The 461,754-nt window shown below is 45.8% G+C and overlaps 1 protein-coding gene across 5 annotated transcripts; it reads right to left on the reverse strand.

The window, feature by feature from the left end:
* Nucleotides 1-19,479: 19,479 nt before the first annotated feature.
* On the reverse strand, nt 19,480-311,946 carry PGM3 (phosphoglucomutase 3). 5 transcript variants are annotated; one of them, XM_078648137.1, is made up of 13 exons: nt 311,801-311,946; nt 283,280-283,485; nt 207,768-207,952; nt 196,823-196,890; nt 158,116-158,249; nt 129,626-129,821; nt 117,795-117,952; nt 97,793-97,876; nt 83,661-83,759; nt 42,375-42,491; nt 29,899-30,021; nt 23,045-23,218; nt 19,480-19,927 (listed from the first exon to the last, which is right to left on the reverse strand). In XM_078648137.1, the coding sequence occupies exons 2-13, from the start codon at nt 283,481-283,483 to the stop codon at nt 19,841-19,843; spliced, it is 1,629 nt and encodes a 542-aa protein (XP_078504263.1). In that variant the 5' UTR covers nt 283,484-283,485; nt 311,801-311,946; the 3' UTR covers nt 19,480-19,840. The 5 variants fall into 5 exon arrangements, with proteins under 5 accessions (XP_078504263.1, XP_078504260.1, XP_078504262.1 ...); XM_078648134.1 differs by having other exon boundaries at nt 129,626-129,833; XM_078648136.1 differs by having other exon boundaries at nt 129,626-129,833; nt 311,825-311,912.
* Nucleotides 311,947-461,754: the final 149,808 nt, after the last annotated feature.

Raw genomic sequence — 461,754 nt, forward strand, 5'->3', positions numbered from 1 at the left:
AGTGGGCAGGGCTTAGGCTTGTTTAAGCCACAGTCACCTCTCCGCCTTCTGCGTTGCTCCTGGGCATGGCTACTGCGGCTCTCGCTCGGGCCAGTCGTCTCCCTTTGTTGGCAGTGGGCGGCACCTGAGGGCTCTGAGAAAGTCCCTCCTGTTTACTCTTTTGCTCTGCAAAGGAGGACATGAAGTGCACTGCTTCCTGCTCCATTATCGGAGCCCCATGATGTATTCACTTCCGCCTGGTGCTCCTTAAAAAACAAAAAAAAATGTAAAACTCCGCTCCACTTGCGGCAGGGCGTGTTGCCCGAACTCCGCTCTCCATGGGAATCGCCAGTGTGGCAAAACTTCGCAAACTCTGCCAGCGGGCCGAAGTATGCCGCCCATGCTTACTGTAAATGTCAGAGAACTTTAACTCATCATGTGCAGGGTTTGCAGTAATTTTCACCAGGGACTAGTCTCGTCGGACTTATGAGAAAAAGAATGGGGCTTAAGCACTTCAGCTACAAGTTCTGGTGAAGCACGATCTGGAAGAAAGTGTCCATTCAAAAGCAGAAAGAAAACGGTTATAAATCCAATCCAGAGGAGGACAAGAAAAAATAAGGAAAGAAACATCCAACAGTAGGACCATGGAGAATACAGATAAGTCTGTTTTAGACAAAGGAAAAATGCACTAATACCAGGTCAATGTCAATCAAGCTTACGTAAAAACAGGAACCTCAGTCAGCAGGCAATGGACAGAAGGTAGATACCTCCAAAGGTAATTGATAGTATATAACTTCATTGCAAGCAGCAGCAGTGGAAAACGGCAAACTGACATTAAAAACCCATCCTGTCTTACCATCATTAACTGGTATGATGGAAAGTTCAGCTTCTGTAGACCCTAGACTGGGTGCAGAAAGATTTGGACTGCTTAAGGTATGTAGAGGGATTCCGTGCAGGGTAGGGAGAGGTTAATCTACCCTTAAACCTCTTTGGCCTGATGTGTAGGACTGGCCACATGGTGTAGCTTGATCAAATCAATTGAAACAAGTCGGTTGTGTTTACAACCAGCGAGCGGGGGCAAAATCACAGTTAGGAGTATCTTTAGGAGCAAGGACAAGAACCCCTGCACGATAGGATAGGCCAAACTCTTTGTTTATCTGCAATCTTCACTCAGACTAGATCCCTGACTAACGAAATACAGCCAGACACTGCTGGTTGCACCTTCACTTTGGCAGTGGCAGAATGTTTAGAATTCAAATTGGAGTGCTCATCTCAGAAGTCTTATAATTCCATTAAGACAGCAATATGTTCATTGATGTCTAAGGTTGCATGTCCAACCACTGTGCCAGTTATCAAGATCTAGAACATACATATATATATATACCCTGAAAAGAATATTGTATGGCGCCAGTCACCCAAAGACCTTCGAGGTAGATTATTTAATGCTCTCTGGACTCCATACAGGTGATGGATCCAATTACAACCTGAACCAATACTCTAGCTGTTAAGGACTGCTTCAAGTCATGGTTCTTCCGTTCCACTACTGAATTTCCCTCAGGATTATAGGGACAGAATAACGCACAGCAACACCCAGGGTTCCCATAATATCTCGATAGACCTTAGAGGCGAAAGACGGTCCCTGGTCCGAGTGGAATGCTGCTAGTGCATACGCACCAACAAAGATTTGCAAATCTTTAATAACAGTTCGAGCGTCATCTAAATGCTGTGGCCATCTGCAGTTAGTAGATTGACGCGGAGCATCGCCACTCTGGCTCCTACCTTATGCGACCCCAAGCCCCTCCCCCCCTACTCCCCGAGTTATGAGTCCCCCCAGTTCAGTTTCGAACCTGGACTACCATTTCACGATACCCTCTACAAGGGACTTTGGACCTGAGGCTGTCATACGAGTCAGAGTACTACGGTGCTCACACCACCAACCACTTCTTCGATGCCTCCCGGCATCGCTAGCGGAGGTGATAGGGTGGCTCCCGCTCCATTAGTTAATAAGCCAATTGCTTGATGAATTGCTACACTACCGCCAGTCCTGATAACGGGACTCTTTAAATGTCAATTTACAGCAGTTGACAATGATTATTGTATGACATGTATGTATGAAATGTAAAATCCAATAAAAAGGTTTAAAAAAAAAATAATCTAAATGCTGTGGCTAAACCCATAGAAATGTAGAACAAGAATAAACAGCCACTAAGATAAATTTAAAAGCACCATTTGAATTGAGTTGTCTGTAGTGAACCCAAATAGACACATTGTAAGGGCTTGTTGGAAATTAAGAGAGGTATCTGCAGTGGGTGTGCCATAGCATAGTGGAAGTTTAAATTTGCTGACAAATGTCCCAAATAGGGATATACATTTTAGTCTTTTTGTAAAAACCTTGCCACCAGTAACATTTATGTAGGAAAGAAACGGTAGCCGCCTCATCAGCATGGGCAGATCCTAACCCCTACTGAGGTGCTATATTTGACTCTCCCCTGCAGTCACTGTTGGGTATCACTCGATCACGGGCTAAGAGAACATTTTAAGCACTCAATAGATACAAGTATTTTGCTGAATAGCCTTTAGGCAAGGGCTCGCCAGTAGCCAAACCGGTGACCGCAGCCATGATGTCAACATCAATCCTCGTTCATGAATGAGTAATCGCAGCTACTAAAAGTATCTGAACAGTCGCATTGGCACCTTAATCAGCCAATAAATTCCCTGCAACGTGTATTCCAACCCATTGATGACTCAAAGTGTCATCAATGGGTTGGCCTGTGGCAAAGTACTGCCACCTTACCCCAAAGGAATTTATGCTTGATAGCCTTTTCTTCAGAATCATTTAATCCATTCAAGCGCCAGTAAGGAAAATTATCCTTAAAGAACTGGACTCAGTAATTGAAATCACACACTATCAGTGTGGCGAATTCAGTATCTGTATTCTGTAGTGCCAATAGCAAAGCTTTCGATTCAACCAGCTGAGCGGTACAGTCACCTAATGTTTCTGTATATGTTTTTTGTGCCTGAAATACACCATCTTTTATGACACCCTTCACCACAGCACATGCTGCTGAATATTTATACTTGGTACTAACCGGGGGCTAAGCTGAACCATCAGTATAGATTATAACATCATATTAATCTAGATGTAAAATTTCACTAGACACAAGGTATTCTTGTTTATACTGGAGGTATTCCTGTGTTTGTAAGGTAGAATAAAAAACATAATCTACATCAGTAGCTGTAAAAAAGTGGACCACTGGATCCATCTTGGATGTAAGATTTTCGCATAAGGAACACTAGCCTTGGTGACAGCCTTGGGGCAAGAACAGGAGATCTATTCAAATAGGAGCACAGAGTGAAAAAGAGACATCGGGTAGCCCTCCACTCAAAAATCATAAACACAAAAGAACCCGGTCTCTATGGCAATTCATTTACAGACGAAGTGTATATATCGCTTCGATTTTCTACTATGCAAAGTGTATATATCTCTTCAGTTTTACACTCTGCAAAAACTCCTCTTCTTTATTTCATATGTGGTAGTTTGCAACACTTTTTACCTTTCATTTAAAACCTTTTTCAACACAGTCCTCAAGAAGGCAGATAATGACTGAAGTATAGCTTACACAATTCTCAATACATAAAGTACAACAATTTTTTTCTGAATGAGCAGAAAGCACCAAATCCTTGTGAAAATGGAATGAACCCACTTCATACTGGACGTCTGCATCAATACTGAGCCTCTTAAGGCCCTGTTGGCTTTCTACCTAATTGTAATCAACAACGACCTTGGAAATAACTTTATTATCTTGGTCCTGATGAAGGTGGTTTTAATGATGTCCCACTGAAACGCGCATCGACCATATATGTATTTGTGGAGAGCCCTTTCAGAGACACACACACCAGAGAAATCTGACGGGTGACACTCTTCTCACCAAGAATGATATAATCAGTCTCTGGCAAGTTGTTAAGGATCTCCAATGAGATTGTATCTCTTTGTGTATGAGTGTCAGTATGAATGAGATAGTTTGATGGGTGAGAGTGAAGTGTAGATGTGCGTCGTGTGGGGTTATTTGTAGATTTTCTTTATTGCATTCTGATTTTAGAGCTGAAATGCTGGATATCTTGCCTCCAACACCGCCACAGATGAAGACACTGGTATAACTTGAAGCAATCGTTATCTAATTCATTGTTTAAGTATCTATCTACTGTTTAAGTGCTGATATTTAATGCTTTTACTAATGCAGCATCTTTGTATACCAAAATGTTGGAGGTATCTTGGCAATTATTTGTCTATTTGTTTAATTCTTATATATATGTAAGATAATGATGAATGTTTTTGATTGGCAATTAATAGTAATAGCTTTATATAAAAAATTCATTTTTTAATTTATGTTACTGTATGTTATTGACACTGGGTTGGTTGCTATGAATGAGCCCCAAGAGGCCAGATTGCAAAGTAGTATAGGTGGTCAGTTCAGAGGTCTTTCTTTCTATATTCGAGGCTAGCTGTGTAAACAAGTTTTAACTAATCCAACATTGTCGCGTACTCAATATGTGCAAAAGATTACTGCTGAAAAATAGAACATTGTAAGAAATTAGCTGCTTCGCTACATGGGCATAATCTGGGAACATAACACCCACTTCTCATACTAAGGGTCGATACATGAAACGCTATCTAGAACCATTCTAAAAAGCCAGCAGGCCATGATAATATGAAAACTAAAAAGCCTCAAAACTAGTGTAAAATCATCTAAAAGCAAGTTTCCCTTAAAAATATTTCATAAAAAGCCTTAAAAGTCATCATACCATTGGAAACACCAAGCACTCTGAAAGCCACAGTACCTAGAAAATAAAACAGGAATTTATATATTCCAGATTATTGAAAAACCGCCCAAATTATTCCCACCATATGGAAAGAGACAATTGTTTATGTGTTCCGAGTGGTAGATGAAACATTACTCTTGCCCACAACCACAGACGATGTTCCCAGAGGCACACCTCGAAGAAGGTTTATGGAGCAGATGATTCCATCCAATTCTCACAACAGCCGCTTAGGGAGGTGTTGTAGCCCATAAGTGTTACGCAGAGCCATCAGCCAACGCCGTTCGTCCTTTTAAACATGGGACTTCTTCAAGGTAGGTAATGCTATTATGCAGCGCATATATTTTTCAAATTATATAGTATGTACAACCAAATGTGTAAGATACAGACTCTTGGTTTGATTTTCACAGATGCTTGGCTACAGCTTGTGTTCGAGAGAACTCTCACTACTAGGTAACAACCTATTGGACTGGCTGTTGCCTTCTATTGACAGTGGTAGGTCCTTCTCATGTTTACACACGGGGCTTTTCACAACACTGTTGCGGTTCACCGATGGTGTCAGGTTGGGGTGCATTAAGTGCTGTGACCATCGTTGGGTCTACAGATGTTATTCGTTCGCTGGCTCTTGGGTGTCAACTTAAAAATCCCTATTGCAGGGGCATTTTTAGGGACATGCAAGGCCTGTGGGCGCTTCAACCAATACCTTTTTTCTGTCATCTTACTTTTCATTATATATATTTTCAGGTGGCTTTTTGATCTCAGACTCTTTTCTCAGCTTATATAAACTGTTTACGTAACGTTTCACATGTTTCACCTTGGGTAGGCTGTCGAGTGGATTTCTTTTATGCACTAGGACCAATACACAACATTGTATCATTTTCTCTTAATGTTGTTTATGTAATATATTTGTTGTGTACATATATGTGTTGTTGGTTATGTTGAGGGGTTTTTGTAAATGTCTCTTTTTAATAATTTTAACTTGCAGCCCTGAAGAAGTCCTATGTTTAAAAGGTCGAAACACATTGGCTGATGGTTTGTTTTATTAACTGAATAAGGAAGAAAACAATAGATATCATGTATTTGCAGACATTTCCTTCATTAAATTATAATTCTTCATTACCCATGGACAATTACTTACCGACTTGTTTGACTAGCAGTGGTGCAGTTCAAATCCAGTTTATTTGTATTCAATCACCTTCTGAGGTGTGGTGCTTCTGGACAGGGGGCACATTTGGATTTCTGCTCACAGGATTGTTTTGTATTTAACTGGTATTGGTAATTTGCGTTACAGGTGCTGCACGTGTTGTTTTGTGGCCTACTGTCCAAATCTCAAGTTTCTGTTACGCTGAGCCGTTGTTCACATCACTAGGAGCTGAAACATCCCAGGGTGGCTAGCAGAATGCATTCATCAACAAAGGAATACGGTGGGGACAACACTACCCATGTGCCATTAAGGGGCGCATCAGTACTTCAATGTTCAGTGGCGCAACCGTTTGTGATCCCAGACATATATCCAGGATGCATTTGTACCTGCAAAGCAGACAGTGGAAGACAGGTTGTATGCAGTCAAGCCAGACAGGTCTGAAGGATAAGAACTAGTGCTCGTTCAGTTCTTGAAGCTAAGGTGTGCCAAAGCAGTGTACCATGCGTTCATGGCAACACAAGCAGTGCCGTCTTCATTCCGGGTTGAACTGGGACATCCATTGCGGAGCAGAAAAATTAAAACCGCGATTCCCGCCACAAGTAGCAGGATGAGCGGGAGCCCCCCTAAAAACACTTCCCAACACAGGATGCATGAAAGATGGTATAACTCTGAAAATCATCTGAAAGGTGATAACTAGACCAAAGCCGATACAGGTAAAAAAGTTTCCTGACCCGGGGACGTAGAGTGACCCGCTCTTAGAAATGGTAATTTCTGGTTGGCTGAGGCTTGCGCCAAAGCCAGGCAGAAACCACCACTCTAGTCAGGGCAAGGAAGTCACCCGCCAAAGATAACCCCTGCTCACCCCCTTGGTAGCTTGGCACGAGCAGTCAGGCTTATCCCAGAGGTAAGGTGTAAAGCGTTTGCGCGCGCACCCAGCAACAACACCCAAGGCCCACCACAAAGGAAACTCCACACAGGTTATATATAAAAATAGCCTTTGTATTATACCAAACACATTAGATAATAAACACACACTTTACAATGTGCCACAGGCTCGGGCAGAATTTACAGGGGATTATATACACAGGACAGGGCCACGTGGGCCACTGTCAGGAATAAGCACTTTTAGAACTAGCACTTGGTAGAAATTGCACTTAGAACATAGAATAATTGTAGCACAAAATAGCACCTGTAGCACACAACCAGTAACCACTGGTAGAATGTAGGTACACGCTACGCAATCCTAACCACCTTAGGCATATATCACGCAGGGAACCATGAACTCACTAGCATAGCCATACTAGGTAAGATAACCTCCTAAGCATAAACACATTTGGAGGTATAGGCATAAAGCATTGCATAAATCACATTAGGCAAGTATCACATTTGCACCAAAAAGGACACAGAACTGACCCCAGGCCAACCTGGCCTCTCAGGGGCTCACAGGCCCAATGTCCAGAATGTCTGGGCTGGCTGCGCAGGCAGCCAAAGAAGATTCGCAAGGGCCTAAACGAAGCTGCTGCCCACTAAGTGCTGGACAGCTGTAGGAACTGAGCCTGGCACCAGCATGCCTCCTGGCTCTCCTGTGGGGCTCAACAAAGCAAGAGTGCCCCAAATTCACGTGGGAGCCTCGCAGGCTTTGGGAATATACAACTGTGCCCTGAGGAGCCTCGTTAGCTCTCAGCAATAATGCCACCACACTGGGGGAGCAGCCCGCTGCCAACCGGGGCCGCTCTACCCTTTAAAATGCCCCCGTGGGTGTAGGGGCCTCTCAGGCTCTAAATAAGAAAAGGTTGCCTGTAGTGGAGGAGCCACGGGGCTCTGAAAACCAAAGGAATGCCCCCGACGTTGGAGCCTCTCGGGCTCGAAATAACAAAATGCCCCCTTTGAGCCTCGTGGGCTCGGAATGAACTACTGTGGGAGCGGCCCGCTGCCAACCGGGGCCGCTCGATGCCAGAAAAACTGCCCCCGCACTCACCGGTCTACTCTCCTCGCGGTCGGGGGACTCTCTAGAGCCAGCTCCGCCTCGATCTCCTGGCCGTCTCCCGCCCTGAATCACCTCTCCATGGTCGGCAGCACCTCCCTCTCCGTCGCGCCGTGACCACCGGCAGGGCTCTTCTGGACACCGGCGCGCGTGGTGGGCTCCCGTCTGCTTCCGGTTTGCCTCCCTAGTACTTCCGGGTAGTTTCTGTTCACAGGAGAGCGGGGTAGGCTCCCGTCCGCTTCCTGTCTCTGCTGGCGGCCCCGTCCCTGTCATCTGCGGGGCTGCCTGACTTTCGGGATCGCAGGCTGCGGCGGTGATGCTGCACAGTACGGGGTAGGCTCCCGTAAATTGAAATGTAAAGCGGGGTAGGCACCAGTGAGAATGCACGATTCCCTGGTGGAGTGGGCACCCGTCAGGGGTCAAAATAAGGTACAAATGCACAGGGTAGGCACCCGCTAGTCACATCATGCAGGGTGGGCCCCTGCCAACGATTAAAAAGTACGGCATATAAACGGGGTAGGCACCCGTGCCAAAAATGAAGAAAAAGGGGGGTCCCTCTCTCTCCCCCTAGCAGCGCGACGCTGCAGAGAGCCTCCTAGCGCCAATCAAGCACTTCGAGGCGCTGCAAGGCAAAATTCAGGAAAGTCTTGTAGGAAGGCAGGGGTGGGGGGCAAAGGCTGGGCCCAGGGGCCAGCTCACAGGGCCCTCCAGGCAGGGAGGCAGTCCCCAGTGGCGGTCCTCCTGGCGCCCAGCAGCAGCAGGCCCCCCCCTCAAGGTAAGATCAGGAAAGAGAACATTTTACATGGGGTCACAGCCCCTTTTTATACACATGAATCCTTTGTCTGAGGGTGCAGGATGGGGGAAAACCAGACGCAGCTTGTTTTGGAGCACTCTGTTGTGCTCAGCACCTCTCCCCATTCACTGGCCAGGCTAGGGACATCAGACGCACCACAGGGGGCGGAGCCAGCATTGTGTAGGGAAAGCCCAGCCCTATTCAGGTCCCAGGTGCACTCCTCCCACCCATCTAGCTGTCAATCTCTCTATTCACCACCGGGGCAGACCATCCTGACTTCTGGAGCCAGGCACACCAGCCAGCTCCAGCCAATCACAAGCCAGACAGGGAATTCACCTTTATTACACAGACATGGCAACTTCTAGAAGTGGCACGTCCACACTTGACACATTTATGCCGCACACATCATCGCGCAGTATTTAATCACACGAGTCCGCACATACCAAACTTGACCCTGCACTCCCCACACATCAGGAACTAACATGGACACATACATTCCCCATGCATTCCTATGGGAGGGCAGGCCAATCTCACTACATGCACTCAGAGAGCGCACACACTTTACACTGGGACACAGTGAAAGTGCCCAGAAGCCAAACATAACTAACACCAAGTCACATATCAAAGCAAAAAGTTTAGGGGTGAACCTGCCAGAAGGGCCAAGTCCAACACCCGCCTACTGACTGTTGCGATATTGTTGAAGGGTGTTCCCCTGGGCTCCTACTGGACCATCAACTAATATGGTAATTCTGTATTTATGAACATTTTTGCTTAAGATGTCAATGTAATGTCTTAATTGCTGCTTTTTGTTTCTAATAAAAATTGTTATAAAAAACCCCACAAAAAAAGTACTATTCCTTTCATATTAGGCATGTTAAAGATACGGTGGACCAGCTCCCCAAAATGCGGCAGGACATTAGTATGGGGTAGTGTCTGTATCTCAGATGAGGACATTGCAACCTGGAAATCAAACAGTTCTTCGTGGACGTTAAGACTACATCCTTTTGAAAAAGTATTGATTTCAGTCTGCTCAGAGAATCTTAGCGTATTTTGGAAACATTTATCAAAGGCTATAGCATTTCCTCCCTAATTGTGTGAGCCGGTGGAAACAATAGTTGTGTGCAACAAGTTACCACAGAATTAAATTACCAGATATGCGATGCTTAATAACACAATGGACCGCAGTTACGATTGCCCATGTTGCAGGATAGACTATCTTGTTCTATTATGTCAATTGCAGAAGACAATATGTTGCCCAGTGAATAAATTCTGAATGTTAATGTGGTCATAGCGTTGTCAACCACAGCCAAAGCCATTTCTGAATTAACCCGATCGATGTCGCGCATCTCTCAGCAGCTTCATGCTGGAAAATGTTCCACAGCTCAATGTATATTCTATACAAGCACTTTTGACCTGGGTTCAGGGGACCTAATAGAAAATTCTGGAGCTCCATGTCATCAGAAAGAAGGGATAAGGGTTGCTTCACCTGAGAGAGCAATGAGGTTTTTAGCCAATCAAGGTACAACTTCCCAACACTATATGATGTCACCATCCCAGAATGTTCTGTTTGTACATATCGCTGATCAGACCTATTGATCCTAAACCCTTCAGTGTTAACCATAAATCTAGATTGGCACCCATTCGTGTCCACAGGCCAAACCAACCATCCCTTCCAATTGGGGTCTGATCAATTAAAAGAACCATTATGTATCATCATATCCTCACTAGAGTGTGTTAGATGCTGCCAGTTCTCAATGAGTAAGAAAGCAGGAATATGACATGTATTCAAATCTTTCATCTTGGCTATTCCAAGTCAGGAAGTTTGTTGCACTGTTTTATTCAGTAAATTATTTGATGTGGTATGAGGCATGCTCTAAATAAGGCCTCAATTCCCTGATCCTGCCAATCTTTTGTTCCGCAGACAGATTTTGTGTCTATGGTGTCTTTTCAAAAGTCAAAACCCTGTATAGACAGTTGGGAAATAAAGGAAGCAGAGTATATCAGCTTGGTGTTTGTTAGCATATTTTTGCTTTGCTGGTGTAGGTGCAAGCCTATAGTATTAAGAGGCTGGGTCTGAAGTGTCGAAACCAGAAAAATAAGCAAACTTTTGTGCAAATGTTTTTTAACTACCTTTCAGCGGTGTTGGGCAGTGTTTCCATTAAGTGGAATTGTAAACAGCACACGGGATACTAGATTTGTCTAAAAAATGGTGACCATAATGTTGATAACAAAACATGTTGCCAACATTAAATGTACCATCATACAATTCATCCTTTGAAAATGTAGCGGATTGCTTTAGATCTGCAAGCAAATTATGGACAGTTTCACTGTCCCAATCATCAGTGAAAGTACTAAAAGTGATATAATTTAAGGAAATCTTAAACAAATCTGAAATTTGTAAAAGTTTAGTAGGACCATATACATCATAAATACCCTATCCCATTCTATTCATTTCAGAACTGTAATGTTCACCAGGGACGGGTCCTTTAGTTCACGGTGAGATTATGCATGTGGTTTCAGAACCATGGGTCATATTATCAAGAAAGGGCGATACATTATCGCCGCTTTTATCGGCAGGAAACTGCCACTAAAGTGGCGATAATGCGCTTGATAATATGCCTTTGTTAATTCCCATAGAAGCCCAGGTTCTGGTGTTAACCTGGGCTGCTATGGGAATTCACAAGGGCCTATTATCAAGCCCATTATCGACGCTTTAGCGGCAGTTTCCTTCCGATAGAGCGGCGATCATTTTATCGCCTGTTCTTGATAATATGCCCCCAAGTCCACAAGTTGTACTGCAGAGTATCTAGGGAGATAGTGTCCATTCAGGAGCAGGAAAAAGACAGTCACCAATCCAGAGGACCAGGAAAAGTAACCCCATCCATTGTAATTTGGAGATGTAACTAGGGAGGGGTGAAGTAATTTTTTCAGCCAAAGGTAGAAAGTACACACGTGCAGCTTGAAAGGGAGAGGCAGTGGTGGCGACTTAGGTTCACTTGAATCTGATGAGAAGTCGTCATAATGCACGAAGTAGCCAGACGCTGTCCAGTCTATTTTTGGCAGCTCAACAGGTTTTGTAGAACTGGGCGATGACTATCTGTGGCATATTTCCATAGACCGTGTCAATTTTCTGAATTGAGGTTTCTGTACTTGTTGATTGTACAGTCGTAGTTGTTTCAAAGAAAGAAGAGTGGAATCTTCCGTCATTAATAAAGCTTCCATCTGAACTTACTGTACGGTAGCGAGAGGAGTGCAGTGGCTACCCAGGAGCTCACGTGGCCTACTGTTGCGAATCGGCCACATAGTGTGGTTTGATCAGATTAATAGAGACAAACCTTTGGTCTCGGCGACCGGCAAGGAGCGGAAGTAGTATAGTTCTGGTACCTTCAACAGCCAAGACAGGTACAGGTCTTGTGATGGCCCAAATTCTTTCTTGTCCACTATTTTTCCCCTGACCAGGTCCCCAATCTTCAGGACCGAGACAGGTCTTGCCGGCACAACCTCCCCTTCCCCTGTGGTGGTACGTTTTACTCGGACGTTGCTTTGTAATACCCGGAATTCACTGAGTTTCTGTAAAACAGCCAAACATTCATTGATGTACAATGGTGTTTCAGCCACCACTGTGCTGACACGATCAAGGTCTGGTACCCACATTCTTACACTAAACAAGAGTTCATAATGAGTACGACCCTCTAGGGATTTTCTTGGCATGGTGTTAAGTGCCCTCTGGACCCATATAGGTGATCGTCCCAACTGTCACCCAAGCCTAATCCCCTCGCTGTTAAGGACTGCTTTAATTCACGGTTTTTCCTCTCAACAACCAAATTTCCCTCAGGATGATATGAGAAGTACCACCTCAAGGTCACACCCAAACCTCCAATAGCTTCTTTGTAAGCCTGAGAGCTAAACACCGGACCCCGGTTGGAGTGCATTGTGCCAATTGCGTATGTCTTGATAAAGACTCTCAAATACTTTGAAACAGTTTGTGTGTCAGACGAGCGCTGTGGCCAAACCACCTGTAATCTGGAGCATGAATCCACTACCACAAAGATTAACTTGTATGCCCCATCTGATTGTAAGGGGCTACAGTGATCCAAATACACACATGCCAAGGGTTTGTCTGAAATCAATAGAGGTGTCTGTGCTGAATGTGCTACGGCGGAGCCTTTCATCTGCTGGCAGAGGTCACATTTAAGGACAAAGTCCTTGGTCTGTTTCGATAGATCTGGCCACCAATAGCAGTGCTTCAGTAATTAAACTGTAGCAGTAATCCCTGCATGAGATGAACCCAGACCCTAATGTGCAGCTAGTATCCGTTCTTATCTGCGATCCTTGTTTGGTATTACTCTACCCCCCACTCCTGGAATCTGATGGTTTGTGAATCTAACTTGTGGCAGTACTTGAGTGGAAAGCCATTTGGCCGGGCTGATCTGCTGCGCGTGGAATTAACTACCACCATAGTTGTTGCGTTTATCTTCATACTTGAATGAGTTATTGCAACAGCAGCAGTGCGAACTGTTGCCTTCGTGAATGCCAATACGCTGATGACTCAATGTATGGGTAACATGAACTTGTGGCAGACCTTCAGCTTTGCCTCCTGTTCCCAAAGTATCTTGTGGGTAGCTGTGCAACCTTTGGAATCTCTAAATCCATTCTGGCCCCAATAGTGTAGCTATTCATTATAGGACTGTACGCAGTAAAATTAATCACACACAATAAGTGCAGGGAATTCACAATCAGTATTTTCTACTGCCAGTATCAGGGCTTTGAGGTCTGCCAGCTGAGCTGTACAGTCCCCTAGGGACTGGGTGTGTGTTTTCCCAGGACAGAACATTTCATCATGCATGCCCACTTGAACAATTGCGCATCCTGCAGAATATTGCGGTTTCGTTCAGGCAGCAGGCTAGACAGAACCATATGCATAAATTATGCATTCATATCGATCTAGAGGCATAAATTAATTCGGCAGAGGATATTCTTGTTCGTACTGCAAGAATGCTTGTGTTTGTAATATAGAGTCGTATTTGTAATCTACAAATGTTGTAGTGAGAGGATTAGCCCACTGAATCCATCTTGGATGTAAAGCTTTAACACTGGAATGCTTGCTTTTGTGACAGCCTCCAAGGTTGGTCACAACAATTATGCGTATCCCCTGCGCTACAGCTCTCTCTCTCTTTGTACAGCAGTCTGTACTGCTATATTTTTTCAGTGGATGTAAAATGAATTTCAGCGTTTGTGTACAAATGTGATTTGTATGCAATAGGGGCTGTATCGCCTTTATAGACAGTCATATAGGTGTACCCGGTTGGTCCAGCAACTAAGCGGATCACCAAGTTAGTTGTGCTAACGCATGTGTAAATGTTTAGAAGCTATCCTGTCAGCCTGTACCGGATGTAAAATATTTGTATGTTCCTGTGCCCAATGATGCATGAACAAAATCAGGTCTCATTAAGTCGTAGAAAGGTTTTACCTTGTCTGTGTAATTCCAAAAATACGTTCTACCAAAGTTTAGAAATCCTAATATGGATTGGAGTTCTTTCAGAGTCGTTGGAGGCTGGAGCAATGAACATTTTTCCCAAAAATATACTGCCAAGCTTTTGCCTTCACTTATTAACTTATATTCAAGAAACAGGACATTGAGGCGGGCAAATTTTGATTTTCTGAAATTGAATTTGTAGCTCATATGTGTAGGAAGTTGGTTATGTATATTGTATACTAAAGTAAGGTATACTGTGCACAGAGTTGAGGGAGTTCCCATAGGTGTAGCAGAGGCTAGATTAGGTAAGTACTAACAGCTCTCTTTGTGGTAGTGTGGGCAAGCAGTTAGGCTAGTCCAGAGGGTGTGTTAAGCATTTATTGTATTCACTCAATCAAGACTGATAGCACACAGTTAGAGACTGAATCCAGACGAATTAGGTAAGCATTCAAAGGTAGATTTATGTTATATTGTTGGAAGCAAGCAGGACTTGCACAGGTAAGTAAAATATACTCTCAAATGCAAGACTTCACAAGGAAATGCAGTTGTGGATGAATTATCAATAGTTACAGGTTGGTATTGGTTCAAAAAGCGGTTTACATTTCACAATAATTACTTTTAGAATACTTTTAGATTACTTTAACTACTAAGGGTGGTATACCTAGATAGCACACCGAAGGATCCCACAATACAAGGCAAGTAAGACTTTTCTTCGGTTTAATTTATGATGACTTTTTCCTCCACACAAAACAATTCAACAAAAAAATGTTACGCCCAAAACTCATAACATGGGTTCATATGGGAGAAAAATGACTGGCGGTTTCACAGGCAGGTAAACGTCTCATGAGTGGGAGGTTTGGGGGTTAGGACCAAGGTTCCCCAAGGTCTAGGTAGGCACTCAAATTGCACAACTAGCGGCACTGGAGCGGCTGGGAGCAGAGTGCAGAGGCCACATTTAGGGACTGCTTACAAGCAGGACACTCGGGTGTGGGAGCAAAGCTCCTGGGGTTAAGGTCAGCTTTGCAGGGGCCAACAATCAGCACAGGAGCCGCACCACCAGCGGCATTGAGACAGCCAGGTGCAGGGTGCCAAGAAGATGTTGGGGACCCTGCGATTCTCAATGAAGACCTTCGGTTCAGGCAAAGTTGCTGCAGGTAGGGAGAGTTCCTGAAGGCGTTCACCGACTGGAGAGGTGAGTTGGGATTTTGGAGGATGACTGGACACCGTTGGTTGGGCCACCCAAGGCCGTGGGGCATCTGGTGCGGAGGTGTCTTTTGTCGTCGGGTTTCTTTATCAGCTCCGGTCGGGGGACCCTTCAGGTTGAGGTTGGAGGCCTCATCTTGAAGCTTGAGGGTAGTCTGGATCACCAGATTCCAGCTCAGGATCGCTGGGGAGACCTCCTCATGGTGTTGGGCCACTTGAACGTGGGCCGTGGGCGCCGGGTGCAGAATCGCAGAGCGCTGGAATCCGGATTCTGGTCTTGGAGTCTTTGAGGAGCAAATACGGTGCTCACAGGAGAAGAGTCTGTAAGGTGAGTGCAGCGCAGGTCCTCCATTCTCTGGGAGGCTGCTGGACATGCTGGTTTCTTTGCTGTAGGCAGGTCAAAGGCAGGACAGGCTGGGGCCAAAGCACTAGGTGTCCTCTTCCTTCTGGGTCGGCACGGCTCTTTGGTCCTTTCTTCCTCGAATCTGAGGAGGCTAGGTTCAGGGTAGCCCCTAAATACTAAATTTAGGGGCATTAAAATGGGTGCGCAGGTCTGGACCCCCTATTATTATTATTATTATTTAGCATTTGTAGAGCGCATAGCTACCCAAGGGCATCCCAGCGCTACCGTCTAGACAGAGGTTGCAGCTTCTGTTTATGAGGCTGATTGTTGGAATAGCCAAGTCTTGAGAAGTTTCCGTAAGTGGAGATAACGGGGTTCAGCACGGATGAATGGGGGCATTGTGTTCCAGAGTCTGGCCACATTGTAGGAATTTTGGAATGACTGCAAGATGGAGACTAGTTGAGCGAAGGCATTTTCCGGGATGGTAAGGGGAATGAGAGGTCTGTTGATAGCCGGGCCGAAACCCCAAAAGGCATTATGGGCTATGCATAGAGCCTTACATTTGGTTATTTCAGAGACAGGTAGCCAGAGAAGCATCTTCAGGGCCGGTTAGGCCAACTTATTTCTTGGCACCCCCAGCAATAGTCTAGTAGCACCGTTCTGTGCAACTTGGAGTTTCCTTAAAGTTGTTTTGGGTGCACCAAGGTAGAGAGTTTCCGTAGTCCTTGCAGAGGGAGAGAACCTTTCAAAGTAGTCGAATGGTGCCAAAAGCGGTGCAGCTACTCTTACTGATTTGCCTTAGAAATTAAGGGCGCTGTCCAGCCAAATGCCCAGGCTTTTTATCTCGGTCTTTGGAGTCGGGCAGGCCCCAGACAGTTGGGACAGATCTGTTTGAGGTCTACCCGGAGGTATTACCCAGGAGCATTAGCTCTGTGTTTTCACAATCAAGGTTGAGGCAAGAATGTTCCATCCAAGAAGCCATTTCCCCCAGGCAGGTTTCAAAGTCAGAGGGGGGGGTTTCGTGGGCCGTTGAGGGTGATTACTATCTGGGTATCATCTGCGTAGGTGACAATTTTTATCCGGCAAGGCAGAAAAATATCCGCAGGTGGCTGCATATATACATTAAATAATGTGGGGCTCAAGGAGGATCCCTGAGGGACTCCGCAGCTGATCACTAGGGTTCTAGAGGTTGACCCCCCCCCCCAGAATACCTGAAAGGTTCTATTATCTAGGTAAGATTGGATCCAGTTAAGTGCCTCACCTGAGACAACTCTACCCCTGAGTCTCTTCAATAGGATATTGAAGTTCACAGTATCGAAGGCTGAGCTCAGGTCTAGGAGGATGATGGCCACTGCCCTCCCCCCCCCCCCCCCCCCCCCTTGAACGAGGATCAATTTAGATTCCTTCACTTCAGCGAGCAAGGCAGTTTCAGTTCCTTGTTGAGGCCGGAAGCCTGTTTGTGTGGGGTGTAAAAGGTCATGGGTTTCCAGAAATTCGGAGATGGAGGAGTTCACGTGCTTTTCTAGGGCCTTAATGATCACTGGAAGCAGGGCGACATTGGGCAGTAATTGCCCAAGTTACCCGGGTCCAGGTTGTGTTTTTTCAGTAGAGCTCTCACCATGGCATGTTTCCAAGGTGCAGGGACAGAACCATTAGCCGTAGACTGATTTATTATTTCGAGCATGTGGGGGAATATCACTTTTCCTGCTTTGCATTGTTTGTGTGGGGGGGAGCTGGGTCTAGGGGGAGCCTGATTTTATTTGCAGGAAGATTTCAGATAGCCTGGCTAGATTTCAAGGGAGAAGTATATTGAGAGCACGGTCCGGGCTGGACAGGAGCTTGTCCGTTACAAGGAGGTCACTAGGGCGGGGTGGGCTAGGCAAAACAGTGAAGATGTTTTTAATTTTTCCTACCAAGAAGTCCGGTAGTTCATCACATCGCTCAGGGGAAACCACAAGAGAAGATTCGGGTGTTGGGAGTTCTAGGATGTCCTTAACACTAGTGGGAGGGGGCATTAGACTCTCTCCAAATGGCTGGGTCTCCTCATATTCAAGATGGAGGGGACTGAGCTGTGTGCTTCACCTCGCATCCCCCATCTAATGGGTGCGGTTGGCAATGGTGGGCACACCTCTTCCTAGCTTGGTGTTCCTGCCGATTCTCCCACTAGAAGTAGGGGGCAGAACCAGTGCGTCCATTGCTGGGGCAGCAAAAGGCAGGGACAGCTTCCAAAGGCATCCGGCCTTTGAAGCTTCGCCTTCGTGGACCCAGCCTATCCTGAAGGAGGAGGCATGACACCTCTGCCCAGGATGGGCTTTGTTTCTGGACCCAGAGAGCGGAGGCTCTCTACCCAGGCATCCAGAAACCTGTTTGGTGGTGGCAAATGGAGGGCAGCTTTTCAGTAACCACAGTAGGGTTAGTCGTTATTCAGGGGCATCGCTAAGATACCATCTGAGTGCATTTTACATTAAATCCCACACTGGCATCAGCATGGGTTTAATGTGCAGAGAAAGTTCCTACCAAACTGCTCAGTTTTTAGTAAAGCCATTTTGGAGCTGTGGAGTTTGTAATGACCAACTCCCTCACCATATACTCTTTATGGCTTTACTACACTTACTATTTCTGAGAATGAACGTAGACACTGTAGTGGTACAGGGTCATGCCCCTACACCCTCACCTGAGGACTAGTGCACCCTGCCAGAGGAGTGGCTTGCCTGGGCCTCAGGCAGTGGGATGCAAGCATAGCACACAGGGATGAGTGTCATGTCGACTCTTCACTTTTCTCTGCAATGGCAGTGTGTGGGTGTTAAGGTACAGGGGCCTTGATACCCATGGTACCCTTTACAAGGAGCTTACCTGCGGCCAGAGATGTGCCAATTGTGGGTACAAAGGTACAGGTTTGGTAAAGATTACAGCCCCAGGGAATCTGATTGACAGGGACCCAGGGCACATCAAGTCGGTTGCATCAGATGGCTGGCAAAAAGTGGGGGTAACCATGCAAAGAGGGGCACTATCCTGTGGTAACCCCTATGTCAACGAAGGATGTACAACATTCTACATGTAAGTGTTTAACCCAGAGGAATTAGTTTACCCATTACTTTATGCAGTTAAAGGCTATACAGTGTCTGCGATATGCACACACTTGACAAGGTGCAAGAACTGTTTCCTAATAAAAGGCATTCATCTCCATACACACACTTCAGCTGTAAAATCGCAACTCCTTTTTTGCTGTTTTACATTTTATGGCGTAAATGCTGGGGACAGCATGCGCACTGAAAAACAGGAACTTGGATCAGTCAAGGCTGCATAAGATAATGGGTCACATATACACATGGACAATACATATGAGATATTATCATGAGTTAATGCTATATGGGGACCTGATGAGGAAAGCACTGGTGGCCGTTATGTTTGCTGTACAATACTTCTAAGCATTAAATATGCTCAAACAAACAATCTGTGGAAAATACATTTCAAAGTGATGGGTGGGAGGCTATTCTGTTGAACTCAGAACCACATGTTGGGTTCTAGTTGTGTGCAAATAACACCAACAAAATAATTGTACTGCGCAAAAGAAAAGTTAGTATTCAAAAACATTTGTTAAAAAAAAAAATGAATATGCAAACTCGATGTTGGAATGCCCTCCTTATCATTTACGAGGCTAGTGTTAGAATGTTACAAAATAAAATGACAAATCCAACCATTGTCAGAGCAACTCTGAATAAAGAGTATGTAGTCTTAGTTCCTAAACATATGCACTTGGGAAGTGTTTTCTTTATTGCACTTGATTAGAAAACGTGTTTAACATGATACCAGCTCTGGCAGTAAGAAAACCGACCCAATATTAGCAGCAGAAAAATAATTTGCACCAGAAGTATAGAAAATATTCTTGGTCACATTAATCTTTTGAAAAATCATCTGAGAAATGTGCAACGATCAATCTGGTTTGACTAACATATGAAACACTTTCAATTGAAAATAACAATAATGCCCTCAATTGGTACACAAATGTTATTTGTAAACTTCATTTGAAACACTAGACCGCAAAACTATTCCGTTGCGGTTTACACAAGTTCGTCTCATCTTCATAAGCCTTCAATTTATTAAAGTGGCTTAGACTGTTCTCCGACTCCTCCGGCCAGGTGATAGACACCCAGACTAACTGCATGGGCAAGGGCATCAGCATTTTCCTAAGAATGAGAACAAAAATGTCATTAGGATCCAATCCCCCATAATAATGGCCTTTGATGGAGACGTTCCAATGGTTAATATTAACAAGTAAAACTATACGTTATATATATAACTAAAGAAGTGCATTTTGGAGCTCCAAGGGGCCATATATCTGGATTTCAGTTATCCTGTGGTCAGACACTTCAACAACACACAATAGTGACAATAAACTTCTAAAATTCTTTGGAATAGATTGTATAATGAAACAGACACCGGGAGGCAAAAGAAAAAAAGAAACAGCTACTCATGCTCCAATCACGTTCTATAATTGACTTACATACCAGGATGCCATTTGGCTGGAACTGTCAACACACACAGGAGTATAATTCTCTTGGATAACCCAAATACCACATATATTCTACTATTAGCTGTTAATGAGTTATTTAAATGTTTTTTTATATGCTTTTACTTGCAATTTATTATTTGAGGACACTGAATACACACCACATCCTATTATGATCTGATATTAGGGGCATGTGCCCTACATTTTGCTAAGTTACTGGGCTCCTTGCATGATATTTGATAGACAGTAATCTTACAATGATGAAATAGTATCCATAACTTCCATTGGGATGTTTATCCGATATTAAATAAATCAATTTTTGTTTTAATCATGAAGGTGATTCAATACATACGACAACAGTATAATGATTTCTATTTTCGCAATGTGGATTTACGTGGTTAGGGGAGTATACATTAGCGATACTGTCCTAAGATCATATCATTTGTGGTTATAATTTTGTCACTCTATGCAGTTTTTATAGAGTAAAACAAATGAATTTGTTGGTTATCCCATCAATTACGAATATAATGGACGCTGCATATAGATGCTGAAAACAACAGTTGAGAGGACTAAACGCAGTCTTTCTACTGTGTCCATTGTTGTACAAAAGACAAAGTAATTTTGCCAAACAATGTGATTTAACGAGAACATGTTTCTATTTTTATAATAATCATTTAACTGAGAATTAATCATGTTTGGAGAATTGTGGAGATTTAAATATTGACTACTATGAGACATTTCATGTTTTTTTTATGTCTATGTTCATAATGATGTTATAAGTATTTATTGGGTACGTTGGGTCCAATACGCTAACTTGACAATGGCCGTTCCAGCCGAAACCCATTGTTTTGCACAAATAAACACTTGTGGATGGAAGTGGTGTGCTGCCATCCTTGTCGTTTTGGATGGGACTCTTTGCAATTATATTGGGAGGCTTCTGCGGCTACTGGTATGTAAAGGCAGGCGTATGGCATTTTCTGGCAGTAATGGATACTTATTATTAAACAAAAGGGGAGGGAGGGTAAATAACTGGAGCCACTCTTAGACCCCCTAATAAACAGTACCAAAACAACAGAAGAGTGGGGCCAGAGGTAATAAACCGGCATAGAGTCACTCTTTATATGTAAAAAGAACCTTCACTCACCAACCTAGTTGGTGAAATGCTTTATCATTAGGTTCCCACCAGAGAGGCCGAATGCCTCTCTAGTGTGCTTCAACGCCGGATTACAGCGGAGCAGGATTAGTGAAGGTGACAGTGCAAAATGTGAACCAAGTGATAGGTTAAAATTGCCTTTACCAAACCCAAATTCTTTTAATGGTGGAGTGGTAAGGCATGATTAAAAAGTGAGATGGATGATAGACCAGATAGATTGGCCAGTCACATCACTATGTGAAAGAAATGTGGCATTTCCTCGGAAGTCAAGGTTTCTTTCTTTAAAGCCTGGAATAAATCAGCTAAATGTGATTTCCACAAAATTCTTTACCACTGTCAATTTGGCTACATATCTTGCACCCATCATCACCATCCCTGACCTAGAAGTAGAAGGCTGGAAACTCAGCCAGTTTTTCAATGAACAAGTAAAAAATATTCTATATCACTTCTCACTACCCCCAAGCTGCCATCAACCTATACCCTCACCACAAACTGATAGTAGTGGAGGCAGCAGAATTCTAGATTGGCTACCACGTATTCTAAGTAAAGGTCCACCAAGTGCCCCGTAGCTGGGTTCCTTGCTTATCCTCATAAGTAGGACATGTAGGAAAAGCTTCTTTATCCTGTGTAGGAGTGCTTCAGTATCCATAGGTATACTGTGTGCTGGACTGCATCATATGGAGGCCTTCTATGTCCATGGTAGACATAACAGCCTGCTCATCTGTGTTATTCGTGATTCACATACCAAAACTGGAGCTTTCTTATTTGTTTGATACATTCTTCTCTGCTTAGTGAAACTTAGCCTCTTTCTCTGTGGTAATGGTTGCTGCCTAACAACAGTGCCTATCTGCTAGTTTCAGTCTATTCCTTGTTTTTTTTTGTTACAACCCACAAACTTCTCTAGACGAATGGTATTACAATTACCCAATTAAACAGCACTCCGTGCCTCTGTGTCTTTCATCAAATTCTGATTTTCCAAACACTAAAAGCTGTGAAAATGTGCAATTCTCGGTGAACAAATTAATAGGTTAGCATAAACCAGGAACTTTAGGCGGTCCTATTTAAAAAGTATGCTAAGAAAGGAATTTTTTTTGCATATACTAGGTCTACTAAGATATAATCAACCACTAGATTTTCTTTTGGTGTAAGTATATGTCCCACCACCGACACTAACAAGAACGCACTCCTTTATGTCCGACTGTAAAATTTTCAAGTCACTGCCTTAGTGGAACTGTAACTGCGGCAGCCATCTATGTGCACATGCTCACCACACATTAAAGTAATGCCGGTCTATGATGTGAAATACATTGTTTCTATGCACGAAGTTTACATTTCTGTATATATTTGAAAGCAACTGGCACTTTTTAATGACTTCAGAATCAGTTTCATTACATGACCTCCACTGGAGTATGAAGTGCAATAAATGTGAGCCTTGTCTCTTCTTGTGAACCTTATGCTTATTTGAGGTCCTGTTGTCCTTCTCTGCGATTCACAGATACAATTTGTTTGGCTAATAAACAACTTATAGACATGAAAATGGCACATGGACATACTTACTTTATTTAGTACAACCAGTCACAGCAGGCCCTGCACTCCCAAACAAAACATGCTCATTTTAGGACAACATGTTCGAGCTCTGACCTGAGTATCAGCCTCAGCATAGACTCTAACCACATCCTCTGTTCCTGATGGACGAACAAATGCTCTTGACAGTTTGTACTCCTTCACAATGTCATCAATTTTCTCCTGCAGTCCTGGTGGCGTGACTGCCCGTCTCTCTGCGTCTGTAGTTTCAATTACTCTTCTGTCAGAAACCTAGCAGGAGCAATCGCATGAACAATCGAACATTTGTCGTATCATTTCTCTTCTGAAATTAACAATACAACTTTGCTTCCCTGCAGCATTTTAACAAGAAAATGTGCTATTGACAAGTTCAAAAAAGCAACTAATAACACAAAAACACCAACATTCACTTCCTTTTTAGACTGACCAAATGTAACTGTTTGATATATTTAGTAATACATATGTTTGTTTAGATACTTAATATAGTAAAAGGTTATGTTTTGAATGGGTGGGAGGGCAATTGGCTGGAGAAGTGTGGCATGGTGCCTTAATGTTCAAATGCAGTGTCTGATAGGCCTTGTTTGATCTTTTTCAAATCCTGCTTGTACCTTAAATATTAAAAAAAAAATATGAACGTGTAATGAAAAGTCAACTGTTTCAACCGCTGCAAATTGTTTGGAGAGGACTCAGGAACACTTCTGTCCAGCAGACCTTCACCTTAACAAGAAAACTGAAAAGGGTGTAGGTTATGCAAAAATCCTGCATTTCTAGACAGACCTTTCCTGACGCCAAGAATGACAATGAGGAAGGCATGCTACATGAGTAGTACCGCAGAGCTTTGTTGAATACGTTTGAAAGATTGGGTGGACAAATCTATAATCTGCTTACAAAAGCAGCAGGATTACTATGGAAGGAGATGGGCTGCTGCCCGCCCCGTGGCCGGATTTGCCCAAGGAGCAAGAACCCAGCAGCAGCTCCATACTGACATGGAGATTGCCTGACTCCAAACCATAAACCAAGTGGACATTATGGGGTGGCCGCTATGTCCAAAGAAATCAGAGTCCTCATTTGTAAGCAGTGTGCCATGAAACACCGAAAGGAAGATTCACTTTTGTATGATTGGTTTTAAACTACCATTGTTTCTGCATATACACTGGGCTTTAAGGTCAGCTGAAGAGTGGACTCGCACCAAGACGTTCTATAGGATCAAGCTCTCTGCAGACTTGACTGTCGATGGAGTAATGCTTGGTGAAGATATATACGGATGCCTACATAGCAACCTTGCAGATGTCCAGTACTGGAACACCCCTTGGTAGGCAGCGTCGTCTCTGGTGGAATGAACCTTTAGCCCCATGGGAGGCCCTTCTTGGGGGCCAGGGCACAATTTTATGCAAAGGATTATTCTTGCCAGCAGCCTGAGAGTTAACCTCACTGAAATCCACGACAAGGGGTGAAAGATCGGGATCACATCCTGAAGTCTCTTGGCCAGGGAAAAAGGCACAAAACCAATCCGTATCCAGAATGGTTTAATGAAGTGGAGCGTCTGAGAACGAGTCAGGTGTGACTTTGGCACTTTCATAGTGAACCCCAAAAATGGCAAGAGGCTCACCATAGTCTGGGGATGTAGACTGCCTGGTGCAAGCTTGCCTTTAACTGAAAGTTATTAAGGTAGGCATCCGTGAACTCCGAAGGTGTGCTGCCAACACCAGCATCACTTTAGTGAACACCCAAGGAGTGCTAATGAGACCAAAAAGGAGCACAGCAAACTTAGTGATCCTATACCACCATGTACTGCTAATGCCAATGGGCGGGCAGGACCGGAATACGGAAATAGGTGTCCTGCTGGTCCAACACCACCATCCAGTCTCCAGGGTCGAAGGCAGACAAGACCTGGGCCAAAGTGAGCACTTTGAATTTCTCCTTCCAGGGGAAGGCATTGAAGGGGGTGCAGGTCAAGAATAGGCCAAAGACATCCATTATTTATGGGTACCAGAAAGCAGCAGGAATAACAATTAACATCCTACTCTTGTATTTTCTGCATTGATAGGGAAAGTGCTTACCCAGCAGCAAGAACCCTAAAGACTGAGCCATGACATGACTATCGTTGAATTATTATTGTGCTGAATCAGCCTTTTCTCCAAACAACCTAGAGCTTCTGAAAGCCATGTCCATGAAGGATGCTTGCACATCACCAGAAAACTGGTTGCCCACATCCAGGCATGTCTTCGGAGTATGACGCTGGTACCAATGCCTCTGTCTATGCAGATCCTAGTGCCCAGACCCGTTCGAACCACATACTTGCGGCATCCTGACCATCATGTATTGTTTGAGCTAGTTAGAGCCTGACATACGCCAGAACGGTGGCAACATGTCACTGACCATATCTCATAGTCATGGGTATACTATCATAGAAGCCAAACTGCATTTATGGATCCGAGTGCTAGAGTGGCTGAAGGAAACATTCTCTTTTCAAAATCATCAACTCTTTTCAACTCCCTATTCAGGTTAGCCGGAAAGGAATTTTAATTATCTTTGCTTGTTAAGCTTGACAACCAAACTCCCCAGTGTCAGTTGCTCAGTAAGGAAGTGCAGATCACTGGGCCGGTCTATGTGGCCTAGCCACAGGTCGACTGACTTGGAAGTATTGCCATGGCTTAGACCAAGAAGCCAGAAGGGCATCCGTAAGGGCTCAATTAAATGGCAATAACATCTCAAATGAAGCAGGCTCTGGTTGAAGTATCTCAGTCAATAAATGTGTCTTTGTCACTACAGTGGGCAACTGTAATTGAAGTGCCTCAGTTGCCCTCTGAACCACTACAGCAAAAGAAGTGGTTTCTCCAAATGGTGGCCCAAGTGGCAACTTTAGCTCCATTTTAGGAAATTAGTTTTTGTAGGTCTGCAAAGAACTGCACAGGTCTGCACAGAAAGAATCCCCCCCCCTTAACATCAGTGTATTGAGGGATATCAGGTGTTTCTGGCACTAGGTCTGAATTAAAACCAGAAATAGCATAAATCCTCTACCGGTACCAATGCCTGTGAAGGGCTAATGGATCCGGCTATATAACCACTGGTTACCCCTTTGCAGTTTTATAGTGTGACATAGAGCTGGATCGAGCCAATGTTGATTAAAGGTGAGAGATCAGTACCAGCAAAAAAGGATCCTTAGTGCTAGAGCAGAAGTCAACAGCGGATTCAGCACGACCTGGTAATTAACCTTGGGACAGTTAATATAGGGACTGGACTGGTCGGTGTGAGTCGGATCTGTTGACTCCTGCAGCTCCTGTGGAGCCTGAAAGCACGCTAGAGGGAGCCAGAATCACATCAATGATCCACAGCATGACCTCCTTAATGGAAGCTATCTGCTGTGGGGTTGACGATGGTCTGGGAAATTTGTGGGCACAGGAACAGACTACAGGGTTAGTTTGGGCAGAGAGGAGAATAGAGGGGCTGATATGTATCTTTAGGGCCTCATGCCTTAGTATGAGACTTTAAGGGGTGAAATGGGGTTGAGTCCTACCTTACTTTGTTTCACTTATGTCTAGACTTCAATTTGGACTTACTGGAAGATTGTGCCTGAGTAGAGGATGTTTCGCAGGGAGGTCTACGATTTAGAGCAGGATGTATATTTCAACTGTGATCTCTTCTTGTGCTTGGTGATGCATTGAATTGGCTTGCAGTGCATGAGGACACAATTTTTACATAACTAAGTAGTGCCCTGAAAAAAGCACCACAAATGCATCTCGTGGGAGTCTGTGACCAACGCCTGCATTCTGCAGTCTCAGCACGGTCTGAATACTGTTGTCTTTGGTGGGGATATCGTTGCCTAGCACACAGTTTGTAAATTTAGAGATATTGGGAAACCAACAAACTTGGAAAACTGAGGTCAGTGAGCAGGAGTGGTTCTTACATGTGGGTCTGCTGCGTCACTTCCAAGGAGATATGGTGTCAACATGGAGCTATACAGGGTCACCTACCACCAGTGTGCAGGAGCACTGCTGGAATGTTTCTCCGGATGCGATCTGCTGTCTGGGGATTTTCTAAAGGAGTGAAATCTGCAGTTAAAAATATCCCTCAAAATAAACCTTTTAAAAACCTGTCAATGGAAGGTACCAGATTGGTGAGGAAAGCACAGAAAAACAATGCAGCCACATAACCATTAATAATCCAGACTGCCGGGTGGTGCTATGCAAGGATAGGTGCAAACCTTAGAACATAAAAAATAACAAAACATCTTGAAAAGATCGAGGCTCTCACAGACAACCGGATGCTGATCCGTGGGAAAGGACAAATCACATGGGTTAATGGGTTTTGCAATTGGGGAGCTGGCACAACTCTGGGAGAATGAGGCGAAGAGATAGTAGCTGCTTTTGCTACACTTGATGAGTTTTCTCACCAATTAAAGGAGTGGAAAAAACGGTTGGAGAAGAGACCTTTTGGCAGTCTCCTTCTAAGGAAGGAAACACTTGGCCTCCTGCTCCTGGGTGGTTTTGGGTTCATGGAAGCACACTATTCAAAGAAAGTTGTTGAAGATACCAAAGGCAGATGTCCTCCTCTGAAATTAATCGTTCCTGCAGGGCTTAAACCCCGAATCTGTGAGAAATTACATTTGACCTAGCATGTCAACTATAACCGTCAAAAACACTGGGAAATCGCTAAAGGCAGAAGAGGAGCACCCAAATTGTGTTGTTTATAAGTATAAAAACAGGAATTTGCACCACATCATCAGTCATTGCTATATATAGGCCTATGCCATGTCTGGTGTTAGATGGAGCCACAACCGGAGTCTTATGATATTACAGGTCAGTGCTGTAAAACCATTGCCTGGAGAGGTTTTCTGTAACCAAATTCAAAATCAGAGAAATGCAAAGAAAGAAGTACAACTGTATAACACATAGTGCCAGAGCTAGTCAATATCTTTGGCACCATATGGAGGGCTGTGGTGCTTAAAATGGACAATGGGCCACCATTTTCTTGTTAGCTATCTGATTCTGCAGAACATGTGAGCGTCTGTATTCCTGAACATTTGCTACAGTGCAATCCAAAGGTAGAAAGGTTCATTCAAATGCTGAAGAAATAGCTAAGAATAGTGCATGCAGTGTAAGAAGGCCTACCGGTGTCCCTCACATTGTTACTGAGAGTATATCTTAAAACTCCACACTCCACCACAGAGGCAGCCCCAGAAGTATTCCTATTAGGCAGAGCATTGAAGACTACAATACCATATGCAAAATTAACAACACTTCTATTATATAACAAAAGTAACAAGTCAGAAATACTAGTCCAGAAAGGCGTTCTAGTGCATGTACTCGTTGACCCCAAACCCCTCCACCCAAAAAACGGCATCTTTTCACATTGGTGTGCACAAAAGGTGAAGCAATTAGGAGCCTGAAAGATCTTATTCATCTAGTAGGTTCCAATGGAAAGAGAATCGCATCAAGCAGAAAAGAGTGCGGAGAACACACCACAGCCCATGATAGTGATCCAAAGACCCTTAGCAATAACTAACTGCAAGGGTCAGGAACATACGTCAGTGGAACAACATCTACATCAACAATGGCCATTGTCCCCATGGACAGAAACATCAGAACAATGCTGACCACAAGCGGAAGTCGGCTCCAAGAAGGTACATTGCCAGGGGAAGCATTTCCACAAATCCTACATCTAACCTGATAGAATTCAGAGGAGAAATTCTTATTAGAAGAGTGGCATAATGTACAGTGCATAAGTGTGGTTGTAATTAAATATCAGGATTTTAGGTCAGATCAAATTTACAAACTGTGTTGATGGGGAAACGAGTCACTGGCAAGTCGCTTACTGAAGGAGCGTGACCTATCTTCCGTTAAGCCCTGCCCAAGAAATTACATTTTTCAACACAATACATACTGGATAGGCATGCATCACAATACTTACTGGAAATATTCTAATTACAGCATTTAAGTTTAAAATGCTTACATGACCACAATTAATTTAATTTCAGCGACTTGTGACTCACCCATTCACCGATTATAAAGAAAAGATGTCAGAACTCTACTATTATAAGTTATTACAGTCAAGTTCTGAAGTACAAACACCTGCTTCCGGAGTCGGCAGCCGAGGTGAAAGGCAGGTCAGGTCACGGAGCATAGCTGAAGCAACTGTTTAAAGCAACTAAAACGGAATGTTGCTTGCCTTTCTTTAGCAAAATGTTTTAGTTTACAATGACAAGCAGATAGGTAGAGAAAAGGTAGAATCTGACTGCATTTTTCAACACGTTCCGAGCAACAGCAGCTTTTATTTATTTTACAAAGGCGCAACAAATACCTAGTGGGTTATTAATGTGGTTAATTTTGCACTATTCCTCATGCTTTCAAACATGTTTGCTCTTTCATATGGAAAAGCTATGCACCAAGGTTTAAAGTGGTTTGTGGAAAAGTGATTTTGTGATCATGTATTATATGGGATAAAGTACCCCCTAGCATACATAAGGATACTGGAAGTCACTTTAGCGTTCCAAAACATATATAAAGGAACTCTGCCTTCGGCCTCCTTCTATGTATGGTTACGGCAGGGGATACTTTATCCAATATATAAAGGCCATATACAATTTGGTAAACTAAGAGCCACAATTACTCACTGATGGAAAATGCTGCAAAAAACAGAGAGCCTAATCTGTGGGGTTTTGTTTGCCAGAAGGGAAGGAGATCTAGGAACGGCTGTGTGGTTGTGTTTGTTAAGTGGGACTTGTTGTATTATACTGATGTGTGCCATTACAGTTCTCAAATACTATGTACAATTTTAACAAGCAAAACAACGGTACTACTTGGCTAGTTGTTTGGCACACCACAACAGTACTGAGTAATACTGGGATACTCTGATAACTCAGGTTGCTTTTTCTCTTTCGAAACAAGGTTAACGTTTTCTGCTCAGATAAAGAGATCTGCACGAATACAAACCTTAACTTTTAGTTGCCTATTTGGCAAGTCAGTGTACATTGCATCCCACTGCTGTACAGTTAGATTTTTCAACAGCAAGATTGCTTCAATTATCAGCATATCTGAAATGGCATCCCCTACAGTCTGAAATAGAAAAGAAAAAAAGTAAGCCTGTAATTACATATTTAAGTAGGTAGTTTGTGCAGCTGAATGCATTTTAACTTAAAACAAAAAAGCATTACTGATCCACAATATTCCAAATTGCCAACTAATGATCAGTTGTGATGTGGAGAGTCTCTATACGAGTCTCCCCCACAATGAGACGCTCAGTATCATTGAAGACGTCCTATTTGATGATGAATGGGAATACCAGACACCAAGGAACATCGTGATGGAGTGCTGCTCCCTCGCCTTAAAGGAGAATTTCTTCGAATAAGACGGGACTCTGTACTTACAAAAACAATGGATCAGCATGGGGAGCACATTTGCTCCCAGCATAGCTGGTCTTTACGTACACAATTTGGAAACCAGGAGGATCCTACACCCCAATAACCCATTCAGACAAAGGATAAAAATTTGGAAGAGATACATCGACGATATTCAGATTATTTGGGATGGGGATGAGGATACATCAAAACAATTCCTGACATGGTTGAACTTTCAAGACAAATTTCTCAAGTTCACCAGCACGGTCTCCAGAACCAGTCTGGTGTTCCTTGACCTGAACATCTTCCCAAAGAATGGAAGGCTAATGACGACAACGCATTTCAAAAGTACAGCCAGGAACTGCCTCCTCTTGTACCAGAGTTTCCATCCCAAACATCTCCGAGATAACCTGCCCTACGGACAATTCCTCCGTCTAAGACGGAACTGCACGGAAATTGAGAGTTTCAAGGCTCAATCAAAGGATCTGAAGAAAAAACTAGCAGTCCGCCAATATCCTGATAGGATAATAAATCAGGCATGTAAGAGGGCACGGAATAATTGCAGGGAGAGCCTCCTGGAAGAAAAGACACCCAAAGAAGAGGAACAGAGACCCATATGCATTACCACATTCAATACCTGCTCAGACAGGGTTTCGAAAGTCATCAACAAACATTGGAGTATTCTAAACAGTGGGGGACTCCAGTTACCTAAACCTATGTTCTCCCACAGGAGGGGGAGGAGCATACGGGACATCCTTGTACACACTAGACCAAAGACCATCAACAATAACCAAGGACAGGACACTAACTTTGTGAAAGGCCACCATCCATGTGGTCAATGTAAAGTATGTTGCCTGACAAAGAAGACCGACAACCTGGTTTTTAGAAATGGATCCACCTGGGAACAGCGAAACTTTACAACATGCAATAGTTGCAACGTAGTGTACCTCATCACGTGCCCTTGCCGCCTCGAATATGTGGGAATGACGAGCAGGGCAATCAAGACCAGGATAGGGGAACATAAGAGCACAATCAGATGCCAAAGAGCTATTACTAAGCTGACCGCTCACTTTTTGGAGAAAGGACACACGCCTGATGATATCTCATGGACAGTGATAGAGCAGGTAACCAGGGAACATATGCTCTTGGAGAAAGAACAATGGTGGGTGTTCCGCTTGGACACTAACAACTGCGGCCTTAATGATGATATTCCATGGGCCCAACTCTGACGTTTGGAACGGCCATCCATCACATTAATGGTTACGCCATACACCCGCCCCATGACATGCCACAGCAACAGTAATCATGATGACATGAGAACAATAAGACCTTGAGATCTTGAACTATTAGGCTATCCGTATTATAGTTTCTGCAGATAGAAACAAACAACAAGAACATGGGCCAATGTGAGACTCAGCATAATATGAACATAGTGCAACATGACTTGTTGAAGGACCCATGAAAATCTCCCCAATTCTCATAAAGACAGTGCATAGACTCTGACCACGCTGGGAATATGGATCATGCATTCAATATGACACCTTTCACTTTTAAGAAAGTTCGAGCCCGCCTATCTCATTCAGGGAGCCCCCTGGCAGGCTAATTAAAATAAAATGGAAATATCTTTCAAATTAATTTAATATATTGCGGCACGAATGAGATTTATTTAGAGAGCACTGCGCAATTTTTCCAAAAGAATGCGACCAAGAGAAGAAAAAATAGACGACAGACTATAGACCAGCAGTGTCCCGACGGGCGCCGCCATTTTAGGTCAGCTCTCTAGTCTTTTTTCAGAGGCAATCATGACTAGGTTTTTCTTCCGGTATAAGAACACAAGCCGAGGCAGGACTCCGGCTACATCTACGGAGCTGCTGAAGGGTATGGAATAAAGCCAGATTAGGCATGCGGTCACGTAAGTGAGACCCTGACCATGGGTCTTTAAAAACTTGGTCTTGTGATAGCGGAGGGGTGTGTCTCTGACAGTGAGGTTCTGCCGCCATCAAACAGCGTGAGTGACTATGTTTAAACTTTCCTCCATAGTAACCAGTCAACTAATCACCCTACGATGCAGGCTCATGAGGCCCTATGACCACGCTTCAAATGTATGTATCAATTGTAGCATGCTTGCACATTTGGAGGCATTTGCCATCATTTGCTGTCGCTCGTTTTCACGATCACTATTCCAACCAGCATGTTTGACTATGACGCATTTTGGGGGCTTAATAGGTTTATGTCTGGGAGTCATTAAGCCATCATCTGCCGTTTTATTCACGAATAATATATCAACCGGCATGTGTGATAATGACCCATTTATCAGTATGATGAGTGGATTTTTTGATGTCACGCCGCTAGTGAGACGTTTCTTCTTAAACTAGACACTTGTCCTGGAACTGCAAGGAAGCCCACACCCTTGCTTGTTTTTTTAGAAAAACCCACAACCAGATGGGTCGTTTTGGATTGTGTATATGTATTTGTGTTTGAAGTGTATATGGCGCTCTGTGTTGAAGTTTTCCAAGGGTTCATACCCTTTGGCCACGATGGCGAATGGTAGTTCATCGGGTCATATACATAATTAATGTTGAGAATACTTTGAGATACTAAGCCACATTGTGACTCACGCAAAAATGAGCCATGTATGAATTGTGCTTTACATATTGTATTTCTACAACCATGTACCCTTTTTATCTTTTTTCTTTCCACAGAGACCATATTAGGTCATTTTTCAGGATAATGCCTCACTAAGGGCCAACTCAAGCCCCGAGGCTAAACCTAGCAGCTGATTTTTGCTGTTAAGTTTTAGGACCATAGGCATGTAACATTTAGTTTAGAATTGAGTATTTTTTTAGGGATCAACAGAGGTCCTGATGAGTAGGCAGGAGGAGTCAACCTATGAAACATGTCATGTCGACAAAGTAGACCACACTTGTAATTCTACTTACTAACCCCCTTTTAATGTTCCCAGCTTGGGAAACCATTAAAGTAAATTTTTTCGACTAGCCAGGGAATTTTATAACCCTTTTTACACTATCATTCACGCAAATAGGTCCCTACACTCCCTAACACATATCACTATCCTCATCACATCACATAGCCTATTGTCAAAAAAATATAAGTGCTCCCGCGTCACTCGTAGGTCGAAGCACGCCCCGCCCCATAGAGGGACGGGAAGACCCCAATGATGGGAGAATGACACTATGGGATTCATAGTGTGTGAGGGGTATTTTAAAAACACACAATGCCCTCATTCTGCCACCCGCAGAGAGGCCTAATTTTCACATTGCAGTGTATTCACGAGTTTAGAGAATTATACAAAATCACATAAAATTAGTCACCACTCACATTGATAGAATCCCATTGTTTACAAGTCTAGCTCAGGAGGGTGATTCTATCATCTCCTCTACACTTCCCCAATTGAATTTTTGGAATTACAGTCAGCGTGCAGCTGAGGAAGTCAAACTACCAACTTCTCCACAGAGAGATATAACACCTCCACTTACCTTTACACATTCCACTACCACGGAAGTTCCACATGACAAGTGAAATACGAGTTGAAACATGTCTAATCTAGGACTTGCCTTTACCGAGGAAGAAATTTCAAACCTCATGTCATCACTAGGCACTTTTGAGGGGCTTAACACGGTGGTGCCTAGTACGAGTAACAGCGACTGGGATGAACTGAGGAGAACCCAGATCAAGACTGCGCTCCCATGGCCTACTCATGTCCGAGTATCTAAGAGTAAACACAGCACCACCAGGCTTGGTGGTCCACAACGAACCTTTCATTTTCCTTGAGGATAAAACTTTCAGAATCGACTGGTCCCAGATCTCGTGGCGATGCACCCGGGATTGGATTGTACTAATTATAAAAACAGCCAGCAGACTAGCATCTGATTTAAAAATTGAAATTCAAGCCATTGAAGTTCGACTGAAGAACTACGAGTCCCCTGCCGCACTCAAAAAACACCTGGAAGAATTGAATAAAACACTCAATGATTTCGAAACGTCCTTAAAACTGAGCAAGTACGAGAAATTCAAGAAGGATATATCTAGATGGACACAAGAGAAGGTCTATCCCTACATCAAGGATGATTACCGTTCCACTAGAACCAACACCACTGATGATGACTCCCAAACAGCGGGTCCACCGGCTCAAACTCAAGCAGAGGAAGAGGACGAGGATACCAAGGTACTCGCCAGAACTATCGACGATCACACTACCAGGGGGTAAGAGGTTGGAACAACCATCCGCCGCCAATGATGTACCCACACCAGCAATACGGGCCCCCACCATTCCAACACCCACAAGGACCTTACCCACCATGGTCTTACCAACAACAAGACTATGGCTATTACAATCAGAATCCTTTTTTAGAGGTGCGCCACGGTGGCAACCGGGGGCGCAACCGGAGGGGATCGACCGTACACTGGACCAAAGGAGAAGAAGATCCTCCGAGAGTGGCCACAAGGAGCATGACAGGGGCATCCAAGAACAGGAAGTAAGCCTCGTTGTAAACCTGACCGATTCAACCCTGACAGAAGCCCAGATGAGAGTTTTGGAAAAAGGCCTGGGGTATGTCCCAACAGCCAGCATGGACAAATTCCTCCTCTGCAAGGAAATCCAAGAGTTCATACGACGTTTGAAGATACAGGTTTTCTTCAGGGACAAAGAAAAAATAACGGATCTGGGAGACACAGGTCTCTGACCCAAGTCGAATTTTACACCTTTGGACAGCACCCTACCTGTGGAACTCCTCACTTTTGAGAAGGCGGTTATGAAAGATATCAAGGATATGGACCCAAAGGAAAAGAAGATTTTCCAAAACATCACCAAGGATGAACGAGAAGCCTCACATAAACTGAGCAACAACCCCGACTTGATAATAAAACCAGCGGACAAAGGGGGAGCCACGGTCATACAGAGCAAATTACAATACAATAATGAATGCGTGAGATTGCTTCAGGACCAACGAAACTATGAAATACTCAGGACTGATCCAACCGAGAGGATCCAAGTAAAAATCAATACCATGGTGGAAGAAGCACTGGCCCACAGCTGGATAACAAAGAAGGAAGGAGATTTTCTGTGTCAAAAAAACCCAAGGACACCATACCTATATACGTTACCCAAGATACACAAACGATTGGATAACCCTCCAGGACGACCGATTGTGTCTGGTATCGGTTCAGTGTTGGAACCGATCTCAAAATTTGCGAATGCTTTCTTACGCCCGATGGTGCAACGCACTAGTACATACCTTAGGGATACCAAGGATGTACTGAATTTGCTGGAAGACCTACCTTTTGATCCAAATTGCCAACTAATGATCAGTTGTGATGTGGAGAGTCTCTATACGAGTCTCCCCCACAATGAGACGCTCAGTATCATTGAAGACGTACTATTTGATGACGAATGGGAATACCAGACACCAAGGAACATCGTGATGGAGTGCTGCTCCCTCGCCTTAGGAGAATTTCTTCGAATATGACGGGACTCAGTACTTACAAAAACATGGGACCAGCATGGAGAGCACATTTGCTCCCAGCATAGCTGGTCTTTACGTACACAATTTGGAAACCAGGAGGCTCCTACACCCCAATAACCCATTCAGACAAAGGATACAAATTTGGAAGAGATACATCGACGATATTCTGATTATTTGGGATGGGGATGAGGATACATCAGAACAATTCCTGACATGGTTGAACTTTCAAGACAAATTTCTCAAGTTCACCAGCACGGTCTCCAGAACCAGTCTGGTGTTCCTTGACCTGAACATCATGCCAAAGGATGGAAGGCTAATGACGACAACGCATTTCAAAAGTACAGCCAGGAACTGCCTCCTCTTGTACCAGAGTTTCCATCCCAAACATCTCCGAGATAACCTGCCCTACGGACAATTCCTCCGTCTAAGACGGAACTGCACGGAAATTGAGAGTTTCAAGGCTCAATCAAAGGATCTGAAGAAAAAACTAGCAGTCCGCCAATATCCTGATAGGATAATAAATCAGGCATGTAAGAGGGCACGGAATAATTGCAGGGAGAGCCTCCTGGAAGAAAGACACCCAAAGAAGAGGAACAGAGACCCATATGCATTACCACATTCAATACCTGCTCAGACAGGGTTTCGAAAGTCATTAACAAACATTGGAGTATTCTAAACAGTGGGGGACTCCAGGTACCTAAACCTATGTTCTCCCACAGGAGGGGGAGGAGCATACGGGACATCCGGGGGACCCCTCCACCTGGAGAAGTGTGGCTCACTGGTTAGAGGCGGCAGACCCGTAAGCAGAGAACGGCCCGGGACCAGGGTTCGATTCCCGACGCGGCAGGGTCGTGGACCAGGGTCAGCGGACTCGATAATTCTCGCCTCGGTGCCTACTCTAGTCAGAAACCACACTCGGCAACTCTGGGCATCAGCTTGCCTCATCTTCACAACGGCCCCCCCAGACCGCCGGGGATGCTTGGTCGCACCTTAGAGATACCCATCAGGGACCATCTCTCAGGGTGAGCCAGGACGGGTTCCCCAGCGGTCGAAGCGTGGAGATACTCCTCCGGGAGTCGATTCCTAGCGCTATATAAACCCGCAATTAAATCCTTGTACACACTAGACCAAAGACCATCAACAATAACCAAGGACAGGACACTAACTTTGTGAAAGGCCACCATCCATGTGGTCAATGTAAAGTATGTTGCTGACAAAGAAGACCAACAACCTGGTTTTTAGAAATGGATCCACCTGGGAACAGCGAAACTTTACAACATGCAATAGTTGCAACGTAGTGTACCTCATCACGTGCCCTTGCCGCCTCGAATATGTGTAATGAACAAAAACAGTGCAAATGCCGCAAAATTCAAAAATACACACTTATTTGTATAAACATACGACTTGAACAATATGTTTATTGAATGAATCAAAACTGATTTTTATATATTTTTCAATTTTTCACTTCTATTATGATAGTGATTTTCACGAATTTGATACAAATATTAAAACATCTGGAGTGCACAACAAAAGTTATTTACAGTGATTACAAACTCATTGTTTGCCAGTCAATCCTCATTCATACCTCACTCATCCCACGACAAAACAACAACTCACTATGAAAACATAAATGATTCAATAAATGCTGTTAACATAAACAGCAACAAAAGCCAATGTTGATTTCACAGTAAATTTGATATAAGCTAATGTTTCTGTGTCAATTATTAATAAACCAATTTGGCTACTGGAAGGTCTACGCGTTTCGAACTAACATTAGTGCGTAGTTCTCATCAGGACCAATCTGAAATAGAAGAACAAAGATTTTTTTTGGGGGGGGAAACACTCCTCTATACTGCCTTACCCCAATACTCAAGTGCCCTCACCTACCTTGCACTTGGCTACAAAAGCTGGGAAGTTCGGTGAAAGCTTGATCTAAAAAGTTTATCAAGAGAAACCAATCAGCATTGCACCATATCACCCATAAACACCACAAAACTGCACCATTTGTATCAGACACTTACTTCTAATAATTGCAAGACGTTTGAATTCAGCCCGTCCCGCCTGTCTGTATGAAAAAGGGGGACACGGGAGACTGAGTTAATGAACGCAGCCCCATTGAAATTGATGGCAGTGCACGCAAATGATTGAGGAACGAGCCGCTTACCTCTGCTGGCAAGTCGGGCGCCTTATATTGTTAAAGGGGATTGCCGGTGTCGATGAAGGTGCTGCATGGAAAGGAAACCCATTAAGCGTGTGACTTTTCATGTTAACCTTAGTCACACAGTTAAGTCTGCAAAGATAAGGGGTTGCCGCTTACCTCCGTCGGCGGTTAGTGCGCGGTATACTTGTGAAAGGAACGTTCTCCTGTTGCCGGTCAGTGCGCTGTGCAAAAAAATGACGGAAACTTAGCGGTGCAACTAGAAAAGGGCCTTAACCCTCAATATTTAGAAAAATAATCTAACTTACTAAGGAGATCGTCGTATGAGCCCATCTTGCTCCGGAGCCGTCCAAACGCTGCACTGGGTGTTTGCACTTCCTGGTTGGCATTGAATGCTGGGAAATGTAGTCTTATGGGAGTTTGTCGATTGAACAAACTTTATTGGTGTTTGGCAAACTTAAAAGGTTTAGTGGTGAATAGGTGGTTGCCTTGATGATAAAACAGGGTTTGGATGATGGCTTGACATATGTGAAACTTACAATTTAAAGATTTCGGTCAGTTCGTTTAATCCCAGAAATACAGTATTGAATTTAACGATAAGCATGGCCTCGCGTTTGATCAATTTGGCATCCAAGTCCCCTCCTCTAATGTCATTTTCGACTTTGGAGATGACTGTCCACGTCATTTCGCTTTCATGATGATTTTTTTCTCTCCAATGATTGACCAGGGGGGCATTAGCGACATTGTTTTTAATTCTGGATTTGTGTTGCTGAATCCTAACGCGTACCTCTTGGTTGGTTTTGCCAATATACAAGAGGTTGCATGGACACCAGATTCCATAGACCACATACCGGGTCTTGCAGTTTGAAAAAGTATTGTGTCTCCAATTGATTGAATTATGTGTGAACACTTTACCTTCCTTGGTGGATTCACAGCAAGAGCAGTTGCCACATTTGTGGTGCCCCTGGATGGGAGGCAGACACAACATGGTACGTAGATCCGGTCTTTTAGTTGCTGGCAATGCTGCTCTTACCAGATGGTTTGAAATGCTGTAGTTCTTCCTAAATGCGAACAACGGCTCACTTTCAAAAGCTAGATCTAGATTTTTTACTAGGTGCCAATTCTGTTTGACTAGTTTTTTCAATTTGTTAGAATTGGGGCAGAACGTGGATACAAATACCATGCGGTCTGTCGTCTTTTTTGTTGTTCTCCTTTCGAGCAGGCATTCTCTTGGTGTCCACCAAGCTCTTTTGCAAGATTTCCTAAGGAGTTTCTTCGGGTATCCTCGTTGTTTTAAGTTGTTTGTCAAAACTTCCGCATGTCTTAAATATTCTTCCTTTTCAGTGCAATCGCCTCGAATATGTGGGAATGACGAGCAGGGCAATCAAGACCAGGATAGGGGAACATAAGAGCACAATCAGATGCCAAAGAGCTAGTACTAAGCTGACCGCTCACTTTTTGGAGAAAGGACACAAGCCTGATGATATCTCATGGACAGTGATAGAGCAGGTAACCAGGGAACATATGCTCTTGGAGAAAGAACAAAGGTGGGTGTTCCGCTTGGCCACTAACAACTGGGGCCTTAATGATGATATTCCATGGGGCCAACTCTGACGTTTGGAACGGCCATCCATCACATTAATGGTTATGCCATACACCCACCCCATGACATGCCACAGCAACAGTAATCATGATGACATGAGAACAATAAGACCTTGAGATCTTGAACTATTAGGCTATCCGTATTATAGTTTCTGCAGATAGAAACAAACAACAAGAACATGGGCCAATGTGAGACTCAGCATAATATGAACATAGTGCAACATAACTTGTTGAAGGACCCATGAAAATCTCCCCAATTCTCATAAAGACAGTGCATAGACTCTGACCACGCTGGGAATATGGATCATGCATTCAATATGACACCTTTCACTTTTAAGAAAGTTCGAGCCCGCCTATCACATTCAGGGAGCCCCCTGGCACGCTAATTAAAATAAAATGGAAATCGCTTTCAAATTAATTTAATATATTGCGGCACGAATGAGATTTATTTAGAGAGCACTGCGCAATTTTTCCAAAAGAATGCGACCAAGAGAAAAAAAAATAGACGACAGACTATAGACCAGCAGTGTCCTGACGGGCGCCGCCATTTTAGGTCAGCTCTCTAGTCTTTTTTCAGAGGCAATCATGACTAGGTTTTTCTTCCGGTATAAGAACACAAGCCGAGGCAGGACTCCGGCTACATCTACGGAGCTGCTGAAAGGGTATGGAATAAAGCCAGATTAGGCATGCGGTCACGTAAGTGAGACCCTGACCATGGGTCTTTAAAAACTTGGTCTTGTGATAGCGGAGGGGTGTGTCTCTGACAGTGAGATTCTGCCGCCATCAAACAGCGTGAGTGACTATGTTTAAACTTTCCTCCATAGTAACCAGTCAACTAATCACCCTAAGACGCAGGCTCATGAGGCCCGATCACTATTCCAACCAGCATGTTTGACTATGACGCATTTTGGGGGCTTGATAGGTTGATGTCTGGGAGGCATTAAGCCATCATCTGCCGTTTTATTCATGAATAATATATCAACCGGCATGTGTGATAATGACCCATTTATCAGTATGATGAGTGGATTTTTTGATGTCACGCCGCTAGTGAGACGTTTCTTCTTAAACTAGACACTTGTCCTGGAACTGCAAGGAAGCCCACACCCTTGCTTGTTTTAAAAAATAAAAACACAACCAGATGGGTCGTTTTGGATTGTGTAGATGTGTTTGCGTTTGGAGTGTATATGGCGCTCTGTGTTGAAGTTTTCCAAGGGTTCATACCCTTTGGCCACGATGGCGAATGGTAGTTCATCGGGTCATATACATAATTAATGTTGAGAATACTTTGAGTTACTAAGCCACATTGTGACTCACGCAAAAATTAGCCATGTATGAATTGTGCTTTACATATTGTATTTCTACAACCATGTACCCTTTTTGTCTTTTTTCTTTCCACAGACACCATATTAGGTCATTTTTCATGATAATGCCTCACTAAGGGCCAACTCAAGCCCGAGGCTAAATCTAGCAGCCGATTTTTGCTGTTAAGTTTTAGGACCATAGGCATTTAACATTTAGTTTAGAATTGAGTATTTTTGTAGGGATCAACAGAGGTCCTGATGAGTAGGCAGTAGGGGTCTGCCTATGAAACATGTCATGTCGACAAAGTAGACCACACTTGTAATTCTACTTACTAACCCCCTTTTAATGTTCCCAGCTTGCGAAACCATTAAAGTAAATTTTTTCGACTAGCCAGGGAATTTTTAACCCTTTTTACACTATCATTCTCGCAAATAGGTCCCTACACTCCCTAACACATATCACTATCCTCATCACATCACATAGCCTATTGTCAAAAAAATATAAGTGCTCCCGCGTCACTCGTAGGTCGAAGCACGCCCCACCCCGTAGAGGGACGGGAAGACCCCAATGATGGGAGAATGACACTATGGGATTCATAGTGTGTGAGGGGTATTTTAAAAACACACAGTGCCCTCATTCTGCCATCCGCAGAGAGGCCTAATTTTCACATTGCAGTGTATTCACGAGTTTAGAGAATTATACAAAATCACATAAAATTAGTCACAACTTACATTGATAGAATCCCATTGTTTACAAGTCTAGCTCAGGAGGGTGATTCTATCATCTCCTCTACACTTCCCCCAATTGATTTTTTGGAATTACTTCTCCATATATATTCTTCTCCCCATCATCCATGTTTATCAATATATTTATCAGCACAAAAATCCCACATCGATAGAAAATATGTTGAATTATCAAAGTGTAGGCGTATTTCAAAGAAATATTAAAAATAAACTGGATACCACTATCTACAAGCTGTAAGAAAGAAGCACAAAAAAGAAAAGAGCCAATAAATTGTATCTTAGCATAATTAAGAGTGCCATTTTGTTAAGTTCACTATTCTGAAACAACACACATCTAGTTTTGCACTGAGTGGCCACTTTCGATGCATAAAACAGACAACAATTTGTTTCATGGTCATATTATTTGCTACCACAGTTTTGCTATTTTGTTGCGTAAAAGGGTATCCAAGTTAGTGGAGTGTCTCTTAAAATACCAGTGAACGCCCCAGGGGCTACCTACGTCAGTTACCTAAAGAAGGATTTGCATGAAAATCTAACATTGTAGTCTCGATCCAATCTTAACCACATGAGCGCTAGCGAAATTCCGCTCCTGTGCTCATGTTTTAAAAAACCCATTATTCATGACGAGCTGGGCTCGTCATGAGCGTGCGAGGAGGCTACCTCATGACGAGCCCAGCTCGTCATGAGCGTCGAAGGGGTTAATGTATCTACCATGCTTGTTAAGCCTAGACAGACATTTGCTTTTGAAACTGTATGAACTCATTCACTCAGTGAAATCTCTTACCTGGTTAATCAAATTGATCACATTCTCAAACATTTTAGCAGCTTCCCTCTTCTCAGCATCAGTTTCATGTTTTGCCAGCTGCCGTATTGTTTCTTCTGCAGATTTACTAAACAATACCTCAAAAAAGAGCATTTCTTATCATGAATGGAAAACAATGACACATTATATTCAATGGCAAAGAATGCAAATTCACACAGTATGCTTTCTATTCTTCTCTTGGATGTTGCAACTATGCGTGTACTATTACCTTAAAAGTGGTTCAAAAGTGCATTTAAAACAGAAAATATGATTCTAATAAGCATATACTAACCCTCGGTGATTCAGTACAGTGGACAAACCTAACAATACAAAAATAGTTTGTAGACCGAAGTTAGTCAGATCAGGAGTGCTATCAACAGGCAATGTAGAGCACAGGTAGAGACGTTTGTAAGCAAAGCCTGCTATTTTGCATAGACATCTAGCGCCAATGACAGCCACTGAGGAGTGATCAAGAGGAAAACTGAACTGATCAAAGCAATAAGTAGTACCAATGATCAAACAGGCAACAGCATGTAAAGTTGCAAGCCTGATCTTAGATAATCCAAATAACAAGTCCAACTGATAGCCCAATCTGGATAGGACAAGAGCTTCTATACAGGATTTGAAACCAGCCTGGGGAATTATGCTATTCCAAGTGTTTTATAGATCTATGACATTGGGTATTCTCCCCATGGGCGTTAAGGCTATGGCGTCAGGGGTTGATGCTCCAGTCTTCCAAAATCAGACCTATTTTTAGGCTTTGCCAGCAGAGTGCTTTAGTGGTCTTTTCACAAGAAACCTATCGCATCCAATATATACTTGTAGATGACTTTGTCTGCTCCCTTGTTCATGACCAAATGGCTTTGTCTATCTCAGTTCCCAGCTCCCGATTCAAAGACTTTCCTCCCTGGTCTGTTTGTCCCACCCAAGAATCACTTCGGTCTCACTGTGTTTTGACAGGATGAGTTGTATCCTACACTGCGGATAGCGAGGTTTGTATTATAACTGAGGGGAGTCAATGTTTTCTCCCTTCTCTGCTCTGCCTGTCCTCTCCTTTTCAGCCCCCCTCCCCATTTAAAATGCCTCCCAGCGTGCTTTTAAGGTCCTGTGATCTGCCCACCCCCAATACAGGGGTAGGTGTCCACCTGAAAGTTTTAAAACAGTTCCAAGATGGCTCCCCCTGAGCAGACATACACAGGAGCCATCTTAAAATGTTCTTTCTTATGCTTTATTAAAAAACAAGATTGTTTTTACAAAAAAAAAAACAAGATTGTCTTGTGTAAACATGCAGATGCACGGCAGACATACTGTCTTTATTTTTCATTAAGCATGAGAAAAATGATTGCATGATGGCCCAAATCGCAACAAGATTTCCATCCTGCATGCGTGGCCATGCTTGCTGCTCATCAGGGAGGAGAAAAAGAACAATGACCAATAGGACTGTGCCAGGTAGAACAATAGACTTTGCTAAGGCTTTTTTAAAGAGTAATTAGTTAAGTTCTTTGGACTGATAATAATATAATATTAATAATCCACATTTGTAAAGCGCAAACCATCACCCGTTAGGGTCTCTAGGCGCTGGGGGCCGTCGGGAAGATTAAGCAAGCTATTGCCCAGAGTCACATGGTGCTGGGCTAATCAGCCGCCGGTGCCGGGGATCGAACCGTGATCCCCAGATTCCGGAGTCAGTCACCCTGGCCGCGGCGCCACAACTCTCCCAAATCAATTTGATAATGCAAGTCAAGATTATTTAGCGAGAAGAGTACAGAAAACTCAAACTCCAAACATAGTGTACAAATATTTTATATCTTAAAGAAGTTTTATAAAAGTCAATTCATACAAAGCACCATATAGCGAAAGAAAAACAACCAGAGATCCAAAGCATGGTCCATTATAAATATATCCATATATAGCTTTGGCCAGTTATTTCCCTTTCCTCAAATATTTGGACATTGCTAATTCAACTAAATGCTTAGTTACCACAATGAAATTATGACAATTTTACTTCAGTGGGCTGCTCGTGGTGTTGCACTAGTGCATATAGTTTTGTGCAATCCTGGCAGATCTCGGTCAGCAATCAATGTACCTAGCCTAGACAAATGTTTCTTCCATTAAAAATGCAAAGCTCTTTATATTGCCAACTGCATCTTAAAGTGTGTTATCAACGAGCCCCACGTTTAATGGAAGTGAACGGGACAATATCGGCCTGGATGCACTGCTTCCTCAAGAGTCTGTGCATATTCGGTACAGTTTGTCACTTCTGGGGTGGAGTGAAGTCAGCGTGGAGCAACACAGCGCCAACTATCAGCACGTAGGGACAATGCTGTTTTAATTTTCGGATCCAGTCTGGTACCTGGGAATATTCTAAAAATAGGAAATCTGGTTATTTATTTATTTATTTAAAGATTTATAAAGCGCACAGCTACCCAACAGGGTTTCCCGGGACTGAGGAGGATGAGTGAGGTTGCAGCTGGATTGGAGGAGGGAATTAACCCGAACCATAAAGAATGGTCAGAAGTATCCATCAGAAATAATCTATTTTTAATTTGAAAGTCTTTATCATATTTGTACTTGATATTTGCTGTATCCTTTACATGGCCAGCGTTTGATGGCTCAGCATGCTCTTTGGCTCTATGAGCCAAGCAGGGCCCAGAGGGTGACAGCCCCAAAAACTGAAAATACACGGAATTCAATTCTGACCAAAGGACTCTCCCTGGAAACATGGGCGAGACTAAAATATCAAGGCCACCCTTACAATTCTCCACTTAAGAGAGTAGTGTATAAGAGAGAAAAGTAGAATACTCATTCACCTAGAAGGCACCGATTGTATTATGATGTCTGAGACTTAATAAGTAAAGCTCAGAAATCAATGAATCAATCACAGGTTTATTTATGGTTGTTGATTCAAAAGGTCTGCGTAGGCCAACACGTGTTTCACGACAAGGTGTTGCTTCATTAGGGTCGCTTCATAAGGGACATACAACATATATTTGATAAATGTCAGGAAGGGAATCTTTAACCATCTACAAATTAAAGAAGATACAATATTCTTTGTATTAATCATGAATAATGCCCACAGATATATGTCGTATTCTAATCATAGCGATCATCGGATGTACTATGGTTACACAATTCTGCTACGATAGCAGATTGCTGGATTTCACCAGGAGGTGGGGTGGAGGGGTTAGTCTGTAAAAAGAGCAAATATTCACCTAGAAGAGTTACGGGCCCAGATTTCTTGTAAACATAGGACATTTAAGCTTCTTCTATAGAAATGCAATCCATATTTTCTAAATTTGATCAGACCTCGGCTGCATTTCTGATACTAAATTAATCTGATTAAATGTCGGGTGGTTCAAACATGGGAGAATCAGATTCATCATGTGCTCTGAAGATGGGGCCATCATCAATTAATGGAGGATTGAGGCCAAAAGAGGGTTAGTTGGGGGCGCTAAATAAATCGTACTATGAACTAATGCTGCAATCTATCTCAATTAGTCCCTCTAGGGAGGCACAGCTATTTGATGTTGGGAGGGTAAACTGCTAACTAACGCCCCCAATATTGCTCCTTAGCTGGGAAAGTTGGCATTGCAGGTTTTTGAGTCTGTAAAAATGACCCAGTGTTACAGCTTCAATCATACTTTTGCCAAAGCAATATTCTTTACATTTTTCAAATAAAACACCCCCAACATAGTTTGACCTAAAGTTAATCACTACACTGTACCCTGGACACATCTTAGACCCATACGCCTCCCAAGTCATTCTAACCATGTTAATAACATTACTTAGTAGGCTCCTGTTCCTTTCTCATTTTGTTATCCAATGCACTACTTTGTTGTTCAATTAAAAGCAATCTTTTGTTTGACCAAAGCGAAGTCAAGGGTAATTTTTTATAAGAACAAAGGGTGTCGCCTCAGGGGGAAGCTGCAAAGTTATAGGAGCTTTAATTGGCACTAGATAAGCTGCTAATTTCTCATGCATGGTAGATGTCAGCCTGGGGGAAGCTGAATGAGGGAGCGAAGCAGGCTCCACTCTCCCCCGTCGACTTCGTCTTAACAATTCCTGCATCCTTGATTCACCATTAGTGTTGGTGTTGATCCTTACAAGGCGTACATCCGCTTTCAACAGACAAAAATCAGTGGACTCGTGAGTAGACACAGATTCCAGGTTAACATGTTGCTTTACATTGTTCACTTAGTCCGCCAGCAAAAACAGATAATTCTACCCCTTGTAACCTCTATAAGAGTGGCTCCACTGATCACTTTACAACCTCTTCAATATGTTTTTGGCAAGCTGAGACAGCATCCAACATTGGAGGCTTGATTACTGAAATCCTCTCAAGTTGAGGAGGCTGTTAAAGAGCCATAACATAAGCCTCAAATGCAGCCAGTTGTGTCACCCTCAGCCTTTCTTCAACATTAATAATATCATTATTTATATCCCACATAGCATTGGTCAAAAAGTGAACAACAGAGTTAGTCGGAAGATGCTTCATATATTTTCTTTTACCCATATTGTGTCGTACCTGGTGCCGCCTTAAAGGTAAGTAAGCGCTGGAATGAAACAAATGAGGTGGCCCAGCCTGGCTTTGTCATTCTCAGACAGGTTCATTTTGGCCCGGTACTGATCCTGACAAATCCTGTGCTGTGGGAGGTGAAGGTGCTCTATATATAGCGCTAGTAGCCCTATCTCCAAGTCAGCTGTCAGCAGGGTTTTGTGGGACTAGTAGTCCTTTGGCCCACATGCTTCTCTCCAGGTGCGTTTGATCCCATGTTTATCCCATCCCATGTGTTGGCAGCAGGGCCTGGCCAGACCTTGCACCCAACCAACTGCGGTCAATCCTTCGCTGCGCATGGTCTTTGGTTGTGTGCTGCGTGGGGTTGGCCACAGGGCCTGGCTGACACCCAACTTCCCGCATGAGGCCAACGTTTCCCCACAGATCTCTACTCCAAAATTTTCCTTGTTTGTTTTTTTAGTACTTTTGCGGTACCCTGGTACTACAGCTGTAGTGCCTCCCACTGTACCATACAAGCTTCAATTGTTGAATCTTGCGTTGTCTTGTGGTACTACAGCCCTGCCTGAGTAGAGTAGTACTACCAGAGTCGCCAAGCCTGGATCCCACGGGACCCGCAGTATGCGCATTTTTTTGTTTGGGCTGAGTCTTGTAATGATGGCTAACATTTTTCTACATGTTGTGGCCAACCAATAAAATTGCTTCATCCTAAACAACCTTAAACATTCTTTCTATCAAAACTCTTATCAAACTATAACTACAGAGAGGCAACTGCCACTCTGTATTATTTTGTGTGTATATATATATATATGTATATATATATATATATATATATGTATATATATATATATATATGTTACACCACACTTTCCGTATCCCATTCCGGTGTCAGAAAAAGAAAGGCCGGCACACTGGTATCCGTTTCAAGAATTTTAATCACCAAACCCCCCTCACCCCTTACAGACGCGTTTCGCCTTCACAGGCTTCGTCAGTAAAAAAAAAAAAAAAAAAAAAAAAAAAAAAAAAATTATATATATATATATATTCACTGAAAAAACCATAGGTTATAGACCATATATAGTTAGGAATTAGCATTTACAAAACCTTGAAAATTCACTGAAAAAACCATAGGTTATAGACCATATATAGTTAGGAATTAGCATTTAGAAAACCTTATTTTACTCACACAAAACCATTGAAATTCCATATATAGTTAGTTGCACTAACTATATATCGCGCACCCGCAATCCACTGCTGATGATGTCACATATTACATCATTCATGACATGGTCAGTGACATCACTGATGACATCACTGATGACAACATCCAGTGATTATGTGTTTCTGTAAAGTTTAAATATGTTTTACATATTGAAGAATGAGTGGATGTATAAGTGTCTGAATGAAGGTTTTAGTAGGTGCGTGATTGACTGTATGAGTGAGTGATTAAATGCGTCTTACTGAATGCATGGGTTAGTGACTAAACTGTCTGAAAGTGTGCATCAGTATGTCTGTTGTTGTGCAAGCTGCTGCATGTGTTGATCAGTAGCTATATAAGTAGCTATATGGGTTATTGATTGGTTGCACAAGTATTTGTATGGGAGACTGAGTGTGTGTATGGCTGGCTGGGAGGTGTGTGACTCTGTGCAGATCAATGTATACTTGTATCAGTGATTCTATAAGAGAGTAAGTATGTGTTAGTATATGTTTCAAAAATGTAAGGTGTTCTGTGTTTAACTGTATAGATGAGAAAATGGAAGTGTGATTGATTCTTTTCAGGACTGACTAGGTGTGTGAGTAACTCCATGGATGAGTGGCAGAGTGTGAGTGTCTGTATAGGTGTATGAGTGCATATGATAGTGTTGTAAAGATGAGTGATTGTATGTATGAATGATTGTATGAGTGAATGTGTGTGTAGACATAGGAATCAGTGAGTGCGTATGTAGTAACTAGTATTGGTGTGTCAATGGTTTCAAAAATTATACTCTCTATTTAACACTGGGTGTAACGGAGGTTATATTAGAGTGTGAGGAGATGCATTGTATTATCACATGAATGATATCATCAGTGATGTGATCATTGATGTCAAGTGAGATGTCATCAGTGATGTCATTTGAGATGTCATCAGTGATGTCATCAGTGATGTCACTGACCATGTCATGAATGATGTAATATGTGACATCATCAGCAGTGGATTGCGGGTGCGCGATATATAGTTAGTGCAACTAACTATATATGGAATTTCAATGGTTTTGTGTGAGTAAAATAAGGTTTTCTAAATGCTAATTCCTAACTATATATGGTCTATAACCTATGGTTTTTTCAGTGAATTTTCAAGGTTTTGTAAATGCTAATTCCTAACTATATATGGTCTATAACCTATGGTTTTTTCAGTGAATTTCATTGGTTTTTTAACAGCTAATATCTGTAGCTGTAAAATGTATTCTTCTTTAAATCCAAAAATATATTTTTTATGTTTATTAATAATTTTTTTTTAAAATATTTTTTTTTCTTCGTTCCCGCTTCGCGAATCGGGAAGCTTCCCGTTAGCTGACCTTGATGCCGCGAAATAGACCGCGAGCCGGTAAACGTTTCTTTACCGCAACTGCCGCGTTAGAAAACAACATCGTGACGCCTCCCGTCCGCATGACGTTTCGCGTTGTCGCGTGATACGTCATATGACGTGCTACGTTAGCGAACTGGTACGCTTACCGAGTCGCAAAGCACAGGTTTCTGGAAGCAAACCGGGAGGCCCTGCAAAGCGCTTAACGTAAACACAGCAGGTCATGTGACTTGGTAATAACACTTTTCATTGGTTCATTTCACTTTTGGTTTCCTAATGATGTAAGACTAGGTCATATAATCTAAAATGAACACTTTTCATTGGTTGAGAACTATTGTTTTTCCCAAATGATGAAAATCCCTCCTTCTTTCCTCACTCTGACTTTCATCATTGTGAGAGAAAGACCCTTTGTTACCAGTGAGCAATGGCTTCTTTAGTAGCTTCAGCTGGTGCTTCCCCACCACCTCCACCACATCCAAGGAAGAGTGGACCACCTGCTCAAGTTATAATTCAGCAAGAAGAGGAAGAAGAGGAACAGGACGACGAGCACGAAGAGAGGCACTTTTTGCCTGAGGAGCCCAGGACGTCTCACCGGAAAGAAAACTTCATTTGGCAATTTTTTAAAATTCCCAAAGGTCAGAAAAAAGTAAATGCAAGATACGTAACTTGCCTTATATGTCAAGATAGACTGTCCAGAGGGACCGACAAAAAATACAGTTTCGGAAACTACACAATGCATCGCCATATGACTAGGTGGCATCCTAACAACTACAGTGCTGCACAGTTTCGTAACGACCTAGATAATCTCCCTATTATGGCCAGAAGATCTGTTGTACCGGAAGTAACGGGACCAGAGGGCAGGGAGATGGTGCCAAATATTCAAACGAGATTTCATGAAGTAAAACACGTCTGCGTACATTGCAATGGATTCATTTGCTACGGAGAAAGAAGCATCACTCTGATCAACAGAGCTATTGACTATCATATGCAAGTTTGTACGAAACGCCCCAAATAATAAATACTTTTTTTTGTTTTGTTGCTCCTGTTGAGCCCTTTACAATGAATCGTTTTCATTGCCCCCTGCAAGAAAAACCCAAAAAAATATAAAACTGTTCAGAAAAATTCAAAAAAAGTAAAAAAATGTTCAGAAAAAGAATAAAAAAAATATAAAACAACAAAAACAATAAAAAAAAAAAGTTCTTTTCAGAACTACCTCCCCGTTATTAAAAAATTGGTACACTATTTGGAACTGTGCCAACCTCTATTTCTCGTAGTTCGCTTCCCAGTTCGCTCGCCGGTACGCGAACCGGAAGTGAACCAACATTTTTTAAAAAAAAAAAGAACAGTAAGTATAAGGGAAGGAAACAGACACTTATGTTAAAAGAAAGACAGCTATAGGGGAGTAAACTAGAGATACTATTACCCGTAATCCACTGCTGATGATGTCACATATTACATCATTCATGACATGCTCAGTGACATCATCAGCAGAGGATTGCGGGTTTTTTGGCAACGTGCCTTATCCACGGTTTAATAACGCTGCCTTTTGCTTTATATAAGTTTTCAAATTGAATGAAATATATACCAATAGGTCGTTATGAACCTTTAGGTAGTGCTTTTTTTCATGAGGTCTGGTCGCTTCCATACACATACAGATGTTTCAAAGATGATCAAGAAGTTTATCTGAATGGAGAGGAATGCACTGAGACGCCAGATCATTCACTAATGTGTAGGCACATACAGTTACACGGTTCATGCAACAAACACCGACCAAATATGGCTTGCGTGTTGCAAGGCACGCCAGTTCCTGCTATCATCCCCACGTTCAAGTTGTTGGAAAATGGTAGTTATTTGATGCTCAATAATGAAGATTGTTCTGGGTTAATTAAAAGTATTCCTTTTATCGTAACAGTAAGTGAACGGGTTATTTGCTGCAGAAATGTTCTATTTCCTCCCACACATGAACATAGGGAGTTTTCAATCTGGCCACAAATACCAACCTTGGGAGCAGATTTCAACGGCATGGCAAGAATAAGAGCTCTTTTGTCTCAGAGAGAGGCGGCCTTGAGTTCGGCCCGTGAAACTTTCGTGCTTCACATAGCGAACACCCGTACAGAGGTGCAGACCCTTTTCAATACTGATTCGCCTTTCCATTTCAGCAAGATGGTTCGGACTATCTTTAACGCGTCCTCCACAAAGGCCCAGGCGCACTTTTTGTAAAGTTGTTACCAGTGGTCTCGTGACTTCATTTGAGAATATCTTTGGAGTCATCCCTGCTTTCTTTCATTCTATTTTTTTCCACTGTGCTTCGTGGATTCCCATTTTTACTTGCATTACCAGCGGACGCTCTTGTGCTTTTTTACATTTTTAAATATGGATGTCCCTCCTGTGCAAGCTCCCGCCCTGCAGCTGCTGACACTGTTCCGCAATCGCATGCTAGAATATTATGGCACAATACCGTTGGCGATATTAAGCACGGCATATGGATTATCTTTTCGATTCTCCTACTTCACCTGTGTCCAGCCTGTATTTCACTGCCTGACCTGTGATTTCGATTGGGCCATTGATTTGTGTCTCTGCGGACCGGTTTCTCCTGACGTCGACTTTAATCAGCTGATGACTCCTATCATTACTCACGAGTTGGTTTGTCCTGGCGAAAGGATTATGGCTGTGGCATTGATGCATGGACTAATTGGTCCCTGGAATTTACTGGCGGCAACACAGTCTTTCTTGGAACAGAGCTTTCTTGAAAACCCACCGAGCTGTCCTCTGATGGTGATAGAGGATCCGGTGCTGGGAGAGCACGTATGTTCTTTTCCGCTTTTAAATTGGATGGCTGAACTCTTTTCGGATGAAGACGGTGACTTCCTATTGGAGGCTGTTGCAGCTTATTTTGCATACACAGTTATGTCATAGACCTTTTTCATGTTTGATATGCTGAGTACTAGCATTTCATTGACAATTCATTGACTTATTTGTCAAGTTTTTATTATTTAGCTTGCCTATTGGCTTAAGACTCGATAAAGTACTTGGCTGTTTTATTTTTCTTTAGCATTAAATTTTCCTAGTTTTTAATGTTTTACCTTGCGGACCGTCCACATATAAAGTTGCAATCTGCTCTCATGAGATGGCACTTCTATTATCTTATTCAGTTCGTTTCCGGATCATGGGGAGGTGTCATCTAGGTCCTGGATATCTTTACACCGTGTTAAGTTAGCATGGGCTCATTACCGGTTTAAACGCCATTTTTCCTTTTTTGCAACTTCTGCACACGACACTTAGTTGTTGCTTTAGCTTTCAACCTAGTAGTTCATCGTGGTTTACATGAGAATAATATGTTATTGCTCTACTATCTGCTTTGCTTGTTAAACTATATCTGTACAGCGAGTGCTGAAGTTTCAAGAACAATTTCAAAAAGGGGGTGGTGATGGACAGAGTATCTGAGTTAATCAGAACACTCCTACCCAGTCAACAGATCAGGGCTTGATCCATCACCGTTTTTTAGCCCACTGCACCATCCCAGTTCAGAACCTGGCTATATGCAAATTAGTCTGTCCCTGACCCAGTGCATCATGGGAACAGGGCAGACCAAACTACCAAGCCAATTCTTCACTGGAAAGGAAACAAGCTTCCGGGGACCGGTTTCTGGCATTACAGCCGTCTTCGGCCCGGCTTGCTTGAATCCTGATGGTGCAATGAGCAAGGGACTCATGTCTGAGCATACCCTTCCACACTCATGGTGGCCAAAATAATTTCAAAAAGGGGGTGGTGATGGACAGAGTATCTGAGTTAATCAGAACACTCCTACCCAGTCAACAGATCAGGGCTTGATCCATCACCGGGCCGAAGACGCCTGAAATGGCAGAAACCGGTCCCCGGAAGCTTGTTTCCTTCCCAGTGTAAGAATTGGCTTTTGTAGTCTGGTCTGCCCTGTTCCCATGATGCACTGGGCCAGGGACAGACTAATTTGCATACAGCCAGGTTCTGAAACTGGGATGGTGCAATGAGCTAAAAAACGGTGTTGGATCTAGCCCTGATCTCTTGACTGGGTGAGAGTACTCTGCTTAATTCAGAGACTCTGTCCATCACCACCCCTTGTTGTAAATAATTTTGTCCACCCCAAGCGTGGAAGGGTATACTCAGATGTGAGTCCCTTGCTCATTGCACCATCAGGATTCAAGCAAGCCGGGCCGAAGACGCCTGAAATGGCAGAAACCGGTCCCCGGAAGCTTGTTTCCTTCCCAGTGTAAGAATTGGCTTTTGTAGTCTGGTCTGCCCTGTTCCCATGATGCACTGGGCCAGGGACAGACTAATTTGCATACAGCCAGGTTCTGAAACTGGGATGGTGCAATGAGCTAAAAAACGGTGTTGGATCTAGCCCTGATCTCTTGACTGGGTGAGAGTACTCTGCTTAATTCAGAGACTCTGTCCATCACCACCCCTTGTTGTAAATAATTTTGTCCACCCCAAGCGTGGAAGGGTATACTCAGATGTGAGTCCCTTGCTCATTGCACCATCAGGATTCAAGCAAGCCGGGCCGAAGACGCCTGAAATGGCAGAAACCGGTCCCCGGAAGCTTGTTTCCTTCCCAGTGTAAGAATTGGCTTTTGTAGTCTGGTCTGCCCTGTTCCCATGATGCACTGGGCCAGGGACAGACTAATTTGCATACAGCCAGGTTCTGAAACTGGGATGGTGCAATGAGCTAAAAAACGGTGTTGGATCTAGCCCTGATCTCTTGACTGGGTGAGAGTACTCTGCTTAATTCAGAGACTCTGTCCATCACCACCCCTTGTTGTAAATAATTTTGTCCACCCCAAGCGTGGAAGGGTATACTCAGATGTGAGTCCCTTGCTCATTGCACCATCAGGATTCAAGCAAGCCGGGCCGAAGACGCCTGAAATGGCAGAAACCGGTCCCCGGAAGCTTGTTTCCTTCCCAGTGTAAGAATTGGCTTTTGTAGTCTGGTCTGCCCTGTTCCCATGATGCACTGGGCCAGGGACAGACTAATTTGCATACAGCCAGGTTCTGAAACTGGGATGGTGCAATGAGCTAAAAAACGGTGTTGGATCTAGCCCTGATCTCTTGACTGGGTGAGAGTACTCTGCTTAATTCAGAGACTCTGTCCATCACCACCCCTTGTTGTAAATAATTTTGTCCACCCCAAGCGTGGAAGGGTATACTCAGATGTGAGTCCCTTGCTCATTGCACCATCAGGATTCAAGCAAGCCGGGCCGAAGACGCCTGAAATGGCAGAAACCGGTCCCCGGAAACTTGTTTCCTTCCCAGTGTAAGAATTGGCTTTTGTAGTCTGGTCTGCCCTGTTCCCATGATGCACTGGGCCAGGGACAGACTAATTTGCATACAGCCAGGTTCTGAAACTGGGATGGTGCAATGAGCTAAAAAACGGTGTTGGATCTAGCCCTGATCTCTTGACTGGGTGAGAGTACTCTGCTTAATTCAGAGACTCTGTCCATCACCACCCCTTGTTGTAAATAATTTTGTCCACCCCAAGCGTGGAAGGGTATACTCAGATGTGAGTCCCTTGCTCATTGCACCATCAGGATTCAAGCAAGCCGGGCCGAAGACGCCTGAAATGGCAGAAACCGGTCCCCGGAAGCTTGTTTCCTTCCCAGTGTAAGAATTGGCTTTTGTAGTCTGGTCTGCCCTGTTCCCATGATGCACTGGGCCAGGGACAGACTAATTTGCATACAGCCAGGTTCTGAAACTGGGATGGTGCAATGAGCTAAAAAACGGTGTTGGATCTAGCCCTGATCTCTTGACTGGGTGAGAGTACTCTGCTTAATTCAGAGACTCTGTCCATCACCACCCCTTGTTGTAAAGAAGTTTCAAGAACAACACGATACAGAATTGTTATGAGGTCTGATCTCCACGACTTCATACTCATAACATAAGTGCAGCTTCTGCCAATTCTGGGCATGAGGCGGGTTTTATATTGCTTTGCCGAACACACATACACAACAGTTGATGCGGTTCACATGAAGAGAGAGCTGGTGTATGCTGATGTGATTCCTTCAAATCTAAGACACTAAAGTATGGGCACGCCCTAAACCAACACAAAGAGACCTTCTTAGCAAATAATATAATATGTGTATTAGGGAGGGTGAGATATAAGCAGCCGCGGGCCGTGGAGGGAGTTACGGTGGGGCAGGGAGGCGGGGAGGGTGAGGGGCAGGGTGGAGCCCTCTCCACCCTGCCCCTCCCCCTCCCCGCCTCCCTGCCCCACCGTAACTCCCTCCACGGCCCGTGGCTGCTTATAAGTGTTGCTAACTCTTATTCATTTACAGCATGTTAACATACTGTCACCATTCGCTTTTTATGTACTAGTAACTATGCTGGTAATTTTGCTACTGATAATATGTGTACTTGTATTATCTAAGATACTACGCCTGAGAAGACGGCATTAGTAAATAAACATTTCAAATACACATGTGTTCTTCTTAACTCCATGTTCTGGTTTCTAAGAAATATATAACGACCGACTGTTCATGAGTTCCACGTATCCTGAGGTACTATAAGTTCATATTCTGGATTGTCTAAACATTGAGAGTTTGTTATATCCAATGTGACACTGTACCTAGCTTGCTAAGGGGTTTTTGATTACTAAGGTGAGTTTTGGGGCACCCTAATTCGCCGAGGTTCCAATCCTCTGTCCACAGTTCTGTGTGAGAACAGAAACCCTGCGACAGGGGCACCCCCGACCCTTGCTGGAGCTTCATCACACTTGCGATACAACTCCAGCAATGCGCCACCTTTACGGCACAGATACATCACGCATCTGTGCTGTTTTTGCCCCATGATGCGCCGCATTGTAAATGCAGCACACCATAGGTGACGGAACAGCGGCACAGAATGACTAACACATCCCTGGTGATGCGCCAGTCATCATAAATCTATCCCTATGCTTCTTATCTTGTTAGAGATGAACCGCCATATGTATCATCAAAGTTTTTTGCATTTCCTAAATAGCGAACTTTAAGGAATAAATAGCGATTCTTTACCATTCCTAGTTTGCGATGAGCTATTTGCTAATTACAAATTACCCATTCATTTCCTTCATTTCCATAGGGCGGTTGGACTCACTTTTAGCTCGAACGGCTGAATGGATTTCCACGAAACTTGGCAAAATTGTAGGGACTGGTAGCCCGATGTGCCTTTGCTATGTCTCAAGATATATGCTCCAGTGGTTTTTACGAAAATTAACTTTGAAAAATATATATTGGGCTACATTGGCCTATATATATGTTGGAGCCCAAATGTAGCCCAATGTAGCCCAATGAAGCCCAATGAAGCCCAATGTAGCCCAATGTAGCCCAAAGATGGCCGCCAGAGACAAAAAAAACAAATGTAGCCCAAATATCAGCCAGATGTAGCCCAACTATAGCCCAGTGACAGAATGACCAATCAGCTTCGCAAACCTCCGTTACGCGAAGCGGAGCGCTGTTACAGATATATATCTTTTTTTGAACGTTAATTTCTCAAAATCCACTGGAGCACACATATTGAGACCTAGCAAAGGCACATCGGGCTACCAGTCCCTAATATTTTACCAAGTTTCGTGCAAATCCATTCAGCCGTTCGATTATTATTATTATTTTTTTTTTTTTGCCCCGCGGGGCCCTTTTAAAACCTCCACATCAAACCTAGGGGGTCAGCGAGGATCTACTATGCCCCCTTATGGTCATTTGCCCCTTCGCTTTGGCCTCCTCTTGTCTCTCGATCCTACCGAGAGACAAGATGGCGGCCGCTACGGACTGTTTGGAATGTTTACAGACGCCGGAGAACCAATCAGCTTCGCTTCACAAAGCTCCGTTGCGCGAAAAGTACGCGTACTGGAGCGCTGCCCGGTCCGCTGTTACAGATATATATCTTTTTTTAAACGTTAATTTCTCAAAATCCACTGTAGCACATATATTGAGACCTACAAAAGGCACATCGGGCTACCAGTCCCTACAATTTTTTTTTTAATTTTTTTTTTTCAAAACCTTTATTGCACTTAGCATACTACACAGCGGATCGCCTACAACCCCACGGGCCGGCCGCTATATCGTGTAAGTTAGACATGATTTAAGTTTGCAATGTAATAAAGAAAGCAACAGTGTTTTCAAGTGTCCAGTAGAGCATATTACACAGTAAAAGTGCATTCGAGACAGCATTATCAACGTTAGAAGTGGTTTTGATGGTATTTTGTCTTTTTTGAAAAACAACAAACTCTAAACCTAAAACAGTAGGAATGATAGTACGATCAGACATAGGTCAACGCATTTCCTCTCGGGAGAGGCTTATTCCCTCCCCTTGCTCCAGTGTGCTAGTGCCCCAGTCCACCCCCCATTCCCATCCACCCTCCTCCCCATTCAGCATGTCGAAAGAGGGGACGCATGCAATAGCCCCGATCGCTCTCCTGCCCATCCACTTCAACCCGGGTCACCCCTCCTCTCCCTCTTCGTCAGAGTCCTCTTGTTCGTCTTCTTCTAAAGGATCACAAATGTCCCCCCTGTACCCATTCCATTGCAGCCACACTTTGTTCCATTTCCTCGGGCAGGCTCGACCGGAGTACACCGCCCTCTCGGTCACCATCACCGCATCCATGTGTAGACACCATTGGGATTTGGACGGGAGGTCTGCCACCCCCCATCGCTGTGCTATGTCTCGCTTTGCCATCATTAACCCCACCGTGACCCAGAGTTGTTCATACCTAGACAGGTCAGTGGGTTCCCAAATGTTAAGTAAGCACCTCCGCGGGTCGGGCAGTAGGGACCGATTCAGTGTTTGGGAGATCGTACGTAGTATTTGTTTCCAATATTCCTGTATCTTGGGACACTCCCATATAGTGTGGAAAAAAGTGCCCTCCTCCCCACACCCACGGAGGCAATATGGATGTGGCGCCCTATGTATGCGGTGTAGCATGTACCTTGTGTAATAAACCCTGTGTAGTACCTTGAACTGCACTAGGCGCATACGCGCTGAGATGCCCACCTCTTTGGGGGATCCAAGAGCTGCATTCCATTCATGTTCATCCATGTCCCCTACGTCCTCTTCCCATTTCCCTTTGAGTTGGAGTGTTGGATCCGGGGAGTTATTAAGCAATTTACGGTACGTGAGTGACGTCGCCCTTTCTAGCATGTAGTCAGTGAGAAGGCGATCCTCCAGAGGCGAGGATTCGGGCAAAGATGTGTCGGGGGGTAGGGCCGCGAGCAATGCATGTCGTATTTGAATGTATCTATAAAGCTCCCTGTCACCCAAACCATACAATTCTTTTAAGCGGTCGAAGGGTATCACAGCATTCCTCTCCCATAAGTCACCCACCGTGGAAATGCCTATCGTGTCCCAGTGCTCAAAACCCTTAGTGTTCCTCATATTACCTAGTGCCCGCGAGTCCCATAGCGGAGTCAACCTGGTGAGCCTCCCCTTCCAACCCAGTGCCGCTGTCGCCGTGTGCCATAATTGAACAGTTAATTTAGTGGGGCCCACTAAGGCCCGTACCTTACGGCGGTCGTACAACGGACCCAGCAAGGTATCCATGCCCAACTGAGCCCTATCCAACTGGAAGGCTGGTTCGGTATGTGGGGCGTGAATCCATTGGTTTATTGGCTTCAGGTGTGCAGCCCAGTAGTACAACTTAAGATTTGGCAGTGCAATACCTCCATCGTACCAATCCCTATGCAGCTTCGATTGCGCCACGCGCGCAGGGAGGTTACCCCATAGAAGGTTCGAGACTAGAGCAGCTACTTTCTGGAAGAATCGTGGTGTCACGGGATAGGGTGTATTTTCGAGGACATACAAGAAACGCGGCAGTGCCATCATCTTGTAGAGCGCTGCCCTGCCCAAGAGTGTCAGCGGCAGGTCAGACCAGAATTTGACATCTCGTTTCAGCCTGTCCAGGTGGGGTTTCAAGTTTTTATCTACAAATTCAACCGGATCTCTGGTGACGTGGATCCCTAGGTATTTAAAGGAAGAACCCGCCTGCTTCAGCGGGCACGTGTCGGCCAGAATCGGGGCCGGGCCCCGCAAGACGTACAGCTCAGATTTGGTCCAATTCAACGCATAGCCAGAAACGCTGCCATACGTATCACAGATATTTAGCAACGCCGGCACCCCATCCACAGGGTCTGTCAGGTAAAGCAGCATATCATCTGCGTATAATGACAGACGGTCTTCCCATCCCCCCCTCCACCCTATGCCCTTGAGAAGCGGTGAGGTTCTCAGAAGGGTCGCAAGAGGTTCCAAAGAGATTGCAAACAGCAGGGGCGATAGAGGGCACCCCTGTCGTGTGCCCCTCCCCAACGGAAATGTACGTGATATATGGCCGTTAGCCACCACCTGCGCCACCGGGTCGGTGTACAGTAATTTGACCCATGCAATGAAGCGAGGGCCGAATCCAAAACGGCTCAATGTCTCAAACAGGTATTCCCACTCCACCAGATCAAAAGCCATTTTGGCGTCCAGGGCCAAAATCACTGCTGGCGTGTCGATAGTGTCCGCCCTAGCCAATATCCCGTGTAACCGCCGTAGATTTAGTGATGTGTTTCTATGTGGCATAAAACCGGACTGGTCCGGATGTATAATTGACGACAGATGGGGCAGGAGCCTTTGTGCCAGGAGTTTAGCCAATATCTTCGCTTCGGCGTTAAGTAAGGAGATAGGCCGATAGGAGGAGCACTCATCCGGCGGTTTGCCGGGCTTGGGGATGGTCACGATGGTCGCTGCCCGCTGGTCTGGCGGGAGGAGACCCCCCTCCAGACAATCCGCATACATCCCTAACAGATGTACACTGAGGGTCTCAGGCATTGCTTGGTACCATTCAATGGGTATGCCGTTTGGGCCCATTGCTTTTCCCGGATGTAGAGCCTTAATTGCCATCTGGATTTCATCGACAGTAATGTCTGCCTCCAGCTCATCTGAGGCCTCTTGCGACAACGTCTGGACCTCTATCGGAGCTAAGAGGGCCCTGGCCCTTTCAGCAGTGACCACACACTCCGGGGTGTATACTCGCTCAAAATGGGTCGCCAGCAACTCTGTGATTTGCCGCGGATCCGTATGTATCACCCCTCTCTCATCTTTCAGACTTTGGATCCCCCTAAAGCTGCCCTCCCGCCTATCAAGCCACGCCAGCATTTTTCCAGCTTTTTCTCCCACCTCATAAATTCTATTACGAGTGTCGGCTAAGTGTCCCTTCACCAGCTGACGCAAGTGATCAGCATATAATTGTTGCTGGAGGGTGAGGGCGTGAAGGCCGGCGGGAGAGGGGTTATTCTCATGAGTTTCGGTGTGTTCCAGCAGTGCCACCTCCAGATCGTCCAGCTCCCGCGACAGCTGCCTTCTATGCCCCGTGATGGAGTTAATCGCTTGCCCTCTTAGAACCGTTTTGTAGGCTTCCCAGAGTACTGCCGGGGAGCGCACCGAATGTATGTTTTCAAGGAAGTACTGCTTCGTTGTGTTTTTAAGAGCCTTACGGACCTGTGGGACCTTGAGGTATGTAGCACTAATGGGGTAGATGCGTTTTCGTGCACTAGTCTGTGAGGAGAGTGACAATGTGAGTGGTGAGTGGTCGGAAATCCCCCTCGGGTGAATCACCATTGCATCAACATAGCGGAGGCCCTCCCCCAGCGAGAGGAAGTAGTCAATGCGCGACAGGCTGCCATGCACCGTAGAGTGGAAAGTGTATTGTTGCGCGCTGGGTTGTAAGTGTCTCCAGATGTCAGTCAAACCCATGGATGCCGCGAAGCGCCGGAAGTAGGAGTCCCCCCCCTGTGGAGCAGGCGCGGGGTGTTTGTCCAATTGCGCGTCCATGACAGCATTAAAATCTCCCCCTAGAATGATCTCACCCTCGGGGAGAGTCAAAAGGAATTCTCCCAGGTTCGGGAGGTGGACCGACTGCAAAGCTGGTGGAATATATACAGACACCACATTGAAGAGCCTCCCCTCCCATTGCCCATGCAAGGCTGCGAAGCATCCTTGATCATCAGTCTTAGTCGACAAGGGAAGGAATCGGGAGTTTTTTTGTACCAGTATACCAGACCCCCTGGATCCTGACGTAAACTCAGAGTGGACCCACATTTTATAGCCGCGTCTGTCCAGGGCTTTCACTGCCCCCCCTACCAAATGGGTCTCTTGCAGCAGGGCCAAGGCAGGTCGCTGGCGCTTAATTGCAGTCAGTACCAACCCCCGTTTAACCTTGTCACCCAAGCCTCTCACATTCCAGGACATTAAACATAAGGGAGGGCAATGTGAGTCAGTGGATTCCACGTCTACTACCGGGCCATTGTCATCAGCCATCAGTGTTTAGAGTGTTCGGGGTGTATCGGTTGAAAGGCTGAATTGCATTCATGGCACAGCAAAGAAGTAGGGAACATTACGGGGGCATAGTATCGCTGTCTTTCCCCAGCAACATGCACTGACGCACACAAGGGTTAAAGCAGTGACCCCGACCGCTTGCACACATTCCTAACAGTAACAAAAACAGTTCAGAACAAACCCCCCTCCCTGCCCCCCTGCCAAACGGACTTCGAACTGCCCGCCACCCCAACCAAGCAGAGTGCTTTACCCTTCCCATAACCAGAGTACTTGCGTGTAGGGGGGAGAGTGTCTCCCCGGGCTGGCGGCCTCCCTGTAGGCTGTCGGGGCGGCCATGCCAGAGTCTACGTGCAGCAGTTCAAACAGCAATTCACATCGGGAGTCAGTAACCTTTAGTGATGCAGAGTTCGGGGTAGGAGTCATTCGGCCCCACCTCCTCCTTCAAATCCATGGGACGGAGACCGCTCCAGTCTTTCTCCTCGACCAGACGTCTGGGAGTCCGCTCTGCTGCCACCCCTATGATCATGATCCGGCCTATGCGTCTTGCGTTGTCTCCCAACAGTGTGCCAGCCCTCCAGCCAGTCCCGGGCCGTTTCAGGGTTATCGAAAAACCACACCTTTTTGTCCGCGACCACTCGAAGTTTAGCCGGGAATAACATGGAGTACGGCAGTTCCTTCTCTCTCAGGGTCTTTTTCACTTCTAGGAACGTTCTCCTCCTTTTGGCCACTTCCGCCGTGTAGTCCGGAAAGAAAGCAATCTTTGAGTTTTGGATTTGTATGGCCGGCGCCACCCTTGCGGCCTGCAGAATGGCGTCCCGGTCGCGGAAATTGAACAACCTGGCCAGTATCGGACGCGGCGTGCCTCCCGTCTTGGGCTTTCCTCCCGGAACTCGATGGGCCCTTTCAACCGAAAAGAAGTTCGAGAGCCCCTTAGGTTGTAGCCGAGTCTTGACTAAGTCCTCCACATAGAGGTCTAGTGCCCCCGTGTCTTCCGATTCCGGCACACCTAAAATACGGACATTGTTACGTCTGGAACGGCATTCCTGGTCATCCAACTTGTCTTTAAGCAGCTTGTTATCCGCCTGCAGTCGTTCCATCGCCGTCTGTAATTCGGACACATCCTCGACCAGCGACTTGGTGACCACTTCAACCTGTTTGACCCTTTCGTTCATCTTTTGGAGATCCGCCCGTATCAGGGTGACTTCAGTCGCCGTGGCACCCACCGTCGCCTGCACCTGGGCCAGCGCCGCCAGGACGTCATCAAGCGTGGCTTTCTTTGCCCCATCCGTCTCCGCCACTTTACCAGCCGATATTCGTTGCTCCTGGGGCGGTGACTGTCTGTTGTACGCAAACTTGTCCAGTTTGGCTTGGGCGGAGGCGTTTTTAGGGCCCCTGTGTGTCATGGCGTAGGCTGTTCCCGCCAAAAAAGGGGGGGGAGGGGGGGGTGCCTTCGGTCGCGCCGGTCCGCGCAGGTGGACACACAATGAAGTCGAGGACGTCCCCTCGCAAGTACACACCAGGGGGGGGGGGTTGTCGCCCCTGCCGACGCCACTCCTCGGCTATTTGCCGGTTTTGCTCCGAATCTGCACCCCAGCTGCGAGCCCGACGGGGAACTCCGGATTATGGCCTCATGGTGTGCCTCGTGGATCGCCCCGCCTCAGTGCCTCTGCTGTGCAATGGCGTCCGATCCCCCGCCCTGTCAATGGATCTGTTAGCAGGCGTCCTCCGGCGCCCTCGATGAAGTGCCTGCACCCATTACACTTGGTCCCCTCTCTGCTGGCACCGCGATGATTAACCGGCCGGTACCCGGCCCTGTCGCATCTAGTTGGGGCAGCGGGAAAGTGATGTCTCCGAGGCGCTGTCTGCACCTCCGGGTGAATCGCGCGGGCCCGGAAAGGACAAAGGCTGCAGTCGAGCGTCCCTAGGGCCCGACGGCACTGGAAGGGGCTCCGTGGGCGCTCGGATCGACTCACCCGGCGCACCGGCACTTCCGGCCTCCCCTCCTCCGGCTCCAGGCCACTTCCGGTCGGTTGCTGGCATTCTGTGGCTCCGTGGCTGTAGTGCTGAAGGCAGGCCCAGCTCCTCCTCTACTTGCAAACGGCGATTCCGCTCCCGGCGAAGCCTCTGCCGCTCCCAAAATTTCGGCAATGGTAGCCGCACGGTCTCTGGGTCTGGTCCGCCCCACCCAGCTGGTGAGGGAAGGATAAGTGATGCGGATCGATGCGGGAAGCCGCTTCTTCCCGGGAGCCTCCCTAAGCAGCGGCCGCCATCATCGGCTGCTAGCCACGCCCCCCCAGGCCCTACAATTTTGCCAAGTTTCGTGCAAATCCATTCAGCCGTTCAGGCTAAAAGTGAGGCCAACCGCCCTATGGAAAACTCAATGTTAAAAACACGTTTTGGGACCCCCCTTTTTTCTCGACCCCCCCTGGACGAACCCCCCCCAAATTTCCAGGGGCTGCTCAGAAACAAAATGTTCCATTTTCCAGAAAATTTCAGCCAATTCCGTCCACAAACACCAAAGTTATTAGACATAGAATTTTCAAAAATCCCATAGGGAAAAAATCCTAACTATATATACCTACTGGCTATCGCCAGTAGGTAATATATATATATATATATATATATATATATATATTATTCCAGTTTTCCCCAAAGGGGAGATTGTCTCTACGCACTCCCGGATATATAATTACACAGCCATAACATCCAGATGGTAGTTCAGTTTTCAATTTATTTTAGCAAGCCAGCTGCACCTGACGCGTTTCGGTCTCTACGGAGACCTTGCTCACAGAGATATATATATATATATATATATATATATATATATATATATATATATATATATATCGTCGCTCCAACTTGCCCTTGCTTGAACAGCACACAAACACGAAGGTCGGTGGCAAACCTTTATTTCACGGGTATAACTGATCTATTGCTGGCAGCTTCAATCCGACAGTCAGTTACACGATGAGCCTGACGCGTTTCAAAATTTTCTTCTTCAGAGGCATTCGCTTGGCTGATTGCGTGCACCTGGTTCAGTTTTTCACACAATGTTAATGCCACGCCCCTGGATGGGTCTGTCTTGATGACAGTGGGGCATTGTGGGAACAGCAGTCCAGGTTAATTACATGTCCTATGGTGGCACTAATGTCTGTCACTTTTCAAGCCCTCAGATGGGCCCCGCCAGCAGTGACCAGTTTAGATCCCTCCTTGGTGTTCCGCATACAGCTCAATGGATATGAGCCACGCGGCTCCCGATTATGGGATGGTGCGCGTTCGGCGGCAGGACCACCGCCCAAATATCGTCGCTCCAACTTGCCCTTGCTTGAACAGCACACAAACACGAAGGTCGGTGGCAAACCTTTATTTCACGGGTATAACTGATCTATTGCTGGCAGCTTCAATCCGACAGTCAGTTACACGATGAGCCTGACGCGTTTCAAAATTTTCTTCTTCAGAGGCATTCGCTTGGCTGATTGCGTGCACCTGGTTCAGTTTTTCACACAATGTTAATGCCACGCCCCTGGATGGGTCTGTCTTGATGACAGTGGGGCATTGTGGGAACAGCAGTCCAGGTTAATTACATGTCCTATGGTGGCACTAATGTCTGTCACTTTTCAAGCCCTCAGATGGGCCCCGCCAGCAGTGACCAGTTTAGATCCCTCCTTGGTGTTCCGCATACAGCTCAATGGATATGAGCCACGCGGCTCCCGATTATGGGATGGTGCGCGTTCGGCGGCAGGACCACCGCCCAAATATCGTCGCTCCAACTTGCCCTTGCTTGAACAGCACACAAACACGAAGGTCGGTGGCAAACCTTTATTTCACGGGTATAACTGATCTATTGCTGGCAGCTTCAATCCGACAGTCAGTTACACGATGAGCTGACGCGTTTCAAAATTTTCTTCTTCAGAGGCATTCGCTTGGCTGATTGCGTGCACCTGGTTCAGTTTTTCACACAATGTTAATGCCACGCCCCTGGATGGGTCTGTCTTGATGACAGTGGGGCATTGTGGTAACAGCAGTCCAGGTTAATTACATGTCCTATGGTGGCACTAATGTCTGTCACTTTTCAAGCCCTCAGATGGGCCCCGCCTGCCGTGACCAGTTTAGATCCCTCCTTGGTGTTCCGCATACAGCTCAATGGATATGAGCCACGCGGCTCCCGATTATGGGATGGTGCGCGTTCGGCGGCAGGACCACCGCCCAAATATCGTCGCTCCAACTTGCCCTTGCTTGAACAGCACACAAACACGAAGGTCGGTGGCAAACCTTTATTTCACGGGTATAACTGATCTATTGCTGGCAGCTTCAATCCGACAGTCAGTTACACGATGAGCCTGACGCGTTTCAAAATTTTCTTCTTCAGAGGCATTCGCTTGGCTGATTGCGTGCACCTGGTTCAGTTTTTCACACAATGTTAATGCCACGCCCCTGGATGGGTCTGTCTTGATGACAGTGGGGCATTGTGGGAACAGCAGTCCAGGTTAATTACATGTCCTATGGTGGCACTAATGTCTGTCACTTTTCAAGCCCTCAGATGGGCCCCGCCAGCAGTGACCAGTTTAGATCCCTCCTTGGTGTTCCGCATACAGCTCAATGGATATGAGCCACGCGGCTCCCGATTATGGGATGGTGCGCGTTCGGCGGCAGGACCACCGCCCAAATATCGTCGCTCCAACTTGCCCTTGCTTGAACAGCACACAAACACGAAGGTCGGTGGCAAACCTTTATTTCACGGGTATAACTGATCTATTGCTGGCAGCTTCAATCCGACAGTCAGTTACACGATGAGCCTGACGCGTTTCAAAATTTTCTTCTTCAGAGGCATTCGCTTGGCTGATTGCGTGCACCTGGTTCCGTTTTTCACACAATGTTAATGCCACGCCCCTGGATGGGTCTGTCTTGATGACAGTGGGGCATTGTGGGAACAGCAGTCCAGGTTAATTACATGTCCTATGGTGGCACTAATGTCTGTCACTTTTCAAGCCCTCAGATGGGCCCCGCCAGCATTGACCAGTTTAGATCCCTCCTTGGTGTTCCGCATACAGCTCAATGGATATGAGCCACGCGGCTCCCGATTATGGGATGGTGCGCGTTCGGCGGCAGGACCACCGCCCAAATATCGTCGCTCCAACTTGCCCTTGCTTGAACAGCACACAAACACGAAGGTCGGTGGCAAACCTTTATTTCACGGGTATAACTGATCTATTGCTGGCAGCTTCAATCCGACAGTCAGTTACACGATGAGCCTGACGCGTTTTAAAATTTTCTTCTTCAGAGGCATTCGCTTGGCTGATTGCGTGCACCTGGTTCAGTTTTTCACACAATGTTAATGCCACGCCCCTGGATGGGTCTGTCTTGATGACAGTGGGGCATTGTGGGAACAGCAGTCCAGGTTAATTACATGTCCTATGGTGGCACTAATGTCTGTCACTTTTCAAGCCCTCAGATGGGCCCCGCCAGCAGTGACCAGTTTAGATCCCTCCTTGGTGTTCCGCATACAGCTCAATGGATATGAGCCACGCGGCTCCCGATTATGGGATGGTGCGCGTTCGGCGGCAGGACCACCGCCCAAATATCGTCGCTCCAACTTGCCCTTGCTTGAACAGCACACAAACACGAAGGTCGGTGGCAAACCTTTATTTCACGGGTATAACTGATCTATTGCTGGCAGCTTCAATCCGACAGTCAGTTACACGATGAGCCTGACGCGTTTCAAAATTTTCTTCTTCAGAGGTATTCGCTTGGCTGATTGTGTGAAAAACTGAACCAGGTGCACGCAATCAGCCAAGCGAATGCCTCTGAAGAAGAAAATTTTGAAACGCGTCAGGCTCATCGTGTAACTGACTGTCGGATTGAAGCTGCCAGCAATAGATCAGTTATACCCGTGAAATAAAGGTTTGCCACCGACCTTCGTGTTTGTGTGCTGTTCAAGCAAGGGCAAGTTGGAGCGACGATATTTGGGCGGTGGTCCTGCCGCCGAACGCGCCCCATCCCATAATCGGGAGCCGCGTGGCTCATATCCATTGAGCTGTATGCGGAACACCAAGGAGGGATCTAAACTGGTCACTGCTGGCGGGGCCCATCTGAGGGCTTGAAAAGTGACAGACATTAGTGCCACCATAGGACATGTAATTAACCTGGACTGCTGTTCCCACAATGCCCCACTGTCATCAAGACACACCCATCCAGGGGCGTGGCATTAACATTGTGTGAAAAACTGAACCAGGTGCACGCAATCAGCCAAGCGAATGCCTCTGAAGAAGAAAATTTTGAAACGCGTCAGGCTCATCGTGTAACTGACTGTCGGATTGAAGCTGCCAGCAATAGATCAGTTATACCCGTGAAATAAAGGTTTGCCACCGACCTTCGTGTTTGTGTGCTGTTCAAGCAAGGGCAAGTTGGAGAAACGATATTTGGGCGGTGGTCCTGCCGCCGAACGCGCACCATCCCATAATCGGGAGCCGCGTGGCTCATATCCATTGAGCTGTATGCGGAACACCAAGGAGGGATCTAAACTGGTCACTGCTGGCGGGGCCCATCTGAGGGCTTGAAAAGTGACAGACATTAGTGCCACCATAGGACATGTAATTAACCTGGACTGCTGTTCCTACAATGCCCCACTGTCATCAAGACAGACCCATCCAGGGGCGTGGCATTAACATTGTGTGAAAAACTGAACCAGGTGCACGCAATCAGCCAAGCGAATGCCTCTGAAGAAGAAAATTTTGAAACGCGTCAGGCTCATCGTGTAACTGACTGTCGGATTGAAGCTGCCAGCAATAGATCAGTTATACCCGTGAAATAAAGGTTTGCCACCGACCTTCGTGTTTGTGTGCTGTTCAAGCAAGGGCAAGTTGGAGCGACGATATTTGGGCGGTGGTCCTGCCGCCGAACGCGCCCCATCCCATAATCGGGAGACGTGTGGCTCATATCCATTGAGCTGTATGCGGAACACCAAGGAGGGATCTAAACTGGTCACTGCTGGCGGGGCCCATCTGAGGGCTTGAAAAGTGACAGACATTAGTGCCACCATAGGACATGTAATTAACCTGGACTGCTGTTCCCACAATGCCCCACTGTCATCAAGACACACCCATCCAGGGGCGTGGCATTAACATTGTGTGAAAAACTGAACCAGGTGCACGCAATCAGCCAAGCGAATGCCTCTGAAGAAGAAAATTTTTTAACGCGTCAGGCTCATCGTGTAACTGACTGTCGGATTGAAGCTGCCAGCAATAGATCAGTTATACCCGTGAAATAAAGGTTTGCCACCGACCTTCGTGTTTGTGTGCTGTTCAAGCAAGGGCAAGTTGGAGCGACGATATTTGGGCGGTGGTCCTGCCGCCGAACGCGCACCATCCCATAATCGGGAGCCGCGTGGCTCATATCCATTGAGCTGTATGCGGAACACCAAGGAGGGATCTAAACTGGTCACTGCTGGCGGGGCCCATCTGAGGGCTTGAAAAGTGACAGACATTAGTGCCACCATAGGACATGTAATTAACCTGGACTGCTGTTCCCACAATGCCCCACTGTCATCAAGACAGACCCATCCAGGGGCGTGGCATTAACATTGTGTGAAAAACTGAACCAGGTGCACGCAATCAGCCAAGCGAATGCCTCTGAAGAAGAAAATTTTGAAACGCGTCAGGCTCATCGTGTAACTGACTGTCGGATTGAAGCTGCCAGCAATAGATCAGTTATACCCGTGAAATAAAGGTTTGCCACCGACCTTTGTGCTTGTGTGCTGTTCAAGCAAGGGCAAGTTGGAGCGACGATATTTGGGCGGTGGTCCTGCCGCCGAACGCGCACCATCCCATAATCGGGAGCCGTGTGGCTCATATCCATTGAGCTGTATGCGGAACACCAAGGAGAGATGTAAACTGGTCACTGCTGGCGGGGCCCATCTGAGGGCTTGAAAAGTGACAGACATTAGTGCCACCATAGGACATGTAATTAACCTGGACTGCTGTTCCCACAATGCCCCACTGTCATCAAGACAGACCCATCCAGGGGCGTGGCATTAACATTGTGTGAAAAACTGAACCAGGTGCACGCAATCAGCCAAGCGAATGCCTCTGAAGAAGAAAATTTTGAAACGCGTCAGGCTCATCGTGTAACTGACTGTCGGATTGAAGCTGCCAGCAATAGATCAGTTATACCCGTGAAATAAAGGTTTGCCACCGACCTTCGTGTTTGTGTGCTGTTCAAGCAAGGGCAAGTTGGAGCGACGATATTTGGGCGGTGGTCCTGCCGCCGAACGCGCACCATCCCATAATCGGGAGCCGCGTGGCTCATATCCATTGAGCTGTATGCGGAACACCAAGGAGGGATCTAAACTGGTCACTGCTGGCGGGGCCCATCTGAGGGCTTGAAAAGTGACAGACATTAGTGCCACCATAGGACATGGAATTAACCTGGACTGCTGTTCCCACAATGCCCCACTGTCATCAAGACAGACCCATCCAGGGGCGTGGCATTAACATTGTGTGAAAAACTGAACCAGGTGCACGCAATCAGCCAAGCGAATGCCTCTGAAGAAGAAAATTTTGAAACGCGTCAGGCTCATCGTGTAACTGACTGTCGGATTGAAGCTGCCAGCAATAGATCAGTTATACCCGTGAAATAAAGGTTTGCCACCGACCTTCGTGTTTGTGTGCTGTTCAAGCAAGGGCAAGTTGGAGCGACTATATATATATATATATATATATATATATATATATATATATATATATATATATATATATATATACACATATATTTATATATATTCCTTGAAAAAAACAAAGGTTACACGGACGTTCCAGTTAGGGCCTGATTTCACTCGTACAAAACCAGAGAAAATAGCGGTTATAGTTAGCTGAGCCAGCTACAACTAATGCCCCCAATTCGCTGCTTATGACCTCACATATTACTTCACTTATGACATGGTTATTGACATCACTCATTGCTAAACATATATGCTAAGGTACTACAAAACTGAAAGTAGTATACTAGGTGTACTATTAATAAGGGATACTACTTTTAATATAGATCATGTGAGTGGCTGTGTGACTGTATATATCCTTGTGCATATCAGTGTGTGAGTGGCTCTATGGGTGTGGAAGTGGCTGTGTAAGCAGCTGTGTGAATGAGTGAGAGGATGTGTGAGTGGCCCTATTGGTGAGTGAGTGGGTGGGTGGGAGTGTGTGTCAGTGGATGTATGTGTGTGTGAGTGACAGTGTAAGTGGCTCCATCAGTGGGTAAGTTGGTGAGTAGTGACTGTATGGGTGAGTGAGTGTCTGAATGGCTATCTGAATAAGTGACTGGGTGTGTATGTGGCTGTATAGCTGAGTGAGTGGCTGCTTGAGTAGGCGTTTTGTTATGTGACTGTGTGTGAAGGACTGTATTGGTCAGTGATTGTGTGAATGGCTGTATGGGTTAGTACAGGAATGTGCGAGTGCTTGTATGGATATGTGAATAGGTGTCTAAGTGGTTGTGTGAGTGAGTGTATGAGGGTTTCTATGGGTGAGTGAGCGGCTGTGTTGAGAGGCTGACTGGGTGAGTAAGTGGGTGTTTGACTCTGTAGATAAATAAGTGGATGTGTAGGTTCAAGTTCAAGTTCAGAGACTTTATTCGAATTGAAATAACAATTCATAAAAGTGTACAGATAAAAATCACAGTTAAAATTTCTGTTTTCCATTCTGGATTAGACATTACTAAGGTTTGATTTCTTACAAAAAAAGGACGATTAAAAGGAATAAAACAGTACAATCAGTTAAAATAGATAGTAATTAAAAGCATTTAAATAACTCTTATTGTCCCATGACGATGGTCCTTCTCACTCTTAAAATTGTGTTCAGAAAGAGGCTCACTGTACTAATAGTGAGACAATCATCTAAGGACCTAAGTTTATTATAAGCATCTCTTGCTTTCCTTAGGCCCCAAGTTAACAGAAGGGGTTTTAAAATGTGTCGTCTCGAATGGCTATATAAAGTGCAGAAAAGAGTACAGTGTATATTTGATTGAAATGATTTATCATCGCAAGGACACTGCCTTTTTACCCTCGCCCAGTCATTGCAGGTCGGGAATGATATAAGTCTATAGAAGGATTCCAGGCGAAAGTAAGTCAGGAGCCTGCGGAGTTGTAGGGGCTGATCTATTGTGAGATGCAACTGGAGACCCCTCTGAGATGTCACTTCATCGTGGCTCATGACAGATTTTTTAGACCATTCGCCCTTCCACCTTTGTAGTTCCAAATGTTCCAGCAGCACCTTTTTGAGCGTAGATCGCGAGAGTAGTTCCAATGAGGCTGGATCGGTAAAGTATTCAGGATGACCAATCTCACTGACAAAGTTCTTAATGTAAGTAAGCCATTTGATGTTTTTCTGCCCATCACAACTTAAGCAGTCCTCTATGATGGATCTGTTCAGTTCTATGGCAGGGTTGGTCCAGACGTTGTGCCAAAGTAAAACTGGGGCAAGTTTTATAATATCCGTAATAAAACTAAGAGCAACTTCGGCATGTAATACATATATAGGAGTACTCCTCGGTGTAGCAGTTATAAATCGGAGGAACCTATTCTCTATTCGCTGAATCGCCTCCACACGCTGCCAGCTCCAGATGCCAGCCCCATAGGTCCCAATAGCCACACATTTCGCTTTGAATATTTGAAGGAGCTCCTTAACTGGCCTGTTTCCTAATTTTTTTGCAACATTCATAAGAGCCCCAACTGCTCTATTAAAAGCCACGGCCCGTGCATTCACCGCAGGCTTCCAGGTGCCTTGTCTATCGAAGTGGACCCCCAAATAACAGAAGACATCGGCTAACCCCACCTTCCTGTTGTTTAAAATAGCATGGTAATCTGTGTTTGTTTGGGCCGCACGACATAGTAAACGTCTTCGAGACGTTTACACGTAGCCCTCTGAGGTTCATGAAGTTAGTGAAGGTGTGTACGGCTTTCTGGAGACCCACCTTGGTCTGTGAGAGGATAGCCGCATTGTCAGCATAAAGTAAAATGGGAATGGGTTTGCCGTTGATTACAGGGTAATCATAGTACTGTTGTGTTAGGCAACAACCCACTCCGTTGATGTATAGGTTAAATAGCAGGGGAGCCAAAATGCAGCCCTGCCTTACCCCTCTATTAATCTAAAAAAACTCTGAACATTCCCCCCTCTGACCGTATCTAACGTGTGCACCTGCCTCCACGTAGAGTTCTCTGATGTAAACTATTATTTTATTGTCCAGCCCGATATCCCTCAGCGTCTGCCAAAGGTTGTCGTGCAGAACGCAGTCAAATGCAGAGCTGAGGTCCACATAGGTCACATACAAATTCGATTTCCTTGCATGTATATATTTCGAGATGATTAGGGAAAGATTCAGCCCCTGTTCGATTGTCCCCCGCCCTCCCCTGAACCCATACTGAAAAGGAGACAACACTTCCTGTCCCTCCACCCAGTCCTGAATGCGAGCAAGAATGACCCTGCCCGCCATCTTCATGAAGCCATCTAACAAAGAGATGGGCCGATAGCAGGCAGGATCATTCCTGTCCCCCTTCTTGTATATTGGGACCAAGATTGCCTCCTTCCAAGTTGGAATAAAACCTCTTTTTGTCATGCAATTCAGGACTCTGGTGAGTAGAGGAGCCCACAGGTCTGGATACATTTTGAACACATCAATGGGGACAGAGTCTGGACCTGGTGCTTTCGCAGCTGAACTTTCCCTTAGAGCTTTATACACCTCCTCTAGTTTAAAGTGAACGTCTAGAGGGAACGGGGAATCCTCGTCTTCCGAAGGTATTGCTGTTTCGGAGGCAAGTACAGGCAGAACCTTTAGCCATACAGGGCCTGGAAGTGGGACACCCACTCCTGAGCCGTGATGGCATTGTCTAGGCGAGGACCTTGGTCGTCTCGATAGAAAGGAGCATTCACAGCCTTCCAGAAAGCAGCAGTGTCCTTTTGTGTTGCTGCTGCATGGAGGGCTTCCCAGGCTTCAACTTTTAGATCTTTCTTTCTTCTAATCAAAGCGGCACGGTACTTACGCCTTGCCCTTTGAATCTGTACTCTATCTAATGGGGTGACATGCAATGCATTTTTGAGTTCCCGCAATGCCCAGGAGCAATTTGGATCAAACCACCCTGGGGTTCTCTTAACTAGATTACGTGGATTTCTAGTCAGGAGGTGTTTGATTAAACAACAAATTTTATTAAAGGAGATCAGGACTTGTTCTTCATTCTCTTCTAACGTCAAACACTTAGTGATTTCTTTGTGGGAAATGTTCACTAGGTTTTTTTGGAAGCTCTCTGGTATTACCTTCTCCCATTTAATGCAAAATCCGTTACGCTGACCAAGAATAGGGTTAAAATCATAATTACATTGAGTATTAAGGGGCCGCGTATCCAGATTTAGCTTGAAAGTAACTGAAATGGGGTAATGGTCACTAATGCCACTTTTAAGTGTCTCCCAGTTATTAACTAATGGGGCATAACGTAGCGATAGTAAGGCAAAATCAATAATTGACTTTGCCCCTCTTGTGTTAAATGTAGGTGCAAATGTTTTTGGCACTGAACAAGCCTCATTAATAAGTGGATGTGTAAGTAGCTGGATGGGTCAGTGTGTGGTTATGTGGCTGGCTGCATGGGTCAGGAACTGGTGTATGAGTGGCTGTATGGGTGAGTGAATGGTTGTGTGAGTGGGTGTATGAGTGAGGGGGGTGGGTGTGTGAGTGGCTCTATGGATGACTACTGCCATAGGTCTGTAAATGGGTATGTCGGTGGTTGTCCGTACAGGAATGTGAGTAGGCATACAAGAGGTTTTATGGCGGTGTAAGTAGGTTTGTGAGTGGTTCTGTGGATGATGTCATTAGTGATGTCATTTGAGATATCAGTGATGTCATTAACCATGTAATGAGTGATTTAATATGCGAGGTCGTAAGTAGTGCATTGCAGGGGCGTAATTTATAGTTAGCTAACTATACCTGCTGAATTTCTCTCATTTTATACGAGTAAAATCTGACCCCAAATATAACGTCCCTGTTACCTTTGGTTTTGTCAGTGAATTTCTATGGTTTTTTAACTAGTAATTTTGTTTGCAGAGTGGTGGAGAAAGGGGGATGGGCCTCCGACCAGCTCTCAGGAATCCCGTTTAGTAGGACTTACAGGAGGTACTAGGAGTTCTTCTTGGCCCCCAAGCTGCCTCAGGAGTGAAGTGGACTTTATTCCCCAACCAGCAGTGCACCATGAGCTGAGCCACATTTACAGAGTGGTGGAGAAAGATGTGGCCTCCAAAGACCTCTTAGCAATCCTGCTGTATGGGACTTACTGGAGGTAACAGGAGGGGTAGTTGGCCCTCAAGGACGTCCTTGAGGGCTAACTACCCTCCTGTTACCTCCAGAAAGTCCCACACAGCAGGATTACGGATAGGTTGTTGGAAGCCATGCCCCCTTTGTCCACCACCACGCAAACGCACCTCCTTCATCCCCCTACTAGTAGGGGGATTAAGTTCCCTTGGAGGCCCTTGTGGGTCAACTACCCCTCCTGCCACATCCAGTAAAACCCACACAGCTGGATTGCTGAGATATTGTCATAGGTCACTCCACCTTTCTCCACCACTCTGCAAACGCACCTCCTGACACAATACTGATTGGGGGGGGGGGGGAAGGGGGTGGAAGTAATCCACTTTAGTCCTGGGTCCCTCAGGAGTAAAGTGCAATTCATTCCCCAACCAGAAGAGCATCAGGAGGCACGTTTGCAGAATGGTGGAGAAAGGGGGCGTGACCTTCAAGTCGTCTCAGCCATCCCGCCATCTGAGACTTACGGAGATAACAAGAGGGCTTGTTGGCCCCCAAAGACCCTCAACATTCAAGGGGATTTTATTCCCCAACCACCACTGTGCCAGGAGGTGCGTTTGCAGATGGGTGATGAAGGGGATGTGGCCTCCAGCACCTTGCCGGAGATAGATAGATAGGATAGATATTTATTTAGGGGTGGGGGGCTGTGCAGCCTCCCTTCCCTCGGCCAATTTCGGCCCCAGGGACTCCAATCTCCTGAGGAGTGTCTTTTTTTTTTTAAATGGGGAGGGGGCCGTGCGCTTCCTGGGTTGATTGCAGCCCTGGGCTCCCTACCCCCAGGGCGTGGTCTTTTCCTTTTATTTATTTTTTAACATAAAGAAAGGGTTAGCTGCCTTCCCTGGGATAACATTGGCCCCAGGGACCCCATCTGCCCGGGCCAGTCCACCTTTTTAAAAAACAAAAATTAGGGGGTGGGATGCGTGGCCACCATCCCAGGGCCGATATTGTCGACATGGCCTCTCGTTGGGGACCACAGTGGGCCATCTCCCTGCCTCCTCCCAGTAGACACCAGAGATATTTATAGGTGCCTTAATGGGTGGGGGGCCACCTAGGCCTAGGGGCTAGCACAGCACTAAATAACAGATAGTAGGAATTTTCCTTCAATCTGTTGCTCGATGTAGGCACAAACCCACTAGACCACCAGGGAGTGTATCTAGAGGAGGTAGCGGGTGCACTAGCAAAGGGATAATGCTTCCCAACCCCAAAACTCTTCCTGCCCCCTCCTACAGACAGAGTAGAGGCAATTACCTCTAATCTGCAGCCCAGGTGGCAGAAAACCTACTAGAAACTAGGGCTCTTTCTTTATGGAAACATGGGTGGAGTGGCCCTGCCAGGCATCTGGATGCCCCCATCTGTCAAATGACTACAACAGGTTTTCTGCCTCCCAGGGGCAAGGGAGGCAGATAACAGGTCTAACTCCAATCTACCCTGCTGGGGAGGGCAGGAAGCCCACTGAACGTCAGTGTTTTTTCTGTGCAATATAAAAAAGGGGTTGGAGGGTATTCACCAATAATCTGCCCCAGTGGGTCAGAAATACTGTTGTTCCTATTCTGGACTACGGACAAGGCAAAATGCATGGATGAGCTGCCCCACCCCCATATCATTTATGAGAATATTTTTACCCTGATGTCTAGTGGCCTTTATGTCCCAGGCGGAAGATTTTGGGTAGACACCCTAAATCCACCCCAGGGGGGCAGAAAGACTGATACACCTATTCTGGGGTGGAAGCATGGCATGATGCCGCATGACCTTCCCCCCACACCCTTTTTTTGCCCACTCCAGAATAGGAGCATCAGTCTTTCTACCCCCCCAAACCGACTCGCCAAGTCGATTGAGGGTGTTTACCCAAAATATTTCTCAGGGGGACAGAAAGGCCACTAGACACCAGGGGACAACTATTCCCAAAATAAAAATAAGGGGGTTGGGGCTGCTCACTCAGGCATCATGCCATGCTTGTATGACATTAACTAATGGAAACCACCCAGATCCCCAAAATGCATACCACCCAACCTTCTGCCACTTGTACCGATAAAATTAGCCCACTTGTGTGGCTGGGCCTTATGGCAGTGATACAGAAGGTCCCAAAAAGCAATTTGGAGAAATCACCAACAGGGGTTGATGCAGTGTTTGGAACCCTGAATATTTGCACAGCATTGTGGGTAAGAACCCTTTGTGGGATCCAAGAGAGGCACACCACCCTTGACTCCCCTATAATGTCTGAGTTTTTATATTTCGCTGGGTGGTCATCGATCTCCAGCCAAAAAACTGCTGCCACACCCATTGCCAAATCAGATCCTTTTTTGTGACAGAAAATGTTGATGTCTCCACAATATATTTTGGGGCCTTTCCTGTTAGGGGTACTAGGCCGACCCACACAAGTGAGGTACCCTTTTTGTTGGGAGACTTTGGGGAATAGTAGGTGGTAGAAAATTCGTAGCTCCATGTAGATTTCAGAGCTCTTCATCACAGAAATGTGGTGAAAATGTGTTTTTTTAAGTCAAAGTTTGAGGTGTGCAAGGGCTTCTCTGTAAGCCACCCCACCCTGGATTTCCCTGGTTGTCTAGTTCTCAAAAATGAGCAGGTTTTCTAGGTCTCCATAGGTGCCAGTGGAGCTAGGGCCCAAAACCTTCAGTTAGCCACATTGCAAAAAAGCATCAGTCTTCAGGGGAAATGTTGGATATGTCCATGTTGCGTTTTGGGTCTCTTCCTGTCGCTGGCACTAGTCCTAGACAAATGAGGTAACATTATTACCATGAGACCTGGGGGAATGCTGAGTGGTAGGAAATGTGTGGCTCCATCAGTGATGTAGGAGGTGGGGCAGTTCCCAGGGGCGGCAAGTGATTTGTGGGCGGCGGCCTCCACCGCCTTACCTGAAGGGCGCCAGATGCAGGAATTGCCAGCACCTCCTCACCCCCCGCTTTTACACACGGCCGCCACGGGGCGGCTGCTGCATGGACTGCCGCTGGCCCAAAAGGGTCTAGCTACTCCACTGGGCTTCACACAGATCCAAGAAGTTTTCCTCATAGAAATGTGAGAAAATGCGTGCTTTAAATCAAACTTTGAGGTTTCAGAATAGGAAAACCTAGTGGGAGTTACACAAGTCATCCCACCTTGGATTACCATAGATGCCAAGTTTGAAAACATTTTCAGGTTTGCTAGGTTTCCCTAGAGGCCCACGGAGCCGGAGCACAAAATTCACTGCTACCCACATTGAAAAAATGTTGGTTTTCAGTGGAAAAATATGATGTGTTGATATTGTGTTTGGGCCCTTTTTTGTTGCAGGCACTAGGCCTACCCACACAAGTGAAGTACCATTTTTACAGCGAGACGTGTAGGAATACAGAATAGTAGAACAATTGCATTTCTCTGCATTTGTGTCTTCCAAGCTTGTAAGAAAGAAGACATTTTGAAAACTACTAGTATGGGTACCGACAATTTCAGAGATGTACAAAAAAAACACTGCTCCTAAACTCCATATTTAGTGTCTATTTCCGAAATACATACGTTTCCTTGATACCCATTTTTCACTCTTTATATTTTACCATATGAACTGCTCTACACCCAGTACACAATGAAACACCACTGTAAGGTGCAGTTCAGTTGCTGGCTCTGGGCCCCACAGCTTCTTGGAAAACCCTCAAACCCCATATATGCCTGCAACCAGAAGTGTCCAGCGGAAATAATGGTATATTGCTTTTGTAAACTGGCCATTACAAACGAAAATGCTGTCACAAATAGCCTTTTTTTACTACTAATTTTACATTTGTTTGTTAATTCAACAGTTAGTTTTGTTGGGAAAACCTTGAGGGATATACACGAATGACCCATTGCTGAACTGAGAATATGGTTTACTTTTCAGAAATCTATAGCTTTACAGGATGAACCATGGGTTTCACTCCAGTCTCCACCAAAAACTTCCAAAAACTGGAAGTAGGTTGAAAGCGCAAAAAGTAGGGAAAAAGGGCTACCTTGTTGAAAAATGCCACAACTGTGGTAAAAAGTTTTTTGCACTGTTTATTCAGCTCGGCATGTTCCTGAAAGCTGGGAAGATGATGCCTTTAGCATGCAAACCTTTTGTTGAGGCTATTTTTAGGAAAAAACGAACGCTTTTTGTGGAGCACTTTTTCTTATTTTCTGACTGTTTTATAAATGCTAAGTAACCACAGCAAGTAGTTACAGTAAATAGGTCTGCTTTTCTCAGCAGTGTTAAGGTTTGTATAGGAAGAGAGCACTTTATCTGCAGTGAAAAGTCCTATGCAAACAAAGCTTCTCTAGATCTGCCAATGTTGTGTTTAGAGGGTGCTACATTAAATCCTCATAGGAGACATACAGATGGCTTCAATAAAATAAGGAGCTTTAACAGTAGGGCAGGCAATTCTGCAGCCTTTTCATGCATAGAAACACCCACCGGTGTGTCATGTATGCAATATTCATCAAGGCCCAAGAACAACTAATGCATATTCAACTGTCTGTCTGTGATTGCTTCTAGGAACACAGGTGCTACTTTCCAGTTCGTTGGATTAAAAAGTACTGACACTGTACAATTGTGCTCACCACCTCTTTGCACTCCTAGCTAGCAAGAGACTCTAGTTTGCATGAACCTGGGCAAACCAACGCTCTGAAGCAGCAGCTGCTGGAAACATTCAGCAAGGTAAAGAGCGGAGCTTCTCCTCTCTGGGGGCATCTCTTAGGCCCACAGGTAGGGTAGTAGGTTCCGAAAGAGCAGCAGAGTCTGCCCTGTGGTGTCCCACCTTATTATGACTGGAGGCACATCAACCCATAAAATGATTTTCATGCAAGTGCCACTTTATCTTTTAATATCTGGTCTTTAGTGACGATGTTTTCAGTATAGTACAGTAAGTGTGTGATAGGGAAGAGAAGCTTGGTTTATTTCGGTGTTAATGCACAGGCACGCGTGGTAACTTGGTATTAAGGCTAGTAGGAATAGAATGTATATTGTAGAATGTAGAATGCTAGTATTGATTAGAATGTATTGTGTGCGCTGCAGAATGCTGGTCAGACCTGAGTTGCATCTCAAGCTGGCAGCACCCTCATTTCTTCCAGCTACATCTTACTTAATAAAGAAGATACAGAACTTAACTGTGTGTGAAGCAGTTACTACAGCACGTAACTAACGAATGATATACGGAAGGAAACCGAGACCGGGAGAAGGATGTAACCTGCCTCCGCTGCACAGGCTAGATGGTGCTCCTGACGAGTGGTGAAGATGCTGCCCCAAATTTTGGGAAAGAGCCGGTTCAGGATAAATGTGCCCTGACAGGGAATAAACATTAGCGGGTAAGAAACACCTGGGCAAGGTGAATAGCAACAGACAAGGGCATAACAATTTCAATTCAGCTGAAACATCGACACTCAATCTAAAAATGTACATTCAAAATAGATATTTGATAAATGTATGTATAAAGAAGAAATATTCAAGTATTTTTTACATATTTGTAGTCAATCAAGTTCATTTATTCAATTTTTCTTCTCTAAAAGCAGGGTTTCAATTATTCAGTGTAGTGCTAGTCAAGTTAATAATCCATAATACACTGTATTAAGGTCTTAAGGATCTAATTATTTTCAAAAGACAATTCACTAATAATACCCTTGATCTCAATATAATAATGTGATGACAAATAAACACAATGACCAGAAACTGGCGGTATGTTGTTGTACTACGCGGGTTTCAGCATTGCCCTCATCAGGGTTCCGTCTCACAAGTCACTATGTAATTGTAATCTAAATGATAGTTGGAGGATTCCTACTGGCCGCAAAAGAGAAGAAGTCACGGTATACCTTTGATACCGTACAAGGATGACCAGAATTTACAAAGAATTCTCATCCTGGGATTAGAGAAATAACCTAATACTTTCCCAATCATTCTTGATCTTTTGTCGGTAAAGGAGAGGGGTGTTAACTAGATTACGAAATAGCTGTCGGATTCAATGAATCGACGAAACTGATGATGGAGCTTCTTTCCAATAGAAACAGTGACTATTATAAGCGTATGGCTCTGCTATGTTTAGGATGAACGTTCCTGTTATTTAGAGCGGATAGAAAACTTGGATGAGGCGTTTTAAACTTAGAATCTCTTCCTTCTTTTTTGAAGTAATGTTTAAATGTACCTGTAGGTTATTGGCGGGTCCCTACATGGTGGCCTACAAGTTTTCTATCAGCTCTAAATACTCAAAAGGCACATTTAAACATTACTCCGAAGAAGAAGGGAGAGATTCTACATTTAAGACGCCGCGTCCAAGTTTTCTATCGGCTCTAAATATTCAAAAGGACATTATACACGAATCTGGCGCTAGACTGCCAATAACCACATCCAGCATTCACCTTCACGTGAACGTTCATCCGAAACATAGCAGAGCCATACACTTATAATAGTCACACTGCTTCTATTGGATAGAAGCTTCATCATCAGTTTCATCGATTCGAGCATGAGTGGCAGGCAACACGCAGAGCGCAGTTCTTTAATGAAAAAAAGGTGATAGTGTAAGACTGGTTGAGTTTGTCAGGCAGGGACACACCTGGGTAAGAGCAGTGCAAATGAAAGTCATGGTGGCCAAAACACTGTACTTGCAGCAGGCAGGGAAACAGTACCAACACTGCTGTAAACCTAATCTCCAATATAAGTGAATGTGCAGGTAGGAAAAATATGAGGATCAGCCACCAGAAGTGGTGGGACTGCTTTGTCTTTTCCATGAACAGGGAATGGGGAAAATGCTTTTACTCAAGATGCCCAACATTCCAGTCAACGAATCCCTGACCTGTGGGTTGATCCACCAAGTAATTGACACTGCAAACAGAGCAATGGCTGAAGGGGGATGAGCCATTGGTTCAATGTATGTATGCCGTCCATGGGCTGAACCTACATTTAATTGACACCATGGCAGAACAATGTCTGAAGAAAGCGGTCTCACAGCTCCTCACTGCTTGTATTATATTATATAATAAATACAAGCGCTTCGGGGGGACTGCTAAAGTGATGTCTTAGCCCAGACCTAAAAAGGAAACAGCCCAGGAGGCCCGCGGGTAATGAAGTGGCTGTTTTTGTGCTGTATGCAGGTATATGGCTCTAGTGATGGGAAGCCTTGGCAGTCAACGTAAGCACCAAACCAGTCCCCCTCCACCTCAACAGTGCCTACCTATGGGGTTTACATGCTTCATAGTATCTCAATTGTATTTAGAGGTACATTTTATATCTGGACAGGGTATGGACATGGTTTCTTACTATACATGAATTGATCAGCCCAGTCTACCACTGGTCCTTTGTAAAAGACTGCGGCAAGAAGTGGAACCACTACAACACATACACATACACCTCTAATTGTCAGTCTCAGTTTCTTTCTGTTTACTTTAAGGAGTGTATTTTTAAGCAGTCTGCACTAAACGGTCACCCAAAACCCAAAAAGTGTTTGTGTCCCCAAGGTGGTGCTTAAGAGGTTATAACTTTGAGACTAACTACCTTTTTGGCAATATTGGTCCTGCATTTGTGACCGGCCGATGGTTTAATAAGTAAACAGGTTTGCTTTCTTGAGGACGCCAGCTAAAGACTATAAAGTAGTGAGCCCTTGTTAATTCTTTAATGGCTACATTGGTGACTGTGGATGGAATATAGTGATCTGTGTTTCATATCTACCTTCTTAACCTGATCTCATTCAAACAACTGATCCAGCATTAATCCATCATATAAATTCCTACTTATCACCTAAACAGGAGAGCTCCTGAACACAGATGGAAGGTCAGGATATTACACATGGTTTTGTTTGCATAATGTAATGGGACATCGTGATTAATTATTAAATAACCTATTTTTTTCTCACTCAATACCTTACTTATTCAAGTTTCAGTGGTCTCCATCATTTTATTTGCTGTATTTTGCATAACTCTCTTTTCAAGTTCTTGAGTATCACTGTGTTAAGTATATATTAGTACATTGAACCGAGAAATATTGGCGTTGCCAGAGCTTGCTTTATTTTGTATACATCACCCTATGGGAGTGTCTATGTTTCCTTGCCCCACCCTGCTTTTCCTCGTGCCTCTCCTCTGCGTGCTCTCTTTACACTACCCGCTTCCAAAGTCCCCAATGTTTACCATGCGAATATTTTTAAATTGCATGTATTTATTTATTTATGCAAAATGCTGCTGCCAGGCTGCCTGGTCCGTTTTTTTTTTTTTTTTTTTTTTAAATGGGTGCACTTTATTTTCACTCTTTTTTATTGGTTTAATTTACTGTTCGAATATAGCTGTCCTCCATGTTAGAGCAGAAAAAAATTAAAAGTGGATATCACGCATCACAACGGTCGCAAGCAGAAGGGTGGCCATCTTGTTATGGGCTTTCTTTAACGACATAACCCATTATAAAATTATCAGCAACCTGTGAGCATGTGTCTTGACGCAAGCGTTGACAAAAAAGTGTAAAGCCAATAGCTAGGCTTTCAGAACCGAGACCTAATGGCTTTGCAAATCTTGCACTAGTGTAATGCGAAGAAACCAAGACCACAATGGTGTACAAATACATTGACATAGTTGTACTTACTGTGCCATGGCCATTTGCTTCAAAATAAACACCAATATCAAACTCTTGTGCTTTGTGATGAAGATGTTTTACTCCCGTTTTTGTGCAAAATACAGGAACCTGAAGGACACAAATGAGTTAGGATTGCAGAATAAATTCTACAGCACCAAAGTTCATAGAAAATAATCCCAACAGCAGAAAAGCTTTACGTATCCACAATGTTACCTTTAGTAGAACAAGTTGACATATTACAAGTTATTGACTCACGCTTAATGCTCAATAGATACGCCTGTTTGGCATAATTTGCAGCAAAAGTGTGCCACTGCGATACTTGCAAACATACTACATACTGGCAGTTGGCATCGTTCTGGGTGATGGCGTTTCTTCACAGATTTAGGAAATCAGACAATACAAATTCTTGTGATCCTAATAACTTTGTTGGGGAATTTGGAAAGAAAACGAATGACTAATTTTACTCACCCAATTAAATAAAAAACAAGTTCTAGTTGGGCCTGACATTTTAAGAATTTCTAAAGGAGCAACCATCTCTCCCTTCCTATAAGGCAATCAAAGACACCAGAATGAGAAAAGATGGTTGGTTAAAAATATTTGGGGGTTGTTGGGATGGAAATACCCCTTTGTGTATAGTTTTGTTCCCCTGCCTGAAGTGCCCAACTACGAGTATCTTGTATCCTGGTATTTGATTTTGGCCCAGTATGACACTATTCTAGTGAGTACGTAAAGGCCTAGGTCAGTCCCTTGAAATGAAGAGGAACTGGACCTGAAGGGGTACATAGAGGTGGCCCATGTTTGACAGTGGACTACCGCTCCTATCACTGGTATAGCATGCAGCGCGGTGGTGGCAGTGAAATGCAGTTTGCGAATCAGTAGTTGGGACCATACCTTTTTATCTGCCTGAAAAGAAAGAACAGGGAGCGAGAGAGGCAACCCTATAGGAGCTGCTGTCTACTGGGGCAAGCAGAAGCAATTGACTCCAGAGATGAGGGGCAGTCTGCCCAGACAGATTTGAGAGAGCCCGACTGGCTTGCTTCCTGATTGGAGCATGGACTCTCTTACCGGAAGTGACAGCATCAGAACACTGGCGAAGTGTACCTGAATAACAAGCTACTTACCTTCGGTAATGCCTTTTCTGGCAGAGACTCTATATCTGCAGATTCCTTACCTTAGAATTATTTCCTGGCATCAGACTGGATCCGGAAATGTTTTCATGAGCAAAACCCTTGGTGGATTCAATCAATTCCATGTGGTGTAATCTGCTGCGTCGGTTGTGACATGTGCGCTGCCTATATAGGTGCCACCCCAGCACCATGATGTCAGTTTCTTTTCGTGACTTTCCACGCCAGGAGCACAGAGCCACGAAGAACAGTGGCTTCTAGTGTGGAAAACTAGGGCCCTGAAAGGGGAAAGCCCTGTCGCTAGAAATACGTTCACAGAGCAGGGAGGATGGTTGGGTCGGTAAGGAATCTGCTGCGCGGCTCCTCCAAATGGCGAGTGAGCGCCACCCCTGCTAACAATGAAAAACAATGATAATAAAATAATTTTTATTTTTGCCTGCCTGATCGGCGCTCACGTGAGTCTTCAGCAGGGCGGAGCCAGGTAATCCCCTGTGACAGGCATGGCAGGGGATGGGGTGGTTGGCCCTTCTAAGTGCGCATGATGGTTTGACTGGCCAAACCGCCATGCGTACTTGGGTTTCTCCAACCCAGCTGTGTTGCACATCCGGGATGGAGAATCACCACAGACTCCCAGTTATTGTCTGTGCGGCAAACCATGCCACTCAGACCAATCTCAATAATATTCCCAGCAAGAAGAAGCACTGGTATTAGCACCTGGGAGCCTGCGCAGTGTGTATGTGGAGTTGACGATCGTCAGAGATGAGCAAGGCGGCGCCGTGGGAACAGCAGGTAAGAGCTGTTTTATTTATTTTATGACCATTTTGCTTGTATTCCCTCCCCCGACCCCACCACTAACGAATGCCAGAAGCCGTCACTGTCTGAAGCTAGACAGAGTCTCTACAAGATAACGTGTTACCAGCTAGGTAACTTGTCCATCTGATAGATTTTTCTGGCCGCAGATTCCTTACCTAAGAATAGTTACCCAAGCAATACCTCCCTGGAGGTGGGTCTACGAAATAATTTCATACCAAAAAGTCCAGCACTGAAAGGGCAAATTGCCCGGCCCGACGGACCGGACTGTCCAGCAAGTAGTGTTTTGTGAAAGTGTGCAGCGAAGTCCACGTTACTGCCTGACCGATGTGCAGGACCGGGACTCCGCGTGCTAACGCTGTGGTTGCAGCCTTGGTTCTGGTGGAATGAGCACACAAACCCTCAGGGGGTTGCTTCTTGGCCAGCGCTTAGCAGATTTTAACACAGAGCACAAGCCATTGGATGATGGCCCATTTCTGCACAGTATTTTCCTTCTTCATTCCGACATACTCCACGAAGAGTTGGTCGCCCACCAAGAACTGTCTCATCCAGTTAAGGTAGAACGACTATGCACTTTATGGGACCAGTGGGTGAAGACGCTCCTCTTCCTTAGAGGGATGTGGTAAGGCGTAAAAAGTAAGCAAAGTGATGGGCTGGCCTAAATGAAAGGGAGTAACGACTTTCAGCAGAAAGGAAGCTCTAGTCCGTAGAACCAGCTTGTCTGGGTAGATGTTCAGGTATGGAGGCTTGGATGACAAAGCATGAAGCTCAATGCCCTTCCTGGCAGATGTTATTGCCACTAGGAAGGCAGTCTTGATGCTAAGGAGCATGAGACGACAGTTACGCAAGGTCTCAACGTGAGCGCACATCAGGAACTTCAGGACGAGATTCAGGTCTCCCTGAGGTATGATAAAGGAGAAGGTGGAAACATATGTTATAAACCTTTCATGAACCTATGCACAATAGGGGGTTTGGAGAGGGATGGCTGGTGAGAACAGTAGAAAGGCTGAAATAGCAGAAAGATTACCCCCAAGGGTGCCCAAAGCAGAGCCATGCTGGGCAAGGGAAAGAATAAATTGAAGGACCTGAGAAAGAGGAGCAGAAAGGGGGTCAACCTGCTCTTCTGCACACAATGCCACAAACTTGCCCCAACTGCAGGTGATGGAGGGAAGCCTGGCCAAAGAATAAATATTGCACACTTCAAGCGGAAGGTCGATGGCCGTTAACTCTTGCCGTTAAATCTCCACGGAAGGAGGCGGAGTGTTGACAAGTTCGGGTGGAGAACCCTCGCCTGGTGCTGTGACACAAGATCCTCCTGAAGAGGCAGCCTGATCGGGGGACGGATGGCCAAGCTCAACAGCTCCAGATACCAAACTCTCTTAACCCAGTCCGGAGCCACAATGAGGACTTGGGTCCGGTTGTTCCAGAACTTCTTGAGAACTCTGGGCAGGAGTGGTAACTTCAGCAGGCGAAATTGCAGACATTGCACATTCTCGGCGATGGGAAACAGATCCACCCAGGGCTCTCTCCACTGCTGGAAAAGACCTTGCACCAGTGCCGGATGGAGATGCCATTCCTGATCCGCTAGGCTTCTTCGGCTGAGTTTGTCCACCCTGGCATTCAGCGAGCCCGCCAGGTGTTGAACCACCAGGGAAATGCCTAGCTTGCCAGCTATGTCCAGAGACGCAGGGTCTCTTGACAAAGGGTCCACAACCCCACCCTGCCCTGTTTGTTGCAGTACCACATGGCGATGGTGTTGTCCATGAACACCTGCACTCGCCTTCCCTTTCAATGCCAGTCAGATTGCCCAAAGCTGCAGCTCGGTGATGTCTGAGTTCGGATTCCGCTGGAGACCAGAGGCCTTTGTGATCTCCACCTCTCTCAGAGGTCCACCCCATCCCAGGAGAGATGCATTTGTCACTACTGTGAGACCCGGGTGTTGAAGGGAGCGGGGTCTGCCACTGACCAAACACAGTTTGTTAACTACCACTGCAGATTTTGTGTAGTTCCCTCCGAGATCTGGATCATGTTTGAGAGACTTCCCTAATGCTGCACCCACTGGAACTTCAAATCTCACTGCAGAGTCTGCATATGCCAGTGGACATGTGTCACCAGCAGGAGGCCATGAGGCCCATCAGCGCCAGAGTCAGTCTCACCGAAAATCAGGAGAGAGGCAGAAATATCAGTATCCTTATTTAACCGGACTCGCGGTTCGGCAGTATGAGCCCGAAACATGCATTGTGTCCAGAACAGCTCTGATGAAAGGGAACATCTGAGACGGAGTCAAGTGTGACTTCGGCATGTTTAAAGTGAATCCCAGCAAATGCAGGAGGTTCACCGTAGTCTGGAGATGGGGGACAACAGCCTGGGGGTGAGCACCCCTTCCTCAGCCAGTCGTTGAGATAGAGGAAGACTGGCACCCCTAATTTCCACAGATGAGCTGCAACCACTGCCATCACTTTAGTGAACACACGAGGGGCACTGGTAAGGCCAAAAGGAGGCACAGCGATCTGAATGTGCTTGTGGCCCACCGTGAACTGCAGGTGATGCCTGTGGGCAGGCAGGACGGCAATGGCAGAATTTGTGTCCTACCCTGCAAGTCTAACATCATCACCCAGTCTCTCGGTTCCAGGGCGGACAAGACCTGAGCAAGGGTGAGCATTTTGAATTTCAACTTCCTGAGGAAGAAACCGAGGGCGCAGGACTGGGATAGGACGAAGGCCTCCGTCCTTCTTAGGCCCCAGACAGTAACAGGAATAACCACCTGCATTTGGTGTTAGACATGGATGAGACTTGACATGAGCCCATTAGCAGTAAACCAATTTTGATTTCCCCCTAGGTTAGGAGCATCACCGTGCCATAGGGAGACGCCCATACACGGACCTTTAAGACAGTCTAAGGTATGCATTGCAGTGTTTTCGCTAAAAGTGACCGCAGGGTTAGTATTGAGCTTTACACTAAATGGGATCTTTGAATGTCCCTCAGATTGCAGCTATAAAGACCCAGAACCAGACATAGGATGACCACGGCTAAAGTTAAGGTAACACGTATTTTAAACGTAGTACAAGCGGATTGACAACATGAGGCTATGAGAATAGACACTGAAACAGTGTTCCTTTTTCCTTGCACACATGCAGATAGAAGTGACAAGGCCCTGAAGAGAACCCATAATTGCTGTATGGAGTTCGAAACGCGTCGGCAAAAAGGAGATAGAAACTTAGTAATACCGACAACCTTTGACTCGTAAAACTAATGTGTCTTGATATCTCCTTCTAACTGTGATTTTGTCTACCACTGTTCTTCATATTTCTAATTACTGATGGTTAATGAGGCGAGGAATTGTGACTTGCCCTTTGGAACAGTTTGAAATAGATATATGCCATGTTGTGTATAGTGAATGTATGTTTATGTAGTGATGTCCTCTTTTTTTGGTAAATGTTATGTTTAAGTTGATGTATTTATATGCTATATGTGTTGTGTTCCTACTCTGACATAGAATCAAAAATTGGTTCATAAAAAGAACTGAAAAGAAAAGGGAAAAATAAATATACCTAACATATCTAATTAGGATTGATGTGTTGCTTATAAGTAAGAGCCAATAAAGAAGGTGGGGCGGCATTTTGTGTGAAAATTGTATAATATAAGGTCCAGCCTCTCCCACATTTAAGGGCCTAACTCCTTCATATAAAAAATAAAAATAAATAAAAAAAAAAAAAAAAACGATAATAATGGAGCAGACCATAATGGCTTAGAGACTGCGGTGGATGTTGGGGGGGATTGGTGCTGGTTCAGCCTCTGGCTGCCCAACTCACACGGTATGTGGGTACCATGTCCTCAGCCACAAAGACTGGGATGCTTGCGTGCCACAGTGGCAGGGTGGCTATATAAATTGCTGGAAGATCCTGTGGCCGGGAAAGGCAGAGTGGGGGTGGCGAGGGGCAATAGAAAGGCTCAAGGTCCTGGGCAGAGCCCTGAGGTCTTTAAAGTGTTTCCGCACTGAATCCGCCTTGTCTCCGAAGAGAGAGGAGCCATCAAAGGGTATATCTGTATGCGATCCTTGGACATCTCAAGAAAAGCCAGTTGTCCTCAGCCAGGAGTGGCGTCATAAGCCCACTGTCGATTAAACCACCCTACCCAGCGAGTTGGTGGCATTCAGTTCACAACGTATGGTGAACTTGGCTGCATCCCTCCTGTCAGAAACAGCCTGGGAGAGGATGGCCTGGTCCTCCTCTGGGATCGTCAGCAGCACCTGCGCAAGTGTGGGAGTAGTGGCCAAAAAAGTTCAACGTCTGCAGTGTCAGGCTAAGCTGTCCAGCCTCTTGGATTGCCTATCTGGGGGTGGGGAAGAGAAAGCGTCATGGGAATAGGAGGCTTGGACCACCAAGCTCTCAGGTGTACTGTGCTGAGTGAGGAAGTGTGGGTCCTCTAGAGCTGGGTGGTGGGCAGTTGTCCTGTTCACATGATCCCCTGTGTGTCTTGGATCAGGTCACAAGTAGGGCATCAGGAAGGGCTTCATTAGAAGGGAGATGCAGTTCTGAGGGGGACACTCCCAGGTGAAGCACCTCCATCAAGACATTAGTCCGGACTGTCACAGAGGGCAGATTAAGGTCATGGACCTCGGCCACCCTCCTCACCATCACTGCGAAGGAGGCTCCCTCCTCCGTAGCCATGGTAGGGGGAAAAAGCATGCCAGTATCTGGAGAAGTGTCCAGTCCGCTGGCTTCTGCCGAATCCTCACACCAATCCACATTAGGGTAAAAGGGTTGGAATTCTTTAGGTTCTAGCGACCCCTCCCACTCCTTCTTGAGTCCTATCCCAAAAGAAAAGGTCTCAAGCTCCAGGCTGAAAGACATGAATCCAGTCTGACTCATGTGATAGCCATCCGGCTCCATCTCAGAGTCCAGGATCAGAATGGGGATGGCGCTACCAGGAGAGCCAGCATCAGGGAAGGTTGAGATGGTATGACGGGCGCCGGTCAGGATACATCCGTGGCTCCAAGGGGACAGAGCTGATGGCGTGGATCCAACACAGCCCCTTCCGAGCTTGCGGGGCCTGAAGGCAGGCCTGCGGGAGTGAGCAGCTCAAACATGAGGCACTTGGCCTCATAGAATTCTTGAAGCTGAGTGGGGGGGTCCCTCCAGCTTCCAGAAACTTGGAGATGCGCAAAGCCAACCCAGGTGCTGGATCAACCGCAGAACCATGCCTTGAATGTAGACGCTGTCTCGTCCTTTCAGCTGACGGACGAGGTGAAGTCAAAGACCTCTGACTACTTGCTTTTCTACTTCCAATGGGACTTACCCAAGTGGGCGAACAACTACAAGTGTGATGTAGATTTCCGGACTTCCTCTTGACCGAGATCAACACATTGGTGGCATCACACATCGTGCTGCAGAGAGCTTGGGGGATTGCTCCCTAAAGGCCTTCAGGTTCACGGCACGGCAATTGGAGCTGGCGTTCGAATCTTGGTTGCGCTCGAGGCACTGAAGGCATAGAAGGTGCGGGTCCGTCAACGGTCAGTGACAGGCGTCACAGGGCTTGAAGCCACCCTCACCAAGGACCCGATCACCGCCAAATCCAACCTCCACAAGGGAATGAAGGCCGTCGCAGACTGGATGAAGACTAGCTGGCTGAAGCTGAACTCTGACAAGACAGAGGTCCTCATCCTCGGATCCACCCCCTTTGCATGGGACGACTCCTGGTGGCTGGCCATGCTGGGAGCTGCCCTGACTTCCACCAACCACGTACGCAACCTGGCTTCATCCTGGACTTCACGCTCGCTATGACCCGGCAAGTTAACGCCGTCTCCTCCTCCTGCTTCAACACCCTCCACATGCTCCGAAAGATCTACAGATGGATCCCCAACGAAACCAGAAGGTCGGTCACCCAAGCACTCATCAGCAGCAGGCTGGATTACGGCAACGCCCTCTGTGCAGGAACAACGGCCACACTACAGAAGAGACTCCAATGCATACAAAATGCCTCCGCACGTCTCATCCTCTGACTCCTTCGCTACAGCCACATCACCATTCACCTGAGAAACCTGCAATCGCGCAATGGCTCCCGGTTAACAAGAGGATCACCTTCAAGCTCCTCAACCACGCCCACAAAGCACTCCAAAACGCCAGACTGGAATAATTTAACGAACGACTATCATCCTACACCCCTCGCCACCAGCTTGCTCCGCCAACCTCGCCCTCGCCACCCTCCCATGCATCTGAACGACCACCGGCGGCAGGTCATTCTCCCACCCCGCTGCCAAGACGTGGCACACCCTCCCCGCCCACCTACGGTAGACCAAAAGACCTGCTGACCTTCAGGAGACTCCTCAAAACCTGTCTGTTCAACCAGTAGCTGCTCCTCCCACCCCCTTAGTGACTTGAGACCCTCACGGGTGAGATAGCGCATTCTACAAATGTTCTGATTGATTGATTTACAGACTCCAACTGAGCAAATACAGAAGGAGAAATGAAGGAAGCAGGATTTGAACAAAGTAGTGATACGTCCACTCCCTACCCTTGTAGTGGATGGAAAAACTGTAGAAAACTGTATAAGAGGTTATGGATGTAGGTGAATAGAACATGAAGGCTGAAAAGAAAAAGCATGAATGAGAGGAAGACAATGTAGCAAAAGAAAAGCACAAGAGATGGAGCGGTTTCAGTCCACGCTCATTTAGGATAGCTGCACCAAGATCCCCCATTGGTCAAATCAATAAGGGTAAAATAGTTCTAAATAGCAGCAGACACTTTAAGAGGAACACAGCCCTTGAGTAAACCTCTCCATTATTGACTTACATGATAGAGCAACTAATCTGCTCCAACCCAAGTAATAATGATAACCAGGAAATGGAGCCTTGGCGCTACTCTTAACATGTGGGCATTCCAATTCACGAAGCGCTGTTGATTTTTCACGATCAGCATTGAAACAAGAGATACTTCTGATTCTAAGTCTCAGAGCTCAGTGGTCATAACTCCTAAAATGGAATCTAAGGAAAGTGAAGACCCCAGCAGGAAAGCGAGGAAAAGCAAAATAGAAACTCATCTCAACCTCATAAAATTGCCCACTGGAGCATTTTGCAGGGATCCTACAACTGGTGGAAATTAAATCTGCATTGGAAAAGAAGCTTGCCAAATTGCTAAATGAGACCATATTTCCAATCAGCCACGAAAATTCAGCTGACTGGTATATTGCCAGGGCCCACAAGGAAGCCTCCTCTATAAGCTAGAAAGGAGGGCCCCAACATAACTATTATTGGCTATTTTCGAGAAGTCGAAATAAACAAGTGGATCATGGATAAAAGCAAGTGAAGAAAGAACAAGAATTCTGTTTTAGGGGGTCTCCAAAATATTCTTCAAAGACAGCCCAAAGGTGTACAATGTGAAACATGATCATGGACTTTAAAGCCGAGGGTGGTCAATGTCAAGTATAAGAGCAGTTTAAATTGAGGATCCTGTGGAATCTTGAACTCTGCTTTCTAAGAGGTTTCAGAGATTCAGGAATTTTTGCAAAATATTTCTTATTGGCAGAAATAAAGCTCAATGTGCAGCATAATGATTAATGTTTAATCTGTATCTCTAACATAATACTAGCGGGTGGGGGACACAGTGAAAGTTTTGAAGCCACAGGATATGGTCATGAGTAAAATGTCTTTTGACTGATAGAGAGGGTCCTGCAAAATTATAAGTAGGGCTTAGTCTGATCAACATAACTATCTTGCCACGAAGGTTAAGGTAGTGCTCCAAGAACTGCTGAGTGGGAACTTGCCCGGAAGCTGTAAAGACGGAGGAGGAGTTGGTATAAATGGGGAAAATCCAGTGGAAGAAAAGAAAAATGGAGTAAGAGGGCCGTTCTGGGTGCTATTATGGAAAATATATAAAGGGTGGGTTTATGTAAATCTAATCTTGGTAAATGTGCATGTTTTGGCAGCAGTGAGGTGAAAGAACCTGATAATGCATATGCTGGAACAACTAAGGCAGAGGAAATCCTATAGGGGATTTACTTACTAGCAGGCCATCATAGTACATGGACTAAATATTCCTTTTTTCAAGATGTAAGATATTTAAGGATGAGAGCTGCAGCCAAAGTGGTAGGAATTATTGTCAAGAAAAACAGATCATAGACAATACTGAATGAAAAAGAGAGATAAGGCCTGTAGATTGTTGTGGTTACTCCTAAGGGGCCGATTACAATGTCTTTCGGACAGGCTCTGAATGGGATTCGGTATCTCAGAATATGATTCGGAACTGTTGTTTCAGACCAAATTGTACACATTTAGAATGTCCGGAACCCGTTCAGGCTGTCTGAATCGGTTCCGAAAGGCATTCGGACAGGCCGAGTCTTTCGGAGCCGAATCGTATGGACATGGTTTCAGAGTGAGCGATTAAGATTACAGATTCCGACAGCCGTTCCGATTCGTCCTGCCCGACACTAAACGGCTGTCGGAATCTGTCTTTGGGGGCCTGTTGCAGGCCCCCCCCTTCACCCGCAGGCATCCGATCAGGGCCCGTGGCGGTACCCAAGGGACCCTTCTTTCCAACCATGCACAACGTGGCAGGCACCCTGGGTTCCAGCCACAGGGTGCAGGGTTTTCCCCAACCAAACTTTTTGTTCAATGGGAGCCTGTGTTCTTGTTCGGAACACAGGCTCCCATTGAAGTCAATGCGGGTCTGACTGAACGATGTTGGGAAGCAACGTAATTGGTCATTCGGACTCGCAGAACCAGATTTGTTCGGAAACGATTAAGAGACCGATTCGGTCAGAACGGTTTCTGAACGACATCTTAATCGGCCCCCAAGTTGGAATAACAGGCAAGTAAATGCTGGGTGCTTATATGGTACTGTCTCATATGACCCTTTTGCCTTGGGAAACTTGTAAATCAATTAGCTGGCTTCCTTTCTCCAATAGGTGTAGGAGGAGGCTTTAATGTAACTCTACAACAGCTAGATAGGAAATCCACTGCGAAGACAGGAACACTGAAGAGGAATGTTAGGACTGGGGAAAAAAAATTGCTGCAGGAAAGATCTGCACTTGCAGATATATAGATACAAATGTATCACAAACTACTAAAATGTACATATTTTAAGAGCAATTACAAGAATTAGGCAAGAATAGACTACATTTTGATATTGTCATCCATTAAGTCTAAGGAGGCAGGTATTACACCTCCAGACTTAGCAGATCATGGGCAGCTTTATATAATATGTACCTTAAGGAGAGTTTAGCTAGTCTCAGGAATAATTCTGGAGAGCTGAAATGTCAATATTAAAGTAGGAAGAAGGCAGGATAAGAAACATTAAAGTTACACATCAGAACGGCTAGTTAGCCTTGCTCTGGGAGACCTTTAAAGAATACTTGCAGGACAACTTGAATGTTGAAAGTGCATGCAGGCCCCCTAGTCAGGGAGACGGAAACACACAATGATTCACGTAATGGCATTTTCCCATGGGCAATGCTCGTTGAGGCTATTACGAACAGCATTCAGAGCGAAGATACAAAAGACCTCTCTTATGGAGGTAGAGTCTTTCCCTGGAACAGCGCGTACTTTTTCCTAAATTGACCACTTCAATTCAGATTCATCATGGTTTTTATCCAGCCAATGCTGGACCAAAGGGGCACCATTCTTCGGGGTTCGGATGTTTGACTTGTGCTCTCAGATTCTTAGTCTGCATTCGCGACCAGTTTCGCCAACGTATATGAGCCCACACGGGCAAAAGATAATATACTCTGTGCACGTCCCAAGGTAGCTGACTTGTGTTCATTATTACGGCCCTACTTTTCAATACATCGTGAAGGGAGTTTGGGGCTTTTCTGATTAGAGACTTAACTAGTGGACTTATGTTTCCTCCTAGCATGAATGACGATAGGCATGGCTATATGCTAAACCAGTCACTGTCGTCCCATTTGGGACTAATACGTTTCAAATTATTTTATTGAGACGGGCTCATGACGTGGTGTATCGCTCCCTGTCGTTTAACATGTACCATTTATTAAGAACAATTGTAAAGAAGGAAGGGCGGTTCACTTGCTGTCTTACTTTCTGAACAGAATCCCTTTGTTGCTCGGACCAATTAAAGGCACCTTGGTTGCACGACGACCCTGCTGATCGCGCCTGCTCAGAGAGCTTTGATCTCGCAGTTTATCATCTGAACATCTGCTATGTCCAGCCTCCACCGGTGACAATAGAGTGAATCGCTAGTCTAACGGATGGGGTTTTGTTTAAACGCTATAGTTTGAATATGATTCTAATTTCCACTTTTCAGATCTTTTTTCTGAAACACGTGGAGGTTACTCGCAATCCCCTGCCTATCCTAATGGGAGAAACACTTAATTTGGAAAGTCGTTAAGCACCCCATGCGCCACGTGGTGAGTTTGTGGCCAAATATTCAAGATCTGTAGACTAGGTCGAGATGTTTGACTGATGAGTTTTTAGCCATTGAACAGCTTTTCATAACCTGATATTATGCAAATTTTCCAAATTGTTAGTGCTTACTACTGAGGGACGTCGAGATAGATACTCCTAGCCCTACCTAAACAAATTTTCTGTTTGCATATTTCGGTAGGTAGTATGTTGGGATTCTTTCTTATACTCTTTGTACAGATGGACATTTTCCTGCATAGTTTGTTTATGCACAGTACCGTCATGTACGTCCATGCCCCTAGGGTACTCAGGTCTTAATTTATAGCTTTGAATAAGAAAAGGTTGTGATTCTTACTAGTATTCCAGACCACATGTGGAGTGTTGTAAGTCCGATTTAATTCAGGAATTAGGATCACTTGTTTATTCATGCTTTTTCTTTTGTATTTAATGTGGTATTGTGTTTCTAAATGACAGCCTTGTGGCACATGAAACTTAATATTGAATGTGTATGACACTATTGGATATTGTCTTCTGTTGTTTACACATACCTGGTGTTACTTTTTTGTGTCTTTTTCCTCATAAAGCACTTAGTTCGAGTTGGTTCATTTTTTAATTGATCTCATGTATTGCTGCTATGTTGTCTGAAGCTCACTATTTGAAGGCCACGTTAAATTTACCCTGTGATCGTGCATTATGCTAAACCAGAATATGAATTGTTTTAGCGATATTGGAATTTGTTAATTGATTATATATATTTTTTCTTATTAACTGTTTTAGAGTTGTGCTGCTGTCCCCCTCCCTTCCCCACTGTGCCCTGATGAAGGTGTGGCCCAAGTCCAGGCCGGACACCGAAACGCGCGTTGGCGCTTGAAGATAGTCCCAAAGTTGTTTCATCTGGTCTCAACTCTGTATGAGACCCCATGGGACCTGAGTCATCATCACATCAGTTGGCAATCTAATTGTGTTGAGAGAAGTATGTGAATCTTGTTGATGTATGTGTGTTTTAGTATGATTATGTGAAGGGATGTGTGGGACTCCGTTTGAGTGTTGCGATTATTTATTATGGACATATAATGATTTTTTCAATCTGATGTCTGAATTGAAAATTTGAAAAATAATAAAAATGAAATCTTTTTTCTAATATCGCTGTGGCCTTTTGATGTAAAAATACTTTTGCCCTAGTGAGCTTCGGACCTACTTCATAAGTTGGGGACTCTATTTCAGCCTGTATATGTATTAGGTCTAGGCAGTAGTTTTGTTCTCTGATTGTGTCTTTGATTCCCCTGCCCTCCTGCCTAGTATCAGTTTTTCAGGGGTCCCCTTTGTTTAAGTGACGATTGAAGAGTGGCCACACCATAAAGAGATACCACCTGACTGGTATTTGGTATCTTGAGGTCTCTAAGCTCCTTATCGACTCACTTTTCATTTTAAATGCATAGTGATAATGCAGCTCCTCATTTCTGGAGGGGTGGAAGTATAAAACGGGTGCCCTGTCTGGGCTGCCTTCTGAAGTCAACCCTCCCTCCCAATACCTTCTTCTGTTAGCTCAACTGAGAAACCCTTCCAGTTTGGACATCAGTGAAAAGTAGTCGTGAGATATATTTCATTGCCTAGCTATTGACTTGCATCACTCTCATGACAGCTGATAGACCAGGCTCATTCATTATATATGTAACTGCATGTACTTATGTATTCTTCTTTTCTTCATCTTCTTGTGGTTTGCTTTGCCAAAATCAAAAACGATTAAACATAACAAATCTAACACTGTTTCACATTCAACAAAATATTCACACAGCATAGTTCAGATTATCAAACAAAGTTTTATCCTAAATGTAAATATAAATCAAAGCTACCTCCATAGTTTCCTCAAGATAGCGGGTAGAACTTCCATTTGCATAAGCAGTTTGGACAACAGCCATCTTTAAATTTAAATCTACCTGCAAAAAGCAAGATGTGACAATTCTAAGAAATATATTAAACATGTATTTTACAATGCCAGTGATGTCAAAACAAATAGACAAGGTAAATATTTAATTTCATTTCACTTAATAAAGATATCAATATTAATTCTAATGACATTTTAATAAGCGGTCAGGTATTTGTTTCCCGAGTACACAGTAATGCAATTTCTCTGGATTAACTGACATAGTTGTTTAGTAAAAGCAACTAAAAGATAAGTAAGAATTTTATATGATGCATCGCAATTGAGGCGAAAGGGAGTAAGCTCCAAACAAAACTTGCTTAACTGAAATAAAGAGAAGTTCAAGAGTATAACTCAAGAGATTTATGCAGATCCTAATCTACTCTACCAGCTGTATCGATGGTAAATAAGGACATTTTCAGGTGCAGCCGCTTGGCTCATTTTCTTGCTTTAAAGCTTTTGAAACCTATTTTTGGGTGCAATTATGTATAGGTGTAGTTAAATTTAGAAATCCATGACATTAATAGGTTACCAACCATTCACTATTAGGGTTATAGTTGTTTACCTTTGGTGTCCTTGGAGCCCAATCCCTTTGGATTTGAACTGAATTTCAGAGTATTCCCTTTTTAGCACTTGAATCTCTTAAGGTAGTGAGGTTGTGGGGTCAATGCGATCTACAGCATGTGGTGTGGGTTCAATACTCAGAAACATTGACATTTAGATAAAGCTCATCACCACAAATGTCTATCAAAGTTCTTTATTTTAAAAAAGGGAAACATTTTAGTACAAGAAAGTAAAATATTCTAGACTTGAATTACCTATTTTCAAACAAAACCAGAAGAGCTTAGCATCTTCTGTATCAGAGTCACAACCCAAAAGTACCTTCTATACACTAAACAAAGGCCGTAGACCCAAAATTATGCTATATGGACTATTCCTGACAACTGAAGTCTTCAATGAAGAGTTTGGGTTAATAGTTTACAAAATCAAGAGATCAAACCTAATGGTTTTTCGATTTCAATATGCAGGAATTTGAGTTAAGCAAAATGCTCAGAAATGTACACTGGCCACCGGCCAAGAACATTCAAATTTTCCTTTTTATTTTTCTTTTAAGTCAGTCAGTCACAAAAAGAATAACAAGCCCACTGGCAAAATACTGCTTGTAGATGTTTCAAGAGGTTCTTTCAGATGTTGCCCAAGGGTAAGCCACTGTATTTTCACCAGGGCACAATTGAGTGGCACATTCAATGTAAATAGTTTCTAAAGGTCCAGTAGGCACTGAACCATGAAGGGTACAGTAGCTTACTAGGGTGCCAGTATATCCTTGATGCCCATTTTATGTGATCAGTCGGTAGGAGATTGTACATCACAAGTTCCACCAGCCACAGTTGAGAGTTTCAGGCTCACACTCAACAGCCATTGGAAAGTCCAGTAGCTAGTTTGCTACTCGGGAGACTTTGGGGAATGCTAGGTCATAGGACATTTGTGGCTCCCCATAGATTCCAGAAGCTTTTTCACAGAAATGTGAGGAGAATGTGTGTTTTAGTAAGCATTTGAGAGTCATGAAAGTCACCCCACCCTGTATTACCCCAGGTTTAAAAAAAGTTATAGAATGTGTAGTTTTGCTAGATTTCCCTAGGTGCCGCTTAACTAGGGCCCAAAATCCACAGCTACTCACATTGGATAAAAAAGGGTCAGGTTTCAGTGGAAAAACGTACTGTTTCCATGTCGTGTTTTGGGCCCTTTACTGTTGTGGGCAACTAGGCCTACCCCCACAAGCATGGTACCATTTTTTAGATGGAGACGTGGGAACACAGAATAGTAGAACGTCTGCTATTACCATTTGGGGTTCTCTGCATTTGTGCCTTCCAAATGTAAGTCAATGTTTAAGAAAAGAGACATTTTGAAAAATGCCTTCTCATTCACATACTAATGTGGGTATCCTACAAATTCAGAGATGCACAAATAACCACTGATCCTAAACTCAGTATCTGGTGTACATTTCGGAAATACCTACGTTTTCTTCATACTAATTTTTCACTCATTATTTATCATGTGAATTGCTCTATATTCTGTACACAATGAAAAACCTCTGTTAGCTGCAGCTCCGTTGTTGGCCTTGTGTTCCTCGGGTTCTAGGACAAACTACATACCATATATAACCGTGCAACCAGAAGGGTTTAGTGGATGTAATGGTTTATTGCTATTGTAAATCAATCATTGAGACATGAAGTTACGGATGAAAACCCATTTTTAATGTTATTTAATTTGAACAGTTTATTTAGAAAAACCTTGAGGGATCCACACAAAAAAAAAAACACGCTGATTTCAGAATTTTGTTTCATTTTCAGAAATGTATAGCTGTGCAGGATCACCAATGGTGTTCACCAAAACTGTTTCCTCCCTAAACTGGAAGGAGTTGAAAGCCCAAAAATAGAAGAAAATTGGCTAGTGCTTAGCTAAATGTCAAAAGTGTGATAACAATTTTTTTTTTTGATACAGCTCCGTGTTTTCCTGTAAGCCAGGAAGTTGATGACTTTAGCACAGCAAACCTTTAGTTTATGCCATTTTTAGTAGAAAAAACAAAAACACTTGTTTGGAGTGGCCATGTTTTTTATTTCTTCTCCCAATACCACAATATTTAGATATATTTAGCTATTTTCTTGGTCCCATCCAGCAGAATCCACAAACCCTGTGTACCTTTAGGATTCTCAGCATGCTGGAAATAAAGGATATAAATTTAGCGTGGATACCTTATGTGGAAAATGCTATGACGGTCTAAGTATGAACTGCCTCAAATAGCAATTCAATTCATTCAATTCATAAGCTTTTATTCGATTTGAAAATACAACTCATACAAGCAAACATTAAAATACAATACCTTATATGTACAGAAAGGGGGTAAGAAACATGTGCAACAATTAGTAGGCAATAAATAATATGGGCAGTATTAAGGTTATACAAAAGAATCATATGTGTACAGACAGGAAATCAAATATATTTATCACACCAAATGGTGTTTCCTGGCAGCTGTACATTTAAAACAAAACAAAAGTCCAAGCGGCTCAAATGGGCATGAGAGGAAAAATTTAGTGTATGAAAAAGGACCATACAATACATACTGTAGATTTATAACATAAAAGATAATTCAGTATTTACACAACTTTTATGTACAGACAGGAATGTATAGAGTAATGGCAGCACTATACATTTCCTGGCAGCTGTACATCTCACAGGGCATAAAACTGGCAAGGTACAAAGTTACAAATATTTTGTATACAACATATACAGGTCGTCAGTACAGACAGGTATGTATACGGGTATTACAACACTATACTTTTCCTGGCAGCTGTACATTTCAAAATAAAAGTGGCCAAAAAAAAGCAAATATCCACATTCTCCAAAGAGGATAATAATATCAATGCGGTCTTTGCGAATCGAATGTTGTATTTTATAAAAATGGGCTTAAGGTATTTTACCCTTAAAAATTGATAAAATTTGCAGAACAGTAAAAAATGGCAACAGCTCTGGCGTGAAGTGTTGTCACACGGGCAGGGGGTCTCGGATCTGACTTTCTGGTTTGGGAACGCAACAAGGTGGTGTACGATACCCAATCTGACTCGGGTTAATACGAATTGATGAGATGGGCGAGTCACATTCACAAGGTAGGATTGAAGCCCCGGAGTTAAATTCAGCTCCTTATAGAACTTCACGGTGGCTGACTTACCGTACACTTTGTCACGCTCAGCCTTTTTAAAATTTAAAAACGTTTGCTTGATTTCTTTTTTGGAGATGGCAACTGCCAGTTCTGGATCAAGAAAGACATCAATATCAAATAAAAGGTTATACCAGAACTGGATGTATCTCAGCCATTGTATGCGTAACGAGTGGTCCAAACCTATACAATCAAGAATAATCTCTTGAGTGAATCGAGTCTCTGGCTTAGCCCAAATAGAACGCCACAATAAAAGTGGCCGAACTGCTGCTAAGTCAGATATAAACTCGATCCCTACCTCATCATGGGTTAATTGTACAGAGGCAGAAGAAGGAACACATAACAATCTCTTTAAAAACTTGTTTTCATCAGTTTGAAGCAAAGGGCCTTCGCTATGACCCCATACACCCGCCCCATACAGTGCAGAAGAAACACAACGGATATTATATATATTGATCATATCTGGAATGCTTCTCGATCCAAGTTTAGTGGCGAATCGAAATATACTGCTGGTAGACCGCAGCATTTTCAAACTGATGTTATCAAATTCAGTAGTCCAAGACCCATTGTTGGTGTAGGTGATTCCCAAATAACAGAAAGATTTAACGTGTGTCATTTTATCACTGTCCAAGAAGAAACTATGCTTCTTCTTATTTGCAGCCTGCCCGCATGACATAACATAAGTCTTCGATTTGTTCACACAGAGCTTTCTATTTTGAATAAACAGCATAAAACTATCGATTAGGCGCTGGAGGCCAATCTGGGTACGGGATAAAAGAACAGCGTCGTCCGCATATAGTAAAAGTGGGACGGGATTACCTCCAATCAAAGGGGCATCCGCGGAAATATCAACCAGGGTACAATCAACACCATTAATAAAAAGGGAAAATAAAAGAGGGGCCAAAACGCATCCCTGGCGAATTCCCCTTGAGACTTTGAGAAATGAGGTACATTCGCCTAGGGTGCCATAACGGACTTTACAAGAGAGTTTTTCGTAGAGCCTGGCTAAAAAGTGGACGATTTCCTTCGGAGCCCCTGACTCTAGCAAAACCTCCCAAAGAATAGCATGATTAACTAAATCGAACGCGCTGCTCAAATCCGCAAAACATAAAAAAAGGTTGCCCTTTTTGGCTACAGTATATTTGTTAATAATAAGGTCCAAATTTACACATTGTTCCAAAGTGCCCATACCTTTCCGGAAGCCATATTGCACTTTAGTTAAAATATTCGAATTGGTTGCCCAGGTTTCTAACCTTTTAAGCAGAATCCTGCTCATGACCTTCACTGAGGCATCCAGCAGTGAAATCGGCCGGTAGTTGGAGGCCTCAGATTTGCTACCTTTCTTGAATAGGGGAATTATAACTGATTGACCCCAAGAAGGAGGAAAATTACCTTCTGCCGCACAATTAAAAATCCTCACCAGGATGGGGACCCACAAATTCGGTTCAGCTTTTAGTAGGTCAATGGGAACCCCATCCGGGCCTGGAGCTTTTCCCCCTTTACTATTAGAAAGACCTTCATAACCTTCCTCCAGTGTTACTCCCATGGGTAGGGGTATCCAGGGTGAAGCCTCAATAGTTGATACAACTAAGGGTGACCCTTCTGGGTTAAAGATGTTAGAAAAATGGATAATCCAATCATTACATGCGACATAGGAAGTTAATTCCGGGATGCCATCTTTGTTGAGAAAGGGGCTATTAATTGTATCTCAATATAGTTTGCAGTTTTTGGTCTCAGCTGCTTCCTTTAACTTATCCCATGCTTCACTTTGCAAGTTCTTTTTTCTGTTGGTAATTACCATTTTATAGTTGGCCCTAAGATGTTTTATTCCGTCACTGTCTCGTGGTTTGGTACCTAATGCCTTCTTCAATTCCCGACGGGCAAGTATACAAGGTTTGTCAAACCATCCCTGCTTCATGTTTCTGTTAGATGGGGGGGCCTTAGTAAAAATACCTTCAATAATAGTATTGATAGTGATGAAGTGTGACAATAGGGAATCAGGGTTAATTACATTTTTTAAACAATAGCTAATTTGGTTTTTACAGCTAAATATAACCTCCTTCTGTTTGGCCATAGAGTTGGTTCCAGACCATCTGATCCTTAGACCATTTGGTCTGATAGGTACTAAATCAGTGGAGCACTTTTCTCCTATCGCTGGTGAAGTACCGTGACCCAGGAGGGTAATACAAATGCTATTGTGGTCACTGAGGCTTTCCTCTTTGATGTACAGATTAGAAAAGTCCCCTGTACTAGACAGCAAAATATGATCTATAAATGTTCCAGCATCCCTTCCTGTAAAGGTGGGACACGTATCTGTCTGGATGTTTTTATTACAGTTTAACAGGTGTAGATCTAATTTGGTTAACATTTTATTAAGTATAGATCCATAGTGACAATGTGGGAAGTGGAGGAAATCCTCCCTCTCTCCCACTCCCCCCCATTGGTTAGACATTACTGTTCCAGGGCCACAGGGTTTCCCTTTGGACAGGTGGCATGGCTGTAGATTAAAATCCCCTGCCCATATAACATCTGCCTTTCTGTTCGAAAGGCCCATAACCCTTACAATTTCCTTTTCAAGGGGGAATAAAATATTCCCTCTGGAGGCATCAAAAATGTTATTATAAAAATGTATTATAACCAAATCGATTCCCTTACTGCAATCAACCCTCACTACCTGGCTGTGGGTTCCCACAGTCGAACTGCTTCTGACTACACAGTTACACAACTTGTTGGACAGAAGCAACAGAAGACCCCCCTTAGCCCTACCTGAACTAGATTTGGTGGCTTTGAGGCAATGGGATGAGTAACCTTCAATGTTAATTTGATCCTGACACCAGGTTTCCTGGAGGAGGATTAGATCAAAACCTTCCCCAATAAACCTGGATCAAAAGGGTGAGTCTAATTTCCCTGCAATACCGGCTATGTTCCAGGAGATAAAGGTAAGACCGGCAGACTTGATAGTATCATAAACGGTCATCGCCGGCTGAGGAACACAAGGTATAGTTGGACTAACTTCCGGGGTACTCACAAATAAGCCCGGTCTAGAGGCATCAGTGGACGCACTCACTTCAGGGCTAATACAGGGGGCACCTTTACAAGAATGGGTGGTTTGGTTATTACTAGTAATAGTATAGGGTGGAAAAGGTTCTGTGGGGCTTCCTTCATTAACCGCATCATGGCATCGGCCCGCCCAATCAACAGCGGCTACACAGTCCGAGGTACTAGATGCAGTAGTTCTATCATTAACAGGTAGCTTGCAAACATAGGGGGACCCTGGCTGCTTGATGGCTGGCTGGCTAGAGGGTAATGGGGCACTACGTCAGTCGACCATCTCCAGACAGTCGAATCTGTTGCTGGTGTGAATACCTTGCCATCCATTCCCCATAGAGTGGCCTTTGTTAGGGTACCAGGGGCGGGGTAGCCAATCCCTGTTCCTGCTCTTTTGTGTCATCCAGGGGCCTCCATAATTCCAGGCTTGTTCTTGAGGAATAACCCAGTTGGGGGCTAAAATTGGAGCATGAAAATTAAATACAGGTGGATAGAAAAAGGAGAGCCGCTGAGTATCGATTCCCCCTTTCTTCTCCAACTCTGGCCATGAACAAATATGATTCACCGAGGATGCGTCCTCGCAGGTAACAATGACGCAATCCCCCTGAATGCTCTTAGGACTCGCCCCCACCCATGATACCCTACGGACTGAGGATATCCTACAAGTATTAGTAGGCTGTAGTGGCCTGTTGATACTAAGCCATTGGAGAATTTTATTCGTGAGGGACCAGGAGGGTTCATCAGTACCTGCTGGAAGTTCCGGTACTCCCGTTAAAATTACCGTAAATGGGGAGACCTCCGGTGGAAGTTGAACTGGGCGTTTAGGCCTAGGCCCCCTCTTAGTATCTGTGTGATGTGATTTTTGGGTAACCGGGGGTTTGTCATGAGGTGGCTGCAGAAACCCCTTAGCCGCGATGGCACTGGTGGCTGGGGGTATAACAGCAGGAGGAGGTTGAGTAGAGTTTTGTTGACTGGATATATGTAACTGGGGTGTAGGTTGAGATATGAGTTTAGCATTGGGTTTGGAGGTTGCACAATTGTTTGGAGCAGGTAATGAGGTGGTTAAAGGCTCTTTAGTTTTTGCCTGTACGTTAGGTGTAACAGGCGGTATGGGTGGATTAACCGGTGTAGACCCAGAATTAATTGCTACTGGTACCCCTCCGGTATTAGAAGTTCCCACCCTAGTCTGATTGGGTATTTTGGTGAGGAGTATGGCAAGTTGCTTTTCTATTGCCATAATACTCCTCTCCAAGGGTTGAAGGTGAAATTTTAGTAGGTCCCTAAACCCAGCAAGGAGTTGTGAAGTATCACTGTCAGACGGACTTGAGCCGCCTTCTTGAACAATGTCCAAATTGGGGCATTGTAAACTAGAAGGATCTGTGGTAACAAAGTTTTTACTGGGAAGGGGATTGTTGACTAATGGGACAGTAGGCCCTTTCTTTTTGTTGGTAATATGGTGGGTTGTACTGGTGTTCCCCTTATTGTGCACTTCAGGCTGTTTTCGGACGGCACCTTCTCTGACCCCCCTAAGCTTATTGACTTGTACTAGATCCTGAGCCGGGTCTTCGGATAGAATATGCTCAAGGTCTGGGGTTGTCTCTAGGTTCTCAGTCGAATCCAATTCCAGTGACAGGTTAGTGGCTGATAAGTCTACGGCACTAGGGATGGAATGAACTTGTGCTGTGTTGCCAGACTGTATTAGAATTGGGATAGGGGTAGCTGATGGCAGTGGGGTTAAGGCTGTTGCTATAGGGCCCAAGGAAGATCTCCGGGCAATCGCAAGGTCCTGGGACACCCTACGTTCTAAAACAGCAATATTTTGATTAATAGCCTCAGTTGTTTTAGAAATAAATAAATCAATAGGTCCTGTAAATGAGGCAGCTTTAAGAGCTGTTTTACTTCTTAAACCCCTAGTCATAGTTATATCAGTTTAAAATCTCACAATTGAATGTTCAAAATGTCCAAAGTCAATGGGCAAAGATGATACCTTTAGGGTAGGGTCCGGATGGAATGAAGCAAGGGGGGTGGCCCAGCCCAACCTGGATCAAGCTGGAACGGGCTGAAACGGGCTGAAACGGGCCCGCCCTTGGCCCGGGCTTTGCCCGGCGCTCTCCCGCGCAGCGGGACACTCCGGTTAATGAAATACTGTCTAAAGAGGAAGGGGAGGAGCCTGCAGGGAGAGCGTCCCAGCTGTTAACGATTGGGAGTTGTGGGCGCTCCTGGGACTTGTAGTCCTGCGCCCACAACACGCTCGCAGCCCTGCAGGTCCCCACACTCAGAGTTTAGGTTCCGGCGGTAGCGCTGACAGGAGATGGCCACGGACGAAGCGGGACCCGCGCAGCGGGTTCCGCGAGCAGTGACAAGAGGCAAAGCAGATTTTGGAACAACAGCAATCCCAGCGTGGAAGCAGCAACAGGAAACAAGGAAATCCACAGATACAAGCGGGGAGGCGGCTTATTACCGCGTTTGCAGAACCAGGGAGGAGCCTGCAGGGAGAGCGTCCTAGCTGTTAACGATTGGGAGTTGTGGGCGCTCCTGGGACTTTTAGTCCTGCGCCCACAACACGCTCGCAGCCCTGCAGGTCCCCACACTCAGAGTTCAGGTTCCGGCGGTAGCCCTGACAGGAGATGGCCACGGACGAAGCGGGTTTTGGAACAACAGCAATCCCGCGTGGAAGCAGCAACAGGAAACAAGGAAATCCCTCAAATGCCTCAAATAGCCAAAAAAGGGCTCAGCACTGGGGTGAAAAAGCCTCAGCAGTTAAGGTTTTAATTACTTCACATTACCCACAAGTTTAAGACAAAAGACGGACAGGCAAGAATTAGCCACCATTAAAAAAAAACTTCACCCGAGCCTATAGAGAAGCCTCAGTTGTTTGGTAAAATGCACTACATGCATTCCTGAGTTGAGGACAATTGCTTGCAACATTATAGCCATGCCTATAATCACAGTGGGATTTGAGCCATCTCCAAGTGGGGCACCCTTACATTCTACATTAATCAACAATCTGCAATGCCTCGAAATCTTAGGTAAAGTTATGCAAAAAAAAAATCCCTACCTTCCAAATGTCCTCTTTACACAGAATTTGAACACAGCACCATCAAACAACTATTCACCTGAGCACATGCCCAGACATTAACTGGTAGACAGTCTATTGTGAACAGAAGCACAGTCTTTTCTAACCGTTTTATTGCAACATGCTTTGTCTTTAAGCCACAACCTGCATTTAAACTTTACAGGTTGCTAAACAGTGCAGCATATAACTTTCATGGTGTACAGCCACAGTTGCCTCCAGTTTGAAAACTTTTTCCATTCTATACGAACTATAATGTCCCTTTAACCTTTGGTTTTTCAGTGAATATATATCAGTTGCTGTTTTGAGTGCCTCAAATAACGTAGCTGGGCAGGGAGAAGGGTTGTTTAATACTTTAATTAAGTTTCCTATAATGTACAACCAGGACTACAAGTAACGTTTTCTTCTGCATCACTGACTCTTCATCGTTAGTCAAAAAACTCAGGATAGAAGCAAAAGCCAAGTTCTCACTGCAGCTCTTGCTCCGCAGAAACAGGTTATAGACTATTAGGCATTGGTAAGAATGAAAGCTGGTTAACCTAACAGGTTTCTGAGAGTGGCTTCACTAACCATCGATTTAGCCACTGTGACAGAATCCAGGCACTAATGTCTTATGAAGGTATGCACAACTCATCAAGTGGCAGCTTTGCAAATGTCAAGCAGTTGTGGCTGCCTTATCCCTAGTGAAATGAACTTTTAGTTGTCCTGAAAGAGGTTACCAGGTAAATGGTAACACAAGGAAATATTTGTCAAACTACTTGGCCACAGATTGGATGTGGCAAGACCATGAGGAAAATGTCCATACTTAATAGGTAACTGGTTGGAATCCTTTAGTGGCTTTATGTTTGTTTTAAATAAAAGAGAAGCACCCTTTTTGCATGTCAGGATTTTAGTGACTTTTACACTATTGTAGATGGATTTGTAAACAATACAAGTAAAGTAACAATCTGGTTTATGTGGAATTACGACACTACCACCACCCTTTTAGCATACAAAACGGTATGGTTCTACATCAGGAAGTACCTGAATTTCATTAACCCTATGTGCCGATCATATATGCATTAAGAATGCTGTTTTCCAAGTAAATATACTGCAATGAAGCCTTGTGCATAGGCTCAAAAAGAGGTCCCATTTATTTTGACAGGACCACAATTAAGTTCGAATTAAGAGAGAACACTTTCTTCAACCTTTCCAAGAAATCTTAGATAAGTGGGATTTTGAATAAGGGCAATTGGTTTGGAGACTTTATATAGGCCGTAATTAAAGAAAGGTGCATTTTTTTGTTTATAGATGGACACCCCCAGTTTCGATAAGGCCAAGTGCAAATAATATGGAATGAGAACATCCTCTTGACATGAAATTGGGCTATGTTCATTGTTTTGGCACTATATGTAGGATCTTTTCCACTAGAGGGATTTGCAGGTTCTTGGATTGACATTGTGTCACCTTTTAGAATATCCATACAAGCTACTAGTAGATAACCATACTGTCCAACTTGTGTAGCTTGATGGGCATTTGAAGTACATTTGGATACGACCATTGTATCGGCCTGTCTGGCACTATGAAACTCATTGTCGCTGGATACCTGCATAGCTTCAAGACCACCACTGTAATCAGTGTGATTCGAGGAAAGACATAGTAATATTCTTGACCAACTGATCAAAATGACATAGCTCGTTGAGTTCTGCATTGGAATTCTGGATGCAAAGTCTCAGCTTTATAGCAAAGAGGTCTAGTGATAATGTTTTTCACTCTTCAGCCATATCTTGCACCAAGTCATCGTCCAGGACCCACTTATGGTTTGCTTCGGCCTGTTGATTTAGCATGCAAAGGATTTGAATCGCTCTCAATATGATGGCTAATGCCCATACCCAGGCCATTTGTGCTTCTAGCAATAATAATGGCCTTGAACTTGTGCATCTGCTTGGTTATGTAAGCATGTTAATGGCATGGTCTGTCTGAAGGAGGATGGTTTCTTCATCAGAGACTGAAGGAATGCCTTGAGAGCAATATGTACTGCTTTCAACTACAGATAGATAATGTGGTAAATGCACTCCTTTTCCGACCAACAACAACTGATAGTTGTGTTGATGAGAACCCAATCCCTAAAGAGATACACCAGTGAAAAATCATCTGTAACCGTGTTTGTTGGAATGGACCTCCATGCAAGAGGTTTGATCTTCTGCCCCACTATGAGAGGGATTGCTTTGTATGAAGGGTTAGGTGGAGCCTGTCATCCAACTGCCCAGACTCAGCGACTATTGATATTCTAGACATTCGAAACAATGGAAATGCAGGAACTCACAGAACTGGGAAAGGATGAGGTCTATGGAGCTGTTGGCTTGGTGGTGTTCAACTCTTTCCTTCACAGTGCAGGGCAGAGACATCAGACGCCCCACAGGAGGTGGAGCCAGCACAGGGGAGGGAAGGCACAGCACTGGAGCACTTTGTTGACATGATTCCTTGTCTCCTTTCACAGTGCAGGGTAGAGACATCAAACACACCACAGGAGGTGGAGCCAGCATTGTAGAGGGAAGGCCCAGCTCTATTCAGGTCCCAGGTGCAACTCCTCCCTCCCATCTAGATGCAGATCTCTCTACTCACCACTGAGCTGCCCCAGCATGTCTCCTGGAATGCCCAAGCCCTGTCACTCACAAACTCCAAACAAGGAATACACAACCTAGCAGAGTCAGGCCTGGACAGTTAGGCAAGAAAATACATACTTTTTAAAAGTGGTATTTTTCAAACACAGAATATTAAAACTAACTTCACTAAAATATGTATTTTATCATTCTGAGTTCAGGTATATTAAATTCGAATTTCTACCATGTTCCCCGAGTCAGTTAGGATTATAAGATGTAATAATCTAACTGCCCATTCTAGTCTATGGAGAACAGGTAGCCTTGCAATAGTGAAATACGAAAATTGCTGTAATTCACAATTAGGACATGCTACACACACCAGGGCATATCCTACCTCATACTTACAATGCACCCCACCCTTGGGCCTAACATAGTGGTGTCTGATATGAAGCAAAGGGAAGGTTTAGGGACTGGCAAGTGGGTGCACTTGCCAAGTCGACATGGTGGTCACAGACTGCACACAGGTCTTTCAATGGCAGGCCTGAGACACACTTTACAAGCTGCTTCTGTGGGTGGCACACCCAGTGCTGCAAGCCCACCAGCAGCATTTGATTTACAAGCCCTGGGCACACATGGTGCACTGTACTAGGGTCCGACAAGCAAATCAAATAACCCAATCATGGAATCACTAATCAGTACATCAATTTAACATAGGGAGCACTTGCACTGTGGCACTGAATAGCAGTGGCACAGTGCCCAAAGCATATAACCAGCAAAAACATATCAAAAACAGAGGAGACAATCAGTAAAAATGGAAGGGAGACTCACGCCAATTATGCCAGGTCTAACACTCACAATCTTGATGGCAACCTTGGAGACCTCCATCTTTTTTGCCACAGTGCATAGTTGGAGAGTCTGGTCCCCCTTGAGGTGAAAGTGGCATACAAGGAGACCCCGCAACCGATATTGCAGTGCTGTTGGCCTGTCCCTTAGCTTTGATTATCCCTGGCAACATGACAATGCCAGATCATTCCTGGTGGTGACAGTAGCTTACGAGGTCGCAATGGAACCTGAAAAGAGTCCTCTAGTGAAATGACAAACCATGGAGGGCCCGATGGTAGCGTGATCTCTACAGGTGCACGTCTTTTCTTTAGAGTAGGAGTAACAGACAAGGTTGAGAATCACTGACGTTGAGAAACAGGATGGCTACTTTAATTTGAATGCAGTGGTGGAGTCAACTGTAACTATGACAACGCTGATGTAATCATGGAGGGTTTCGACATAACTGGTTAAGATTTCATCAACGGCCAGGCCCACTTCGACGTTGATGGTGAATGTGTCACCAGGGTGGGTGCAGGTTCTCTTTGACAGCGATGGTGAATGTGTTGCTGTCATCAAATTGCTCTTCCACCTTGGCGGAGCGGTTGAATGGAATGCCATCATCCAGTATGCCCACTTGCTGAAACGTCTAAGATCTGTGATGGTGATGATGCGTCTCCACAGATGCCAATTTAGCCTTTGATGCTGAACACGTCAGAGACAAAGTCTTCAACAGCAATGACGTAATCTTCAACACTGACGGGAGTTTTCCCAAGAACAGTGTTGATGTGACCAGTCACCTTTACTCGATCTCCTTTCTCTAAATCTCCTTCTGTGGGAATCTTTGAGAGAGGTTGGATCTTTCTCAGCCAAGGCTACATGGCTGGCAGATATTTCAGTTTTCTTTTCTTCCCAGTCCCTCGTGTCCTCCAACTTACCTTATAGCCTGATCACTTCCTGGTCCTTCAATGTTCTTTTTGACATTGGCTAGTCACCATTTCCAAAATGTAGACTTGCATGCCTCTACCCCTGAAACAGGAGGTGCAGCCTCCCTGAAACAGGAGGTGTAGCCTGAAAAATCATCAGATACAACTGTAACATTAGAAGTAACTCTTCGATTGTATTTTACATTCCGCACACTTGGCTGAGTTCTCCCCATGGCGAAGCACAGAAAATTGAAAAAAATGTATTGCAGTAAAAAAGAAAAGAAAAAATTACAAACATTTAATTTGAGTATATAAAATTAAAATTATTTTTCAAAGTAAAAAAAAAAAACAAAGGTCAAATGTCTATATGTATTACTCATTCAGATTTTCTATAGGTCACGTATAGAATAAAAATACATTAACTTAATTCTTAAAAAAAATTAAAGTCACATTTATTTTTAAATAAATAAGTTATTAAATATGTACGAATAAAATATATATTATTTCTTTTGCATTTGTTTACCATTAAACATGATGTCCTATGAGCTTTCTATTTTATTTTTTTAATATCCTGCCTCCAATATTTTATATGGAAAGGTACTGCAGTACAAGTGGCTGGCAATTTGTGTTGCTAGACTAACTCCAGATCTTGACTGGACTATATTTACTACTGCTTAGGTTCATTTTTAAGTTGTAACTTACCAGACAGCGGAGATGCCTGGTTTGCCAGCAACTTCTTGGGACATTCAGAAAGCATCCCTGGGAATGCATTCCACCCGTTGTTTACCATTGGCTTGTGGTTTGCAACTCACATTTACTTGCTTTCCATTTGCTTACTCTATTTATTTTAGGCTGTTCAGCTCCAAGTCGTCCCTTCCTTTGCCTAAATCCTATTTACTGTATGCGTCCTCCAGTCCTCGATTTATGTAAACAGACCTTTAAATCTTGTTCTCATCTTGTCACATTTGCTGTGCATTCAAAGACTGACGTCAAATGTCAGTCTCTCTCTTCCAGGGAGCTTGGTGTTTACTTTTCTTTTTCTGATTTCAAAGTGTAAGGATTTATGGGACAATCATGCTGGCTCCAGGGCGTGCTTGAGGAAGGCTATATTATGTTATTTGGTTTCTAGCACACAACACAATTTAAATATCTGTAAATGAACTGTGCAGATATTTCAGAATTAGGAAAACCCAATTTAAGCAAATTTTTGGGTAGTTCTGAAGTGTGGTGGAAACAAATTTTAAAACTATCAAAACAAATCAATACACTAGGTGATGACATTTCCACACTTTGTTTGTGCCCTGTATACTTTTATCAGTGAAACTGTAGGTTTGAAAAAGTAATGGCGATTTTAATTGATAATGTGTTATCTGTAATGGAAGTGAGCTGCCACACCGTGCATATTTCACTCTACGCTACTCCACTCCCTGCAATCCATTTGGCACCACTTCACTTTACACCACACCACTGCACTCTACTCTACTCTGCACCACTCTACTCTATGCCAAATTCACTCTTCGCCACTCCAGTCTAGGCCCCTCTACTATGCACAACTCCACTCTACACCACACTGTAACACTCTACGCCACTGTACTCTATGGTAATACAGTGTACACCACTCCAATCTACCCTGCACCACTCCACTCTCTGCCACGTCTCTCCACTCTCCATCACTCCACTGTACTGCACTCTACAACAATCTACTCTATGCCACTGCACTCTACATCACTCTATACTATTGCACTCTGAAGCACTCCACTCTTCAACACTGCTCTCTACCTCACTATACTCTGCACCACTCTATGCCACTGCACCTAGCACCACTTTCCGCCACTGCACTCTATGCCACTCTAATCAGCACTAATGCACTCTAAGCCATTGCATTTGATGCAACTACACTCTATGCCACTCTACTTTGCACCACAGCACTTTACTATGCACCACTCTAATCCATGACACTTCATTCTACGACTTTGTATTGTAGGTCACTGAATTCTATGCCAATGCACTCTATTCCACTATAATCTGAAACACTCTAGGCCAATGCACTCTACTCGGCACCACTGAACTCTAAACCACTGAACTCTATTGCACTTTTCTCCGCACTACTGCATTATTTGCTACTGCACTCTTTGCTACTGTACTTTGCATCACTCCTTTCTACGCCACTTCACTCTCCAGTCCTACAATCTACGTCACTGCACTGTATGCCACTGCACTCTACGGCACACTACTTTGCTCTGCATCACTCTACTCCAGTCTTCTCTGCACCACTCACTGCATTCTAAGCCAGACTACTCTGCACCACTGCATTCGGCGCTACTTAACTCTCTTATGCAACACTCTAATCTAAGCCACTGTTTTCTACGATGCTGCATTGTACACCGCTGAATTATATGCTGCTGCACTCTATGCCACTTTAGTCTGAAGAACTCTACTCCAATGCACTCTACACCAGCCCACTCTACTCTAAGCCACGCAACTCCACTCTATGCTACTCCAATATGCAACACACCACAACACTCCACGCCACTCTCCTCTACGTCACTAACTTTTAGCCATGCTGAACAGCAGCAACAATGGCGTACAACATGGCTAAAACACTCTAGCAAAGCAAATGGCACCTGCTGAGAAGAGACCTATGGGCTTTACCAGTGCTTCTTAGCTGTAGTAAAGTTAGAACTGCAGTTTCTGAATAGCAATGGTATAGAATGTGTGGAATAGCATGTGGATGGGTGCGTGTCCCTCCTTAAACCTCTCCCTAGCTATCCCTGAAACCCTATTAATCCCCTGTCCTTCCCACATTTACTACTAAAAAGTAAGCGACAGTGTGCAAAGATATCGCATTGAAGCAACACAAGGCGGAGGCATAGATTTCGATGCATAGGTTAGGAATCAGCATTTTGAAGCATGTTAGTAGTACTACTAAACGTGCAACAAAATGCAGTTTATGAAAACGTCCCACATTCTTTGACCAAATGTGAAGTGGAAAGACAAACCTCGTGTGCGTCAATTGCAGCTTTCTTCCTGCCACAGGATTGACACTTTCCAAACAATAAAGGCATTATATTTGTAAAAACTAACTAAGTGAGGTATATGTCGAGTGAAATTTAAAAATAACATTTTAGGAGAAATTACTCAGAGGTGTGAAACTTCTAATGTATTTTAGGGTCCTTCCGAGGATATGGATAAAAGAACTCACTCTGAAAGGAAACTGCCCGTAAAATGCATCATGGACAGTGGAAGCTTGGAGAGCTGGCGGAGAGAGCCTGGAAGAGCTCCAGAAATGCCCGATTCCAGTTGGTCCACTTCTATGTCCTGCACAGGGCATACCTCACCTCAGGTAAAATTAATGAATACTTTGGTGTCCAATCGGCTGGTAGTCCACGATGTTCCGTGGAGGGTGCGGAGTTTTTGCATATGTTCTGGGATTATCCTGCCTTGCGGGGCTACTGGGAGGGGGTCACCGTAGGTTGAGCAAATACAGCGGATAGAGAGGTTGTGCCTTCCCCAGGGTATTGCTTGTTGCACTGGTTCCCCCACACGGCCCGGAACAAGGTCACAAGCATGTTTTTGGACATGGGTCTGGTTCTGGCTAAAAGGGTTGATAGCTAGCAACATGCCTGTGAGTGGTGGGGGGGCTAAGGGCTGGGCGGGAGTTTGGGTAGGGATGGAATGGAGTTGTAAAGGGAGCACACAGACTGTGGGAAGAGATCCTAGCGGTTTAGTAAATATTGTATTATATTGTCACGAAGTGCAGGATTGTGGGCTGGGGGTGGTTTTGGAGTATGACCAACACTATTCTCCTGTTCCGCAAGAGGGAGTACTGGACAACTGTCATTGAAAGGATTGTTTTGTCTGTGACTACTTGCTTGCTAACGCCTGTGGACGTTTCTTATAAGGTGCTCATGCTTCCTGAGATTCATTTGGATATGTTTTTTGAAAACTTAATAAAGTCAGTTAAAAAAAATAATAATGGGTAGTGGAAGCTTCGAGATTCTTAAACGGAAGGCTCTCCCTTTAAGTTAGACAGATTCTAGCTTTTTTCTCTAATAGATGTCGCTTTGCAGCCTTCAAATAGACATCTATGTACTTTGAAAGACTAGATTTCAGGGAAAGAAATCTGAAGCGTGCTGCTCATCATATGGACAAATGCACCCGGATTGATGTCAATGTATGAAAAAATATATGGAGATAAGGTGTTTCAGGGTTCACACATGCAGGGGTGGATTTTCTTAACATTTAAGATTACCCCTGAAGACCCAACAATGCAAAACATGCCTTTAGTCTCTTGTCCCCTGCTTTATCTTGCGGGGTAGGAACTAGGTGTCTCTACAATGAGTGGCTGAGTGGTGGCTAATCTGGCTTCAATGGTCTATCCTACCAATCTTTTCAGTTCTCTTATACAGCTGATGCTGCACCCACTTCCTCAACATAGCCTAAATAACATTAAAGAGACTGTAGCTTCTCGATACATAACAGATACAAACTATACTTCATTACTACTAAAAAATCATTTGTAGCTTCTGGGTCTCCTAATAGGGTTTGTAATACGTACTGCCATGTCTAAATATGGTTCAAATTAGGTGATGGTAGAGAGATATCCTTCCTGCATGCTGTACATCTCTCAATGTTACAAACTGGCACTTACATGCACAATCAAACTACAAGCATACATTTGGGACCCACTGTTCTTAGGAAAGGTATTCAGGCAGCTGATACTATGTGAATAGAACAACTTTTACCAACCTCTTGCTCCATCCTGAAAATTAAAAAAAATTAAAAGATCTATAGAAACAGGTAAAATACAAATAAAGAAGTAAACGTTATGAGATCAGAGTAGCATCCGCTATATTAATAAGACATTTTTGTTTCAGAGGTGTGCAGTCAAGCTCTTGCTCTAGTTGCAGTACTGTCAGTTGAACTTCACTGATATAAATCTGGTGCCTCCCTTACTATCAATGCCACAGCCGAAGCTAGTAAATTGGCCCTTGTATGCAGCACAGCTGATGATCATTCACATTCATTATGATAATACATTCTCTCAATGATGTAAATGTAAGTACGGTGTAATTGGGGAATTCTGAGCTCTCCTTCAAGTGTTTAATGAGAACTATTAAGCCACATTTTAGTTTTACAATCAATGTGATTGAGACCAAGGGGCACTCATCCAACTGGTCACTCTTTCTAAAATGTGTAACTCACTTCGGTCTATGAAACAGGAGTCACTTCTCTTTCAGGTAGAACATTTAGCTCTTCTCAACACAGCTGTGATGCTTCGGGAACTTGTAATGAGGGGCAGTTCACACACAAAGAGCGAGGAATAGAGCCAATAGGTATTTCGGTAACCTATATGGCAACAGCCCTAGGAGTGATGGGAGTTGCTTCTACACCAGATGCATGGTATTCCGTCAAGAAACATGTTCCAGGTGAGGGAATTTGGCTGCAAAAGGTAAACAATGATCAGCAGGCCAGTGACTGGGCACAGCCAACCAAAATCAGCAAGCAAGTCCCCACCATCAGTTGTTTTTCTTCTTTAAAGTCTATCAGCTAAAAGGATTGAGAAGCCTGTAAAAACACATTTTTTCCAGGTCTTACCTGAGAAAATTATCCCCTATGAGTCGTTAATCTACGTATTGAGGGTGCACACTGAAGACCCTAGGAGGAATATTTTGTGAAACCATCAGTTGCAGCCAATACATCATTCAAATGTGCAAGTCATGATAATCGTCGAAGACAAAAGGATTAAGGTTAAACAAACAGCATTTTACCTTTAGCAGAAGTTCCTTGAGAAAGGTGCTAATCAATGTAGCAATTTTATCTCCATCCAGAAGATGAAAGTGTCCAGCGCTGTCATTATAAAAGTACACAATTCTATCAGCATCCCCATCAAAGGAGCAACAACTTTCCATGGGTTTCATCTCCAGTCCTGGGTCAGAACATAAACGTAAGAGGATACAAATGATGTTTTGTTGTGAATGATAAACAGATCATGTATAGCTGAAGTTTCTGTGCAATTTACAAAACCACAAATCTAGCAAACGGGCAGCAGAGCTCGGTATACAGAAACAAGAAATGAAGCCGCTTACATGAAGTCACACGTCAACATGCCGATAGGTTTACAATGTTAGATAAGAACAGTGAATAAAAAGCACACAAGGCATCAGAAACAAAACACTGAACTGGAGTGATGCAGGAAGAATGCGAGGGATCCTGTTGGATGGTAGGAAGATTATGAAGAGGATGGGTGTGAGACCTTTCATGAAACACACCTGCCAATGAGCAAGGCGGAGGTGCAAGGAAACCACCTAGAAAGTGTTTATTACCATTTTCTTCAATGCACCAAAAGGCACAATCCTTAATACCTCTCAAAACCACTTCTGCTATGCTGTCCAATGATCCCAGTGTTTTACCTTCCATCATCTTGCACTTTCCAACTATCAAGCATCCCATCCAGTTTCAGTAACTTCTATTGTCTTGGAATCTTCAACCAAAATAACCTCCCCCAAAAACTTTAGCAACTTTTTACTACCACCTCTAGCTAGAAGGACAACATGGTCGAAAGCCCTAACACTCTTCTCTGACATTTGGCCCAATAGCATACAGTACTGTCATTGTCTGCCTGAGAGGCATTTTCATGGGGCAGTCAGAGACTGCTAAACCTTACCTTATGCCAGTAAGGTTATTTACCACTGTTGACTCAGGTCCACAATATTTTTGCACTCCAAACTGAACAGACAAGGGATTGGTTTTAGGCACTTGGCTCTCTCAGGACAGCATCCAAGGCTCCACAGAGTGTATGAGCTGAGACACTCAGAGCCAGTGTGACACAATAGAGAACTCTCATTAACACACAATAACATCAAGGTCTAGTCAGTATTGTATTGTAGAAATGAAAGGACTTCAATAACATTGTAGTAAAGTAATGCACTCATAAATCCAATGAGCTTCAAAACCCGAAAGCCCTAGTTCTATCTCTGCCCCAGTTAGAAATCCAACCATCTTTTTAGCTCCATTGTGCTAAATGTTTATTTTACAATGAGCCCTTAGGCAAATGCTCTCCTCACAGTGCAGTCAATTTACTGTCCATATATTACCTCCTTTACACAGTTAAGTTTGGTTTTATATCCATCATCCTTCCCGGCATACAAATTGTACAGTGTAATTAATAGTAGACAAAATGGGGTCCCCATAGAGCATCACCCAGGATACACAGTGGGAGTCCTCAGCTGATGCTCAGAAGCGCTTTCAACTTCAGGGCAACAAGTGGATTGAGAAGCGTGGTGCAACAAGACTGGGGCACTGAATAGATTATAGGGCAACAAATGCAGGGTGCCTAGTCACAGTTTCATATCAGTTGTCTGCCACTGGGGCAAGTCAAGATCAGTCGGCGTGTCATCCTAGGAGTGTCCTGGCACCTCAATTACCAGGCATTCAGTCACCAGGGTCCCAGTGTCAGCATCACTTCAGCCTGTATGCAGACAAGGAGGAAGTCAGCTTCATTCTGGTCTCAGGATACGGACAGCCCCACGCACCAGTGGCGTGGACAGCCAGCCATCCTCTGCAGGATCTCAAACAAAAGTGGAAAAGGGAGGGGGGGGAGAAGAAGAGTATGGATTCCCCAGCCTGCCACAGGCATCCACTTCCCAGTTTCCACTCAGCCCCAGCAGCAGCCACTAGTATGGCTCCTACAGACTGGAGGGCTACAATGCGTCAAGCGCTGCTCTGTGGTCTAGGCTAAACCCAGCTATGCCGCCACTAACCCTCTGTTGTATTTGCCACTGCGGGCCGAAAAAAACCCATACATGGCTGCCACCTCTCCCCAATGCGGCAAAGTCTGAACTCACCATCCAATTACACGGATTCAGCCGAATGTGTGCTCCGAGCCAATAAGCCTGTTTCAGGTGCAGCCAACTTGGTGCCAGGTAGTCTGGCACCCCCTCTCAGCTATCCATTTGTAATAAATAAATAGATCTCAATTCCAATGACATTAGGTTACAAAAATATACTAAACAATGTAAAAAGCACATAATAAAGATACAATATGCAGAAGCCTGCATTCGGTATGAAAACAGCAGCAGCCCTTTCACATCTAAGCACCATCCCTGTGTCTATCAGGTCTGTCCCAAATATGCTCCAATTTGGAAAAGAGTTAAAGATGTACCTTTTAAAAAACACTACATTACAATGCATTAATAGTTAACAAACCAGTTAGCTCTTTAATTACTCGTTGACTTTATGCTCGTCTTTGACACTCTACAGTGATCTGCTGCCTTTGCGCTAGGTTGGAGCTGAAGAAATAACATACATATAATAACCCAAATCGTTACTTTTTTAAACTATTATTAAATGGAGACTAGTTGTGACTTTGCAAGTTATCTGTACTAAAACAATGACTCAGCGACACAACTGTAGTAATCTGTTACACAATAGCTGGAGTTTTTCTGCAAATTAGCACACATTCTTAGCAAAATAAGTTTTGACTTGCATTAAAAGGCTTGTAACATGTCTTTGCAAAAAATTATTAGCTGCATGTCTTTTTGCCTAACTTTGCACTTGATGTTCTGGATATCTGCAACTGTGGTTATTCAAAGAGACCAGGGAAGGGTAACTGTGTGATCTTGTATTATGAAGGAATAAAATAAGTCATAGCCGAGTTCCATGACTTTAAATAGGAACTCTGCCTTCAGCCTTGTACTTCTGTAAGGTCACCGAAACTCCTTGACGATGTGTAATATCTTTATAAGGCACAGCTTAGCTTCTCTCATAGTACATGTCACTGAAATGTCGGCAACAGTATGTATAATAATATCCTTAAGATGGACTTAAAAGAGGTACTTTCTATATCTATAAAGCAATCCACATGTTCCCTGAGATCAGGAAAAATGGGCCAATGTTTACAAAGGTTCTTGTGTATTTTGCAAGCCAACAACTGTTAATTAACACAACTATGATGTTTAACTCAGGCTGCCATACACCTATTTAAAAGCTGCATCTGTCATGACCTTCATGAGTAAAAAGTGTTCCATTCCTGGACATCACAACCACATAAAAACAATCATTGACATAGCCAATAAGTCTCACTTCTGTAAGAGCTATTGGTGTAGTTTATTTTAGCTGTTTGTACAGCATTGTAGTTGTACGGTAGGTTTAAATTTTTACTCTAAAAAGCTTTGAAACAGCCATTATTCTTAAGTATTTAATTAATTAATGAGGGATGCTATGAACTTTGAATTAAAAAAAGAAAAGGAAGGGAGAGAGCAAAACGAACAGCGGTTTTAAAAAGGCATTCGGATATATTCAACACTGCACTTTTTATGGGGGATTGGAGGTGCTCAATAAAGAGAATGACATGGGCAGTGGTAGGTATTGAGTAATGTGGACATGGGTAATGAATACGCACCATGTTTAGTGGAAAGGACTGTTCATTTTTAATGTATGAAATAATTCAATTTAAATTGATGGAAATGGAGCAAATTAATTAGCATGAAAAAAAAGATGAATTACATTTATCCCATAACATTGCATGTGAAGAGATGTGGGAAGCACATTGTCTATCTCAAAGGAAACAGAATGTCAGTGTGTGTGTAACAGGCAAGCAGATCTACAAATGTGATAACACGTGCTTGACCCAAGAATGAAAGCCATTTGTTTTTAAAAGCATTTTGTGATAAGAAAATGTTCTTATACAGAATTCTGTGGTGTGGATTCGATATATGTGGTATGTAGTGGAATTACATGCTGTGGAGTTAAATTATGTGGTTTGGTGTGGAATTATGTGGTGCAGGATAGAATTAGGTGGAGTTGAATCATGTGGTGTTGAGTGAAAATATGTTGAGTGGAATTATGTGGCATGTGTGGAGTGCATTTATGCGGAGTGCTGCTATGTTGGGTAGGATGTATTTATATGGAGTGTAATCATGTAATCACTGGTATAAATATTTCCTGTGATTATCAAGATAAAGCACATCACTAGCAGATATGTTCATCAATCATCATCTACCTACACTACTGCAATCACATGAAGGTAATACAGCTCAATAAAACAAAATAAAGGTCACAATGGTATTACCTATATCAAACAGTCTGATAAATGATCCCTGGAATTTCGTTGAGAAGCCCTGCAAATCACATCAGCTCTCTTTACCAAAGGACAATGTTAATTTTAAGTGAATTCCATTTGACTGTTTGTACTTTTCTCTTTATATGTCTCCCTCAACTTATGTAACCGCCTAGTGTTTAACATGGGCCTATTGCAAGCACCTCGTTAAACCGTATCGTGTGTTAAAGTTTTCACCAAGTGCAAAGTTGTGAAAATGGACAAGGAAAACATAGCCATTCAAAGAGAGGACCGAACATTCAGGATATGATAAGTCAATTCAGCAGTGTTCAATTTTTACCCAGGCTTGACATTAACAAGGAGTATTAACAATTAAAAAGCACGGTCATCTGCTATCAAACCTTGTGCTACTAACATCCAAGTGTCTCAGGTTTGGAGTTTCTTTTAGCACAGAGGTATTTCAGTAGGAAATACAAGTAACTCGAGGCATCTGGAAATGCCTCCGCTGCAGGCCTGAGCAAACAGCACTCATCTGGTTCACTAACCCAAAGTCATTCAAAAGTAGTAACCACAGACTTTTTAGGGCCCATGGGACAAAATTATATCTTATCGGTGCTAAGGAATATTTTTTCAGATTTCCTTCGTTGTTGTCCTTAATGTAGCATCTCAGATCATGTTCCAATACCAGTTCTAAACATTTTTATCGGAATTTGACAAAGGCTGCAATACATTGGAATCTTTCATGCACATGTTGAAGAAAATCATGCCGGTTGCCAAATTACCGTGCAAACCAGCTCATTTACTTTGCCAAAAATGGGAGGGTATTTTGGCACACTTCATTTATCCACTAGGAAATCGCCAACAGAGATCCTTTTTGGAGCGAAGAAAAGTCGCGGATATCCCAAGATACAGATTCTACTCCTCCTACAATACGCAACCAGTGATAGCTGGAAAAGGGGAGGGCAAAAGAATAGAACAGCTGGACAGAAAACACTGATCGACACCATCACACCCCTGTACAGGAGACCATCATTGGCAAAAAAGGGTTCACACACCGATGGTGCATCACTCACTGACATCTCCCGTCACCGGCACAGAATCAGACCATCCTAACATCTGGGGACAGAGATGAACTTCTGATTAGCTTTTTATATAATATTTCAAAGGGAAACCGAATCACCACTCCAGAGGACGCGAGCATCTTACTCCCAGTATGTGCAATGCACAAACAGTTAGAGCGGGATGATAACGGATTCATGTATGGCCGAAAGAGAACGAGCACGGGCTGGACATATTCTGACAGCTCTCTGGACCCTTGATATTTCTTGGCACCAGGCTGCTTGCTCGCCATGTAGGCTACAATGAAGTCATGTTTACGGAAAACCCAGTGTCAGTGCTTTGCTTTACAACACACACCAAAAAGTAACACACAAGTCGGTAATAGAAGAGATATTTAAAATCATATTGCGTGAATGCTTCTTACACATACCTACATCAGTGTGTGTACTTTAAACAAAACTACATTTTCATATGAAAACATATTTGGCACGCCGTTCTACTAAGTCTGCACAATAGAGCAACAGTTACCAAGTTAGAAACGCTCATCAAAGTAAGAATGTAAATCATAATGCAGTTTTAGTTTTGTTGTTCGCATGGGGCAAAAACCAACGGCCAGAGTGAAAGAAATGCGTAGTAACAGCAGCTCACCTTCAAAGAAAATACTAATACTTTCAATAATTACATTTATATTAATATGTATATGTTGGTGAATCATTTTTATAACATCGTGCATGCAGTAAAGGATTACGTGATATTTTGTTGATGTGAGAACGAAAGTATTTAAAATTAAGTATTTAAATACAATAACAATTTAACATATTTGTATAGCCAATGATAACTGTCACTGCCAGCGTCCTAGCTAACATTTAAAAAAAAAAGCAGAAATCTGTGTCCCCGGAACTCTGCATTGGGATTGGGAGCCACGCCCTGAAGTGGCTGACTTCCTTCTTGAATGACAGAAGTTAAGAAGTTTGGACGCCTCCATTTTCTTCAGCAATCCACAAGTTGGCAGTTGGAGTGCCTCAAGTCTCGGCACTCAGCCCTACCTTATTCAATGCTTATCTCATACCGTTAACTGTGTTAGCGGAGACTCTGGGGGCAAAGTTAACAGTATATGCTGACAACGCCCAGTTGCTTTTTCCTTTTAAAAGGCGAAGAGCTCTATGGAGGAGCTATTGAAACCTGCCTCTCTAATTTGTTCAACTGACTGCCCACGAACCAATTAAAATGTAGTCCTGACACAACTGAGATTACCGAATCTCAGAATCGAATAAATAAGAATCGGTAAATAAGAAATGGTAAAAAATGACTATTGAGATGTAGGAAACCTAAAAAATACAGAATTTCGTAAAATTCGGTATTTAAGAGTCGGTAAATACCATGTATTGAAAGCAGGTGGTAACCAGGTGCAGGCTACAAAATAAGGACACAAAATGCAACAGTGCTACCAGAATGGCGGCATTCTACGTCATAGCAAGGCGGCTACGGCTACAGGCAGCAGGAGAGAGGGTATGGAGAAGGGAGAAGGAAGTCTACAGGCAGAGGATAACGCTCTTCCAACTGACTGAGCCAGAGATACTGCAAAGGTACAGGCTACACCCCCAAACCATGCTGGACTTGATCAGGGACCTTCACCCACTCCTGGATCACCCAACACCAAGGGCGTACGCCATCCCACCCCATGTACAGGTGCTGTGCAGCCTACACCTGTTGCCTCTGGGAGTTACCAGAGTGTGATTGTTGCAGTAGGTGGTGTGTCCCAGAGGTGCTCGTCCGTTTCTTCAGGAAGTTCCTTGAGGCCATGATGCAGAGAATGCATCATTATATTAGGTTCCCTGACACACCTGCGGAACTTGCGAAAACCAAAACAGATTTCTATCAACTGTAACACTTCCCTCACGTCATAGGCTGTATTGATGGCACCCACATCCCACTCTGCCCACCTGAAGCCACAGAACACATTTACAGGAACCGGAAGTCAACATACACAATCAATGTGCAGGTGATATGCAATGCTGGCAACATTATAACAGACATTGTGGCCAAATTCCCAGGGAGTACCCATGACTCGTACATCTTGCAAAACAGTGGGATATACACACGCCTTGTTGCTGGTGATTTTGGGGATGGATACCTACTAGGTAAATAACTGACACACCCTGATAGTCAATGCACATGAATCAATCATGAGTATGTAACTAATGGCACTCTCTTTTCCACCCAGGTGATAGTGCTTATGCTCTTTGTTCTCACCCCCTACATGAATTCATCTACCAGGAGTGAGAGGCGTTACAATGTGGCACACAGAGCAACACGCAGTGTTGTAGAACGCACATTTGGACTACTAAAAAGCAGGTTCCGCTGCCTCCATAAGAGTGGAGGTGCACGGCATTACACTCCAATTATCTGCTGCAAAATAATAGCGACCTGTGCCATGCTACACAATCTTGCCACCAAGGAAGGCACAGAGGTGTAAATCACACATCATGAGGATATTGATGATGGAACAGAACAGGCAGAGCAATATGCAGCAGGAGCAGCACCAGCAACAGATGGGAGACTGAGACGGGCAGAGATCACACGCAGCTATTTCTCAGAAAGTAAGGAGGCACAGTCAGGCTTAGTATTTGAAGTACGTAGTTTAATAGTCACTACGGCACTTTACTGATACCACACCATGGTACTACAATGTCTGTATTCCACACCGGGTGGTCACAGTTTACCTCACCGTGACCTGTCCTGTGGGGCAACATTAATGTTTACGCCCACGCTCTACAGTGCGGGATGCACGAGGCTGGGTGTCAACTGTTGCAGTGGTGCCTGGGTCTGTAGATTGGAGCATGCTGCTCCTTCGAATGTCAGGAACAGGAGTGCTAGAGCCACTCCTGCTGGTGGAGTCTTCTGTGTCCCCAACACCTCTGTCTCCAGCAGTGGCTGCCTGGTGTGTGAGCAAAAGCTCCATGGCAGAGGTAACTCTCCCCATCCCCCTCGACAAATCCTGTCATTCTGCATGGCGACAGAGCGCCAGCATAGCAGGGAGGTTGCTGTAGCAGGGAGGTTGCTGTAGCAAGGTGGTTCATGGCTTTGGTCTGTTGCCGCATGCACTGACGATCCCTGCGCCTCTCCGAGTGGTCACTATCTAGTTTTTGGCAGAGAGCACTCATGCACTGTGTCATGTCCCTCATACCCTTTGCCATGGACTGCATGCACTCTGTCATGGAGCCAATCCCCCGGTCTATGTTGGACATCCTGCTATTTAAAGTGCGCACCTGTCTATGAACTACTAAAATGCCCTTTGCTTGCAGGCGCTGGACTTTAACCGTGGTGGCCTCAAGACCACAGAAGACTCCCTCTCCATCATGGCCTTAACCTCTCTCCCGTACCATTCGGCCTTGGACACCGGAACGCACAGCTCCAGATGAAGTCTGCTGCCCTGCGTTGTCAGCCAGAGGTGGATTTGTTGGTGTTAGACCCTCAACATCTTCCTCATCTGACGTCTCCAGAATCCTGAGAGGGGGCACATCATGCCTCCTTGGCCTTCCCAGCACAGATGACTCTGAGGTTGGTGAGGGGGAAAGTGCAGGTGGTTCCAAATGTTGTGACCCAAACAGCAAAGGTGACAGAGGCTGTGGTGTGGTGGGTCGCTCTGGTGTAGTGGCTGCCTGCGCTGTGGGTGTGTTTTGCAGAACAGTGCTTTGACCTGCTCTTTCGGGTGTTTTCTGACTCCTCTCCATTGCCGGTGCCCTCTCCTCCCTTTCCTGTGCGATGACTCTCCTGTGGACAGATATGGACATTGGGTCAGTGGTGTTGTTCACCTGTGTGTCATTATTAAATCACATTCCTATCACACAATTGCCTAGTCCTCAACAGCTTATGGATGTAGTGTGTGGCATGCCTTGCTGATTTCTATGTTGACTGCATTGATGTATTATCCTATGACTATGTCTCCCATGATGCATTGCTGGAAATAGCTATAACCAGTTCTGGAGTTTGATGCAGACACCCACATTGGGGAAGGGGGTCAGGGAAAAGGGTGGGGATTCATGTCCATGCATCTTACCTTGTTTTTCAGCAGCTCTGGCTGAGCTGTCAGCATCCCAATCCCATGAATACAATTGTCTCCACGGTGGATTCCACCAGCTGCTCCAGGTCTGTCAGTCTTGGTGTTCTGTTCCTTTCTCCATCTGTGGCTCCAGCTTCTTTCCTCTGTGCTGCAATTTTCTTTTTGTAATGATCTGCAGATCATACCACCTTTTCTTCATGTCATCAATGTCCCTGTGTATGACCCCAATGGCATTGACCTTAGACTGGATCTCCAGCCAGGTGTTCCTTTTGACTGACTCAGCAACATGCAGAGACTGCTTGCCAAAGAGCTGGGAGTGGTGTTTGACGACCTCCTCAACCAACACCTGCAGTTCTGCTAGGCTGAATTTCATTTTCCTCTTGCGCTCAGCTCCATCCTTCTGGCCATCCTGGGACTCCATTCAGCAGCTCAGCTATGCTAAGGGCAGCCTGCTCCTCTGTGTTTCCTCCAGCCCTCCAAACAGTTCAGTTGCTCTGCACCTGCATGGGTGTGGCCACTTCTAGCTACTGGGGAGGGGTAGTTGCATCTGATTGGTTGGTTCCTCTGTTGCTTTGTTGTGGGGTGTGGTGGGTGTTCCTGATTGGTTGAGAGGCTCAATTGGGTTATTTTTGTATTTTCTGAATCGGTATTTACCGAATCGGTAAATACCGATTCGGAAAATCCCATTCATTCCTATGGGCCTGGAGGACCATAGGGTTGAATGGGTATTACCGAATCGGTATTTACCAATTCGGTAAATACCGATTCGGTAAATACTGATGTGAAAATCCGAATGTTACCGATTCAGTAATTTTTACAGATTTTTTTACTACATCCCGTTTTCCGATTCTGAAATACCGAATCGGTATGATTCGGTATTTGTGAGTCGGTAAACTGGGATTACCTACATCTGGCCAAAATGTTGTAAAAAGACATCAAATTATCGATAATACATAATACATTCTCAATGTTCACAAAATTTTTATTTGTTTAAACACAATTGACCTATTGTATTAACAGTTTAAAAGTAACAATAAAAAGTTGAAATAATTAATCTTCGACGAGCGTTTCGGCGCCAGCAGCGCCTTCGTCAGGAATGGCCACAGAAACTTTTCGCAATATCTGATGCGGTTCTACCTCAGGTTGTAGAAGATGCATGTGGGAAAATGTTGCAATTTTTGATGGCCGATGATCATTATATATATGACGGGTATATAGTTTGATGTCACAATGTCAGGGTTCTTGATTAAAAACAATCACATTAAAAAAGGGATAAATTCTAAGGGTCAGCGATAAGTTGCTTTGATGGCGAACTTTCAAGTTTTATGATGGGCATACACGTTCCGATATGTTTGTACCGAACAGTGCTTGGAAGAGATTACCTTGATGGCAAACCTTCGTGTTTTAAAAAAGATCCTATTATAGCACAATAGCTGCAGATAAAAAGCCCCGTTTTCACTCAAGCGTTGATGTCGCAGCCTTATTACCAGTGTTGGGACACTCGTTGCATGTGTGGGCTCTATAAATATCCCTCAGCTCCTTCCAGCGTCGCCATCTTGCCGTTCTCTGACATCCTCTTCCTGGCGCAACATACAGGCTAAGTCATGTGGCCCCATGGAGACGAAATGCTGAATTGCCATCAAGTATTGAACATAAACGACGGACTAAAAGTGCGAACAGCCCTTGCAGTCAGAGGTTCTGGGCACTTCTAGGCAACAGGAGGAGAAGACGTGGTGTTACAGCCAGAGCTTCAGACTATGAAGCTGGGAAACCGGTTTGAGTCTTGGCATCAGCTCAACATCCTGTGATCTTGGGCAAATAGCTTAATCTCCCTGTGCCTACAAAAATTAATGTGTCCTCGTGTAAAGTAACCGATGCTTATGTAAAACGCTTCAATAATAACTTCAAGTGGTGTTCGCAGCATATAAAACTGCTTTAAAAAAAGGACAGGAGACGGAGGATGGAGACAGTGGAAACATGAACACTTGTAGCGAGTGCTCGAAGACAAAGGAAAAAGTAGCTCCCAAAAAAGGTGTAGTGGATGGACACAAGTACTTGGCCCATACTCTGGGAGAGGGTCAAACACAGGAAGAGCCATAATGCATTCATGCCATGGACAAACTGGGGCAAAGGATTTGAGAGAGACAATGGAGCGAGCAAATGGGAAGTACATGGGCAGGCTGAATTCCACAGATTGAAAACAACACATCTATTCAAGACAGCGCATGCACTGTCTAACCGAGACATTTAAAAAAAATGGGATGCTGTTACCACACAAACGAAGGAATGAAGAGAGATCAAATCCAACAAACTGTAAATATAAATCTAAGGCATCAACAAGAACCATGGGATGCATAACTGAATAGTTAAAATGTAATGTACCAAAAGGTGACAGAAATATTAAATACAAAACTGCATACCATGAGGAGGTTTCTGTTGAACTTTCACGTAATCAGCCCCACAAAGGTGATTCAGCTTTCCATAGGTCCCGTCGTTTACAATATGAATGAACAGTCCTGTCTGTAGGTAACGCTCCATCTCTTTCAGCTTCACAGCCCCAATGCCGTTTGCACCATCAACTTGAACAGATCTATGGCTATCGCCACTACTGGCATTCTGAAGAGAAGACTGAGAGTAAACAGAAAAGAACATTAAAAATAAAAAAGTGCATTTTGTTCTCTTACCTCTTTCACTTCAGTTGTTACATCACGTGGACCACCACGGAGGTAGTAGGAGAGCAAGAGAACGTACAGATAGAACAATTTGATTGATATATACAAAGCGTTTTCTACAGCTTTCAAGAGATCCTGGCTTCTACTACAGTGACAGAAGCTTCCTGAGACCAGCAAGTATTTCTACCAGAAAGTTTTACACTCCTCATCTGTAACCCTCCCATTCTGAATCATGTCGCCCACCGTACATCTTTCAAGAGGGGAACGGTGAATGGAGGATAATAACGTAACTGAAACGTGTCTAAACGAACCCTAGAAATCTGACACTAAACATAAGCAGGTGTAACATGCTTTCTAGAATCAACACATCAGAATCAAGAACTGGACAATCTCGGGCAACGTTTATCGACTAATGTTCCCTGTGTGTAAAAGTAACACATCCATTTCGACATTCTTTGTTGAGTCTTTGAAGTGTACCACACTTTTTTGTGGACTATACTTTAAAGATTACTTCAGTGTCGCGTCTTCCTTTTAATCTAATTGGAAAGAAAATGATTTGATCTTTCCTCAAGAAAAAATTTGAAGAGCGTTTTTGTAACCAAATTGAATTCATATCAAGCTGCTTAGAATTCATTGACTGATGACCCTTACTCACGACTGATGACATCTTAAAATGTATTTATAAAAAATGTTTCCAGTCTTTCTAAAGATGAGTAAGAGGACATCTAGCAAAGATAAACAAGTAGGGAGTTGCAGGAATTTGGCCAGTGACACAAAAAAAATGTCTCCCCATTAGTTTTAAATTTGAGCCAGATGATACTAAGGAGGCGCTTATTTTTACTCCTTAAGCCCTGCCAGGGCAACAGGGAGAAATCTTATTTGACCCAAAGAGTAGCCAGATATTGTACACACTCGAACATGGATATGCAATTTTTTAACTAAATGTGATACTTAGCAAATCCCTCTTCCTTCCGAGTTTTCACGCCCACGCCCCAAAAGAGAAGAATGCTTAATATCGCAATGTATGATTAAACTGAAACCATGAACACTCAGTATTTTATTATACATCCCTGTCCTCATCAACCGCAATTCCTTGGCAGGGCATTGGAGACTTCCTGCCTCGTCATATGCTATTATTTCTTTGCTGTCTGCAGCAACTGGAGTATTTTTGTTTGTCTCATCAGCAACAGTTCGGCATTAACCCCTTTAAGTTGTGGGTATGTTTATTCTTAATGGTTGCACATGTTCTGTGCGCTTCTTGGACGGCACTTGAGGTCAGAGAGTACTGAGATGTTCACACCATTGTATTGAAAGTCTCTCTTTTTTCTTGTCAAGTGTAGAAGCACATTCCAATCCCTGTTGGTAAGTATGCAGGCTACCCAGGTCTGGTAGCCAGGGTCCGGTGTTCCTGCTCTAATATAAATACTGCTGAAAGTTGTGATCTGTTGAACGGTTCAATACAGTTTATTAACACAGGTCCATAATTTCCCACAGCGCTTACTACATTTTGAGAAGTTTCTTCCCGCTGTCATCAGCATTGTCCCCAATATTGATAAAATGCAGCTTCATCATGTGTTTTTTTTTTATAACTTTATTTTCATATTCTTTAGTACAAAGAAAGATAGTAATCATATGAAGTTGTTCACCAAGAAGTCATTGCATATAGTTCACAATTCGAGATATTTACCAGGTGGTTAAAGGCGGTTGTATACACAGTACAGTTCTAAAGCCAAAAAAAGGGAGAAGTGCGCCTTGTGATAGCTCCACGCCCAATTCAAAACCTCAATGTACGTGATTTGCATATGTGGACTTTACACATATTCGGTGGGTACTCAACAATCACAATATAATTGGACAGTACCGGCTTTAAAGTCGCAATTACCCCACTCCCTCTGGGACTATGCCCTGTTCCAGTTGTTGATCGGCACCTTGACGTAGGGTTTCAATGTATGACCGGTAGGGGCTCCATATATCCTTGGGACGGGACGGGACGGGAGAGCTAGGCATCACACTCGCGTGTTTTGGACCGTCGGGACAGACCTTCGCCCCCCAATGAATGGCCACCTCTCGTTTCACCAACAACAAACCATAGTGATGCGAACCTTTTGATCTTTTTGGGGAAGTATACTGTATAGCTCAGTAGGACCACTTCTGGAATGGGTGTCAGTGGAAAATTAATCCTTTTCCCAAGTGTAGAGTGTATGCGTTCCCTGTAGTGTTGCGGTTTCGGTAATATCCAAGTGAGATGTGCGAAATCGGCCTGAGGGGCGCAGCATTTACAACAGTTGTGTGGCTTGGAAGGATCTATCTTGTGTGCTAATGCTGGAGTGAAATATATACGGCATAGAAATTTGAAGTGTAAGAGCTTGTGTCTACTATTCAGCGAGACATCCTGTGTAACCGAGCAGCATTTGGCCCATTGCTAATCTGTAATTGTTGTTCCCAAGTCAACTTCTTAGGCCTTGCGTATTTTGTTGTCGTCGATGGGTTTCAATGCCGTGCAGCCTTATAAAGTTTTGAAATTAAATGTGTGTTATCTGCCTTCTTGATAGTCATAGTGAGAGGAGGAAAGGAGGTCGGTACAATCGGGAAGGATAAAAAAGTAGGGCGGAGAGAATGCGGCCCATGACAAATTTGTCCATAATGGGACCAGTCTGAAACCGGGCGTCCTCCGTTAAGGAGAAGATATGGAAATCTGGATATAAGTGTCCCATCCGTGAAAGGTCGAATTTCATGAGAGTACGCTGTACCAAACACTCCCCCATGATTGGTATCAAGCGGGGGTTAACGATGAGCAGAGCCAAAGAATAAAGAACTTCCGTACCTGTGATCGACATAGTTTCCTCCACGCCCAGCTTTTGGATGAAACAGTTTGGATATCTATTGGGTCTCCGGGGAAGCCTGTGGGCTGTATTGTTGCAAGTTTTTCAGGAAGAACAAGGTCTGCCTCTGGTCTCAAATACTGAATACGAGCGTCGGGGTGATAGCAAGGATAAGCATAACTACATTGGGCCACTAGCAATGTTCCCTCTAATTTTTTTCCTCTGTGTGCGGCAGTGGAGGGTCTCTGTGCGCTGCAACCATGGCAACATCTGTCCATCAACTGTGTTTTTTGCAATTTTCACCCCGAGTGGGCTGGGTATGCTCAGACGTGAGTCCCAGGCTCTCCACACCACTGGAGTCAAGCTATCCAGGCTGATAGCCAGAAACCGTTCCTTGGATGCTTGATTCCGGTCTGGGAAAGACATGGCTTGGTAGTTCGGACTGCACTGTTCCCATGAGGCACAGGGTCAGAGCTGATTTGCATATAGCCAGTGTCTAACCCAGGGTGGTATGGAGTGCAAAAAAACGATGGATTTAGGTCCAGATCCTTGTACTGGGGTGAATGTTTGACATTGTTCTACATTCTGTCCATCAACTGTGTTTTTTGCAACCATGGCTATGTGCGCCAGGAACCAAACCGTGCGTGTCTGCGGCGCCAAATGGCACTCAAAAAGTTTACTTTAAAAAGTGAAAAGATTGTGCATTTTCACACATACAGAGCCAAAATAAGGGTCTTAAAGGCAGTTTGCAAATTTATTGTATTGCCTGTATTTTCATTGTTGTGTCTCTGACTGCTGTTGTCTGTCTTCCCCGCTGCCTGTACGTGGTCCATGCCCCTTTTTCTTCCCTCTGTTCCCCTCGCTGTCCCTGTGCTCTCTCTGCACGGTCTTTCCTTCTGTTCCCCTCGCTGCCCGTGCCTCTCTGCCCGTTCTGCCTTCTGTTCTTAGCTGCCCCTATATTTCTGTATTCTGTATTTTGCCTCTGTGCCATTAGTTTGTTGTGCCTGTCTGCCCTCTGTGCCACTCTTTTTTGTGACCTTATGCCCTCCGTCCCACTCGTTTTTGTGCCCTTCTGCCATCTGTCCCACTCGTTCTTGTGCCCTTCTGCCATCTGCCCACTCATTTTTGTGCCCTTCTGCCCCTCGTTTTTGTGCCCTTCTGCCATCGGTCCCACTCGTTTTTGTGCCCTTCTGCCCTCTATCCCTCGTTTATGTGACCTTCTGCCCCTCGTTTTTGTGCCCTTTTGCCTTTAGTTCCACTCGTTTTTGTGCCCTTCTGCCCTCTGTCCCACTCGTTTTTGTGCCTTTCTCCCCTCTGTCCCAGTCATTTTTGTGCCTTTCTGCCATCTGTCCTACTCGTTTTTGTGCCCTTCTGCCCTCTGTCCCACTCGTTTTTGTGCCCTTCTGCCCTCTGTCCCACTCGTTTTTGTGTCTTTCTGCCATCTGTCCCACTCGTTTTTGTGCCCTTCTGCCCTCTGTCCCACTCGTTTGTGCCCTTCTACCATCTGTCCCACTCGTTTTTGTGCCCTTATGCCCTCTGTTCCACTCGTTTTTGTGCCCTTCTGCCCTCTGTCCTACTCGTTCTTGTGCCCTTCTGCCATCTGCCCACTCATTTTTGTGCCCTTCTGCCCCTCGTTTTTGTGCCCTTCTGCCATCTGTCCCACTCGTTTTTGTGCCCTTCTGCCCTCTATCCCTCGTTTTTGTGACCTTCTGCCCTCTGTTCCACTCGTTTTTGTGCCCTTCTGCCCTCTGTCCTACTCGTTCTTGTGCCCTTCTGCCATCTGCCCACTCATTTTTGTGCCCTTCTGCCCCTCGTTTTTGTGCCCTTCTGCCATCTGTCCCACTCGTTTTTGTGCCCTTCTGCCCTCTATCCCTCGTTTTTGTGACCTTCTGCCCTCTGTCCCTCGTTTTTGTGCCCTTTTGCCTTTAGTTCCACTCGTTTTTGTGCCCTTCTGCCCTCCGTCCCACTCGTTTTTGTGCCTTTCTCCCTTCTGTCCCAGTCGTTTTTGTGCCTTTCTGCCATCTGTCCCACTCGTTTTTGTGCCCTTCTGCCCTCTGTCCCACTCGTTTTTGTGCCTTTCTGCCATCTGTCACACTCGTTTTTGTACCCTTCTGCCATCTGTCCCACTCGTTTTTGTGCCTTTCTGCCCTCTGTCCCACTCATTTTAGTGCCCTTCTGCCATCTGTCCCACTCGTTTTTGTGCCCTTCTGCCCTCTGTTCCACTCGTTTTTGTGCCTGCCATCTGTCCCACTCGTTTTTGTGCCCTTCTATCCTCTGTCCCACTCGTTTTTGTGCCCTTCTGCCCTCTGTCCCACTCGTTTTTGTGCCCTTCTGCCCTCTGTCCCACTCGTTTTTGTGCCTTTCTGCCATCTGTCACACTCGTTTTTGTACCCTTCTGCCATCTGTCCCACTCGTTTTTGTGCCTTTCTGCCCTCTGTCCCACTCATTTTAGTGCCCTTCTGCCATCTGTCCCACTCGTTTTTGTGCCCTTCTGCCATCTGTCCCACTCGTTTTTGTGCCCTTCTGCCCTCTGTCCCACTAGTTTTTTTTCTTGTTTTATGCCCCTCTTGCCTTCTGTTCCGCTCGTTTAGCCAGCCGCTGTGTCTCCTGCGGCCCCGCCCTCCTGACTGCCCACTGTGGCCTTTTGTTTAAATATTGCTGTTAATCGGAGCCCCTTCACGGGCTCCGATTAACATCAATACTTAAACAAAATGCCACAGTCTGCCCCACGCTTTAATAACAAAAGCGTAGACACTTTCCAAACACAGCGTGTACTTTAGCACACGCTGTGTTTGGAAACTGTCTCTACGTATTTGTAATTAAAGCGCGGGGCAGACTGTGGCTTTTTGTTTAAATATTGATGTTAATCGGAGCCCGTGAAGGGGCTCCGATTAACAGCAATATTTAAACAAAAGGCCACAGTCTGCCCCGAGCTGCCACATAGCCACCAGCCCCCGCCTACTTACCTACACTCGTCATGTTCCCACCGCTCGCTTCTTCAAAGCGGCCGGCGGCGCGACTGTCGCGCGACGTCCTGTGTGCGCGCTCCTAGCGAGTCGGTGCGCGGTCATGTAAGGGGAGGTGCGCGCGCGCGCGCCCTAGAGGGAACGGTGGCCACTAGATAATATAGCTGAAAATCCAGGGCATTATATCCTCCTCTTTCATATGGTAACGTGAGGACTGCCCATCGAACCCTAGCTTGCTTCCCGCCCTAGACCAAGCGGGTCAAAATGGTACGGAGTGTTTGAAAGAAGTTATTAGTGAGAGGAATAGGTATGTTATTAAAAAGATATAGGAATTTAGGGAGTACTGCCATCTTTATAATCGATCCTCGGCCTGCAATTGATAAGGGTAGCTTCATCCATTTCTTTACTTGGGTGGTAAGTGTGTCGCCCGATCGCCCGTAGTTAAGCCTTAATATTTGGTCGGTGTCTAAATGAATATGGATACCTAGATATCTAACTGAACTTGTGCACCATTCTAAGGGGAATTTGCAGTCCCATTGTTTTGTACTGGCAGTCAGCTGGAATATTAAAGATTTGTGGCAGTTTATGCCCAATCCTGAGAAGCGACCAAATCGAATAATTTCCGTGATCAGTTCATGCAACTGATGTCATATGCGTATAGGGACACCAGGAGGGGGCAAGTGATATATTGTAGACCTCTGTGTAGATGTCGCTCCTGAAAGTGCCGTATCAGGGGGTTCATAGCCAAAATTAATAATAATGGGGACAGGAGGCAGCCCTGACTGGTTCCGCAGGATAACGGAAAGGGCCAAGAGAGTGTACCGTTTAAACGTAACCGAGCAGTTGGTGTGTTATACAATAATGATGTTGTGGCGATAAAACCCAAAGGCATGCCCATACGTCTCATAACAGAAAGAAAAAAGGGCCATTCTAAAGAATCAAAGGCCTTTTCCGTGTCTAGAAGAATGGCTGCAGCAGGTGTGTCTGGAATGATCCTATGAATAACAGAAAAAAGTGTGCGGAGGTTGAGTGAAGAGTAACGATGTGGCACAAAGCCAGATTGAGCCGGAGAAATGATGAATACCATTAATTGGGACATCCGATTAGAAATGACAGTATTACATTCTATAATCTAAATTTAGGAGGGATAGTGGCCGGTAAGAGCAACATTGTATAGGGTCTTTTCCAGGTTTAGGAAGGAGAATTATGACAGCCTCGCTTAAAGTTGGGGGAAGGATATGTGACTCCAGTGCCTCAGCATAAACCTCGATGAGGTTTGGAGCTAATAACTCCTTATATTCTATATAGAAGTCTCCGGTAAAACCGTCTAATCCGGGTGCCGATGAGCCACGAATAGTGTCAATGGCCAGTAAGAAGTCGACAACAGAGATGGGTTCCGCTAAAAAATCCTGCATATTGACCAGGACGACTAGAGGACGTGTGCATTTGTGTGGACGGGCAAAAATGTATATCAAAGCTTCTAAAGAAATATATGATGAAGCTCACGGCGAATTAACTACTGCCTAGAGTGGTGGTAGAAGGACTTATCGTGGATGGTTGGATAAACACAGTCATAGCGGACCTTCACTGCTAAAGGAAACTCAGTTTGTTTACATTTACATGGAGAAATAGGAGATGCTACGGTGAACAGCAATTCCGCTTTTTAAAGTTACGTCGTATTGCTATTGTTAGAGAATCTTTGTGCCCTACGTACACGAATAGGAGGAGTCAACATGCAGTGCAATTTTGCCTTCAGAAAGGATATCAGAGCATGATATTGTGGCAATCTTCACTAGAAGTGGTATATTACTGTCCTCAGTCGTCTCAGCATACTAAATATTTGGATAATTGAAACAGCCAAGTTCACCAAAATATATGACAGTGGAAATATATCACTAGTTGTGTTTCTATATCTGGCAGGTCCTGAGGAAAGTGGCATCTCATCGTTCTGCAGCCACCGAAACGCGTCGACGATTGCATTTTTAGATCCTGCTATATGCAGTTGTTGTATTTGGTCACCCAGACTACTACGTCATTCTGTAGTTAGCTCCCCAGATATATGTAAATAGTGTGGAGGCTGTTTTAGGAGTGTAAGAGTATGGTATGAATGAGAGTGTGTGAGTTTGTTTTTTGTCTCTCTACATGGGGATATTCTTTATTTATTGTCCTATCGTATTTTCCACTGAAATGTGACTATACTATTGTCTGCAGGATAATGTGTTGAGTTGTTTATATATAGTAAAAATACAAAATCATGATGAAAACATTTTTGATAAAAGAAATGAAATAAAAGAATATATTTTTGTTAACTGTCTGAGTACTTTGTTATCAAGAGATTCTGAGCTCACGCTTTGTATTTGTGTCAAATCAAGTGAAAAAGGAATATAGGTTGAGAGTGAGACTTTCTTCTTGTTGTGTCATATTTTCCCCTCTTCTTCCTTTACCTTGTATCTATTTTCAGAGGGGGTCCCTAACATATTGCATATCCTTCTACAGATAAACTAAGCCTATCTCATCTAAATAGCGCTCATGATTACTCCCTATTGTGGTGGAGTACAGAGTAGTAGAATATTCCAAGAATTTGTTTTGTATGTACGCAGTGGAGGTGCATGTGTGTGTGTGTGTGTCTGAGAAATGCAGTTCCGTAATATGAGTCTTGTGATATGGGGCACAGGAGCTGAGCCAGAACTCTGCCAGGTCTCCCACCCTCCCCATATCGTCGGGCCATCTGATATTTCCCTAAGAATAACATTTCCCGGTCAGCTGTTTCCTGTATTCCTTCAGTATTACTAATCTTCTGCTCTCGTCGGTGGGTTGTGTGTGATTTATAGTATCCTCAAGTGTTTTGAGGTCACGTTCGAGTCGTGTCAGTGTGTTGCGAAGGTTTCTGAGTACTCCTGCATGTTTGGCTATGCATGCACCACGTATAACAGCCTTAAAACCCTCCCACAGAACCACCCAGGAGTCTACAGAGCCCGTGTTGATAGCAAAATATTCCTCTATGGCTGCTCGTATCTCTTCCTTGAACACCTTGTCATGTAAAGCAAGGCCGGGGAACCGCCACTGCCGTTCAAAGCCCTCTGGGCAGGGGACCTTAAGATGTAGAGTCAGTCCTGGGAAGGGTTCCAACTGATGTGCACCACCCATAAATGTCCGGGGGGGAAGGGAGGTGGGTAGCAACCAGTAATCAATCCTCGTCCAGGTGTTGTGTTGACCTGAATAGTGCGTGTATTCTGTGGCGTTCAGGTTACGTTTGCGCCAGACATCTAGCAACGTGAACCTGTCACAGAGCTCAAGGAGTGCACGACGGGCACGTGGTTTAACATCTGAAGACCTAGATGTACCGTCTACCGCAGGATCAAGTAGTAGGTTAAAGTTCCCACCTATGATCAACGTCTGTGGCTGTAGCCCCATGAGCCGTGTGTGAAGTGAATGGAAGAAAAAAAAATCGGGGGCGTTTGTATTCAGGGCATGAATTTCAAATCAAGGTACCGGAGACCGCAAGATATCTACCCTCTTCATCTTGACGTATGGAACTAAAGTGAAAGGGAACTCTCCTATGTAATGTATGAAAATGGCAGTACCCCGTGAGCAATTACTATAGGTAGCAAAATACCTATGCGCCCCCCCAGCTGGTGCAAAAGTGCAACTTATCTGTTTTGGGGAAGTGTGTCTCCTGTAAATAAGCAATATCGACCTTGTGTCTGAGCAAATAATGGAGCACCTGCCTACGTTTTCTAGTGTCATTAAGTTCCTGTAGATTCCAGGATATTAGGGAGAGGTCGGAGGGACCCTCTATGTTACCAAACCGGGCCATATATCCGGGAAAATAATTGCATCTCAATATTGCAGCGACAATTAACTACTGTGAGCAACAGTGAACAATTTGGTTTGTCTCGTGAGACACGACTTTCACATTTTAACAATCTACCCCCACCCAGCCAAACCCCATCGGGGAAGGGCGAGTCCCAACATAATAGAGAAAGTGAAGTACCAAATAGCTTTACATGTAAATGAAAATCCCAAAAAACAGTACCTCAATTGACACCGAACCAAGCTGACAGGATACACCATGAGGGACAGCAACACCCCGGTAAGCTAACAGCTAAATGCAGTATCATTGAAAGGATTTAAAAGAAAACATATTCCCAATGTTTCAATGAAACAAGATATAGGAGTCAAGATGCTGAATCATCCCGTGCCAGCACTGTTAAACAGTTCAGCACTTGCATTGGATCCACGGTACAGAGGGGATGGGCCCGATCCCGCTCTATTGGAAGGAAGATTGTTCTGTTTGTAGACTCGGCTGAACTCCGGGGCCTCCGTTGGGTTCTCGAAGATTCGGGCTCTGCGGTCTACGTCGACTTTTAACCTGACGGGGTATAGCATGCCGTATCTTAACCCTAAGTTCCTTAGGGTAGCTTGACTCCGTTGAATTTACGCCGTGCGTCTTGCACCATGCTGTAAAATCCGGATAGAAGGACAGCTTCACGCCCTGCCAGTCAATGTCGCCTTTCTCTCTTGCCAAGCAAAGTGCTGCATCTCGGAAGTTCATGACACGCGCCACAATGGGTCTGGGGGGGGAAGACCTGGGTTTGGGCGAGGTCCCAAAGATCTATGCGCCCTCTCGAATACAAAACCAGAAGTGAAGGAGTCTTTGCCGAGCAGTCTGATCAACAAAGTTTCAACAAATAGATCCATGCGGCCAGTGGGGGTTGTTTCCGGCACGCCAAGAATGCGCAGATTATTGCGGCGGCTGCGGGCTTCGAGGTCTTCATTTTTTATGGCCACTTCCTTTAGAATTAGCTCGACCCTTTCCAGACATTTAACGGATTGTGCAGCCCCATCTTCAATGTCGGAGAGGCGTGCTTCAGCTACATCGAGACGTTTGTCATGCACTTGGATTTTGGCGCCCAGAGTCAAGATATTTTTGTAGAGCAAAGCGGCTGTCCAATGACTTAAAACCCGCTCTCATCTACCGGAGTAGAGTCCGCTGCATCCGGGGGGTTATATTCTTGTTCCGAGTGTTGCGTAGATCCCGCCATGGATGAGTCATGTTGTGGGGCGGTATCAACTAGTTTTTCAAAGGGGAAAGTCCTTTGTTTCGGATCCTTGCAGCCCATGCTGCGTCAGAGCTGTGATGCCGTGACCCTCCAGGCCCCAGGAGGTGTAGCCGGCGCCTTTCGACCCCTTCAGTTGTGTTGCATGTGGAGGCACGTAAATTGGGGATGCCGGTGACGTGTGGGACAAGGTTGTTGACGACTGGAGTGTGTCGCAGGTGGTGCCCGGGACCCGGCGGGGGTTCCCCTGCATGTGTAGGTGCAGTAGAGGCCACTGGCAACAGTCCGGAGGGCACCGACTAGGTAAGTTGGGGGCTCCCAAAGCACTCCTGGACCCAGGCACAACCAACGCAGGCTGATGGCGCCAACCGTGGCCCTCCCTCAAGGACAGGATATGGGCGAGAGTGCATCCACACCAAGTTTATACAAAATAGAAAGTGGGGTGCAGGAGACAATTGCTTTCACAAACTCGTGATTATCAGGTGTCACAAGTGCTTCCCACAAGTGGCTATGAACGGGGAAGTGCAGAGTACCTCCACAATTTCTCGGGTCAGGCACTTCTGAGGTGCAGCGCAAGGTCTGGCAACCGCTAGGATGTGGAGCGAGTCACAATAATGTTGAAGTGACGGGCGTCCTCCAGTAGTTAGCCACTATAGCGCAGTCCCCGGTCTCAATTTCATGTTGGCTCCGCCCACCAGGTCGGGCGTGGATCTCTCACTGGGCAGGTCGCACCTCCGAACCAGTCGGTCGCCGCCGGCTGCGATTGCAGTCACCGAGCAGCCTTGTAGTTAGATCGGCAGGGTCAGCACCTCCACCACTTCCCCTCCCGCTGCAGCGTACGTCAATTCGTTAGGCATTTTGATGATTTTCAGAGTGGGAATATGTTAGTGAGCCGGAAAGCTCATCGGAGCTTCAGAGCCAGGGGGCGTGGCTACGCACGCGACCGGCATGGACGCCTTCGGGTAGAGCTCCGTACTGAGCTCCCCTTCCCGGCGTAGTTATCCTGCGACCCACCGTCCGCAGCCGACCGAAAACTAACGACTGGAAGAATCCATCCAGCTCACCCGCACCTCACTAGCCACCAAAATAGATAGCGTGGTCATAGACTTGAGAGCGGACCACAAGAAACTGGCGGACCGCACCGAGACCCTGGAAAACGAAGTGAAGGAACTTCGGCACCAGACCAGCCAAACGACCAAACACATCCAAGACCTACTAAATAGGGTGGAGTTTTTGGAAGACAGGGCGGAAGATGCGGAAGGCAGGGCACGAAGAAACAACGTGCGACTCGTAGGGGTCCCGGAGAAATGGGAAGGAAGGAACCCGGAGGAGCACATGGAACGATGGCTGCGAGGCCTGCTGCCGGAGGGGACACTCTCGCCACACTTTGTGGTAGAACGCGCACACCGGGTTCCCACTAAGCCACTAGCGACAGGTTCCAACCCGAGGCCCATGCTGCTCCGAATACTGAATTATAGAGACAGAGACTCCATCCTTCGGGAAACGCGCAAGCTCCAGGAGATCCGGATTGAGAATACGTCAGTAATGTTCTTCCCGGACTACACTGTACAAGTGCAGAGGCAGCGACATGATTTCCTGGCAGAGAAAAAGCGCCTCAGACAGCAGGGCCTGCAGTACTCTCTGCTGTTTCCCACAAAATTGAGAGTAGTGGCTGGAGAGCGAACCCACTTTTTCACTGACCCAACCGAAGTGGAGACATGGCTAGACAGCGGCACAGACACGGACCCCAAGACTGCGGCGGGTCCTCTGCCCCGGCGACCGTTCGGAAGCGCCCGGAGGAGACGCAGACCACGCCGGAAATCGCAGCCCAGTGCGCGAGGAGCGGCGAGGATACCCTCCCGGGGAGACGCCATGCAGCAGGAGAAACAAGACGCCCTCCGTCTGGTGATGGAATTGAGCCGTTCCCCTGCACAGAGCGAGACAGCGGGTGGCAGTCAACAGGACCCTCCGAGCGACGATGAAGCCTGGCAGAGAAAAAGCGCCTCAGACAGCAGGGCCTGCAGTACTCTCTGCTGTTTCCCACAAAATTGAGAGTAGTGGCTGGAGAGCGAACCCACTTTTTCACTGACCCAACCGAAGTGGAGACATGGCTAGACAGCGGCACAGACACGGACCCCAAGACTGCGGCGGGTCCTCTGCCCCGGCGACCGTTCGGAAGCGCCCGGAGGAGACGCAGACCACGCCGGAAATCGCAGCCCAGTGCGCGAGGAGCGGCGAGGATACCCTCCCGGGGAGACGCCATGCAGCAGGAGAAACAAGACGCCCTCCGTCTGGTGATGGAATTGAGCCGTTCCCCTGCACAGAGCGAGACAGCGGGTGGCAGTCAACAGGACCCTCCGAGCGACGATGAAGCCATCTATGGTGTACCGGACTCACAAGACTCGGAGGAAAGACCGGATGTCACGCCCCAGACGGCGGAATATATAAGTTGAATGCACCACAAGGCCTGCTCTTTCGGGGTCGTGTGCCGAGAGACACCTCAACGGACACTGGGGACTGGGCAGGCGGGGACCCAACCCCGTGTACACGGGGGACATTCTCATCGGCAGATGGCAGCGCCGGCTCTACACACGGTATGCGGCGTGGGTGCACGCCTGAGGCCTCCCCAGTGTCTATGACCCACGAGCACAGCCCAAGTACCTGCATCTGGCCGACACACGCACCCGGAGAACACATCCCCGGCAACCGCCACTCTGGGACACGTAAAGTATGGTGCATTGATGCATGTATGTATGGGGGTCCCTGTATGCAAGGATGGTCTGGACTGCCACATACCTCCCGGGAAGGTGGAGGACCTCCATGTAACGACTTTGTTGGTTTGATACCACGGTTACGGTGCGCTTTGCACACCTGCCCCCTTTTGACTTAGACATTGTTGCTCTCCTCGAGAGTATGGACGGGAGCACGTTCCGCACCCGACCTTTTGGTATTCTATACGTTCACCATGTTCAATGGCTCATTGTTTCATTAGTTGTATTTTCCCCTCCCCCCGCCCCCCTCTCCCTCTATTGCTGTGGAGTGTGGCCACGGCCACGCTACGGATGTGTGGTGCTGGGGGCAACTGCTTGATGTGGATGTGGGTCTCGGGGAGGGGAGTTGGGAGGACGGGAAACTGTTGAGAACTTGTAATGTCTGCCACTAAGATGTGCACGTGGAATGTCAGGGGCATGCACACACCATCCCGACGCTACCAGATCTACTCATATCTCAAGCGCCACCACATACAAATTGCCCTTTTACAGGAAACGCACCTCAGCCACTCGGAAACCTGCACTTTACGCCGCCGATGGCGGGGGCAACTGTATGCCACACGCTACTCATCTTATGCTAAGGGGACACTGGTGTGGGTCAGGCCAGGCACTCCATGGACGATGCTGGACACGCATGTGGATCCCGGAGGGAGATTCGTAGTGGTCCACGGCAGGTTAGACGGGAGCCCACTGGTGCTGGCCTCGGTGTACGCACCAAACACGGGCCTGGCGGCTTTCCTTGTGCAGTTGTCTGCCGCGTTGGCTCCCTGGCATGGTATTCCGTGGGTGCTGGGTGGGGACTACAACAGCACATTAGATTTGGCCCTGGACCGTTCTCAACCCCCGCCGCCCAACTCACATGCACAGACTGCAGCAGGCACCCTTCAGGCGTGGTCCGGACAATGGGACTTGCAGGATGCGTGGCGCAGTCGCAATCCGCACACCAGAGCCTATTCATTCTATTCTGGGGCACATACACTGCACGTGCGTCTAGATAGGTACATGGTCACCAGTGAGATCCTGCCACATGTTACGGACACCTGTTACATGGGTCGCACACACTCTGACCACAACCCTCACACCCTGAGTCTGGCATGGGACTGCCCCCGACCCCCGACACCTACTTGGCGGCTACAGCCCGACCTACTATTAGATGGCCAGTTTCGAAGCTCCATAAGCACACAAACAGCGCAATATTTTGAGGATAACGCTGGCACGACATCGACCCCGCAGATTGAATGGGACGCATTCAAAGTGGTCCTCAGGGGGCAGTGTCTGGGCACACAGGCTCTCTCGCGACGTCGGTTAGAAACAGATCTGAGGCGCCTGGAGACGGACCTGTTGCAGGCGGAACAGGAAGCCACTGACGGCGAGGACGCCAGATTGTTAGAAGCGCGTGCGGAACATGACAGGCTGATAGACCAGCTGAAACATGTTAATTACACGGCACATTCGGCCCGCACACATCACACCGGCGATAAGCCCGGCAAACTGCTGGCTTGGCTGATACAACGTGAAGAGCGAACAACACCCGTGACAGCAATACACTCTCCTGCTGGTCCTGTGGTATACACCCAGGTGAAGATACACGAAGCCTTTGTAGCACACTATCAAGCGCTGTATAAGTCACGTCTACCGAACCCGCATCCGAACATCGCCGGTTACCTCGACGGGATCCCACTGCCTGCCCTTACGGCGGACCAGCGTGACGACCTTGGGTCGCCAATAGTGGTGGACGAGTTGCGCGATGCCATCTTTGCCCTCTCGAACGGCAAGGCCCCCGGACTGGATGGACTACCGGCCGAATATTATAAAGCATGCTCCGATATATTGATACCGGAGCTCCTCAAAGTGTACTCGGCGGCACTGGATGACTTAGCCTTGCCCCTGTCCATGAATGAGGCGATGCTGGTGTCACTTCTCAAACCGGGTCGAGATGCTACACTCCTGGGATCGTATAGATCCCTAGCGCTCCTGAATACGGATTACAAGATCCTAGCGTCAGCCCTGGCCAGAAGGTTGGCGCCACTAGTGCCCCCCTTGGTGCATAGAGACCAGAACGGCTTCGTGCCCACTAGATGCACCTCCCACAACATCAGAAGGCTGTTTCGGATACAGGATTACGCGGTGCAGGGATGGCCTAGATCAGGGTGCTTAATTCTTGATCTCGAAAAAGCATTTGACTCGGTCGAGTGGCCCTATCTGCTGGCAGTACTGCGCAAATTCGACCTAGGAGATGACTACATCGAATTGGTCGGACTACTATACAGGAGCCCCGAGGTACGACTTGCTTCTGTACTTCAGGGACCTCGCCGACTTGCCACCGGAACTCTCAGACATATTCCGAACCTTTGAGACCATGTCGGGTCTCAGGGTGAACTGGGCCAAATCGGGAGCATATTCATTTGCACCCGACATCCCGGACCCCGGGATCAGAATCAATGGTGAACAGCTGCCGTGGCACGATACCACATTCAAATATCTGGGGACATATATCTACAGGACACTCCCGGATATCCTGGATGGCAACCTGACACGCGCTGTCACGTCCATCAGGTCGCAGGTAGCATTTTGGAAAACTCTCCCGCTCAATGTGCCGAACAGAGTGACGTTGACGAAAATGATAGTGCTACCCCGACTCCTATACTATTACGCAAACATCCCAGTGTACGTCCCGGCCCGCGCATTTAAGGAATTAGAAACGATGATGAGGGAGCTGATCTGGAACACCGGAAGGCCCAGAGTGGCACTGAGCAAATTATACGCGCCAGTCGAAGCGGGCGGCCTCGCAGTGCCCAACCTAGAGCTCTACTACCTAGCGGCGCAGCTGCAGTGGGTAGCGGCCTGGCTCTCGGGCAGGAACCTGGCGGACACAGCCACAGCCACGGACTCGTTGTCCCTCCTACAGATACGCTCACTATTCCACCCACTAGCACACACGGAGAACCGCCAGCGTGGCTGTGAAGTGCTTCGCCAGAAGCCTAAGACTCACTAAACATGTTAAACCATATGCCCCGGCGCTCCCGCTCCTGGGTACCCCTAAGGCAACAACCGTTGTCACGGAAGCCGCACTGGAGCACTGGACACGCTTGGGAGTGGACACCATGGCGGACTTGTACACCGACGGGACTCTAATCCCCTTCGCGACGCTAGTCAGCGACACGGGCATCCCGGCAGGACAGTTCTTGCAACACGCCTCCATAGTGGCAGCATACACACGTCGGTGGGGAAACGTCACTGATGAGCCCCCCACACATCAACTGATACAACACCTGCACGTCATGGGGGATGGATCCCATGTGATACATTGGTTAACTCAAGCAATGTTGTCACACACACTGCACACACTACAACCTCTATGCGCCAAATGGGCGACCGACAAAGGGAGGGACTGGACGGACAAGGAGTGGGCGGTGGTGCTAGCAGGCCCCAAAAACGTCCCTCGCAACGCACGCTTTAAGGTGATTCAATTCTACATATTACACAGGGCATACCTCTCGCCAGATAGAATCAACCAATACTTCCCAGGCGCCACGGCTAGCTGCCAGAGATGTGCACTTCATGGAGCGGACCTGCTACACATGCTGTGGCACTGCCCTCGGATACAAACATACTGGCGGTCGGTGCTGCTGATCCTCGAGCGCTGCACGGCCATGCTGATACCGCACACATGGGAGGCATGCCTACTGGGCCTCTACAAGAGGACTGCCCTTAATAGAGTCCCCTCCCGTTTCTGGGACCTTGGCCTCCTTACAGCCAAAAGACTGCTCACCAAGCATTGGAAGCGCACAACTCCGCCCCTAGCACAACACTGGCGCGCCTCCCTAGACAACTGGGCAAGGGCAGAAAGCATCGTCCTCCGCAATGAGGAGACAGCAGGTTTGCGGCAGTTCCCAATAGCAACTTTATGGGACGACACGCTCAGCTCCTTCCATAGGGAATGCCAATCACTGGGAGACCTCACACCTGACAGTTCCCCCAGAAGGGATGGAGCTGCAATAGATGAGGCAACCGTTGCGGACAGCGGCCTAGACGGCCCTGACCGAGACGCCCGGGCACCACCAGCAGGGGAGACTGCCACACCCTCAGATGACACCACACTCTAACGGGAGAGATGACGCCCTCCACGCTTCCCCCACATCTCACACCTCCTGCGCACGCCCCCACGCCCTCCTCGAATTAGAAAAGCAACGACAGGCACACCTGCTGACCTTCCTGAGACCCGCCCATGTCACGACGCTCCCATTGCGACACACAACACACGCCACCGAACTTGATGACCACACCCCACCCCTCCCCCTTCACTGTTTCCATGTTCCCCCTACGGAGCGAATGAGGCTGGAATGACAATGATGGGACCCCGCTATGACTTACTGAGTGACGGACAGCAACATTGCGCGCTACGCCCCGCGACCATTACCTGCATCCTTGCGATGTGGAAACATGTCGGATATGCTTTTCACTTTCCTTCTCCCCCTGAGTAATTAATGAGGGATGACCGTACAAAGTATGGTCTGAACCGCGCCTATCACGGCCTCCAACGGCACCTTGCCCTTATACCATCCCATTGGACATACACTCGCTACACGTGATGAGCCACATGCGCATGCTATGTCCCGCTGACTCGATCCCTCAAAGCCATCTCTATCCTGGCTGCGGGTTAGGGGACTGTAGGGATACAGACAACACACCCCGGTGGGGAGCGCAGAAAGGAACTGTGGTTCGCTTCATGTAATGTCTTTCTTCTTTATAGCAATGACATATAAGAATTGAGAAGTTTGTAATGTATGCTGCTGTCACTGTTATTGTTCCTTGCTGCACATTGCAATAATAACCTTTGCCTTACCCTCCTCCAGCTACGGCTCTGTATTGTTACAATATGTTGAAAAATCAATAAAAATATTCAAACAAAAAATCGGAGCTTCAGAGCCAGGCGGCCTTGTTAGTCGCTGGCTTCGCCACCCCCCCTTCAGCTCCGTCATGTTGATGTACAATGTGGGTTTGTACAAATGTTTCTTCATGTGATCCATGCATGAAGTAAGTGGGTCAATTTTACAGTCAATTACTCAGAGGCTCATTGCATATCCAGTAAAATATAGTCCACTGTGGTCCTTTCCTGCTGCTCTCATTCCCATCTGCTGTCCGAGCCAAACCAAGTCAAAAGTGAATTTTGATTGATCAGTATTCCTTTTATACATGACACACTTGGTAGTGTAACTAATAACTCCAAGAAAAGTGCGTAAGAATGGCAACAGTGATGAGCCAGTCACAGCATACGCACTCCACAGCAGTGAGTCAATGGCTAGCATCCCATCAGACCAACCGGTGAAGACAGTTCATGACCAACGAGTGTTCTAATCCCATCACCAGAAGGCACAAGGTTTCAAAAAGATAAACAGGATATGGTCAATGAAATTCAGACTTTATTCACACATAATGGGGGTATTCCTTGAAGGGGAGAGCAGATCAACCCAATCTCCTCCTCTGACAACAATTGATTATCTTTGAGTTGGTTGTTGATCTTTACCAGTCTATTGAGATTCCACCAATTTTCATCTTCCAGTTTAGCTGATGATTTGCCTACATATATCACTTAATGTGCAGAAGAGTAATTTGACAATACTTTGATAACATAGTTCAGATTCCTGATCTTGACCCAATCACCTATAACAAAGCTATTATTCTTGATTGTTTTCTTTGAGTCATGTAACAGTTTACTCTTAAATTGTTTGGACAAAACATTGCTTTTGGCTTTACCATACACATTTAAAACAAGGTAATTTGATCTGAAATTTGTAAGCCAGTTAGGAAACGCATTGGAGCGAGGTACACTCTTTTTTAATTTCACATGGTGAAAAACCTGTAGATGAATGTGGAGCATGATGATATGCCCACATTTCCTCTCGTAATAAGTTTAAAACACATACATGTTTTGTAATGGCCATTTGCACTTCTTCCACAAGAATCTTATTAATACTTTCAGCAAGACCATTATTTTTAGGTGAATGTAGAGGGGTATGTTTATGCACTATACCATTGTCATGTAGGAATTCTGCATTAAACGGGACTGTACTCCATTATCAGTAGTAATGGAAAAAGGAAGGCCCTGCTCTTTGAAAGCATTCCTTCACATTTCCATTCTACCCATTTGAAGAAGTAATCTAACAAAACTGAAGTGTATTTACAAGGAGATAACGTGTAATGGGCCCAAAAAATGCACAGCAATATGTTGCCAGGGCCACTACAGGAAACTGACCCGGTATTGCTGGGGGGAGGCCTGAACGCTGTTACACTTTTATCTAAACAGGCACAATCAATGCAAATTTTAATATTGCAGACCATAACATCCACCTAAGGCAACCAATACATTTCTCTGACCATGTATATTATTGCCGCTCTCTCCTAAGCTTGATGATTTCCAGTTGCATATCTTCTGTAGGAACAATTTTACCCCCCCCCCAGCCCCTAAAATGACATTCCATTCACAAGCCAATCCATTAATTCAATTTGAAAAATACTTGCAAATGAAGGCATTAAGAACCTTCACTAGGCCAGTCAGATGAAATGTATTTTTTGATTTCAGTTAAGAACATATCAGCATGCATGTCTCTAACCCAATCTCCTTAATTGATTGTTTCTTGTACCACATGTATGGCATCAAGCATTAATGCAACGGGGCGTGGCCGAGCCAGCCAAGATGGCGGACGTCTTTCCCTGAGGCTCCGGGTGCCGGCCAGCATAAATGGCTATCATATAGATCCCTCACATCTAAACTCAACATAATGACCAGTACCTGAATCCAGAAGATGCAACGATCGCTCCGGTGTGCCTAAAACCTTGATACATGGCACGGCAGCGCCGGGAGCACCCCTTGAGCGGTCTCTGAGACAGATCACTAAAATGGCAGGCCTGCGACAAACTGCCATGACCTGCTAAGGACCGAAGTGAGCAAATAGGTCCCAGCGCGCGACGCGGAGCCAGCGGACTCCAGGTGAGGGGACGGCGGCCCCGACCAGACGACCGAGAGTCAGGAGGGGGTCCAGCTCTGAGACGGGGCGCTGCCGCGATGGGTGAACCCCCCCTCCCACCAGGTCTCCTACCTGTGTGAAGAGTGCCTGGGGCGGCGGGAAGAACAGAGGAGGCGCGATATGTAACGCGCTACAGAAGCGGCACCCAAGGCGATGGCAAACTGAGACGACCCCTGAACCAGCAACGAGTGTCCCGGGACGGGCCTGTGCCGTCCGCGACAGAAACCGGGAGACGACAGAGGCGGCGGAGCACACCCGCGGTGCGGGACAGGAGCTCGCCGGTCTCGACAACTGAGGCAATATTGTACAGCTCAGCGGGCGGATGGTACCGGGGATGGCGCGGGATCTGCAGATCCCAGGTGAGGTGGCGGCGACCCCGACCTAGCGGCCCAGTGACGGCAAACATCCGGTGGACTACGGGGTGGGGGCCCCGTTGCGCTGAGACGAGGCGTTGCCGCGACGGGAGATCCCCTCCCTCCAAGCTTCCTCCATGCCTGAACAGTGTCAGGGGCGGCGGGAAGAACAGAGAAGACGCGCTGCGAGGCACAATGCAGGAGAGACGTCCGTGGCGCTAACAAGCTGAGGCAATCTAGAACCGGCAAAGAGTGTCCCTGGGCCTCACCTGCAAAACTCACGGCGGGAGCCAGGGGAGCAACTCGGTGGCAGCGAAGCACGTACGTAGTGCGTGCGAGGAGCTCATTGCCAGCAGTAGCAGCGCTACACGGCGAGGGAAGTGGAGGGATCCCACCCGGACACCCCAGGAAATCTAGGGCTCCACAGGGCCGATCCTGCGATTCCCAGGCCCTGTGCGCTTACCACAACACCAGAGTGGAAGGCTGGATTAGACAAGCGCGGATGAGACAGTGCGCCACTCTGTCCACACAGCACAAGACCGGACAGTATCCCGCCCTATTGACTTCGGGGAGACACAACAAAGAAAAAGCCAACAAACAACTTCAGAGCCTCATATCAGGCACAGAAAACAGGCCTAGACGGATGGTAACTCCCCATTCTCCCCATCTGCGACCTGTAGTGCGAAAGGGGGCGGAAGGAGATACAGCGACTGGTAGGCGGGAAAACAGAAGCCGAGAGGAATCCTAGTGCCCCCCATACAGAGGTGTACAAAGACGATACAGCAACCCCTCTCGTGGAGCGGTGGTGGAACCTGCCAAGGGCAGCCCCCAGACACCAATGTAAGGAGCGTCTCACCACTGGCGCAGCGGAGACACCATGAGGGACCTACCAACACTGGACACAGAACGCCCTTGTGGCGTGGGGCCGCCGCCGCGGTGCAGCCGCCCCGTCAGAAATACGAGCTCCATACTGAGCAGGAACGTCCTGGTTCACCACTACTAGCCAGACCTGCATCCGGAGCAAGGGACGGACACGGCATTGCGGTGGATATCCGTAATAGCGAGACCGAAGTTGACCGCCATCAGCTACAAGGAGCTGCGAGACGAAGCCCCCCAGCATGGGTCGCCAACGCGCGGTGGGTACAACTCACGCTTTAGAACAACAGAAGATAACACCCCAGACACCTGTAGCGACTAGTTCGCGAGAGGAACCCACTAGGGAAGACTCCATGTCCAAAAAACTAGACCAAGTCCTTGCTGCCATAGAGCACTCCAGAGTGGCGATGGAAAACAAGTTTGACACCCTGGCCACTGATCTTAACATCCTTCGAGGCGACCACAGGAAACTAACGGACAAAGAGAATCAGGGTAAGAAGACAACGCAGACAATGGAACCGCAAGTGCAGCAACACCACCACACACTAAAAGACCTGCAATCCCGGATCAAGGCTCTAGAACATAAAATGGACGATTTGGAGGGACGCTCCTGGAGGAGCAACATTCGAGTTATGAATCTGCCAGAGGGGGCGGAAGGGGCAGACCCGATCAAATACATCACAGACTGGATCAAAACATTCACGCCTGCCTAGGATCTAACCCCCTACTTCTCCATTGAACGAGCACACCGAGTCCCAGCACGAAGGCCCAAGCCAGGCCTGCCACCTCGGCCATTCCTGATGAAACTACTACATTTTCGAGACAGGGACACTATTCTCCGAGCAGCTAGAGAACACGGTCGGCTGCAAGTAGAGGACAAAGAGGATGCTCTTCCCGGACTATTCCCGAGCTGTGCAACAACAGAGGGCCACTTTCCAGGCGATAAAACGCACCCTGCGCCAAAAGAACATACAGTACGCTCATCTTTTCCCGGCCAGGCTCAAAATCATTCACGAAGGCAACACGCACTTCTTTACTGACCCGAAAGACGAAGACACCTAGATAGAACAACACACGTCGCGCCACACGAATGTCGCAAACACACAAAACGGACAAACGGCAAGACGGTAGGGACGACAGTTCCGAAGAGTCACCCTGACGCAACTCAGTGCGCGGTCCAGCCTGACCGGGACCTGCTCCCCGGACCTCACAAATCATTGCTGGACCCAGGAAGGCACTGCAGGCGGTGGCCGCCCTGGACCCCACGAGGAGGGGTTCGGACTAGGAGGAGGGCCCCCACCTGTTCAGTTCCGAAGACGAGGGCAGCGACGCACCTGCGTCCCGAGAAGGCTCCATGACGCCTCCAATAGCGACTCCTCAGACGGCTGACACATTGATATAATAGTCTGTTGAGAGTTCGGGACACAGCGGGAATGATCCATCCAAGGTTGGGCCGTGCACCGGCACAGGGCCTTCCACTCACCGAGATGTAGATCAGGGGCGGTCTGGACTCACTGCAGTGATCAAAATGAACAGAGTCACCCCAACTCCGTGAAAGTAACTAAGAACAGATGCGATGCAAGAGGGCACATCTCTGAAGTTTCTTATGACCATGCGGCCTCGCCGGCAGAAGCCGGGAAATTGAACAGCCACTACCCCACAGCAACGAACTAAAGTCTACAAATGCCAACAAGTTTGGATGTATTGCCTCGAGCAGTAGGTCCCCTACTTTGGGAATGTTCCCCGGAGTTGCAGTTTGTCCCCTTTTATATCCTAAATTTTCCAGATATCCTCGGGCGGGCGGGGAGAGAAGAGAATGGACAATATGGACTTCGTAGAGAGGGTGGGTGGTGGGGGGCTGATGGGGTGGGTCGGGTGCAAGGGAGAGCATACCTAGAGAAAGAACACAGACCGTACAGGTGACACATGACACATAAAACACCAAACACAGATTTAAAATTCGTCACACTGAACGTCAGGGGCATGCACACAGCTAATAAACGGTACTCGGTCTATGCCTATATCAAGAGGCAACAGGCCAAGGTGGCCCTCCTCCAGGAGACACATCTGACAGCACAGGAAGTAGACCGCCTTCATAAAAAATGGCAGGGCATAGTCTGTGCCAAAGCGTACTCTGCCTTCGCCAGAGGTACACTTATATGGATCAGGCCAGGGGTGCCATTTAAGGAACACACTCGACTAATAGACAGAGAAGGGAGATATGTAATCATGACAGGCCTATTGGAGGGTCAACCGATACTTATAGGATGTGTGTACGCCCCAATATGGAGCAAGACCAATACTGGGATAAACTTACCAGTGTATTGGCCCATCACACAGAGATACCATGGCTCCTGGGGGGAGACTACAATTGTGTTCTGGATTTGCACCTGGATAGGTCACATCCCCCACCAATACACTCACCAGCACACAAACAAACTGAACGCTTCCGTAGATGGATAGATCACTGGTCATTAGTGGACGCATGGAGGGCACAGAATCCAGATGCCAGGCTATACTCCTTTCACTCCATCCCTCACAACTTGCGAGTTAGGCTTGACAGATTCCTGTGTTCCACAGACCTACTACCCAAAGTACAATAAGCTGACTATATGGGAAGAATAGTATCGGATCATGACGCACACATAGTGGTCCTTAGATGGAGACCGCCTCACCCCCCAGTTCCGACATGGAAACTACCCCAGGAATGCCTCACTGATAAAGCCTTCCACCAAATTCATGGGGAATATATCCGGGAATACTTTCTACAGAATGCTGGCTCCGCCTCCTCTAGAGCAGTAGAGTGGGACGCATATATGGTTAGCGCCAGGGGACAGTGCATCCAACAGGTGGTGGGGGTATGACGAAAGCTAGAACAGGCTCTAAACGGAGCAGAGAAAACACTGGCAGATCTATCACGGAGCATGGATCAGGGGAGAGCCACACTTGCACAACTCTCAGCGGCAAAGCTCTCACATGCGGAGGCGATGAGAGACCTGCGCAAATACAACTTCTGTGCGTATGCTACCAGGGCACACAGGGAGGGCAATAGAACAGGAGCATTACTAGCCTGGGTAGTCAAACAGGATATGATGCCACATCCCACCACAGAGCTCACAGACAAACATGGGCATCTCAAAAACTCCCAACTTGACCTCTTGCACATATTCCAGGACTATTACGCAGAAGTGTACCGCGACCCAGCACTGGTGACACCGTGCGAGCTGGCACAATTCCTGGGTCCGTCGCTCATGCCCACAATCTCCCCGACAGATAGGAAAGACTTAGACGGCAAAATCACATCCTCCTACATAAAGCATGCCATTGGATCGTTGGCGAGGAAAAAAGCGCCAGGTATGCACGGATTCCCACTAGAGTACTATAGCACGTTTGCGGCCCAGATAGTGCCCCACCTGGCGTCCACATATGAAGACGCCCTGACCAGGGGTATACTACCAGAATCGTTCAGCGAATCGATGGTGGTAACATTCCCGAAACCGCATAGAGACCCGGCCGATTACACACCTGAACGCAGACTGCAAGATTTTGGGAAAGTTACTGGCTGATCGCTATAGTCAATTTCTTCGGGCCTTGGTACATCCAGACCAATGCGGCTTCGTGCCTCGACGCAACACCTCACATAACCTAAGTAGACTGTTTCATATACAAGACAGAGTAAAAGACAGATTCCCGTGAGCGGCTTGCCTGATCCTTGATCTCGAAAAGGCGTTCGATACTCTGACTTGGCCTCATCTCTTCACAGCCCTGCGGAAAATAAAGATCGGCCCCGTACTAATGGCGTATACAAAACTCTTATACAGGGGGCCTCACCTCAAGGGTGAGAGTCGGCAAACTTATTTCAGCCTCATTCCTGGTGGAGAGGGGAACCAGACAGGGGTGTCCCCTCTCCCCCTCCTCTTCGCACTGGCAGTGGAGCCCCTGGCCATACGGTTAAGACGGGAGGGGGAAAGATGGGGTATCCCGATTGCGGACACGCTGCACTGTATATCATTATACGCAGATGATCTGCTGATTTATGTGCGGGACGTAACGGGAGACCTCCCCTCGATATGGATAGCCCTACAGGAGTTCAGAGAAACCTAAATCGACAATTTACCCACTCAGACCTCACCTGGCACCGCAAGATGTACAGATAGGCACACAGATATTGAAATGGAGCGAAGCAGCCCCCAGATACCTAGGAGTGCGACTATACCATTCCCCGGAGGACCTTTACGAAGGTAACCATCGCAGAGCGCTAGCGGGCCTACGCTCAGCGGTGAGCTTCTGGAAGACACTACCCCTGGCACCCATTGGACGGGTGGCCATAGCCAAAATGATAATGGTTCCCAGAATGCTGTATCAGTTCACAAATCTTCCAGTGATCCCACATCGGTCCTTCTTCCGAGACCTGGACACGCTCCTCACAACACTGATATGTGGGGATGGCCGGCACAGAATAGCACTGCACACATTACATCTGCCCACCACATGCGGAGGTCTCGGAGCCCCGTCCTTTGAATCGTACTTTCTCGCCGTGCAACTTCAGTGGTTGTCTCACTGGACAGCCGAGAAACGCATAGGTGAAACGATTACTGAGACTGGTAGGCTGCCCCTTCCCGTCATCAGAAGAATGCTCTTACCAGGCATCAAGCCGGCCCGCACACACCCGATGCAGGTCACCATAGCCCGCAAATGCATGATGCGAATACACAGAATGTCGAAAGGGCGACCGCTATACTCCCCACTGCTTCCTTTGGTGGGCTTCCCTCGGAAGGAAGAATATTACACCGAGGGAGCCCTGCAGGTGTGGACCGACCGCGGTGTGACAGAAGTAGAAGCTCTGGTCCACGATGGGCAGCTGAAAGCATATGAGCAGCTGGTCGAATGGTACGACCTCCCACAGGGACACTTCTTAACACATAGGCAACTCTTAGATAGCGGTCATACATATTAGGAATTACGAGATGGGGAACCCCAACACACCCAGTGCTGCACACGATACTACGGATGGGGGCAGGCAGACACCTAGAGACATGGCAATACAAGGCAATCAGGGAATTAACTAATGTTTCCCTGGACTGACTGCGACAGTCATTGGAGGACGACGTGGGTCGAGTTTTCCATGACAAAGAGTGGACCCAGACGTTGGAATACCCTAAAAAGGTTTCCAGAAACGCGCGCTTCAAAAACATACAGTTTAATGTCCTGCACCGTGCTTATCTTACACCAGATAAGCTGCACCGGTACTACCCAGACACAGAATTCAAATGCCCCCGATGTCAGACACTAGAAGCGAACTTCAAGTACATGTTCCGGGACTGCCCATCCTTGCAACAATACTGGAACAAAATACACCACACACTCCAAACAATAGTACACCTGCTACACATCACCACATGGGAGACGTGCGCCTTAGGAATCTACAGGAAAAAAAGAGTCCGAAAAACTGCAGTAGCGATTCGCATCCCTAGCTATCCTTCTGGCCAAAAGAAACATAGCCATACACTGGAGAGCCCCTACAGGACCCCCGGAAGCAGCTTGGATAGGAGCAGTGAACAAGTGGGGGGCAGCGGAGGAAGAGACCTTGAGGGCGGAAGAAGTAAAAGGCACACGCAAATACCCAATCTCTAAGGAATGGGCGCAACTATTAATACAATTTAAACAAGAGACAACCACAGAGGAAGCCCCTGCGCCGACACAACTCCTGCCCTGCGACCCCACCCGACACCCCAGTCCACAAGCCCCACCAATGGGTGAGTGACGCCCCGGTGAGAGGCTAGAATAGGACAAGTAGTCAGCGCTACTGAGACTATTATCTACCTGTGCTACGGATTCCCCTTTCTCCCCCACGATGCACACAGCCCCACCCCTCAGGCCGGTAACCAGCCCACACGCCACCTGCTACAGCTACTTGCCCCCACCAGCCCATCGCACTCCCCCTTCCCTCCCTTTATCCTTTAAGGAGGAGTTTCCTCCCATGGTTTCCAGTTCAGTTCCAGTTGGCGGTTCGGAATCCGACTTATTTACATAATGTTAATGATTGCATAGTTCCCAGGCCTGTAAGATGTGCTGTTCCCTTTGGGTCAGTTACTTCATATGAATTTCTAAATGTTGCCCAACAATACATTTTAATCTATATGCTAAATTTACATTCAATATTGAACATTCAATGTGGGTACCATTGTCTTCAACTATTAGCAAAAAAAGACTAGGTAAGTAAGCCTCCGTGTAAATACATTTTCTAAAAGGGTGCTTCCTTCAGAAATAGGAAATTGGGATTACATTTCATATTCCTAACACCACACATGGGGTTGATCTACTTTGATCTTGGTGCTTTTTCACTAAATAATCATGTCTACCTGCTTAATAAGGTCTGAAAAAGCTTTAGACAATTTTTTGTAATATCCTTCGACTGTAGCAATTCCATATTGTTCTTCAGTGTTCCGACAGCGAATTATGTAGTGTAGTTGTGGTGTTGTCACTAATCCATAATCTAAGAAACCAATAGAAGAAAAGTAAAAGCATGAGACAAAAACATACACATTAATTGTAAAAAAGTAGACATTTTCATATGAATGTTGGGTTTAATTTGACTGGGTTTGTCAATATGTTAAACACTGAACTATAGGTAACATGGCTATATGAATCGCTATATATAAGTATAAGGGATTAATTCCCTTTGGATGAGGGAGATGGCTTGTGAAGGCCCCTGCTGTAGCAGGACACTCCACAATGTATTATATTAGGAAAAACTAGTTGCACCTAGCCTAAAGACTGCAGGTCTTTATCCTCGCAAGGTGGGGAGGTGCTTACGAGGTGAAATGCAAGATCTACATTGTTATAGCAATTCGAGTATCCAGCAGGCCTCGTAAAATCTACTAGCCCACTCGAAATTGCGAGTAAATGTTTATCAGGTCGAGCTATTTTTAGCACCTACTAGTCCCATCTGGCCAGAAAACTTAGGCTAGAAAGAAACAGGTTTTCTATTCATTCAGAACGTTAATGAGCAATAAAGATGACATTAAATCTTGAGTTTAGCTTGACACATTTGCTGTCTGTTCAAGGAAAGAGGTCAAATGTCAGTTTCTCTTTTAACTAATTGCTACCTGGAAAATAAGGTTTATTTTTCTCTCTCTTACTAGAGTTACAGGTTTTTGTCAGGTGAGCTGTCTGAAGATGTCAGTTATTTTTCTCTAACTGAATAACTGAAGGAAGTGGCCCGCTTAGGGTCACTTGGGTCATTCAGGACCACCTCTCAGCTTTCCATACCAAATGAAGAGTCGGTCAGACAGTAGAGAATACAAACCAAATATATATATTTTTTCAGAAACACTCGAGCGGAGCCCGGTCTGCCCAGTCTCTAAGGAGTGCTGCAGAGGGAACGGCATCAGCAAACATAGAGATACATTATGTACCATTCAGAACCAATGGAAACACGCCCATAATGGAATTTTGCGGCAGATGCAGCTAAACAAAGAAGTACAGAAGGGTAGGTTTTGATTCTGAGGCCGTGCAGACACTATCTCCTACTAAAGGTCGCTCTGTCCGTGCCTGCCACTGGACTAGTGGGAGAAGGCCTCTATCTAGTGGGCAAGGTATGAGCTAATAAGATCAGTGTATTCATCAGCAAAGCAAGGCCCAACCTCGTAGAAACGAAACCTACCACAAGCAGTTTCTCGAAAGAGCAAGGATTAGTTTCGATCATGGTGCAAAATGGCAGGCAAACATAAAATGGTACTGCGAACGCTAACATACATAGAATAATGCACAAGCAAACATAACGGAAACATTTTCATCAACAGACCGTCCTTTTTGCAGTAGTGGTACAAAAGGGGGTGGTGATGGACGGAGCATCTGAACCAATCAAACACTCCCACCCAGTCAACAGATCTGGTTTTAATCCATCACCGTTCTTTAGCCCACTCTGCCACCCCAGTTCAGACATGGCCATATGCAAATCAGTCTGACCCTGTGCCTCATGGGAACAGTTGAAGGACTGAGCTATTTAAGACCCAGCGGTGCCAGGGAACAACACCTATAACCTTCGTGGGATACCTGTTTCGGCGCACAAGTGACAGAGACACGGGAGGCTTCCTTCGGCGTCAAAGATCAGAGTTTATTACTGCAGGGAGGCAAAAGTCACTAGAAGTACAACAGCGTGTAGGTTCTACAAGTCTGCTTCAACTTGCATATGTGAGTCGCTCTCTTTTATACAGGATTTTGCCATTGCACAACATGTGAACAAAAGGTTACAACCCAGTTCCCACAATAAACTTCAAAAAGGGTCGCTTTCATGCTTTCAGAACTCCGGAACATAATCACAGTAACATTACCAGTCCCCAACTGTAAAAGCACATCTTCCCATCGTTAGGCACATTCCACTTGAGTTGTAAATGAGCAAGAGTAAAGAGACAAGAACAGCTGCTAGGAAGTCAGGCACAGATAAAGAAGAGTGTGGGGGTAATATTGAAAACATGATCATAGGATCAAAGAGCTTGATCCCAGCGCATGCACGGCTGAAACAATAGGCCGGTACGGCATGATTACCCTCAAGCTGAGCCATTTGCCTCTGCAGTGTCATTCCTCCGGTCATAAAGGAGCATGAAAGGAAAATGCGTCTTCCGTATGTCTTGGGAACTAAAAGTTCATGGTGCGGACACTTGCCTGTTCACTGACTACGTGAGGGCAAGGAACAAAATGGATGCCGTATCTAAAATGGAACCCACGGGTTCAGATGTAGAAACACGTGAATAAGGCGAACCAAGCCAGGTAGTGTAGTGAAAACGCGTACACTTACCGAGCTCGCCATTTACGGTTCATAGATACCACATTCGTCCATATTCGGCAATGCCCAAAACACCGTAACTATTTTCACGGAACCTCAGACGCTCCTTTTGCCCTCATGTAGGCAAGCACTAGTCGAAATCAGAATCGATCTCGATATTCATCAGATCGTTCAGGTGTTGCTGGAACATTATTCTATCCATCAATGCCTCTCTGGAAACAGTCGGCCTTCTTATACACGTTGTAGCACAAAGGCCACATAAGGCAGGACCACACTGTACACAAAGACAACACGTGAACAGGAACGTCACAACAACCCCTATAATCATCAGAATCTTCCAACCCCAGGTCGACATCAGGCCCCAAAACCATCCTAGAAGCGTCCAATCTCCCTCGTCCACGTGTATGGACTCCGAGATTTTGTGCAACTTGGAGATGACTTGATAAACCGTTGGAGCGTTATCAGGTATGAATATGCAGCAGCTCGAATGGATGACCTTACACACACACCTCCTCTATCTGCTAGAACAATGTCGAGAACCATACGGTTCTGTAACGTCATAAGCCTATCCGCTTGAAGCTCTGCTGTCAAATTACCAAGGGCACTTGCGGTTATGTTAGCAGTTGACTCTACTACACAGGTTAACTGTCTCAGATTTCTGCTATTAACCATAGGGCCCCAGAACGGTAGGAAACCCTTAAAGAAGTCTCCTGCTTCTTGACCGGCAGTATCTTCTTTGCTAATAACACCTCTCTCAACTCTGGCTCTGTGATAATCTGAGGCAACAGTGAAGGTCGGAGGCAAGAGATTTGCAATATAGCAGATACCCGAGAAATCATGAGGTAACCACGTATATGCTCGATCATAACATACAAAATAGGTACCCTTGGCAGTTAAGAAGACAGGGGAAGAGAGCATCGGTAGAACGTAAGTATCCACACAAGCGCTCTTCCCAAGCTGGGCTCTTGGATTTCGGCCACGACCTTGCAGACATAAGTGTCCTAGGTGAGGTACAATCCAGATTGGAGATGAGCTTTTAAGCTGCCTATCACCCACTGATATACTATACTCAGCCTCACTAAGGTACTTATAGGCCTGCACTTCCTCCTCTGGGATAAGTGAGGTATCGAAAATGTCTCTATCTAGATCAGCAATCGCCGTCGCCAGAGACTTATGGTATGGACCAGGACCAGAGCTTGCTGAGCGTGGCTCTCGGTGGGGGTAGGAATCTAGTGCACTATGGAACATGATTTGGAATGCCCGAGCTGACCCTTGGGGACTGTACGGAAGCACAAAATACGGGATACCCCTGTCCATGGTGTGTGGCATTAGTCCACACACCCAACAATTTGTAGTATTTACCACCATCTGATGCTGGTGCAGAAGTTGTACAAAAGAATTGTTTCGAAATTCCGCACGTCTGACTTGCTCATGTTGGGGCAGTATGTGGAAAGAATGTGGAGAAACAGTAGAGACGAATTTTAGATCATTAGAAGGAGAGGTAGGCAAGGCAGAAGGCAGTAATGATTGAAAACCATAATATACTCCACTCACCAGCAGCATAGAAACAGTTAGGAACAACATGAAAACCTGTAGCAAGAAACATTTTGTACGCAACACCTTATCTAATGCAGATCTTTGCGCCGGCATTTTCTCTCTTTTCGACAGCTTAGAAAATTCCATCCTCTAACGACCGTCCGCGACGTTCTTGACGCACTTCGTTCTGTGTAGCGATCATCAATTCCCAGGAGTTCCCAGAAATTGACAAAAGAAACCGACCTAGTGTCGATAACTGCTAACCAGAAGAAAGTACCCGCACGGCCCTACGGCCAACCCGGATGATAGGTTCTAGATAAATTGAACATTCAATTTATTATAAGGTTCTCGGCTGCACGAAAAAGGAAAAAGGTACACCATATAAAATGTCCACAATGTTCAGAGTTACTGCGGGATCCAAAAATACAAAATTATTTTATTAGTCTTTTGTGCGTGGGCGAAAAAAGTATCGGCTGCCCCCAGGGCGTGTCTGATCTTCAAACAGTGAATTGGATGGCAAATGAGTGTTCGATTGTTCAGACAATTGTTCAGCACTTGAAGTTTTCAAGGTAGAGGGAAAGGAAATTGTTTGAGGGGAATCAACAAGGGTGTCAGATATGGGCTGAGCTTCGCTGAACGGGACAAAGCGTTGTGGGCCGTCGGTCTCGGACGAGGAAAAACCCTTTATTATCCAAGTATCCGCCGGCAAAGGAAGCGGGACTTTCTTGGTGTGGGTGGCATGCACCCAATGCTTCCGTCCCTCCAGCCGAACCGCCGTCCTTGTTGCCAGTAGCACCTGGAAGGGTCCCACAAACCTCGGCTCAAGGTTTCGTTTTCGTCCGAAGTTACGGGTGAGGACCCAGTCCCCTGGTTGCAGCCGATGACCAGGACCCTCTGTCTGTGACGGCAGAGCCTCAAAGACCTGTTGATGAATCAAACTCAATTTAGCAGTCAGATCATGGAGATAATCAATCAGCATGGGATATTCAATTCTATCAAATTCTTTAGGTCTCGGGACTCCCCAAATATTAGCAGGACGGCCGAACACAATCTCATATGGGCTAAGCCCTACTCGAGAGTGCACAGTTGCCCTGGTCGATAAGAGAGCTAGAGGCAAAGCATCTGGCCATGATAAACCAGTTGTTGCCTGAATTTTTGCAAGTTTCAGTTTCAGGGTGCCATTGTATCCTTCCACCAAACCCGCTGACTGAGGATGATTAGCACTATGAAATTTCTGCACTATACCTAAGCCACGACACACACTCTTCATCACACTTCCCACAAACTCACTTCCGTTGTCCGACCATACAATCCGAGGCATGCCGTATCTGGGGAAATACTCTTTGAGCAGAATTTTTGCTGTGGATAGGGCAGTATTATCCTTAAGGGGGGTAAGCCTCAATCCATCTGGAGAAGGCACATACTACAACCAAAACATATTTCAAATTGTTGCATCTCTCCATATGGATGAAGTCCAACTGAATAACTTCGAAAGGGCATGTAGGAGGGGCAAAATGACCAGGTGGAGTGGGAGTGCCCTTACCGGGATTATACATCAAACACACCATACAATTCTTTTTTTTTATTTTTTTTTATTTTTTTTTAAAACCTTTATTGTGCAAAACAGTAACAAATACGGGCCCACAACCGTCAGGCCGGCCACAATACTTTTAGCACAAAAGCGAACAATACAGATTCCCAGCGGCACCAGGATAAATAGCAATAATGATGGAATAACTCCGAAAACGATTACGTGCCACCAGGAAAACAGGAGCAGTGAAGGTTAGTTTTAAAATTTTAAAGTGTAAAACATAAACAGTGAAGAATAGAGATCAAGGAGTACTGAGTCCGTATCATTACTTCACATCAGGAGCAGGTAACAGCATAGTATGGAATCAACCGTATAAGCTGGCATCCAAGACAACATGGCGGATCAAGGCAAAACAGCAAGAGCGTAAATTGAAAAGTACACGCCATGCACAGCGCCACCCACTCCCACTAACCCGTCCCTCGGACCCAGGACAGAAATAGGTAAAGAAAAGCGCAGAAAATAGAAAAGGCCCATAGAAATGAACTGTATGAAATTAAACCCCCCCCCCCACCCTACAACAATGCGGAGGCTACGGCCTACCCCCCCCCCCGCCAGCGTGTCTGTCGCCCACTAAAGAACCCGAAATATAGAGAAAAGAAAGAGAGAAATAGAAAAAGAATTCCCTAATACTGGAGGAGGGCCAAAGTCTAAATCCTAAATCACCCGAACTCCCCGGCCATTAAAACTCTCCGCTACCCACGACAACAAAATCAAAGCATCAAAACGTAAAGAAGGCAGGGAGAGACATCAGAAATCGTTTCAGCACGCGTCGAGGAAGCGTCCCGTCCCGGGCCCCCACCCGTCCCTCAGCACAGTTAACACGAAGAAGATCACTCCTAACCCTGGCCAGATTTCAAGCGTCTACCCGAATATGAACCCGGATAACACACCGCCCCAGATAGAACAAAGGGGTAAGATGGCCGCCCTCTACAAGGAGAAGGTCCTCCCGCACAAATAGTACACACCCAGGCAACAACCACGGCATTGATCCAGAATAGTGTCGCACCTAAGTCCATCCAATGCGGCATAACACAGTGACGGAAATCCACAGCATCGCCAGCCTGAGCAGCGTAGAAACCTAGTTGCATCCCCAGCTGAGCCACAAACGAGGATAGGGGTTCATCGGTCGACAGTGAAAGCTGAGGCAGGATAGGAAACAATGTAGCGTCCACGATATGGGCTGGCGGCAGTCCTGCAAAGAATCCAGTCTCAGACTGTTGCCCCAGTTGATAGTCACGCAGCAACAATGTCCCCACATCGATTCCAGGAGAGACTCGGACGATACCACAAGGGGGGACAGCTGGCGAGGCACTCTCCAGCCCCAGAACGGCTGCTTCCAACTTCGCGCCGAGCGCACAGTAGCAATCATGCCAGTCTGCCCCTAAATCGGCTAGCGCTGTGAGGATGGAGGCATGGGTAATGCCAGGCGGCCGATCTAGAAATTCGGTAGTGCAGAGTTCAGCAAAGCAGTCCGACCGCCGCTTAAAGCCATGGAGGGCGACACCGTCAGGGACAGAGACGGAGCCCATTCGTGCTGCAAAGGAGACGACCGCCATATTGTGCACCAACAAAGGGTTATCTACTCACACCATACAATTCTTAAGCACTCTCTCTGCACATTTAGTGATACCATCATTCTTCCATACAGGAGACAACAACTTGCATATGCCTTTTGCGCTTATGTGTGCTGGACCATGAGCCATTGTAACAACAGCGAGCACATATGCATCCGGTAACATCCATCTCTGCTTTTCTGACAAATCAACCCAACATCCATTTTCATCCAACTTCCCCGTGCTCTCTTTCCATTTAGTCTTTTCCGTCTCAGTGGCCTCATTCTGTATTCCCTTCACACTTTCAACTGTGTCTTCACACATACTAGTCTCCGTTGGCCATCTCACTGAACTCGTAACATACATTCGATTTGTCAGATCTTTAGCTGTCTCCTTAGCAATCTCGTCTGCAAACGCATTACCACGACCAACATCATCCGTCACTTTCCGATGCGCACTACATTTGATTATTGCCACCTGTTTAGGCAATGTAAGTGCATCTAGAAGGTCGTTCACAAGCTGACCATGCTGAATCTTCGTGCCATGCGACGTTAAGAATCCTCTTTCTCTCCACAATCGCCCAAAACTGTGCGCCACACCAAAAGCATACTGGCTGTCGGTAAACACATTCACCCGTTTTCCTCTGGACAACACACACGCTCTTGTCAAGGCGATCAGCTCAGCAGCCTGAGCCGAATTCTGACTCAATCTTGCAGTTTCTACAACCGTACTCAATGTCACTACAGCATACGCAGTCGTCACATCACCATTCGGCAACTTAAAACAGGAACCATCCACATACAAAGTACCATCGGGATCTACCAATGGAGTATCTTTCAGGTCAATACGACCCTTTGTTTCCTCCTCAGTTCTCAGATAACAGTCATGTGGTGCTTCACCACTTGACTCCATGTTGATCGGCAACAATGTTGCTGGGTTCAACACATTACATCGTTTGATGCGTATGTGACTAGCCAGTAACGTCAACTCATACCCAGACAACCTTGCGCTCGTCAAATGTTGAGTTTTCGTTCGGTTCAAGAGAGTGTCAACTGCATGCGGAACCATCACCGTAAGCATATTATCCATGACCAGACCTGCGGACTGTCGAATGGACGCCGCGGCTGCCGCTGTTGCTCTTAAGCAACTCGGCAAAGCTCTGGCTACTGGGTCTAAGGTCGAAGAAAAATATGCGCATGGGCGCTGTTTGTCACCAAATTGTTGCGCCAGAACACTCAACGCACAACCATCCCTCTCGTGAACGTACAGTGTAAACGGCTTACTGTAATCAGGAGTACCTAACACAGGAGCCGAACACAACGCATCACGTAATTCAGAGAAACTTTTCTGACACTCTTCAGTCCATGGCAAAGGAGTCGGAACATCCTTGCACGTGAGGGCTAACAATGGTTTCGCCAATAGTGAAAAATTTGGGATCCATTGTCTGCAGTATGACGTAATACCTAGAAAGGCACGTACATCTCTCTGAGTTTTAGGCACAGTCATTCGAGAAATCGCTGCAATTCTCTCTGGGGTCAACCTTCTCCCTTCTTTTGATAATAAGTGACCTAAGTAGGTTACTTCTTGGCAACAATATTGCAGTTTGGAAGGTGACACCTTGTGATGTAAGTCATGTAGGTAGCGCAATAGTGATACTGTAGCCGTTTTGCAAAGAGCCTCCGTATCAGCTGCCACTAATAGGTCGTCAACGTATTGAATCAAAGCCGCACCCATCGGTAACACAAATGCATCCAGTTGGCTTTTGAGTGCCTGGCTATAGATCGACGGACTTTCACAATAGCCTTGTGGTGCGCGTTTTAGTCTGAAACTGCGACCACCTAATGAAAATCCGAATAGGTCTCTGCTTTCCTCAGCGATCGGGATACTAAAGAAAGCATTCTTTAGGTCGATCACCGTGAACCAGGAGGCAGAAGCTGGAATCAGGGTCAGCAAAGCCGTGATATCAGGGACCACGGGGAATTGTGGAATCACGATTTTATTCACCTCTCTCAAATCGATTATGAAACGGTACACAGGAGGTTTAGATGGATCAGTGCGTTTTAAAATCGGTAGTACAGGACTATTACACACATTTCCTCGAGTTTCTTCAACGACATCCTTTTTGATCAGATCGTGTACAATCGCTAATAGCGCTCGTTCTCCCTCAATGGAGATACGATACTGTGGTATACGTGGCAGTCGCACATTTGGTTTCAGCTTGATCATATAAGGTGGGATGTCCAAGAGACCCACGTCATTGGGACCTGTGGCCCATAGAGACGCAGGAAGGGAGCTCAATTCCGGTGGGAGTTTATCGATCGACAAGTACATAGGAGAGATTACTCTCCGACCTAATGTAAGCTCCACTCCTTCAGGGGAGCAATACAAAGTCGCATATAACCGTTTTAACAAATCCAAGCCCAAAAGATTCTCACCACAACCAGTAGATAGAATCAATGGAGCCTCCAGCTCACGAGGGCCAATCGTAAGTGGCAAAGGGCTGGAAACAGGATTGCTAACAGGGGCGCCAGAGAATCCAACGGAAACATTTGTTAAGCCAGACAAACGTGCGCCAGGGAGTTTCGAATGCATGATGGAACTTTTCGTCGCACCAGTGTCTAACAGAAAAGGCTCAACTACGCCAGAAGTAGCTACTGCGACGTAAGGCCCACTCTGATCAACCGGAACTGATACTACTCCCTCTCTTTGTCGGTGGCTGTCCTAGTAATGATCGTTTGCAACAGTCTCATGTTCAACGTAGTAATCGTCCACATGATATTGTGTAGATCTAACTGACCCCGCATTTCGCTGGTCAAAACAATTATTCGTATCTGGTGAATTCTGGGGGTGATCATTCTGGTTGTGAATAGTACCGCGGCCTCTACCTCGAGATGCCTGCTGAGGACCACCACGGCTTCCTCGTGGCGATACACCATTAAGACAGTCACGCAAAGCGGGACAGTCGTATTTTATGTGACCTTCCCTTCTACAATACGCACACTGATTATACCCAAGTGTAGATCTATAGTCAAAGGAGTCAGAACGTGGCTGTGTTCTGGAGGACTGTGATTGTGGTCTATATTGTTGTTGCGACTCATTTTGATTCGAACGTGGAGGATACGCTTGTTGCAACAAAACCTTCGTTTTGAGCTCTTTCGTTTTCTTATCTACGCGATCACTTTCTTCTTTCTCCCTATTCTCATAATATTGAGCCGTTGCTAATATTTGTGCAGTGGTTGAGACAGCCCATGCACTTTCTGAATTTTTCAATTTGTTGCATAGTTCTGGCAACAAATTTAATACGAATTTATCGACAAATAAACGTTGGCCTCCCTCAGTGCCCATATCCTGACCGCTATGATCGACAAATGTCTCTTCGAACCTAGTGAAGAAATCAGAGACACTCTCGTCTTTCTTTTGCTTACAAGCTGATAATTTATCCCAGTTTACTCTCATCGCCGGCATAAGCGTTTTCATGAGCGTAATTATTCTCTGGGGCAGGTCTGAAATTACCTGCTCAGGCTTAGCCCCACCAACTTGTCGACCATCAGCCGCTATTATTGTAGCCCAATCACCGCCTAACTCATTCGCATGATTTTCCTGATGAATTTTTGCCCAAACTGGCTGTGGTACAACATTACCGAACAGCATGTCGATGTCGGCAAGGTTCATAATGGTCGCATCTACCAATTGAGACAACTCCTTGTAGTAACCCGCCGGATTCTTGCGTGGATCAGGCAAGGACTGTTTGACTTGTAGGAATTCTGATCGCTTCCATGGGAGGTGTATCCAAACTCTTTGGAAATGTGGAGGGATCGGAGGGGCAGCACCAGGATCACCTGGCATCCATACTGGCGGAACTTCTCTCATAGGATACTGACCAGGAGCCGCTTTCCAATTCTCATAGTCGTCATCAAACGACACTCGAGAAGGCACTGTTGACCTATGGGCTAACAATCGCTCTAAGGCACGTCGTACATCTCCACCTACAATCATACCATTCGAAAATTGACTCTGAAGTTCAATCATATCGGGCGGTACGGTATCTAAATCATCATTATACCATTTCTCCCTCAAAAAGTTACACATTTCTTCGAACACGAATCTCTGTGTAGGCTCATTAAACTGAGAAAACGTGTCGAAGACCACTCGTGGAGGGTAATTAACAGGATGTCTTATCCACCTATGTGCCATTGTCACTAACGTCTCTCTCTCCCTTCCACCAGGGATTTGACTTTGTCTCTGAGAAGTTTTAGAAACGCTGGGCGGCAGTATCGATCCAGATAGTGGTGAATAGAGCGTAGCAACAGTATTAGGGATACGGGTACGAACAGAAGGAGAAGTAGGAAAAAGAACAGGAGCGACAATATTAGAAGTGAACGTAGGAACAGTAGAGACAGACGAAACAGTCGAAGCAGCAGAAACTAGCGGCTGAGGGGGTACAGGCAAAGGTGCAGTAGGAATAGGAACAGGTGGTGGGACAAACGTAGGATTAACAACGGGCTGACCAGCAGCCGCCGTAACAACAGGAGGGACAACAGGAGGAACGACAGGTGGGACTACTGGAGGAACTACAGGAGCTGTAGCACCCTGTGCATAAGGAGGTGGCGATTTCATCAAATACGCTAACAGGGGATCCTCCTTTGAATCCTCTTCTTTCTTATCAAGACTAGCTGGTAAGACCGGATAACATTTGTCTATCCTCATGTGATGTAGTCTAGTGGAAACTTCTATTTCTTTCTCTTCTTTATCTCGCTGACATTGTTGTACAACTTGCATGATCGGAACGAAACCTTCTCTTCGATCCTTTTTAAGCTGTTTGATTTCTTTCTGCTTGGCCTCTTTACGCCATAACCGAAAAGAATCAAACATAGCTGGCCTAGCTTTCTTTTTAAATAATTTAGCTTCAAGATTATCTAAAATCGCAAGTTCAAAACTTCCATGCGGTGGCCAACTAAGGACACCATCTTTTCTCGTGTAACGGACCCAATATTTATTATAAATAATAGGACCCACACCATGTCGACTATAGAGCTCATATATCGGAGTTCCAACTGGAGGTATCGGACACGAGTCCTCCAACCGGGAATCCTTGTTGCAACATTTAAGAAAACCAAGAAATCCACTATGGCTAGGCATCGTGCACACTAACCTAGTATCAAACTTCAAGGGTTACCGAAACACTAATTCTTCGTGAAAAACAAAACCCTCGGTTTTTGGCAATTGCAATTGTCAAATAACAACTAAGGACCAACAACTAAGAACCACAAATGCAATGGAACCATGCATACAACAAAGCTTAAAAAGCTCGACAACAACTAAGGACTGGGAGCGACCCACAAATACTTAACTGAGAACTTCAATGGCGTCACCAGGAAGGCCCGTCTATCGTCTCGCTTGTACGGAAGGTCTACGCCGGGCGTCGAAAACAGGTCGACAGTCAGGGCATCGGTCCGTCGCAGCCGTCAGGAGGCGGGAATCTTCGCGGGAAAAATCTTCGGACCACTTATTTCGACAACAGGATCGATGAAGCGGGGTGCACCTTTTCCTCGGAGATTTCACACGAAGTTCCTCACAATCGTCAGGCTTTGGACCGGTACCGCCGGTGTCGCCCCGAGTTGGGCGCCAACTGAAGGACTGAGCTATTTAAGACCCAGCGGTGCCAGGGAACAACACCTATAACCTTCGTGGGATACCTGTTTCGGCGCACAAGTGACAGAGACACGGGAGGCTTCCTTCGGCGTCAAAGATCAGAGTTTATTACTGCAGGGAGGCAAAAGTCACTAGAAGTACAACAGCGTGTAGGTTCTACAAGTCTGCTTCAACTTGCATATGTGAGTCGCTCTCTTTTATACAGGATTTTGCCATTGCACAACATGTGAACAAAAGGTTACAACCCAGTTCCCACAATAAACTTCAAAAAGGGTCGCTTTCATGCTTTCAGAACTCCGGAACATAATCACAGTAACATTACCAGTCCCCAACTGTAAAAGCACATCTTCCCATCGTTAGGCACATTCCACTTGAGTTGTAAATGAGCAAGAGTAAAGAGACCAGAACAGCTGCTAGGAAGTCAGGCACAGATAAAGAAAAGAGTGTGGGGGTAATATTGAAAACATGATCATAGGATCAAAGAGCTTGATCCCAGCGCATGCACGGCTGAAACAATAGGCCGGTACGGCATGATTACCCTCAAGCTGAGCCATTTGCCTCTGCAGTGTCATTCCTCCGGTCATAAAGGAGCATGAAAGGAAAATGCGTCTTCCGTATGTCTTGGGAACTAAAAGTTCATGGTGCGGACACTTGCCTGTTCACTGACTACGTGAGGGCAAGGAACAAAATGGATGCCGTATCTAAAATGGAACCCACGGGTTCAGATGTAGAAACACGTGAATAAGGCGAACCAAGCCAGGTAGTGTAGTGAAAACGCGTACACTTACCGAGCTCGCCATTTACGGTTCATAGATACCACATTCGTCCATATTCGGCAATGCCCAAAACACCGTAACGATTTTCACGGAACCTCACAGTCCAGCCCGAACTGCCAAGCCATGCCTTCCCTGGACCGGAAACAAGCTTCCGAGGACCGGTTTCTGGCATTTCAGCCGTCTTCAGCCCGGCTTGCTTGAATCCAGTGGCAAAGTGAGCGAGGGACTCACGTCTGAGCATACCCTGCCAACTTATGGCGAACAAAGAGGTACAAAAGGGTGTGGTGATGGACGGAGTATCTGAACCAATCTAACACTCACACCCAGTCAACAGATCTGGGTTCAATCCATCACCGTTCTTTAGCCCACTCTGCCACCCCAGTTCAGACATGGCCATATACAAATCAGTCTGATCTGTTGACTGGGTGTGAGTGTTTGATTGGTTCAGATGCTCCGTCTATCACCACCCCCTTTTGTACCACTTTGTTCGCCATAAGTTGGCAGGGTATGCTCAGACGTGAGTCCCTTGCTCACTTTGCCACTGGATTCAAGCCAGCCGGGCTGAAGACGGCTGAAATGCCAGAAACCGGTCCTCGGAAGCTAGTTTCCGGTCCAGGGAAGGCATGGCTTGGCAGTTTGGGCTGGACTTTTCCCATGAGGCACAGGGTCAGACTGATTTGCAGATGGCCATGTCTGAACTGGGGTGGCAGAGTGGGCTAAAGAACGGTGATGGATTAAACCCAGATCTGTTGACTAGGTGTGAGTGTTTGATTGGTTCAGATGCTCCGTCCATCACCACCCCCTTTTGTACCAATTTATGTAGTGATCAAAGAAAATAGAACATGTTCGTGGACATTTTCTGTTTGGAGTGAGGATATTGACACAATAGGAGCAACAAGCTGGGAGACATTGTATGCAGAGGCAACAAGTGAAGAAGATACCGGCAATCACAGCCAAGAAAGTTAAGATATTCCAACACCAGGATGTTCGTGTGTTCCAAAACCATCCCAACAGTGTCCAAGTACCTACTTCTTGGTGTATTACAGACGATATTCTATGTAATTTTTGTATAGCTGAATAAACATTGGGAGCATGATCAGGTATGTAAACACAACAGCCTATGACGCAACAGGCCCCTCCCCGGTCTGCAAGTATAACATCTAGCACCATCCTGTTCTACAAAGTGACTAATCTCGTAGCCTGGAGTTCTGCAGTGACATTTGTCATTATCCCAGCTGTTGTATTGATAACTGCTTCAACTACTCTTGTTAACTGACTAACTTAAAGATTATTAGCCATGGGGCCCCAAAAAGGTAGTAGGCCCTTCACAGCGTCTCCAAATTGCTGTGCGGTGGGGTCCGTCCGATCTATATTCTCTATGTCAACAACCTTTTTTACTCGGGTCAGGTAAGTACTTCTACGTTGCAGCTGATGAGTTTTGTGATAATTAGACGGTGTAACATATACAGAGGGGAAAAAGGAAAGAGATAACATGTGCCTGCCCATTCCCTCTGGAGCCAGACGTGAGCTTGTGACCCACAGACGTAATAGACATTATGGGGTAGGATCAAAGGCGGACTATTAGCCGTATTTGGTTTGTAGGTGAAATTCCATTTACTATCCTCCACCTTTATCTCCCTAGTCCCCTAGACACAAAACCCAGCTGTCTTATTAACTACTGGCACAGTTATCATTGGTAATATTTTGAGCTTGGAAGGATTGAAAGTACTCAGAGGTGTTAAACCATTGGAAATCAGCCATTTCCATTCGAAACTAGGCATTATCCTTTACTTTACAGTACGTTTTCAAACATGACTTTGAGGACACTGTGCCTAGAGTCCCTTGTCCTGCCGGTCCTATAGAGGTAAATCCTTGGTAGAAGCGCAAATATTCATTCGCATTGTGAGAATCAGTGGATGTTCTATCCAAAGTAGAACGTTGAAATTGGAAGTACACCAGCCGAAATAGTTCATACCAACCCTCGCAGCTACCAATATATGACAGTGGCATAGACAACGAAACTGGGGCTCATGTAAAGCGCTCCAATACCCGGTGTCTCAGGTCTAGTTTGCGCTATATAAAACAAAAACAAGAAAAATTACAACAGAGTGTCGCTTTTATGAGTGACCGAAGGGAGCAACCCACAAACCCAACAATTAGTAGTATTGGACACATTATGAGCATGATGCAACATGTGTATGAAGATATCTGTGTAGGACTGCCTATGTACTTCTTTGTGTGGGGCTAGAGTACCAAAAATGTGTTCAGGGGGAGTGGGAGTATTACCTACTAAGGAATGCACAGGAGATTTCTCCTCTAGAAACCAAGATATTTCAAATATTGTTGCTGTTGCAATCACAACAATTAGTATGCAGACCATATTATTCTTTGTTGACCAACCCCATATTGAACGCGCTGGTGCAAATGGATGTTCCTCATCATCAATAGCCTGACCAAAGGGATGCATAAGTAAGCAAGTAGAGAAATCCCACAAAAAAGATTGTGCAACAAAAATTATAGCAAGGGTAAGTGTTCCCAGTGTCCGTAAGAGCCTCACTGGTACAGGCTCCAATTGTTCATCATTATGTTGGCGCTCGTGAGCACCAGCGGTGGAGCTTGCTCTGCCCTAAGCTCTTGATGTATCCCACGTAGATCAGGACAATGTACTCCTTGAGAGAGTACATTCAAGCTATCCCTCCCAATGTCAAAACATTGCACCAATCTTACATCACCCTAAACTAATCCTGTTGGTACTACAGCAAAGTACACCCTGTCTAATCGGACGTCTTCTTTTTTGCATTATTCCCCAGTCTGGGTCGCAAGCTGTACCTGAAAAGAGTAGTGAAAAGAGGCTCCTGGATAGCTTGTATCTCCTTTGGAACTGCTGCATCATTTACGGCATCCGTTTTGGTCCAGATCAGCTTGGCGTCACTGAAGGGGACAAACTGAGGCACCGTCTCACACTCAGAGTCCCCTACTCCATCTTTGATCCATTGGTCGTGAGGCAAAGGCAGGGGCACCCTCTTGCAATGGGAGGCATGAATCCAGTTCTTATATTCGTAAACTTTGATGACGGTGCGAGATGCCAGCTAAACCCGCAGTGGCCCCTTCCAACGCGGCTCCAAACTTTTCTTCATCTGAAAATTACGGCTCAGGATGAAATCACCAGGCTGAATGTCGTGTCCAGGCCCCTCTGGTGTAGCTGGCAGGGACTCCCAGACATGTTGGTGAATAAAACGCACATTTTCAGTTAACTGGTAAAGGTAATCGATCAACAGCAGATATTCAATATCTGAAAACCGTCGCGGGACGCCCCACACATTTGCCGGGCGTCCAAACACGACCTCGTATGGTGACAATCCTGTCCTAGAATGGTCTGTTGTTCTTGTTGACAAAAGAGCTAATGGTAAAGCATCAGGCCACTGTAACCCTGTTGTCTCCTCAATCTTAGCTAATTTTAACTTGAGTACCATTGTACTTCTCACCCAATCCTGCTGACAGCATGAAATTGCGGCTAAATTCTCAGACCATCGCATATTAACTGAATTACCCTGGCATTAAAATGACTACCGTTGTCACTCCACATCAAACGAGGCAAACCGAAACGAGCATTACACAATTAAGCCCACAGTGGGCATATATGGTTACCTGTGACATGCACTTAATTACAAGAAATATGCCCTGCAATGCTTCATCTCAAGCAGACAAACCAATATTTCCTAATGTTTATCATATTTAATGGGTTTAGTAATTATATTTACCCACAGTGGGCACACCTACCCTATATATTATATACAAGTTATACAACTTATAATCTTTCATGAACAAAATAACAGCAAAAGTGTGCTTATCTAATGGGCATTAGTAGTCCAGTCTATCAGTAAAAGGAAGAAAAGGATAGGGGTGTAGACTAGCTGCCTACCACTTTCTCACTATCTTCAACGAGAACTCTTTCCTCTTCTTCCTGAAGTGAAGAAAAATTATACAACCTATTAAAAACCTTAGACAACTTTAAAATCTACATACCATCTGAGAGGCAGATGTTTGTATCTAGATACCTTTAAATCAGTGTTAAGCTCTTCTACCTTATTCATACTGTTTATTTCCTCCTCTTTGTTTTTTCTGAACTTGCTGGATTATAAACTATTTGAGCATATTCCTACTACTGAAATGATATTCAGCAAAATGTTGTGCAACAGAATAGAGCTCATCATTGTTAACATTGGCCCTCATATGTTCTAGCATGCGTTTTGTAACCAAATGAATGGTGGTGCTTTCGATAACGATTTTTACATGGACATTCTAAAACACAAATTACAAAGTCGTAGTTGTAAATCAGAAATTCATTTATCATTCTTTGAATATTACAATACGGAACATAATATTGTTTTGTAACCTCTCTATTTCTGCAAGCTTTACATTTCCTGCATGGAAAAAAGCCCTAGGGATCTGATTTAATAGATGGTAATGTTCCGAAAACGAACTCTACATCAATCTATCTCATAGAGATCAACTTCTATATGTAATGCTAGGTGCGTCACCTTAGATGCCTTATTATATGCTGTAGTGAACCAGATACATTTCTCAGATTTTGTTTCAGTCTTTGCCTTATTCTCAAACAGTATAGAGTCCCCAGTTCTCTCTTTGACTCTCCTGACTCCTTTATTGAAGACGTATCTGAGATAGCCTCTCTCTCTAAATCTGCAAATCCTATTCTTTTGTTCTTCCATATCGGCATCTTCAGTACTACAGTTCCTACATGCCCTTAAGAGTCCATAGGAGATGGGGTTCTGGGTGATCACTACTATCGTGGAGAGTATTACCTGCTGTTAGTTTCTGAAAAGTCTTGTGTGATCTTACCCTCCTGTATCTGAATATGTACATCTAAGAAAGTGATTGTTTCTTTACTCATTTCTGATGTTAATTTTAAATTGTATTAATTGTTGTTCAAACTTCTAACAGATATCTCAGAGAAGTCATGTGTTCCTTGCCAAATAATAAACAGGTCATCTATATAGGTCATTGGTCACTAAGGCACTGTATATACTGAGCACTAACAGCTTGTACCCCCATCATGAACCCATGGTAGTTAAATTGCCTTGAGCAGTTTGGCAACAAACTTCTTTGCACTGCAGTTGCCTTAGTGAGCATCCTATCTCACTTTTTCAAATGTGTCTGAGTTTTGGATATTATTGCCAGCTCTGCAGATTAACGTGCTACCTCCACGAGGGGACAGAGGTCTGGAGCACTTAAAATATCGGTTAGCATATACATTCAATTTCTTTTTTTTAACTATTCATGTAACAAAATACGCAGATACAGAATCTGCACCTGTTCCCCAGGCAGTTATGGCTATGTGGGTCACGGGTGAGGACAGGAGGGAGGCGGGAAGAAAGTCACCACAAAGTACTGTGGGAGGGGGGCATTTGCCGATCCTTAGCGTGAACAGTGCTGTCACGTATGAGAAAAAAATCAACGACACACAGATATAATAACCTCTAATCACACTCGCAAAGGCTTTGCTACTTCAGCAAGTCAAGTGCCCTTATGCCATTGAACTACATCTGGCACTAAACAAACATTGATGACATTTGGCTGATTTATTCTGTGCAAAATGTATTCAAACTTTGAAAATTTAACAAACAAATTTGTTTTGGCATTAATCTCAGAGGGTCAATCAATTTTTATTGTACTCAGTCCTGAAGATAGTCTAGCGGACGACAGCGTTATAGACCGAAATGTCGACCACAACACCCATCTCTTACTTAAATGATAGATTTTTGTTTTTTAATCTTTATTGTTTAGTTCATAGCATACAAAAAAACGAGAAAAACAATGAAATTTAAAACAATAATAAAGTAAGTGTCATAAACCATACTTTTACAATGAAAGTTCCAAATGTTGAAGCATTGGTTGCCATATCTTCAGCCCTAATTGTTTTTTTCTCACAGATTTGATACGGTATAAGTTAAATTCGAGATAGAACACATTATAAAACATAGCTCTCCACATTTCAAAGACAGGGGCCTCTGGTTTCAGCCACATTGTAGCAATACATAACCTAGCTACCGTCATTGCCATAAAATAAAATATCGGTGGGGATAATAATTCTGTACACTTTCCATGTCAGTACTAACCCCGAAAAGCAGCAATTCTCGACTAATACGACATTGCACCTTCGTTGTTGCGAGCACAAATTCCTCAATACATAGAAAAAACAGAGAGTGCATTACAATAAAAAAATACATGAACAATATCTGCTTCCTCCATTTGACATCTAAAACATTTCTTGTCATGAATATCACCCCACTGCATCATTTTGGCTGGCGTGTGATATAAATTAAACACAGTTTTATAATGTTGGGTACCCAGATTTGCAGACAAAACTACTACTACTACCGCCATATCAATCGATTCTTGCAAAAATGAACCAGAACTACCCAGTCGATTTTGCCATTTCGCATATTGCATTTCAATATCGTCCGGTTGCTTTGAAAGTAAGATTTCATACAAGGCCCCAATCTTAGCCCCTTTTAAAAAAGCTTCAATAAATTCAATGTTAACAATAACCTGTGATCGACATTGTTTATATAAAAAATCCCGTAATTGTAAATATTTGAAAAAATCATTCTTCGTGATTGCCAATGCTTCCATTAAATCCATAAATGAAACCAGTGCACTATTCTTAAAAAAATCTCCTAAACGACGGGGGGCGTGGCTTGGACAGCAGGGGAAATGGCCGCCTGAACCGGGAGCTCCGTGGATCGGGAGAGCGACTCCTTCCGTTTTCCCTGCTCTGCCCATTGGTACACGATCCAAAATCAAGGATCCTGCGCCTGGATACATGAGGAGCCCTCCAGCGGGATGAAATCCGCCTGCAACTGACCATTTGCGGTCTCTCTCGGACCTTGTCGGCGAGCGCTCTCTGGCCCGGGCTGAATCCAAAATGGCGGCGCCCGGTCGCGACTCCGATGCCTGACGCCGAGCACTAAAACAACGCTTCTGGAATCATCTGCCACCCACCACATGCCGGGGAAGTGTAACAGGCACTGGAAAACGACCCCTATGGTCACCATGAGGCGAGAGTTGACCAGCAGACGACCTGACAGCTGCTAACCGGCATATCGTGCCTGACCCCAAAATGGCGGCGACTACTCCCTCGTAAGCACACTATATGGCCACACGGTGAGCTCCTGCTTCATCTCAATACCAATCCTACCGTCCTAGTGGGTCTCTGATACATCTGAACGGCTCCACCTTGCCCTACCAAGCTCAGAAGCGACCGCTCTTGACCAGTGCTGCCTGCCACGTGACCATCAGGATCTGCCTCACTACCGAGCGTCTCCTCATGGTCGGAGACATACAGACCACAGCCTAATCTGCCACGGAGCCCACCTATCGCTGTAGCGCCCACAGGTACCGTGCTTCCTTAATCTCCCTGCGCATTCAAAGTCTGTGTGCCACTGCCCTAACACCCTTAGCTCCTGAGCCCGGATAGCTCCCGAAGCCCCAATCACAGCAGACGAACAGCAGCCCGGTCCTACTACCGTGGGTGACCTGCTCCAGCAGCCCACAGTGTCTTCTTACCGACTTTACACGGGCCCACCCTGCTTCCTACAGCAGTTAACCCACTACACGCTCCGATGGCTAATAGAAAGGACAGAAACACCATCAAAAAGGTGAAGCCAGACCCACTTATCTCGGACTCCCCCATTAAAAGCAAATCAGACATGGCTGCCACGATGGATATGATTCTCAGGAAACTGGCTGATCTCCACGAACTGTCAAAATCTACCAAATCTAATACCGACTCTATGCAACTGGAACTCACAGCGATCAGAGCCGATATGAGTGCAATAAACACAGGTTTGGGGGCAGCCGAGCAACGTATTAGCGACGTGGAGGACCTGGCTCGACAATCAGCTTCCAAGATACAACGTCTAGAAAACACCACGGACGAACTTAAACGACATAACGCGGAGTTGGAAGATAGGAACAGAAGAGGGTACATCAGAATTTTTGGCGTTCCGGAGAACTCCGAAAAAGATGCAGGTTCCTGCGTGGCCTTCCTCGAATCATGGATACCTATGATCACCAACATAGAATTCCCACACGGCCTTGAACTCGACAGGGCACACAGGATCCCCACCTTCGCTACCAGGAACTCCAGGGGCCCCAGACCATTGATATGCAAACCACTCAGATTTCAACATGTAGAGATGATCCTTCAATTCGCAAGGAAAAATCACTCCATCACGTGGGAAGGTCATAGAATCATCTTTACGCAGGACTTCTCAAAACACACGGTGGCGATCCGTAAAGGTTTCCTGGAACTCAGGGACAAACTCATATCCAAAAGTATTACATTCTCCTTCGCCGGTCCGGCGAAATTCAGAATTGTAGTGAACGGCCATCCAAGATTCTTCACGGACCCCAGAGCCCTTGCGGACCTACTAGAAGATCGTCGTGAGCAGGAAATGGATCTATCGTCCGGTCTTTCGAACAAAAGGAAAACATGAACTCATCCAACTCAGCTGGTATTCAATGCCAACAAACCTTTGCCTGATCCTAATCGGACTTGAGATGGCTCTAGTGCCATGCTCTGTAATCAGATAAAGTCTGCGTCAACATCAAAGTCCTTCATCTCACGTGACACTCTCCTGTATCGTGAGTTAATGCTATTATAGTTGTGTCATTTGGTTTACATAAAGTTTACAACTCTGCATTTGTAGGCCTATACCACCTTTGTACATGCAGGCCTTGTGCTCACTACAATGTCACACTAATATTATTCATTAATGCCTTAGCGTAAACTGTTTATGTTCTCACTCCACTACCACTGACTACCTGCTATTCTTAGTGGTCCTTTTTTTTTTTTCAGCCACATAACTGCTTGACGGATAAGACAAATTTCATGTCTCATGTTTATCGTTACCATGCTACTTTTGATGTCTAGGGAATTTACTAGTTACCAGTTTGGTACTCCTGCTCCACCGGCACGGTACTGCCGTCGTACTCCCTAAGTATGTTTTTGGAGGGAGGGGAGGGAGGGATAGGGAGGGGGGGGATGGAGGGTAGTTTTGTCAGGGGGGGGAGAAAATGGAGCTAAAAGAGTTCAGAGAATAACTATTTTCCTTTATGTTTTGTACTGTCTTTTGCATATGTTCACTTCTTACAGGAATGGCATGCATCTCTCGCTGCATTCCCAAGTCTTATTTCAATGCTGCATCTTACTCCCTGTCCTTAGAGTTGTATCTCCTCACACTGACCCACACCAATGTGTCCAGCACACGACGCTACACACCGGTATCATTCGATTGCCATGCTACTTCTCAGCGATAAAATCTCACTCCGATGTCTAATACAAAATCATTAGTCGATGACCTTACCATAATCTCTCTTAATGTTAAGGGCCTAAACCATCCGGTAAAAAGGAGGAAAGTTTTTGAATATCTCGCCAAATCGAGGGGGGACATTATATTACTCCAGGAATCCAAATTGTCTGAGGAAGATCTAAGGTTCCTGAACATTCATTGGGCGTCACACATATTGAACTCACCAGCGACTCACAAAAAAGGAGGGGTAATCACCTTACTAGCGAAAAAAGCCAATCTAACACTAGTCTCGCACTCTCATGACGAAGAAGGAAGGCTTTCCGTTACACACCTACTAAGGGAGGATGACCCCATCCACGTAATAAATATCTACGGCCCAAATGCTGACGATCCGGAATTCTGGGACTCGGTTTCCCGCTCATTAGAACCCATCCAACCAGATGACCTTGCCTTCCTCGCCATTGCCCATAGGGAGAAGCAGTGATCTATTGTTGAATGACCTGCTCTAAACCCTCCCTGTTCGATTGGTATTATTGAGTACTCCTCCACCCAGGCATCCAGTCTGTTAAGGACAAGTTTTGAAAAGATTTTTGCCCCTATGTCCAGGAGATTTATCAATCTGTAATTTTGCGGTTCTCCTGGGCTACCCTTTTTGTGTATAGGTCTGATTATTGCTCCCTTCCAGTTTGATGGCATTTTTCCCTCTGTTAGGATTAATTGGAAGAGGTTTGAGAAAAACTGTGCCCACCATTTTGTTTGGGATTTAAGGATTATAGCTGGGAGGTTATCCGGCCCTGCTGCTCTAGTTAGGTTCAACTTCTTAATTATTTCTCCAATGTGGTCTTCGGTGAAATACGATTTAAATTCGTCTGAGATTTCCTGCCACCCTGGTAGAGCTCTTACTCCTGAGACTAATCTTGTTTCATACAGTTCTCTTATATATTTGTCCCAGGCTGCCTCACTTACGACGCATATCATTTCTCCTGCAGGGGGAGACGATGATGCTTTTATCAATTTCCAAAATTGTCTCAAATTCTTATTTTCAATTGATTCTAGAAGCTCTCCCCAGCATTTCTCTTTGTACTCCATTTTTGCATCAAGGGCCATCTTCTTAAGCTCTACTTTTAGAGAGATTATATATTTTTTCCTCTCTAGGTTAAATTATTTCCTTTGTTTGGGGTATCTCTGCCTCCCTGTACATCGCATTGCCTTAAAGTGTGTCTGGGCCAATTTCGTTTAGTAGCGCTCGCATTATATGAGTTTATTTATTTAAATAATATATCGTGCCTGATTGTACCACTGCCCACAGCGCAATTGATTTCTGTGCCCCAGCCTGTTCCGGTTTTGCTTTTGCTGCCATCTTGTTGTTGGTGTGCCTCGGAGCCCTCCTCTCCACCCCGCTCCCGCCTCCCAGCTGCTCCTCCCTCCCACTGTCTGATAAAGCTCGCCCCGTCCCGTGAAGCGCTGTGACCGTCCTGACTCCGTCAGAAGCGGTCGCTCCCCACGCCTCCTGGTCTCTCCTGGGTATCGTTATTGTCTGCTCGCATTGCTTTGGTGCCTTAATTAGAAGTTGTGCCTGCCTGCTTGTGTTCTCCTCTGTGCATTACTCGCATTGGGGTATCTCTGCCTCCCTGTACATCGCATTGCCTTAAAGTGTGTCTGGGCCAATTTCGTTTAGTAGCGCTCGCATTATATGAGTTTATTTATTTAAATAATATATCGTGCCTGATTGTACCACTGCCCACAGCGCAATTGATTTCTGTGCCCCAGCCTGTTCCGGTTTCACTTTTGCTGCCATCTTGTTCTTGGTGTGCCTCGGAGCCCGTCCTCTCCACCCCGCTCCCGCCTCCCAGCTGCTCCTCCCTCCCACTGTCTGATAAGGCTCGCCCTGTCCCGTGAAGCACTGTGACCGTCCTGACTCCGTCAGAAGCGGTCGCTCCCCACGCCTCCTGGTCTCTCCTGGGTATCGTTATTGTCTGCTCGCATTGCTTTGGTGCCTTAATTAGAAGTTGTGCCTGCCTGCTTGTGTTCTCCTCTGTGCATTACTCGCATTGGGGTATCTCTGCCTCCCTGTACATCGCATTGCCTTAAAGTGTGTCTGGGCCAATTTCGTTTAGTAGCGCTCGCATTAGATGAGTTTATTTATTTAAATAATATATCGTGCCTGATTGTACCACTGCCCACAGCGCAATTGATTTCTGTGCCCCAGCCTGTTCCGGTTTCGCTTTTGCGCCATCTTGTTGTTGGTGTGCCTCGGAGCCCGTCCTCTCCACCCCGCTCCCGCCTCCCAGCTGCTCCTCCCTCGCCCCCTCCATCATCCACATATGACAGATGCTTTTACGCGCAGCGGTCGCGCCCCATGCGCGCCGAAGGCGCGCCAAAGGTAAGCCCGTCTACGCCCGTCCGCGCCTGGACCGCGCCCAGCGCCAGCCCCCATGGTCCTCGTAAATCCCACTCCTCCCGCTTAACATATGATGCCGCTTCCCTCTCAGCACTCAACCTCGGCCGCATCCTAGACTGCTACCAAGCCGCCCCAGGACACACCCATGGACCCTTCACCTGCCACTCCTGCAAGTTCAACTACATCAGGACCCACACCAAATCCACAGACTCCAAACAGAGCTCCGACACTAACCACCTGAAATGCATCCTACTCAACACCCGCTCGGTCCACAGACACGCCATTGAACTCTGGAACCTACTCGACACCACTTCACCGGACGTCGCCTTTCTTACAGAAACCTGGATGAACGCCTCATCAGCTCCCGACATCGCCATAGCCATCCCGGATGGCTACAAGATCATCCGAAAGGACCGCACCATTCAAAAAGGAGGAGGCATCGCCATCGTCCATAAGAACTCCATCCGCATCACGACCAGCTCAGACGATATCCTCGCAGCTGCCGAACACCTTCATTTCCAGATCCACACCGACCCCAGGACCACACTCAGGGGCACCCTCATCTACAGACCACCAGGACCCCGCACACAATTCAGCGAAGACATCATTGACTTCATCAGCCCACACGCCCTCCCCTCCGAGGACTACATTCTACTGGGAGACCTCAACTTCCACCTGGAAAAGAATAACGACAGCAACACCACCCTCCTGGACAACCTGGCCAATCTCGGACTCAAACAACTTGTCGATACCCCCACCCACTATGCCGGACACACCCTCGACCCAATCTTCACCTCTAGCAAGCACATCTCCTTCAACCACACCACAACTCTCCACTGGACGGACCACAGCTGCGTTCACTTCAACTACAAAAAGACCACGACCCACAACCTCCCACAACCAATCCCCCGAAGAAACTGGAACAAAATTACCACGAACAGCTCTTCACATCGCTTCACCAAAACCCTCCTGCAAAATAATCGGACCCAAACCAAGCTGCCACCAACCTCACACAATGGATCACCCACAGCGCTGACGAACTTGCTCCCTTGAAAAACCACCAAATCAAGCAAAGTAAAAAAGCCCCCTGGTTCAACGATGACATTAAGACATCTAAGAAGTTATGTCGTACCCTCGAGAAAGCCTGGAGAAAAAACCCAACCACTGACAACCTGACCACCTTCAACACCGCCACCCGCAAACACCATCAACTGATCCGATCCACCAAGAAATAAGCACTCAAGGATCGACTTGACAACAACGCCCACAACAGCAAAGAACTATTAAACATCGTCAAAGAGTTTACCAACCCCACCGCCGGCGCCAACGACATCACTCCATCCCAAGACCTTTGCGACTCCCTAGCCTCTTTCTTCCACAACAAAATCGCCGACATACATAACATCTTTGTAAACCAGTCCGGAGACCAGCCCACTCCACCCACCTCTGAACCAGAACCCCCCTCTAACAACCTTTGCGCTTGGAACCCAATCACCACGGAAGACACCATCCGCCTGATGAACTCCATCCACTCAGGATCGCCAACCGACCCATGTCCCCACCACATTTTCAACAAAGCAGACTCCATCATCGCACCCCATCTCCGAGACGTCATCAACTGCTCCCTCAACTCCGCTACCTTCCCGGAAAGCTGGAAACAAGCCGAACTCAGCGCCCTTCTGAAGAAACCCACAGCAGACCCCACTGAACTCACGAACTACCGCCCCATCTCACTCCTCCCATTCCCTGCCAAAGTAATTGAGAAAGCCGTCAATCAGCTCGCCGCCTTCCTCGAATCCAACAAATCCCTCGACCTCTCACAGTCCGGCTTCCGAGCCAAACACAGCACCGAGACCGCCCTCATCGCAGCAACAGACGACATTCGAACACTACTGGACAACGGAGAAACAGTTGCCCTCATCCTACTTGACCTCTCCACTGCCTTCGACACAGTCTGTCATAACTCCCTCATACAACGCCTCAGCAACGTCGGAGTACAAGGAAAAGCATTGGACTGGATCATCTCATTCCTCGCTGGAAGAACCCAGAATCAGCCTCCCCCTTTCAGATCGGAGCCCACTGAAGTCATCTGCGGCGTACCACAAGGATCATCACTCAGTCCCACCCTCTTCAACGTATACATGAGTCCCCTCGCATCCATCGCGCGCCAACACAACCTCAACATCATCTCCTACGCAGACGACACCCAGCTGATCCTCTCCCTCACCAAAGACCCAAACACCGCCAAAACCAACTTACACGAAGGAATGAAAGATGTTGCCGAGTGGATGAAGAACAGCCGTTTAAAACTGAACTCGGACAAAATGGAAGTCCTAATCTTAGGCTCATCCCCCTCTGCTTGGGACGACTCATGGTGGCCACCAGCCCTGGGAACAGCACCCATACCAACAGACCACGCACGCAACCTGGGCTTCATCCTGGACTCCTCCCTCTCGATGACCAGACAAGTCAACGCCGTCTCATCATCATGCTTCAACATCCTACGCATGCTCAAAAAAATATTCCGTTGGATCCCCACCGAAACAAGAAAAACGGTCACCCGCACTGGTCACAAACCGACTGGACTACGGAAACACCCTTTACGCCGGAACCACAGCCAAACTACAGAAAAAACTCCAACGCATCCAAAACGCCTCAGCAAGACTTATACTAGACATCCCCCGCCAAGCTCACATTTCCGATCACCTGAAAGACCTCCACTGGCTCCCCGTCAACAAGAGGATAACGTTCCGACTCCTCACCCACGCACACAAAGCCCTCTACGACCTAGGACCCGAACGCCTCAACACGCGCCTGTCCTTCTACACCCCCACCCGCCAACTACGATCGTCCAATCAGGCCCTCGCCGCTATTCCACGCATCCATAAATCCACCATGGGTGGTAGATCCTTCTCCTACTTAGCGGCCAAAACCTGGAATTCTCTCCCCACCCACCTCCGCCTTACACAGTACCACCTCTCCTTCAGAAAGCAACTTAAAACCTGGATATTCGAAAAGTAATGTACCCCCACCTCCCACAAGCGCCTTGAGACCCTCTGGGTGAGTAGTGCGCTATACAAATTTCTGAACTTGAACTTGTTTTCTAGCTTCTGCCCTTATTTCTCTTTTTTTAGTTTTTGGCAGTCCATTGAGAACCATTTCAGGCGTCTGGCACGATTTGTTTGACCTTTACTTTTATTCTTCTTTAGTTCTATCCTAAGACATTCGCCTAATTGGGCAATTTTCTCCTCGTACCATTTTAGATTTAAGTTTTCTAGATTTACCAGTTCTATCTTTTGTTGGAATGAGTTTAACTTTTCCACATAATCTTCGGTTACTCTGTTTGTTGCTCTTTTTGGGTAGTCTAATTCTTGGTGAATCACCTTTTCCCTTGGTTCCAACCTTCCCCATTTTAAACTTACCGAAAGCAGATTATGGTCACTACCTTCACCATTCAGTACTTTAAAGTCCTGCACTAAGTGGAAGTTCCAGGCTGGCATAAAGACATAGTCAATTGGAGAGTTTTGTAAACCTTTTTTAAAAGTCTTCCTTGCAGGGCAGTCTGATTTAAACCTGCCATTTAGGCAGAAGAGTCCCTTTTCCCCAAATAATTGACCAATTCCCAATCCAGCTTTGAGGGGTCACATGTTGGAAACTTTGCATATGTTATTCCATAGGCGTCTAATAGTTCTGTGCACCAACGATCGGTCTTCCCTGGGTATAGTTTATGGTTGAAATCCCCTAAAATTAACAATGTCTGAAGTGTACCTTTCAAAAATATGATCTACGTCCTGTTTGAAGTTTCCCATCTCTCTTGCATAGTCATCTACATTGTCCCATTGTATATATACATTTACAACAATTATCTTTGCATATGACTTATCCAGGCAGAGATGGTTTATCCTACATGCCAATAACCATTTACACTTTACTTTTAACATTGTTACATTTCTTAGTATCTTCGTTGAGATAAGCGTCATTATTTCCCCCGAGGGGCGACGAAATCTTTGTCTCGTTGCAGGGCGATTTAGTTGATAATATCCCTCGAAGATGGGGGTTTCGCCGCATGCCCAAGTCTCTTGTAGGCAGGCAATTGCTACTTCGTTTATACGAAGCTTTGACTGTTCCCTTTTTAAATCATTGCCTAGCCCGTTTATGTTCCACGTTAAGAGACTTAGGGCAGTCGGCGACCCTCTCTCCTATTCTATTTAGCTCAGTCCCCCGACTACCTCACTTTCCTCCAAATCGCACTCGATTGAGTTCCCTAGATAGCTACATTGACTCCAGTTGCCCCACCAATCCACTTTCGCTGTGTTATTTATCACCACCTTTAGACGGTTTTCCCCTTCCTCTTTACCCTGGTGTATTCTCACCTGTCTCTTTCCCAGACCTGCGTGGCAGCTTAGGAAGTCCCTTCCTGTGAGTACTTTTCCCCTTAGGTCATTTTCGGTCAGTACCTTTACTCCTTCTTGGAGAATCTCACTGGCTGCCCTCAGAATTGCCTTTCTTACCAGATCTGAGTATAACAATACTTTTGTTATTTCCCCACCTGTGGTGCTGTCTATAAAGCCCACCTGTCTTAAATCTTTTGTATCAATCCCACTCAGGCTTACACATTTTGAGAAGATCGCCTAAATTTGTGATCTATTTAGGGGTTTTATTTTTCTTGACTTCTTACCCCTTTGGCCTTCTTCTGCTGGTTCTAGGTAGACCCATTTATTGTTCCCCTGATCATATCCTTTCTCTGGGAGTTCTAAAGTTTTCTGTCTTGGTCCTTTCTTCCCTGTTACTCCCGTTTCTATCTCTTGTGGCTGGGAAATTTCTTCCGGGTTCCTGTGTCTCAGGGGGGTCTGCCTTTGACTTTTTAATGAGGGGGTTATTCTCTGGCTTATGGGTTTATTCTTTTGTACTGTCCCTTTTGGGTCCTTGCCTTTCTGACTCTTTTCTTGTATCTTTTTAGCCTTCCTTAATGTTTTCTATTTCCGAAGGTCTGGTCGGGACAAAGGCCCAAGCCATAGTGTTTAGTGTATCTCCGGTTTCTTTTTCCTTCAACTTCTCCTTTGGCCCTACCTGTGTGGCCTGCTTTTTTCCCGCTCTACCTTTGGTGTGAGTTATTACATGGTCACATCTCCTTCTTATCAACATTGGGCACCTAGAGATATAGACATTATCTGGGGGCTCTATCGACTACTTTCCAAGCTTTGTTCCGTAGCTTGGGGGGTTCCTACTGGTCTTATCAGAGTAGACATTTGGCCTTTGATTCCAGTCAACTCATCCTCTATCTTCTTTAGGTGTTGCTTTTGGGAATTCAGAACTCCATTGTTCAGCAATGAGACTTCGAGGATCCCTTGCAGAGTTTTTTGCAACATTAATAGAAGATCCATCATTGAGGTGGTAGGGGCCATTGAGAGTTCAGGGTCATGTTGACTATTTCTCTCTGGGATTATGAGGCTTCTGATTTTCCCAGTATTCTGCAAATTTGAGTTATTTCCCCTTTCTTCACTCAATGGTACTTGGCTGGGGGATGCCTCCCAAACAAAACTTGTTTCCAGGCTGACTCTTCTCACTTGATCTTCGTTCCCCGATACTTGGGGGGAGAACAGTTTTGGGGATGAAGATAGCCGAGGTACCAGCAAATTTGAATTCTGACTGTTTAGTATTAGATTTATTAATAGGGGATCCTCCAGCTCTTCTTCCTGTTCTTTTTCTGGCGTTCCTCTCAGGTTTTGATCCACTTGAAGCACGTTATCGGTTTCTCTATTTGTTGTCTCGGAGTCCTCCTCCTCATCAGAGTCCACATTTATTGCCGTTGGGTTTTGGATTTTATAGTGTTTACCTAAGAAGACCTTTACTGGTGTATGTGTATATATATATATATATATATATATATATATATATATATATATATATATATATATATATATATATATATATATATATAATCTTTCTTTTTTCCCCCTTTTTTTCCTTTTCCGTTCCTCCCCCCTCTTTCCTGTGCTTTACAAAAAAAAAAAAAAAAAAACTGCAACTTTAATGTAACTATTTATAACAGCATCCCTTCAAAATGGTGATTCTATTGATGTAATCCACCTAGGTCAAAAACATAAACATTCCGATATCTCAGATTTTCCGAGCCTCTTTCAGACTTATTACAAAGTCATCTAATTCCTGCGGAGACGTAAAATTATATGTCTTATTGTTCCTCGTAGGGAAGCAGGAAATGTCATCATCACCTGAGCACCCAGGCCTCTCAATTCCTGCATCCTAGATCCCAACTCCCACTGTCTTTGGGCCGTCGCTCTACCCACGTCAGAACGAATTAAGTATAAAATATATATATATATATATATATATATATATATATATATATATATATATACATATACAGGTGAGGGTGTATATAATTAGTTGGGCTCACATGGATAGGACCAGAATCCCAGTCAAGGGGGAGGACCTCGAATGGCGGTGTCTCCGCTAAAGGTAATATGGGAAGGTTCTTCATGGGGGGAGGAGTGTGGGGGGGGAAGGGAGGGAGAAAAAAAGAAAAAAATTCCTCATATAGCTAGAAAATCCGAGAGTACTAAGAGTCAACAGGTGATCAAGAACCACTTCACCCTAAGTGATAATCAAGATAATCAAGAAATATGGAGAATAAATAAAAAATAATCAGCTGGAATGTTAATGGACTGAGGGAAAGTAGAAAACTCGGCAGATTTTGTGAGTTCTTAAATAAATCGGGTGCCGATATTCTTCTAGTAGAGGAGACCCACCTTAATTCACAGGAGTGTAAATTGGCTTTCAAAAACCAAAAATGGATACAGGACATTTTATGTTCTCAGCAGAGCGGTAATACTAGAGGAGTGATGATAATTGTCAGAATTAATAGTGGAATAAGGGTTGAGAAATACGAAACAGATCACACAGGCAGATGGCTTACTGCATCATTGGTAGTAAAAAACATAAAGGTAACGTGTTCTGTGTACTATGGCCCAAATCAGGATGCGCCAGAGGCCTTGATTAGTTTAAAAACTAGCCTTATTGACCTGAATGCCCCCATCATATTAGGTGGCGATTTTAATTTAGTATTCGATCCTAGTTTGGCGCGCTTCCAAGGCCCGGGTGCCTCCATTACTTAGATCTAAGAGGGAGCTGGGAAACATAATAAAAGATTTCAATTTGGTAGATTTGGTACTAAGAATCAGAAAAACAGAGATTATTCATTTTATAGCCACAGACATAGGCACCACTCACAAATTGATTTCTTTCTTATCGATCAAAGTTTTCTCTCCGAGACCCTTTCCACTGCTTATATTCCGGCAATATTATCAGATCACTCCTTAGTAGAGCTAGTACTTAAGCTCCCACAGAATTTACAAGCTAGGAGATGGACTTTAGATAGATCTCTATTCCTACAAGAGAATATAAAGCTTGATTTATTGAAGCAAATAACTGAATATTTTCAACTAAATAAGAATACAGTATCAGATCAAATATTATGGGATGCTTTTAAGCCTTTCTTAAGAGGTATACTTACATCTGAAATGATAAAAAGAAATAAAATTAGAAAAAAGGAAGATGAAGATCTTCTATCTCTTATAAAGCAAAAAGAGCAAGATTTGCAGAAAGCTTCCTTAGAACAACGGATGGATGCGACATCCATTCAAAAGGATTTAGAGAACTTCAAAATTAAATATCGGGCCAACCTAGATAAAATCATTAAATTAAGGTGGGACACAAGTAGACTTCAGAATTTTTCTTATGGGGAGAAATGTGGGCGAATACTAGCTTGGAAGGCCAGGGCAGATTGTGTTAGAAACCAGATATCCGGATTGAAGATTCAGAGTTCTGGCGATATATCATCAGATAGCGAGGATATTTTGGGTGAAGTTAAAACATATATGCAAAATCTATATATGGGGAGTGACGATAAAATATCCACGGAAGAGGTAGCTCAATGGTTGGAGGGAGTATGTATACCCTGCCTAACAGACACGGATAGTTCATTTCTATGCTCACCAATTAAGGAGGGGGAGATATATGACCAACTTAAAAGGATGGCCAGGGGTAAGGCTGCAGGCCCAGAAGGGCTCCCAGTCGAAATATATCAAATAGAGTCGGAAATTTTAGGTCCAATCTTAACGGCCCTTTTTAATGGAATATACTTAGAAGGGGATCCTATACCCCCGACTTGGTCGGAGGCCACAGTAACCCTGGTTCTGAAACCTAATAAAGACCCCGCATTGGTTGAATCCTATAGGCCAATCTCGCTGCTAAACGTAGACTATAAAATCTTTGCAGGGGTTTTAGCAGCGAGATTGGCCAAAGTTATTAAAACCATTGTTCATGAGGACCAGAGGGGCTTCATGCCCGGCAGACAGCTAAATGATTTGACCTTTCAGGTTATTGCGGCAATTGATTTTGCTTCAGCGGAGGAGGTACCATTAAGTATAGTGGCTATAGACGCCGCTAAGGCTTTTGACCAAGTTAATTGGATGTACCTCTGGGAAGCTCTCTCAAAATTTGGCATACCAATTAGTGGAGTAGTGTGGCTCACTGGTTAGAGGCGGCAGACCCGAGAGCAGAAGTCGGCCCGGGACCAGGGTTCGATTCCCGACGCGGCAGGGTCGTGGACCTTGGTCAGCGGACTCGATAGTTCTCGCTTCGGTGCTTACTCTAATCAGGGATCACACTCGGCAACTCTGGGCATTAGCTTGTCTAATCTCCACAACGGCCCCACCAATTCCGGGGATGCCTGGCTCCACCTTGGGGACTCCCAGCAGGGACCATCCCACAGGGAAAGCCAGGACGGGTTCCCCAGAGTTATACAGCGCCGGGACGCCCCGTTGCTGGGGCAGCTGTGCGCTTTACAAGTATACTACATTTACATTTACATTTACAATTAACTTTATAACATCGATAAAAGCATTATATTGCGAGCCCAGAGCTAAATTCTTAGTAAATAACTTACTTACAGATTGGGTCAAAATTACACGTGGTACCAGACAGGGTTGTCCTCTATCCCCCTTATTATTTAATTTATACTTAGAGCCCTTTGTTATTAAATTACGATCAGATCTAATTGAACCCTTTCGCCTGAATGAGCTAAATTTAAAACTCTCCCTATATGCTGATGACCTTTTGATGTTCACATCTAATCCTGAAACATCAATCCCTCAATTATTTCATCAAGCAGAAGTATTTGGAGAAGTCTCAGGGTACAGAGTTAACAAGGAAAAAACTGAGGTTATGCAATGGAATCAAGAGGTTAGGCTCCCTGGTGTAAAGACCCGTATGAGATATCTTGGCATCCAGCTTGTACAGAACATTACAGAAATACCCAAAGTTAATCTGGAGAGGGTACTTAAGGATATTAATACACTTTTACATAGTTGGTCGGGACTGGCGTTAAACATCTTTGGTAGAGTGAATCTGTTGAAGATGATCATCTTACCAAAAATCACCTTCCTTTTCAATTCTATACCTCTCTCATTTAGCCCTAAAGATATTGCTAAAATACAGGGACGGATAGGATCCTTTATTTGGAACTCCAAATCGCCAAGAATTTCTATGAAAAAACTCAGAAGGAAGATCAAGACAGGCGGACTTGCTTTACCAGACATTCTTCACTATTGTCAAGCTTTTCACTTTAAAAACTTTAGGTCAATGGCCGACAAAGCAGACACTTCTTGTTTGGGGCAGTTATTTCAAGTTTTATTACACAACATCCCTCAAGGTAAAGAAACTTTCTTATTCAAGTTCGGAGACCCGAAGTTCTACAAGAAGGTCAGATTAAAGGTCTTGGGAACAGCTTTGAGAAATTGGGTGTTTGTCAGGAAGAAATTAGACATTCCTTATTACACTCCCCTTGCCCCCATATGGGATTCGCCGGGAACACCCGAATGTCTTATGGACCAACTATCGATCCCTCTTAGAACAGCGGGCATTGAAAACTGGCAAGATCTTATTGTAGACTCAGGACTAATGGAGTGGGAATCATTATCCAGATTAACAAGTGGAACCCTTACTAGATTCAAATATTATCAATTAGCCAGCTGGTGTAGTACTATAACTTGGAATCTTACAACTAACCCTAAATTTGATTTAATAAAGAGAAAAGGGAGCTGGAAAAAAGAAGTTTCCTTTTGGTACGAGGCAATAAATGAGAAAGATCAAGTCACGGAACCTGAACTTAATAAATTATGGGGAGTAGCAATAGTCCTACAACATGGCGAATTACAAGATCTTTGGGGAGACTCTTTTGAAATGTTGCATATGGTTGTTAAATCTGCCCCTTTAAATAGAAACCACTTATTCACATTATATAGAGCGTATTTCTCACCAAAGAAGCTGTCCAAGTTTACGAATTCTGAATATAGCTGTTCACGTTGTAAGCTTTCTAAGGCAGACGATATACATATGTTTCTTGAGTGCCCTAAATTATCTCTTTTTTGGTCTAAAATAGAAGAATTTATAATAGAAGTTTGCAATATACGGTTTAATATTACTCCGATGACCGTCTTTTTTGGTTTAGAGTTTGGATCTCAGCTTAAGGAGGTGAGGACTAAATTTATTTTTTATGTAATGGTTATAGCTAGACGAGAAATATGTAAACTTTGGAAGTTGGAGATCTCTCCTACTTTTGCAGATTTTTTAAGTTATATTGTATATATCAGTGAGACCGATATTGCATGTGATAATTCTAGCTTGGACAAAACTTGGGCGGCCCTGGTGGCTTGGCGGAATCGATGAGACATATTCCTATGATTTCACCTGGGTCCTGTGGGTGCATGGTATCCTACCCAACCGAGGGCCGTATAGACCATAGGGTATGGAGTGGACCTAGCTCACAGTGGAGACTGGAGGGGTATCTTATCTTCTCTCCCAACCTGGAGCCAAAATAGTAGATCTGGTCCAGTTGAACGGAACATCGCATTGAGGAGAGGAGGAGATACCCTTTCTAGAATACCCACTTCTGGTATATGAGGAATAAAAAAAAGAAAGAAGCCCTTTACTGGGTTTGAGGGCTCTGTAGTCTGTTTTTTAAGGGATGTTAGTGAGCACCCTTTTTTTACTTGCGGGGCCTTTTTTGGTCCTTTTTTACATTTCCCCTTCTTGCGTCTCTCCACGGAAATATCCTCCTGGGAAATCAGACTCTCTTGGCTCTCTTCCCTTAAACTGGACTCAGCCGGTTGTTCGCTCATCTCCAGGCTGGAGTCTTGTGCCTCCTTCCGCGCTTTCTTTCTTAATTTGCGGCCCATACCCTTTTATAGGATTAAACTGGTGGGGTTTTGTTTTATCCCTGCTAGGCTTGCTTTCTTTTTACTGTACAGTGTGGGTTACTAATCACCAATTAATATTCATATATTCTGGCTTAAACATACACTCCTCCACACTGTAAGTAACTTACCTCTGTTGTGCACTATCCACCAGCCTGCCTTGCCAAGGATTAATGAAGCAAATCTCTTCCTTTATCTCCTTCTCTGGGGGTGTTTCAGTATTTCAGTGTTTCAGTTTTTTCAATGTTTTCCCCCAGTTGGGGCGCCCAGAGGCTCAATGGTCCAGGCTAAAAGGTCGACTCTCGGGGGTCCCTGGTAACCGTTTTATAATGCTCCCCCTAGGGGCACCTGGGGGCACAGTTTGCCGCTTCTCTCGCCTTTCTGCGTCTCCCGGTCCCCGGTTTCTCTGGCCTCAACCAGGGGTGCCCAAAGCTTTGCCGACTTGGTGCAGAGGTGCCAAGAGGCACGGAAGTGAGGGTGGGTTCAGTTTGATTCACCACTCCGCTGTACCGCGCCTCGCAGCACCAACAGTCCGGACAGCTGCGGGGGGACACACCCCTCGGCTCGCGTCTCCAGCCGCACAGAGCGCGGCGCCTCGGCGTCTAAAGACAGAGCATGCCTCCTGGTCTCGCTGGGCGTTTTTTGTCGCTTTTCTCCCGCGCCAGTTCCTGGTACGGTTCTCGGCTCCCAGCTCTGGGTTTCCGCGGCGTCCGCGGCGATTTCGCTCCGTTTGGTCCGGCGTTTGGTCCGGCGACTCTCTCGTAATACTCCTCCTCCTCTGGTGCTTCAGGCAAGGCGAGGCGGGGCGTAGCGGCAACAGAGTCACTTCCGTCTACTCGCTCACTTCCGTCTACTCGGACAAATGGATTTAAGATTTCCAGCCTCTCTATGCTGCTGGTGTGCTGCTGCTGTAATGTTATGCATATTATGTCTCTGCAAGAAGAAAAGGCGCGAGCATTTCTGGCTCCCTTGTAGATCGACATCCACTGCTGCTCATCTGCCTATTGATTGGTGAGGAAATCCAAATGGGAATCAATATCATTAATCACGTCACATCTCATGGATTAGGCCACACAAATCCGGCATGCTTCACAGCAGACATCTACTGCCCGCTACAACAAGGCTGAAAAACATCTAATGTAAACTGTACATGAGGTTCAAATACTTCTGCTGCTATCGAGGTCTTCACATTATTCCCAGCCTTCATGTTGCTTACTTTGCCCTTGTGTGCTTTGGTCATGATGAGATATTTTTTGTAATAGATAGTTGTTTTTTTTTCTGCCAAAAGATACAAAATCGCATTTAAAAGAACCGGGACCAAAGTAAACAAGTGTGGGAACAATGACACCTAGCGGATGATGGAAGTAAATCAGTAAGTAAGAAAGCTTAACAAAGGATTACTTATCAGCTTTGTACTGCAGAATATACATCTTATTCCAATTAACGTGACCAAGCGTGGGCGCGATAATTAGAAACACATGGCGCAGCTGCTCGCTCCCGCAAGGTAAACACCTCACATGCACAAGGGCCCATAGGGCACAGTGCAGTACATGCACAAGTTTCCCAAACAGTCCTGAGCGATTCCAAGAGGTCATCTCCTAAGCAGCGCTTTCGCGCTGTGTAGGCGAGACCTAATAAATCACAAGTTCAAGAAGAACAGTTCAAATGGATAGAATTTGGTATGTTGTGAAAAAAGCAGCAGTCAGATAAAAAAAGCCACTCTGTAAAGGAATTTACAACACTATTAGCAGGCAAGAGGAATTAATAAAGCTGGAATGTGTCTGGTGATCAACATGGAGAGCTGGTAGAAAGTATCCTGCTATCGCATCAGGTTTTAAATAGAAAAGGTAACAGAAAAAAGGACCTCAAAATAAAAGCACTGGCACTGAAGAGAACTACCTTATATGCAGATGTGCTTCTTGTGAAAGAGGAAATTGCAGTCACTCAAAGTGAAACTATCCATTAGCTGAAGTGGGCTAACCCCCTGCCCCATTCTGTATGCCGTAGTAGTTGGACGAAAAATGTGAAGGACACAACAAAAGATCAATGGATGGAGACAGCTAGCTGAAAACCCCTTTATGTAAGTATATTATACATATTTGTTTTGAAAATCAAAAGGTCTTGGCTAACACAAGACTTAAAAAAGTGACTCACAGCATACCTTGATATTGGGAACCCAACGCAGTAACGCCATCCGCCACAGCATGAGCAAGTTTTTCACTACTTTGTCTGAAAAATGAAAAGGAAAATCTCTAAAAAGAACAATTCAGAAAAAATTACATAAAACCAAATGTAAAAAGAAACTTTTGTCCTGCCCCTAGGCAAAAAAAGCTAAACAAAAACACACAAAGCAAGGCCAATGGGCATCTCTCGTGCAAATTACTGGCTTAACAATTCTTTTTTTTTTTTTTACAAAAATGGCCTTTGTGCTTACTTGCATATGCAAGCACAGTGGAAAGCCGGTAAAGAGTGTACGCACAAGGCACCAATCTATAAATGATGTATCCTTGGCTTTGAGAAAAATCACTGTAAGATGGGACTGTGTGTGGGCATGCAAAGGAAGCAGTCATATTTGAATACTGTTTATTAAACAAAAAGAAAAACTATTTAAGGATGACCCCCAAAGCATGCTTACACAGCAGCCATCATTTTTACTTTCTTTTTAATTTAGCATTTAAAAATGTCGGACTGTATTCTCGGAACAGTAAACTAAAAGAAATGAAGTATGCCTGCTCAAAGGGGAGGAAAGCGGGCATCTTGATAGCAGTATGCAGCTGCCAACCACTCATAAAAAGTTATAGGTATCCCCACAATAAAAATAGCCTAAGATGCGTGGGGGACAGGGGAGAGGGTGAGGACAGTGCTTTGGTCCAAAAGCAATGAATTAGCCCAACAGCAGTTTACAGCTACTGAGCCCTCACAGAATATTTTTTCTAAAATAAAAAATAGCAGGGAGGGCTGCAGAGTAAAGTAAGGGGCAGTGATTGGCTCAGCAGCACTGTGCAGCCGGCAAGCCATCACACAAGTAATATGAAAATGTAAATGAAAAAATAAATTAATGAAGCAGAAAGGAAGGTGATAGAGACGAGTGGGGGATGCAATGGAGAAACATGTTGAAAGGCGGTAAGCCGAGGTAAGAAAATGGATGGCGATGCACTTCCATGAAGTACCGAGACAATTTCTTTTTTTTAAAGTAACCCCCTCATGTCGGCAGTGGAAGAATACAAGTTGTCTGCCCCAAACGGATGTTGAGAAGCTACAAACCTGATACCCCTGAATCCAGCAAGGACAGTATACCCACAGGTCCATGACTTGTGGCGTCCTGAATCTTTAACAGCTAATGTGACCAACTAGCTGCAGACATTTGTACAAGACATATGCTTGACCCTGGTCTGCTCTTCAGTTCGAGCAGTGGAGTTTCTCTCAAAGAGCGTACAAAGTGAACTGATTTTACACCATAAAAGCACAACCCTTTGGTTCGGCATTTCTCATTTTCTTCTGCTGTGTTTTTCCAATTCCACTAACCTGCACTGGCTCCTCCACCTTTGCTGATAATGATGGAAAAGTCGTGCCTTAAGGAAACTAGTAATGATGAGTCACTTTTCGTGCAGTCCTTCTTTGTCCTTGTTGACTATCGAGTTGACAAGTTAAATCTATCAAGACATTGGTTGTTCGTGGGTCAATTCACTACCATGGCTGAAGTGTCTTTCTAATCATCTGGGCTGATGCACCTTTATCTGACCATTCAGCTTCTTGTTTCAATTGTAAGAACAGGTTGATAAAGACAATAAAATCCTCATTACCTTGCTTTAGGGTTAATAATGATGCGGCGGGTGGTGGCATCTAGCGGAGGGACCATCTGCTGCGCTTCTGATGGGCTCAAAAGTCAGTAATCCATACAATGAGGTTGGTGCCGGCTGAGGCACCGCTGTAGGGATTACAATGTCCCTTTCCACCTGCCCTTTTATGGTGGTTCACCCGCCATGAAAAGGCAGACAAAAACTGACTCTGGGGGCCCCTAGCAGGGCTCCCTTTCCCCCATGGACCTCCACAATGGGGCCCTATTATTTTTAGTCAAGAATTTTGCTAAATCTGAAATATGTAAGTAAAACAATGTAGGAACCAAGATATAGCCCGGTTTGAGACCATATGTTATCAGGTTTTTGGGTACAAGTCTGCTGTCAGATGTGTTTAAAAATAATGTTTAAACCATTCAGAAATTGGATCCAGACACTGACCGGCATGGGATTGTTGCATCAAATCCTGGGTTGTATTTATTGCCACTTGTCCCTTTTGGTTAATGAGCATTTTGATCTGTAGGCTGTAGTCACTATCATTTTATTAAGGGTAAACTTCAGTACAATATGGAATAAAACAATATCAAGAGGATACATAGAAGAGGAATTCTCCACGCGCTATGAGAACGAAAAGGAAATAAGCAATTAATATTGTAAACATAGAACAATACCAGAAACAAAATAGATGATAAGAATATGGCACTCCCGGACACCAGTATCTCATTAATAGTGGCTGCTTTTCTAACCACGCTTAAGTTCAGCACCCAAAATAGGTCTTTTGTAAAATGTTAATAACCACCTTAAATGTTGTGTGGGCTCTCTGAAGTTTTTTAATAGTATTTTCCTAACACTCCTAGTTAGCTCTTCCTTTATTGTCGAAATGTATCCCACCATAAAAATAACAAACGTTTTTCAGAAATTTCCATTTGTGGGCCACTGTGATTCGGGAAGCAAATAGGAGTTAAGAGGAGTTAGGATAAGAGGCCACTGATCTTAGCGCAGTTGGCTGGACATAGAGCACCCAATAAAATTAGTGGCGGAGAAGTGGTTGCTGCAAAGTCAGTTTGATTTTGGTGATGGCTTTAAGATGAGAAAGGACTTCTTTCCAGACGTCTAGTGCTACAGTGGTATCATGTTCACCTATTTTCAGATATATTTTCAAGTTAAAAGCTGCACATCCAGCAACTAGTGTAAGAGACAACAAAATGGTCCCTAATGCTATATATTTGTACTGTAATATGTCACATTTTGCCCTGTTTTGGAAGCAAGTTGAGAATTTTGAGGCGGACAATAAAAACATGAAACTGTATTAATGTAGGGGTGTACAAAGAGTGACTATTTCTTTGTCTGTTTTTATGAAATCATTGCTGGTTACATAATGCTAAGAGACAATTTTCCATAAAAGACTTCACTACTCTGCCAATGGAGGCTAATTAACAGGATCACATCAACAAGTACTGAAACTAGGGAAAAACAAATGATCCCCCCCCTCATTTGACGAGTGTAATCTTACAGTCTTCAAATCAGTGAAATGAGTGACCAACATCAGGACTATCTTCTCTAGGTAAACAAATGAAATGAGCTGTGGATGCTCAGTTGCATCTACTTCCTGCACCTGCAAGATTTTGGTCAGGCAGATTTATGCCACAGCAGGTAAACATAAAATGCTTCTGTTATTCTTTGTAGCCTAAAACCAGAACGTTTGCGAATGGCAGCAGGAATTTGATTTTGTAAGAATTCTCAGTATCTACTGACAGGGTTCAAAATGCTGGACCTCCAGGGCATTGTTAAAGGATTGTGGTCTATGATCTGGGTTTGGTTTGATAAGCAGGATTATTTATTTTTTGGCATCAATTCAGAAGAAGCTGCAAGGCCTCCATTTAAGTCAGAAGCCACCTCTTATTCCCGAGGTGTGTTGAAAGTTTCAATGAGTTCTTCGCCATTTTGTAGTGTCCATTATAGGTGGTTAACAGTCTTCAACCCAGCTTTTAATATTAGAATGCAAATCATAACTAACCCCTTCTTAGACTGAAGGAGACTCTTGTGTCAAAGTCCAGAATTGTGAGTGATCAAGTAAACTGAAATCCTCCAAATGGATGTTTTTCCTACTTTTGGAAAACCATGTGGCCCTATGTATTTGGACTTGGTTCTGCACCTGCGATCTAGGTTCAGAATATAGGAGTGGTTCTGAACAGGACTTAAGGTAGATAGAGAGGTATGAGAGGCAAAAAAGAGTGGATATTTAAGTCGAAGTTGCTTGGTAAAGCTTTTAAAGGCACTTGCGGTGGTCATTCCAATGGTATTTGGAGGTATGGCGGTGATGGAAACTGGGAAATGTAGCCTTTGTCAAAGCTACACAATGACAGCCTGTCCTTCCACGTGTGTTTGAAAGCCTTGGTTTGAATTACTGGTGGTATCAAAGTGCCATTTCAGGTAGGGTGAGACTACTTCAGGGACAAGGTTGGCTCTCCACGAAAGACAAAATCTAAGACGGAGAAGGGGAAGCAGCAGAGTCAATAATTGAAGAAGCAGTATAGATTATATACATTGAAATATAAGGTGGAGAGGAAGTGGTCAGTGTTTAAAGGTTGTTACAATTTAGAGTGTTGCAGTAGAGGAAAGTAGGAGCAGCAGGGACATTCCAGATAGATTTGAAAGTAATGTAAGGTTATAGAGTGTAGCCTGAGGTGTGGGAGAGGAAAATGTAATTAATTAAAAGTAATTTAGTTAGGCTAGACAGAGCTCTGAAGTTGGGTGGTGGCCTAGCCTATATTCATAGAAACACACTCTCGATCTCTCACTTGGAGTCCTCTAAGCCTTCCTCCTGTGAATACTTCTGTCTCAACATCTCAAGTATGAACCTACCGGTTTGTAAACTTCACACCTTCTACCACCCCTCAGGAGACAATCTCCCCTTCATCGAGCAACTAATGGAAATCATTTCTGCAATGTTGATTCAACCGTGTCCCAAATCTTCCTTGGTGATTTCAACCTTCACTGGTCTAACCCAAACGACCTTGCTGTATCTTGCCTTAAATCATTCTTAAATGATCATGAATTGACTCAACACTGTGACCAACCAACTCATATTAAAGGAGAAATTCTAGACCTCATCATCTCGAAAGGGCAGATCATGTCCTTAGACTCCATTCCCCTGTGTGACTGGTCCGACCACCACTGCATCCTTTTTTATATCAACAGGGAGGTGTCTATGAGGAAGGCTCATCCAATGAAATCAAAGATATAGAAAAGGGATCTCAGATCAATAAACTCGGATGAACTTGCTGCCCAATGTAAATCGACCCTCACCTCCCAAGCTAACTTGGTTGAGGTGCAGTCACTCACCGACTCCTACAATTCAACCATGTCCAACATCATGGATGCCATTGCTCCAATCCAATAAAAAAACACCTCAACAAAAATATACAAACCTTGGTATAATGACAACTTAAACACGGAATGCCGCAACCTTAGGACAGTTGAACATTCTTGGCAATCCAATCCCTCCTCGGATTACCTAAAACTCCTTAGAGAGGCTAGCAGCCTCTGTAGTATGTTTTGTGGGCCTCTTTCTGCGTGCATGTTAAGTTAGCATGGCTTATTAGAAGTTTAAACGCCATTTTTCCTTTTTGCTGCTTTTTGCACACAACACTGCTTGGCTGTTTTTGCTGAGTTAGCTTTCACGAAGGTCTATACATGAGAAAAGGTTTGTTTTTCAACAGCCGACAAGTTTATCATAACGTGCGAGCCTGTTTATCGGCGTGTCCCTGTAACACATTCTAGACACAACAATTTGGCAGCTGCAAGTCGAGTAGGATTCTGGCGCCTTTATCATAGCACACTTGCCAGAATAGAACACAATTGGAAGATTCCAGGTATGCAGAGAGACTAACCGATCCTGATGTAATTTACACTTACTGAGCGGACAGGTAAATGGGGTCCCCCTAAGAAAACTCAAGAGACCTTCTATAGTTTTATAATACATAGGTCCTAGATAGGGAGGGTGCTTTAAATAGGCGCTTTTATCACCTGTTTGCACTATCATTGTAATATGATACTTCCTTTTGTATTTTATGGAATTGTAACCATGCTGACCGAATTATTTTTAATAATAAGTATGCTAATGTTGATTTAAATACTGCGCTTGAGATCACGTCGATAACAAACATTTTAACCTTACCGTGACTCTATTTTACTCCTGTTGTGGACTGGTATGAATGTATATTAAAAGAGTGTTCTCACTTCCGACCATTCCTGAGATGGTCCTAAGTCGCATGTTCTAGGTTGTCTAATCATTGGTTTCTTTGCTATAGGACAAAGAGCTAACGTGACACTAATTGCTAGTCTGGTAGGGGATTTTGGGTACTACGGTGAGTTTTGCCACACCCTAATTCACTGATGTCCTAAGTCTCTGTGCACAGTTTTGTGTTTGCGCAGGATCCCTGTTACACCTCTACAACAAATAAATCAAGATCGCTAAGGCTGACTACTTCAGACACCAACTGGATCAAGCGGCAAACCGCCCCAAGAAACTTTTCGAATAGGTCAAACAACAATCAGTTGCAGGCCCAAACCACTCTGACCCAGGTGGCAGCCCACCCTCTTGCGACAAGCTTGCTGCTTTTGTCACTGAGAAAGGAAGACTTATCTCCATTAACCTCGCCTCCAAGAAGGCCCTACTACCTTCCCCCAGGGCTGTATCACCTGTTGGTTTCGTAGAAAAGCGCAGATCTACCAGCCTTATCACCAAGAACAATGTGTCTTGGTGCACTTTGACCCCATTCAGTGAAAAAGACATCAACAAGAGCCTCCAGAATATCAACCCATCCAAACACTTCAGTGACCCATTGCCCCGACCATATTCAAATAAATGAAGAATGCAATCATCCCCTCCTGGACAAGGATTGTAAACGCTTCTCTTTCTCAAGGGACAATACCGGATTGCCTAAAAGCAGCCCAGGTATCTCCTATTCTAAAAAAAACGGACGCAGACAAAGCTGATCTCAATAACTTCCGCCCTGTCTCCAATGTCCCCACCCTAGCGAAACTCATAGAAAAATGCGTACAATCTCAACTCTGTGCTCACATAGAGAATTACCAACTCCTTGACCAGCATCATTCCGGCTTTCGAAATAGGCAAAGCACCAAATTGGCACTCACTGAAGTCATGGACGACATTTTAAAAATGCTTGACCAAAACGAATCCTGACTCCTGGTCCTACTCGACTTTTCCGCCGCATTCGACGCGGTTAATCATGACAACCTCCTTGCCATTTTGAAAAACAGGATGGGCTTCTCTGGTCAGGTGTTACAATGGTTCTCGTCCTTCCTCCACCACAGATCTCAAAGAATCATTCTCTCTTCTCAGCCTTCTCCAGTTCACATGGGGGTTCCCCAAGGGTCCACCCTATCTCCTATTCTCTTCAACCTGTTCTTGGAACCTTTAGCTAACTCATTAAACTCCACTAACATTCTCTTCCACATGTATGCGGGCAATATGCAACTATCTGAAAATCTCTTCCCCGGAAAACATAATCTCACTCAACACTACCCTAACGTCTACTCAAAACTGGTTAAATGAGAACCATCTCCTGCTCAACACCTCCAAAACGGAATTCCTGCTCATCTCCCCTCGCAACCACATCCCCAAGCTAGATATGTGAATGAGTCACCTCACTGCCTTCAACTGCACTCATCTTATCATAGACTCAGCCAAATCGCTCGGAGTCACCATGGACAATCACCTAGATATGAAAAATCATATTAGCAAGGTGTTTAAGGAAGCAAACCTCTTGGTGAAAACACTCAGAAATGTCAAACCTTTCCTTCCACAAAATGATTTCACACAGGTGGTCCAAGTGCTTCTCTTGCCAAAGCTTAACTACGGCAGGGCCACCCTCTGTGGCCATCCCAAGTATACCATGGCTCTACTAAGGGCACCACTGAACACAGCGGCTAGACTGGTTACGGGCACCAAACGAAATGAGCACATATCCCCTGTCCTAAAATCTCTTAAATGGTTGCCCTACGAAGCACGATTCAGTTAAAGATTGCCCCTCTGGCGCACAAAGCCCTTCACTTCAATACTCCCAGGTACCTTGCGCAAAAACTTGAGCATCTTGTGGGGCAAGAGCCTCAAGAAGCGCCAATACTTTCCTCTTGAAACCATACATTTTCAGCGAAAAGAGAATTTGTCACAGAGCCTTCTCAGGCGCTGCCCCAAAGATATGGAACTCTCTTCCACCGGAAGTACGTAGACTCTCCTCAACGACGGCATTCAAATTGGAAGCCAAAAGATTCCTTATGAATAAATTCCTACCCTAATTGGGCTAGGCTCATCTGTTCGAAGACACTGTTTCCTCCGTCCATTTTGCCAGCATTTGTTTCTGCTCCTCTTTCCCTCAGACTGTGACCCCTTTAATTGCCCCCTTATACCCGTTTTATTGTATTACCCTTGGTGAAATTGTCTTTGAATCTGCGATTAATCCTGTTTTTTTTTTTGTCCTTTTACGCCTACTTGATGTATTTATGTTCTTCCTTGCATCCAATTGTAAAGCGCTCTAATATCCCTCGGGATGTTGTTCGCCCTATATAAACCTTTATAAATAATCAATAAGCATGTATTTCAATTAGTAAAGCAATGCTCTGGGTGCTGGCGACTATCAGTAAAGCATCTTTTCACTGGAAATCATAATTGAGTTTGTTGCCAGAGATCATAGATGCAAGTAAAGCAGCAGCTATTTTGAAAGAGATGGCTAATAGGCTTTTATATTGCATGGATGGATTACAACAGGAACTGAAACCTTGCAAAGAAACAAAAGTGTAATGTAAATATTGTATTAAATTGGAATTTTCATACAGCCTTCCAAACAACTGTGAAATCTGAAGTGCTTTTCTAGTGATGTGGTTGCCTTATTTACTTAGCGCTGCATACTTCATATCCCTGGCAAGGTCATGTAGTGCTTCAATTTGCAACTGGATCCTAGGCGCCCTTCAGAATGCATGGTTGAAAGGGTGAGGTTTTTGGTTTAGCCTTTGTGGGTCATAATGGGGAGGTGTTTGATGATGTGGTTGTTGTATAGCATACTCAATGTCATGTCGTAGAGAGTGTTACTATAGATGCGGCTATGCATGCAGGTCCTTACCATCATATGGAGACATGAAGTGTATCAGTGGGGTCGATTAAGAGATATGGAGCTCAATAAGAACCATTAGTTGGAAGCACTCTAGAATCACTAAGGAGCATTATATGGAACCTAGACAGGAGCAACAGAAAAGCAACAAAATGAAAGCATTACTAGACCACCAAGGAGTTTTACAAGGAGCATTACCAGGAGGTACACAATCTATTAGATGCACTGTTAAACTAACAAGCAAAACTATAGAGGCTACACCAAGGAGAAACAAATATATTTGAAGCAAGATTGGCAAAGTTTTGAGTTGAGTACAGTGAAGAAAAGAGAAAGATCTAGAAGCAGCGGCGCACTTTCATTATCCGTGGTGCGTACAATAACTGGATCCGAGCAGTGGATCTTATGGTCCAAAAGGTCTGCCTGTACACCCTGCATCTGCCTACACCTCAATGGCACAGACACCTGCCATTTGCCCACAGCATTTCTCTCAGGAAGGGAAGCGGTTTTAATAGACGCTTGCCATTATACCCTCCTAAAAACAACACTGTACAACCATTGAAAAACCAATAACTTGTGAGGCTAATTAGTTATAACTATAAATCACAAACTAAGGCAAGTCTATCTGCTTTGTACAATCAATTCATTATTAGTATTCAAAGTGAAATTAAAGATGTGGATCAATAAATCTCGTCAATTTCTGTTAATGCTACAACTGCTCCATTATAGATACATTTTAATGATATAGAAACGTTGTGAGTTCATATCAATGAAATGCATCTATTCCTTAAATCAGGTAAACACAATTTATGCATGTACACAGTCAATTAAATAGTGGCAGGTATTCAAACCTCATACTTAATGTCTGCTAGAAAAAAAGAAAGCGAAGGCAGCGCGTACGGGACATCTGGAGAAATAGACTTGCTGTTAAGGGAAGGTAGGTAAATTTGCAGAGAAGTTAAAGTAGAAGCCTACCTGAGACAGGCTATGATGCATATGCTGAGAGTAGAGATCAGAGGTATAATTAAAAATGCATATTATTGTACACAAACAACAACTGAACAACTGAAATGTAACAATCTCGAGATAGTATTAGAATAACTGAGTGGGGATGACAGATTGCTTGAGAGAGGTGTTTTGGTCATGTCATGTGCGGGTGCAGGCAACTCATGTAAAAGCAGGGAACAGCCAAAGGGGTCTAAACTTGACAGGGGTGCTTCTTTCAACAGGTGTATGGCTAGTGGTCTGTATTTGGGAGGTCTGGGAGGTCCATCCACCAGACAAAAATCACAGAATAAGATAGATAAGCTTTTATTTGGTGGGTGGGATAACACTCTGAGGCAATCCCATTGGCATACAAAGACTGAACTGTCATGGAAAGTCAGGCCTGGGTTAAGAAAGGTGTGGAGGAGGAGTGATGCTCTTAGTGGTGAAAGTCCTCCACAGATGCAGCCAGCCAAGGGAAGGGAGAGTAAAAATAGTATGCAGGGTTTAAAGGGCAATCAGGAACAGCTGCACATTTCTCACTTCTGACCTCAAAAGAATCCCCTTTAGACTACCGTTGTACGCGCTAGAAAACAATGGGATCATGTGATCTAATTATTTCCTTGTACGTATGACGATAGTCTAGAGGGGATACTTTTTAGGTCAGAAGTAGTCACATAGGGAGGATGTGTTTGTTTGTTTGTTTGGATTTATATAGCGCTTATAACCCAGGGGTCTCTAAGCGCTTTGCCTTGGGAACCCGTCCTGGCTTTTCCCTGTGAGATAGCCCCTACAGGGCATCCCCAAGGTGAAAGCCAGGCATCCCGCCGCGGGGGGCCGTTGTGGAGATTAAGCAAGCTTAATGCCCAGAGTTGCAGAGTGTGAACCCATGATTAGGTCAGGCACCGAAGCGAGAATTATCGAGTCCGTGGACATTTGAGCTCGAGACCCTGCCGCGTCGGGAATTGAACCCTGGTCCCAGGTCTGACCTCTGCTTCAGGGTCTGCCTGCTCTAACCAGTGAGCCACACTTCTCCACTCCACATGTGTCCCTCCATTCTTGGTCAAAGGGTCTCTCTACCCTTTTGGTACCATGGTATTCCCCTTGATCTCAAGACCTTTATGTTTTGAGTGCACATTTCTCACACCTTAAGGGTGCTATAAGCTGCATGCAGGAAATGCACTCTCACTCCTACCTTGTATCTCTCCCAATAGCAACAAATGCATTTTGGTTCACATCCACGGATTCTTTCTTAACAATGTCTGCCAACACGCTTGACATTTCATTCTCCTCTGCATTTGCCAAACATGTTGCATACTCTTCCCATGCAGGGGCAAGCATTTCACCCATGGGATCAACCAGCTTCACACCATTATCTTCCTGCAAGAGAAAATAAACGTTAGTGCATGTACATGTTCGTAGAAAAATCATACTTATAGAGTTGCGTGCTGTGGAGAGCAAGCCACCAAGAAATTAGTTCAGGCAAATGCACTGCTGGGAGCATGGTACTCAGGCAGAAATTGGCGCAAACAAAATGTTCCCATTGTGTGATTACAACTGGACTTGTGAAGACATATCTGGCGTGAAAGCATTATATCAGTTAGTTGGAGTTCAACCCTAATATCTCATCTCAAGTAGTACTGCCTCCCCGAAAGATTTTGGATCCTGCTCAAAGTGGATAAAATTATGTAAAAACACTGCGCTGGTTCATTTAGATAGAAATGGAAAATCTTTATAAGGTTGGCCCCACCAAGAGGAGATGGGCATAAGACTTGATCCAAGAGCGGAACCACCTGTTTACATTATCAAAAACAGTTGTGAGAATGAAGGAAAGTTGAAGAGTTGGGAGATGAGCACGTTCATCAATGGGTTAGAGATACAATTTCCTAATGTTTTCAGTGATAAACTTACAGAATTCAGAAGGTTTAAGCACAGTAGTTGCGGGAGGATGCTGTGCCAATGAGGCATAGGGTAAGGAATGTAACACTTACCTATAGGAATAAGTTAAAGGTACTGTTGAAAAATGTATGCGAGAAAAACATAACTGAACCAGTGGAATCTTCTCCTTGGGTTTCCCCCGGTCATTATTTCAGTTAAATCTTCAGGAGGATTGAGGCTTTGTGTGGACTTGTGCAGCCTCAATAGCGCAATATGGATGGACGCTCACCCTCTCCTTCATCTTCATGAGATGGTTTCTACCTTGGCTGGAGCATGTGTGTTTTCATGTATAGATTTGCATAGTGCACACCACCAAGTTTGTCTGGAATAGAGTTCTAAAGATCTAACTGCTGTTATTACTCTGGAGGAACTTTTCAGATTCTGCATGATGCCTTTTGGTTTGGTCAGCGCAACTTCAGTTTTTCAAAGGCAGATGAAAGAGAATTTGGAGGATATTGTTGGGGCAATTGCTTTCCAAGATGACATCTTGGTATTTGGTAAAAATGAAGAAGAGCATGATAATAGTTTGAGGAACGTACTATCCGCATTATCTTCCAAGGGTCTCACTCTAAGGGTGGACAAATGTTAATAGGAGAAACAAGAAGTGGAATATTCAGGACATTCTATTAGTGTTGCAGGAATCAAACGTAAACATAGCAACGTAGGGAATATTATAAAGGCACCCATTCCCCAGTCAAAAGAACAACTAGTGATCATTTTAGGTCTCACAAAGTTTTACTCTAAGTTTATTCCCAATTTTGCTTCCAAAGTAGATCCTTTTATGGGTTGTTTAAAAAAAATGCAAAGTTTGTATGGACAGAAGCAATTAATATTGTGTTTAATACTCTCAAGGAAATGATTGTGGGAGCTCCTTGTCTTAAACCATTTGTTATTGGGTAGGAATGCTTTATGATGGTTGGTGCGAGTAGCTGTGGTTTGGGAGGAGTATTGATACAAGGTGATCAAGGGGAAGAATAGATTGTGGTGTATGCGTCTTGTTCGCTGCACGACGATGAGAAAAACTATTCGTCATTGAAAGTGTTGTTGGCGTGTGTTTGGGGTCCAGAGCATTTCAGGAGTTTTCTGTGGGGCACAAAGTTTGTTTTATAGACCGATCACAAGCCCCTAGTGCACATAATGGCACCGGGTGGAGGATATGTCAGCAAGTTTGGCTAGATTAGCCTCTAGGTTACAAAATTTCCAGTATCGTATCGAGAATGTTCCAGGGAAATGTAACATGGGTGTGGGCTGCCTGTCCAGACTTCCGCTTCCATGCGAGGAGCAGTCAGATATGGAAAAGGATGAGTGTGAAGTTGCTTTCACTTTCCGGGATAGGAGAGGTGCATTCTAGTTTCCTAGAGTCTAAGTGGAAGGGGGAAATGGCAATTGATCTGGTACTGAGCAAGGTAATACAATGTATTGGAAATGGATGGTGAGAAGAGCGGAAGTTATCAGGTAAATTACCGAGTTACTTAAAGGTGCATGAAGAATTGGCAGTAGAAAATGGCATTGTTGTCAGAGATGACAAGTTTGTGTCTCCCTTCAATTTGTGGAGTGCTATGATGGATATTACCCACGAGGGTCATTTAGGTATTTTGTGCACAATAAAACAGTTCAGAGAGAAGTTTTGGTGGCCAGGGGTAGATTTGTTTGTAGTTTATCATGTCCGGAGGTGTACAAATTGTGCTTTGAGTGATAAAACTACGAAGTCTTTACCGCCAGACCCTAGTCCAGTTGATTTACCTTGTGCGCCATGGAGGAAATTGGGGGTGGACATTATTGGCCTATTTACAGTATTACCTAGACAGGAGGCATTTGGTAAACTAATGATTGATTATTTTTTTCAAAATGACTGGAAATCAAGATGGTGAAAGATGTTACATCGGAAAGTGTGGTAGAATTCATGGATGAAGTGTTTAGTAGGGAAGGGGTCCCTCAGGAAGTTGTGACGGACAATGGTTACCAATTTGTAAGTGAACACATGGAAAGGGATTTAGAAAAGTGTGGTATTGTACATAGGCACATTGCGGTATTCCACCCTGAAACCAGTGGCCAGGTGGAACAATTTAACTGTGTGGTCAAGCAAGCTATACAGCTATCCGTTAAGGGGGGATTGAATTGGAGGAAAGCATTACACTCTATGTTGTTGTCTTACAAGACTACGCCGTATTCTGTGACTTCAGTGAGTCCCTTAGAACTATTCAGGGGGATGCAAGCCTAGTACCAGATTAGTTCCGTGGTGGCTCAAGAATTTGAGGAGACATTGGGATCTGATATTGATTTTAAGGCTATATGTAGTAAAGTGGAAAAATATAAGGACAAAATGATAGATGCATTTGTGAATAAAAAGAAAAGTGTTGAAGGTAGACAGAAAGTGGTAGTGGGCGACATGGTCCAACATCAGAAAAAGAAAAGAGGAGGGTTGGCAACAAAGGAACCTTTGTGTGGTCATTTCGTATTAAAGTGTTCAAGAATGCGGTGCGTGAGGAGGGAGGCGATGTTTGGAATTTTGGACGTGTGTCTTTAGAGGTGGTGATTATGCCCAGAGGGATAGTCAGGGCAATGTATTCTTGGATGTGGTGGAGGATGAATGTACGCAGCATTTTCCTAAACCCAGAGGTAAATCCTCTGATGTCATCATGGATCACTCGGGTTAGTCAAGTGCTGGCAGTGTGGGGGCGTGTCCAAGATGGCGACGTGAGCAGACGCTTTTCTAGCTCGCTCCGTATCGACCGCCAAACATCCTGAACATGGCCATCGCAGGCTCGCGAGCGGTCCAGGGAATTGTCAGAGGACGAGCCCCAGGGGTTATGCGGAGCCCTCTGGAGGCTGTTACAGTCACCGGGCAGCGTGACAAGGACCTTCACGGACCTCCCTGGACCTTCACGGAGGGCGTGCCCAGACGAAGGCGCCTGCCATGGCACGAGCAGCCCTCTCCAACAATACATTGCACCCGCAGTCTTGCGACCAAGCCTGGGGACTGGCTCAGCGGGACGTAATCCAGCCGGTTGCCCCGCCACTTCATTGACGCCGAAGAAGTTCTCCTGTTCCATCCCGTGGACAGCGCCATCCACAGACCCAGATAGGCCAACCCACGCCCAACACCCTTTGGAGCATCCCGGGCTGTGTGCCTTCGACAGGCGGCACACAGCCATCTGGCATCTTCCACACCATCGGGCTAACAGGGATATCTCAGAGAGGCCCATGACTCTCCCCACCGCTCTGCACACGCCACTGCCCCAGCGGGGCACATGAGGCCCGACCACACCCCAGTGATTAACAGGTCCACCGCAGTTTAGCAGCGGGTGCGGCACTGCTGCCCTCATACCACACCGGCTCCGCGGTATCCTCCGTTGCTCCTGGGCCCGGGAGGCCGCTCCACGCTTGTGGTGGGCAGCGAGCTCGGCCCGTAGCGGATCCTGGCCGAGCGCTGACTTGCAGGACTGAGCCCCTGCCCAAGGACATTTTCCCCAGTACTGGGCTACGCGACACAGCTACATGTGGAATGTGGGACCCCTCATATATTTATACTAGCCAATCTTCCGACAAGGCCCGCGGGCCCAGCTACATTCCGGCGGCCACTAGGCCTGGGACGATCTGCCTGCAGGTGCAGCCCTTGTCTAACATTGTCCCAGAACACTACTCCGTCACTACCAGGCCCGAGAGGCCGGCTCCTGCTTGGGGGTGATAACGTGTCAGGCCCACAATGACTCCTCACCTGTTGCCCCACTATGCTGCGCTCACTTGAAAGGACTGCACTGTTGGCGCTTTCACCAAAAATGACCAGGTAAGGCTGAGCACCTCCATACTGTCTTGTAAACAGTGACCCTGGAACAGCTGCTACATGGGGCTTGAAGCCTTCCTTGCCTGGCCAAGAAATACACTCGGCGCCACCACTTAGCACCCTGGTCTGGGCGTTGCGCCCAGGTTGGAAGAAGCGCCCAACGACGACCCCATCTTGCCCAGCGGTCTGCCCAGCAGCTGGGCTCGAGCGCTAGAACCAGAGCGCTCATTTTCCTCCTCTCCCTGGAACTTAAGGAGTACCATTGCCACAAAGATGGGCAAGCCAAGAACAGAAAAACAGCAGCCACCCACCACTGACACACAGGGCTCATCATTTGGCGCCTCGGTGCCGACCAGAAGTTAATGGGGCAACCCATGCCACAGGCTGACCTTTCACACTGCCTCGATGAGCTAATGGCGGCGGTGATGGACATTAAATCCACCCAGGTCACTAAAATAGATACGCTATGTGCTGAGCTCAGCTTCCTGCGAGAGGATCACAAAAAACTAAAGGACAGAGTGGAAGATGTGGAGTGCACAATGGCAATGGTGAAGCCCTCTGTGTCCTCAACAGTGGCCCAAATCAAGACACTACAAGAGGAGGTGAAATACCTCAAAACCAAGTTGACAATCAAGAGGGCAGGTCATGCCGGAACAATGTATGCCTGTTGGTAAATGCAATGTCAAGCGCACACAACCTGCATCAGTGTTTAACAATTTAGTTTTGTAGTTATGTGATGAAAAGGATAAGATCCAACTCCAAAGTCTTTAACTTGTTAGGTGTTTATTCATTCAATAACAGTATTTGTTTCACAAGAAAAAACCAGCCTGTATGCCTGTTGGGCCTGCCCGAACGCGTTGAGGACAGAGTATGGAGCTACACTTGGAAACCTGGTTCTCAGAAGTCATCTTTCAAGGCAAGCATTCGAAGTTCTTCTCTGTGGAGCGTGCCCACCGGGTCCGGGGGGCCCCCCCATCGGCTAGGCACCACCCCCAGACCAGTGGTCGCACGCCTCCAATTACCGCGACAAGGACCACATGCTACAAATTACAAGAGCCCAGGGCCCATGGGTTATTGAGAACACAGAGGTACAAATATATCCGGACTATGCGCTGTCAGTTTAGTGCCGCAGGGCATACTTCAGGAAGTTAAACCCTGCCTTCGAGAGCACGAGATAAAGTATGCCTTACAATACCCGGCCTCATTGTGAATACAACATAAATGCAATATGGTCTTCTGCCACTCTCCCGACGACGCCTAGAACTGGGTGGAACAGAACGGGGTGGCGTCAACTCCAAAATCTACGTCGGGCCTACACCCACAATAGAAAAAGGCCACACATCGCGGACGCCGAGGCCTGACACACGCGCAGCGCACCATCAAAGCCCAAGCAGCGCAGGAAAGACAGCAAGCTCTCAAGCATACTGAGAAGCACGGCGCCGCCTCTTCTCCTCTCCGCTCAGTCTCAGAAACGGAGGAGAAACGGAGGCCTCGTCGGAACAGGAATACTCCCAATCAGGCTCACAGCAACAGTTGATGCTGGGCGACGGCCCCACAGTGACTCCACAAACTTCAGATGAACTGGATTAAACAACCATGACACTGGGTCTCGCCAGGATTGTGTTATCCGCACTGGCTGAACATTATACTCAAACAGGAAGCAACCCCTGGAATACGAATTTCATCGACCCCTGATCCGCTCACATATGAACACTCTACTAAGGTGGTCATGGAGAACATGGCGAGTAGGAGCGAGATTCCACACGCCCCGCACTCGATCAGTGACTGTTATAGACTTATCTTGAGTTCTGTGATTTAATATTTTCTCTCTTTAGTGTAATATGTTTGCATAAAAATGCATATGGCTTCTTGCCCGTTGGCAATTAGGCCTGGGGTGGGGGGTTTGGTTTATTATGTGCCTCAAAGTGCCAGTCCATAATATATATCCGCGTGCTGTGCTAGGATGCAGAATTGTCCTCTACACTCTAAGATTATGTTGCACGAGAGGAATGTATCTCTACGGTCTCTCTTTTTTACTGTTGTAGATGCAAGGGAATAACTACCTACTGTTGACCTGGAATGTGTGCGGCCTGGCCGGTTGTGTTAAGCGGCATAAAGTTTACCAATACTTATGTAGATACAAAATAGCCATAGCTTTACTTCAGGAGACTCATCTAACACTGCAAACACTGCAGTGGCTCAGTAAACGATGGAGGGGCACGCCAATTGGCACAAGTTAGTCCTGATATAGGTGGCACCAGGCACTCTGCTACAGATAATGAACAAGTGCATTGACCCCCTATGGCCACTTTGAGATATTAGAAGGCTCCCTAGATGGTCGCCCACTGTCCCTGGTCTCACTTTATGTGCCCAACTCAGGGCAAGCCATGTTCCTTCAGACATTAACCCCGGCACTTCTTAGGAACCCTTCGATCCCCACTAATTAGGGGGGCAAATACAATGTCATGCCCGACCTAGTCCTGGATTGTTCCCGCCCTCCCCACCCTGGAGCACAGGCTATTGGGCTTGCACACAATATGTCCACCTGGGTCACACAGATGCAGTTGTGGGACGGTTGGCGCACAACACATTCCACAGACTGTGTATATTCACACTACTCTACTCTCCATGACCTGTACACGCGCATAGATGCCATTTATAACACGGAAATGGCACTGGCAAATGTAACCCCGCTGACTATTTAGCTCGCATATCGGACCACAGCCCCTTGCAAATTAAATTAACCTGGGGCGCAGCCAGACCTGGCATACCAACTTGGCGCCTTCCTTTGGAGGCACTTTGAGACCCAGATTTGAGCACCACCCTATCGCAATCCATAACCTTATACTTCCAAACTAACAAGGGGACGGCCACATATGCCGGCATTGAATGGGACACCCTAAAGGTTGTCCTAGGCAGGCAAATCATACAGGCAGTCTATAGTACCCGTATGACACTAACCAGGGAATTACAAGAGCTGGAAGCTGAAATACAACAACATGAACATAAGGCCCCCACGGAACCGCGCAGAATACCTACAGCCAGACCAGCACACAAGGAAACATTGGATAAATGATGCGCGTATTCAGTATTTGGCTAGACGCCATGCGGAGGGTGACAAAGCAGGCAAGACTCTTGCATGGTTGTTGGAAGACAACCTCACGCAACCACCCATCACTGCAATATATACCCTGGAAGGCAACCCAGTCAACACCCAGGAGCAAATAAACGATTCCTTCCATAAATATTATACGACGCTGTATAAGACCCCAGAATCAGGGGGATACTGAAGCAATGCAACTCTTTTTGGAACAAGCGGCTCACACACAGGCCCAATATACAGAGCTGGAGGCGTCGCTCACGGAGGCCGAAATCTTTGACACCATCAAACAGTTAGCCAGAGGCAAAACCCCAGGAATGGACGGCTGGTCTACAGAATTCTATGCCACATACTCAGCCCAGCTGGCTCCACGGCTGCTTACTATATACAAAGAGTCCTTTGATAGGGGCACATTGCCTCCATTCCCCCTCGAGGCTGTGTTAGGGGTTCTCCCAAAACCTGGTAGGGAGCTCCTCTTTATGAGCTTGTACCCTCCGTTATCATTACTTATCATGGACAATAAAATCTTGGGAAAATTGCTGGCTAATAGGCTACTGGAGACAGTACCCCTACTGGTCCTCTCGGACCAAAACAGGTTTATCCCGGGTAGAAGCACCGGGCTAAATCTTCGTCGCTTATTCAAACTCCTAGATTGGGTTCAAACGGAACCGAGCAGCACTGGATCGCCGCCTTAGACGTAGAAAAGGCCTTTGACACCCTGGGATGGGACTACTTACTAGCGGTGCTGGCTCGATTCGGCATCGGTCCCAAGTTCATACGCTGGGTGAAAATATTATACACCAGCCCACGAGCCTGTGTGAAAAGGGGCCACGTTATTTCACCACCCTTTGACATCGAGCATGGCACCAGGCAGGGTTGCCCACTCTCACCAATAATATTTGCCCTAACCATGGAGCCCCTGGCCTGCGTGCTCTGAAGCCACGTCAAACACTGGGGTATACATGTGCACACGCAGTGTCATATAGTGTCCCTTTATGCAGACAATGCACTTCTTGATCTCTGCAACCAGGGTGAGGTGCTCCGAAATCTAATTACACTACTAGACGCCCATACCCGGCTATCGGGCTTGAAAATCTACTGGGATAAGTCTGTCTTATTCCCAAAGTCACCAATCCCAGTCAAACAAAGACAGGTGCCATAACACGCCCCACTCGTCAGAGAGTAGGTCTCATTCAAATACCTTGGGGTCCAGGTCTACCACTCCCTGTCCGGTCTGATAGACGGTAACCTGGAAGAGGCAATCACCAGCGCCAGAGCGACACTTCCGTTCTGGACCACTCTACAGCTCCCCCCCCCCCCCAACCCCACCCGCCCCCCCAAGATGCTCCTCCTCACTAGGCTCCTATACTTGTTCACCGTCTTCCCCTATAGACCGCCACAGAAATTATTCAAAGATCTACGGGCACAAAAATGGAAATTGTGATGTACTACAACATGTACTTTATTATGTCGTATTTACAGCTGTATGATGTTTCGAGCAAAAAAATGAATAAAGATTATTCTATGGGAAAAAAAGGAGTTGCCAGAGTGCGCAATCTTCCAGTGAGATTTAGAGATTATGTTTTGTCCTGATTATAAAGCACATTTCGTTAGTTCATGTGTATTGGTGTATATAACTTGTATTATTATTATTGTTTTTTTTGTGAAAGGGGAAAGATGTGTTGCATGTACTTCTGATTGAATTCGAGAGTGCGCTTCTGTGCTCGCACCATCCTGTCATGGTGTGTGCCTCCTGTGCGTGCTCACAGACAGGAGCGTGTTGTTTCTCCTGTTCATGTCTTGTGTGTGTTATCGTGCAAACCCTTCAGCGGATTGACTGTCCGGGGCTGGTGGGTTGTTATGTTTCAGATGGGAGAGGGAATATATATGAGGGAGGTTTTGGTCGTTGATTCATTTAGACACTGAAATCAACTTATGAAGAGATGAATTGAATCATAAATAAAAGTGGAATTGAAACGTTTCCTTTTCCATTGAACTTTTCATTAACTCCAGCACCACACACATTCATTTCGGTGTCTGGAGCAAAACCGTCCATACTAATTTTCGTTACTGAACAAATGGTGCACAACCATTCATTTTCTGGGGCAAAAAGGTATGCATTTCTTTTCACAACTAAATGTATCAGTCCTTTTAGTTTTGGAACCAAAGTGCACAAGATCCATTAGCACAAAAACACTAGTGTGCATTCCTTTCTAATACTCAATAAAACAGTGCACGTTCCTTTCCATTATTTGATTTTTTTAATGTGTCTTGTTTTAGTTACTGTATAAAAAAAGTGTTCAATTCTTTCCATTATTGAACAGATGTACTTTTTAAGTTCTGGTGTTTCAGACAGCTTTTGTTGAAACGCCAGACGACTGTATGCGTGTTTTAAAAAAAATATATATAGCTACAAATAGGGGCTCTTTGTCAACAGGAAATGGTCACTGACACTTTGCTTCTTCCCACCACACGTTACAACAAGGAGCAAGTGGAAAGCCCACTTCAGCCAGTGGCTCTCCTCTGCGTGAATAACTCAATTTGTTGGTATCTAATGTGAACATCCACCATGAAAATATCCCCCTTTAGTGCCAGACCTGGTGGGGCAGCGTGCACTTCATTGTTAAAAAAATATAGTTTTCCTTTTAAATGGTTTATAATTTGTCATCCTTTACTAACACTAAAAATATCAAACGGGGGCGTTGCTTGACCGGCGAAGATGGCGGGCACGGCTTGAGCGCGCTCCGCCCAGCCATCCAACATCCTGATAGAGTATCTTGCCTTAGGACGTGCATCACAGTCAGCCCCTGTATCGGAGAGCCGTATAATATCAGCGGGGCTCTCCGACGTGAGCCGGGGTCTTGGATGTGTGGTGGGAGCGGCCGTAGTGGACCTGCGATCCTGGTCGGCCTAGACGGAGACGCGCTGTGGAGAGCCGGGGCCTCGATTACTCTGCGGGGCCGAACGCGGAGGCAGAACAGGCTCTGCGGTGGGGAGAGGTGCTGGCGGTGGCTGGAGTCCGGGCGGCTGAGCCGGAGTCTTGTGTTTCCTCTCCTGTCTCCGGTGGGTTGAGCTGCGGCAGGGAGGTGAGAGGAGGTGGCGGACAGCAGGAGGAGGCACTGGCAGGCAGCGGCCTGACTGCGGGGGCTGAGGCTCGGCGTAAGGAGGCCCTGGAGGGTTGGCGGCCATCTTGTGCTCCGGCCCCAAGGTGGTGGCGAGTGCTCCATCGGGCCAGGGGGTGTGGAGGCGGATCAGGGACGCTAGCGGGGCCTTGCCCCCCCCCATGGATCATTCTGTATTGCCCCTGAGAATTGACGGTGCTCGGCGGCTGGGTCGGTCCGCAGTGGCTGCAGCAGGAGTGGAGGGGAGGCAGTGCCCTTGTGGCCCCCGACAGTTCAGCCGCCATAGCTGGGTGTCAGGAGGAGGTGAAGCTGCTCGGCGCTGGTGAAGTGGCCCGGGCATTGGGCACGCACCAAGGAGCAGCCGGGTGGAGGCCCTAAAGTGGCTGAGGGCTACCCAGATCGACCCCCCCCCCCGGCGTAGATGCGCGTGGACATCCCTGGGTCATAAATATAAGTGGCGCCTTGGGTGGGGCCACAGTCAGTGGAATGCATCGGTGGCCAAGTCGGGCCACAGAGTTGCGACGCACGGCCCTCGGGGGTGAAGGACTGTAAAGGGGGTTGGCCGGCCATTTTGTATATCCTGGTGGAGGTCGTCGCCTGCTGAGAGGCCTGGCTAAGAAGTGGTAGACCTGGGCTCTGAGGTCCTAGCTGTCGGGCTGGTTCTGCGCCCGACTCCCTGAGCGATTGCCCTAGAGGCTAGGGGCAACACATACATTGGAACTATGACACCAGACAAAGGCGGGGGAGGCAACACCAAGCAGGGCACCATAGACAAATTCACTGGAACAGGTGCTGCAGCGGGGGCAGTGGGATCACAGACACAGGTGCCAGACAACGCGGCGCTCATGGCGGCCATCACCCAGTTGAGAGATATGCTGGACGCTAAGATTGGGGCCGTGGGCTTCGACGTTATGCTGCTGAAGCAGGATTTGCGCAATGCAGTTGTACGCATCACAGGGACTAAGGCCCGCATATCGGAGGTAGAGGATGATGTCACCACCCTAAAGAAGAAAGTAGCAGCTATGGAGAAGATTCAGAAGGGTCTGGCCTTGCCGGCTGAAGATGCCGAAGGGAGGGCTAGGCGCAACAACCTTCGTTTCGTGGGAGTTCCGGAGGGCTGCGAGGGAGGGTGTTTCTTGACACGGTGGCTGGAGGGCTGGCTTCCCCCAGATACCCTCTCCCGCTGCTTCGTAGTGGAGCGTGCACATAGGGCCCTGTGATAGGGACACGGCCCCGTCAACACGGATATCCCGTCTCCCCTCCCGATCACCACCACAATCCCCGGTCGCCCGGACTACCAAAACAACCCGGACTCCACCCCTTTCTCTTTCCCTACAGGAACCAGTACCAACGCGGGACGCAGCGGAAGTACAACCCCGCGACCCCGGATGTCCCTCCCCCTTTCCGGAGGCGGACCAAAGAAAAGCCGGAAGAACCCACAACACAGCGTTCAAGCAGGAAGACTCGTGGCAGGAGACGGCGTGCGAAGAACCCCCGGAGAAGAGAGACGAACCGGAACCAGGAGACGAGGTCTGGACGGAGGACTGGTGGAGTCCAGAGGAGGACGCTGGAGAGCGGCCGCAACTCATGGACGGAGTTGCGGCGGGCCAAGTGAGTACCAGTTCCGAGATCCACCGTCCGGGAGACGAGGCTGTTGAACCCCAAGGACCAGCCTGCCTACAGCCAAGACCGACAGCTGTCCCTGGAAGACCAACCCCGGAGGGCTCCTTACCTCGGTGCCGGAACCCTCAATCCTTTGGAACTCTCTGTTGTCCTATGCCATACCATTGCACCCTTGTACATTAATAAAAACCGGCTACGAAATAGCCCACTACATTCGGCCTCCACGCTTGTCATTCCGGTTTGCTTCCCCCACCAGCCCACAAGTGGTGTCAGAAGTGGGATCTACCGGAAGCATGGAGGCCGCGGTGCAAAAGTTAGCGGATTCCCAAGAACAACTCGGGAAGATGATGGAGCTGTTCTTGAAGACGGCCGAAGAAGACCGTGGGCAACTGCATGACGTCTTGAAGGGGCAGGGAACCGCCCAGGACCATGCTTTGGGGAAGCTCACAGACGTATTAGGCCAACAGCGACCCACCACGTCTCTTCCTTCAGTGGTTCTCCAGAAATATGTGCCGGGTGAAGACCCGGATTTCTTTTTTACCAATTTTGAACGGCTGGCCCAAGCCGCAGCCTGGCCACTCGACCGATTGGGTCATTATCTGGGTCCTTTACTGACTGGCGAACTACAGGCAGCCTTCCAACAGGCTAACGTACAGGGACTGACCCCCTATGCAGACATCAAGACCTGTATCCTCGAAAGATTAGGCATTGATGATGAGACCTATCGGGTGCGGCTCCGCCAAGCAAAAGAGGGACCCCAGGAGACACCCAGAGCCCTCTCCTTCAGGATTAAAGATTTGGCTGACCGGTGGCTGAAGTCCGCGACCGCTACTAAAGAAGATATACTAGCGAAAATATATTTGGAGCAGTTTCTGGCTTCCCTCCATCCTGCCACCCAAAAATGGGTCCGTCAGCATGCACGTCTGACCTTAGACAATGCTATCGAAATTGCCAGCGCGTACAGCCGAGCCCAGGACTTACAGAAACCTAAGGAAGAACACGGTCACCGACCACAGCCCCCTGGACAACCCCGAGGCCCTCGGCCGTTTCTGGCCAAGAAACCTGATCCTCCCCCGTTGTTCCCTTATCCAGTGATGTCCAGACCCCCACCGCCTGGTCCCCAGTGCTACCATTGTGGTGGTTATGGGCACATTGCTCGGGTTTGTCCACAAAAGGAAGAGCCGATGGAGGTGGGAATGGCTCGAAACTATGTGTGTCTATCCTCTGGACCGTCTCCTCCCGCTTTCCATCGCCCAGTACTGATAGAAGGTCATCGGGTGTCGGCCCTTGCAGACACGGGATGTAGACAAAGTGTGCTCAGACCTCAAGAGATACCCCACCCGATAGGGCCAATAACAGGTACAGTGGCCATTCAGTGTGTGCATGGAGACACAAAGGTTTACCCAACGGCTGATGTCCGAGTACAACACTCCCTGGACCCTGGAAGTACCCTGAATGTCGGGCTTGTTCCTTCACTGCCTGAACAGGTTATCTTGGGCAGCGATTACCCTGGTCTTCCTCGCCTTCTCCAGGACACCACCACCAGCCTAGAGAAGTGGTGGTCTGAAGCTCCTTTTTCCGACAGCTCCCCAGTAGTAGGAACACACCCCACTCGGATGACCAAGACCAAAACCCAAAAGAAGAAGGAAAAAAGGAACTACTCCACGGCTTTCCCAGCACGAGTGGAAGAACATCCCTGGGAAATCGACCAGGAATTTCGGGCTGCTCAGCAAGAAGACCCTGTTCTGCAAGACGCCTGGGGAAGGGCCCTGGACCAAGAAGATCCCCTGCATGTAGGTCCCCACTTTTACAAAAAGAACGGCCTCTTATACAGAAAAGGGGGACCCCAACAACCGTCCCAGTTGATTATTCCAGGACCCTTCTGGGACAAAGTATTGTTTCTTGCTCATAGCCATCTGCTCGGGGGTCACTTCAGCGACGAAAAGACGAGTCAGGCCATCCTAGAAAAATTCTATTGGCCTGGCATCCACCAGCAAGTCAAACTGTACTGTAGGGCCTGCCCCGTGTGTCAAAAGAACAGCCGGTATCGCCCTCCCAGAGTCCCTCTACAACCTCTTCCTCTGATAGACATCCCCTTCAGTAGGGTAGGGATGGATATTATAGGCCCCATGCTCCCATCCCGAAGCGGTTGTAGGTATGCGTTAGTGCTGGTGGACTACGCCACCCGTTTCCCTGAAGCCATACCTCTCCGACAGCCTACCAGCCAGAACATAGCTAAAGCATTAATATCTATCTTTTCTCGGGTCGGCTTCCCTAGAGAAATCCTGACCGACCAGGGAACCCCCTTCGTCTCCTCCCTCATGAAGCAGGTGTGCTCCCAACTAGGTGTGAAACAAATCAGAACGTCCGCTTACCACCCCCAAACTGATGGCCTCGTGGAGCGCTATAACGCCACCCTGAAGACAACCCTTAAAAAACTCCTGGCCTTGGAGAGTAAGAGATGGGAGGAAATGCTACCGCTGGCCCTCTTTGCCATCCGCTGCAAGGTCCAAAGCAGCACGGGTTTTTCCCCTTATGAACTACTCTATGGCAGGCCCCCTCGGACCCTCCTGGATATGGCCAAAGAGGCTTGGGAGGCGGAACCCGACCGTACCCGTCCTTTGCCGGAGTACGTACAAAACCTCAGAACCCACCTGGGGCAAATAAGGGACATCGTACGCCAGAATCTGGTAGCAGCCCAAGCCAAACAAAAGCAACAATACGATAAGGGTACGAAAGCTCGTTCCTTTCGTCCTGGTCAGTTGGTTCTCCTCTTAATGCCCTCCTCCGATCACAAACTGTTAGGGCAATGGCAAGGCCCCTTTCCCGTCCTACGACAGGTCACTCCCGTGACCTATGAAATCGAGCTCGACCCTGTCCGTCGAACCACACAAATCTTCCATGTAAATCTACTGAAGGAGTGGGTGGGACCCCGTCCGGTCCTCCTGAATAACAGTACAGAACAAGAACTCCCCTATGAGGTCTGTGTAGACCCAGAACTCGGGGAACAAAGGAAACAGGAACTACGGTCCACCCTTCGCTCCTTACAACAGGTGTTCTCCTCCTCTCCGGGCCTCACATCAGTAGTCGAACATGCCATCATCACGGAACCCGGGAAAACGGTCCGTCAGCGGCCTTATCGGCTCCCTGAGGCTCGTAGACCTGTTATCAGAGATGAGGTAGCCCAGATGCTCCACATGGGGATCATCGAGCCTTCCAGTAGCGATTGGAACTCGCCGATTGTTTTAGTCCCAAAACCAGACGGATCGGTTCGTTTTTGTATCGATTTCAGAGAAATCAACAAAATCTCCTCCTTCGATACATACCCCTTACCTCGGGTTGATGAAATGATTGAGCGTATTGGTAGGGCCAAATTCATCAGTACGCTAGACCTCTGTAAAGGGTATTGGCAGATTCCCTTACGACCCGAAGATAAGAAGAAAACTGCCTTTTCCACCCCCGAAGGCCTATACCAATTCACGGTGATGCCCTTTGGGCTTCACGGGGCCCCAGCCACCTTTCAGCGGGCTATGAATTTGATATTACGGCCCCATGTTTCTTACGCCGGGGCCTATCTGGATGACATAATCATCTATAGTGATGATTGGGAGCAGCACTTATGTCACCTGAGAGAAGTAATACACTCCCTGGGGTCCTATGGGTTCACGATCAACCCCTTGAAAACCACCTTGGCGGCTCAGACCGTGAAATATTTAGGATACCTGTTGGGAGAAGGACTGATCCGCCCACAAAACAACAAAATCGCCGCTATCCACTCAATTCCTTTTCCCCAGACCCAAAAAGAGCTAAGAGCCTTCCTAGGCCTCTTAGGGTATTATAGACGCTTCATTCCCCGGTTTTCCCAGATAGCGGCTCCTCTCACAGATCTGTTAAAGAAAACTATAAAAACCGAAGAGGCCCTGAGACAACCACACCCCTCCCTGTTGGATGCCTTCCACCAGTTGAAAGACATCCTACTTTCCAGTCCCGTTCTCATCAGCCCAGACTATTCAAAGCCATTTATACTCCAGACGGACGCTTCCGAGCAGGGGCTGGGAGCAGTTCTCTCTCAGAAAGATTGCAATGGGGACGAACGGCCCATCCTTTTCCTAAGTAGAAAACTGTTTCCCCGGGAGAGTAACTACGCTGTAGTGGAGAAGGAGGCCCTCGCCATCAAATGGGCTGTAGACAGCCTCCGCTACTATCTTGAAGGCAGAGAATTCATTTTGTACACTGACCATGCCCCACTGGAATGGATGGCCCGTAACAAAGGACACAACGAAAGAGTCCTTCGTTGGTTACTTTCCCTACAACCCTTCAGGTTCAAGACTCTCCACAGGAAGGGCGCGGACCAAGCCAACGCTGACTATCTTTCTCGATATCCATGCCAGCTTACCCGATCAAGAAAGACAGCTAGGGGAAGGGGATGTGATAGGGACACGGCCCCGTCAACACGGATATCCCGTCTCCCCTCCCGATCACCACCACAATCCCCGGTCGCCCGGACTACCAAAACAACCCGGACTCCACCCCTTTCTCTTTCCCTACAGGAACCAGTACCAACGCGGGACGCAGCGGAAGTACAACCCCGCGACCCCGGATGTCCCTCCCCCTTTCCGGAGGCGGACCAAAGAAAAGCCGGAAGAACCCACAACACAGCGTTCAAGCAGGAAGACTCGTGGCAGGAGACGGCGTGCGAAGAACCCCCGGAGAAGAGAGACGAACCGGAACCAGGAGACGAGGTCTGGACGGAGGACTGGTGGAGTCCAGAGGAGGACGCTGGAGAGCGGCCGCAACTCATGGACGGAGTTGCGGCGGGCCAAGTGAGTACCAGTTCCGAGATCCACCGTCCGGGAGACGAGGCTGTTGAACCCCAAGGACCAGCCTGCCTACAGCCAAGACCGACAGCTGTCCCTGGAAGACCAACCCCGGAGGGCTCCTTACCTCGGTGCCGGAACCCTCAATCCTTTGGAACTCTCTGTTGTCCTGTGCCATACCATTGCACCCTTGTACATTAATAAAAACCGGCTACGAAATAGCCCACTACATTCGGCCTCCACGCTTGTCATTCCGGTTTGCTTCCCCCACCAGCCCACAGGCCCTTATGCAAAAGCCCCCTCAGGGAGCACGGCCGCGGCCGATCATCGCCAAATTTTCTAACTATATGGACCGCGATACGATACTGAAGCAGGCCAGGGCCAAGGAGTCCCTCACATTTGATAATGCGAAGATCCTTATTTTCCCAGACTACACGCGCCTGGTGCAGCAGCAGAGACAGTCCTTTCTGGTGGCCAAAGCTCGCCTCCGAGACCTTAAGATCCAATATGCACTGTTATACCCTGCCCGCCGGAGAGTGATATACCGATCTCGCACCTTGTTCTTTGACTCTCCTGAAGAAGTCTTCACGTGGACCGATGAAACAGTAAAAGTACGGATTTATACACCACTGGGCCGAGATTCGGACTCATCGTCGAGTGAGGTGGCTCGCAGGGGCCGCCGAGGTCCGCGACAAGGCAACAGGATATCGAGATCAAGGCGTCGCTCTTTGTCTGGCTCTGCCCTCAGGCAGCAAGGCTTGTCGTAGGAGAGGCAGGCATCGGCGGACTGATCCATAGGCTCAACAGGGACTGGAACTCTGGTGACTGTATCCTGTTGTCCAAATAGGCACGCATATGGGGCTGGGTACCCGGTTACGTAGGGGAGGGGGTGAGGCCTACGGTTATGGGGGATCAGTTGGGGATCCATTCCATTGGAAGGTTTGGTACCCGTCTCCCAGTTGGGTACTTGGCTCCTATCCGACCGCGACAGATACTTCCAAGTTGGGGAGGTATGGGGTGGGGGAGTAGGGGGGATGGGTTCGTTTTGTCTATTTGATTGCGCAGCCACGCTGGGTTTATGGACTTCAGGGTATTCTCTGGGGAACACATGCATAAGTCACAAGAGCTTTAGATGATTGAAATGTCTGGTACGGAAGTGGAAAGGCGGATAATCCCTGGCTCCCTGTGCGTAGTTAGCTGGAATGTTAGGGGGGCACTTGATAAAGTGAAGCGAGGGGCCATTCTTCAACACGCCAAGAGGGCTGGGGCCGATGTGCTCCTCCTGCAGGAAACACACCTGCTGGGTTCCAAAGCCTTATGCCTTCAGCGATATGGATATTCTCAAGTGTTTCACGCGGGGTTTATACGGGGATCACAGGGAGTAGCAATTCTGATTCATCGCAGGGTCCCATATGAGCACGAGAGACTTTGGTCAGACACGCAGTGTAGATACATCTTCATACAAGGCAGAATTGGGGGAGAGGTTTTGACTCTGGGAAGCGTATACGCCCTCCCACCATTACAGTGGTCCTTAGTGGAAAGGCTCCTCACATTATGGGGGGACATGCCTGATACATTCTCCGTCGTAGGGGGAGATTGGAATGATGTGATGGACCGGGGTCTGGATAGGTGGAGGAGCGGGGATGCGACCGGGATGGGCGGGTCTCCTACCAAATTGCACTCCCTAGTCACAGGGCTAGATTGGACGGATGTTTCGAGGCACCTGCAAGGCCCTCGCAGGGAGTACTCTTACTTTTCCACAACAAATGACTCCTTCTCGAGGATAGATTCTGTATTCATCCCCAGGGGGGTGGTACACAGAGTGTTGACAGCGAGTATTATGCTCAGAGCCCTGTCAGATCACTCGCCAGTTGCACTCACGATTAGGATGGGCCCGGGGCAGCAGCATCTTAGGTGGCGCATGTCAGGGTGGAATTTGCAGAAAGAGGAATATAGAGAGCATTTGGTTAAGGAGATAGATAACTTTTTGGTGGTCAATGTGGGTTCAGTTGATTCTCCGGCAGTGCTCTGGGAGGCATTGAAGCCAACCTTGCGAGGGGTGGATAGCTCCTGGTGTGTGACTGCGCAGAGGAAGCATCAGAAGGATCTGGGGCGTCGGGAGGCAGATAGAGGCATTGGAGGGTAGGGGTCGAGAGGCTGATGGGAGGGCAGGCTAGGAGACAGTTGGTTTTGGCCCAGCAGCAGTACGCAGTGATACTTATGGATGAAGTCCGTCAGGCTTGGCTGGCATCGCGTAGTAGGGTCTATCAATGGGGGGATAGGTCTAGTAAGATGCTTCATAGCATGTGTCAGGGTACCTTTCACACTCAGCCACTGCCGCGGGTGCATGACCTTACGGTGGAGCCAATTCTACAGCCCTCTGCTATAGCCGAGAGCTTTGCGGTGTACTTTGAAGACCTTTATTCACCCAGAGAATGTCTTGAGGCGGAGACTATCATGAAGTTCATTGATGATCTTCCGCCTAGGACTGTCTGCACGAAGTGTGAGAGCAATTAGATAAGCCTTTGTCGGATGATGAACTGGGTATGGCCCTGGGGGAGTTGAATCCTGGGAAGGCTTTGGGTCCAAATGGGTTCCCCAGCGAGTTTTTTTAAATGGTTCTTTGTACAGTTGGCCCCACACTTTCGGCCGGTGGTGGAGGAGGCGCGGGAATGCGGCTTACTTCCCCCCCGACTGGAGGCATCCGGAAGTGGTGGTGTTCCACAAACCAGGTAGACCTCCGGAGCAGCACGCATCATATCGCCCCATCTCCCTCCTTAAAGTTGAAGCGAAGGTGCTGGCTAAGGCGTTGGCAAACTGGCTTAAGCCGCACATTACAACGCTGGTACACCCGGATCAGGCTGGGTTCATGCCACGGAGGGCGACCCGCCACAATGTCAGGCGTGCGCATGTGGCTGTGTCGGCAAGTGGACAGCTAGGGGAACCGGCAGCGCTACTACTGGCAGACATGGACAGGGCCTTTGACTCTTTGAGTTGGGTGTACCTGTTCGCATTACTGCGGAAACTTAATCTGGGCCCACGATTTCTGGCTTACCTGCGGCTGCTATACACTAACTTAACGGCTGCGGTTTGGGTGGGGGGTGTGATTTCCCGCTCCTTCTCTATCCAGCGGGCACGCGCCAGGGTTGCCTCCTCTCTCCGTATCTTTTTGCGCTCGCAATGGAGCCACTGGCGGCCTGGGTGCGTATAGATGCTCAGCTCCAGGGTTTTCGATGGGCGCCGGGTCTTACTGATAAAATAGCTCTGTACGCGGATGACGTCTTATTCTTTTTGACTGACTTGGACAGGTCGGGGCCAAGATTGATGTGCATCCTTCAGATCTTCGGTGAGGCATCGGGCTGTATATGAATCCCCGTAAATCTACATTGTGGGTACTGGTGGATAGCCAGGGGGTGGGAGAGTGGGCATCGGCCCTGTAGTTGGCGTCGGGGGTGATGAAGTATCTGGGGGGTTTTCGGTCTGATGTCCCGGCTGTGTTCAGAGATCGTAATCTGACTCCAGTGTGGGATCGCACTAGGGAAGATCTTAAGGTGTGGTTCCGTATGCCCTTAACGATCTACGGTAGGTCGGCCATCTTTAAGATGGTGGCACTCCCCGTCTCCACTACCAATTACAAAATCATCCCTATTAGATTCCACCCTCATGGTTCTGACAGATTGACTCGTCACTGGGAGGATTCCTGTGGGCCGGGGTGCGACTAGGGTGGCCCTGCGCACCTGTTTTCTATCCACGTACACTGGCGGTCTAGCTACCTCCGACGTCCTCGTCTACTACCAGGCTGCACACCTGCTGGTCCTCAATGACTGGTGGTACGGGGATAGGAGGGACCGGTTGAGCGGCAGCTAATGGGCAACAAATCTCTACATACACTATTGTACTCCGCGCTGCTCCGGAGGCAGCTGCCCCTGGCCACACGAGTGGTATTTCACGTCTGGAGGCAGGCCCAAGGTAGGATGGGATGGTGGAATGTCCCGACGAGAGCGACTCCTCTTTGGGGAAATGGGCGCTTGCCTCAGCTGGCATCTCTGTAGGGCTTTCAGGGATGGGACACCATAGGTATTTCGGTCCTAGGTGATGTGATGGCTGACCTGACACTTAAATCATTCCAAGATCTCCAGGAAGACTATGCGATGCCACAGTCTCAATTTTTCCAGATACCTACAATTCCGACACGCGCTGGCGCCTAGTCTGGAGGGCCTGGAATCCCTCCCCGATTTCAGCCCGATTGAAGCTATGATCTTTATGGGGGAATTACCCGACCGCAAGATCTCTTGTATATACCAGACTTTGATAATTCATTGTTCCGCAAACTTGCAGCGGCTCAAGGCGGTATGGGAGGGAGACATAGGAGAGCTAGAGGAAGAGGATTTAGTGGAGGCTTTCGCAAGTCGACGGGGGCTGCTATAGCCACGTGCCTGTGTTTGATTCAATTCAAATATTTACACCGAGTATATTTTACCAAAGTACGCTTGTGGAGGGCAGGAATGATTTGATCCCCCGAATGCCTTTGATGTGGGGTAGAGGAGGAACTTTCCTGCACACAGTTTGGAGTTGTCTCTCGCTACACAGGTTTTGGGAAGGGGTGTTCTCTTGCCTGTCAGAAGTGCTGGGGTGGGAGCTTCCTTGCACACCGCACCTGGCCCTGCTACATGTCATGGAGGGGGTGGGGGCAACAGCTATAAGAGACACCTTCTGGTATTAGGCCTCACCTTGGCAAGGAGGGACATTGCCAGGGCTTGGAAGGCGCCCTGGGCACCGTCGCTGGCAGCGTGGAGGAATGGGATAGATTTTTGTATGGGTCTTGAGCAGCCGGTCTTCATTGCTAGAGGGTGTCCCCGTAAACATTAAGATTTGGAAGAGATGGGCGGACTACCGGGGACTGGATTTAGACCCGCCGCAGGAGAGAGATGTTTATTCGTTGGCTTGATGGGTATACGGAAGCCGGGCAAGGATATGGATGGATGGGCTTTATGTGTGGTTTCAGAAACGTACTAAAATTACTATTGGGGCGTGGCCGCAATCGGGGGGAGGGGTTTGTTCCATATGGTTTTTCTCATGTTATTTTTCTTTAAAAAACAAAAAGTCAATGTCATTTCGATTGTACAATTGATGAGTGCAGTAGTTTCTGGGTTACGGAGCCCTGCAGTGTTTATGTGCCGTGACAAATAAAGCTTGTTCAAAAAAATATATATAAGATGGCCTCCTAAAGGCTGCCATCTTTTAATGGTGTTTTATATACTTTATGACGAAAATATTCCAAATCAGCTGCTAATACATGCACACGCTTGTGCGTGCAGTCTCCTTCTGAATGGTTTTGGGCATATTTTATAATTCTTTATAGTTCCAACATGGCTAATGCATTACTTTCAAACATGTCGACTATACATACAATATGCTAAAACATTCCTAGATGGCTCTTTCAACTTGAAAAATTATTGTTGGCATACTTTATTTTTTTTACTCAAGCATAGCAAAACAAACACTGGCAAACCAACAGCGCTGTGAATAGATATTAAAGGCCAATAAATACCTAGTGGATTTGCCAAAGCCCATTATCATAGAATGCAATGGTGCTTACACTTTTTCATTACTCATTAAAGCAATACAGATTTCAATCCATTCATATTTTAACACCCATTCTGTACAAACAATTGAGTAGAACACAGAATGCCCCTTTCATTAGTGAGAAAAGCAGTGCACAGTTCATTCTTCCACAGAATAAATGTGTCCATTGCTGCAATAAACAGTTCACACTCCACTCTGTTATACGGACATTGATCATTTCATGAAATTACTCAAACCATAAACACTCTCAATTGTTTCAGCAAAATTATACAGGCCTTTCTTTCATTCATTAAAACAGTGCCGGCTTATTTTATTCCTGAACACGGATACAAAACTGGAGAGAAAAAGCATTTGCAATGGAATAGGTCTCGCATTACAGAAAGTTTGAGCTATTGGTGTTGCAAGTAATAAAGCAACGCCACTAGCTCAAACTTTCAGTAATGTGAAACCTATTGCATTGCAAATGCTTGTTTAGGGAATAGAGATTGACTCAGTAGCAATGCAAGGCCGAATGCCGGTTGATAAGAAAGTGAAAATGTTGGAATTGTTGGACGGAATGCTAGCAAAACAGAAGGTGACAGTGAAAGACATCCAGGTTTTGCTGGGCCATCTTAATTTTGCCTGCAGGGTGATCAGGGTGGGGAGGACTTTTTGCAGGCGATTGGGGCGAGCATTGGCAGGACATCATTTGCCTCACCACCATGTCCGCTTATCAGCTGGGGTGAAAGAGGACTTGCGCATGTGGACAGTTTTTCTGGAGTACCATTAGCCAGGGAGGAGGATGTTCAGTGGGATGTTCAGATTTTTTCTGATGTGGCAGGTAGCAACGGTTTGGGCCTTTACTGGCAGAGCAAGTGGTGCGCGGAGAAGTGGCTGCCTCAACGGAAGGATGGTGGGAGGAGCATTGCCTTTTTGGGGTTTTTTCCGGTACTTGTGGCACTGACTTTGTGGGGTGAAGAGCTGGCACATAGGACGTTTTTTTTCGGATTGACAACAGGGCAGTGGTGGATATTATCAACAGGCAGTTGGCGAGAGATGAACAGATTTTGAAGTTGCTTCGGGTTTTTGTGCTAGGCTGCCTTAGGCATGACATCGCTTTTAGGGCATTACCATTCCCTGGTGTGGACAATGACATTGCCGATGCTTTGTCTTGTTCGCAGTGGGAGAGATTCCATGGGCTGGCCAAGGACAGGACACCGACCCCAATGCCGGAAAACCTTTGGTATGTAGGCAACGTAGGGTTATACAACTGGTGGTAGGTTCTTTGGCAGCATCTACTCGAGCAGCATATGCGCTGGCCTGGAGGGACTTCTTAGCATCAGGAGCCAGTAGTTGGGAGGAAGGATGGAGGCGGTCAGAAGATGTGATACAGTTTATTCTTGACCTCATTGAAAAAGGTCTTTCCAGGGTTACCATTGCCGGGAAATTGACGGGTATCTCTTTTATGGGGAAACTATTGTGGGGTTACTCGCCTTCCACGGGGGAAGTTGGGAGGAGAATGTTGGAAGGTTGAGCTAGGGAGCAGGGTGGGGAAAAGTTTGGCTCGTAGCCCTCTGTCATGGCAGATTCTGTCTCAGCTGTTGGGAGTGTTACTGGTTGTTTGCAGGGACGGGTTTGAAGCGTGTTTATTTTCTACTCTCATGGTTTGGATGTTTTTTGGGGCTTTTAGAGTCTCTGAGCTTTTGGATAGCAAGTTGAAGATGGGCGTCAGTTGGAAAGACGAGTTTTTATCAGGGGGTGCATATTTGGCTGTCCAACCCCAAAAACAGATCAGAGAAATCTAGGGAAGGGTGTTTAGTTGGAGGCGGCGGCGGCTCAGGTTTCTACATGTCCTCTGCAGTGGGCCCAGCACTGGTGGATTTTGTCAGGAGAGCAGGGGGGGTTGGAGGTCTTCAGACATGCCTTGGGGGCCAGGGTATCAGAGTATCAGCTGTGCATGGTGCTGCGTAAGGCCTTGCAGAATACTGGTTTAGATGGGGCACTGTACGGGACTCATTCTTTCAGGATCGGAGCAGCAACGGAAGCTTACAAGCGGGGCTGGTCTGGGAGGGATATTATGCGACTGGGGCGCTGGTCTTCAACTGTTTCCAACGCTACGTGAGAAGGAATGAGGAGGAGGCGCATGTGTCATGAGTCTTATATTATTTTTCTTGTTACAGGTTCAGTAGGTGGTCCCCGCTCAGCAGAATGACCAGTTGGGCATTCTTTCATCAAATGGGCACAAGTTCAGGCGTGCCATTGCTACTTCGGCGCAATGTTGGGTTTCAATGAGCGTATGTTTAATATTATATGGAAAGGCAAAGGGGGGATGCTTTGGAGGGAGCTCATATCTGCCCTGAATAAGTGGATGGTCGGAGCCAGTGCCCGGATGTTTTGTTAATTCATTTGGGGGAAAACGATCTTTGTGGGGTCAAAGGAGTAGCGTTGTTGAGGGCGATGAAGAACAGTGGTCTGGGTGTCGTGTTATGGACAGACCTGGTGCCGCGTAGAATTTGGAAGGGAGCCTTGAATCCTAGGGCGATTGATAGGGCACGTAAGAAGGTGAGGCTGGAGATTTCCAGATTTTGTAGGAGTTTGGGTTTTGGGAGAGTGACCCACAGAGACATTCGGTTTGAGGCGGTGGAGTTTTGCAGGGGTGCTGGGGTCTACTTTTCCAGGTTGGGTATAGATCTTTATTTGTTGGAGATTAGAGAAGTTTTGTCTAGGTGTTTGGCTGTACAGGAGCATTCTGTTTAAGTTGGACTTTTTCAGTTTGATGTGGGGGGCAGAAAGGGGGGTAAGTTTGCCCCCCCCCCCCCGGCTTTCTGGGTGGCGGGGGTTATAGGAAGTTTGCCAGGATTGGCAGAGTTTTGGTTGTTCAGTTTCTAAGTGGGGTCATCGACAGGGATAGATTGGGCAGGTTAATTGTTGGGGTGGTTGCATATGTTTGGTGAGCGTGAAGGGGCAGGCAGGGGAGGTTGTATTACAGATGGTTTGGATTTATAGGTTATAGGTTTAGGCATGGATTTGTATTTTTTGTAATATTGTAATGTTGTAATGTACGGGTGGGGGTGGGTACGAGAAAAACTTTAGGGGCAGGGGACGGGGGTAAGTAAGCTTTTGATTAGTGAGGTTTAGTTTTGTAAGGTTGATATTGGTTAATGTGCACCCGTTTCTATAAAGCGGCCTTTTACACACAAAATCTGGTTTGGGGTCTGCTCCCCCCCACCCCTCCCTCCCTCCCACGGAAAGACATGCAGACTGTATATATTCCCCATACACATATAATTAGACGAGCACTGGTCCATTTGTATGTGTAAAGTCACAGTCACACATAATACACTTCTTCCTTTACTTATACGTCCATAAACACACAAGTAGTACCACATACACATTTGCATTTCCACTCTGGCACACACATACACACGTATGTCTAAACTCACGTTTATGCACACCCACGCATGTGCCCAAACTAACATATTATACGTGACTAATATATTTGCTGTCCTGTAGCGTTTTTTAGGTTTCGCCCTGGCCGTAGCACTGCGAAGCAGTGCTCCGCCCAGGGCGAAATCTAATGTTATCTCAGTAGTGGGGACTTGAAACCGCCCCTTTTTCCATTGGCTAGCTCCATAAATGGAGGCTAAACCATTGGAAGACATGGTTGTCCATCACTCTTTCCCCGTCAGAATGCGAATCATGGGCGTTTCTGACTCTTTTTTTTAAGTCCCGCCCCTTGTTGCCGTGTGTCCCGGGCCGCGCTGTGATTGGCTGCCGGCCCGGGACACCCCCGTGAGGTCATTCGGGACCTGACTTGTTTTTTCTTTGTTTCCTGCTCATGGCAGCTTAAAGGCATAGGTTTAATGTGAGCGTGTGCTTGGGACCGTTTTAAAACACTTTTTTTGTTCTCCAAGAGAAGGTAGCGTGTGTATGCGTTTTTTAAGTGCATTGTGCTTGTCTTTTATAAGCATAAAATGTGTTTGTGTAATTCATTTATTTTCGAGGCCGTGAGCCTTTTATTTAATCAGCACAGCGCTCGCTTCACGGCCACCGTGCTTCATTTTTCAGCATGGTGGCTGCGCCTAACTTTTATCGCCACAGTACAAGCTTGTTTTGGTTGCTCCCCGCCATTATTGTTTTTTCCTTCATTGCTGGTTGCCCCACCATCGATCCTATATTGTTGCTTATTGCTGTCATCTTTCCCTCTCACTCTGTTGCTCTTTGCCCCATCACTTGTTTTCGAAAGTGGCCAAGCTCCCTCGGTGACTGGTGGAACAAGTCGTTCTCATATCCATGCCCCTCCAGCAGGTCTCCCTTCCCCCACAACTTCCTCTGCAAACATGAAACAAACAGAAGGGAGAGGAGGCGTTTCCAGGGCTAGCTGGCCCTCGCTCTCTTCGTCTTGTTTTCTAAAGTGGCTTTTACAGGATGTGGATTATTCGGGCATATGTCAGAAAAAGTCTGTTTTATTTGATGCTGAAATCACAACTGATAAGGGCCTCCCTGGGTGATGGGGGTTGTTCTTTTCTGATGGAGATGCCCAACTGTTTATCGCTTAGCAGTGACATTAAGCCAGTTTCAAAGGGTTCTCAAGTTGACCAGTTTTTCAGAGAAAGGAAACAAGATGGAGAAGGATGAATCAGTTTCCCCAGGATCACACAGTGCGCTAAATCCAGGGAGACTGCCAGAACTGTTAGTGACTGACCCAGATATCCACCTAGGCGTTTTAAGGTTTCTAGCTCTTAGCATCTTAATTATCTAATTTCATCAACTCCCACCTTCAAAAAAACAAGATAGTGCACTTTACTAAGCTGCCACTGGGTTGCAAGGAGATGCTGCATCTACGAAGACTTCTTGATAATAATACTTATCAGAAGAACTTGTCCTTTTTCTAAAGTCTGCAATATTCATACCCCTTTTACTCACCCATCCATCCATCCATCCTTTCACTCAGCCTTCTGCTCAGCCACCCAGTCATCCATTCACTCTTTCACTCATCCCTCCATCCATTCACTCTTTCACTCATCCATCCACGCTTTCAATCTGTCTATCCACTCTCTAATCACTACTACTCACTCTACTACTCACCCTCTACTACAATACTACTCACTCTCTACTACTCTCTACTCACTCTCTACTCCTCTCTACCCACTCAACTACTCTAGTTCTCTTTACTACTCACTCTACTACTCTCTACTCACTCTACTACTCTCTACTCACTCTCTACTCCTCTCTACCCACTCAACTACTCTAGTTCTCTTTACTACTCACTCTACTACTCTCTACTCACTCTACTACTCTCTACTCACTCTACTACTCTCAAGTATGTTCTACTCACTCTACTACTCTCTACTATCCACTCTTTATCTACTACTCACCCTCTACTACTCTACTACTCACTCTCTACTACTCTCTACTAACTTTGTACTACTCTAATACTCTCTACTACTCACCCTCAACTACTCTACTACTCTCTACTCACTTTGTACTACTCTAATACTCTCTACTACTCACCCTCAACTACTCTACTACTCACTCTCTACTACTCTCTACTCACTTTGTACTACTCTACTACTCACTCTCTACTACTCTCTACTCACTTTGTACTACTCTAATACTCTCTACTACTCTACCTCACTACTTCTACGCACATATATATACATATATATATATATACACATATATATATATATACACATATATATATATATATTATATATATATACACACATATATATATATATATATATATATATATATATATATATATATATATATATATATATATATATATATATATATATATATTGTCCAAAAGCATTCTTCGAATGAAAGCGCACTCACGCACCAGCTTCGTTTCAAGGCAGGACTGCATTTATTCATGTAAAAGGATAATTTCCATAGCCTAACGCGTTTCGGGGCTCCAGTCCCCTTGGTCACAGGCAAATTGACATGAAATGAGGCAGATTATTCAAGCAGGCATGTGCAGCACGTGACTTATATAAGCTCTTCAATTGGCCACATTCAATTACAACGCAATGCTGCATGCTGGTAATAGAAGTTCATGACGTTTTTTTGTAACGTTTTACATGTCTTGCTGTTAGTGTTACCTTTAGTAGGCTCTGTCCCATTGCAATATTTCGTCTATTTTTCAACCCTCCAGTGGGCCCTTAGCATGAATTGCAGTCTTTTCCACAGCCAGCCAGAATTCCATCGGGCGGGGACTTCGAAATAGTTTCTGTGTCTCCAGATGGCCCTCAGACGTGAGAGGTGGTGCGCTTTCGCGGCTGGAATGCCGCCGCCTTAATTTTGTTGTCCAAAAGCATTCTTCGAATGAAAGCGCACTCACGCACCAGCTTCGTTTCAAGGCAGGACTGCATTTATTCATGTAAAAGGATAATTTCCATAGCCTAACGCGTTTCGGGGCTCCAGTCCCCTTGGTCACAGGCAAATTGACATGAAATGAGGCAGATTATTCAAGCAGGCATGTGCAGCACGTGACTTATATAAGCTCTTCAATTGGCCACATTCAATTACAACGCAATGCTGCATGCTGGTAATAGAAGTTCATGACGTTTTTTTGTAACGTTTTACATGTCTTGCTGTTAGTGTTACCTTTAGTAGGCTCTGTCCCATTGCAATATTTCGTCTATTTTTCAACCCTCCAGTGGGCCCTTAGCATGAATTGCAGTCTTTTCCACAGCCAGCCAGAATTCCATCGGGCGGGGACTTCGAAATAGTTTCTGTGTCTCCAGATGTATATATATTACCTACTGGCGGTCGCCAGTAGGTAGTTATAGTTAGGCTTGATTTCCATAGGGAAATCGTAACATTCTATTTGGAATAACTTTGGCGCCGGTGGAGGAATCTGCCTGAAATTTTTCTCAACTTTGCCTCGCGGCGCTCCGCTCCTTCCCTGGAAGTTTGGGGGGGCATTTGTCAAGCGGGGGCTGAGATAAAAGGGGGGTCCCAAAACGTGTTTTCCCCATGTTAATTTCCATAGGGCGGTCGAACTCACTTTCAGCTCGAACGGCTGAATGGATTTTCACAAAACTTGGCAAAATTGTAGGGACTGGTAGCCCGATGTGCCTTTGCTATGTCTCAAGATATGTGCTCCAGAGGATTTTGAGTAATTTAGGTTAAAAAAAATTATATATCTATAGCCGCGCCCCGGTACGCGCACCGGGGAGCGCTCCGGGCGCGCCACGCGACTTGCGCATGGAAAGCTGATTGGCTCTCGGGTGTCTGTAAACATTCGAAACAGTCCGCAGTGGCCGCCATCTTGTGTCTCGGTAGGATCGAGACACAAGAGGTGGCAAAAACAAAGGGGGAAATGACCATAAGGGGGCAGGGTAGACCCCCCTGACCCCGTAGGTTTGATGTGGGGGCCATAAAAGGGTCCCGCAGGTGAAAAAAAAAACATTAATTTTTTTTCGATTTTCGTGGGGGGAGCGCCCGGTACGCGCACCGGGGAGCGTACTTTGGTGAAAAATAGTGAAAATAATAGTGTAAAATATTAATTTTGAGTGATTACAGGTAGGGTAGCTCTGAAAAGAGCTTTTGGGTTCTGTGGCTGTTTTGGGTACCTACAAGTACGTCCCACACACACCCACACACACACACAACCCCACGCCCCCACACCCACAGACTCCCCACACACACCTCCACCCACACCCACACCCCCACACCCTCACACCGACACCTTACACATCCACACCCACACCCACATCCCACACACCCACACCTCACCTCACCCCCCCTCAACACACACACACACGCACACACAGATACCTCACAGACACACCCCACACATCCCACACACACACCTCCCACCTCCGCACACACACACCTCACAGACATATCCACACATCCCACACATACACACACATTCTACACACATACCCCCCACACCCACACACACCCCACACACACCCAAACAACCCCACCTACACCCAAACACCCCAAACACCCCACACACCCACACCCACACCTTACACACCCACATCCCCACCCACAGCCACATACCCCACACACCTACACACACCTATACACCTCATCCCCCCAGACACACACACCTCACAGACACACCCCACACATCCCCCACACACACCTCCCCCCCCCACACATGGGGAAAACTCAGTGAAACACTAAAATAATAATTTAAAGTGCTTAGAGGTAGGGTAGCTCTGAATAGAGTTGTTGTGTTGTGTTGTGTGGGTGATTTAAGTACCAACATGTAGGTACCAATGCAGAGTCTTAAATTCAATGTAGACTGTCTCATCTGTAGATAATTTGCATGTTGTTACAGAAGTTATTGTGGTATATGGAATCTATACTATAGTCTGTCAGGAAAGCAGAAACAACATGGAGGCAGGAGATGAAAAAGAGATGTCAAATACACATTGGAGATAATAAAGTGGGAGAAAGGAAGTAACTATGAGCAAAATTACTATGTAACAAAAATAATTGCACAGTATACTATAAGTCTCACATTATATTATATTCATTTTGGTACTATTTCATTGATTACATATAAAAAAAATAATGTCTGGAACAATTTTTAATTATTAAATATACATTTATTGCTCTGAATTTTCAAAATTTAATAAGACTTCCAACATTATGTCGTCGGGAATGTCCTCATTTGGATTACATGATTCCATTTCTTCCACATATTTCAGAAACTCTTCATCAAGAGACTGATCCAAAAAATCTGAATCGTTATTCTCTTCCTCTGGGTTGTCCTGAAGATCAAGTTCGAATGAAATATTACATTTATTTTGATCTCCTTCCCTTATGTTGCTGTAAATTGCATAAAAAATAAATATATCAGTAGAGATAGGGCACTGTTGGGTTTAAGTTCAGACAGGTAGTTTTGATTTTTTAACAGTGAAGTTATCTTTGGGCAGTGTATGGTATCAGGCTGGAAGTAGAAATATAAAAAAGTGTATATCATAAAGACTAAGTAAATTGATAATTATACAAGACAAGCCTAACTCCATCCATATCTATAACAGAGAAGCCTATCTCAATCTATAACTATTACAGAGGGATAGTATATAACTATCAGAAAATGTTTTCCAAATTAACTTAAAGTGCACAACATACTTCAGTTTTCAAAATAACATCTTACCTTTGAAAAAGAAGTTTAAGTTCTCATTGAAAATCCTTTTGAAATGTACTTCAGGAAGTAGTAGTCAAAATTGCTGTGTTTCCCTCTCTTTCTTTATATATATTCATGTACATACCCAATCAAATGTCATGAAATAATAGTAGAAAATGAAAGTAACATTTTAATTGGTTGTAAATTCTAACACTTCAGATGTGTTTTTGTCAAGTAATTCACCTAGGATATTTAGAGAGGGCTACAGGCCAAATGGCTCAATGGAATTCCACCAAATTTGGGAAAATGGTAGGGACTGGTATGTAGTATCACCTATTCTATATTTGGTGAAAGTGTCTCTGGTGGTTTTTATGTAAATTAACTTTTAAAAAATTTGGGGAGCGCTTCCCGGTGCGCGCCCCGGTACGCTTCCCGGTGCGCGCCCCGGTACGCGTACCGGCAGCGCAACGGGAGTCCTCCATTTTGTGTTTCGGTAGATTTGAGACAGAAAATGGAGGACAAACAACGTTGGGAATGGGTATAAGGGGGCATCGTAGGCACTCCCTGACCCTCTAGGTTTTCTGAGGGGGTCTTAGGAGGCCCATATAGGTGAAAAAAAACCAAAACAAATATTTTTTCGCGGGGGGAGCGCCCGGTACGCGTACCGGGGAGCGCACTTTGGTGAAAAATAGTGAAAAAAGTTAGAAAAAGATCATCTTTTGGAGTGATCAGAGATAGGGTAGCCCTGAAAAGGGCTTTTGGGTTCTGTGGCTGATTTAGGAACCTACAAGTAGGTACCAATGCACAGTCTTAAATTCAGGAGGAATATTCTATTCCCCTCATCTGAAAAGTGCACACCATCTCCTCTGTAGATATCTTGCATGTTGTAACGCAAGTTGTTGTTGTATATTGAACCCATTCCATAGTCTCTCATGTAAGCAGAAACAGATTTATTCACATGTTTCCGGGCTTTCTCAAATTGTGGACAAAATTGGTTGGACCAGTTCCATTTCTGTCTTTGGCATATATTGGAATATACCATGGCAGTTTGTGGAAAAAGTGTCATCAATTGCCCAAAGGTGTCCTTTAAAACCATCTCCAGACCTACCCCAGTCAAAGTGCCTAGGTCATTTCCACCACAGTGCAAAATTATGAGGTCAGGGTGCGGCAGATGGTAAAAGGTTTTCACCAATGGTATCAATTGATGACATCTCAATCCTCTTTGGCCAATCCATTTTATGTGCACATTTGGTAAATCAAGGTTGTGAAAATTTCTGGTAGCTGCATACCTTTGAGCCCAGTGAATGTAGCTATGTCCAATAATCCAGACAGAGTACATGGTGAGAGGAGGTTCTGGTGCAGTCAGATGAAGTGTAGGAATGAAATGGCAGTTGGAACAGTAGGAGTTTGCAAAAAAAAAAAACTGTGGAGTTTCAGTGCTCTTGAATCACAAGCAATGATTGGTGGATTCAGATAGTTGAAAACTGAAAGTTAGGGTGCATGGTTCTGTTGTGTGTAAGAAGTAATTTGAATGGTTAAAAAAAAGTCATTTAAAGAAAGATTGCAGTGGATAAGCTGGTGTATTGAGAGGTCAAACATCCTTGCTCATTTGATTTGCAACATTGTAGAATAAACTTTTAACCCTCTGTTCTATGGTGTCCGAGTGTTTCTGCAAGTATGTAGACCTGATAGAACCCGATACCACAGGGGGAAGGGTGTTGATTTGAAAATAGAGAGGGAAGAGTGTTGATTGGTTACCATGAGGAATATGTGTGTACAATTAGACGTTTTCTGTGCCATTAATGGTTGCAGTGCCTGGAGAACATACCTTTTGCTCTGCTAAAAAAATATTGGTGTGTGTATCTGACACTGTTCTGAATCTCCCAAAGCATTTGTAAAGGTGAGTTATGATTCATTTAGATAGAGAGTTCAGATTAAGAAGCACATTGATTTTCTTTGCTGTTGGTTTGTGTGATGCTTTTTGAAAATGCATGGTTTCTATATTTGTAAAATAGAGGATTTGTATTTTGTGAAATAGTGATGTTTTAGTGGTGAAGTTGAATGGTTGTACATAGGACTTGCACTCTGTATCTAAAATGTTATTTAAAAAATCAATTTTAGGGTAAATGATTGGGTTTCAGTAGTGAAAATGAATGCTTGTACATAGGACATGTGTTGTGTTCCTAAAATGGTAATTGAAAAACGATTTTAGTGCAAATCAATGGGTTTGAGTACTGAAAATGAATGCTTGTATATAGGATCTGTGCAGTGTTTCTAAAATGTTAATTGAAAAACGATTTTAGTTTAAAACAATGGGTTTTAGTAGTGAAAATGAATGCTTATAAATAGGATCTGTCCTCTGTTCATAAAATATTAAATAAAAAACGATTTTAGGGCAAATTAATGGCTTTCAGTAGTGAAAATGAATGCTTGTACATAGGATCTGTGTTCTGTTCCTAAAATGGTAATTGAAAAACGATTTTAGTGCAAATCAATGGGTTTGAGTAGTGAAAATGAATGCTTGTATATAGGATCTGTGCAGTGTTTCTGAAATGTTAATTGAAAAACGATTTTAGTGCAAAACAATGGGTTTTAGTAGTGAAAATGAATGCTTGTAAATAGGATCTGTCCTCGGTTCATAAAATATTAAATAAAGAACGATTTTAGGGCAAATTAATGGCTTTCAGTAGTGAAAATGAATGCTTGTACATAGGACCTGTGTTCTGTTCCTAAAATGGTAATTGAAAAACAATTTTAGTGCAAATCCATGGCTTTAACATTTTTAAGAAGGAATAAATAGTGTGTGCATAATTATATAAAAATATTTGAATCTTTTACAAACATGTTACTTGTTTTACATCAGATTGGAAAGCAGACTGAGTTTCTTTGCTGTTGGTTTGTTTCATTTTTTGGGTAATGCTTGGTAGGAATGTTTGCAAGAGATAGGAAATGTATTTTGTAAAATAGTGAGTTTTCAGTACTGAAATTGAATGCTTGTACTCCAGCAATGCATCCTTTCACATGGGGAAAGCTCCATGTGAAAGCGTTTGCCTCAGTCTTATGTCTGCTGTGAGGCAGGCGCAAGATTTTGACGTAACAGTGTCTTAAAAGTGACGCAGTGAAATCTCATATATTTCACTGCGTCACTATTACGAGGTTTTCTGCGGAGAAATGACCCCTCTGTGTACATTACACCTGACAGAAGTATAATGTGGCGCAGAGGTTTAAAGAGTGACGCATCTACCTACACGTGTCACTTTTTAAATATGGCGCAACAAGGCACATGTTTTATGCCGCCGATACGTCACAAAAAGTGACGCATCAGTAGTGCAAAACTGACGCAGGGCCTCATAAATGAGGTTCATCTTTTTTTGCACACTACTCCAGTTTAGTCTTGTCCACTGCACTCTTGGACACAAGCCTCACCTTTTGTGCTCCCCTGGACAGGCTTCATCTCATCTGCACTCCTGCTTAGGTGTCAGAATCCTTTCACATGGGGAAAGCCCCATGTGAATTCGTTTGCCTCAGTCTTATGCCTGCTGTGAGGCTGGTGCAAGATTTTGATGTAACAGTGTCCTAAAAGTGACGCAGTGAAATCTCATAGATTTCACTGTGTCACTATTACGAGGCTTTTTGCGGAGAAATGATCCCTCTGTGTACATTACACCTGACAGAGGTATAATGTGGCGCAGAAGTTTAAAAAATGACGCATCTACCTACATGCGTCACTTTTTAAATATGGCGCAACAAGGCACATGTTTTGTGCGCCAATGCATCACAAAAAGTGACGCATCAGTAGCGCAAAACTGACGCAGGGCTTTATAAATGAGGCTCATCTTTTTTTTGCACACTACTCCAGTTTAGTCCTGTCCACTGCACTCTTGGACACAAGCTTCACGTTTTGTGCTCCCCTGGACAGGCTTCATCACATGAGCACTCCTGCTAAGGCCTTATAATCTTTTTTTAGAATAACATTTGAAAAACAGAGAAAAGGTCATATGTATAAGCTTTTAATTACACTACTAAAATATTTTTGGTGCAAATTAATGAGTTTTACATTTTTGAGAAAGAATAAATAGTAGGACCTGCACTGTGTTTCTAAAATGTTGTTGAAAAATCGATTTTGGGACAAATCAATGAATTCTACATTTTTGAGAAAGAATAAACAGTGTGTGCATGATTACATAAAAAAATTTGAACTTTTCACAACCATGTCACCTGTGTTACCTCAGATTAGGAAGCACACTGAGCTTCTTTGCTGTTGGTTTGTGTTATTTTTTGGTAATGCTTGGTAGGATTGTTTGCAAGAGAGAGGAAATGTATTTTGTAAAATAGTGAGTTTTCAGTACTGAAATGGAATGCTTGTACTCCAGCAATGCATCCTTTCACATGGGGAAAGCTGCATGTGAAAGCGTTTGCCTCAGTCTTATATCTGCTGTAAGGCAGGCGCAAGATTTTGACGTAAAAGTGTCCTAAAAGTGACGCAGTGAAATCTCATACATTTCACTGTGTCACTATTACGAGGCTTTTTGCGGAGAAATGACCCTTCTGTGTACATTACACCTGAAAGAGTTATAATGTGGCGCAGAGGTTTAAAAAGTGACGCATCTACCTACATGCGTCACTTTTTAAATATGGCGCAACAAGGCACATGTTTTATGCCGCCGATGCATCACAAAAAGTGACGCATCAGTAGCGCAAAACTGACGCAGGGCTTTATAAATGAGGCGCATCTTTTTTTTGCACACTACTCCAGTTTAGTCCTGTCCACTGCACTCTTGGACACAAGCCTCACCTTTGGTACTCCCCTGGACAGGTTTCATCACATCTGCACTCCTGCTTAGGCCTCATAATCTTTTTTTAGACTAACATTTGAAAAACAGAGAAAAGGTCATATGTATAAGCTTTTCATTGCACTACTGAAACATTTTTGGGGCAAAATAATGTCTTTTACATTTTTGAGAAAGAATAAATAGTGTGTGCATGATTACATAAAAAATTTTGACCTTTTCACAATCATGTCACCTGTGTTACCTCAGATTAGGAAGTAGATTGTACAGATGAGGTGAGGCATGTCCAGAGGGACAGAAGAGGTGAGGCCTGTGTTCAAGACTGTAGTGAGAGAGAGGCTTTTCTTGGAGAGCATAAGTGGTGAGACCGGTGTCTAAGAGTGCAGTGGACTAGGCTTCATGAAGCCTATCCCCCACTGCACTCTTAGACACAGGTCTCAAGTTCTTTGCACACGGGGACAGATCTCTCTTCTACTACACTCTCAATAGAGGCCATACTTCTTGTGCACCCCTAGACAATCCTTACCTCATCTGGAACCCTGAATAGACTTCAACTAATTGGCATGCTTAGACAGGCCTCACCTTATTTACACCCTTGGACATGCGTTACCTCATATGCACCTACTTACTATCAATTATACTCAATACATTGAGGCCTGTTCGGAGGACAGAGATGAGGTAAGGCTTGTCCAAGGGTAAGAGGAGGTTAGTACTCTCCATTGTAGTCATGGACACTGATTGCTTGTACATAGGACCTGCACTGTGTGTCTAAAATGTTATTTAAAAAATGATTTTGGTAAAAAAAAATGACTTCGTTTTTTGAGAAGGAATAAATAGTGTCTGCTTGATTAAATACATATATTTCATCTTTTCACAATAATGTCACGTGTGTTACGTTAGATTAGGAAGTAGATTGTGTAGATGAGGTGAGGCATGTCCACAGGGACAGACGAGGTGAGGCCTGAGTTCAAGACTGTAGTGGGAGAGAGGCCTTTCCTGGAGAACATAGGTGGTGAAGCCTGTGTGTAAGAGTGCAGTGGACTAGACTTCATGAAGCTTATCTCCTACTGCACTCTTAGACACAGGTCTCACTTTCTTTGTACCTGTGGACATACCTCTCTTCCACTACACTCTTCAATACAGGTCTCACCTCTTTGCACCCTTGGAGAATCCTCACTTGATCTGTAACCCTGAATAGACCGTTTGCTTTTTGTCATTGCTTTGTTGTTTGATAATAGTGGTCTATAATGTGCTATTTTTTTTAACACAGATTGAAATCAAGATTTCAAGAGTAAGGAAAGATGCCCTCAAGGCAAAGAAGGAGGAAGAATGAAATCCGTTGCTGTTTTTGTTTGGAACCGTAATTACAGCACTCTTCAACAACAAATACTTCAAAAAACAGGAACAAAGCTCCTGGTAAGACCACTAAGTCTTTCTTACGGAACATATGTAGATCAAGTAAAAATGTTGGACAGCATGTAGAAAAAGAGAATGAGAGAGTACATTTGAAAAGGAAGGAGAGAACCTCAAAGAATCCTACAACTGGAGCCGGAGAGAATAATATGTATAGGAATAGAAGGCAGAATCAGTTTAGAGACATTCGTAAACGAATGTTTCGCAATAGGGTGGTATTAAATTTGTTAAAAACATTAGGAAAGGTAAACAGAGAGCTGCTTTTTATAAGAAAAAGGAAAGTGTAGAGAAGATTGTTGATCAGGCTTTTGAAGTTAAGAAAAATTTATTTTAATAATCAATAGAATTAGGACACTTAACAAGACAATTGATGTTTTCAAATCAAACAGTAGATGGAAAAGAGTAATTAATCGGACTAATTTTTGTAAAGTTTTTTCAGGAGAATGGATGCACAGTTCAAGTTGTGAGCCATTTTTTAATGAGGAGAGTTACTTCCAGGAGAATGATTTAGTGCATGCAGTTGACACCAGTGGTCGAGCGTATGAAGTGAAAGACGGTTGTCCGATTGAAAAAGAGAAACTTGTGCCTAGAGAACCAGAAGAGGTGTTAACTGATGAAGTTTTAGGGAGACGTACTAAGGGTCCAGTGTACACTTGGAAGTGTAGTCTCACTGGAGTAGTGTGGCTCACTGGTTAGAGGCGGCAGGCCTGAGAGCAGAAGTCAGCCTGGGACCAGGGTTCAATTCCCGACGCGGCAGGGTCGTGGACCTTGGTCAGCGGACTCGATAATTCTCGCTTCGGTGCTTACTCTAATCAGGGGTTCCACTCGGCAACTCTGGGCATTAGCTTGCCTAATCTCCACAACGGCCCCACCAATTCCGGGGATGCCTGGCTCCACCTTGGGGACTCCCAGCAAGGGACCATCCCACAGGGAAAGCCAGGACGGGTTCCCCAGAGTTATACAGCGCCGGGACGCCCCGTTGCTGGGGCAGCTGTGCGCTTTACAAGTATACTACATTTAGTCGTATTTGTAGTGTGCGACAGGAATCAATTGATTTGTTTTGTAATTTCTTACGTACATATAGTAAGAAAAGTCTAAAGCAGAAAGTGAAGTTGTTGCAAGACTTAGATCCTTGCAGAGTGAGAGAAAACACAGGTTTGCAAGGGCATTCACTGGCTTGTCTTTCTAGAAAAGTTTGTCAGAGTGTTTTTCATCATTTTAGGATGTTAGCAGTGTATCATACCAAAATGAGGATATTAGTGAGAATGTTGTATTATGCAAAAAGTCCCGCACTTAAGCTTAAACAATTAAACAGTGCTCTTTTGCATGGAACTGAATTAGATGTGAAGAAGATTTGTGAAGAAACTGAGATTTGTTATTTTGGTGAAAAAGAGGACAGTGTAGAAATTGACACAGCAATTCAAGCTAATGTGGAAGAGAATGTACAGATTTCAAGTACAGAAACGTTTGAGCAGGAAATTACCAGGTTTAAGGTGAAATCAAGTGAAAGGCCGAATTTTACTTGTGTGTGTTGTCGACGAAGTCATTATAAACATCAAACTAGATTCGTTGATTTATACGTAAAAAGTGAAAAGATGAATAATTATGAGTGGAAGGATTTTGCAACTTATTTGTGGGTGGAGAATTGTTTTGATTTGAGTTGTGATCAGCGTATTTGTAAATATTGTTATGATAAATTAAATCAAAACAGAATGCCTGCCAGAGCTGTTCATAATAATCTGGAGTTGGTAGACATGCCCCGTGAATTGATGGATTTAAATACATATGAGTCTATTTTGATTCAATGTGTCCATCCTTTTCAGGCAATTGTTCGCATGGAGCCTAAGATAGGGAAATTGCCTCCTACAGATTTGCAGAGAGGATTAAAGGGAAGAGTTGTTTATTTGCCTCTGGATTTCAAAAAAAATATTGATACAATTGGTATAGAAAAAGTAGAAGAGGAACCTTTAGTTATTCTAGTTAATGGGGTTCCGACAAAGAGTAAGAAAATCTGGCAAGATTTAGTGGATGTTAGGAAAGTCAAAAAGGCAACGTTGTATTTAGTCAAAAACAATGAGTATTACAAAGATGTATGTGTTGCAGCAGAGGAAACAGCTGCAGATGAAGACAGTGATTGTTCAGGCGGCCAAATTGAAAAAGTTGATGTGTCTAGAAGTGAAGAAATATATGAACATTATACTGTTCATCCTTTGCATTCCAAAGAAGTAATGGGGAATGCAGTTGAATTGTTTCAAATGAAAGCAGCAAAAGGAAGTCCCATTAGTGTATGGGAAGAAAGTTTGGAAGCTCGTTGTTTTCCACAGCTATTTCCAACAGGTCGAGGTGGACGATATGACGATCGACCACTTCAAATTCCTGCATCTGAATATCAAACTGTAAGATTATATGCTGAAGATCCAAGGTTTCGTCAATGCATCCCATACTTGTTTCATCTACTGTATGAAAGTGACTTGTCTGGGCTTTCTTATGCAGTAAACCATATACTGAAAAGTGGAGCACATCTGCAAAATGTTCTGCAAAATGTTTCGGCGAGGGACTTTATGGAGAAAGTGAATCTGCAAGATAATATTTTGGAATCTCATTTAATCAATCTCATGGCATGTCAGCGTGGTACAAACGAGTATTGGTACCGTCGTCATGGGGAATTGAAATGTATGCTAAGAAACTTAGGAACTCCTACATGGTTCCTCACTCTTAGCTGTGCCGAGTATGCATGGGACGACTTACTTGAATTTCTACGCGAAGCAAATGCAAATATACAAAATATAGAATTTAAAACACCTGGAGAACTGTGTTCTTTGGATCCAGTGAATGTATGCAGATATTTCAATCATAGATTTGAAGCTATGATGTCTTTTATTACCAACAAAAAAAATCCTCCCCTTGGAGAGGTTTTGGATTTCTTTTGGAGAAAGAAGTATCAAGCGAGAGGTGCTCCTCACATACATATGTTGTTGTGGATTAAAGATGCACCCAAATTTGGAACAGATTCGGATGAGACAGTGATGAGCTTCATTGAAGAGTATTCAACATGTGCTGTTCCGAAAACTACCGAAGAAAACAGTTTAAGGCAACAAGTTTTACGCTTTCAATCCCATCGTTGTGGAAAGTACTGTCGTCGAAATTTCAGAAACAAGGACAAGTTCTACACAAAATGTCGTTTCAGCTTTCCACGACCAGTGATTTCTAAAGGAAGAGTAAATAATTTGATGTCTTCTCTACGACATACTGTGACGAGGAAGTCACCAAAAAATACATACAATTTAAAAAGAAACGAAGAGTCCAAGTACATCAACGACTACAACCCAGTGATTTTGTCCATGTGGAATGCTAACATTGATATTCAATTCGTTGCTGACAACTCTATTGCTGTGGCTCGATATGGGACGTCTTACATCACAAAAAAAGAAAAGACAGAACTGAAGGAAATGTGGGAGGACATTTCACATGAAAAGAGTCTAAGCAAGAAATTATACAGTTACAGTCTGAAGATGTTGCCGCATCGAGAAATTGGAGCATATGAATGATCGATTGTCATCAGCAAGTCTCTATGCCAAATCTAGAACCATCATTTGGGTGAGTCTAGGTCTTGCTGCAACACGAAATCGAGTTTTGAAATCTGTACAAGAGATAGAGTATTTGGCGGAGAAAGAACCAGAAAGTACAGATATTTTGAAGACAAACATGTTGGATACATACTATCCAAATAGAAGTCCTCACCTTGAGAATGCTTGTCTCTATGAAGTTCTTCAAAGCTATATTTATAAGAGGAACATCAGAGAAGATATCAATAATGGAATATATTCTGTCATTGGATGTGAAGGATGTCTAGTGAGACAGAAAAAAGGCCATTTGATTAATCATCGAAAATTGAGTTGTGAAAATCCAGACAAAAGGGAATTTTACTATTTAGCTCTTTTGCAACTCTTTAAGCCATGGCGTACAGAAGAGGAACTACTTGGAGATTTTCTCTGTTACGAAGATTCTTTTAATGCAACCAAGGATACCATAGAATGTCCTGTTTTTCCAAATTATCTGCAAATGTTGAACGAAGAAATAGAGCAAGAAGCCACAATTGCTGCAGAGATTGCTAGAGACAGTTCTCAAGACAGTCAGAGTTCTGCTTCATTGAGTCAGGATCCACTTGGAGGACCAATTATTCAAAATGAAGCTGCCACTGCCATGGATGAGGTGGAAAGAGCTATGGAACAAGCTCAAGATGATGTAGTTAACTTAGAAGATTTGGTGAAACAACTAAACCTTGAGCAGAAACAGATATATGACGAAGTCACAGATCAGATTGAACATGGATTCACTCATGAGAAAAAAAAGAGTGCTCATGTACATCATTTAAACCAGTCCAACTGTACGTAAGTGGAGAAGCGGGAACTGGAAAAAGTTTTCTGATTAAAGCAATTGCAACTTATCTGCAGAAAAGGACTGAATCACCGCTATCTTGTGTTGTTACTGCTCCAACTGGGCTGGCAGCACATAACATTAAAGGGATTACTTTACATCGTTTACTGATGCTGCCAGTGGAGCATGATAACAAATTGCAATATCACAAGCTATCTGGAGATGCGTGTTCCGAAGTTTCGAGAGTCCTGAAGAAAATGAAACTTCTTATCATTGATGAAGTAAGCATGGTGTCAAATATAATGCTTGCTTTTGTGCATTTGAGAATGCAAGAAATTCTTAGAACAGACTATGATGTCTTATTTGGAGGAAAACATATTATTGTTTTTGGAGATCTACTGCAGTTGACTCCAGTGAAAGGACAACCTGTGTTCAAAATGCTCACGCATGAAGATACCAGGAAGTGCCTAGGAAGCATTGGAAACGTTAATATATGGTTAAACTTCAAATATGCAGAACTGCTTCAAAATATGCGGCAGGCAAAGGATAAAGATTATAAAAATATTCTACACGATGTAAGAATCGGAAAAGTAAGTCAGCAAGGGAAAGAAGCTTTACATGAACGATTAATTTCAAATTTGTACCCAAATGAAAACATTCTTCCAGAGTATATTTTTAAGAAAATAAACGAGAAGAAATCTGGCATATGTTTGATGCCAACTCTGAAAGAATGTTCCATGTTCAACAACAAAATATTAAAGTTAGAAAATGAAGAGATAGTGAAACTGGAAGCTATAGATAAAATTGAACATATGGGAGCAACAATTATTTTGTCTGAAAATTTGAAATCAAAATTGGATTCATTAGAGAAGACTATATCTAAAACTGCTGGTTTTGAAAAGACTCTGAATGTGTGTTTAAATTGTCGTATCATTTTGAGAAGGAATTTAAATGTTGAAAGAGGTCTGGTAAATGGAGCAATGGGTCATGTTGTTGGTTTTGTGAATTACAAAACTAGAGATGGAATTGAAATTTTAAAAATTAAGTTTGATGGCATTGAGGAAATAGAACAAATTTGTCGTTGTTCAGCTAGAATTTTGCTTGTGAAAGACTTATATGTTCGCCGAAAACAGTTTCCTAATTGGTTGGCATATGCGGTGACAATTCATAAATCTCAAGGTTTAAGTGTAGATAGCGCTTTGGTGAACATTGGAAGTTCTGTGTTTAAAGAGGGTATGGCATATGTGGCATTATCACGAGTCAGAACTTTATCAGGATTGTACTTGATTGAGTGTGATGAAACAAAGATTTGTGCTGATCTGGATTGTGTTAAAGAATACAATAGGTTAAGAAGAGAGTATGCTCCACATTTGCCTCAATATCCTCTGTTTGAAAAACGGGTGGTGGCCGAAAAAGAAGAAATGAGAATAATTGCAGTGAGGTAGTAGCAAAAAGACAAAAACTAGATGAAACTGTAATTGTGAGGAGAAAGAAAAAAGATTCTGTTGAAGATGTTGTTGGATTTCAGCTTGAAAACAGTTCTGGTGTCAACTGCTATGCTAATGTAGTGGTTAATGTTGTTTTTTTTCTTCAAAATATACAAGAACAGATTGTTGAAAATCGGGATCAAAGATTCTGTTGTTCGAAATCTTCTAGACATATGTTCTGGTCAAAATCAATTTTCACAGAATATTCAGCAGGATTGTCAGGAATTTTTAATGTATATGTTTGATGTATTGGAAGATGAAGGTGTAGATATAAAAAATTTTTTTTAGCCTTTCTTATCAATGGCAGCATGACTGCGACAACTGTACTTTATCAAGTACTACTAGAATAGACACTGAAAGATTTATATATTTGACTTTACCAGACTGCAAATCAGTGCCTTTTAATAATCTAGTTAAAGCAGCGGATCACAATATGGTGTGTACCCAATGTAAGTCTACAATGCTGTCCACATTATTTCTACAAAATTATGGTCAGTATGTCATTTTAATGTTCCAACGATGTAGACCTGATGGAACTAAATTGACAACTTCTATTAAAAATTTCGTTGGTTCTCAGTTATCAATATCAGGAAGAACCTTTGCAACTGTAGCTATTATTTTTCATGACGGTCCTTCTACAACATCAGGGCATTACACATGCTATTTAAAAAGTTGTAAAGGTTGGACCCACTGTAACAACATTCATTTGACTTTCAAACAACGTTTGCCTTTTGGCTTAAAAAATTCATACCTGGTGTTTTTACAACCAAAATGTAAGTAAAAGGTAATTGGCCTTTGAAGACGGGAGCAGTTAATAAAGGTTATTTTGCTGTTTAAAAATATATTCTGAGTAAAAGTGATCCAGGTAATATAAAAAATTGACTTGTCATATAGGTACTGTAAGTGGATCTCATAGTAAGTGATATTAGTATTATAGAACATGATGAACATGAGTGAGTCAGTGATGGTTTTACAAATACTTAAATATTGTGAAAATGTTGTATGAGCCTTTCTTTCAGAACGTCGGAAAAAAGGTAATTTCAGAGTTTCTTAGAGTTAATTTGAAAATATACTCATACATCTGACACTATTTGGCCAAAAGGAAAGGTACAGGAATGAGTAAAGAGTCATGACTGAAAAAAAGGAGTATATGAAAATAATGAAAATATTTCAGATGTTCTTGGAGCTTTTCTTCTAGAAAGTCGATGAAGACAGAGCAGCCAGCAGTAAGAACTACACTGAACTATATCAACCTAATACAGTTTTCAGCATCAATCCCACTTCGAGGCCTTGAGAATTATTCACCAGCAAAGGTCTACGCATACATATCACTGTGGCACGGTGTCCACCCTTTCTCAGAATGTGCAACAATGGTCAAGAGGTAAAAAACAGCCCCCCCGATTAGTAGCATCAATTATATGTCAACAGGGGAGTCAAGGTCCCCCTGTTCCCCATCTTCCGATTCGCTGGTGCATTTCAACAGGTAGCTACGTAGAGGATCCCATATATCTTTAGGCCTGCTGCGGATTGGCTGTGTCTCCGCGTAGATGTCATTTTGATCCTGACAGTGAATAATGTCATTCAGCCATTCCTTAAATTTGGGGGCTCTACCCCTCCCCCATCGACAAGCAACCCTACGTTTCGCTAGCAGTAAGGCAATGTTGACAAATTTCCTAACAAGCTTGGGCACCCTCAACGTATAACCCAGTAGCATTACTAGTGGATCTCTCTCTACCACACCGCCCACCATCTCCTGGAGCGCTATATGAACCTCCGCCCAATATTCCGATATTCTGGGGCATTCCCACGCTAAATGCAAGAATCCCGCACCCTCCGCTCTGCACCTATAACACCTGTCATCGTCGGCTAGGTGGAATCTCAGCTTTTTCACTGGTGTATAGTATATTCTTTGCAAGAACTTAAAATGTATAATCCTGAGATTGCAGCTAGAGGAAATGCTAGAAGTGATATCACAGCAATATGCCCATTGTTGATCATCAATGTCAGTCCCCAGTTCTTCGCTCCATTGTGCTCGGGCTCTACTCTGCGTGGTTACTTTTTGTTGCCTTATGCTCCTATATATGTGGGATACAATGTGTCGCCCATCCGGTGATGTCAATACAGTATGTAGGGGAAGCATTGTCTCTGGCTCCTCAGGAAACTGTGGTAACATACTCCTCATTCCTTGCCGCAGTCTGACATAGTAGAAGAGTTCAAGAGGAGTGAGTGGAAGATCGTGAAATAACTGATCCCTACTTTTAAAGGTACCTGTACTGAAGAGGTCTCCCCATTTGTGTATGCCAAATCGGCGGCACAGCTTTTGGAACCCCCCTTCTTGCAACAAGGTCAGCTGGGGGTGGTATATAAGAGGTAATGCTGGGGAATACAGCATCGGTAGTTGTAGAATCGGTCGGATACGACGCCACGCATCTATTGTAGAGGTTACCGTAGTGAAAGGCGTTTCTATGGTATCCACTGGGGCGTGTATGATTCCGGTCAAGGGCAACGGTCGCGCTATCCAGTCTTCGACAGCCAGCTGTGGCATAAAAGGGGTTGGTTTAAACCAATGGTATGCGTATTGTGCCTGAGCACTCAGGTAATAGACGAGGAAGTCCGGCACGTCAAACCCTCCGGTAACATACGGTTGAGTGATAACAGACCAGGCCAGTCGCGGCTGCCTACCACCCCAGAATAGTCTCAGTAGTTCCGATCTTAGTGTTTTTAAAAAAAAGGCCCCTGGGAAGTATGGTATATTCTGAAAAAGGTATAAAAACTTTGGAAGGATAACCATTTTTATAAGTGATGCCCTCCCAGCCATAGATAACGGCAGGGACAGCCAACGTGTGACATCATCAGTCAACTTCGTGATCGCAGTGCCATAATTCAGCCTGATGGTATCTTCCCTGTCCAGGGCTACTTGTATGCCAAGGTAACGAAGATCCGTGCTGCACCAATCTAAAGGGTAATCTAATTGAAATCGAGACACTGCTGGAGTGAGTGGAAAGAACTGTGACTTCTTCCAATTAATCTGGACACCTGCCACGCGTCCAAACACTATGAATTCCCGTAGTAACGGGTTGAGATTGGTTTGGGGATCAGTAACATAGTGTCAAGTCATCCACATAAAGGGAGACATCAATCTGCCGTTGGAAACATTTAAAGGCACTCTGTTTGTGGAATTGTCGGATACGACACGCTAGAGGCTCAATAACTATAGCAAATAACAAAGGAGCGAGTGGGCAGCCCTGCCTAGTGCCTCTGGTGATAGAAATCGGGTCTGATACCACACCATTAATCAGGACCCTTGCTGTGGGTTCAGTGTAAAGCAATCTGATCCAGTCTACAAACAACCTTGGAAAGCCCATTCTGTTTAATACAGTTATCATATAGTCCCATTCGACCGAGTCAAACGCTTTCGTGGCGTCTAGAAACACAGCTGCAACTGGAACTTCAGGAGCTATGGTGCGTATCAGGGAGAATAGGGTACGCAAGTTATGGGTGGTAGACCTACCAGGCACGAAGCTGGCCTGATCCGGTAGCACTATCATGGTCATCAAGAGGGACAGCCTAGTCGCCAAGACTTTGGCTAAAATCTTCGCGTCGCAGTTTATAAGGGAGAGGGGCCGGTAAGAGTCACAGTCTGATGGATCCTTCCCAGGTTTCAGAAGGGAGGTTATCACCACTTCTCGCATGGATCGTGGCAAGATTCCTGTCTCTAGTGAGTCTTCAAAAACCTCCTTCAATACTGGCGCCATTATGTCCACGTAGCATTTATAAAATTCGGCTGGGAGGCCATCCAAACCAGGAGCTTTACCATTCGGTAATGACATTATGGCATCCCGCACTTCGTCTAGTTCTAAGGGGGCACTAAGAAATTGTCTGTGAGTGTCGGTAAGCCAGCACAGCGCCACCTCACTGAGGAAATCGTCAAAACGCGCTTCTCCTGATCGTTGTGTACGATATAATCCACTGTAATGCAATGTGAATAGGCGCAGGATACCCTCAGTGTCTCTGCAGTTCCCGCCCTCTGGTGTAATGACTTCCAGTATGTGTGTGTTGTATCGGGGATTTTGTATGAGGCCTGCTAATGTTCGCCCCGGCCTCTCTCCCTCACAATACCTCCTCGCAGTCCAGTGTTTCCCCCTGAACTTAACTTCCCTAGCTGCCTCCTCTTCATATTGTGTGAGTTTATCTCGAAAATCTTTATGGAGCTGTCCCTGGGGTTCCCGCACCATTTTGACCTCCAACTCTTTCAGTTCCTGTTCTAGTTGCATGAGGGTGCCGCAAATATCTCTCAGAACACCACAACTTTTGGAGATACAGTACCCCCTGACCGTGACCTTAAATGCCTCCCAGATCGTCTCCACATCCTCTACAGATCCCCGATTCCTGGGAAAATAGGCCTTGATTTCATCCCCCAGTTCGGTTTTAAAGACCTCATCTAACAACGCTGTATGTTGAAGGCGCCATGAGGCTCTAGGCCGATCATAGCCGGGCAGGGTTATTTGAACCAGTAGCGGACAATGATCCGACAATGTCCTCGACAGGTGGCACACTTTACCCAGACCCACACCCAGCCCACGAGACAAAAGGCAATAATCCAACCTAGCCCACGTGTTGGAATGTGTAGTGTAATGCGTACCTTCTCTATGTGAGGCATGAGTAAACCTCCAACTGTCTATCAATCCCCCCTCCGCCATTATGCCTTTCAGCACATCCCCCGCTCGTCTATTGTATAGGGGGCTGCCTTCTTATCTATCCAGTCCTGGGACCAAGGCTACATTAAAATCTCCCCCCCCATATAACATGCATTGAGCCTACTTCTATCACCTTGTCCCATAGTCTGGCAAAGAAATCAGGCGTATCAATGTTGGGAGCATAGCAATTTACAATCGTTACCGTGTCCGTGCCAAGCCTACCCCACATTAAGACAAAACGTCCCTCTGAATCCGGTAAGGTCCCGAGCAAAACAAAGGGTATTGACCTTTTGATTAAGATAGCCGTCCCTCTAGCATATGCAGAATATGAAGAGAAGCTACGGTGGGACGCCCACTTGCTAGCAAATGTGTGGTTAGTGCGGGGTCTCAAGTGTGTTTCCTGTAAGAGGGCGATCTGTATACCATGTCTATCCAAATAGGCTAACACATTTCTACCTTTTCTGGCATCGTTCAAGCCCCGTATATTCCAAGTCAACACAGATATCCTTGAAAGCATCCCGTCAGTTACCATCATAAGTGGCAGTGTCATTACGTATCAAGAGGATCACAGTGAACATTACTTCAGTTGCATGAGTCATTAACCACCTACATGACAGCACCCGCATCTCCCTCCCAATCCCAGTATACCATCTAGATGTTAATCGGTCCCCCAACCATCTAGTCCTGTAAGCATAACAACAATCCCCATCATTAAGCACTGTCGAAAAGCCCCAACTGTTCCCGCCACCCCCCCTCCCTCTCCCCCATCTCCACTCAGGAATCGAACATCTAACCACCAACAAACAGCGCCAGGCTGTATAAGGTCCCAGCCCAGCCCCTCCCCTAGCACATCTCCCCCCTCCCATTGAAGCATCTCCAACATGTCAGCATCTTCTTCCAGCCCACCGCCCCTTTCGCAGATCTGTCTATTAAGGCAATAAACACTAAACATCTGTGTTGAACATGTATCAATTCCGCCTGTGACAGTGCAGCTAACTAAGTCATTCAAACAGGTCGTCAATCCACCCCCCACCCACTGAAGCATCCCCAACTTGCCAGCATCCCCATCCCACCCCCCTCCCCCCAGACATCTAAACAACTTGAGCTTTGCAAAATAAGCAGCAAGGCCAATGGGGTACACCCTATGGGGAACATCAAGAGGTAAGCACAAAAATCCACCCCCTCCACCTCACACAGCATCCCGCACTGCCACTAGTGGGTACAGCCAAGAGAAGAGGGGGGTGGGGCCTGGAGTACATTACCACCAACTTTCCAATGTCTGTCCATGTTATAGACGCACAGCAGCGGCGTCTTCTTCTCAGTCAGCGACCAGGTAGGCCATCAACACAATAGCCATCAATAACAGTCCGACGCGAACCCCAGCAAGCCTCGAATTTAGGGGTCGTCTTGTAACTCTTGCTCATCTTCGCGCCCTCCATCATCAGCATTGTTCTGTTCAACCCTTGAACGACGTAGAGGTTTCAAAAATTCTTCCACTTGTTGCGGATTGGTAAAAAAGCGTTGTTTGGCTTGGTGGGTTACTCTTAACTTAGCGGGGTATATTAACGCATAGTCAATTTGTAGAGCTCGGAGTTTTTTCTTTACATCCAAAAATTTCCGTCGTTGCTCCTGCACTACAGGCGTAAAGTCAGGGTAAATGGAGAAGGTGATCCCATCACAGGAGAGATTGCGGTTGGCGCGTGCTACCCTCAGCGCCGTGTCACGGTCGCGATAGTTTCGGAGACGCGCAATTATAGGTCTTAGAGGGGCACCAGGTTTAGGCTGCGGCCCGAGTGAACGGTGTGCCCGTTCGACAATGAATTGCTTGGAAAAGGCTTCACTGCCGATCGCAGTAAGCAGTATCTTTTCGACATAGTCCTCCATGCAGCCTGTGTTGGTAGACTCCGGGACTCCTATCATGCGAATGTTGTTCCTGCGGCTTCGGGCCTCCAACTCCTCGTTCTTAGCCGCAATGAGTCTCAGGACGTTGTCCATTCGCGAAAGTTGTGTGGAGTGTGAGGCCGTCGTGTCGTCGTGGTCCGATATGCGCCGTTCAGTTTCAGTAATGCGTTCCTCGTGCACATCCATCTTGTGTGCCATGGCGTCCATTCTGGATGAAATCCGATCCACTTTGTCCACTATCGTAGCGAACCCCTGCCTCATTTCCTGCTCGTCCCAGCTGTCGAGGGGTTCAGTGAAGATGCTGCATCCTGCGAATTGCGCAGCCCTTTCTTGCTGCCCGTAGTTTCGAATGTAAGCTTAGGTTGCCTGTTGTCTGGTTTACCCATGTTTCACTGTGAGTGTGGGCCCGCTGCTACAGAGGAATGCCGCAATTCCCGTGGGACTCGGTATTGAAAGTATTCGTTAGTCTATTTATGGTACAGTGCGAGCTGACGGGCTAAGCAGCAGCTTGTTACCAGGTAGCTTGACTCCAGGGGCTCCACGCCGACGCGGGAAATTGGGCAGCCACACCTCCCCCTCCAGGCCAACGTGCGTTCCGTGCAGGTCCAAAAGACGATAATGATGAGTGTGCAGTACTAGGTATATCAGGTATGATGTTGTTGGTGCAGGTGAGTACTGCAGCCCGAGGCTCCCGATAGGGCAATGCACGCCAAGTGACCACAATCCAGTTCGAATTTGCAGACGGTCAATAATGCACGTCCTCACTGCACTTCGAGGTGAGGGAAAGGGTCCCCTTGATCATGGTGTGTATGTCAAGCATTAAAACATCTGCAGCATTGTAGGGCTTGACATCTATTCCAAGCATAAATCGCTGCCCCTGTATAGCACCGCCCCCTGCAGAGCAAATGGGGCCACCTTGTACCAGTGTGTCACAGCTCTGATCCACACCATACAGTTCGCCACTGGTATCAAGGGGAAGGGTCAAGTGGTGTAGCGTTGATCTGGTGCTTCTGTATGACAGCTCAGCTATCCCCCAGTATGATGAGTGAATCACGCGCCTGTCTCGTTATTTGCCGCTTGGTTCTCGTTATGGCCGTGGAATGTCTGAGCGTGATAGTTAATGCCCGGCCCTCCGCTATGCAAAATCGGCAATTCCGAAGTGCCGCTGAAAGTACTTTTACCGCGCCGAAATCGGCCCCGGCTATTAGCGTAGGAGGGGGAGGGGGGGGGGGGGTGGAGTCGAATCCGGCCCCCTCTGTATCCGCGGCTGGGAGTCTGCCCTTCACAATCCCCCAGCCAATCCGTCTGGGAGGGGATTGACGGTCTTCCCGGGCCCCTGCTCCTCACCTCAGCCGCAACTGCTTCCCGCGTCCAGCCGCCGTCTCACCAGAAGCGGCTTGTCAATCTTCTCCGTGTGCCGAGCCGTTGCCTTCCAGGTCAGCGAGAGGGAAAAAAAATAAAATAAAAAAGGCACCGTTATCTCCGCAAAACCGCAGCGCCTCGGGAAGCAGTCTCTCCTTGCATTCCTCTGCGTGGGGCCTGCTCGCCTCGTGGTTCGCCGCGGACTAGAGTAGGGACCCAGCTCCCACAGTCAGCTCCGCCTCCGTCCAGCACCGGTCACGGAAGGGGAAACTCTGCCTCCAGCCTCACCACACTTGGACGTAGAGCCTTCAAAGTTGCACCGCCGCTGCAACACAGTGTTATCAGCAGTCCATCTCGATTTCCGACAGACAAGGAGTTGGTTTTAGCTAATAATTAGAGGATTAATGTGCCAGGCTGCAGGAGCCTCACGTAAGTGTGGCCAGTCTGCCTGTGCGCCCTCTAGCGCCCCCTCTAGTATCTTTCTTACCTTCAGTTAATTACCCTGTTCTTCTCTTCCTCTGTGTCAGTGAATCTATATGCCTTACTCTTAGTAATTTGCTCTCATTCTATTTTTTTTTCTCTTTTTATCCTTCTACCTTACTTTATTTCCCTTTCTGTGTCCTTCACTCTTACTTTATTTCTAGATACACTGTTATGATTTTTAACCTCTTCATTTGTATCTTTTAATTTAAAATACACATTTTACTAATTATAACTTATTTTTTCTTCTCTCTTTCACAGATACAAAGTGTAGTAATTTTTTTTATTAAAGTTACATTTATTATATGGTAGGTATGACTATAAAAATGTATTTTGTCATCACCCTTTGCTTTAAGCTCACTAATATTTTCTCAACCAACCTCACTCCTGTGTCTTTATTCTGCTTCCCTCACTTATTCTTATTCTCCATGTTTACTCCAATTTCCCTATTTCCCCTCTCATATTCAACTTCTTTCAATCCCTATTCTTTACTTCACTTACCCTCTGTTCCCTTCCTTTGCTTCTTCACTCATTCTGTTTTTCTTAATTATTTACGTTACTCCTACACACACACCTCATCCCCCTCTCAACACATACACACACCTCTAACATACACCCCACACACACACCTCATACACACAAAAAATCCCCCCACACACACTCTTCACATACACACACACATTCCATACACACACATACATCGCACATATATACACCCCACACCCATACACTCCTCACACATACTTCACACACCCTCACCTCCACCCACACCAAAACACCCCACACAGCCACACCCACAGACACACCTTACACACCCACACCCCGACCTACACCCACTGACTCCCTATAAGTCACACACTGACTCCCTATAAGTCACACACACTGCATTACTTATCTTTCTTTGCTGTTTCACTCAAACCCATTCAGGTACTGTTTCCTTTACTCTCTTTGTCCTTTCTCTTTGTCACTCCCCATGTCTTATCCTAATACAATTTTTCACCCTCTTTCATCCCTCTTTACTTATACTAACTGGTCTTTTCTTACCCTCCCTCACCGTTCTTCATTTATCCCGGTTACGCCACTACCCTTCATTCTCAATTTTTTACTGTCCTTTCTATTTCTTTCAACACCCACTCACATTCTCCCACTATCTCTACTTTAGTCTTCTTCCTCTCTCTTCCCTTCTTTCGCTCCTTTAGTCATTTTACTTTTCTCACTTTCACTCTATTACACCTTCTCTGTTTTTTACTATGTAATAAACAACCTCTCTGTGTTCATCCTGTAGCTCTCTTTCTCTTAACATTACTCTCTTTGTGTTCTTCCCTCATGCCAACTCCTTCATAAAAAAAAAAAAAATCGATTTTTTTGGACGGCGCGCCCCGGTACGTGTACCCTAAGAAAAAAAAATTGACAGAGATTCATTAACAATATAGGTTCATTTTTATAAATAAAAGGTAGTTCTAAAAAGAACTGTTTTTTTCTTCTTTTTTTTAATGTTTTTTTGAACATTTTGTACTTTTTTTGGCTTTTCAAAACAGTTTTATATTTTTTTTGTATTTTTTATGGGGAGAAACAAAAACAGAGAATTGTAAATGGCTCAACAGGAGCTAAAAACAAAAAATGGAAAAAATTACTGTTTTGTGGGGCATTTGTGATTGTCACCAGCAAGGACGACGAGCTTCATGCTCTTTTCACCATAGGCGATGAGCTTGCCACATGCAATACATGTGATTCTAAAATCTGCAAATCGTGGTTGTATACAAGGCATCGTCTCCCTTGTTTCTGGTCCCGATGGAGTGGGTTGTGTTCTTTTGGAGGTGGTCCTTGAAGACTGGGGGAGGTTACTGGCCAGTTCCCTGAGCTCTGCACGAGAATAGTTGTTTGGATGCTTCCGGGTCATATGTCGAATCATGGTATTATTACCAAAGGAATATTTTTTGTTTGGGTTGCCCCTTGAGAGTTGTTCGCCACAGATTAGGCAAGTTACCTTGGCCGCATTCACTTTTTTCTTGCCCTCTGGGATTGAAAAAAACTCCCATACAATGTGTGACCTGGGCTTGTATGGGGTATTTTGTTCAGGCAGCCATGTTCTCCCCTCCTCCTCTTCCTCTTCCTCCTCCTCCTCTTCTTCTTGACCACCAATGTACTGTTGTGGTGGTCCTCTTGGTGGTGGTGGTGGTGGTGGTGGTGGTGCAGATGCTCCAGCTGTTGCAGCTACAGTAGCCATTTGAAAGTACAAAATAGTTCTCTCTCTATTGCTGAAACAGGTCTTCCTCAGTCAAAGGACAAAGTCAGAATAAGGAAAGAAGGTGGGGTCTTTCATCATTTGCAAAAAACAAAGTGTCCTGAACCAATGAGAAGTGTTATTTTCAGGTCATATTACCCGGGTTTTACTCATTTGGAAACCAAAACTGTTCTGGACCAATAGAAAGTGTTATTTTCAGGTCACATGAACCGACGCGCTTACGCTACGCGCACCGGGGCGCGCCCGTAGTCGCGCTCCGGGGCGCGCCCACGGGCGCGTAGTGTAAGCGCGTCAAGACGTTACGCGATCGTATGCGCTCGCGTGCTTCCGGGTGCGCTTACGCTGCGCGTCATATGACGCATCACGCGTCTACGCCAAACGTCACGATGTTGTTTTCGTTCGCGAAAATAGCGCTAACGTGACGCTCCCTGGTACGCGCCCCGGGGCGCGCCGCAACATTGCGCTGACCGGGGCGCTCCCCAGTACGCGCCCCGGGAGCGCCCGGGCAAAAAAAAAAAAAAATGATTTTTTTTTTATACATAATTATACAATATAAAATTCATTATAAAAAATATTACTTTGCATACCTATAGAGATTTTCTATTAAAAAACCTATGAAATTCACTGAAAAAACCATAGGTTTCACACCAGTTATAGTTAGGAATTAGCATTTAAAAAACCTATTAAATTCACTGAAAAAACCATAGGTTTCACACCAGTTATAGTTAGCTGGAAATTTTACTGGCAGAAAACCAATGAAATTCCCACGTTATAGTTAGTTGGACTCACTATAACTTGCGCGTGCAATGCACTGCTGATGACGTCACATATTACATCACTCATGACATGGTCAGTGACATCACTCATGACATCACTGATGACACCATCCTTGTGACGGAGTGACAAACCTCCTTTCACTGTAATGTAACCCTTGAAACACATATTCAAAAATAGAAACTAAAATTTTCAAAAAAATGGAGATACCCATACCAGTTACAACAACCAATTCAGTAATTCCACCATCTATATACACATCCACTCATTCACCAAACAGTTCTATGTAGTCACTCATACATATACTCACTCATCATATGTAGTGATACACCTATACATCCTGTTACACACCGACAGTCATCCAAAAGATACTCTCACACATACTCACACATGCAAAAAAACTATTGAACATCCATTTATTTGCATATACAGCTATACACACACTACCACCTTACTTCTAAGGAACCTTACTCATACTTACTCTCTTAAACAATCACTTATAGAAACACATACTTATTTAAACAGGAACTCTTACAATCCCTTACTCTCACATATACTCACTTATATACATCAAAATTCACATATACTACATTAAAACATATGTAGTTACTGATAAAGACACTAGTGAGACAGTCATTCACTCACTAACACACACATATACACACTCATCCACCCATACAGTCCTGCACATGTGCTGTATTCAAAACACATACAGAGAGTCAGTCATTCATGCATCTATGTGCTAAGTAATACCCCCACCAAACCATACAAACACTTATAAACATCTAATAACCCATATACCTACACATGTAGCTACTCACCAACCCATGCAGCCACTTATACACAAAGTGAAACATTAATACATATATTTAAATATTTAAACATTACTCACTAATATTTATTTTTCAGAAAGACACACATTCACTGGATGGTGTCATGAGTGATGTCATGAGTGATGTCACTGACCATGTCATGAGTGATGTAATATGTGACGTCATCAGCAGTGCATTGCACGCGCAAGTTATAGTGAGTCCAACTAACTATAACGTGGGAATTTCATTGGTTTTATGCCAGTAACATTTCCAGCTAACTATAACTGGTGTGAAACCTATGTTTTTTTCAGTGAATTTAATAGGTTTTTTAAATGCTAATTCCTAACTATAACTGGTGTGAAACCTATGTTTTTTTCAGTGAATATATATATATATATATATATATATATATATATATATATATATATATATATATATATATATATATATATATATTCACTGAAAAAACCATAGGTTATAGACCATATATAGTTAGGAATTAGCATTTAAAAAACCTTATTTTACTCACACAAAACCATTGAAATTCCATATATAGTTAGTTGCACTAACTATATATCGCGCACCCGCAATCCACTGCTGATCATGTCACATATTACATCATTCATGACATGGTCAGTGACATCACTGATGACATCACTGATGACATCTCAAATGACATCACTGATGAGATCACTGATGACGTCATCCAGTGACTGTGTGTTTCTGTAAAGTTTAAATATGTTTTACATATTGAAGAATGAGTAGATGTATAAGTGTCTGGACGAAAGATTTAGTAGGTGCATGACTGAATGTATGAGTGAGTGATTAAATGTGTCTCACTGAGTGCATGGGTTAGTGACTAAACTGTCTTAATTTGTGCATCATTATGTCTGTTGTTCTGTAAACTGCTGCATGTGTTGATCATTACCTATACGAGAGGCTATATGTGTTATTAATTGGTTGCCCAAGTATTTCTATGGCAGATTGAGTTTGTGTGGGGGTGGCTGGAAGGTGTGTGACTCTATGCATAGATGTGTGAGCAGTTTATTCACTAGGTGTATGAGTTCAAGAATGCATGTGGAAACAGCTACATGGGCAGTTGACTGTGTGCATGAGTGTATTGATGAGTGAATGGATATCTCAATGCTACATGTCATAGTAAGTACATATGTAAAACACAGTACATGTGAGAGTTGGCATATATAAATAACTGTGCATGAGAGCCACTGAATGAGTGAGTGGTTGTATCGATCATTGTGAACTTGTATCAGGGATTGTATAAGAGAGTAAATATGTGTTAGTATATGTTTCAATAAGTAAGGTGTGTTTAACTGTATAGTTGAAGAAATGGAGGTGAGATTGTTTCTTTGCATGACTGACTGGGTGTGTGAGTAACTCCATGGATGAGTGGCAGTGTGTGAGTGTCTGTATACACTGAGTGTATCTAAGGTTATATTAGAGTCTGAAGAGGTTTATCGTATTAGCACAAGAATGATGTCAAATGAGATGTCATCAGTGATCTCATCAGTGATGTCATTTGAGATGTCATCAGTGATGTCACTGACCATGTCATGAATGATGTAATATGTGACATGATCAGCAGTGGATTGCGGGTGCGCGATATATAGTTAGTGCAACTAACTATATATGGAATTTCAATGGTTTTGTGTGAGTAAAATAAGGTTTTTTAAATGCTAATTCCTAACTATATATGGTCTATAACCTATGGTTTTTTCAGTGAATTTTCAAGGTTTTGTAAATGCTAATTCCTAACTATATATGGTCTATAACCTATGGTTTTTTCAGTGAATTTCAATGGTTTTTTAATAGCAAATATCATAAGCTGTCGAATGTCAAGTACGTGGTAAGTGAAAACATTTTCGTGTTTATGCACACTGATCTGCTTTGAATGGTGCCCCCCCCCCTCATTTCTATTAGGAGTACTCTCTCTTTGCAGATAGTGAAAGGTAGTTAACGCAGGCCTTTGCCCCCGTTGTAATCCGTCGTGCCTGCTTCTCTCTCCATTTGATTGATTGTTATCCAAGTATTTACTGTTTTAGAATTAGTTCTCTTTGGTTCATTCTCTATTTACAAACAAACACAGAGTCGCAATACTCTGTTTAGTCTTTGCAGATAACGAAAAATCGTGTAAAAAAAAAAGAAAAGGAATCGAGCAAAATCAGTAGGCCACTAATGGGATCTCTTTTTGACCTCGCTAAAATAGAAACATTAGGAACAACCCCTCATGACAAATACAAAACTAGTGAGATGAACTGAACTCCACACAATGATGGCTGCAAAACAGCTCGGCTCCGCCACCCACCCCGCCCAAAATAACGATAAAGAGCGGCTGCCATGATTGGTTGCGGAATGGCCACAACGGAGCTACGAAATGGTGGTGCTCTCATGCTAACCCCAGCTTCAGTCTGAAACATCCAGAAACACTGTAGACTACCAATTCGATCAGTTCCGGTAGCGCCCCAATGTAACCCGGTAGAGAAGAACTAGCCCTCCCCTCTTTGACTGATGGTTCTTGTTGCCTGTCCCTTCTGTTGTCATTTAACAGAACTATTTAGCCTGCTGAAAGGGGTTGTGTTTCGACCGCTGGTTGGTGGAGACATTTTGACTATATTCTGGACCTGCGTTGTCGCGTAATGCGTCATATGACGCGCCGCGTTAGCGCATCCGGAAGTCATCCAGGGCGCGCAGCGCGTAACGTAAGCATAACAAGTCATGTGACTTGTTAATAAAACTTTTCATTGGTTCATTTTACTTTTCTTATTCTAATGATGAAAGCCTTGCTCATATCACCTAAAAATTACGCTTTTAATTACTTCCGAACATTATTTTTTCTTAAATATATGTTATAATGTTCCAGGCTAATGTACTTTCCCGGAAATTTTACAACTGTCCTGCAAGTAAAATATATTCTTTTTTCGAGAAAAAGAGCGTTTCTTCGTCCCATGACGGAGCCGTTGAGCAAAAGAGGGTCGACCTGCTGTCTTAGTCGCCGATACGCCTGAATATGAGATTCTTATCGATCACTTTATGTTGCAGGAATAGAAAACACAACAGCCCTTGACCATTTATCTTTACTGCGTTCCTTCGTATTATACCTTTTACCCTTCATGTAATTGGTCTGCTTTATTTCACTTGCCTTTTAATGATTCTAAAACAGTCACTATTATTAAAAACTTTACCAATGTATATACTACTACCATGTTTTCTTTTAAAAACCTTTATTGTAAAAATTTCATTATACAAATACGAGCCTATAACCACGTGGGCCTGCCACGGAGCAAACTGTAATCGTATATGATGAATAGACATTTACACTGTAGAGGAACGTAACGGGCGGGCCATTAGGTTGCAAGAACTAAGGTGTCTAACAGTTACGGAATCGGTGGACGTACATTTTATAATTAAAATACGACAGGGCCAGTTACAATAAAATTATCTAGATATACATTTGCGGGCAAGTACCATGGGTGACGTTAATTCGAATTTTCAACAGTACAGTAATCAATAACACATCAGAACTTAATATCAATAGGGATGTCGAAATATTCAATCAATTCTCGTCCCCGCCCGCCATGTGCTTCAAAACTGCATACGTATCTCGTGATTTCAAGGTTCTGCAACCAGTACACAACAAGGAGTTACGAGTCCCATTTATTCCGGCGCCATTTTGGGCGAGGACGGGCAGGTCCAGGATATAGTCAAAATGTCTCTACCAACCATCGACTATGATGATGTTCATATGCTGTATTTATTAGAGTAACACTCATCTGCCCACATGAAATTAATTTACCACAATCTAAACATGTCATTTTTTTTGTGTTGAAATTTTTTATTGGAAATTTTCAGATAAAAGTACAGATACAAAAGTTAAAGCAGGATAATATCTTTGACAAGTAAAATAGTACAAATGAGGAAAGGTATTGCACGAAGTATGATAAATATAGTATATTTCATAATCTTAAATACAATAATAATGAGAAAATAGTAAAATAAGTACATTATAGAAGAAGAATAAAGAAAAGGAAACAGGAGGAAAAGGAAGAAAATGAATAAAAGGAAAAGGAAGAGAAAAGGAAAAGGAAAAGAATAAGCAAGAATCCCAGAGCAACATGAGTAAGCACAAGAGGTAAAGGAGAAAAAATGGAAAACTGAGCAGTACGAAAAAAGAGAACCTAAAAGAAGAGAATTAAGAAGGTGGAACAGTCAAAGGGGAAGGAGGAGTGGAAACAGAGTCACTATGCACAGTGGCTTCCAAAAAAGGAGACCACACCTGGAGAAAAATGGAAGTTTGATCCTGCAAATTATAAATTGTACGTTCATGTAGAGCTGTTTGCATCATAGCCACCAACCACTCTTCCTGCGAAGGAGGCAGAGGCGATTTCCAGTGCCGCAGTATACAAATTTTTGCCGTGGCCAAAGCTGTGTGGAGAAGACGAGTTTGCGGCCTAGAAAACTTCGGAAGGCTACGAAAATCATGTAAAATAATATTCAGAGGAGTAAGGGGCAGAGGGAGTGACATGGTATTGCCCAATGTCTCCCGTACAAAACGCCAAAAAGATGTCGTATGAGGACATTCACAAACAATATGCGTAATATCACAACCAGAAGCTGAACACCTCCAACACAAAGTATGTGATAACAATTTAGCATGATGCAATTTGACTGGAGACCAATGCCATTCATGTATAATTTTGAAAATGCAAAATTTAAGACGGGCTTCACGGACTCCCTTATGCAACCCTTCCAAGATTTGGTCCCATTGAATATTGGAATATGCAACCGATAGGCGAGATTGCCATTTTAACTGGAGAGCTTGCGAGAGAGGCTGTGAAAATAAGGGATGCAAAAAAGTTTTATAAAGACCAGAAGTCACACCTTTAAGATTCCCCCAAGACTGTAGGTAAGACAAAATAGGAGATATAGATATTAAGTCAGGCGGAGAATCTAAATGTTTTGTGAGAACTTGTTGAAGCTGAGTGTATTTGCAGGATTGTGTGGATGGCAGATGAAATTCCTCACAGAGTTGAGAAAAAGATTTAAAAGAGTTATTATGAAATAATTGATCTATAGTCTGAATACCGGCGTCCTGCCATACAGACCAGGACAGAATGCGACCCCCAATACGAACGGCAGAGTTAGTCCATAAAGGGGCTTTAAAATGGATACGCGAATTAGATTTAAGTATACGATGACTTCTCTGCCAGGATTTGTGCATTGCAGATAAGATAGGGTTTTTAGGATCAGAAGAACTGACCCCTTTACCATATAAAAGGGACAAACCAAGACCAGAAGTTAATAAGTGACGTTCAAGGGGGACCCATTGAGGTATGTCTTTAGATTTGGGTAGAAAAAAAACAAGTTGTGAAAGATGAAGAGCGAGCGAGTAATGCTCGATAGAAGGAAGACCCAAACCCCCTTGTAACTGATGGGATTTTAGTTTTGCAAAGGAAAGACGCGGTTTAGCAGTACCCCAGACAAAAAGTTTAATTTTGGAGTCAATGGATCTCAGAGTTGTCAAGGGGATGTGAAGAGGAAGCATACCCAAGACAAAGAAATCGAGGAAGAGTAACCATCTTGACCGCCTGAACCCGCCCCCATAAGGATAAACCCAAAGCCTTCCATTTATCAAAGTCTCTTTGCATTTGTATGATTAAAGGAGTCAAATTGTCCGTGACCATATTATCTAACCCTCTATTAATTAAGATTCCTAAATATTTAAGTCGGGATGGTTGCCAATGGAAAGGGAAATCAGAAATCACATCTTTCGTTGTACCAATGGTCATGGGTAATGCTTCACTCTTATCCCAATTTATCTTGTAGCCAGAAAAAGAAGAGAAATCATTGATGATGCGGAGGAGAGCAGGAAGGGAGCGGGGAAGATCAGTGAGTGTAAGGAGAATATCATCTGCATATAAATAAATTTTAGAGTGACCGATTGGAAGGGGGACACCTACCACATTAGTAGATTGACGTATCGCAGCAGCTAAAGGCTCCATTGCGAGAAGAAAGAGAAGAGGGGAGAGTGGACATCCCTGACGAGTACCTCGTCTAATTGGAAATGGGGTAGAGAGAAAACCGCCGCAATTGACCTGAGCCGATGGAGCATCATAAAGCAGGCGCACTTTATCTATAAACTGGTCGCCTAACCCAAACCTTTGCATGATAGAAAAAAGGTATTCCCACTCAATGCGATCAAACGCTTTTTCAGCATCCAGAGAGAGAAGTAATGCATCATCAGTGAGATGTTTAGCTGACCATAAAGTGTGAGATAAGGTGCGTAAATGGTTGCGAGATGACCTACCTGGGACAAAACCTACCTGCGAATTGTGGATTAAAGAAGGTAAAACTTTACGAAGACGTGATGCAAGGATGCTAGCAAGTATCTTAACATCTGAATTTAAAAGAGATATGGGCCTATAACTACTGCATAACAAAGGATCCTTGCCAGGTTTTGGCAAGACAGCTATAACGGCCTTGTTGGACAGAGGACCAAGAGAAGACTCCTCCACCGCCTCACCAAATGCAGCATGTAAAGTGTCAATCATATCCTGACCGGTCCATTTAAAAAATTCAGGAGGAAAACCATCATCCCCCGGAGCTTTATGATATGGCAAGGCAGCTATTGCTGAAGAAATTTCATCCTTCGTAATAATACCATCCAGTAGGGTTCTACCCTCATCCGAGAGTTTAGGAATATGAACTGCATCTAAAAATGTGTTCATCGCAAGTGTATCTGTATGAGTGCTTGGAGAATAAAGAGATCTATAAAATGAAGCGAATTCCTCAACAATTTCCTGTGGTCGAGTAAGTACGTCACCACCACTTGATTTGATAGCTGGAATTGCCATCACCTCGGTGCCATCCGAATCTTGGCATCTCAACGCCTAGTGGTATCTTCCATACAGAAAATCTTGTTACGCTGCCTTTGGCCCCATTCGCACATCAGTCCGCAACTTAGACATCACCTCGGTGCCATCCGGATCTTGGCATCTCAGCGCCTTGTGGTGTATTCTCTTCAGAAAATATTGTTGAGCTGCCTTTGGCCCCATTCGCACATCGGTCCGCAACTTACACATCACCTCGGTGCCATCCGGATCTTGGCATCTCAGCGCCTTGTGGTGTCTTCTACTCCGAAAATATAGTAGAAAATATTGTTGCGCTGCCTTTGGCCCCATTCACACATCAGTCCGCTACTGACACCATCTCACAGGCCAACAGGGCGCCCCACGCCGACTTTTACCATTGTACGATGGCCACACCAGTGCCACAACTTGCTAGACACCACCTCGGTGCCATCCGGATCTTGGCATCTCAGCGCCTTGTGGTGTCTTCAAATCAGAAAATATTGTTGCGCTGCCTTTGGCCCCATTCGCACATCGGTCCGCTACTGACGCCATCTCACAGGCCAACGGGGCGCCCCACGCCGACTTTCAACATTGTAGGATGGCCACAGAAGTGCGACAACTTACTAGACACCACCTCGGTGCCATCCGGATCTTGGCGCGTTGTGCTGCCTTCGGCCTATTCGCACATCGGTCCGCTACTGACGCAAACTCACAGGCCAACGGGGCGCCCCACGCCGACTTTCAGCATTGTAGGATGGCCACACCAGTGCGGCAACTTGCTACACACCACCTCGGTGCCATCCGGATCTTGGCATCTCAGCGCCTAGTGGTGTCTTCTATTCCGAAAATATTGTTGCGCTGCCTTCGGCCCCATTCACACATCGGTCCGGTACTGACGCCATCTCACAGTCCAACGGGGCGCCCCACGCCGACTTTCAGCATTGTTGGATGGCCACACCAGTGCGGCAACTTACTAGACACCACCTCGGTGCCATCCGGATCTTGGCGCGTTGTGCTGCCTTCGGCCTATTCGCACATCGGTCCGCTACTGACGCCGCCTCACGTGCCAACGTATTTTCTCCGCATTTTACACCCTATGCCGCATAACAGGTCATGTGACTGGTTTATAAAACTTTTCATTGGTTCATTTTACTTTTGGTTTCCTAATGATGGAAGGCTTGATCATGTGACCTAAAAACAACACTTTTCATTGGATGAAAACTTTTTTTTTTCCCCAAACGATGAAAGCCCCACCTTGTTTCTGGATGTTTCAGACTGAAGCTGGCGTCAGCATGAAAGCACCACCATCTCGTAGCTCAGTCGTGGTCATTCCGCGAGCAATCATGGCAGCCGCTCCCCACCAGAAGCCTGCAGGAGTCGGAGCCCCCAAAACTTTTGATGAATTCTCAAGGCGGAGGGGACGCTTTCGAGAATGGGGTCCAAGACCTAGCACACAAGCGTCCGATTTCCAAGGTGTCCCAGGGCCATTTCAGTGGACCAGGCCCAAAAAGGAAACAGCCTGCCGCCATTTTGAGAGTCCTGTGACAGCCGCCTATCGCTGCACCGCAAGAGTGGGCGCAACTCAGCTGAATTGCGGCTTTTGACACAGTGGACCAAAAACGGACGGAATGGCAACTGAAACGGTAAAGGGGCGCCCCACTACAACAGATGACACTCCACCTGGAGAGGCCCGTTCACGCCGCCTTCTCCGGGGCGCCCCACGCCGTTATTCGGAGCAGCATTGTAGGATACCAAAACCAGTGCGGCAACTTACTGGACATCACCTTGGTGCCATCGTTCTGCTGCCTTGGAACTATTCGCGCAACAGTTTGCTACTGATGACCCACCCCCCGCGACGCCCCATGCCGTTATTTGCTGGGTGGCAACTTACTAGACATCACTTTCGTGTCATCTAGATTTCGGCGCTTCTGCTGCCTTGGAACTATTCGCACAACAGTTTGCTACTGATGACCCACCCCCCGCGACGCCCCACGCCGGAAATCTGGACGTTGTGCTGCGTTGGGACTATTCGCACAGCCGACCGCTACTTCGTTGTTTTTCCCTAAAAATGTTTATATGTTATTACTATTTTTGTTTTCTTGTATATATTTATAAATTATTAAAGTTTTATAATCTTACTACTTTGTCGGAGTGCTATATATTTTTAATGTGACACATAATTGTAAAAACTTTGATGTACAAAGAGTCATCCCTGGAATCTTCCGCTTCAGGCTCGGTCCCCTCCCCAATCACAATACAGGATGGTTTTCAGATAATAGCAACGCTTCTGCTGTAACGGATCTCATCGAGTGTGGGCCTTGATCTACTATAACTCCTTTGAAGAGGGGTGATTCTTTACAGCTGTGGCCATAAACTACATCTGCAGGGCTAGCTGATACCCTAGGACCAGCCTGGACAATCGGACACAGAGGAAAAGGAGTGTCAGAGGGTGCGGTAGTGAATAGGGCGAAAGGGAGGTGTCGGGCGGGCACAGGGTGTGATTCTCAGGGAAGAGCAGCGCAGATGGGGGGAGGTTTATTACCCATGCATAAGACAGAGAGCGGGGGTGACCACTGCCTGGGGGAGATGCTTGCGAGGGTGGGGAGCCATGCTAAGGATCGACAGCGTGCACAGAGTGGGTCTGGTCAAGGCATCTAAAATGGCTGCCGTGCACGACAAAAGTGTGGCATTTGAAAAAAGACAAGATGGCGCAGACAATGTTTTTCAACACTTCCTGATTTCCTTCGAATCGAACGTTAACAGACGTTGGGGCATATTACCAAAGTTAAGCGATATTTATCCCTAACGATGCTTAGCAACGATTTTTTTACCGTCAGAAATTATCGCAGATAAACCTTGCTATTATCAAGGTTTATCGGAAATACGATAAAAAACGACCGCAATGCATTAATATCGCTGAAAACTCAGCGATATTCATGCATTACCGAGCTAATGCTCTTAGCCATGTTATCCACCTCCCATTGGATAACATGGCTAAGAACTGCTCAGGGCAGGTGGTAGCTTTTGGAGATATTCGCGCTTATCTCGAATATTTCCAAAAGTTGATAATAGGAGATAGCGATGTTAGCGACTGTTTCCAGTCGCTAACATCTTGGCATGCCCACTTTGCATGTCATTAGTGATAAATATCACTCACATGCAAAGTGGGGCCCAAGATGGTCGCTATCTTCTACTAGCCGTCGCTAACTGGTGTTAGCAACAGCTAGGTAATACACATATAATTTTATCTCCGCGAAGCGGAGCGCTGTTACAGATATATATCTTGTTTCTGAACGTTAATTTCTCAAAATGCACTGAAGCACATATATTGAGACCTAGCAAAGGCACATCGGGCTACCAGTCCCTACAATTTTGCCAAGTTTCGTGCAAATCCATTCAGCTGTTCGATCCTACCGAGAGACAAGATGGCGGCCGCTACGGACTGTTTGGAATGTTTACAGACACCGGAGAGCCAATCAGCTTCGCTTCGCAAAGCTCCGTAACGCGAAAAGTACGCGAAGCGGTGCGCTGTTACAGATATATATCTTTTTTTGAACGTTAATTTCTCAAAATCCACTGGACCACATATATTGAGATCTAGCAAAGGCACATCGGGCTACCAGTCCCTACAATTTTGCCAAGTTTCGTGCAAATCCATTCAGCTGTTCGATTATTATTATTTTTATTTTTTTTTGCCACGCGGGGCCCTTTTAAAACCTCCACATCAAACCTAGGGGGTGAGCGACAATGTACTAAGCCCCCTTATGGTCATTTGCCCCTTCGCTTTGGCCTCCTCTTGTCTCTCGATCCTACCGAGAGACAAGATGGCGGCCGCTACGGACTGTTTGGAATGTTGACAGACGCCGGAGAACCAATCAGCTTTGCTTCACAAAGCTCCGTTGCGCGAAAAGTACGCGTAGCGGAGCGCTGCCCAGTCCGCTGTTACAGATATATATCTTTTTTTGAACATTAATTTCTCAAAATCCACTGAAGCACATATATTGAGACCTACAAAAGGCACATCGGGCTACCAGTCCCTACAATTTTGCCAAGTTTCGTACAAATCCATTCAGCCGTTCGGGCTAAAAGTGAGGCCAACCGCCCTATGGAAATTAACATGGAAAAAACGCGTTTTGGGACCCCCCTTTTTTCTCGGCCCCCCCCTTGACGAACCCCCCCAAAATTTTCAGGGGCTGCTCAGAAACAAAATGTGCCATTTTCCTGAAAATTTCAGCCAATTCCGTCCACAAACGCCAAAGTTATTAGACATAGAATTTTCAAAAAACCCATAGAGAAAAGATCCTAACTATATATACCTACTGGCGACCGCCAGTAGGTAATATATGTATGCATTTATATATATGTATGTGCCACCTTTTATTTATGTTTTTGTTTTTGAAACATAAATAAAACGCATTGTTATTTGCAATGTCAATAGCTCATACTCACATAAATATGCGACCTATTGCATTGCAAATGCAATAGGTCTTGCATTTGCAAGAGATTAAGCCATTGGCATTGTAAATGACAATGCCATTTATTAATCTCTTTTCAAAACCAACACATAAATACAAATTTTGTCATTTACAATGCCAATAGCTCAATATTTTCCAAAGGCGAAACCATTCCATTGTAAATGCTTGTTTATTTTTATGGCACGTGCGCACGGCTGTTTTACGGTCTTCCCGCAGCAGACCAGGCTTAGATCCGTAATTACAGATGCGGCCCTCCTTGCACTTAATCCAGCAACACCTTTGTGCGGCCGCTGAAAGCTTTTCATTTCGATGACACACACGACAAAGGCGGCGTGAGGGTCTTAAGATTTTGGTCGACTATCACGCGAGAGCGCGGACAATGGCAGGACATAAACAGGTGGACATCGGAGCTCCCGTCCCCAAAGCCTTGACAATCTGCCTCGTCAGGGAGGACTCACAGACCTCCTTGGGGTCCCACTTCAAGCTCTCACCTGCTACCGCCCCCTCCTGCATCCCCATCCCTCAAATAGGGCCAATAATGCACAAAAGTTTTGAGGTGCTACTCTTAGCGCTTAATAAATAAACAAGACAGAAAACAAATAAATTGAAATTAAATGACAAAATCACATCCTGTCTCGCGAGCTGACCGATTATGATCAGAACATATGATAATAGAAAACAGGATCAGCCAGTCACATAGCAACTGTGTGTTCGTCAGAGCCGTCTCCAGACGGACGCTTGTAGAAGTCGGCAATTGTAGACCTTGACTCACCACGCCAACGTCCCCAGGTGGCGTCCTTTCAAGAGGTGTTTTGAGTGCCATTTTCACCCATAAACGATATACATTTCTAATGTGATTTTACCTTCCCAGACACCTGCTACTAACAACATTTTGCTTTCCCAGTTATGGAAATACAAACTGACTGTTGTGCTAAAATGTTTACAGCTCCTAGGAAATATGTACATTATTTGCATACATTGGGGCCTGCATCTATTTCTTCTTATTGATTGGATTATTTATTTGTTTATTTATTTATGAGGAATTCCAGTTTAGATGGGTTTCGTTATTTATTTATAAGGAATTCCATTCAGTTCGGGAGTCCGCTGATGCATTTAAAATAACTCAGATGAAATCTATCACAGTGTACGTGTGCCATTACAACGTACATGCTTTTCTATAAGCTGGCTTCAAATTGTCGTCATGAATAACGCTAAACAAATGCAATTTCAATTCAAGGTGCCCCGTATTAAGTGTCCATACACAGCTGTGGGCTTTAGTGTATAAGCAGCATTGTATATATTTTTAATTCTAAGAATTATGGGAGCTTTAGGCACCTTGATCGAAGCACTGGTACTTATGTGTGGAGTTAGCCAGGATTTAATGACATTTTTCTATGTTTTTAAATTCTGCTGACATTCATTAGACAAAAATAAAATACCTTAAAAAAACAGTCACCTACAGTGAACAACAAAGGCTGTGGTAAAGGGCCTTTCATCAATGGTCAGTGATCGGCTAAAGGGGTTAAAGGCCTTGACAGCGTTTCTTTAAACACTACTTAGTCGAACGTGACAAATAAGATACGGCATATATTAGTAGGTTGTGTATATTTACGCTATAGATATTTACAATTGAAGGCTCTGCGAGGCGTAGAGCTTTGTCCAGAATCACACAAATGCTAGTTGTGACGGAGCCAGGATTAGAACCCGGAACCAAGGAAGGCCATTAAGTAAGTCGGAACAGTACATCTACCATTGTGGCGGTCCGCTGCGTGAGACGAGCACTGCAAGGCATGTGCTCCTTCCAACCCAGGGGGCGGGGCAGCTGGAAGAATGGATACAGAGGCCTTACATGGGACTGTGGACTGGGTGGGGCTTTGGTCTGCTCGATCAAGGTCTGTATGTGTCAAGACAGTGGCTACCATAGAACAGCGGCACACTCCTTTACACGTGAGGGCTGACAGGAAACCCACAACCCCAGTTTTCTAACGTCATAATCCATCTGCCAATCAGCCCCTCGCAATCGGTCAGAAGCGCCCAGAGATGCACAGCGGACTGTGATGAGAGCTCTATGCAAGACGATTGACAGGCGCGTGCGTCAACACATACATGTTGACAAATGCAGTGACATGTGCTGGGGGCTGCAGTGCAGTGCGTGCGCGCTACACACAAGAAAACCATGTCAGGCACACAGTGATACACCGACACACACACAGATGCACGCACACACACACACACACACACACAGACTCTCCTAACATACAGAAACTCGCACTAACACAGACTTGTCATTCTTATTCATCCTCTCCTCTCTCACACACACACACACACAGTCAGCCGATAACTCTCTATTCGACAAGTACATACGCACTCTCCGGCACATACACGCACACAGTTCGACACATCAGCCCCTCTCGCCCTCTCTGTGTCGTACTCACGCAAACACACACACACACTTTTCTCACACACAGATATACAGAAGCAAATATTACACACACACTGTTCTCTCACACACAGATAGACAAACAAATATTGCACACACACACACATTTACACTTACACACAGATCAGCCTGGGTTGAAACCTGGGTTCCGCAATCCTGTTCCCGAATATACCTCACATAGTTAAGAGTCAAAATGCGTGGGACAGAAATAGTCAGGTAAGCAAAATCAACTTGTTTGACAGGCTGACATGTATATTAGCCCACGCGTGTTTGAATCCCGGCTCCCCAACTAGAATGGAACCGTGCGTTTCTCAGCAAATCACCGTATTGTTGTTTGTGCCAAAACGGTGGGAGGGGGAAGAGGCGGTTCAGCTGAAAGTCCAATTTTTTTAGAGCAAATCAATTCTAAATAAAGGAACAAGACATCCACTACTGTCATTGTGCACTTGAAATTGTGGTTACAGTATAGTTCTTTCTACAAATGGTATGTGACTTTTGTTATTCATGAAGTGTACTAAAAAAGTCTGCACCCCCCTCTAGTACAACATACAGGCTCATTTTATAATCAGACCCACATTTACTAAGTGAAGCGAGGGCGTGCCCATATGCTGGGCAATGTTATTATGCTTGTTCAGGATTTAGTTTCTTCCCTGGAAATGGATTCAGAAACAAAGCAATTCCAGGAGTGGTGGGCGCGCGTGTGCCACAGCGAGACATGTGCTTTCAATTATCGCGCCCGTGTCTGGGCACGATAATTGAAAGCACATGACGGCCAGTCCTCGTAACAGACACCAATAGGCCGTGGGCGGAGCATTGTGCCCGCCTTTGGCCAATTGCATGCTGTCTTTTATAAAAAGACGCATGCAAAGGCAAATAGCAGCCCGCAAAAGGAAAAGCACACGCACAAGCATGTGCGATTCCTAGGTCAGCTTGAAAACACAGTTTTTAGCTACTAAATGTCTCGCGCTGTGCAAGCATAGCTGTGCACAGCACCGCTAGGTGCGAGACCTCAAAAGGGAATATAGCCTGGCCATTACCTCCTTATCATAACAAACACACTGAAAATACCCAGATCAGTACAAGATTTTGGATACCTGTTGGTGACCTGTTCTCAGGACACCCCCGCGCCGCACGGCCCCCCAGCTGTGTGTGTGCCCCTCGCTGCTGCTCTCAGTCACGATCTGCCGTTTTGCCTGTTTTGCCTGTTTCCCTAGCTCGTTTGCTGGGACTGCCTCACTGTTTTCCCCTGCTGTATCACTGTAACTTTGTGCATTGTATCCTGTTTTGCCTGTCTCCCCTGGTTAGCCCCGCTCCCCGCCGCCGTGATCTCGCGGCCCCGCCCCCTTCCTTTCCGTGTCCTCCCCGCTCCCGCCTCCCAGCTGCTCCTCCCTCCCACTTCGCCTTAAATGGAGACCGCGCGGACGCGCCCATTGTGCGCCGAAGGTGCGCCAAAAGGCAAGCCCGTCCCCTGGCCCCCGACGATGCCTGCCCACACGACGGACCTACGACGCCGCCTCCCTCAACGCACTCAACGTCGGCCGAACCCCCGCCTGCTACCGAGCCACCCCGAAACGCACCCACGGACCCTTCACCTGCCAAGCCTGCAAATTCACCTGCCTCCGGACCTGCACCGCACCCACCAAGCCGAGCACCAACAACAGCCACCTCAAGTGCATCCTGCTCCACACCCGCTCCGTCCACAGACACGCCATCGAACTTTGGAACCTGCTCGACACAACTTCACCAGACGTCACCTTCCTCACAGAAACCTGGATGAACGCCTCCTCTGCACCAGACATCGCCATCGCCATCCCAGACGGATACAAGATCACCCGGAGGGACCGCGTCAACCAGACTAGAGGAGGCATCGCCATCGTACACAAGAACACCATCCGCATCACGAACGACTCCAGCGACACATTCTCCGCCGCCGAGCACCTCCACTTCCAGATACACACCTACCCAAAGACGGCCCTCAGAGGCACCCTCGTCTACAGACCCCCGGGACCACGCACACAATTCAGCGAAGACATCACGGACTTCATCAGCCCGCACGTCCTCCCCTCCGCTGACTACATCCTCCTAGGGGACCTCAACTTCCACCTGGAGAACAACAAGGACCGCAACACCGCCGCCCTGCTGGACAACCTCGCCAACCTCGGACTCAAGCAACTGGTCAACACCCCCACCCACTACGCCGGCCACACGCTTGATCCCGTCTTCTCATCCAGCAAGCACATCACCTTCAGCCACTCCACCGGACTTCACTGGACCGACCACAGCTGCGTCCACTTCAGCTTCAGAAGAACCACGACCCACCACCACCCGCAACAGGTTCCTCACAGGAGCTGGAGCAAGATCACCGCCGAGCAGCTCACCACGTCCCTCAGCCAGAACCCACCCGCCAGCACAACGGACCCCAAGGGATTAGCCCGCAACTTCACACAGTGGCTGACCGCCTGCGCAGACGACCTCGCGCCACTGAAGAACCCTACCAGCAGACCCAGAAGCAAGAAAGCCACCTGGTTCACCGACGAACTCAAGGACTCCAAGAAGAACTGCCGCACCCTCGAGAAAGCCTGGCTCCTCGACCAGACCACAGACAACATGACCGCCCTCAAACAAGCCACCTGCAAGCACCACCAGCTTATCTGCACCACCAAGAAGAAATCACTGAAGGAACGACTGGACAACAACGCCCACGACAGCAAGGAACTCTTCAGCATCGTCAAGGAGTTCTCCAACCCCAGCACCGGCAACAACGACATCACTCCCTCACAAGACCTCTGCGACTCTCTCGCCTCGTTCTTCCACCGCAAGATCGCCGACATCCACAACAGCTTCGGCACACCATCCACGCACCCAACCACCGAACCAGCGCACCCAACCGCCACCCTCCGCACCTGGACCACGGTGACCACCGAAGACACAGCCCACACGATGAACACCATCCACTCCGGATCTCCAACCGACCCCTGCCCCCACCACGTCTTCAACAAGGCCGACTCCATCATCGCACCCCAACTCCGGGACATCATCAACATCTCCTTCAACACCGCCACCTTCCCGGAGAGCTGGAAGCATGCCGAGCTCAGCGCCCTACTGAAGAAACCAACAGCGGACCCCACCGACCTCAAGAACTTCCACCCCATCCTGCCAAAGTCATCGAGAAGACCGTCAACAGACAGCTTGCCACCTTCCTCGAGACGAACGGATCCCTCGACCCCTCGCAGTCCGGTTTCCGAGCCAACCACAGCACCGAGACCGCCCTCATCGCAGCCACCGACGACATCAGAACCCTGCTCGACAACGGGGAAACAGCGGCCCTCATCCTCCTGGACCTCTCTGCAGCGTTCGACACGGTCTGCCACCGCACCCTAGTTCAACGCCTCAGCAACACAGGTATCCAAGAGAAGGCACTGGAGTGGATCATCTCGTTCCTTGCCGGAAGAACACAGAGAGTCCGCCTCCCCCCCCGTTTCGATCCGAAGCCACCGAAGTCATCTGCGGCGTACCGCCATGATCATCACTCAGCCCCACCCTATTCAACGTCTACATGAGACCTCTTGCAGCCATCGCACGCCAACACAACCTCAACATCATCTCATACGCCGACGACACCCAACTGATCCTCTCCCTCACCAGAGACCCCGCCACCGCCAGAACTAGCCTACACGAAGGGATGAAAGACGTCGACGAGTGGATGAAGAACAGCCGCCTGAAACTGAACTCAGATAAGACGAAGTCCTCATCCTGGGACCATCGCCCTCCGCCTGGGACGACTCCTGGTGGCCCCCCGCCCTGGGCACCACTCCCAAGCCAACAGACCACGCACGCAACCTGGTCTTCATCCTGGACTCCTCCCTCTCGATGACCAGACAAGTCAACGCCGTCTCCTCATCATGCTTCAACACCCTACGCATGCTTCGCAAGATCTTCCGATGGATCCCAACCGAAACCAGGAAGACGGTCACCCAGGCACTCGTCACAAGCCGACTGGACTACGGAAACACCCTCTACGCCGGAACCACAGCCAAGCTACAGAAAAGACTCCAACGCATCCAGAACGCCTCCGCCCGACTCATCCTGGACATCCCCCGACGCAGCCACATCTCCGGCCACCTGAGGGACCTGCACTGGCTCCCCGTCAGCAAGAGAATCACGTTCAGACTCCTCACCCACGCACACAAGTCTCTCCACGACCTGGGCCCCAAGTACCTAAACGACCGCCTGACCTTCTACACGCCCACCCGCCAGCTACGTTCTACAAGCCTCGCCCTCGCCGCCGTACCACGCATCCGAAGAGCCACCGCCGGAGGAAGATCCTTCTCCTACCTGGCGGCCAAGACATGGAACTCCCTCCCCACCCACCTTCGGCTGACCCAGGACCATCTCGCCTTCAGGAGACAACTCAAGACCTGGCTGTTCGAGCAATAGCGGACCCCTTCCCCCAAGCGCCTTGAGACCCTTCCGGGTGAGTAGTGCGCTATACAAATGTTATGATTGATTGATACCCTTTAGGAATCCCAAAAGACTTTGGAAAAAGGATAATTCCCCGAGATATTTTTAACTTTAATCAGGATCCCTGCAAAGTATTTATTTATTTAAGAACGCCCAACAATGGTAGAGTCCGCCCTGGTGGTATCTACCTACCAAGGTGTGGAAAATTGCCTATGATGAAGCATGCCATGATAAGTTGTTGGTGAGGCAATTTTTCCAAAATCGTTGGGAATTCCTGTAGGGTAATCAAAATCTTCTGGTGACCCGGGCATTTTCAGGGTGTTTATTTTATTCCTGAATAAAAGAACAAAGACTTCCCCCATAATAATCTTTTCTAAGTTTACATAGAGGAATTCCTTTGCAACCAAGAATCACCATGCCAAAACAAGTCTCTTAATGGCCTGAATGTTCTGTATTATTTCCTTCCGATCTGTTATGTTGCACTGATCAACCACCCAACCAGGCCCAGAGCTGGTAAATGCAAAATTAACACTAATGATAGATTAAGGAAAGACCACTGGGATGCCTCAAGCGGCCCAGATTTGACGCTACGAGCAGCCCAAGTTGGATGTCTCACACACAGCAGCACACAATGAGAAAATGAGGTGTGTGGAAGGGCCTACCAGCGGGCAGCATTTAGTGTTTGAATGGGAAAATGGGTGTGAGAGGGCTGGGAGTATCTGCCCGTCAAAAGCTGTAATGCACAACTCCTCTTTAGAAATGGTTTAGTCATGGTAATAAGGAATAAGAATGCATGTAGACATAGCGGCTCTACGCAAGAAGGGATCCAGCCCTAAAGCCTCCAATACATCTGCGTCTGCCAAGGTTCATGGCCACTCAACCTCTAGATGAGAATAAAGGTCCTACCTCATGCTTTGCTAAACCTGTCCACACCTAAAACTCATTAGATCTCAAGACTCTATTCACCTTCACTAGTTATGGTAGTAAAGTATACAAGTCTTCTAAAACAGTAAATTGCAAACAATTGCGCATCCCCACAAATAAACATGTGTCAGACCCAAAAGAAACACTTACCTCTGGATTGTGAGACGCCGTTACCATTACCCCAATTGTAGATTTCTGCTGTTTTGACCTCAGGACAGCCAACAGACCCATGCGGTACATGACATGGTCAAGGTATTCTGCTTTTGTACGAAAGCCAGCCGTCCCATACTGAAGCAGCAGCCCTGCAGGCTTAGAGTGCTGCAACGATAGCTGCTCAGCAGATTCAAAATCCATTTCTAGGAAGAAAAGTTACAGTCCATAAACTGATAACTTGAAACTCATGATAAATATTAACCTATGTTACTTTGTAAAAAAGGAAAATGATTAACATTTGTGAAAACATGGCTTTATTTGGCAGCTACCCGAGCCTAGCCATTCAGATAAACCAGCTAATATGCAACATATATTATAAAATGGTACCTACAATGTTTCAGAAATAAACTGTTGTTTCTTTCTGTTATGTTTAACAAATACAAAATTCAACAACGAACACCTAACTCAATTTGCATTTTTTCTTTTAACCTTTAGTAAGCATTGTTCTTGAAGCCACCTGGAAGCCCTTAGTCCAAATATTTAGACTCAGCAAGCAATAGAGTTTATGTATCATGTGGATGCAGAGGAAAAATGGCACAGGACAGCACAAGCCTAAGTCTCCCAATGCCACCATTAATCGTAAAACAAAAGACGCACATCCTCCTCGGTGATGCACATGTAGGGCAGCTGCATTGAGGGCCTGCACTGTAGCAGATGAGAGAGCCATTGGAGTGCGTAGTGGGACCTCGGGCCACCTCACCCCCTTCCCCCCGGCAAAACGGCGGTCGTGAGGAGAGCAGAACCATGAAATGGTATGCAGTCCCGTCCTGATGGGCAGAAGGCGTGAGGACGGCAAAACAGGCCTAGGTGTCACAGTGAGGGCTCAGAAGTCTTGCAGGAGTAAGGAACGGAGACAAAAGTGACAACTTATCAGGAGCCATGAGCAAGTGTGAAGCGGTGATTCCCAGGGTTCAGGAGAAAGCAAGCAAGGCTCGTACCCTCAGGCCATAACCCCCACTCACCAACCTGCTGGCCAACTGAAGTGATCAGAGGCTGCAAGAGTGATAGACTGGGTACCCGCACACTTGAATTATAGCGGCTGACAGTGGGAGGCCGGGGTGGGGAATAGCACCACAAAACTACCAGTGGCATAGTCTCCTATGATGGCCCAAGAGAAAGAAGGCAAAATGGAGCAGTCACACAAGTACTCCTTCAAGAGAGGAGGTGTGGGCTGACACAAGCCAGCTCATCCTGACCAACTGAACAAGGCCACAGAGGTGGGCAAGATCGAGCAGAACACGAGCCATCCCTGAGGAGGTGCTGCAAGCAGTTAAAGGATCCAGAAATGCCCTAGAGAGGAAGATTGATACGATAGCAGCGGCCATCACCATATTATGAGTGAACTTTCAGAAAATCTCTGTGCAGGTGACAACAGAAGACTACACTGGAGCTGAAGATCCAAGTCAACTCCTTAAAAGAACTCAGAGACTGTCAAGGGAACGGTGCGTTGAAATTCACGTGAAAAACCTGGTGAATCCAGAATACTTCTCCTTCTGCTTTATAATTAATTAAACAGGCCAGCCCTGTACAGAGGTTGCCGCCAAAGCCAGAAGCGAGACCCAGGCCCACAGTTGCCCAATATCTAAACCTTAAAGACTGCAACATGGGCCTCAAGGGGGGCCAACAAAGCAAACCCATCCAGTTAAAAAACAAAACAATCATGATATTCCCAGATTACACCCAGGATGTGCAAGTAAAACGGCAGTCCATTGATAAAGGGAAAGCAGATCTATATCAGGCAATACGAAATATGTGATGCACTTTACAGCTAAGCTACGAGTTTCTGGCAGAGGAGAAATCTTGGCTCTTTAGGATACCTGGAAATGCCTAGAGGGTTGTGGGGGAAGACTAGAAACAAGAAACAGCCTGCAACACAAGAGCTGTAACAAAAAGGAGCCTAAGGTGACCAGGCGGGCTGCAATAGGTTCCATTGAACGAAAGGCACAATCTTGACACCGGAGGGCCACACAGACACTAAAAACAATGACAATACCACTGGGGTCAGAGGCCAAAAGCCTTAAAATAACTAGATGAATTGTGAATGGGCTAGGCTAGGCCAACGGTTCGTAACCTTTTGGCTTCTGTGGATCCCAGTGAATTATTACTGGAATGCAGGACCCTCACTGACTCATTAGTAGCCAGGGAACTCGACCTAAGCAATTTCTACGATTTGAACCTCAAAATAGACAAAAGTTCAAAAAACAAGTATACAATAAACAAATGCTCGGATATTGAAAAATGTTATTAATTCACAATGAAATACAGAAAAAGTTTTCAATTTTGTACTTTTGCTTCTTTAGTTGTATATACTTTATTCATTTGAATTCATTAATTGTATTATTATTTAGTGCTGTAAAACAGTTGTGGACGCCCTGAGTGGGCCTCGCCAACCTCCAGGGGTCCTTGGACTACAGGTTATGAACCACTGGGCTAGGCCATAATTTGAAGAGGGCAGTAGCAGTGAAATTCCTGATCAGACTTAGCCCATATCTTGTATTCCTGAATAAGACCCACTTAATAAGCAATAACTGTGTGTTCATGGGCAGGGGGAAATACAAGACCTTGGCTCACGTCTGCTCCTTTTATCAATATGTCCAATTCGGAGAGATCTGGTTAGACGTTATGTAACTTCAAGTGTGAAATGGAATGGAGAGAAGATTATGGTGATATTTGTATACTTTCCGATCGGGCCGACGTTGGCTATTTGGAAACACTGTGAAACTTTATAGTCAAGTCCCCTCACACCCTTGTGATTTTACAGAGGCGATCTGAACCTAACAATGCAGGGGGAGCTAGACAGAATCACCACAACCAATCAGCCGTGCAGAGAAGACAGGTATCTACACAATTTCTTGAGGGCAATGGGGTTGACTGACATATGGAGGGAGGCTCACATCAACACTCATATGTTTCTAACCACATGAAGTCTCTCACTAGACAAGATTAAATCCTCGTGCCATCAGCAGAAGGAATATGGACACACAAGTCTTACAGGAGGAATATCGGACCACTCCCCACTATACACTAAGGTGGGGGATCAAGAGAGCTGGGAAATCGACGGACTAGAGACCAAATAATTGGGTTTAAAAGAACAGGGAGATTAGAAAGTATCTGATGCAATAGACAGATCTCTCCTTCCAGGAAAATTAGGGATTTGTGGATTCAGGAGTGGTGGTGTGAGAGGCCAGCAAAATTGTAATTCGAAGATAGCTCATATCTACTCTAGTGGATAAACAAAGAGAGAGGAAAAATGAAGTGTGTGAACTGGAATGAATACAGCTTAACTACAAATGGAGCAATTACAGCAGCCAAAGGCAACCCTGTTTAACAAGACAGTGTTTATTAAGGACACCCATGGGCAGATGGTGGAGGAAAAGGCAAGGGCACTACTCTGGGTGAAACAGCACAGGCTATATGAGGTCAGTATTAAAGCAGGGAAGCAGTTGGCTTGGGTAGCGAAGCAGAGGGAGAACCAGAAATGAGTTAGAAGGTGTCAAAATAGGCTCAGGCAAGGTGGTAAACTCTTCTGATGCAATTGCACCGATATTTGTGGAGTATTATGAACAACTATAACAATCTAGAATGAGGCATTCTCTCACAGACCTGGGAACTTCCTAACAGACATCCCAATTGTTTTCATAACCTGAGAAGATAGGGAACAGTTCAACCAAAAAATAAAGTTGGAAGAAAATATATAAGACATAAAGCAACTTAAGAGTGGGAAACCCCTAGGATCTAATGACCTACTTAAATGTCTATGTAGTAAGCTGGGGAACCCAATAAACCTGAATTCTAAGGTTTTTAAGGCCTTTCAGGTTTTCAACGTGTCCGATTGTGTACATTTACAAGCTATTTCAAACACCTTACTTGGCCAGAAATGGAAATAAGATGCATAGTAATGAACAAACCAAGTGCTGATGAAGGCTGACAGACTAAATGTGTGTGTCACAACAGATGAACACGTCCAATACAAAGCCTTGGGTACTAAGCACAAAGACTGGAGCATCACCAGTTCCATTCTGTTCCTACACAGGCAGCAGGCATATCATACTGTTTTTTTTTGCTCCAAATAGCAGCCAGTTTTGAAACAGATGCAGACTGGAGATTAGGCTCTTAGATGAGCTAAAGTAGAAGGCAATAAAATAATCCAAACATAATGTAAGGGATACAGAAAGAGGCCCCGATGATTCAGGCAGACTAGGGTAAGAAATGCACAGCATGGGCATCATGCAGTCTATGGTTACCAATCGAGTATGCCACTACCGGCCCCAGGGCAAGTCAAGTACCTACTCATGTCAGAGGCCCGCCTAGGCCTCGGCTTGCACGGCAGATTAGTGTGATGCCATTGCTAAACACCCAAAAGTCAAGATACAAGATGCAGTTGGGCGACAAGGGAAGGGGGCAAGTCGATATACCATGTAGGAACATTCCTGTCCCAACAATCAGTTAGCCTAATCACATTCTATTACCTGGTGAAGTGAAAGGAATAAGCATATCCTTGCACGTGTGATTACTGCACCACGAAAATTATTCTGTGGAGCATTACCTTTCCCACCGCAATGTATTTTCCGGTAAAACAAATTATAATAATAATTAGGAAGCAACAAGGCTAATATAATAGCATGTGAACTTAGAGCCCTCACTGAAACCCTGTCAATATCTGCAAAATTCTGTTTAACTATTAAATAAGTTGCTAGAACATATTGAGGCAATATTTCTGAATAAATAGCAGGGTAGAAACTGGAAGGTGAATCCATTATATTTACACGAGTGCAGCAAGTGAAAGCAGTCCCCCAAACTTTCATGCAGAGCATGTGGTTGCAGAGGTGAGTGGTGCTAAGCAGTGCCAACAGTAAATGTGGCTATCAAAGATTACAGGGACAATGGAAGAGCAAAGCTTTACTAGCAGCAAGATCTCCCAGTTTGTTGGGGGTAGGTGGAGCCTGTTGGCTTGTTGGGGGTTGAGGGGGGGAGAGAGAGAGGCTATGGGATATCAATAGGCTGAGTAGGAGTTGAGCTCACTCTCAGTCCATGACTATTTGCTAACTTTTGCATTGAGAGGTTTAATTGACAAGCCCCACGCCTGTGTAAGACATTGGAGGACCATGTGGCGCGACAAACAAATATGCAATGTTACATCGCATGCGGTACAATGCATGTGATTGCAACGCATACCATTACATCGAAAGTCGTTTCTACGAATTGCTGTAGGGGGCGCACTGGACTTAGGAATAGTAAAATTAACTATTCCAACTCCAGCCTGTGCAACAGTAGGGAAGGTGATAGAATAGTAAGTTATACTATTCCTTAGTTTAGAGCGACCCCTACAGCAAGTCGTAGAAACAACTTGTGTTGTAAAGGTTAGCTTTGTAACAACGCGGTCATTGTAACAACTGTGTTGTTATTGCATGTGTTGTACCGCTGCTTCCCGCGAGTAAGCCATAGTGCACAAACTAGTCCTCTCCTATGTAGAACAATTCCCACCACACATACCCAACCCCAGAAGCAGTGTTGTTTATGCAAAAATACAACAAAACCTTTTCATTTGTAACCCAAGATATACCATTCAAGTTATCTACATTTGAGACAATCGGGAGTTGCAACCTTCAAAACACAGTGGAGAAGGCTCAATACATTTCATTCATTTAGTTATTGCTACAGACAATTAAACAAACCTGGGGCCAGAATGATACCTATGAAACATTGAATTTACTGCAAAAGAAAAAATTACAACAATATATTGAGCAGATGGCGGCCTTTTAAAGAATTTCCAGAGCAGGAAAATGGGATGTGATGGAGTGTAGATTATTTTTGCAGAAAACATTCCCCACACATCCTTTACAACACAGTGTGTAAAATATTTACATAACGTGTGATTTTTTAAAGGCTTAGGTGCAGTTAAAAGGTGGTAAGGGTAGTTTTAAGGTTTAGTGGAGGGAAAAGTTAAATGGAGGTAAGGGTAATTTTAGGGTGTAGGTGAGGGTAGAGGTAAAATGTGGTAAGGGTGACTTTAGAGATTAAGGGTGGGCAGAGAAAAGACTCCTTTTAGGGTTCAGGAGAGGGTGAGGGTAAAGGGAGAAAAGTGAGATTTTAAGGTTTTGTGTAGGGTAGAGCTAAAGGGAGGGAAGTGTTAAACAAGCATTTGCAATGCAAGAGGGCTCGCATTAGGAAAGTTTGAGCTATTGGTATTGTAAATGACAAATTTTGTATTTATGTGTTGGTTTTGAAAATAGCTAAAATAATAGATTTTAACTTTTGCAAATGTGACACCTATAGCATTTGTAATGCAATATGTGTTTTTTTATATATATATATTTATTTTTTTTGTCCTCATTCGCCTTTAACCCTCTTGAGTAAAAAAAAGAAACCAACCACCATTCGTAACCTTACTGAATGAGTTCAGGAGTCTTTGGCATTGTATTAACTCAAACAAGGGTACGTTTAATAGGCGGGAGGAATGTCAAGGGGTGAGGTTAGGTTTTTTACTCCAACTCGGTCTTTACAGACCTGACGGACCATATCGGTGACCCGGGAGACCAAAGCAGTATTCCAAGGAGTAATCAAGAAGAGGCATAATCATAGGACCCGGATCTCTATCTCCACTGTATCAGTAAGTCCCAAAGCGCACTCTTTTTCTTACTGCAGGATCTAGCCATGTCCATCTTGGATACTTCATATAGAGAGGACAGCCGTTCTGAGTGGGTTGGTGCAACTGGATCCACCCAATGCTTGCATAATTGTCTCCTAGCCATTAGGATTGCATAGAAAAGTTGAGATCTGGTGGGACCTGTGATGTAGTCATTAAGGCCGAAGATGATTAGAGGCAAACTAATATCCAGTGATACTTTCAAGATGGACTCAAGAGTCTTTCACATTTTCCCAGAAGGGCCGAATGGAAGGACAGTCCTTAAACATATGAACGTCTGATGCTTCAGGCATCCCACATTTTTTTACAGACTTTCCCTTTCTGAAATTTCGATAACTTGAGAGGGGAAAGATAAGCTCTATGAACCGTAAACAGATGATTCCGCTTCAACCAAGCAGGTTTAACTATTCTATACAGGATACTAAATGAGTCCACCCAAACAAGATAACACTGAATATCCATCTGCTCTTCCCATAGCTCATCAGCGAGTTTAAAGACGCCATCCATTTCCTCCTCAATTGCCCACTACCATACTGAAACCTCCTTTTTACCCGCCGGTCTCGCCACTAACTGTTCTTCCAGTTTACTGACCTTCCCAAAGGATGTATTATGCCTCGTCTGGGCCTGGGCCCAGCTTTTCATCTGGATGTACTTAAATCTGGAAAGGCCAGTCCCCACTCTCTCACGTAGATCTTCCAAGGAGAGTAAAGAACCACCATTCAACAACTCTCCCCACACTGTGATCCCAGAATCTCTCACTGGTTTAGTCAAACTATCCTGGAAGCATACGGGTGTGCCTGGGGAGTGACACAATGGCGCTAGTTTTGAAAAGTAGTTAAGCCCCACTTTGCTTCTTATTATGGTCCAGTTTTTTACCATCGAGTGGAGAACCTTTAATTTGATTTTTTTTTTTAAATGTGGTCTCCGAAGTGAAACATAAAACCTTCCTCAGGTAACCCTGCCCCCCTTAACATAGCCCGAAACATCTCTCCTCCCTCTGTACTGGTGGGCATTTTCAACAGCATTCTTGAATGTGAGAGCTGAAATGCGCAGGCATAATATTGCAAATCGGGCAGCGCCAATCCTCCCTTATCCCTCTTCCGCCTAAGCTTCTTCCATGCCAACCTGGTAGCTCTATACTTCCAGATAGAAAAATGTCAACGAGAATTACATTCTTTTATCTGATACTTATCAAAAGACAGCGGGATGGTATTAAAAAGAAATGTGAGCTTAGGCAAGATTGACATTTTTACTAAATTGATCCTCCCCAAGATGGATAGGGGGGTGAGCCCACGATTTCATCTGCTTTTGACAGTCTTTAAAGACTCGATCAAGATTATATTCTGGAATTTTGCCTACCTCCTGTATAATTCTAATCCCCAGATATCGCATGGTAGACCCGACTTGGAGTTGTGTGTCTCTTATATTCCATGCCATTATTTCGGTTTTGCTAGCATTAATTTCATAACCCGAAACTTGGCCAAATTCCTCCGCACGTTTATTGACTGTAGAAAAAGCTGAATCCAGGTCGGCTGTTAGAATGAGGATATCATCTGCGTACAGGGCCACCCTCCTCTCCCACTCTCCAAATTTAAAAGAAGTGATGTTATGATCTTCCCTAAGTACCTGTGCAAATGGTTCGATGTACAAGTTGAAGAGCAGCGGGGAGAGAGGGCAGCCCTGTCTCGTACCCCTGGTGATCTTAAATATATCTGTCAGGGTTCCATTCACTAGTAATCTTGCTGTCGCGGCCTTGTATATCAGTTTTATGAAACGGCAACATTTTTCTCCCAGATTAAATTTCCTCATTACCTCAGACAGGTATCCCCAATTTACCCTATCAAAGGCCTTGGTTGCGTCTAGGGTTAAAACAGCCAATGGGAGTGTAAAAGTAGAGGCAATATCAATTGCTCCTACCAAATCATAGGTAAGATCCGCTAATTGGTGCCCTTTAACAAAGCCCTTTTGATCTAGGTGGAGAATATTATCAGCCACCCCCCACAACCTATTTGACAAGATTGCAGCGAAAAATTTATAGACATTATTAAGGAGTGAGATTGGTCGATAGGACCCACAGATAGATGGGTCTTAAATGGGTTTCAAAATCAGTACAACTGTAGCCTCACTCCATGAACAAGGGGGGTTTTCTCCCTTCAAAAGTATGTTGTTATAAACTTTAACAAGTACTGGGATAATGATCTCTTTAAAAGACCGATATAGCTCCCCATGAAGCCTATCTGGGCCAGCCGCCTTCCCTCTTTTGAACTGGTCGATGACCCTTCTTACTTCCTCTTCTGTTATTTCCTGTTTCAGATCTGATTTTTGATCAATCTGTGAGGGTAGGTAGGATGACCTTCTCCAACCACCTTTTCCTTTTATCGCTATCATCGATGATAGATTCATTGTATATATCTTGGAAAAAGTCACGGAAAGCCAGACCAATATCTAGATTAGAGGAGCGAGGTGATAGCTCATCTTCTACTTTAATCTTCTACTTTAATCTCTTTTATGTGATTACGCACCTGATCTGATTTTACTTTCCAGGCAAGTAATTTACCTGCCCCTTCTCCAAATTCAAAATGGGAAATTTTACTTGCTTCCCATCTACGAGTTATTCTCTCTTGGAGAATACACTCCAACTGTTTTTAAGCAAGTCTAGTTTGTCCAGATCCTCCTTCAGATCGATTCCTGTTTGAGTATTCAATTTATGCTCAATTTCCTTCATTTCTGCTTCTAAGCCCATGGTTGCTTCCCTAAATTTCCGTTTTCTAAAGGCTGCTCTATTGGTAATGCATCCTCTCCAGAAAGCTTTCAGAGTGTCCCAGACCACAAAAATATTGGCTGTATCTAAATTCACATCAAGGAAATGTTTAGTCTCTGAGAGGAAAAAAATGATTTCATCTTCCTCAAGCAAAATGGTTTGATCGAAGGACCAGGATCTAGTATGCTGTTGGTGTATGAAAACTAAGCTTAAAAAAATTGCAGAATGGTCAGAGAGATGTGACGACAGATATTCAATACCCTTAACTCGATCTTTAAGATAATAGCTAATCAAGGCGTAGTCGATTCTAGACTTATGTTTATATTTCAAATTTCTGAACGAAATTCCCAATTGATCTCCCGCCCGTTCCCTCCATATATCAGATAGACCCTTCTGGTCCATGATTGTCAAGAGCAGCTGCCGAGATTTAGAGGGGACTGCTGCCCTGGAATTTGGCGATTTGTCCAACTTAGGATTCAACACTATGTTGAAATCGCCTACCCAAATTACAGGATCTGGGAAGTCGATAAGATGGCAACGAATGATTTTTAGACATGAGACATCATCCTGATTCGGACCATAGTATCCCACTAAAGAGAGAAATATACCTCCTAAAGAGATCCTCAGAATAAGCCATCTACCACTATGGTCTTCCCTATATTCCAATATTTGGGCCTTGGCTTGTTTTTTAAATAAGAACACCACCCCTATGATCAGTGCAGATATAAACATCCACCCATTTCTGATTTTTTAACATTTCTTTTGTCTCAGTTTTAGGAAGATGGGTTTCCTGGATGACAATGACCTGCGCCGGAGTCTCTTAGATATTGTAGAATTCTGGCTCTTCTACCCTTCGTGCGCAGGCCATTGACATTCCAGGTCAAAATCTGCAGAGAGGTCATGATATTTCTTCCTTTACTTCGACAGGTGTCCCACTGACCTTTCAGCCCCCACAACCTGGTCCTAGCCTTTCCCGAGCCCAAACGGCCTCATAGACTCCATCTCTGAGATCACTCCTGAGCTTTGGCATACGTAGTACTGGCAGGGTCTTGGTGAATGAGGAATTTTTACCCTTGCCCCCTCTGTGCACCCCCCACCCTTTGGGAAACCCTTCCCTTTTTACTCTGGTCTGGTGAATGACCAGGTTTACGTCCTGCAGCCTCTCTCCCCACCCCTTTCCCCTGTGTTGTGTTGTGTCTGTGCCGTTGTGTTTAAAAAAAAAAATACAAAAATACAAAACAAAGAGCCAACCAACCTCATTGTGCATTAATGTGTACTTTCTCTATAAAAAACATTTTTTTCTTTTTTTTTCTCTTCTTTCCCTTTCCTTAACCCCAAATCCGTTTTTTATTGTTTCCTGTCCTTCCCTTTTTTTTCACTTTTCACTTTTTTTTTCTTCCTTTCTTTCGCTTTCCCCCCTTTCTACTCTCCATATGGCATAATACTCAGCTTACAAAACATCAATCCATTTTAACGTATGCCTTCCAATATTTGATTTTTTTACCCAAATGCCATTCCTGAGACATACAAAACAGATTAGGGAATTGGAAAGGGATTAAAGGAAAGGATTCAAGAAGCCTTGATCTCCACATAGTCAGCCCTCAGAACAGAACAACCCTACCATACCCTAATCATTCCTTCCCAGGAGATACATTGCTTAGGGATTCTAGTAGCTCGTCTGCCTCATATGGAGATCTGATGTTATACATCTTGTTATTGAACATTATTTTTAGAAAAGCGGGAAGTTTCAATTGAACTGTAGCACCGACTTTCCTAAATTTGTCCATCCTTTCACCCAGTTCCCACTGGCGCTCTAGTGTAACTTTAGATAGGTCCGAACGCACCTCAAAAGAAAAGTAAGAACCTCTTAAAGATTTGGCCTTCAGAGCCAAATTCAAGATCTTCTCCTTAACCGCATAGGTAAGGAAATTGATAAGGATCTTACTAGGTTTAGGTCTACTAGGATTGAGGCGAAAAGGGTCTCTGTGCATTCTCTGTATATCCTTCTCCAGAAAGCCCACCGACTCCTCGAGATTTAAAGAATCCTTAAGCAGTGCAACGACAAAGGTCTTTTTTTTTTTTTTTTTTTTAATCTCTTTATTAGCATCAGATTGGTCCGTGCACGCATACAATCACATAGCAAACTGATTACAATGAAAACTCGAGCGGTCATTATACAAAATAAGTATTTGGAGGACGTGACCAATAATATTACAGGTATTGCAAAACATTCTAAAACTCACATTTTCCTTATTTTCAGTTCTTAATGAAAATCGCACGTGTGGGATGTTAATGCAAAGAGATATAACCACCTTCAAACATAACGAAAATGAACATGCCTTCGTGATAGAGAGAGCGACAAGCAACACAGCAAGTATGAGCAAGGTGGGGGCAGCACTGGCATAGGCAGACGAGGACTGATGGAATAACAAATGAAAAGACGTGGGACGACAAAGGTCTTAATGTCTGCCCCTTCCTTACCCTCAGGAATCTTCAAAAGACGTAGGTTATTTCTACGAGAATTATTTTCGAGTGTCTCCAATCTATCCCGTAGGCGTCTCCATCTCTGCGTAGTCTGAATTTTTTTCTCTGCTGACCCCAGATTTGCCTTAAGCTCGTCAACCGACTTCTCCAAGAATTCAGTCCTTAAATTTAGTAAGTCCACATTTTTTCCAGGATTTCACATACCGCTCTAATCTCGGTCTGGTTGTCTGCTGACACTGCAAAAGCTTGCTTTATGTCTTCTTTTAAGGAAGCAAATAGCACTTCTATCGAGCTCCCAGCTGAACTCTCTACTCCCCCTCTTTCGGTCTGTCCCTGTTGCTTAGTCGGCTGTTCCAGAGTTGTCTCAAAGACTTCCGAGGGCCTAGGTGCTAAGGGTAGTGCGGAGGGTGACGTAGAGATTTCAGGAGTGATGGAACTGGTGTTCGTGGGCTTGGTCATACTAATGGAGATTTCGGGCGACTCTTTATATTCCATAGTGGCAGCGTTTTTAACAGGAGTGATAGGGCCTTGCAGTCAGGGGGCCCCCTCCTGTTTTGAGATAGTCAGGATCTGAGGCTGTACCCTAAAGAATGAGCGTAGAGATGGTGTGACTAACAGTGTTATTTTTGGTAGATCCTTTGGTAGAGCCTTTATTTCTAACTCCCTTTATACTCCTTCCCTTCACCTGGTAATTCTGGATGGCAGTGGTGTGAACAGAGGAAGTTTCCCCTTTAGCTGTTCCTTCCTGATGTTGAACCCCCGATATCTCTTTTGTCTTGGTTATATCTTTAGGGCTGTACCGCTCTTTATCCTGCCCCTCAAGAGTACCTGACTGTGCAGCTTGTCTGGGTGTGCACTTCCCTGCTTCCCCCTCCTCTTACCACCTTTCTTACTAACACTGATACTTAATATGGGGGGGGCCTGACTATCGCCAGTTCCAGCACTACAATTCGAGACCCCTCTTGTAAAGAGGGGATCTCGCTCTTACCTGCTCCACCACCTCCGCCGCCGCCGTTACACTCCTCGTTGTCCTCAGTGCAGCTTGCCTCTCCACGGCCACTCGAGGGAAGAAAGCGCCGATGCCACCACCTGTGCTTGTTCTAGCTCTGCCGCTGTTCACCCGGAGGAGACCGCGGGCCGCAGCTCTGCAACCGCGTCTCAGCTCCAGGGCGGCTCCGGACCAACGCGGCAAGAGGAGCAGACGCGGGGCACATAGGGACTCCTCGGAGACGCCAACACACATCGGGAAGGACTCCTCAAGGGAACTACATCAGGTGAAAGAAGGTGAGGCGGAACTTCCAGGCTCAGCACACATCGAGAACGTCTCCAAACCAGGGGAGGGAGAGCGCTAGCATAGGACGTGCGCTACCGCTCAGCTAGCGTGCGCCATGTTTCCCCAACCTGAGCCCAGAGATTCTGTTCTGCCAATCACAGTCTAATCTCGTAATGCAATATGTGTTGTATTTACGTGACTTAGCTGTATTGATATTACAAATAACAATGGCTTTTATTTTATGTTAATAATTAATACTTAAATAAAAGTTATTGTAATTTATAATGGCAATAGCTTAAACTTTTGTAAATAACTGTTGTGAAGATTATGTTCAGTGTATTAAATCCAAGAACAGAAGTGAAATATTAACTTTTTTTGTGACATTTGTAATAAAGCTTGAAACATTGAGAGAACATATTTGAACCAGTTGTTGTTCAATGGTTGCACAGGTTGATGCTGTGGTGGCACTGAGTGATGTTGTGGTGGCGAACGAGGGATGCTGTGGCGTTCAGTGATGTTGTGGTGCCCCCGAGTGATGCTGTGGTGGTGCTGAGTGATGCTGTATGCTATGCTATGTTTTACTATCCTATGTTTTGTTATGCTATGCTATGTTTTGATTTGTTATGCTATGCTGTGTTTTGTTATGCTATGCTATGTTTTGCTATGCTGTGTTTTGTTATGCTATGCTATGCTATGCTTTGTTATGCTATGCTTTCTTATGCTATGCTATGCTTTCTTACGCTATGTTTTGTTATGCTATGTTTTGTGACGCTATGCTATGTTTTGCTGTGTTTTGTTATGCTAGGCTATGTTTTGTTATGCTATGCTATGTTATGTTTTGTTATGCTAGCAGCAAGATCTCCCATTTTGTTAGGGGTAGGTGGTGCCTGTAGGCTTGTTGGGGGCTTGGGGGGGGGGGGGGGGGGAGGAGAGGCTATGGGATTTCAATATGAGTTGAGCTGACTCTCAGTCCATGACTATTTGCTAACTTTTGCATTGAGAGGTTTAATTGACAAGCCCCACGCCTGTGTAAGACATTGGAGGACCATGTGGCGCGACAAACAAATATGCAATGTTACATCGCATGCGGTACAATGCATGTGATTACAACGCATACCATTACATCGAAAGTCGTTTCTACGACTTGCTGTAGGGGGCACACTGGACTTAGGAATAGTATAATTTACTATTCCATCTCCAGCCTGTGCAACAGTAGGGAAGGTGTTAGAATAGTAAGGTATACTAAGGTATACTATTCCTTGGTTTAGAGTGACCCCTACAGCAAGTCGTAGAAACAACTTGCGTTGTAAAGGTTAGCTTTGTAACAACGCGGTCGTTGTAACGACTGTGTTATTATTGCATGCGTTGTACCGCTGCTTCCCGCGAGTAAGCCATAGTGCACAAACTAGTCCTCTCCTATGTAGAACAATTCCCAGCACACATACCCAACCCCAGAAGCAGTGTTGTTTATGCAAAAATACAACAAAACCTTTTCATTTGTAATCCAAGATATGATATACCATTCAAGTTATGTACATTTGAGACAATCTGGAGTTGCAACCTTCAAACACAGTGGAGAAGGCTCAATACATTTCATTCATATAGTTATTACTACAGACAATGAAACAAACCTGAGGCCAATATGATACCTATGAAACATTGAATTTACTGCAAAAGAAAAAATTACAACAATATATTGAGCAGACGGTGGCCTTTTAAAGAATTTCCAGAGCAGGAAAATGGGATGTGTAGATTATTTTTGCAGAAAACATTCACCACACATCCTTTACAACACAGTGTGAAAAATATTTACATAACGTGTGATTTTTTTTAAAGGCTTAGGTGCAGTTAAAAGGTGGTAAGGGTAAATTTAGGGTTTAGTGGAGGGAAAAGTTAAATGGAGGTAAGGGTTATTTTAGGGTGTAGGTGAGGGTAGAGGTAAAATGTGGTAAGGGTGACTTTAGGGATTAAGGGTGGGCAGAGGAAAGACTCCTTTTAGGGTTCAGGAGAGGGTGAGGGTAAAGGGAGAAAAGTGAGATTTTAAGATTTAGAGTAGGGTAGAGCTAAAGGGAGGGAAGTGTTAAACAAGCATTTGCAATGCAATAGGGCTCGCATTAGGAAAGTTTGAGTTATTGGTATTGTAAATGACACATTTTGTATTTATGTGTTGGTTTTGAAAATAGCCAAAATAATAGCTTTGTCATTTACAATGCCAATAGTTTTAACTTTTGCAAATGTGACACCTATAGCATTTGTAATGCAATATGTGTTGTATTTACGTGACTTAGATGTATTGATATTACAAATAACAATGGCTTTTATTTTTTTTGAATAATTAAATACAAGTTATTGTAATTTATAATGGTAATAGCTTAAACTTTTGTAAATAACTTTTGTGAAGATTATGCTCAGTGTATTATATTGTGAAATATTAACATCTTTTTGTGACATTTGTAATAAAGCTTGAAACATTGAGAGAACATATTTGAACCAGTTGTTGTTGAATGGTTGCACAGGTTGATGCTGTGGTGGCGCTGAGTGATGTTGTGGTGGCGAACGAGTGATGCTGTGGCGTTCAGTGATGATGTGGTAGCGCATAGCGATGTTGTGGTGGCCCTGAGTGATGCTGTGGTGGTGCTGAGTGATGCGGAGTGATGCCGTATGCTATGCTATGTTTTGTTATCCTATGTTTTCTTTTGTTATGCTATGCTATGTTTTGCTATCCTGTGCTTTGATTTGATTTGTTATGCTATGCTATGCTATGCTTTGTTTTGCTATGCTATGTTTTGCTATCCTGGTGTGTGTGTGTGTGGTTGTGTGTGTGTGGGGTTGTGTGTGTGGGGTTGTGTGTGTGGGGTTGTGTGTGTGGGGTTGTGTGTGTGGGGTTGCGTGTGTGGGGTTGCTTGTGTGTGGGCGTATGAGGGGGCAATGTGTGAGGGGGCAGTGTGTGAGTGGCTTGTGTGTGAGTGGCTTGTGTGTGAGTGGCTTGTGTGTGAGTGGCTTGTGTGTGAGTGGGGGTGTGTGTGAGTGGGGGTGTGTGTGAGTGGGGGTGTGTGTGGGTGGGGTTGTGTGTGTGGGGGGGTGTGTGTGTTGCTCCAGACTGAAAGCGCTTCCCCCATAGAGGTGCCCCCCGGAACAGGAGACTGTGCTCCAAATAAGCGCAGAGATACCCATGTGGGGTGATTCAGGCGCTTTACAAATTACATAAATAAATAAGGACCCCGAGAAATGATGCAAAGCTCCAGGCTGGGTTTCCAGCCCTCAAGTAATGCTGGCGCGAAGCCATTAATAACGGACACAAGGCATGAGACAAGGATGCCGCTCGCGCGCACACGTACCGCCAGACTAGGTGCAGGTTTCTAATGTATAGCTTTGGCAATCCTTTGACCTTCGGTAATGCCAATAAAGCATTATTGCATAGCATTGCATTGTTTTGTTGACTGTTTACATTCCTGGCCTACATACATTATGCAACGTTTCTTTGAAGTTACCAGTCCGGACAGTTGCTGTTGTTTGTAATGGCTGCTTATCACCTTAATAACTCTCCATGTCTCCACTTGCCCCCTCCTGCCTGGCCCCCGCAGGTCCCCCTCTCCTTGGTGTCAGGGCCCACCGAGCTGCCACATGGCCACTGATAAGCGTGATGGATGGGCTGTGGCTGGCTCCAGTGCTTTTCTGGGAGCATCTTAGTGCGCCGGTGGCCAGGAGTCTGGCAGTGTGAGAGGAGGAGAGAGAGGGAGGGCAGGGGGGTGGAGGAATGTGATGGAGAGAAGCAGGGCAGGGAGGGTGGTGTAGATCAGGGCAGTCTTAGAGGGAGATGAGAAGTGTGAGGGAGGGAATGAGGAATCTGGAAAAGAAAGGATTTAAAGGAAGAATAACGAGTGGAAAAGAGGAGAGACCAGTGGAGGGAATGAAGAGGGGAAGGGGAAAAGAGAACACAGCTATGGATTAAATAAATTGGTATATAGAGGAAAGAGACGTTGGAGGGAAGAGTAGAATAGAAGAGAGAATGGAGGGAAGGAAAAGAGTGGGTTTAGATTGTGGAGGGAGGGAAAGAAGGAGAGGGCGGAGGATGGGAGCATGACAGAGGGTGGACACAGGGAAAGAAACAGGGAGGAAGTCACTTTGTCTCACTGGAGAAGTAACAGCTGCAGGAATGTCTCAGAGGACAAACAAAACAAAAACAAGAGCTGGGAGAAGCCCTTGGGAGACCAGAGGGTTTAAACAGAAAGGGCAGGTTTAGCACAGGGTCACAAGGGAATGTGGCTAGTGCCAAGAATTGTTGAGCTGGGGAGGAAATATGGCAAACTTGGTGTTTGTGAGCCTGTGCAAGAATAAAAAACAGTGACCTTTCAAGTGGGAAACTGGTGGAGTACAGAAGGGTAAGAAGAGTGTGGTGTTAACCATCCAGGAAGGCATGAAAGGGAGCTAGAGCGCCCCAACTGATTTGGCTGATAGGGAGTTTAAAGAGACATTGTTGAGGTGTAAGTTGAATCAGGGTTCCCTGTGGAAAAGACGTTTCCCAGTCGAGTGCTGTGCGTCTGTGAGGGTCTAGTTGAAAGATGCATGGGTCCTGGTTTAATTGGAATTTGAGGCCCTTGTCTGAGTAACTGTTTTCAGAATGTCCGCAAAATAGACCGTTTTTTAGGGAAAAATAAGTGGGGAAAAAAACCTTACAACAGTGGTTCCATCAGAAGTGGGATAATCTTTCCTTTGAAATACGTCCCTGTACTTGCTTTTATTTTTGGTATTCCCTTCTGCCAGGCTTCCATAGTTTTTATGTAATTTATTTTCCCATATTGCACCTTTTTTCCATCCTTCGGATATCACTTCATTAAAATGTGTTGCATTCCCTCAGACAATGTGCAGAATTGGATGCATTCTAGGGGCTAACTATACGTTTAATATTGAATTGAAAAATTACCCTTCAGTTAATCACTTAAAAGATATCTTTTAGTTTGCTAATGCAACTACATGTGCATGACAATTGTAAGAACAGGATGTGATGCGAGCAAGTAAGATACCAAATGTAAGTATATCGGGGAGAGGGAGTTGGGAAGCAGGAGGGGGGTTATTCAACCAAATTTGGGGTATTTTCTACTGGCAGATTACTTGCTGCCATGTTCATCTAAGCTGTCCTGCTTCCTCGACTAGCTCATTTGACTGGCCAATGGAGGGGGCCGGTTTTCTGGTCGCTTGTGGAAATCCCCAGTTACCCATTATCAGAGTAAATCTTGGCTGCTGGTATCAGAGTTATGAACATAGTATCCATGTGTGTTAGATTATAGCTTAAAAACGTACACATTCATAAAAGCAACGTTAAGGTCCTACATCGAAAAAAAAAGCATTTTTAAGAAATATATTTAATACACGTTGGAGCGTGTCTGATAAAAATAGGCTAAACGGAAACCTTCAGAAAAAAACACTGGATTACTCTAAAACTGATGAGAGCTGGCAGGTCCACTAATCCACGCGGACCTCCCGGGCCCGGGCCCGGGCCCAGCCTTTAAACTCCCAGGGCCCAGAAGGCATGCTCCCTCTGAATGCCTGTGCTGTGCAGAGCGTGACTGAGAGGTTAAGTACACACCGAGGAATAGCTTGGCTCTATTTGTGTCTGTGCATAGCGTGACTACTGACTCTGAGGTTTTGTACTCGCCAAGCAATAGTTGGTGTGTGTGTACGTTGTTTTGAGGTGGTGTTACCCTGAAATTATGTTAAAATCAAGGGGTAAAAAACTGTCGGGTAATATTTGCCCACTACTCACGCATGAAAACAAGTGAAAGAATGTAAGCAAAGCAGAAACAAGAAAATGGAAGTGTGTGAGAGAGTGAGAGTGAGAGCGAGAGACAGAAGAGAGTGTGTGAGAGAGAGAGCGAGAGACAGAAGAGAGTGTGTGAGAGAGAGCGAGAGACAGAAGAGAGTGTGTGAGACAGAAGAGTGTGTGAGACAGAAGAGAGTGTGTGAGACAGAAGAGTGTGTGAGACAGAAGAGTGTGTGAGACAGAAGAGTGTGTGAGACAGAAGAGTGTGTGAGACAGAAGAGTGTGTGAGACAGAAGAGTGTGTGAGACAGAAGAGTGTGTGAGAGAAGAGTGTGTGAGACAGAAGAGTGTGTGAGACAGAAGAGTGTGTGAGACAGAAGAGTGTGTGAGACAGAAGAGTGTGTGAGACAGAAGAGTGTGTGAGACAGAAGAGAGTGTGAGACAGAAGAGAGTGTGTGACAGAGCGAGAGACAGAAGAGTGTGTGAGACAGAAGAGAGTGTGTGAGAGAGAGCGAGAGACAGAAGAGAGTGTGTGAGAGAGCGAGAGACAGAAGAGAGTGTGTGAGAGAGCGAGAGACAGAAGAGAGTGTGTGAGAGAGCGAGAGACAGAAGAGAGTGTGTGAGAGAGCGAGAGACAGAAGAGAGCGTGTGAGACAGAGCGAGAGACAGAAGACATGGTGTGAGAGAGAGCGAGATAGAGAGAAGACATGGTGTGAGAGAGAGCGAGATAGAGATAAGACATGGTGTGAGAGAGAACGCGAAGCCAGAAGATATGACATGCAGAGGAGGCGTGTTTGAGAGAGAAGGGATGCAAAGAGTGAAAGAAAGGGAGGGAGTGGATGCCGGGATGGGGGGCGCAGAGAGGCGAGGACTAAGAGAGACGGGGTGAGGCTGAACAGACAGAAGCGTGGTTAGAGAAAATGAAGCAGCAAGTTAGCAGAGCTGGATAGAAAGGAGAACTCTGCATGAGGGACAGAAGTGAGTAGGGTATGGAATGCGGGAGTTGGGGCGAGGCAGTGGGGAAGAGGGACAGCAAGTGAGAGCAACCATGCCAGCATTCTGATTCACGAGCAGATGGTCCTGTTTATGACCTGCGGAGCGCGTAAAGTGGCTGGTGGCAAATGGAATCAGAGCAGCCGCGATCGCTTTGATGTTCTTGTCTTATCTTGCTTTGTGGGAGGGGTAGGGGGAGCGAATTCCTGTGCACGCGCCTGGCTCACATGAACTGTACGCAATCCGCAGTGGGTAGTCTTTTAGAAACGCTTAGTATAAATCTCGCCTACCATCCCTACGGGATGGAATAGACGAGACCCAAAAAAGAGAGATGTTTTAGGGGGATGAATTACCCTTTCCCCAATGAAACAAGCATTTGCAATGCAATAGGTCTCGCATTAGGAAAGTTTGAGCTATTGGTATTGTAAATTACAATTTTTTTTTCTTTATGTGTTTGTTTTGAAAATAGTGAAATTAATAGCTTTGTCATTTACAATGCCAATAGTTATAACTTTTGCAAATGTGACACCTATAGCATTTGTAATGCAATATGTGTTGTATTTACGTGACTTAGATGTATTGCTATTACACATAACAATGGCTTTTAATTTTTTTAAAATAATTAATACAAGTTATTGTAATGTATAATGGCAATAGCTTAAACTTTTGTAAATACCTTTTGTGAAGATTATGTTCAGTGTATTTTATTGTGACGAAAATACAAGAACAGAAGTGAAATATTAACATCTTTTTGTGACATTTGTAATAAAGCTTGAAAGATTGAGAGAACATATTTGAACCAGTTGTTGTTGAATGGTTGCACAATTGATGCTGTGGTGGCGCTGAGTGATGTTGTGGGGGCGACGAGTGATGCTGTGGCGTTCAGTGATGCTGTAGTAGCGCATAGTGATGTTGTGGTGCCCCTGAGTGATGCTGTGGTGATGCGATAGATAGAGTGAGTGCGATAGCTAGATAGAGTGAGTGCGATAGAGTGAGTGCGATAGAGTGAGTGCGATAGAGAGTGCGATAGAGAGCGATAGAGTGCGATAGATGGAGTGAGTGCGATAGATAGATAGAGTGAGTGCGATAGATAGATAGAGTGAGTGCGATAGATAGATAGAGTGAGGGCGATAGATAGACAGAGTGAGGGCGATAGATAGACAGAGTGAGGGCGATAGATAGACAGAGTGAGGGCGATAGATAGACAGAGTGAGGGCGATAGATAGACAGAGTGAGGGCGATAGATAGACCGAGTGAGGGCGATAGATAGACAGAGTGAGGGCGATAGATAGACAGAGTGAGGGCGATAGATAGACAGAGTGAGGGCGATAGATAGACAGAGTGAGGGCGAGCGATAGACAGAGTGAGGGCGAGCGATAGACAGAGTGAGGGCGATAGATAGACAGAGTGAGGGCGAGCGATAGACAGAGTGAGGGCGAGCGATAGACAGAGTGAGGGCGATAGACAGAGTGAGGGCGATAGACAGAGTGAGGGCGATAGACAGAGTGAGGGCGATAGACAGAGTGAGGGCGATAGACAGAGTGAGGGCGATAGACAGAGTGAGGGCGATAGACAGAGTGAGGGCGATAGATAGAGTGAGGGCGATAGATAGAGTGAGGGCGATAGATAGAGTGAGGGCGATAGATAGAGTGAGGGCGATAGATAGAGTGAGGGCGATAGATAGAGTGAGGGCGATAGATAGAGTGAGGGCGATAGATAGAGTGAGGGCGATAGATAGAGTGAGGGCGATAGATAGAGTGAGGGCAATAGATAGAGTGAGGGCGATAGATAGAGTGAGAGTGATAGAGTGAGGGCGATAGCTAGATACAGTGTTGCCGTTAGATAGTGAGTGCGATATATAGACAGATAGAGTGAGGGCGATAGACAGATAACTAGAGTGAAGGCGATAGATAGAGTGAGGGCGATAGATAGAGTGAGGGCGATAGATAGAGTGAGAGTGATAGAGTGAGGGCGATAGCTAGATACAGTGTTGCCGTTAGATAGTGAGTACGATATATAGACAGATAGAGTGAGGGCGATAGACAGATAACTAGAGTGAAGGCGATAGATAGAGTGAGGGCGATAGATAGAGGGGTTGTGTGTGTGAGGTTGTGTGTGGGGTTGTGTGTGGGGGGTGTGTGTGTTGGGGGTTTGGGGTATGTCTGTATGTGGGCGTTGTGTGTGGGGGGGTTGTGTGTGTGGGGGGGGTTGTGTGTGGGGTGTGTGTGGGGGGTGTGTGTGGGGGGTTGTGTGTGGGGGGTTGTGTGTGGGGGGTTGTGTGTGGGGGGTTGTGTGTGGGGGGTTGTGTGGGGGGGGGTTGTGTGGGGGGTGTGTGTGGGGGTGTGGTGTGTGTGGGGGTGTGGTGTGTGTGAGGAGTTGTGTGTGGGGGCGTTGTGTGTGGGGTGGGGTGTGTGCGTGTGGGGTTGTGTGTGTGGGGTGAGTGGGGGTGGGGTGTGTCTGTGTGGGGGGTTGTGTGTGTTTGGTGTTGTGTGTGGAGTTGGGTGAGTAGGGTTGTGTGTGTGGGTGTGTGTGTGGGGTTGTGTGTGGGGGGTTGAATTATCATTTAATTTGCAACCGATCAGCTTCTGTTCACAAGCTTGAAAGCAGCAGTTACATAAATTGGGAGCTGCAGCATGCCCATGGCTCACCAGTGCATGTTGCAAATGAAACAAAGCATAATGTGTTAGGATTGCATCACAAAGAAAGGCAATAAAAACACAGGGTGGTAAATTAGGCATGCGGGCAGCCTCGAAGCCAAATGGTGTGGGATGTGAAGTAGGGATATGGGAACAGCAAGGAAATACTTGTGAGGGAGGGGGGAGTGTGGTGGATGCAGATGGGGATTAAAGAGGTAGTGTTTGAGCAGAGATTGGGATATAAAACAAGAATTGTGTCTGGATGGGCGAGAGATAGACTGAAGAGAGAGGGGGCTTGGAGAGAATCCTATTAGCCTAGCTTAATTAACAGTATTTTACAAATCCGCCATTAGTGTCAATATGTATGCCAAATATATTTAAAGAACACAGCTCAGGGTGTCCGGTTCACCAAACACAAACAAAATCTTGAGCAAAATGGAAAAAGAAAAAACTTCGAATTCTTTCCAGCATCACCCATTTTGGCTGCAGTCAAAAAATGAAGCAGTCATGTGAGAGGTCTGTAAAACAGTAAGAGTTTACCATTTCCCCCCAAATATTCTTGGCAGTTCCACAAGAGTTCGTTAAGAAATTCCTTGCATGGGAAAATTGGAAATTTATGTCCGCTGCTCTCTACGCAGCCTCTTCTGTTGTATACAAATTTAGCAATATTTTGCCCCGAGGGCCTGTGGGGGATGGAGTGTGAGTAAACTCTCCAAGCCTGTACATTGCTCAGTAAGTGGTGTGCCAGGAAGGTCTGACATCCGGTGCTTTCTCAAACCTGAAATCGCAAGGCGGTGTGGTGGCATCTCCTGCCTCGTAGGCAAGAGTAGTGTCTGTCACCGGGATAATTTATGAAAGAAGTGTCTGGCAAAAATGTCTCTTATCGAGATTAGGTTAAACCAGGACTATTGGTTTTGTCAATGGATTTTCGTTACATAAAGGTAAATAAGCAGCAACTGTGGCTTCGTTGTGACATGCTGAGACTGTGAAGTTGCATCAATGACAGTGATGCAGAGTTAAGGTGTTTTTTTCACCCGGATTGTGAGGGCAAAAAGGGAGAGCCCGTTAGTGAACCGTGCTCAGCACCGGCAGGACCCGGCAGACTTAAAGCCCTGCATCCCGGGCTGAAAATAGGCTATGTGCAAAGCGATTTGTATAAACCTGCAATACAAGAAGCTGCCACCGTAACATCCTCCACAAAGGAAGCCGAGGAAACTGAAACAGGAGGTAAACGACGAAGTACCCGAAGGAAAACTGCTGCTTTAATGTTCCGAAATGCAAACGGGGCGCGAGGCTACTGGCAACAAGAATATATATGGAGATTGAAACAAGACGGACGAGCTGCTAGTTCTTCCGATGGTAAAAATGGATAGTATAACATAAACCACAAGAAACTGTATGTTTCATTAGTGGAATAGTACTCGCAGCAAAGTTGTTAATCTATTAGCAGGTTAACATGAGGCAGCATAATGCCATGAACAGAGTAGATACAGTTGCTTAAGATATAATGCCGAGGATGCAGACGCCCAGATTGTAAGAACAAATTAATAAAAATGGTGTTCGGAAGATGTACGCACACACGTGAATACAATTACAGTTGTGTTGCATAAAGCGCAGGACTGTTTATGAAGGAAACCCGACAGTCGATCATTCTAGACATAGCGACTCTATTATTACCAGATGACATTACATAGCAGGGGCCTTTATTTTGTATAAATAGTATGCCCCTAAAACTGTATCCCGTTATGCGTATATATATCTACAAAACTCATCAGTAATACCAATTGCGTACATAGACGACCCGTGAAAAGCTCACACCCTTCTTATCAGATACGACTATTCAAAAGAATTTTGCAGCTCTGTTGTTAATGCGGCAGCCAGCTGGTGGGACAGAAAAACCGCCGAGAAGTCACATGGCCCGTCACACAGTGGAACAAGATAATACGGCACTGGGTTATAAGCGCACTCGATTTTATTAAAAACCGAGATCCACGAGTGAGAACTGGATTTAGAGGCACTTACTTGGAGTTAAATCTCCTCGAAAGAGCAAGCATTTCTGCAAAACGCCGTGTGCTGCAACGAAGTCCCGTAGTGATGACTCCTACGTAAATGCGTGTTTATTTTGGTCACGTGACCCGGAAGTTTAATGAAATTTATTACACAAACTTAACCAATTTTAAAAGTATTTACTACAAAGGTGGTATAATGGTCGATGAGCTTTGACATGTTGAATGTGGAAAGTGTTACTTTTCAAGGGGAAACTCATTACAGCAAAAAAAACGGAAGTCAGGCACTTTTGCCTGAGACGGGGGCGGGGCCTGCAATCCGGCAGGAAGTCCCGCCCACCGCCGCCGCCGAGGAAGAAGTGGAGCCGGCCGACTGATGGCCTCTCCGCAGCCCGGGGCTCCCAGGTGCTGGAGGGAGCCCCGGAAGTGAAGTCCTGCCCCCTGGTACCAGCGCTGCCGTAGATTAGACACTGAACACGCCGAAAGAGCCCGGTAAGTGGTGGGGGTGGGGGTGGAGGGGTGAGGGGGTGGTGGACGCGCGTGTGTCTGTTCGAATGTGTCTGTGCGTGTGTCTGTGTGCGCGTGGGTTTGCGTGTGTGTATGCAGTGTGTGTATGCAGTGTGTGTGTGTGCCTGTTTATGGCTGTGTATGTGCGCATGCGTGAGTGTAGAGTGTTTGCGCAAGGGAATGAGGCAGGAGAGGGGCACGGCGCCGTGCGCGCTCACGAGGTCAAAACTGAGCAGATCTGCGCACGTGCACCCTCTCCTGTCCACATTCCCAAAAACGGGTAGCAATAGTTGTCGAAGCACACTGCAACAATGCTTACGCATTGAAGCAGGTCGTGCTTCGACCTAAAAAGCAGAATATAAAAAAAATATATAAATGTACACAGTACCGGTAACAACTGAATAGGTCTAGTTAGGACAATATTTCCATGGGAAACAGATTTATTAGTTTGCTTTTGGCGCCCTTTGACAAATTTTCACAAATCTTTCCCAAAAAATAGTTCACTCTGGTAGAAATCTCTCTCAAAAATCTTACCACCAATCTCTCGAATGAACATCCACCATTACTAATGTAAACCACCTTCTCCAGTTAAGTCCAGGCATGGTGCCAATAAAATCAACACACACATTATGTCACACTTCATGGAGAGTGCCCACATCTGCCTGAGAACCCACTTTGAGCCTCTTTTCACATTCTTTGCACTCAACAAAGTTTCACCCAAGATACTACATCATTATCATGCTTGGCCATCAAAACTTAACTCTCAGCCTTTTCTTAGTGACTGTTTGACCCAGATGTCCCTCATGGGCTATCTCAAAAAGTATTTTCTGCACATCATTAGGAATGACAATTTTTTCACCCTGCATTACTACTTTACCATCCATCACAGATAACTCATCCAAATGCTATCATAGAGCCTCAAATCATTAGGCAACATACTCTTTTTTTCTCCCTCTTTCTCAATCATCAGAATTACCGCTTTTAATACATCACCATTTTCCACTGCAGACATCCTCTCCATATCACTCACTTCTTGACTCCACTGAACCACATCACTCACACTTGCTACTGTTCCTTTCCTCTCACTCCAAACTACTGCTTCCTCGTCCATACACTACCAATCCAACTGCAGGCCAGACAGCCAATCAGCTTGAACCTTTCTCCAGCCTGGTATGTATTTAATAGTGTAACTGTATCCTTGCTACTGAGATGCCAATCTACCAAGTCTTGCAGAACCCTTCCCTGGTGATCTGGGAGACAATAGCTTATTAAAGGTTTGTGGTCAGTGCGAAGTATAATCTGACAGCCCCACACTTGTCTTGAAATATAACCATCCAAGCAGCTGCAAGTGCCTCCCTTTCAATCACAAAATAATGTTGCTCTGTTGTGGTCAAGGAACATGAGGTAAAGACAACTATCTTTTCAATAGAGCTATACACCACTGTCAGATCTACACCTAAACCAGAGGCACTGGCATCAACAGTCAAAACGGTCTTTCATTTTTAATCAAAGGGAACTATGATACCCACTTTACAAACCTACTCTTTGATTCAAAACCCTTTTGTGGTGTCTCTTCCCAAGTGAAATTGATGTCCTTCCTCATAACCTTTAAGCATGTAGTTTTACACACAAAATTCCTGAAAAACTAATGTTCTATTACCCCAAGTAAAGGTCGCTATTGTTCCTTATTTTGAGGCGTTGGTGCCAATTTTGTCCCAAAATTCAAATCTTTATTTCGTTTGACAATCTCAGCAGACAGGATGTGACCCAAGTATTCAACGTCATACACCTGAATCTGTAATTCTAATTATAAGGCAATATTGTGACTTTACACACAAACTCCAAACACCAAAATATCATCTTAGAAATAAGCCTTTGAACACCTCACTCATCATTCTTAGGAAGACACTTGCTGGTGATGATAAACCAAACAGCAACCTGGTGAACTACTAAGTAAGTGCCTTCCATTGCTATGAATGCCGTCAAAGACTTAGACCGATCAGGGGGGCAATTTCGTGATAGGCATGCTTGAGATCCAATCTAAAAAAGACTCCACTCCCCCCCCCCCCCCCCCCCCCCCCCCGAACCAAGCCAATTAATTCAGCTGACGTGTATTCGGTAGAGGGAAATTGTCCGTCATATATTTCTAATTAAGACTTCTTAAGTCCATATAGAATCTCAGCTTTCTGCTAGCTTTCTCAGTGATAACGACAATAGAAATCCAACTTAATGTTTTAATAGGCTCAATCACTCAATTCTGCAACATGTCATTCAACAACTTTATTTCATCCCTCTCCTAATGGGTATCCTTCTAAATGTATGATGTACAGGTAACGCTCTCTGTTTCAACCTTATGTCAAGCACATGCCCGTTCAACTCTCCCATCTCCTTTCTGAACACATATTTAGCCCCATTAACAATATCGTCAAGTCCTGTGTCTTCCAACACCATTATCCAAGTAGGAACACACTGATTTAAGATTATGTTTAGATCATACTGATGAAACCAACGTAAAATAGGGGGGGCTGACTTTGTCACATACACCTTTTCTTTCATTTGTCTGTCTCCAAACTCTATACCAGTATACATGTAACTAATAATGTTAAATTATTCACCCAGATACCCACGAGGGTCGATATCTTCCAGTAGTATATTTTGCGGCCATTCTGCACAAAAACCATATCCACCATAAAAAGCTTCAACGCCTCATCAGAGGTAGTAACTGCTATATAAAGGAAATTAGAATTAAAGCAAAGACAGTAAGCCCATATAAAAAAAATAATACAGGCAATTTTATATAAAGTTCTATTTAAGTATCATGGACGTGCCTTTGAATAATCTTAAAAAGTGAACAAATGGCCGTTATGTTTAATTGGAAAAGGAGGTAACCTCAATTACAACAGGCCTGCAAAATCTGTTTGTTGTAGAAACTGCTTGTACAAGTTGGTGGAATTCCACGTTGGCCTTTCCCTGCATGCTCCCTTCATCAGCCCCACAGTTCACTGGATTGGCTCCTCTCTCCCAGTTGTTTTCTCTTTATACAACTTAGAAAAAAGAGTGTGTTCTACTCTGGTAAGATTATCTTGCATGTACTGTGACCCGATGCCTCCATTATACTTGGACACAACTTTCTTTTCTCAGCATTCATCCCTGCAAGTTATTATGTTAGAGAGCGCTAGTCCTAGGTGTACAACTTCTGAGGCTACAACTCCCAGAATGCACTCATGTACTAAAATAAATTCTTGAAGCCAAATCGTTCTGGAGTAGTACAGCCATCTGTAAACCCTATCTGCAGAGCTACCCTGTTGCCTTAGGTCCCCCGAGCCTCCTCGTCCTACCTTCAACATCATAGACAACAGGCGTGGCGGATCTGTCCCCAATCCCCTACTTACAAAGGCCGTCTATGTAAAGCGTACGTTTTCCGTCTTGATCTTTTAGTTTTTATGAATAATCAACATGTGTCGGCAAATTCGGCATTTCCGGGTCGCACGACAGCCAATCCGATAACTCAATATAATCTGGGCGTTACCTGGAAGTCGGAGTGACTCGTGCTGGTTATTAGGGTGATCTAGGAATGGAGGACTCTTTTGCAGGCCAGCCAATCCTATTGCGGTGCACAGAATCTGACCTTTTCATTGGCTGTAGAATCCGCACGTCTCCTGTGGGCACATTTACGCATTTACACAAAATTGCTAGCTGTTCCCAATTGGCGGGCGTAATGTTGATCGGTGCTGCCTATGTTAGTTGGCGGATGAATTTAAGCAAAGCCGGCAGCCCGGCAGTGCTGTAAGATTTTAGCCGGGCAGTGATAAATGGGCTCTCCCTGCCTGGTCGGATAGGGGCGGGAGGTGGGCAGTGCAGGATGGTAATTGCAACAGCCAACGTGGCATTTCGGAAACAGGTAATTCCGGGTGGGAGGTGGTATAACTTTGGTCACATGGAACAGTACCGGCCAGCATAGCTGCCACGTTTTCAGATCGTTTATGTATTTATTTTATGCGTTTTTATATAGCGCGGACTTTACCCGAAGGTGTCAGAGCGCTTCACAATAGGAACAGATCTGATACATGAGGAGAACATTACAAGTGAACAAATTGCAAAAGCAAACGTTAAGTTACATGAGGCAAAAATAACAATTGTGAGCAAACAAAAAACAAGAGGTAGCAAACGGTGCATTACAGGAGGAAAAAGCGACGTGTGCAGGTTACAAAGGCGTACAAAGTACAAGTAGAGGTATAATACTGCAGTAAATAGCAGACACTCAAGCACAAGAACAAACGTTACGTAGGCAATGGTGGCACTTGTGCAAGTATCTAAAGCAAACAAAATGTAAGAGGTAGCAAACCGTGTGTTACAAGAGAAAAGTGACGTGTGCATGTTACGAAAGAGTACCAAACAGGTAGAAGGATAATACTGCAATAAACGGCAGACACTCAAACCACAAGAACAAACTTAACATAGGCGGCACTTCAGCAGGTATCTAAAGCAAACAAAATGTAAGAGGTAGCAAACAGTGTGTTACAAGAGAAAAGTGACAGGTGCAAGTTACAAACGAGTACCAAACACAGGTAGAAGGATAATACTGCAAAAGCTGGCAGAGCACACTGGAAAGGCACTTCCATAGTCCTGGAGAAAAGGATTCTCTATAATGGAGGGTCTTCCTTCAGATAATAGAGAGGGTGTGAATTACATTTGGAAGTGTCTTTGAAGGAGGAGAACTTTGAGGTCAGTTTTGAAAGCCTGGGAGGAGGTGGTGGTCCGGAGCTGAGGCGGAAGTGAGTTCCAAATTCTCACTGCGTTGCCTGAAAAGGATTGGGCCATCAATCTATCCTTCTTGAAAGTGGGAGGTTCAAGCAGAACATTTCCCGCATTACGTGATGGTCTAGAGCCTCCAGAGAGTTTCAGTTTATTCGCCAGGTAGCAAGGAGAGGAGGAGTGCAAGGCTTTGTGGGTGATACAGGCAGTCTTGTAGATAGATCTTGCCTCGATGGGAAGCCAGCGGAGGGTGGATAGCATGGGTGTGATGTGGTCGCTTCTTTTGGCCCCATAAATGAAGCGAGCTGCTGAATGGAGAATAGATTTAAGGAGGGACAGGTGGGATTTGGGGAGGCCAGTGAGAAGAGAATTGCAATAGTCCAGTCTGGAGAGGACCAGCAATTGGACCAGGGTTTTAAGGTCTTGCTCCGGGAAGAAGCAACGAATTCCCCAAAGAAGGCGCAGTTGGTATCGAGCAGACTTTGCAATGGAGTTGATGTGGGAGATTAGATAGAGTTTTTTGTCGAGTATGACACCCAGGGATTTTGCGCTGTCAACAGTGATGGGTTTATTGTTAAGAAGATTCAACTGGTCCATCCATGATTGAACCGGGGGAGGAGAGAGTGAGGAGGAGAGGAGGAGGAATTCAGTTTTGGAGGGATTCCAAATCAGTTGATGTGATGACATCCAGTTTTGAATGGAGTCCAGAGTAGAGCTTAGGATGGAGAGATCGTGAGTTGAGTGTCGTCTGCGTAGAGATGATAGTGGACCCCGGATTTACTTAGGAGATCTCCCAGTGGTTCTAAATACAGATTGAACAATGTGGGTGCAAGTATGGAGCCTTGAGGAACACCTTGACCTACCGCCGAAGGAGGTGAAAGACTGTTAGGTATTTTGATCATTTGGGATCTATCCAAGAGGAAGGAAGCAAACCATTGAAGCACAATGCCCTCAATGCCCATTCTCTATTGAAGAGTGTTTAGGGGAGTGTTGTGGTTGACAGTGTCAAAGGCTGCAGAAAGGTCAACTAGAATTAGAAAACAAGACCCTCCCGAATCGAGTATCCGCAGCGCGTCATCATCCACTTGCAGCAGGGCTGTTTCAGTGCTGCAGTTTTGGATGAAGCCGGACTGAAAATTGACAAGAAGATCATTGTTCTTGATATGCCGAGAGAGTTGTTTCGCTACACATCTTTCTGTGATCTTTGCAAGAAAGGGTAGGATAGTGATGGGGCGGAAGTTGTTGAGGTCATTCGCATCAGCAGTGGGTTCTTTAAGCAGAGGGGTGACCTGCCCAGTTTTGAAGTGGACAGGAAGGGAGCCTTGACAGAGGGAGAGGTTGACTAGAGTGGTCCAATAGGGAAGAGAATGGGTATAGAAGTCAATGGCAATGACACTAGGGATGGGGTCAAGAGAATGGTTCGAAGGCTTTGTTTCGCGGATGCAATTGAGGAGGGCATCTTCAGAGATGGGGGTCAAAGTTCTGCCAAATGACTAGTGATTTGCGCTCCTCATGAGTGGTAGGATGAGCGACCTGATCCACCAATGCTTTAACTTTTTCGTCGAAGAAAACAGCGAAATCCGCTGCTTTCTTTGTAGAATCCTCCAGCTTGGATGTTGAGGGGGAGCAGTTAGTATTCTTGATGAGATCAAATAGTTTTTTGGGTCTATTTTTGGCTGAATCAAGGAGGGTTCTGAAGTGCAACGCTTTCCCAAGGAAGATGTGCTTGTGGTACTTGGATCTTGCTGAACGAAGCGTGGTCAAATTATCGGTGGAGGGCGCTTGCCTCCATTGTTTCTCCAGGAGTCTTAGGTGCTTCCTTTCTTCATAGAGGGATTTGTTGAACCGAGGTGCTGAGGGAATGGGCCTTTTCTTTTTGCTTTGGAGAGGAGCGATGTTATTGATTTCCACTGCAAGGACTGTGAGGCATTGGGAGGTGAGTTCGCCAACATCTAGGTTCGGGTCTAGCCTTGGAAGTGACAGCAAAGCTGAATCACAGAGGGAGACTGTGTCAATATTTTTAGTGTCACGGAACCAGGAGGTAGCCCTCTTAGGTTGGCCAAGAGTTATAGAGTGTGCAAGGTGAAGAGAGAATGGGATAAGGAGGTGGTCAGACTCTACATAAATAGGGGTAGCGATAGAGAGCATGCCTGCTTTAGAAATAACAAGGTCCAGGATTGAGCCCTTGGAGTGTGTTGATTCTGTGCAGTGTTGGATAAGATCGTTTGCAGAGAGGAAGGTGGCCAGCGAATTTGCGGAAGAGTCTTGCGGTAAGCCCCAGTGGATATTGAAGTCACCCACGAAGGTCTGCTTGTCACTTTGCGAGTATTGGTTGCTGATGAAGTCAGTGAGTTCCTCCATAAACGAAGGGCCGCTGCCCGGCGGGCGGTAAACGGCATGGAATCTGAGGGGTGAGCGGTGGTATAGTTGAAGCTCAAGAGATAGGCATTCAAAAGTGCGGAAGGAGCTGATAGGAGAAGCCTTAAGTTGAAGGGAGTTTCTAAAGATGACAGCAACACCTCCCCCAACTTTTTCAGTTCTGTCACTTCTAAAAATCGAGTAGCCAGTGTGTAATAGGAGATCAAACATAGAGTGAGAGGTATTGTTGAACCAGGTCTCTGTGAGGAAGAGCATGTCAATATTGTGAAAGGGGATGGTATTGGAGATTTCAAGTTTGTGTTTTCTTGCAGATCTGCAGTTGTGAAGCATACAGCGCAGCTCTGTCAAAACTGTTTTGGTGACGGGGGCACTTGGGCTATGAAGAGTGATAGGGATATTGTACTTAGACGGGGGTGCACAGGCGGGTTCAGGTGGATGCTTGGCTCTGACAGAGGAGATGGTCGGAATAGTGTAGATAGTTGGGTTACTCGGAGATGCAAGTTGAGGAAGGGTGGATTAACGACGGTTGCAGACGACTGGTTATGCTTGGCTATACTGGGGTGGGGGGGCGAGGTGCATCTTGTGGGAAGGTGAGAGTTTTCCAAAGGAGTAGAGGTGTAAAGAAAAGTGGAGATCTTGGAGCTTAAAAGTGAAATGGAATCTATAAGCTGGGAGATGGAGGTGATAAGAGAGCCTAGCTTAATTTCCAGAGAGAGTAGGGCAGAGCACGGAAGGTTGTGTGGCTCGATGGAAACAGGAGGGGGTGGAATTGGTGGTGAAGACATGACAGGAGGAGAGTTGGGGTCTAGGGTTCATAGGTGGGGAAAAGTGGAGATTGAGAGCGGGAGTTGGTGTATCAGAGGTGCAGGGCGGGTTGTCTTTGTTGGCGTTGCGAGAAGGAGAGGAATTAAGGACACATTTAGGGGGAGATGGGTGTGGCTCAAGGCGGTGGGGTAGAAGGAGAGGGGAGGACTGTGTGGAATCATAGGGAAGTAGGAGGTTAGGGCGGACAGGAGGGGAGCTGGTTGGAGAGGTCCTGTCAGCTCGGAGAGGTGGCTGTGAGGGAACGGGCATCTGGCAGAGTGAGGCGGGTTGAGAGAAAGGGAAGTTGAATAAAGGAAATGGTTCTGCTGGGCCCGAGGGAGGGAATTTGAAAGGGTTACCAAGGGGGGAGAGGGGGTAGCATAGCAATGCTGGAGGAGTGGGGGGAAGGAGAGAGATGCAATGGGTTTGTGGAGAAATCAGGGTAAATAGCGAGGGGAGGAGGGGGTAGTGAAAAGGGGGAGAGGGAGGAATAAGGGGAGCGTAAGGAAAGTTAACTGAGGGAGAGGGTTGTAGGAGCGGTGGACTAAAAAGGGTGTTGGCAGGCAGGAATAGGTGGGAGGAGATGCGATTGGAGTACCGGGGGGACGGTGCAGTTTGGACGAGGAGCGAATTAGCTAGAGGTAAGGCTGCAGTGATTAGGGGGGGAGGTGTACTGTGGGGGGGAGGAATATGAGAGGAGGGCACGGGAGAGGGGGAGGGTTGATGGCCGACCTGTGCTTCTCGGGGGTGCAGCCTATTAGAGTGTGGGGGGGGGGACAGGGGAGGAGAAAGGGAGAAATGGCCGGAGCTAGATGAAGCGTCAGGGGAGGACCCAGTCACAGAAGAGGGTAGTAGTGTCATATAGATATGCCTTGCCTTCACACTGTGTTAAAATAGCATGAGCTTATTAGGAGTTTAAACGCCATTTTACCTTTCAGCTGCTTCTGCACATGGCATATATTGTTATTAAAGCTTTGAGCCTAGTAGAATGTTTTGCTTTACACAAGAATAATATGTTTTGCTATTGTATCAGCTTTGCTTTGTAAGCTATGTCTGTACAGTGAGTGCCGAGGCCTTCAAGGATATTTCAACACATTGGTTGTTGTGAGGTCTGATCTTCGCACGTTCTAGACATAACATACATGCAGCTGTGGCCAACTTTGGCTTTAGGCACGTTTTATATTGCACTACACAGAGCATACACACACACTTGTAGATGCTCCGAATGCAGAGAGCTGGTGGAAGATGATGTGATCCCTTACCACTTGGATCAAAGGTATGGGGTCGCCCTGCTAAAACCCAAAGAGAACGTCTTAGATATAATATAATATACTAGCAAGGGAGGGTAAGATTTAGGTGCTCCTTTAGCCTTCTTTCCTCTAGCATTTTAACATGCTTTCTCGTTTGTATTCTATGGACTAGTTACTATGCTGATTACTTTGTTTCTTATAATATGTTTGCTTGTATTAGCTAAGATACTGCGCTTGAGAACACTGCATTAGAAAATAAACATTTCAAATGTGCACGTGTCCTCATTTACTCCTCGTTCTGGATTGATATTTTTGTATAACGAAAGAGTGTTCATGTGTTCCACGTTACCTGAGGTGTTCTAAGTCCATGTTCTGGGTTGTCTAAACATTGGGAGTTTGTAAGAACCAATGAGACACTGATTGCTAGTCTGGTAGGGGATTTTGGGTACTAAGTTGAATTTTGGCACACCCTAATTCACTGAGGTTCCAAGTCTCTATGCACAGTTCTGTGTAGGAGCAGAATCCCTGTGACAGTAGGGAGGGGAAGAGGTGATCAAAGAGAGAAAGACAGGTGTCTTTGCCTTGGATCATGACAGTACCGTTGTTATAGAGCGAGATAGTAAGGGAGCCGTTGAAACACGCAGATGGGGACATTTTTAGTTGGGTGAGGAGCAGGCGAGCGGACTAGTGCTCTGCCCCTCCCGCCCGTGCTGCTATAAAATGGTCCCCCCTTACAGGGAGCGCAGCGGACGGGCGCAGTGGGCGCACCGACAGTGCGCCGAAGGCGCGCCAAAGGCAAGCCCGTCTGCGCCCGTCCGCGCCAGACCGGGCCCAGTGGCCGCAGACGCTGTATGCCCTCCTGCATATACTGCCAATTTCCTCAGGGAACTTCAATTCAAGCACCCGCCACTCTCTCCCGGCATAGCTGAGCATATTAAATCTGCCTGCATTTTTCGTAGGATGATTACTCACCCTGCGAGGAATGACACACTCATTCGGGTATTTTATTTAAATACACGCTCCTTAGTGAAACCCAATACAGACATATTCATCCTCCTCGCCACTGAAAGACCTGACATCTTATTAATCACAGAGACCTGGCTCACTGCAGACTCCCACCCCGATATTCTGGCGGCACTCCCCCCAGAATATTATATCCTCTACGCCAATCGTCCCTCACGCCGCGCTCAGGGGGGGGGAGTAGCAGTCATTATACAAAAACAATTCAAATTTACTGTTACGGCCTCCCTCGTTCTTCCGGAGGTAGAGAACTTGGTCATCAGCTTAGAAACTGAGTCAGGCGCACTAACGGTCATAGTCCTATACCAACCCCCCCTTCCCCATGCCCTCCTTCCCTATCTCCCTGTGCGAACAGCTGGCAAATCTCATGACACATCATGCCAGAGTCACCCTCTTTGGCGACTTCAACTACTGGTATAATGATGACAAAGCCGGCCCCCATGCCATGGAACTATTTGAAGCCCTATCCAGTCTCAATTTGGTCCAACAAATCTCCCTGCCCACCCATATCAAGGGTCATACCCTCAACCATATTTGGACCTATGATGTAGCTCTATCTAGCCCAGCCATTTCCCCCTGCATCTGTTCGGACCACGATCTGATCGATACCACCATCACGGTGAGTGGCAAGATCAAACCTCCCCCCACGGTTGGCGGGCTCTCACGTAAATGGAGCTCATATGACTCTCAAGGCTTCTTTGCTTGCCTGGCCAATACTTGTCCCACTATCGACACTGACACCAGCGTCGGTTCAATAGAAGGGAACATCACCAACTGGTTAACATCGGCTAGTGACCAATTCGCTCCTCTCTCCAGATTCCCACGCACTAGACCCAGCAACTCTCACAGATGGTTCTCTTGTGCCTTGAAAGCTAAGAAGCTGAAGGAGCGACAGCTCGAGCGGATCTGGAGACGCAATAATTCCGACGTCGCCAGAGCGATCTTTGTCGCAGCCCGCAAAGAATACAAAAGAGCAATCTTTCAGGCCAAATCCTCACACATCTCTGATAGAATCCTTTCCGCCCACAACAAATCCAAGGAGATTTTTAAAGTTATGAATGAGCTCACCACGGACGACCGAACCCTACCCACGCAGGTCCCAACCCAAGATTCCTGTAATTCTCTAAACTCTTCGATAAAATAGCTGACATTAAGAATGCCATTCCTCCCCTCACTTCCACTAGCTCATTGGACGCCTCTCCTATCAATCAAATGCTTCTCACGTATTTCCCCGTCCTTGACTCCGACTCTTTGGCCAGGCTCGCGGCCCATACCAAGTCAGGCTCTCCTAATGACTGCTGCCCACCCTCTGTCCTCCGGGACGTTTGCATTTCTCTTCCTGATGGCATATTACCTCTGCTGAATGCCTCTCTTAGCACTGGCACGGTTCCTAGCTCTTTCAAGGAGGCCATCTTATTACCTTTGTTGAAGAAACCCGGTGCTGATCCCGCAAACCCCTCTAATTACCGCCCCATCTCCCTTCTGTCCTATCTGTCCAAGCTCCTCGAAGCCCATGTTATCAACCACCTCTCCCACTTCATTGAAAGCTCCTGCTACCTGGAACCCAATCAAGCGGGGTTCAGGCCGGCCCATTCGACCGAGGCTGTGATTCTGGCAGTTTTGGATGCCCTGAGGGGTAATGCAGACGTGTGGACACCTCAGGCACTTGTACTACTGGACTTATCGGCTGCCTTGGGCACGGTGGACCATAACATCCTTCTCCACCGTGTCAGGCAGGCCGGCGTCCAGGGCCTGGCCCTCAAGTGGATCGAGTCCTTCCTTTCGGGCAGAACACAAGCAGTCCGTTTGGGCCCCTTCAGGGCCCCCAAGGTGTCCTCGACTTGCGGAGTCCCTCAGGGCTCCTCCCTTTCCCCTCTGCTATTTAATTTATACCTGCGGCCTCTGATCCACTCATTGAAGAGGTGGAACATCGTTGTGTTCAATTATGCCCGACGATTTACAAATTATTTTCCCCCTCAACTCCCCTGACGCTGCAAACTGTTTCCAAGCTGTCATGCTTCACATACAGCACTGGATGAACCAAAATCAACTCAAGCTAAATCCCGGAAAAACGGAGCTCATCCTCCCTGGTAACAGTCCTGCACATTGGGGCCCCCAGTTCTGGCCTATAGAGCTGGGCCCTCCCCCTGTTCCAGCCAGCTCGGTGAAGAGTCTTGGGGTGGTCATCGATGTTGAGCTTTCTCTCAAAGCTCAAGTGGAGGCGGTGATCTCCTCCTGCATGTTCCAACTGCGCAAAATTCGTAGAATTGCCCATCTACTCTCGCATGCAGCTTTGGTGCAGGTTGTAATCTCCCTGGTGCTGTCCCGCCTCGATTTTTCAAACTCTTTGTACCATGGACTTCCGCAATCTCTGCTCCGCCGTCTCCAAATCGTACAAAACCAGGCCACCAGACTCATTTTTAAAACCCCAAAGTGGCAATCCGCTAAACTCCTGCTGCGCAAACTACATTGGTTGCCTATCGAACAAAGGGCAGCCTTCAAGATCGGCTGTTTGATATTCAAATCCCTTCACTGCTCCAGCCCTGCCTTCCTTAATTCCCTGATTGCGGAGCACCAATCCGGTGCGTAATCTCCGGTCGGCGTACCTCCACTTGTTGGTCCCTCCGACCATAAAACTTAAAAAGTTCGGCGGCCGTCATTTTGCCCATTTGGCTCCCACGCCGTGGAACTCCCTTCCCCTGCCAATTAAATCAAGTGACTCCCTATTGAACTTCAGGAAACTCCTAAAAACCAGACTCTTCACTCTGACCGGCTAATCTACCTACTGTACAATCCCTGCACCCTCAGCGCCAGGAAACGTACGGTGTCAGTGCGCTCTATAAATTTCGCCTAACATAACATAACATAACATAACATGAGGGATAGAGGAGGAGGAGGTGACGTTAAGGGAATTGTATAAGCTAGTGGACCAAGATGGGGTGTTGTGAGTGAAAAAAATGAGATCTTTTTTGAGCCTCCCAAACCGACCATTGTAAAATTGATCAATAAAAAGGGAATCAGGGAAACGTTCAATAGTGTTATGCTTCTAACGTTTTCCTGAAGCTTTCGTCTGGTTGGGAGGATAAATGATTTTGAAGCAGTTACTTCCAGCCTTAACTCGAGTGGTGGCCATATTGGGACAATGAGGAGGATGAGGGTGGGGAGGATAAGAGAAGGGTGTTACTAGGAAAACCGTGTGAGGAGAAGTAAAAGGACATTTCAATACTTCCAGTCTCTCTCTGAGTTGTAGTCTACTGTTAAATGTGTGACACTACGCATTACGCGTAAATGAAAGCAATGAACAGTATCTCTGAGTTTTCAGTCACGGTATCCAGACATATACAGCAACGAGCATACCCAGTTCTTAATTTGAACTGGCGATGGCCACAGGCATTTATTTTTGAGCATCGGACCTTTACGGAGAGCATGCAAGGCAAATGAAACAAAGCGTAAAGATGGAGGAAGATAAAGTAGGAACCTGCAGCAGTGAGATAAAGGGGCAGAGACTCCAAAGAGTGTCTGGTAGTGTATTAGAAGGGCCTAAAATCGATTTAAGACTGTAGTTTTAGGTTCAGATTTATATCTTGGCAGATAGGTTTCTGCCGAAATAATAATCCCATTATATTCTATAGGATTTATATTTCGGTGGACAGGATATCGGTCACCATTGTGATGCAGTAACCTGTCCACCGATATAAATCAGCTACGTCGTATTTTGCACTTCAACATTTAATTTCACCAGCTGCGGACTTCTGAGCAGAGTGTTGGGAAATGGCTTATATTCTATTACAAACTAAGCACTGAGCATACCCCTAAAACAGACCAATTGATGTTTCCAATGCTTATTTGCAGAATTAGTTTAATAAATAATTATAAAGTGGTTAATGTGAGCTCAAAGCCCCAAATTTGCTTATAAAATATTCACACTGTGGTAAGGCAAACAGTACATTTTTCAAAAGAGAAATACAAAGTTTCAAACACAAAAATAAAACACGTCAGTGCTTCAGCTCTGTTAAAACACTCCCAAAATGAAAGAGCTTATTCAATGTCTATGCCATCAGATTCCACTACAGATGCCCCTTGCCCCGCTGCAATACCATTTAACTTTTACCACTGATTTGCAGGCTAGATTTTATTTATCCAGATTCCAGATTTCATTGGCATTTCCACATCAAAGAGAGTGGGCTGATAAGCTCACACCTTGTCGGTGTGACAACTTTACGAGCCAAAGCACCTTGCACTTTATTCTATTCTGCACCTTATATACGACGGACAGGAGTACATTTTTAGTCCCATTACTAAGGCAAATCCGCCCTTGCACATATATTGATGGTTTTAATTTTTTTCACTCACTGGCCAACCTTAATATTTGTATTGCTGAAGGCAATTTCATAAAAGTCTCTGGCTTTCAGAAAACGTTATGAGTAAGTGCTCCTGTAGAATGGTGATTTTAACATACATTGCCTTAAAATGATTATTATACATTTAGAATCTTATGTCTTTTTAATTTTTTACAACCCATACATTATCAAGTTCCAATTTAGCTACTGTATGTAAAGAATTTGATCTCTTTGGCATTTTATGAATTATTCTTCTTTTAATTTATTGTTTGTAATTGCTATATACATTGTGATAATTTTACTGTAAACTTTAATGGTTAAGGCAAACCAAAATAAAGATCTTGAAGAAGAGAGAGCTTATTGTACCAACATTTGCTAAAATTATTTCTCCAGGATGATGTTTTTGGAGAAAATTTGGAACAAAATACTAGCAGCATTGCATATTGAATGTTAAATTAATACGAGATGCAAAAAATGAAAGCGTATACAGAATTCCTTACAGTCTATGGGAAATCTTTTGTTCCACTACACTAACCAATACCACTACATTCCTATCATCATTACCACCCTGCAGTTACTACACCTCTATTGCCCACACTACTACCTCTCCCATTACCACAGTCATCACCATTACCACCTACCACCTACATTATTATCATCACCATTTCCAACATCATTACCACCAAAACCATTACCACCACAGGTACCATTAACCTTACCACTGCCACCTCCACCGTTGCTACCATATTACCTCAATTAACACTAACTTTACCACCATTACCACTACCACCATCACAATTATCATTACCGCTATAATCTCCCTTATTAATACCAAGCTTGCCACATTCATCACCACAAATACCACTAACATCAGAACTATCACAATAACAGGTACCACCATTGTAGATAGTACTATTACCACGACCATCATTACACATACTACCACTATCACCATTGTCAAAGCTGTAACTTCTGCTACAACTACATCTCTGCTATCACCACTATAATCACTCCCACTGCTATCCCTGTCACCACTTCTACCATTGTCATTACTACCATCACTGCTACCACCAGAAGCACCATCATCACTACTACCACCACTATCTCTTCTACTACAACCACTATTACCACTGCTGCCACCATTATTCCCCTACTTTCAGCATCAATACCACCACCATCACACCTACTAGACCATCAAAACCACTAGTGCTACTTGTGTGTGTAACAATGTGTGTGTATAAGAGAAAGTTGATGTAGATATTGTGTGCTATCAGTAATAAAAAAAGGTCAGGCCTATTGGCTGTGTTAGTTGTGGTAAGTTTATGCTCAAGAGTTCTCATGCGTTTAGTAGTGTTTTGAATAGGGATAGAATAATGGAAGTGGATTAAAAACGGGAGGTTCTGAGTTATTAGGAGTTGTGGGAATATGTGCCTATTGGATGAATCGGATACAAAAAGAGGGGGGATTCTGAATAGATGTTTGGCACTTCATAGTAGTCAGAAACGTTTGGGATGAGACATAGAGAGGAGAGAGAGTATAAAGGTTGAACAGAATTGAAATATATCTGTAATCTTTTCAATTGTATTTTTATTTTTCTACCATTTTTCTACCAAAAGCCACGAGTAAGATAATTAAGCCTCGGGGGACTCTTGCTTGTATGCTCTACGGGTTTGAAGAGAATGGAGAAGTATAGTATGGATACTATTTATTCTGTTGTCTAGGTAGGATGTGATCCAAGTGAGAGCTGTGCCCTCTATTTCTGATTCCTTGAGCCTTTGAATTTAGTGTGTCATGATCAACTGTGTCAAAGAACTCTGAAATTTCCAAAGGGAATAGGGCAGCAACTCCATTCTGTTAACTGGTATTTTTAAGGTTATCCCATTGAGATTAGGGAGGATTCAGTGCCTCTTGCTAGTCTGAATCCAGTTTGAGAGTTGGAAAGTAGGGAATTGTCTTCAATGAATTGTGACATGTGGGCAAAGGAAGCTCTTTCTATTAAATTGCACAGGAATGGTCTATTTACTCTCAGTCTGTAGTTGTCAAGGTATTAACTGTCCAGGCTAGTTTTCTTTAATAACAGGCATATGTACCCCATGGTGCGGATCTGGGTGGGCGGCGAGGTGTCAGGGGCATCGGCAGCCAAAAGGGGCACAGGACAAGGTTGTCCCCTCTCGCCGCTCCTGTTCGCACTGGCTGTCCATCCGATGGCAATATTATTATGCAGGGAATTTGAGCCTTGGGGCCTGTGTGTGGGTGAACAGAATCACATTGTCTCCTTATATGCAGATGACGCATTGATGTACCTCCACTCACCCGGGGAGTCGGTCCCACTCCTAATAAGACATATGGTGGCTTTTGGCCGTGCCTCTGGCCTGCGAGTCAATATCAGAAAGACTTCACTTTTCCCTCTGGGGAGGTTGGCCACAATACCACCCGAACATTTGCCCGAGCTCGCTGGGAGGGGACAAGTTTTCGCTACTTGGGTCTGATAGTTGCTCATATAAAGGACACCAACAAGTGCCTTAATGTGGGTAGGGTGTTGGGGTACCTCACCGGGTCGATTGATTTTTGGAAGACGCTGCCCATGTCAGTGATCGGATGGCCGACCATGGCTAAGGTGGTCTTTCTTCCTTGTTGCTTATACCTTACTCAGAACTCATTGTTCGTACTCTGAACGGACTTCTTTCACCGCCTCAATAGCCTTTTAATTAAGTTGGTGTGGGCCGGGAGGTAATTCAGAGTTGCTCTTCTGGTACTCAAGAGGGACGCAAGAGGGACAAGAAGGAGGGGGGACTGGCACTGCCGAATATGCAACTACTTTTCAGCAGAACTCCAGCATACTGCTCAATGGCTGACAGACACAGATAATTGGGAAAAGCGACTGTTGTGGGCTATGCCTGGTAAGGACACCTTGCCACGCCTATTGATAAGATGTGCCCGCACCGGCGATCAGATCCCCTATTTGTTGCAGCATACATATAGCTCAGGTGTGGGATCTGGCAGTGAAAAATGTATTGCGCAGTGCCCCCTTTGACAGAAAGCTACAGATTTGGGATCTTGAACCCTTTTGGTCCCTGGATCAGGATATGTCCATAGAACAATGGAAGGAAGGGGGTGCCTTTTAGCGGGGAATCGCTATCTAGTGGAGACTTTCCTTACGTTTTAAGAAGAACAAGACACCTTTGGCGTGGGATGAGGCCACTTCCTCCACTACGCCAAGCTAGATAACATGGCTAGGGAGATATGGCGCACCCACTTGGCGGCTGCACTGCCTTCTCATATTCTGGGTGGTTTGATCAGAAGAGTGAGGGCAGGCACCTTATTACACTTTTCTATAAAGCTCTCAGGAAGGATAAAAATCCCTTACCAAGGGATGATGGCTTGGGAGGCAGACCTGGGAACCACGATTGAGAACTCTGATTGGGATCTTGCATTTGGCCTGGTTGGATGGGCGTCATGTAATCACAGATTCAAACTGCTGCACTTCAATTTTTTACATCGTACATATGTGACGCCTGCAGTGCTTCACAGAATAGACCCTACCAGGGCAGCAAAATGTGCTTTCTCCGGGGAGGAAAATGCCACCTTTTTGCATTTGGCGTGGTAATGTACCGTTGTCTTAAACGGTGCACAGACAGAATATCGAGTTGTGATTATCGAAATACCATAATATCGAGTTCAAATATAGTGATACAAGAATATCGACTGCAAGATTATCGTGGTCCAGAATATCGAAATTAAGGCAAGATATATCTTTTTTTAATGTTGAAGTAAGTCATATCGTTTGTAAAAATATCGTTGTTTATAATATTGATTTTTATATTAGTGTGATGTATTTAGTATATTTTCTAAAAGTATGTGATCTTTTTTTTGTATAAGTATTGCTTTTTTAAAATATATGTGTTTAAATTTTTAGAAGTAATACATTTTATGTTAATTAAATTTTGCGTTTTTTAGTTCTGTAGCGGGTTGTGGATTTATAGGGGAATAGGGTGGGATGTATTTAATTATAATAAGGTAATTATTAATTGTTATTTATTAGTATTTCTAAATATTTTTTATTAATTTATTAATGGGACATTAATTTTAATTTTAATTAATTGATAACTATGTTAATTGTATTTTTTTTAGGAGCGAGTTGTGGGTGAACAGGATGGGTAGTAATTTAATTTTAATAAAGTATTTTATTTATTAGTATTTATTTTATTTCTATTTTATAGTGTTTGTGGTAATTCATTTAATAATAATTATAAATTGTTTGATCATTATTATTCATTTTGTTCCACTACACTAACCAATACCACTACATTCCTATCATCATTACCACCCTGCAGTTACTACACCTCTATTGCCCACACTACCACCTCTCCCATTACTACAGTCATCACCATTACAACCTACCACCTACATTATTATCATCACCATTTCCAACATCATTACCACCAAAACCATTACCACCACAGGTACCATTAACCTTACCACTGCCACCTCCACCGTTGCTACCATATTACCTCAATTAACACTAACTTTACCACCATTACCACAACCACCATCACAATTATCATTACCGCTATAATCTCCCCTATTAATACCAAGCTTGCCACATTCATCACCACAAATACCACTAACATCAGAACTATCACAATAACAGGTACCACCATTGTAGATAGTACTATTACCACGACCATCATTACACATACTACCACTATCACCATTGTCAAAGCTGTAACTTCTGCTACAACTACATCTCTGCTATCACCACTATAATCACTCCCACTGCTATCCCTGTCACCACTTCTACCATTGTCATTACTACCATCACTGCTACCACCAGAAGCACCATCATCACTACTACCACCACTATCTCTTCTACTACAACCACTATTACCACTGCTGCCACCATTATCCCCCTACTTTCAGCATCAATACCACCACCATCACACCTACTAGACCATCAAAACCACTAGTGCTACTTGTGTGTGTAACAATGTGTGTGTATAAGAGAAAGTTGATGTAGATATTGTGTGCTATCAGCAATAAAAAAAGGTCAGGCCTATTGGCTGTGTTAGTTGTGGTAAGTTTATGCTCAAGAGTTCTCATGCGTTTAGTAGTGTTTTGAATAGGGATAGAATAATGGAAGTGGATTAAAAACAGGAGGTTCTGAGTTATTAGGAGTTGTGGGAATATGTGCCTATTGGATGAATCGGATACAAAAAGAGGGGGGATTCTGAATAGATATTTGGCACTTCATAGTAGTCAGAAACGTTTGGGATGAGACATAGAGAGGAGAGAGAGGGTAAAGGTTGAACAGAATTGAAATATATCTGTAATCTTTTCAATTGTATTTTTATTTTTCTACCAAAAGCCACGGGTAAGATAATTAAGCCTCGGGGGACTCTTGCTTGTATGCTCTACGGGTTTGAAGAGAATGGAGAAATATAGTATGGATACTATTTGTTCTGTTGTCTAGGTAGGATGTGATCCAAGTGAGAGCTGTGCCCTCCATTTCTGATTCCTTGAGCCTTTAAATTTAGTGTGTCATGATCAACTGTGTCAAAGAACTCTGAAATGTCCAAAGGTAATAGGGCAGCAACTCCATTCTGTTTACTGGTATTTTTAAGGTTATTCCATTGAGATTAGGGATGATTCAGTGCCTCTTGCTAGTCTGAATCCAGTTTGAGAGTTGGAAAGTAGGGAATTGTCTTCAATGAATTGTGACATGTGGCCAAAGGAAGCTCTTTCTATTAAATTGCACAGGAATGGTCTATTTACTCTCAGTCTGTAGTTGTCAAGGTATTAACTGTCCAGGCTAGTTTTCTTTAATAACAGGCATATGTACCCTATGGTGCGGATCTGGGTAGGCGGCGAGGTGTCAGGGGCATCGGCAGCCGGTAGGGGCACAGGACAAGGTTGTCCCCTCTCGCCGCTCCTGTTCGCACTGGCTGTCCAGCCGATGGCAATTTTATTATGCAGGGAATTTGAGCCTTAGGGCCTGTGTGTGGGTGAACAGAATCACATTGTCTCCTTATATGCAGATGACGCATTGATATACCTCCACTCACCCGGGGAGTCGGTCCCACTCCTAATAAGACATATGGTGGCTTTTGGCCGTGCCTCTGGCCTGCGAGTCAATATCAGAAAGACTTAACTTTTCCCTCTGGGGAGGTTGGCCACAATACCACCCGAACATTTGCCCGAGCTCGGGATTCGCTGGGAGGGGACAAGTTTTCGCTACTTGGGTCTGATAGTTGCTCATATAAAGGACACCAACAAGTGCCTTAATGTGGGTAGGGTGTTGGGGTACCTCTCCGGGTCGATTGATTTTTGGAAGACGCTGCCCATGTCAGTGATCGGATGGCCGACCATGGCTAAGGTGGTCTTTCTTCCTTGTTGCTTATACCTTACTCAGAACTCATTGTTCGTACTCTGAACGGACTTCTTTCACCGCTTTAATAGCCTTTTAATTTTGTTGGTGTGGCCGGGAGGCACTTCAGAGTTGCTCTTCTGGTACTCAAGAGGGACAAGAAGGAGGGGGGACTGGCACTGCCGAATATGCAACTACTTTTCAGCAGAACTCCAGCATGCTGCTCGATGGCTGACAGACACAGATAATTGGGAAAAGCGACTGTTGTGGGCTATTCCTGGTAAGGACACCTTGCCACGCCTATTGATAAGATGTGCCCGCACCGGGATCCGATCCCCTATTTGTTGCAGCATACCTATGGCTCAGGTGTGGGATCTGGCAGTGAAAATGTATTGCGCAGGGCCCCCTTTGACAGAAAGCTACAGATTTGGGATCTTGAACCCTTTTGGTCCCTGGAGCAGGATATGTCCATAGAACAATGGAAGGAAGGGGGGTGCCTTTTAGCGGGGAATCGCTATCCAGGGGAGACTTTCCTTACGTTTTAAGAAGAACAAGACACCTTTGGCGTGGGATAGGGCCACTTCCTCCACTACGCCAAGCTAGATAACATGGCTAGGGAGATATGGCGCACCCACTTGGCGGCTGCACTGCCTTCTCATATTCTGGGTGGTTTGATCAGAAGAGTGAGGGCAGGCACCTTATTACACTTTTCTATAAAGCTCTCAGGAAGGATAAAAATCCCTTACCAAGGGATGATGGCTTGGGAGGCAGACCTGGGAACCACGATTGAGAACTCTGATTGGGATCTTGCATTTGGCCTGGTTGGATGGGCGTCATGTAATCACAGATTCAAACTGCTGCACTTCAATTTTTTACATCGTACATATGCGACGCCTGCAGTGCTTCACAGAATAGACCCTACCAGGACAGCAAAATGTGCTTTCTCCGGGGAGGAAAATGCCACCTTTTAGCATTTAGCATGGCAATGTACCGTTGTCTTAAACGGCGCACAGACAGGATATCGAGTTGTGATTATCGAAATACCATAATATCGAGTTCAAATATAGTGATACAAGAATATCGACTGCAAGATTATCGTGGTCCAGAATATCGAAATTAAGGCAAGAAATATCGTTTTTTTAATGTTGAAGTCAGTCATATCGTTTGTAAAAATATCTTTGTTTATAATATTGATTTTTATATTAGTGTGATGTATTTTAGTATATTTTCTAAAAGTATGTGATCTAATTTTTTTGTATAAGTATTGCTTTTTTAAAATATATGTTAAATTTTAGAAGTAATTAATTTTATGTTAATTAAATTTTGCGTTTTTTAGTTCTGTAGCGGGTTGTGGATTTATAGGGGAATAGGGTAGGATGTATTTAATTATAATAAGGTAATTATTAATTGTTATTTATTAGTATTTCTAAATATTTTTTATTAATTATTAATGGGACATTCATTTTAATTAATTAATTGATAACTATGTTAATTGTATTTTTTTTACAAGCGAGTTGTGGGTGAACAGGGAGGGTAGTAATTTCATTTTAATAACTTATTTTATTTATTTATTAGTATTTATTTTATGTCTATTTTATAGTGTTTGTGGTAATTCATTTAATATTAATTATAAATTGTTTTATCATTATTAATAATTAATTGGTAATTATGTTAATTGTGTCGATTATATAGGAGTGGTTTGTGGGTTTATAGGGGTATAGGGTGTGAAGTAATATATTTAAAATTAATAATTGTTGAATAATGGTAATTATTTAATTAAAAATTAAATATGGACATAATTTAATTAATTAGAGGTGTGAGTTGTGAGGTCTATAGTGGAAAAGGGTGGGAAGTACATTAATTTCAATTATTTAATACGTTGTTGATGATAATTTAATATTGTTAAATTAGTTATGGAAATTGTGTAATCATTTGTATGTGTGTATTGTGGTGTTCGGGTAGAGGGTGGAAATTATTTAAAGTTTTATTAATTAATAAATATTTATTGGGTGGTTCAGGTGTGAATAACATACAACCTGGGCTTCTATGGCTATTCTCAAGGGCATATTATCAAGCCCCTTATCGCTGCTTTAGCGGCAGTTTCCTGCCACTAAAGCGACGATAATGTTGTAGTCGTTCTTGATAATATGGCCCTTAGAGTCATTAATGATGCCCTTCTGATCAGTACTCGTGCAATATAGTGATGACCTATTGGTGGTATCAGAGACATGAGAAGCTTGTAAGCAAGATAACATTGCGTTATTGAATCACCTGACTAAGAATGGACATAAGGTGTCTCCAAGGAAACCGAATTACTGTCAAAAAGATGTTCAATATCTGGCTTATGTCTAAGAAACCGTGAAGGTACATTTACAGCAGCTATGCTCCGTGTACAATAAATGATGTAATTGAAGCTTCATGGCTTCAAGAGTTTACCTCAGCACAAGTTGCAGAATTGGTTACCTTTCCAGAGCATGCAGTTTAACTACTTAAATAAGGGTTTTGGCGTTGTCCATGATGTTGGGTAATTGTGGTCACAAAGAGGTTTTATGACCTCTTCAGGAATCCCAATTATGTATAGAATAGATGAGACGCTTGTTGGGAGCTCTCCAGTTGCCTTCAGAAATTCTAGTTGTTAAGTGTGCTGCCCATCAAAATGGCATTGGCTACATTGCCATGGAAAATAGATATATTTATTCAGTTGCACGATATTGTGCCTTACTGACCTGCACATTTAATGGAACTTTCGCATGTGAGACTGAGGAGGACTCTTCATTGCCTATGTTGATGACCGTGACAGATACTTGGGATGAATTGAAAAGAGTACAGCAAAATGTTTTATGAGTTCGGTCAGATCAGGTTGCCAGAAAAATGCAAATGATATCTGGATGTCAGCTGATGGGAGGCCAGTGTTCCCTGATAGTTTGTGGTTTACAATGACACAGTAATTTCACTGATACACACACCTAGTGAGGTACACTTGCAGAAAAAGTGTGTCATCAATGTGTGACATGTCAACAAATGAATACAGTGAAAAGAACACGTTACACTGAGTCACATAGGTAGATCAGGTGGTCCTTTCAACAGTATGCAGATGGACTTTTTTTTAGGTGCCTCCTTGCAATGGGCTAGGATAGGATCTGGTCATAATATGTCTTTTCTCGAGGTGGGTGGAAGCCTAGCCAACCAGTAGAAATGACAGTCTCACTGTAACAATACTGTTATTGTGAGAATTAATACCCAGGTGCAGAATAGTGGTTTCTCTAGAATCAAATAGGTGAACCCACTTTAACAATGAAGTCCTGAAGATGATTTGAACAGCATTACAGATTGAACAGAGACTGGTCTGGGTATAGTAGAACAACTGAATGGGACTATCAAGTCTCGACTAACTGGAGTCTTTGCTTCAACATAACTGAAATGGCCAAATGCTTTACCTTTGGTGCTGATGAGTATTTGAAGTATCCCTGATAGAAGGACTGGTCTATCGCCGCATGAAATACTGATGGGATGTGCAATGAGGCTACATGCCGTACCTGCACATGCACTTAATAACATCACAGACGATATTATACATGATTACTGCAAAGGATTGGCTGATGTGGTACATTCTGTTTCTTACCAGGTTACAGCCGCCACAAAAGGTTCACATCAGCATTGCTATGACCTCAATCCTGGTGATTGGTTTGTGATCAAGAAGCACTTTCTGAAGTGTTCTTTGGAGCCGAGATGGAAAGGCCCCTTCCAAGTAATTTCTGTAACCAACATTGTTAATAAATATGCCAGAGTTCCAAACTGGTTGCAAGTCTCTCAACCAAGAAAGTGAGAAATCCAGAAGAAGAAATCTTTTGAACCCGAACAAAGAACATTGGTGACTGCACCACTACCACTTGTGAGACCACAAAGAGCAGTGATATCGAGGTCACATCATCAAGGGATATGTCTGGGTGGTGGGCGGTAGACACTACTCCTTGCTTCAAAACACTGTTAGATCATAACTGGAAAGGGTAGGTGTTTGAAATGGGGGTCTCTAGTTGGCTAGTTGGCAGGTTGTTACCCTGCTCAGGTAGGGACATTTCTTCCTAGTCAGGATAAGGGGAATTTACTTCTAAAATACCCCTGCTCACCCCCTTGGTAGCTTGGTACTAGCAGTCAGGCTTATCTCAGAGGCAGTGTGTGAAGCTTTTGCACATAACAGTAATACAGTGAAAACCCTACAAAAGGACATCACACCGGACGAGACTGGAGGCAAGATGGCGACCGCTGTGGACGCCTAAGCGGATGTCTCCTGCATGACCCTGTTTGTGAGTCCTCGGATGGAGTAGAGGAGTGACGGAGGGAGTTCTTTTGCTGCTGTCGGCTGTTGGCGGATGCTAAACGCGGATTTTACTTGGCGGCCTCTTTCTTTGAACTGATTCCTGGATTCTGATGCCGCTGTGGTTATCGCTGTGTCTCTTCGCAGCGGAGCGGGCACGGACTCGGCAGGCTCGGCGTAGTCTCTGGGCGTTGCTCTTGTTGGACGCGTGGCACACCTGGAGGCCGTTACTTGATTGCTCAGTGAAGCCTCAGCAGTCTGCCGCGATGCCGCCGAAGGGCTCTCGCGGCAAGCCCCGCGGACAGGAGGAGGGTGTTGTAGAGGCGGTGGAGGACTCTGGAGCGGCTATACAGGTGAGGGGGAAGACGGTACAAAGCTTCAAAAATATTTCTGCCTCAAGTAAAGCCCAAGAACCCGCCTCTGCTGGAATTAAGTCAAAGGGTGGTCAGAGTGGAAAGAAAATACCCGCATTTTTCGCCGGCATCAAAGAAAAAGATATGGAAAAGGGAAAAGTTAATGGAATGGAGACTGTTGAGACCTCAATCCCTGTAATGACTGAAGCAGCGCTCGGATGTGCTAGTGTTAGTGTTAGTGATGGTGCTCCTATGGACTCAGTTAATGATTCTAATAATGATTATACTGATAATAGGGCAAATACTGCGCTGGATAGTACTATTAATACCTATTATTTGAGCTCTTCGGTGGTCCCTGCTCTTACTGCTTCGAATGTGGGCCACAGTGACAGTGCATTGGAGTCTGCTGGACTTTTGGCCGCCGCAGGGAGATCTGTGGTACGGCTAGAAAGGGGTGCCTGTAGCGGACCCATCATGGAGGAAACAGGGCAGGGCATATTAATTCCCAAAGCAGACTCTGGAGATTTTTATTCTCTCTCTGAGCAATCTACGTCTTCGAGTGAGGATTTGGCAATGCAATATTCTGCCCAATTGTCAATGATGGACGGAAGTGATCACAGCAGTTTACTGCTGGAAGCAGCTGAGGAATCAGAGGATGGACAGCTTAAGACTGTTAGGAAGCTTGATTTGTGTGCCAAGAAAGACCTTATTTTGAAACCTTTGACCCAAGGGCTCTAAGAGGGAGGGGCTGAGGGGGAGGAGGTTTTTCTAGCTTTGAATTATTGCTCTATTATGTTGCATAGGGATGAAACGAGAGAAGAAAGTCAAAGGGTTCAGAATTCATGTCGCAAGTTACAGAACTCAGTAAGACGGTTGGTCAAATCACATGCAGATTTTGTATTAAGATTTAATGAGGCAGAGGCTCGGATATCTGCACTAGAAGATGAGTGGCACATCACAAGGCGGCTACAGAATTAAATTTGGCTACTAAAGAAGACACTATTTGGAAGTTAACCGATATTGAGGACCGGGACCGACGCAATAACTTGAGGGTCCTTCAGATTCCGGAGGGGAAAGAGGGTCAAGATCCAAGGGGGTTTATTGTTGATTTGTTTAAGAAAGCTTTCCCCGATTTGACCTGATGGGACTGGGACCGTGAAATAGAACGTGTACATAGATTGCCTTTTAAGACTTAGCTGTGGCCTGATCAGGAAATTAAACCTAGAGCTATGTTGGTATCATTCAATAGTTTTTTGGTACGGGAGGAAGTGTTTACAAATGCTAGACCTGATAAGAAGGGAAGAGGTGGCGATGTAGAGTTTTTTTGTACGTCCAGATCCGTGCCAACGGTCGGTGGAGCTTCGCTGGCAATTTCGCCAACTGATTCCTGAGTTACAGTCTAAAGGGGCCTCAGCTCTCCTAATGTTTCCAGCTAAATTGAAGGTAGTGTTTAAGGAACAATCGAGCTTCTTCACTAGCATTGCCCCAGCTAAAGAATTTGTAGCTCTGTATAGTTTAGTTATATAATATGGGTTGATTAGGGTGGATTAGGGAGCTTACATGCTATTGGTAGTTTTTTTTCTTCCTCCCGCTCCATGCTATTCCGCTTTGACTTTTTTTCTTTTTTTATTGAGATTATGGTTGTCAAAGTACTTTACAGGGAAAGGCAAGGGGCCTGGTAAGCTCGCATCTACAGGACTATGTGTCCTAAAGCCTCGTTAAGGGGGGGGTGGGGTTTCGAGGGTTTTGAGGGCCGGTGGAGGGAGGGGGGTCACTAGGGTAGGAATGGGCAGGGTGGTGGGCAGCACTTAGGTGGAACAAAAAGGGAAAAAAGTTCAGAGCGGCAAGAAAATGCTTAAATTGCAAGAAACAAGAAAAAGATAGATCTTTGGTACCAAAGGGTAGGGAGCCCAGCTCCTTTAAAGTCAGACTGAGTGCTTGGGAATATAGTGATAGCAATGTCACGTGATGGAATAAAAATCTGTTCACTGAATGTGTCGGGTCTTAATAATGTTGCAAAGCGAAAAAAATGGCTGCAGAGTTATGACACATTCGGCCGGATTTACTATGTATACAGGAGACCCATGTAACTTGGCACAAGCGAGATATATTGAATGAATTGGGATTTTCATTAATATCTGCCTCTGGTCAAACTGGTATGATTCGTGGTGTAGCCGTTCTAGCTAGACGTAATTTTGTTACTATTGGTCGGACATTGACGGATAAATTTGGGCGGTGGGCCATAGCTGAATGTGGGCTTGAGGGATAAAGATCATGCTTTGTATCATCTAATTGATCCTGGGATTTTAGTTGAATTAAATACTGAATTAGCTACATGGTCGCACCCTTTGATAATCTGTTGTGATATAAATATCAATCTAACTAATCAATCTCTACACAGGATGGCCCTCAGAAATATAGTGGACGAAAACCAAAAGTTTTTAAAGCACTTTATAATTTAATTTGCGATCAGGGGTTGGTGGATGTCTGGGGCAAATTAAAGGAACACGATAGGGGCTTTTCTTTTTATTCTTATCCACATAAAAAAATAGTAAGATTGGATTATTTTTTTGCACCTACTTCGTTGTTAACTGATGCACTTATTCAAGTGTATCCAAGGATCTCATCTGATCACGCTCCTTTTGTTCTAGAACTAGCTTTAATTAGGAGGAGGCCTATATATAATTCTTTTACACTTGATCGGAAATTGTGTATAAATGAAGAATTTAAGGAACATATGTGTAATTGGATTAAGGATTTTTTTGTAAACAATAATTTGTCAGCATTTGTTATTATTGTTTGGGATACTTTTAAGGCCTGCTTCCGGGGGGAAGTCCTTAGCTTTAGCTTATTTCAACAGAGGAAACTTAAGTTGGAGTTAGCTCGACATTATGAGGCTCTGGGAGAGACGGAAGGTGCTTTAACCATAGGGATTGCTTCAGGCCAGAATGATGTCTCTGAGTTATTGAATAATGTCGCTAAACACCGCACTAATGTTTTGGGGGTTTGGAGTGCCGAGAATGCTAGAAAATATTTGATATTCAAGTGGCAAAACCATGAATTTGGGGAAACTATCGGGAGACGGCTGGCTGTGCGACTCCGCATGAAGGAATCCGCTCGAAATATTCAGGCATTGAAGGATCAGAATGGTTTGTTGCAGTCTGATCCTCAACAGATACTCTCGATTTTTCAGCAGTTTTATTCCACTCTTTATACTCAGCTGAGGGGATCTGTTGGGGATCAGAGTGTATTTTTCCAGGAGGGAGTGAAACAACTAGATCCTTCTTTTGCAGAGCAACTTGATCTTCCGATCTCTATGACGGAATTAGAAAACGCAGTAAAAAGCTTAGCTTTAGGGAAAGCGGCAGGACCCGATAGGATCTCTGTAGAGGTTTATAGGTTGTTTTTCAATTTAATCAAAGATGAGATGCTAAAGGTTTTTCAAATGGCACAGATAGGGCATCCACCTAAATCATGGTCAGAAGCCACGATCGCGGTGTTTTGTAAAAAGGGTAAATCCCCGGAGCTAGTGGGATCATATCGTCCAATTTCTTTATTAAATTGTGACAATAAAATGTATTCTAAAACTTTGGCCAATCGATTATCTAAAGTTATCACCTCTTTGGTCTCACTAAATCAACATGGCTTCATCCCTCAACGGGGTACGGTTGCACATGTTAATAAAGTTGTAACATTATTTGACATTGCTGGGATACAAAAGAGGGATTTAGTGTTGATCTTATTGGACGCAGAGAAAGCGTTTGATCGCGTGCAATGGGATTATATGTGGCAACTGATGGTTAAAATTGGCTTTGGTGAAAAATGTATTGTAGCTTTGCAAGCCCTGTATAGTGACCCCACTGCTAAAATATCTGTAATGGGTTTGTTATCGGATGTGGTGACTATAACTAGGGGTACTCGGCAAGGTTGCCCTTGTTCGCCCCTTTTATTTGCCCTTTATATTAATCCTTTTATAGAACAATTATCTCATAATGTCTGCATTCCTCCATTTCGGGTTTTTGATTATGAATTTTCTGTTTTTGCTCACGCGGACGACATAGCCGTGACCACTGTGAATCCCCCTCGCACGATCGAGGAGATTGAGCGGTTAGCTACAGAATTTGGCTTGATTGCTGGGTACAAGCTTAATGAGTCAAAAACGCAAATTCCGTGCTCTGACAGTATTTTATGGATTGATGAGCAGGTAGTTAAAGAGGTGACCTACCTGGGTATAAAAATTCGATCTTCTATGTCCGAATTGATGGAAGCAAACTGGAATTTGCTTATTCATAAAGTTAAAGACTCTTTGGATAGGTGGGGTTGTCTGTATTTTACACTAATAGGACGTTGCAGTATCATTAAAATGAATGTCCTACCCAAGGTTCTTTACCTATTCCGCTCAGTACCTTTGGAAGTTTCAAATGCTAGACTACAACATCTGCAATCAATTTGTGGCAAATTTATATGGAGCCCGGGTAGGCCCAGACGCGCGATGCAATTTATGACCGTTCCTCTTGAGAGAGGGGGCCTAGCTGTACCTGATTTTGCTCTATATTTTGTTACATGTTTTTTGTTGAAAATATGGGTGTTAATTACTGGGGAAGGAGCTGTTAATAGTGCCACTGCACCCACAATGTTTGAAATTCTTATGGGCCCAATTGCCAGACAGTGCTTATTTACAGAAGTGGATGGCAGCTATTTCAAACGAACACGATTTAAAGTTTTGGACAGTGGTTATAAAGTGTGAAAATGACTACGTATGTTGAATTCATTGGGGAAAATATCATATTACACGCCCTTGAATGCAGTAAAGCTCTTACCGGGAATATTCGGGGATGACATTTCTCAGGGCTGGAGAAAGAAAGGTATTAGGCACTTAGGGAATTTCTATTCTGCTAATGGGGTGTGTAAATCTTTTGACGAATTAGCTTCACAATATGGCTTGCCTAAAGCACAGTTTTTTACATTCCTGCATATTAGGGATTTTTTATTTCGGACCAATTCCAATATGGTACCCCATTCTCTTGTAGAGATGGTTAGACGACAGCCTAAAATAGGAGCTTTATACCAGTTTTTGCTTTCCGATAGACCAGACGATTTGGATAAACACAATAGTAAATGGTCTAGAGAGTTGGGAGAACCAGATATTGCGGTTAAGGAAATTATTGTAATGTCTAGGGAGTCATTAATGTCAGCAAATTTGAAAGTTCAAGTTTTTTAACACCTTATTTGATTTATACGACACCCCCGCACGGATGGCTAAATGGGGGGATGGACATGATAGGAAGTGCTTCCGTTGTGGGGACGACAATGCGGATAGCATACATATCTTTTTTAGTTGTGATAAATTGCATAGATTTATTACAGATATAGAAAAGTTTTTGTCTTTGGTCATAAATCTTCCTTTGATTATTGCTCCCGCTATGATGGTGCTAGGGAAGCTGCCTGCAAGCAGTCCTCTGAATGTGTTATATCAACATCGATATCTGGTCTTCTTCTCCATGACTGTGGCTCGCCTTTGTAACGCTGGTGTATGGCTGCAGAAAGATCCCCAATCATTTGAACTCTGGCGAGCAAAAATTTATAATTTATACAAGTTGGAATGGGGTTTATTTTCTGTTAAAGGGCCCAAGAAATGTCAGATTTGTATAAATATTTAGGGTGTTTTTTGTGAATATTATGAGGGTTGAACCAATTTTTTATTGAATTATTTATTTTTGTAACTATTGGTTTATGCTTTCTACTCTTTTTTCCTTTATATGTACTGGTACACACTGTATACTATATATTGATTTATGTAATCTTGCTGCTGTGAAACTATAAATAAAAAATATTTTTTTAAAAAGGACATTACACCAGTTTTAGAAAAATATCCAATATTTTATCTGTGCAAAACAAGACCAAAAACTATTTAAAAAAATCCACCATACCGATCTTAGAAATATCAATAAGCAAAATTGACTTAAAATCCAGTTCCATGAAGTCGATAGCTCCGTCCGCGGCTATCACAGTGTCGTGAACAACAAATCTACACAATTCTGGCTGAGAGTGGCGGCACGGGCCAGCTACAGTTTCGGGAAGACCTGCAACAGTACATTTAGAAATGTAAGATGTCGAAGTGAGCTCTTAAGAGCCAGCGTTATCTGGTGTCAGGTCCGGAGGTCGGTGCAGGAATCGTCAGGCCTTTGAAGTCACAAAGGTTGCAAATCGAACTCCATGAGGTTTAAGACAGGAGCAATGGCGTCAGCGGGCATTGGGGCTGATGTTGGTAGGCCAAGGCTGCGATGTGGGATGGGGCGGGGAGTAATGTAACTTACAAGCGGTGCCCTCAAACCACAGTGCAAGCAGCGGCATCGATGTCAGTGTGGAGCGGCGGCATCGGGGATACCAGGGTGGCAGGGTGAAGCGAGGTGGTACTAAGTGTGGTGCCCACAGGTCACGGGGCAAGCAGCGGCTTGGTGGCGAGCGTCGTCAATTGGTGAGACCAGGGTTGCAGTGCAAAGTGCAACGGTGCCCTCTGCAGTGCCTTCAGGGCACAGAGCTGGCATCCTTGAAGGCATCGGGTTGCTTTTGCAGCACACAGCACACAGTTCCCAGTGCTGGTGGCAGATGAACTTGAAGTCTTTGCTGTTCCTGAGACTTCTTGAACAGGGGGCAAGCTCTACCTCAAGCCCTTGGAGAAACTCAAACAAAGAAGTTGCAGAAAGTGCAGTCCATCCTTTCTCTACCCAATTCAGAAGCAGCCACTGCAGGCCAACCCAGCAAAGCACACAGCAAAGTGGTATGTCCTACTCACAGCTCTTCCAGCTTGTCTTCTTGGAAGGTTCCTTGATCCAAAAGAGTTCTAAAGTTTGGCGTTCTGGGCCCTAATATCTATACCACATTTTCCTTTGTTCTCTTGTGGCAAAAAGTCTCTCAGCTCAAGCCAAGCTAGTTCTGTCCTCTCTGGTCCAGCTTCTTAGCAGGAGGTTGAGACAGCATTGTGCACAGGTGACAAGGCCTATTCAGGTGCAAGGAAAACTTTTCCCACTACTCTAAATGCAGCCCAGGTCGATTCAGCTCAGCTCTGAGTCATCCAGGAAAGACAGGACACACCAGAAACCTCCCCATCCCCAATTGGCTGTCTACAATGAATGCACATCCCAAGCCCATGTCACTCCAAACTAGACAGTCAATACACAATACACCTTTTACAGCCTTGAAAGAGTCTCACGCTTATCTGGCAACCATCTGTCCAAGGTCCCTAGGGTTCTTATGGCTGCGCCGTGATGCCTTTGGGCTAAGTTGCGCAATACAAATTTCACTTCATTCATTCATACAGTGGGCAGTCGCTCATTTTCTTTTCTGGGTAGGATGGAACAAGCTCCCTTTTGACTTGTGTCATAAAAAGGCTGACGCTGTTTTTAAGAAAGAGCTCAAGACCTGTCTTTTTTCTCAGTGATTGCCATCAGCTTCTGCTTCTTTTTCACAGACTGTACAGCACTGGGACACTCTTGAGTAGTTGTGCACTCTACAAATCATTTTACTATCACTATCACATAGGAAGTTGGAGTTCCAGTCTGAAATTTCTTTGTACGTATTTCTGTCCTGCCAGAAAGTGCAACTATTGCTGTAAGAAGGAGTCTGCAGTAGAGATTGGCATACAGATGCAGTTCAGATGTATGCTGCTTTGCCACTTATTTTGGAAGGAGTCATATTTTTTCACAGAACTCTAAGACAAACTTCATCGCTTTGAAGAGAAAAAACATTCTTCTAGCCTCTTTAACCGTCTTCTTTGTTAGCCATCAAAAAAGACTTTCTAATCTTCAGTCTCCAAATACAAGGAGAATACTATGGGACAGCATGGCATATGATTCAGAGGTTAAATTGAGCAAAAAGGGAAAACCTCTACACCAAATAAATGACCTTGCTACTGACAATGCCGAAGATGGCGTAGAGTGACCAGTTGGAGGCCATATAAGTAACTTGAAGTTGGCCTGGGAGGTATCCAGTACAGTTGGTGTTAGAACTGGGGGTCTCTAGTTGGCAGGGGTAGGTACCACTGTCCAAATAGGGACCCTTGCTTCTAGTCAGGGTAAGGAGGAAACCCTCTGAGATAACCCCTGCTCACCCTCTAGGTAGCTTGGCGCGAGCAGTCTAGGCTAACCAGAGGCAATGTTTAAAGTATTTGTACCAACACTCACAGTAACACAGTGAAAACACCACCAACTGACTGCACAACAGTTTAGAAAAATAAAGGTATTTAATCTAAACTACACAAGACCAAAACGACAAAAATCCAACATACTCAGTTCAAGAATATGGTTTCAAAAGAGTTCTTAAGGTTTGCGATAGAATTCTCTAGTTTGCGATAGAATTCTCTACAGATGCGTGAAAAGTTCACAGTTGCGTCACGTTTACTCACAGTACCTTTTAGTTGCAACAAAGTTCCAAAAGCAGAAGCTGGTGCGGGGGAAAACAAGCGATGCGTTGCTCCTGAGACCCTGGGGAGGCGTTTGCGACAGCTCCACTGCTCCACCACCGGTCTGTATGGGGAGGAAGGCCACTTGTATGGATTCCAGTACGTAGGTTTCGTAGGAACTTTGTTCTCGCAAAGGCACGATGCGACGATCTCGTAGGGGCTGCTACGATCTCCGGGGGCGACGATGCGCGATCCAGCGGTGATCCTCTCTCTCGCAGCTCCTCGATGCGATGGCTCTGCAACGATGCTCGCAGCGACGTGATGCGGTCCGCAAACAAGCGGTGCGGCGATCTCACCCAGCGATGACAGGCTCTGCGACGACACTCGCAGCGATGTTTGACTTTCCCGCACCGGTCTGGTGCGTCTCGCAAACGAAGGATGCGATGGCTCTGGCAGCGGCGTCAGACGCTGCGACGATCTCGGCCTTCGTAGCGGCAGGAATCTTCTCGCACTGTCGGGGATGCGCTCCGCAAGCGAGCGATGCGACACTTTTCATATGCAAAAGTCTCTCAAGCTTAGTTTCAAGCTTCCCAGCACAGGTACAACTTCCAGAGGCCCCACAACTGGATCAAGCACTCTAGGAAGGACAGAACTCTCTCAGCAGAGTTCAGGGAAGTTGGGGGTGAAGTCCTTTTGTTCCTGGAGCTTCAGAACAGGGAGCCACCTCTTTTCAGGCCCTTGGAGATTCCTTCAAGACAGGGGACACAGCACCACAGCAAAGTCCTTCCCCTCTCCTTGGCAGCAAAGCAACAGCAGGTCAGTCCAACAGAGCAACAGCAGGACAGTCTTCCTTCTTCAGTTTCAGCTTTCTCCTTGGTAGAGGTTCCTTCTTGATTCCAGGATGATCTAATTTTCTGTTGTCAGGGGTCCTGTACTTATACCCCTAAAAGTCTTTGTTCTCTTTGTGCAAGTGGGCCCTGAGCCCGGTCTGAACCAGTTCTGGGTGTCTCCTGAGTATTTTATTTTCCTGGCTTCTCCTTTCCTTTCAGAGTGAGGGGCAGGGTCGTCAGCCGCCCAGCAGGAGGTGGAGCCAGCATTGTGGAAGGCAGGCACAGCCCTATTCAGGCCCAGGTGCATATCCTCCCACCACTCCAGTTGCAAATACAGTCATTCAGCCTAGGGCTGACTCAGCCAGCCTCCTGGGGCATCCCCAGCCCCTGTCACTCTCAAACCAGACAGTCAATCCACAAACAGGCCAAGGCACACAGAAAGGTCAGACAAGAGAACAGCAACTTTCTAAAAAGTGCTGTTCTCAAACACAGGATTTAAAAACAACCTTTCCTAAAAGATGTGTTATTAAATTCTGAGTTCAGGGATACTAGATACTTATGTCCTATCTTGTTCCTATGGGAAGAAATGCTGGAAGCCACTGTAGCCAACATCCCCCATGTTAATCTATGGAGCAAGATAGCCTTACAATAGTGAAAAACGGAAATGGCTGCCATTCACTATCAGAGCATGTCACCTGTACTAGTACATGCTCTACCTTTTACATACACTGCACCCTGCCCAGGGGGGGTACCTTGGGCCTTCCATAGGGGTGACTGATGTGCACAAAAAGGGAAGGGTTAGGCCTGGTCAGTGGGGACACTGACCAGGAGGACATGGCAGTTTCTAAACTGCACGCAGGCACTGCAGTGGCAGGCCTGAGACATCATCTTAGAGCTACTCCTGTGGGTGGCACAATCAGTGCTGCAGGCCCACTAGTAGCATTTGTCATCACCAGCCCTGGCACACCCAGTGCACTTTACTAGGGACTTCATGGTGATACAAATATGCCAAACATGTATATCCAATCAGCATAACACTTTTCATAGGGAGCACTTACACTCTGGCAGTGATTAGCAGTGGCAGAGTGTCCAAAGCATCTAAACCAGCAAAAACGAAATCCAGCACAGCATCAAAAATATAGGAGGTAGAGGCAAAAAGATAGGGGAAAACCACGCCAAAGATGCCAGGTCTAACAGTTGGGGTGTGAGAATTGTCCAGGAATGTTAAGAGAATTTGCTTCACTGCCACAAGACTTTGTGACCATACATACTCCTTGCCCACAGAATCTTTTCATTGACTGGAAACGAGCTTCTCAGCGCTAATTTGCCTTCGGCATTTGTTCCCTTTAGGCGCTACTTTGACCGCACCCATATGCCTTTACTTCAAATGTCTTTTTACTCTTTCTTTGTCAAATTTGCACTTTACTAGAATTGTGTCACGGCTTGTACCCTAACTCATTTATCGTTACCCGATGCCTGCCATCTCAATGTAATTATTGCTTGTTCTTAATATATTTTGCATTCATTTATCCTTACCCGATACCTCCCATTTTAATGTAATTATTGCCTGTTTTCATTATATTTTGCATTTCATCCTAATCTTGTCCCGTTCTTTCTGGGCTATTGCCTCTCCATGCCCTAATGGTTCCACCACTTCCTGATTCTATTTTATTATTCCGTTTCGGTTCACCTCACACTGCCCCTTCAATTCTCTGATCTCTCTCTTATTTTTCACATCTCCCCCCCTCTCAACCCAGTCGCGTGATCCCCCACCCGGCCTACCACTTTGTCACCCTTCTCCTCCCCTTTAGTGTTAACTCAAATTAAGGTGGCTAACTCTGACTTTTCCTCCGTACTCCAACCCCTCTTTATCTCAACCCACGACAACTCATAACTCTTGCCCCAACTTTGAGCCTAACTTCTCATACTCTCTGACTTTTCTCCCTCCCTCCCGCCCCCTCCATCTTGCACCCCACTAATTCTCTTGCCCGCCCATCCAACCATCCCAGTTTTCTTACTATGCCTCCCTACAATCACACCATCACTCCGCCCGACACTTTAATCACTAGGTTTGGCACCAACTCGTGGACCATCCTTTACCCTTCCAAACTCTCTAAAAATGCCAAGAAGGACCTGAAACATAAACTCTTAATTCATCACCAAGAAACCCTATTTGTAGGTAATTACCTAAGCCTTACATCCATTGTCAAAACCAATTACATCTTCTACTCTGAGCGCCCCTCTAAATGGAAAAGTATCTTCCTCCTCCACTTACCCATAAAGACATCTATCAAAATCCCATATGGCCTGAAGCTATCCACCACCGCATCCCCCACATTCGCTGGAGAAATTGACATCTCCATCTTCAAATCAGGAAATATCCTCATTCAAGCCTCTGAAAACCACCTCACCATCTTCGAACACCACTTCAACCACCTATACGATCTACTATCCTTACCTTCACATTCTTCCTCAGCCGCGCAAACACATGAAGTCCTCACAACGACACTGCTCCTGACTCCAGCCCCACATCCCCCTGAATCCAATGATATTGTTGAAGTCTCCCAATCCCAGTCCTTGCATCCCACCGCTAACACTACACCCACTCCCCCGCTTGTCCCATCCCCATCTTATCTGACCCCCACCCTTTCCACCCCCTCAGACGTTCTCTCACCCATCCCCATCCTCTTCCCTCTTACCCCTCTTTCCTCTTTTCTCCTGCTGCCCGATCCCTCTTCTCCTCTCCCCTCTACCCTCTCCACCATCTCCGACCCCCTCACACCCAACCCCAACCTCGCCCCAACACACTGAATCCCCTCACTCCTCCCTTACCGCTCCACGATGTTCTCCTATTCCACCCTATCTTATCGATCCTCAACCTCAAAGACATGATTGCTCCTCTCTCCAACACACTGAATCCCCTCACTCCTTCTCCCTTACCGCGCCACGATGTTCTCCAATTCCACCCTATCTTTTCGATCCTCAACCTCAAAGACATGAGTGCTCCTCTCTTCCCCAGCCACTCCCCCCTCCTCCCATAGCATCCATCAGACCACTGGGTTTGAGGACGCTCACACAGCCAACTGTCATCAGGTCGGAATTGAGAACAACCCTCTCGTCCCGCCTCCTGGGTTCCCTCCTCTCCCACCGCCTATCCCTCTCCCTCCAGACAATGTGGAACGAACCCCCATCCCCACGGACCCGCTATCCTCCTTATCGTCTTCTCGCTTCTTAACATTGAACTCCACCTCTCTATCTCGTCATTGGAACTCTCATCCCTCAGGAAAGACTTGATCACCCTCCGTGATACTAAACCTTCCAACCATCCCATCTCCTTCGATGACACTCTTCCTAACTCTTCTCTCCCTTCTTAAAGAGGCACCTCTCCTCATTACATCCTCTACGATGGACTCCCCCGTAACTGCCTTCCCATCCCTCCGCTTACGTCTACCCACCCTTCCTCCCTGGACCTAGGGGTCCCAAATAATTCCTACCCCCCCCAACCCTTTGACTGGTGAATCGCACATACCTCTTCCCTACTTTTCGGCGGCCCCGGGTATAAACCTCAACCCTACCGCCCCTGGCTCGCCCAAGCCCCTCCACTACCTTCTGCGACTACGGATAAGGATATTCCTCACTCCACTATTCCCATGATCCTGGGAATTAGCCGCACCCCCATCTCCCCTCGTTCACCTAGGCCTCCCCTGCAACGCACGACTGTCCACTCTGAAACAATGCCGGTTCCCAGATCCACAGGAGGGTACTGACAGAACTACAAATGGATTTTGAACAAATAAGGTTTGAAAATTCCATTCAAGAGGGAGAATCTTCAAGTAATAATTCCTTGGATTCCATTAGGTACTGGATGCAGCCTACATAGAGAAAATGTAGAGTGCGCATGAATAGTTTGGTCGGCCCAATAGGGCCAACCTAACAGTCCGGGCCCACAACAGTGGGCAACTCTCTAGAAAGAACAAGGGGGACCCTCAAGGTAGCTTCGGACCAGGGGTATGAGTTAGTTATAACAAAACAATGGTCCAGAGCAATTTCAAAGATATAGTACAATGATAGACAGACCATAATAGGCTGCTATAAGTTTGTCCATGTCCAGCCAGACATGGAATTTATTAATGTACAATAATCATAGAATTTTATAACATCACAGTTAAGAAACAGTGTTTCAGGAATGACGGGCACAATCCTGTGCTTTACTCAGGACAGAAAGTGAAGTGAAAGATAGTTGGTAGAAAGGAAAAAGATTTCTCAGGCAAAAGGAGAAGAGAGCAAACTGGGCACTTTTAAATCAGTGTTACAAGTGTATACCAGAGTAGAACATACAGAACTTAATACAAAAATAGTCACGCTGTATGGCTACTTAAAAGGTCGACGTTTCGATCCCGCGCTCTAAATTACATTGGGATCATCATCAGGACTTAATACAATTACTATGCCTGGTTAAAACAATGATGCACCTGTGTAGAGAAGGAACAGGGGAAGAAAGAAAAAAGGTTTTTTTAAATTGATTATTTTCAGGATAGTATTCACATTTAAGGGGGCTGAGAGACATCAACGTGCGTCAAAGCATAGATTCTTTTTTTTTTTTTTGGTGTAAAACGTTTATTGAGTACTGTCAGGGTTACACAGCGTCATGCCTACAACCCGGAGGCCGGCCGCCATTAGTAGAGACCATAAGGATGAAAAGTGAAATTCAACAGTCGGCATATGTAGTATTGCATAATGAGCGCATCAATTCAGTGACAAGTACAAACGTAACTTAGACATATCAATTCGTCTTACATTTTCTGTAAATATTGTAAGTAACTTTAACATGTGCGATAACTCAGTCACGAAGATGGAGAGGCATGTGCCCCGGTGTGATGGCATGTCTACATTCAAAGGTGGTACGAGACCTTACAGCATCTTAACACGTCCCCACATCCTCCAAGTGTAAGGGGGGTAGCAAATCATATTCCCAGTATACCAACCTCAATCCTCGGCATCTACTGGAGAATCTGTGATCAAATAGCAGTGCAGCGGGGCCCAAATATCAGCGGGTCTGGAAGCGGGAGGTAGCAGTTCAGTGTAAGTGTGCAATTGTTCTTGGCAGTATACCATGTCTCGCATCCACTCCTTAAATTTAGGTGCCCTCCCCCTTCCCCACTTGCAGGCTACTCTGCGCTTAGCTAATAACATGGCCATCGCCACATACTTGCGGTGGGCAGCTTGGAGAGGTTCAACGTAGCCTAATAGTGCCAATAATGGAGTGGGCGCTACCGGCTCATTAATCATTTTGGAAAGTGCCTGGAAGATCTGTTCCCAATAGTGGTATACCTGAGTGCATTCCCATGCAAGGTGCAGGAAGTCAGCCCCCGGGGCCCCGCATCTGTCACACGCGTCACTAGGCCTTAGCTGGAATCTGTGTAGTCGCGCAGGTGTATAGTATAATCTGTGAATGATTCTATATCTGCTGCTGGATGAAATGCGTTCTGTTTGCTGTAGGCAAAATGTCCATTGTTTATCAGTAAGGGCTACGGCTAATTCCTGGTTCCATTTCTCCCTAGCAGGCACCTCAGTGTATTCCATATTAACACGCACCGACCTATATAACGTGGACACCAGTTTGCTGGGGCTATCAAGTTGAAGCATATGCTGCAGAGGGAGAAGCACAGGAGGTTCGCGCGGGAAATCAGGTGTAACCGCCTGCAGACCGTGCCTAAGCCTGATATAGTAAAATATCTCCAGTGGCGTCGGCTGTATCCCGGCATATAGTTGGTCTTTAGTTTGAAAAGTGCCATCTTTATACAAATCTCCCCACGTTTGAACATGAAGTTTTGTCAATAATCTACGAAAGCCAGCCTCCTGTAGGAGCGGCAGCTGCGGGTGGTATGTCAAAGGGAGTAGTGGGGCATACATCAGTTGTAGGTCCAGTTTCGAAGTAATACGATTCCATGCCGTCACTGTGCTGAGGACCGTGTTTGGGGTTTTATCTCTACCTTCAACCGGGGAGTAGAGTGCTCCTTCGATCGGTGTCGGGTGTGCTAGCCAATGTTCGGCCGCCAATTGGGGCATGTATCGAGGCTGTCGTATCCAAAAATAGGCGAAGTGGGCTTGGGCAGTCTGGTAATAGAGTTCGAAATCCGGGATCCCAAAACCCCCCTGCGAGTACGGCCTAACCAGTATCTCCCATTTAAGTCTGGCCGTCTTCCCTCCCCAGACCAATCTGAGTAATTCTGAGCGCAGCTGTTTAAAAAAATATGTCCCGGGATCAAATGGTATGTTCATAAATAAGTACAGGAGCTGGGGGAATATCACCATCTTAACCAGTGAAGCTCTCCCCGCCATGGACAAGGGGAGGGTTATCCATCTGGAAACATTGTCACTGATTTTGTTCATCACCGTCCCATAATTGGCATGCATAAGGGCCTCCCTATCCTTTTCTATATGAATACCCAGGTATTTGAAATCACCCTCGCACCAGGCAAGGGGATATTCCAGCTGAAACTCACGTGTCGAGGCAGTAAGTGGAAAGATGCAGGACTTGCTCCAGTTAATTTGCACACCTGAGAGAACTCCAAAATGGACGAACTCCCTAAGTATGGGGTGCAGATTCTCGCCGGGGTGGCGTACATAGAGTGTAATATCGTCTGCGTACGTTGAGATGAGGATTTGCCTTTGATAGCACCTCAGCGCACTATCCCGATGATGTTGACGTAATTTAGCTGCAAGGGGTTCAGTGGCTATGGCGAACAGGAGCGGGGACAAGGGGCATCCCTGCCTAGTCCCCCGTGAGACAGGGAATTCCGAGGACAACTGCCCGTTAATGAGTACTCTAGCCACAGGACGCGTATACAGCAGCTTGATCCAGGATATAAAAATAGCAGGGAAGCCCATCCGCTCAAGCACCTGGAATACATAATCCCACTCAAGCGAGTCAAACGCTTTAGTGGCGTCTAAAAAAATGGCCGCCATTGGCAAGTCCTCATGGATAGAATCATTTACTGAGAAAAAGGTGCGAAGATTGTGCGAGGTCGCCCTGCCGGGGACAAACCCAGCCTGATCAGGAAGTATAAGGTTTGGCAGTAGGAGACTAATGCGCGTCGCAATTAGTTTGGCGAGTATCTTCACGTCACAAGTAAGTAAGGAGAGGGGCCTATAGGAATCGCAGCGTGAAGCAGGCTTCCCAGGCTTCAGCAGGGATGTGATAAGGGCAGTTCTCATGGAAGCGGGGAGGTACCCAACCTCTAGTGCATCGTCGTACACCTCCCGCAGCGTCAAAGCATAGATACTTTGCATTATAATCGGAATCGCAGTGAGCATTGATGGGATAAACCGTGGGTGTAGGAACTAGAGTAGATTAATGGTGGAATAGAGGAAAGAAACAATATTCAAAGCATAAATACTTTGCATTACATTCGGAATCGCAATGAACAACAACAGTTTGAAACGTGGGTTGATAATGAACTGAAAGAAGGCACCATTCGAGTGATAGTGATGACTATCCTATTCATAGGGGAGTGACCCGACCGACTTGGGGGTAATCGCGATAAGGTGAGGGGTTGATCAATTACCTCAGAGCTCCGGGGTGGGCTCTAGTGTGGCGCCGGGCGTTTGGTGATGGTATCCGCAACTTCAACCCTGTGAAGAGTTAACGTGTGGCGTCAGGGAGCAACGAGTGAAATTATGGTGACCCTGATCGAGTGGAGTATGAGTAATTACCTCTTTGCTTAAGTTGCTTCAAGTCCGATTATGTTAAGGGGCTCGAATGGGATAGTCGGTATGGTTACCGAATTGCGCGAATGGCGCGGTTTTCCTGTGGAAAATACGAATCGTTAGGAAGTAATGCAGGGGAGTAAGCAGTTGTGCAATGGGTGAAGGGTAACATTATTATACATACCGGGGGAGGTTCACGGAGAAGTTCACGAAGAATATACAGTGAACGTAGCAAGGGCCCAATGGTCCCTGGGTGGAATAAGCGGTCCTTCAATAATTAGATCCGCTGTTTGACGAGTAGAAGGGTTTTAAATTACGGATTAAGGTGGACAAGCGAGTGGTGAGGCAAAGGGATGCCGAGGGCAGAGAGGCAGACTTACCAATGTGGCGGAACAGTGTCCGTATATGTTGCGCGTGCTGGCACAATCATCCACTGTGCTACCGCTGCAGGGGCCATGACAGTTACATCAGCTAGTCAATGGACCACGTGATCGAGTGGGGCGGGGTACTGTGCTCGTACGTGCAAGTGCAGGCATCGGTCCAATGCGGCGGCCATTTTAGAGTGGTGAGAGTGGTAATAGGTGAAGTGCTACTAAGTGGGAAGAAAGTGTCATGCAGTGATTTTGTGACGTTTTTACAGTATATTATTTACATAGTTGCGAATATCGCAACAATTTATACAAGAGAAATATTTGGAGGGAAAAAAAAAAATCACGTTTGGATTAAGCAGAGTCCTTCTTCCTCAGAAATGTATGTGGCGCAACAAGATTTGCGATTATATCAGATTTGTCCAATCCTCGCTTTTGTTGAGCCCAGTCCTTATGGTGTCAAATTGGATTATACTTTTCAATTCCTCTCGGTTTAACAGCTGGGTTAAGTTGCCGCCTCTTTGGGGTAGCTTGACCACCTTCAGGATTGTCCATCTTATATCATCCTCATTATGATTTAGTTCGGAAAAATGTTCCACCAGAGGCGCATTAGGAGTTCTGCATCTGATGCGACTCCTATGTTGGCAAATACGAGTCTTGGCCTTTTGGGTTGTCTGACCAACGTACATTTTAGGGCATGGACACAAAATCGCATAAATAACATTACTGCTATTACAGTTAGTGAGGAATTTCATGGAAACAGTACAGCCTTTATGAGTGAAATCTCGACCTTCAATGGTGAACTCACATACATTGCATGCACCACATTTTACATGCCCAATTATAGGAGGAAGGCCCCAGTTGGATTCAATTGTGGATTGTGAAGGGGCGGGAGGGAGAGCAGCCCTGACCAAATGGTCTCTTAAATTTTTGCTTTTGCGAAAGGCGAAAAGTGGTCTTTCTAGATTGATGCTGCCAGCATTGATTGTGGCCCAGTGTTTCAGGATGGATTTTCTAATTCTGTGTGACACTGGAGAGAATGTGGTGACACATGCAATCCTTTCACTTTTCTCGCGAGTTTTAGGTGTCAGCAGTACCTCGCGCGGGCAATACCATGCCCTTTTTGTGGCTGTTTTGACCAATCTTCGTGGATAAGCCACTCCTTCCCAACCCGCCCACAAACCAGGCATATCCTCCTGCCCGTCCCCAACCAGGTATACTATTCTGCTTTCTTGCAGTGTGAGATGCAGAAACATAAAATGGTATTTAAAATACCATTTTATGTTTCTGTTTCTCACACTGCGAGAAAGCAGTGGGGCAATGCTCCTCCGCCCTAATGGAGGAGCCGCCCCTGGTCATAGGTTGCAAGAGCATCAACAATTGAAACACTGAATTAGTGCTGCAGGCTGAGTTCTCTGCTGCTCTCCCTGTTTTCCCACCCCATCGACTAACTCCTGGCCCATAGTGGAACCTTGACAGTGTCCGGTAACTTACTGTCTTTGTGCAGCTCTTCAATGCTTATTTAAAGCTTCCTCCTGGGTTGACCAGCCTGGACGTCTAGGTGGAGAGTCGATAGGTGCATGTTTTCTTCCCTTTTAGGCCTGGAAAGAGCTTAAGGTAAGAGTACATCCATGTTGAGTTGTTCTTCCATTGATTGCTCTCAGTTCCTTCTCATTAAATCCTGCTACTGACTAATAATTCTTCTTCCACAGCAATACTTTAATAATACTCCTACTTAATACTAACTACCCCTCCAGCCATCTCTGTCCTAACATTCCTGACAGAGATTAATACCCTCCATCCCTAGTTGGGCAAAGATGGACCCCCCCCCATTGAATTCCTTCCTCAGCGGTATCTGGTGCATATCTTATGGTTTCTCTGTCACTCCTAAGTGAGCTTCACAGGTAACATTTATCACTGCTGCTTGTAATCAGTGCATAGCATAGTCCTCGATTGAAGAGCACTCACCGACAGGTTGACCTCCTTTGTTCCTGACCACAAACAAAATCGGCAACTTTACATCAAATAGATTTTATCAGGCCAGTAGCGTTTTGGACTTCCCAGTCCGTGTTTACCACCCAAACCAGCAACAACAATGGCAGACACGTGTTAATCCCATAAATACCAGTTCCTCCCTCAGTGAGCCTCCTGGTGATTAAGACTAATGCTTTTTAGTAAGGGTAGTTTCTGCAACAGTACATTCCCCCAGGGGGTTAATTGTTGCGCGACATGAATTTAAATAAAGTTCGGAACATCTTTGAGTTTGCTGTAAGTAAAGCAAAGCCTGCTGTTATGTTATGTTAAAAGGTTTCTAAAGCACTTGAATACCCATGGGTGTCTTGGCACTGGTTGATTGGCAGTAAGGTGAGGGTACTAGGTACCTAGAGGTTAAAAAACCAGGTTTTTGTTAGCTTCCTGAAACTCAGCAATGTTAGCGCTGCCTTAATGCTTGTTGGTAGACTGTTCCACAGGACCGGGGCGTCAGTGGTAAAGCAACTTCCCATTTTAGTCTCTTGAACCTGGGACAGGGCACTGTCAGAGTATTTTTGGATCGAAGTCTCTATTTGGAACGTACCTTGAGAGAAATGTTTTAAGATAACTGGGACCTAAATCATGCCAGGCTTTGTAGGTAAGGCATAATGCCTTGAATTTAATGCGGTTGTTTACCCTCAGACAATGCAGTTCCTTGATGGCAGATGTAACTGGGTGGAATTTAGGAAGGTCAAAGACGAGCCTGGCTGACGCATTCTGTACACTCTGAAGGTTCTTCGTATGTTTTTTTTTAAGCTTGGTAAAAAGACCATTACAGTAATCCAATTTCGATAGGATTAATAGAGAGACAACTGTTTTTATGGTGGTCAGAGGGATAAAAGGGAGAATCTTTCTAATAATTCTCAGAGTGTTAAAACTGGCGGAGACAACTGAGCTAATGTGTTTATTAAAGCTCAGTTTGTCGTCTAATATTGTGCCTAATTTTTTAGCTTTTTGAACTGGGGTGGGGAGAGTTCTAATCTCTGTTGGCCTGCATACCGGGCTTCAGAATAAATGATTATTACCAAAGAGTATCACCTCGGTTTTCTCTGCATTTAGCTTGAGACAATGCTTTCCCATCCAGCCACTAACTGCTCTCATACAGGTGTGAAACTGAGAGATAGTTACTTCAGTGTTGTTAGCGGCCGCCACCACGATTTGGGTGTCGTCTGCATAAGAAGTAGGGGAAAAGCCAAAAGATCTGATCAGAGAGGCCAATTCTGAAACATAGACATTAAAAAGCAGAGGACTTAAAGAAGATCCCTGTGGGACCCCACAAGGGAGTGGGAAAGAATTAGATGAAATGTTCTCCAGCATGAATATGTGACTTCTGTTAGTCAGAAATGATTGAAGTAGAGCCAAGGCTTTGTCGTCAATGCCCAATTTTTTGAGACGGTTGACAAGAGTGATGTGGTCAACCGTATCAAAGGCTGCCGGCAGATCCAGTTGCCACTTGTTCTACTTGTCTCTACCTGTAAAAGACACACAGGACCCACTCATTAATGCAGCGGTGCTCCTCATGACTGGATTAGATGTAATATTTCAAATGCAAGGAATTGTCCTCGATTGAAGAGCATTCACAGGCAGGTTGACCTCCTTTATTCTAGACTGCAAACAAAGGCAGCAACTTTACATCAAATAGATTTTATCAGGCCAAACGCTTTTTGGACTTCCCAGTCCTTGTTCACCTGCCGAACCAGCAGTGATGATTGTCTTGTGTGCTTCTCAAGATGGACAATGTCTCGGCAGTCCGATACATCAATCATCTGGCGGGCATGCGTTTCAATGTCCTGTCAGACTTAGCGCTCAATTTTTGGCAGTATTGCCTGGAACCTATGGAAACTCAATCTGGACGTGTTTGCCAACCTTCAGGAAAGGTGGGATCCCTTTACAGTGGACCTGGTTGCTTCCCACCTGGACCATCAACTTTCCAGACTCTTCAGGTGGAGACCAGATCTGCAAGCAGCGGCGACAGACACCGTTATTCAGGATTTGGGCTCTGGAGGGAGGTTATGCATTTCCTTCATTCTCAATGATCGCCCGGGCCTCAGCCCTGATCCGGAGACAGCAAACAGAGGTGAAGCTAATTACCCCAATGTGAAGGTCTCAAGTATGGTTTCCGATTCTTCTGGAACTTTCTTGGGATTTTTCCATCCGACTCCCCCTGTTTCCTCAGCTTCTCCTTAGTCCAGAACATCTCCCACACCGGTTGGAGTTGAAGGGCTCCCTAGTTGAGGATCTCTTATCCAGGGCTTGTGCGGAGAGTACCATCAATGGGTACAAAGCTGCTTGGACTCAATGGACATGTTGGTGTCGGCGGCAGGGTATTGCATCCCGTTGTTGATAATGTAGTTCATATACTCAATTTCTTAGCGAGTTTAGCAATTGAAGGGTTAGCCTATCGGTCTATTAATACCGTTTGTTACGTTATTTCGGTGGGTCATTCCCCAGTGGATGACTCCCCAGCGGGGGAACACCCTTCTGTGTGTCGTCTCCCAAGAAGAATTCGATTATCTCTTCCATCAGCACCGCGTTATTTGGTGCTTTGAGATGTCAACCAAGTGCTTAATCTATTTTTATCCTGGCAACTGACCAGATTCCTATCCCACAAGGAGCTTCTAGCAAAATTAGCACTGTTGTTATACCTGGTTTCCTGCAGGCAGGTGTCTGATGTTTGGGTCCTAGAAAGGGCAGGATTTTTTCCCATTGGGAGTTTCATTTACTATTTATAAATGGACTAAGTCCAACTCAAGACTATTTTTTGTCTGGCTTTTCCAGACTTCTCAAAGTTTTGCATCGTACAATGTCTTAAAGTATATGTGGAGATATCAGGGTAGTTCAGACCCCCAGATGATCAACAACCCCTTATTGCTTTGTGGAAACCACACAAGCTTGTCTTCTCCCACCATTGCTCTGTAGGTATATTGGGTGATGCAAGAGGCAGGAATTGAGCTAGCTTCCAAGGCTTTTTTGCTGGAATCACGATTGGAGGTCATTATGAACTCTGCAGATTGGTCCTCAGATTCTACCTTCAAGTGATTCTACTTTAAGCCGGTGCTGGACATGGCTCACTTGGTGGTAAGCAACTTGAAATCAGCATAATCCTTCCCTAAGGTCCTGACATAGAATGAAAGTTATACCTAACTAACTTGTAGGAAAGTTTCACTTCTATAAAAGACACAGAGGTGAGGATGATCTCACCCGGCTAAGTACTCTTTCTACAGAACCCACCATATCTACTAAGTAAAGTTTTTTCTGGAATCTGGCTTGAGATAATGTGATGATGTTTAAGGCATCTGATTACTGGGGTTTCTTTTGAGACGCAGTTTTGTGATGAGATTTCTTCTCCGGAGAGAGAAAAATTTTGATCCATGTTGTTTGTTCATAGGATCAGACGGTTCTAAGCAACATCTGTGAGAAGGCTGCAGAGGCTTGACTCGCGCGACGAAAGAGGGTCTCACAAAATAAAGGAAGAACTATGAGGACTATGGCTCAACCTCATTGTTCAGGACTACTACTGCTATTTGATTGGTTGTGATTTTTCACCATTCTCAGAGACTCTTGAGACAGGTAGTTTTGTTCTTAATATTGACTTTTTTTTTTTAAATGGCTGTTGTAATAAAAATGAAGAGAGTGAAGCATAATCTTCACCTCCGTGTCATTAATAGAATAAACTTTCCTTCACAATATTTAGGAATAATTTTTATTCTTGTTCCACTAACGTCTTAACCTCAAAGGGTACATCGTGCCGAAATATATTGCTAGGCCTCCCTTGGGATGCCCTTTCAAGGCAGGCTTACTTGCCAAAATGAAAATTTTAAAAAAGCCTATGACGGGGAATGAGACTTCTGATGAGGTTTCCTGAAGTACGATATGACATCAGTACAAATATTTATGAAAGTCTGCATAATCCAACTTCTGATACCAAAGGGGATGATGGACGGAGCGTTTGAACAAATCAAACACTCACCCCCAGTCAACTGATCTGGGTTTAATCCATCACCATTCTTTAGTTCACTCAGCCACCCCAGTTCAGACATGGCTATATGCAAATCAGTCTGACCCTGTGCCTTATGGGAACAGTCCAGCCCGAACTGCCAAGCCATGTCTTCCCTGGACCGGAAACAAGCATCCTGGGACCGCAGCTTTGAGGTTGACCGCTCTAGCCGTAAGGCTACATCGTCTCACAATGCAAACCTCTCAGTCCTATTTATGAAGCCAAGCAAAGCCACTTTTTGTGGCTTTGAATGGCTTCACAAATATGGAGTAATGCAATGCAGTGCAAATTGCTGTGTTGCCTTACTTTGCGCAAAGGAGGCATTCCACGGGCACTGCAGTGGGGATTCCCATACAACTCCCATGGTTTTTGATGCATTCCCAGATTTAAAAAGAGTAGTAAACCTAAGAATGCGTCATAATTTCATGCCTCCCCAGGTGAGGGGTAACGAGGAGAAATATCTTTATTTCTCCTTGTTTTTCCTCTTTCTGTAAACATTCTGTAAACAACTGTATGGATTGTTTTTGTGCACAAAAACAATCCTGTCTGTAATGCAGGCACCCACAAGGATGCGTGCCTTTGCGATAGGTTGCCTAAACAGGGCCAGCGCAGGGGAAAAGGACAGGAATGCACTGTATTAGATAAATACTGTGCATTCCTGTCCTTTACCTGTGATGCAGGGTAGCGCAGCAAGTTTTCTTGCTGCACTGCCCTGCGTCACAATTCCAGTAAATATGTCCCTTTGTGTCCAGGTGGCATTACTGGAGCATTGCTTGGGAGGTAGTGACGCAAAGCCTACTACAGTTAAGGTAGACAGATTGAACTTTGCATCAAACCCTAGCACCTCCACGAAGCAGGGATTAATACAGGGAACCGTTTTCTTTACTGCAAAAACACTAATTCATTGCTTGTGTGTTGAAGAGCCAGCCCGCATCCAATGCTTGGGCTCCTTCTGAAAAGTGTCTAGGCATATAAAAGAGTCAGGGCTCGATTCGGGGTACCACGTGGCTCCCCACTTATTTTACCGGGGGGGACGCTGTCCCCCCTGCCAAACATCTGGAATTCACTCTTTGGCCTCTCTGGGACGAGGAGCTTGGCACCTTTCGTGACGTCCTTTCGTGACGTCACTCCCCGTCGGGACGTCACTTCCGATGACAGCGTCCCCCCACTTCTTTTTCAAGGACTTGTGCCCTTGAAAGAGTACTGGAGCAGTATGCTTCTGGTACACATCCTATAGTAGACAGTCCACACTCACTCTTTTGCACCATCATACAAGGCTGTGCCTCACCGAGGCAGCTTAATGAGAGTTTCAGGAAGGGTTATGGCAGCAGCAGCCAGTCAATCTTAGTAGATATGTTTCACCCACTATGAAACAATAAGTTCTGTATAAAATAAGTAAGTAAGCCTCTCTGGTTTCGACAAGACGATCAGCAATGCTAAGTGTTTCATTTTGTGTCTCGTAGGGCCGTTTTAAGAGCGTGCGCACTAATAGTTACTAAATCTATTTCTTTATTTCAGATTTTTTTTTCAATTTTGAAGAATAGGAAGTCCAAATAGTACTTAGAATTGGATTTACTTGTCTGCATTTTCTCTTGTTTGCATGTTTTTATTTGGCCGCTAAGTGGCAGTATATGCACAAAACATACATTTATTTAGAAAAAGTATTTTACTCGGCAAATCAAGGGGCGAGTAACAGTCCTCGAAATTCAGAGCCAGTCAATCACGTAGAAAGATGTGTATTCAGCTTGCTAGTACAAACACCTTGAGAAACTTTGTGCACTTATTTTACTTCTTGTGACCTAGCAGAGTGTTTTTTTTAAAGTCTTAACTTTCTTTTCCGTGTTATGTCTGATGCATGGCCTCCGTATGGGTTCATTCTTCAGAGTCAAGCTGTAAATGTGTTCTACCAGATACTTAACTGCAAACTTTCCAGTTTGGTTACTGTGTGACATTTCTATGATATCAGGGTGCTTATATGTGACATTTGTTTGGTTTATTTGTGACTCTCTGAGTAACACATCAGGGGAAGAACAAAGCAAGAATGTACAAGTAATCTACCAATGTTAGAAATTACTCTTTGTGAGCAATGTGTGATCTACAAACAGCCTTAAAAAGCTTCAATGCTCTCTAACTACTACTGTAAGGTCACCACTTTTCTCTTCTCACACGCTAGTCCTCGGGATGAGAAAAAAATTAAATATCTAGTCATTTGTGAATAGCACTTTAAGCTGTATGTGGATATGTACTTTAGCTAATTACCGATGTTAATCCCAAAGTATGTGCAAATATAAACCCGTAAAATGAAGAATATTAAATAACAAGCATTTGCAATGCAATAGGTCTCGCATTTGCGAGAGTTTGAGCTATTGACATTGTAAATGACAATGCCTTTTATTTGTGTTTTGAAATCCTGCATGCGGTGTGTCAACACGCACATTGTCCTTCCTTACCAGAAGCAGGGTTGGAAGTAAAAAAAAAAGGTGCAGTTACAGCCAGTCTGGCTTCTGGTGAGCAACTACTAGAAGTACAAAGTGTGACAGTCATTTACAATGCCAATAGAGAAAACTCTTGCATATCTGAGACCTATTGCATTGCAAATGCTTGGTTACCCCATGATGAAAATCCGCCTTTGCTGCTGTTTTTAGGGCTGGGTAGAAAATAAGGGAGGGGGTCGTTGATCAATACAGTGTTTACAGAGTTGAGGCAAGATGCACATTTCCTGTGGAATCTGATAAAAATTGGAGCTGAAGAGAATTGTTCCACTCATTTTGGGATTCTATTTTTATCCTTAACTTGGGAGTCAATAATTGGGTAAGGGGCGGATGGTCATATGGCACATGATTATTTAAAAAAAATGAAAAGCAATACGGATTGGAGAAATGTGATTGGGCCACAGAAACGTACACTCTCCAAACCTAGAGAAAGCCCAAAAAATAGCAGAGCAAGCAGAGTAGCGTTTTATCTAGCTCGTATTGTTCACACATCTTGACCGGAGAGTCACATAGCTTTCAAACTAAACGAAATCCTGCCTTGTTTATTTTGGAACTTGTATTCTTTACTCTAATAGAAGGTGGCATGATAATTATACTTTGTTTTGGGGTACAGAAATGCACAATCCATTGATTATCCATCTGAAGCAAACACAAGCCGTCAAAAGGATTATATTATTTATTTAACTTGACACCCCGAGCCACAAGACGAATACACTGCTCTCCCAAGTTTAATTGAAAAGAAATCCCGTTTAGTATTATTATGAAATAACGAGAGGGAAACACACAAACACGGGTGCATTATATGTTGTTTTAATTATCAAACGAATGGAAAGCGCCTGCTAGAGGAGGCTGTTTGCAGAGTGTGTGTTTTTTGGTGGTATTAATTATCAGTCTAGGCTCATTTTAAATTATTTGCACAGCCTGTGCTCTATTGTCCGCTCCCCTTTCAGAAGAGACCATGCCGCTGCCATTGTCTGGCGGAGCATTGATTGGCCGGGACGCTAGCCTAGAGGTGTTGTCATCATTCAGGAAGACCATTCATCTGTGTACTTGGGCGTTTTACTCCGCATCTTATTAACGGCAGGAGATTTCTCTATTTCCCCCTTGTTCCCTTGTTTGTATTTGCAGCGCGCGATGTGCGCTTCAACTTTAAAGAAAAGCTTCCATCCCACACAGTGTGTGGGACAGGCAGATATTGTTAAAGTACAAGCGCACAAGGCACACTGCAAATTCAAACAAGCAGCCGCCATTGCCAAAGACGGCATCCCGCAGGTGCTGTGTGTGGTGGCAGCCATTATAAAAACAAACAAGCAGCCGACATGGCAGAAGCCTGTGTTCCATTGTTTTGAGCTCCCCCGCCAGCTTCGGCAATGGTGCCTGTTGTTATTGATTGCAGCAGGCCTTGTGCGCTTTCGTTTTAAGAACAGCTGCAGCCCCTTACAGCACTTGCGAGACACAAGTGCTATGTGGGGCGGCAGCTGTTCTTATAGTGAAAGCTCGCATGGCACACTGCAAATACAAATAAGCAGAGTCCCACGATTGCTGTGTGGGCTGCATTTCAAATATCTGTATAGCGGAACTTGAATCATCAGCCTTTTAATCCACTTTCTCCCTTGGCACCAGCGTGCTGTTCTTCGAACTTGTTGCCATCCAGAATGCGCCTGCCCGAGGCCACCCGGTGGCCATCAGGAGGGCGGGCCCTTAGTCACGTAGGGCCGCCCCCGATCCCCAGCTAATGGTTCCACCCCTCCTCAGGGCAGGTTGCCTGGTGGAGGTGGGCGGAGCTGTGACGCACGTCCGGGGCTGGCAGGGAGAAGGTATATCTCCCCCTCTGGCCGTTGTGTTGGCCTCTTTGCCGCTCTGGACGTTGCGACGACACGTCGGGACACTCTTTGTTTTATTTTCTTGGTCCCCCTGCTTGTTGTCGTTTGGAGCTCGGTCTAGCGTCGGGGGATGTTTCCCGTGGTCGCCGGGTTCGTCTAACAGGCCGGTGAGTGCTCCCTCTCGACGCCCTTGTCCTGCACCCTAATTTCCGGTGCGCGGCCGCCCTGAGGTTCGGGAATGGGGGCCGTCAGTGTGTCCAAGCTGCATTGTGCCACGTGAGTTTCGCGGCGTGCTTGCTCGGCAATCGCCATAGTGTGTGGGGTGCGCCCAGCCATGATCTTCTCTGGCCCGCCCGCTTGCCCTCCCCAGTCCCGGTGCGGCGTCCAAGTGCCTCGCGGCGGGCCTACTGCCCTGGAGGTCAGGCGTGTGGGACGTTCCTCTGGGCCGAGTAGCTGAGACTGTGTTGCGTCTCCGGTGGTCATGGCCTGAGTTAAAGTTAGTTAGTATGCGGTGTATATGTTAAGTAGGCCGATACTACTTCTAGGGCCCGGTGGCCGTTCCCGCTAGGGCTGCGGCTTCCTAAGCCTTCAGTACGGTGGTCGGGAGCTATAGTTCAGACTGGATGTCCTTGCACGCGCGTGCACTCTGGGTGCGATTAGTGCTGGCAAATGGGGATGATCGGCGATCTCATTTGGCTGCGCTGTCGCACTGCATCCCCCCCCCCACCGGAATACTGTTCAGGTGGTATGTAAGGGGATTTGTCTAATGTTTCATAGTTGAGTCAGATTAGCACTGTCGTATGTTACACAGTTGAGTTCACGTGGCATTCTTATAAGGTCATACTGTTTTGCCGGTTTGAGCGCTCGCAGGGGTATTAGCTCAAATGGTAGAGCGCTCGCTTAGCATGCGAGAGGTAGCGGGATCGATGCCCGTATTCTCAAGGAGATCCTCTTCCCACCGGCGGCAGATGAGTCCGGCACATGTGACTCTGGGTAATAGCGGTAAATCTTCCCGACGGCCCCCAGCTCCTGAGATCCCCTGGGTGATTGCGCGCGTTACAACATATGGATTATTTAATACATGTCAGCGATAAGGGTCTCTCCCCTGTTCTGCCAGGCCTCCAATTATCAGTCGGGTGCTCGAGGTTGGCGGTAGAGCTGCGGGGATTGGGCCTCTCCTCCTCAGGGTCGGCATTCCTATTCTTGATGCAGAGGTGATGTAGGGCTAGAAGTATTAAAATGTGGGCACGGGAGTCGTCTCCTTCATGCTTTCATGTTCTTAAGCGACCTCCTTGGCGGGCCCCATGTTGGCTTGCCCCAGGCACCGACATGTAACTTAAACGTGTTGCCCAGAGGCTGCTTGAATTTATCTAATGTTGTTTATCGATAGTCTGATTGTATCATATTTATCCTACTGCTTGCAGATAGCCGCGGTTAGGATTAAGATAGACTTTGGTATAGGACACAATGCATTCATTGTAAGGCTGGTAAATATTTGTTGTTAGTTGTGAGGATGTTCACTGGTGCGGCCTTGTCGGGGCACGTTGCCGACTCGCTTCGCATCTTTGTGTTATGGGGGTCTTAGGGTGGCAATCCCTTTCGTCTGTAATCTTCGGCTGGGGCCTTGTGTTTCAGGGTCCGGGCCTTGGTTGAGTCCGTGAGGCGCCGGCCCGCCTGGCTACCCTTTCCGAAATGAGTCGTGTTCGGAGGAGGACGGGAGGGCCGCGCCTTGTGCAGGGTAAGTTTTGTCTCCCCGCTCTCTGGCGCACACAAGGCGGCGAGTGGTGGTTCGGGGACTCGGGCGGAGGCCGCGTGGTCAAGCGCCGGGCCCCATGGTTTTTGGCGGGTAATGTAGACCCCTCTCCCCCACCTGCTCCCCGCCTCCTAGTCTCGATGCGGTCCCCCTCCCGTTTTTTGTGCGCGATTCCATTTGTATGAGTTGTAACCTGTTTTCCTTGTTTACTACGTTGTAACGCAATTCTCCCTGTGGTAGCCGATTCCAGTTGAGGGAGTTTGAATCTGTTTCTGTCTTTACAACGTGGTAACGCACTACATCCTCTGGTTTCGGCGGATGCACATTTCTTGCATGATAATGTATAAATGAAAATGCGCTATTCCTTGTGAGGGAATGTTAATCTGTTACTTTGTTGGAAAGGTTGTAACGCACTACATCCTCTGGTATCGGCGGATGCACTTTTCTGGCATGATTACGTTTTACTGAAAATGCGCGTTTCCGTGTGAGGGAGCTTTAATTTATTCCAAAGGCAAAACAAGTCCCCTAGCTCAGTTTCCAGTTCTAGCCTCAAATATTTAGGCCTCTTACCGTAAAGGAAATTGTTCAAGATTCCATTAGCCCGGAAACTGAGGCGTGTAGAGTATCATGTAGGTATTACTGGTTGTCTGGAATAACTTTCCTGGTTTGTTCCCAGGTACCTCTGTTATGTAATTTAAAAGCTATTTATAAGGAAGGGCACTATACGTTTTTTATGGGGGCCAGTCGTGCGGTGCTAACCCTTTATTCAGGTTACTTCATTATAAATTTACCCGCATCGGTTGTGCCTTCCCTACAAGTCGCCAGGAACAGGTGCGAGTGCACATGCCCTCATCGTCACCAGTTGTTCATTTTGTAGGATGTGCAGTCATGAATATTTCAAATACATGGTCCTCCTGTACGCCCTTTTGGTCCGGTTTGGGAGCCCGGCTTAGGGCAGACTCGCTATCGCGTTCAGGTCCGCAGCCAGATTCTCGCGAGGTGCGTCCTGCGTCATAGATCTTCCTGCTTTCCCCGGCAGCTGCGGTAGGCGATGGGCTCGGCAGCGTGGCTGAGCATTCCTTGAGCTACAACTTAACGCGATTCGTCGGCATGCACCAGTAACAGCACGGTTCTTCCCCTGGCCTATGCAACATAGCGGGTGCTTCATGAACCATCTTGGGTCTGGATGCGGCTACCTCTATTTGTAATGTTAGGGACTCAGCACATTTCGTAGCTGTTAACTCCATATCCCAGCCGTCCTTTGTTAGGCGCTAGGTATTCTTGTGTGTGATATTCTTACGCTTGTCTGGCCCGATTGTTTAGGGTTTTGTTCGCGCGGTATGACTAGTGTTTTCTTGCCTCTTGGCCGCGTCACAGGCAGGGTTCCTGGCCGAATCTAATCAGTAGGGTTTAGTGCGTGCTGGCTAACCTAAGGTGCGGCTGTAATAGTGGCTTCTTGTAGTAGTGTGTGCTTAGATGGCGCTGCTTTATTAACGGTTCCTTCGCACGATCGCGTTCACATGCAGTGACCAGGTACCCACCGACCTTGCATGTGCCCTGGCTTGATAATGTATACTGCACATAAGCGCTCCTTCGCCTGGGACGCGCTCGTACTCCCGACGTGGGTGCCAGTAACAGGTTGCGAGCCTTGGGTCGTGTCCAATTAAGTGTTCTTAGACCAAGCGCGTTGCATGCTGAGATTTCTATCAATTCAGTCTGTGTACTGAGTTTGCGCTTCTTTACCAGGGGACTTTGGCCAATTCGTTTTCCCTGCATGTGCCTGTTTAGGTAAAGAATTTCGCTTAATTAAGCGCTCCTTACTTGTGGGCCAAGCTCGCGCCCCTGTGGTATGTGTTAGCACCAGGTCTCGGGTCAAAAGCAGTGATAAGGAAGTAAGCTCCCTTCCCTACCTCTAGCGCTTTGAGTCCCTCGGGGTGAGTAGTGCGCTATACAAATTTAATTTGACTTGCCTCATTGCTTCCCGCTGTCTCACCAAGCAGGGCCAAGGGTCAGAATGGCTTCCAGCGTGGCGTTCATTTTGCTGTTCCAGCACGCTTGCGTTTGCCGGTCACTGCCTGCTGAGCACAGATATGTTATTCACATCCCCGAGTATATCCTGGGGGCCTGAACATAAATTAAGGTGTGATTCAGTCTGCTTATGGGTTTGAGTACCTGCATTGAAGTGGGTAGTACACCAGGCTACCATCTAGTATACTCAGCTTAAGGCAGTTAATGAGTATGCGTGTCTGGGTGCTCCTGTGCAAGTCGCGTGATACCATTAACTCTAAACAAGATAGTGCGACTGTCAGAACTTATGTACGTAGAACACATCAGTGAGGAAGTAGTGTGCCAAAGGTTATTTTCAGTCACTTTTCATGTATTTGTCGTCTTTTGGTCCGCTCCAATACTTTAGTGCTGGCATTCCATAGAATTATACGTCCAAGTGCATTAGGGGGGGCTCCGAGCCACGTTGTGACTCCTTATGGCTGTGTGGAAAGTTATGGCACCAGAATAGCTTACATATTGCAGAACTGCTACTGTGCTTTGTCCTGTGGCGTGCCATATTGGGGCCTTCACTTCTGGGTATTATCGTACTGTACTGTCTTGGCAAGGTAGTCCTGTAGGGAAGTCCGTTCTGGATGTGCAATAATTTGGATATTGAGCAAATGCTAGATTGAGCCAGTTTGGAATCACTCGTTGGTGTGCTATGGGGAACCCCGAGCCGCGTTTGGTGGCTCTGTGGGGTGTGGATATTATATTCCCCTGAATTTTATACATAGGACAGACTCCTGTGGCGCTCTTGGGGTGGGGCCCTCACTTTTGGATATCATCTGACTGCCCTGTCAGGGGATGGTTTTAGTATATGGGAGTCTACCATGAAGGGCCAAAGTTAGGATAGTAGCAAATCCTAGGTCTAGTCCTAAGCTATTAGGATTGGTAGAACCATGCACATATCATCCTGGGGCCTTACCAAGTGGTAGAGTTAGTCTTGCTCATGTACATTCCCGAGACCTGCACTGTTTTAACTTTCTGGGAAGATAGGTCATGGACAATGATCAATCTGCTCGCCTTCATTCTGCTGTCGTCTGTCTGTTCTTCCTAGGCTCTGTTATCCGGAAGGCAGCCTTCCCGGTTCGCCTTCTGTTCTAGACCTCCCGGTAGTATGTAGGGTTTACGCCTGCAGTGTCAATCAGTTCACACTCTTGTGGAGCAACTGTAACCACTGCCTGAGCCTGGACTGCCAATTAGATCTATAGTAGTGGGCCCCCAGCAAACTCTCTAGACAGAATGGCTCAGGATTTGAAGTAACAGCTGTACTAAGACACAGAAGGTCTGAAAAACTGAGGGTCGCTCAAAGGGGCGGGGTCATTGTAATAGGGGTGTGACTTAGAAACATGTACGCAAACAATCTGGGCATGCATAGTGTGATGCCCGACTGGTACTTGCGGTTTCTGTCATTGCATCCAGATATATGATTTCAACAAGTAACAGCATACCTTCAAGTCAGGACTATTGGCTAGGTCAATGGTTGTAGTTGCATAAGAAAAATATGCAGCAACTATAGGTTTGATATAAGACTGAAAAAAGCTTCCACTTAAAGCCTGGTGACATCACAACAATTTTGCTGCTCCTGAATTTCATAAGAGAAGGGATATCAGAGAGAAAACGGATATTTATGTCTTTCCCTTCTCCTGCAACCCTCACCTGGCATGACGTGATGCTGTAACTTCTCCACTAGTGAGAAGTGAGCAGTGTGAGCACGCGCACTTGTTGTGCCTGCTGTCACTGCAGTCTGGAAATAGGTCTCTCTTTTACACGTCTAAGCTATTGGCATTGTAACTGACATTGCCTTTTATTCATGTTGTAAAAATGAGTTTCCGCTGGTTTCCTTGTGCTCTTCCCTAGGTGAGAAGTTGGCCTGTGGTTTGTTAGCGCCAATTCTGGGGAGCACCTTGGTTCAGCTTTAAATCCCTCCTGGCGGGGGTCGTTTGCAACTTTATATACAGGCTATTCTTAAGGTAGCAGGGTGGAGCTGCCGCCAGGTCTAGGGGGCATGTGATACCAGCGGTTTACCTTGGCTATCGTGTATATAAAGTGTAAGTCCACCTCGCAGTTATACTAAATTATGCGTGCGCACTGTATTATCCCTCGGTACTTCGCTTGAGTATATGGCACAAACATTCTCTAAGCACTTTTGCATTTGGAGAACTGCGCTTCGGCAGAAGTTACGTTACGAGGGACCCCTCGAACCTGGGATAGTCTATACTTGGCTGTAGAGGGTTTGTCACGGGGGTTTATGCCCTATAGAGTCAGAGGGGCTTTTGGTCAGCAGGCATGTCATGATGCAGGTCGTGATCTTAAGTGTGCACTTGGTTCCAGTTCCTGCAACCCCTGGGTGGTGGTCGCAAGTCTCCCTTACAGACAAGCTATCTTAGTAGTAGCATGGCCTTGCTGTTCCAGACATAAACCCTGAGGGCAGGTGGTGCCTGCTGTTAATATCGTTACCTGTATTGGCACAGGCATGGGCATTGTCCTAGTTATATAGTATAGCCTTCTATGCCTCAGTGCTCTTTGAGTTTAGCAGCACAAGCGTTACAAGCGGCGTGACGGCAGGTTGTAACTATGCTGGGTGTAGCCTGCTGGCTCTTGTCGTAGGGTGTTTGAGTTCCACGGCTTGTGCTGGTACGTCTATTAATTGATACGAAGCACCTCAGCAGTAGGGCCACTCATCTTCACTTTGTCACCTCCTGGTAGTCTGACTACTCGACCCGGGGTTGGTTACGATAATGTTGTAAACGAGTAAGACCCGGGGTAGCTGCAGATTAGTGGCAGAAGGGCCTGGGCCTCTTCTGGCATGTATTCATGTCAGGATCAGGTCTCTGGAGGCGCTAAGTTGTGCCGAGCAATTGTCAGGTCTAGGAGTAAAAACACAGCGCCATGAAGAAATCTTCCCATACGGAGGGGCGGTGTTTCTTCTAACTTGAAACAATTTATACAAAATCCAAGGCTATTTTGAGGCGGATGGGGTTCATCTCACGCTGTGGGCGTTGACCTATTCCTCCCCTATTTAAAAGAGGCTCTTCTGAGCAAAGGTTGCAGGTAAAGGTAGTAGCGTTGGTGGGGGGCCCGTGCGGCGGCGGGGACCATCGCACGGGCTGTGGCGGAGTTACAGGGCAATCCGGAAACAGAGAGGTGCAACACAGTACTTCAGCGGGCACATAGGGGTGCCAGAGCCTAACCTAGAACCTCATGGGAGGCTAGGAATCCGAGACGGCGCCCCAGTAGTCCTTCGGGCGGTTGTGGGCCTGTGCAACCGGGGGTCGCTTAGATACGCCCCGCAAGGGGCGTGAGTAGTTTATTACCATAATGATCAGCAGCTGGGTGGTTCGCCACTGTGCTGATTGGCTCATCAGGCGGGCAGGTGGCGAGAATGCGGCCTGCCCTTGGATTGCCCGTAAGATAACCCAACGTGATTACATAATGTTGTATGTAACAATAAACCTGCAGCAATTTTTCCCAATCTTAACACTTGTGTCTGCGTGTTATTTGCGGGATGTTTTGTTATATGGGGGCGGGGGGTTCCTGTGGCCCTGAAGTGACTATGCGCCTGCCCGAGGCCACCCGGTGGCCATCAGGAGGGCGGGCCCTTAGTCACGTAGGGCCGCCCCCGATCCCCAGCTAATGGTTCCACCCCTCCTCAGGGCAGGTTGCCTGGTGGAGGTGGGCGGAGCTGTGACGCACGTCCGGGGCTGGCAGGGAGAAGGTATATCTCCCCCTCTGGCCGTTGTGTTGGCCTCTTTGCCGCTCTGGACGTTGCGACGACACGTCGGGACACTCTTTCCCTCCCTACCTCTAACCCTGAGTGTCAGCTATGGGGGGGGCTCCTGAGGGAGTTTTTAATGTGTTTCCTTTTTCGTTGCAGGTGGAGTTACAGGGCAATCCGGAAACAGAGAGGTGCAACACAGTACTTCAGCGGGCACATAGGGGTGCCAGAGCCTAACCTAGAACCTCATGGGAGGCTAGGAATCCGAGACGGCGCCCCAGTAGTCCTTCGGGCGGTTGTGGGCCTGTGCAACCGGGGGTCGCTTAGATACGCCCCGCAAGGGGCGTGAGTAGTTTATTACCATAATGATCAGCAGCTGGGTGGTTCGCCACTGTGCTGATTGGCTCATCAGGCGGGCAGGTGGCGAGAATGCGGCCTGCCCTTGGATTGCCCGTAAGATAACCCAACGTGATTACATAATGTTGTATGTAACAATAAACCTGCAGCAATTTTTCCCAATCTTAACACTTGTGTCTGCGTGTTATTTGCGGGATGTTTTGTTATATGGGGGCGGGGGGTTCCTGTGGCCCTGAAGTGACTATGGGCTTGTATGTGTTTAATCACAAGGTGCGACTATTCTCGGATTTCTCCTGCACGCACTATGTTTAAACACTTCTCGGCAGAAAACAGCTAAGTGCATGTATTTAGTTTCACTCCGGTTTGTACAAACCTTCAAACCTGCCTGCAAATTGTACAAAACAGAATAGTAAAATCTTAGTAAGAACAAAGATTAATTTATTTACAGTACAACACTCATTCACGTTAAAAACAAGTGCGCAGAACGACTGCCGATATTTTATACACTGTTGCGGGACAGTTCGGTTTCGAAAACGAGGCCTGACAAGCAAAAGGGATTTCCGGCCGGGAGAAAGGAGAGGCGTGACACGCACTGAAGGGGCGGAGAAACAACGGAGCGGGCCGCGGAGTCTGGTGTGACACGGAGGGACAGGACGAGAGGAGCCGGTGAGGGGGTGCGTCGGGGCACATTGACGATGCCCGCCCCCCCCCCTGATGGAAGCCCTGCTTGTGCCCGGTGAGAGGGGTTGGGAGTGTGTGTGTGCGGGTTTGTAAGAGGGGAGAGGGGGGGTGCGCGCGCTTGTATGTGCCTGCGTGTGTTGTGCCTGTCTGCGTGTGTGTGTGTGTGTGCGCGCGCGCGTGTGCCTGTGCGTGCAGGGGATGGGGCCTGCCTGTGTGTGCGCCGTGTTTGCATGCAAGCCCTGCGGTCTGCGCAAGCGCGCTCGCTCCCGCGGTGAAATCCGACACTGGGAAAGCTCGTGACACTTTGGTGTCCACTCTCCCAAATACGGATAGCATTAGTTGTCGAGCTGACAGCATTCATGCTTCGCATGAATGCCACATCAGCTCGACCTAAAAAAGGGGTATATTTACAAAACATTGGCGCTGAAAGCAATTTAGCTGTGCCGTGCTGGGTAATTTAAAAAACTAAGGGATGTGCCATATTTACAAGAATATAGTATACCCCTGTGTTTTCCCATGCGTTGACACTAAAGAAAACAAGCATTTACAATGCAACGGTCTCGGCATTGCAAAAGTTAGAGCTATTAGCATTGTAAATGAACGCGAGTTTAAGGTCTTGACATTGTAAATGACAAGGTCTTTTATTTATGTTTTAAAAACCAAAACATAAATAAAAGTCATTGTCATTTACAATGCCAATAGCTCAAAGTCCCGTAATGTGTGTGGCAAACTACAGTAGCCTCCTGACGAGTGCCCTTTCACTTAATTTTTTACAACTGAAAGCCCTGGCATTTTTTTTTTTACAAATTAAGCACGGGTGGTGTCCGTGTGTGCATGGCAGTGGTGGTGTCCGTGTGTGCATGGCAGTGGTGGTGTCCGTGTGTGCATGGCAGTGGTGGTGTCCGTGTGTGCATGGGAGTGGTGGTGTCTGTGTGTGCATGGGAGTGGTGGTGTCCGTGTGTGCATGGCAGTGGTGGTGTCCGTGTGTGCACGGCAGTGGGGGTGTCTGTGTGTGCATGCCAGTGGTGGTGTCTGTGTGTGCATGCCAATGGTGGTGTCTGTGTGTGCATGGCAGTGGTGGTGTCTGTGTGTGCATGGCTGTGGTGGTGTCTGTGTGTGCATGGCAGTGGTGGTGTCCGTGTGTGCATGGCAGTGGTGGTGTCCGTGTGTGCACGGTAGTGGTGGTGTCCGTGTGTGCACGGCAGTGGTGGTGTCCGTGTGTGCACGGCAGTGGTGGTGTCCGTGTGTGCACGGCAGTGGTGGTGTCTGTGTGTGCACGGCAGTGGTGGTGTCTGTGTGTGCATGGCAGTGGTGGTGTCCGTGTGTGCATGGCAGTGGTGGTGTCCGTGTGTGCATGGCAGTGGTGGTGTCCGTGTGTGCACGGCAGTGGTGCTGTGACTTGCATGCTGAACAACTGAAGAGAAGTCTCATTTTAAAATAGCAGAATAGAGGGTGATATTCGAGGGGCTTGATGGGAAAATTCTCATGACCCATAACTCAGCTACTAAGCCAATCTGCTACGTTTCCTAATGAAGTGTAGGGAAGATCCCCAGCGCAGTGGGAAGCTGCAAGAAGATACAATGTACATTTCAGGGGCATAAGATTGAGAGGTGGTGCAGTTGTCATGGTTTTGACCGTGGAACCCAGTCTGTCTGTAAAAATGGTGTGATTTATGGCAAATCACATTGTCTCCCTGTGCGATAGATTTGTGTGATGTAAATACATATGCATTTTAGCCCAATGTAGAATGACGTGTTTAGACGCTTGCAAAGAAAATACAAATATATACTATTTTTTTAAAATTTCCATTACCATCACAGCCTTGTTTTAATTATGTGATCTCACTTGTGCCTCACGCAACATGTAAACATACACACGCACATGCCTATGCACAGACAAACTCGGATTTCTGTCCTATGCAGAGGCCTGAGGTTCGAGATGCTCCTCCTGCAATCAAGATGATTCCTGTAAAGTAATTCGCTACTACTTGGAGCTAGATTTGCAGGTTTGCCAATGACAAAAATCTTAAACCACAATGGGTAGTGATGAAAGTAATATATAGAGCAAATGCCGGTTAGATTGGCCGGCTTTATGAGCAGAAATAGCTGGGATCTATCTGCATGGGGTTTAGAATTCGGATAGTAGGCTCGTTTTTTTTTTTTAAATCTGTATTTATTTATTGCTTGGAGTACAGTGCAATTATCGCAGCAAGGCCCCGTTCCCAGCATCTGCATGCTAAGAACTATGTGCGAGTCGGACGTGATGCACGCGCACATATGCTCACAGCGAAAAAACAAAAAAAAACCTGACCCTGCCTGTTGATCAGCGCCGCGCGCTGGTATGCAGACTCCCCCTGCATTCCACAGAGGCGCGCGACGTGATCCGGCCTGTCATGCATGCCGTGGAGACAAGACCTGGCCGCGCGCACAACGTTATCCTATGGAAAAACGCTGCGCGCGGCCAGGTCATGTCTCCCTTCGGCGTCTCAGACTGCTGAGACGCCGACAATAGTTCTCGGCGAGAACGCGCTTTCAGCGCGTTATAGCCGAGCCCTAATAAAAACTGCCTAGTACCAAGGTGCAAGGGTGTCTGTGTTGCAGGGATGATTGTTTATGTGCAGGAAGGGCCTTCCTGCACATAAACAATCTTTAAAGGCGATTTGCTCCTTCTATATATGCAGCAAAATGCACCAAACATAGAAAGAGCAAAAATGAGGAGAAATAAAAGTATTTCTCCTTGTTGCGCCAATCTAATTGGCTGCTATTCAGTGGCATTTGTTTTTGGTGCTGCCTCAGATTTACACATCCTTGTAAATCTAGGGTGGCGTCAAAAAGCAATGGGTGTTTTAGTGGAACTCCCAGCGGAACACCCATTGCACGCCCCTTTCACGCAGATACCTGCATGAAAAGGTAATTTTTTTACATAGCAGCGTTAAGCCACGCAAATACACATGGAGCAGGTCATTGCATTGCGCCACTGGAGCGTCCTTAAAAGTGGTGCTCTGGTGGCGTAATGCCCTTGTAAATATGCCTCATAATCGGTGTTGGACTTGGCACTTTTTGGCTAAAGTTCCCTAAACTTTTTGCCTTCCCCCAGACCTTTTTTTCTGACATGGTTTTGCCAACTTAGATGCTTTGGGCACTTTGCCACTGGTAATCAGTGTCAAAGTGCAAGTGCTCCCTGTGTAAAGTGTAATGGTAATCGGTTGTCCATAATTGGTATGTTTGCCTTAGTAGTAAAGTCCCTAGTAAAGTGCACTATGTGTGCCAGGACTAGTAATGCAAATGCTACTAGTGGGCCTGCAGCACTAATTGTGCCACCAACCCAAGTAGAGAACTCGGACCTGCCGCTGCAGTGTCTGCGCGCAGTTTGTTAAACTGTCTTGTTGTCCTGACATGTGCACCCACTTACCAGGCCTTACCCTTCCCTTTTTATGCACATCAGACACCCCTATGGTAGACCCAATGTCCCCCCTGGGTAGGGTGCAGTGTATGTGAAAGGTAGGATATGCACTGGGGTGTGTACCATGTCCTGACAGTGAAATACTCTCCATTTCGTTTTTCACTGTTGCAAGGCCATCTTGCCCATAGGACAGAATGTGGAAGGCTGTGTAATTTGTTTCCAGCCTTTCTTCCCATAGGCTTAAGATAGAGAGGTGAAGTTTAGTGTGCCTGAACTCACAATTTAATAACACATCTTTTTGTGGTGAAGGTGGTTTTTGCATTGTGTGTTTAGAAACCACACCTTTAGAAGTGGCTGGTTTTTTGTGTTCTAACAATTCTGTGTGTCTCTGCCTGGTTATGGATTGACTGTCTGGATTTGAAAGCGATAGGATCTGGGGAATGCCTTGGCTCAGGGGAGGAGGTGATACAGCAACAGGCTGACCTGCATCTGGAGTGTAGGGGGAGGAGTAGCCCATGGAGGTGAAGAGGCATGGGCTGCTGCTATAACACAATGGCTCCATCCCTGCTGAGTGATTAAGGATCCAGACCCCCACTATCAAAGGAAGAAGGTGTCACTGGCAGGGAGATACCCAGAACTGGTTTTGACAAGGGTCAGTGCCCCCCTGAACACAAAGACATCAAAGACATTTAGGAGTATAACTAAGAGAGCTGAAGCCCCTGAACGTTGGAACTGATCAAGACTGAAAAGGATTGAAGCTACTTTGTGGTGAAGAGGAACCTCTGCCAAGGAAGAAACAACTCAAGAGACTGAAGGAAAGGACAGACCCTTGCAGTGTGTTCTGGGGCTGGCCTGCAGTTTGCTGATTTAACCAAGGAGAGGCTAAGGGACTTTGCTGTGTGCTTTGTCCCCCTGCTTGAAAGGACTTTGCTGTGTCCTGAAGTAACTTGTCACCAAGGGCCGAGGAGAGCTGGCTCCCTGTTGTGGAAACCCAGGAACATAAAAGTTTCCAGAAGTGTCTCAGCGAAGCTGTGTGCGTGTGCTTTGTGCAGCCTGAGACCCTGTGATCGCGGGCAGCTGGAATCCAAGTGAGTCTCAGCGACGCTGTGTCCGTGTGCTTTGTGCAGCCTGAGACCTTCGTGAGGATTGTCCTGTGATCGTGGGCACTTAGAATCCGAGTGAGTCTCAGCGTCACTGTGTGCGTGTGCTTTGTGCAGCCTGAGACGTATGTGAGGATTGTCCTATGATCGTGTGCACCCGGAGTCCAAGGGAGTCTCAGCGATGCTGTGGGCATGTGCTTTGTGCAGCCTGAGACCTTCGTGAGGATTGCCCTGTGATCATGTGCACCCGGAGCTTAAGTGAGTCTCAGCAATGCTCTGTGCGTGTGCCCTGTTGCAGCCTGAGACTTTTGTGAGAAAATTGCCCCATAACTGTGTGTCCCAGAGCAGTCGTGTTCTCTGAGTTGATCGACAGCGCGAACAGAAGTGCTGCGATTATCATTGCCATCTACCCTGACCGGCATCCCCAGAGGATCTGTGGAAATTCACCGCCGCCAGCCCGAGCCTGCCGTTGCCAAGGATGGACCTCGAACCATCACATTGGGGGTGCGTGTTCAATTGCCCGAGATCAACGAAGTCGCACCTGAGGCAGAAGCCGCGAGGAGAGGAGAGGAAAGTGACATCTCACCCCCCAGGTAACGCTCAGCGAGCGTGCGTGTGTCGCCGCCTTGGGTGGGTGCGGTCTTCGAGAGAAACGCTCTTGGCCTTTCCCATCTTTGTACCGTGAGCCTCAGCTCAAGTTAGAATTGCGGTCGTACTTGCCGAGTAGTGGCAGTACCGGGGCTGGAGTGTGGAGCTGCACTTTGTTTTACACCGGCCCCATGTTGGCGGCATATTTTGGCAATAGTTGACCACGAATCAGATATCTTTTTATATAAACATATAATTGTTTTATAAAACTCGTGTGGAGTCCATTTGTGATGTTACCATTGGGTTACTGAGAGCGCGATTGCAAATACTGTACACATTTGCCTTGGAGATAAGCCTGGCTGCTCGTGCCAAGCTACAGAGGGGGTGAGCAGGAGCTATCTGAGAAGGTGTCCTTCCTTTACCTGACTTTGAAGCAAGGGCCTCTATTTGGACTAAGGTACCTGCCTCAGCCAACTAGAGACTCCCAGGTCTAACAATGGGGCATATTTAAAATATTTGCCGTAGGGCAGTGCTGCAAACCTTCTAGCTATGCTGCCTTAAAAAAGGGCAGGAATGCTCCATATCTACAAGATACGGAGCATTCCTGCCCTTTCTGCCAGCGCCGGTGTGCAAACTGCAGACAAGCGCCAGCGCAGGCACTTTTGCTCCATGGTGCAAGGGTGTCTGCGTTGTTGGCATGATTGTTTTTGTGCAGAAGGCACACCTTCCTGCACAAAAACAATCTGATGATGCATTTTCCTTGTTCTAACTTGGAAAGAGAAAAAAAAAACGAGGACAAATGGATATATTTCTCCTTGTTGCATTTTCTCTGGGAAGGCGTTAATTTTGGCACTGCCCCAGATTTATGCTATGTTGTAAATCTGGGGCAGTGTAAACAAGCATTTACAATGCAATGGTCTCGGCATCATTAAAAGTAGAGCTATTGGCATTGCTCATGACATTTCTTTTTTTTTCCTTAAATCATAAATAACAGCACTCACTGCTCTGCGCACTCACTGCTCTGCGCACTCGCTGCTCTGCGCACTCACTGCTCTGCGCACTCACTGCTCTGCGCACTCACTGCTCTGCGCACTCACTGCTCTGCGCACTCACTGCTCTGCGCACTCACTGCTCTGCGCACTCACTACTCTGCACTCTGCACTCACTACTCTGCACTCTGCACTCACTACTCTGCACTCTGCACTCACTACTCTGCACTCTGCACTCACTACTCTGCACTCTGCACTCACTACTCTGCACTCTGCGCTCACTACTCTGCACTCTGCGCTCACTACTCTGCACTCTGCACTCTGCACTCACTACTCTGCACTCACTACTCTGCACTCTGCACTCACTACTCTGCACTCTGCACTCACTACTCTGCACTCTGCACTCACTACTCTGCACTCTGCACTCACTACTCTGCACTCACTACTCTGCACTCACTACTCTGCACTCACTACTCTGCACTCACTACTCTGCACTCACTACTCTGCACTCACTACTCTGCACTCTGCACTCACTACTCTGCACTCACTACTCTGCACTCACTACTCTGCACTCACTACTCTGCACTCTGCACTCTGCACTCACTACTCTGCACTCTGCACTCACTAATCTGCACTCTGCACTCACTACTCTGCACTCTGCACTCACTACTCTGCACTCTGCACTCACTACTCTGCACTCTGCACTCACTACTCTGCACTCACTACTCTGCACTCTGCACTCACTACTCTGCACTCTGCACTCACTACTCTGCACTCTGCACTCTGCACTCACTACTCTGCACTCTGCACTCTGCACTCACTACTCTGCACTCTGCACTCTGCACTCACTACTCTGCACTCTGCACTCTGCACTCACTACTCTGCACTCTGCACTCACTACTCTGCACTCACTACTCTGCACTCTGCACTCTGCACTCACTACTCTGCACTCTGCACTCACTACTCTGCACTCTGCACTCACTACTCTGCACTCTGCACTCACTACTCTGCACTCTGCACTCACTACTCTGCACTCACTACTCTGCACTCTGCACTCACTACTCTGCACTCTGCACTCTGCACTCACTACTCTGCACTCTGCACTCTGCACTCACTACTCTGCACTCTGCACTCTGCACTCACTACTCTGCACTCTGCACTCTGCACTCACTACTCTGCACTCTGCACTCTGCACTCACTACTCTGCACTCTGCACTCACTACTCTGCACTCACTACTCTGCACTCTGCACTCTGCACTCACTACTCTGCACTCTGCACTCACTACTCTGCACTCTGCACTCACTACTCTGCACTCTGCACTCACTACTCTGCACTCTGCACTCACTACTCTGCACTCACTACTCTGCACTCTGCACTCACTACTCTGCACTCTGCACTCTGCACTCTGCACTCACTACTCTGCACTCTGCACTCTGCACTCACTACTCTGCACTCACTACTCTGCACTCACTACTCTGCACTCTGCACTCACTACTCTGCACTCTGCACTCACTACTCTGCATTCTGCACTCACTACTCTGCACTCTGCACTCACTACTCTGCACTCACTACTCTGCACTCTGCACTCTGCACTCACTACTCTGCACTCTGCACTCTGCACTCACTACTCTGCACTCTGCACTCACTACTCTGCACTCTGCACTCACTACTCTGCACTCTGCACTCACTACTCTGCACTCTGCACTCACTACTCTGCACTCTGCACTCACTACTCTGCACTCTGCACTCACTACTCTGCACTCTGCACTCACTACTCTGCACTCTGCACTCACTACTCTGCACTCTGCACTCACTACTCTGCACTCACTACTCTGCACTCACTACTCTGCACTCTGCACTCTGCACTCACTACTCTGCACTCACTACTCTGCACTCTGCACTCACTACTCTGCACTCTGCACTCACTACTCTGCACTCTGCACTCACTACTCTGCACTCTGCACTCACTACTCTGCACTCTGCACTCTGCACTCACTACTCTGCACTCTGCACTCACTACTCTGCACTCACTACTCTGCACTCTGCACTCTGCACTCACTACTCTGCACTCTGCACTCTGCAGTCTGCACTCACTACTCTGCACTCACTACTCTGCACTCTGCACTCACTACTCTGCACTCTGCACTCACTACTCTGCACTCTGCACTCACTACTCTGCACTCTGCATTCACTACTCTGCACTCACTACTCTGCACTCACTACTCTGCAATCTGCACTCACTACTCTGCACTCTGCCCTCACTACTCTGCACTCTGCACTCACTACTCTGCACTCTGCACTCACTACTCTGCACTCTGCACTCACCACTCTGCACTCACCACTCTGCACTCACTACTCTGCACTCACTACTCTGCACTCTGCACTCACTACTCTGCACTCTGCACTCTGCACTCACTACTCTGCACCATTGCGAAGATTCAGCCTTAATGTATGGACATTCGTACTGTCCAGCATATGTGTAAATGATGCTCCACTTACACGGTCACGGGTATAGATAACCAGCACTACACTTGCATAGAATACTATGAGAAGCCGAACATTCCACAAGGGTTTTAAGCCACTTCTGAGGTACCAGCCAAGTATTTCTGCCTCTTCAGAATCACCAGTGGCACTTTTTGTACATGGTGTGAGGTAAGGGTTACTCTTTTGCTGAGATACAGAATCACTACTCTGCACTCTGCACTCACTACTCTGCACTCTGCACTCACTACTCTGCACTCTGCACTCACTACTCTGCACTCACTACTCTGCACTCTGCACTCACTACTCTGCACTCTGCACTCACTACTCTGCATTCTGCACTCACTACTCTGCACTCTGCACTCACTACTCTGCACTCTGCACTCACTACTCTGCACTCACTACTCTGCACTCTGCACTCACTACTCTGCACTCACTACTCTGCACTCTGCACTCTGCACTCACTACTCTGCACTCTGCACTCACTACTCTGCACTCACTACTCTGCACTCACTACTCTGCACTCACTATTCTGCACTCTGCACTCTGCACTCTGCACTCACTACTCTGCACTCACTACTCTGCACTCTGCACTCACTACTCTGCACTCTGCACTCACTACTCTGCACTCTGCACTCACTACTCTGCACTCTGCACTCACTACTCTGCACTCTGCACTCTGCACTCACTACTCTGCACTCACTACTCTGCACTCTGCACTCACTACTCTGCACTCTGCACTCACTACTCTGCACTCTGCACTCACTACTCTGCACTCACTACTCTGCACTCTGCACTCACTACTCTGCACTCTGCACTCTGCACTCACTACTCTGCACTCTGCATTCACTACTCTGCACTCACTACTCTGCACTCTGCACTCACTACTCTGCACTCTGCACTCACTACTCTGCACTCACTACTCTGCACTCTGCACTCACTACTCTGCACTCGGTCCGAGGTCGAGCGCCCTAGCCGTTAGGCCACCTCCTCTCCGCTATAAAAGCGGCATGCGGGGAGCATCTTGTGGTTTTCAAAACCCATTTGTGCGGCCTACTCCGCCTCCGTATCCCGTGTAATCGAAAATGTGTGGCACCGTCACAAGCCTCTCCGTAATTAGCACCGGGGCTGAGTAACGAGAGAAAGGATTACTCCCTTATAAAGTGCTTGAAACCCGGCTATCGGTATAAAGCGCCACTTAGATAAACAAGGCCACAGTTAATTGAATGCCCTCCATTTTTTAGCTCTAAATTCAATCGCGGGCCCTATGCTTTATCCCGTTCTCAAAGAAAGGGAACTTCGTATCCTTTAATGTAAGTTCTTGAACTGAAAAGCTTATTATTCTTTCAACAGTAGCATGTCTCCCTCTTGTTTAACTCCACCGAGAGTTTCATTTGCAAGAGAGTACCCAAAGCACTACTGAGAAACTAGGGGCTGTTGCATTTAAATATCCGCAAGCCCAACACCAAGGCTGCCTAGTCTTGAATTTGTCTTGTGCTTTTTTACTACGGAGGCCGCTAGCAACCCTTCCGCCTTCCGGCCATGTCGGAGGCTGCCCCAAGTATTACATTATTTATCTTGGCGCTGTGCAATGGAGTTTCTTGTTACCCATCTCAACGAGCGTCATGTTATCGACCTTAGACGAATGATAGGCAGGGCAGCCCTACAGGATCGGTGCCTCCTGGTCCTCGTGGTGTCCAGCTGGAGGGCCTACTCTTCAGGGTGCAATTGAGAGACCTGAACTTGCCATCACAACTGTCAGTCGAAATAGGGGGCGGGTTATGCCTCTCACCGTGGCCTCGGTGGCCTGCGCAGTGCCTACCTCCCGGTGCTGGAAGGTATTTCGTGCGTAATAAATTGGACATAAGCTGGGCAGTCTTTAATAAGAGGACGTGCAAGATTATCCCTTTCACCGGCCAAAGCTTATCTCTCAATGGATGGCTGAGGGCCATTGCTCTACAGTTAATTAGCAGCAGAGGTAAATCAGGCTCTGGAAGGAGACGATCTCCACACATCTATCTTTGGAGGGCTTCTTAGGTCAGAGGTCACAAAGGACCGATGTGTGAGGCGGGAGGAGGCCCGAGAAATGAAAGAGCAAACGGCTGGAAAGGATCCCAGTGCATCTGAGAAAACCCAGCGCTGAACACTGTGTATTTCAATATAAACAAGAAATCACTGAGGTCCGTTTTTTTTGCCGAGTTTTATATAGCGCAAACTTGACCCGAATCGGGTATCAGAGCGCTTTACAGAGCACCAGTTACGTTACATGAGGACACAACACTCACCTTTAAAGTTGCTGGTGACGGCCGCCGGTGCAATCTGCAGACTGCAGAGTTCACAGGAGAGGAGGGGCTGGGGCCGGGAGGAGCAGCTCAGGCTCGCAGTCCGTAGTCGCAGGCTCCGCTCAGCTCGAAAGGAATTTGAAAAGGAGGAAGTGGGGGGGGGGGGGGGCAAAGATAAAGGGCAAGATTACCGTGTCACTGTTCTGTTGCATGCAATGGTGTACGCGCTCGCACCATCTGGATTGCATTACACGGGCACTCTGACAGCTCGTAATTAAGATTAATCACTCTGCCGTGCTCGTTCTCGCACACAATATGCCACATCGGGCACGCGTAAATTACTTACATCCTATCACGGCAACGCTAATACATACACAGCACAGCGAAGACGAATCACTAGGCAGATGACAAAATACACTAAGGAATGTGTCTGTTCAGACCCCTAGAGATCCTTTCTTTCTTCTTTAGCATTAGGAGCTCGAAGCTCCACCCCCTTCGTGGGCGGAGGCCGAGCCCTAAAAACCACGGGTGTTGCATGGGAACACCCACAGCAACATACATAGAGCGCCCCTTTCATGCACAGTAATGCGTGAAAGTGGACCATATTTACATGGTCATTAAAAGCTACGCAGGATGGATTTGTGTGGCCTTATAAATATGGGCCAGCACACTGCGCCACAGTAGCATCAATAAAAGCTCCGGTGGTGCAAGGGCCTTGTAAATATGCCCCAAAGTTCAAAGCTATACCTGGCAATTTGCATGCAGCTCTTTGATTACAGTTCATAGGTCACTGTGCTGTATTAGGATTGTAATTTATGAACTGCAAGTAACAAAACGATCTCTGTGACAAAAGCAATAACCTACTGAGCAATCCACTTAATCCATTGATTTGCGTGGTACATGTTCTTTGCAGCTAGTATATTAACCTTCTGTGCTACTTTACCGCTAGAGGCCCTATAACATAGGGCACCATCACTGTATGTTTGCTTGCAGTACCACAGACCACTAGAGGTCCTATAACATAGGGCGCCAGCACTGCATGTTTGTTTGCAGTACCACAGACCACTAGAGGCCACATAACATAGGGCACCAGCACTGTATGTAAGTGGGCAGTACCACAGAGTGCTAGAGGCCCCATAAACTCAGACGCCCATACTGTATGTAAGTGGTTAGTTCCACAGGCCGCTAAAAGCCCTATAACATAGGGCACCAGCACTGTATGTTTGCTTGCAGTACCACAGACCACTAGAGGCCCCATAACATAGGGCACCAGCACTGCATGTTTGCTTGCAGTACCACAGACCACTAGAAGCCCTATAACATAGGGCACCAGCACTGCATCTTTGCTTGCAGTACCGCAGGTTGCTCTAATCCCTACTTACACAGGCACCAACACCGGGTGCTCAGGGGCGCAATAACATACAACACTGGTTTACCAAAGCTTACTTTTTAAGAATATTTCTCAGAACTTTCAGAAACAACAGCCATACATGATATACTGTAAGAAAAGGGAGACCGAAGGAAGGAGCTCAGTAATTCACTTGTGCGCGTTCACTCTATGTAGTGTTAACTGAGGTAGGCCTTCTTTCTTGTATGCTCCTGGACTTTTGGTTGCTTAAGGTACACTTGGCCGCTAGTTATTCTGTACCTTTTTCCGCAATTTTGGCTTTCACCCACCAATATTTATTTTCGAAATTCGTGAATATTATCTCTTGCCGATACATATTTCTTACAATGTATTAGAAAACAACTTTTCTCTCACATAATCATTGCATGAATTACAAATGTGCGTTGCCTTATGTGTCCATGTTTGTTTACCCCCCCACCCCCCTTACTCTGTTTCCATGCCGTGGTCACTTAACCCGTATTTAGTGGTTTTCTATGTACCTCTTTTTTTTGTATTCTTATGTGTCCGCAAGTTCCTATAAAGGGATCTGTAATATTCAATCTGTTCCCGTCATTGTTTTTATAAGGTTGGAGTTGTTGCTGCCTATTCCCTGCGCGTTACATCTTTAACGCTTGTGACACTGAGATGCATTTTTGTGGCTTTTTATCGTTATTTATTCACGGCTTAAATTTTCAGGCCCACTGTCACTTCTTCTTAGATAATGCCTAAAATGTCTGTATGTTGAATCCACGTGTGTTTCAGTGCCCTAATACCTCTATTGAGCATACATACTTAACGGGACTAGCAATATCCATCAATAGAAAAAGGTCCCGTAATATGGAACCAGCCATGGGTGTAGTACTAGAGGCCCCTGTCGGATTCAGGGCTGCTGGGATGACAAAGTTTGTAGATTTATATAGCTTGGCTTATCACCCCTGACGGTATCCAGGCACTGTCCATGGGCACAGGGAGGTTAAGTGATTTGCCCAGAATCACAGGATGTTGCACAGATGCCAAGACTAGAACCCAGATCCTGAGTTGGCTGCTCTGGCCTCTGCGTCACATCCTCTTGTGCTGGGTGAACTAGGGAGCAGTATTGCAGTACGTGAATAGATGTACCTTTAAAGCCAGGCTCTAGTACTGGGTGAATCCAGGGGCCGTATTGCGCATTGTCATTGTTTGCGCCCCATTATGGTGACTGCGCTGTCCCACGGAGCAGCTGCTTGAAGCCTCTCTGAAGCCTCTCTGTGTTTTCACAGTGCAGGTGGCATCCCGCATGCACTTTTAAAGGGGATTAGAGATCCCCTTGCAGGCGGGTGCAGTCAGTGACCCCCGAGTGCGCCCCCTGAGAGCTTCTTTCCCTCTGCGCCCATGACTGTAATATGGCGCTGGTGCAGAGGCAAAGGAATCCCCTCATTTGCATCATGGTCTTGGACTGCCGGCCACCTCCCCCCTTAACACACTGACTGAATTACCCAATTCAACCAGTCAACACATGGGGGTCTTTGGAAGTCAGGGGGTACAGGGCCCCCCCCTGGCCGTATTTATTAAAATATAAAAACAATCAAAAATTTTAATAAAATAAACATTTCTGACAATTATTAAAATGCACATTTCAGAACATTAGATTGACATCCGTTTCGACATGGTATGATGGGCTAACCTTAACAAATATCTAGTACAGCGTGTTTCCTAACCGAATCTAAACATCCTGAAAATTAAACTGCATTCTAATAATAAAGTCGTACGGCAAGGTCGCCAACCGGTGTCAGATCCTTTTACAGCTGCGCTCTCACGTTCGAGATGCGCATGCGCAACCCAGGGCACGTTTCACCCACGTGCGCTCCCTGAACTCCATTTAACCATAACAGGAGGGCCCAGACACTCGCGCACCTTAGTGACGTCATAGTGTTGTGAGGGGTGGCTACCAGCCTGAGGAAAGCGTAGACTCCCTCCCCCGCACCCTTTAAAACGGGATATCATATCCTGCCCCTGAAGTTCTGAGAGAGACCAATGGCCCCTCCCGCGGGCGGCCCCTTTCGTGAATGGGTCCGCCCCCCCGTAAGGACCTTAAAATGCTGCTCACCGATTAATGACCTTACCGCCACAGGCCAGGTAGTTTACCGACTATCTGCCCCCCCCCAAACCGCCTACACTGAAAGGTCATAACTTCCTAATCCAAAAACCCTCTACCCCTGCTATTTTGTTCCCTATCCCTATGGCATCCCCGACTCTGTCCACTGGACCCCCCACCCTGTGAGTAGAGCGTCTAATAAACGTCAACTCCTCATTATCAGCCGACTGTTAGTCTACTTGGTCCTGATATGACCCCCTGTGGGATATTCTGCGATTAATGTGTATGAAATAGTTTCTCAAACCAAGTGTTGATCCTCTTTATCGAGTGATTCTTCACCGAGTGACTCCTTGCACTCGCCTAGTCCCCCCCTTTTACGTGCAGCCTGGGGAAAACTGAGCCCCCCTACGGTGCAGTCTGGGTCCTATCATCGTTACCCCATGTCCTAAAATGAATGAGGGTGTGGGGGCACGCCTCTCGAGGATCCCTGCAGATGCTGTGACCGGGGGTATCCTGGTACTACCATTCTACCCTTCCCACTGGCATACTTTACAGTCTGCTAACCATCCACACCTAGCCACTACGCTCTGGAAAGTGTTAAGTGTATGGTACTACTTTTACCATGGAAGTCCCCACTTCCTGAACAGGGGAATGAGGCGTTGCATAGGCCTATCATTCCTGGGGTTGCCGAGGCTAGGAATGCACACCCTTGTGTACTGTCCCATCTCTACCGTTGTCACTACTAAATGGTGATCTATGCATATACCATGCTGACACTGGTGGCCCTGCGTGCACAGGCGCCGTTACTGTGGGTATACAATTTCCTGTTAAGGCAAATACTGCCATTTTTTGGAAACAACATCCTGCTACATTACTGCCGCCAGCCCAATTAAGGGCTTACACACCGAAACAATCAACTCTGTGTTGTCACCTCCTGCGTCTTTTGATCGCTCGCCCATCACACTTGCGTTGTTGTTTGCCATCCTCTACCTGACGTAAGCATCCCTTGGGCTGTCCACCTGTAGCAGCTGTTGTGATGCGGAGCACTCCAGATATCCACCATGGACCCGGCCATACATAAATGAAAAAGATAAACACAAACCATTAGTGTTTCTGGCGATAACTGCTGTACACGTGCTAGTCTTACATTGCCATCACTTGCTACGTTTGAGATACAATTAGCGTCAGATGCATACTCCTAAACACTTCCGACTAAGTGTTGAGCATAGCCTCAGTTTGTGTCCCCTGTAGCGTGGCTGTATTAGTGTTACGAAGAGTGCCTTGTAAAATGGCCTTCATTAGCGAATACTACCCAGTGTGCAGTGCAGTGACACAAAGCATGGAGTCCCCAGTGCATACCATAGCGCCCTCATGACTCCTTAAGGATGATTAGGATATCAGGTTAAAAGGAACAGTCAGTTTGTATTAGCACCCACCCAATCACAACTTGATGAGGTATACGTATTCTAAGTATCGAACCCCTCGCGCCTGACTGTTGGCTTCGATCGTGGCTGACAGTAGTAACGCGTAATACAACTAAGGGGCAACCATAACCTATATATATTATTCTTATGATACCAGACTGAGCATCATTCCCTTAACAAGTTGCAAGTAACAGGTGGCCCTCCAGCTGCCACACATGATTTCCCATCAATTCGTAGTATACCGCCACCTATTGAAAATCATGATGCAACATTAGTTTCCACAGATCAGGGTTTAATGTGTTACCGTTCATTAACCCATTCTGCCTCCCCCCAGTTCAGCCCTGGTCATATGCAAATGTGTCCGACCCTCCTGCCCATATAAGAGCACAAGCAGTATCAAAGATGGGATTTAGGCATGGTCACGACTTTCCTTTTTAGATCCACTCTACTATGGTGAGTCCTTTGCGTGCTATATGTCCTCTGAGAAAATTGCCTGAACTAAACTAACAGGCATACTATGGAATGGCAATTTCCTGGCTGACATTTGGTACGGCTGACTTACTTAGGCAATAAAACAGGGGGGGAAGAATTTAGTGCCAAATGCTGTTAAGTAAGCACGCAAGTGCGCCCAGGTGACCCAGAACTAGTATTGTCAATATTCCCGATAGATATATCCCTTACGTAGCCACTTTACCATGTTACTGTTGGTAAGTAGCATTACCTTGGTCCGGGGGCGTCAAAGGTTTTTTACCACTGTAACCAGGCTTACATCGCACTGTGCCTGGTAACTTGCGCTACACATTTCATAGCTTTGTCCTGTCATCGAATCGAGGCCTACCACCTAGGCAAGTACGCACGCAAGTGTAACTTGAATCAGCAAGCCCACCGGTCACCCCGAACTAGTATTGTCGATTACATAGACCACTCTGCCATGTTACCGTTGTAGGTAGCATTAGCTTGGTCTGGGGGCGGATACCCCGGTGAAGCGGACACACAATATTGTTTACTGAGATCACTCCTGTTGAACCAGACAGGATCTATTATTTTATGAACAGTGAGGACGTTCTGAAACCACAAAAATCCCCGCACCCAGAGAGAAATTTTTTGTGGGGTGGCAGAGTCAGTGCAAGGAGGGTGTTAAACAAGGATCAGATTACAGTGCCCGCCCAGCAATTATGGTTACATTGTCTAATTACCACATAAATAGCAACCACGACTGTCTTGTCGCTGAGTCAGAAAGGAAAAACAAGGGCACAGTAATTGTCATCCTAATGTCACAGCATTTAACCCCATGTGGGCATGCTCCTTGCACTCAACCAATCTGACAAAATGATCGTTTAAAGTGTTCTTGCCCCAATGTAGGTATACAATGGGCAGCATCTCTGGGATTCGAATTAACATATTAAATGCATTTAGATACAGTGCATCTAAATATAACATATTTTAAAGCGTGTGGATTATCCTGCAATCTGTCATGGGTACAGCCCTCCTGTGCCTACATTGGACATTCTTGATTTAAAGAAAGAGATAAAGATCTTCCAATTTCAGCAGGCCATTATTTGTGGCCCTGAACCATCCTTTTGATTAACTTGTGAGCTAAAAGCCCCACTGCCATCTTGCTATCCCCAGTAGCAGGTGGTCACCCTGGCTAACTATTTTCTGAACCAACTTGTTTGTAAACAGTTGTGATAGGATGTGGGATAGTACTTTACCTACCCACACTATTCTACTTAAAAGTCCCACTGCCTTATTGCTATCCCCAGTAGCAGGTGGTCACCCTGGTCAACAATTTACTGGACCAACTTGCTTGTAAACAGGTGTGATAGGATGTGGGATCGTACCTTCCTACCCCACTATTCTACTTTAAATGAAAATTCGTGAACATCAGAGGATTTCCCTTCTCTTTTTGGAATCGTCGTCGTAGTGTCACCAGGGCTTTAAGTGGAAGCTTTTTCAATATTGTATACAAGCCATAGTAGCTGGTTATTTATCTTATACAACTAACAACCATTGAAAACCTTGTAGGAATGCTGTATCCTTGTTGTTGTATCATACATCTGAATGTAATGGCAGAAACAGCAAAACCCAATTAGGGCCGCACACTATGCTAAGCCCAGATGTTTAGCGTACGTAATTTTAAACACGTATATTGCAGTGCCTGCTGTCCCTACAGTCTGGAAAACAGGGCACCTGTGCCAGGGCTCAACAACAGAGCCCGATAAAGGACCAGTTTAGACTGCTGGTGCTTAGACCCAGCACACTGATTCTCGGTGTGTCTTGCGCTCATCTCACTCAATAAATGCTCATTGCAACATTTTCTATCTGTATAAATAGCCTGAATATAAATGGTATTTATGAAGCCAACCGCTTAGAGTAGTGACAACCCAACCATTAGCGCAGAAACCCAAGCCATCCCAGACAATGCCTTTCCATTAATATTGATGCAAGTATCAACTTCTGCGCACATACTTATTTTCCTTTGTTACAAAACATTAGCGCGTGTGTGACCGTCATTGTGACCCACACGACCCATGCCTGGCACTTGTCAATACCCTCAGATATATGTTAACAGTATCCCAGCTAGAAGTCAGGACTTTTGGCTTTGTCGCGACCCTTACTAGCTGTGCCCAATATATTTACAATGGCTGCTGTATGCACCTTGACCCCGCATTTGCCCCCCAATTGTAACTACTGGCACGTATGGCGCCATCCCTCGAAATTTTGAGATGAGTTGATGAATTATATATGATGTAAAGGGAGGTCATGTGTGCTCCTGCAGCTTAGATTACTGCACCAAGGCATAGTCAGTCCCTATACCGCGTCCCTCCCTTGCCAGTGTAGCAACACAGTGGGAACTGAAACTTCCCAGTATTCTTAAATCAGGTGTGCGGAGCATATTACCCATTGATTCATTAATGCCCAAGCGCTCACATAAATCACAGCTGCCTCACACGCATTAAAGTACCTCCAAGTGCAGTCCGTCTTAAATTATGTGCGCAGAACCTATGCAAGACAATACCCTTATTTGTTGATGAATACCATTTGCATAAGGTCTAACGTACAGTGTCCGTTCTTAAGGTTCCTGTGCCTTTTGCATTGCATTGAGATGCTTTTTTTTGAATTGGTTTTAAAATGACAAATTAGAGAAAAATAAACGGTCACAGAACGCGAACAATATGTTGCCTTTTTATGCTGTATAATTTGGTAGGCCATGACAAAATTAATCTAGACCTCAATTGCAACATATTTCTAGTGGCCCTGGTTTTACAACAGTGACCAGAATGGCTGACCCAACTATTGTGAGAAGCAGAGTACTGGCTCAGTGGAACACACTGGCATTTTCCGTCACTCCATCTTCAATTTCCAACACCCAGTGCAGCTCAAATGCACGAACAAACTAATGTTTCCTTGGTGAGCGTTAAATAAAGGCCCGATCGAGCGGAATGTGCTCCGTCACTCAGCTGAGATAAACCCCGACTGCGGCTGAATTTATGTCACTTGGAGGGAGCGCGGGATACGTGCTGCGGGAAGGGGCCTTGGCTGAGGTAAAAATAGATCGGCTGCAAGGATCATCGAGGCTAGCCTTCAGATAAAGCCCTTTCACTCACATCCGTGGAGAAAACACACACACACATTGGATAAAACCACAGAGGAAAGCTTTCCTTTCGCGTGCAGCGGGGGAGGGGCGGGCGGCTGACTGCACACGGAGCGTCGGCCTTGATTCAAAGTACTTATTGTCCCCCATGTAACCATAACCCGATACTGTAGGATTAAATCGGTACACAGCCCCCCGCGAGCGCCGGCAACAGCATCCGGCAGCACATGGGCTGCCTTTCCCATCAGTATGAACAGATATTATTATCATAATTCTCGTGTATGCCATAATTACTCATAAACAACTGACGAGAAGAGAGCTAGACACTCCGCCTGCAGCATTCTTAAACTATTGTAAAAATCATCTTCAGCCACTTTCCAGTATAATATATGGAAGAAAACATTTGCAGATTTAAATAAAACATCCGTCATCATTTAATTTGTCTTCTCTTACTTAGATTTAAGGGATCTATTCTCTGCCTTACATGTTTTAGAGTTCGTTTATCATGTCGCTGCTCTAAGAGGAGGTCTCGGTTCTACCAAGAGCAGATACCCTCAAAACTCCGTCCAAGCGATAGCTTTGGTCTTGTAATAAACACACGAACAGCACAGTGCTATTGGCACCAAGCATCTCTGCACGACACGGGCACCGGCATTCTAACAATCACGTTGTACGCCCAAGAACAACAAACGGGGCCACGGAATAACATTTTGCCGACAGCCCATATCACGCAAGCAACTTAACTGTAAGATGACCAGATTGTTCCTTCATCTTTGCGTACGGCTGCCCACCGACTCCGCTGCTCCTTCACCTTGTACCGGAGGCTTGAAGTTCGAGACTCGCCCACGGCTTCAGTCCTTTCACCATCGCACCGAGTTCCACCGCTCTCTGATCCATCAGCACGCCGCCTGAAAGAAAAATGGGAAAGAAAATTACAGAGCCCCCCGGTGGGGCGAGGAGCGAGCCTGGGAGCGCGGGCACAAAGAGGCCGCTTCCCGCGCTCCCCAGGCTTTTAACCCTTTCGCCGCCGCGGCCCCGCCCCCTCACCCCGGAAGTGCACAAGCACTTCCGGGGTGAGGGCGCGGGGCAAGCGACCCCGAAAGGAACGGGGTGTGGGAGGGGCCGGGCCCCGCCATGCTTGCGTGGGGGCCGATTGGCCCCCCCTTCTCTAGGGCATGCCCCTATGCAAATGAGAGAACGCCCCCTGATGGTAGCGCTAGTGCTTTCAGTGCACCAGCGCTATCAGTATTACTGAAGGGGGCGCACAAGCATCTCTGTAATACCAAAGTGCCCCGGGGGTGCGCAAAGTGGGCACACATGCTCGTTGCGCCCCAGGTGCACTTATTGTAATACGGCTCTGATGTCCCTGAAAAAACCAGGCTTCAGCGCTGAGTGAACTTGGGTTCAGCCTCACTGTCCGATCCAGGAGGCAAAATGTCACAGACTATGACAATGCTTTGTAGTTTAGTATCCGCACAGTAACATTAAATACTTTCCATCGGAGTTAGGTGAAATGTATTTTAGTTTGCTACTTTATGCCCTTTAAAACACCCAACGTTATGTTGTTGTTAGCTGATGCACTCACAGGCTAGTTTACCTTTCACTTCTGGCAATTTTAGTCTTGTTTACACAACTATAAAACCAATGCTAACAGTCCTGGAATGTATAAAAAACGTGAAGTGGAGCAGCTAGGCACGCCTGTACATTATAAACATGGCTGCTGTATACTTTCGGGAAGCATAGTGTGATTCGTGCATGTGTTGCTGTATGACTTAAACTGCCCGGGTGGAGTGAAACGGCTAAGGCATCAGTAAAACTGGAGGAAAAAGAGGTGGACTGAAGTCACAGCCAAACTCTACGTTTTTGCTAGAAAAAAGATCGAAAACATAACTAGGTTGATTTGTTTTTCAGTTTCTCCCAAGCAACTCAGCCTATAATCCCCCCCCCTGGGTTTTTCTTGTTTCCTCTTCTTTTTCTTTCTCTCTTTCTTTCTGATTTCTACACAGGTTCAGCGAAAGGGGGAATGCAAATGCAAGTGCCTAACCGTATATACCAAACGGACGCAAAGAAACCACTGTAAACCTGTAAACCACGCTGAACCACTCTTGATATATTGAAATACTGAAACTGTACTGTATGTATATATACTTCTCTTAATAAAAATTTGTGAAATAAAAAAAAATAAAACATAAAAATTCTTACTTAACCATATGTGCTATAAATTAATTTGCCTTACCCCGGTAGTGCTCTCATTGCCCCTTGTTCACTAACCAACAGGCCGGTTATTTATTTCCTACATCTCTCAATTCTTTCCAACAGCCCACAATTCAGATCCTAAAAGAAACACGCAAGATGGTGTGAACTCTTTTTTTTACAGCCATCTCTGAGTAAACATAAATGGAAGTAGTTTGGAACATAAGGCCATATTTACAAGGAAGTAACGCAGTGGAGTGCTGCAAGCCATTTGGATGTGCCACGTTGCGTTACTTTCGAAGCAAAGGGAAACGTCATATTTACAACAATATGACGTATCCCTGAGCTCTATCATGTGCGGGCGCATGACTGGATGCCATGGTGCAAGGGTGCCTGTGTTGCGGAGATGATTGTTTTTTTGCAGGAAGGGACAACTTCCTGCCCAAAAAACAATCATGAAAGGTGTTTTCCTCTTTCTATGTGTGCTGCAGAATACAGAACGTATAGAGAGCGGGAAAAAGTAGGAGAAATAAAAGTATTTCTTTTCGTTGCACCTCCTTACACCTCCCCTGAGTAGCCATAGGATTCTTACACATTCCAGGATTAAACAAGCATTTACAATGCAATGGTCTCGGCATTATTAAAGGAAGAGCTATTGGCATTGCTCATGACATTTTTTTCATTTTGTTTTTAAACATAAATAAATGGTATTGTCATTTACAATGGCAATAGGTGAGTAGTAGAGAGTATTCGCGGACACAGAGCCACACACACAGAAAGCCACACACATACACAGAGCCCCCCCCCCACACACACACTCACCAACACAGACTTGAACATTTCACCTGCAATTCATTGCTGCCAGGGGTTAGTCGAACTAGTTAGATGGAAACATCCCAAAACTACAGCACCCAGAATGCATTGTTTATTTTTATTGTGTAAACGAGATGCGGCAGGATATCAACAATTCAGAGATCTGTGTAAAAACAGCTGTATTCAACAGCACAGGCCGGTGTTCCAAAGCACATAATTCTCTCCTGCTGCACAGGCCTGCTTTCCACAGCACGGAGCTCTGTCCCACTACACAATCCTGTATTGCACAGCACACAGTTCTATTTCACTGCACAGGTCCGTGTTCCACAGAACATACCTCTATTCAGTACCACAGAGCTCTGTTCCACTGCACAGGCCCGTGTTTCACAGCACAGAGCTCTGTCCCGCTGCACGGGCCCGTGTCACACAGGACAGAGCTCTGTCCCGCTGCACAGGCCCGTGTTTCACAGCACAGAGCCTTGACACAGCACAGGCCTGTGTTCCTGTACCACAGCACGTAGCTCTTTTCAGTACCACAGAGTTCTGACCCACAGCACAGGACCGTGTTTCACAGCATAGAGCTCTGTCCCGCTGCACAGGCCCGTGTTACACAGAACAGAGTCCAGACCCACAGCACATGCGTCTGTTCCACTGCACACAGCGCTCTCTATTCAATACCATAGAGTGTTTCAAGGCGCAATCCAACAGCACAGACCTGTGTGTTCATAACCCACATCAACACAATATAGTTGGGGGGCAGCTGTGGGGGGGGGGGCGTTCGATTTGGGGTTCTAGGTCAATCCCTTCTGCTTTAAAGGTATTCTTTTTTTGGAGGGGGGGCTGGATCGTTCCCATCTGCATGCGCTCACAATTTCGGCGTTCTAGGTCAATCCGTGCCTGCACCCTTTTCCGGGGTTCAGGGTGCCCCCAAAGCCTGGGGTGTGGGGGGCTGAACCAAGGGGCAGTGTAGGCCTCCGCAGTCGTGGGGTACGCAGGCCTCTTCCACACTACCACGGCACTCCTCCGAGAGGCCAGCTGATGAAATGCGGAGCCGCTCTCTGGAGGAATCCCTTAAGGACCTAATCCCTCAATGGACCCGCTAATTGGCAGTCTCGGCGGAGAGGTGAGGGCTTCCCACGCCCCCCAGTCCTCCGAACGGACATCTGCCTCACACCGAGACAGGAGGGCTTCAAGCCGCACCTGCCCACGCGGTACCCCCGGGGCCCAGGAGCGAAGCAATCCTCGTCCCTGCCACACAGCAGGTAACACGGGGCTACCCCGGGCCAAGCCGGGGACCGCTCCGATGAGGGCAATAATACTGAGGCACAGCGACATTCAAAGCCTGAGGGGCGCGAGTAGCTGGCCCGAAGCTGCAAAGCGAGGCAGCTTGCTGCACAAGTAAGGTGGGGTCGGGGAGGCGGGCGGATCGAGGCACTCTGCTATTGCCTTGACTCACCGCCATCACGGGCCCGGCACTTCGTGTGCTGATGTGCCTTAGCATTGCGTCCAGGTCAGGAAGCTGGGAAATGGTGCTGGGTCTCCCCGCCGCAGGCTCCTCCATGTGTTCAGAGCTGTAACTCAATCACTGGCTCCCTAATGGCCTCGCATTTGTCATCCGGTACAAAATGTGCTCTGCATGTCGGCGCTGTAGTTTATTGGCCATTGTCACGGCTGATAACGGAGGGAAGGGCGGGCAGAAAAGCACGCGGCTCACACAGCACCACGTTTCTCTGAGGCAAGCGCAAGAATGCCTCGGAGAAACTAGTCTCATGTTCGCATTTGGGGGCGTGTTTACTTTCTCCACTCTTCCCATTGGCTGGAAGGTAAAATTCCAGCCAATGGGAAGAGGAGAGAAAGTAAATAGAAAGAAGCTTAGAAAAACGCCCCCGAATCCGAAAAAGACGGGGCTTGATTGGAGTGAAGCCCCTCTCCTCCAATGGCTGGCCTCCGTTTAGGAAGCCAGCCAATGGAGGAGAGAGGCGGGTTCAAGCCCCGTCTAAAAAACATTAATTCTCCAACCAAAGACTGCGCAAGCGCAGCCTTTAGGTCCTCGACCTAAAAAGGTTTTAAATCTATGAATGCAGCAGAATCCATGGGTGTTATGTGGGAACACCCACAGCGACACCCATGGAACTCCCCTTCCACACAAAGTGCTGGGTGAAAAGGGGACATATTTACAAGGAAACTAAAAGCCACGCAGGTTGGCTTTTCATGTCAGTATAAATATAGAGCACCACACTTTGCTGCTGGTGCGTCAAACAAAGTGAAGCACGGCAGCGCAAAGGTTTGTAAATATGCCCCATAGTGTGGAAATGCTTTTCTATGAATGATTCATTATTTGACAAGGATAGCGGGAGGCCAAACGTGTGGGGTTTAAGCTGCTGCAGACAGTGACGTGGTTTTGACTGTACTTACAATCTTTCTACTGGATCGTTCATAGCGTTTTGAGGGCAAACAATAGATACATGTTTAGTACATGACCTGGAACCAGATTAGTATGAGCAGTCCAGCAATCAGAATGGAAAGCAGCTCCTCTAACACCATAATTTAAACATAGGGACTGAATACTTACTTCAAATTATTCTGGCAGAGATTAAAGAGATAAAATTAAATACAACTTCAATTGTATCATCTTTGTGCTCTCTAATCCAGGGGTTGGAAAAGCCATCGATGGTCTTGCCACTCAAACTGAAGATATTCAGCAAAGAGTATCTGATTGTGAAGACTGTCAAGGATTTCTTAAAAAACAAACACCATTTTTTTAAAGAATTATTTGGAGAATTGGAGTATCATGTAACAGAATGAGGAGATCCAATCTAAGATGTGTAGGGATTCCAGAACAGCAAGAGCAAAATTAATCAGTTAAGGAAGTTATCAAGTTATTCGTTTACAAGTCTTATATAGGACTAAAGAGGAAGATCTTACAATTACCAGAGGGCAATGTGCCTCTTTCTGAATGAGACTGAATAGCTCTCACCCAAAAAATGTTTTATTGAATTTTGCAGACTAATGCACAAAGGAAAATATTTTGACTGCAAATCTGAAACAAAAGGAATTCAAAGGTGGCAAATGAATTAAAGTTTTAAGATCTTCTCTGACATGTCTTATGAAACCTCACAATGTTCAGACAGCTGATTCCTTACTTGAAAATGAAAAGCACTCAAGCAATATTTATACAGTCTGCAATATTTAAGTTGCTGGGAAAATAGACACTTGGGATCTTCGCAGAAACTGATTCTGCCCAAGAATATCTTAACGAATTGCAAAAGAAAGATTGACATAATGAGATGTCAGCTCAGAAATGCTGTAATTATTATATGTAACGATAATTTATATGATCAATTTTCTTTTCAAAATTGGTCTTGATGAATATTTAATAGTGCCATAAATGTAGTAAACATTAGGTGGATTAATGCGCACGGGTGGGGTGGTGGGTGTCAATCTATGTTTGCATATTCCTTGTGAAAGGGTGCACACTATTGCACCATGTTTTGGAAGGGGCGGATATCCAATGAGAAAAGGCAGGAAATCATTGAAAGGGAGCACAGAGGTACTACTGGTTGTGTGAGACATGAAGTGGACATCTAGAAAAAGAATGTAGGTTTCAAGTTCATGCCCAAATCTGTATTGTTGCAAATAGAGCTGATCACAATGAAAGTTACAATAACTATAATACTCGTCATGACCGAATTTAGTATAGTTTCTGTAAATATAAATATCCTGAATAGCAGGACAAAAAAAATAAAGCAATTTTAACATGGTTTAGCAAACAAAAGCCCTCAGTTTTACTATTGTAGGAGCCGTATGTTAAAATATGGCCCGAAAAAAATAAGTCATGACTACTTATTGTTTCATTAGCCTTTTCCTCAGCATCTGCAGCACGTAGAGGAGTAGACATTTGGGGCCAGATGTAGGAAGCCTAATTCCGGTCGGTAACGGCCGAAATTACCGAATTTCGGCCGTTACCGACTGGTATTAGGCTTTTCAGATGTAGGGGCCAAATGTTAGGCATACGGTAATTTACCGAATCGGTAATTTAAGGAATCGGTAAATTACCGAATTCTTAAATACGGATTCTGTAAATTACCGAACCCTTAATGTAGGGAGCACTCAAATGAGTGCTTTTCCCATTTTAGTATTCATTATTTACCACCAACTACAAGTTGGTGGTAAATATCGAAAACCCCAAAAGACACAATTTTTTGCAAATTATTACAGTGCCATGTGGCAGACATATAAGGGCATGTATGTGTGCCACATGTGCACCCATACACTATTCAGGGGTACAACAGGGTGTCAAAGTGACACCCTGCCACCCTTCAATGTGTTCCCCCTTATACCGAATCGGTATTTACCGATTCGTTAATTCCCATTCATTCCTATGTGCCTGGTGTCCCATAGGAATGAATGGGAATTACCGAAACGGTAATTACCGATTCGGTATTTACCAAATCTTACCGATTCGGTAATACTTACCGAATGAATACCAACATCCCATTTACCAATTCTAAAATACCGAATCGGTAAAATTTGGTATTTTAGAATCGGTAAATCTGGATTACCTACATCTGGCCCTATGTCAGGTAAGCTTCCTAGGGGTCACTCTTGAAACTGCACATGATGATGCTTGGAGAGGAGTAGCTATGGCTTTTGAGGTGAATCAACACAGTTTGACATTAGTCTCATGTTATTTTCCTCTGGGGATGAGCCAACAGCCGAGGACACTCGGTTGCGATGCCAGGGTGGGCCTCAGGATGCACTGCACTGAGGCAGTTCCGAAACGGCTGCGAGGAAATGCACCGCACTGCATCAGCTCTTCTCACAGGACCACAGGTGTGATGGCAGAGCACCTTCAGGCCAACTTCCAAGAGTCCAGGACTGGGGTGGCCCCACTTGGAGGGTAAGATGCACAGCAAGTAGAGTGCAGTTATTGGGTTCAAGATGGTTAGAGCCTTTCTTTTCTCTCCCTGAGGCTCTGATCAGGAGGCCAGCAAACTAGACTTTGGGGTCACTCTGGTGGTCTTTGGAACAAGATGCAGGCCTAGTCCTTAGACTCAGGCAGCAGGGCAGCAGATTAGCAGTCATCCTTACAGAACAGCATAGCAGTCCTTCTGAGTCTTCCACAGGTCCAGAGCGGTACTTATGAGTTGGGTCTGAGGGCCCATTTATACCTGCTGCCCACTTTGCAGTTGGAGAAGGTTCCCCTCTCAGGTTTTTTGAATTTCCTGCCTCCCTGCCCCGGTCCCAGATTGTCTGGGGACACAAAAGACCAGTGTGAAAACCTTTGTAAGTGTGCTGGGCAGAGCCTTTGTAATGTGCAAGTCTGAGCTGCCTATCTTGCCAGCTACTATTCCCCTTTGTGTGACTGTCTGGGAGCAATACGTAAAGACTAACTGCCAGCTACACTTAATCATGTGACCCAGGATACAGGCAGCAGACACCAAATAGTTAGGACAAGAAAATGGCAACTTTCTTATAGTTGCATTTTCAAAATTGTGACTTGAAATTCAACTTCACTATTAAAGAGGGCTTTGAATTACAAGTCTTTAGACACCGAACTCAACATTCTTACCTGCTTCCAATTGAAAGTTACCACTTTTTTATTTTTGCTCAAAATATTTTATTGGCTTTTTCAAACAGGGCACAGAAAAATGTAAGAAATAAGTACAATTGTCATAATATGTACGTAAATGAGATACGTATGAATGTAATCGCCAGGTTCCGCAGAGCCTTTAGTGCTTGAAACTGTGCAAAAGGATTGTCATGTCAAATTAGGGAATTGCTGTGTAGAGAAGTTATACAGTGTTAGGGGTATGGGTGATTCTTGTGGGGTGTGCTCAAATAATATATATTTAGGGTACATCTCATTATGAGTGTAGTCTTGAATCAAAGGCTAAGGATAGAGAGGAGAAACGAAGGATATGAATGGGTGATGTGAGTCAGTAGGAAAATGATTGCACTTTGGGCAGTATCAGAGATTGAGAACAAGTGATCAGGAGATATTGGAATGTAAGGATTTCCCATTAGGAGGATATGTTGCAAATAAAGGGGTCTAGCATCTCCCAAATAAATTGTGAGGTTACAATGTAACCTTTATTAAGAGATTGAGTTACATGCATGCTTCTTAGATAGGTAACCCAAGCCCACCAGGTATGGTACGATACGTTGTTGCTAGACTTCTAATTGACCATTATCACTTTGATGGCAATAGTGAGTAGGAAGGCAAGAAGGGAAAGGTCTGTGTCAGGGAGAATAATTGGGGGATCTGCAAAGAGTGAATCCAATAGGATAAGTGGGAGGGATAATGGAATGCTGATTCTGAAGATTTTTTGTAATTGTAAGGAAACATCTTGCCAGTAGGAGTGCAAATGTGGGCAAGAGAAGAACACATGATCTTCGTCGCCAGGTGACGAGTCGCTAGCCCAGCATGTGTCAGCATCTTTGAGTCATAATCGGAACAGTTTTGCGGGGGCCACCTTTCTATGTCTGACAAATGTCCAGGACCAGTAAATGCCACACACTGTAGGACAGAAACATGTTAAAACAAAGACCCTCCTTCTGAATTGGACTTTATGTGAGCACAGTAAAATCAAAGGTGGTTTTACTGTTGCCATGCGATAAATATGGCCCAGTACTGTGCAGCTACAAGTTAAGCCCGATGGAATGTGGAACTACCATGCTGGACCTGTTTTCAAGGTGTAAAACCATACATAATTACCAAGTCTTTGAGGCTTAATGCATACCTTTAACAATTCCTCTGAGTTTGATCCCCCTGACAAAAAAACAGGGCATGGGATTATGCTGCAGATGCAACCGAAACCTCATGCAATTTTACCATATAGTAAAACAGGGTCCGGTTGTTCAACATCCAAAAAAAGGAGTATAAAAAACCGAACCACTTGGAATCAGATGTTGTGGAATTCAATTAAGTAATTCTGCTCTGCCTGATTCATAATGAGAGCCTAAATGAGGTACTGATTGTTAAAGTTCCCTGAGTATATTGCTTTTAATCATGTTAGAAGGACAATTAAAATGCCCTCAATCTCTTTCACCTACATATTGTTATTTCTTCATAAGTCACCTATGATTTTACCCTTAGGGAGGTTCCTAACGAACTCAAATGGGATTTCACTGTGTGCGACATGCTAGTTATTGTGGTGAGTAGAGGCCTGATGATGGAGCATTTTGCCTCGGGGATAAATGCCCTTAGATTTAGGCTTCTTCCATCTTGGTTTCAAGCCTTCATAAGGGTGGGGTCCCAGTATCCACTTTTTTCCTCTTGTGACAATTACTGTGTTGTTATAAACGATTCCAAGGAATTTACAAGCCTGGTGAACTGGTCATATCCTGCAAGTACTGTTTCACCTTCCTCCACACTGCAAGCACTTTACGTTTTTATGGACCTGGATAACTGCAGCTTCGTTAAACTATTGTGGCTGCCTTCTCTGGACATCACTGCCGGCCACCAGAGCTGAAAGGGTTTGAACACTTTGAATTCAAGATGGGACGGGTTGGTGCTAGGATAGACTTATTTCCATTCACTTTTTGTCCATTTCAGTTTTACTTGATGTTAACCACCACCTCTCTGGGGTGCATATTCAAAGGAAACCCCCTAATTCTGCAGTCGGGTGGGGAGGCGGGGGGGGGGGGCTGGAAGTGCTGCTTAGCAAATGGAGTTGGGGTGCAGTCCCGTGTGAATAGTGGGTGTCACCCGACTCAACAACATTTTTGTACGGTAAAGGAAAATATATCCCTGGGGCCTCATTTTTTAGTTTTTGCCATAGGACAGCACCGCTGGCCTTCCTGCAGTGCTGACCTATGGCAAAACAGGGCAGAATGCACCCTATCTATCAGATAAAGCTAATTCCTGTCCTTTTCCCCTGCACTGGTGTACAAAAGGCAGCCATGCGTCAATGCAGGCACCTTTGCACTATCGTGCAAAGGTACCTGCATTGCAGGGATGAATATTTTTGTGCAGGAAGAGAAATCTGCCAACACAAAAACAATCACAAGAGGCTTTTTCCTCTTTCTGTGTGTGCAGATTTAATTTGCCTGTAGCCTCAGATTGGTGGTGACAAACACCCAGTCTGACCCTAAAGGGGAGATGGAATGCCCGGTGTGCCAAAATGTCTGGATGTGCTGCCCAATGCCAGGCGGCGCTAACTTCACTGCATTCATTTTCTGGTTATGGGGCTATGATCCCTTGGAGATGCTGTGTACAAATTCACTTGACACTAGCAAACACATAATAGATGTGACGCACACAAATGAAAAATCAACAACCCACAAATTAATTGAAGAAGCTTGTATAAAGTAGTACACCTAATGGCTCGCCTAATAATGTTTTCCCAGAAAACAAATTAGTGTAGGTACAAGACTCAATCAGCCCACTCTTGCTCACTGCATTAAATAGCTCCTTGATGGGTACAGGGATCCCTCAGATCTTGAGTTTGTGGTAGACTGGATGAACTCCAAAAACTCTCAATCTTAAAGGCAAATGTCCTAGTAAATTTTAGGCTGATCGCCCTGCTCTCACATTCTTTGAACTTGATTGAAAAGTGTGTATCAACCCATGAGTTTCTCTCTTCCATGGTTATCAACAAGGGGGTTTTGCCTGGACTTAGGTGCTGAAGCAGTGGGTATCTCCATCTTGGATGAACTCACCAGGATTCTTGATGGCGTTGTTGATGCTGTTATACTAGATTTGTCTGTGGCAGGCCACACCACTGATCACCCACATCCTGTGGACATAAATGTCTTAGTGAATTGTACATTGGATGTGAGGCTTAGCATGTTCTTTCTTCCTTGCTCATAAGCTCATGTAGTACAGTTGGAAACATTTACACAACTACCAGAAAGGTTCAATGCCGCCTACTGCAGGGTTTGCCTCCCTCCCGCCAGTGTTGAATATTCACATAGCTCCACTTGCTCATGTGCTGCATCCCTTTGCCATTACCCTATTCATGTATCCGGGCAATATGCAAGTGTAGTTGGACATCAGAAGGGTGGAGACTCCAAGCTCCTCAGTCATGCACAAAGCCTAAGGAATGACTAAACCCCGCGTGAACGCCAGTTTCTTGAAGCTCAATTCCTCGGAGTCTGAGGTTCTTCTCACCGAATAGCAGATGAATTCCTGGAATCAAGCCTTTTGGTCTAAATTCATTGAGTAGCTTCCTGCTCTTTTAGTTCGAAACTCTGGAGTGTTCATCAAGAAGTGGAAGATGCACTCGTTGAAATCAAACACAAACTCGCTTAGTCCAAAAGTAATAATTTTCTTTATTCTGGCAATCTTTGTGTAGGGAAGTTTGGCTCACTGGTTAGAAGCGGCAGACCCTGAAGCCGAGATCGGCCCGGGACCAGGGTTCAATTCCAGACGCGGCAGGATCTTGGGTCAATGTCCGCGGACTCGATAATTCTCGCCGAGGTGCCTAGCTAACCATGGGTCCCACTCCGCAACTCTGGGCAATAGCTTGCTTAATCTCCACAACGGCCCCATCAGCGCCGGGGATGCCTGGCTTCACCTTGGAGGTGCCCAGGACACTCCGAGATGGAGTAACAGTGCGCTTTACAAGTATACTTACTTTACTTTAATCTTTACCAATAACGAGACACAGCCAACGCGTTTCGTTCCCTGTCGGAACTTCGTTAGGGCTGCAATAATTACACAAAAAAACTAAATATATTTACAAACTACATATAACCGATATAAGTAAAAATCCATATTATACATGAACAGACAATTTTAGAGACAACAAATGGCCCAACCCAACGAACAAAGATAAAAACATTCTATTTACACATAAATAACAACATATATATATATATATATATATATACACATGTATATGATGAAGAAACACTCAAACATTTAAAAAACACTCAGACATTTTAAAAAAGAACATTAAGAGTCGATGAATACATCTGATTCTAACATACATATCCTAAGCCTAATAACTGGCAATCATACCATGAAGCAGTGTCCAAAGAAGAGAATGCAACGAGAAGAAAGGAAAACAGCAAGAACGGAGCAAAAAATGAGAGAAGGATAATATTGATTCGGATGCAACATACTTCAAATTCCCCAATTATAATAGGAACACTTCTGGATACGGATAGAGTATGAAAAATACATTTTATTAATAGGCTTCTGTCACCAAAAAGGAGTGGGACCTGAGTCCACATTCCAAGATATCATGAGTTTTCGAATCCATGGCTCGGAGGTACTCACCTCAAAATATAAGTAAGCCAAATCGGCGTTGCAACTCAATCCAAAATTATAGGGCTTAATGATAGACACATCGTTTTGATGGTGCAATTCAAAATATATGATCTAAAAGAAAAGTAGGGGGATTTATATATGAAATCCAATTATTAAGACAAGCAGTACTCCTACGCTTGGGGCTGGGGGATTATTTTATAATATGATATCCGTGGGTACTCAACCACACAGAAAAAAAGAGAGAGAAAAGAAAGAACGGATCTATGGTCTAATTAATTCTCACCGATTAGATATGGTATAGGACAGTGACCACAAGGCGATGATGGTATCCACACAAAAAACTCGTTTGTCCAGGAGCAAAGTCAGAGGAAAATATCTCCCTATATGAAAACACATATAAACGATATATGAAAATGTGTTCTTTATCTGAGAAGGAGAAGTGAGATACCAATTACAATATCTAGTTTGCCATTCCAATACTGGCCCAAAAAGAAGGTTACTACAAACAGAAAATCTCACATAATTCATAAAAAAACTCGCATTATCAGGAAAAGTAACTGATGAAGCATGGGAGGTTATCATGGGCGATAAGTGTGGCGTGTACATGAAGTACTGTAATATCAAAAAAGAGAATTAAAAAAAGAGGAAACTAAGAAAAATGGTCATACTCAGTCATAAGAAATGCTAAGAAGCATCTGGCACACTCCTTATTATAAAAATTATATGATATAAATTAATAGCATGAGGCATGCTGTAGAACGTTGAAAACAGCCACAGGGGTACATATATTTTGACGTCAAGGAACTACAACCGGTATACAGCTATAGCATAATAGTAATATATGATAAGTTCAATGAGGGACTGCAAGTCGTCATTCAAATACATCATAAAGCCATGATGATCGCCAAACAGCAGTCAAAACTCGCACATACATGTGAAGATGGGGCTTCACTCCCAAATGAGGACACCAAAGCAGGGTGTGTGATGGGAGACAGGTTTACTTTTATTTGCAAGAATAAATCACTGGAAGAGCGCCGGGCGTCTTACTCCGTAGCGCTCCGGTCGCTTCTGGCGCACATCGCGCTCACGCGCATGCGCACATCGTTCACGCTCTAATTCTGACGTGCCGCGTCATCGCGCTGCAACGCAGAGCTAGAGCGCGACACTACATATCTCCTCTTTTTACACAAACAACAATTGGCTAATAGTCCAAGGGTTCAATAGTCTTCTAACTCAAAGTCTCTGAAATGAGCAGGCCTGACCACCATTCTCCCAGCACGTGTACGTCTTACCGGCGTAGAAGCTTCATGGGTACCTTCACGTGCAGGGTTCACCACCACTCCTTGTGTCCCAGACTCATTCCTTGTTGGTGCGGCGCTTCTCACTGCAGGAGTCTCCTCCTCACACGATTTCTCCAGAGCTTCTCTCTCTACGTGCATTCTTCCTTCCTCTTGGTTTTCATCTCCTGCGGTCATCTCTTCAGCACTATTTCCCGGTCTCTGTTCACATTGGTCCTTTCCATTTCCTATGGGCCATTGTATAATCTTGTTGATCTTCGCCATGCGGTCTTGGGACCACACCTTTCCGTCACTGAGTAACGCAGCTCTTCCATACACCTCTTCCACTTGCAGGGATGGGCTGTACTTGCTTTCATCTTTCTTTCTTAGTACAGCGAGCTTGACTCTCACCCATTCCCCTCTCTCCAAGTCTGTCTCTTTGACATTTCTTCTCCTATTATAATGTTCAGTGTATACCTTCTGAGCCTTCTCCAGGTTGTGCTGGACTACGGCTGGTGACCATTTGCTGGTGACCGTCTTTTCTCTCCAGATTATATTGTCTCTCGTGAAGGGGTGCCCGCCACGCAGGATCTGGAAGGGGCTGTACCCTGTTGAAGCGGGGGTGATTCTATATGCCCACAACATACTCTGTATTTCTACCTCCCAGTCTTTACCTTTCATTGTGGCAGCTTGTATGGATCCCATTAGGACGCGGTTGAACCTTTCTACCTGTCCGTTGCTCGCCGGATGGTACACTGAGGTGTGTTTCAATTTTATGCCATTCCTCTCTATATATCTGTTCCACTTCTCCGAAGTAAATTGCGGGCCATTGTCGCTTAGGATCGTTCTCGGGATCCCTTCTCTTAGAAACACAGAGGTGAGGAATTTTATCACAGTATCCAAGTCCATTTCTTCTTGCACATGCACTTCTGGCCACTTGGAGTATTTGTCTACCAAGACACACAGGTACTTTGCTATTCCTTGGGTGTCTAACACTGGTCCCAGGATGTCTACTGAGACGTCTTCCCAGGGGTTGCGCGGTATGTCGAATTTTCCCAACGCCGGTCTTAGGGGTTTCAATATCTTGTCCGCCCCTTGGCACTGGTCACAGTCCCTCACATGCCTTTCTACTTGAATATCCATTCCCGGCCACCAGAACATTTGTTTCACCCGCAGTTTCATTTTCACGATGCCGAGATGGCCTTCGTGCAGCTGGCCCAGCAGGAGCGGGATCAGTGTCATGGGGGGCACCACTTTGTCACAGCGATACACAAAGATTCCAGAATCGCTCATCGACAGCTCCTCCCGCACCTCATAACATTTCTTGAGGGACTCTTTTAGTCTCTTTTTTTCTGGCTAACCCTTGATCAGGTAGAGTTTGACTTCTTTCATGTCTCCATCATCCTCATACGCCTGCGCCCATTCTTGTCTGCTGATTACCCTTTCTGAGTCTTCCATCACAGCTACCATTTCGTCACCTTCAGACGGGGCTTCGGGTGCATCCTCCATGGCTGAGGCTCGACTGAGGTAGTCAGCCACTTTATTGCGTGTTCCGGGTATATACTCTACATCATATGTGTATTCCAGCACTTTGAGGGTCATTTTGGCTATGCGTGGGGTGGCGGTGGCATGCCCACTTGAGGTGAACACCTTGACCAGTGTTTTGTGGTCGGTTTGTAGCTTAAATTTGGTACCCCACAAGAACTGTTGAAATTTCCCCATGGCGCATATCACCGCTAGCATCTCCTTTTCGATTACACTGAATTTCTGTTCTGTGGAAGATAACGCCCTGGATGCAAAGCTGAGGGTCTCTACGGTGTTATCTTCCCTCTCTTGTGCAAGGACCGCCCCAGACCCTTTTCGCTTGCGTCAGTGGTCAGGATAGTCTGTCCCGAGGGATCATGTCCATGCAACGGCACCGCCTGGCTTATGTTCCTTTTCATCTCCTCAAATTCACTTTGAGCTTCATCATCCCATTGGAACGCCGTCTTGTCTCTTATGAGTTGTCTCAGCTTATGAGTCTTTGTGGCAAAGTGCTGGACGAACTTGCTATAATACTCGGCCATACCCAGGAAGGATCTCACTGCATCTTTACTGACTGGTGCTCTGGCTTCGCAGATAGCTTTAACATTTTCTTTTTTCGGGGTGATCCCTTGGCCTCCTATTTCATGCACGAGGTACGTGACTGCTGTCATGCCGAGCCGACATTTTTCCCATTCGGCCGTCAGACCTCTCTCATGCAACACACTCAGCACTTTGTTCAGCTTCTTGTCATGGTCATCTCGGTTCGTTCCCATAACTAGAATGTCGTCTTGGAAGTATTGGACGCCTTCCACATCCTTGAACAGGCGGTGCATCAGCTTTTGGAACACCGCTGCCGCAGATGCCAACCCGAAGGGCATCCTGCGGAATTAGTAACATCCGAAGGGTGTTATGAAGGACGTGAGTTTCCTGCTCAATGGGTGTAAGTCTATTTGATGGTAAGCAGAGGTGAGGTCAACTGTGGAGAACCATTTCACCCCTCTTGTTTTGGCAAGCATCTCTTTGATCCCTGACAACGGGAATTTCTCTACAAACAGGCATTTGTTGAGTTCACGAAGGTCCACACATAAACGCACCTTGCCATTAGGTTTTCAGGCTACCACCAGGGGCGCCAGCCATTCCGAGCTGTCTATGGGCTCGATTATTCCTTGTTCCTCCAGCCTATGCAGTTCCTGTTGAACTGCATCCTTTACCGCGAAGGGGTATATTTCTGACCTTGTGGGATACCGGAAGAGCGTTTTCTTTGAGTAGGATCTTGTGCATGAACTTCTCTAGCTTGCCAACTGTGCCCCCGAACACTTTGGGGGAAGTCTTTTTTCACCTTTTCCAGGTCTGGCCAACTGTCGCCGTCTGTCAGCAGTACTTGTTCCTTGCCTCCCGGGTCCAGTTTTATTCCGAGGTCCCCTTGATCCCTCCATCCTAGCACCGAGGGGCCCTTCTCCGCCACGTATAGTTTGCATACTGCCGACCTCCCTCTGAATTCAAACTTCAAGGTCCTGTAACCCACCATGGGAATCGGGTTGCTCGTGTACCACATTGGTCTTATGTCAGGTGGTTCCAGTTTCGGGCCTAGGCTGGGTTTGAACCATTCTTCCCACACCGATCTTTGCACTATGGTGTATGGGGATCCTGAGTCAATCGCTATCCTGATCTTCACCCTTCCTATCAGCATATCCGCACGTGGTTTGTCAGAGCGCTTGCCTGTTATGTCCAACACTTGCTCTTCAATACACAGCACTAGGTCATCGTCCTCAAGTTCTTCCTCTGCTTGCTCCCCTGCTGGAGATTGTGCTATGTACTTCACCATCGACTTCTTCCCTTTCTTGCGACATACCTTTCATAATGTCCTATCAAGCCGCAGAACATGCATTTTGCGCGGAATGCAGGGCAGCATGTGCTGCACTCCCGCATCTATAGCACGTGAACTTGCTCTCCATGGGTTGTTTCCCCGTTTGTCCTGGCTTCCCTGACCATTTGTTCACTCCTCTCCCTTCTCCGGGCGTCAGTCTGTGTCTGCCTGGGGACTCAGCATCATCTATTTTGTGAACCATAATCCTTTGAGCGTTTTCTCTTTTTGCAGCTTCGGCGCAATGTTTTGAGAGCTCCGCTTTCTTTACCATTGTGATTACCTCCTTGAGTGTTGCTTCTCCGTGTGCCCACAATTTATCTTGCACCGATTTGTTGGTGGTGTGCATCACTATTCGATCCTTGATGAAGTCGTCTTGGAGTTGTCCATATTTACAAGTGATCGCCAATTACCTCAGCGCTGCGACGTAATCGTCTATAGATTCTCTTTCTTCTTGCTTCCTCTGTTGGAAGTTGAAGTGATCAATGGAGACACACAGCTGGGCGGTAGTGATTGTCAAGATTTTCTAGCGCATGCTTGAAGACGTCATCGTCTGCTGCTTGCCGAGTCGCAAGCACAATGTTCGTGAACACTCTGATCCCTTCGGGGCCAAGATTATGTAGGAGTATCCGTCTTTTCCTCACGCTGGTAAATGCCTCCGCATTTTCGTCTTCCAAGGCTTCCACGTAGTTTTTGAAATATTCCCTCCAATCCTCCCATTTCATCTGAGGTTCACCTGGCTTGGGCAGGAATGGAATCGGTGCCGTGAGCGAGGTCACCTGGTTGCTCATCTTGGGTAGTTCTCTCGGTTCTACTCCCTGGTTCCTGGGGCTGCCTGGCGCACTGCTGTTCTCGCCTTGATCTGGAACTTCTCCCTGACTCCTGGGGGTGCCTGGCGCGGTGGCGCTTCTGTCTTGTGACGTGTTGGGACGGTGTTCTCTTCCATCCCCCGCACCGCTGTCTCCCTTCTCCGCCAGGGCCTTAGTGGGGGCGCTGCCACCTTCTTACCTTGCTTCTCCTCAGCTTGCCTCGTGTCTGGGCTCTGGGGCACGTGGTTGATGTGGCCTGTTTCTGTGCGCCTCTGCCGCGCTCTTTCTGTGATTTCTGCCACCTCCTTTCAACCTGCTATGTGCTCTCTCAGTGTATCCCCGGCGACTTCTGACCTTTGTTTCCAGTCCAGGTGTTGCCGTCGCATTTTTTCTTATTTTCTTTCCGGGGATGGTGCTTGTGGGAAATCCCACTCCTCGTCGCCACTGTGAAGATGGGGCTTCACTCCCAAATGAGGACAGCAAAGCAGGGTGTGTGATGGGAAACAGGTTTACTTTTATTTGCAAGAATAAATCACTGGAAGAGCACCGGGCTTCTTACTCCGTAGCGCTCCGGTCTCTTCTGGCGCACATCGCGCTCATGCACATGCGCACATCGTTCGCGCTCTAATTCTGACGTGCCGCGTCATCGCGCTGCAATGCAGAGCTAGAGCGCGACACTACAATACATCATGGTATACGCCCAAGAATTATAACAAAGGATGATGACCTCACCTTGTAATGGTATTAAGAAGTAGATGTAAAGAAGAAGAAACACCCATAAGCTCCCTGCGGTGTTCCAAATCAAAACGGGCCAAGCAATCAATGGTAAGCAGATATTAACCTGTCAGGTATAAAATGCCAACAGTGTAATGGATGAAAAAAACATATAAAAACATATAAAAAAGTCATAGCAGGATGTATTAGTTAGAATAACAAGATACTGTTATGTCTAGCTCATTAAATTGATATTGGCCAATCAATAGTACATACCTTAAACAATATCATGTGGAAAAAGCCATGAAACCAACCGGCTGTATAACTTCTCATCTACTCCAAAAACCCGCTACAAAAGAATATATAACTCAAAAAAATGTCCCCCACAATTACGGTAAGGTATTGTTGATGTTATCAAAACCTGTTTAGACAAATTACCGTTCCACGCATTGCTGATGTTATCAAAACCCGTTTGAGAAAGTTACCGTTCCACACATAAGTAGAACTATGGGATTTCGAGCCCGCTAGTATGTCAAATAGGGCAAATAGCAATACTATCGGTCCACCAGTTCTGAGACCAAGATCAGCCCACTACAAATAAGTACAAAGTATCCCCCACATCAAGCGTTATAACTTCGTAGTCCGTGACCTGATACAAAGATAACCTAAAGAAACAAGCATTTACAATGCAACGGTTTCGCCTTTGCAAAAGTTAGAGCTATTGGCATTGTAAATGACAAAATTTTTATTTATGTGTTGGTTTTGAAAACAGATAAATAAATGGCATTGTCATTTACAATGTCAATAGCTTAATCTCTCGCAAATGCCACACACACACACCCACAGAACGCCAGGCGAAACCTAAAAAACATTCCTAATTGTGTGCATGCTTGCTTACCTCTACCGGCCATGTTGCAGGTTTGGAAACAAACGTTCACAAAAACAACAACTCTATGCCTCATCATAAAAGGCGACAGTAGGCTTTGTTGACTCTTGTACAGTAAGTGGCACAAGGACCCAAACTAACAAACCGGAGCAAACCGGGGCCTAACCCCTCGCTGGTAATCTGGGGCCCAGTCCTGCACTTGCAGACGTTTTATCTGTTACAAAAGATGTATTCGCAATAGTGCTCACATTTACCGCAGTGCTGCTGCTGGTCTTTAAGCTCTGGTGACGCCAGAAATCACTCAATTTTCCCTGTCCCGTTCCTTGAGGCCTAATAACGCGGTTATTCACGGCTGTCAATCTATACCGCTAAACTCTGATCCCCACCGAAGCAAAGGCACCACAATCATAGGTGTGCGCCCCCTGCCCCCACCCACCCCCGCATAAGCTGCACTCCGCTCCGAGACATAACAGCACATAATTGTCGTGTTCTGCTTACATATTTGGAGACGGGCTTTCTGACAATAAGGACAAAGGAATGCCGACGCTGTAACCAACACCGCGCAGCTGTTATAATGAGGACTTCTTTATTCCGCCTAATGGGCAACGCTATCCCCCTGAAAACGGCTCCCAAAAATCCATTCGTTCTGCCCCTCGTGAGGCGCATCGAAGCCCACCGGCTCTTCCCAGGCTCCATCCACGTGAGCCCGGCCCTCGCCTGCCTTTAGTTCGCGAGTCTTTACTGCAAAACAGTATTTACCTGCTGTGCCACTCAACTTTCAAGGAGCGGTTACAAGGAAAATACTCATCAATTTCCCCCTTCGCGGGCTGTAATTTCAGCATTACGGCTCGAATGCACATGCATTAGTCACACCAGCCCGCTCGACGGGAGCGCGCAGGGTCATTCCATGTCTGAGGCTGCTAAAACATTCAGCACTTCAAAGCCTAAAGGTGGGGGTGATTTATTGGAGCAGTGATGGTTAAACATTTACCGGCTTGCACCCCGTGGACAGTAAGATTTATTCTGCTTTAATTGTACAGAAAACATTAAGGCCGACGCTCGTGGAGGGCTGTTCTACGGACTACAGTGCCTTGATTTTTTGCCTCTTAAGCCCAACGTGAACGTACTCACCGTGAGACCGCGGCGGGAGGGAGGAGGCACGGACAGTGGGCGGGCGGGCAGGAGGGAGAAGGCACGGACAACGGGAGGGAGGGCGGGGGATAAACAAAGGTTGGACAGCATCGAACACGGACAGTGGGCGGGCGGGAGGGAGGAGGCACGGACAGTGGGCGGGCGGGAGGGAGAACTTCGAGAAGGCAGGGACAACGGGACGGCGAGAGGGAGGGTGTGGGGGCGGGACTTAAAAAGACCAAGAAACGCCCCCGAATCGCGTTCCGATGGGGAAAGAGTGATTGACAGCCAATCTCTTCCAATGGCTAGCCTCCATTTATGGAGCTAGCCAATGGAAGACAGAGGCAGGACAAAGCCCCATACTGTAGGATCATAAGATTTCACCTGGGCGGAGCACTGATTCGCAGTGCTACGGCCAGTCGAAACCTAAAAACTCGCCACAAGTCCCAACAAATCAGTAAGCTCACATCCTACCTGATTCGTAAGCGGCGATTCCCGGCATGATAACTGGCGAATCCCTTTTAAACCTGAAAACAGTGCTCCCGCGTCCGTACGTCAATTACGATCCCGTGGCAAATGACGCAGTCGTCACCCACCTCCACAGGTAAAGGAAAGGAAAGAAGGACATGTGCTCCATAGTGCGGCGGCCATATTTCAATGGCACAGAAAAGGAATGACGCGGTCGTCACCCGCCTGTGTAGGCGAAGAAAACGAAAAAGAAAAAAGGGACAAAGTCACCATAATACGGCGGCCATAATGTAATGGCAAAAAAGGAATTTAAAAAGATGCAAAAAGGACGAGGGGAACGAAAGGAAGGAGGGGCAATAGAAAGAAAAGAACCATCCTACTACACTAATAGCCTCATTTCAAGTGTGTGATTTAATCTAATTGGGCTCTTTCGAATAAAAAGAAAAAGAAAACCAAATATTTAACACAAGTAAAGAAAGAATGTAATACAAAACTAGAATGATACATAAAATAAAATACATATAGAAAAAGAAAACGAAAAAAGAAAAAAAGTCAAAACGGTTAAGAAGAGGTGCTACCTCAAGAATGTGATATCCAAAAATTTGTCGGTAGCCCACAAATGAAAAAATGTAGAGAGAACAGAACACAAGATTAACACATTAAACCATGTAAAGGTATACACAACACATGTCATGTTTTCTAAAGACAGGCTGTTCTCAAAGGAATGTATTCTGGACAAAATCTTTCATGAACATAACCATCTCTAGGACAGACGTCATAACCATCATACAATTATGTGAACTGGATTAATAGCAGGCTAGGATAATGGCAATGGCAAATCTGTTAGCATTTTAGGTCCCTGAATGCCTACAGGAAATAATGTAATTCCCGATCTGTATTATGTCCCCTGATTGTAGCCTGAAGTCGACAGATCCATTTTGCCTCCCTTTGTCGGACCAACAACTCTTGATTACCACCCCTGTTGCCACAGGGGACATGGTCAATTCCATGAAACCAAAAACTATTATCATTTGAATGGCTATCACAATAATGGTCACTAAGAGGATAGCGACTGTCTTTGTTGATAATGGCTCTCCGGTGTTTCTGTAGCCGTATCTTCAGCGGGCGTATCGTGCTGCCCACATAAATAATGCCACATGCACATCCAAGGACATAAATCACATGAGTGGTATTGCAATTTATGAAATGGTTGATCTTGTATGTTTTTGCACTATTATATGAAAAATTGCACGTTTTGTTGCGACCAAACGGACATATATTGCATGAGTCACAAGTGTGAAAACCCAAGGGTTTGGATGGCAACCAAGTTGACAGGACCTGTTGGTTGACCACTTGGCTGGAGCATAGGGTTTCACGTAATGTTCTACCTTTCCGCTATGGCAGGACCGGGGTATCTGAGATGCTGTTTTTTAAACCAGACACCTCTAACAGTAAATCCCAGTTCTTGTTCAAAATGTCCCTCACTCTCCCACTGTTCATGTTATATTGTGTAACAAGCCTAAGAGATTTAACTGGTACAGTGTCATTCTTAACTGAAGGCTTCTCTTTTAAGGTCTCATCCCTTGTTAGACACTTCGCTTTAGTAACAGCTTTGGATAGAATCTTGCCCGTGTAGCCCCTTTTCAAAAATCTCTGTTCACAGTCAAGTAGGTTTCTTTGATACGACTCGTCCTGACTACAATTTCTCCGGATTCTGGTCATTTCTCCAAAGGAGATATTGTTAATGACCGATCGTGAATGAGCGCTTGCTGCATGGAGAACCCCATTAGAGGCCTTCTCTTTTCTGTACAGGGTACTCTCTACCACATCGTCCTGGACATAGAATTGAATATCAAGGAAATGTATCCTTTCTTTATTGCATTCCATGGTGAACCTGACATTGAATTAATTTGAGTACAGATATAGGTGATACTGATCTAGTTGTTGCCTGGTAACTGACCAAAGACAAATGATATCGTCAATATACCTCCCCCAGTACACGATGTAATCCATCCAGGGGGAGGCACGTCGGCTCCAGGCGTACTTGCTCTCAAACCAGCCCATAAACAGGCAAGCATAAGAGGGAGCGAACCTGGAGCCCATCGCAGTACCAGGTGTTTGTTGGTACCAACATTTGTCATGTAAAAAGGAATTATTGTCCAAGCTCAGGGAGATCATTTCAATGATCATTTCGTTAAATTTGTACAGGTTGGCGCTTTCCTTATCCAGAAATCTCCTGACCGCACGTACCCCAAACTCCTTAGCAATGCAGGTATATAAACCCACGACATCTAGGGTCACAAACATAAGGTCTTCATACCATTGAAAGTACCTCATTCATTCATAAAGTCTTTATTTCGATGATTAATCATAAAAGACAACAATAGTAATACAAAGTTTCAGCATAATAAAAATATATCAATATAGTCAAGGGTATATAAACATTAATTGCAGACTCCAATCTAGGAAAAACAAAACATCCAAGGGCATTGTTGCAAAGACATCTTTCCGTCCCACAAGTTAAAAAATATAATTTAAGTTCAGAAGTATAAGCTATAATACATTTAAAATTCTATTATACACATTAAGCAAAAGTTTAAAATCATTTTTTATTTTACTAAAAGGTACTATAAGTATAATATGTATACAGAGGGAAGTAAAAATAGTCATCATGGGCATGTTTTAATTATACGAACTCTCCATGACCAGTGTAAGAACTTAGCCACTGCAATAACCACAGTCTGGGTAGTATCTGTTTTTAGAATTCTTAGTGCCTCACAGCCGGATTGAAGACTAAGCTGTAGGCAGATAGGTTTCAACCATAACCGTCTTGGAGCTTTGTACTCGGGGCAAACAAAATGTGCCCAGTGACCTCCTTTTGAGTGGGGCAGAAAGGACAGGTGGGATCCAATCCTACTCTCCATTCAGAAGAAAAGAGGTTTGTTGGTAGGGTTACCACCCTAAATTGGTGATATCTCTTTCTAGCCTCCGGGACAGTAATGTAGTCCCATTAACCCTCGTACACAGGTGAGTGCTTAAGTTTCAAGAAATCCGCCGTCAGTGACGGACCGATGGTAGAACCAAACCTCTTCAGTGTGACTAGGTGCCAATAAAGATCTCTTAAGGCCTTCCTGGGGGGAAAGATGTTTGCTGTAGGGTCCTCCCGTAGGCTGGCCAAACCCATGGCAGAATAGATAGACTTAACCTCACACAGCCATTGAATTTTATGGGCCTTGTCGGCGTTTCTAACATCTAAGAACGCCCTTGCGTACTGGGAGAGTTCGGGGGTGACCCACAATCTCCTCCAGTACACCACTGGTCTATACTGGGCCTTATCCTCCAGGCGCTGGATGCCTAGATCGTAGAAAAGGGGAGTCAGCGGGGGCGATACTGGAAGGCCCGTGACCCCACGTAAAAACTTATTTTGAGACATGGTCAGGTGGGCTAAATTGCCGAATCCCCACAATTCTGCCCCATATAGTACTGCTGTGGCTATCTTAGTGTCATAAATTTTTAAAGCGGGCATTAGTGGCCTTGTATGGGATAGGAATAGTTCTTTATTTAAAGCTCCTGTTAGCTGTGCTTGCTTAGTAACCAGATGTGTTAATCCAGCTTGGAGAGGTGACAGTACTTCTACCTCCTCAATCCAGGCTAGGATTCTCTGCAGAACAAGCCTTGCAATAACCTTCTGTATACAATCTAACAAGCTAATGGGCCTGTAATTACCTGGATCAGAGCGATCCCCCTTTTTGTGGATTGGTATGATCACCTTGCCTTTCCAGGTAGTTGGTATGGGCGAGCCGTTGGCAATACCATTTGCTGGGGTTTGGATATATGGTTCCCAAGTTCAGCAGGAATACAATCCAGACCTGGTGCTCTGCCTTTAGGAATGGAGTTCAGTACCTTTCTTACCTCTATTCTCTCAAAGTGTAAGGGAACTATGCCCATGTTAGGAGGTACCAGACCCTCAGCTGTATCCCTGGTCAGTTCTTGTGCTGCAAACTGGGCAGCATAATGGGAGACCCAAAGATCAGGCGAAACATAATTACTTGGTTCATCCCTCTGAATCCCCCTGCCCCACTTGACCATATCCCAAAAGGCACACATAGAGCGTTCCCTACTTGCGGAATACAGCTCCCTCCAATACTCCTCATCCCAAGCCCGTTTGGCATCATATTGTGTCTTTTCATAAGATACTCGCGCACTTTTAACCCTGGCTCTGTCTTTGGTTTTTATAGCCATTGCCAGAGCTTTGTACGCGGACCTACACGACTTCCCATACCACTGATCTGCCTTCTTGACAGGCCCATTGGATTTAAAAGGGCCATTTTCTATAAAAAAAGCCCTACGTTTGTTAAAAAAATGTATGTGAATCGGATTTAGATCTGCAACAGTCCCTTTCTGATTTATACACTTTTGGTGGTCATTTGTCGCCTGGATAGTTAGTTCTCTCATTGCTGTTAACTTGGCCTCACTCGTTGAACAGTTCGCCCATCTAATGCGCCTGGTGTCATTTGTTAGGACAATGTCTACCCTATCAGGGGGAATTTCCTCCCTTGCGGGTTTCCCTAAAATAAATGTGTGGCAGAGGGGATCATGATCACTTTCAGCCCTTTCTAATACCACCATGTCCTTAAGATTGGTCCAATTCTCTTTATTGATGAATATATAATCAATACGGCTCTTGCGTAGACCATTATTAAAAGTAAAAGCTCCGAGTTTGTCAGAGGCTGATCTACCATTTATTGCCCTCAGCCCTAATCCAACACACAGGACCTTAAGCTGTAGAGCAGCCTCTGTCCATTTTTTGATTGGGGGAAGTGTCAACTGAGGGATGTTCCATATACTATCTTCTTCAGAAGTGAGGTCCACATCATTACTATCCAGCTGTTCAAAAGAACAATTAAAATCTCCCGCAACTATAGTATTAGCATTGGTAGAATAAAAATCAAGGAGAGTTTCTAATTCTTCAACAGTTTTGGATAGTTTCCCACCCTGCAATCCCCTTGAGTAAATATTAAAAACAAAAAGATCGTTGCAATCAGGGCAACAAATTCGAATTAACAAAATTTCATTACTTTTGGAGTCTAATTAAATCACATTATATCTACTGTCTTGTCTGACCCATGTTAAAAGTCCCCCTTTTGATCTTCCATGTAAGCTTGGGGTTGCAAGGACACTAAAACTAAGGAATCCAGGGGCCTCATTTATGAGGCTGTGCGTCACTTTTACGCCACCAGTGCGTCACAAAATGCGCCTTGTTGCGCCATATTTACAAAGTGACGCATCTAGGTAGGTGCGTCACTTTGTAAACCCCTGCGCAACATTATACCTGCGCCTGGTATAATGTATGCAAGGGGGCGTTTTGATGCAAGAAAGGGTCATGAAAGTGACGCAGTGAAATCTATACGATTTCACTGCGCCATTTCTTGGTCGCTAATGCGTCAAAATCTTACGCCTGCTTCATGGCAGGCGTAAGACTGATGCAGGCACTACCGACATGGGACTTGCCCATGTGAAAGTACACATTACTGGAGTTGCGTCACTTTTGTGACACACTCCAGCAATGCGTCACTTTTGCGCCTACAGATACGTCAGAAATACTGACGTATCTGTAACTCCATGCAACATGATGCGTCATATTATAAATATGACGCATCAATCATGTCGCAAGGAGTGCACACTGAGAAGTGACGCATCGCTGCTTTCACACAGCGATGCGTCATTTCTCATAAATGAGGCCCCAGGTCTATACACTGGAGCATTCAACCAGGTTTCCTGCAGTAGCACTAAATCCCTCCCATCAAGAAATGTCAGCCAATCTATAGATGATGCCTTACTCTTGTAACCTGCCACATTCCATGAAACCAGTGTCGTTGGAGTATGGTCAATGGCTCTCTTAGAAGGTCCAAGAGGACCCCCTGCCACAGGGTCCTCGTTTACTCCAACTCCTGGTAAGCCTGCTTCTCTAGGGGGAATATTCATATCTCCAAGATCAATGGATGCTACACTATCAGGCATTGCAGAAGAAATAATAGAGCCCTGTGGGTCAAGATTAAGAGGCAAAAACACTCTGGGGTCATTAACAGGGCCTGCCAATTCCTGTTCCAAAGAACTCCTGCAGCAAAGTCAATCGTCAGCATCCAATGAACTAAGAGCCTCATATCTGTTATTCAGTGCCACATAACTAATAGAGGGACCCATCAAAGTACAAAGGTCTCCCGTGCTGGATGCTCCAGTGTTATGTGGTGGATAAAAGAACCCCAGTGGGAGTACATTGACATAGTCGTGATGAATCATAGCTGATCCTGCCTGCCTTAGAATGTTATGAACCAGAGCGGGGAAGCCAAAGCTCAGAACAACACAGTCACCCTTCATGATCTTCTTTGTCTTGCCCACCCATGGAACCCTTCTCACCATTTTAAAATTTTAAACAATTGTTGTTCACCTATCACTGTTTTATTTGCTAAGAAGTGGAGGGCTTTGTTTTTTAATGTAGTCCAATGTTCCTCTCTATCGTCCTTACTTTTGGGGACATTTGTCAAAATTATAGAATATGGGCAAGCCTCCGGGGGAAGATGCAGCGAGAAAGACTCCCTTTGTTGGGCCTGGACAAGAGGACTTAATCTCCCCACTGGACCCCGGGGACCAGAATTTGCACCTTGTTTGGCTGCTATAGCTATAGATGGAATAATGGGTGCTGCAGCTTGGGGTGCTGGGGTCAGCATAGAGTCCACCAAATCAGTGACTGTGGATGTGAGTGTGTTTAAAGAATGAACTACGAGTGGATTAGTCCAGAGCGTGGAAACTTTCTGTTGTGAAATGTGTCTTTCAATGACATTAAGTCTACCATTAATTAGCTCAAGTTTATCCATTACTGGAGATAAAAGTGCCCCCAACCGTTCCTCCATAAACCTCAGAAAGTCAGACATCTCGCCCCCCATACTGTTAGCTACATCTTGTTTGCTATGTACATTTCCTCCTTTAGCCCTACCCACGTTAGCCTAATGAGTATCTTTTACTTCCTGTCTACCTAACCCAGATGCAGAGTTCATATTCCTAGGCAGTTTTGCTTGCTGCCGGCTACCTTTAGGGGCATTACTAGCCTTCCTTTTCCCCGCTAGAGCTTTACTACCATTAGACATCATAGTCCTTAGCTGCCTAGTACGTGTCATAGGGGGTGAGGGGGGTAAACTTAATACAGGGGAAGAGCCAGTGGAAATGGAGAAGCTTACATCCAAAACACACCCATTCGAACCCTGAGGAGGATCCATAGTATCAGGAAGAACAATAGTGCTGACAGACTTTTCTATAATTGGTATCGGGAGATCGACTTGTAATAATGGTTCCAGAGAAAATCTCCTATCAACAAGTTCAATTTCCTTAGCCACGGCCGATTCTGCCCGTTTGAGAAATGCATCCAATGTCCCCACCCCCCTGGCCCTGAGCACACTCTAAGGTTAGGTTTAGCCAAAGTAATACAGTAATCCTTAGTGAGGTTAGAACAAATACCAAACAGATTAGAAACCAACAGTCAGTAATAATGGCCAAATCAGTAAAGTCTCGCACCTCAGTTACAGATGTCTCTAGGGCTGGTAGACCACAGATGTAAGGGGGGGCCCAGCCCGGCCTCTGTCGGCCCCGGACGGCCACAGATGGCCCACCCTTTGCCCGGGCTTCGCCCGGCTCGTCCCACGCGCGTCCCATGCTGCGGGTATCCTAGACTCTTATATATGACGTATAGATGCCTGTGGGCGGGGCGGGACTGTCAGGCGAACGCAGACCAGGTGTTCTAGGTCGGCAGGGACTCCTGGTACATCAAGTCCCTGCTGGCGTTCAGCGCTCGCTCCCTCTCCTTCCCAAAAGCCCTCAGAGGCCCCCGCTGCTACAGGGACACAGGTCAGTGCTCAGACCTCACAGCGGCACCCGCGAAGCGGGTGCGGCAAGTCGTGGGGTGAAAACAGCAATTCGCCTTCCACCCAGGCAGTTCAATGGGCTCTCCTCGCTCCTCGCAGCAGTTCAGCTCCCAAATGGAAGAGACTTGAAGTAGTTTATATGCAGCTTGATGCCTGTGGGCGGGGCGGGACTGTCAGGCGAACGCAGACCAGGTGTGCTAGGTCGGGCAGGGACTCCTGGTACATCGAGTCCCTGCCGGCGTTCAGCGCTCGCTCACTCTCCTTCCCAAAAGCCCTCAAAGGCCCCCGCTGCTACAGGGACACATGTCAGTGCTCAGACCTCGCAGCGGCACCCGCGAAGTGGGTGTGGCAAGTCGTGGGGTGAAAACAACAATTCGCCTTCCTCCCAGGCAGTTCAATGGGCTCTGCTCGCTCCTCGCAGCAGTTCAGCTCCCTCAGTTTAACGAGAATGTCCTTGCTGTCCTTAATAAAAGATGGGAGATTCATGACACATTTCTGAAGCCTGAGGCCCACAAATTCAGCAATCCTTTCAGTGGGGGATCCTACTCCAGAAACAATGGGGCGTCCAGGAGGGAAAATACCCCCCTTGTGCACCTTTGGCAAAACATAGATGCAGGGATATGTTGGACAGTGGACTCTTAGATACGTTGACTCATTTTCTGTAAGTAGCTCAATTTCCCCCATTCACTCAGTTTGTGATTTATGAGGTGCTGTAACTCCGGCATTGGATTAGACCGGAGTTTGCGATAACAGGAGGTGTCATTTAATTGACGTTCTATTTCCGACATGTAGTTACAGAAATTCATAACCACAACATTACCGCCCTAATCAGCCTCTCTAATTACAATGCTGTTATCTTCTCTTAATCTAGTCAGGGCCTTTCTCTCTCCGGCGGTAATGTTGTGGTTACTAGGACTCTGATATTTTCTGGCTGTCTCCATCTTGTGGAGATCTCTTGTGACTCTATCATAAAATATGTCAATATTCCTATGGTAATTGGATGTAGGTATAAATTTGGATTTTAACTTTAGACCACTGTCACTCTTGGACACCTGCTCTATGCCATGATCATTCAGAAGAATAGGCATGTCAGGAGTAGTATCACCCTCTATGCACAATAACATCTGAACATTGCGTACCTTTCCAATAGTTTGTAATGTACCACCTTCTGTATCGTTATGCTCACGAGGATTATTTATTTATTTATTTATAAACTTTTATTTGATAGAAGTACATACACACAGCTCCTCGCCTACAACCCTGGGGCCGGCAGCAATCTGGGGCAATGACATTGATGAGACAAGAACAGCATGTTATAGCGGCCCATCCGGGCTATGCCCCAAACCTGCAACCTCCCTGCTCCCCGCCTCCCCACCACCCTAGAGTGAGGAGCTATGGTTACCATGTTATCATGCAGCGTGTAAAGGAGTGTGTACGTATGCTACCCGAACTGGAAACTAACTGAACTCCCAATGCCATCCCTCCCAACCCCTCCCCTTCCTCCGGACTGCTTATGCGTTTACCGTTACCACCACCCTACCACGTAAATTCGGCGTATCCCACTACTAAGCTCGACACCCACCTCTTGCCCATTCTGCCCATCGCCCGTCACCTCCCGCCTGACCCTCCACACCCAGAGCCCCCTGTGTCAGTGATTGCTGTATGTCGTGTGCCTTTCTAGCGTCTCACTAGGCCTCGATGTGTCAACAGCCATCTCAATCAAGGTCTAGAGGATTGTGCACCCGGTCCTCCTGTGCCTCGTCTCCTTCCTGACTCTCCTCCCTCTCCTCCTGAGCTGCGTCCGCAGCATCCTTCGAGGATCTGTAGGTTAGGTACAGGTCCCAAAAATTTCTGGGTCTACTAACTGGAGGTTGTAGCTCACTGTACAGCTGCGTCTGCGTACAGCCAAACAGCATATCCCTGGCCCACCCACGTTTGGTCGGGAGGGGGCCTCTCATCCAGCATTGCGCCACCGCTCGCCGAGCCATCAGTAACCCAAGATCTGCCATGCGGCGTGCCGCCGGGGGTAGGACCTTTGTATGGCCCAATAACGCCAGAGCCGGGTCCACCGGGAGGTCCAGCTCAAGTATCTGCCCCAGCTCTAGAAATATGTCATTCCAGAATTTGTTAATGCCCGGGCAAGACCACGCCAGATGCATAAAATCAGCCATTTGTGCGTGACAGCGCTCGCATTCAGACGTTTGTCTAAGCCCGTATCTGTGTAAGCGTTCTGGGGTGTAGTACACTCTCTGCAGGAATTTGAAATGGATAAGTCTATGCCTGGCGTTAAGCGACACCCTTCTAGTGTTTAGGCAACAGTATTTCCACATTGCGTCATCAATCGAAGTGCCAAGGTCCCGTTGCCACGCCAAGCGGGCCTTCGAGACCGGGTGACTCTCACTATGCTGTCCGATCTTATAGAGCCGCGAGATCAAGTGAGTCGGCGATGGCGATTTGATGACATAAGTCAGTTCTGGAATATCGGGTGGTTCAGCCATGGCTGGTCCCAACAGCTCGCGGAGCGCAGCGCGAACCCTGTGCAGGTGAAAGCGGTGCATCAACGTCCCCGAGGTACGGGAAGAGGCAACCTGTTCCCATGTAATGACCTTCCCGTCTCTGAACAGGTCTCCCAGCTTCAAAATGCCCAGGTGTTTAAGGGCGCGTATGACCCCTACCTCCCGCAACGGCGCCAGCCAGCCGACCCATTCAATCGGAGCAAGTGGGGAATATAGGAGAGCGCAGCCCTGTCTCTTAGCCAATGAGTGCCATGCATGGTTGGTTGATGAGATCGAGTCCAAACATCCCACCCGACGCGTGGCTGGCTCGAACACCGTAGCCGGTGGGGGAAGAGGGTCCGTGAATAGGGTCTCGAGCACCACATGCGGGATATTACGATCCCCATGTATCCATGTGTGTAAGTGGGTCGCCTGCGCGATCCTATAGTACCTTTCCATATCCGGGGCACCCAGGCCGCCTTGTTCATATGGTAACGTTAGGACCTGCCACTGGACTCGTGGTTGCGCACCACCCCAAGCCAGCCGCGTGAGAGTCTGAGTCAACATGTGAAAGAAGGCCCTAGAGAGAATCACCGGCAGATTGTTAAACAAGAACAAAAACCTCGGAAGCACGATCATTTTCATTAATGCGACGCGGCCAGCCAGAGACAACGGAAGTTTGCACCACCGGTCCACATCCTCTGCTAATTTATGGCAGGCAACCCCATAGTTTTCCCTCACCAATATATCCGGGTCCGGATGTATCTGTACTCCCAGGTATCTAACCGGGTCCTCAGACCACTGTAGAGGATAATCCATAACAAATTTTTTGGTTACCGGGGAAAGAGGGAATGCCACCGATTTCGGCCAGTTCACCTGTAAGCCAGACAACGCGCCAAACTGGACCACTTCCCTCAATACTGGGGAAAGGTTGAGCTCCGGGTCTCTCACGTAGAGGAGCGTGTCATCCGCGTATGTAGACACGCAGATTTTGTAGGAGGGGAAGCTGATGCCTTCGTGGCTATGATATTCCCGCAACGCACATGCGAGGGGTTCAGCTACCAGTGCATACAATAACGGGGAAAGGGGGCAGCCTTGCCTGGTGCCTCTGCAAATATTGAAGGCGTCCGTGACTCTGTCCCCTATACGCAGCCTGGCCGTAGGTTTGTAGTATAAGGCGCCTATCATTTGTAGGAAGGGCTCGCCCAACCCCAACTTCCTGAGCACTCTCGACATGAAGGGCCACTCCACGGAGTCAAATGCCTTCTCCATATCGAGGAAGACCGCCAACGCTTTGTTCTCCGGTTTCACATGCTGCATCGTTCCCAGCACCGTGCGTATATTGTACGTGAGGTTCCTGGACGGAATAAATCCGGCCTGCTCCGGGGCCACCAGCTCCGGGGCGAGCAACGCGAGACGCGTCGCCAAAACTTTGGCATATAGCTTCGCGTCAACATTTAGTAGGGACAGCGGCCTATAGGAGCCACACTCCGTGGAGGGTTTCCCAGGCTTCAGAAGCGTCACTAGGAGTGCTTCCCGCATTGTGGCTGGCATGCTGCCTTCCCTGCATATGTCATCAAATAGCTCAGAGAGGTAAGGCACCAGTTGGTCCTTGAAAGCTTTGTAGAAGCCCACAGTAAGCCCATCAGCCCCCGGGGCACTACCAGTGCGCATGCTCTCCAGCGCCTCCACTATTCCCTCTTTTTGAATGGGCATCATGAGGAATTCTCTCTGTGAGTCGGACAACTGTGGCATTTTTATATAACTTAAGTAGTCATCTATCGCCTCTTCCATTCCCTCCGATCGTGATCTATATAGAGAGGAGTAGAATTGCCTGAATTCCTCGAGTATCAGCCCCTCTTCAGTAAGGGTCTCCCCTGAACCCGACACGAGTTCTCCCACTATCAATTGGCGCCTCTCGCCTCGGACCATTCTGGCCAGAAGTGAGCCAGGTCTATCTCCCTCCCCATAAGTGCGAGCGGTGGCATATTTACCCATATGACGCACTTCCCTATCTGCTTCTTCGTTAATTTCCATCACCAGTTGTTTAATTTGCTCCGAGGCATCGCCCTCTGGGTCCGTCCGTTGCCTCTCTTCCAGTTCAGAGAGCCGAGTCTCAAGGTGTTTGAGTCTCTGCCGAATCGCTTTCAGGACCCCGGAGTGTTTGGCCATGGCAACCCCTCGAATACACACCTTGAACGCCTCCCAAAGCGTTTTGACGCTTTCCACCGTGCCCACATTAGTCTCGAAAAAACCGTCAATTTCACTTGCCAGTTCGCCCCGGAAAACGTCATCCAGTAGGGAGTATGGGGGAAAACGCCACGTAAAGGGGGGGATTCTGCGTGCTGGCGTCTCCAGAATCAGGAGGAGGGGGGAGTGGTCAGACAGGGTGCGTGGCAATATCAGGCAGTCCCTTACTTGATTGGAGAGGCGATGTGATGCTAACCAGTAATCTATTCGGGTGTGGAGTGCATGATAAGCGGAGTAGTGTGTGTAGCCCCCTCTAGAATGGTGTCTACTGCGCCACACGTCGAGGAGGTCCAACTGTACCAATTCAGTCCGGACCACCTCCGCAGCGGCCGACAGGGCCCGAGGGGGTCCCGCCGATCTGTCCAGATTTGGGTCCAACACTAAATTGAAGTCCCCACCCCACAGCAGATTAGAGTAGTCATATGATTTGCACCTCCGGGCCAACTTGGTGTAGAAATCTGGACAATCGTAGTTCGGACCGTAAACATTGGTCACTAATAAGTCATGCCCTTTACCACGACACCTGCATATTACATAACGGCCTTCTGTGTCCGCCTCGAGGAGTGTTAGTGTGAGTTTGGAGCGTGGATTGGCCCATGTGAGTGTCCCCCTTGCATGGGTAGTGAAGCCCGCTGCTACACTACAGCCCGCTACGCCCTTATGGGATAACATCATACTGGTAAGGGGCAAATGAGTCTCCTGCAGGAGAGCGAGGTCTATGCGGTGTCTGCGTAGATAGCTAAGGACCTTACGTAGTTTCCTGAAGTCATTAAGGCCCCTGACATTCCACGTCAGCACTCGCAGGTGCTCCGGGCCAGTTCTCTGTGGTGTATCAATAGTCTCAGCCATAGCCTAGCTTTGTGAAAGAAGTAATGCAATAACGTCGAACCAGGGACAAGCAACCCGGTGGGACGAATTCGAAGAGGCAGTGTAGTATGGAAATGGTGGCAGCGCGCGTATCAGGACGAAACCAAATATCATTAAAATGTGCAACAGCAGTTAAAAAAAGGAACAACATGTACCCAAGCAAAACCCCCAACAACCCTCCCCCCTCCCACAGCAGACCCTCCCCAACGTGGCCTGACATGTCCCCGGCCCACCCATCCCTCCCCAGCAACAAAATCAACATCTCCGTGTGCTTAACGCTCAAGGGCGAAGGCAGCAAGGCAGCTCGAGCTCAGTGTACAACTCTCAAATCCACCACCCGGCTTCCCCCCTCCGCCCAGCGCCACCCAAAGATCAGCAAAACATCAACCCAAGGTCCGTTTCAATATACACCCCCTGTAACTCATGACTGCATATCCCCTCTCCCGTCACTCCCAATGTGTTAACCGCAGTCTGGTTTCCGGCAAGCTAGCCAGGGATGGCCCAAGTATGTGTTGGAGAGAGTTCACAATTAACAGTCTGTACCATGGAATCCCAGCCCCACTTATCTGATACCACGTCTCTGCAGGGATCTTCCACTAGCATAGCTCCCTCCCGGCATGAAGGGAAGAGAGCACGTTCCGAGTCCACTGTTCTCCAGTCGGCGCGGCCCAGATTCAGTCCTGTTCGTCCAGTGGGCCACCGTCCGCCTCCTGTTGAGCAGGTGGTAGATCCCCTTTCCGCTCCCTCGCCCACGCTTTCAAGGCCTTCTGTAACTCAGCAGGGTCAGTGAAAAAGTGCGAATGTCCCTGCCTATTCACTCTGAGCTTCGCAGGGTACAACATTGCATAGTCAAGCCCCATGTCCCTGAGACGTTTCTTATGTGGGGCAAAATGTTTCCTCGCCTCCTGCACTCTTGCTGTGAAATCCGGAAAAATGGAGATCGCGGAACCCTCGTAATGCAGGGCACCCTTGGCTCGAGCCAACCTAAGTGCCGTGTCTCTGTCTCGGTAGTTCAATAGTTTGGCGATGACTGGCCGGGGGGGAAACCCCGGTTTAGGTAGTGGGGCCAGCGTGCGATGTGCTCTTTCTACTACGAACATCGCGGAAAACACTCCTTCACCTAAAAGGGTAGTAAGCAGTTTCTCCACGAAGAGTTCCATCTTCCCCGTCGACGTCGTCTCCGGAAGGCCGGTGATACGTAGGTTGCAGCGTCGTGACCTGGCTTCCAAGTCCTCCGTCTTGTCCTGGAGGGTTTTGATGAGCGTCTCCGCCCGCCTTCTCGCCGTGTCCAACTCCGTCTGGCCCTCCTCCACCTCCGTGATCCGCCGCTCTGCCATGTCTTGGCGTTCCGAATGCTTATCAAGGCGTTCCGCCATGCGATCCATCCGGTAGGACATGGCGTCTATCTTGGTGCCCAGCGCCGTGAAGTTCGATTGAATATTCTGCTCCATGGAGCGGAGCATAGACTTAATGTCGGTGTCATCCTCTCGTGCTTCAACCGCAAGTGGCTCTGCTTCTCTCGGCGCCGGGGAGCTCTGTACTGGCAGTCGCTTCTGTGAAAAAGGGAGCTTGCTCTGTGTCCTGTCGCCTTTCCCCATGCTTGGTGGCGTCGTGTGCCCGCCTCGCGCCACAGGTGGAACAGCGTCAGTGATAACAGGACTGTCCCTGCGCAAAGGGAGGACACACAGTTCCCAGCTGGCACACTTCTCCTAACCAGGACTCAATGCGCTACTCCGGCCGCCACCGGACCAGGAGGGACGTCTCCGGCGAGGCAGCCGTTCAGGCAATAGAGGGAGACACCAGAGACACCACAGCCCCTGCAGCCACGTCCCGGTAGGTGCACCGCAGGGAGGGGGGGAGGGAGGTTGCCCCTAACTCAGCTACCCGCCGCTCCCACACCCTCCTACCGTGAGCGCCACACGATCCAGGCGCTGGTGTTGGAGCCCTCCTTGGATTCCGGTATGTTCGCGCCAGAAAATGGCGGCCCGCGGCCCTCTGCGCCCTGGTGGGCCGGGCGCTTCTCACGCCGTGCGGGTAATCAGCCGCAGCGGTCAGCAGGCCCCGGATACACTGGGCGGCGCTCTCACCTTCCGCCGCGTCCACTGCAGCTTTTGGCGGGGTAGGGGGCCCGTCCGCGGGCGGCTCTCCCTACGCGGCCGCACGTCTAGTCACGCAGGCCGGCCAGGCGGATCACCCGAGACCGCGGTCTCGCGGCCTACTCGCCTCGCCAGCAAACAAGTGCCCAGCCGTCCGCCACGCCCAAATTGACTCTCCGCGGCCAGACCGGACAAGCACCCGGGGTGCCGGTAGCAAGTTGGGTGCCGGGGGTCAGGGAAAAAACGGGTCGATGAAGGATATTGCCGGATTATTGTGGTGGCGCCGGCGGAGTTCGGGAGTTAGACGTCCATTCTCCGCGCTCGCTGGCCACGCCCCCGCTCACGAGGATTATTCATATGTTGAAATGAAATGAAATGAAATGAAATGAAATGAAAATAATATTTATAAAGCCAAACAGTTGCCCTGAGGCGTCCAGGCGCTAACACTGAACAGAGGGTACCCTCAAAAGGTTACTATTTGCTGAAGAGGAAGGTTTTAAGTTGTTTCCGGATGCTGGTTAGATTGGGGTTTTCTCGCATCTGTAGAGGGAGGGTGTTCCAAAGTTTAGACACATTATACGAGAATGAGCGTCCTCCTGCTCTGGCTCTAAAGATTCTGGGAATTTTGGCTAGTGAAGCAGTTGAAGAACGGAGTGCCTTGTTGGGCACATAAGGAGAGATCAGGGCACGGTTGATTTCTGGGCCCATTTTCCAGAGAGTCTGGTGGGCGATGCATAGAGCCTTAAACTTCATTCTATCCCTGACAGGTAGCCAGTGTAGAGTTCTTAGGCCATTTTTAGGTCTCGGCAACGAGAACTATTGTCACCTAGTAAGCGCGCAAGGGAGTACAGAGCGGTGCACGAGCCGACCAGGGTCTGTGGACGCGCACACACAAAGGCAGGCAGGCAGGCACACACCAGACACACACAGACAGACACACGCACGCACGCACACACACCCTCCCTCTCTGCCCACTCCCTCTCTGCCGCCCCCCCCCCTCTACCCCCACTCACCGGGCTCTTTCCCTCTGCAGCGGGTCAGTCACGGCAGCAGGCAGACTCGGTGTCTTCTCCGGCGATCTTCAGCTGATGTGCACGCTCACGCTGCGTCTCCTGCGCGCCCACCACGCTGTTTCGCGCCCGTTGATCCTCAGCTTGTGATTACTACTCCTTCTAACCCGGATTCTAAATTACTATTTCTTGGTTCTCTAACTCCACTCTGTTGATTCGTAACAAACTGATATTCAGCTCATTTCACAGTCTCGCTTTTGCTTCTCATAAATACAATAAGATTATTTTAAGCAATGTCTACCCTTCTTTTGGTTCTGTGCCTATTATGCTTCGGACTATAGAGTTTTAGAACGTGTGGTGGAAGATTCCATGATATCAGTGGTGTGCACAGTGCAGAGTGAGTGTGCAGAGTGCAGAGTAGTGAGTGCAGAGTAGTGAGTGCAGAGTAGTGAGTGCAGAGTAGTGAGTGCAGAGTAGTGAGTGCAGAGTAGTGAGTGCAGAGTAGTGAGTGCAGAGTAGTGAGTAGTGAGTGCAGAGTAGTGAGTAGTGAGTGCAGAGTGCAGAGTAGTGAGTGCAGAGTGCAGAGTAGTGAGTGCAGTGTAGTGAGTAGTGAGTGCAGAGTAGTGAGTAGTGAGTGCAGAGTAGTGAGTGCAGAGTAGTGAGTGCAGAGTAGTGAGTGCACAGAGTAGTGAGTGCAGAGTAGTGAGTAGTGAGTGCAGAGTAGTGAGTAGTGAGTGCAGAGTAGTGAGTAGTGAGTGCAGAGTAGTGAGTACAGAGTAGTGAGTGCAGAGTAGTGAGTGCAGAGTAGTGAGTGCACAGAGTAGTGAGTGCACAGAGTAGTGAGTACAGAGTAGTGAGTGCACAGAGTAGTGAGTAGTGAGTGCAGAGTAGTGAGTAGTGAGTGCAGAGTAGTGAGTAGTGAGTGCAGAGTAGTGAGTGCAGAGTAGTGAATGCAGAGTAGTGAGTAGTGAGTGCAGAGTAGTGAGTGCAGAGTAGTGAGTGCAGAGTAGTGAGTGCAGAGTAGTGAGTGCAGAGTAGTGAGTGGAGAGTGCAGAGTAGTGAGTGCAGAGTGCAGAGTAGTGAGTGCAGAGTAGTGAGTGCAGAGTAGTGAGTGCAGAGTAGTGAGTGCAGAGTAGTGAGTGCAGAGTAGTGAGTGCACAGAGTAGTGAGTGCAGAGTAGTGAGTACAGAGTAGTGAGTAGTGAGTGCAGAGTAGTGAGTAGTGAGTGCAGAGTAGTGAGTAGTGAGTGCAGAGTAGTGAGTAGTGAGTGCAGAGTGCAGAGTAGTGAGTGCAGAGTAGTGAGTGCAGTGTAGTGAGTAGTGAGTGCAGAGTAGTGAGTAGTGAGTGCAGAGTAGTGAGTAGTGAGTGCAGAGTAGTGAGTGCAGAGTAGTGAGTGCAGAGTAGTGAGTGCGCAGAGTAGTGAGTGCAGAGTAGTGAGTAGTGAGTGCAGAGTAGTGAGTAGTGAGTGCAGATTAGTGAGTACAGAGTAGTGAGTGCACAGAGTAGTGAGTGCAGAGTAGTGAGTACAGAGTAGTGAGTAGTGAGTAGTGAGTGCAGAGTAGTGAGTAGTGAGTGCAGAGTAGTGAGTAGTGAGTGCAGAGTAGTGAGTAGTGAGTGCAGAGTGCAGAGTAGTGAGTGCAGAGTAGTGAGTGCAGTGTAGTGAGTAGTGAGTGCAGAGTAGTGAGTAGTGAGTGCAGAGTAGTGAGTGCAGAGTAGTGAGTGCGCAGAGTAGTGAGTGCAGAGTAGTGAGTAGTGAGTGCAGAGTAGTGAGTAGTGAGTGCAGAGTAGTGAGTGCAGAGTGCAGAGTAGTGAGTGCAGAGTAGTGAGTGCAGAGTGCAGAGTAGTGAGTGCAGAGTAGTGAGTGCAGAGTAGTGAGTGCAGAGTGCAGAGTAGTGAGTGCAGAGTGCAGAGTAGTGAGTGCAGAGTGCAGAGTAGTGAGTGCAGAGCAGTGAGTGCAGAGTAGTGAGTGCAGAGTAGTGAGTGCAGGTATGTGCAGTGCAGTGCAGGTATGTGCAGTGCAGTGCAGGTGAGTGCAGTGCAGTGCAGGTGAGTGCAGTGCAGGTGAGTGCAGTGCAGGTGAGTGCAGTGCAGTGCAGTGCAGTGGAGTGCAGTGGAGTGCAGGTGCAGTGGAGTGCAGGTGAGTGCAGTGCAGGTGAGTGCAGTGCAGTGCAGGTGAGTGCAGTGCAGGTGAGTGCAGTGCAGTGCGTGCAGTGAAGGTGAGTGCAGTGCAGGTGAGTGCAGTGCAGTGCAGGTGAGTGCAGTGCAGTGCAGGTGACTGCAGTGCAGTGCAGGCGAGTGCAGTGCAGGCGAGTGCAGTGCGTGCAGTGCAGTGCAGGTGAGTGCAGTGCAGGTGAGTGCAGTGCAGGTGAGTGCAGTGCAGGTGAGTGCAGTGCAGGTGAGTGCAGTGCAGTGCAGGTCAGTGCAGTGCAGGTGAGTGCAGTGCAGTGCAGGTCAGTGCAGTGCAGTGCAGGTGAGTGCAGTGCAGGTGAGTGCAGTGCAGTACAGGTGAGTGCAGTGCAGTGCAGGCGAGTGCAGTGCAGGTGAGTGCAGTGCAGTGCAGGTGAGTGCAGTGCAGTGCAGGTGAGTGCAGTGCAGTGCAGGTGAGTGCAGTGCAGTACAGGTGAGTGCAGTGCAGTGCAGGTGAGTGCAGTGCAGGTGAGTGCAGTGCAGTGCAGGTGAGTGCAGTGCAGGTGAGTGCAGTGCAGTGCAGGTGAGTGCAGTGCAGGTGAGTGCAGTGCAGTGCAGTGGAGTGCAGGCGAGTGCAGTGCAGGTGAGTGCAGTGCAGGTGAGTGCAGTGCAGTGCAGGTGAGTGCAGTGCAGGTGAGTGCAGTGCAGTGGAGTGCATGCCAGTGCAGTTGAGTGCATGCCAGTGCATTGGAGTGCAGGTGAGTGCAGTGCAGGTGAGTGCAGTGCAGTGCAGTGCAGTGCAGTGCAGGTGAGTGCAGTGCAGTGCAGTGCAGGTGAGTGCAGTGCAGGTGAGTGCAGTGCAGGTGAGTGCAGTGCAGGTGAGTACAGAGGAGTGCAGGTGAGTGCAGGTGAGTGCAGTGCAGGTGAGTGCAGTGCAGTGCAGGTGAGTGCAGTGCAGGTGAGTGCAGTGCAGTGCAGGTGAGTGCAGTGCAGGTGAGTGCAGTGCAGGTGAGTGCAGTGCAGGTGAGTGCAGTGCAGGTGAGTGCAGTGCAGGTGAGTGCAGTGCAGTGGAGGGGAGTGCAGTGCAGGGGAGTGCAGTGCAGGTGAGTGCAGTGCAGGTGTGTGCAGTGCAGGTGTGTGCAGTGCAGTGCAGGTGAGTGCAGTGCAGGTGAGTGCAGTGCAGTGCAGGTGAGTGTAGTGCAGTGCAGGTGAGTGTAGTGCAGGTGAGTACAGTGCAGTGCAGGTCAGTGCAGGTGAGTGCAGTGCAGTGCAGTGCAGGTGAGTGCAGTGCAGGTGAGTGCAGTGCAGTGCAGTGCAGGTGAGTGCAGTGCAGGTGAGTGCAGTGCAGTGCAGTGCAGGTGAGTGCAGTGCAGGTGAGTGCAGTGCAGGTGAGTGCAGTGCAGTGCAGGTGAGTGCAGTGCAGGTGAGTGCAGTGCAGTGCAGTTGAGTGCAGTGCAGGTGAGTGCAGTGCAGTGCAGGTGAGTGCAGTGCAGGTGAGTGCAGTGCAGTGCAGGTGAGTGCAGTGCAGGTGAGTGCAGTGCAGTGCATGTGAGTGCAGTGCAGTGCAGGTGAGTGCAGTGCAGGTGAGTGCAGTGCAGTGGAGTGCAGGTGAGTGCAGTGCAGTGCAGTAGAGTGCATGCCAGTGCATTGGAGTGCAGTGCAGGTGAGTGCAGTGCAGGTGAGTGCAGTGCAGGTGAGTGCAGTGTAGGTGAGTGCAGTGCAGGTGAGTGCAGTGCAGTGCAGGTGAGTGCAGTGCAGGTGAGTGCAGTGCAGTGCAGGTGAGTGCAGTGCAGTGCAGGTGAGTGCAGTGCAGGTGAGTGCAGTGGAGTGCAGGTGAGTGCAGTGCAGTGCAGGTGAGTGCAGTGCAGGTGAGTGCAGTGCAGTGCAGGTGAGTGCAGTGCAGGTGAGTGCAGTGCAGGTGAGTGCAGTGCAGTGCAGGTGAGTGCAGTGCAGGTGAGTGCAGTGCAGGTGAGTGCAGTGCAGGTGTGTGCAGTGCAGGTGTGTGCAGTGCAGTGCAGGTGAGTGCAGTGCAGGTGAGTGCAGTGCAGGTGAGTGTAGTGCAGTGCAGGTGAGTGTAGTGCAGGTGAGTACAGTGCAGTGCAGGTGAGTGCAGATGAGTGCAGTGCAGGCGAGTGCAGTGCAGTGCAGGTGAGTGCAGTGCAGTGCAGGTGAGTGCAGTGCAGGTGAGTGCAGTGCAGGTCAGTGCAGTGCAGGTGAGTGCAGTGCAGGTGAGTGCAGTGCAGTGCAGGTGAGTGCAGTGCAGGTGAGTGCAGTGCAGTGCATGTGAGTGCAGTGCAGGTGAGTGCAGTGCAGTGCAGGTGAGTGCAGTGCAGGTGAGTGCAGTGCAGTGCAGGTGAGTGCAGTGCAGGTGAGTGCAGTGCAGGTGAGTGCAGTGCAGGTGAGTGCAGTGCAGGTGAGTGCAGTGCAGGTGAGTGCAGTGCAGGTGAGTGCAGGTGAGTGCAGTGCAGGTGAGTGCAGTGCAGGTGAGTACAGGTGAGTATAGTGCAGTGCAGGTGAGTGCAGTGCAGGTGAGTGCAGTGCAGGTGAGTGCAGTGCAGGTGAGTGCAGTGCAGGTGAGTGCAGTGCAGCGCAGGTGAGTGCAGTGCAGGTGAGTGCAGTGCAGTGCAGGTGAGTGTAGTGCAGGTGAGTGCAGTGCAGTGCAGGTGAGTGCAGTGCAGTGCAGGTGAGTGCAGTTGAGTGCAGTGCAGTGCAGGTGAGTGCAGTTGAGTGCAGTGCAGTGCAGGTGAGTGCAGTTGAGTGCAGTGCAGGTGAGTGCAGTGCAGTGCTGGTGAGTGCAGTTGAGTGCAGTGCAGGTGAGTGCAGTTGAGTGCAGAGTGGTGTGTATTGACAATGTAAATGACAATGCCATTTATTTATGATTTAAAGAAAAAAAAATGTCATGAGCAATGCCAATAGCTCTACCTTTAATGATGCCGAGACCATTGCATTGTAAATGCTTGTTTATAGAAGTCCTCCGAGGGATTCCCAGTAGCACACGGGCTGCACAATTTTGGGTACGCTGAAGTTTTTGTAGAGTGTAGTCTGGTGCTCCAAGATATAATGCATTATTAAAATCCAAACGGGATTGGACAAGGCCCTGTATAATTATTTGTCTGGCCTCGGGTGGAAGGAGGGGGAGAATTTTTTTTGTTACCCTAAGGAAGCCAAAACAGGTGGCCGACACCTTGGTGGCCTGTGTGTTAAGGCTCAGCAATTTATCGAGCCATACTCCCAGACTTTTGATGTTGTCTCTCGGGGGTGGGGCAGCACCCATGCTTGTGGGCCATATCAGCTCCAAAGCGGAGGGGGCCGCCGGGCCCAGGAGCATGAGCTCAGTTTTGTCGTTGTTGAGCTTCAGACATGAGCTCATCATCCAGCTTTTTACATCCTCCAGGCATGCCGCTAGATTGGGTGGTGAGAGAAGGCCGCTCTTTGGCGCAAGGGAAACCACCAGCTGGGTGTCGTCCGCATAGGAGATGATATTAACACCATGCGGACGAACAATCCCAGCCAGCGGCCTCATATATGCGTTGAAGAGCGTGGGGCTCAAGGATGAGCCCTGCGGGACTCCACACCCCAGAGGCCTACTAGGTGATACGGAGGTGCCTTCGAAGACCTGGAAGGTCCTGTCCGAAAGAAAAGATTCGAACCAGACCAGGGCCTCTCCGGCCACTCCTAGGTCGGCGAGACGGTTCAACAGAATTTTATGATGTACCGTGTCAAATGCGGCGCTTAGTTGTGAAAAATAATCCCGTAGCTTAAGTGTTCTTACAAATTTTAACATATCGACATGCACATTTATCAAATTCCCCCTCTGCGTTGGAAAAAAATTAAGCCCTTTGCTCAAAACCGACATTTCATCGTTGTCAAGTACTTTATTTGACAAGTTCACAATCATCAAATCATTTTTAGCAGTTGTTTCATCACAATGTCATATCGGTCACATTGGCACCCATCACTTGTTCACTTTGTTCACCATACCTCGTCCCTTGCATGTACCTCCCCTTGCTCCTCCTGCCTCCCCTACAGGTTTTAAATGTTCTTTCTTTTGTTGGAGCCTGCTGCTTATTCTCAACTTGGCAAGCTCCTTCTGAAAAGAAAAAGCTCCCTCGGCTAAAGTGATATCAGATGTCACATTAGATGCTATACTGCTCAGAGATGAAGTGGAGGCACTACTAATGGAAACTGCTTCCTCATTACTTTCTTTTTCCTCTCTTGGTCTTTTCTTATCTTCACTATTCTGAATGTTGTCAAATTGTTTGGCGAACGTATACACTCACCCATCCCGGTAATCCCGGTCGTCTCTCCTCACTTTTTTTAAATTCTTATCCTTTAGATACACCTGATACTCATCCATAACCTTTTTTAGGATGGCAACATTTTTTGTAATCAATTCCTTTTCTTCCATAGCATTGGCTGTGTGTCGTTAATGGTAAAGATTGCCAGAATAAAGAAAATTATTACTTTTGGACTAAGCGAGTTCGTGTTTGATTTCAACGAGTGCACCTTCGACTTCTTGATGAACATTTTGACCTGAATTGCACCTTGGGACAACGGGTGCGGGAAGTGTTTTGCACCAAACTAAAAATTATCCATGGTACATGTGTTCTGGTTGTGCTAGACCTTGGTTGGTCGTTCTGCTCCTCGTTTGTTCGAAACTCTCGAGTGCTTTAGGACCCTGGTCTTTCCTATGTAGATAGAATATTTTAGATTACAAAATATAATTTTCCATTCTAGCTGTCGGTGCAGAAGTTTCCCTTGTTTGAACATTTTTTTTTTAGATTTACAATGGTCAATGGCTTTGCCCAGCCACAATTGGATATTTGCAATCTCCTTAATGCACGCCTTCCAGCTAAATCTATTGCCCACCTTCAGCACATTTGAAATGCTGCAGCCAGTACCTTGGGTGCGGCCGTGATTCTGCGCCTGTGCGGCACATAGCGTGAGTGCGGTCATGACTGCCGGAGCCGTCATCAGCACACGAGCACTGTGTGCCATGAAGGCTCCCGGCCGTCATCAGCATGGAAGGGGTTAAGGAACGTTTACCCATAACAGCGAAGATGAATTCCCTTGGCATTTGTAAGAGAATATGCTTAGGGAGGCTTGTTTCATTTACCAGGATTTTTCATCACAATTTCCCCATCCACCTCCGGCAAAGTCCTATACTCCTCCAGTTCAGGAAAGACCTAAAGACCTGGCTCTTCAGATGACCCAACAGAGCCGCACCCCCGCAGCGGTTTCAGACTGTAACGGGTGAGTAGTGCGCTTTACAAAGTCCTGATTGATTGATTTTCATTCTATTGCAAATAACTGTTAAAAGTGCCAGGCCTCATTTATGAGGCCCTTTGCACCACCGGAACATCCCTATGTGTGACGTTCCTGGCGCAAGAGCTTGCTCCATATCTACGAGGCAGCACTAAGCCACTTTTTTTTAACTTAATGCTACCTCGTAAATATTGTTCTTTTATTGCAGTTTTCAGCCTTAAAGGGGCGTGCAATGGGTGTTGCTGGGGAATATTGAAGCAGGTGAGATTTTAACCTATATTAATAGATTGAAGTTGTAATACAATCGTGATATTATTTAGTGATCGGACTCCTGTTTTTGTCTATAGCCATTTGATATGCAAACCATGCATACAGAATAGTGGACTGAAATTAATCCACTGGTTTTTTAAGAACATTCTTGAAGGAAAAACTGGTCACCCCAAGGTGAGGGATTAACAACAAATGACTATATGAACCAGTAAAATAAATATATGATATGAAAATGTGAGTTAAAAGATTAGAGCGTTTGGTTTTAAATAGAAGGAGTGTAAGTACAAAATGGAGCGATTGTATGAATGAATACTGGCCCAAAAAGAAGGTTACTACAAACAGAAAATCTCACCTAATTCATAAAAAAACTCGCATTATCAGGAAAAGTAACTGATGAAGCATGGGAGGTTATCATGGGCGATAAGTGTGGCGTGTACATGAAGTACTGTAATATCAAAAAAGAGAATAAAAAAAAGAGGAAACTAAGAAAAATGGTCATACTCAGTCATATGAAATGCTAAGAAGCATCTGGCACACTCCTTATTATAAAAATTATATGATATAAATTAATAGCATGAGGCATGTTGTAGAACGTTGAAAACAGCCACAGGGGTACATATATTTTGACGTCAAGGAACTACAACCGGTATACAGCTATAGCATAATAGTAATATATGATAAGTTCAATGAGGGACTGCAAGTCATCATTTAGATACATCATAAAACCATGATGATCGCCAAACAGCAGTCAAAACTCGCACATACATGTGAAGATGGGGCTTCACTCCCAAATGAGGACACCAAAGCAGGGTGTGTGATGGGAAACAGGTTTACTTTTATTTGCAAGAATAAATCACTGGAAGAGCGCCGGGCGTCTTACTCCGTAGCGCTCCGGTCGCTTCTGGCGCACATCGCGCTCACGCGCATGCTCACATCGTTCACGCTCTAATTCTGACGTGCCGCATCATCGCGCTGCAACGCAGAGCTAGAGCGCGATACTACATATCTCCTCTTTTTACACAAACAACAATTGGCTAATAGTCCAAGGGTTCAATAGTCTTCTAACTCAAAGTCTCTGAAATGAGCAGGCCTGACCACCATTCTCCCAGCACGTTTACGTCTTACCGGCGTAGAAGCTTCATGGGTACCTTCACGTGCAGGGTTCACCACCACTCCTTGTGTCCCAGACTCATTCCTTGTTGGTGCGGCGCTTCTCACTGCAGGAGTCTCCTCCTCACACGATTTCTCCAGAGCTTCTCTCTCTACGTGCATTCTTCCTTCCTCTTGGCTTTCATCTCCTGCGGTCATCTCTTCAGCACTATTTCCCGGTCTCTGTTCACATTGGTCCTTTCCATTTCGTATGGGCCATTGTATAATCTTGTTGATCTTCGCCATGCGGTCTTGGGACCACACCTTTCCGTCACTGAGTAACGCAGCTCTTCCATACACCTCTTCCACTTGCAGGGATGGGCTGTACTTGCTTTCTCCTTTCTTTCTTAGTACAGCGAGCTTGACTCTCACCCATTCCCCTCTCTCCAAGTCTGTCTCTTTGACATTTCTTCTCCTATTATAATGTTCAGTGTATACCTTCTGAGCCTTCTCCAGGTTGTGCTGGACTACGGCTGGTGACCATTTGCTGGTGACCGTCTTTTCTCTCCAGATTATATTGTCTCTCGTGAAGGGGTGCCCGCCACGCAGGATCTGGAAGGGGCTGTACCCTGTTGAAGCGGGGGTGATTCTATATGCCCACAACATACTCTGTATTTCTACCTCCCAGTCTTTACCTTTCATTATGGCAGCTTATATGGATCCCATTAGGACGCGGTTGAACCTTTCTACCTGTCCGTTGCTCGCCGGATGGTACACTGAGGTGTGTTTCAATTTTATGCCATTCCTCTCTATATATCTGTTCCACTTCTCCGAAGTAAATTGCGGGCCATTGTCGCTTAGGATCGTTCTCGGGATCCCTTCTCTTAGAAACACAGAGGTGAGGAATTTTATCACAGTATCCAAGTCCATTTCTTCTTGCACATGCACTTCTGGCCACTTGGAGTATTTGTCTACCAAGACACACAGGTACTTTGCTATTCCTTGGGTGTCTAACACTGGTCCCAGGATGTCTACTGAGACGTCTTCCCAGGGGTTGCGCGGTATGTCGAATTTTCCCAACGCCGGTCTTAGGGGTTTCAATATCTTGTCCGCCCCTTGGCACTGGTCACAGTCCCTCACATGCCTTTCTACTTGAATATCCATTCCCGGCCACCAGAACATTTGTTTCACCCGCAGTTTCGTTTTCACGATGCCGAGATGGCCTTCGTGCAGCTGGCCCAGCAAGAGCGGGATCAGTGTCATGGGGGGCACCACTTTGTCACAGCGATACACAAAGATTCCAGAATCGCTCATCGACAGCTCCCCCGCACCTCATAACATTTCTTGAGGGACTCTTTTAGTCTCTTTTTTTCTGGCTAACCCTTGATCAGGTAGAGTTTGACTTCTTTCATGTCTCCATCATCCTCATACGCCTGCGCCCATTCTTGTCTGCTGATTACCCTTTCTGAGTCTTCCATCACAGCTACCATTTCGTCACCTTCAGACGGGGCTTCGGGTGCATCCTCCATGGCTGAGGCTCGACTGAGGTAGTCAGCCACTTTATTGCGTGTTCCGGGTATATACTCTACATCATATGTGTATTCCAGCACTTTGAGGGTCATTTTGGCTATGCGTGGGGTGGCGGTGGCATGCCCACTTGAGGTGAACACCTTGACCAGTGGTTTGTGGTCGGTTTGTAGCTTAAATTTGGTACCCCACAAGAACTGTTGAAATTTCCCCATGGCGCATGTCACCGCTAGCATCTCCTTTTCGATTACACTGAATTTCTGTTCTGTGGGAGATAACGCCCTGGATGCGAAGCTGAGGGTCTCTACGGTGTTATCTTCCCTCTCTTGTGCAAGGACCGCCCCAGACCCTTTTCGCTTGCGTCAGTGGTCAGGATAGTCTGTCCCGAGGGATCATGTCCATGCAACGGCACCGCCTGGCTTATGTTCCTTTTCATCTCCTCAAATTCACTTTGAGCTTCATCATCCCATTGGAACGCCGTCTTGTCTCTTATGAGTTGTCTCAGCTTATGAGTCTTTGTGGCAAAGTGCTGGACGAACTTGCTATAATACTCGGCCATACCCAGGAAGGATCTCACTGCATCTTTACTGACTGGTGCTCTGGCTTCGCAGATAGCTTTAACATTTTCTTTTTTCGGGGTGATCCCTTGGCCTCCTATTTCATGCCCGAGGTACGTGACTGCTGTCATGCCGAGCCGACATTTTTCCCATTCGGCCGTCAGACTTCTCTCATGCAACACACTCAGCACTTTGTTCAGCTTCTTGTCATGGTCATCTCGGTCCGTTCCCATAACTAGAATGTCGTCCTGGAAGTATTGGACGCCTTCCACATCCTTGAACAGGCGGTGCATCAGCTTTTGGAACACCGCTGCCGCAGATGCCAACCCGAAGGGCATCCTGCGGAATTGGTAACATCCGAAGGGTGTTATGAAGGACGTGAGTTTCCTGTTCGATGGGTGTAAGTCTATTTGATGGTAAGCAGAGGTGAGGTCAACTGTGGAGAACCATTTCACCCCTCTTGTTTTGGCAAGCATCTCTTTGATCCTTGGCAACGGGAATTTCTCTACAAACAGGCATTTGTTGAGTTCACGAAGGTCCACACATAAATGCACCTTGCCATTAGGTTTTCTGGCTACCACCAGGGGCGCCAGCCATTCCGAGCTGTCTATGGGCTCGATTATTCCTTGTTCCTCCAGCCTATGCAGTTCCTGTTGAACTGCATCCTTTACCGCGAAGGGGTATATTTCTGACCTTGTGGGATACCGGAAGAGCGTTTTCTTTGAGTAGGATCTTGTGCATGAACTTCTCTAGCTTGCCAACTGTGCCCCCGAACACTTTGGGGGAAGTCTTTTTTCACCTTTTCCAGGTCTGGCCAACTGTCGCCGTCTGTCAGCAGTACTTGTTCCTTGCCTCCCGGGTCCAGTTTTATTCCGAGGTCCCCTTGATCCCTCCATCCTAGCACCGAGGGGCCCTTCTCCGCCACGTACAGTTTGCATACTGCTGACCTCCCTCTGAATTCAAACTTCAAGGTCCTGTAACCCACCATAGGAATCGGGTTGCTCGTGTACCACATTGGTCTTATGTCAGGTGGTTCCAGTTTCGGGCCTAGGCTGGGTTTGAACCATTCTTCCCACACCGATCTTTGCACTATGGTGTATGGGGATCCTGAGTCAATCGCTATCCTGATCTTCACCCTTCCTATCAGCATATCTGCACGTGGTTTGTCAGAGCGCTTGCCTGTTATTTCCAACACTTGCTCTTCAATACACAGCACTAGGTCATCGTCCTCAAGTTCTTCCTCTGCTTGCTCCCCTGCTGGAGATTGTGCTATGTACTTCACCATCGACTTCTTCCCTTTCTTGCGACATACCTTTCATAATGTCCTATCAAGCTGCAGAACATGCATTTTGCGCGGAATGCAGGGCAGCGTTTGTCCTGGGCAGCATGTGCTGCACTCCCGCATCTATAGCACGTGAACTTGCTCTCTATGGGTTGTTTCCCAGTTTGTCCTGGCTTCCCTGACCATTTGTTCACTCCTCTCCCTTCTCCGGGCGTCAGTCTGTGTCTGCCTGGGGACTCAGCATCATCTATTTTGTTAACCATAATCCTTTGAGCGTTTTCTCTTTTTGCAGCTTCGGCGCAATGTTTTGAGAGCTCCGCTTTCTTTACCATTGTGATTACCTCCTTGAGTGTTGCTTCTCCGTGTGCCCACAATTTATCTTGCACCGATTTGTTGGTGGTGTGCATCACTATTTGATCCTTGATGAAGTCGTCTTGGAGTTGTCCATATTTACAAGTGATCGCCAATTGCCTCAGCGCTGCGACGCATGCTTGAAGACGTCATCGTCTGCTGCTTGCCGAGTCGCAAGCACAATGTTCGTGAACACTCTGATCCCTTCGGGGCCAAGATTATGTAGGAGTATCCGTCTTTTCCTCGCGCTGGTAAATGCCTCCGCATTTTCGGCTTCCACGTAGTTTTTGAAATATTCCCTCCAATCCTCCCATTTCATCTGAGGTTCACCTGGCTTGGGCAGGAATGGAATCGGTGCCGTGAGCGAGGTCACCTGGTTGCTCATCTTGGGTAGTTCTCTCGGTTCTACTCCCTGGTTCCTGGGGCTGCCTGGCGCACTGCTGTTCTCGCCTTGATCTGGAACTTCTCCCTGACTCCTGGGGGTGCCTGGCGCGGTGGCGCTTCTGTCTTGTGACGTGTTGGGACGGTGTTCTCTTCCACCCCCCGCACCGCTGTCTCCCTTCTCCGCCAGGGCCTTAGTGGGGGCGCTGCCACCTTCTTACCTTGCTTCTCCTCAGCTTGCCTCGTGTCTGGGCTCTGGGGCACGTGGTTGATGTGGCCTGTTTCTGTGCGCCTCTGCCGCGCTCTTTCTGTGATTTCTGCCACCACCTCCTTTCAACCTGCTATGTGCTCTCTCAGTGTATCCCCGGCGACTTCTGACCTTTGTTTCCAGTCCAGGTGTTGCCGTCGCATTTTTTCTTATTTTCTTTCCGGGGATGGTGCTTGTGGGAAATCCCACTCCTCGTCGCCACTGTGAAGATGGGGCTTCACTCCCAAATGAGGACAGCAAAGCAGGGTGTGTGATGGGAAACAGGTTTACTTTTATTTGCAAGAATAAATCACTGGAAGAGCACCGGGCTTCTTACTCCGTAGCGCTCCGGTCTCTTCTGGCGCACATCGCGCTCATGCACATGCGCACATCGTTCGCGCTCTAATTCTGACGTGCCGCGTCATCGCGCTGCAATGCAGAGCTAGAGCGCGACACTACAATACATCATGGTATACGCCCAAGAATTATAACAAAGGATGATGACCTCACCTTGTAATGGTATTAAGAAGTAGATGTAAAGAAGAAGAAACACCCATAAGCTCCCTGCGGTGTTCCAAATCAAAACGGGCCAAGCAATCAATGGTAAGCAGATATTAACCTGTCAGGTATAAAATGCCAACAGTGTAATGGATGAAAAAAACATATAAAAACATATAAAAAAGTCATAGCAGGATGTATTAGTTAGAATAACAAGATACTGTTATGTCTAGCTCATTAAATTGATATTGGCCAATCAATAGTACATACCTTAAACAATATCATGTGGAAAAAGCCATGAAACCAACCGGCTGTATAACTTCTTCATCTACTCCAAAAACCCGCTACAAAAGAATATATAACTCAAAAAAATGTCCCCCACAATTACGGTAAGGTATTGTTGATGTTATCAAAACCTGTTTAGACAAATTACCGTTCCACGCATTGCTGATGTTATCAAAACCCGTTTGAGAAAGTTACCGTTCCACACATAAGTAGAACTATGGGATTTCGAGCCCGCTAGTATGTCAAATAGGGCAAATAGCAATACTATCGGTCCACCAGTTCTGAGACCAAGATCAGCCCACTACAAATAAGTACAAAGTATCCCCCACATCAAGCGTTATAACTTCGTAGTCCGTGACCTGATACAAAGATAACCTAAAGAAACAAGCATTTACAATGCAACGGTTTCGCCTTTGCAAAAGTTAGAGCTATTGGCATTGTAAATGACAAAATTTTTATTTATGTGTTGGTTTTGAAAACAGATAAATAAATGGCATTGTCATTTACAATGTCAATAGCTTAATCTCTCGCAAATGTCACACACACACACCCACAGAACGCCAGGCGAAACCTAAAAAACATTCCTAATTGTGTGCATGCTTGCTTACCTCTACCGGCCATGTTGAAAGTTTTGAAACAAACGTTCACAAAAACAACAACTCTATGCCTCATCATAAAAGGCGACAGTAGGCTTTGTTGACTCTTGTACAGTAAGTTTTTTAAGTAACAAGGGGGACCCAACAGATAGCTAAGCACCATGGGTATAACAACGTTATAGTGAACAAAACGGTTCTTAGCTCATTTCCAAATCAACAGCAAAATTGTTGTATAGAAGCACAATGGAAAACTATACACGTTTATAAAATTTCCAAACCCAGCCGGGAAAGGATTTTATTTTATAAAAAAACAATGTTCAATTCAGTAATCAAATTCGTAATCACAAGACACAAGCCTGTGTCGTACATGAAAAGAGGGAAACAGAAAGATAGCATAAGGGTGAAAGGGGTGTCTATCAGGCAAAGAGCGAGAGCAAAGACAGGGTACTGTATTCAAGTAAAGAATCAATCACAGTATCTCCTGGAGTGGAACATAAACAATCTTATTGGTCAATGTTCATAAACATAAACCCACCCATGATAGACACCCCTTTCACCCTTATGCTATCTTTCTGTTTCCCTCTTTTCATGTACGACACAGGCTTGTGTCTTGTGATTACGAATTTGATTACTGAATTGAACATTGTTTTTTTATAAAATAAAATCCTTTCCCGGCTGGGTTTGGAAATTTTATAAACGTGTATAGTTTTCCATTGTGCTTCTATACAACAATTTTGCTGTTGATTTGGAAATGAGCTAAGAACCGTTTTGTTCACTATAATCTTGTACAGTAAGTGGCACAAGGACCCAAACTAACAAACCGGAGCAAACCGGGGCCTAACCCCTCGCTGGTAATCTGGGGCCCAGTCCTGCACTTGCAGACGTTTTATCTGTTACAAAAGATGTATTCGCAATAGTGCTCACATTTAACGCAGTGCTGCTGCTGGTCTTTAAGCTCTGGTGACGCCAGAAATCACTCAACTTTCCCTGTCCCGTTCCTTGAGGCCTAATAACGCGGTTATTCACGGCTGTCAATCTATACCGCTAAACTCTGATCCCCACCGAAGCAAAGGCACCACAATCATAGGTGTGCGCCCCCTGCCCCCACCCACCCCCGCATAAGCTGCACTCCGCTCCGAGACATAACAGCACATAATTGTCATGTTCTGCTTACATATTTGGAGACGGGCTTTCTGACAATAAGGACAAAGGAAGGCCGACGCTGTAATCAACACCGCGCAGCTGTTATAATGAGGACTTCTTTATTCCGCCTAATGGGCAATGCTATCCCCCTGAAAACGGCTCCCAAAAATCCCTTCGTTCTGCCCCTCGTGAGGCGCATCGAAGCCCACCGGCTCTTCCCAGGCTCCATCTACGTGAGCCCGGCCCTCGCCTGCCTTTAGTTCGCGAGTCTTTACTGCAAAACAGTATTTACCTGCTGTGCCACTCAACTTTCAAGGAGCGGTTACAAGGAAAATACTCATCAATTTCCCCCTTCGCGGGCTGTAATTTCAGCATTACGGCTCGAATGCACATGCATTAGTCACACCAGCCCGCTCGACGGGAGCGCGCAGGAACATTCCATGTCTGAGGCTGCTAAAACATTCAGCACTTCAAAGCCTAAAGGTGGGGGTGATTTATTGGAGCAGTGATGGTTAAACATTTACCGGCTTGCACCCCGTGGACAGTAAGATTTATTCTGCTTTAATTGTACAGAAAACATTAAGGCCGACGCTCGTGGAGGGCTGTTCTACGGACTACAGTGCCTTGATTTTTTGCCTCTTAAGCCCAACGTGAACGTACTCACCGTGAGACCGCGGCGGGAGGGAGGAGGCACGGACAGTGGGCGGGCGGGCGGGAGGGAGCAGGCACGGACAACGGGAGGGAGGGCGGGGGTTAAACAAAGGTTGGACAGCATCGAACACGGACAGTGGGCGGGCGGGAGGGAGGAGGCACGGACAGTGGGCGGGCGGGAGGGAGAACTTCGAGAAGGCAGGGACAACGGGACGGCGAGAGGGAGGGTGTGGGGGCGGGATTTAAAAAAAGACCAAGAAACGCCCCCGAATCGCGTTCCGACGGGGAAAGAGTGATTGACAGCCAATCTCTTCCAATGGCTAGCCTCCATTTATGGAGCTAGCCAATGGAAGACAGAGGCAGGACAAAGCCCCATACTGTAGGATCATAAGATTTCGCCTGGGCGGAGCACTGATTCGCAGTGCTACGGCCAGTCGAAACCTAAAAACTAGCCACAAGTCCAAACAAATCCGTAAGCTCACATCCTACCTGATTCGTAAGCGGCGATTCCCGGCATGATAACTGGCGAATCCCTTTTAAACCTGAAAACAGTGCTCCCGCGTCCGTACGTCAATTACGATCCTGTGGCAAATGACGCAGTCGTCACCCACCTCCACAGGTAAAGGAAAGGAAAGAAGGACATGTGCTCCATAGTGCGGCGGCCATATTTCAATGGCACAGAAAAGGAATGACGCGGTCGTCACCCGCCTGTGTAGGCGAAGAAAACGAAAAAGAAAAAAGGGACAAAGTCACCATAATACGGCGGCCATAATGTAATGGCAAAAAAGGAATATAAAAAGATGCAAAAAGGACGAGGGGTACGAAAGGAAGGAGGGGCAATAGAAAGAAAAGAACCATCCTACTACACTAATAGCCTCATTTCAAGTGTGTGATTTAATCTAATTGGGCTCTTTCGAATAAAAAGAAAAAGAAAACCAAATATTTAACACAAGTAAAGAAAGAATGTAATACAAAACTAGAATGATACATAAAATAAAATACATATAGAAAAAGAAAACGAAAAAAGAAAAAGAAAAAAAGTCAAAACGGTTAAGAAGAGGTGCTACCTCAAGAATGTGATATCCAAAAATTTGTCGGTAGCCCACAAATGAAAAAATGTAGAGAGAACAGAACACAAGATTAACACATCCAACCATGTAAAGGTATACACAACACATGTCATGTTTTCTAAAGACAGGCTGTTCTCAAAGGAATGTATTCTGGACAAAATCTTTCATGAACATAACCATCTCTAGGACAGACGTCATAACCATCATACAATTATGTGAACTGGATTAATAGCAGGCTAGGATAATGGCAATGGCAAATCTGTTAGCATTTTAGGTCCCTGAATGCCTACAGGAAATAATGTAATTCCCTATCTGTATTATGTCCCCTGATTGTAGCCTGAAGTCGACAGATCCATTTTGCCTCCCTTTGTCGGACCAACGACTCTTGATTACCACCCCTGTTGCCACAGGGGACATGGTCAATTCCATTAAACCAAAAACTATTATCATTTGAATGGCTATCACAATAATGGTCACTAAGAGGATAGCGACTGTCTTTGTTGATAATGGCTCTCCGGTGTTTCTGTAGCCGTATCTTCAGCGGGCGTATTGTGCTGCCCACATAAATAATGCCACATGCACATCCAAGGACATAAATCACATGAGTGGTATTGCAATTTATGAAATGGTTGATCTTGTATGTTTTTGCACTATTATATGAAAAATTGCAAGTTTTGTTGCGACCAAACGGACATATATTGCATGAGTCACAAGTGTGAAAACCCAAGGGTTTGGATGGCAACCAAGTTGACAGGACCTGTTGGTTGACCACTTGGCTGGAGCATAGGGTTTCACGTAATGTTCTACCTTTCCGCTATGGCAGGACCGGGGTATCTGAGATGCTGTTTTTTAAACCAGACACCTCTAACAGTAAATCCCAGTTCTTGTTCAAAATGTCCCTCACTCTCCCACTGTTCATGTTATATTGTGGTACAAGGCTAAGAGATTTAACTGGTACAGTGTCATTCTTAACTGAAGGCTTCTCTTTTAAGGTCTCATCCCTTGTTAGACACTTCGCTTTAGTAACAGCTTTGGATAGAATCTTGCCCTTGTAGCCCCTTTTCAAAAATCTCTGTTCACAGTCAAGTAGGTTTCTTTGATACGACTCGTCCTGACTACAATTTCTCCGGATTCTGGTCATTTCTCCAAAGGGGATATTGTTAATGACCGATCGTGAATGAGCGCTTGCTGCATGGAGAACCCCATTAGAGGCCTTCTCTTTTCTGTACAGGGTACTCTCTACCACATCGTCCTGGACATAGAATTGAATATCAAGGAATTGTATCCTTTCTTTATTGCATTCCATGGTGAACCTGACATTGAATTCATTTGAGTTCAGATATAGGTGATACTGATCTAGTTGTTGCCTGGTAACTGACCAAAGACAAATGATATCGTCAATATACCTCCCCCAGTACACGATGTAATCCATCCAGGGGGAGGCACGTCGGCTCCAGGCGTACTTGCTCTCAAACCAGCCAATAAACAGGCAAGCATAAGAGGGAGCGAACCTGGAGCCCATCGCAGTACCAAGTGTTTGTTGGTACCAACATTTGTCATGTAAAAAGGAATTATTGTCCAAGCTCAGGGAGATCATTTCAATGATCATTTCGTTAAATTTGTACAGGTTGGCGCTTTCCTTATCCAGAAATCTCCTCACCGCACGTACCCCAAACTCCTTAGCAATGCAGGTATATAAACCCACGACATCTAGGGTCACAAACATAAGGTCTTCATACCATTGAAAGTCCCTCATTCATTCATAAAGTCTTTATTTCGATGATTAATCATAAAAGACAACAATAGTAATACAAAGTTTCAGCATAATAAAAATATATCAATATAGTCAAGGGTATATAAACATTAATTGCAGACTCCAATCTAGGAAAAACAAAACATCCAAGGGCATTGTTGCAAAGACATCTTTCCGTCCCACAAGTTAAAAAATATAATTTAAGTTCAGAAGTATAAGCTATAATACATTTAAAATTCTATTATACACATTAAGCAAAAGTTTAAAATCATTTTTTATTTTACTAAAAGGTACTATAAGTATAATATGTATACAGAGGGAAGTAAAAATAGTCATCATGGGCATGTTTTAATTATACGAACTCTCCATGACCAGTGTAAGAACTTAGCCACTGCAATAACCACAGTCTGGGTAGTATCTGTTTTAAGAATTCTTAGTGCCTCACAGCCGGATTGAAGACTAAGCTGTAGGCAGATAGGTTTCAACCATAACCGTCTTGGAGCTTTGTACTCGGGGCAAACAAAATGTGCCCAGTGACCTCCTTTTGAGTGGGGCAGAAAGGACAGGTGGGATCCAATCCTACTCTCCATTTAGAAGAAAAGAGGTTTGTTGGTAGGGTTACCACCCTAAATTGGTGATATCTCTTTCTAGCCTCCGGGACAGTAATGTAGTCCCAGTAACCCTTGTACACAGGTGAGTGCTTAAGTTTCAAGAAATCCGCCGTCAGTGACGGACCGATGGTAGAACCAAACCTCTTCAGTGTGACTAGGTGCCAATAAAGATCTCTTAAGGCCTTCCTGGGGGGAAAGATGTTTGCTGTAGGGTCCTCCTGTAGGCTGGCCAAACCCATGGCAGAATAGATAGACTTAACCTCACACAGCCATTGAATTTTATGGGCCTTGTCGCCGTTTCTAACATCTAAGAACGCCCTTGCGTACTGGGAGAGTTTGGGGGTGACCCACAATCTCCTCCAGTACGCCACTGGTCTATACTGGGCCTTATCCTCCAGGCGCTGGATGCCTAGATCGTAGAAAAGGGGAGTCAGCGGGGGCGATACTGGAAGGCCCGTGACCCCACGTAAAAACTTATTTTGAGACATGGTCAGGTGGGCTAAATTGCCGAATCCCCACAATTCTGCCCCATATAGTACTGCTGTGGCTATCTTAGTGTCATACATTTTTAAAGCGGGCATTAGTGGCCTTGTATGGGATAGGAATAGTTCTTTAATTAAAGCTTCTGTTAGCTGTGCTTGCTTAGTAACCAGATGTGTAACATGTGGTTTCCAATCTAATTTGGATGCAAGGGTAATGCCCAAGTAAGAAAAGACCTGAGTTTGTTCTAGTCTAACCCCATTAGATGACACATTGCCTCTAACGTATTTGGACTTGTGTAAGACCATAAACTTGGTCTTGCTAACGTTTACTAAAAGACCATAATCCTTGCAGAAGACCTCAAACACATCAATGGCTCGTTGGAGACCCTGCTGCGTTTTAGAAATTAAAAGAGTGTCATCTGCAAACATCAACAGGGGGATCAGCTTGCCATCCAATTTGGGAGCATCTGTTGGTTGGTGCGTAAAGTAGCTGATCACCCTGTTGATGTATAAGGAAAAAAGTGTAGGGGCTAGTACGCACCCTTGGCGTACTCCCCTCTCTATTGAAAATTTGTCTGTGACATTACCCTGTTGATTCCATCTGATTTGCGCAAAATTGTCCTCATGTAGTTTTTGAGAAGTGACAGAATGCTAGGTGGCATGCCCTGATCTGCAAAGACTGCCCACATTTTTTCTCGGGGCACCAGGTCAAACGCCGATTTGAGATCGACGAACGCCGCAAATAGCATACCTCCCCCAAGGACTACCACCCGCCAGTAAATTAAAAGAAATCTAAAAACTTGGTCTGTAGTACTTGTATCACTGCGGAATCCAGCTTGGAGAGGTGACAGTACTTCTTCCTCCTCAATCCAGGCTAGGATTCTCTGCAGAACAAGCCTTGCAATAACCTTCTGTATACAATCTAACAAGCTAATGGGCCTGTAATTACCTGGATCAGAGCGATCCCCCTTTTTGTGGATTGGTATGATCACCTTGCCTTTCCAGGTAGTTGGTATGGGCGAGCCGTTGGCAATACCATTTGCTAGGGTTTGGATATATGGTTCCCAAAGTTCTTTATCGTGCATAAATAGGTCAGCAGGAATACAATCCAGACCTGGTGCTCTGCCTTTAGGAATGGAGTTCAGTACCTTTCTTACCTCTATTCTCTCAAAGTGTAAGGGAACTATGCCCATGTTAGGAGGTACCAGACCCTCAGCTGTATCCCTGGTCAGTTCTTGTGCTGCAAACTGGGCAGCATAATGGGAGACCCAAATATCAGGCGAAACATAATTACTTGGTTCATCCCTCTGAATCCCCCTGCCCCACTTGACCATATCCCAAAAGGCACACATAGAGCGTTCCCTACTTGCGGAATACAGCTCCCTCCAATACTCCTCATCCCAAGCCCGTTTGGCATCATATTGTGTCTTTTTATAAGATACTCGCGCACTTTTAACCCTGGCTCTGTCTTTGGTTTTTATAGCCATTGCCAGAGCTTTGTACGCGGACCTACACGACTTCCCATACCACTGATCTGCCTTCTTGACAGGCCCATTGGATTTAAAAGGGCCATTTTCTATAAAAAAAAAGCCCCTAAGTTTGTTAAAAAAATTTATGTGAATCGGATTTAGATCTGCAACAGTCCCTTCCTGATTTATACACTTTTGGTGGTCATTTGTCGCCTGGATAGTTAGTTCTCTCATTGCTGTTAACTTGGCCTCACTCGTTGAACAGTTCGCCCATCTAATGCGCCTGGTGTCATTTGTTAGGACAATGTCTACCCTATCAGGGGGAATTTCCTCCCTTGCGGGTTTCCCTAAAATAAATGTGTGGCAGAGGGGATCATGATCACTTTCAGCCCTTTCTAATACCACCATGTCCTTAAGATTGGTCCAATTCTCTTTATTGGTGAATATATAATCAATACGGCTCTTGCGTAGACCATTATTAAAAGTAAAAGCCCCGAGTTTGTCAGAGGCTGATCTACCATTTATTGCCCTCAGCCCTAATCCAACACACAGGACCTTAAGCTGTAGAGCAGCCTCTGTCCATTTTTTGATTGGGGGAAGTGTCAACTGAGGGATGTTCCATATACTATCTTCTTCAGAAGTGAGGTCCACATCATTACTATCCAGCGGTTCAAAAGAACAATTAAAATCTCCCGCAACTATAGTATTAGCATTGGTAGAATAAAAATCAAGGAGAGTTTCTAATTCTTCAACAGTTTTGGATAGTTTCCCACCCTGCAATCCCCTTGAGTAAATATTAAAACAAAAAGATCGCTGCAATCAGGGCAACAAATTCGAATTAACAACATTTCCTTACTTTTGGAGTCTAATTGAATCACATTATATCTACTGTCTTGTCTGACCCATGTTAAAAGTCCCCCTTTTGATCTTCCATGTAAGCTTGGGGTTGCAAGGACACTAAAACTAAGGAATCCAGGGGCCTCATTTATGAGGCTGTGCGTCACTTTTACGCCACCAGTGCGTCACTTTTTGTGACGCACCAGTGGCGTAAAAAATGCGCCTTGTTGCGCCATACAAAGTGACCATCTAGGTAGATGCGTCACTTTGTAAACCCCTGCGCAACATTATACCCGCGCCTGGTATAATGTATGCAAGGGGGCGTTTTGATGCAAGAAAGGGTCATGGAAGTGACGCAGTGAAATCTATACGATTTCACTGCGCCATTTCTTGGTCGCTAATGCGTCAAAATCTTACGCCTGCTTCATGGCAGGCGTAAGACTGATGCAGGCACTACCGACATGGGACTTGCCCATGTGAAAGTACACATTACTGGAGTTGCGTCACTTTTGTGACACACTCCAGCAATGCGTCACTTTTGCGCCTACAGATACGTCAGAAATACTGACGTATCTGTAACTCCATGCAACATGATGCGTCATATTATAAATATGACGCATCAATCATGTCGCAAGGAGTGCGCACTGAGAAGTGACGCATCGCTGCTTACACACAGCGATGCGTCATTTCTCATAAATGAGGCCCCAGGTCTATACACTGGAGCATTCAACCAGGTTTCCTGCAGTAGCACTAAATCCCTCCCATCAAGAAATGTCAGCCAATCTATAGATGATGCCTTACTCTTGTAACCTGCCACATTCCATGAAACCAGTGTCGTTGGAGTATGGTCAATGGCTCTCTTAGAAGGTCCAAGAGGACCCCCTGCCACAGGGTCCTCGTTTACTCCAACTCCTGGTAAGCCTGCTTCTCTGGGGGGAATATTCATATCTCCAAGATCAATGGATGCTACACTATCAGGCATTGCAGAAGAAATAATAGAGCCCTGTGGGTCAAGATCAAGAGGCAAAAACACTCTGGGGTCATTAACAGGGCCTGCCAATTCCTGTTCCAAAGACCTCCTGCAGCAAAGTCAATCGTCAGCATCCAATGAACTAAGAGCCTCATATCTGTTATTCAGTGCCACATAACTAATAGAGGGACCCATCAAAGTACAAAGGTCTCCCGTGCTGGATGCTCCAGTGTTATGTGGTGGATAAAAGAACCCCAGTGGGAGTACATTGACATAGTCGTGATGAATCATAGCTGATCCTGCCTGCCTTAGAATGTTATGAACCAGAGCGGGGAAGCCAAAGCTCAGAACAACACAGTCACCCTTCATGATCTTCTTTGTCTTGCCCACCCATGGAACCCTTCTCACCATTTTAAAATTTTAAACAAATGTTGTTCACCTATCACTGTTTTATTTGCTAAGAAGTGGAGGGCTTTGTTTTTTAATGTAGTCCAATGTTCCTCTCTATCCTATCACTGTTTTATTTGCTAAGAAGTGGAGGGCTTTGTTTTTTAATGTAGTCCAATGTTCCTCTCTATCGTCCTTACTTTTGGGGACATTTGCCAAAATTATAGAATATGGGCAAGCCTCCGGGGGAAGATGCAGCGAGAAAGACTCCCTTTGTTGGGCCTGGACAAGAGGACTTAATCTCCCCACTGGACCCCGGGGACCAGAATTTGCACCTTGTTTGGCTGCTATAGCTATAGATGGAATAATGGGTGCTGCAGCTTGGGGTGCTGGGGTCAGCATAGAGTCCACCAAATCAGTGACTGTGGATGTGAGTGTGTTTAAAGAATGAACTACGAGTGGATTAGTCCAGAGCGTGGAAACTTTCTGTTGTGAAATGTGTCTTTCAATGACATTAAGTCTACCCTTAATTAGCTCAAGTTTATCCATTACTGGAGATAAAAGTGCCCCCAACCGTTCCTCCATAAACCTCAGAAAGTCAGACATCTCGCCCCCCATACTGTTAGCTACATCTTGTTTGCTATGTACATTTCCTCCTTTAGCCCTACCCACGTTAGCCTAATGAGTATCTTTTACTTCCTGTCTGCCTAACCCAGATGCAGAGTTCATATTCCTAGGCAGTTTTGCTTGCTGCCGGCTACCTTTAGGGGCATTACTAGCCTTCCTTTTCCCCGCCAGAGCTTTACTATCATTAGACATCATAGTCCTTAGCTGCCTAGTACGTGTCATAGGGGGTGAGGGGGGTAAACTTAATACAGGGGAAGAGCCAGTGGAAATGGAGAAGCTTACATCCAAAACACACCCATTCGAACCCTGAGGAGAATCCATAGTATCAGGAAGAACAATAGTGCTGACAGACTTTTCTATAATTGGTATCGGGAGATCGACTTGTAATAATGGTTCCAGAGAAAATCTCCTATCAACAAGTTCAATTTCCTTAGCCACGGCCGATTCTGCCCGTTTGAGAAATGCATCCAATGTCCCCACCACCCTGGCCCTGAGCACACTCTAAGGTTAGGTTTAGCCAAAGTAATACAGTAATCCTTAGTGAGGTTAGAACAAATACCAAACAGATTAGAAACCAACAGTCAGGAATAATGGCCAAATCAGTAAAGTCTCGCACCTCAGTTACAGATGTCTCTAGGGCTGGTAGACCACAGATGTAAGGGGGGGCCCAGCCCGGCCTCTGTCGGCCCCGGACGGCCACAGATGGCCCACCCTTTGCCCGGGCTTCGCCCGGCTCGTCCCACGCGTGTCCCACGCTGCGGGTATCCCAGACTCTTATATATGACGTATAGATGCCTGTGGGCAGGGCGGGACTGTCAGGCGAACGCAGACCAGGTGTTCTAGGTCGGCAGGGACTCCTGGTACATCAAGTCCCTGCTGGCGTTCAGCGCTCGCTCCCTCTCCTTCCCAAAAGCCCTCAGAGGCCCCCGCTGCTACAGGGACACAGGTCAGTGCTCAGACCTCACAGCAGCACCCGCGAAGCGGGTGCGGCAAGTCGTGGGGTGAAAACAGCAATTCGCCTTCCACCCAGGCAGTTCAATGGGCTCTCCTCGCTCCTCGCAGCAGTTCAGCTCCCAAATGGAAGAGACTTGAAGTACTTTATATGCAGCTTGATGCCTGTGGGCGGGGCGGGACTGTCAGGCGAACGCAGACCAGGTATGCTAGGTCGGGCAGGGACTCCTGGTACATCGAGTCCCTGCCGGCGTTCAGCGCTCGCTCACTCTCCTTCCCAAAAGCCCTCAAAGGCCCCCGCTGCTACAGGGACACATGTCAGTGCTCAGACCGCGAAGCGGGTGTGGCAAGTCGTGGGGTGAAAACAACAATTTGCCTTCCTCCCAGGCAGTTCAATGGGCTCTGCTCGCTCCTCGCAGCAGTTCAGCTCCCTCAGTTTAACGAGAATGTCCTTGCTGTCCTTAATAAAAGACGGGAGATTCATGACAAATTTCTGAAGCCTGAGGCCCACAAATTCAGCAATCCTTTCAGTGGGGGATCCTACTCCAGAAACAATGGGGCGTCCAGGAGGGAAAATACCCCCCTTGTGCACCTTTGGCAAAAGATAGATGCAGGGATATGTTGGACAGTGGACTCTTAGATACGTTGACTCATTTTCTGCAAGTAGCTCAATTTCCCCCATTCACTCAGTTTGTGATTTATGAGGTGCTGTAACTCCGGCATTGGATTAGACCGGAGTTTGCGATAACAGGAGGTGTCATTTAATTGACGTTCTATTTCCGACATGTAGTCACAGAAATTCATAACCACAACATTACCGCCCTAATCAGCCTCTCTAATTACAATGCTGTTATCTACTCTTAATCTAGTCAGGGCCTTTCTCTCTCCGGCGGTAATGTTGTGGTTACTAGGACTCTGATATTTTCTGGCTGTCTCCATCTTGTGGAGATCTCTTGTAACTCTATCATAAAATATGTCTATATTCCTATGGTAATTGGATGTAGGTATAAATTTGGATTTTAACTTTAGACCACTGTCACTCTTGGACACCTGCTCTATGCCATGATCATTCAGAAGAATAGGCATGTCAGGAGTAGTATCACCCTCTATGCACAATAACATCTGAACATTGCGTACCTTTCCAATAGTTTGTAATGTACCACCTTCTGTATCGTTATGCTCACGAGGAATATTCATATGTTGTGAAAAATAATCCCGTAGCTTAAGTGTTCTTACAAATTTAAACATATCGACATGCACATTTATCAAATTCCCCCTCTGCGTTGGAAAAAAATTAAGCCCTTTGCTCAAAACCGACATTTCATCGTTGTCAAGTACTTTATTTGACAAGTTCACAATCATCAAATCATTTTTAGCAGTTGTTTCATCACAATGTCATATCGGTCACATTGGCACCCATGACTTGTTCACTTTGTTCACCATACCTCGTCCCTTGCATGTACCTCCCCTTGCTCCTCCGGCCTCCCCTACAGGTTTTAAGTGTACTTTCTTTTGTTGGAGCCTGCTGCTTATTCTCAACTTGGCAAGCTCCTTCTGAAAAGAAGAAGCTCCCTCGGCTAAAGTGATATCAGATGTCACATTAGATGCTATACTGCTCAGAGATGAAGTGGAGGCACTACTAATGGAAACTGCTTCCTCATCACTTTCTTTTTCCTCTCTTGGTCTTTTCTTATCTTCACTATTCTGAATGTTGTCAAATTTTTTGGCGAACGTATACACTCACCCATCCCGGTAATCCCGGTCGTCTCTCCTCACTTTTTTTAAATTCTTATCCTTTAGATACACCTGATACTCATCCATAACCTTTTTTAGGATGGCAACATTTTTTGTAATCAATTCCTTTTCTTCCATAGCATTGGCTGTGTGTCGTTAATGGTAAAGATTGCCAGAATAAAGAAAATTATTACTTTTGGACTAAGCAAGTTCGTGTTTGATTTCAACGAGTGCACCTTCGACTTCTTGATGAACATTTTGACCTGAATTGCACCTTGGGACAACGGGTGCGGGAAGTGTTTTGCACCAAACTAAAAATTATCCATGGTACATGTGTTCTGGTTGTGCTAGACCTTGGTTGGTCGTTCTGCTCCTCGTTTGTTCGAAACTCTCGAGTGCTTTAGGACCCTGGTCTTTCCTATGTAGATAGAATATTTTAGATCACAAAATATAATTTTCCATTCTAGCTGTCGGTGCAGAAGTTTCCCTTGTTTGAACGTTTTTTTTTAGATTTACAATGGTCAATGGCTTTGCCCAGCCACAATTGGATTTTTGCAATCTCCTTAATGCACGCCTTCCAGCTAAATCTATTGCCCACCTTTAGCACATTTGAAATGCTGCAGCCAGTACCTTGGGTGCGGCCGTGATTCTGCGACTGTGCGGCACATAGCGATCGTGAGTGTGGTCATGACTGCCGGAGCCGTCATCAGCACACGAGCACTGTGTGCCATGAAGGGTCCCGGCCGTCATTAGCATGGAAGGGGTTAAGGAACGTTTACCCATAACAGCGAATATGAATTCCCTTGGCATTTGTAAGAGAATATGCTTTAGGGAGGCTTGTTTCATTTACCAGGATTTTTCATCACAATTTCCCCATCCACCTCCGGCAAAGCCCTATACTCCTCCAGTTCAGGAAAGACCTAAAGACCTGGCTCTTCAGATGACCCAACAGAGCCGCACCCCCGCAGCGCTTTCAGACCGTAACGGGTGAGTAGTGCGCTTTACAAAGTCCTGATTGATTGATTTTCATTCTATTGGCAAATAACTGTTAAAAGTGCCAGGCCTCATTTATGAGGCCCTTTGCACCACCGGAACATCCCTATGTGTGACGTTCCTGGCGCAAGAGCTTGCTCCATATCTACGAGGCAGCACTAAGCCACTTTTTTTTAACTTAATGCTACCTCGTAAATATTGTTCTTTTATTGCAGTTTTCTGCCTTAAAGGGGCGTGCAATGGGTGTTGCTGGGGAATATTGAAGCAGGTGAGATTTCAACCTATATTAATAGATTGAAGTTGTAATACAAGCGTGATATTATTTAGTGATCGGACTCCTGTTTTTGTCTATAGCCATTTGATATGCTAACCATGCATACGGAATAGTGGACTGAAATTAATCCACTGGTTTTTTAAGAACATTCTTGAAGGAAAAACTGGTCACCCCAAGGTGAGGGATTAACAACAAATGACTATATGAACCAGTAAAATAAATATATGATATGAAAATGTGAGTTAAAAGATTAGAGCGTTTGGTTTTAAATAGAAGGAGTGTAAGTACAAAATGGAGCGATTGTATGAATGAAGATTGTGCCATATACAGAGAGGGAGGAATGAGGATGGTGAACCCTAGGGAGTAGGGCCCTTTTGTAAATTTGATGATGTATGTAATTGATTTTTATAAAAAGGTTTTGTTAAAAGTACTCAGGTAACTAAGGTGGCTCTTTCCCATCATGTGATAAAGAAATAGGATCCATAGGGAACCCAGGCCACGATGATTGGGAGTATTATATATGATGCACTGCTCTTAGGCCACTATTAGGTGGATACTAATAGCGACCTGGAGTAATACCCTGAGAAACTCAGACAAAGATATTGGGAATACAGAATCTTAGTTACTAACTATAAATTATATGCAATAGAGTACTGTTTGAATTTTGTTAGGATTAGTTTTAACAGTGTTTATGTTTTTTAGGTGTTGGCCTACAAATAATGTTTACATGAAGTAGAGAGTTTTATGATTTGGTCTTGAAAAAGATGGGAAAAAAGTTTTGAAAGAACCATCGAAACGCGTCGACGCTTTATGAATTGACACAATCTACGAACTCAACACTGTGGGAATATTGAGTATAAAGGAGTTTTATCCCACAGTGAGAGTACATCTGTATTACTGTAGAGGTGCCAGCTGCTAAAGACTGAATATATTAGTCTGTTTGTATAACTCTCTATGTGTGGTATTTTTTATCTTGCTGATTTAAGTGCATTGTATGATGCCACACCCCCCCCCCCCAGTGTTTTTAACTATTGCCAATAGATTTTATGTGTTAGGTACATGTTTGTACATAAGAAACACTTTTTACTATGTGTAACAAATAAACTTGTCTAATTTTTATACTCCATGGGAATCTTCTGAATTTATATGGCACATTCTATCGGGATATAAGATAAGTGAGTTTGCTTGGTTGAGTGAAAGTGGAAACATATCGACGCTTAGCACCTGTGTGCTTTTGAAGTTTTCCCCATGGGATTTTCTGCATTTCACGGTGTTCCCAGTAACATCCATGGCGTTTTTTACAATGCTCCAGATTTACGGGAAATTGTAAATCTGCCGCTGGCCGCGCGACACGGAGGGGAGCATGGGCGAGACAGCGTCTTAGTCCCACACGTCGCGCGAGAGGAGCCTGCAGCGCGCCAACCCCCCTGAGCCGCCCTCCTCGCCAACGGCCAATGGGAGGGCTCTTCTAGGATGGGGGTGGCGTTCCCGGGGGGTTTATAGCCGGCCCAGCAACTTTGCTCAGCCTCTCCTTTCCGCGTTGGTTCCGTGGGCTGCTCTGCGCTGGACATGCCGTTGTCGTCTTCCTCGTCGTTTTGAGGTATGTGCCACGCTCTCCTCCCCCCCCCCCCGGCCCCGTCCCTGGCCTGAGCCCAGGTTGAACAGGGGCCCTGTGGTAAGGATACCACGGGGAGGGGGGGAGAGGTGGCCCGAGTGCGTGGTATCGCGTGCGGGTCGCGGGGCGGTCGGGTAGAGGAATAAGAGGGCTGCTCGGGGCTCTCATATACTGCTCTGACTCCTTTTTCCACTTCCCTTCCCCAAATTCTCCGTAGATGTTGGAGATGTGAGCTAACTGTGCAGACTAGTACCTTCCGAGGCACTAAGCCCCTGGCGTGCGCATCAGAAAAACACGTTTCACGCTGCTCCGGTGAAAACAATAGACGCGTCATATTGACACAAGCCAACGGGAGCTCTTGACGGGGTTTAGAATATTTAATTTGAACTCTGTGTGGCTCATACATGCGAGTGCCCCTGCATGGATGTGACATATCATCCTGCAAGGGACGGCGACGCGAGCTCAGCGTCCGACATGAAGGCAGAGGCTAGGCTGGCTAACGTTTAATCCTTGAACAGCCGCCATTAGGTGACGCGCACGCGGGCGCTATTGTTTGAATGAAGGTTTAAAGCTCGGCAGCGAATTTAGAGGCAGGAAGTGCAGGGAGATGACAATGCCGTCACAGCTTCCTGTTCCGTGGAACACTTGGTCCGGGAAAGCGCGTCTTTTGCGTTTTTTAGCCTAAGTCTGCAGCTGCCGGCCGCTTTATTGAGACTAAGGTAGCTAACGCTCTGGCATAGTGCACTTTAGCTCATTCCGCCTGTGAGTTAGCTGGCAAGCAATATGGAACTAGAAGAAGACGGCTGATACGATTCGTTCAGATAGATTACATTGTAATCATTCATTTTGTGTTTTTATATAGTGCTTTAGGGCACAAGAGTTGTGTCACAGCACCACTATACGTGCCATTGGCCGGGAGACTTGGTTCGAGCCGCTGAGTAGGCAGCGCCATGGCCACGTTCCCTCCACTCCCGCCCGGGGAGCCTCCGATCAGAAGGATCGGGGTAGGCGGGGGAGGCGAGGGTTGCGGGGCGGGTTGGCAGCTTAGCCCCGGGTCGTTTCGCGGTCGGAATGGTAAAAGAAATGTTCCCTCACTAAACTCCGGCAGGTCTCACCAGCTCCTTTTAATTGAGCAGTGAGCTGCAGAGTCCCCGGTTAGGATGAACATCGCAACACTTATGACTGCATCCCGGAGCTAGAAATTGTTTCTGAATAAATCACAATTCACCCGGCCATTTGTAATGAGGGTCTCGGGGTAGCCAAAAGGCGAGCACGAAAGGCGAGCACGAGATGACGAATAGGGTTTGCAGCTTCGTAATGAGATTCTAAATATAAGTAGCAATCCCTTTACGATAGGGAAATGGGCCACGCTAAGACCATATTTACGAGGGGGTTGGAGCTGGTGCTGCACACGCAAAGCGAGGTTGTACTGAGGTGCTGTTCCATGAGTTCGAACTGTTAACCACGTGGGGGTGGCTGCTGAGGAACGGCCATTTCAGGGGCACGAGTGACCAGCGCCGAGGGTCAATGGCGCCCAGCGCAGACATGTCGAATGGGGCGTTTTACTATATGCCATCATTTGCCCACCAACTGAGCGCTGTGTCGGTAGATTGATCCTTCCCCTCAGCATTACAGGCTGAACACTAACACTAAAGCCGGCCTGCGGCTAACCACGCTTTCCGGCTACATTTAATTACTGCCTTGGGTTTGAGGCCAGCATGTGCTGCCAGTCCACATTCGTAGGAGAAGGTCCTGTGTAAAAAACAGCTTACTGGATTTAACCAAGGTGGACCAAAAAAAAAAAAAAACCAGGCCGCGGAGAGTTTTGAGCCGAGACAGAGATTGTTTCAAGTTATAACATCCGCCATTGTCAGCCGCACTGCTGCCGGCGTGCGGCACGCTCCGGTGCCACTTGTAGATAATTATGAAAGGGGCACCAGGTTTTGAGGGGTACTTTCAAACGTGCACTCTTGTGGTCCTGGTGCCATCCCGTGGAAACAGATTTATAACAAGGGCGATGTCATGACCTTTACGTGGTGTTTTGTTTTAAAGGACGCACCTTTTGGCATGTATTTCCGGCACAAAGAACCGTATTCTTTTCTGTTCCCTAGGTAATTCTCTTTATAGTTGTACAGTTAAAATTACACAAGTATTCCTGGGGATTGCGCGAAAAGGCCCTGCGGGAAAATAGTGTACATGTTAAAGCCCTGCCAGTACTTCCAATAAGAGGCGCTGTACTTCAGTGGCCCGGCACCACGCATTCTGCCGTACATCGAACGGACGCGGATTCTGTCCCCCTGACGGCCTTCTGTGCCATCCATCCCCCATTCATAGACAATATCTGCATTCTCAGCAGTTTGTCCACTCATCATGACGTCAGTTGTCCGTTCGCGGGACGCTATCTCCACCGCCCAGACGGTGCTTGGAAACGCGAGCCCTAAGCGCTACACAAGCCCTAATCTTCTCCGCCAGTCACTCACCGCACCTGCTTAAGTCACTGCCAGCGGATAGGGGTTGTTGGGCTTGGAGCAAAAGCGGCGGCGAGGAGGGCTGTGTGTTCAACGAGCAGGGCATGTTTGAATCCTATCGGGCCGATCCAGTCTTTCATTCTTCCGAAGTCCACAAAACTAGCCGTAATGGGTTACTTACAGGAAGACCTATTTAAGTACCTTAAGAAGAGCAAATATTAAGTATGCACTCACGTACCACAGAATAATGTGTTTAAAAATGTTTATTAATTTACTAATGTAACAATGTTCGTGCATTTTCCGATGTCTGGGAAGCACTCTGGCAAAGATGACCCACCTTACCAGCTACTTGTTGTACGAAATAAACCTGCACCACTGCTTTCCCACAAATATGTCTCATGAGTTTCCTTGGTATGTAAGTGTTAACGTGCGCAGTGTGGAGCGAGCGCTGGCGATGTGGGCACTATGAGGCAGTGCCAAAACGTCCGCCTCCCCTGGGGAGGAATAAGGGAGGCACAACGAGGAGAAATATACTTATTTCTCCTCGTTTTTCCTTTTTCTGTGTGCTGCATAGAAAGAGAAATGAACCTCTTGTAGTTGGTTTTGTGCATAAAGGTTTCCCTTCCTGCACAAAAATAATAATCCCTATGGTGCAGGCCCCTTGCACCATGGTGCAAAGGTGCCTGCGTTGGTGCATGGCAGGTACGGCACATTCCTGCCCTTTTCTTTTGCCGTAGGGCAGCGCAGCTAGAAGGCCTACTGCGCTGCCAAACGGCAAAACCTCATAAATGAGGCCCCCCATCTTTTTAATTAATAAGATAGTATTTGTCTCGGAGTCGGGTAATGAAAAGAAGCTGAAAAGAGAATCTCTGCTGTCCTTTCATAGAAAGTTTAGGAACTGGTTATTATTTGACTTGTGTTCGACCAGTTGCTTTTAACCTGTATTCACTTTCAGTAAAACGATATTACTACACATAAATCAGTGACTGGCTATCGCTATTATCAATGTGCTTTACATTTTTATAGGCGTTGTTACTAGGAGCTATTGCAGTTAGCCTACATTAATGGGAATATCTACAAACTGGGAATGACTCGATGTGGCACCTATAAATCACTGCTGTGTTTAGCCTCCATGTAGCTGAGCTTAGGAGCAAGTAGCTGACTCCTTTCCCGCCTTGCACTTTTGGGCTGGCC

Source organism: Lissotriton helveticus, chromosome 6, assembly GCF_964261635.1.
Source record: "Lissotriton helveticus chromosome 6, aLisHel1.1, whole genome shotgun sequence".
In the NCBI taxonomy this organism is placed as follows: domain Eukaryota; kingdom Metazoa; phylum Chordata; class Amphibia; order Caudata; family Salamandridae; genus Lissotriton; species Lissotriton helveticus.

Excerpts from the sequence above, each read along its gene's own strand:
- PGM3 (XM_078648134.1), bottom strand. The coding sequence starts at position 283,483 with ATGGATTTTGAATCTGCTGAGCAGCTATCGTTGCAGCACTCTAAGCCT. Across the intron at positions 97,877-117,794 it reads TCAAGGAACTTCTGCTAAAG|GTAGATTTAAATTTAAAGAT; the intron begins GTAAAATGCTGT and ends TGCTTTTTGCAG. Across the intron at positions 19,928-23,044 it reads ATGCTGAGGCTGATACTCAG|GAAAATGCTGATGCCCTTGC; the intron begins GTCAGAGCTCGA and ends TCTCATTCTTAG.